Below are 576,716 nucleotides of genomic sequence, written 5' to 3'. Positions count from 1 at the left end.
CAGGCTCAGTAATTGTGGCTCATGGGCCTAGTTGCTCCGCGGCATGTGGGATCTTCCCAGACCAGGGCTCGAACCTGTGTGCCCTGCATTGACAGGCAGATTCTCAACACTGCGCCACCAGGGAAGCCCCTGGACAAATTCTTAGAAAGGTAAAACCTTCCAAGACTGAACTAGGAAGAAATAGAAAATATGAACAGACCAATCACAAGCAATGAAATTGAAACTGTGATTAAAAATCTTCCAACAAACAAAAGTCCAGGACCACATGGCTTCACAGGTGAATTCTAGCAAACATTTAGAGAAGAGTTAACACCCATCCTTCTCAAACTCTTCCAAAAAACTTCAGAGGAAGGAACACTCCCAAACTCATTCTACGAGGCCACCATCACCCTGACACCAAAACCAGACAAAGATACTATAAAAAAAAAAAAAAAATACAGACCAATATCACTGATGAATATAGATGCAAAAATCCTCAACAAAATACTAGCAAACAGAATCCAACAACACATTAAAAGGATCATACAGCGTGATCAAGTGGGATTTATCCCAGGGATGCAAGGATTCTTCAATATATACAAATCAATCAATGTGATACACCATATTAACAAATTGAAGAATAAAAACCATATGATCATCTCAATAGATGCAGAAAAAGTTTTTAACAATATTCAACACCTATTTATGATAAAAACTCTCCAGAAAGTGGGCATAGAGGGAACCTACCTCAACATAATAAAGGCCATATACAACAAACCCACAGCAAACATCATTCTCAATGGTGAAAAACTGAAAGCATTTCCTTTAGGATCAGGAACAAGACAAGGATGTCCACGCTTGCTACTCTTATTCAACATAGTTTTGGAAGTCCTAGCCACGGCAATCATAGAAGAAAAAGAAATAAAAGGAATACAAATTGGAAAAGAAGTGAAACTGTCACTGTTTGCAGATGATATGATACTATACATAGATAATCCTAAAGCTGCCACCAGAAAACTACTAGAGCTAATCAATGAATTTGGTAAAGTTGCAGGATACAAAATTAATGCACAGAAATCTCTTGCATTCCTATACACTAATAACAAAAGATCAGAAAAAGAAATTAAGGAAACAATCCCATTCACCATTGCAACAAATGGAATAAAATACCTAGGAATATAGCTACCTAAGGAGGTAAAAGACCCTAACTCAGAAAACTATAAGACACACTGATGAAAGAAATCAAAGATGACACAGACAGATGGAGAGATATACCAGGTTCTTGGATTAGAAGTATCAATATTGCGAAAATGACTATACTACCCAAAGCAGTCTACAGATTCAATGCAATCCCTATCAAATTACCAATAGCATTTTTTGCAGAACTAGAACAAAAAATCTTAAAATTTGTATGGAGACACAAAAGACCCCGAATAGCCAAAGCAATCTTGAGGGGGACAAAAACGGAGCTGGAGTAATCAGACTCCCTGACTTCAGACTATACTACAAAGCTACAGTAATCAAGATTATATGGTACTGGCACAAAAACAGAAATATAGATCAATGGAACAGGATAGAAAGCCCAGAGACAAACTCACTCACCTATGGTCAACTAATCTATGACAAAGGAGGCAAGGATATACAATGGAGAAATGACAGTGTCTTCAATAAGTGGTGCTGGGAAAACTGGACAGCTACATGTAAAAGAATGAAATTAGAACACTCCCTAACACCATACACAAAAATAAACTCAAAATGGATCGAAGACCTAAATGTAAGACCGGACACTATAAAACTCTTAGAGGAAAATATAGGAAGAACACTCTTTAACATAAATCACAGCAAGATCTTTTTTGACCCACCTCCTAGAGTAATGGAAATAAAAACAAAAATAAACAAATGAGACCTAATGAAACTTAAAAGCTTTTGCACAGCAAAGGAAACCATAAACAAGATGCAAAGACTACCCTCAAAATGGGAGAAAATATTTGCAAATGAATCAATGGACAAAGGATTAATCTCCAATATATATAAACAACTCATGCAGCTCAATATTAAAAAATAATAATAATCCAATCAAAAAATGGGCAGAAGACCTAAATAGACATTTCTCCAAAGAAGACATACAGATGGCCAAGAGGCACATGAAAAGCTGCTCAACATCACTAATTTTTAGAGAAATGCAAATCAAAGCTACAATGAGGTATCACCTCACACCAGTTAGAATGGGCATCATCAGAAAATCTACAAACAACAAATGCTGGAGAGGGTGTGGAGAAAAGGGAACCCTCTTGCACTGTTGGTAGGAATGTAAATTGTTATAGCCACTATGGAGAACAGTATGGAGGTTCCTTAAAAAACTAAAAATATAATTACCATATGACCCAGCAATCCCACTACTGGGCATGTACCCAGAGAAAACCATAATTCAAAAAGACACATGCACCCCAATGTTCTTTGCAGCACTATTTACAACAGCCAGGTCATGGAAGCAACCTAAATGCCCATCGGCAGACGAGTAGATAAAGAAGATGTGGTACATATATACAATGGAATATTACTCGGCCATAAAAAGGAATGGAATTGGGTTATTTGTAGAGACATGGATGGACCTAGAGACCGTCATACAGAGTGAAGTAAGTCAGAAAGAGAAAAACAAATATCGTGTATTAACGCATATATGTGGAATCTAGAAAAATGGTACAGATGAGCCGGTTTGCAAGGCAGAAATAGAGACACAGACGTAGAGAACAAATGTATGGACACCAAGGGCGGAAATTGTGGGGGGGGGGGGCGGTGGTGGTGGTGTGATGAATTGGGAGATTGGGATTGACATATATACACTAATATGTATAAAATAGATAACTAATAAGAACCTGCTGTATAAAATAAATAAATTAATTAAATTAAATTTTAAAAAAAGATTAAAAAAAGATAGAGTCACATAGCATAATTTAAAAATGTATAGGCTTCAACAAAATATCACTCATCAGACCAAGAACCAGGATTATTTCAAACTGAATGAAAAAGTACAATTAATAAATGCCAACACCAAGATGCCAGAGATGTTAAAATGATCTGACAAGAAATTAAAGTAGCCATTGTAAAATTGCTTTAACGAACAATTACAAACACACTAGGGAAAATGAAAAGATAGAAAACCTTCATAAATAAATAGAAAGTGTCAGCAAACAGAAGATATGAAAAAGAAGCAAATGATATTTTTAAAATGAAAAAGCCAATAACCAAAATTTGAAAACTCAGTGAATGGGATCAATAGCTTAATGGATGGGAGAGGGGAAATAATCAGTGAACTGGAAGATTGAACAATAGCAGTTATCCAATCTAAACAACAGAGAGTAAATAGGCCAAAAAAAGAAAAGTGAAAAAAGACTTAGGGACCTGTGGGACTGTAAAAGGTCTAAGATTCATGTCATTAGAGTTCCAAAAGGAGAAAGAGGGTGAGTCCAAAAAAGTACTCAAAGAGATAATGGCTGAAAACTTATCAAATTTGGCAAGAGCCAGAAACCTTCAGATTCAAGAAGTTAAGAAACTCCCAAACCCAAAGAGAGTCACACTTCATAAACAACCTTCTGGAAACTAAAGACAAATAAAAAATCTTAAAAACAGCCAGAAAAAGGACACTTTACTAACAGGGAAAAAAACAATTCAGATAACATCAGATTTATTACCAGAAAACATGGAGGCTGAAAGGAAATGGCACAACATATTCAGGTGCTGAAAGAAAAAATTGTCAATCCAGAATCCTATACCCAGTGAAAACATCCTTTAGGAATAAAGAGGAAATCAACATATTCTCAGGTGAAGGAAAACTAAGAGAATTTGTCACCAGAAGCCTAAAGAATGGCTAAAGAAAGCTCTCTGGACAGAAAGGTAATTTTTAAAAAGGAAACTTGGACAATCAAGAAGGAAGAAAGAACACAGTAAAGAAAATATGGGTAAATACAATAGGTTTTCCTTTTCCTCTTGAGTTTTCTAATCTCTGTTTGATGGTCGGAGAAAAATAGATAAATCATCATCATAAGAAGAGAAAAATATTTGGAACTTAATTTATAAAAATTTGGAAATTTCTTTATAAAAATGTCTTCTTGATATGTGCATTATTTAGAATTTCCAAAAACTTCATTACTTCACTTTTCACTTGCCCTCTAAGAAGTACAAGTCTCAAGAAGATCTATCTGTGATTCATCACTTCTCCCTAGTCAGATCCCACCCAGGTAAGGCACAATGTGCCCAGCACCCAGAAAATTCTCCTTTGTCTCTCTAAAGATTTTCCTTAAACATGGCTAAATTAGAACTCTTTGATTGCAAATGACAGATACTCAGTTTGAACTTTATTAAGCCAAACAATAGGAAGGTCAGGGCTGGTGCTAAGAAATGGCTAGAATCAGTGTCTCCAATGCCATCAGCTTACCCTCCATCTCTGTCTCTCGTCATGAAATTGGTATGCCTCTTTCTGCATATCAATTTCATGATCTCCTATCTGGGCTTTCTCTGAGTTTACTTCCTAACAGCCCTGGGCCCAGAGTAGAAAAAGATTTTTCTCCTCTGCCTCCCATTTGAAAAAAAAAAAAAAAAAATCTCAGGAATTCTCTGGCAGACCAGTGGTTAGGACTCAGCATTTTCACTGCCAGGACCCGGGTTCGATCCCTGATAGGGGATCTATGATCTTGTAAGCCACCGGGTGTGGGGAAAAAAAAAAAAATCTCAAGGAAGGACTCTGGTTACCCCTGGGTCTTTTCTTCCCTTTTGACCAATCTCCTAAATCTCTGTTAGCAAAAGAGAGCCTTAGACGCCAGTCAAACAAAATTTGTGGCCTGTGAAATACTTTAAAAGCATGAAATCAAAACAAGCCTTGACTATTCTCCTCCCACTGACTTCATCTTCCTTAGTTAAGAATCCTTAAGGAATCTGATCATAGCAAAGCAGGGTTTCTCAGCCTCAGCCTCAGCCCTACTGATGTTAGTTGCCAAGTAAGTCTGTTGTACAGAGCTGTCCTGTGCACTGTAGGATGTTGAGCAGGATCCCTGGTCTCTCTGCCCACTAGATGCCAGTAGCAGTGTTCCATCTCCCATTTTTAAAAACCAAAAATATCTCCAGACATTGCCAAGTGTCCCCTGGGGAACAAAACTGCTCCCAGTGTAGTCACTGCAGTAGAGGGATGGGAGATGGGAGAACAGAGGGCATTTTCCCAGAAGCTATTACCAAAGTGGACATCTTGTGGGGTGAGGGGAAGATAAGGGGAAAAACATGGAGGAAGGGAGGGAGGGGAGGATGGAGATGGCAGTGCTTCCAGCACCTATCATTTTTCCATTAGCACCTTGGAACCAATTAATTTATCATATTATCTAGCTGTCAACTTGGAAGAAGAGCTAGGGCACCAGGGCATATGAAATAGAATGAGGTATATAAATACTACAGCCTGCGGGTGTGGGGAGGGAAGGATGGACTAAGGATTCAGACTCCTTAATGGAGCAGGTAGATGGTGGTAATTCAGCATCAGTGACCATAAACTGAGGTTGCTGGACCATGTTTCTTGTGTCTACTCCCAATTGTTATCCATATTAACAAAAGTGATCACTTGTAGTTCAGAGTTTTCATTGGGGTTTCTCAGACCCAATCTTATTTGATTCTCCCCTAAAGCATATGAAGTGGGCAAGGGAATATCTTGTAATGCCCATTTTCATATGAGGAAACTGAAACCCATTGTATAGGAAATAGAGACACTATCACGTGGGCACTAAAAGGGTGGGGCTTTTAATACAACAAACCAGGCTTCACTTCTTGGTTCCACCACTTACTAGTTATTTGATCTTGTCATGTTACTTAATACCTCATCTGTAAAATGGATTCAATGCCTAGGTAATACAGATTGTTATGAGAATTAAGTTGGTTAATGCAGGTAAAGCATCTATTACAGTACCTGACACTTACCAAGCACATAATAAAAGGTAGCAAGTATTATTATCATAGTTATCACTCTCCTCACTGAAATTCCAAGAAAAATTAATATTAAGCAGTTTAGCCAGAGTCTCACAGCCTGTAAATGATGGGTCATGTCCTTAAAATCAACGTGTGAATATTCAGTATCATTTTACTATTCTCTGATGACTGAGACTGAGTAAGGGGATAAAGACTGATTATTCACTAATGTGTCTGGTACTTTACATTATCTTACTCAACCTCACTATGATAGAGAATCGGTCAATGGTATCTGATGCCAGATACCAAAATGCCAAAATGGCATTTCACAGGTGAAAAAAACTGAGATTTTGAGAAGTAATTTGCCCCCTGTCACTCAGGTTGGGAATGGGGTTGGATTATCAGTTTGTGGTATTGTTGCAAGAAGGGGGACTCCTTCCAGAACCCAAGAGTGGACTCTTGTCTAACACTCAGAAATGAATTGTCTGAGGAGACACGTGTGCTGACAAAGCGAAAGACTTTATTGGGAAGGGGCACCCAATTTATTGGGAAGGCAGAGAGCAGCAGGGTAAGGGAACCCCGGAGAACTGCTCTGCCATGTGGCTTGCAGTCTCAGGTTTTATGGTAATGGTGTTAGTTTCCTCGTTGTGTCTGGCCAATCATCTTTCTTGGCTCATAGTCTGACTCAGGTTCCTTCCTGGGGGCGTGCACATCTCTCAACCAAGATGGATGCCAGTGAGAAGGATTCTAGGAGATTGGTCATCTCCTCCCTCTTTTGTCCCCTCCCGAATTCTCCAAGTTAGTTTTCAGTGGCAGCATCAGGTTCCTTATAGGAACTTCCTGTTGTGAGACAACTCAGGCAAGCGGGCCTGGCCAAGGCAGGTGGTTTCAGTCGACAGCTCCCTAACAACCTCCCCCCTGAGAGACTTCATACTGGAGATACTTCTTGGGAATTAGGGTGGAGGTCTGTTTCTTCTGTAACTACTTCCTGCTGAGAATGGGTGCCGTACTGCCTAGTAGAGTAGAAGTCTCTCTCCACCTGATCTAAATCAAGGTATTCCGTGTCTGAAACTGGCTTCCACCCCCATAGTAACAACAATTTAGCCTGAAACTGTTGGACCCTATTAGAGATAAACCTCGTAAGCAGACAGGGGCCAAACAGGAGGCCTAACAGAATGTTCATTGCCGAGCCCAGAAAAGGAAGGCAAAAATTGGGGTGAGGGCTGCAGGGGGTGTGACTTTCTTCTGATTGGTTGATGGTGAGGTAACAGGGCGGTGCTCCAGGAGTCTTGCACTCAGCCTGAAGTTACCATCCTCCACCTGGGTGGGACCCCCAGTTCTACAGAAGAGCTCAAAGATATTGTTATGCATACTCCTGAGGAGGAACCAGGGCCCTGCCCCAGGGCAGCACCACCGCTTACTGCTCCTCCCCTGCTTCTGCATTCCCTACCTTCCCTGATTAGCAACTGTTTGAATCTGCTCTTTTGAACTCAAGGAAGGTCAAGGAGGCTGAAACATGGGACACAGAAAGGATTTGTACCTGGGAGCTCTACAGGGTCCTGCTCAGTTTCAATTCCCCCTTTTCTTTGAAACTCCTCAGTCTCTCAGGGAATGGAGCGACAACCACTCTGGCCACTTTCTGCTGAAATGGGGCATAGTCCTGCCTCAGTCTGGGGAATAGACACCAAATTGGAAATACTCCTGAGTTCCAAGTCCTGGATCTGAGTCTTTTATGATTAAGATCTCAATTCCTTTGTCTGTCATTTTGGTGTAACCGACCCAATTAGAAGTAGTTGGAAGAGTGACAACTGGAATTTTAATAGACAAAATAAATCTCATTCCCCAAGGAATTCAGAAGAATAAGCTTGAAACCCAGTCTGGACCTCGCATCTTGGGGAGACTTATAGCCAGGTAGCCAGTTGTCTAATTTTACCTAAGTAGGTTTTAACTTCTGATGTAGCATTAACATATACATAACAGGAGCTATTGGCCACTACACATATGTCTCCTCTTTTTGTTAATATCTGATCTAAAGCAATTTCATTGACTAAGAAATTTAATAGTTACAAGAGGATATCTTGAAACCATAAGGTTGCAGCTACCAGAGGCCAGCAGATATTGTTCTGAGAATGGCTGGTGGCATCCCAAGTCTGACGAAGCTCAGAAACTCAAGTTCTCAGCAATACAAGGACTTGTCTGAAATCATGTCCATAATGCCTCCTAGTATTACCTTGGATGTCTGAACCACAGCTACCCCATTTTGACTTTCAATTGCATTTCTCTCCTTAATGGCCAAAGCAGATGTCACTGTTAATGATTTCTGTGCTTTTCTAGATATGAGAAGATGCAAGAATTTGGGCTCATAAAATCTTCTCCTGAAAGTATCTAAGTATCTGAAGGCCTGTTCTGCCAGTTTTTCCCAGAGCACAGAGTACCTCATTCCTGATTTCCACCCTGAACTCCTTTCAGGGTATGTTGAAGGTCAGTGGCCACAGTAACCATAGACTTAATCCTTGCAGAGGCAGATGACAAGTGCCAACTTTCAGTTGGCAGGGCCCCATCATGGTCATAAATTTGACCATGGTTTGGCAGGTATTTCATGACCATATCATCCCATGGTGCTAGGAATGCTCATTCCCAGGCCTGGCAAAGATCTTGCTAATAGGCCACTCAACGTGCTGTTACTGGACTAGGCCTTATTAACAGTAGCCCAAAATCTCTGGACCACCTGTCTTACTAGTCCCTTATGATCCAGGAAAATAGTCCCTCTTGTTGTTTTTTCCCATAGCTGGAGTTACACTATTACAATCCTTGATCTCATAGGAACATATCATCATTTTATCAGAGGCTCAGTCACACATTTGGTAATGCAAGAGACAACAATTTTATAAAACAGGCAGTATAAAAAATAGTACAGCTAGCAGTATTAGTAAGGTCGTAAGCAAGAATTTAAGTCAAGAACTTCCATTAGGTGCAGTCCAGTATATCCCAGGTCGTCTGACTTAGTCTGTTCTGTACCAATCCTTATCTATAAGGGAAACTGTATATTAGCATTGTCCATAAAGCACCCAGCCCAATTTCCTAGTGTTACTAGGCCGGTTATCACAAGTATGGTTTGATTGTTCCCAACATAAGGGAGCCTTTAAATTTAAATGACCATAGCCTGGTGTTAATCTCCTGATTGCAAATCATGAAGCATTTAATCTTCATTTAAAGACAGATTACTGAGTTAAGCTTCAGAAACAAACTTAGAGTGCCCTTTTAATAATTCAATTAAACTTTACAACAATATAACCTAACAGCAAGGAACTATCTGGGAAGTGAATCTTAGTGAATACAGACCTCAATAAACAGAATTAGAATTTGATATCCATTGATACATCTCTTTCTCTCTAATATTACCCTCACTTTTGTCAAATATGATCAAATCAAGACTGATTTGTCTGCAAATTAAGTCTGATTAATGGATAGAAGGCCCCCTAGGGCCAGGAAAACCATGCCAAGGGCTTCTCACAGATTCCACCTTACAGATTTAGGAGAATTCCTCCCTTTTGAGGTCCACAAAATACCTTCAGATTCCTGCACCTGTTAGGAGGTGGCCTTCCTAATTTAATTTATTTTATAAAGCTGCTGGGAACCTAAGAGTTTCCAATCTCTGGAGGGATCGGGTAGAGAGAAAAGAGAAATGCCTCAATTTTACTCACAGTGGTGTGATTTACCAAATTGCTGTAAGTCATAAGTAACTTGAGGGGAAAGCTTCCCTATATCTGGAAGACACAAATCAAAACCAATAATACTCCAAGATGAAACCCATAAAAATTATAACCATATTCACCAGTTCACTCAGTAAACAATCCTCCTGTTAACTTTTTATGAGCCATCAAGCTTTCCTTTAGGATTCTTTAATTTCTTACTCAGTTCAGCATTATGGTCTGAAAGTCAGAAATTTGTATTTATCCAAAAGTTCTTTCTATAAATCTTCTTGAAGAGGAAGCTTTTTTTGCAAAAGCATCAGAGTAAAACCATAGCTATCTATAATGACAAAAGACTTAAGAAGGCACGTTTAAAATCTGATTACAATGCAACTGACAAAGAAACTTGATTACTGCTGTGACATACACTTTCAGATAATAACTATAATTATGACTGATAACATTTTACCAGGACATATCAGATTCTTAGGAACCCCATATAATTTCTAGGATATCTATATGAATAACATTTACCATACAATATAGCCTAAGAAGATTTATTACTCATTTGACAATACTTCCCATGTAATTTAACATACCAAAGGAACCTAATAGAGTTTAATATCTCTCTTTGGGATGTTTCAGGGGCCCTTTGAAGCATCCCAAAATTAGCTAGCAGTCAAAAGGACTTCATTAGAATTTGATTTAGGAAGTTTTGTCCAAAATTAAAAATACCAAAAAGGATTTATAACACTTGGTCAGATAGGATCATAGGTCACTGTGAAACAACAGTTATTCACTTAGCCAAAGTGACAATGAAAGATTTCAAAGGTAAATACAGAACAGTTCACTTAAAAGGTAAAGAAACTTAAAATATGTTATCAAAGTCACTTCAACATTTTAAGAAAACTTGTTCTTTTAACAGAGAGAAAAACCAAGTTCAAGTTTTGCACCAGCTTACTTTTAAAATTCATTTACTCATTTAAATTCATTCTTTCTAAACTCAGCCACTCCCAACCACGCACAAAACTCAGTGTCTGTTTCCCACAAACCTTCCATCACTTTCTGTATCCAAACTAGCACATCCTTCATTTTTCCATCCAAAAACAACAGCTCTGAGATAGACTCACTTTCTTTTTCCTTAATAAAATGTAATTCCATTCCTCATACCTTCTTTACTGAAAACATACATCCTACTTTCCTTAAGCAACCATGAACTGTCTTTTACATTAGCATTAAACATAAATACCAGTGATAAATTCAAAAAACATCTCAGGGAGGCACCAAACATATTCATTAATAGTCCAAAATACTTTTAGTTTCTCTGTTTAATAATTTTATTTGGGAATGACCCAGCTATTCAACAAACTTCCATCATTTAACTTAAATGAACACAACTCTAAAATTTAATGTTACCAAATATCTGGAGATATCATCCTCAAGTTGACATTCCTACAACATAATTATTCCTATAGAGTTTACCTAAAAGCTCTTATCTCATTTACATTTACTTTCTTTAAAAGTTTTTTTTTTTTTTGGTTACTTTCCTTGTTGACAGATTTGTAACAGATATAATAAGGTTTTATTTGACTTCTATTAAACTTAGGTACAATAAAGGTATTATACTTAATGTTGATGACTCTAAAGACATGTTTATATTAATTAAATTTACAAACTTAAACTAAGTTTAATACCATATATTAATTTAATACTGAATATTTCTCAGTTCACGTGAACCTGAAATCAATTCTGGCCAGTTACCTTCAGTATTTTTGAGAATTTATATAAGCACTTAATTTCCTTTAAGCCAATTAAGTAGAACTCATTGACAAATTAATCTGATAATACCATCCAAAGGTAAGGACATATATATAATGCACACAGCATATAGACAAACACAACCAGAGATCTCATAGCTTCATTTTCTAAACTTAGTCATGAATCGGGTGTTACAATATAAAACTCACTAGTTAATAAATAACAGCTGGAATAAGTAAAAATTTTAAAGGCTTTTTTCCCTTTTTTTCTCAGTCTCAGGAATTAGGGATGATCTAGATAAGATAAGGGATCCTGAGTGCCCTGGTCTCAAGGCACAGGGTGAGAAAAGCAAATTCTTCTTTATTCCCTCAAGGTCAGAATTCTGAAAGGATGTTTTATCAAGCTTGCTTTTACTAACTGTACATGCAAAAAGAACCAGTTTGGGAATTTTCAAGAGTTTTACCTAAACCAACTTTCTCTGGAGTCTAAAGAATATTGTGGCCACACAATGTTATAATAAAATATCTTTTCTTAGTCATAGGCTCATAGCTAAAATCTTTCCAGTCAGGCAGAATTCGCCCAAGAGGGCTTCACAGTAGAACAGAACCAGAACTTCCCATTTTGCAAGGCAGAATGGCCATCACAAATCACAACACAAACACAAAGTATTAAACACACATACTCACAGCTGTCCTAACCAGATATTCCCTTAAATACAAGGCTGCAGTTTCTCAGAAAACCTCCTACAGAGACACAGAACTTCAGATCAGAGTATTGACAGAGTAAACGGAAATATCTCGGGTCTTCAATGATTTCAAACGGAGGAAAGAAGGCCAGGTTGAAAGAAGAAGGGAAGGAGGAGAGACAAAAGGGGTGGCCTTACAGATGTCTCCTGCCACCCGCAGACGCTCAGGCATTACAGGACTTTTCCCTGGGCTTACAGGAAGGGAGGACGGGAACTCAGCCCTACCAAAAACCAGAAACCAGATACCAGATACCAGATAATTTGAGTTCTCTGCCCACCGGAGGTGATCAGTCTCTGGCCCTCAGATCAGGCTGAGGCCCTTCAACCAGACTCCTGTGTCCAGGACAGAAGAAAGGAGGGGGCAGATAGGAGGGGTTGAAAAGAGGAAAGGGAGAGGGAAGGGGAAAGAGGGCAACAAACTCTCTTGTTCCTTACCCGGTTGGGGCACTCTGGTCAGTCGTCCATGTCAGGAGGAGACCAGGGACAAAAGGGTCCTGGTAGCAGTTGCTGGGTCTGGTCCATCAGTGGGTGAGCTGGTCCCCAAGAACCCTGAGTGGTCAGGATGTCAGTTGTAGCAAAGAATGGGTCGCATCAGAGTCATCAGTTGTTGCAGGGAGGGGGAACCCTTTCAGAACCTGAGAGTGGGCTCTTGTCTAACACTCGGAAATGATTGTCTGAGGAGACACATATGCTGACAAAGCAAAAAACTTTATTGGGAAGGGGCGCCCAGGTGGAGAGCAGCAGGGTAAGGGAAACCAGGAGAACCGCTTTGCCGCATGGCTTGCAGTCTTAGGTTTTATGGTAATGGGGTTAGCTTCCAGGTTGTCTCTGGCCAATCATCTTGCTTGGCCCATTGTCTGACTCAGGGTTCTTCCTGGTGGTGCGCACATCTCTCAACCAAGGTGGATTCCAGCCAGAAGGACTCTGGGAGGTTGGTCGTCTCCTCCCTCTTTGGGCCCCTCCCGAATTCTCCAGGTTAGTTTTCAGCAGCTGCACCATGTTCCTTATAGGAAACTCCTGTTGTGAGACAACTCAGGCAAGTAGACCTGGCCAAAACAGGTGGTTTTGGTCAACAGTTCCCTAAGAGTATGAAGCCCTACCACTCATGCTTTTGCAATTCTAGTGACTGGTTGAAGTGTGGAATGGCAATACAACTCTGGCCACGAAGACCTGAAAAGTCTCAAAGACTAAGGGAGTTTTTAAAAAAGCTTTCCTTCACTGAAAAAAATAAAGATGCACAGGGGAAGAAATGGACCCTCTTTTGTGTGATATGCACAGAATAGCTGCCACCATCTTGCAAGCATGAGAAGAACAAACTGGAGAGGAAAGCTGAAACATCAAAGACAGCAGAGCAGATGATAAAGACATCTGGGCCCTGACGATATCCCTCAACCAAGCACTGATTTAACAGCCCTGGATAGCTCTGTCTTAGGACTTGTTTTCATGGGAGAAAATTAATCTCCTTTTTGTTTCATCCATTTGAATTAGATTTTCTGTTATTTGCAGCCAAATTCATCCTGATAAAATCAGCCATAATGACACCTGCACTACTAAGAATAGATTCATTGTACACTTACTACATTTCAAATACTGTACTAAGCTTTTTAGATTTGATATTTCCTTTGAAATATTACATGTTTCACTCTTACAACAAAGTCATAAAGTAAGTACTATTATTAACTCCATTTTACAGATATGTAATAAAGTGGGAGAAAGAAAACTAACATTTGTAGATTACAAACATACATACTTAACCTCTTGGAACATAGAGAAGATGGCTAAGAGTGTAGACTCCTGAGTCAGACCATCTACATTCAAATCCAGTTTTATCTCTTACCAGCCCTGTGATCTTGGGCAAGTACTTATAAAATATTATCTTTGAGCCTCTGTTTCCTCATCCTTAAAATGGAGATGATACTTGCATCCATCTCAAAGTGTTGTTAGGATGAAATGAAATTCATTGAATCAACAAATATTGTGTGCATGAATCAGGGTGCTGGGATTCAAATCTAATTAGGTTTCTTTTAGTTTCAAAGAAATTGGTGTGGCTACATGACAAAGGCTGTTTGGGTCTGAGATTGGGACAGAGAAGTGGGAGGATGAACTAAGCACAGGTTGTGAAGAGCTCTTCGTGGTTTGTCAAGGAATGTGGGGAACACATTGCTGAACTGAGGCTGTGGGACTTTGAGAAGAAGGAGGCAGCATGGTCTAGAGCTGGCAGTGGAGAAAAGGAGAAGGTGAGCACTGCCAGATGGGTGACCCTCAGTCTCCAGAGGTGCAGCCAGTCTCTGGGGATACACTCTCCAAGGATGGCTATGGGATTGCCTCATTAATTATTAGATTTGCCTTGTGCACTGTGATTTTTAATAAGAAATATGTATTTGTCTCTGTCCTATTTCTGGTACAGAGCTCCTGAAACCCTTAGAATTTCCTAAGTGTTGGGAGTGATTAAGGTGTCTTCTGTTACGTAAATGAGGTGAGTTTTGGACCACATCTAGATGAGGGCTGGTTACCAGAGGAACCAACCCTGTGATTGAAGGATTGGAACTTTCCCCCCGCTGACATCCAGGGAGAGAAGAACTGGAGACTGAATCACTAGCCAACAGCCAATGATTTAACCAATCATGCCTATGTAATGAAGCCTCCGTAAAAACCCAGAAGGAGGGGGTTCAGAGTGCTTCCAGGTTGGTGAACATGTGGAGGTGCTGAGCTCCATTCCCCCTTTCCCCATACCTTGCCCTGTGCATCTCTTCCACCTGGCTGTTCCTGAATTCTATCCTTTTTTTTTTTTTAATTTTTTATTTATTTATGGCTGCATTGGGTCTTCGTTTCTGTGTGAGGGCTTTCTCTAGTTGCGGCGAGCGGGGGCCACTCTTCATCGCAGTGCGCAGGCCTCTCATCATCGCGGCCTCTCCTGTTGCGGAGCACAGGCTCCAGACGCGCAGGCTCAGTAATTGTGGCTCACGGGCCTAGTTGCTCCGCGGCATGTGGGATCTTCCCAGACCAGGGCTCGAACCCGTGTCCCCTGCACTGGCAGGCAGACTCTCAACCACTGCGCCACCAGGGAAGCCCTCTATCCTTTTATAATAAACTAGTAATCTAGTAAATAAAATGCTTCTCTGATTTTTTGTGAGTCACCCTAGCAAATTAATTGAACCCGAGGACGGGGTTGTTGGAACCTCCCATCTATAGCCAGTTGGTCAGAAGCACAGGTGACAACCTTGACTAGCGAGAGACATCTGGAGTAGGACAGAGTGTGGATGAGGAACATCCTTGTGGGACTGAGCCTGTAACCTGTGGGACCTGACATTATCTCCAAGTAGATAGTGTCAGAATTGAGTTGAATTGTAGGACACCCAGCTGGTGTTGGAGAATTGCTTGGTGTGGGGGGAAAAAAACCTACATATTGGAATGGGTATCAGAATATTATGCACTTTTGTTGCCAAAAATCCATGAGATTTGCTGATGATTACAGTTCAGTCACCTCTCCATCAGCCAACATGGGCACAAACTGACCTTGAGCATTTGGGCAATCAGGGCTCTGAAGTCTCAAACTATCTTATTCTTAAAAAACAAAAACAAACAAACAAAAACATGATCAGGTAGCTACAGTAGGAAATTTGGGGTCAGGCAGAGCTGGCCTGGAATCCTTCGTATCTAGGTGATCTTAAGCACAATGCTCAACTCTTAGGCCCTCAGTATAATTGTTCTGGAGTCAGACTGTCTGGATTCAAATCTTGGATCTGCCACCTACTGGCTGTGTAACCTCAGATAATTTACTTATAAGCTCTCTGAGGCTGTTTCCTCGACTGTAAAATGGGGAAGATAGATAGTTTTACCTACCTGTTAGAGTGGTGGAGATGAAATTATATGTCATACATTCAATGAGTAGTTAATGAGAACCTTCTGTATGACAGTCAGGTTCTGGTGGTGACAAGACAGACTAGATCCTTGTTCTTATGGAGCTCACACTGGAGTGTGAGGTAAGAGATGATACACATATAATTAAAATAAAAAATAATATCAAGCAGTGATCAAACTAGAGCTGCTTTTGACACAGAGGGGAAGTTTGAACAGAAAGTTGAATAATGGTTAAGCAGGGGCAACAGCAGGTACAAAGGTCCAGAAGCCAAACAGTGCTTGGCACAATCATGGAGGAAAGTATTAAAAGGCCAGTGCATCTGGACTGAGCAAAGGGAAGTGAAGTGCAAGAGGCAGACAAGGGCTGGACCCTGGGAAGCCTCATCACTCTTATTTTGGAGTTTACTTGAGAAAGGAAAGCATTGGAGGAGGTTTTTAAACAAAGCAATTTCTTACCAGAGTGCCATCTATTCTAAAATTCATACCCAGGATTTGTTTTAATGAGGTATGGTTAGACATGCAGACATGGAAATGACTGTCATGAGGGAAGAAGTTTATACTCACAGATCCCTAGAAACAGGAGGCAGGGCCACACAGTGAAGCACCAGGGTCAGTCAGGAATCAGAGGTGGGATATGGCAGAGTATGGCCCAGAGCCTTTACTGGGGTACTAGCAGGAAAGAAAGGGTGAGGCAGGGTAGGTATACTGAGTAACTTTAGAAATGGATGATTTGAATAATTTTGATGGACTCTGGCGTATAGGGGCAGTCCATAGTTGTCTAGTACCTGGCCCTGGAGTGATTGAGGGCAGGGGGAACATTGGTTTGGTGTGTGAGAGTTTGATAAAGGAAATGATTGAGGGGTATGGGATCTGTACTGGTTGGTTTGTATATCAAAAGCACACTCAAAAAGAGTTGTTTGCTATTTCTAGGAATTAGCTAGCCCTGGAAGGGGCCATATCTCTAGCATCAAGGCCCTAGATGTCAGAACATCAAGAATACAGAAAATAAGAAAATATAGCCAATACATTACCACATAACAAGATTTCCATAATTGATATCTGTAGTATTATCTAATAGAGAGATGGGGGCAATGCATCCTATTTTGAAGAATTGTGAGAAATGATTGTGCAATGTATGCAAAGAACCAAAAACATAGGAAGTCCTCAAAATTGTTATTTCTTTCCCTTTCCTGCTACAACACATTTTGACCTCTAATGCTGTATTTAGACCAGAAAATACCCTATAGCAGATGGGTTCTGACCTGCATTTTAAACTGAGAACAAAGTTTCACCTTCTACAAACCAAATCAGCCCTGGCAACTGATTTAAAAAAAAGTGTATTCATCATTGGATGTGTTGCCACATCCTCTGACAGTCACTTTAAAAGTAGCAATGACAAAAGGACAAGGGAAAGAGAATAAACATGTGTTGAGTATATCCTATGGGCCAAGCACTATGTAAGACAAACATTATCACAATGTTACCCCAGATACAGTCACAAAAGATGCTATGGTCTGACCATTGTGCCCACACTTCAAATCCATGTGTTGAAATCCTAACCCCCAAAAATGATGGTGTTAGAAGGTGGGAGCTTTGGGGTTGATTAGGTCATGAGGGTGGAAGCCTCATGAATGGAATTAGTGCCCTTATAAAAGAGGCCCCACAGAGCTTCCTAGCCCTATCCCATCACATAAAGACACAATGAGAAGGCTCTGGCTGTGAACCAGGAAGTAAGCCCTCAACAGTCACTACACCAAATCTGCTGGCACCATGATCTTAGACTTCCCAGCCTCCAGAACTGTAAGAAATAAATTTCTGTGGTTTATAAGCTACCCACTCTTGTGGTATTCTATTATAGCAGCCTGACAAACTAAGACGAGAGACTATGGGGAAGATAATTTTAGAGGTTCCTATACCCAATATTAAATGACATTGAATCACAAGGAGAGAGAGTTCATTCCTTTCCCATCATTCCAATTGCAGCAAGGGAAAGTCTCAAGTGGGTGCTAGCATACCTTTAACGCCTCTCTAACACTTAACAATCTCCCCTTTCAACAAAGAATGAGTTAAGCCTTAGACTCAGAGCCTTGGCAGGCTACAACACTAACTAGAATTCTAATGACATTAGTTTTTTTCCCCTTTGATTTCTTAAACGATTTCCTTCTTTATGAGCAAGAGAGGCTAATTTGACTATATGTGATAAAAATTAATTTAAAAATGAATTTTAAATATCTAATTTTTAAATAGAAGTATTTCTAAGTGAATCAACTTAAAGAAAAATACTATGTAAATAATAGTACAAGCAGCAAAAATCATGCACATGGTACACAAATTGCTAAATTTCAGGAAATACTAGGTATTTCTTTTATCTTAAACCTATGAGGCAGAAGCCTTATTTATCTCTGGTTTACCTGGAAACTGGAACACAGAGAGGAGAAATGACTCAGCCAAGGTCACATAAGCCTCTTCAACACAGTTCCTTCAGGCTCCAAAGTTTGAAATCTTACAACACTGATAGATCATGGTGCTTATTTCCAGAATCAGAAGTTATCAATTTGGGAAAGCCTCATATGTATCTCTTAAGGAAGCTCAGGGACCTGCCGGCTTTAGAAATTAGCAGCCAGGTGTCCGGGTAACCCTCACCTGGGAAAGCCTGGGCAAAGCGCTCAATTCTCTCTTCAAGTCTGCTGCAGCTTCTCCTCCCACAGCACAGCTATAGAGAAAGGCAGAGCAATACTAGAACCAGACATTACATTGTAAATTTGTCTCTTACATCAGTAATGCAGAGTCCCTGGGATGACAACCCTCTTGCGGAGAAGACAGCCTTCAATGCCCAGGTATTCAGGACACTGAAACTTTCCCGAGCAGGACAGCTCTTTCCTCTGCCCCCACCTAGCCTGGTCCAGCCATTAGATGACCTACCTACTGGCCTTTCTAGCTGCTCTGCTTCTGTGCCTATTGCTGCGTGGTGGAACTGGCCTTATCTGTACATTGATGAGTCATGCTTTCTGTACATTTCAATGTTTTATCCCTGCGGGAAAGATTCTGGTAAGTACCTTCACTCTCACTGCTCTCAATACCCTGTGCCTCCCTCTTAGGACTATTTCTAAGGCTCTTAAAGAAAATTGAATTTTTGGCAGTTATAGTGCAGTGATTGGAGGGAAAAAAGCTCAAGGCATAGGGGAATGTTCTCATGATAGATGGCTGGAAAGGATATTCAAACCTTCTCTTCTAGTTTGACAACCTGAGTGCCTGGAATGTTCTAGGTGTTATATGGTGTGTGAGAATTCTTGGCCTCTGTAACTCTACAAATCAAAGGAAAATGACATTTGGTAACTTTTTATTCATACAATACATAGACATGATGGTAACTCTACTGATATTATCTCTTCTGAAGCCAGCTCTCCATCGTGCCAAGAATGGATTCAGCTTTGAGTTTTAAAAGCTGCATTTGTGTTCCAGCTCTGGCACTAATACTGTGTGTGGTCATGGACACCTCACTTGACTTCTCTGGACCTCCATTCTCTCATCTGTAAAGTGGGGGAATTGGACAGAATTCTCTCTGTGGGTCCCACAGCTCTCAAGCACCAGGTCATCATGGGCACATTGCTTCCTCTCTCTGAGCCACGGATTTCTCATGTGCAAAACGAGCTAATTAAGCCCTGGCCACTTCACGCAGTAATGATGAGGATTCAAATAGGATGGTTTATGTGACCACACGGGCAAACCTTGGAGACATTGCGGGTTCAGCTCCAGACCATAGCAATAAAGCAGATATTGCAATAAAGTGAATCGCACGAACGTTTTTGTTTCCCAGTGCACATAAAAGTTATGTTTACATGATACTGCAGTCTATTAAGTGTGCAATAGCATTATGTCTAAAACAATGCACATACCTTAATTAAAAAATACTTCAGGTAATAAATGCCAACCAACACCTGAGCCTTCAGCTAGTCGAAATCTTTTTGCTCGTGGAGGGTTTGAAGTATTTCGAGAATTACCACAATGTGACACAGAGACACGAAGCGAGCAAATGTTATCGGAAAAATGGCATCCTGATAGACTTGCTCAATGCAGGGTTGACACGAACCTTCAACCTGTTAAAAATGCAGTATCCGCGAAGCACAATAAAACAAGGTATGCCTGTACTTTGTTAAAAGTAAAGTCCTATCAATTATGAAGTGTTACTGTAATGGAACAAAGAATCTAAAAAACAAAAAAGTGGGTATATGTTTATGTATAACTGATTCACTTTGTTGTACACCTGAAACTAACACAGCATTGTAAATCAACTATACTCCAATAAAAATTATAAAATAAAATCTTCGAATTCTAAAAAAAAAAAAAAAAAAAAATCCTTGGCTGATCAGTACGTGTCCTTTAAATGAAAGGAGGGTTTTAGGGGCTTTTTTGAGAAGTACTCCTCACATCTCTACAGAGATAATCTAGACCATCTTTATGTTTGGAGGATTTTTTTTTTTAAACTGTGGTGAGAACATTTAACATAAGATCTACCCTTTTAACAAAGTTTTAAGTGTATAATGCAATATTGTTAACTATAGGCACGAGGTTAAAGATAATATCTCTAGAATTTATTCATCTGGCATAACTGAAACTTCATGCCCCTTGAGTAGCAACTCTCCATTCCCATCCACCCCCCAGCCCCTGGCAACCACCATTCTACTTCTGCTTCTGTAAGTTTGTTCTTTTAGATACTCCATGTAAGGGGAATCATGCAGTACTTGTCTCTCTGCGACTGGCTTATTTCACTCAGCCTAATGTCCTCCAGATTCATCCATGTTGCCACAAATGGCAGGATTTACTTCCTTTTTAAAGCTGAATAATATTCCATTGTATGTATACACCACATTTTCTTTGTCCATTCATCCATTGATGGACATTAGGTTGTAGCCACATCTTGGCGATTGTAAATAATACTGCCACGAACATGGGCGTGAGGAGATATTAGAGGGCTCACAAGGAAGCTGGAAGCCATAGATCTGGGAATGAGCAGGAAACATGAATCACAGAAATGGACCCAGAGCAGATGAGTCCCGTTGGGCCGTCCCCACGGAGATGAATGAAATCCATCTCTCCTGCCCATGTTCTACTCATTCAAGATTCTAAGCCCCAGAGGACAGAGTCTAATTGACCAAATTTAGGATACCTGTCTGCCCCTGACTGTCCTGACTCGAAGGATCTGGCCTCTTCTGCTTCCGTAAAGGGTTGGCAGGCGCCTGAATTCACTCTCCTTCTGAGAACATCCGGCGGGGAGGACCACTGTCTAAAAGGAAATCAGGTTGTGTTAAGAAGGGGAGTAAGATTCTGCACAGCCCCTAAATGTGAAATAACCACTGCCCAGAGACTACTTAAATGCTTAAGTAATCACAGCGTGTCACTCTCAGATATGACTTCTTTGTTTTACTTTTTGCCGTTAAACACGTTTCCCCACCTGATGGGAAACAGGTTATTTGGTGAGACAGGCTGGTTTTGTTTCTTTCCTCCATCTCCTCTCTCTTTTCTCTTCTCCTCACTCCTCTCACTTCCTGTTCCTCCCTTCCTCTTTTCTCCCTCTCCCCCAACTCACTTCTGTCAGGTAAGATGACAGGAGCAAAGTGAGTCTTGAAGGCTATTGAGAAGTCTCACGTGTCTCTCTGATGGAGAGAAAAGACTGTTCTCCTCCTGCTTCAACATCCTGGTCAATTACACCCTCCCTCAATCTACCACACACACACACCTGTACAGACACACACACATGCCCTCCCTCAATCTAACACCTATACACACATACACCCATGTGTGCACACATACACACACATATACAAAGACATATATATGTGCAGGTACATCACACAGGCCTGCGCACACATGCACACATATATAAATACCTGTGCATGTATACACGTGCATGCACGTGTGCACAAATACACACACACACACACACACTCTCCTAACCCTCACCTCCCTTCCTCTGAGACAAAGGCCCATTTCCTTCACCTCATCCACAGCTATTCTTTGCCTGCTGATGAAGTTTACCCAGCTGTGACTTGGACTCCTTTTTCCCCCACCGGGCTGTAGGGGAGAGAGAGGCACGCAATTGTGGAAATATTCTCTTCCTGCTCTGTGGCAGCCCCTGACCACTTGACAGGTCAATGACAAGCAACAAAAGACTTTATCCAAATTCTATGAGAATCGATGCGCCCCTCAAAGAACTTAGCGCATGGCCGTTACAAGCAGCGCTGGAATGAATCCCCAGCAGCTCACCAAGACGGCCTCAACCACAAGCCATGCCTACGGAGTAAAACCAACACAGCCAAACAATGCAAGGAAAGCAAACAAGAGGCTGCAGACAAACTGGTAAGAGCTCTAGCAGAGCTGGCCAACGGCAGTGGAGAACCCAGAGCATCAGGGGAACAGGCCAGGTACCATTCTGACAGCTTAAGAGCAGGCAAGGAATGGTCTTCTGCAACATCTCTGAAGGCTGGATGTCTAAAGAGCTGCAACACCACCAGGAGGGGTTGGTTTCAACATAGCTTGTAATAACCTGCTTGGCCAAGAGACCTTACACAAGATATTTTTTCCTATATCTTACTATTAGAATTTTCAAGGATACATAAAAAATGAAAGAGAGTGAAAACTCATATACCCATGACCTAGACTCTACTATTAATATCTCCTTGCTTTAACACATATCTATCCTCCCTTCTCTCTAGTCACCAATCCATTTCATTTTTTGATGCATGCCACTCACAGTGACACACTTCACTCCAGAATTTCAGTATGCATGTCACTAACTAGAGTTCAGTGTTTGTCTATGGTTCATACACAAGATACTTTTGACATAAAAATAAAAGGGGGGGTTAGGGAAAGGGAGAGAGGAATAGGTGGAGCACAGAGAATTTTTAGGGCAGTGAAAGTATTCTTTATGATGCTACAATGATGGTTAATGTCCTTATATATTTGTCCAGACCCATAGAATGTGCACCACCAAGAGTGAAGGCTAATGTAAAATATGAATTTTGGGTGATAATAATGTGCCATGTTCATCAATTGTAACAAATGTGCCACTCTGGTGCGGGATGTTGATGATGGGGGAGGATCTACATGTGTGAGGGCAGAGGAGATATGGGAAATCTCTCTGCCTTACGCTCAATATTGCTGTGACCTAAAACTGCTCTAAAATATAAGGTCTGGTTTTTAAATTAAATGAATAATTTTAAAATGAAACAAAACCTATGACTTAGCTGTGACAGAGGACTAGCAAACTGGCATCCCATGGGCTGAATTCAGCTTGCACATGTGCTGGTTTTACCTGCCCAGCATCTATTCCCATTTCTCCTGGTACAGAATCCCAAGTTTCCTTTGGATAAATGGTCTACCTTATCTCACAGTCTATGTGGTTTGGGAAGAGCTGACCCCTTCTTTTGGCTCCATCGCTGGACCCGTGAGCCCCACCCAGCCAACCAGTGCATTTGGGTCTGGCTTCAGAAATCCAACTCAACTCGTGAGTTGGATTGAGATGGGCACATGAGAAGGGCTGGTCCAGCAAGAGCCAAACTTCTATTTTAGCTCAGCTTAGTAAGCTGTTAGGATACATCCAGGGATGCTGGAGTCCATCTTTTTATGATGTTGTAAGAGCCTGTATAAGAATGTAGCTAATCCAAAGCAAAGCAGAGCCCATTGGTGGAAAGGGACGAGTACGTTTTGCTCCTGGATCCAGCAAGCCCTAAAGTTCAGCAAACTTCTATATTTTCCACTTATGAGCTGATACATTCCTGTTTAAAATTTAAGCTGGTTTGAGCTTTGTTATATTGATTTCAGTAAAAAGATTCCTGATGAATACACAGTAGTGAGCTGATCTGGGATTCACACCCAGGTCTAGGTTCAAGGACCCACTACACACCCCGCAGTGAGGTCCTACATTAAGGATTCAAAAAGGAAGGAAACTGACCTTGCCCAGGAGGCGATCTGAATCCAGGAACTGCAGGTAACAGGTAATGCCTGAGCAGCAACACGGTGTGGTGTTGTAGAGGAGGGGGGTCTGTGCAGGGAGCTACAGGGTGTGTGCAGACTAGGAAAGGCTTCGAAGGTGAGAAGTCTGGAAAAGTGAGGAGGGACCAGCGGACAAGTTACACTCTTATGGGAGGTGGGGGACAGGGCAGGTCAGCACCGTGGGCCTAGGGTGCTCCAAGCCCCCTTTCACCAGCCCTTCCATCCTGAACAATTTCAGTCATAATCACTGTGTGTGTCTCTCTCCCTATCAGTCTGTCTGTCTTTCTGTCTATTCATCTATCCCTTGTCTCTCTGTGTCTCTCTCCACTTCTTTGTCTCTCCCTCACTGTCTCTCTTTTTCTTTTCCTCTCAGTCTCTCCCTCTCTCCCTCTCTGTCCGGGTGTGTCCCCCTCTCCCTCCCCTTCCTCCTCCCCCTCCCTCACACACTCGCTCTCCTAACTGCTGGGAGGCAGTCCACTCCATCACCACCACCACCAGAGTTCAACACAACATCAGTTCTCACATGTCCAACGTGACAGCCTCATAACTTGTCTTCCCACCCCCATTCTTGTCTCCCTTCCATCAATCTTCCACCTCCCTGACGAAGTAAATGTTTTAAAATGCAAATCTAAACCTGGCACTCCCCTGCTGAAAACCAGGGGTAAAGACCAAACTCCTTACCACAGGCTACAAGGCCCTTCCCACTCTCCAACCACAACCGGATCCATGTACTCTCCAGCTCACTGCACCCCAGTCTCCCTGGTCTTCTGCTTCCTCAAAGAGTCCTTGTCACTCCCACCCCAGGACCTTTGCACTTGCTCTCTTTTCTCCGTGAGGTGCTCTCCTCACTCCCAGCCCCACATCCCTTCCTTAATTAACTATTATTCATCCTTCCCTTTTTGTTTCAGATCTAAATATTGCTTCCTCAAAGAAGCCTTCCCTGATTGCCAAATCACATCAGATATCACTAGTATATGGTCTCTCATTCCTTTGACTTTTTCTGTAAAGCATTTATCTAAGTTTATAATTATGTGTGTGTGTGTCTGTGTGTCTGTCTGTGTGTTTATGGTATCAGATGGATTAATTCATGCCTATCTTTTGCACCTAAGATCCAGGAAAGCAGAGATCAACTTTTTAGAACAACTGTATACCCTGAACTCAGTACAGTGGCTGGCAGACAATTCTAGTTTGTTACAGTCCCCACTTCTCCCTTTTGCCTTCCCAACACTGAATAAAGTGTTAGTTACAATTTGTATTATATTTGTGCTACTGTTTTTCTTAAAGAATTATTACTTTATACCACTGTCTCTGTCAAAGGGCGGAGAAATGAAAGCTAGACCAAGAAGGCTAGGTGTCACCAGGAAAATGGGAAATAGCATATTTCCTTATGGAACTGAAGGATGAACAATGGTTCTGCCTCACTCATGCTTATTACCTGCCCAGGCTTATAAGTATTTGAGTTTGCAACCCCCATCCCTAACATTCTCCATGTATTTCTATTATATTTATTTATTCATTCATTTAAGATTTATTGCTGGACACCTACCTGGCACTGTTCTTAGCACTGGGATACAGCAGAGGACAAGACAGATGAAGTCCCAGCACTAGTGTCACATGGAGCCCACATTACATTGTGTAACAGTTTTCTGTTGGATACCTGTCTTTCCACTAAACTAATCTCCTCCCAGTGGTTACAGCACAGGCTCTGAAGCCAGACCACCTTGAACCTAAGCCCAGCCAGGTGGCCTTGGCAAATTACTAAACTTCTCTGTGCCTTGGTTTTCTCACCTGTGAAATGGGGCTAATAATTGTACCTTCCTTCCAGTGTCATCATGAGGATAAAATGAGTTAAGACATAGTTGTTTCATAAGCCCCCAATCAGTGTTAACTCTTATTACCCACCTCTGTACCCTAAGCAGGGCCAGGTTCATGGGCGTGCTATCACACAGGCCCCTCGCTTAGAAGGGCTCCATGTTTGGTTTAATGCTCTGCTGTTACCACTCTGAAATGCTTAATTTTTGAACAAGGGCCCCACAGTTTCATTTTTGCAACAGGCCCTGTAATTATGTAGCCAGTCCTGGTCAACACATGTCAAATGTCCAGTGAAAGTCCGTTGAAAAATGAATAAGTATACGAATTTCACCAACCACAGTTGTCAGCTCACATACTCCATTGTCTTACAGAGCCAGTCAAGTGGGTCAGCGCTTGAGCAAAATTAAACAGACTTTGTTGTTGACTCATCATGTCCCTCCCCCAGGACCAAGAACACCCAAGGCCTGACCTCGGACCTTAAAGTTCTTCTCTTCCCACCCATCCATTTCCCAGGAAATCTGGACATTGACAAGCTGCCAAGGCTCTCGATAGAGCAGCAGAGAACCCAGTCCAATTCCCTGTTCTCCAGAACTGCAGTCTGCACTGTCTCTGCTGCTCCACACCATCTCTCCCTGCTCAGCATCCCTAGAATGAGGTATACCTGGTTTCCTTCATCCCCATTTTACAGATGGGGAAATGGAGGCTCAGAAACAAGGCGTGTTAAGATTCCCCACGCAGCCCAGTCCCTCTGCCCAGTCAAGTCTCTAGTTTTATAAAGAGTCTCTAACTAGAGCCCCAGAATCAAACCACACAAATTATTTTTAAAGTAGCAGCCATATATGATAATGACATGCTAAACCTAGGATTGTGCCCTACCCCAACCCTATCAGCATCCAATGTTCTGACACTCCACAAAGACAAACTCATTTTCCCCTGCCCGGCACACCCTAGGTCAGTGGTGCTGGAGCCCTCTATTCTTTCAATGTTTGTTGAGAATCCGCAAAACACAAGCTCTGTGTAGAAGCAGAGACAAGAAACAAACTAAATAATTAAATTGTATATGGTAAGTCCATGGTGCTAAGCTTATGGAAAAAAATTAAGCAGGGGAGGGGCAGAGGAAGTGAGCATTTTGGACAGGGGTTGGGTGAAAATTTCAATTTTAAATAGTATTGACAGGGAAAGCTTCAATGAGAAGGAGACGTATAAGCAAAGACCTGCAGAAGCAGGTTAATGCAGCTTTATGGAGAAAGAGCACTCCAAGCTGAGGAAAGAGCCAGTGCAAAAGCCCTGAGGCATATCCATGGTTCGCAAGGTAAGAGATATCTGAATTGACTGGGAGCTTTGTCAAATCACGTACACCTGCCCCTCCCCAGCCCCAGTTTCGCATCTCAGCCTAGTTGCCTGTAGACGTATCTAATCTATAGGTTCTTGAACAATTATTTGTCAAGCCTCTATGATGGCACTGCTTTATTTATCAATGCACTAGGGTTTTTTGTTTTGTTTTTGTTTGGGGCAGTCACATTTAAATGGTAGAGTTCACAACAAAATTTCAATATCTAACTTGGCTTGAGATATCAGACCTGGCCTCACTGGGCCCACATGACTCTGTAATAATCTAACAATGATATGTAATGATCTAACAATCCTAGCAGTGATGGGAACTGGACACAGGCCCCTTGCTGGGCAGAAGGGGAAAGGTTCCCTCCGTCTTGGGAGACCTGGAGAGGCTGGGGAAAGCACACCCAGTCCCGTTCCCCCTGCAATAAATGTTATTGGGGGGGTTGGCTGTCGGGGTGCAGAGTGGGGTCATAGTCTTTTCTGAGCCCATCACATGCTCCTGGGATGACAGCTGCTCAGCCCCACCTCTCCTTGGGATTTCTGCAGAATCTTTAACTCTCTCACATGCACTGCCTTGAGCCCCAGGTGTATCTCCCTTCCCAATTCTCTTGTGGCCCACAGAAGAGCTGCATGGGGAACTCTCCCTCTGCCTACCCTGAGGAGAAGGGGGTGCCCATTCACCCCAACTCTCCAAGATTGCCTAGATCCCACCTGCTTTACCTCTCTTATCCTTCACTCAACCCTCAAACACTAGACCTCCCCCAGATAGCTCCCACGTGCGTCTGCGTGTGTGTTTGGTGTGTCGCATGAGTGTGGTCATTGTGCACGTTGACAAAGATGCCCCTGTGTTTTCACGTGTCTGGATGTGGGATGAGAGGGCTCCCACATGCCCCCTGAGAGTGTGATTGTGTCCCCATGACTGGGTATCGCGTCTGTGTGAGTGTGGTTGAGTGTGTCTGAGTGGCTGCAACATCCTAACCCTGGCAGGAGGGCTCCATGTGGAGGGCTTCTGCAACCCTGCCCACATTCCATTCAACGGCACTCAGCTCAGGGACAGCCCACCTCTGGCCTCCCCCAGAGCCGACACACGCACTCAGATGCACGCACACTTCCTTTTTCTTTTTTCTGTTTTTTTTTTTTTTTAACATCTTTATTGAGTATAATTGCTTTACAATGTTGTGTTTGTTTCTGCTGTATAACAAAGTGAATCTGCTATACGTATACATATATCCCCATATCCCCTCCCTCTTGCGTCTCCCTCTGACCCTCCCTATCCCACCCCTCTAGGTGGTCACAAAGCACCGAGCTGATCTCCCTGTGCTATGCGGCTGCTTCCCACTAGCTGTCTATTTTATATTTGGTAGTGTACCTATGTCAGTGCTACTCTCTCACTTCATCCCAGCTTACCCTTCCCCCTCCCTGTGTCCTCAAGTCCATTCTCTACATCTGCATCTTTACTCCTCCTGCCCCTAGGTTCATGAGAACCTCTTTTTTTTTTTTTTTTTTAGATTCCATATATATGCGTTAGCATACGGTATTTGTTTTTCTCTTTCTGACCTACTTCACTCTGTATGACAGACTCTAGGTCCATCCACCTCACCACAAATAACTCAATTTCGTTTCTTTTTACAGCTGAGTAATATTCCATTGTATATATGTGCCACATCTTCTTTATCCATTTATCTGTGGGTGGACACTTAGGTTGCTTCCATGTCCTGGCTATTGTAAATAGTGCTGCAATGAACATTGTGGTACATGACTTTTTGAATTACAGCTTTCTCAGGGTATCTGCCCAGTGGTGGGATTGCTGGGTCGTATGGTAGTTCTAAGCTCAGCTCCTCTGGTCCAGGAGAACGGACAACCCTGGAACATCCTCGCTCTTACAGCCTCCTCTTCCCACCCCTGCCCTGGGTGGAGAATCCTCAATATGGAGATGAACTCGAAGCCCTGGCGGGGGGGTGGGGCGCAGGGGCTTGGGGGGAAAAGAAGTGGCTGGGGGGAAGGTCGAGAAAGGCCAACTGAGGACACGCTGGAGGAGTACGGAACCTTTGCGGGAGAAGCAGGTCCCACCCACGCCACGCCCCTCCCACGCGGGGGGTGGGGGGAGATGAGGGTAGTCTGTTCCCACCCAGACTTCCTCTGGGGTTCCCAGGTCTAACTCCATCTCTAATCCAGAAACTGAAGCCGAGAGAGGCAGCTGGGACCCCCTCCTCCCGAGCACCTCCCCCCCCCCCACCTCCACCGCGTCCAGGCATTGCTGATTGGCTGCGGGGAGCGGCGTCCCAGCCCCCCGGCTCCGAGGCGGGAGCCTAGAGGGTCGGAGGTGGGAGGTGCACAATCGGGCTCCCGGAGCCCCTCCCGAGTCCCTGCGCCCTGCGCCCTGCGCCCTGCGCCCTGCGGGAGGGCCGAGCCGGGACTCCAGGCGAGCAGGTGCGGAGGGAGCAGAGGGGACCACGGCCAAGGGTAGAAGCAAGTCCGGCAGGGAGAGGCGCTGCTGCCCCCGCTGCTGCCTCGGCGGCAGCCACCACCGAGCGGGCGTCCAGAGCAGGGCTGGCAGGCCGGGCGCAGAGCTGAGGCGAGCGGGGGGCGCGCTCATGGAGCACACGCACGCCCACCTCGTAGCCAACAGCTCGCTGTCCTGGTCCCCCGGCTCGGCCTGCGGCTTGGGCTTCCTGCCCGTGGTCTACTACAGCCTCTTGTTGTGCCTCGGTTTACCAGGTGAGGGGCGTGGGGGACAGGGAGGGAAGACGGGAGCCCCGATCGCGGGGTGACCCTGCCCGGGACCCCCAGGCCTAGCCACCGTCTCGGTGCGATCCCTGACGCCCCCTCTGAAAAAGTTTACGCCTTAAGGGCAACTGCGGACATTTCCAGACTGGGGGAAAGGAAGTTGCGGTGGCCTGGCGGGGACCGTGCGTGTGTGCGTCTCACGAGTGTACGCGGCGGGCGATGGGCAGGGTGTGAGTGCGATCGGTGTGAGTGCGCGGGATTCGAGCGTGTCTGTGTGTATTTGTGTGCGCGACTGAAGCGGTCGGCGTCCGGCAGGGGATCCGGGGGGCCTGTGCGTGTGACTCGACTGCAAGTCCGGACAGATGGTTTCGCGGAGGCCTCCCCTCTCCCGTCGCCCCCAGACTAGGGGCACCTCTGCCCCTCTGCCCCGCAGCGTGTCGCCGCCTGACCCGAGATGAAGCTGGAACCCCTGATCCTGGGCACTCTCTGGACCCGGGGGGCGCTGGGATGGAGCAAGGGATGAGCCCCCCTTGCCACCCTGAGGGACAGGGCAAGGGTGCAGAGGTACACGCGGGCTGCTGAGGCCACCACCGCAGGGGGTCACAGTCTCCTTGAGGACATGCCTCACCCCTGGGCTTTGCCTCCTGGTCCACCCACCCTAGGCAGCTCACAGCTGCTGCAGATGTCTGGCTGGTCCCACATCCTAGCCTCCTGTCCAAAGTATAGCTGAGACTTGTACTGAATTCCTGAAGAGAGCTGAGCTGTTGGGGAGGGGGTTACTGAGGGGGAAGGGGGGAGTTGGTGCTTGCCATGGTCGCCTGAGGGGGGGCGGGCTTCCTGAGGCTCCAGCTTGAGAGGGACCTTTCTTCCAGATAGTCCCTGAGACAGTCTCTGTGGCAGAAAGATTCCTAAAGGTCACTTCCAGGCAGATGGGAGAGAGGGACAGAAAGAAACAGGAAAAAAAAAAAAAAAAAAAAATCCAATCCTATGTAAAGCCTAGAATCGTATCATCATCAACCCCACTGTCTTTAGCATCCTGGGATCCTGGGAACTTGGGAGCTGGATTTCTGAGAGCCTTGTGAGATTTCCTTTCCAAAACATTCATCTTGGTAGTCAGGGCCCCTGCTAAGGTTGTTTAAATAAATCCTCCCTCCCAAATTTGGCAGGTTCAAGAAACCATAAGTTTGCTAAGGCTGAGCCTCTCCCCCAGTGAGTGATGGGAATTTTATTACTAACTAATCGCTCTGGCTGCCCTCGCAGAGAGGCTAGCCTGATTCACCCTGCTGGGGTGGTGGCATGTGTCCTGTAATTACCTAGAGCTAGAATTGATTTCGGCCCAGTTCCCACCTCCCCATGTTGGCCCTCCTGAGCCTCTCCAGATCTCTCCTTTGGGGAGTGTTTTTGAGAAGGTTGGTTATTTGCTGAACAGGAGAAGTGACAGGGCCCCTTTCTGACTCCTACCCCTCACCCCCCCCATCTCCTCTTTGGACTCAAGAGTAACTACTCTCTCAGGCTTTTCTTCTGAAAACCCCTTAAGGGACAGAACCGTAAAGACGAGGAGAGGCTCTAAGGGTCCAGAGCAGGGAAATGAGGATGGGGAGAATGAGGGAAAGCTCAGACCTTCAGACACCTCAAGGTGGGAGTCAAGGTACCACACACCTTTACAGCTTAACTCCTATGCCAGCTAGGACCTTCCTGACCCATTGACATTGGCACCTATTATATGCCAGGCACGTGCTCTTCAAGGCTGAGGCCAGGGCTTAGAGACTTAAAAGAGTGGGGGATTGTGATTAGAACTTGAAGGGCATTGATGTGTTCATACATTCAGAGTTATGACCACCTACTGTGTGCCAAGGGCTAAGGAGGTGTAAAAAAGGGACTCAGAGACCCCTAAGATGCAGTCTCTGAGGTCAGGGAGCTCATAAGTGGAGCTTGTGATGGATGCAGAAGGACCAAACATTCTGGAGAAAATCGATTGGAGAAGCCAGGCTTGCAGGAAGATCATGGGCTTTGTTAATGGCTTGCAAGGTGGTTCAAAAGTGAAATCCTTAAGTCATTCTCTCAAAACTGTAAGGGCAGACAAGTATGTCCTAGTGACTAAGAATGCAGACTGTAGAATGAAGCAGAGCTGGGTATTAATCTGTGAACCTTTCATGTCTCTGTGCCTCAGTTTCCACATCTGTAAAATGGGCATTATGAGAGTACCTACCCCTGAAATTGTGGTGAGAAGTAAAGATGTGGATGGAGGCGAGGGTGCAAGTGAAGCGCACAGCTCAGTGCCTGACACACCACACATCGATTGCTGCTGTGCTGCTGCAGTTGTGGTTACCATGAAGCTGCCTTGGTTATAAGGAGGAGGGGGGTTGCTCAGCCCTGCCTGAGCCAGAGAAGGGACTGGGAAGCATGCTGAGAAGAGCACTCAGCTCAGTGCGGTGCTTCTGGCTGAGCTCACTACAGTATTCCCCGCCCTGCCCCTAGCCCCAGCAATTCGCAAACCCTTGCTGCCTGGCCTCCGACTGGGAGGCTCAGCTATGCTGGGTGCGAAGTAACAGACCGCAGGGCTTGGTAATATTGTTGAAAACTGAGATTTTTAATTGAGTCACTTTTCCTGGCAGTGGACTCTCCCCAATTCCAAATTCTCGCCGTGGTGGTTGGAGACTGAAGGAGCGATGGGGAATGGCTGTTTGGCAACAGGGGAGCTAGTAACTAGGGGAAAGCGGGGCTGTTTCTTAGCACTTTCAGCCTCTAGATTGAAAGGAAGAGCTTGGGAAAGGCCATGTGGTCCAATCCCCTGCCTCTAGGAATTACCCCAGACGGTCCAATTTAACTGGTCTGGTGTGGGATCCAGAGGGTTCTAATGTGAAGTATAGGCAAAGCTCTGCCACTTAAGAATTCTTATTCTCTGTACCACAGTCTTCCCTACCTATAAAATGGTGGTAACCGTAGCGCACAGGCAGTGTATATTAAATAAGATAACCTATGTTAAAATGGCTTAGCATAGGGCCTGGACCGTGGACAGCACTATTACTCCGTGCTTTCTCCACACTGGATCTTTTCCCGTATTAAATGCTTATATTATTGCAGTGAATCCCCACCACATCCCTGTGACCTGTACATGCCCTGAACACATTTTACAGAAGAGCAAACTGAGATTCAGAGAAGTGGAGCATCTCATCTACAGTCACACGGTCCAGCCAGCGTGCAAACACCTGCTCTTTCCATTGCATCCAGTGCCTTCATTACTGCCTTCATGACTACCAGTTCTTTTAACTAACTTCAGTTCTTCGTGCTGTGGGCTCACTGGAGAAAATTGGTGTCCCAGCTGTTCCTATAACTCCACCTCTTTCCTCCTCCATTTTAAATAAGCAAAATGTTTCCAACTTTTCAAAACACATACAATAAGCCAACAAGGTAGAGTTGGGGACACTGATTGGGCCAGCTGGGACAAGACAGTGCAAAGCAAAAGGCAGTGCAAGAGGAAAAGATGAGCCTGAATGCCTGGGGGAAGAGAGTGGGAGGGAGGACGGGTGAGCCCACCTGATAAGGAAGGAGTAGTGGAAAATTAAACTGAGATTGGAAAGATATTTTTAAAATTTTACCTTCTAAAAGGCACAATGGATGTTAAGGGAGACAAAGTGAAGAAGATGGAGCCTGAAACTGCATGCCACCCAGCAGAAGGGAGCATTTCCACAACTGCCTGCCTGCCTCTGAGGGCTGGTGCGGGATGAAAGGAGATGATGATTCTGTAGCCTGGCAGGCAGTAAGTGCTTTGACATGTGCTAATTACTGTTGCTGTTAACCGCAGGTGGAAGAACCGTGGCTGCTAAGCTGGGCTGAGCCCTCCAGATGTGTTCTCTTTCGCCTGTAAAATCTTTAGAGAAAATGTAGTAAACAGATTAAGAGTACAAAGTCTGGAGCTGGACTTCTGGAGTTTGAGTCTTGGCTTTACTACTTATAAGCTGTGTGACTTTAGGCAAGTGGCTTTAACTCCTCTGTGCCTCAGTTTCCCCACCTATAAAGTGGGGATGATGATAATAATGGTACATGCTCCATAGGGTTCCTGTAAGTATTAAATAAGTTAAGCACGTAACACAATGCCTGGCACGCAGTAAGCACTCTATAAGTCATTCTTTCATCATTTAAAAATTAGGGAAAATTCCCTACTTGCTTTATGACATCAGCTTTACCCTAATATCAAAACCAGGCAAAGACATTACAAGAAAACTACCAACCAATAGTCCTCATGAACATAGTCATAAAAATCCTCAACAAAATATTAGCAAATCTAATCCAGCAATATATAAGAAGGATAATATGTAAGACCAAATTGGGTTTATCCCAGGAATGCAAGGCTAGTTCAACAATTAAAAATCATTCACCATAGTAACAATGTGATTCACCATATTAACTAAAAAAGAAAATCCATATAATCATTTTAACAGATGCAGAAAAGTATTTGACAAAATTCAACGTCCATCCATTTGATAAAACCTTATCAAGCTAGGAACAGGGAGAGGACTTCTTTAACCTGATAGAGGATATCTATAAATAACCTACAGCTAGCATCACATTTAATGATGAAAGTTGGAATGCTTTCCCCTTAAGATCTGAAACAAGGCAAGGATGTTCTCATCACTCCTATTCAGCATCGTACTGGAAGTTTTAGCCAGTACAATACGGCAAGAAAAAGGAAAAAAAAAACAGGTATACAGGAAGGAAGAAATTAAATTGTTTCTATTCACAGATGATATAATTACCTTCATAGAAAATCACAAAGACTCCACAATAAAAGTTCCTATGAACAAAATGAGTTCAGCATGTTTGCACACTGTTAATATGCAAAAACTCTATTGTATTTCTACATATTAACAATGAACAATTTGAAATTAAAAATTGGGATTTAAAAAAAAATAGATTTCCAGGTTCCCTTAAAAAATCAGAACTGAAAACATTAGGCTCATGTTCCCAGAAAGTAGCAATTGGCTAGAGCTGAGTAATAGGCTGTTTTTCCTATGCAGCTGTGTGTGTGTGTATGTGTGTGTGTGTGTACATACACACACATTAAATAGGTAATAACATTCATATTATTTGAAAACCCAAAAGTATAAAAAAGGCACACATTGCAAAGTCTGCCTCCCATTCCTTTCCCCTGCTCCCCAGTTCCCAAATCCACCCCGTCACCACCACCACCACCACACAAGTAACCACTGCATTAGTATCTTAGTTTCCTATTTATTCTTTCAGAGTTTTAAAGTATATATACAAGCAAATATGAATAGAGGATTTCAACTCTCCCTTTTTTTTTCCTGTCTCCAAAATGAGCACATTATTCACACCATCTTATATCTTGCTGTTTTTTCACTTAATATATCACCCAGAACAGTATATATAATGCTTTTTCATTCTTTAATGAAGCTGCATAGTATTCCATTGTATATTTGTACCATAACTTAGTGGTTGTCCCCTCAAAAGCACACATGCACCCCAGTTCGAAACACTCCCTACATGGTGCACCTAATTCTCCTCTAAAACCTGTCTGGCCCCTCTTAATGCGCATTTGGCCTTAGGATCCTTGTTATAACAGTGGGAGAAAGAGCACTACATGAGGAGCCCCGAATTCCAGGACTGGTTCTGGTAATAACTCACTGTGAGATCTTGGCCAAGTCATTCTTGATGGGTCTGTCAAAGGCCCAGGAAAGCTGGGCTCTGCTTGTGTTACTCAGTTGGAGACATGGCCCATAGATGGAACATAAGTACAGACCAATGAAGTATCTATGCTGGAGGCTGCCTGGGCTGGCCTTGGGTTGGGGTCCAGAATAGTAGCTTTGTAATCCTTGTCTCCGACTAAGAGTTCAATAAATGTTATTAAACTTCTGTGCCCTGCATTGTTTTGTGGCAATTTGAAATAAAACATGCAAAGGCTTCTTTTGTTTTTTTTCATTTTTTTTTATTATTTATTTATTTATTTTTGGCTGCGTTGGGTCTTTGTTGCTGTGCGCAGGCTTCTCATTGCAGTGGCTTCTTTTCTTGCAGGGCACAGGCTCTAGGCGTGCGGGCTTCAGTAGTTGTGGCACACGGGCTCAGTAGTTGTGGCTCGCAGGCTCTAGAGCACAGGCTCAGTAGTCGTGACGCACAGGCTTAGTTGCTCTGCAGCATGTGGGATCTTCCTGGACCAGGGCTCAAACCCGTGTCCGCTGCATTGGCAGGCAGATTCTTAACCACTGAGCCACCAGGGAAGTCCACAAAGGTTTCTCATAGTCCGTCGCACATTGTAGAAGCTCAACAAATAGTAGTTCACATTGTTTTTATTGCCTAACATGTCAATGTGTTCAAGCCCTGAAGCCACACACTGCTATATACATAGGTCTTTTCCATAAATGCACAATTCCACTCCAAGTGTACCCACCAGATATGAAACTCCATGTCCTGGCAAACTAGGAGAGAATGATCCAATGGATTAAGCAATCAATGCCATCATAAGCCTAGGGAATTTGTACCCCTAAGAGAACTGCCTGTGGTTCAGTGAAACCTCCAGAAATAATATCAGTCCAGAACACGAAATGGTCTTCAGCTAAAGCCAGTGAAGAGAATGACAAGCACCACCAGCAAGATCACCCTATCTGCTGCAGCCGGGATCGTGAACAGAAGTCGAGCAGGGAGGTGAACGCAGATCCTGCCACTGAACCTCCATGCAGATCTGAAATATGTGGGCGATGTTTATAGGGGAAGCAGCCCTGCAATGCTAGGGGTGGGGGAGGGCAGGTGTCTTGAATTCAGATACCTGCATGGGGCAGTCAGAGAGTATAAATGAACAAAATGGGCCAGTTTTAAGAACTGCTTCACTTATCCATAGAATTGTGCTTCCTTGCTGTTTTTCTGAAAATACGTGGCTCTTTCGGTCTCTCATTTTCTCTCAATGATAGAGACGTATGTACCAAAAACACTGCCCTTTCCTCTTAATAATTGCTAGCACTTATGTAGCACTCATTATGTGCTAGAGATTCTTCAAAGCACTTCACATACATTAGCTTATTTAATTCTCACGACGACCCTTTGAGGCGTGGATAAATATTATGCCCATTTTCCAGATGAGAACACTGAGACACTTACCCAAGGTCACATAGCTGGAAAACGACAGAGCAATATTCAGTACTGCTGTCCAGCTTTATTATAAGAAAATGGCAGCACACGTGTAATGACAGCTGACAACTGACAGGCTGGGTTGAGAGGTGGGGGTGATAGACAATAGGGAGGAGGGGGACCTGGGGGAGTTAGAAAGTGCTGCCACCACTCAGCTTTCCAGCCAATGGTCCAGTGTTGCCAAATTGTTCCAAAAACTCTAGAAATCCAGATTTTTATTTGAAATGTCCCAGTGTTTAAATGTTGGCAACTAACTCACAAATTTTAAAAACACCATGTGAGCCAGCATCGCCAGAGCCAAATCAAACATGTCTGCAGGCTTGATACGGCCCACCAGGCTGCCAATTCACAAACTCCAGAGTGGGCACATCTTCAAGAAGCGCCAAGAAACACCAAGGGGGTAACAGTGAGTGGAGAATAAAAGCAAGAAGCTAGAAGGAGGAGCAAGAAATAATAGAGATGGAGACCCAAAGAAAATGTGGGTAAATCAGAAAAGCATGCCAACTCAGAAAACCAGGGACGTGGCATAAACTGGAAGGAAAAGCTCCAAGAAGTACCGCACATTTCATGTTGAGAATGTTTTGAAACACAAACCTACCATTTGGGGGGATGGGAATTGCCCTGAGAACCTGACAGCGTGGGCTCAGTGGTCCTCACACCTGGATTCAAGTTCTAACTTTGTGGCTTCTGTTGGTGGGGCTCTGGCAGGTTGCTCAAATCTCTCTGAGCCTCCACGTTTCCGCCTGCAGAATGAGTGGAACAGTGCCTTTCTCATAGGGTTTATGCTATGGACAAAATGAGACAGTTCACGGCTAGCCAGGGCCCAGGGCCCGCCACTCCATGGCTGCTGGTATTTGGTGAGTCCAAACACTTCCGTTTCACAAAATGAGGAAACTGAGGCCTCACCCAGGGTCACAGAGCTGGGAATGACAGAGTCTGAACCAGAACTTAGTTTTTCCAAGTCTCGCTTAGTTCACTTTTTACAAGATCACATGCTAGTGGTCTCTGAAGAGGAAGCAAAGTGATAAGAGTAAAGGAGCAAAAGGCCACAGAATTTCAGAGTTCAGAGTGATCATCTAGATTTGGGAGGTCCGTTGATGTTTTATGTGGGATTATTTTAGGTGGTACAAGGCTGCAACATTAAATCCCTTTTCAATTTTCTTAATCCTTCTGATTCCATCAAAAGGAGAGTCTCAGCTAGGTGCCAGTGTGTCTTTAACACCTTTACATATGTGCTAAATCTCCCTTTTTAACAGACACAGAGCAGACCTAGGGCTTGGCACCTCAGCAGGCAGCAGTATCTAGCTAGACTTTAATGTCACTCCTGTATTGTCATTGTATTTATTTTTAAGGCTACCTTCTGTTTACAACAGGGAGGTGGGTTTGTCATCCACGATTGTCATATGTCCATGCTGTCCACTGTAGCCACCACCAGCCACATGTGGCTGTTGAGCACTTGACATTTATTTATTTATTTATAAAATTTTTTATTTATCTATTTATTTATTTTCGGCTGCATTGGGTCTTCGTTGCTGCAAGCGGGCCTTCTCTAGTTGCGGCGAGCGGGGGCTACTCTTCGTTGCGGTGCATGGGCTTCTCGTTGCGGTGGCTTCTCTTGTTGCAGAGCACAGGCTCTAGGCATGTGGCCTTCAGCAGTTGTGGCACGTGGGCTTCAGTAGTTGTGGCTCGCGGGCTCTAGAGCACAGGCTCAGTAGTTGTGGCGCACGGGCTTAGCTGCTCCGCGACATGTGGGATCTTCCAGGACCAGGGCTCGAACCCGTGTGCCCTGCATTGGCAGGTGGATTCTTAACCACTGCGCCACCAGGGAAGTCCTGCAGTACAACCTGCAGAACTGAGATTTTTATTTCATTTCATTTTAATTAATTTACAATTAAAATCTGATACTTTACTCAATTATTAGAAAATAACTGTGTGCTTGGAACAACTTGAGTATGTGAGTCTACTCTTTCAACTGTACATTTTATGACCTCTAAACAGAGATCAAGGATTTCCAGTGAAAATTTAGCATCCATAGGGAGACGTGCTGGCAGTGTAAAATACACAGCAGACTTTGGACATTTAGTATGAGAAAAAGTTAAATATCTGGGTAATTTATAGTGATTACATTTTGGATGAACATGGTTAAATAAAATATATTGTTAAAATTAATGTCAGAACTTCCCTGGTGGTCCAATGGTAAAGAATCTGCCTTCCAATGCAGGGGACGCGGGTTCAATCCCTGGTTGGGGAACTAAGATCCCATGTGCCGCGGGGCAACTAAGCCCGTGCACCACAACTACTGAGCCCTTGCACCTCAACTAGGGAGCCTGCATGCTGCAAATTACAGAGCCCACTCCCTGTGGAGCCAGTGTGCCACAACTAGAGAGAGAAAAACCCACATGCCACAATTAGAGAGATGCCCACACGCCGCAACAAAAAATAAATAAATAAAAATAAAATTAATTTCACCTGTTTCTTATTTTTTTAAATGAGGCTGCTAGAAAATTGAAAGTGCATATGTAGTTCATATTACATGTATATTGGAGAGTAGTATTACATAAAATATAAATTCAAGGAAAAAAAGGCAAATCACTTTAAAACAAGATGTTAAGTAAGTGACAGTACAGGGGACATAAGAACATGGCAAAAGTCACAACACTGGTGGGCCAATTACTAAAATCTGGGGAACACTGATCTAGTACAATGCTCTTGATGAAAAAACTGAGGCCCAGAGAGGGCAAGGAAGTTCCCCCAAGGCTTCAGAGCTAATTAGGGGTGACCTTGACCCCAAACCTTCCAGATTCCAAATCAAGTGAGCTTTGGCCATTGCAGGGGGGATAATCCTGCCATCTCTACCCCCACCAAGGGAAACGTAAGGAAGGTAGGGTCAGGGTGTGGGGAGGAGGTGGCTACCCTGGGCCCCGGTGGGTTTCAAAGGGAAGGAACTTCTCTGTACGGACGACCCAGGAGCTTGGTCTTCCTATCAAGTGGAAGCAGAATGACTGGGGCTTCTCTTGAGGAAAGGCATGACCAGCTGAACTACACTGAGGGGAAGCTAGGGCTTTTAACCCAAAGGTATGTTTTCATTTTGCCCCATGACGAAGAAGGATGAGATGAGAAACCAGAGAGCACAAAATTCAATCCAGAGAGCATCTGCATTCAGTGATTCACTTATCCACCCATCTGTCCATCCATCCATCCATCTGACCATGTGCCCGGCAGCGCCAAGTACCAGGCACTGTACTAGGCACATGGCAAACCAAAAAAGACCCCTGCCTTGCCTTTGTGCACATGTGCACACAACTACACACACACACCACACACACACACACACAACCACACACACAGATGGGGAAGACCAGCATGATCAGAGACCCGAATAAATGTAAACAGTCACCTGTGAAAAGATCACGAAGGAGAGAGAGGCACATGGAGAGCTCTTTATGGGGGCCTGCCCAAATGGGGAGCCCAAGGATGGGGACCCTCGAGGGGAAGAGCTGAAAAGTGAGGCTGAGGAAGGGAAGGATGGAAGGATGAGGGCGACGGGAGCGGGCTGTGCAGCCACCTGTGGCAGGAGGGGAGCTGGTGCCCGCACAGCGGGACAGAGTCTGGGGGCCAAAAGGTGGCTGAGGTGGGGGAAGAACGTGGTGTGAGATGAGAGCCAAGGGGAACAGGAAGCCAGAGCTTCATAAAAACCATGCACGTTGACCCTGAGCTGGGACAGCACGCTCTGCAGTGTGAGGACTGACGAGTCCACCAGCGACTCCTTTCCTTGCCCACCGCTTGCCATCGATAGAGCTCAGGGAATTGCTTTTCTGCCACAGACATTTCTTATCATTTTCAGCTAAGTGCAGAGCAAACTATCAGCCACATCACTTCAACTGGGGCCTCTAGACACACACAGATACACAGAGATGCGCATACACAGACACGCACACACAAACACACGGACATACAGACAGACACACACACACACAGAGACAGGCACACAAATACCACACAGACACACACTCCACAGTCCAAGTCATAGAATGGCCAGCGATTCTGTTCTGGCTGCAACCCTTGCTTTTAGCATTCCTGGCCTCACCCCACGGTTCAGCTCCACAGAACCACTGACAAGAACCACCATCTGCCTCTTGAAAGAAAAGCACCGGCTTCCCTGGAAGGTGGTAGAACAGAGCAGTGACTGCAGAGGGAACTCGAGCCAGTGGGGCCAGTTTTTGAGAAGGGTGGGGATGGATGTTCCCTAAAGGAATCACACGACCCACGCTCCTGACCTTCACAGAGCGTGGCTCCTGCACATGTCCGCCCTCCACACCCAGGACCCTTCCAGAACTCCACTGCTCCTGGCCAGAGGCATCAGGGAAGTAACACTGGTTTAGGAATTAAGTTCCGCTTTGCTAGCTGTAAGGTCTTGAGCAGGTAATTTGCCCTTCTTCAAGCCTCAGTCTCCCACTGAGCATATGTATGTGGAGGCCCTTTCACGTGCCAGGATCCCTTGTCACTGGAGGAAAAGCAGAGGGGCGAGCAGTCAGCAAGTAAACCATGCATCCACAAAGTCCTGTTAGCTAGTGATGCACGCTACGGGGATGAGAAGACGTGGTAGAGAGATGGGGGGCAGGCAAGTGCTCTCCAGAGAGCTGATGTCTGAGTGGAGATCGGAATGATGGGAAGGTGGGAGTGGCAGCGGGGAAGGAAGGGCGTGCGGGCCGAGGGACCAGGAGGGTGAAAGCCGGGAGGGGGACGGCACGCAGCCTGGGGGCTGGGATGTGACGAGCGAGAGGTGGGGACGAGGGAGTCACCGGCTGGATGCTGTGGGTCCTTCGGTCCAGCGAGGAGCTTGGCTTTTACTCTAAGTGTTGCAAGACACACTAAGCAGGTGACATGACCTAATGTGAGGTTTTCCAAGGCCTGTCTAGCTGCTGTGAGAAGAATCGAGGGAAGGTGGTGCGAGGGGAACAGGGAGAAGCTGGGGAGGCGGCTGCCGTGGGAAGGGATGTGAAGGGTTTGGGCGCCGGCACAGGGCAGGGCACGCGGTGGGAGTGCGGGTCAAGGGTCACGTTCACAGCCCTCACATCCCACTCCTGCCCTCTCCACCATCTCCTCCGTCTCCAAGTAAAACAGAGGCAGCCAAAAGAAGTGAGCCAACTAATGATGTTCTGGGACATGTGCCGGCCCCGGGGCCGCGGGGGGTGCCCGCGTTGGGAGGGCCATGGTCTCGGTCATGGCCATGGGCAAGTCCCGCTGATGACCCAGCTGTCAGCTGCAAGAGTCCTGATCAGAGAGGAAGCAAGTGCCTGGGTGAGAAGAATAGGGTCACCTTCAGCTCTGTCACTTGCAAATGAACGGGAGCGAGTTGTGGCCAGTTGTGGCAGAGGGACATTGCCACTGTGACTGCATTCAGTTCTGAGGACCAGGGTCCAGCAGGAGGAAGGGAGTAATGTCCCCAAGACTGAGGTGGAGACACTGAGGACATCTTGACAATGGGCAGAGAGAGCTCGTGGAAGAGGGAAGAAAAGGCTGATCGCCTCTTGGATCTTCTCGGAATAGACCTTCTGGCCAGAAGAGGTGGGCTCTGAGAAATGAGAGGACTTTTTTTTCTTTATCACTGTCAACACTAAATGCTGGTCAGATGCTTGCTGGTGAACACCCTTCTCAAGCCCCTCATTCACTTTCCAAAGAGGCCTGGACGGGGGGGTCACAGTCTCTGACAGCTGCCTGGAAACTCAGACCTTTCAGAATGTGAGAGAAGCCTGTTCAAGGTTTTCTTAAAATGCAGCACCTGCCCTATTAACATTCAGAGACAAGCTCATAACACTTCAGATTTCTCATGACTCTTGAGAAATTTTAAAGTCTGGCAAAACTGAGCTCTCCCTGACTGTCATCAGGTGCCCAGAAACAGGCAGCTCTGGTCACTTTACATGAAGCTGGTGCCATCATTCACCTCAGCCCCACTCATTCCCTCTCATGCCCAACACAAAGAGTTTTTTCTTCTATCTGGCCTGCTTCTTTCACTTATGTCTCCTGCCTTGCCCCTCTAGGATTTGGAATTTTCTGTGTTAATGCCTTTCCTCAAATTTAACTATGTATACAATACACACACATGCCATATCCATTTACACCATCACACTTTCGGCCTCACAGCCACTTTCCAACCACTCTAAATGCTTTACTGCAAGAAGGGAAGTTGGTAAGACCTGGATTTGAGATCCACTGGACTTTCTAGGTGTGTGTAGTTAATTTCTCTGAGCCTCTATTTCCATATCTATAACATAAGGCTAAGAGTACCCACCTTGCTGAGAATACATGAGACGATGTACATCATGGGCCTGGCACGTAGCGGGTGCTTGGGGCCAAAAAACCAAAACACAAACCAGAAGCAATGCGATATTGTAACAAATTCAATAAAGACTTTTACAATGTGGTCCACATCAAAAAAAAACAAAAAACAAAACAGGAGAGACTGACAAGGATTTCCCATCTGATCCCCACTTGTTCTCTTAGGCTGCATAAAGGATTGGGCTCCGTTTCATGAGGCCCTGCTTTGTGCCGAAGGTTATAGGGGATAACGATGTGGGAAAAGACAAAGATGATGGCGAAATGGTCCCTTAAAGCACTCACACTCTAGTTAGGTAGGAAGGCAAATCAATAATCATAATACAATGTGACACATTCTATAACAGAAGTGAGGGTGAGGCATTTAAATTCCTGTGGGGACTCAAACTTATCTCTGCCTGGGAGCCTCAAAAAGATATTGAGTCAGGCGATGTGCCCTTGACAGTAGGCACAGAGTCTGAGTCCTCTCTTTGACTCCAATGCCCTCTGGCATTGGCACATGGCACGTGGTAAGAGGCTTGTTAAGTATTGGATGGGTGGATGGATGGATGGATGGATGGATGGACGGATGGATGGATGAACAGATGACTGCCTTCTTAATTCGATAAGTGTAATTTCCTTACTAATCTTGAAGAGACTGAAGAAAACATCTTGACTATACCCACCATCATCATCATCATCATCATCATCACCACCACTACCATTTATTGAGCACTTACTCTGAGACAAACACTAGATCAAACGTTTTCTCCACGATGCCTCATTTAATCCTCACAGCAGTGGCTGTGAGCTTGGAAATTCTACGCTCACTTGGCAGATGGGGAAACTGAGGCTCTGAGAAGTAAAGTGAGCTGCCCAAGAGAATTCAGCCACTGAGCAGCAGAGCTGAGCTGTGACAAGCCTGTGCACCCCTGCTGGTGCCTGTGCTGCCGCTGGGCCTGCAGTGGACATTGGTATTCAGAGCATCGGAGAAGACAAATGCTGTGTCTACAGACCTCTGCCTCGGTTCACCTTTCCAGCCTGGTCTTTGCAGGCATTTTGAGGGACTATGTCTTCCTTCGTGATCAAGGACTCTCCCGGCGTCCGCATTGCCCTTTCCCCAAGCAGATGGTTTAATTACTTGAAATTATTTTTAAGCAAGGACAGGAAGGTGAATTCCCTGTCCACCCCACACCTAACCTACAAAAAGGAAATTGAGTTGCTTCTTTTTTTTTCAAGTGGCACATTGTGATGAAACAACTCCCTGGAAAACTCTGCCATCTTCCAGAGCCTTCCAAGGTCTCCTTTATCAGCCAGAAGTGGACTCAATTCAATCAAGTGCTCAGAATTCCAAATCTAGTCCATGGGGTAAATGTTTATTGACCATCTATTATGTGCCAGGCTCTGTTTCTAATGCTTAAAAAGAGTCATCAGTAATAGCCATTAATGTCAATATAGTGTTGGCCAATATGCAAAGTGAATTAAAGTTTACAAAGGGCTTTCTCGTCCATTATGAAACTGAAGTTAGGAGGAGTCAAATAGCTTTCCCAAGTTACTCCTAGTAAGCAGGCCTGAAAAACCAAAGCTACATCCTTGGACCTCAAACCAAGGGTTCCTTGTTTCACTAAATATACAAAGCTGTTAAAGATAGGAATGAGTCCCCACAACCGGAGCCACCCCACTGAATCCTGCTAGGACTTTCCAGTATTCATTCGTTTGAGAACTGAGTGCTTCCTACAGGTGCCACAAATAGATCTGGGATCCTGCCCTCAGGGAGAGCACAGTCTAGTTGGAGAGATGAAAAAGCAGATACCTCCATGTGAAGCTTGGAGTGTGATATACTAGAAGGGAGCCTGTGTACCATGGGACAGAGAGGAAGGCATCAACCCCCATCCTGGGGTGGGGGCAGTGCTGGGGATGGGGTGTGGCTATCGGGGCAGATATTTGCCCCTGCTCTCTGGAACTCGCCTTCCTCCCTTCTGGGATGGACATGCTATGTGTGCTCTGACCACAAGTCTTATCTTCATCACACACACACGCTGAGCACCTCCTTCAGTATCAGAACCATTGCCAAGGACTGGGGACCAGAAAGAAGAATGAACTTTGCCCAAGCTTTCAAGACATACACAGTCCAGTAGGCAAAACAAGTAAATTGAAAATGATTAGGCCACTTTTTGGCCACTTTTTGCCTTTTAAAATGTCCATTTTATATGGTTCTACCTATTAGCCTATAATGTAATAACTTGCTGTACTGTAGAAAAACTCAGGATGATGTGAAAGCCCCACATCCTCAGCCAAATAAGGCACACTTCCTCCTCCTCCACCCACCTGCGGCAGTATCCGTGGCTGAAGCTTAGAGAGCACGACTGCTGAAGCCTTGATGGTAGAATCATAATGGACATTAATTGAGTGCCTGCTACCTATTGGGCACTGTTTCAAGCACTTTCCATGAATTAACTAATTTAATCCTGATAACCCCACGAAGTAAATTCTATTATTACCCCATTTTACAGGTAAGGAAACTGAGGCACATGGTAAGTTGTTAAGTGGCTCAAGGTCATGCAGTTAATGCTATGGCAAAGACAGGTTTCTGACCCAGACACTGGGAGCCAGAGCCTGTGCACTCCTTGTTAGCTGCAGCAAGGGATGGAGATTTCCATAGCGCTTTCCATCAGTTTTGTGAGAGACTTAGGGAGATTTCAGGCACAAGCAGGGCTGCTTCGGAACCCAGGAGACAAAGTACAACCCAGAGTCATTGCAAAGGAGGCCATCCTCCCCACCTGTGGGCACTTAGAATGCTGTGAATGGAATCTTCTTCCCATTCCATTTTCTGATCAGCCATTGCTGTTATGTTTGGGCTTTGATCCTCTTGAGGTCTCACTTGCTGGTTCCAATAAAGTTTTGACTACTTGTCTTGAGTTCTCTAAGCATACTATTATATAATTGGCAAATAAGAATAATAATAATTATGCTTTCTTGAATAGTTTCACCTCTTTGTTTAGTTTCCTCCCTTAGTGTTTCGGTTAAACTGTAGATTTGGACTCTTCATTAGTAGCATTAGTATGTAACATTAGTTAAGTTAGTTTTGCCGATAGCATTTTATTAGACTGAGGAAAATGGATTGAGGTTTTGAGCAAATGTAGACAAATGGCTTTGGGAACAGAGGGGCAGGGGCCAGGGTGGAGCTAAAAAGTCCCTGCAGTAACTCAGGTATAATATGATGCCATTTAGACTTGGATACTGCACTAAACAAATATTTATCAAGTGCCTACTATCTGTCAGACACTGTGCTAGTGACTAAGAATATGTCCCAAAACGAAGGAGACATAGACCTGTCCCCCACCCCAGTGTCAGAGGAAAGAGAAGAGACAGGGTGCATCTAAGAAGTATTTGGATAAAGAATTAGCTGGATGTGGCCTTATGGGTGGGCAACAAAAATTACTGCAAGTCTCAAAACCTGCTAGTGTAATTGATAATGACCAGGAAATTGACTGAATTTTTATTAGAGTCCAAAATCTATTACAATTTACTAACCTGAAAAAAAGATGAGAGCAATGGAATGAGAATTTTTCATTTATGAATTCTTTTGAGGATGTGGATTCAAGAGAAATTAGCAGGTATTTTAATTTTCTGCTCTCTCTTTCCCGATACCAATTAGGCTCCTCCGAAATATCTTGTGATAATTAACATTTGCCTAACGCTTTTCCAGTTTGCAAAGCCGCTTCCGTGCAGTGTCTCCTTCGTTCCCCACGACAACCCTGGGAGTTTGCAAAGCAATTTCACTGAGGTTATCACACTGGAGACTTGAATTCTCAAACCTCATTTCCCTGCGGTCCACATGCCAGCCAAGCCTGTCATTTTACAGTTCTGCAAACACAGCATGGTTTCACACTGGCTTGATTTTGTACTTGTAGTTTCCTCTGCCAAGAAAGTAGCCCATCCCTTCCCTGTACAACCAAGGAGTGCCCTCTTCATTCTGGAAAACCCTGGGCAGGCAGGGAAAGGCCCTTTTCCCTGGGACACCCTGGAGTCAGGAGCACCCAAGGATGGGGCCCATGTCAGAGGCAGACCAGCAGGCCAATGAGCACAGGGCCTGTCCTGCAGCTGATTTGGGTGTCATTAGAAGCAATGGTCCCAAGGCCTTCTGACTTCTTAAAGAGTGTAGCAGTTAACAATTTGCAGTTGGACAGACGTGAGTTCAAATCCTGGCTTTGTGACTTACTAGCTGTGTAAACTTGGGCAAGTCTCTAAACCCAGTCCTGAATTCCCTCCTTTATAGAAAGGATCTGATAATACCCACCTTTAAAGTGAGGGCAGCAGCAGTGACTATTAAGTGTAAAACGCTTATCACAGTTTTTAGCATATAATAGATTGCTAAGTGGAAGCTATTCTTTTTATTATTAAGACCACTTCTGTCTGCATCTTTATTCCTGTCCTGCCCCTAGGTTCTTCAGAAACATTTTTTTTTTTTTAGATTCCATATATATGTGTTAGCATATGGTATTTGTTTTTCTCTTTCTGACTTACTTCACTCTGTATGACAGACTCTAGGTCCATCCACCTCACTACAAATAACTCAATTTCATTTCTTTTTATGGCTGAGTAGTATTCCATTGTATATATGTGCCACATCTTCTTTATCCATTCATCTGTCGATGGACACTTAGGTTGCTTCCATGTCCTGGCTATTGTAAATAAAACAATTATACTCCAATAAAGATGTTAAAAAAAAAAAAACCACTTCCGGGAATTCCCTGGCGGTCCAGTGGTTAAGACTCCATGCTTTCACTGCTGAGGGCCCAGCTTCAATCCCTGGTTGGGGAACTAAGATCCCACAAGCCGTGCAATGCAGACGAAAAAAAAAAAAAAAAAAAAAAGTACAGCCTGGAGAGCTGGGTTGAATTTTTAAAAATAGTAATAGTATTTAAAAAAAAAAACCACTTCCCTCATGGCAGAAAAATGTATAGAATCACTCATCATCATCACCATTACTACTACTACTGTATTATTATTTACATTGTCTCTTATTTCTAAAGGGAGAAAAAAAAACCACTTGCTTTTCTACTGACACTTTCCCTGTCCTCTCTTGGAAATGATATTTCTGCTCAGAAAAAAAAGGGAGGCAGATTGTTTTGTCATAAGCAGGGCTACAGCAAAGCATGGGGGGCATCAATCCAGGGGGCTGGACAAGCTGACTCCTGAAGGGTCAAAGGACAAGGGTCCACCAGACAAAGTGGACGAGGAGTGTTCTAGGAAGAGACGACTGCATAGGCAGAGACCCAGAGCTGGAGACAGTGAGGCTTGTTTGGGGAGCTGCACGTGCTTTGGTTCCTCTCCGCTGGGACAGAGGGAAGGCAGGAGTGGTGAGTGAAATGGGATGGAGAAGGGAGCCGAGGCCACAATTCCAGGGGTGTCGACTATGCAGCCCTAACTTTTGCAAGCACTTTCTATGCACTGACTTATTTAGTCCTCACAATAGGCTTCGTTTCACAGAGGAGCGCATGGAGGCACAGAGAAGTTAGGTAACTTGCCCCGGGTCACACAGCCGGTAGGACTCACATCTGGATCCAGTGCCCACGCTCATCACCACAGCACTAGGAAGGGCACTGCTTCTTTTCTTCTGTGACATTCAGGTGTGTGTCCCCAAGCTAGAAAAGAAAGAGACCCCCTCAAAATCACGAGGAAGCAAGCTGACTTTCACCTGCTGAACCCAGCTTGGGCAGAATGGAAGCTACGCTCTCTCTCTGCCACCTCCCAGTGTGCAGAGGTGGGTCTTTAGAAGTTCCCAAACTAAATCCATTTCCATATAATTACACCTCCTTGACCTACATGTCATTCGGCTGTGTGGCACAAAAAACAATTTCTCCAACCAGAGAAAATTGCTTCCTGAGGCCCCCGGGTAATTAGACATTGTCTTCTGGGCATGGCCTGTTCCCTGTCCGTCCATGTCCTCTGGCACAGGTGCTGCCGCTTCAATCCCGCATCTGCTGGGAGAATGCAGGTCCCGTCGTGGAACAGAACATCCACCAGGACGGTGGCCTTGGAGAAAGTGCAGCCAGGTGGTGCACATCAGAGAATTTTCCAATGTTCTTGAACATCCAGATCCCATGGAACTTTCCCCTGCCAGCCTAAGAGGGGAAGGGGACACGTTATGCGGGAAGATGGTACCTCTCAGCATTTCTGCTGCTCCTGTCAAATTTTATATAGGAGGAAGCTACAATACCAACCCATGTTTGAAAGTTTCAATGAGTTTTATAAAGGACCCTCCGTTCTCCACCACCCCCCTCATCTAGCTTCAAGGACGTCTAAATAACAGGCATCTTACTTAGTAAAACCCTTTAATGCTTAAAGCCCTTCAATGAATCTCCATCACCTCAGGACAAATTCAACTCAAACCCAGTTTGAATCATTAGAATCAAGTGCTGTTACATCTCTACCTCTTCTCCCGCCAGGCCTCCCTCCAACTCCCTCCCTGGCTCCGGGCAGGGGCAGGCAGATGGCAGAAATGAGTGAGGCCCGTGGGGACTTGTTGAGCTGGAGGGTAGCCCCAAGTGGAAATGCGGACCCAGTGTGGCCTCTCCTTCTGATTTTCAAAAGAAGTTCAAATCCTCAATTGGACATGAAATACTCCAATTTGTAAACATGGCAACTGATTCAGAAATCTTAAAGACACATCTGCAGCCTGGAATCAGCCCCTCAAGCCCCCAGTCTGTGGCCTCCATTCCATGCTGAGCTTATGAGCTGAGCTGCTGCAACGGCCATCCTCTTTCTCTTGCCTCTTGGCCTTTGCACATTCCGTTCCCTCTTGTTGACACACTTTGCTCCCCAGTCATCCGACTGGCTCCCATTCCTCCATGTCACTGCACATGTGCCACTTCCTCCAAGAAGTCTTCCGTGATCCTCTAGGCTAGACTCATTACCCCTTCCTAAGTGCTCCCATAGCATGATGCCTCCTGCTGTGATGGAGCTTCTCTCTGGTGATCTATCTGGCTTCTGCCAGGATAGGAGCCACAAAAAGGAAGAAACCATTTCCTCGGGTTTACTATGATGTCCACAGCTGTAGCAAGGTGGCTGAATCCAGCAGCGAGTCAATATCTATAATAGAAAGAAGGGGCTGGAAGTCAGCCTGAGTAGTCTTGGTGAATATGCAAAATCCTCCTCACCCCTGAGTCTCTTGGGTTGGGTTGGTGAGCAACAAAATTAACACTTACTGAGCACTCACTATGTGCCAAATACTCTTCTAAGCCCTTGATTTAATTCCCACAAGATCCCTAAGAGACAGGTATCATTATCCCCATTTCACAGATGAGGAACTTTAAGGCACAGAGTATTTAAGTAACTTAGCCAGGATCACAAAGCTAGGAAATGGCAAACTTGGGATTCAAGCCCACGACGTCTGGTTTCAGAATCGGTGCTCCCCACTTTCCAACAAGGGAAAGAGTCAGTGCTCTAAGAAAGAAACTATCACACCCAATAGAGAAATGAATAATACTTTTGAGTACATACTAGATGCTAGGCATAGTAATAATGCTTTTATATATGAAGTTACTCAGTCTTCTCAATAAGCCCTTTGGGGAAATGGCATTTTCCCCATTGCACAGGTGAGGAAACTGAGTTAAGATCATGCCTGGACAAGTAAATGGGGAATTTGAGCCCAGATCCATCAGCCGTCATAAAAGGAAACAGGAAAACGTTCCCGAGAGGCTACCTAGAGAGACTGGGTTTAGAGAGCAGACAGAGGGAAGGGATAAGATCAAGTCATCATGGATATAATGGAGTACCACAGAAGTGACAGCCAGCAGGTGAATGCTCCACAGAGAGTGCCTTGGGTAACCCATTCATCCACCCATCCATCCATCCATCCGTCACACTTTTATTCCTCTAACGCTGACGGAGTGCATACTCTTTGACTGCCCTGTGATAGGCCCTCAAGGTTCAGAGAAAAAAGATACAGTCTCTGCCTTCCAGAGAATGGGTGATAAAGATTTTGAAGGAGATCAGTACTAAAATGTTCTAAATACTCTACGCAGTGAGGTGCTTACCTCAGTGCATTGAGATCAGGAAAGGCTTTAAAAATAAAAAGTCTGCCAGGTAAAGTGGTGTAGGCAGGGAAGGCATTCCAGGCAGAAGAAATCGCCCATACAATGCTACAAACCTAAGAAAGAGCACTGCACATTTAGGCAACAGCTCGTAAAGTGAAGAGCATTTGCATGGGATGCAGAAGGGCGCTGATGGTGTGGGAGGTATCTGGTCGGCTGTGCAAAGACACTGGATTTTGCTACAGAGCAGAGGTCTCAAACCCATGGGCCACCCTCTGTGCGTGTGTGCGTGTGTGTGTGTGTGTGTGTGTGTGTGTGTGTGTGTGTGTGTGTGTGTTGCTTGCAAGCCTCTCTTGAAACATTGGATGACCTGGCCACAGTTGGCTGTCATTCCCTCCTGGGAAACCACCAGGTGGAACTAAACAGTGGCTGCCCTCTTGAAAGGGGCTATAAGCTGGGCAGCTCACTAAAGGCCCCTGCAGGCTCACCTCACACATTGATGTCACCTAACTGGTCCCTTGTGCCATTTGAGTTTATAAGCCCTGGCATAGAGCAATTGAAGGTAGCAGGGAGTTTGAATGACTCCTCATGCTGCCTTGGGATAACTTATTCAGTAAGATCTCAGCACCCTGAGCGCAGGGTCTTGTACTCCTTGAGAGTCTGATCCAGGCTTGGCTACATAGTTGAGCATCACTAAATTTATGTTGAGCTGAAATTGGATTCACATGGAAGATTCTGGCACAAAACCTCTTCTGGAGAAGCTGATAGTCTCTAAAAGATCTCACACAGTGAACACTAAATTAATTTCCAATTAATTTCCAGTTACCCTTGATCACATCATCTGACTCATTTTCTGCAGTAAACACTTAGCAGTCTTCCAGTCTATTCAAAACTATGACAAAGCCCTTCTGCATGTCTAAAATGCCATGTTAATCTATGTTCATAGTCATTCATTCATTCATTCATTCATTCAACAGATATTTAGAGCACCTACCATATGCCCAGAACTGTGTAAGAGGTTGGCAATATATTAATAGTAATAAGAAAAGCAAACACACTTCCTGCTCTTCTGGATTTCTAACGTAATAGTTATGATGGTAAAATTATATAGCCTGTATGGTAACAGGCACTGTGCTCGGTACTTTCCATATATTAATTCATTTAATGCTCACAAAAGCCTATGATAAGTGCCGTATCATCCTTTCCATAGATGAGCAAACTGAGGCACAGAGAGGTTAAGTAGATTGTCCAAGGTCACACAGCTAGAGTGGCACAGGCAGGCTTGAACCCTAGCAGCATGGCTCCGGAATCTGTACTCTTTGCCTCTTACCATTCTGGGATGACACTGGGAGCCCCTGAAGTGCCTCCCAAATCATCAAAGTGATGGTTGTGATAGTTGTGGTCAGCACTGGTGGTGTCTATAGCAATGGAACCCTGGGTAAGTAGATACGCCATAACAACATGTTCTGGGACCTTTGTATATAATAGTGAATGGTTGTTTTTTTTTTCCTGACATCACATGGTATTGCTTTTCCTTCTTTTAAGTTGGAGACACTTGATGCAGACCTAATACTAGAAAGCAGCTGGAGGTGTGAAGTGACAGCTGATTGCTGCAGTTTATACATGGCCTTGGCTGCAGGGCAACCAGCTGTCCCTAGGAAGTGGCCCCTGGGAAGAGAAGCCTTCAGGCTAGAAAGACAGCTTGGGTCATTAGCTGAAGAATTATTTGTTTAATTTATCTGTTATGTTCCTAGTTCTTGACTGTGTTGCCCACGGTCCTGCTTCCTTTGCCCATGTGGGTCCTGGATCCCACCAGCTCCTCCTTCACGCTTCCGTGCAACTTTCCCAGGCCCCGAGGTCAGAACTCATTGCCACTTTCTCCTGTGGGCCCAAGAAAATGCCTGGGCCACCTGGGTCATGCTCGCTGCTTGGTCGTGCAACCTCTTTCCCTTTCTACCTCGCTTGCTAGTGGGGAGAGACTTGTCTCTCCACACCAGCAACCTCAGTGCTGTGAATGGCACATAGTATATGCCCAGCACATGCTTTTTGAATGAAAAAAGGTCCAGAGAAATGTGTGACTCACCAAAAGCCTCAGAGTTAGTAGGTAGCAGAGCAGACCTCAACTCTGTCAAAATAGATCGTAAGCCCCATGTGGACTCACGCCACCTGTGCGTTTGCACATTGCTGCATCCACAGTGCCTGGCCCAGTGCCTGGTGCACGGTGGGCAGCTCAGTAAATGTTTGTGGAATGATCAAATGAGTGCCAACCTCCTTTAATTCTTCTGTTGTCCTTGCCTGCGTGGAGGAAGACAGGCAACAGGAATGAAGGCTTTGTGTTGGCTGCGTTTTGCATGCACAATTGATAAGCTATTTGCCCACAGCTAAAAATACCTACCCCCGGCAGCCACTGGGAAACGGATGGTGCTGAGCACAAGACATTTAATCAAACAGCAACAACCCGAGCAGAGCCACAAAAGCCTCTGACACCCCGGTGAACTCCAGATGAAGAGCCCAGAAGCCTCTGACTTCCTGTTGGTCCCCTGACACCCAGTGACCATCACTCTGGGTCCACAAAACAGCAAAACAAATGAGCATCCTGTGCACATGGCAGCCACCAGCTGCAAGTCTGGGGACGGCCATGTGGGCGGAAACCGTGCACCTGGGGTGAATCCCAGGGAGAATTAGCCGGCGCGAACACCATTCCATGTCGGGAGGCGCCATGGAGAGGGTCTCGGTGGTAAGCCCTGGACTTGGAGGAAGCGATTAGACCCTCAGAGGCAGAGATGAACCCCCTGTCTCTTTACCCTCGCTTATTCCCAGGGACTGGGAGTGGCGGGTGTTCTTGAAGGACCTACAACCCCTCCGAAGGGAATTCTTCCCTCAGCTACCTCATGCCACCATACCTGCCAGCTGATACACACTGTTAAAAAAGAAAAAGAAACAAAGAAAATACTGACCCATTTCTACTTAATGGTCAGTACCCTCAAGCTAATGATGGAAGCATCTGGATGAGCAGATGCATTGAATGGGCTCTAGAGTCTAATAAATTGTTTTTGAATCCTGGATCCAGCATACATTTGATGTCTGATCTGGGCCAGTCTCTTAACCCACTGAGCCTCAGTGTTCTCATCTCTATAATGGGGATATTAATAGCGTCTATCTCCTTATGTCATGTGAGGATTAAATTTGATGCCAGTAAAACCTTTAGCAAGTGAGTCACACATAGCAAGTGCCTAATAAAGGGAATTGTTGTTAATAAATGTACCAGTTATTACTGCATGTGCTCAGCCCTTGTATTACAGGTCTGCGTGAATGGAAGAACTGGAAGAGGCATTTGACACTTTTGCATCCAACCTCAGTCAACTTCTTCACCCTCTGAGCCTCAGTCTTTCTCATCTATAATAGGGGATGAAAATAGTACCTACTTTATTAGCAAGGATTACATACTGGATATTTAATGTTAGATATTATAATATTAGATAATGTTTGATATTGTAGACATGAAATATGCTTCATGTATATGAAGAAGTGAGTTCAGGGCCTGACAAACAGCAAACGCTCAATAACAGTTAGCTGCCCTGAGGACCTTCCTCTTTCCTGCCTTTGCACATGCTATTCACTCTCCCTGGGAGCCTCTCCTTGTCTTGTGTGCCTGTTTAACCCCTGCCCACCTTTACCAAATGGGAGCTATGATACCATTTTTAAAATTATTTCTTTATTATTAACCGGCTCACTCTGCAGATCTGGAAACTGAGGCTCTGAGAAGGGAAGGGACTTGTCCAGGAGCACACAAGCGTCTATGTGAGAACTCACTCAGTCTAACCCGAGGGGGTCTCCTAACAAAAATGGAAAGGCTAAAGATGCTTTCTTTTTTCTTTCACAGTTTTATTGAGATATCATTGACATACATCACTGTGTAAGCTTAACGTATACAGCATGAAGATTTGACTTACATATATTGTGAAATGATTACCGCAGTAAGTTTAGTTGGCATCCGTCATCTCACAGAGATACAAGAAAAAGCAGAAAAGGAAACAAAAATGTTTTCCTTGTGATGAGAACCCTTAGGGTTTACTCTCTTAACAACTTTCATCTGTAACATACAGCAGCATGAAGGACACTTTCACTGACCGAGTGTGAGAAACAAGTCAGAGGTCTTTTCTACAGCCAGTTCTCCCATCCTCAAGAACTACACCAGGAGAAGCCCCACCTAGATTTGCGGGCGCTGCTTCCCCTGCACCAGGCCTTCGCCTGGTTCAGTTTGTCACCTTCACAGGACATCACAGGTCATCACACTCACAGACAATAACTGTGACCACATATACTGCACACTCTCCCTGGGCCAGGCGCCGTGCTAAGAGCTTTGTGTGTGTGTGAGATTCCCTCTCATCCTCACAACAGCCCTCTGAACTGGACACCATCGTTACTCCCATTTTATTGATTGTTCCTTGCGTTTACTTGCCCAAGAGTGCCAGCAAGAAATGTGCAGATCTGGGGTGCTAACGCAGCTCCTCCAGACTTCAGAATTCATGCCCCTCACTTTAAGGAGCCTGTCCTTTCTGGTAACTCTTCTGTCGTGTGTTTGCTGGAGAGCCACCTCAAGCCCTGCCCCCATCTGTCTCTGTGATAAACCCCCAGAGCTGAAAAAACACAGTCGCATCCATCACTTAGTACAAAGCTTGACCCAGAATGGCACCATCAAGTGCTTTCAGAATGCTTCTTTGACTTACCAGCTGTGCCGTCTTGGACAGGTGGCTAAACCTTTCTGAATATTAGTTTTTCCTCATTTGTAAAATGGAGATGAGAGCCTACATTCTGCTTGCACTGTCATCTCCTTAAATATTTCTTTAAGTCAGTTCACTTTTTTGATCAAGTTATTTTATAAACGGGCTTTTATCGCTACCCTAAATGGAAAAATAACATTCCTCTAATACCATTTAAACTAAATGTATAACTTTGAAAGTAAAACTGTTCATCAGCAAATCTCATAAAATCATCTCACCTATACAGAGCCACCCAGCACACAGTAGATGCTCAGTGTATGGTAGTCATAAGAAAATGAAGCTTGGCATTGAGAAGTATGGTTTGGAAACTTTTGAGTCTGTTGGCCAACTTGAATGTGGTTTCCCAGTTGAGAATCTAGTTGTTGTCATGCTTACCCAAAGAAGCTGCGCCTAGTCAAAAAGCCAGAAGCAATTTTACTGTCAAGAGAAGGCCAACTGATTGGCCCGTAGCCTGGCAGATGACTCACTTCTCCCCATTGCCCTGAGTCAGACTGCCCTGGGGTGGCAGCCATCTTAGCTCTTGCTGACTACTCAACCACAAGGGCAGGCTTGCTAGGTCTCAACTAGTCCTGGTCTATACTGGAAAACACTACTTTATTAAGTTCTGGGAAAAAGGAAAACTGCACCATGGATCCAGGTCCCAAGACTTCCTCGTGGCAAATCCACAGCATTTCTTCCACCAAGGCAGGCATCACCAATTCATTGCAGCACTGCTAAGCCCAGGTGTGGTTTTGGAACAAGTTTCAACATGGCGCCCAGCAGCCCCTACCAGTCAATTGAAGAGTAAATATTTTTGTCATCCCTGCCTCAGGCTACGCTATCACCCTGGGCAGGAGATCCTAGAAAGGGAGATTCAAAGAAAGAAGGAAACACCGATCCTAGCTTTGAAAAGGATCCACTGAAGTGCTAAATGTGGTGACAAGTAGGGTCTCCACAAAAAAATAACAGTGAAGGGCATGATAGTAAAGCTACAAAGGAAATTAAAGAGCTATCAAATAAGAACCAAACTTTTAAAAGAACAAAGGCTGTTTCAGAGAATGCAAAAAACAACTGAGTTATCATGTAGTAATGGCTCTTAAGGGTATAGTTCCATAGATAAAGACCAATGTTTTTCTCCACCAAGCAGAGAAAAATAGAGGGGGGTTGTTGGTGGGACACAGCTGCAGCTAGAGGAATTGGGAATGAAGAATTTCCAGATAAGGTGACAGGATTATAGTGCCTGGAATGATCCGTGGAGGTAAACGAGAATCTTCCATGGATTCCTTGAGAGCTCAGACTCTCTCCTATTCAGCTCTGCTTCCAGCAAAGTGTCCAGCCTCTAGCTCAGTAATTGTCTGCTGAACTGAACTGGCCAGGTGTGAAAGTAACAAAACCAACATTTACAGAGTGCTCACCATGTGCCAGGGGCGGTACTAAGCATTTTACACATGTTATTTCCTCTATTTTTCTAACAACCTATGAGGGTGCTATTTATATTGATGCCGATTTCACAGATGTAGGAATTGAGGTTCAGGGAGATTAATCACTACACTTCACAACCTCTTCCAGCTATGATAGGTTCTTTTTTTCTTTTTTTTAAGTGAGAATTTTTTAAATTATTTATTTATTTTTTGGCTGTGTTGGGTCTTCATTGCTGCGCATAGGCTTTCTCTAGTTGGTGTGAGCGGGAACTACTCTTCGTTGTGGTGCGTGGGCTTCTCATTGCGGTGGCTTCTCTTGTTGTGGAGCACGGGCTCTAGGCGTGTGGGCTTCAGCAGTTGTGGCACGTGGGCTCAGTAGTTGTGGCTCACGGGCTCTAGAGTGCAGGCTCAGTAGTTGTGGCACACGGGCTTAGTTGCTCCGCGGCATGTGGGATCTTCCCGGACCAGGGCTCGAACCCGTGTGCCCTGCATTGGCAGGCGGATTCTTAACCACTGCGCCACCAGGGAAGTCTTATGATAGGTTCTTATGTACTTGGCTATGTGGGCTGAAGTTCAGCCTGCAAAGAGCAAAGAGAACAAATGGCCCTTCAGAGCCCTTCCAGGAACCTGGAAGCCATCCCTCATTGCGGTGGCTTCTCTTGTTGCAGAGCACGGGCTCTAGACATGTGGGCACACGGGTTCGAGCCCTGGTCCTAGAAGATCCCACATGCCGCGGAGCACCTAAGCCCGTGTGCCACAACTACTGAGCCCACGTGCCACAACTGCTGAAGCCCACACGCCTAGAGCCCGTGCTCCACAACAAGAGAAGCCACCGCAATGAGAAGCCCACGCACCGCAACGAGGGGCAAGGGTTGGCTTCTTGGGGAGGGAGCCAACCTTGGCCTGGGTGAGCTCTCAGAATACCTTGTGTCCCCAAGCAGAGTGGGGCAGGACCCAAGGCCCCCTCCCTGTGGGCCTCCTTAAGGAGAAAAAGGCATTCAGGGAGCACCCCCCCCCCCGCCAGGGGTGTGAGAATTGTCCTTCAGGCTCAGCTGGGGGCAGACAAGGCGCCAAGGCACAACTTGTCCGGGGTGGGACAGGGGCAGCCTGCAAGCTGAGGGCCGTCCTGCCGCCAGGTCAAGCCCTCCGGGTAGCGCACAACGTGGATCTGCTCGGCCAGCTCCTGGCCCTGCCCTTGAGGCGCCGCAGGTGTCAGGCTGAGCTTTCAGGTCCTTCCTGGTGCCCACCAGGGGGATGTACACCTCGGGGCAGTGGTGACACACTTCTGGATGCCGCTTGTGCCGCACGTTCTCTGGCAGTGGAGACACAGATGACAAAGACGTTGGTCTGAGGGTGGGAGAGTGTGCGAGACGGTCGTGCTCCTCCTGGCCCCGCGTCCCACAGGTTCGGGCTCCCCGCGCGCCAGTCAGGTGCACTTCGGGCACTGTAATCGTCGAACGCCTCGAGGGTGGACTCCTTGGGGAGGGCATCAGCTGTGCAGCAGAGGAGTCCCGTCACCTACCGACACTCGCCTGATGCTCTGCACGGTGGGTGCAGCTGCTGCGTCGAGGCAACGCCTCCCTCCCCTTCTGGCCCCTCTGGACGCAGCGACCTGGTGCCCTGCCCGCCACGGGGGAGCTGGGACAGCAGCAGGGGCTTGGTTCAGGCTTCCAGAGCCAGCACCAGCATCTTACTTCCCCTTTCTCTGCTCCAAGATCCCTCCGAGACCTGTACTGGAGCAGGTAACAGTAAGGGAGATGACCGCCCTCCAGAGCAATGCCCCATCACCCAATTCAGTCCCCACTCCCCAGCTGATCTAAACAAGGGCAGTGCTGACTTCTTGCCTGCGAGGCTTAGAAATTGCTTTTCCTAAAAATCTGTCCTTGAGGCACCTTCCAGCAGCCATATAAATAACACCACTGGAATGGCTCACAATGTCAGGGGTCGCCATGTGTCTGTAGGACATGAGCGCTGACTCTTCTAGTACAAAAGATAGGCACCTTGAAGGAGGGAGGGATGCATTTAAGTCACAGGGGATGGTGGCTGAAAGGGGCGAAGGGCTCTCTTTTTGGAAATTCACGAAAATATAATTTAGGATGCAGAGAAAGAGGATTTGCAGAAGGTAACGCCAGGAATTTAATCAGCCCAGATACACAGCTCTGTGTTCTTTGCAGAAGACCTGCGTGGACCCAACAGCCGTGGTGTCAGTGGCTGGCTCTTGTTCACGTGACTGCCACTGCGGTCAGAAAGTGCTTCTTGGTGTCTAACCTAAATCTTTTTGTAGCTTCACCTTGAGCTCTTTCCCTTCTTACAAATTCTATTAGCTGCCTTTAAGAAGAAAGGAGGGAGAAAGGGAGGGAGGGAGAGAGGGGAGAGAGAGGGAGGAAGGGAAAAAAATGTGTGTTACCCTTTAAGCCAGCATTTCTACTTTTGAGAATTTATTCTACAGAAATATGCAAAGATGTTTAATGAAGCTCTGTCGTGGCCAAAATAGTAAAATAAAACAAAATAAAATAAGTAATGTCCAGCCATAAGTGAATATTTCATGAATATTATTGACATAGGAAAAAATCCATGATTTATTTCTAATTGATAAAAAAACCAACTTGGGGCTTCCCACATGCCACGGAGCAACTAAGCCCGTGTGCCAAAACTACTGAGCCTGCGCCCTAGAGCCCACGAGCCACAACTACTGAGCCCACATGCCACAGCTACGGAAGCCCACACACCTAGAGCCCGTGCTCTGCCACCGCAACGAGAAGCCCGCACACCGCAACGAAGACCCAACGAAGCCAAAAATAAATAAATAAATAAAAAATCTGTAAAAAGAGAGAGAAAAAAGAAAATAAAAAACCAACTTGCACAACAGTATTAGTGTATGATCTCATTTTGTGGGGATAATCATATTGTTAATTATATTTATAATTATAGGCATATAAATATCCTAGAGATACAAACACCAAATGGTTAATAAACCTCTGTTCTGGTTGCAGCATTGCAAACCACCCTAAAACTTAGAGGCTTAATACAGCCATTTAGGATTATTTGTCCTGGTTCTTAGGCTGACTGGACTCAGCCGGATGGCTCTTGCTCAGGGTCTCTCGCAGTGGCAGCCGCAGGGCACTGGGACTGCAGTTAGTTGGGGGTTCCATGGGGCTGGGCATCCAAGAGCGCTCACTCACATGACAGACAGTTGATGTTGGCTGTCGGCTACGAGCTCGCCTGGGGCTTTCAACCAGAGTCCCTACACACGACATCTCCATGTGGCTTGGCCTTCTCACAGCTGGGCTCCAAGATGCAGCATCCCAAAGCAGGTATTCAAAAGTCCCACTTACAACCTGTCATGCAGTGTCACTCCCACAATAGTCTATTGGTTGAAAATGAATCACAGGGACTTCCCTGGTGACGCAGTGGTTAAGAATCTGCCTGCTAATGTAGGGGACACGGGTTCGAGCCCTGGTCTGGGAAGATCCCACATTCCGCGGAGCAACTGAGCCCATGTACCACAACTACCAAGCCCGCGTACCACAGCTACTGAAGCCCTCATGCCTAGAGCCCGTTGTCTGCAACAAGAGAAGCCACCAGAGAAGTCACCGCAATGAGAAGCCCGCGCACCGCAACGAAGAGCAGCCCCTGCTCACTGTAACTAGAGAAAGCCCGTGCGCAGCAACAAAGACCCAATGCAGCCAAAAGTAAAATAAATTTTTTTTTTTTTTTAAAAAGTGAATCACCGGACAAGCTCCAATTCAAGGGGAGGAGACTACACAAAGGCATGAATACCAGGAGGTATGGTTCACTGGGGACCGTCTAAAAGACTAGATACCATAATATCTCTAGAAAATGGGATTCGGACAGACTTTCACTTTCCAGTGTCTAATGTAATAGTTACATGTACAAACTCAGGAGACAAAAAGCCTGGCTTAATGTCTTGGCTCACCACTCGCTTGCTCTGTGACCTCAAACAAGTTACTTATAACCTCTCTAAGCCTCGATGCTCTCAGATAATTGTTCCAACCTCATAGGGTGGTTGTAAAAATTAAATGAAATTAAATGTGTGTAAGATGCTTAGAAGTAAATGCTCAATAAAAGTGAGCTAACAATATTATTATACACTGATATAATGTTTAATTTTTACAGGTATATTTTACTTTTGTAATTGAAAAAATAATTTTTAAAGACCAAAAAAAAAAAACACAAAAACCAAGAAATGTAGCAGAATTAAGAGATATAAACTCAGAACTCCCAGTCAGGGCTCTTCCAAGGAATCTGCAGGAACTTCTTAGTCCTCACAGACACAGAAAATACCTCTGGAAGACCTTGACCCTTTCCCTCTGCGCCAGTCAACCGTCCAGTGGTGGGGTCGGACAGCCCAACCTGTGTTGATCTTTTAGCTACTCCCTAAATCCTCTCAAGTTTGAGCATGGTAAGCTGCAAAGTATAGGAATTGAATTCCCCCAAGAATATAATAACAAGAAGCTTTGCACTCACAAAACATGGGCTTTATTTTACCCAGGAGCTTAAACCTGTCCAAAGACACCATTGACAGAAAAGATTTGCTTTTTAGAAGCATTGACATTTTGATCGTGAAGTTCACGCGGACTTGCTTGGATGGGATTGGTTGGTTTTCCACACAACAGATTCTTGGGCCTGTTAATTTGAGAAAAAAGCTGAGAAATGGAATTTCAGGTGGTGATGATTTGGGTTTCTTAGCTTATTCATCCTTTATAAATACACACAGACCCTGTCAACACCACTCCTTTTCTTTGGGGAAAGAACTATCACGGTGGAAACGACAGGATTTTTCAATGTGGGGAATTATAGCAAATGCCAACCTTGAGAGTTGAAAATTCTACCTTCTCATTTCTTTTTCAGAAAATCAATACACAGGCATTGTTCCATTCCCCTCTGGGTCTCTGTGGCTCACACATCTCTCTCATGCCAAGGATGTTCTAAGTGTTCTTGATATTGCCTTGGGAGCAAACCGACCTGCACGAAAGAAATGGGAAACTCAATGTCTGCGCGTTAGTTTCTCGAGAGACACAATTACTAGAAACTTAAGGAAATGTCAAATATGAATAGCTGGAAATTTAATTTGGAGTTGATGACTTACCTGACTTAAAACATTAATTAGGTGGGGATGGAATATTTTTGAAGAGTTTGGATATGGAAAATTTTTAGCACCACATTACAAACAGGGTTCGATGAGGAAGTAAGAGATGGTGGTGAAAAGTGACTCTCTGCAGAATATATACAGTCAGCCCTCTGTATCCGTGGATGCGGAATCCACGGAGACAGAGAGCCATCTGTACTCTACAATTTTATTTAAGGGACTTGAGCATCCGCAGATTTTTGTATCACAGGAGGGTCCTGGAACCAATCCCTGCAGATACTAAAGGATGACTGTATAACATTTTTTTCTGGGGAGACCCCAGCATTTATTCATTCCTACCCCCCTTATAAGCTGGGGAGCAGATCAGGGACATGAGAGAGTGTGTGGGCATTGTTTAATGAATGGAAAAAAGAGGTTCTGAGAAATGATGGCACTTTTCTAAGTCAGGGGCAACTGAGAGAACAGGAATCACTTTCCTCCGGCTGGAAACAAAGTGGAACTTGATATGCCATAAAGTCAGAGAGAGCTGGAGTCAACTTCAGGCTCTCCCACTTACTCAGTTTGTGGCTATGGACAGATAACCTAAAAATCCAAGCCTCAGTTTCCTCCCCTGTAAAACAGGGATGATAATAGGACTGATGAGAGTCCTTCTTTCAGTTCCCTGAATACCAAGTTCTTTCCTACCTCAGAGCCTTTGCACTTGCCATTCCCCCTGCTTAGAGGCTTAGAGTTCTTTTCTCACGGATCTTTTTATGGCAGATCCCCTCTCCTCATCCTTAATTGTACTCAAATGTCCAATCTAAAAAACAACACCCCCCAACAATTTGTCTCATCCCTCATACAGGTTTTATTCTGTATAGCATCGCTATCTGAAATTCTGTGGTACATTTTTGTATTTATGCGTTGTCTCTCTCACCCACTATACTATAAGCCCCATGATAAAAGGGAACTTGTCCATTTTGTTAATTCCTGCATCTCCAGCACCTCATACTGTGCCTGACACATAGTAAATGCTCCGTTAATAATTGTTGAATGAGTGGATTCTCAGTCAAGAACTAACATTCACTGAGAATTTACCACATGCCAGATACTGTTCTAACCACTTTATAAAAATTATCTCACTTAATCCTCAGAATAACCCTATTAAACCTATTTTATAAAAAAGGAAACTAAGGCACAGCAGGACTGAATAAATTTGCCGAAAGCCAAAGAGTCAATAAATAATAGAGCCGGGACTGAACCCCAGGCAGCCTGGCCCCAAACTCCACATTCTAAATCACTGTGCCCTGATGCTCTTGGCTTGATGGGAAAGCATCAGACCTGGTTTTACAGCTTGAGTTCCATGAAACTCTTGACTGTCAGGTCGGAGTAGCCTAAATTTTGACCCATAACCTCCTCCAAAGCCTTTGCCCTTCATTCTGTACCTATGAACCTGTGGCTCTTGTATCACTGTGTGTATTCTTGCTTGTCTCTTTAATACTCAGCCCCTTGCATGCTGTTTCTACACTCTCCGAATGGAGACTCTGAATGTCTACAATACCAATTTGTATCCATCTTGGGCCCATGTACACAGAAGGAAGATGCTAGATGTTTTTTGAAAGGATTTCTAAATGAATAAGACATTTTCGAACACTTTTCAACAGGCTGTTTAATAAGAGAGAGCTATGAAGTGCAAAAATGTATACAAAGCAAGTAGAAATCAGTATGAGTATTCCTTGCCTTAATAAACTCAACTCTTCATGCTTTCGCCACCTCAGGGCCTTTGCACATGCTGTTGCCTTTGCTTGAAACACTTTCTCCAACCACCTTTTTTGCCTATTTACCTCCTACTGGGTCTCCAAACTTCAACTTGGACATCACTTCCTCAGTAAAGATTCTTCTGATCACTAATAGCACTTACTAGAGCTTCCAGTTACACATTTTCTTCTGTGATTCTTCAGTTGATGCTTTTCTTGCATAGTAAACTCTAGGCTCCATGAAGTTAAGATGGACCATGTCTATTTTGTTCAATATCTCCTTCCAGGACATAGCTCATAGTAGGTATGGGAAAACACTGTTGAATGCATAAGTAAACTTTTGAAATTTCAGAATTAATAATATAAAGAATTTTGCTTTAATGGACCTCTTTTCTTAGGTATTGACTTAAAGTAAAATTTACTCATAATTTTTCTTTATTGTGCAGGGTGTAACATACCCACATGGTAACCCCACCCCCACTTAGAAGTATTGATATTGCCGAGTGGTTTAAAGCATGGGTATTGAATGCTCTAAACCACTGGGAATGAATACTGGATAATTAATATAATTGGTACCTTAACTCTCCACCACTTCAAAATGTTATTTCAAAGTGCTTTGAGCAAGAACAAGGACAGCACAGACTTAAACAAATAAACAAACAAAAAAACCTGACAGTGCCAAGTATTGAGAGGTTATGGAACAACTGGAACTCTCATACTCTACTGTTAGGAGTGCAGATTAGTAAAACCACTTTACAGAGCAATTCAGCCATATCTGGTAAAGATGAAGATGCACATATTCTAAAACATAATAAACACCCTTCTACATATGTATATACTACCTGAGAGAAACTCTGACACATAGCTGCTTCTCATGGAGAGTCATATCAAGGTATTAACTATAGCAGTTTATAACAGCAAAATCCTGAAACCAATTTAAATGTATATATACAAACACACATCGATGTCTATATAGTATATGTGTATATATATATATATATATATATATATATATATATATATATATAGACAGCTAGATGTATATGTCTACATAATATGCGTATATATACATATAGACATATATAGACATATGTGTGTATATGTATAAATATGTCTATGTGTATATGAATAAATAAATTACAGTAAGTTTATTAATGGAATTGCTCTATAGTTGTTAAGATGAGTGAAATAGATCTACGTGTATCAAAAAAAACAGGTCTCAAAAGCAACTTGTTGTGTGAAAAAAAGCGGCATGTAGAGTGGCAGGTTCTGCATAAAAGAAAGTGAGCCACAACTACTGAGCCTGTGCATCTGGAGCCTGTGCTCCGCAACAAGAGAGGCCGCGATAGTGAGAGGCCCGCGCACCACGATGAAGAGTGGCCCTCGCTCACCGCAACTGGAGAAAGTCCTTGCACAGAAACGAAGACCCAACACAGCCATAAATAACTAAATAAATAAATTAAATTAAAAAAAAAAAAAAAAGAAAGGTCTTAAAATCCAAGTTCTAAAGGTTCTTAAGAGGTTGAATAGTCCAATGTCCTACTTGAGCACGGGAAACAGGAAATGCCATCGCAGCCCCATATTCTCCATGCAGTCAGACAAAAGAAAGAGCACAGGATTGGGGATTAGAGGATCTGGCTTTGGTCCCTGTCACCATGAACGGCTAACTCTTTGGCTCTGAGTTCCTTAAGTTCTCTGAGACCCAGTTTCATTTCTGAAGTGAGGACAATGGCAGCACCACAGTCATGACTGTGTGAGGGACAAATTAAGTACAATGTGAACTTGAAACTTTGTCAAAATAGTATCCAGATGTTTGTATGAGGTGCAATTGCAGTGCAGAGATTGTCCCTCAAGAACATGGGTTCAGCCCCTTTGATTTCTGCGGGAGTGCCTAATACACTATGCCTAGGGGCCCCTAGTAGCCAATAAAGCCATCTTGCTTCAGACATAAACCAGATTCTCTTCTCTCCACAGCAAATATCCTAACCGTGATCATCCTCTCTCAGCTGGTGGCTAGGAGACAGAAGTCCTCCTATAACTATCTCTTGGCACTTGCCGCTGCTGACATCTTGGTCCTCTTTTTCATTGTGTTCGTGGACTTCCTGTTGGAAGATTTCATCTTGAACATGCAGATGCCTCAGGTTCCCGACAAGATCATAGAAGTGCTGGAATTCTCATCCATCCACACCTCAATTTGGATTACTGTTCCATTAACCATTGACCGGTATATTGCGGTCTGCCACCCACTCAAGTACCACACGGTCTCCTACCCAGCCCGCACCCGGAAAGTCATTGTAAGTGTTTATGTCACCTGCTTCCTGACCAGCATCCCCTACTACTGGTGGCCCAACATCTGGACTGAAGACTACATCAGCACCTCCGTGCATCATGTCCTTATCTGGATTCACTGCTTCACTGTGTACTTGGTGCCCTGTTCCATCTTCTTCATCTTGAACTCAATCATTGTATACAAGCTCAGGCGGAAGAGCAATTTTCGCCTCCGTGGCTACTCCACAGGGAAAACCACTGCCATCTTGTTTACCATTACCTCCATCTTTGCCACACTCTGGGCCCCACGTATCATCATGATCCTCTACCACCTCTATGGGGCGCCCATCCAGAACCGCTGGCTGATGCACGTTATGTCCGACATTGCCAACATGCTGGCCCTTCTGAACACGGCCATCAACTTCTTCCTCTATTGCTTCATCAGCAAGCGGTTCCGTAAAATGGCGGCTGCTACCCTCAAGGCCTTCTTCAAGTGCCAGAAGCAACCGATACAGTTCTACACCAACCATAACTTTTCCATAACAAGTAGCCCTTGGATCTCGCCGGCCAACTCACACTGTATCAAGATGCTGGTGTACCAGTACGACAAAAATGGAAAACCTATAAAGGTATCCCCATGACCTCAGAGGTTTGGCACCTAGTGTCTCTGAGTAATCCATTTCCAGATGGGAATGTGGCCCATCCTCTGGCTGAACAGCTCTCCTTAAGAGTGCTAACCTGATTTCCTGTCTCCACAGATTGAGCAACTCTCAGACTGGTAGATGAGGAAAGATGGAGGAGAAGAAAGAAAAGCATGAATCTTGTTTTCATTTATGCGTTCATTTCTACCAAGTCATGCTGACAGCAAAAGTTCCTACCAGTTTGAAGATGTCATTGGAGGTTGTGTCATTATCCTGTGGCCTGTAAGGACACACAATAGAGAAATAGTCTATGGCTTAGCCTTGGCACCATCCACAGTCACTGGAAACTGCTCATTTATGTGACACATCAAGCCACAGTAGCACATAGCTGAGCCCACGCTCTTCTTCCAAGAGGTGAGGTCATCCATCATTTCCCTGTGCTGTTACCAGCAGCTAACGATGCTGACCAATTTGGGAATTGTCCAAGGTGCCCTTTGTCCTAGTGAGGGTTTTGGTCTTGAAGTGGCCCTGGCACCCCTATCTGTAGAATGAGATTGTGGGCGCAGGGGAGGATTGGATCTTGCTCAAACTCTGGTCAGAGCTTCTGTGAAAAGGCTCCTAACCAACATAACCACGACACTCTGACCTGGGGTCTAAGATGCAGCCTTTCTATTTGCCATTGTGTATAGGTTTTAACCAGCTCCTCCAAAACAAAGACCCTGCCTGGTGTGTGGGGATATAGGAGGAGTTCTTGAGCCCAGAAAAACAAAAAAAATAAGCCCACTCTTGCCATTGTTTCCATCCATCCTTGTGTCAGCTGTGTACGGTCTCCTTACTCAAATAGCTTCTTGTTGCAGTGCCACGCAAGCTTCCTGGAGAAGCCTTTATGTGTAGAGTTGCCAACCCTGCCTCCTTGCTTGCTGAAGCCATCACCAAACTGTTTTATTTGAAGTGACTTTGGAACTGGGTTTAATTTTTGAGGGTCAGGAACTGTAGCTCTCCAGGTGTGAAGGGAGACATTCTCAGCTCTGTCCCACTGCCCAGCTGGCGTTGCCATTCGGCCGCAAATGGCAGTGGAAAGGTACGCATGTTGTCTGCATGTCTGCCCTTTGATGCACATGGCTCAAAAGGGTGGTGCCAGTTTTTGGTGATGCTATTTAACCCAGATCCTTTGCAAAATAATAAAACATGACTTTATTTATTCTGCTCTTGTCTGTCCAAGGCAAGAACAGTTCTAGGGTGTAATTAATAGAGGCTTCCCTGGGAACTACCACTCATGTGTGCACATGCACAGACTTGATTACATTAGGTTCCTATGTACCCCGTGATGTGTTTTGAAAGAAAAATCCATGCTGGAGTTTTTCTCAGTTACATTTTTTTTAAAGACTTCTCTCCCAGATTCCCAGTATTTGAACTTATCCCTGTTCTAGGAGAAGTCTTCCAAAATGATTTTGGAATTATATGATATTTTTGTTGACCCAACAAAAAGCAGACAGTTCACCTGGAACACTTGGTTCCTCAGGCTGAATTTTTACTGCACTTTTGTCCCTAAATTGGAAGACATGTCTACCTTTTTAAAGGGAACTTGCAATAAATGAGCAGGGTAGAAAAGGCTCCGACGCCACACAATCCCTAAACTTCAACCAATGTCCTCAACACTAATTCAATACAACTTTAGGTCACGTTCATCCTGATGATCCTAATTCCTACTCCTTTTCAATGATTGCAGTAGAGTCTCATCAAAAATCTGGCAGAGCCAAAGTTATTTCTGCAAAGTTCTCAGGAAGGAGCCATGTTGGAGACCATATTCTACCCCTTAAAAACTTAGCTAAGTTTTTTTTCCAGCATTGGAACAGTTTGCTGTTTCTTCTGTTGAAGACAAGACGGAGTTGGCTTGCATTTAGGGACCATATGGTATGACTCTAATGTATCCAAGAACATTAGGATCACACTGGTGCAGCAAGATGCTCCCACTAGAAGAGGTTCATGGAAGTTGTTTGACTGAGGGACAAGCAGATTCGTATCTCCCAGGTCACACTCTCCCCAGGGCATGTGCACATCTAGTGGAAGAGTGGCCAGATTTCCCCGCAGATTTCCCCTTAAGTTGCATTTCTCTCTGTTTCTTTTTGGCCAAGCATGTGTAGTCAGGCATCTGTTCATTAAATGTGTGTATGATGTGACTCCACCACACCCCCTTGTGAATGAACATTGACCAAAGGCTACCTACACCTAATATATATAAATATTTATTTAATTATTTATTTTTAAACACATAGCTCTGAAAAATGCTAGTTTGAACTATACATGAATGAGTCACAGTGCAATATCTATAAAGGTTAAGCAATTCCTTTTTGAGAATGTATGTAAGATGAAAAATATGTATGTGGATCTCAATGCTCTCTGCTCCACGTTTTTAGTTGTATGTAACAATTAATTATTGATGCTTAAAAAGTAAAAACTGGGTGTGCATTTGGAATGTTTTCCTCATACACTCGTTTATTACTTCTCTTAACAACAGAGGCTGTACCAAGTAGTATTGTGATCACTCTTCCTTCTGACTGTATTTTATATTTTGATACAGTAATGTTTAAAAGAGGTCTGATTTTTGAAGGCAGCCCAGTGAGGTGTTGTCTTCTGGTTAAAATGCATACAAATGCCTGTTGGCTTAGGTTGATACATATCTCCTAAAGTTTATTTCAGATAATCTAAGGACTTTTAATTTATTCTTATTTATAGTAATAATTGTGGACAAAAATTAAAAGTTTTTTTAAAGAAAAAAACAAACTTTTAAGCCTTTTCTTTCAGGCCAGTTTTAGAAATAAAGCCTTGAATTTTGAAGCCTGTCACGTAAACAGCTGCTGTTGATGGCACTTAAGCAATTGCCTTATATCAGGTTTTTGTGATGCCTCTTTCAAAGACTGTTAACTAGCATTCCTCTTGTATGATTTGTGTCCTTGGTTGGACATGCAGTGATACTACACATGTACACACTGTATCTTTTTATTGAACAACTCAAGGACTGAACTGTCTAATGGGAAGGAAATAAGGAGGATGACAGACAAACCATAAAAAACAGACCATGAGAAGGAATGAAGTTTCATTTTGCAAACACTCTGCAATTAGAAAAGGTTACTTTGCACAATTGGTGCCTACTGGTCCAAACTGGGGGCCTATCTGAAGTTAATAAGAGACTCTAGTGTTGGCTATTCCAGTTCAAAGAATGGAATAAAATGTTACCATAGAAAAATAGTAGATGTTCATATTTTCTTAATTAGATATATTGTGTTTGGACTTGTTTGTATTATAATAAATTCTAATATGGTGCACACTTGGTGTTTGGTAGATGCATATATCCTCAAGCAATGTCAGAACTCTGATTAAAATTTTTAAATAAGCATCTTCCTTATGCTTTGTGCTGGTGCTAGAACGAGACCTGAGTCCCACCTGCCCCGCCACTGAACTCTGCTTCCTATAATCCTAAATTAGGTAGCTTACTGGTTATAAATCTGAATTCTTTTCTGACTACATCAGCTATGCATCTTCGAGACTGTGGTGGCTGTTATCATAAGTGGAAATCTAGCATAATGGCTGAGAGCTTGGGCTTTGAAGTCAGACAATCACAAGTTCATGTCCTAGCTCCACAGTGTACTAGATGTTTGACCTTGAACAAGTCCTTGAAGATCTCTGAAAGATTGTCCTCATGTAGAAAGTGGTGTAAAAGTCAACTTTTCCCAGGTGCCTGAAAGGTAAATAGACACTCTCAAGGTCAGGACACCAAAGTTTGGAGTGAGTTATTGTCAGCTATAACTTTGCAGGCTCTGCCACTTTCTAGCTGTGTGGCCTTGGGCAATGTTTTCAATCTTTCTGAGTCTCAATTTCCTCTCCATAAAATAGGGCTAATAGTAATTCCAGTACGTACTTCATGGGGTGGTGATTATTAATAGTAGAGCTAAAAAGAGCCTCCAATTGTACATCCTCTTACAGGTGAGGATGCTAGGCCCAAAGACTTTAATGATTTTGTCCAGAGTAGAACCCAAGTCACCTAACACTTCATCCTTTCCACTCTACCTCATTGTGTCTCTGAAAGATTCTGATGCATCCCTCCAGGAGTTCACATTATTTTTGTGCCCTTTTTAGAGTTGGTTATATTACATAGTTTTCCAACTCTTCAAACCCAGGTCATCCAAGCATGAGATATAGTATAACAGCATCATAATTAAAACACTTGATTTGACCTTTACCTGTGAGTTATAATTTTTGTTTTTAATTGACTCTAACAGGAATCCTAACCACAGCTCCCAAACTAGCTATGCATTTCCCACACAAACCACTGTCAATTCTGACAGCCACCTACAAACTATTGCCGTAATCTATCTTTGCATCAACTTGAAGCATGAAAGTAACTTACAAGTTGAGAGGGAAGTACAGAAAAGCAAAGATTTTGATAAGAAGGTTGCAAACAGAAGCTGGTAAGCATGGCCACACTGTTCTCATTAATTTTGTTCACCAACTCAGGGAGGCAGGATAAAAGTGAGTTGATGGAGGTTGAACTTTTAAATAATAATCCTTTTATTACATTTATTGGCTAAATGTGATGGCTCAGCCTCTGTGAGGGTGTGCAATTAGTCTGAGTACTTGCCAGGCACAACAAGGGGGATAAGAGGTTTGTGTCTATGGGATAAATAGACACAGTGAATTTCCTGGGTTTATTGAAAGAATGTGTCACTGTCATGCCAGAAAAAGAAAAAGAAAACTTTTCTGATTAAAAAGGAGCAAAACAGGGCTACGGGGAAGAGAGATGCCGTCTCACCAACTCTGCATGAGGAGTTACCATGTCTGTGGAGCTTTGTTACCTAGTGAATGGCGGTAACATGATATTTCTCTCCACCAGAGATAGAACAAGAAGGAATGAGACATAAACTGCAGTATAAGGGATCCAGATCAAACCAAAGAAGAAATCTTCACAGTGACGTCTATTAAATCCACAAATGGTTTTCCATGGGAGCCCTTAGAATCTGCTTCTCTGGATATATTTCCAAATGGATTGTATATCAATCAGAGTCTTGGAGGGAAGCAAATTTCACTCAGATGATTTCAATAAAAAGACTTTAACCAAGAGACTATTAAATAATGATCTGAGCAAGAATAAGGGAAACAACAAGAGCTATTGAGGCACCCAGGAACTAGAAACAATAGGAAGCCTTACCTCCCTATGCCTGATGGGGCAACGGGAGGAAATAGCTGTTACTGCAGCTCAAAGTAAGATGTGCTTTGGAGAAGGGGCCTTCCAGCAAGCAGGTGCCACACCGCTGCCGGAGATATGATGCCAGAGAGGAAGGAAGGGGTACCCCAACCTCTTTCTTCCTTCCCTCTGCTATCAAGCTGATGCCTCCACTGGCCAGGCTCAAAGAGAAGTCAGCGAGGAAGAGAGTGCAGGTGATGCAGTCCATAGTGGCCAGATCCCAAGGCACAAAGCAGTGAAAAATCAAGGGTGAAGTGAGATAGGAAGTGATTACAGAACAACCAGCAAAAGGTAGATTCTTATTTTACTATCATAGGATGCTGGAGAGAATCTTAGAGATTATTTCACTCAAATATCAAAAAGAAAGAAAGCTAAGGCCCAAGAGATCCCTTTGCCCAAGATTATACAACCTAGATGTTGGTAGGTCCAATTTCCAATGATTTCCTAGCACATTACAGGAAATATATGTTATAGACCTTTACAAGCTTGCTTTCTAATCTTCATCATTAGAAATGTCTTTTATTAATCTTCAGCATCTCCAATGACTAGACTATCAACTTGAATATGTCTAGGAATGGAAATAAAGAGCACCAAGAGAGTGGGCACTCATTTAACAACCATGTGTCCCAGCACTCCCATGGTCATTGATTTATTTGACTAATATGTGTTTAAATACACTATGTGCCAAGATCCATTCTAGGCATAGTGATTCAAGACAGATTCAGTGAACAAGACAGATAGGGCCCCTGCCCTAGTAGGAGAGACAATACACAAAGAAGCCAATAAAATAATTTCAGGTAGTGATAAGTTCTAGGAAATAAATAATAGTAAGTGACTAGGGTCAGGTGGAAAGAAGAACAGACAAGTTAGTCAGGGAAGGCCTTTTTGAGAAGGTAACAGAACTGGAATCCAAATTAAAAGGAAACAGTCATATAAAGAACATTCCAGGCTAAGGGGAAAAAAGGACAGAGGCCTTGAAATGGGAATAATTTTGAGTACTCAAGGAAAAAACAGAAGACTAGTACTGCTGAAGCACAGTGACCCAGCAGAGAATGGTATTGAACAAGACAAGGAGGGGTGGGCAGGAGCAAAATCATGTACAGCTTTGTGGACCCTGGTAAGGAATTTGGTGGTAAGGCAATGGAGAATTTTAAGTGAGAAACTGATGTGATCTTCTTACCTCATTTAATCATCATAACTCTTAAAATGCTGTCACCTCCATTTTTCAGATGAGAAAACTGTCTCATGGGAATTAAATTAAGCTTGTTCAAGGTCACAGTGAGTAACTTATGAATTGTTTTTTAAGCCCAGTCCCGTCTGGTTCCATGAGCCACTTCATCAGGCCACTTTGACACATTGTCCTGGACATCCTAACACTCTCCTGAATTAGCAGCTTGTTCCCATTCGCCTTTTCAGTATCCAAGGTTGATATTTAGGCTAAAGTCATCCTCTAATTCCAGTAATGAGGATTCAGAAATCATCAGGTCATAATATTAAATGGTCCTATTTCATGACCCAATTCATGTGTCTAATGAAATCAGCCAGAGTAGAGTATCAGCCCCACAAGATTGTAGATGAAATAATGTAGACTCTACTAGCAGGTAGGGCATTAAAAAGGTATATACTTTTTAAAACTTTCCCGCACAACCCGCAGTAATATTTTCGATGTCATTGTTTTGCAGATGCTTTTGTATGCAGATTTCAAATCTTGGTCCTTCTCTAGTTTAGGCACTGGTCCTTAAAAAAAAAAAAAAAAAATTGCCTGTGCTTCTGTCCAAGGTGCTGAAGCCATTTGGCCATGAATTTGACTTGAGCAAGAAAGGTAATATCTGTTAAGATTTTATGTATGAAGATTCAGATTTTGCTCCCCCTTTTCATTAAAAAAAGGAATTGGGACAGCATTATTTGCTTTATGAAACCATTTAAAATACGATTTCTTACAGAAACAAAATTCACTGTCCTTGCTCCTCCACCTAACAGGAGCATTGCATGGTCATCCCCTGGGAGTTTGTAAGAAATGTGGAATCACAGACCCCACCCAGCCTGCTGAATCGGAATTTTAATAAGATCCCCAGGTGATTCACACACATATTAAAGTTTGGGAAGCACTGCACTGCTGCACTTTAAAACAGTGGTTTTACACACTTGGCAAGCTTTTGAAAATCCCAATCCCAAGATGAGATCCAGATAGCAGTATTTTCTAAAGCTCCTCAGATGATTCTAGTGTTCACCCAAGATGGAGATGCTTTTTTTTTTAGTGAAGTATAGTTGATGTGCAATATTATTTAAGTTACAGGTGTACAACATAGTGATTCACAATTTTTAAAGGTTATACTCCATTTATCGTTATTATAAAGTATTGTCTATATTCCCTGTGTTGTAGTCATATTGTGTTGTATTCTTGTAGCTTATTTTATACATAATAGTTTGTACCTCTTATTTCCCTACCCCTATATCACCCCTCCCCTCTTCCCTCTCCCCACTGGTAGCCACTAGTTTGTTCTCTATATCTGTGAGTCTGCTTCCTTCTTGTTATATTCATTAGTTTGTTTTATATTTTAGATTCCACATATGAGTGATACCATAAGTATTTGTCTTTCTCTGTCTGGCATATTTCACTTAGCATAATACCCTCCAAGTCCATCCATGTTGTTGCAAATGGCAGATTTTCATTCTTTTTTATGGCTGAGTAATGTTCCAATGTGTGTGTGTGTGCATATATATATATACATATATATATATATATATACATGTGTGTGTGTATATATATATAGTTATATATTCATACATAGCTTCTTTATCCATTCATCTGTTGATGGACACTTCCATATCTTGGCTATGGTAAATAATGCTGCTATGAACATTGGGGTGCATGTATCTTTTTGAATAGGCATTTTGGGGTTTTTTGGATGTATACCCAAGAGTGGAATTGCTGGTTTGTTTGGTAGTTATATTTTTAGTTTTTTTTGAGAAACCTCTGTAGTGTTTTCAACAGTGGCTGCACAAATTTACTTTCCCACCAACAGTGTTTGAGGGTTTCCTTTTCTTAGATAGAGATTCTTTTCAAAGAAAACTTTATATCACTACCATAAGCGAAAACCAGTATCACCTGCCGTAAATAGATAGACACCATTAAAGAAAAAGATCAAAGACTGTCAATAATTCTTACCTTACATAATTGTCGGAAACTGCCATCTACTCTCTTTTTGTTAAAAAAACAAAAGATAGGTGTTAAGGGCCTACTACCACCATATTGAGACTTTTCTTTAACCTAATCGGAAGAATTAATAGCAAAATAGAAAGGGAGAAATTTTTTTCACAATCTGCTTCATTGTTACTGCTATCTCAGCCTACTCACACACCCCTTGTGTTATAAACACTGTACTTTGTGAAACACTGATCTATTAATAATAAGGAGGTTTCAGCAGCTTCTTTATTTTAGTGATTCCCAAGCTTAGCTGCACTTTAGACTCACCTAGAGTGTTTTTAAGCCTATGTCCAGACTCTACCCCCAGATGCATTAAATCAGAACATCTGGGAATGGGCCCAAGGCATCAGAATATTCTAAAACATTTCCGGGTGATTCTGATATACAGCCAGGATTGAGAACCTGCTTGTCTACTTGGTAACACTTGGTTGACTATAAGAACTGAGAAATTACAACATAACTTTCCCAAATAATCTGTCATCAGGCCAGTTCCCTAATTCAAACTCTCCACAATTTGTTGAGGTTTCCGTTGCATGTGCAGTTCTCACTGTTGAAGATTAAGGGGGCTGACAAATCATACCCATCTACCCCCTCACTCTCAGTGCGGAACAAATTGAGAAATAGATTCAAGAAATAGACTAGTGGCGGTCAATTATCAGCTCTATTACTGGAAGGGTAGGTTGGAAAACCTCAGTTGAATCCAGGGCCAATGGACTTCCTCCCCAACCAGTTTAGATCTCGGCTCAGACGGCCCTGAGGGAGTCTGGAACTGCATAAAAGACAGTTACCCAGATGACTACAAGCAGAATTTCTGTCCCCCCAAGTAGAGTCTTATTAGTGAGAACAATTAGAGATGGACATCTAGACCCTACTCTGGAAGCCAAGCCTGGATCACAAACCAGTTAGGGTTCCTGTATGTAAGATGGGTGCATGGAAAGAATTCCTCCCTTCTAGAGACCTGAGAAATAAAGAGTGAAGGAGGCTTTCTCACATATGCTGTGTTCCTTCTTCCAATCCTACAAATCAGTCAAGGCTTTCCTTCCCCATCAATGATGGAATGAAAGAGAAGGGTTGAGAGAAATTATATTCCAAATACTTCTGACAGTAAGATCAAGAATTCCTAAATTATGGACTAAAATAGAACTATTGGAGAAAACAGTTCCCCCTATACTCACCTCCTCATGACCTAGGAAATTTTAGAAATGTGACTCAGGGAGTTTCACAACCCCCAAGGAGATAGACAGTCAGGTGTGCTGTACTGTTAAAATACTTAGAGAAAAGGCAAGAAAAGGTCATCCTGATCCTCCTGGGGCTTCACTGTCCTCAAATTAAGGCTATTGGGTACTTCCAAAGGCATAATTCTACCTTCAGGGTCTGAGATTCTAGGCCCTGGTATATCCATCTCTCATAGCTGGCACTCAGGTACCTAAAAGTTCTGAAATCAAAAATAATCTTAATTGACTTTGATTAAAATAAGGATGCCAAATAGCACTTTTAGGAGTGAACAAAAGTGGTGCCAAAATCAGACACATTCATAGCATTGCAACCCCCAAAGGCAGGTTTCTGGTTTGCAAGGATGCGGGTTGTGCAGATCTGAGTTCAAATCCTGATTCCACCACTTTCTAGCTGAGTGACATGGGACAAGTTACTCCCGGTCTCTGAGCTACTGTGGCATGATATGTAAAATGAGAATAGCCATAGTACTGACTTCAAAAGGAGGTAGTGAGAATTATTTGTAATATTATTAAGTATATAGAACATGCTTGTATTATTCATAAACAGTATTATTATTATTTAGTTCCCTGTGAAAGGGACGAGAAGAACATGGCATATTCCAAGAATTCTCTGGGCATCTTGGTCACCTTTACAATGAAGAGGACACTCCCAGGAAGAAAGGGTTTAGCTACGTCATTTTCCAGCTCTTTCTCTTTTCTAGTGTAGAGAAAGCATATCATTCATTTCAGTTATCCAATGACAGTCCCTGAGAAAGATATAACATCAAAGATTTGGAAGACTAGAGGCAGGCCATCAGTCACTCCATACTCAATTTCAATTTTCAATGAAATGTGGCCTCTAGTTTTACCCTAATTCTTTCTTTCAGTCAGTTTGCATCCACTGTCAATCTCTGGAGTAAAACTTCAGCCTTTGGGATGATATGATGACAGCTGCATAAAGGCCAACTTGCCCGTCTTGTTAGAATTGCTATCACTTGGTTCCAAAGATGAGAAAAATGGAAATAGTCCTTCCTGCTGGTGGGTGGAGGTTGATACGGGTGACCTGTATGTCCCCACTATGTCAAGAATGTCTCTAGGGCTCTGAAAGAGGATACAGATATTCCTCAGCTGGAGACAAGGGCTTCTTGTTATTGTAAATTAATCTTGTAAATATCTGATTTCTAAGAAGCTGTAAGGAAATGACTCCCTACTGCTATATGTGTGTGCCTCTTAGTGTACCTGATTTCTGGGGCATGGTGATGTGTTCTGACATTGCTGTCCCAGTGAGGTCTGCAAGGGAAAGGCCACAACCATGAGGGGAAAGGACAGGGCCTTTTCCACAGATGAGGTCATCATAGCATCAGTCATCCAGGAAAGAAGCAGGTCATCAGACAGGGGAAAAAGGAAATGTGCCTGGGAAGGTAGGAGAAAGGGCTCAGATTCTCTTTATCTTACCTTGGACAGTCTGGATATCAGCAGTAGTTTTCCCGGGGCAAAGATGTTAAAGATACGGCTTGAAGCCAGAAGAAAAAGGACTGAGATGGGCCATTTTTCCTGAGGCCCCATTAATGAGAAAGGTATACCTGGAGAAGCAGCTCTCCTTCAAGCTTGACCAGCTCTTTAAGGTTCTGTGTGTTAGTTTCCTGCTACAACCCCAGGACTTTAGCAAAGCCCTGTTTAAATATTCCATCTTGTCTCACTTGAACTGACATGTTAAACAAGAGTGTACCCCCAGTCAAGGCCAGCACAGCTGTAGGAGCCCCCTCCCAAAGAGAAAGTGAGACAGGATCAGATCTTATGATAAGAGACCTCCTGCCTGGGGAAGCAGCAGTATCTTTGAGAGATTAACTTCTCCCTTTGGTTTACACATATGCTGCTAGGGTTATAAAAGGATTGAACTGATGACATATTATCCACAGCCCAGAAAAGGCTAAAATGTTTAATAATCCAAATATGCCCCTGCCTCGTCATCTTACATACACACAAAGAACTACATCGAGATGTTCCATTAATCAAATTGTTTATGTCTTGCCTCCCTGCGTTCACTCAGGTCCCTCCTTCAATATTTCTGGGAGTCTCTGCAGTCTCTTCCCACGTTCTCAGTCCATCAGCTATTGTGTCCATGTGGGGTCCCACCACCCCCCATTCCCCTTCTCTTGTCCCAGGTCCTCCTTGTTGATGTCTCCCAATCACGAAGTACTTCAGGGACCTCATTGTTGCCACTGCTGACAGAGGCCACATCAAAAGGACACCAAGGAGCTAGAGTAGGGCTCCTTCCTAGCAGAGGTGGGAAACTGTCCCTCTTCCTGGTCAAGTTACCTTGGCCCACATTTGGGGAAAAAATGGATGGAAGTTCTGACTATGAATAAGCAGTTCATAAAAGAGAAACCTGGATGGCTAATAAAAATAAAAAGCATGCCTTAGTTCACTAAACATCAGAAATGTGAACATTAAGATATCAACAATGTTCACAACTAGCAGATGGATAACAATTAAAAGAAATAGACAACCTCAGGTGTTGGGTGGAAATGGAAAAGACAAGGACCTTTGGTGAGAGTGAAAATGGATACAGCACTTTGAAAAGAAACTGGGCAACCTACAGAAAAGTCGATGATGCGTTACCTTACAACCAAATGATTCTATTTCCAGGTGTATGCGGGAGGGAAAAAAACCTCACATGTGCTCAAAGAGGTGGATACAGCAATGTTTATCGCATGTTGTTGTATTAGCAACCACTTGGAAGCAACCTATATGCCCATCAAGCAGAGAATGGCTAAATAAATAGAATACTATACCACAAAGCAAATGGATGAACTGAGGCTACATGTGTCAGCAAGGATAGGCCTCAAAAAGGGAACGTTGAAAGTTGACACCTATGTACAGTATGATTCCATTTATATGAAGTTTCTCTGCATACATACATACCTTTGTAGAAACAGTATAAAAAACATGAACAGAGATGCGAAATTCCAAATTTCCGAGAGTGAGTACTTCTTGGACAAGAGAAAGAAGTTAAGAAGGGGACACACATACCAGGAGCTGAAACTCTATCTGATATGTTTCATTACTTTAAAAAACTCTGAAACAAACAAGGCAAAATATTAAGATATTATATAGAAGAGTGTCCTTTCTGTTATTTCCTATGACTTTCTGTGCATTTACCATATTTTATAATACTGTGACAGATATATCCTAAAGTAACCTTCAGTGAGTCAAGTCCTTACATAATTCCCTCCCTATGAGTGCAGCAGAACTTGTGACTTGATTCTCACCAATAGAATACAGTAAAGGGGAGAGATTGTCATTCTCATGATTAGGTTATGTCTTATGGCAAAGGTGATAGGCTGTCACTGCCATGATTTCATTACATTATATAAGACTCTGCCTTAGAAAACTAGAGTGAGATACTCTTGCTGGCTTTGACAAAGAAGCTGCCATGTTGTGGGAGAGCAACATGGCAGGGAACTGTGGGTGGCCCTCTAGGACCTCAGAGCTGCCCCCAGCCGGCACCCTGCAAGAAGCATCGACCCTCAGTGATATAGCCACAAGGAAATGAATTCTGGCAGCAACTTGACTGACCTCGGGTCTGAATTTTTCCCCAGTCAAGACTCCAGATGAGAATACAACCCAGCTAATCTCTTGATTCCAGCATTCTTGGATCCAAGCAGAGGACCCAGGTAAGCCGTATCTGCACTCTCGACCCACAGAAACTGAGACCATGAAGGTGTGTTGTTTTAAACCTAAATTACTAAACTACTAAATTTGCAGTAACTTGTTACACAGTGGAAAAAAGCTAATACAAATAAAATATTCATGAAAAGAAACAGAAGTTTAGAGGAAAACCATAAAATTGTGATGTCGTAATGCTCAAGTTTCAAGAAGGAAGCAATTAGCTAAACAAAAGCTCTCAGGCTAAGGTAGGGGATGACCAAGACATCTCCTTGGCATTAGCAGTTTCAAAGCGGTGGATGGGTCAGAGGCTGGGTGCCAGGGGCTTGAGAAGTGAGTAGGAGATGAGGAACTGGAGACAGCTGGCCAACAAGTGTCAGGAAGGAAGGTTGAGAGGGATGGAGCCGCTCTCTGCAGGGAAGTGTGAGGCTGAGGGAGATTTGTTGGGTTTAGTTATTTTTATAAACCAGGAGAAACTTAAACATGTTTACTTGGTGTTTCAAAAGTTCTTATTTATAATGGGATGGTGTAGTACAGGTATACCTCATTTTATTGCACTTTGCTTTATTACACTATGCAGGTTTGTTTTTGCAAATTGAAGGCATGTAGCAACCCTGTATCGAGCAAGTCTATCGGTGCTATTTTTCCAGCAGCATTTTCTCACTTTGTGTCCCTGGGTCACATTTTGGTAATTCTCAAAATACTTCAAACTTTTTCATTATTATTATATTTGTTATGGTGATCTGTGACCAGCGATCTTTGATGTTACTACTATAACTCACTGAAGGTTCAGATGATGATCAACATTTTTTAGCAATAAAGTACTTTTTAACTAAGGTATGTACATTTTTTAGACATAACGCTACTGCACACTTCAGTATAGCGTAAACGTAACTTTTATACACACTGGGAAACAAAAAAATTTCATGTGACTCATTTTATTGAGATATTGACTTTACTGCAGTGGTCTCGAACCAAACCCACAGTGTCTCCGAGGTCTGCCCATATCTGGTGTATATCCATGCTATAAAGTACTATTCGACAATAAAAAGGAATAAAATGTGAATACATGCTACAACATGGATGAACCTCATGAGCATTATGCTAAGTGAAGGAAACCAGACACAAAAGACCACCTACTGTGTTATTTCATTTACATAAAATGTCATACACAAAAAGGCAATTCTATAGAGACAGAAATAGATTAATGGTTACCTGAGGTTGGAGGTGAAAGTGGTGATCAACTGTAAACATTTTTTTTCTTACCACTGTTCCGTTAAAGAGACTTTCTCATCTCACTTGTCCCCAGGTCCTGGCTCCTGGGAGTCCACCCTTCTATTGGGGTAACATCCTCTCTCCAGATGATTCTCATGTGTGACATGCCTTTGAGGATGGCCCATAGCCCGCTCCCTTCCATGGGTAAGGTGGGGGCAACCTTGTGTGAGACTCAGGGGAATACAAAGGCAACGTCATCTCATGCTCTGCTTCGAGCCAGCATCTTGGCTCTGGATGGCTAGGAATGCAACAGGTAACAGTTACTCTATTCCTCAGGTTTCAGGGGATTTAATTCAACCTATCCACGCAGATAACTTTAATTCCACTACCACCCTCTTCTGCCCCATGGTTGGAAGAGGAGGGAGAAATTTTTAGATCAACAGTCTAAAAATTCTCTCCAAATACACCTTCACTCTTTGGTTTATTCACGCTCTACTGTCTTCAACTGCTGAATGAAATTTTACCCTTTTCCCCTGGAGGCGGGGGATGAGCTAGTGCTAGAAAACTCTATCTGGGGGGCCTGCCAAAGTTCTCTCAAAGGAGTCTAGCACCTCACTTTAAAATATAAGGACCCTTGGTCCCCATTTATCTCAGCTTTGGGGACTCATCCAAAACTCTGAGACGAGATGACTGACCCATATGAACCATCTATTTCGCCTTTGTTGGCTGTCTGAAACATCCAGGATGTGTAAGGACCCAATTGTAATTTGAGTGTGTGTTTCTTCCAGGTAAAGGCACAAGTAAATGGATGTGTTACCCTGAAGGGAAAGGTGTGCTCAAGGTGTTAAAGCATTGGGTTTTTCTTTTTTTTTTTAATTTTTTAATTTATTATTTATTTATTATTTTTATTTTTGGCTGTGTTGGGTCTTCGTTTCTGTGCGAGGGCTTTCTCCAGTTGCGGCGAGTGGGGGCCACTCTTCATCGCGGTGCGTGGGCCTCTCACTATCGCGGCCTCTCTTGTTGCGGAGCAGAGGCTCCAGACGCTCAGGCTCAGTAGTTGTGGCTCACGGGCCCAGTTGCTCCGCGGCATGTGGGATCTTCCCAGACCAGGGCTCGAACCCGTGTCCCCTGCACTGGCAGGCAGATTCTCAACCACTGCGCCACCAGGGAAGCCCCAAAGCATTGGGTTTTAACTTAGACATCGTTCAGATGGCTATGCCATGATTATCGCGCTGAGTGGGTGTGGGCTGTTGTGAGATATCATCAACCTCACCCAGCTTTGCTCATTCAAAACTACACACTGCCCCAGTCCACTAACACCGGCAAAAGTACAAGAGTTGGGCTGGCCACACTCCACATCCAGTGCGTGATCCAGACCTTGAACCATCAAACTGTGGTTGCTCTGGCCTGTGGCCACATTTCTATTCAGGTGATGGTTCCAACATGGGACAAATTTGTAGCAGCCCATATCAATTATTCATCTTGAAATACACATTGGTTCTTCTCTAGCACAGGAGTCAGCAAACTTTGTCTGCAAAGGGCCAGATGATAAATAAATTTTGACTTTGAGGACCATACCAATTCCATTAAATTACTCAGTTCTGCCATTGTAACATGGAAGCAGCCATAGATAGTACATAAATGAATAAGCATGGCTGTGTGCCAATAAAACTTCACTTACAAAATCCAGGCAGAGGCCATCCTTGAGCCATGGGCTGTGGTTTACCAAAGTCCTGTTCTAGCAGATTGTCCAAAGATAGGTAATCAGTGACTCCAAATAATACAGGAGATATTTTGCCAAATAATCTTGTTTCCTTATTTATTGCCCAATAAATTGTACATTTATGGGAAACAACTTTTGAGATACTCTAATAAATGTTGGTGGAAAGGAATCAGTACAGGAGAAAAGTTGAAACTACTGGAAAGATTGGGGATAATTGATGGAGCATAGACCCTGAGAACCCAAGAGGGGGGATTCCAGAGCACAGGCGAGACACATCTTTGACCGTATGAAAGAGAAGGAGAATATGCTCAGTTGGAAAGGAGGACCTCCCCTTGACTGATGGCTTCCATGAGCATCTGCTGAGGGATGGTAGATGGTGGGAGGAGTAAGAACAGAGAAGGTTAAATTGCCATCACGGACAATGGACATGAAAGCTGAACAGGGACGTGGAAGGCATGGGACCAACCACAGTGAGGCTCAAATCAGCTCATTTTTTAAGTGAAACAATGCCACCTCCCTCACCAGATGATGGCGGAAGTGTTAAAACAGCCATCTAGGTATTCAAGAATCCTGGAATGTCTGAGCAAGAAGGGACTTTGAAATCATGGAGGCTTCCCAAAATGAGTCATGATTATCACTGATGAGGTAGAGATTGTTTTTATGTGGTGCCCAGCCATGACATTAAATAATATCAACTCATATAGTGGGGCAGTACTTTCCTTCTCTGTTCTTTTTCTACCTTCCTAATCACCTCACATAGAAAGTCTCCATCTGGTTCCGGCATGTCTATAACACCTCTCCTAAACGTGCTATTTTCCTATTTAACAAATCATGGCAGGCACCAGATTCAGAGCTTGCAATGGGTAATAGCATCTGAATAGAATTTAATAGTGGGGTTTTTCTCCTCCTATTTATTTTCATAGTTGTCTCCTACTTATGGCCATTGATTGGCTTTTCATTCATGATATAAATATTATATAATTTTTCCTTTTAAAGTAAATTTAAGGTGAGTCATTTTAACAGAAAAAAAATTCAAATAACTAAGTCTCAAGGTAGTACACAAACAGGGAAAAATAATGAAGATGTTAAAAGAATCAGACATCACAGATAGGGCTCCCCAGAGGAGAGGAATTTCTCCCAGATCACGCAGCATGCTAGAGCTAAGCTGGAATCAAACACCAGGTCTCTCCATTCTGAGTTTCTTAGTCTTTCTGGTAAACCAGGCTTCACTCTCACTGAAAAGTTCTCGTTTTTTGCATTGTACAGCCCAAAGCTGAAAACCCATCAGTAACCCCTTCACTCTCTCTTCGCAGAGGCGCACCTTGATAGGATGCAGTCACCAGTCAACATGGTGGACAAAAGTATTCTTGTCCATCAGCTCTGGCCTTTCATGCAGGAAAGCGGAGCAGCACCGTGATATGTGTGAGGAAGCAGCTAGTCAAGGGGCCAGAGCTCAGGGAGCTGCAAGCTGCTTTATCCCAGAGTCTCGTGAAGAATCAAGATGCTCCGGCAGCCACTGGCGCTGATGAGAAAATCTAAGGGAGAATTGGGAAGGATGCTGAGGGTCTGCAGGAGACAGTGAAACTTGATCAAGGTAGTAGGCATTTCTGGAGGCCAAGGGGCCAGACCCACTCAGAACTCAAGGGCAGAGCCCCACTGCCCACATCTTAAATGAAAATCGCTGCTGTGCTGTTGGGCACGAGTGGTCCTTGTTTTGTTCTCTGCTATATCCCTGTGTCCTGGCATGTATTAGGCACTCAGTGAAAATCTGCTAAATGTCTAGTGAAAGTGAACCTTGAGTAAGAGAGAAAGGAAAGGGGGAGGGAGACAGGAGAGAAAGAAACACAAAGGGGAGGAGAAGCAAGAAAGGGGAGACTGCAATTTCCGTGCAGGCAGGGACTGTGTCTAACGTCTTTCCCAACATTTCGGCAACTGGTAAGACAGTACACAGCGCAGGGGTGACTCTCAATGGATACCTTTTAAAGAAATGAATGAATGAATGGAAGCAATATAAGAAGCATTCATAAATAACCATGATATAATTACAAAATGGGAATAGTCAAAACGATTCCAATAGATAGCATTTATTGAGCACCTACTATAAACACTCAATGGATATTAATGATGTTAACTGTTGCTACTATAACTCGTCTTACTGAATACCAGGCACAATGCTAGGAGCATTTACGTGGATTATCCCAGGTAATCCTCAGTACTCCTCGAGGCAGGACCTCTTATCAACCCCATTTTACAGGTGAGAAAACTGAAACCTAGAGAGGCCAAGTATCTTGCTCAAAATCACTCAGCTAATAAAGAGACTGGTGGAGCCAAGACCCATGTCCAGATCTATGTGGCCCCAAAATCTGGGCTCTGTCCCTTATATGACTGTGATTAGTAATATGACACCCAGAAGGCTGGATAGATTTGACAGGTGCTTGAGAAGAATCGATCAGACACAAAGTAGAAAGAGGAAAAGAGAGGGAAGAGACACTGTGGGAGACATTACTAGGACTCACCAAGATTTGGGGCTCCCCTTTCTTTCTGGGCAGACCCCTGTTAAGGTGAGGCATAGACGTATGACTTTCTTTGGCCAATGGAACGTGAGCATGAGTTACATATATCACTTTTGGGCATTTAAGAGCTACTTGGTGATTTGTCTGCACTCTCTCCCTGCCGAGCCATTGTTGAAAGAATCTGAGCCAAGCCAATATATGGAGGTCAGGCACCCAAACCCACAGTGAGTTTTAAATGAGTAAGAAATGAATTTGTGTTAAGCAACTATACTTTTGGGGACGTTTGTCACTGCAGCATCACTTTGCCTACCCTGAGTAATACAATGATAACTATGAAAGGGTTACAAAGCAGTGGTCCCTGTAAAAACTGAAATGTAGGAAACAATGTTTGCATAGAAGAATCTATTCATGGATGTCAAATCAAAGAGAGAGGTTTTCAGTCTGCTTAAAAAATAGAGCAGCAATATCAACCCTTTTGAAAAGGTTGTACAATGTGGTGGATAAGTGGCCTCTGACCAACCTGGGATTAATTCCGGTCTTGGACACTCACCAGCTGGGTAGACTCAGTCTCTCTGAGTCTGTTTTCTCATCAGCAAGATGGGATTGACAGTAACACTAACCTCATAGAGTGGTTACAAATTTTAAACAATACTTTACCCATAAATTACTCAACGTACCTGGCACAGGGTAAGCCCTCAAGAAATGTAACTATTATGACTGAAGGAGGAGGCAAGAGTTACTGGCAGGAATGAAAAGTATGTTTCCCCCTCCCAACAATGCCCTGTGAGTTCTGCAGGGGTTAGCCCGAGACACACACACACACAGGCACGCACACGGTCACATGCGCAGGTACATGCAGCCCCACGCACTGCCCTATGATTCCTCTCCCAAGGCAGGAATGGAGATGAAGTCTGCCACCCGTGCAGACTTAATTGCATTTTCTTCCTGAAAGAGGGTCTGGTGCAGAACACCTGCGGTCCAGCGCTACGTGACCGCCAGGCTGTCGTGCAGGCAGCAGTGGCACAGGCAGCGTGCAAAGTCGGGGCCTCTGGGACCTGAGATGTAGCCAGACCCCTGGATGCCCTCCCAACCGCTGCACGCACCCCGGAAACAGAGCTTCCTGCGCAAGGCTGGGGGCAGTCTGGAATTTTGCAACTAGTCCCCTTCTCAAGGGCCCTCAGGGACCGAAGGTGGAGAAAGGGGAGTGCAAACCTTTCCCCGACACCCTGGAAGGCAGAATACAAACGTGGTGTAGAGAGCAGAGGGTTTTGAAAGGGAAGAGTCAGACCCCAAATCACGCTCTGACATCACCAGCCTTGCAACTTAAGCAGGTGTGACACACTCTCCCAGAACTAGTTTCCTCAGCTGTAAGACCTGAGATGGTAACATTTGCAGGTCTGTGTGGGGTGATGTATCTAAGGTGTTTTGTTTTGTTTTGTTTTGTTTCAGATATGATTTGTCAGCCTTTATTAACCAAGAGCAAAGCTGAGCCCTAGAGTTTCCTTTTAAAAAACCCAAACAATACCTGACATGTAGTAGGTGCCCGATAAACTATAGCCATTATAATTAGGATGATTCATTCATTCATTGGACGAACATTTATTGAGTTTTACCATGCGTCAGGTACAGTTCCAGCTCAGTGGTTTGCTAAGGCAAACCACTTAGACCAGGTCTCTGCCCGTGCAGAGCTTATAGGGCAGAGGAAAATAGTCATGCAAACCAATTAGATAAATTTAGCCCAGGATAAGTTCTCTGAAGGAAATAACACAGGATGACAGGATAGAAGATAGCTGAGAGTAGAGAGCCCTACTATAACCACACTCTTCAGGGAAGTCTTCTCTGGGGCACCTGAAGGAGAACATGTTGGCAACTATGAGAAGAGATGGAGGGTAGTGTGTTCCAGGCAGAGGGAACAGCAAGTACAAAGGCCCTGAGGCAGCCTCTCAGTCATCATGTGGAGAGGTGGCAGAGAATGTCTCATAAACCACAGCTACCACCACTCATCCAGGTTCACAAGAACTGGGATCAATCTAGAAGGTTTTCAAATCTTCCAAGGTTCTGAAGCCCAGGGCAGAGGGGGCAGATTAATATTCCATAAAAGGTAGTCTAAGACTGCTTAGACTCTACAAATATTTACTGAGCATTCTCCATGAAGCAGACAGTAGGCTGAGTACTGGGGAATACAAAGGTAAATCGGGATGGCTGTTGCCTACTATACCTGTGACCTCCTTGTATCCCAAGCTCCAAACCCAGGGTCTGGAAGATAGAAAGTAATCAGCACATATTTGTTGACAGAAGCAACAAGAATAATGACATTTGTTAAGTTCTTATTCAGCTCTTCTATACCATTAACGTATTGACTCATTTAATCCTCACAACTCTAATATTAAATACTATTATTATTCCCATTTTACAGAAAGGGAACGTGAAGATCAGAGTGATCAAGTAGCTTGCCCAGAATCACACAGCTAGTAAGTGGTAGAGCCAAGATTCAAACCTTGACAGTCTGGTTCTACAGTCCATGCTCTTAACTGACAGCAGCATGCCCAACCACCCTGATTTGCCTGGAGCAGTCCTGGGTTTAGTGCTGGAAGCCCCATGTCCTTGGAAACCCCTCAGACCTGGGCAAACCAGGACACTTGATCATTCTACCCAGTACTGCCTTTCTAACAATATATATCGCCATGAAATAAAATAAATTTCAACATGGTAAGCCAAGTAGAACAATAAATGCACGTACACCTCCAGACTAGCAAAGAGAGGGAACGTAGACTCTTTCTGGATAGAAGGGAGCTTTCGTATAAGACTCCTTATATGAAAGGAGGTGGGGTTCCACAATCCCACCTGATATCCAGTTTGCTCCTGTCAAATGCCTCTTCTCTGTATTTGAAGGACAGCATCACTCACTAAAACTAACTGTTCCCAACTTTACTCACTCGGTCACTCATGGAGTCATCTAATGAACAGTACCTACTCTTTGCTAGGCACTGTACTAGTCATGGGCATTGAGGATTTGCAGCTAACCAGACAGGTGTGGTTACACCCTCCTGTCATTCTTAGTCTAGTGGGGACACAGGTACTAAACTACCAAACGTAATTAACTAAAGAATTCTAAATTGTCAGAAACCATGAAGTAAACCAATACCCATAAAGTATCAAAGGAGCTAATAGTCCCAGTTTAAACTAGGAAATCAGGGAAATCCTCCCTGACCCCGACAATGATCAGCAGTTAGCCAGGTAACAGTAAGGCAGGTGAGAATTCCAGGTAGAGGAAGCTGTGTGTGCAAAGGCCCTGAGGTAGAAAAATGCTTGGCTGGGAACTTCAAGAAGACACATGCAGCTGGAGCAAAGTGAATGAACTGGTGAGAGGCACGAGATGAGCTGGAGAGGGAAGCAGGAGCCAAATCATCAAGGGCAGTGAGTTTGGATTTCATTCTAAGTGCAAAGGGAAAAGCCACTGGAGGGTTTAGTTAGAAGAATAAATGGTCAAGTTCACACTTTACAAAGATCTTTCTGACTGTTAGATGCAGAACGGATTGGAGATGAGCAAAAGTGGCTGTAGGGATGTGGGTAAGGAGGCAACTGCAGGGGTCCAGGCAAGAGACGATGCAGGTTGAACCAGGCTGGTGAGTGTAGACATAGACATGTGGGTACAGTGGAGAGTTATTTAGAGGAAGGTAGAATCTACCTATTTTTAAAGATGACTTTGAGAGGAAGACCTTAACAAATGGCACTACCATCCACCCGGTTTCTTACGCTGGGAACTTAGGTTGTCTTTTTCTTGAGAGGTGGCTCTCCACTCATGCGGAGTTAATCACGCCTCACGCTCCCCTGTGGCCCTGATTTCACATGGAAAATAAAACCGTTTCCCAACACATTGATCTTCCTCTCCTCCTGTGATGGGTTGAATTTTGTCTCCCAAAAAGATATGTCCAAGTCCTAAACGCTTGTACCCATGAATGTGACCTTGTTTGGAAATTGGATCTTTACAGATGTCATCAAGATGTAAATTAAAACAAAATTATACTGGACTAGGGTGGGCCCTAAATCCAGTCACTGGTGTCTTCGAAGAAGAGACACAGACACAGGGAGACTGTCATGTGATTACAAGGGCAGAGATGCATTTACAAGCCAAGGAACACCAAGGATTTCTGGCTACTGCCAGAAGCCAGAAGAGACTTCCCCGTCACCCTCTGCTGGTTTGCAAACTGGCCTCTGTACACAGAGGACAAGGAGAGACCAAAGAAAGAGACAGTCACTCCAGATTGGTAGGGGGCAGGTTTAACAAGCAAGGGAAATTACAGTAATACGAGGCTTGTCTTTGGCACCACAAGACAAGTATACATCTCCGCACGTGCCCACCAGAATCTTAACAGTTTATAGAGAGGCCTTAGCAGGGTTCAGTCACATTTACAAGTCCAGATGGTCTCGTCAACACATTACTCTCTCAAGGCTGCATCCTTGAAAATGGCTCCCACTGTGGGAACAGTGGGCGGAGTATACATTCCAAGGACAGGGAAGAGGTGAGGAGAGTCCCATTGCCCGGGTCCAGCTCAAGGGTCAGCCAGCAATCATGTCCTCTCCATGACCTCCTCCAACACCCTCCAGAGCTCAGGAAGGCATCCCTTTTGACTACCTTAAATACAAAGAAACTGAAGCAGAGAAGCGCTCTCATTAGACATCTCACTGTCTCAGAAGACAATGGCAGGATATACCATAATAGTTGCTACCAGTAAGAGTCAGGGGCTGGCAAACAACAGCCAAATTCAGCATGCTGCCTGTTTTTGTAAACAAAGCTTTATTGGCACACAGCTAGGAGAGATGTTGTTTAAAGGCGCAAACTTGCAACTAGTAGATAAATAAGTTCTGGAGATCCAATTTAAATGCACAGCAGAATGATTATCGAAGTTGCTAAGAGACTAGGTCTTAATTGTTCTCACCACAAAAAAGAAAGGATAATTATGTGGCATGATCAAGGTGTTAGGTAAACTATGTGATAATCATATTACAATACATAAATGTATCAAATCAGCATGTTGCACAACTTAAACTTACACAATATTACACACCAATTATATCTAAATTAAAAAATAAAAATAAATAAAGTAAATAGGAAGGTTCTTCTTTTTCCTCTCTCCCCTCTGGGATATATACAGTTTCTCACATGGCCTTCAGATCATTTTCTACACGTAAATATCCTTTAAATACACACACACACACACACACACACACATGATCTCATACTATACCTGCTGACAAAAACTTGCTTTTTTCACAGAGTATGTCCTGTATATTTTTCTATGTCAGCACATATGGGGTGACCAAAGTATTCCGTAGTAAGGAGGTACCATAATTTATTGCTAAACTTGCAGTGGCTTTCAGTATTTTACTCTCCAAATGATACATCAGTTGAATTGGTTTTCTGCATGGTCTTCAATGAACAGCATTCAGACAACAGCTAATCTAACACCTGATATGAGCCAAGCACTGTGTTAGGTGCTGGGCTCCAGAAGTGAATAAACCATGGTCCCTGTCCTCAAAGAGCTCACAGTGTCTTCCAATGATAATGTTGATAAATTTAATGAGCATCTACTATGGGCCATTCAGTGTAATGATACTGACATGCATTATCTCACCCAATCTTCACAACAAAAGCAGCTTATGAGGCAGGTACAACTATGAGCCCCACTTTACAAATGAGACTGCGGCTCAGAGACATTAAGTAACTTACTTGAGGTCACACAGCTAGCAATAGATTGAGCTGGAATTCAAACCCAGGCTCTTAAGCACCCAGCCTACACTCAGGAGACAGGATTAAAACTAGTGCAAGTGAGAGCTTCGAGGAAGGAACAAAGGACTCAATTAAGGAGATCAGGGAAGGCTCCACGAAGAAGTGGCATCAAAAAGAACAAGCACTTTCCAGTGGACAAGGAGGGAGAGGGAATTCCAAGCAAAGAGATTAGCATGCACAAAGCCATGGAATTTCTGGGAACCGGTATATGTAATTCAGCATGATTTGGGTGCAACGTGAGGCGGATGAGGCTAGAGAGAGGCATGGCAGGATCACAGCGGCTCCCCATCCTAGCTGAGACTCTAAACTTTATCCTAAAAGTTATGAGGAGCCATTGAAGGGTTTTTAAGCAGGAAATTCAAGATTGAAGTTGCTGCTGGTTGCAGCGTGGAAGACAGATCAGAGAGGAGGGAAGGGGTGGAGGGCAGGGAGACTGATGAAGAGGCGGCTGCCGTCATCCAAGCCGCACATGGAGAGTTTGTCTTCTTGGGGCCAGCTTTTACCCGTATAAGACAGCAGGGTGGTACTGAGGGCAGGACACGCCCATCCAGGGAGACCCAGGAGCTCCTGGTAATGTTAAAGGCAGACTGAGTCCCTGTTTTTCCCCGGGATGTGAGAGCTGATGGCTGACTGCCCAGTGGGGGAATCTGACTTAAGCCTGGACTATTTCACTCCATGTTCAGACAGCTTCCAGCAGCCGAGAGACTTCCTCGGGTCGCCCAGTCCTGGTGAGAGGAGGACATCTTGAGCAGTGGCCCGTCCACTTCCACCACCCCCTCAGCTGGCGCCATGAGGCTGTGGGCCTGCAGAGAGCCAAGCCATGAGGCCACCGCATCGTGAGTCATCCCAGCTGGTTCCGGCTATTTTCCCTGAGAGGCAAGAGAGCCAGCGGAAGCGTGTCCTGGCGAGGCCAGGCGGGAGACCAGTGGCCAGCCTGCCAGGGGCTGCCAGGCACGGCCATGGCCTAAGGGGAGGACGGATGCCTACAGCCACCCGCTGACCTTGTGGGGAGGAAGAGAGCCACGGGGAGGGCCTTGCTCACTTCCACAAAGCAGGCAGAGCCGTCAGCAGGTCTGGCTCTGAGACACAGCACACACCAAAGGACGCTGATCAGGGCAGGAACATAAAGCGCGAGGGAGTGGCGTCAGGGGTTGCGGTCGGCAAATAAAACAGCTAACTATTGACTGAGCCCGGACTCTGGTCCAGGAGCTGTGCTAAGCACTTTACAGCATCCTCATGTCTGCTAAAATACTTTAGAGCTATTATTTCATTGAATCCACTACAACAGGGGTCAGCCAAATCCAGCTTGTGACCTGTCTTTTTATGGCTCACGAACTAAGAATGGTTTTTACATTTTTAAAGGGTTTTAGGGGAAAAAAATGTGTTAGAAACCATCTGTGGCCCACAAAGCCTAAAATATTTACTACCTGGTCCTTTAATGAAAACGTGTGCCAATTCCTGCACTAGAATATAAGCTCCAGGTGGGCAAATAGGGTGTGCATTGTATGTGTGTTCCACTCCTATATTCCCCGACACCTAGAAGAGTTCTTAGCACATAGTAAATGCTCAATAAACGTCAAGTGAACAAATGAAGGCATGAGTGAATAAATTTTTATTATCACCTAATCAGATAGATACTATCATTAGCCCCATTTTACTAATGAGTAAACTGAGGCTCACACTGGTGAATCAACTTGCCCAAGTGAAAGAGATTTGTCAATACTTTGGAAAAAAGTGGATTGAGAACTAGGGAGTCAGAGAAGGGAGAACTGATTCCTGGTAAGAGCACGATCACGTTGCACGTGGAAATCCAGACTACAGGAGGCCAAGACTCAGACACACCTAAAACAGAGCTGGAGCATTTGGGTACAGAAGATCTCCACTGGGGCACAGAACTTGCCTGACTGAGGACATTAGGGGGCAAAAGTCACAATCATGAGCCACACCCCACTTAAAAGCAATTTAACTTAGTTTATTGTTTTTTTCTTCTTAAGTCACTTTATTTTTAAATCACCAACAGATTTAAGTCATTCAGTCAACATAATCATTACAATTAAGCATCTCTTCTTTTTACAGCAAAAACAGTGAAAGTAGAGAAAGGAAAAGGGATCTAGAAAAGAAAGCAGACTGGGGCAGAGAGCAGAGAAGCCAACAGGAAAAAGGCAGACAGCCCACCCACCTAGACCTGACACACAAGGAGAGCAGAGAGGGAGAAACCAGGGAAGCACAGGGCCTTTGAGGCCACACAGACCTCGTTCCACCACTGGCCAGCTCTGCATCCTTGAGCTGGGCACTAATTTCAGTCAGGGTTCAAGGACAGGAGCCAATCTATAGATATGATGCAGATGTGGATGTAGATGCAGATACTGATAAGGATACAGATAGAGTTAGACTTGGGGGAATCGATGTTCAACAAACATTCAATTTCCACTTTAGTGGGGATGCAAAGATAAAAGTGCTCCTTCACGCAAAGAAACAAAAATAGATACTTATGAAATAATATAACTACTTATAAACTATTTTAAATGCAGTGGTAGAACTGTGCACAGGGTACAATGAGAGCAGTGAAGAGAGTCCCTAACTCATATGTTGGACCATAAGATTAGAGAAGGTTTCTTGGGGGGAATAGAGGGGATGAGTTTATCCTTAAAGAATGAATAATTGTGAAGGAGACACTGAACCTGCCAGGACAGAGTAACTCAAAACATAGATGCTGTTGGTGAAGAGTCAGGGCTTCAGATTTATCAGCAAAGAAAATATTCTTTTCATCACATTGACAAACAGGGGAGTCAAAAGTAAAACCTTTTATGGTGAAAATACGTGAATTTGAGATATTAGCACAATATCCAATTAGAAAAGCCTAGCAAGTACAGAGTTTGAAATGAGTATAGTTTGAAATGAGAACACAATTGCAGGTAGATTTGGGAGGCAGAAACAGCCACCTAATTTACTATTTTTCTGGCTGTTCTTTCTCAATCCATTTCCTATTCCCTGCCTATGTACTGAATGCTTATGCCTTTGAGTTCTTTCCTTTACTTCTTTTCTTCTTACATTAAGAAAGGATGGGAGGGAGGGAGGAAGCAAGGAGGGAAGGAAGGAAAGAGAGAAGGAAAAGATATGGGGGGCTGATCAAGAGAAGGCTGGAAGCCACAGGCACCAGCTGAAGCCCATGTCAGTTCCTGATGGCTCTCACCTTGGTAACTTCACTGTGGAGGTGAACAAACTCCTGCCAGGAGAGGAGAAACTAAGGAGGAACCGAGGGAGGGGGGCAGCTGTAGGCCTGGCACTGCCTGACACCAAGGAGGTGAGCCAGGAAATCAGCAGCAATGCGGGGAAGCTACGAATAGCTGCTGTTCCCCACCGGCCTCCACGTCTCCCACCAGAATCCAGAAACATGCAGGAAAGAGGATTCTGGGAAATGTAGTTCAGTCTAGACAGTCTTCACATTACAAAGCCACCACAGCCCTTAAAGAAGCTTCTTCTGTTTTGGGAGCTAAGATGTGAGGAGGGGAGCTGAGCTGTGGTTTCTTTCTTTATGAAATGGAACAAAAATAGCACAAACTATTAAAGGATAATGTTTTTAAAACAAGCGAAATGTTGACTCATACAAATATAAACACATGTCGAAGATTTTATTTAACTCATTCATTAATGAGAAAACCAGGAATATGTTAGCAATGGTTCAAAGGAGAAGCCAAAGAACAGATACACATATAGGTAATCAAGATTCCAGGAATAAAGTTTGCTTAATAAATGCAAAACTGGTCAATATCCACAGAACAGTAGTTAATTGCATTCTACTAGACACAGTTCATTTGCTTTTCTATGGACAAGAATAATTTGCATTATTGGTTTCCTGCAACTTACAAAGTTGTAAAATAGATCAAAGACAATGAAAGGCGGAGATAATCCAGAAAAGTGCACTAGCTAGGACACCCAGTCTTATCTTTTTGCTCATCCCAAATCTTGCACAATTTTCCTGACACTAATAATAGGCAAAGTTTGTTAAGTGCTTACTAACAGCTCCAAGCAAATGGCAAGTATAACTTGTATAAAGCTACCAACAATGCCTGAAGTTGTATGGTACTCAGCTCACAAGTGGGAAAACGAAGGTTCAGTGAAGTGGAATAACTCACCCAAGGTCACACAGCTAGTAAACATTGGAGCTGGGATTCAAGCCTGGCTGTCCCACTCTGGATGTAAACATTTCCCCTTCTCCGGCTCCCTAGTCCTCAATCCACTTTGTAGTGGCACTGGCATGTGGGGAGGGGAAAGTATTTTATCACAGACATTGTTTAAAATTTCTGGCCAATGCTTGTTGATAATAAGAAGGAGAAAAGGATGCCCACTTGTCACTTCAATATTGATTTGAATTCTCTGCTGACAATGACACCCCTTCCCCTTTCTTCCTGGGGCAGACTGCTCCCATCACCCCTCCGCTTGATAAGTCATCTTCACCTCTGCCCCTATCCTCACCCCCACCCCTGCCAAGGGTGGCCTTTACAGCTAATCTCCAGCTTTTGTCCTGCTTAAAAGGGGATGCTGAGTGTGGGAGTGGAATTCCTCAGGACACCAGAGGGGCTTTCGGAGGCTACAAAATGGGAGAAGAAGAGGAGGGAGAGAAGGGGGAAAAGGGGAAAGAAGAGAACACAGGTGGGGAGAGATGAGCCCCCTGTCGGGAAGAAAATTTGGTGGACAAAACACAGATGTTTAATGAGGAATCTGGTTGGGTTTCTGCAGAATGGAGTGCAGTGGGAACCACCTTCCTTACATCCATGACATCTCCAGGAAGAAAGGATGAAGAACTCAACCCTTGGCCCCTGGGATCCAGAAAGAACAAAGACAGAGAGGAAGGAGAGAGAGAGGAGGGAAGAAAGAGGGAGGGAGGGAGCCTGGGTGGCTGTTGAACGAATGACAAATTCTACCAAGAATAATGGTTGGCTGCAGGGAGAAGGTGGGCTGAGAAAGTTTCTCGAAGTCTTGAAGTAAGATTAAGAGGTGGCCATGGACAGGACGGGAATAAAGACGCAGACCTACTAGAGAATGGACTTGAGGACACGGGGAGGGGGAAGGGTAAGCTGGGATGAAGTGAGCGAGTGGCATGGACATATATACACTCCCAAATGTAAAATAGATAGCTAGTGGGAAGCAGCCGCATAGCACAGGGAGATCAGCTCGGTGCTTTGTGACCACCTAGAGGGGTGGGATAGGGAGGGTGGGAGGGAGGGAGATGCAAGAGGGAGGGGATATGGGGATATATGTATATGTATAGCTGATTCACTTTGTTATAAAGCAGAAACTAACACACCACTGTAAAGCAATTATATTCCAATAAAGATGTTAAAAAAAAAAAAGAGTTGGCTACGGAGAAAGGCAAGCTGGGATGGTCAGCTGCCTCAGAGGAAAGTAACTGAGTGTCTATGACACTGAGGCCCCTAAAACTGAGTTTCCCTGCCTTTATAATTAACCTCTCTACCCAAAACTTTAACCCCTTTCTTGTCCTGCCCCTGGTCCCCTCAGGATTGAGGACTATCCAAAAAAAGGGGGGTGGGGATTGAAACCAAGCAGGACCCTGTGGGGCCCTCCTTGGTCCAAAAACCCCTCCATGTCCCCCATTTCTTGTTCATAGAAAAAAAGGCTTTAGTCTCAAGGCCTTCCCTGAGTTCCAAAGAAGAGCCTCAAGCAGTTAATGATGAGGACAAGAGTCACAGGACTCCTAGTTCCCACTGAAGGGAAACAGATAACCATCTGATGCACATCTTTGAGTTGCTCTCATAGGAACTAAGACCCCCACCCAGGTGGAGCACAATGACCACATGCTGACCACAGGCACATAGACCACAGACTGGTTGGAACCAGAAGGTTGAGATTCCTGAAACATCACCCTGTTACCTCACCACCAGCCAATCAGAAGAAGGTCCACAGCCAATCACCATCCAACGACCCTCTCCCCTAACAGTCTTTAAAAACTCTCGCCTGAAAGGCACCGGGGAGCCTGAGCTGCCCATTCTCCTTGCCTGGTGCCCTGCAAATAAACCTTTACTTTCTTGCAAACACCCGCCGTCAGAGTTCGGCTTTCTGTGCTGCTGGCACCCTGAGCCCTCGCTCAGTAACGTCTAGGGGACACAATAGAAGGGAGGTTTGTCACTGAAAACCTTTTCAAGCCTTTTGAATTTTGAACCACATGGAAATGTTGCCTATCCAAATATAAAAATATACATTCTTTAAGTTGGCCAGGTTAATAATTGTTAGGGAAGAGGATCTCCAAGCATAAATATATTCCCTCCTTTGCAAACACTTGGGAGATTCTATTTTCTTTCCTTTCAAGAATCAGAAGGCCAGCGTTTGCTTCCTTCCCAGCCCTGGAAGTAATTCGTTGAGGGTTCAGTCCTCTCCCTGCCACCTATGTAAGGGCTGCTGCATGAAACCATTCCAGTTGAACACTGCACAGCCCCAGGGGCTGCCAACTCCATCAACTGTAACGAGAATGGGTTGTTCAGTGCCCAACCTGCACAGCCTCAGATGGTGACCCTCTCCTCCTCCCGCAGCCTAACCTGCTCCAAGGTATAAAAGTTTCATCAAATTCAAAGTCCAAAACAGCCTCCACCAAGAGCCTCTTTTCTTTCATCCAAGAGGGAGTTTATGGATGTTGTTTGCTCATTGGTTTTAAAAAGTGCAGAGGAAGCGAGCGAGGTCTCCCCCCCATGAGCTCATTTCCCCCTGGCCCAGCACTTGAGCCCCTCGCCCTTGCTAATGATCCCTCACCACAAGTGAATCGACTCTGCCCACAACAGCTAACAATGAGCCGATGGTGTGTTTGCCTGCTCCGGGTATCCAATTTGAGGAGTGTATTCAGGCTGAGGGAGCTTGCAGCATCCTGACCGCTCAGGATGTGAGGCTTTTATGAGGGGGTCAGACAACAGCCGCTTCTCCAGAGGCAACTGGGCAAACAGCACATCGTCCTCCTGCCCTGCCTTCTGTCTCCAGCATAAAAGCCTCAAGAACCAGGTCCAGCCTGAATCTAATGTGTCCCTAAGAAGACTCCTCTTCCTTATAAATATCTGTCCTAGACCCAGGTGTCCACTGTCTGCAGCTCTATCATAGAGAGCCATTGTCCGCTGGTGGCCACCAACCACAGAGTAAAGCCCAAACCTCAGCCAAAGGCTCACAGGGCCTGATCCTGCCCTCCCTCGTTAGTTTCCCCCCCACTGAATCAGTTTCAGGTCCACACGCTCTCTTGCCTCCTGGCCTGAGCACATGCTGACCCTTAGGCCAAGAATGTCCTTCCATGATAGGAGATCGGTGCAATAAACTATGGTACGCTCTTACGACAGAATACCATGAAGCCATTAACAACAATGATAGAGAAAAATATTATTAGGTGCCATGGAAAATGTTACAATATACTGAGAAAATCCAGTTATGAAAATCATAATAGCAGCTAACATTTATTGAGGATTCACTCTGTTCTACAATTCTAAGCACTTTACACGTATTAACTCAATGAATCCTCAAAACAACCTCAGGAAGAGGATACGTTATTATCCACCATTTTACAGATGAGGAGACTGGGGAGAGAGAGTCCCCAGAGAGTTTCCATAACACGCCCAAGATTACAGGCCCTGCCCCTGGCAGAGCTGGGATTTGAACCCAGGCCATTTGTCTTTAGTGTCTACATTCTTAACCACCACACAGCAGTGTATCAAACAAAAAGCGTTTGTGACCCTGGTTTTATAAAAACAAAGCAAAAAAAGTATACACCTAGTAAGATGGAGAGTTTTAAAGCAACACCTTGATATGTACCAGGACGTTCACAGTGGTTACCTCCCGAGAATGAGATTGATGAGGGGCAATGTTGCTGGTGGGCTCCCCGGGAAGCAGCCTCTGAGGTGGAGTTTAGCAAGAAGCATGTTTATTGAGAAGGACCCTTAAGACCAACACCTTTGGGAGAAAGAGACAGGAAGCAGGAAGAGGGCAGAGAGAGAGCGTGGGCTTTGCTGCAGGGAGCTCTAGCTCTAGAACCGCCCTTCAGAGTGTCCCAAGTTGGGCTGAGGTAGCCAGACCTTTATGCGTCCCACATTCATCCATCATTTGATGGTGCTGGAAGGCTGGCCACTAGCAGCACACCCAGCATCTGGACAACATGTGCTCCCTTAGGAGAGTCTGAGGGGTGCAGTGATTTTAGTTTTCTTCCATTTGTTTGTCTATATGGGCTACGATTAATCCATATCACTTGTGCAGCAAGGGAAAGAAGCTACAAGAAGAAAAGAAGTCATCAATCCTCAAACGCATCAAGGCCAGAGGCAAGCTTGGCTCTGGCTTTAGAAGTAAACAAGGCCCAAGTGGAGGATCACGCCCACGTCCGACAGTAAATAACGCCTGCCTTCTGGGATTGCTTGGGTGTGAATATTAGTTCAAATACTACGCGTGAATTAACTGGTAGGGTCCTAAATACAGAGAGTTGCAGAAGCTGACTGGTGAGCAAGAAGGACTTTGACCAAGAGCCTGGCTGATTATCTGGCCTTAGGGAAGCATGTAGCAGCTGTCTCCTCACCCCAAAATGCCGGGATGGTAAACAATTCCATCGCGGCCACCAATGAACCACACTTTTTGGTTTGTATCCTTGGTTTTGGAATTGGTCATGGGGCTTGCATTGACCAATGGGACCATAGCAAGTATAATGCAAAGAGGTTTAGTAAGCATTGGCACACTGGGCTTACCTTCTTGGAACACTCCTCTTGGAACCCAGCTGCCATGCCGTAAGGAATTCCAGGCTGTCTTCCATGTGGAGGGGTCCTAAAAGGTGAGACATGTGTTGAGAGAAGCCAGGTAAAGAAGAGCCCAGTAGAGCTCCCAGCTGAACACACCACCATGAGTGACCCAATCAACACTATGTAGAGCAGAACTGCCCAGTCAATTCACAGAATCATGAGAAATAAGAAATTGTTACAGTTTTAAGCCACTAAATTTGGGCTTAAAAGCAACAGAAAAGTGAAACAGCAGGGCTGGGCTGGAAAAGAGGTCACTGGATAAGTCTGATCGCCCCAGCCTGCCACAGCCTGGCCCGTCCTATAATCCATGTACTCAATGTCTACTTTCAAACCAATCCAACCTGCCCACCTGCCACATAGCCATTGACACATAAAGACTCAGACAAGGATACCTCAAGGATATTCAGAACAATATCCTTGAGGTCTCTTTCTGTGTCCCAGAAAGGCAGCTGAGAACATGAGCTCTGGAGTGAGTCTGCCCGAGTTCAAATCCCAGTACCCTTACCTACAAGCTGAGTGATCTCTCCGAGCCTCAGTTTCCCCCTATGCAAAGTGGGTTCATAATAGTCTGTATTGGGTTGAATAGCATCCCCCTTAAAATTCACATCTGCCCAGAACCTGTAAATGTGACATTGATTGGAAACAGTCTTTGCAGATGTAATCAAGCTAAGATGAAATCATACTGAATTGGGGTGGGCCCTAAGTCTAATATGACTTGTGTCCTTATGAGGAGAGGGAAATTTGGACACAAAGACAGAGACAGAAGGAAGATAGCCATGTGAAGACAGAGGCAGAGATTGGAGTTATGCTACCACAAGTCAAGGAGTACCAAGGATTGCTGGCAACTACTAGAAGCTAGGAGAGGCAAGAAAGGATTTTTCCCTGGAGTCTTTGGAGGGAACAGGGCCCTGACAATACCTTGATTTCAGACTTCTGGTCTCCAGGACTTTGAGATAATAAATTTCTGTTGTTTTAAGCCACCAGTTTGTGGTCATTTGTTCTGGCAGCCCCAGGAAACTAATACACAGTCCTTGCTGGGTGGTGATTGAATGAGTTAGTATAGATAACCTTCTCTAGCAGAACTCTCACTATGGAAACTAAGGAAATAAATAGATTTGGATAGTGGGGGACACCTGTTAAGGTACACTTACTATCACCCAGCACCCAGTAAGTGCTCAAGCAATGGTAACCATTACTATTGTTGGCCAACTCTCCTTCTAGTCTTGTCCTGGACAGTCTCTGAGCTTAGGGCTCCATGTCCTAGATCAGTGATTCTGACTTCAGGGTATTCAAAATCACCTGGAGGAGCTCACTAGAAATACAGCTAATGGGATCCACAACTCTAGAGTCTGATTTAATCAATTGGGACTGGACCCATGAATAGTCATTTTTTAAAAGTACCCCAGGAACTACAGAAAAGGATGGCCCATAGACTATGCTTCGAGAAATGCTGCCTGAGGACTCGGGGTATACACCCATTCTCTGGATGTGCTGTTGACTTGTCCTAAGGGATTCCAATGTGGACTCACCCCTCTGGCTCCAGTCCATCAAAAGTAGAATGTTCTACCCTGGCACTAGCTAGATGCCAGCAGCTTGGCCAAACCTCCACTCCCTGACACCACCCAGACCCTAGGACATCAGAATTGCTAACACTTGGGCAAAAGGCTTGAGGCTGCTGAATAATAACTACAAGAACACTTACCATTTATTGAGCATCTACTGTATGCTAGGTTTTTACACATATTATCCCTAATTCTCACAATAACTCTGAAAGTTAAGTTTTAGACATTATTATTGTGCATTTGAGAAGACAATCTTTTGTAAATGCAAAGCTGTTTTTTGTATATACTGTTGGGCTTTGCAGTCATGCAGCCAGTAAGCATGTCTGACCCAAAGTCCACATCTTCTTCTAGGCACCATAATTCCTGCTTACTTGGTCCCTCTCTCTCCTGCCCTCATCCTCCTTCTAAAACAGAGAATAGCTGGTAGTATCAGTCAGGGTAGTTGACAATAGCTGCTATAACAAACATCTCCGAAATCCCAGTAGCTTAACAAACAAAGGTTCATGTCTTACACACACCACAGTCTGATGAAGGTTGAGAAGCTCTCCTGGGAAGCTCTTTTTCACAGGTCCTGGCTCATTGCACAGTATAGTGTCATAATCTTCAATATGTGGCTTGAACAGTCACTACCAAAGTCAAAGAGAGATCATGAACAATTAATAGGGGGGTTTGTGGCCAAGCCTAGAAGAGAGTCAAATCCCTTTAACCCACTTTCATTGGACAGAATCCAGTCATATGGCCCCAATCTCATTGTATAGGAGGCTGGAAAACACTCTTCCTGTGTTCCCAGGAAGAGGAAATGAGATGGGTATCTAGTCAGATTCAATCATACCTTGCAGGGGCTCCCATTTTCTAAGTCATGTGCCAGATAGTATAAACCATGTGCTAGGCAAATGCTTTACATGCATTTAATCCCCACAACAACACTATTATGTAGGTACTAATATTATTCCCATATATAGTTGAGGAAACAAAGCTTTGGGGCAGTTAAATGACTTACTCAATGTTAAATAGCTAGCAAGTGTATAAACCAGGATTTGGATCCAGATCTAACTGCAGAGTCCATGCTGTTAACCACTACTCTTTACTGCCTCCCATTGGCCAATAAAAGAAACTGCACCTGTCTCAGTTAGACTGTCCCAGCAATCAAGTTAGATTCCCAAATCTAACTGTACCCCATGGGGAAAAAATTTTTTTTAATTAAAAAAAAAAGTAAAACCATTGAAATCAGAGTTAAATTAGGTCCAGTGGGAGGATAGGAAGTTGCAATACACAGAACACACTCAAGCATAGATCCAAATGAATAAGAAGAATCCAAGCACATCCCCAGTGAATGCAAATCTATACAAATGAATGTATTTGGCTATGCCAGTCTATGTAAATAACAATGTCCTGAAAAGCAAAAGCGGGTGGGGGTCAGCTTTTCAGAAAGCAGTGCCCCTGCTCTTGTCCTCTCTTGGTATAAGGGTCACCACTGGGCAAAAGGGATAAACCTCCATATTGAATACTGTAAAGAAAAGATATACCAGGGGTGACATCCAGACCTTTGCAGGAGTTCTGGTACCTGAGAGGAGGGAGGCCCAGCTTATCCAGCTCCCAGTGAACTGCCACATTCAATAAATTAGTAAAAATCAGTAAGGAAAAATCCTCTTTGCAAACAAGTGTCCATTTTCTTGTCCCAAAGGTAAATCAGCAAAAGCTGAATTGGAAATCTATCCTTCCAATGCAATCATAGTCAAACTTTGGTGTGCATTAGAATCACCAAGGGCCCTTACTTAATGTGCACATCTCTGTGCCAGTCCTCAAGACCTCCTGAGTCAGGCAGGCTGGAAATCTGCACTTTTAAAACACATCCCTGATGATTCTGAATCAGGAAGCACCTGGATCACCCTTTTGGAAAGCTGCCACTTAAAAAACACAGGTTTCAGAGCAGATAGACCTGGATTTGTGTCTCAGCCTGACATTTACTAGCTGTGGGACCTTGGCTAGTCGAAAAGGTGTCATAGCCCCAGTACCCTCATTTGTAAAATGGGCCTAATTTTATTCTCCCTTTCAAAGGATTGCTGTGAGGACTAAATGAGATAATTCATTTAAAAGGTTTGGCGCAATGCCTGACACACAGTAAAAACTCAGTAAATATTTGGTATAATTACGATGATCATTCCCTGATAAAAGGCGAGAACTAGAGTCTCCTTCACCCAGTGTCCAGGTTGATTCATGAGATAAAGAGTTGTACCATTACTGGGTGAATAAGCCTTTACCTTCCCTTCCGCCTCTCACTGACTCCTCCCCCTGAGAGGCGGAGCAATGATCTGATTGGTTAGTTGACAAGAGCCTGCGCTCCATTGGTCCATTGTTACCTTTTGACATCAAGTATCCCTCTCCCTCCTCCTCCACTTCCTCCTCTCTCTCCTCTTCTCCCTTCCCCTCCCTTTCTCCTTCTCTTCCCCCTTCATCCCCCTCCCCCGTTTCACTCCCAGCTCTCCCTATAAGAGGGTTTCAAATTCTAGACCAGAGGAGGAGTATTAAGAAGGATGATTAGAGCCACAGGTCCAAGCTATATTCTTCAACCCAGATTAGCCAGCAACAAGCTTGATATTTTTAGCCCTGTCTCACTCCTGTGTCTATTAGTTTCTCAATTGGTCTGAAACCCATAGAACCAAGGGGTGACCATCTGCCTAAAACCCCAACACCTAGTGTGCACTTTCTGGGCGCTGTCTTCAGCACACAGTGGGTAAGTTCCCTTGATATCCATTGTCTAATGTGGCAGTTTCCCACTGAGTCCAGTTATTCAGTCACGATTAACCATGGCAACAATACTCATGCACTAATTTCATGGTTGTCAAGATTTCCTCTCAGGGAACAACCTTTGTTTGCTTGAATTACTATTTTTTCATCAATTCTTAATCAAGTGGGTTTATGTGTGCAAAATCAACAAACAAAACAGTCATCATAAATGACACCTCAGAAGGAGCTCCCCAGACTCAGACCATTAACAATTAATAACTGGGTTTTGAAGAACCTTTCAAAAGCATGTAATATGCGTTTATAAACAATGTCACTGCCCAGCCAGTTCCCATGAAAACAGCAGCTGCATCCATGGGGTGCAGACTGCTTGCTGAGCATTCTGAGCAGCACTTTACATCCATTCGTTATCATGTTTATTCCTCACGACAACCCCATTTGCAGATGAGAAGACTGAGACTCAGGAAGGATCACTGGAGGCAGTGCCCAGAGTCATACAGCAAGAAGTTGCACGGCCACTATTCAAACTTAGGTCTCTTGCCGCTAACATCCTCTTCTCTTTCCACCACACCAGGATGCCTCTTTGAAACACTCCCTTCATGGCCCCTTGTATTTGAGAATATGTCAAGCAAACCTCAGACTGAATGGCCTATTTTAATGCTCAAACTCAGAATAATTCCTAGATTCTAATCCTGGCTCTTCCTCTTGCTGGCTGTGTGATTTTAGGCAAATAACCTCTCTGAGTGATTCCCACTTCCTGGTATTCACCCCCATATGTAAACTCCTCCCTTTGAGTGTACATAGGACCCATGACTTGCTTCTAATCAATAGAACACAACAAAAGTGACGGAAAGTCACTTCCATGATTAGGTTACAAAAGATTGTAACTCCTGTTTTGCTAGAAGACTGTTATCATCTCAGCTTGCACATTTTGATAAGGCAAGCGGCCATTTGGAGAGACCCATTTGTCAATAGACAAGAGGAACTGAAGCTCTCATTCCACCAGCCATGAGGAATTTAATCCTACCAACAACCACATGAGTTTGAAAGCAGACCCTTCACCAGTTGAGACTTGAGACCCTTGAGCCCCCATTGACACTATGATTGCAACCCAGGAGAGACCTGAGCCCCAGGATCTGAGCTCTGCCTGAATTCCTGACCCACCAAAACTGTACAATAATAAACGTGTGTTCTTCTAAGTCACTAAGTTTTATGGTAGTTTATTAAGCAGCAATAGAACCAATACATCACTCAATCATTGATTCATTTAAACATTCGCTGAGCCCCTACTACACACCAAGCACAGTCCTGGTGCTGGGGGTACAGAGGGAACTAGGTCATAGTCTGTATCCTCAGGCTGCTCAGCCTAGTGCAGGACCAGACATGCTTCTACACGAGGCAAGACACACGGCCCACACCAAAGGATGCGCGGTCAACATGCGTCCTTTGTCTAAACGTAAATCCTGTCTTTAAAAATGTAAATGTTTAATTAAAATGTAAAGGTAGGGCTTCCCTGGTGGCGCAGTGGTTAAGAATCTGCCTGCCAATGCAGGGGACACGGGTTGGATCCCTGGTCTGGGAAGATCCCACATGCTGTGGAGCAACAAATCCTGTGAACCACAACTACTGAGCCCACGCGCCACAACTACTGAAACCTGCGCGCCTAGAGCCTGTGCTATGCCACAAGAGAAGCCACCGCAATGAGAAGCCCGCGCACCGCAATGAAGAGTAGCCCTCACTCGCTGCAACTAGAGAAAGCCAGCGCGCAGCCACAAAGACCCAACGCAGCCAAAAATAAACAAAATAAAATAAAATAAAATAAATTTTAATAATTAATTAATTAAAATGTAAAAAATTAGTTTAAAATAAAGAAGAAAGGAAAAACCTAAATGTCTTCATCAGCAGGGTAATGACAAAAAAAATCCATGATTATATTTGTAATCCATGAAGTCCATGAAGTGCTTAACAGCCATTAAAGATAATGAAGTAAGTCTACTTCTATTGATATGGCAAAAATTCCAAGACACATTGCTGGTTGAACTTGAAGAGAAAAAAAAAAAAAAAGATGCAATAGCAGAAAGAACAATTTGATAGGTAAGTGATACCACTTATGTTTAAAAAATAATCCACTCTGCACACACATTCTCATGGACACACACTGCATTTATCTTCAGTGAATATGTAAACAAGTATGTAGAAAACAATACAACATAACGGTTAAGGGCAAGACTTGACTCATACTTCCAGGACTCACTTTCCAATTATCTCATTTACTGGTTGTGCGACCTTGGGAACATTTCTGAAATCCTTTGAGCCTCAGTTTCCTCATCTGTAAAATGGGGTTGTGATGATTAAATGAGCTAATATAAGAGTGGTATATAATCAGTGCTCAATGGATGTTTGTTATTATCAATACTAATGCAATGGGTATTATTATTACTATTATTCATCTGGAAAGATGTACACAAGGGTAAAAACAATGACTGCCTTAGAAGGGTACTGGGATGAGAATGGAGGACAAAGGGGTCTTGAGACCTATCTGTAATTTTCAATTTTTTCAAGGACAGTATTTCAGGTATCATGTAACAAACCATCCCCATGGATAGTCAAATAGGTACAGTGAAGCAGGACAGGCACACAGCAGGAAGTAGTCTGTTCCCTCCGAAGGTGGAGATGGTGTCAAGGCAGGCTGCATGGAAAACATGACATACTCCGGATCACCCCTTCCACTGACATTTTCTCCATATACAAGTTTTCCTCTGGCAGTTTTTTTCTGAAGACCAGGAAACCTTCCCATACATCCCCCGCCCAGATTGATGAAGGTCCTCCTGAGAGGCTGGGGGAGGGGCCCAGAGGCTGTTTCCAAAGTTCCCCAGGGACCCAGTGGGATGGCTGGGCCATTTGCCAGCCTGATCTGACTGGCCTTCCAGGACACCCAGTGAGCTCTTCCAGCCCCACTGAACCATCCATTAATAAACTCATGATAACGAGCTGCCTTCCCATTCAAGGATGCTACTGCTGATTGCTGCTGAGGGAAACCTGTGTCCTGTGAAGGGGGTTGGACAGTAGTGGTGATGGGTGACCACCTCCCTCTGCCTGCCCTCCCTCATCTACCCTGATCTTCCAGCTCCCCAGGTTGGCAGTGGCCACTGACTGGAGTGAGGAAACCCACTGTGGGGGCTTCTGAATATAAACAACTAAATCCTCCAGCACCTTGGGGATCAAACCACAACTGGGATCTCATTTAACTACACATCTTAACCAACTGAACTAAATGCCTACTGTGAATGAACATCTCCTTTCAAAGCAACAAATTCACCCAGGGGAAGCAATTAACTGGATCAATAAAGGTAGGAGGGAGTAGAGAAGAAACATTTAGCCACAGTCTCCTAATCACTTGTCTATTTCCCCTCCCCTCCCATTTAATTTCCCCAATAGTCTTTTTGTAAATTATTTTTTAATTTTATTATATAATAAAAATATATTACTATGTATTCTTATTATAAAAATATTATTATATGATAAAATAATTTTATTATATAGCCTCATAATGTCTTCACTACTGTTATTGTCCATTTTATTGATGAGAAAACTGAGGTTCAGAGAGGTTCTGTGATGTCCTCAATACTACATAGCTAGGAAGCTAATGAATTTGGTTCTTGGCACATTATTATGTCCACTTTACAGATGAGAAAACTGAGGAGTCCAAGCTTGAGAGATTAACTGGCTTTCCCAGAGAGGGGCATATGGCTGGGAAGCGGTGTGGTCATTATTTCTGATCTCAGATGCAGAGTTCTTTCCTTGATTTGAGGCTCAGAGACAGAAGCAGCATCTCACCCTCTTAATCACCCACTTGGAGGCTGGATCAGAACTTTCCTGATCCCCTATATAGCACTGCTTCTTGAAAGGTGGTCCTGGATTCACTCACAGCAGAATCAGACCAGGATGCATGTTAAAACGCATATTCCTGGGCCCTGCCCAGGTCTTTGAATCAAATGCTCTCACCACAAGATCAGGAATCTGCATTTTATTTTTTTTTTTTAAACATCTTTATTAGAGTATAATTGCTTTACAATAGTGTGTCAGTTTCTGCTTTATAACAAAGTGAATCAGTTATGCATATACATATGTCCCCATATCTCTTCCCTCTTGTGTCTCCCTCCCTCCCACCCTCCTTATCCCACCGCTCCAGGTGGTCACAAAGCACCAAGCTGATCTCCCTGTGCTATGCAGCTGCTTCCCACTAGCGATCTATTTTACGTTTGGTAGTGTATATATGTCCATGCCACTCTCTCACTTTGTCTCAGCTTACCCTTCCCCCTCCCCGTATCCTCTCCCCCTCCTCGTATCCTCTGCATTTTAAATAAACATCCCAGAAAAAAAGGTCTTATGCACACTGAAGCTTGAGAACCACATCACAGGCATCCTTCCCTAATGCCTGGTACATCTTGATCCAAGAAAGGACAAGGCAGCTTTTGAAAGAGCAGTGTTTTATACTGTTGAGCCAAATTTTTAAATCTGTCATCACTTTACATTTATGAAGTTCATTTCTGTCCCCTTAATCAGAGGTCTAAAGTTGGCAACGCAGAGTCTTTCTTTGGCCAGCTGTTTAGTCTGCCCACCCCCACTCCTCACCTAGGGTTTTGTAAAGAATCTGGTCAAGGCCCCTAGGTTCAAATCCTGGCTCCAGCTGTGCCTCTTACACACGCTGGATCTCAGTTTCCTCAAATGCCAAATGGGGTAATAATAGTTCATGCCTCACAGGCACCTGAGAGTGTTAAACGCGCTCATTAATAGAAAGCTTATAGAAGAGTGTCTGGCAGAGAGTAAAGACTCAATGAAGGGGGGAGGAGAGAAGATGGCGGAAGAGTAAGACGCGGAGATCACCTTCCTTCCCACAGATACAGTAGAAATACATCTACACGTGGAACTGCTCCTACAGAACACCCACTGAACGCTGGCAGAAAACGTCCAACCTCCAAAAAGCCGTGTGGACGAAAGGCTCTTGGTGCTCCAGCCAGGCATCAGGGCCGTGCCTCTGAGGTGGGAGAGCCAACTTCAGGACACTGGTCCACAAGAGACCTCCCAGCTCCACGTAATACCAAACGGTAAAAATCTCTCAGAGATCTCCATCTCAACATCAAGACCCAGCATCACTCAATGACCAGCAAGCTACAGTGCTGAACACCCTATGCCAAACAACTAGCAAGACAGGAACACAGCCCCGTCCATTAGCAGAGAGGCTGCCTAAAATCATAATAAGGCCACAGACACCCCAAAATACACCACCAGACGTGGATGTGCCCACCAGAAAGACAAGATCCAGCCTCATCCACCAGAGCTCAGGCACTAGTTCCCTACACCAGGAAGCCTACACAACCCACTGAACCAACCTTAGCCACTGGGGACAGATACCAAAAACAACGGGAACTACGAACCTGCAGTCTGTGAAAAGGAGACCCCAAACACAGTAAGATAAGCAAAATGAGAAAAAAATGTGACAGAAAAACACACAGCAGATGAAGGAGCAGGGTCAAAACACACCAGACTTAACAAATGAAGAGGAAATAGGTAGTCTACCTGAAAAAGAATTCAGAATAATGATAGTAAGGATGATCCAAAATCTTGGAAATAGAATAGACAAAATGCAAGAAACATTTAACAAGGACGTAGAAGAACTAAAGAGGAACCAAGCAATGATGAAAAACACAATAAATGAAATTAAAAATACTCTAGATGGGATCAATAGCAGAATAACTGAGGCAGAAGAAAGGATAAGTGACGTGGAAGATAAAATGGTGGAAATAACTACTACAGAGCAGGATAAAGAAAAAAGAATGAAAAGAACTGAGGACAGTCTCAGAGACCTCTGGGACAACATTAAACGCACCAACATTCGAATTATAGGGGTCCCAGAAGAAGAAGAGAAAAAGAAAGGGACTGAGAAAATATTTGAAGAGATTATAGTTGAAAACTTCCCTAATATGGGAAAGGAAATAGTTAATCAAGTCCTGGAAGCACAGAGAGTCCCATACAGGATAAACCCAAGGAGAAACACGCCAAGACACATATTAATCAAACTGTCAAAAATTAAATATAAGGAAAACATATTAAAGGCAGCAAGGGAAAAAAAACAAATAACACACAAGGGAATCCCCATAAGGTTAACATCTGATCTTTCAGCAGAAACTCTGCAAGCCAGAAGGGACTGGCAGGATATACTTAAAGTGATGAAGGAGAAAAACCTACAACCAAGATTACTCTACCCAGCAAGGATCTCATTCAGATTCGATGGAGAAATTAAAACGTTTACAGACAAGCAAAAGCTGAGAGAGTTCAGCACCACCAAACCAGCTTTACAACAAATGCTAAAGGAACTTCTCTAGGCAAGAAACACAAGAGAAGGAAAACACCTACAATAACAAACCCAAAACATTTAAGAAAATGGGAATAGGAACATACATATCGATAATTACCTTGAATGTAAATGGATTAAATGCTCCCACCAAAAGACACAGGCTGGCTGAATGGATACAAAAACAAGACCCATATATATGCTGTCTACAAGAGACCCACTTCAGACCTAGAGACACATACAGACTGAAAGTGAGGGGATGGAAAAAGATATTCCATGCAAATGGAAATCAAATGAAAGCTGGAGTAGCAATTCTCATATCAGACAAAATAGACTTTAAAATAAAGACTATTACAAGAGACAAAGAAGGACACTATATAATGATCAAGGGATCGATCCAAGAGGAAGCTATAACAATTGTAAATATTTATGCACCCAACATAGGAGCACCTCAATACATAAGGCAAATACTAACAGCCATAAAAGGGGAAATCGACAGCAACACAATCATAGTAGGGGACTTTAACACCCCACTTTCACCAATGGACAGATCATCCAAAATGAAAATAAATAAGGAAACACAAGCTTTAAATGATACATTAAACAAGATGGACTTAATTGATATTTATAGGACATTCTACCCAAAAACAACAGAATACACATTTTTCTCAAGTGCTCATGGAACATTCTCCAGGATAGATCATATCTTGGGTCATAAATCAAGCCTTGGTAAATTTAAGAAAATTGAAATCATATCAAGTATCTTTTCCGACCACAACGCTATGAGACTAGATATCAATTACAGGAAAAGATCTGTAAAAAATACAAACACATGGAGGCTACACAATACACTACTTAATAACGAAGTGATTACTGAAGAAATCAAAGGGGAAATCAAAAAATACCTAGAAACAAATGACAATGGAGATACGACGACCCAAAACCTATGGGACGCAGCAAAAGCAGTGCTAAGAGGGAAGTTTATAGCAATACAAGCCTACCTAAAGAAACAGGAAACATCTCGAATAAACAACCTAACCTTGCACCTGAAGCAATTAGAGAAAGAAGAACAAAAAAACCCCAAAGCCAGCAGAAGGAAAGAAATCATAAAGATCAGGTCAGAAATAAATGAAAAAGAAATGAAGGAAACAATAGCAAAAATCAATGAAACTAAAAGCTGGTTCTTTGAGAAGATAAACAAAATTGATAAACCATTAGCCAGACTCATCAAGAGAAAAAGGGAGAAGACTCAGATCAATAGAATTAGAAATGAAAAAGGAGAAGTAACCACTGACACTGCAGAAATACAAAAGATCATGAGAGATTACTACAAGCAACTCTATGCCAATAAAATGGACAACCTGGAAGAAATGGACAGATTCTTAGAAATGCACAAACTGCCAAGACTGAACCAGGAAGAAATAGAAAATATGAACAGACCAATCACAAGCACTGAAATTGAAACTGTGATTAAAAACCTTCCAACAAACAAAAGCCCAGGACCAGATGGCTTCACAGGTGAATTCTATCAAACATTTAGAGAAGAGCTAACACCTATCCTTCTCAAACTCTTCCAAAATATTGCAGAGGGAGGAACACTCCCAAACTCATTCTACGAGGCCACCATCACCCTGATACCAAAACCAGACAAAGATGTCACAAAGAAAGAAAACTACAGGCCAATATCACTGATGAATATAGATGCAAAAATCCTCAACAAAATACTAGCAAACAGAATCCAACAGCACATTAAAAGGATCATACACAATGATCAAGTGGGGTTTATCCCAGGAATGCAAGGATTCTTCAATATACGCAAATCAATCAGTGTGATACACCATATTAACAAATTGAAGGAGAAAAACCATATGATCATCTCAATAGATGCAGAGAAAGCTTTCGACAAAATTCAACACCCATTTATGATAAAAGCCCTGCAGAAAGTAGGCATAGAGGGAACTTTCCTGAACATAATAAAGGCCATATATGACAAACCCACAGCCAACATTGTCCTCAATGGTGAAAAACTGAAACCATTTCCACTAAGATCAGGAACAAGACAAGGTTGCCCACTCTCACCACTATTATTCAACATAGTTTTGGAAGTGTTAGCCACAGCAATCAGAGAAGACAAAGAAATAAAAGGAATCCAAATCGGAAAAGAAGAAGTAAAGCTGTCACTATTTGCAGATGACATGATACTATACATAGAGAATCCTAAAGATGCTACCAGAAAACTCCTAGAGCTAATCAATGAATTTGGTAAAGTAGCAGGATACAAAATTAATGCACAGAAATCTCTTGCATTTCTATACACTAATGACGAAAAATCTGAAAGTGAAATTAAGAAAACACTCCCATTTACCATTGCAACAAAAAGAATAAAATATCTAGGAATAAACCTACCTAAGGAGACAAAAGACCTGTATGCAGAAAATTATAAGACACTGATGAAAGAAATTAAAGATGATACAAATAGATGGAGAGATATACCATGTTCCTGGATTGGAAGAATCAACATTGTGAAAATGACTCTACTACCCAAAGCAATCTACAGATTCAATGCAATCCCTATCAAACTACCACTGGCATTTTTCACAGAACTAGAACAAAAAATTTCACAATTTGTATGGAAACACAAAAGACCCCGAATAGCCAAAGCAATCTTGAGAACGAAAAATGGAGCTGGGGGAATCAGGCTTCCTGACTTCAGACTATATTACAAAGCTTCAGTAATCAAGACAGTTTGGTACTGGCACAAAAACAGAAATATAGATCAATGGAACAGGATAGAAAGCCCAGAGATAAACCCACACACATATGGTCACCTTATCTTTGATAAAGGAGGCAAGAATATACAGTGGAGAAAAGACAGCCTCTTCAATAAGTGGTGCTGGGAAAATTGGACAGGTACATGTAAAAGTATGAAATTAGAACACTGCCTGACACCATGCACAAAAATAAACTCAAAATGGATTAAAGACCTAAGTGTAAGGGCAGACACTATCAAACTCTTAGAGGAAAACATAGGCAGAACACTCTATGACATACATCACAGCAAGATTCTTTTTGACCCAGCTCCCAGAGAAATGGAAATAAGAACACAAATAAACAAATGGGACCTAATGAAACTTAAAAGCTTTTGCACAGCAAAGGAAACCATAAACAAGACCAAAAGACAACCCTCAGAATGGGAGAAAATATTTGCAAATGAAGCAACTGACAAAGGATTAATCTCCAAGATTTACAAGCAGCTCATGCAGCTCAATAACAAAAAAACCAACAACCCAACCCAAAAATGGGCAGAAGACCTAAATAGACATTTCTCCAAAGAAGATATACAGATGGCCTACAGACACATGAAAGAATGCTCAACATCATTAATCATTAGAGAAATGCAAATCAAAACTACAATGAGATATCATCTCACACCGGTCAGAATGGCCATCATCAAAAAATCTAGAAACAATAAATGCTGGAGAGGGTGTGGAGGAAAGGGAACACTCTTGCACTGTTGGTGGGAATGTAAATTGATACAGCCACTATGGAGAACAGTATGGAGGTTCCTGAAAAAACTACAAATAGAACTACCATACGACCCAGCAATCCCAATACTGGGCATATACCCTGAGAAAACCATAGGTCAAAAAGAGTCATGTACCAAAATGTTCATTGCAGCTCTATTTACAATAGCCAGGACATGGAAGCAACCTAAATGTCCATCGACAGATGAATGGATAAAGAAGATGTGGCACATATATACAATGGAATATTACTCAGCCATAAAAAGAAATGAAATGGAGGTATTTGTAATGAGGTGGATGGAGTTAGAGTCTGTCATACAGAGTGAAGTAAGTCAGAAAGAGAAAAACAAATACAGTATGCTAACACATATATACGGAATCTAAGGGAAAAAAAAAGGCCATGAAGAACCTAGTGGCAAGACGGGAATAAAGACACAGACCTACTAGAGAATGGACTTGAGGATATGGGGAGGGGGTAGGGTGAGAAGTGACAGGGTAAGAGAGTGTCATGGACATATATACACTACCAAATGTAAAATAGATAACTAGTGGGAAGCAGCCGCATAGCACAGGGAGATCAGCTCGGTGCTTTGTGACCACCTAGAGGGGTGGGATGGGGAGGGTGGGAGGGAGGGAGATGCAAGAGGGAAGAGAAATGGGAACATATTGTATATGTATAACTGATTCACTTTGTTATAAAGCAGAAGCTAACACACCATTGTAAGGCAATTATACTTCAATAAAGATGTTTAAAAAAAAAAAAAAAAAGACTCAATGAAGGTTAGCTGTCAATATTAAAATGCAGAATTCTAGATTTTCTTGATTTACCCATGGCAACGCACAGCTGGATCCAGGTGGTGGTCTGGAGGGTGCAGTCACCCCACACAGCACTTAGTCACCTGGCCATCCCTCATGAGGATTCTTCAGCTGGCCCCGCAGGCCCTTGTGTTGGTGACACTGAGGGCTTAATTGAAAACACATGTCCATTATTGCTCCCCGCCAGGAGCCAGGGGCTCCAACACCCTCATCCCAGAGCACCAGGCCAAGCCACACCCAGCCGGGGGCCACCCCAGGACTCAGCACCCACATTCCTGGGGATGGACCTGGAGCAAGAGACTCCTTCAAGCCCTTCAAGACAAACCCCTACCTTCCTGCCTGGCCTCACAGCTCACCGCTCTCCATCCACAACATCATCTCCAGTGGGATTGGTGCAGGTACCCAGCCATCACACCATCCTGTGCTGCAGGGAAGTATTGTAATACAAGCATAGTGATAATTCTGGGACTGGTCCTTCTAAGGTCTTCTCCCCTGGCTAACTCACCCTCTCTCCTTCCGGTTCCAGCTTAACTGTCGCTTCCTCCGGGATGCCAACTCCGCCTGCAGAGGTTGCTCCCACTTCCCGGGGTTCCTGCTCTCCAGCAGTTATTGCACTGGGGTTGGGTTACCTGTTTATTGTTTCCCCTCATAGACCAGGAGATCCTTGAGGCCAGAGTCTGTGTCTTGTTCACCCTTGAATCCTCAGTACCTAACAAAATATTTAGCACATTGTTGGCGCTTAATAACTGTTTGTTGAATAAGTGACTAAAAACAGGGATTCTGTTGAGATTCAGAAAAGGGACCAGAATTCTCTTTACAAAAGAAAAAGAGAGAAACAAACAAGCATTTATTGACCTACCATCTGTGAACCTTCACAACCACCTTATGAAGAGGTTATTATAAATCCTTTTACAAGTAAGAAATCTGAGTTTCAGAAAGGTTTAAACTATTTGTTCAAGGCTATGAGCCAAAGCAGGGGTCACCAAAGTCTTTCTGTAAAGTCCCAGTTCATGGACATTTTAGGTTCATGGGTCATACAGTCTCTGTGGCAACTACTCGACTCTACCATGACAGCACAAAAACTACAGCATGTAAACAAACAGGACTGTGTCCCAATCAAATTTTATTTACATAGCAGGCAACAGGCAAGATTGATAAACCCCTGAGGTAGGCACTGATCGAAGGAAGATCTGAACCCATGTTTGTCCATTACATACTCAAACGTTTCAGACAAAAAGTTGGAGAAAGAGGAGTAGTACAAATGGTGAAGGTCCAGGAAGAGGTGTTTGCTTTGGAAAAGGCCAGAGCAAACTGAGCAGATTCAGCAAATCTGATCATGGAAGCTCACGTGATTTAGTCCTCAAGTAGGTCCTTATCGAGAACCTACTGCGTGCTAAGTTTTGCTAAGTACTCAGGGGACCCAAGCATGAATAAGACTGATCCCTGGCCTCTCCTAGCCTGCAGAGCAGTAAATGAAGCGATATGTATGCCCTTTCCTTTAGTCATTCAATATTGAGCACCTACTGTGTGCCGGGAGTGAGACAATAGCAGTGGACAAATCAAGGCTTGGTCCCCTGCTTTTAGGCAGGTTAAAGCCCAGCTGCAGAAAGAACATGAAATAATAACCACACAGATAAATATTTAATTACAAATTGGGATAAATGCCAGAAAGGGAAAGAACATGATGCTATAGGAGAGAATAACAAGAGAAAATACATTTAGGTTGAAGGGCAGGGGGATGGTCAGGGAAGAACTCTCTGGAGAAATGGTAAATGCCCCAAAACTGAGACAGCAAAAAGTAGAGGCAGTTCAGAGGAGGGGTTAGGAGAGGCTTCTGGAAGGCCGTGACATTTGAACTCTACTTGGGAGGATGAGTGGGACTTGGTGGTGCAGGAACCAGACCGCCATGGACAGCTGTGTAGACTGTACATAGCACAAGTCCCAGGGACACCTTCACATAGACAGGGTGGGAATGGCACCCTCTATTGTTGTGCAGTTGTACAACTGTATGCAGCAACCTGTGCTGGGGTAAGGAGGAAAAGGATTCCTGTAGGAGGGAACAGGGAGCAAGGTGACGGCTGGGAGCCCTTAATTTCACCAGGACCACTGGTAAATTGCCCTGGCTTGAACACTTCATGTTCTATATTCTGTCTCCCCTTCTCTTCATTGGGCTGCAATGTGTGCGTGGTGGGGTGTTCTCAGGTCTCCTCAGCAGCTATGATGGATGTCTTCTCCTTGCCTGTATCGATTCCCCCAGTGAGGCCCTTGTCTGCTTCCTCATCAACCCTCCTTCTGGCTGCAGTGTGTTAAGTGGGTACTCAGCCCCATACTTATTACTCCTGTTTAATGAGCTGGCAGCAAAAACTTGCTGATATAAAATTCATATTTATTTAATTTGATTGTCCCTGAGCCTGCTCCTACATGTCTAACCTGCTTGTCCTAGTGGCTGGGACCACTCTGGATTATTGTGTTACAGTTTTATTGATGGGCAGTCTATCTGCTCATTTCTTTGGACAAGAAGTCACACCCCCCTCACCACCACTAATCTCTGTTGGTTGGATACCGGAGAGTTTTCTACCTGGCAACACTCTAAGCTGAGTATGGGAGAGTTAGGGCAGGGGTCTAAATTCATATGCCTGCCAGGACCCGGCGGGTATGGCAGATGAGGGTATTGGGCTGGGGGGCAGGAGGGGATGAGGAAGCACCATCTAAAAGGGATGGCCCAACTCAGCCCCCATCCCTTGTTGCCATGTGCAAAATGGGATCCCAGTGTGAGCAGATCTTCAGTGCTCCAGGAACTTGGGAAAGGGGGATTTGTGTGTGTGTGAAATCTCTCAATTTTAAATACCTGCAATTAATCTTTAAGAAGGTTTTTAACACTGAGAAAGCCAAACAAATTACATCTAGAGGTCAGATCCAGCTCTTAGGCCACCAGTTTGCAATTTCTAAGCAAGGAGAAGCTGAGAGTCTGAAAATGAGACAACTTCTCCTGGTGGAAACCACAGGTCCTTTTGCAAGGCAGTAGGACTTAGTAGTTAAGAATACAGGCTTTGAAGTCAGACAGACCTGAGTTCAATGCAAGATCCACCATGTGACCTGCTTTGACCAATGAAATGTGAGCACAGTGGGATGTATCACCTCGAGGCAGAAACTTTAAGAGCCAATGCCCTATTTGCTATATGCCCTTTCCTATACTGTGACTGCATGCCAAGCTTGGAGCCTCCATCATCCTGGGTCCCTCAGTAAATGTGAGGAACAGATTCCCCTGTTGAACTTTAGCAGACACATGGCATGAGTCAAAACTAAGTTCTTAACTGGAAAAAAAATAGTAAGTTCTTAGGGAGCCATTGAGTATTTGGGGGTTTTTGTTACTGTAGCAAAACCTACCTTAGCCTGACTGGCATGTACTTCATAAAGTCATTATAAGAGTTAAATTAATTAACAAATAAATACATGTAGAACAGTACCTAGAACATGGTAAGCCCTTGTATTAATCAGCTTTGTGAGATATCAGATAACCCCCAAATTTCAGTGGCTTACAACCACAAAAGTTTACTTCCCAGTCTCACGATGAAGGGCAGCCCTATCTGGAATAAGCCCTTAGATGGGCCATCCCTGTGGCAGAAGAAAAAAAACAAGAGAGCTGGCAGAAAGAGGGAACAGCTTTAAAGCATCAGACGTCCATTACATCCACTCATGCCATCAGTCAAAGCAAGTCACGTGGCCAAGCCCAATGTCAGTGGGGCAGGAATATTGTTCCAATGGAAGGAACAAATAATCGGGAAAAAAATATAAAATCTAACACAGCCGGGGGCTTCCCTGGTGGTGCAGTGGTTGAGAATCTGCCTGCCAATGCAGGGGACACGGGTTCGAGCCCTGGTCTGGGAAGATCCCACATGCCACGGAGCAACTGGGCCCGTGAGCCACAATTACTGAGCCTGCGCGTCTGGAGCCTGTGCTCCGCAACAAGAGAGGCCGCGATGGTGAGAGGCCCGCGCACCGCGATGAAGAGTGGTCCCCACTTGCCGCAACTAGAGAAAGCCCTCGCACAGAAACGAAGACTCAACACAGTCATAAATAAATAAATAAATAAATAAAAGAACGTGAATTTCTTTAAAAAAAAAAAAAAAAAAATCTAACACAGCCCTCAGTAAAAGTTAGCTGTTAATCTTTCCAAACATGGCAGAAGGGGCCAGCAAGGAGAGGTTGGGCTCTTAGGGGCAAAGATATATGGAAGGATGGTGAGGATGGCTTGGGGTCTGTCCCCACCTGGCCCCTTGGACATCAGCATTCAAAAACTCCAGTTTCGAATGAGGTCTCGGATGCAGAGACCCAAGCACAATTTTAGGTCCACAAAATTAAATATGATCCAGAGCACTGAGAAAGACCTTCTCCCTGCATTGTGACCGGGATACAGGAACCCTGTCAGACAGCCAAGATGAGTCAGAGGACACAGGGAGGCAAGCGAGAGGACAGGTCAGGGTCATGTGAGATGCCCCTGGGACCGCAGGAATGATGGGAAGACCCGGGAAAAGGCCCACAGCAATTCTGTGCTAAACAGGTAAAGCCATGAGCCAGCAAAAGCCACTGTCTCAGTAAATAAGGCTCCATTGGTCCCCAAAGTCTGCTGAGCCCTGTAAAATCAGGTCACTAGGAAAACTATACATTGGTATGGATAAAATATACACAAATGAAAAAAATCATCTCTACGCAGAAAAATGCAGAAAACACCACTTGACCCTCGCAGGCTTTTTCTCACCTTGGTGGGCTTGAGTAAGGGGGCACACTGCAAAGGTAAGGCCAGGGTGGCAGCTGTGACTGCTGGCTGGGGTCAGATGGGATGGGTGAGAAGGGGATGGTGACTTTTCCCCATGGGAGCCCCCTGAAGACAGTCCATAGCAAGGAGATGAGTAACTATGATTTGGAGATGAGGGTTAACATCAACATTATTCAATAACAATTATTAAAACCATTCTAAAAGCTTGTTATTAGGTTGAACCATATGAAATATCTGATATCTGACCAGTTCTAACCTATCAGAATGGCAATCTCATATGGTTCAACCTAATATATGCCAGGCATTGTACTAAGAAGTTAACATGTACCATCTCATTTAATACTCATTCCAGCTCTCTGAGGGGGTCCCATTATTATCTCCATTTTAGAGGAGGAAACTAAGACCAGTGAAGTTAAATTATTTACCCAAGGTAAAACATTGCAGACCTAAGACATAAACCCAGGGGGTCTTAATCTAGGAACAAGGCCCTTAACCACTGGCTACTCAAAGTGAGGTCCAAGAGCCAGAAACAGCAGTACCTCCTGGGGATTTGTTTAAAATGCACAGTCTCGTTTGCATTATCCATAAGAGCCGAAAGATGGGAAGAACCCAAAAGTCTATCAACAGATGAATGGGTGAACAAATGTGGTATACAAGGGAATATTATTCGGCCTTTAACAGGAAGGAAATTTTGATACATGCTACAATCTCAGTGAACCTTGAAAACATTATGCCAAGTAAGTCAGTCGGACACGAAAGTACAAATACTGCATGATTCCATTTATATGAGCACCTAGAGGAGTCACATTCATAGAGACAGGAGTAGAACGGTGGCTTCCAGGGACTGGGGGAGGCGGATGGGGAGTTGTGTGATGAATGCAGAGTTTCAGTCTGGGATGAGGAAAAAGTTCTGGAGACGACTGGTGGTGACAGTTGCACAACAGTATGAAGGTACTTAATGCCCCTGAACTGCACACTTAAAAATGGTAAATTTTATGTTGTGTGTCTTTTACCGCAATAAAAATAATAATAATTATTATCCCTCCAAAAATGCAGTTTGGGGCCACACCCAAGACTAGCCCAGGCCCTGCCTTTTTTGTTTGTTTGTTTATAAATTTATTTATTTTATTTATTTATTTTTGGCTACTTTGGGTCTTCGCCGCTGTGTGCGGGCTTTCTCTAGTGGCGGCGAACGGGAGCTACTCTTCGTTGCAGCAGGCAGGCTTTTCATTGTGGTGGCTTCTCTTGTTGTGGAGCACGGGCTCTAGGCATGCGGGCTTCAGCAGTTGTGGCTCGCGGGCTCAGTAGTTGTGGCTCGCGGGCTCTAGAGCGTAGGCTCAGTAGTTGTGGCGCACGGGTTTAGTTGCTCCACAGCATGTGGGATCTTCCCGGACCAGGGTTCGAACCTGTGTCTCTCCTGCATTGGCAGGAGGATTCTTAGCCACTGTGCCATCAGGGAAGTCCCAGGCCCTGCCTTTTTAACAAGATCCCCAGGTACACGTCTGCACATTAAAGTCTGAGAAGCACTGCCACCAGACGCAAAGAAGTACTTGCAGGGATGGCTGTAAACAGGGAAAAGTACAGTGTCGACCTAAATGCAGAAAATAAGTGGGAGGAGCTCTGAGCACTGCTCCCCCCTCCATAGGCCCCCACCCACCCTCAGGATGTGATTTCTGTCCAGCACCCTCCCAGTACTGCCCAGCCCCAGGGAAGGTGCTTGTGACTAGTGGGGTCCTGGCATGCTGGCTGTCAGCCGGGGCAACAGAGCTCACCTCCCCACCATGTTTAGCTTGGCTGTTTTGAGCCCCTTGGCCGCCAGTAGAAATCACTGTGGTGTCTCAGAGCTCCGCTACAGATGAAATTAATTCCTCCAGAGCTGAGGGAGCTGGGCGGGCAGGGAGCACTCACAGGGATGGTGGAGGAAACTATTTTGGCAGCAGCTGTTCCATTTGGGGAACTAATGAGACTCAAGGAAATACCTGCCGAGGGATGCCAAATACTTGTTTGCTTGTGGAGCTGATACAGCCTTGGCCAAATCGGACAGTGATGCAAAAGTGTGCATCATTTTTTGTTCAATTTTGTGGCTCCGTTTTGCGTTTCAGAAAGAGCAGGATTAAGACTATATCTGTCCCCAGGCTACCCCTCAGTTCTACAGAGATTCAGGAAAGACACGCACTTTACAATGCTGGGTGCTCCTAGAGTCACTTGTCAGGACCCCCTGCCGACTCACTCACCACCAAGCCCTGACACCACCACCCCCTTCAAACTGTGTGTGTCTGTGCTGCCTTTTGTAGCCGATGTATCTCTCTTGGCTCCAAGAGATAGCCAAGAGCTGGTATAACATTTAAAAGTCACAAGCTCAGGTGAGCAAAAGTATAATCTTTCTTATTTCCTTATAACTGGATTTTATCATTTTCCAGAGTCCCCACTCTATCTGGCTGCAGTAAACCTAATCCTGTTCACTTGAGGATAAACTTGGACAATTCAGGAGGAACTCAGCAAATTCAAGGTTTCATTGGTTATTTCATGGTCTGTTCCCTTCTGCCTTCTCCTTCCAGTTGCATCTAATTTCTGAGAGGCTTACATGGCATCATGGCATTGGTGGGGTAACTATCTGGCCCTCGGTTATCCCTCTGGTATCCACTAAGGAGTACCTTGTCTTGTCTGGTCTTTAGTCAGCATCCTTGCTCCTTGTTGACATCACAGGGGCTTCTTAATGTTTCCTGGTATCCAGTCAGTGAGGGCCATTCCCCCTCACTCCCACTGCAAGGCTCTCAGTGCCTTAACCATGCCGACCTTGGATGACCTTGGGTACAGAGTGTGTTCTGTGCTCCCTGGGAGATTCTGGGGATGTTAAGGACTCAGTGAGCCTGCCCCTAACCCGTCTGCTCAGACAACACTCACAACCAACTCTTATGCACCACAAGCCAGGCTGCATAGGAGCTTGTCTATGAGACTGAAGAGGTGAGGCTCAGCTCCCCTAAACCTACCTAGAATGTGTTCAGCAACCTCGCCGCTGAGGCTCAGTGTGGGAGGAGGCAAGGGACAAGGTCCCTTCTCTAAAATGCTTGTGGCTGATTGGCTTTCCCAAAGAGAGAGCCAACAGTGGTCTCTCATCCCACATCTCTACTTACAGTGTGATCTTGACAATCCAGCCACTGAGCAGTGGATCTACATCCCTTTCCCTTGAAGCTGAGCAGAACTTTATGACTGCCTCAGCCAATAGTGTAAGGGTAAAAGAGACCTCATGTGACTTCCAAGATCAGATCATCTAAATGCTATGCATTTCCACCTTCTTCTCTTGGGACACTTTGCTCTTGGAACCCAGACCCCATTCTATGAAAAGTCTAAGCATCCCAAGAAGGGGCTCATGGAGAGGAACCAGATCCATGGACGTGGCCCCGGCCCCAGCTGAGCTCCCGACCAACAGCCGGCACCAACCTGCCGGCCATATGAATGAACCATCTTGAAAATAGATCCTCCTAACCACCCTCAACCTGCACCCACCCACGCCATTTCAGCTGAGGAGCCTTCTACGTCACACTTGCAGAATACTGGCAACACAGATGAGTACTATTGCTTTAAGCCACTGAGTTCTGGGTTGATTTGCTATGCAACAATAAATAACTGATTCGATACTTATCAGCACCTAGTTTTGTTTCTCTTTGTTTCTCTCTCTTCCCAGGGAGATTTGTTTATCACTTCTGTAGTGATAAAACTGATTCTTCATTTACCCTTTCCAATTGTTTTATTATGGCATAAACCTTACACCTCAAGCTCTTCAGGATTCAGGCTTTTGAAACTGTAAAAAACCTAGCTCTTTTAAACCAAGCCTTGGCTTTCAAAATTATTGTCAGGTGCCAGGAGTTTCAAAAGCCTGTTTGGAAACTCAAAACCTAAGCATTGTCTTTTTTTTTCTTCCTCTGTGCATTCCTGCTGTTATGGCCTGTCCCTAAGGGTGATAAGGATGGATGAGGTGGGAAGGACAGTGATATGAGGAATTTCCAGGAGGGGTGGAAAGCACTGAATAGCACTTTATCATATTATCGTGCCATTTTTACCAAAGCAGAGGCAAATCTTCAGCATGGAACTTTATCTCATTCCTTTGTTCTCCTTAAATTAACTTAAATCCAACTCTGGGTCCCCATCCTATTGTACTGGTAGGAAAGTTGACCTCAGTCATTATCAGAACACCTTTCCTGAGCACTACAGCCCACTAACCCTGAGGGTCATACAAAAATCCCGAGGTCTTACTCAGCCCAAACTCTTCAGGTAGCACGCGCTCGTTTTTTGGCCTATGTTGTCACTGCCGACACATACATTGTCCAAGCCAGTCAGCACGGATTTTTGTGAAGGGCTAGATAATAAAGACTTCTGACCTTTCAGACCATACAGCCTCTGTTGCAACTACTCAGCTCTGACTCTGTGCTGCAAAAGGAGCCATAGGCTGTATAAATGTATGGTCACGGCTGTGCCCCAATAAAACTTTATTTACAGAAAACGGGCAGCAAGCCATAGTTTGCTGACTCTGGGTCTAAGCCAGTGTAAGTCCCTTGAATTCCTGCGTTTCTCTGATTCTGGCCGAGAGAGGGGCATAGAAATCTTTGCCAGAGCTGGAATCCCAGACCCTTAGGGTTCAGAATCCCAGGTGAATTGTACATCTGTGAGGTGTTGCTTCTGAGCGAGGTGGAAGTAGCAATTGTACGGTTTTCTCCAGAGAAACAGAACCAATAGGACATACAGAGACACACAGAAAGAGATTTATTATGAGAGATTGGCTTACATGATTATGGAGGCTGAGAAGGCCCATGATTTGCCGTCTGCAGGCTGGAGGCCCAGGAAAGCTGGTGATGTAGTTCCAGTCGAAAGCCAAAGGCCTGAGACCCAGGACTGCTGATGTCCAAGGGCAGGAGAAGATGGACGTATCAGCCCAAGCAGAGAGCAAATTCACCCCTCCTCCACCTCTTTGTCCCACGCAGGCCCTCAGTTGATTGGGAGATGCACATCCACAGAGGTGAGGGCCACCTTCTGAACTCAAGCCACAAAGTCAGAGGCTAATCTCTTCTCAGAAACACCCTTACAGACACACCCAGCAATATTGTTTGACCAGCTCTCCGGGCCTACTAGACCAGTCAAGCTGACACACAACCGTCACACCAACTCATCAAGTGACTGGCCAACCTTCAGCCTTCCCAGACACCAGGATCACGTCCTTTCTCTGACCTTTGCCCTCCAGTGCCCTCCCTCCTCCTCCTCCTCCTCCCTCATCTCTTCAGGGAGTTTAGGCATTTTACAAACAACAGGAAGAACCACTGACTTTAAGCAGATTCTTCTTTTAATCCTGTCAACACCCCCAAGGGTTAGAGATGCATGTCTAGCAATCCACTTGAAACAGCAAAAGGGAACAACATAACGGTACAATGAACACAAATTAACACACCATGCATTACCTTGTCAAATACTGTATTACACTTAACAGTTTACTTGACTTTCTCTCACACACGCTGTGAGATCCCAGAGGGCAGAGACCAAATCTCACTCAACGCTGTCCTTCAGCTCAGCCCCAGCGCATCATAAGTGCTCCATAAATATTTTTTGAATTAAATAAAGTATTCATACATCCTGCAGAAATATGTGGTGGTTGAGTCCCAGAATCATTCTCAGGAGCTTATTTAACAGTGAAGTAGCTGAAGTCCTCCATATTTGCAATCTCTAAAATCGTATAAAGCAATTCTGGTGAGCACTGATAATTAAAATATTAAATAAGAGAGTGTTGGGTTAGAGGCAGATGCCCTGCACACAGTGTTAGGTAGCTAGTCAGACGTGAGCGGGTCCCCACCCCGTCCTGAACATGGTCATCCTTCCCTCCCCCACCTGGACACTGGTGATCAGAACACTCCCAGAGATCTTCCCTCTTGTGGTCAAGGACCACCGCTAGGTTTCCAGCCGTATCATGACCAAGTGAGATAAAATTGCCAGCACAGGTTGACGCAGGTTCACCAAGACCTAAAAGCTGACTCAAAGTAACCCGGGGTTTATTGTGCAGTATTTAATTTAATAAATTAGCATTGCAGTTTTTGCTCCACCTCCCACCCGCCCCCCGTGGGTTTCACTTGGGTACTTATGGGTAAGTGCCTAGACACTAGGAGAAAAGTTATATAACCTAAAGCTGTCAATCAACTTGTCAGTCAAATGACGCAGGACACAGGGAGGGACCACTACTACTCTAAAAAAACCAACCCTTACCAAATGTAAAATAGATAGCTAGTGGGAAGCAGCCGCATAGTACAGGGAGATCAGCTCGGTGCTTTGTGACCACCTAGAGGGGTGGGATAGGGAGGGTGGGAGGGAGACGCAAGAGGGAGGGGATATGGGGATATATGTATACTTATAGCTGATTCACTGTGTTGTACAACAGAAACTAACACAACGTTATAAAGCAATTATACTCTAATAAAGATAGAAAAAAAAATTTTTTTTTATAAATAAATAACCCAACCCTACCCCCATTGCAGGGCTGCTTCTGGTTTCCAGACAGCCCACTCTCATCCTTTCTCGTGAGCATACTTTCACTCTGCTTAGTAAAACTCTTGCTACTTAAAACTGCTCTATGTCTCTCGACTGAAGTCTTTCTCTTTGAGAGGACCAGAAGTGTGGGATCGCCATTCTGCTGGTGACAACAGTAGGATGTGCATCATTGAGGAGAATGAAAAGCAGGTTTAATTCACAAGATGACAGAGAGATCAAGGGAGGCATTCGTGTAGATGCTGAACTCAACGCTGGGCCCTTTCAATGGCTTTTGAGGTTGACAAAGTGGCTCTCCGTGGCGTTGCTACTGTCAGTGAAACACTAGATTTTTCAGCGAACTCAGAGAAGCAGAGTGTGGAACGGAGGGTGGGAGAGATGCGAGATGCTGGTCAAAGGTGAAAGGCTTCAGTGACAAGATGAATAAGCTCTGGGGATCTCAGGCGCAGCATGGTGACTGTCATGAGTAATACCGTGTTGTGTGCTTGAAGTTTGCTAAGAGAGTAAATCTTAAGCATTCTCACAATCAAAAAAAAAAAACTAACTAAAGTTTTTCCTTCACCCTAATACAGACATATCACCCAAAAAGCTCTACCATTTTAGCAAGCCTGTTTATGACCCTTTGAGGCTTTCATGTGAAAGGAAGAGAGTAAAAGGAAAGAAAGGAAGAGATTTTCCTAAAGCAGAAGAGTGTGGTGGTTAAAGGAGCACTTGTGTGGTGTGTGCACCAAGGAAATTCCTGTAATAGAACTGAGATCTGTGTTCAAAGGCAGAGGGCAAGATTGTACAAAATCCCCTTGCAGAAGAAAAGAAAAGCTTGTAAGAAAAAAATGTCAGACAATCCCAGGGTGGCCACTAGGAGGTGCTGTGGCTAATACAGCTTGGGTGCTGTCCAGAGTTTTGTTGGGAGCCAAGGGAACATTACGGTCAGCGTTGGAAATCGTCCAGCCACCCGTGTATCACATCTCCAGTGTCGCCTGGTGTACCATCTTGTCTCACTGAATGGCTCAGGCTAGATGCATTCTGTGTCCAGTGGTGGCCCTAGGCAGGAAGCCCATGACAGTCTCCAACACTGAAGAACAGTCTTAAGTTCAACCCTTTATTATTATTACCTGCTTTTCATCTCTGTGTCCACACTGCCCTCTCTCTGTTCTTTGATTAGGCCAAGTTAGTTCCCTCTGCCTGGAAGGCTCTTGCCCAGATCAATCTATGGCCGGCTTCTCTTCATTCAGCCTGAGCTCAAATGTGATCTGACCATCTTGTCTATGGTCACTTCTTTAGTCACTCTCTATCCCATTATCATGCTTTGGTTTCTTCATAATACTTACCAGCATCAGGAAATATCTCCTTTATTTACTTGATTATTTGTTTATCATCTGACTCCAAGAAAGTGAGCTCCAAGAGGACAAGGCCCTTTTCTGTCTTGTTCAATGCCATATCCCTGGATACAGCCCTTAGAGCAATATTTGGCCCTGAAAAATGATTTGTTGATGGCGAATGGATGAATGGGGGCTGAAGGGTCCAAGGGACTAATCGACTTAGCTACCAGGAGCATCTGGAAGCAGCAGAATCAAAATCTCCTATTTATCCAGTGAACATATAATCGGCAGGCAGATACTAGAAACAAGTCACCTTATGCAGGGCACCACTGGGCCATGAATCAGGCTTGGTCTTGGATGTTACTTGACTCCCATAAGACACATTTTTGGCCTAATAAAATTTCCTATGGCTCTGCCGGCCAATGGTCTCGTATTAACTTAGTACCTTGACCCGAGGACCCTGGAGGACCCACTGTAAGACAGTGTCCTTGGGAATGGGGACTGATCTGGTAACCAATGATCATGCACCAAGCTGAGTCCTTGGTGCCTTCCGTTTGAGTTACTAGGCAATTCTAATCACTGCACCCCTACCCTTGGCTTTCATGAGACATAAGTCAGTGGCCTGAATCCACCACTTTCTCTGACTCTTCTGAGTATATTCATCACATTGATGTGTGTCAAACCTTTCAGCACCACTCAGTTAGGAAGGAGAGAAGACAAGAAATTGGATGGTGGGGATGAGGGGCAGCAGTAAATCAAGGACAGATGAAATTACAGGTGCTGTCCAGAGTTCTTTCCCCTGCTCCAGGAAAGGTCTGCCACGCTCTGTCTTTGTGTCACCTGGGCACAAACATTTTTCCAGGGACAGGACTGAAGTGGAGGGACAAGAGGGGACAAGAAAGAGAGAGACCCTCCTGTAATGAAGGTCCAGGGAATGCACTACTCTTTGACCTTCTGCCCTTTGGATGACCTCTACTGCTGTGATCTGTGAGCTGGGTGGAAGGAGTGTTGGTTGCTCAGCCCCTTCTCTTCTTTCAGACACAATGACCTCATCATTTAAGAAACCACGCCTCCCCCTGAAACTCATTCCCTTCATGAGAACCTAAAGCCGGGGACTCTAAATTTTCTTACGGCACACCCCATTAATAAAATATTTTCAAGCATGCACCCCCAGTATACATACATGTGTATGTAGATTATATGTATGTCCTATTATATGGAAATGTGGGATGATTATAAAACATCCATGGTTGAGGAGGGGGGGGATTTTCAAAGGATGGAATGAAAAATAACTAGAAAAAGTCTAATTTTTCTCCCCACACCCCAAGAGATGTGTCAGTTTAGAAGCCCATTGCCCTAAACAATGAAGGTCCCCTAAAGGAAATCTGAATATGTCATTGTCATTTATGCGAAACAATATTCCTCAAGGGGATTCTGAACTACCTAACCCCCAGTAAATAACCTAGGCAAATCGGCAGCCTCTTAAATGTCTGATGCAAATTAATGTATTCTTAAAGACCCAGCAGCTTAGCAACCGCAGTCGCCTAGGTGTGGTCTGTGAACCAGCAGCACGGACAACACCTGGGAGCACAGGAGAAATGCAGAATCTCAGGCCCCATTCCAGACCTGCTGACTCAGCATCTGCACGTGAGTAAGATACCAAGACGAGTCTTGACAAGGACTGACCTAAAACATTGTTTCTCAAATTTCCCTGATTATAAGAATCACCAGTAATGTGTGAACAAATTTACATCTTTCAGTCCCACTCCAGACCTCCTGAACCAGAACCCTTGGTGCAGGGCCTGGGAATCTGTATTTTTATAAGAGCCAGCTAATTCTCAGATCAGGCAAGTTGGGAACTGCTGCTTTAAGGGGGTTCTAGCTATGGGAGAGCCCCCTTCCTCTTTCAGAATGAAGAGTCTAAAGGGGCAGGTGCACAAGGGAAGACAAGTATCAAGCCAGGCAGGTAACAACCATCCTCTGACCTGTGCACACACCTAGCAAAGCTCAAGGTTACAGGGTGGGAAAGGATGACAGCATGAACACCATCTAACCTGGACATTTGCCATCGGTAGGTGGACGCTCACTTCAATGGTTACCTTCACTTGCCGAGGGGGAAAAAATGTTTTTTTCCATGATTTTTGATTAATAGAATGGATATGGTATGGGTTTTATGTAAAGAATCTGTCCTATCTTAAATGTAATGAAATCACAAACAGGGGCTTGAAAGGAAGATGGAATAAATTATTCACAAGGGAAACTTCAACTTGAGAAGTCTGAGCTGGGGTCTGCCATTCACAGGTCCTGATTGGTGAGCGTGTGCTGCTTATTCATTCCAATTGGATGCATCCAGCCTCCCCTGGAAACACTGCTGTGTAGACCAACATCATTTAAGTGGGTAAAGTGAAATCCAAGTAAGCCACTGTCTGACGTAGTGATCAGCTGCTGCTGCCCCAAAGAACTTCAAGATTCCCAACGAGTGAGCTGTGGGGTTATGGGGAAGGTTTCCTCTGAAGAATTTTGTTGCCTGGTTTATTGCCTCAATTCTACGGTGCAGTAGCATCTCCATTTCACAGAAAAGAAAAAATGAGGACAGGTTCACCACCCAGTCATAATAGCTACCATTTTTTGAGTGCCTACTATGTGCTACTATGTGTTGCCTGAAGATACTATTATTACCATCATCACCCCCGTTTTAACCTCTGATGCTCAGAGAGGTTAAGTAACTTGCCCAAATTCATGCAGCCAGTAAGCAGCCAGAACTGGAATTCATACTTGCTGATTCCAAAGTTTGGGTTTTTAACTCCTGTGTTATGCTGCCTCCTTTTCCTAAAACTCACACAAATGGAAATGCCAGGTGGTGTCTTCATGTGATGATAGCTATCTGGAAGCCCTCCTTCCATGAACTAAGATATACTGAGTGTTTACTAAATGCTGTGTACATGCCAGTTGCAGGGTACCCATAACCTCCACCCTCAGATATTCACAGCATTCACAGATACATAAGCACATAAGTATATTAAATGTGTAGACACATACGTATAAATTAAATGAGGTACAAAGAAGAAAGCTGACAACTCTGGAGTGGAGAGATTGGGACAGCTTCATGGAGGAGACATGCCTGAAAGATGAGAAAGTGAGTGCGAGTTAGAGCACAGACTACATCTGGGATCAACATGTCAAAGTCTGAGCCTCACAAGGGTCCAAGAAACTATTTTTGCTGCGATGTCTGGGTAGGAGGACCAGCACTGAGCATGGCAGATAAGCCCATTGTAGAGGGGATCTATTATTCTGTTTCCCCCAGAACTCTCTCTTCTGGTCATTGTTCCTTTCCCAGCTCTATCCATAACATTTCAACAAGAGCTGCCAAGTTCTTCTTTGGCCTCAAGCCACAATCAATTGGTGGGAGAGGAACTTGACCCAAGTTGGGTCAGTCAGAAGCCAAGAGGTGGCCTCTCTCTAGTTGGTACAACCATGATTTGAAAAAGTCAACACCTGCGATCGCCATGTTTTCCTACCACATGGAGTAAACTTGTCCATCATGAGAGAGGGAAGCTAACACTTGCAGAGGAGCCGAAATGGCAGAACAGTGGTCCTGCTTCCAATGGTTCATCAGGCCCATTGGATGGGCCTGTGAGGCAGCCCTTCCTATGGCTGTTCAACCCTTGCTTGGATTCCATGTGCCAAAATCCCCTATTGGCCTAGGCAACTTCCAGTTGGGTTTCTGTCACTTTCAACCAAACCAAGGCATTCATGCTTCTAAGTTTCCAAAAGATAATCAGTTAGTGCCAATTATGGCTTCTCCTATTCCCTCTAGATTTGACTCCTTTCTGAAATTTCTGTTGAGCACCTAGCATGCGTCAGTCCAAGTTATATCTAGGATGAGATGATTGAGACTTGCTCCAGAGCACTGAAATTTAGATTTGAACTTCAGTGGATTAAGAGGGCCTTGACACATTGGGTGAAGCTCTCAAACTTTGCAAAATAAAATAATAATAATCTTTACAGTCATGTTGTCAGTCAAACCTGAAGAGAAGGGTGTCATATCATGCCGTCACTTAATTTTGGTTGAGAAATATGGGCAAAAAAAGGTGACTCACTTTTTGTTTATCCTAAGATTTAATGCAGAGTTGTTAGCAAAACTGAAATTATATTAAATACCTCCAACCTAATACAAAATGTAGCTTTTCCAATTTTATAACTCTATCTTTCCATATTTTTCCTTCATTTTTTCCCTTCTGTCTACAATGAAATTTTGGTCCCCTTTTAAAGGAGATGGACTTTCAGTAGGCTGACCCTAGTGTAAATTATCTTTGGATAACTAGGGCCTCGTGCAGTTGAAATAAGCAGTTACTAGACGGTACATGATGGGAACGTTTTGTGCTGCTTCCCAAGGATGAGAAATGACCAATTTCAGCCAGTACTAATGGATCCTGGGGTTCCAGGGTCCTTACCCTCATGGAACTCTCAGTCAAGCTGGAAGACTCAAACCCCTTCCAATCAAATCACAGCTTCTGTGGCCAAAGCTAGTGACAGAGGGAGAGATTCTGCAGGCCCACATTCATCCTCTCTCTGCCTTCCCCTACAAGTCCCCAGGCCCAAGCAGCTGCCCTCCTTGAGGAGGCATTTTTACCATAGATACCTTCCCCTAGAGCAGAGCCCTGCAAACTTTTTCTGTAAAGGGCCAGAGAGTAAATATTTTAGGCTTTGCAGACCATATGGTCTCTGTTGCCACTGTTCAACTCTGCTCTTGTAGCACAAACACAGTCATAGACAATATATGAACAAATGGGCTTGGCTGTGTGACAATAAAACTTTATTTACAAAGACATGTTGCAAACTGGATTTGGCCCACAGGCCACAGTTTGCTGGCCCTTGCTCTAGGACATTTGAGGGAAAGGGGTGGGCTGGTCTTAGGCCTGTTTATGACAGACACCCATCCCCCTCCCCCTGCAGGCTGCGTTTCCCAGGCTCCTGAATCAGTTAGCAGCTGGCCAGGTTAGCAGGACATTGGACGGTGGGAGGAAGAACAAAGCCAGAAAATTTCCCTCTCCCTGTCCCCCAGATTCAGTCAGCCTCTCAGACAGAATCCCTGCCTTTTCCGAGGCTCCAGCCCCTATAAGACATATGTGCCATGGTTCCAACTTCTTCTAGAAGACCCAGCCCTGGGCTCTGCCAACCCCATTCCCTCCTTTTGTCCTTCCAGACTTCCTGCTTTGGGTTTCATCACAGGCCTCCACTTGGCTCCCAAAGCTCTTCCTTCTTGTGTGTTACCAATCCCCTGTGTATATAAATTCCCTCAGTTTAAAAAACTTGGAGTAGTTTCTTTTCTTTTTTTTTTTTTTTTTTTTTTTTTTTCTCCCTCTGATTGGACCTTGGCTGATCCAGGAGGCAATGATTATGCCTTTGCTCTCCAAAAGCAAAGAGTGCGGAGAAACATTGCTGGCTGGGCCTGAGCAGGTTTCAAAGATGCTATCCTTTCCTGGCTCTGTTGGAAGAAATAATGAGTTTAGCAGAGAAAGCACTTCGCTTTGAGAGTGAACCTTTCAGCAGTGCTTGACCTGAGCTGATGGGTGGTGTGCGGTGGAAAGCTGCACCGTTTGGCTACTGTGGAAGGGACACAGGAAGGGGGTGAGGAGGGAAGGGAGGGACGGAGGAGGGAGTGCCGTCCATAGGAGGCTGCATGGACTGCCCCCACGGCCAGGTTCTGTTCAACGCAAAAAATAGTAACTACCATAACGCTATGTGTCATGCGCTAAAATTAACAAAATGATCATAAATACACTGAAAGCTAAGCACTTCACATACTTTCTTGGTGTTTCCCAAAACTTATTTATTAAAATTACCAATTCTCAGACCCCACTGCAGTTTTATTGACTCAGAGATAAAGCCAAGAAGTTGCATTTTGAAAAACAGCAAAGTGACCAGCTGACCAAGTAAGTTGGGGACAAACTGTCATTTCATTTCACATGACGTCATATTTGCGAAGCGCATACTCTGTTCCCCATTTTATAGATGGGGAAACTAAAATGCAGGGAGGAAAAGGGGATTCAGAAGGGCCCCCGCGGCTAGGGAATAACAGAGCTTGATTCAAACCCAGGTCTGTTTCACTCCAAAGCCCAGAGGACTCATCCGGGTTCATCGGCAACTTCTGACCAGCCGCACGCTTTCTGCATATCTCTGTCCTCCCAAAAACCCTGTGGGGTGCGGGTTATCATCTTGGGAATAATAGGAGATGGAACGGGGGTTTGACCCAGCTCCGTCCAGCCTCCTGCCCCTGCCCTCACCCACCCTTCTTTTGGTCCCTACTTCTCACCTGTGTTCCTGCTTCTCTGCATTTTCAGGTCCACGCCCATCACCTAGTGGATTGTGGCCCAGGGGGCATTGTCTGAGCCCCGCCCTCTCCAGGTCTGTGTCCTGGGACAGGAGACTAAGGAAACACGAATGAGAGGATTGTATGTGGGTGTTAAATCTCCCAGTCTTCCCAAGCCCATGAAGGAAGTCCTATCAGGAGTCTCATTTCACAGATGAGGAATCAGAAGCACCAAGTTTTAAGTCACTTGCCCAAGGTCACACAGCTGGAATTGAAACCCAGACAGACCAGCTGCCAAGCCCACTCTTAACACTATGGTGTGATGCCTTGGGGGAGTGAAGCAGTGTCTGGCCAAGTGTTAGAGAACATCATTCTAAAATGAGGGAAACCCAGGTCAGTTTTCAAGCTCCCTCCATGTCTCTCTGTCTTTATGGTGGTTCCTGAGCCTTTCATAAAATCTCTCCTAAATATTCCAGCCTCATCTCAGCCATACTACTGGGGGTATAAGCAATAGGGTCTCCAAGGTAGAAACTCAAAAGAAAGGAAGTTATACATCAACACAGACTTCCCGTGAGTGTTCACAGAAGTACTATTCATAATGACCAAGAAGAGGAGGTGATGTAAATGCCTATCATGTAGTGAATAGAGGAAAAAAATAGATGAGCTACATACACACACTGGGAAACTACTCACAATGAAAAGGAATAAAACACTTATGCTAAATGAAAGATGCCAGATGCAAAAAAAAACAAACACATAACTGTGTGATTTCATTTATCTAAAATGACCAGAAAAGGCAGATCTATGGACACACACTAGTGATGGCTGGGGCTGGAGATGGGGATGAGGATTAACTGGAAATGAGCATAAAGGATCTTTTGGGATGGTAAAAATTATCTAAAACTGAACTTTGATGATGGTTATCAGTGCTGTATATTTGTTAAAAATCATTGAATTATACAATTAAAATGGGTAAACTTTATGGTATGTAGATGATGCCTCAATAAAGCTGCTTAAAAAAATAGGGTCAGAGGCTAAAAGGGGACCATTGTCACCCTTGAATCCAGCCATGCAGCCCACAGCCTCTAGAAGGCACCCAGAGAGAAATCTCCAAGGACAAAAGTTGGGAAAACAAAAGCTGGTCCTCCCCCAACCCAGAGCCTCTCTCTCCAGTGGGGGCCTGGGATTTGTTTTCTTAAGGGAGGTAACATGTTCTCCTGTCCTCTCCAGACCATCTCCCTTGGACACTCCCCAATGTTCAAAACAAGCATTGTCTTGGAAGTCTTTCTCCAGATGGATCAGGCAGGCCCTCAGAAAGCAAGGTCCCAGCAAGTGTTTGCAGTGTGTGTCTAGATGCTTTTCTGCTTATGATGGGGGCAGCTAGCCAGACAGGCAGGGGGGAATCCAAGGACCTAGGCCTGGTGGGGTTGGGGTAGGGGGGCAGTTCTCTCACGCAAGGTCAAGCAGAAGATAGACTGAGAAGCATCCGTTGGATTTCAGGCACTAAGGTCACAAGCAAACTTAACAAGAATGTGGAGCTTACATTCTAGGAAGGAAGTTTATTCATTATCTACTGCCACGTAACAAATTACCATAAAACTTAGCTTCTTAAAACATCACGCACTTCTTATCTCACAGTTTCTGTGGGTTGGGGAGTCTGGGTACAGCTTAGCTGGCTCCTCTGCTCAGGGTCTCTCACAAGTTGTAATCGAGGTGTCGGCCAGCCTGGGGTCTCATCTGAAGACTCAGCTGGGGAAGGATCCACTTCCAACCCCACATGTTGTTGGCAGAATTCAGTTCCATGAAAGGTTGTTGTACTGAGGGCCTCAGCTCCTTGCTGGGTGTTGCCTCAGGTCTCTCTCAATTCCTTGCCACGTGGGCCTCTCCATACAGCTGCTGGCTTCATCAAAGCACGCCAGCTGAGAAAGCGATAGGGAGAGAGCTGGCTACCAAGATGGAAGTCACAATCTAATCACAGAACTGCTCTCCCCTCAACGTGGTCGTGATCTATTGGCTAGAAGCAAGTTAGTCCCTGGGAGGGGATTACACAAGGATATGAATACAAGGAGGAGGGCACCACTGGGGGACTTCTCAGAGACTGCCTGCCCCAGAGAGCAAGACAGTGCAAGAAAAAAAGTAAACTAGATTGGGTATGAGGTATGGTATATATAGAGGAATACATAGTAAGGGATAGGGATAGGAAACATGAGGATATAATGGTAAATAATCAGTCAAGTCTTTGCTGAGAAGGCAGCATTTCAGTAAAGAGTAGAAGGGGGTGATGGCATGAGCCTGGTTAAAATCTGGGCACAAAGCCTTCTGAGCAGAGAGAACAGCAAGTGCAAAAGCCCTGAGGTGGGAGTAGGATTGGAGTGTTGAGGACCAGGAGGGAGGCTGGACTGAAGTGCGGAGAAGGTGACAAGTGATGACTCCAGGGAGGCAAGGGGAGACTGGATCAAGCAGGTTTTGTAGGTGAGATGGGAGCTGCTGCAGGCTTTTAAGGAGGGAGCAGGCATTGGATGAAGCCCCGTCACAGGGAACCCCTGAATTCTCCCTCTCCACTCCGCCTCCTACTCCTGCCAGGAAGGGCGGCAGGGAAGGCTGGCTGAGGTCCAGACAGCCGGCTGGGCCCAGGCAGACAGGAGCGCATGCAGGACCAGGCACTTCCGGAGGTGGCCTGGGTTGCCTTGGCAACAGGGGCTTCCAAAAACCTCCCCAGGGACTTACCAGGGCAGCAGCAGGCTGGGCTCATTTCTTGTAATCCAGCAGCATGAGAACATAAAGAAATAAATTTATTAGCACAAACAGTCCTTCGTGCTCGCGCACTTACTCTCCTTAGAATTCAGTCTGGTACAGAGCTCCCCAGACCTCCGCATGGAGTGGATTCATGAGCGTTAACTTGGTGGGAGTGGGCCACTCTGAAGAGGACTGGGCCGTCTCCCCAACACTCCCTGGAATAGAGCCGAGGCTCTGTGGTGATGGCTCTGGGGTCAAATTCAGCTGTCACCTGCTAGCTGTGACCTCAGGCAAGTCACGTATCCTCTTTGATCTCCATGCTCCTCTCGGTCCAGTGTTTGGGAGGATTGAAGAAGTTGCTGTGCATCTTGTGCCCGGCCCCTCCTCCCATGTAGGACCAAAGCCCCTGTGTGCCCAGACCCTGACCCCCCCACCTCTTCCTCCCTCCCCCCTGAACCCTCTCCTTCGTGTCCTTCACATGTGTGCCCAGCTGTCACCTCCTGGTGAGGCTCTCCCCACACTCCACATTTAAACTGCGACGTCTGGAATATCCAAATGTCTTATCAATTGTAAAGAAGGGGCTAAGCTTCATCAGTGACTAGGGAATTGCAAATTAAAACCACAAGGCACACAGCCCCTTTGCAATCTACACATTTTTCATTTTCTCCCCTCTCTCCCCTCTCGTCCCCTCAGCCCCTTGCAATCTTGCTGCAGGCTCTAAAGCAGCCCTTCATGAAGACCACCAGTGACCTCCAGGTCACCCAAGGTTACTAAGCCACATTTGAATCCAGTTTAGATCCTGCCTTTTCCATATCCTCACACACAGAATGAGATACAGACTCTACAAATGCTTCACAAGGGATCTCTTCCCAAGGCCAAAGTGAAAGTCATGTGAAGGTCATAAGCAAACTCATTTGGGACCGTCCAAGATCTTTCTCTGCTCATGTCCCCACCATACACACCCCTGCATGCACGTGCACACAGACACACACACACACACACACCCTGCTCCCCAGCCCTCCTAGAAACTAAACGTCTCTGGATGGGGAGACACCCCAGAAGTCCTCAAGCTGGGTTCACTCTTGATCAGACACCTCCGGTTGAGCTTCACAGATCACCACTGTGCGGTCTGGTTGGATTTCCTCAGATAGCTGCCTGCCAGATCTCACGCACAGCGAGATAGAGCACCACAGCATTCCCAGCCAGCCTCTCCGGGGGCTCTCCTCACTGCGTTCCCCTGGAAACCCCCCTCAGCTCTTCCCCCCAGGGTCTCATGTTAGATGAAACAGACCACATATTAGTCCCAGAAGCTGAAGTCATCTTTCATTCAGCAGTTATACCCGACTGACCCAGGAGGGATACTGGGGCTCCAGAAATGGATGAGACACAGGCCTGTGTGCCTCAGTTTCTCTATATGGAAGTGGAGCTAATGACAGTGCCTGCTTCACCAAGTCCCAGTGAAAAAGATTAAATGAGATTTAGCACAATGCCTTGCACATAGTAGGTGTTCAATAAACTGAAGTTCTGGTGTATATCCTTAGAAGGGACAGGCTTACAACATTAATACGTTCTCATAGGGTGTCAGCTGAAGCTAAAGGCACACATGGGCAGCAGAGCTGGCTCTGTGGCTGCGGACCATGACCACTGCATCACCTACCAGGTTCAAATGCAATAACAGGTACCAAATGCATCACACAGGGCTTGGCACTAGTCATCATTTCATTACTGCTGCTATGACTTTTAACTAATATTTATTAAGCACAGTTGCCCAGCACTGTTCTAAGTACTTTATTAACACATCTAATCCTCAAACAACCCTATGAAATGAGTATTATTATGATTTATTTTATTGTTATTGTTATTATCATAATCTTCCCCATTTACAAATATGGAAATGAAAACACAAAGAGGTTAATTTCTCTATGGTATCTCAGAGAGTTACACGACAGAGTTGGGGTTTGAACCCAGGCAGTCTGACTCCCAAACTCTCAGTCATAACCACGTGTTCTGCTATTATTTTTTACACACCCTGCCTACCTCATTAGGTTGGGCAAGGATCAAATGGTAAAGTCCAAAATCACACGGACATTCAGTTGAAAAATGGAAAAATCAGTATTTAAGCAAAACTCATATTTTATCCAAATTCACCTTGAAAATCCCTTATATCATCCATAAAACATGGTTCTAAGTCTTACTATACTACCTCACCCAGCCAGTTTTTCCTCCAGCATTGAAATAGAATGCTGATCCTTCAGTTAAACACCTAAAAAACACCTGGTTGGGGGTTGTTTGGCTGGGAGATATTTGGGCTAAGCTTGCACAGTTTAATTCCCAGTAAATTGAATGGGTGTGTGATGTGGTCCCACCATTCTGTGTGTGGATTTGCTGCATCATGACAATACTGCCTAACCCTTACCTGCCTCTTACCATGTGTCATGTCTCTCATTCTGTGTGTTTCGCATGTGTGGATGCACTTAATTCCCCCATCAGCCCCAGAAGGTAGGTACTGTTATTGTCATTCTCATCTTACAGATGGGGAAACTGAGGCACGGGGTTTCAAGCACTTGTCCGACATCATCCAACTGGATTTGACCCCAGACACTCTGGCTCCAGGGGACATGTGACAAGCCTTCTCTCCAAGGATCCCAAGGTGAAAACTGATTATAACTCCCTTCCCCCACTTCTCGCCCCCAGCCAGCTTCCTCCCTGACCCAGTTGCCTCCAAAGAGCCTGTTGGTCTCTGGAAAGAAGCAGTCTTGTTGAATCTTCTCTGAAAGCTAATTCGGCCATTTACTCTCAATTTGTAGCGGATGCTGTCATCTCTCAGATTTCAAAGAAGATGAATGCATGGGTCAAATTGAATTTAAAAATTTAATTGAATAAGACAGAACCAGACAGCTTGATGGAAGACTTTGATCCAATAAAGGGAGAGTAGAAATACGTGCTCCTAAGGCCGGGGTGTGATGGGGAGCTGTCTGGACCTCGTCTAGCCTCTCCTCATCTGCAGGAAAACCAGTTATGCCAATTAAGGGTGAGATTGCCCTGGGGTGGTGTAGGGAAGACTGTTCCAAGGCATTTACCAGATTACATGTCCCAAAACAGGCTGGCAGCCCTCCCACCGTCCCGTCCACCCCTGTCTCCAGACCAACCCAATTCTGAGCCCCTGTAAGTCAGGGACCTCGTCTCAGACATCACAAGACCCCTGTGTCCTGGCCACTGTAGGACCCTACAGAAGAGATATTAAGAAACAGAGAGAGAAAGATTAAACCAGCAGCCCATGGGGAGATCCCAGCCTACAGACTTTTTCACTATGCATAAAGGTTTGTTTACTTTTTTAATTAGGAGATTTCCCATTTTAAAATCCATATTTGCAGCTTCTCTTTAAACACTGCTACTCAAAGTGAGGCCCACGGACCGGGAACATTGGCACCAAGTCGGAGCTTGTCAGAAATGCAGAATCTCAGGTCCCACCCCAGACATTCTCTACTGGAATTAGTACGTTAATGTTAAAGTTTGAGAAAAACTTGCTTTAAAACAGTGGTTCTGGGGCTTCCCTGGTGGCGCAGTGGTTGAGAATCTGCCTGCTAATGCAAGGGACACGGGTTCGAGCCCTGGTCTGGGAAGATCCCACATGCCGCGGAGCGACTGGGCCCGTGAGCCACAACTGCTGAGCCTGCGTGTCTGGAGCCTGTGCTCCGCAGCAAGAGAGGCCACGATAGTGAGAGGCCCGCGCACCGCGATGAAGAGTGGCCCCCGCTTGCCACAACTGGAGAAAGCCCTAGCACAGAAACGAAGACCCAACACAGCCAAAAATAAATTAATTAATTAATTAATTTTAAAAAAAAAAAAAAAAACAGTGGTTCTCACCCCTGGCTGCACATCAGACTCACCTGAAGAGCTTTTTAAAAATCCGGATACTCAGGTCCCACTCCATCCCTTTCCTTCAGAATCTCTGGGGGTGAGACCCAGGCATCGGCAGTCTTTAAAGCTCCCAGGTGATTCCAATGGGTGACCAAGCTCGAGAACCAGTAGATTAAAATCAGAATATCCAGCAACATTGGGTTTTTATCCCCACATAGCAAAAAGGGGCTGGGGCTGAGGAGCCATTCAGCAACCCCACCTGGCCTCGACATGCATTTTCATAACCTGTCAGGTACCATGTGCCTGTGATGCCCGACCTAATTACATGCTTGAGGTTCCTGAAGCTCTTCTCCTCCTGGGACCCTCTCCCTACCTTCCCCATCCCTCCTTTCTTTAGGAGGGCCATTAGCAAGATGCAGCCAAGCAGTTTCTAATAAAGTAAATGTGCATGAAATACATGCCCCAGCAATTCCACTCCTAGATTTACATCCAACAGAAGCAAATGCACATGCCCACAAAAAGACTTGTACAAGAACACTCATGACAGCGTTTTTCGTAATAGTTCAAGCTGGAAACAACCCAAATGACCATCAACAGAAGAAAGGATAAGCAAATCATGGTACATCCATTCAATGGAATACGTCTCAGCAATAAAAGGGAACAAACTATTGATCCATGCAAAACATGGATGAATCTCAAAAACTTTATTTATGTAGAGGGAAAAAAAGCCAAACACAAAAGCATACATGCTGGAGGATTTCATTTCTATGAAACTCTTTTAAACTGCAAAACAAAGATATGGTGAAATAAACCAGAATAGTGGTTGCTTCTGCAGTGGAAGGAGGGTGTTGACTGGGCAGGGTCATGACAGAACTTTCTGGAGTGGTGTTAATATTCTGTACCTTAACCTGGTGATGGTTACATGGGTGTACACATTTGTCAGAACTCATCAAGCTATACTGTTAAGATCTGTGTGTTTTACCCTATGGGAATTTTACTTCAATATAGAAAAAAATTTAACCACTAATTTAAAAAAAACTGTCAAGAGGCAGTGTGAGGTGGTGGAATGCGTGTGAGCTTAGGAATTTGAGTCTTGACTCCTCTACCGTCAGCCTTAGAGATCTCAGGCAAGGGAGGCAAGAACTGGGAACAATATCACCATGTGAACACAATTGCTTAGCTACCCAGTTCCTTTCTCCCTTGCTGACTCTGACTGAACAGGGATGAAAACCAAATATTCACTTTCCCAGCCTCCCTCACAGCTGGGAGTGGTCATATGATCAGATACCAAAATATGTAGATAGATGTCAAAGAGATATTTTACATTTCTGGTTAAAAATAAATAAAAGAAACAGCTGTAGCTGGTTCTATCATTCTCTCTCCCTCCTTCTTGCATTGAAAACAGATATAATGCCTGGAGCAGGGGCAGCCCTCTTTTGACCATGAGGCAACAAGCAATTAGAAAAAGCTGAAGGAACTCAGAAATACTGTCCCTGACACTGCTGAAGGGTTAAACCAAAGTCAGGAGCTGCTTACTTCCAGGCTTCTTCTTCTGTGAGAGAAATAACCCCCTGTTTGCTTAGGCCACTGTGAGTCAGGCTCTAAGTTCCTTGTAGCTGAAAGCATCCCTAACTACCCACCAGCAAGGACTTCCTGCAGGAGTAAGTAAGATAATCTTTGTTAAATCATAAAACCATGTGCCAGACATACATGAGGTGCTCAGTGCATGTATGCACTCTCCTCCCAAACCCCCTTTCAGGAATGTGGACACTTTGACAGTGAAAACATATGATTGGTTGAAGAGGATTTTTCCCCCTAATTAATGAATAGGTAATATAGGTAGGTGTGGTAGCCAGAATAATGTCCCGCTCCCAAAGATGGCCACATTCAAGTCCTCAGAATTCATAAATATGTTATGTTCATGACAAGAGAGGATTAAGATGCAGATGGAATTAAGTTTGCTCACTAGCTGACCCTGAGATGGGGAGATTATTCTGGATTACCTGGGTGGGCCCACTGGAATCACAGTGGTCTTTAAGTGTGGAAGAGAAAGGCAGAAAAGTGAGTGTCAGAGGGATGCTACGTGAGATAGAGTCACCTGGGCATCACTGGTTTGAAGAGGGAAGGGGCCACAAGCCAAGAAACGTGGGCAGCCTGGCTGGAAAAAGCAGGAAAACAGATTCTCCCATAGAGCTTCCAGAAGGAATGCAGCCCTGCCAACACCTTGACTTTAGCTCAGTGAGACCCATTTCAGACGTCTGACCTCCAGACTCTAAGTTAATAACTTTGTGTTGTTTTACGCCACTAAGTTTGTGGTGATTTGTTACAGCAGCCGTAGGAAACTAAGGCAGCGTGATTTGGAGGCTGAAATGAACACAACAAGCAACTCCTGCACCCAGCAGGATGGAAGAACTTCAAATGTTCCAGCCAGAAAAACCTTCTAAATCTTGATCTGGCTGGTGGTGTAGACATATGTTAACATATGTAAATTCTCTTTACTACATTTGTATTATGCATCAATTAAAAAGTCAAAAAGACATGGTGAATGTCATAACCATACCTTTTTCAGACAGTTCCACCTATTTCCCGCAGACATGTCAGCAGGCTGGAAGGGGGCAGGATGCTGCCTATATAAGAGGAGTGGCCAAGCTGCACCACCAGACGATAGGGACCCAGCAGAAGCCAGGTTCACTTAAGAGGCCTCCACCCTTTGACTCTCCTCTCTCCATGCCTGTCAGTCTGACGTTCATCCCACTTCTTCTAACATCTTTTCACAAACATGTTGCCACTAGTACCTAGGATGATTACACAACTCTGCCCAGCAAAATCTTCAATCTGCTCCTGTTGTATCAGTGTAATTATGAACAGCGTGTCCCAGTTTGGCAAATAAATCATATAGCCGACTACCGTGAACAAACTGTTGAAAAAAGTGGCATCTAAGGAGATCGTACCCAGGGGAAGAAATCTCAGCCCCTGCTACACCCCATCACAGTGCTTCTGGGTTCCGGTGAAAGAGAGAGGAACAAGAAATCCCACTCACTGTTTGGGTCTGACCACGTGCACACCCTCTGCCCCACTGACCACACTGGCCTCATCAGCACAAGGATGAGCTCAGAACAGCCGGGGATGTGGATCTATAAAACCTCACTCATGTCCTGCCCCTGGCCCAAACCGAACTGCCCGCTCCATCCTCCCTGGGCAAAATCCGCGTGCTTAAAAGCATCACGTGGGACCCATTCAAAGTAATTAACAACTTGTTCAATATCATAAACCAGCTCCACTCCCTGGATCTTTCCCCAACCTTGGGACTTAGATGAAAGGCAGACAGATTTGGTTTCCATTTGTCTTTGGGCTGAACCTTTTTTCTTGAGCTGGTTAAATGACATCCTACCTTCTCAGGATCAGAAAACACAGTCTATTTTGTGTTCAGCGACTCTTGAGTCCTTGTGAGAGTCACCTTGCAGGAGGGGTCTGGCGAATTTGGCCCTGGTTTCCCAGGGGCATGAGGGTGATTAGACTCTGGTCTGTGGCTCAGCCATCTCCTAAGGCTAGAGACACACAATAGTGGCCCGTTAGGCTCAGCTGACAGCCAGCATCAACAACCAAATATATGGGGGTATGATTCAGATGATTCTATTCCCCAGCCTTCAAGTTTCCCAGCCAAAGGCACAGACATCATAGAACAGGGACAGTCTATCCCACTGTGCCCTGTCTAAAGTCCTGACATACGGAAACTGTGAGAGACAATAAAAATTATTGTTATTTAAGCACTGTGTTCTGGGGTAATTTGCAGCAGTTGATAGCTAGTAGAGAAAGAACCTAAATGATGCCATCTCATGCAGCATCCAGATATAAAATCTTCTGGAAGGACTGGGATTGGTACTCTCCGAGGTGTGCAACCACCTCTGGACCAATCATTGAATCCAGGAGAAAGCTATTCCATGATTGGTCCAGCCAGTGGCCCAGGTGGGGCACCATGATGACAACTTCACTTGCAAGGAAGGAGAGGGAGAGAGGTCCTCCCGAGTAAATAACACTGGCAGACAAAAGCAGTGGCAAATGCAGTGACCTCACTGCTTATCTAACTCCCACTCCTGTTAGCTGCAGTGATGTCTTCTCCTGATGTCAAAATAGTTAGCCCATTACTATTAAAGATATCTCCCCTGATAGTTCCCATGGATGACTGAGCTAGGACAGTGGGTACCAATGCCGTTACCAAGGCCAGTCTCCCACTGAAGCTGGATCTCTCAATCCACTGATGCCTAGAGCTGCATTTTTGCCTTTTTATGGCCATTTTATTTTACTCCTGGCCTTAGGAATCAAGTATTATTCTAAATGGGGTGCATGACAGACTGTCCCATGGACAGTACCATGAAACCAATCAGCTTGTGCTCCAGTTACTGTGTTGGAAACCAGCACATGTGCCTTGGTGTCCCTTTTATTTAGAAAGGTGGTTCTCAGCCTTGGATGCACATTAGAATTACCTGGGGAGCTTTTCAAAATAATACAGATATCCAGGCCTCACTCCAAGCCAATTATATTAGAGTCCCAAGAGGGGGAGACTGATTTGTATTTTTAAAGCTCCTACAGAAGATTCCAGAGTTACATCCAGGGTTGTGACCACTGGTTTGGAGTGAGGTCAGTCCCCAAATCAGTGACACTCCCTGAAGTTCAGCAAGACCACTCTCACGCCACCACAGCTCCCTCCCTACCATGGCCAATAGCAAGTTCTGTCAGTTCCGCCTTCTAAACATCTCTGCTATCTGTCCATTTCAGTCCAGCTTCATTGCTAGAACTCAGCACAAGCCACCACCATCATGGGCCCTGACCACTCTGGAAACCTCCTAATTAGCCCTCCCCCTTCTCTCCTTGCCCTACTCCCCACTGCCTTTTGTGCCCCTTTTATGCTCCTCCACACAGCAGCCAGTGATCCTTTTAAAATACAAATCAGGCACTGCATACCTTGGCTTAAAAACTATCAATGACTTCCAACTGGACTGAAATCCAAACTCCTCATCAAGAAGCAAGGGTCTACATGGTCTCATTTCTGTTCCTGTCTCCAGCCTCCCCTCCTGACATTGGTCACTAATCTCCAGTCCTCTTAGACCAGCCCTATGCAGTAGAAGTTTCTGTGGTGCTGGAAATGTTCTACATCAGCACGAGCCAACAGAGGTCCTCTCAGCCACATGTGGCTACTGAACACTTCAAATGTGGGTAGTGCAAGTGCAAGTGAGAGGCCAATTTTTTTTTTATTTTACATAATTTTCATTCATTAAAAAGAAAATTTCACTATTTTGAATTATGAATTTAAATTTAAACTATTATGAATTTAAATTTCACTATTTAAACTTAAATAGCCACATGTGGCTAGTAGCTATCCTATTGGACAGCACAGTACTTGGATTTAAAGCATGCCAAGTTCTTTACCTCTCTGGGGTTTAGAACAACAATTCTCTCTGCTTGGGATTGGACATAAGTGAGAAATGTTTCCCCAAAGGAAATCAGGGGAGATATTCCCAGATTAGGAGGTGGTGGAGAGGTAAGAACAACAGGTGTCACCTCACTGAGGGGGAAATCAAGGATAACTCAGAGAGCAAAGGATAGGGAATGGTGAGGGGGCAGCCGCAAATGCGGAGATCAAATCAGAGCAGTGCTCAAATGTGAATTTGCTACAGTGTAAAATGGAAAAGCAAGTTGTGGAGAAATACACACAGTTTGAGTCCATTGATACAAATTCAGAAATCAGCACAACTAAACAGTATATTATTTACAGCTGCAAACATAGTAGGCAAAACCAAAAAATAAGCAACAGAACGATAAACACAAAATTCACAATAAAGGTGACTTCTGAGGGAAGAGAAGGAGATAAGGGAGGGACAGTGCAGCCCACCCTGGGCGCAGGTGGCATGGGGTTCACTGCTGTAGAGAACGTTAAAACAATAAAACAAGTTAAAACTCAGTCAGTCTGTTTTTTACTTTCACCAAGCTCCAGTGATTGTAAACAATGTCAGTGATAAAATAGTCTTCCCCTAAAAAAGCTTTTGTTGATTTAGGTTCTAAAAATTGCTGCAATTACTAGATAGATAGACATAGATACAAATACAAATAGGTATTGTATATATATACACACATATGTATATATGTAAACTTCAAATTTTCATATTTTATTGCTTATAGTTTGTGCCAGGTATCAACTTTTTTGTCTCTCAACTCCAAATTCATTCTTCTCTCACCTGCTTTGAGATTTTGGGGCTGGGCCTGTAAACATTTCTCCTTTGCCAGCTGACATAATGTTGGCTGTTAGTAGAGGGTGCTGGAGGGACACTGCAAAAGGAAGGGGCTTCTCTTCCCTGGTTCAAGCAGGAGGCTTCCAAGGGAGTTTCACAAGCACCCCAACAAGAGGCTTCCTAGTGAGTTTTGCTGACATCCCAACTGATTGTTTGCTGTCCACCAGCCCTGTCATGCAAGTACTTCAATGAACTACGCAGTGAACCTCAGCCCCTCCTCTCCCACAAGGTCTAATCGCAGCATCTTCCAATTTGTTCTTTCCCTGGTGCAGTAGGTAGAATTCTAAGGACTTCCCCTTGTGTACCTGCCCTGTATAATCCTCAGGATTTAGAATATCATAAATTCTAATCCTGTTGTTAGATAATGTTTTATGGCATAGTTTACTTGAAGAAAGGGCTATTATCTGGGTGAGACTGACCTAATCACATGAGCCCTTTAAGTCTGGGTCTACAGGTCAGAGACAGGAAAAAATAAAGATTCAAAGCACAGAGAGATTTGACCTTCCATTGCTGGCTTGAGGATAGATGGGGCCACTTGGCAAGGAATGTGAGTGGCAGCTAGGAGCTGAGGGTGGCCCCCAGCTGACAACCAATAAGAAATAAAGACTTCAGTCCTACAACCACAAGGAACTGAACTCTGCCAACAACAAGAATGAGCTTCCATATGAGAACTCAGTCCTGCTGACACCTTGATTCAGTCTTGTCATACCCTGAGCAAGGAACTGATAACCTACAGAACTGTGAGCTAACAAATAGGTGTGTTTATTTTTTAATATTCTTTATTGTGTAAAATATACATAAGATAAAATTTACCACTGTAACCATTTTTAATTGCACAGTTCAGTGGTAGTAAGTACATTCACATTGTGTACAATCATCTCCCCCATCCGCCTCCAGAACTCTTTTCATCATCCCAAACTGAAACTCGGTACCCATTAAATAGTAAATCCTCATGTGCCTCTGGCAACCAATATTTTTTCTGCCTCTATGAATCTGACTACTAGGTACCTCATATCAGTGGGACCATAGAGTATTTTTTCTTCTGTGACTCACTTATTTCACTTAACATATTTTCAAGGTTGATTTATATTGTATCATGTGTCAGATACAACGGCCTTCCTTTTTAAGGCTGAAGAATATTCCATTGCATAGATATACCACATCTTGTTTAGCCATTCATCTGTTGATGGATACTGGGGTTGCTTTCACCTTTTGGCTACTGTGAATAATGCTGCTATGAACATAGGTGTACAAACATCTCTTCAAGTCTCTATTTTCAATTATTTGGGGTATATACCCAAAAGGAGAATTGCTGGATCATATGGTAATTCTGTGTTTAATTTTTTGAAGAACCACCATACTGTTTTCCATAGCTGCTAAATAGGTATTGTTTTAAACTGCTAAATTTGTGCTAATTTGTTACTCAGCAATAGAAAATTAATACACTTGAGTATTCTCTCTCAGCCTTAGAAATAGTAAATGCTTCCTACATCTGCTACTCCCATATTGTTTAGAGTTTCTTTACCTCTCTTTGTAGCTAATCTTGTCTTCTAGTTAATAATTTTTCATAAAATTTTCCCTATTCAAATTACTGGTGTGGTATGTGTCACCTGAGTGGTCCCTGATGGACAGACTCTTTAATAAACATTGTGTTCTACATGGAAATTAATTTGTTTATTTTTTATTGAAGTATAATTGATTTACAATGTTGTGTTAGTTTCTGGTGTACAGCAAAGTGATTCAGTTATACATATACATATTCTTTTTCATGTTCTTTTCCATTATGGTTTATTATGAGATATTACAAGATATCCCCTGTGCTCTACAGTAGGACTTTGTTGTTTATATATATAGTAGTTTGTGTCTGCTAATCCCAAACTCCTAATTTATTCCGCCCCTACCCACTTTCCCCTTTGGTAACCATAAGTTTGTTTTCTATGTCTGTGAGTCTGATTCTGTTTTGTAAATAAGCTCATTTGTATCATTTTTTAGATTCCAGATATCAGTGATATCATACGATATTTGTCTTTCTCTGTCTGACTTACTTCACTTAGTATGATAATCTCTAGGTCCATCCATGTTGCTGCAAATGGCATTATTTCATTCTTTTTTATGGCTGAGTAGTATCGCTTGCTCTCTCTCTATATCTATCTATCTATCTATCTATCTATCTATCTATCTACATATATATATACCATATCTTCTTTATTCATTCACCTTTCGATGAACACTTAGGTTGCTTCCATGCTATTATAAATAGTGCTTCTATGTACACTGGGGTGCATGTATTTTTACATGGAAGTTAATTTGGAGAACAAGTTACTCAGCCAGCCACTAACACATACAGCAGATTCGGCAACATCTACTCATTTTCAGTTGTAAATTAGTAATAGTCTGAATTAGTTTGGGTTTGTCTTGGGTGCATTTCATAACTCTAATCTTTGTGATATTACATATTCCTGTGTTTAAATAGTATATTGGAAATAAACAATGATAACACAGTGATCTAAAGGAAAAGAGAGAGAACTTGAGTTTTGTCACTTCTGTCATTCTATCTGACCACCTGGAGTTTTCAATTTCTGTTTAAAATTTAAAACAATGAAAAAAATTTTTTGAAAAAAATTTACGAAGTGTAAATTTTTTGGTAGTTCCAATTTTTAATACATATATTAAATATTTTTTTTGAATTTGAATAATATGTTTAAAATAGAAATGTATACTTATTTTTAAATTGTTTATTTTAAATCTAAGTATGAATCAAGAAAATAATAATTTTACTGATTAGTAAATAATCCTTGGGCTTCCCTGGTGGCGCGGTGTTGAGAGTCTGCCTGCCAATGCAGGGGGCATGGGTTCGAGCCCTGGTCTGGGAAGATCCTACATGCCGCGGAGCAACTAGGCCCGTGAGCCACAACTCCTGAGCCTGCGCGTCTGGAGCTTGTGCTCCGCAACAAGAGACGCCGCGACAGTGAGAGGCCCGCGCACCGCGATGAAGAGTGGCCCCCGCTCGCTGCAACTAGAGAAAGCCCTCGCCCAGAAACGAAGACCCAACACAGCCAAAATAAATAAATAAATAAATAGCGTTCCCTTTAAAAAAAAAAAAATCCTTACTGAAAATAGTTTGTTGTATAAAGGAGGGAGGTATTAAAAAATAATCTACCCTGGGTGTAAAATACTAGGAGTGCCACTGGGGAGTACACTCAGTAATGGTAACATTAGATTTGTACTCATTGTATTGTTATAAATATTACTTTGTCTTTATTCAATATATTAAAGCAATTTTAAATCAAACAGTGCAAAGAAATACAGAATAGGTCTAATTCTACTTTCTAAATTCCCTCCTCTAATCTTGTCCTCCCTAACTTAATTTCCTTCAACCTTTCTGTGCTGACTCTTTGTTTCAAGCTTTCCTCTTACGACAAAACAGCAATACTGGGAATTTAAGTTTCCTAAACCTTCCCTTTTTTGGATGTTTCTTCTAAAATAAAATGATGGAAGCAATAAATTCCCCCGAAGAGAAAGAGATGAAGAGTGTAGAGGGACCTTTTCCTTCACACAGCTTCCAGCCATGGTCCCTTTGACCGTCGGGCTTACCCCTCCTGGGTCTGTCCTGCAAGATCTTTCTGAAGACCCACTGTCTGTCCATCACACATCCTATCAGGCCATGAACCCCAGGGCAGGCACACAGGGGCGCTGATTCCCAAACCAAGTGCCCACGTATTGACCAGCTACCATGGCAACGAGAGCTGAGCCACATTAGGCCCTGAGCTGAGCCATCTGAAAGCCCCACTGGACCCCACAGGGAGGAGGGTTATCGACTCTCTCCCTGCCTAGCTCTCCTTCCTGCCACTGCTGCATATTTACTCCACATCAATACTGAGCAGAAAAGGGCCCCTGAATCATCGATGCCTGGATTCATAAATAAGGGAGCACATTAGTGTCAGCTCGGGTGCTCTTTAGAATTGCCCTGACCCGGCACGAAAATCCCCAAGGCTGGGGCTGCATTCAAGTATTTAAAAGACGTCCCACCAGGTGAGTTTCAGGCAGAACCCCAGTTAAGAACCACTGCTGTATAGAGCGTGGGCAGAGTTTACAGAAGGACATACCAAAGGATTGCAGACACAAGATGCTAACCTCACCCAGAGACAGGAACCCCGCGATACAATCGTAGTTTTCTCCTATCAGATCGGCAAAGAGCAAAAGTTTGATACTCATAGACAAAGGGCTAATCCCCCTAGTTTATAAAGTGCTTCTACAACTAGATAATGAAAAGACCGATAATCCAATCCAACAGAAAAAGGGCAGGGGAGATGAACAGATAGTTGACAGAAAGGGAAATATAAATGATTCTTAAATATATGAAAAGATGATTGTTTCATTTATAACAAGAAAATCTAATAAAACAACCCATCCGAAAGTTTGGTAATACACTGATAAGGTCATCTGGGAGCAGGCTGGTGAGAAGGCAAGTTGGTAGGGCCCCAAGCAGGCAGCATCTAGAAAATTACAAGCACTTTTAATCTTTGAGTCATCAATTCCGCTCTTAGGAATCTAACCATCTGATGTAATTGTACACGTGTGAAAAGATTTAAGTACAAGGATATTCATTTTCAGTGTTGTCTGAAGATCAGAAATAACCAATTTCCCAATAGGAGACCAGTTAAATCAATTAGAGTTGATTACTCTACTAGACAACCATTTAAACGAAAGAAGAGGTCAAATCAATGAAACAATCCCTAGACATTTTATTAAATGTAAAAAAATTACAAGGTGTAAAATAGTGTGTGATTAATGACAAAATTATTTTTAGTAATGATCATTTAATAATCACTAATAATCACTGTTTTCTCAACTCATACTTTAGATTTAAAATAAATATTTATTATAGAAGAATAAATTTCTATTTTAAAGATACTCAAATTCAATACATACATATATAGCATATGTGTATTTGTATTATACAGATAACTCTGGAAAGATACACACACACACAAAAAGAAAAGTGGTTACAGGGCAGAGGATCTGAATAGACATTTTTCCATAGAAGACGTACAGATGGCCAACAGTTACATGAAAATGTGTCAACATTACTAATCATCAGGGAAATGCTAATCAAAACCACAATGAGATATCACCTCACACCTGTCACAATGAGTATCAGCAAAAAGATAAGTAATAACAAGTGTTGGCATGGGTGTGGATAAAAGGGAACACTTATGCATTGTTGATAGGAATGTAAATTGGTGCAGCCACTATGGAAAACTGTATGAAAATTCCTCAAAAAATTAAAAATAGATCTACCATATGATCCAGCAATTCCACTTCTGGGTGTTTATCTAAAGAAAACAAAAACAGGGAATTCCCTGGTAGTCCAGTGGTTAGGACTCTGCACTTCCACTGCCAGGGGCCCAGGTTTGACCCCTGGTCGGGGACCTAAGATCCCACAAGCTGCAAGGCGCAGCAAAATAAATAAATAAATAAGAAGAAAACAAAAGCAGTAACTCAAAAAGATATATGCACCCCGTGTTCATTGCAGCACTATTCATAATAGCCAAGATAGGGAAAAACCCGAAGTGTCCATCAGTGAATGAGTAGATAAAGGAAGTGTGAGATAGATATATAGATATATAGATGTATAGATGTATAGATGTATAGATATATAGATATATAGGTATATAGGTGTATATATATATATATATAGGTATATAGGTGTATAGACGTATAGATGTATAGATATATAGATATATAGGTGTATAGATGTATAGATATATAAGTATATAGATATATAGATACATAGGTATATAGATATATAGATATATAGGTATATAGGTGTATAGGTATATACATGTATAGATATATAGATGTTTAGGTATATACATGTATAGATATATAGATATATAGGTATATAGATATATAGGTACATAGGTATATAGATATATAGATGTATAGATATATAGATATATAGGCATATGTATATAGATATATAGGTATATAGATATATAGATATAGGTATATAGATGTATAGGTGCATAGATGTATAGATATATAGGTATAGTTCAACCATTTGTGACAACATGGATGGAACTTGAGGGCATTACGCTAAGTGAAATAAGTCAGAGAAAGACAAACAAACACCATATGATCTCACTTATATGTGGAATCTAAAAAAAAAAGCTCATAGATACGGAGCAGATTTGGGGAGTGGGCAAAATGGGTGATGGAGGCTAAAAGGTCCAAACTTCCCACTATAAACTAAATAAGTCTGGGAGGGAGACACAAGAGGGAAGAGATATGGGGATATATGTATATGTATAGCTGATTCACTTTGTTATAAAGCAGCAACTAACACACCACTGTAAAGCAATTATACTCCAATAAAGATGTTGAAAAAATAAATAAATAAAATAAAGTAAATAAGTCATGGAGATGTAACGTACAACATGGTAACTATAATTAGTAATACTGTGTTGCATATTTGAAAGTTGCTAAGAAAGTAGATCTTAAAAGTTCTCATCACAAGAAAAAATAATTTGTAACTAAGTGTGCTGATGGATATTTACTAGGCTTATTGTGATCATTTGACAATATATACAAATATTGAATCACGTTGTACACCTAAAATTAATATAATACACGTGTCAATTATAAGTCAATTTAAAATTTGAAAATAAAACAGAAGTGTAACAAGCATAATCAGAGCAACATATAAGTACTTGGAGGCAAGATGATTAATTTTCCAGATTCTACAGGAAGGGCTGTGATGGCAAAGGAGAAGAAAAATATTTCTCAAAGAAGGACATGACAGAATGGAGGTACTGGCGATTGAACCCAGGACGTCATGCAAGCTAAGCGTGCACTCTACCACTGAGCTATATCCCCACCTTGCACACTGTCCTTCTTTTAAAGTACCTTCATGAAATAAAACGAATTTGTCCCCTTTTTAAAAACTGATCACAGTGGCGACCAGTTGGGGTTTTTTTGGGTGGGGGGGGAGGTCGGTGGGTAGAGGGCACAGAGTGTGTGTAGGGGGCAGGTTCTGGGAATTAGGAATGAAAGGAAATTTACTTTTCTTCCTATGCCTTTTGTGCTATTTGCACCTTCTACCATGCAAGCATTGCCTATTTAAAACAAATAAAGATGTAAAATAAAAGAGAAAATTAAAGGTTAAACAAAACCACTTTTCTGCAACAATGCCCTCATTTTACAGATGGAAATCTGGACCAAATAAGGGAAGGGCCTCCTCTGTCCACAAAACTTCCATCTCCCCAACCTCCCTCTGAGCCCCAGAATCCTTTGTTCTTCCCTGGGTTAAAGCACTGACCACGCCTTGCTGCCGTCATTTCCATGCCTTGCCCACCTCTGTGCCCTCAGTACTCAGCTCAGGACATCCATTATTTTTATTCATCCTGCAACCAATATTTGTTGAGGACTGACAATTGTCCAGACATTCTGGTTAAGTGCCAGGAGTTCACTGAATAAACCCATGGTCAAAGTCCCTCCTGGCCTTGTAGACAGGGCTGCCACATACAGTCACACAGGCTGTGCACTACACAATTTCAAGAAGTGCCATTCACATAGACTATTATTTAACTTGTGTCCCCTGGATTTGTGCAGTGCACAACCTATCTAACTATATGTTGGTTAGTTAGTTAGTTAGTTAGGCTAGTTAGTGCCACATAACTATGTGTCCAATAGTCCAGTGGAGAAGATAAACAAAGCAGCATGTATTTCTTTTTATTGGAATCAGGGCAATGAAGGAAGAGAACTGGGTGTATGACAGAGAACAAAAGGAGGGAGCTATTTGAGTTTCACATAAGCCATTCTGAGAAAGATATTTAAACCAGAAATTGTATTAGTTAGGAATTTTATTTAGTTGCTAGAAACAACTTAGTAGCTTCGACAAAACAGAGTTTCCTTTTTCCCTCATTCCATGAGAAGCCAGAATCAGCACAGGACTGATCTGACAGCTCCAGCAGTTATCAGGAGCCCAGTCTCCTTCTGTCTTTCTGCTCCACATTCCTTAACATGTGGCTTTCATTCTCAAGGGTGCCTCATGGTCCAAAATGGTCACTAGAGCTCCAGCAACCACATCTGCATCATAGACAACAGGAAAGAGCAGGGACATTAGAAAAATAAGGGACTACGCCCCCACCTATTTAAGGAGCTGAACAGGGGTCCCCAGCCCCCAGGTCGCAGACCAGTCCACAGCAAGCGAAGCTTCATCTGCTGCTCCCCATCACTGGCATTACCACCTGAACCATCCCCCCCTCCACCCCCCACCCCCATCCGTGGAAAAATTGTCTTCCACAAAACTGGTCCCTGGTGCCAAAAATGTTGGGGACCACTGTTATAGAACATTCCATTTCTATCTCATTGGCCAGAAGTTGGTCACATGAACATACCATACTGCAAGAGAGGCTGGGAAATGTAGTCTCTAAGGTGTTGCCCAGAGTAGTTACTAAAAAGGGGGAATTGTTTTTTGGGTTTTTTTGAATTTTATTTTATTTATTATTTTATACAACAGGTTCTTATTAGTCATCAATTTTATACACATCAGTGTATACATGTCAATCCCAATCGCCCAATTCATCACACCACCACCCACACGAGGAGGAATTGTTCTTGAGAGGCAATAAGCAGCCTCTGCTATGAACTCGGGAGTAACAGGAGTTAAGTGAAAGAGTTGGCAGGGAGCAGGTTCCAGGCAGAGGGAAGAGCAAGTACACAGACTCCAAGAAGAGAAGGAGGTCAGTGTGTTCTCAGAACTGAAAGGAGGCCGGGATGGAGCACATCAAATGGGAGGAGATGAGGATCCAGGAGAAGGAGAACCCAGCCCCCTTACACACATCTGCAAACCTAGGTGACAACCTTCCTCTCTGGGCAAAGCCTTGGAGTCAAACAGGCCCATGTCCCTATTCTAACTTCACTTCTTACTGACTGAGAACACTTGGGTAAGTCTTTTAGCTTTTCTGAGCCTCTGTTTCCTTACCTGTAAAACAAAAATTACATAGGAACAACCTATAGATTTATCATGTGAATTAAATGAGAAAATGTATGTAAGGAAGTTAGCATAGCGCCTAATACATATTTAGCACACGTTATTATTTATTGATTACATCCTTGACCAAAAAGACTCACGTAATTGTGACAGTCAACTGTCAAGTTTGTATTCCCAGCCTCCAACTAATCACCTGGCACATAGTTAGTGCTCAAAAAATGATAGCTGTTTCTATTGTGACTATTGCCAAGGACAGTAGACAGCTCATTAGAATTTCTTCCGGCCTCTTTCTTGACTGCTTGCCTCCATGCCAGCCAACCACAGATCTAGCCAATCTTCAGGTTACCCACCTCAATAGCAAACCAGAAATGAGGGTGCCAGGGTTGGAAGTGCCACCCCAAGGAGCGAACAGACCCCCGGGTGCTTGGTTAGAGCCCCAACAGTCTCTCTCTTGCTCAGGTTCTAAGAGTGAATCAGCTCAGCCCTGCTGCAGAAATGTTTACTGCACTGAACTTTAATAAAACCCAGGCTTAGACTCGAGGAACCATCGCCACTTATATCCTCATCGACTTTCTAAGTCTATTTTTATTATTCCCCTCTTCGCGGTGAGGGTTGTATATATTTGGGGGCTGCATTCCTTTCATAAATAAGTAGACATGTTGGTAAATACTAATTAGAGTCAACATTCATTAAGTGATTGGTATGGGGCCAGGGATGGTGCTGGGGCCTTGGCCTCCAGTATTTTACGACACCATCACAAGAACCCAATAAGGCTAGCACGCTAATGATCCCCATTTAACAGAGGAGGAGACCGAGGTGCAGAAAGATGAGGTCACTTGCCCCAAAAATGAGCAGAGTAGATGCTATGGAAACATCTGGTAGTTCCTAAAAAAGTTAAACATGTGGTTTGCCATATGACCCAGCAATTTCACTCCTAGGTATACACACAATGTGTGTGAAAAAAAAAAAAAAAAAGAAATTTAAGTAATTACTCAGATATTTTAGGGAAAATAAAATGCTTCAGGTACAATGCTAAACATTTTGTTTAAATATCTGTTTTTCCTTTTTCATGGAGATAAGGACATAGAAAGCCATCAGAGCACATTCTGAATGCCTATAATATCTAGTTAGACCCAGTAAAATAAATATTTTTTAAAAAAAAGAAATGAAGACATATATCTACACAAAAATGTGCCCAGAAATGTTCACAGCAGCACTAGTCACAATAGTCAAAAGGTAGGAAAAATCCAAATGTCCATCAACAGGCATATGGATAAACAAAATGTTATATATCCACACAATGGAATATCATTCAGCCATAAAAATGAATGAGATACTGATTCAGGCTGCAACATGGATGAACCTTGAAAACATGATGCTCAGTGAAAGAAGCCAGACACAGAGGCTACACATTGATATGAAATGTCCAGAACCAGTAAACCCATCGAGACAGAGAGCAGATTGGTGGTTGCCAAGGGCTGGGGATAGAAGGGAATGCGGAGGGGCTGCAATGGGGTGATGGGGTTTCTCTGGGGGTGATAAAAATGTTCTGGAATAGATAGTGATCTTGGATGTACAATTCTATGAATTTACTAAAACCCACTGAATTGTGTACTTTAATATGGTGAATTTTATACTAAGTGAATTATATCTCAACGTTTTTGAGAGCGAGGCAGAGCAGGAATTTAACCTCAAGGCTATCTGATCCGAAGTCTCAATTACCACGTTCTGAGAAGCTCATGTGGCTACAAACCCAAACTCCACTTCACTTCCTAAATACCTTCCTTCACTCAGTCCCCACTAATCAAGCTTCTAAAGTTGATGTCAGGCCAGGCAGGGAAACGCTAAGTGCCTGAACAGAGCCAATGATTTGGACACGCCAATAGGCCTTCATTTCTGCTGACCACCAGAGCCTGGGGCCGGCTCCTGCCAGGCCTGGGACCCACAGCGGCATCACAGACAGGCTGCATTAAACAATGCTTTATGGCATTCTCAGCAGTCAGCAAGTTAATCACAACTGCCCCGAGTGAGGCCCGCTCCCCCTGTAATACCACCGAGCCAGTTCCAGAAGGAGGAGGCAAGATGGCTGGCGCTCGTGCATTTTGCTTCACTGATACAAAATAATTTTTCTTCTCCTGCAAGTCTCCTCAATTTCCGCCCTACCCCTGCCCAAAGAAGACCCAAAGCAAAAGGCAAGATGGCTTAGCACAAAGGACACAGACTTTAAAGCTTGAGAAGTCTGGGGTCAGATCCTGGCTCTGCCACTTGTGACACAGTGGCCTCAAGGTGGAGCTTCATTTCTCCGAGCCTCAGTCTACCCACATGTCAAGTGGAGCTAATAACTTCCACCCTTTTCATGGTTATCCTGGGAACCAGGAGATGCTGAATTTGAATGTTCCAGCTTGCACTGGAGGCTCAGCACACGGCAGCTGTTATTGTTAACTGTCTTCTTAGATCAGCTGGGTTATTTCCACATCATTTCCCCCAGCACACTGAACTGTGGGGATGGCAGCAAACATGGGGCCCAGGAAGTGTCTCAAAATTTCAGTGCACCTGGACGCTTGTTTACACAAAGACCCAGCCCCAGAGTTTCTGATTCAGGAAGGAGACTGAAGATGTTGCATTTATGATAACCAACTCAGGGTTTAAGACTTTTAGATAACGATTTTCAGTCCTGGCTGCACTTTGAAATCACCTGGAAAAGGTTACATTTCTTTTTCTTTTTTTTTTTTAATGCCTAGACCCTACCCCCAGAGATTCTGATTACTGGGGTTTTTGCATGGCCAGGACATGGGGATTTTTTTAAGCTCCCAGTAATTGCAAAGTGCAGCCAGGGCTGAGAACCCCTGCCATGAGCCAGGGCTTCTCACAGTGTGGTCCAGCATCACTGGGAAGTTGTTAAAAATGCAGGGCTTCCCTGGTGGTGCAGTGGTTAAGAATCCACCTGCCAATGCAGGGGACACGGGTTCGAGCCCTGGTCCAGGAAGATCCCACATGCCGCAGAGCAACTAAGCCCGTGCACCACAACTACTGAGCCTGCACTCTAGAGCCCGCGAGCCACAACTACTGAGCCCGCGAGCCACAACTACTCAAGCCCACGCGCCTAGAGCCTGTGCTCTGCAACAAGAGAAGCCACCGCGATGAAAAGCCCGTGCACCGCAACGAAGAGCAGCCCCCGCTCTCCGCAACTAGAGAAAAGCCCCCGCGCAGCAACGAAGACCCAACGCAGCCAAAAATAAATAAATAAAATAAATAAATTTTTTTTAAAAAAATGCAAATTCTTTGTCTGTCCTTCTCCAACCTACTGAGTCAGAAATTCTGGGGGTGGGACCACCGCACGGTGGTTTAATAAGCCATCTGGGAGATTCTGAAGCACACTCAAGCCTAGGACACCCCACTACAAGGCACGGTCTCCCCTAACTTGCATGAGAATAAGAATCACTGGGCGGGGGTATCATTCCTAGACACCTCCCCACCCGGACTCTGACTCTCAGAGGCTGCAATAGGGCCTGGAAATGTGCATTTTTACCAAGTACCCCTTTCCTCTCCTGCTCAGTCTCCCAATGATTCCTACAGCCCCTGGAATTAAATCCAAAATCCTCTCCTCAGCCCATCCCTTCTGAGCCTCAGGCAAGTCAGGGCAACACTGGCTTAAAGAAATGCCAGGCAGGGAACTAGACACCCCACCCACCCCTACCTCCACCACCAGGCTTTCGCCTCATGGTCTTTATCGTTCTGTTACAGAGGCTGTTGAGAGCCCTGCACACAGCTCCCCTGAAGAGCTTCTCTAACTAAATAATTATTTTTACATCCAAACCAACATTACTTCTGTCACCTGTTTACTTAGACAATAAGCTAAATCAGAGAATATTAAAAAATATACATACACACCACACATATATATACATTTACATACCAGGCATGCATATACACACCACACGTGCATATGCATACAACATAGACATATATACCATACATGAATATGCATGCCGCATATACACGTGTCTCCACCTCATAGAGTAATGAAAATAAAAACAAAAATAAAGGGGACCTAATTAAACTTAATAGCTTTTCAACAGCAAAGGAAACCATAAACAAAACGAAAAGACAACCTACAGAATGGGAGAAAATATTTGCAAGTGATGCGACTGACAAGGGCTTAATTTCCAAAGTATACAAACAGCTTGTACAACTCAATATCAAAAAAACAAACAACCCAATCAAAAAAATGAGCAGAAGATCTAAGTAGACATTTCTCCAAAGAAGACATACAGATGGCCAAAAAACGCATGAAAAGATGCTCAACATCACTAATTATTAGAGAAATGCAAATAAAACTACACTGAGGTATCACCTCCCACCAGTCAGAATGGCCATTATCAAAAAGTCTATAAACAATAAATGCTGGAGAGGGTGTGGACAAAAGGGAACCCTCTTATACTGTTGGCAGGAATGTAAGTTGATACAGCCACTATGGAGAACAGTATGGAGGTTCCTTAAAAAACTAAAAATAGAGTTGCCATATGATCCAGCAATCCCACTCCTGGGCATATATCCAGAGAAAACCATAATTCCAAAAGATACACGCACCCCAATGTTCACTGCAGCACTATTTACAATAGCCAAGACATGGAAACAACCTAAATGTCCATCAACAGATGAACGGATAAAGAAGATGTGGTACATATATACAATGGAATATTACTCAGCCATAAAAAGAATGAAATAATGCCATTTGCAGCAACATGGATGGACCTAGAGATTATCTACTAGATGAAGTAAGCCAGAGAAAGACAAATATCATATGATATCACTTATATGTGGAGTCTAAAAAAATGATACAAATGAATTTATTTACAAAACAGAAATAGACTCACAGACATAGAAAACAAACTTATGATTACCAAAGGGGAAAGGTGAGGGGGAACGATAAATTAAGAGTTTGGGATTAACATATACACACTAATATATACATAAAATAGATATTCAGCAAGGACCTACTGTAGAGCACAGGGAACTCGACTCAATATTCTGTAATAACCCACATGGGAAAAGAATCTGAAAAAGAACAGATATGTGTATATGTATAACTGAATCATTTTGCTGTACACCTGAAATTAATACAACATTGTAAATCAACTATACTTCAACATACAAAATTTTTTTAATAAATAAATAATAAAATAAAATAGATATATATACACACCACACATATATATACATTTACATACCACACGTGCATATGCATACAACATATACATATATACCATATATGCATAATCATACCACATATACATATCTATGCCACACATGTCTATACATGCCACATATACATATACACACAACACATGCATATGCATACCACGTTTACAGGCACATACCACATACACATATACATACTCCATACGCACTTACATATACCTATATATACCACATACACATATACATACCACACATGCATACACATGCCACATATACAGATACATGGCACACATACACATATATACCACGTACACCTACACATATGCCCACCCATAACACCTCCTGAATACCAGCTCCCGCCCCTGCCCTGCACACACGCACACCTCTCTCCCCAGCTGCCACTCATACTCAGTTGTCAGAAGCTTTGCTCTTTCTGAGTCACTCTGGGGCCCAGAATATTTGCTGAGACCCTGGAACCCACAATCAGTGGGGGACAGACAACAGTCTCCTACCCAAAAGCTGCCCCCTTCTCCCTTGCCAACAGCTCCCCAGCCTTGTGCAGGATGGGATGGCCAAGCGCTCAGGGAAGGTGGCCCATCTCCAGGAGAAACTTCCAAGCTAAGGGGTCACAACCTTTCAGACCCAATAGCTCCTTTTTGATAATAGAAATATTTGTAATCCCCACATTATTCCTCCAAAGGGAAATTCAAGGATACCTACACACATAATTTTTTTGTTAAATCAGAATAATGACCTGGTTGTAATATAAAGAAAAAATTAAAGGATATCTATAATAAAAATAATAGGCGTTTCAATATATAAATGCCCAGACACCAACACCTGGACGATATCAGGATGAAGCAGCCACATGCTTATAGCATGACTGAAAATCACCATAAAAGCAACGGCCACAAACACCAACAGGCACGGGCGTGTGGGGAGTCCCTCAAACACCACCGAGCTGGTTGCCACCAGTGATGTGAGCTCCTGAAATAGAGAGGGAGCAGCTCTTGTTAACATTCTCAGCAAAACAAAGTACAGTCTTTCTTTGTTACAGTCTGTAGCTGCATCCCTGGAAAAGTTGGTCAACATTAAAACCCTCAAAGCATGTTGTGTTTATATGCAAAGTGGAGTTAGGTTCTAAGTTCAGATGATTATAATGAATGCCTAGAAGGAACACTTTTCACTAGGGGGACTGCCCCATGCATTGCAGGATATGTAACATCTCTGGCCCCCGCACTCTAAATGCCTTTGGCACCCTCTGGTCGTTGTGACAACATCAATGTCCCCATGCATTTTCAAAAACACCCCCTGGGATCAGTACCATACCTGTGGAAAGCTACAGGTTCCAACAAGGAGACAGCCCTCTTGGTCCCTTCCTCCCACGCTTTGGGTTTTGAATGCTATTGTGTGAGGACATGATGCTTGGAACTTTGGCAGCCATCTTGGGGCCATGAGGTAAAGACTGAAACTTCACAGAGATATCACCTTAGCACCTAACAATCATTGAGTCAATTCCCAACCCTCTAACTGCCTGCTTCCAGACTTCCCATCACACAAATCAAATGCCTTTATTGTTTAAGCTCTATTATTTGAACATTCTCTGACTTGCAATGGAACACATCTTTACTAATAGAGGCAGACCCAACAGGCCAGCATGGGTGAATAAAACAAATATAAAAGATCCAGGCCATAAAATGATATGATGCCTCAGATTTTACTTTAAATACTCCCAGCAAAAACAAACAAACAAAAATGACTTCCCGTTATAAGATGAATAAGTTCTGGGGCTGTAACATATAGCATTGTGACTATACAATCCTGTATTGTACATTTGAAAGTTGCTAAGAAAGTAGATTTTTAAAGTTCTCACCACACACACACAAAAAAACCTGTAAATATGTGAAGTGATGGATGTGTTAACTAACCGTATTATGGTAATAATTTTTCAATATATACATATATCAAATCATTACATTATACACCTTATACTTACACAATGTTGTATGTCCATTATATCACAGTAAAGTTGGGGGGGAGGAATGGGATGGGATTGACAAGATTTTCTTTTAAGATAAATCTTGAGAAATCCCTCTTGAGAAAAAAATTTGAATTTTGGCTGTGGGGACAGATGAAACAAGATGGCAAATGTTGATAGCCGCTGAAGCTAGGCAATGGATACACTACACATAACGTACTGTATACGATTGTGAAAAGCATCATAAGAAAAAGGTGAAAATATATAATATTTTTAAAGGGTAATTTTTTTTTTAAAGTTGGCTCACTTCTCTCCTGGAGCTAGGTTATAATTCTTATTTTGTTTTTTTTAGAAGAATTGGAGACTATCCTGAGGGTTGAAATCTGCATCACAAAATGAGTCCCTGTAGATTTTATCATCTCAAGAGTACAGATTCGGGTAACGGAATATTAGAGAAGCTGAGAGATGTTATCGCCCCGTGGCTGAGCCCAGTGGCTTGACAGCCAAAAGTTCAGGCTCTGCTATTTATCGGGTGTGTGACCTTAGGCAAGTTACTAACCTCTCTGAGCCTCAGTCACCACTGCTGTAAAACGGGTTTAACAATAGTGCCCACCTCTTGCATGATTGTAAGAAACAAATGAAATTACATGTGTACTTAAGAAACAGTAGCTGCTGTGGCTATTATTTTACCTTTACTTCGAGTCTAAAGCCTGGACTCTCAGCCTTCCCTTGCCACCCAGGGAAATGACTAGGTGTTCTCAAGCTTTTAACCTGACTATATTTCTGAGCGCCCCCTACCTCCATTCTGATCTTATCTCCCCTCCCCTCCCCACCCCATCCCAGTATTAATATGGAGTGAACATTTATAATGTCAAGGACTGGGTTGGGCTCTTTACCTGGATTATCTCATTTAATCCATGATATTATTAGACCCATTTTACAGAGGAGGGAACTGAGGCTCAGAGAGGTTAAGGTCATACACCTCCCAGGTGGGCTCTGAAACCAAGTGTACCTGATTCCCTAAAGTTGGAGTCATTTTAAATGTTCTCCCACCACAGGTATTGATGGGGCAGAATAAAGGTCTCACCCCAAAGACTGGCCCACATTTGGTCTCTACACACAGGTACCACCCAATTTTTTATACCCATTCTGCAGATAAGAAAGCTGAGTCCTACGGTCTATCCCAGCAGCAGAGATGGACCACCTTTCTGATTTCCACATCTCATGAGCTGGGTGTGAAGCTCACATCTCTGGGCTCTCCATCCAGTGCTCATTCCACTCCTCTCCCCACTCTACCTCCTACCCCTCAGCACTGACCCAATTCTGCACCCCAGGCCTGGGGAAGCAGGCAGAGTGACACAGTGGACAGTTGGTCCAGGGATCAGAAGATGCAGTTCTGGCACCAATAAGCTGTGTGAACTTGGATCACTAACTTCTCTAAGCCCCAAATTCCTCATCTCACCCCAAACCCTACATCTGTGGTCATCACAACAGCCCCCAGGGAGAGTCCCACTCTCCTCTCACACCCTGACCGCCCATTCCTCACCCTCACCTTCAGAAGATGGAGACACAAGGAGTCATAAAACACAAAGAAGCCTGCTCTTTGGGGCCCAAAGTTGCTGTCTTTTCAAGGACAAAGAGAAACAGACCTGCATTAACCACTTACACCTCGACCTCCCCAGAGCTGGGTGAGGAGCCATATCTGCAGGAAGCACTGCCACCCTGTGGTCACTAGGCTCCACTGCAGGCCACCTCCAGGGGCTTGCAAGAAGTCCGCCATCTGCTAAAGGGCTGCGATTCAAAAGTGAAGAAGAAGGCACGTTGGCCCCTAGGGGTGGCAAAATGCAACAAGGCCAGGAGGAGAGAGAGGGCAATATGGCACACTGGGAAGTGCAAAGGGTGCTTCCCTGCCGGGAATGCTCTTCCCCAAATACGACACACTCCGTCTCTCACCCCTCCAAGCCTCAGCTCACAGGTGTCGACACACTCCCTCTCTCACCCCTCCAAGCCTCAGCTCACAGGTGTCGTCTCTCACCACCCTATTTAAAATGGCAATGTCAGCATGCCCCACAGCCCTGTGCTCTATATTTCCCTGTAGCGCTCATCCCATCTAAGGGGCTATGTGCTTTAGTGCCTTAGATCACAGGTCTTGCCAATTGTGTCTCCCCAGCTAGAAAGTTCATTCTAACAGGACAGGAAGTTTTGTCTGTCGTGCTGGCTGCTGTGTCCCCAGCACCTAGGATAGTACCTGGCCCATATCACATTTATTTTCAGTTGAATCAATGAATCAATGAATGAATGGGTTCAGTGGCTAAGGCAAGCCGCTAAGGCTCTCTGAGCCTCAGTGTCCTCAATTGTAAAACAAGGACAAAAACAATCCCTTCTTTATCTGCATCACAGGATTACAGTGAAGATCAAATGAGTTCCTATTCAGTGGGTTCTGTAGTAAGTTGAATGCGTCCCTCAAAAATTCATGTCCACTCAGAAGCTCAGAATATGATCTCATTTGGAAATATGGTCTTTGTCGATGTAACAGGGTCATCCTGGATTAGGGTGAGCCCTAAATCCAATGGCACATGGGGAAGAAGCCTGTTCAGAGACGGAGGCAGAGATGGGAGTGATGCTGCCTCCAGACAAGGAACACCTGGGGCCACCAGAAGCTGGAAGAGGCATGGACAGACTGTTCCCTTCAGCGGGAGCGTGGCCCCACTGACACCTCGATTTTGGATTGCTCACCTCCGGAACTGTGAGAGAATAAAGGTCTGCCGTGTTAAGCCACCTAGTTTGTCACACTTTGTTGTTGCAGCAGCCACAAGAAACTAAGACAGGTTCCTGTTTAACACGCTGGAAGGGGCGAAGCAGGTGTCTGTGGTTGAATTACATGCATATCCTGTTCACCACAGCCCCGGTCAGCACGGATTCTTTATACGTATTTTTCTCTGGAATGTTTTCTTCTAAAACTAAAGGCTAGGGACTTCCCTGGTGGTGCAGTGGCTAAGAATCCACCGGCCAATGCAGGGGACATGGGTTCGAGCCCTGGTCCGGGAAGATCCCACGTGCTGCGGAGCAACTAAGCCCGCGAGCCACAACTGCTGAGCCCGCGCACCACAACTACTGAAGCCCACGTGCCTAGAGCCGGTGCTCCGCAACAAGAGAAGCCACCGCAGGGAGAAGCCCGTGCACCGCATCGAAGAGTAGACCCCGCTCGCCGCAACTAGAGAAAAGCCTGCGTGCAACAACGAAGACCCAACGCAACCAAAAATAAATATAAAAGAAATAAATTTATAATAAAAATAAAGGCCTTTGCCTCATGCTGAATACAAATGTGCACATAGCCAATGAGTGCGGGCGTCAGCCTGGGCTCCGCAGTCTCAGCCAAGGAGCGTGAGCAGCTCTTGCTGCAGGTGGTCTCCAAAAGAGGAGGCTCCTAGGGCGGGGGTTCCCCGATGGGTATGGCTCACTCTGCACCCACCTCTCTTTCTCCTGCTTCTCTTGGGTTTGGTGGACGATTCTGGCCCATCATGGAGTACCAGAGGTACACCGGTGAGAAAGCCAGACCTGATGGTGAAGTAAAGGTTTTCCACCAGCTCTAGGCTCCTCCAAGGAAATGGGTGTGTTAGTTTCTTACTGCTGCTGTAACAAGTTATCACAAATTTATGACTTAAGACCACATTTATTTATCATTTCACATTTCTGGAAGTCAAGAGTCTGAAATAGGTTTTATTAGGCTAAAAGTAAACGTGTTGATAGAGCTGGTTCCTTGTGGAAGCCGTAGGGGACAATCTATTGCCTTGACTTTTCCAGCTTCTGGAAGCCGCCCGCATTCCTTGGCTCGTGGCCCCTTCCAGTCAGCAGCCTACACACTCCATCCTCTGCTTCCATCGTTACATCTCTTTCTCTGACTCTGACCCTCCTGTCTCCCTCTTTCCCTTATAAGGACCCTCGTGAGTCCATGCTGCCCACCTGGATAACACAGGATCATCTCCCATCTCAAGATCCTCAACTTAATCACGTCTGCAAAGTCCCTTTGCCATGTAAGGTAACATTCACAGGTTCTAGAGATTAGGACGCTGGCATCCGTGGAGGCGGGGGACATTGTTTTGCTGACCACAGTAGTGAAGGGAGAAAGATGGTCAAGACCAGCCAGCAGTTTGGGTCAGATGGAAGCCTTCTGACATTTCCCATGGCCCCCCGACCATTCTCTGCCCAGCAGAGGAAAGATTTCCTCAATACATAGAACAGATCATGCCTCTGCCTGCTGTCAACCTCCCGTATCTTCCTGTCACTCAGAATAAAACCCAAACTTCTCACTACAAGGATCTACGGATCTGACCTTGGCCACTTCACCCGACCTCATGGCCCAACACTCTGCAGCTTACTAACTGTGCTCTAGCCACTCTTTCCTTCTTTCTGTTCCTCAAAGACAGAAGGTCATTCCGACCTCAGGCCCCTTGCACCTGCTGTTTCCACTGTGTGAACTGCTCTTCCCTCTCACCTTCCACCCAGGCACCTTCTCGTGCTGCAGGTCTCTGCTCACAGAGGCCCACTCTGACCACCTTATCCAAAGGAGCCCCCCACCCATGCCCATTATTCCAATGTGATTATTCCATCACATTATTTTATTTTATTTTCTTCATAGCACTTATCACTATCTGAAGTCATCTCAACTATTTTATTTACTCGCTTACCTTCTGTCTGTAATGAAGGTAAGCTCCAGGAGATTAGGAACCTCACCTGCCTTCTTCGCTGCTGCATCTCCAATGCCGAGCACTGTGCTTGGCAAGTAGGAAGTGCTTGTTAATTGTTTGTTGTATCAACAAGTCTCATAGGTAATCATACTTACAGGTATTATTACTACCCCTATTTTACTGAGGGGAAAACTGAGGTACAGAGAAGTTCTGTAACTTGTCCAAGGTCACCGAGCTATGTACTAGCTTCCTAGGGCTGCCGTAACAAAGTACCATAAACTGGGTGGTTTAAACAACAGAAGTTCATCGTCTCACAGTTCTAGAGGCTGCAAGTCCGAGATCAAGGTGTCAGCAGGCTTGGTTCCTCCTGAGGGCTGTGAGGAAAGGATGTGTCCCAGGCCTCTCTCCTTGGCCTGTGGATGCCATCTTCTCCCTCTGTCTCTTCACATTGTCTTCCCTCTTGCATGTCCGTGTCCAATTTCCCCCTTTTATTAGGACACCTGTCAGATTGGATTAGGGCCCACCCTCAATGACCTCACTTCAACTTGATTACCTCTGTAAAGACCCTATCTTCTAAGAGGCCACATTCGGGCTTCCCTGGTGGCGCAGTGGTTGAGAATCTGCCTGCCAATGCAGGGGACATGGGTTCGCGCCCTGGTCTGGGAAGATCCCACATGCCACGGAGCAGCTAGGCCCGTGAGCCACAACTACTGAGCCTGCGCGTCTGGAGCCTGTGCCCCGCAACAAGAGAGGCCCCGACAGTGAAAGGCCCACGCACCGCGATGAAGAGTGGCCCCCGCTTGCCGCAACTAGAGAAAGCCCACGCACAGAAATGAAGACCCAACACAGCCAAAAATAATTAATTAATTAATTAATTAAATTTAAAAAGAAAAACACTCTAAGAGGCCACATTCTGCAGTCCTGGGGCTTAGGACTTCAACATACGAATTTAGGAGTGTGGGAGGACAATTCAGCCCACGAGAACTAGTATGTGGCACAGGCAGGATTCAAACCCAGGGCTGCGTGATACGACATCACTGCAAGAGAGAGGAAGGTGACTACAGTGGATGGTGGTATTGGTGGCCCCCACTGTCATGCAGTCTGACTTCTCTTGCTCAACCCCACCTGCTCATTTATAGCAAAGCCCAAAGCATGGGGCACACCAGAGACACTGTCAGAATCAAACCATGAGGTATCTGCCCAGAGACAATGCTAACAGGACAAAGAGATGTCTCCCCCTAGTGGGAGTCGCAGGAAATGCCATTGGGAGGAAGAAGAAAAGGGAGCCTTGTTCAGATCCCTCTTGAGTGAGAGCTTGAAAGTGAAGCTGGACAACAGTCATGACGACCCTGGGGGGCAGGGCAGCCACTGCCGCTCAGCTCCAACTCTGGGCTCTGCAGGATGGTCGGGTCTCGGCTCCCAGAGAGGACATCTCCACCAGGGGGCAGCAAAGATCCCATTAATTTTCAAGCTACAGCCGCCATCTGGTCCCTTTGAGCTCCTTGTGGTGAGAGATGAGCAGGCAAAGAAAGGAGCCGCTGTCCAGGAAGCAGGAATCACCTCTCGGATTAGTGGGAGAGGCAGGGCTGCCTTCCCACCCAGGGGTCGGGGCAAGGATGTTTAGCATCCACATGACTTCACCTGGGCACCTTGTGCCAGCTTCTGATAGCGTCTTAGTCAGTTCAGCTGCCATAACAAAGTACCACAGACTGGCTTTTCACCAACAGAAATTTATTTCTCACAGTTCTGGAGCCTGGAAGTCCAAGATCAGGGTGCTAGCAGGGTCGGGTTCTAGTGAGGGCATCTTCTGGGTTACAGACGGCCGATTTCTCACTGTATCCTCACATGGCAGAAAGAGGAGGCTCTCTGGGACCCATTTTATAAGGGCACTAATCCCATCCCTGAGGACTCCACCCTCATGACTTAATCTCCTTCCAAAGGCCCCACCTCCTAATGCCATCACATTGGGGGTTAGGATGTCAACACATGAATCTAGGGGGACACAAACACTCAGCCCATGGCACATGGGGAAGGGTCAAGTGCAGCAGCCACAGCCTGAGTAGGGGATGGTGACCTTGAAGATGAATATCTCAGTCGGTCCCAAGTAAACCCCTGAGGCCAGCAGGGGACACAGCCAAGGGCAAGGAGATGGAGAGTGAATAAGAGAGAACAGAGACCGAGAACACCTGCTGGAAGCTGAGTCTCCCTCCCAGCCTCTTCCCTTCAGGAAGGGGGTGGGCAGACACTGACACGGAGCCCAGGACACAACTCAGACTCCAGTTTCATTGAAGACCATCCCAATACATGAGAGAAGTTCTAATCTCTTGCAATCATGCAGAAGGGATATATTAGGTGAAAAGAGTGAGAGTCCGTATTCATATCTGCTTGTAATGTTTCTGCACCCAATTACAATGTGTTTTTCCTGCACCACCAAGCAATTCTTTGACACCAGCTGTGTGTCCTACAATTCAACTCAATTCTGACACTCTCTACCTGGAGGTAGCACCAGGTCCCACAGGTTGTGGACTCAGTCCTACAAGACCCCCACCCCACCCCAAGATACCTACCAATGGTATATCCAGTTTGTCTCCTGTGCTTCTGACTGATCAGCTATACATTGGAGCTTCTTCATGTTCGATTAATTTGCTAGAGCATCTCACAGAACTCAGAGAAACATTTTGCTTACTAGGTCACGGGTTTATTACAAAAGAATATAACTCAGGAACAGCCAGATGGAAGAGATACATCAGGCAACGTATGGAGAAAGGACGTGGAGATTCCTTGCCCTCTCCAAGCACACCACTCTCTCCAAATCTCCATGTGTTCACCAACCCAGAAGCTCTCTGAAACCCATCCTTTTTGGGTTTTTATGGAGGCTTTATTATAGAGGCATGATTGATCCAATCATTGGCCACTGGTGACTGATTCAACCTCCAGCCCCTCTCCCCTCCCTGAAGAAGTGGGACTGAAAGTTCCCACCCTCTAATCACATGGTTGGTTCCCCTGACAACCAGCCCCCATCTTTAGGTGCTTCCAAAGTCACCTCATTAACATAACAGAAGACTCCTCTCTGCTCTCATCACAGGAAATTCCAACGGTTTTAGGAGCTCTGTTCCTGGAACAGAGATGAAGACCAGATATATATTTCTTATTATAAATCACAATATCACAGCTTGAACTTGAATTTTTTTTAAAAAAACTTCTGGAATCCTGCAGAAGAAAGGAAGATCAGTGGTTACCTGTGGGGGAGGTTACCTGGGTGCATGGCTGCAGAAAGGAGGACAGAGCTGCAGCGGACAGGCTGAGAGGAGAGAGGGGCTGAGATGGAGGCTGTAGGGCACCTGCCAACGACGGTCGCCAGCACAGAGCCAAGTGTCCCAGGAGGAAGAGATGCCGTTTTCCTCTCACTGAGCCCCTGGAAAGCTCTCTGCAGCCCCCCTAAAGGATGGGGTTTTACACTGGGTATCTCTTTACATTGCTGTTTTTTTGTGGGTTTTTTAAATTAATTTATTTATTTTTTGGCTGCGTTGGGTCTTCGTTGCTGCACGGGCTTTCTCTAGTTGTGGCGAGCGGGGTCTACTCTTCATTGTGGTGCGTGGGCTTCTCATTGCTGTGGCTTCTCTTGTTGTGGAGCACAGCCTCTAGGCGCACTGGCTTCAGCAGTTGTGGCATGTGGGCTCAGTAGTTGTGGCTTGCAGGCTCTAGAGCACAGGCTCAGTAGTTGTGGCGCACAGGCTTAGTTGCTCCGCGGCATGAGGGATCTTCCCAGACCAGGGATCGAACCCGTGTCCCCTGCATTGGCAGGTGGATTCTTAACCACTGCACCACCAGGGAAGCCCTACATTGCTGTTTTTTAACTGCTTGAACATATCATCCACCAAGAAATAAATTTTTAAAATAACCTTAACTATTTTAGAGTGTATGTATGTTGTTACCAATTTTCTGGGTCTTACAAGTCTTTATACACTTCAGTATAGAGAATCTGCTTTTAAAAATCAAGCTTCAAGAAATAACTTTTTGAAAAATGCAAATAAGTACCTTTCCTGCAGGACTGTTGATAAACAGGGGAAATCTAGAAATAATCCAACTGCACAATGATAAGAAATAGTTACATAATCATGGATCCAGGTTTAAAAGCCATGCTTATAAACTAGTTTTTATAAAATTCCATGTGTAAAACTTGTTTTAAGAAAATGTTGTCAAGAGTTGGTGAAAATGTGGAGAAAGGACAATCCTTGTGCCCTGCTGGTGGGAATATAAATTGGTACAGTCATTATAGAAAAATGTATGGAGGTTCCTCAAATATTAAATATGATCCAGCCATCCCACTTCTGGGTATATATCCAAAGACATGGAAACAATCTGTGTCTACTGACAGATGAATGGATAAAGAAAACGTGATAAATGGATAGATTATAGATAGATAGATAGATAGATAGATAGATAGATAGATAGATAGATAGATAGAATTCAAACATAAAAAGGAAGGAAGTCATGCCATTTGTGACAACATAAATGAAACTGGAGGGTATTATGTTAAGTGAAACAAGCCAGACACAGAAAGACAAACTATATGATTTCACTTATATGTAAAATCTTTTTAAAGCCAAATTAACAGAAACAGCAAGTAGAATAGTGGTTGCCAGGGGCTGAGGTGGGAGTGGGGGGGGGGTGGGAGGGAATTGGGAGATATTGGTCAAAGGGTACAACTTTCCAGTTATAAGGTGAATAAGTTCTGGGGATGTAATGGACAGCATGGTGACTATAGTTAGTAATACTCTATTGTTTACTTGAAAGTTGCTGTGAGAGCAGATCTTAAATGATCTCTCCACCACCAACACCACCACACAAAAATGGTAATTATATGAGATAATGGAGGTGTTAACTAACTTTATTGAGGTAATCATTTCACAATATATACATGTATCAAATTATCATGTTGTATACTTTAAACTTACACAATGTCAATTATATCTCAATAAGACTGGAAAAAAAGAGAAAATGTTGTCAGGTTAATTATCTATCTGGGCTGACAATGAAATATGATACGGTCATTTAAGTTTTTTCAAATAACATTCAACCATGTGCCATGATATTTAGGATTTATAGTATTTGCTGGTTTTTCTGCAATAAGCATATGTTAGCTTTGTAGTGAGAGAAGCTGTTTTACCATAAGCTGTATTAAAGTAAAATAAGGAAGTGAAGGGGTTGGGGGGTCTTGGACCTCCCAGGACCTCCTCATCCCTGTGTGGCCACACTGGTCTTCCCTGTCAGCCAAGATCGACTACTTCACCAAGTGAGATTTACTGAAATCCAGACATCAGCTCCGCATTCTCTCTGTAACTGCAGATGGGTCTCTCCCCAGTCTGTCTCCATCATGGACTGAATGTTTGTGATCCTCCTAAATTCGTACATTGAAGCCCTAACCCACCATATGATGGTATTAGGAGATGGGGCCTTTGGGAGGCAATTAGGTTTAGATGAGGTCATGAGGGTGGGGCCCCCATGATGGGATTAGTGCCCTTGTAAGAAGAGGAAGAGACACCAGAGCTTCTCTCCACCATGTGAGGGTACAGTGAGAAGGCAGCCCACTACAATCTAGGAGGAGAGTTTTTACAAGAACCCAATGATGCTGGCACCCTGATCTTGGACTTCCAGCCTCTAGAACTGTGAGAAATAAATGTCTGCTGTTTATAAGCTGCCCAGTCTATTGTATTTTGTTACTGCAGTCAGAATGGACCAAGACAATCTCCCTCCTAGCAGCCAGAGGAAAAATTGCAGAATTTGCCTCTGATCGTGTATCCCCGCTTCAACTTTTTGGTTGGCCCCACTGCCCTCAGGACAGACCTACATCCCTTACCTTTCCACCCTTCCACCCTCCTCTAGGGCCCCTACCACCCTGTTCCCTGTGCTCCAGCCACCTTGGACTTCTTTCAGCTCTTCAAACGCTACCTAGGCCTTTGCTCATGAGGTTTCCTACACTGAGAGACCCATTTTCCTGATCTTTCACCCCGTTAGCTGAGAGTCAGCCTCCAGGGGTCAACTTAGGTGTCATTGCCTCTGACCCCCCAAGTCAGAGGTAGGAACCTTCCTCTGAACTCCTGGGCCCCGTGCCAGCTCTCTCAGAGCAAGTACTGCATCTATAACTGTCTATTCGTGATTGTATGAGTCCGTCCCAACAGAAGAGATGATCCTCTCAAAACAGGACAATGTAGAAAATATTGCTTGGGTTAATATTGCCAGGTAACAAAGAATCCCAAAACTTAGTGACTCAACATAACAACACAGTTTTATAATCTCTTTTGATTCTAGGGGTTGACCAGGCTCAGCTGGCAATTCTTCCGCTCTACATGTTGTCACCTGGAACTGCAGTCATCTGAAGGCTCGGCTGGGCTGGATGTCCAGGTGGCTCACTCACATGGCTGGAGGCTGCAAGCTCAGCTGGGCCTGTTGACCAGAGCACCGAAGCTCTCCAACCTGTGGCCTCTCCGTGCAACTTGGGGTTCTCACAGCCTGGCAGCTAGGTTCTAACTGAGAGAGTCCCAAGCATGTGGAAGCAGAAGCTGCAGGTCTCTACAGGTCCAGCCTTAGATGATACACAGCATCACTTCTACCACATTCCACTGAGCAAAGAGATTCACAAGGCCAGCCCTGATGCAGGGGGAAGGGAAACAGACTCTACCTCTTGATAGGAGGAATAGCTGGAATTGACAGCTTACCTTTTTTTTTTAATTGAAATACATTTGACATATAACATTATGTACATTTAAAGTGCACAAGCTATTAGTTTGATACATTTATGTTTAGTAATATGATTACCATTGTAGGGATAATTAACACCTCTATCACATCACGTAATTGTCATTTCCTTTTAGTGGTTAGAATAAGTTCTAGTCTCTTAGCAAGTTTGATGATGATAACACAATATTGTTGTCTACAGAGTCATTATCCTGTGCATTAGATCCCTAGGACTCACTACAAGTTTGTACCCTTAAACAGCATCTGTTGTATCCCCCCAACCACCATCCCCTGGTAACCACCATTTGACTCTGCTTTTATGAATTTGGCTTTTTTAGATTCCACATATAAGTGACATCATGCAGTATTTGTCTTTCTCCCTCTGACTTACCTCACTGAGTATAATGCCTTCGAGGTCTTTAATCCACTACAAGTGTTTGTTTACAAAAGGGCTAGTGACAAAGGTGTAGGTGCAAGGGAGCCATGTAGGATAGTGTGTCACCTGGGGTTAGTGGTCGCAAGGAAAGAGATTTGCGTGGAAATGGCTGCCTCACAAAGAAAAGTGACTTTCAGTTGACGGCCATCGCCAGCCCAAGGCACAGGAATAAATACCCTGGCCTCCGTCGCCTTCCTTTCTCCAATCTCCTACCAGGGCTCCCCCTTGGCCAAACCCAACCAGAAGCCGGATGGCTGCGAGCCCATTGAGGTAATCTACAAAGCCCAGCTTCCTGGGGAAAAAGAAGGGTGGAGAGTGGATCTGGGGGGACAGACAGAGATTCAGCATATGTGTCCACCTTCCCTACCAGACTGTAAACCCCTAGAAGACCAGCACATTTAATCAGTCAGGTGAGGCCAGGCTGTGTTTGCAGAAACACACAAGCCTCGACACTTAGTTGCATAAAAGAGTGAAGTTTCTTTCTTGTTCATGCATATGTACCTCGTGGGTCTCTGCTCACCGTGGTCACCCAGGCACTCAGAGACCCAGAAGGTCCCAAGGCTGGCAGGGAAGCCACCATTTTGCACAGTGCCACAGGGAAGAAAGCACGGGAGGGCCTCTTGACAACCATGGAATCTTTCTCCTGGAAGTGACACCGATCACTCCCACTGCAACTCACTGGCCAGGAGTGGTCACCCACCTTCCCACAAAGAGACTGATGTGCAGTCCTACCACACGTCCAGAAGGCAGCAAGCTGGAAATATTGGGTCAACAGCACTAACATCCTGTTCTTGTTTGCATCCCTGGCCCCTAGTGCAGCACCCTGGTAATGTTTGTCAACTGACTAAATGACTATCATAGCAGGACTATTCTCCTGTTGGTGGCAGAGAATAGAAGGGTGAGAATAATCCACTGGGCTACTTGTCCCCCAAAGTGACCTTCAGGTAGAAAAAATATGACAGTAAAACGATTACAAGAAAATGCATAAATAGCCATTGTTCACTTACTCATTCGACATGCATAGTGAGTGCCTAGAAGTTTCCAGATTCCCATGGATTCTGGTATTTGGACAGGAAAGGGCTCTGTATCACTCAAGTTTTTGTTTGCAAGCAATAGAAACTGGCTCTGGTTAATTAAGCAGTAAAGGTGTTTGGTCAAAAGTTATTGGAGGAGTTTTGTAATCGTGTGTACCCAATGGGGCCCAGAGAGGGGAAGCTGGGTCTCCCAGGGCAGGGGCACTGGGAAGGGGACACGCCAGAGGAAGGCCCGCCCTGAGCCTGTTCTGGTTTCCCCTTTGCATGGCATCTGCCCAGCTGGCAATGGATACATTTCCTCTGCTCTGTCCTCTTTCTTCTCCCCCAGCTCCTGGTTTCTTCCTCTGCCCTGACTCACTTTCATCCCTGCCTGCCCCCATTACATAACTGTCCCCTGTTATGTAACCCAAGTCACCCCAGGCTCCCGTCCCCTCCTCGCAGCTCCCACTTCAGCCTTGCCTGTCAGGTACAATCCTTCACAGCTGGCTGGGCCAAACCCTCAAGAGGAATGCGAAGAGAGGGAGGAGGAGGAGGGAGGGGGAAGGGGAGAGGGAGAGGCCATTCCTCATCCCAGCAGGGGCTGGACGAGGCTCCCTGGGAGGAAGGAGCTCTGGAGGGTCCTGTTCTGTACATGAAGCCCTGGCCTATGGCCTGCTGTCAGGGTACACAAGCTGGTTTTCTGTGCCTCAGCTTCCACTTCTGTAAAATGGGGATAGAGATATAGTTAATAATACTGTATTGCATACTTGAAATTTGCTGAAAGAATAGATCTTAAGTGATTTGACCACAGCCCCCCAAAAAAAGAAATAACTTTGTAAGGTGATAGAGTATTAATTTGCTTAATTGTGGTAACGTTTCATAATGTATACATATATCAAATCATGTCATATGCCTCAAATACAATTTTTATTTGCCAATTATACCTCAAAAAAGCTAGAAAAACATTTTGATAAAGTTAAATGCGGATATATTTTACCTCATGGGATTATCACAGGATCGGAAAAGTTTATATATATATATATATATATAATTTAGAACAGTGCCCGGCACTCCATAAATACTAAAGAACTATTTGCAGGACTTCCCTGGCAGCCCAGTGGTTAAGATTCCACGCTTCCAAGGGAAGGGGTGCAAGTTTGATCCCTGGTGGGGACACTAAGATCCCACATGCCACACAATGCAGCCAAAACATAAATAAATAAATAAATTTTTTTTAAAAAACAGCTTTAAAAAATAAATAAATAACTATTTGCTTTGTTTTGGTGAGATGGATTCTAAATGTGTATCTTCATCAGTGGTTCTCAAACTTTATGTTCTTGGAACCCCTTTACACTCTTAAAATTGATAGAAGACTTCAAAGAGCTTTTGTTTAGGTGGGTTATACCTACCAATATTTACCATATTTTAAATTAAAGCCAAGCAATTTTTTAAAATATTTATTCATTCATCTAAAATTAATAATAATAAACTCATCACCTGTTAACGCAAAATCTTTTTACTAAAAAACCCATCGATTTCCCAAAACAAAAAGCACTAGTGAAAAGCATAGTGATATTTTACATTTTTGAAAATCTCTGTTATATCTGACTTAATAGAAGGCAGCTAGCTGAATGCCATATCTGCCAATGCATTCAACCTGTTGCAATATCACGTGTCTTAAAGATGCTAGAAAATTTCACTGTATACTCATGAAAGAATGATAGTGAAAAGGACAAATAAGACCTTTGTACTATTATGAAAACAGTTTTGATCTGGCAGACCCCCTGAGAGGTTCCCTGGAACACACTTTGGGAAAAACCTGGTACATTGAGGAGAGGAAGAGGGCAGAGAAAACAGGCATATTTTCATGTCTTCACCCAATTTGTGAAGCCCTACTTGGCACCAACTCCATCCAGGCAATGATGCAAAGCCCTTGACAGGTATCAGCTCAGTTACTGCTCACTTAACTCTGATGGGTGGGGCCTGTTATGATCACCCTCCACTGCACAGATGCAGAAACCAGCCTAGACACAGAGACACTAAGTGACTTTTCCAAGGTTGCACAGTGATCTGGATATTCAGTGCCCAGTATTTCTGACTCAAGAGCTCCTGCCCTTAAACTCGGAGTTCTAATGTTTCCTCCCACCCAGCTTAGGCCACTTCTGGCCAATGAAATGTAAGGGGAAATCCACAGCTGACAGGAGATAGGGAAAGGGGTAGTTCTAGGAATGATTTCCTTCCTGGTTAACAGGAAGCTCATAGGAGAGTTCTCTTCCCTGAACCCCTCTTTCCTACATTTTGAGAGTATCAGGTGAAGACTTGATGGTGCTGTGGCAACCATCTTGTGACCATGAGGTGCCAACCTGAGGATGGCAGAACAGAAGGCTGGAAAGAGTCTGGACCCTTGTTGACATTGTTGAGCCATGAACCAACTGTGAGATCACTCACATCCCAACTTACTGTTGTGTGATAACAAGAATCCCTATTGTTTAGGCCATTTTTTGTTCTGTTACTTGAATACTGCCTAACCTACAGCTTTGGGGACATTTGGAGCATGCCCGCACAGGGAACCATAGGGGCCATGATGAGACTATTCCAAGTAATTTGTGGACCACAGACAAGGACCTGTGGGAGCCAATGCAGGAAAGAAATAGCAAGTGGCTGCCACATGGTGATGGCAGTTGACACCCTGGTTTGTGGACACCTGTGAGGCACCCCGATGGGGACTCTGGAAATAACTGAGGAACACTTAGCAAGAGTGACTGAATCTTCTAACACATAATGGGCGGCATAAGTTACACTGAGGCAAGAAAGAGTGTGATGATCGATTAGTGATGTCTGTCACAGGCACAGACCCGTAGAGTGGTAGCAATGATGCGTCCCACACTTGCTTACTCCGGGCTGCTCACTCCAAAAATGCATCCAGAGATGACAATGGCCTGAAGTGTCCCTCACTCCCACTCTGGAGGGAAAGTCAAGTTCTGGAGTCTCTGGGGAAGCTGAACCCCCAAGCAAGGGCTCCCAGAGCTCCATTAATTGGAGGCACTCCCACATGCCTTGGACTAACCACCTCTCACACTCTAGTGAAACAGTCTGCCTCCTCAGCTGGCCTGGAGCTCCCTGAAGCAGGATCCACCTCGTGTCCATCTGTGAACCACAACGGGATCGGGCACAGAGCCTGGCACTTAGCAGATACCCAAGGAACATGTTAGTGATGCCATCAAGGTCTTATATTCAGGCAGTCACCTGTCTGAGGCAATTAGAGGGGTACTGAAATTACCCTATCAGATGCCTGAATCCCCATCATTCAAATTCACTTCTCCATGGAGTTAAGTTGATGTTTCCAGAAATTTCACCTGTGAGGTAGTGCAGTGAATGGGAAGAGCCTGAGTAGCCAGGTTCACATCTTGCCTCTGCTCACTTACCAGCCATGAGACTTCAGACAAGTCATTCAACCTTTCCAAGACTCAATTTTGTCACAGCAAGATACTGATATCTACCTCTGAAGGTTCCATGGTTAGAACAAGATGATCCACAGAAATGGACTTGGCAATTCCAGAGTCCTGAGCAGCACCTTCATTTGGAAGATGATCTATTTGGCAGAGAAAAGAGGTTTGGATACAGAATAGACATACTTCAAAGGGGAAAGCAAGGCTGGAATTTAATTATTCGCTTAGTCAACAAATATCTGTTGAACTGGGCACGGGATACAAGGATGAACAACAGACATGGTTCCTGTTTTCATTGAGCTTGGAGCCTCTAGTCACATGAGTAAATAAAACTGAAAGTTCAGTTCCACAGTCATACTAATCACATATAAAGTGTTCAATAGCCACATATCACTGGTGACTACCATACTGGACGGTGCAGATAGAGAACACTTCCATCATTGTGGAAAGTTCTTATTGGGACAGCACTGAGATACAGTCTACCGAGGAGACAGACACTAAAAAACGAGCCACACAAACACCTAATTACACATTGTGACATTTGTCAGTAGAAAAGCCGCAGGCAGTGCTCTCATCATTTTTCAGTTGAGAAGTAGAGCCAGGGAAGCCATTAGCTTGAAGTGGATGGAGTATTTGAGAGGTGGCATAGCTCCTGGCACCTCCTAGAGCTGTTCCCTCCAGGGCTGGAAACCGGGAGAGCACTCCGGGGACGTGAGGCTTGTCTATGATGATATCTGACCTTGCAGCAAATGACACTAGTTTAGCCACTGGTTGAGAGGAAGGGCCTGGGTTGAATCCTAGCTCTGCCAACTGTATGACTGTGGCGGGTAATTAACCCCCCTGGGCCTCAGTGTCTCCATCTGTAACATGGATGAACAACAGTATCTGGCATAGAGGGTTGCTGGGAGGATTAAATACTTTGAAGAATATAAAGCCCTTAGAAGAGCTCCTGGCCCACAGTGAGTATTACATAAGTTATCATGATGATGGCGACGGGTCCTTGGGACCTTGAACTTTGCGGGGGAGGCGGGGGGAGATGCATCTGCTACTCAATAGCCTCCTTCATTTTCACCCTTTGCTTCCCAAAGTATCATCACTCAAAGCTAAACCGATCATCACGGTCAGGGTCCCTCTGTAAAATAAGCCAGGAAAGAGAATATAACCATGATTGTAATATTAACCAAACTCACACTAACAGTTTTCCATGCCAGGCTCTGTGTGAAGCCCTTTACAGGTATTATGTGTTGTTTTTTGTTTTTTGTTTATTTGTTTGGCCACACAGTGAGGCTTGTGGGATTTTAGTTCCCTGACCAGGGATCGAACCCCTTGTCCTTGGCAGTGAGAGCGCAGGGTCCTAACCACTGGACCACCAGGGAATTCTCTGTATTATGTGTTTAATCTTTACAATAACCCCAATAGGCATGTACTACTACAATTATCTCCATTTTGCATATGAGGAAATTGAAGCTTAGAAAGTTGAACTTGCCCACGTTTACAGAGGGAAAGAAAAGGATCTTGGCGTCAGTTCCACTAAATACCACCAGGTGACAGTGCCCATCCACTTTCCAGTTCCCCAGTCCGGCGGGAACCCTGAGGAGGGGTCCTCTCGCAAACATTTAAAGATTGCCTACTGAGTGCCAGGCACTGTTCTAGGCGCTGAGGATACGTCTGCCGATGAAACCGGGATAGTTTTCTGTTTTCGTGCTTCTTCTCCTCCATTTTTCCTTAAAACTAACATAAAATATTTGGAGAGATGCGTGCCCAAAGGATACGTGGCCTGCCTGGGAGAAAACCGGCTTGGCTCGGGGGGAGAGGATACTGGGAGGCTGGAGGTTGGCGGGAAGGGGTGAGAATATCTGAAAGGTCCGCAGACCCCAAAGATCAGGGCCTAGAAATATGCCCAGAAGGGAGTGTTATTCTGCAACCCATCTTCCCGCCACCCCACCCCCCTTCCCCCACGCAGAGAAGTGGGGAACAGGGGTCATCTCCCTGTCCTGTCTTGTAGAGTCGGGATGGGGTGGGAGGGTCTTACCCACACCACAAGTGGGGGGGTCCTCAAAGTTCTGGGGGTTTTTTTCGGGGGAGGGGGCGACCTGGAGAAGCCGGTCAGAAGCTGGAGCGCAGCCCCCAGGCCCGGTCGAGGCAAAGCCGACATCGGACAGCCGGGGGGACTAGGAGCCAGACTCAGTGTCGAGGTACAAGGCGGCCCGGACCCCTTCCTTCAAGCGGGTTCCGCGGCTGCCCCGTGGGCGCGCATGCAGCCTGTGCCCTGAGCGTCTGCGGAGCGCCAAGCCGGTGGCCCCGGGCCTCCGAATGTGTGAGCGAGAAGGTCGTGGACGTGTGTGGATGTGGATGATGTGTGGGGCGACGGTGATGGGATACTGCGTGCGGAGCCACGTGAAGGGTGCACCGTGTGGACCTGTGAGTATGTTTGGAGTGGCCAAGGATGCGGGTGTTGGGCTCAGGGTGCGTAAAGGGACAAGGACACTTGGGGGGGGGAGGGTAATTGGAGTGTACCCAGGCGGGAAGGGGCTGCCTAGTTGATAATTGGGGCGTTGGTGATTTTGGAACGCTCGCGGCGGAATCCTCTCTGTGCCCTGGATCGGGTGCTGGTCTATTGTGGGGAAGTTAATGTTTAGGAACCCACGGTTTAGAAAGACCCTCCATGTGTGTGTTTCTGAAAGTGGATCAACCTGGGGATGTGTCCGGCGCGTCCGGACTGCTTATGGACGCACTGTGGATGTGCGGGTGGTGTTCGCTAACTGGGGACACTGGAGAGGGCTCGTCTCAGCGCCGCAGGCCAGGAGCAAGGAGATTGCGCGGGGCTGCTTTCGGAACACTCAGCCTAGCCTGGGCCGGGGCGGGGCGGGGCTTGGAAGCTCCGGGGGCGGGGCGGGGCGGGGCCTCCCGGGGGCGGGCCGGCCGGCGGGGCGGGGCCGCGGCGGCTGCAGCAGCGCGGGCCGGGCCAGGGGGCGCCTCGCTCGGCAGCGGCTCGCGAGTGCGATGCAGTGAGGCAGGACGGGCGGGCGCGCTGGGCTGGGGACACGGCTGCGCTGCAGAGATGTGACTCGGGCCGAGGGCCAGCAGGAGCATCGGCGCTGCGGGGCCGCGGGGGTCGGTGAGTGCGAGCCGCACCGGTGGGGTGGAGGGCGCTGCGGCGACCCCAGAAACTTTTCCCGCCGTGGACTTGGGAGGGTTGGGGTGGAGTCTGCTTCTTGTGCTTTTCTGAGGCCCCCCTAAGGGGTTATTCTGCTGGGGGAGCTGGGGGATCAGGGTGGGGGGAACCACAGTGTGGCGGGAGACGAGCCGCAGAGGGCGGGCCGGGGGGCGGGGAGGGTTGGGACCTTTATGGGGGGAGGGGATGTACCCGGACCAGGTGGAAATCCAAGTCTCTGGGGAGGATCTGGGGGCGACCACAGGCAAAGGGCAGCTGGGACTGTAAGGGAGCCCAGGCGTGCCCGAGTGACTCCTGTGAGGGCAGCCGCGGGCAGGGCTGCGTGGCAAGCCCGTGGGGCCTGAGCACAGACAAGGCAGACGGAGCCGGGGGCACAGGGGCCGAGCTGGGGGGTGAGCTGCCGCACCTGCCATAGGGGCTGGGGGCCGAGCTCGCAGCCGGCCGTGGGTGCGCACTGCGGGAAACGAGGGGACACCGCGGGCGAGAAGAGCTGAGCTCTGGGGCTGGGGGAAGAAATGAGGGGCGAATGCATACAATGGCGGGATGTTAGCGTTGCTGTTGCGGCCAAGCTAGAGGTGAGGATCAGCCCTGTGCTGCGTCCCCCCCCCCCTTGGGGGACACGGGCTTCCAGCGCCAAGCACCCCGGGATCCCTACCGCCTGCACCCGCCTCGGCCTGGGGGAGCTGGCTAACCAGCCAGGGAGGGGGCGTACCGAGCTTACCACCGAGGACGGCTCCAGCGCAGCCCGCAGGTTTCTTACCCGGCTCTGTCACTCCCAGGCCTAGCCAACACCCCCCCACACGCACACACCCACCCAACTTGTCCCCAGTTCGCTAAGGGGCGGCTCCTTGGAGCGCGGACAAAGGCCCCTGGAGTGTGGCGGGCAGCCGCGTCCCCGCCTGGGGCCCCGGGCCACGCGCCACATTGGCTGCCCAACTGCGCCAGCATGGCGTGGGGGGCACCTGAGCAGAGCCCCGGAGGAACTGGGAAATCCTCGCAAAGACAAGAGAAGTGGGGGAGGGACTTGGCACAAAAGCTTTAGAACTTCAGCCGAGGAACCTTGATTCAGAAGTTTCCCCACGGGCGGGGGCTTTCTGGAGGATTTCAGACCTTGAGTTAAAACTGCATGCAAATAGGATGTATATAGAATGCAAATGGTCGGTTGAGAGCCCTTCACTGGGCCAGTTTTGTACCTAGACTGCGGAGTGAACAGTTTCCTATCTGTTCCCTGCTCTGTCTGAAAAGGGGTCAGCTGAGTTGGGGAGGGAAAAGATGGAAGTGGGAAGGAGTCGCCATTTGGGGCCCAGGCAGCAAGAAAAGCAGTTTTGTTAGAAAGAGAAGCTCAAAATCTTTATTGGTTAATGTGTTATTTCAGTAAATATGCCAGCTACAGAAGTGGCAGATAAGCCCCTGCTCTCAGGGCACTGGGGAGGTGGGTGAACACTAAATAAGTAAATAAATAGTAAGTAGAGAGAACTTCTGATTGGGATAAGGGCTGCCAGGAAAAGAAAGCAGAGTGCTGTAAAATAAAGTGACAAGAATATGTACACATAAGGGAAGACTGTTCTGGGAAGTGACATGTTAGTGGAGCCCCGCAATGGGGGAGGGGGCACTGACAGAGCAGGGGGAAGACTGAACCAGGCAGAGGGCACCGCAAGTGCAAAGCCTTGGAGGTGGGAATGAGCGTAGAGAAACTGAACAAAGGCCATTGTGGCTGGAGCTCATAGGCAGATGTGGAGAGCGGGGTTGGAAAGGGGATGGCAGGGACCAGCCAGACCACGATCTTTTGGGCCGTGGAAAGGAGTTTAGGTCTTATTCTCCTTGGACTGGTGAACCCTTGCAGGATTTGGAGTGGAAAGCCACGAGATCTGATTTTTAAATGCTCCCCTGACCTCTACAAGGAGACGAAAAGCAGCTTCCCTTTCATTCTGCCTCTGGGGGTGGCAAGGCGCCGGGAGCCTCCAAAGGGGACCTGTGAAGACTGCTTTGAGCCTGGCTGGCCCTGTAAGCCTACGCCAGGGGTGGGTCAGGTTTTAAAACCCACTTCCCACTTTTAAGCAGTTTTTGTCCACCCTAAATGGCCCCCACCCAGAGCCCAACGCCCCATAAACACTTCCATGCAGAGCTTCCTGGGGGTTCTGAGTTAGTCACATTTTCTTCTCGGAATTACAGCCTTAGAGGAACCATCCACCCTGGAACCGGCAGCCAAGGATGCAATTTGCATTTAAATGATTGCTTTTATTTACAGGGTTGGAGCTGCTTTGCATATTCATGGATCACGGAGTCTGTGTTCTGGCAACCCTGTTTACTAACCTGTGAGGGTTATTAAATCCAAGGGCCCCCAGATAGGCTGGTGGTCTGGGCGGCCTTGGGAACTGAAGATTATGAGATGGTGTAACTTGCAAAAGATATCAAAGGGTTAGATTGCAGGTCTGGGAAATAGTTTAATGTCAGGAAACCTTGTAACAGTTTAATCCCTCTGGAGCAGGAAATGCACCAGCGGCTATAATGGGAGTGGGCAGGGACAGAGTGTGATGCTGGGTTGTGTGGGGGGGACTGGCTCTGCAGCCTTATCCTGGTCCTCTGTCCAACAGAGGGAGTCCACCCAGGGGTGCAGTGGCCTTGAGGTCAGCAGCTGGGAGAAGTGGGTTCTAGTCCCAGCTCGGCCCATCAATTCCAGGAAGCCTCTGGCCAAGTTGCATTACCTCTTTGTATTCCCAACAGGACAATGGGAATCATAATTGTAATAAGCCGAGACCCAGTGCTCCCTGTCTGCCGTGCTGAGTACTTTCTAAGTACGTTTCACATCAGCCTTGTGAAAGTAGCACTATTATTATCCTTGTTTTACAGAAGAAGAGACTGAAGGTCAGAGAGGTTAAGTGAGTAATGCCCAATGTCACACAGTTCTGTCTGACTTTCCTCCAACTGAGGTCTTCCACTCTTGAGAAGACTGACGGGAGTGTAAATCCTGTGCCAGGTATTCATTGGGTACTGAACTGTTGGACATGCCCAGGGCTAGGAAAGCCCCTCCAGATCTGTTTAGTTTTTCTTTCCCTTCCATGCTCCAGCGCCTCCCCCCTTCTTTAGAGAAGGTGGGTTTAAGATGCCTCTGCTGGTAGCTGCCGAGGCGAAGCAGGTCATAATGGTGTGTTCCAGAGCAGTTTTGTACATCTTGTGTCTGCTTTCATATGGGTGGATGGCAACGTGGGGATGCTAGTTCCCAGGAGAATGGCTGGTGACTGGTTTCTGGGTGTCTGGCTCTGACTCCTCAACAGGGACACCCAGTTTCAGGGCACGCAGGCTGGCCTCAGGTCCTCCAGCACCAGTTCCCCTCTGGAAAACTACCTTCACAGCAAGGCTCCCATTTAGAGCACCTGCTGTGGGGATCAGGAGAGTTTGGGAGTTTCCAAGGTAGACCACCCCCAAAGGCTTCTCCCCGTCACAACACCTCAGGGACCTCTTTGCTTGGTGTGTGACTGGGGAGGCTGGAAACCAGTGGTGGACAAACACCTGGGTGAGCCCCTGTTTCAGCCCCATCTCCATGGCAACCACCCCTCCTGGAAAAGCAAAGTCAGAAAAGCTCATAACCTCAGAGCATTCGCCAATCTTTTATTTAACAGACACTTTATATAAGTGCTTACCCCATGTTACCTATTGTCCTAAACTCTAATTATTAATTATTTTAATCCTCACAAGAACCCTGCAAGATGGGTATTATCACCCCCATTTTGCAGATGAAGAAACTGAGACAAGTAAGGTTAAGTCAGCTGCCCATGGTCACAAGGTTCTAGCAAGTGCCAGGGGCAGAACTTGAAACCGGAAGTTTATGCTGCTTGGCGAGGACTGAGCCTGGGAGAACCAGCCCTGCTTGTGGCCTTCAGGCAGGCAGCGCTGTCCTCGCACAAGGAATCTTGCCTGCATTCTTTCCAGCCTCTGCAGGCCCCAGCTTGCGAGAAACATGCTGCTCCAACACCTGCCGGTAGCTTCTGGCCCCTCTGCGGGGAGAGAGAGAGTGTGTGTGCGCGGGCCTGCATGTGCGATGCAGTGTTTTTAAGAGCATCTGAATGAGTCACACTTCTGGAAGCCTGGCTGGCAGCGAAGTAATTAGTATGTGAGCCGAGTCTTGCACATTCATCACTTTATTCATTACTCCTTTTGAGGAGCTGCATGCCTACATCCCACAGGTTTGTTGCCATGTATTCATCCCTTCCCATCAGCCCTGCCTTGCGGCTGACTCCAAACCTCTAATCTGGTTTTGTGCAGTTTGGGGTTCCTGGAGAGCTGCTCCGTTCTCAGCAGCAGGGAGGCCCCAGGTGGCTGAGGGGGCAGGATGGGGCTTACCTGACAGTGGGTGAGATGGAGCGTGAGTGGGCACTGCCCCCTGGGCCTGGGGCAGGGATAGTGAGGCGGAAGGTGCCGGGCCATCGTCCAGGCTCCCCCACTGCATATGTTCGTGCTTCTCAAACCTTGGTGCACCCAAGCATCTGAGCACACCTGGAGCTTATCGTAGGGCTGTGGAAACACAGGTGGCCAGGCCCACTCCTGAGAGTCTGCATTTCTAACAAGTTCCCGGGCGATGCCGCCGCTGTTGCCAGTCTGAAGATCAGACTTTGACTTAAGCCTCTCAGGCCCTCAGTCCCCTCCTCTATAAAAAGACAATGAGAGCATCTTCCTGCCAGGTGACATGAGGGTTGGAGACCACGTTTAATCAGTTGATTGATTTAGTAACTGGGCCGTGAGCCCTGCCCATGTGCCAGGCACTGGGGAATCGGTGCAGAACAAGACAGACAAGAGCCTGGGTGTGTGGGATCAGACCAAAAGAGTAATAAAATAAAATATTTGAAAATTGTGGCACATGCTATGAAGATAAAGATCAGGAGTATTGGTGTAGAGCCTAAAGAGGCAGAGGGAACCTAATTTAGATAGACTGGCCAGCAAAGGTCTCACCGGGTGACATTTCCAGAGCCCTGGTCTGTAGTAAGAGCCCAGTAACAATAGTACAATTGTCTGTCTCCTGGCTCCACCGCTTTCTAGCTATGTGACCTTGGACAAGCCAACTGGCTTCTCTGTTTTATTTCCTGTGAAATGGAGATAGTAATAGCACTTGCCTCATGGTGTCATTGTCCAGATGATAAGGTATTAATATATGTGAAGTGCATAGAAGAGGGCCTGGAGCATGGTAAGCATTATGAGAGTTAACAGTCATTGTCGCGGTCACTATGGCAGTAATAGAAAACTCTGCAGGGCAGAATCCCCCAGAAATCCTAGATGAGCTGGACTCAGCTTCATTCTGTGAGGTGGTGTGTGGCCTTCCTCCTGTTCATCCTGGACATTGTTCTGTAGAACAATGGCTGTCACCTCATGGGCAGCTTTAGCAATGATAATGACCTACTTGGGACAGCTGGACCCTATCGAAGCCTCTGGCTGCCTAGATGTTGGGTAGGGAGGGCTTCCTGGAAGAAGAGGGCCACATCATGTGGGATGTATAATAGCACTTCTTTGTTAGCAAGTCACATAACCCGCCTCAAACCGGCTTAATCCAAAAAAGGGAAGTTAATTGGCTGCTGGAACTGCAAAGACCAGGGTATCTGGCTTCAGGCATAACTGAATCCAGTCTCTCTGTGTTTTAGGACTCTGGTCCATCACGTGGCTGTTACCTGTGGGTCAGCTTTACTCTCAGACAGGTTCTGTCCCTGTGATGGTAAATAGGTCCTCTCCAGCCCCAGGTGTACATCCTTTTAGCTTATTAACCCCGATAACAAGAGAAAAACTCTTTCCAGTTAATTCTAGCAAAAATCCTAAAACTGATTCTCATGGGTCTGGTTGGGGCCAGGTGCCTGTTCATGAACCAGTCAGTGTGGCCAAAGGGTGGGCTAAATGCTCTGATTGGCCAGGCTGGGTCAGGTGCTTGCAGCTGGGGCTCGAGGCGGCTCTCCAAAGGAAAATCAGGAGCTGTCTTCAGAAATGAGAGAAACGGGCGCAGGACAACAAAAACAACAGCTGTCCCAGAAGGAGAGGGTTCCAACCTTAGGAATGAAAGCAGAAAGCAAGAGTGTATGTATTTCCCATGTCAGAAAGGAGTGGGAGCTAGAGACCTGGACCACAGCCATAAGAACCTGCACAACTTCAGAAGCTTGGTCACCATCTTGATATTTTCTTCATCCACATTGGTTTCCTGTTGTGGTTGGAAGGACAGTCAGGAAGGGGGACGAACTGGTGGAACCAAGTCCCAATTTGTAGGCAGGCCTGGAGAGAGGAGATTCCCCCAAGAGAATGAGTGGAGGCAGCTAAAGAAGGCCAAGTTCTTGCGAGGAAAGGACCCGGAGTGCAGGCCTGAGGCTGAGAGGTCTGGCTGGTTTCCTGGCTTCACCCTCATCAACTGTGTTCTCCAGTGTATAAACCAGGCTTTCTCAACCTCAGCACTGTTGACACGTGGGGCCGGATCATTCTTTGTGTTGAGAGCCATCTCAGGCATTGTAGGATGCTTAGCAACTTCCCTGGACTCTACCCACTAGATGCCAATTGCACCCCGCCCTCCCCAGTTGTGACAACCAAAAATGTCCCTAGACATGCCTCAGTGTCCCTTGGGATCAAAATTGCCCCTGATTGAGAACCATTGGCCTGCAGGTGGGTGGGAGAGTTGGGGAGAGGGTTGGTGGTCAAGACTCCAGAAGCACATTCCTACCCGTCCTCTCCCAGCCACCCTGGAGGTGAGACTGGCTGATGTGTGACCTAGAGAGGCTGCATGGGGTGCGTCTCGTTGTCACTTGCTGAGAAGCCTCCTAATCACATTTGCCATTGATGAGAAGTCTAGGGGAAATCCACTGCACTGTGTCGGGGGCCTGATGGCATATTGTTCCAGCATATCCGGTTCTTAAATTTTGATTCCCAGTGTGCTCTTGTGAGATGCAGCTCTGGCTAGGACAGTATTTTTCCAAAGGTGGTACATTGGGATATGCCAATGGGTATGCAACATGAGTTCCATCAACAAGTATTTCAATGCGTTGAGTTTTCTTTTGAGTCAATTTCAAGGACTTGGTGAGTCAGTTAAGTAAATAACTTACAGGGGGTTTGTAGACAAGGTGTAAATAGCTGAGGTGGCACTCCAGTGACTGAAGTAGCAGAGCCCCGAATAGTGGCAGGACCATGGGCCTGATTGCCAGTGTCTGGGGTGCTTGTTTCAGGAGCATCTCTTGCCAGACACCCTCCGTTCCCAGTCTGCCTTCTTTCATCTATAGGCAAAGGAGCTGGTCCATATAGCACCAGGCTCCTTCTCATTCTGCAGCATCAATAATTTATCCCAGTTGATGGCCTTGCGGCCAAGGCAGGATCAGAGCTGCTCACCGTATCCCATCAAGGAGCAGAGAGAGAGGTGGTCGATACCGCATTTACTTAAGAAAGCCCCAGGGATGTGCTGAGCTGCCCGGGAGGTGGCTGGTTACAGCCTCACTGTGGGTGGAGCTAAGGCCGTAAGTCTGGCTTAAGACGCCTGGGAACACATCACTGCAGAGCTGTGCAGGCATGGCTTTCCCAAGGCCAGGCTCCCTCCAAAAGCAAGGAGCTGGGGGCTTCCCTGGTGGCGCAGTGGTTGAGAGTCTGCCTGCTAATGCAGGGGACACGGGTTCGAGCCCTGGTCTGGGAGGATCCCATATGCCGCGGAGCAGCTGGGCCCGTGAGCCACAATTGCTGAGCCTGCGCATCTGGAGCCCGTGCTCCGCAACAAGAGAGGCCGCGATGATGAGAGGCCCGCGCACCGCGATGAAGAGTGGCCCCTGCTCGCCGCAACTAGAGAGGGCCCTGGCACAGAAGCGAAGACCCAACATAGCAATCAATCAATCAATCAATCAATCAATCTTTAAAAAAAAAAAAAAAAAGCAAGGAGCTGGTGGCAGTGGGTAGAGGAGGGTCCTGGTGAGAAGTCTCGTTCACTCAGTATTTAGGAAGCACCTAGTACGCTTTTATGCTAGTACTTGACCAGCGGTGCTCATCCTGGTGATTTTCCCCCCAGGGGACACCGGCAGTGTCTAAAAACTTGGGAGGTTGTCACAATTGGGGGAGGGGGTGTGCTTCAGTCACCTAGTGGGTAGAGGCCAGTGATGGCGCTACACATACATCCTGCAATGCACAGGACAAACCCCAAAACAGGGAAGAATCAGGTCCGAGGCTGAGAAACCCTGGTTTATGCTGATGAACGAGACAGACAGTGTCCCTGTCATCCTGTAGCTAGTGGTGAAGAAAGGCAGGAAGGGAGGAGAGGAGGAAGGGACAGGAGAAACAAAGTAAACAGGCAAAAAGATGACAGATACGATTAGAGCTAAGAAATAGATGAGAGGCACTGGGGGAGGGGATGGGGGTGTGACCTTGGCCAAGGTCTGAGTGGGTGACATTAGAGCTGAGACCAGTGTGGGGAGGAGCAGCTTTCCATAAAAGCAGGGTGCGGAGGCTAGTCTAAGCAGAGGGAGCAGGAGGGGAAGACGAGACTGGGGGTAATAAGCCCACCTCCCGGCTGCTGTGTGGACTCCGTGAGGCACGGAGGCATCCCCTGCAGAGGTGGGCTGGCTGGAGTGAGAGGATGGAGTCTCAGCAGATATTTGTGGGAGGGGTGGGATGTGCGAGGGGAGAGGAGGGAAAGGGTGGAACCCAGGAAGACCGTTCACACTACATTTGAAACGCTGGGAAGCTTCTAAGAGGGGATGCGTCTAGGAGCTGAGTGGTGTGAGACCTTGGGCAGGTGTCCCAACCTCCTCAAGACTGTTGCGTCACCGGTGTGAGGACTGGATGTGTCGAGTGCCTGGCCGAGCGTGAGTCATCGGTAAATGTCCGCTGTTAGCGCTGAGAGACTGAAACGGGTAGTGCGTGCCCCTCTCCCAGCAAGCGCTCGGCCCATGACCATCTCTTCAAGTCTCATTTTATTCCCTGATTTTTGAAGAGGTCAGACATGGCCTCAAATTCAAAGAATATGAAAGAGTATTCAGAGAAAGTGAGTCCCCCTCCCATCCTCTCCTCCAGCCACTAGCACTGACGGTTCACGGCTGTTCACTGAGCCCGGACTAGGGGGCAGATGGGGGCCGAAATCCACCCCCCCTTCTCCAGGCTGTGCTGCCTGGAGAAGGGGGCTGGCGGGTTCGAAGTGAGGTGGGTCTTCTTAAAGAAGTCAGGAGAGTGGGAGTCTTACAATGAATTGGTCTTTTCCCCCCAACTCTTCTGGAACGTTCACGGTGTCAGAGAGAAAGATGAGAACCCACCAGGTGCTGGCTTTCCTCCTGCTCTTCGTGATTGCCTCCGGGGCCTCTGAGAACACCAGCACGTCCCGGGGCTGTGGGCTGGACCTTCTCCCTCAGTACGTGTCCCTGTGCGACCTGGACACCATCTGGGGCATCGTGGTGGAGGCGGTGGCGGGGGCGGGCGCCCTGATCACACTGCTCCTGACGCTCGTCCTCCTGGTGCGCCTGCCGTTCATCAAGGACAAGGAGAAGAAGGACCCCGTGGGCCTCCACTTCCTCTTCCTCCTGGGCACCCTGGGCCTCTTTGGCCTGACGTTCGCCTTCATCATCCGGGAGGATGAGACCATCTGCTCCGTCCGCCGGTTCCTCTGGGGCGTCCTCTTCGCGCTCTGCTTCTCCTGCCTGCTGAGCCAGGCGTGGCGCGTGCGGAGGCTGGTGCGCCACGGCAAGAGCCCGTCGGGCTGGCAGCTGGTGGGCGTGGCCCTGTGCCTGATGCTCGTGCAGGTCATCATCGCCATCGAGTGGCTGGTGCTGACCGTGCTGCGCGACGAGAAGCCGGCCTGTGCCTACGAGCCGATGGACTTCGCGATGGCCCTCATCTACGACATGGTACTGCTCGTGGCCACCCTGGGGCTGGCCCTCTTCACGCTGTGCGGCAAGTTCAAGAAGTGGAAGCAGAACGGGGTCTGCATCCTGGTCACGGCCTTCCTCTCCGTGCTCATCTGGGTGGCCTGGATGACCATGTACCTCTTCGGCAATGCGGAGCTGCGGCAGGGAGACGCCTGGGGAGACCCCACCTTGGCCATCACGCTGGTGGCCAGTGGCTGGGTCTTCGTCATCTTCCACGCCATCCCAGAGATCCACTGCACCATCCTGCCCGCCCCGCAGGAGAACACACCCAACTACTTCGACACGTCGCAGCCGAGGATGCGGGAGACGGCGTTTGAGGAGGACGTGCAGCTGCCGCGGACCTACATGGAGAACAAGGCCTTCTCGATGGATGAGCACAATGCAGGTAAAGTGGGCACTGCCCCGCTGGGTTAGGCTGTTCTTTGCAAAAGTGCGCTCTCCTTTTTCTCCACTGGGGGTCGGTGGTCCTGGGGACGGTCCTGGCAGATCAGAGCCTACAGACATTGACCGCTGTGCTGAAACTGGCCCAGAGATGCATTCTTATTTAGCACTGTCAACTAATTTAGTATAAAAAGCCAGGTTTCTGGCCTTTTTTGCAAAGTTGGATCTGGCAGTGCTGGGCTGCCATTCCCACCTGGCAGCAATCGTGTGACGCTGGCTGGAAAGGCTCTGTCTCTTACCCCTCGCCGAGTTGTGGTGGCCCTTTAGGTGGGGATCCACTTTCTCTTCACCACACTCCCTGTCCCGGCCGCTATAACATATCAACATTAAGTCCCTGGCTCCCTGGAAGTGTTTAAGTTTGCAGCCCATGTGCTAGATGGATGCAGGGGATGGTGAGGGGCAATGCTTCAGTGTCCTCCCCTACCTCTGTCTCCAGGAGTGTATGAATTTGGGCCCTGGAGTCGGACGTCTGGGTTGGGATCCTGCCTCTGCCACTTCCTAGATGTAAGGCTTTGTGTACCCCATAGACCTGTTGAGAGAGGTGACATACTGAGGGGCTCCCATGGCACCTGGCTTGTTGCATGTGCATCTTGGTTGGGTTCCCCTGAAAGCAGAGCCTGCGATGTTGTAGGTGGTTTACTTAGGAGGTGGCCCCCGCCAGGGAGAATGAGGTTGGGAAGGCAGAAACGCCAGAACAAGAGCATCAAAGAGCTGGTTACCGCCATGGGTAGCTGGGGCTCATCCCTGCCAGGGACACGTGTAGAACCTCAGAATCGATCTCTCTCCTATCTCCCACTGTCATGAATGTCTCCCAGGGCTCCTGTAAATGGGCTGAACAAGTTCCATTAGCCCGCACAGCAGAAAAGAGATTTGGTGGGCACTTCGAGTGGAGGTGGTCTGAGCACCCAGGCTGTCTGCCACCGCTGCGGCGGGATTCCCAAGAGGGAAGAGCCGAGAGGAGGCGGCCCAGGCCCCAGGCGCCCCTGCTGTAGATGCTGGAGAAGTGTCTCTTACAATTGTTGCTTAAAGCAAGTCGGCTGAGCTCCCAGCACTTGAGATTAATTAAAATTGCTTTTTCCCAGTTACCTAAAAATTTATCAGGAGCTACAGTAATAATAGCAGCAGTACCAGCAGCAGTAGTAATAATTAATTACCTAGTATAATCATTTATTGAACACTACCTACATGCCAGGCACTATTCTGACTTCTTAACCTGCGTTATCTCATTAGTTCACACCTCCACCTGATGAGGTAGGGTCTGTAATTATCCCCATCTTACAGATGAATAAGTGGAGGCTGTAAGAGGTTCAGTCTTGCCTGATGACATACAGCTAGGAGGTGGCCCATTCCAGATGGTCGTGGTCCCCTTTAATGTGATGCTCACCCAGGTGCCTGGGCAGTGCCCACTGTCTGGTCATACTGCAAAGTCAGCCTTGTTGGGTTGAGTGCCAAGGCCCAGAGCACAGCCACCCACCCCTGCAGGCAGGGGGAAGCACATCAAGCCACCAGGTCCTCCAAGGCCACCCTCAGCCCTCCTCCCCACCAGGATGTGCCCAGCTGCTTCTGATCCCCTGCTCCTGGCCGGACCCACTGGAGAGAAGGACAGACTTTCCCCCCCTCCTGCAACCCCACCATGGGTAGAGTCAAACGTCCTGGTGTGGCCTTTATCAGAGCTGCTCTCTTCTTACTGGAAAGCCCCAAGCCTGCAAGCCTCTGTTTGTCAATAGATTTGGCAGGGATGAGCCACAGCTCTGGTGGGGCTGGCTCCGTGGATTGCCAGGAGAAGATGAGGGTCAGAATGGGGGTCATCACTCACTGGGAGGCCAGAGGGCCCCTCAGGGCATGTGATGAGCAGAGGCCAGGCTCCTGGCCAGCTCCTGGGGTCCTGGTGGAACCACCTCTTCCTTGGCTTCTCCTGGAATAGGATCCTCTGTATCTGAGACCCATGGACTCCCCTTGGACCTCAAAGGTAACAGGAACTCCTGAAATGGATGTAAATTTTTATACATTCAACTGGGAATTAGTCTATTGCTTTGTCAGATTCTCAAAGCCATTCATAATCCCCAGAAAGTTAAGAACCAGTGTTGTCGAACCTGATAATCTAGTTTACTTGCAGTGAAAGGGGGGTGCTAGAACTACACAAGTAGTAGGGGCTTCAAAAGTAAGGATGGCTAACCCCTACTGGGTGCTTACCATGGACCAGGTACCATTCTGAGCATTTTAGCGGCTAATCTCATTTAATTCCTACAATAACCCAGTGAGGTCCATTTTACAGATAGCAAACTGAGGCACGGAGAGGCTGAACAACTTGCCAAGAGGCAGAGCCAGGGTTTGAACCCAGGAGGCCTGACTCCAGAGCCCACACACTGACCACTCTGCCACAGAATTTCTCTTCTCTTCTTAAAGCACTTTAGTGTCCCTCATCTCACAGATGTGTCAGGACACTCTGAGAAGACAGGGATTATAAGTCCCATTTTACAGAGCAGGAAACTGAGTCCAGGAGTGTCAGGCAACTTGTTCAGGCTCACAGCAGAGCTCACAGCAGAGCAGGGAGAGAGAAGGTTGGTTTTCTGAATCCCGTGCATCCTTTCTTGTGAAAATGCATCCAGTACGTCATATCCATGTAAGATCCAGAGATCTAAGGGATTTGTGACCCACGTCAGTACCAGCAGTACCAGTGCTGGCACAGGGCGTGATGGGGTCTCCAGAGGTGCCCCACAGGCCCGTCTGTTTCAAACACTATGTTCCAAAGCCAAGGAGGTTGTCCCTCCTTCCCCTCTTTCTTTTCCAAAACAAAAATAGCTTTATTATTCCTTTCTGATGACAAAAGATCAACAATAATCAGGTAGGAGTTCAGCAAGTGAAAATAATAAAAATTGCTCAGAATCCCATTGCCCAAAGGCAACTACTGCTGACTGTTTGCTCTCATCTTGCCAGACATCTCTTGATGAGCGCGCACACACACACACACACACACACACACACACACACACACACATAACACCAATCCCGTAGAGCAGTTCTTAACCTGTCTGCACGTTAGAATCTCTTGGGCGGCTTTAAACAAATTACCAGTGCCTGCCCCTCATTCTGATTGAGTAAGTCGGTTTGGGCTTAGGTATTTTAAGCCCTGCAAGTGCTTCTAAGATGTAACCAGGTTGAAACCACTGGTCTAAGTGGTTTTCTGCTGTGTGCTTGCTTAAAACAACAGTATATCATGGAGGGAGGCCTTTCCAGGTCAGCGACAGCAGAGCTACAGTATCCTTTTCACGAGGCAGAGATTTCTAGGAGGTACCGTAATTTATTTTTCTGATCTTAGCTGGTGAATATTCTGCTTGTTTCTGGCTTTCCGTATAAATAATGCTACAATGAACGTTCTTACCCATTCATGTTTGTGCCCTTGATCAATTAACTCCTACACATGCGTCAAAAGAGTCTGCACCTTTCAGTCTTGATATATACTGCCAGATGCCACCCCACAGAAAGGTGGACTAATTTAGTCTCCCCTGAATAATTAGATGAGAGCCCCATTTCCCCACCTCTTCACCAACCTTGGATGTTGTCAGACGTTTTTTAACAGCCCAATTTTGCATCCTCCCAAATGTGTGTCCGCCAAAATTCACATGGGCACGAGGCAAAGCCAATTCCCGTGGAAGGCTCACAGGGAGAGACTAAATTGTCATCCTGGCTAGGATTGTCTTTGTTCTAGAAACACTACTTTGCTGGCTGGGGAATGCCTGGGCACCCTCCCTTGGCATGGTGAGAACAGCTGTTCTCATCTTTGGTCTGACCTCAGCCAGCTTGTATTTTAAGGAACCAGGCCCCACAAGGGGCCTTACCCAGGAGCTGCAATTGGCCCTGTTTCTCCTGTATTTTATCTAGCCAGCCTTTCAGGCTCTGTACCCTTGAGAGTCCATCCCTGAAGTCGAGATGGGAAGGGCATTCCCCAGGCTGGCCTGTGGCTCAGCCACTGCTCCCTTATTTCCTTCCCCCAGTGAGACCCCAGATATGTAGGACTTCACCAGCCTGCTGTTTCTTAATGAGTATCAACAAGGCATGAGGGGGGCTTCCCTGGTGGCGCAGTGGTTAAGAATCCGCCTGCCAATGGGTTCGAGCCCTGGTCCGGGAAGATCCCACATGCGGCGGAGCAACTAAGCCCGTGCGCCACAACTACTGAAGCCCACGCAGCTAGAGCCTGTGCTCCACAACAAGAGAAGCCACCGCAATGAGAAACCCGCGCACCGCAACTAGAGAAAGCCCCCACGTGCAGCAACAAAGACCCAACTCAGCCAAAAATAAATAAATAAGTTAGTTAATTAATTAATTAGAAAACAAGGCATGAGGTATGTGATAGAAGATGAAAATACACTGAAGGATATACTTCAGATCACATTTTGGAAAGCGTTAACAAGGTACATTAAACGTTCACCTTTCAAAGGAGCAAGAAAGAAAAGGGTTCTATCTTCTGTTAGGGGATTTGGGCTCTCTGATCTCATTCGGCCAAGGGCTATTTAAACTCTGCCCCTTCGCTTCCCAGTGGAAGGCCCTGTGTCAGCTTTGGGGGCAGGGCGAATCTCGCCTCACTTGCAGAGTCTAAACAGGAAAAGACTGGCATTGAGCCTATGATCTTAGATTCCTGTTGGGACCTCCTTATGGATGAGCCCTACTTGCCTTTCAGAGCTGACCCAGGTCAGAGTGGAGTGTTAGTTGGGATTCTTGAAGTTGCAAATAATAAAAAATCTGATCTGAAGCAATTTAAGCAAAACAACACAAAACAACAATGAACTAAGGCACTGGGGGTCAGGCTTCAGAAATGGATAGATCCAGGAAGCTCAAGTGATGACAAGATTTGGTCTCTCTCCATCTCTTGGCTCTGTTAGAATCCTGGCAGCGCACGGCTCTAGGCTTACACAGAGTCCCAGCAGAAAAGAGGAACATTTCCCAGGATGCTTGAGTAAAAATCCCAGAATTAGCTCTGACTGGACCTGATTGGCCAGGCCCCAATCATATGCCCACCTCAAGGCCAGGGGAGGAGACAGTTGTGGCCAATACTCAGGACCTAGAATGTGGGAAGGATGTTTACCAGAGGAGAACAGCAGATAACCACTACACAGAGGGATCCTTGGGCCTAGGCATCCCACAGATGGCCTGTAGAGTCTAGCCTTTGTTTTTTGAAGAGAATGGTTTAGAGCCAGATTCCGCCACCGTAGCCGGCAGGGTCTCTGCATTATGAGGAAAGCTGTGCTGCTTGGTGCTCCCTCTCTTCAGGGAGGCCTCGGCTAGGAATTGGGACTAGGGAGAGTCCATGCACTCTGTGCCCTCGTCCGCTTCTCTGCTTCCCAGGAAGGTCATCTTCTTGTCAGCCTGTGCATGGGAGCTCTTGAAGGCTTGGAGATGCTAAAGCAAAGAGTCTGTTTTGGAACATGCATTCCCCACCCTGTCTTGGTTCAGTCTGGGCTGAGCTGCCCCTAATGCAGGGGTCCCTAACCCCCAGGCCTCAGACTGGTAGTGGTCCTTAGCGGTCCGTGGCCTGTTAGGAACAGCGGGAGGTGAGCGGCAGGCCAGCGAGCGAAGCTTCATCTGCCGCTCCCCAACGCTCCCCACCTCTCCCCATCGCTCCCCATCTCTCCCCAATGCTCCCCATCTCTCCCCATCGCTCCCCACCTCTCCCCATCGCTCCCCACCTCTCCCCATCGCTCCCCATCTCTCCCCATCGCTCCCCAATGCTCCCCATCGCTCCCCATCTCTCCCCATCGCTCCCCATTGCTCCCCAACACTTGAATTACCATCTGAACCATCCCCCCACCTCCAGCCCCGCTCCAGCCCCCACCCTGCCCCCGTCCGTGGAAAAATTGTCTTCCATGAAACCGGTCCCTAGTGCCAAAAGGTTGGGGACCACTGCCCTAATGTCACTTAAATTCAGATTGCTTCTAAGTAACTAAATGTGGTAGTTAAAAACAAAGTATTTGGAGCCAGAATAGTGTGATGGTCAAGAACACAGATTCTCTCTGCTTGGGTTCAAATGCTGGTTCTTACCAGCTGTGTGACCTTAGGCAAGTTACCTAATTCCTCTGTGCCCCATGTAAAATGGCATCTCACAATTGAGAAAGACTTTTGTTTTGTTTTGATTTTTTTATAGTGCTTCTTGTTTCTCTGTTATTTCTTAATGGACTATTTTTTAGAGCAGTTTTAGGTACAGAAAATTTGAACAGGAAGTACAGGGAATTCCCACCTGCCCCCTCCCCTGGTTTTCCCTATTATTAACAACTTGCATTAGTGTTGTTACATTTGTCGCAGCGGATGAATCAATACTGATACATTATTATTAACTAAAGTCCATAATTAATATTTTAGAGGTCACTCTTTGTACAGTTCTATGGGTTTGGACAAATGCATGATGTCATGTCTCCACCATTATAGTATCACCCAGAATAGTTCCAATGCCCTAAAAATTCCCTGTGCTCCCCCCAAACCTTTGGCAATCACTAATCTTTTCACTGTCTCTATAGTTTAGCCTTTTCCAGAATATTATAGTTGGAATCATACAGTGTGAGTTTTTACAGCCTGGCTGCTTTCACTTAGTAATATACATTTCACGGTTCCTCCAGGTCTTTTTGTGTCATCTGATTTTTCTTCACCAAAAAAAGGAAATTTAGATGTCTAAAAGTACACTGCAAATAAGAAACACCATTTACTCTCCTTTCAGAGGTAGAAAGTGATGACATATTTTGCTATCTTTGCTTCAGATCTCCCTTTTATTCCTGTCTAGAAATGACCCCACTCATGTGTCTGGGGCCCCTCTGTCCTCTTCCCCATCACTTTCCCCTGAAGACGTCCGACCTCTACCATGTACTTGTGGTCCAGGTTCTCAGGGTTGCCCACCTCTGTGTGTATCCAGAAACCGTGTTGGACAGTGTGGTGTTGAACTTGTCAGGGATGGCACTCGGTAGTGAGGAGGTCTTTTGTCAGAAGAGACCTTCTGAGGGATGCAGGCGCTCCCGCATCACCCATGGCCTGTGGGGGCAGGGGAGGGCAGGGGAGAGCCGGGCAAGGCTCTACCCGGGGTCCCCTCCCTGAGAGCCGCCTGCGCCCTGGATTCTGCAAACTCCCCAACCCCACTGAGACGGGTCAGGCTCCAAGAGAGCCAGAGAACAAAGCGCCTTTGTGACTTTTGTTTTGAATCTGGCTTGTGACAAAGGCGAGGGGTGGGGGTGGGGGTGTGCCTGGAGCGTGGTGTTGATGCAGGGGAAGAAAACAAAATTCAAAATTGTGTCTTTTTTTTTTTTTTTTTTTTTTGGTGTTGCCTCTCCCTCCCTCCCTCAGCTCTCCGAACAGGATTTCGCAATGGCAGCTTGGGAAACAGACCCAGCGCTCCGTTCAGAAGTAATGTGTATCAGCCAACGGAGATGGCGGTTGTGCTCAACGGGGGGACTGTAAGTATCATGAGGTGATGTTTTGGCAGGAAGCCTAGGAGCGGTCGGTGCTGGGGGGCAGCTTTGATGGGGACACACCGCTCCGTGGAGGCGGCTTACAGGGCTGCAAAGCCAGCGGCTCACGTCGACACCCCTCGCGGCTAGGATGCATGCAGTGCTTCCATGTTTCTTCCTTCCTCTCGACCCCCTTTCTCCATGCACGGAACATCCACCTGTACTTAGCTGACCGTCTGTAGATTCGTTTGAAAGAGTCCCTGTTTCTTGGGGCTCTTGCACCCAGTGAATTCTCTGGTTTTCATTATACAGAAGGTGCCCCCCTCCATGCTCTCCTTCAGAAGTGAGTTTTAGGAAAAGCCCAGAGTTACGAAACCTTGGCAGATTTTGCTGGCATCCAACCTAGTTGAGCCCTCCGTCCCCTGCTCCTCGCCTCCACACCGTGCCCCAGCTGGGTACTGGGTTCCCCCAACCCCACTTCTTAAAAAATTTCTGAAGAAACTGAAGTGATTATCATTTCTCTCCCGCGAACACAAAAACAGGTTTACTATCTGATGCCAAACAGACCTTCAGCAGAATTGTCACCATTTACATTTTGCCTCCGTGGACTTACATCATTTTCTTTCTCTAGCAATCTAAAAGCTCACTCTCATTCCCACATTTAATTTCCAAACATAGCTACATGCTTCTTTCAGAAACAACACATGAGCCAGTTTACACGTGTAAATTGGATTTCCATTCTTTATATCATGTGCCAATTCCATAACTCACCCTGAACTTTTTTTGTTTTCAATGTGAGTCAGGGATGGTCTTTGATCTCTAGAGGGAACTTTGGTTTTCCTGGCCTTCAGACGGTATGCGATGCATCAGCTTGCCTTGGTGTGGAATGGGCTCAAGCAAGCAGGCTCACGGATTGCGTTTGTGAAGACCCCCAGCCATCCACTGGCCTGTTCATTGTTGGGCACCAAGAGAAGCCTAAGTTTCAAGCATTCGGCCTGTGTTTTAATAAATTTAGTTAGAAAACAGCCCCATCAGTCATTCTTATCATTCTGATAAACCCTCTGATCAGTCATTCTTAAGCCCCCCTGGTCCGGTCAAGGCCAGTGTGCATAAAAACACCCTGGATTTAGAAAGTGAGGTGGGGTTCTGGGTAAAGAAACATATTTGTTCAGGTTCACGATTACAGAAAAGGGCAGCTGGCTTTCCCAAAAATGGAGCATAGTACATCACACATAGTGGTTGCTGCTTTTCCTGGGAATTATTCAGCCCAGAAAAGACAAGGTAACTTATCAATGGTACATTGTTAACAAACTGGTTTCTGACATTGACGTTGCAAAGCACGGAGTTCTTAGTGTGTTATTCCTGTTTCCAGATCCCAACTGCTCCGCCAAGTTACACTGGAAGACACCTCTGGTGAAAGACTTTACGTTCCAGAGAATAAGAATCTCTCTTACCGATTTTATTCCCTGGCCGTGTCTTTCTTGAGGGAGAAATCAGTAACAGTAGCTGAACAAGGCCGCCTCGCAGCCAGGAGATTTGGAAATCCTAGACAAGGGGATTTTGTGTAAATGTGAACACTGCTGAACTGAAAAGCTAACACCGACTGCCCTCCCCTCCCCTGCCCCCCCCCCCCCCCCCCACACACACACACACACACACCCCCCCCTAATACCAAACCAACCTCAAACCCTGCAAACTAAAGCAAAGCTAATTGCAAATAGGATTAGGCTCATTCGAACATGTGGCTGGGAAGACTGCTTCATCCTCTGGGTGTAGAACAGAACCAAGTTCACAGCCAGTGGGCCAGGCTGATGTTGGTTGAACATGGAGATCCCACACCATCGCCCCTCCCCAGCAAGTGCTGGACCTCAGGCAGCCTCTTGGAGATGACCATTTCACTGAGGAGGAGGAGGAATTGTGGCTTTCCCACAGGCCTGCCTCTTGGTTTTCACATTTCAGGGGGGTCAGGAGCAGTTAAGGAGATTGTGAGTGTGATTCCGAGGCGAGGCCCAACCGAATCATGGGGAGAGCTTTAAAAGCAGTGGTGGAGGGAGCCTGCCACGTGCCAAAGAAGAAAAGGCTGTCTGGGAGTTGAAGGGACCATCACACTTAGAAAGTGGCAGCCAGCCCCTGTTCCTTCTCTGGGCCTCTTGCTCTGCCGTTGATGGCAGGAAGCAAGCATGCCTCCTTCTGCGGGGCAGTTTCTGGCTGGGGCAGCCGTCTCTCCCCTGATCACCTCTCCCTCTTCCCTCCTCCTGAGTCTTCCTCCAGCCCTTCCCCAGTTCTATCCCCATGTCCATTTCAAAAGCTCAAACGGGGCCACCAGCTCAAAGTGCACTAGCTTGGCCAGGAGGCCAATGCCACAGCAGATTTTCCATGATGCTGTCACCTGGCAGGGGTGCCCCAGGGTGGAGAGGTAACGTCTGCTGCCTAGCAAGCAGTGAGTTCTTGGGTCTTCTATGCGGATGTAGTGAAAGGTCCAGGGTGGGGTGGAGCACGTGAGGGTTTCTTGCTGCTTTGGGGAGGGTATGGGGGACATTTTTGTCTTGGTTTTCTGCAAGTTCCATGAAAATGGTTCTCTTCAAAGCCCATTGTTTCTGTCATGGTTTCCGTCTGTCCTCAGCAAGTCATTCCTTTATTTGGCATTTCGAACATCTCGGCCATTAAAAGCCCCATGTTCTCTGCACTGTTTGGCCAGTATAATCGCTAGCAATGATTCAAAGCAAAGAGTTTTAACCTGACGGCATGGAATGTATAAATGAGGGTGGGTCCTTTTGCATATACTCTAATCACTGTATTGCTTTTTTCTATAAAACCAACCCATAAGCCTTTAACCTTTAAAGAAAATGAAAAAGGTTAGTGTTTGCGGGGGGGGTGGGGGGTGGGAAACTGACCTCTTCATAAGCCAATATGTCTGAGCTGAGTATGTTTTAATAAACCTTCTGATTTTTCTCGAGGCCCTAGTCTGCTGTGTCCCATCCTCGCCCTCCCCCGCCCGCATCCTTGCAGAGCACCGGGGTAGCGAGGCCAATCTGGCCACCCCTGTGCAGCCCTCTTTCAGATTAGCGCATTTCCGTGTGTTGCCAGCATGGGGAAGAGGGAGCGTGGCACCAGAATGCCGCCCCTACCTGACCTTCGGGCAGCGCCCGCCCGCCCCACCCTCGGAGCACGTGCCTGCTTCTAGGGAGAGAATCCCACCCCAGCCCTCTGTGCCAGGAGGGCCACTGGGTGGGCTGGAACTTGGAGTATGGGGGCGGGGGGTGGAGGGAGAGAAGCTAGGACCCGGGGTGGAGGTGGATGCATGCAGACCCAGAATTCTGAAAATCACAGAAATCTCCGAACACCTCGGTCCCATCTGGTGAAAAATGGCCGTGTTCCACGTTCTCGTGCCGGGAAACGGTCGCTCACCCACACTCCCTGGACTCCTTCAGAGCTCTCTGATCCCATCAGCGACTCAGGCTGCAAGAGCCCCCCTTGCAGAGGGGAGAGCAAACATGGTCACGTCCTCTCTAAGTTCTTGGCGGTCCAGGCATGTCAGGTGGCGCAGCATAGATGGCTACAAGCGGAAAGGAACGTTTCACCACCGTAGAAATGGAACCGGCTTTGAGCCACAGGAAACCTCACTTAATGAGACCTTTTTCTTTACTTTTCTTTTTAAATCTCTGGTAGTTTTTGCACTTCTGGGTTTTATTTTATTTTGGCTTTGAGGTCAAGAGTGGGCTGAATGCTCTCCCAGTGAGGGTGGAGACGGGGAGTGAGGGGAGAGGGCAGAGAACTGTTCTTCTTCCAATGACTTCACCTGAAGGGTGCGAAGACACATCTTTGCCAAGAGACTGTGGCAGCCAGCTGCCCCCATGGAGTGAAGTTTAAATACAAAATTAAATGGCACCTCTGTTTAAGGTCTGTTTATGTAAACAAGACACTGGGGGAGGATGACCTGGAAGGAGCGCCTGTGTGATCAAAACACCTAATTGTAAGCACAAATCTTTCCAGGTCCAGTTATCAAACTCACCTTGGGACTATAAGAGCCACTCTTTCCCCTCTAATAGAAAACGGTCATTCTGTGCTGGATCCTCCCCTGGAGATGGAGTGGAGGGGAGGAGGCAATCGGGCCCAAGAATTGACAAACTGGGAAGTTTTGTGTGTCTCAAGGGCTGCAGATTTGGTTGCTGAAAGCTGGGGAGTCACTGTTTTAGCACAGATTCTGTCAGGGCCCACAGAACGTGGGCAAAGTGGGAGTGGTCTTCCCGGTTAGGCAAGGCTGAGTTGAACCCCGAACCGAAAGGGAGCATTGTGGCTTTTATAATCCAGTGATGCAATGATTATACCAGCTTACAGGAGTTCTCAGCAGGTGCTTTTTATTCATTGATAAAGAGCTAAGGCTCGTTTTTGATAGATAATATATATTTATTAAATGTATTAATGTGTGTTTTATAATGTACCTTTATCCTCCCCTGGCTGACTGTTGCATACTTTAAAAAAATTGTTAAAGAAATTTCAAGACAATCAATGTGTACCATAAACGACTGTATATAAACATTACAAATTTAAAAGATTGTAAAGCATGGGCAAATAGGTTTTATTTTCAAAATGCTGTTCTTAACACAAAAAATAAAGGCTTTACTATTTACTTAAGACGTGTGGTAGCTTGTCAAAACAACCCAATACAACTACTTGGCTTTCAGATCTGCCTGGAGGCTAAGTCCATGGCATTTTGAATGGGAGAATCCTGGTTAACAGCAAACTGCAGAACAATTGAGGGTAATAAGTCAGTTTACCCATAAAATGAGGAATTTTTATAATGCTTTGGGGCCTAGACAACAAAAATTCTTTATCTTTATTGTTGTCAGGGGTTTAAGTGTCTTATCTTGATGCAGTCAAAGTTAAGGGTCAGTCTCCTTGGGAAATGATCACAGGCAATAATGACTTTTTTATGAAAAGAGTACTCACCAGATAAACTTAAAACCCACTGCAGAGGTTTGGGACTTTAGTTTAAATACGGATCTTTGCACAGGTGGCCAAAACTGGGAAACTGGTAACTAGAGAAAACTTCAACATCTCTTGGAATCAGAGTTCATTGTACATTTTAGCAGTGGTTGGTGTAGAAGAATACTCCTGAAGCACTGACGAAATATACGGATGAAAGAATAAAACTGGGGGATAATGCAGAAAGTTAAAACTAGTACTTTCTTATGATAAACTATTTGCACTAAAACATGTTTGCAACGAAAAGATTCTTATCCGAATGCACCAAATCTAGTTGTTCAAGAAGGCACAATAGAGGAAGCATAACTTGAACATTTTCCTCAAGTGGGGTAATTGGAGCAAAGAGGGGAAAAGATATCGACAGCTGTTAAGGTTGTGGAGTCTTAGCTGTAGCCTCTTCTCCATCCTCCATTTTGCATTTTACTGCAAAGAAATGAAAGAGAAAGTCAGGGTCAATCTACAAGCCTAGACAGACTTGGCATCTGGAAACTGCAGACTTGGATACACAGAAGTCAGTTGCTTCGAAACCCACTGAGCGGCTGCGATGGTTCTGGTCCCGTGGATCTACAGGGGAAGAACACAGGGCCTTTGTCCTCCACCGGCAGCACCTGGAGTTTCAAGGCCACTTCACGTAACGTTCACGGCCATTCTGAGTTCAGTTCAGAAGAAGGTCAAAAGTATGCTTTGCAGGTCGGGGGCACTGAAGGAAGGAAGTTTTACTAAAGATGATGACAGATTCGAGGCTCTTGACTCAACCAAATCTGTCACCACTCACCCTGTTCCCCCCACACCCAAAATTAAAAACTCAGGACAGCACTGGGGTCAGTTCGAGGCCAGAAGAGAATCTTTTCTAGTCTTTTATGGTCCAGACAAGAATGTGATCCGGGTGATTTCCTGAGTCGGCCAAACAGGAAAGTTAGCTGAACGCAGAGCACTGCACTATTTGAAAGGGAAATTGTCCCAATAGATAAAAGCCCCTTCCCCCAATATATGGAAACCCAGTCCCCTGGTGGGTGGGAGATCCATTTGGAAAGACCCTCTCTTTTTAATAAATCTTCGCTTCTAGTGTCCAAGTTAATGCCTGAAGGGTTATTCAGAGCAAGGCTGCAGGCTCTGGTCATGCTTGAAGAGCAGTGTTCGAGTAGAAAGGGTGTTGGGGGTTGGTACTGTGTAGAGCAGAGGTTTCAGTCGAGCCTGACCTCCCAGTGGCTGAGGGCACACGCTGGCCATGGACCCCATCACACGCAGCGCAGTGGACTAAACAGGCTAGCCCAGCAGTCTTCAGGCTGGCGCTACACAAAGACTTCCCAAGGGTTCTTGGTCATGGTTTATTCAAAGACAGTTTCCAAATCTTGGCTTCCTTGCGTGGACTTGCAGTTGCTCGTTTCCCTTTCCTACCTCTCCCCATCCTGGCACTACCCAGGGTGTAAAAAATCCCCAGGTGCCAAACAAGGACGCAATTTGAAATGTTGGCATCCCCAGAGTCTCCTTTACTTTCTATACTTAATAACTATCAAATTTTAGAATGTATTTAGTTGGCTTTGTGAACTAGTATTAATAACTCAAACCAGAAAAATATTTTCAATACCAGGAACCTACGGTCACAGGAAAATTAATTTTTTTCAATGTGTACTATTTTTGTTCCATATGTATGGAAGCTGTACAGGTAACCACAGTGAAGACCCTGTATGCCCCTAGGCCTACTGACGATGACAACGCATGAGCAAGGAAGATCCACACCTGGGAGGTGCTCTCCCAGTATCCCGCTGGCCCATGATGGCATCTAGGATACGAATGTTTAGCAACAGGCTGGGGTGGCGGAGTTCTGACTTGTAGCACTTGCCAGTTTCCATGTCTGATTTCAAGCTACCAGCCTGATGACATAATACAGGGGTAGAAAGGGGCGCACACAACCAGAAGGAGCAGCTCAGCACACGGCTGTTCCAGATCCCCGCGGGCAGGTGTGCAGGGAAACCCAGGCGTGGGATGGTTTTCCACGTGTGGTTGGGGGACCAGCAATGTTTGCATCACTGGGAACCTATTAGAAATGCACATCCAGGCCCCCGCCCCAGACCTATAGAATCAAAAATTGGGGGTGGAGCCCAGCCATCAGTATTCCTAACAAGCCCCCCCGGTGATTCTGATGGACACTAGATAAAGTTGAGACCCACTGACCACTGTTTTTTTATGCTGGCTGCGTTTAAGAATTACCTGGGTAGCTTCTGAAACCTGCTGGTACCTGGATCTCGCCCCAGACATTCTGATGTAATTGGTCTGGGGCCCGGGCATCAGTTCTTATTCAAAGCTGTGTGTTGCTAAGATTCAGGGTCAAGAATCCTTCTTGCTAAGGGTCAAGAAACCCAAACCGTGGTTGGAGTCCCTTAAGGAAACATGAATGCAAAGACCCTCAGAGCAGTTCATAGGAGTCTCAAAGTCTCAAAACTTAAGCCATTTGAACGACATTCTCTCTGGCCTACAACTGGCAGACAGACACTTAAGGCTACTGGTAGCATGGAAGGAAAGAGGAATTGGCTGATGGGAGGAGCTCCCAAGCCTTGGGTTTTCTTTAGTTCCTCAACCCTGCTGGAAGGAAGAATTCACCTGCATGCCTTTCCTTTGTCCCAGTATTTTAACCAATCCTGTCATGCCTTGAGACCCTCCTCCCCACCCCTACATTTTGACCTTGCCTAGGAAAAAGCCCCTCTCTCTTTCAGATCATTATACAAAAATCTTGAAGGAGGAGAGTAGAAAGGGATGCTGGGAACACTCCTTCAAGTTGGAGAGTCTAGACACTAACTAGAGTTGACGGACTGGAAGTAAAGGTGTGAAGCCTCATGATGGAATCACCTGGAACTCTGAACACTCCTGGTGGCCAGCCCCACCCTAGCCAATCAAGTCAGAATCTCTTGGGGACTTGGGGAGATGGGGACTGCCCACTGGTGCAAACACACTGGAAAACTGGCAATATTAAGTGAAACTAAGCATGTACATTCCCCACAATGCAGCGATTCCAGTACTGTATCCAGCCCCTGGAGAAGCCCTTGCACACGTTACTGGCAGACATCAATGAGGATGTTCATGATGGCAGAAAACTGGAAACAGCCCAAAACTCCATCAGCAGCTGACCGCATAAATAAACTGTGGTTTACTGGAACAGCGAGTATACAGCACTGGACCTGAACGAACCACAGCTACCCGTGTCGGCTTACCTTAGCTTACAGTACTGAAGGAAAAGATGCAAGGCACAGAATAATACATACAGTGTGATTCTATGTATAGCAAATCTAAACGTTGAGGGTTGCATATAAAGGTGAAGAGAATCTAAATAAAAGCAAGAGAACGATTATCACAAAAGTTAGGGTAAGTGGCTTCATGGTGGAGGGGGGAGCCTTAAAAGTGTTCACAGTGTACAACTTCCTTAACTGGTATGGTGGTTACCTGAGTGTTTGCTTTATAGCTCTATGTGTTTTATGGTCACTATTATATGTATATTTCATCTCCTCCCAAGAAAAGGTAAGAAGAAATAAAGATGGTTGTCTGTAACTTGAAACTACAAAGTCAACTAATTAAGGAACGGGAAAGAGCAATTTAACTCTTTTGGGGGGGGGGATGGGATTTAAGTGAGCTAATTCTCATCTGTCACATCAGGAAATCAGGAGATAGTGTCTAAACTTTTCCCTAACCCTAACCTTAACCACCCAGAGAAACAGCTCAGAGCTCAAAGTGACTGCCATAGAAGAGGGTGACAGATGATGCTCATTCATCCTCCTGTTTTATCCTCTATACCCGTAACCATGGCAACCATGTACAGGGATTACTTTGCTAAAAATTAAGAAGCAGCTAACGTCTCTCCTTAGTGGTTTTCCTCCTCCGGGTCTTGGCGGAACCTTGCACAGGCAGGTTATTCAGTAGAAGGAGGGAGCAAGGGAAGAGGCAGTGGAGGGGAGCAGGCAGTGAGATGAAAGACCCCAGTTTCCACCTTAGTTTAGAGACATCACTGTGGTTGGCTTCCAGCACCAACAGACGGCTGCCTCCATGGCCCTGTGCTGCCCTTGTACCCCTTGGCAGACTGGTGCGGAGCCAGTTACGGAAGGCCTTGAGAGAGCAGAAGATCCCAGAGTGATGCGCCAGGCCTCCAGCTTCAGTTAAAGGCAGCGTGACAAGAGAGGTCTTGCATACTAGTGAGACCCGCTTACGCTCTCCTCCTCTCCACTGCCCCCCGCGCGCTCCTGTGTCACTCAGTGACAGAGCTGAGAACCCCAGACATGGCTAGAGAAGCTGCCTAAGACATAGGGAGGAAATTCAGGGACCACAGGGTCATCCAGCTACTCACTCAGTGTTGCCCAGATGTGGCCTCGGCACAAAGGACCAGCTGGGGCAAAAATACAGATTCCTGGGCCCCGCCTCAAACCTTGATAATCAGAATCTCGATGAGTGAGTGGGAATCAGCACCCACCACCTCTGCGCTTTGAGTGATCCTTCTGTGTGACAAGTTTGGGAAAGAGCGCTGTATCACTCAGCTATCACTCAGTGCCTGTTTCCTGAGGGCCCACGTCTGAGAGGGGCCCTGCCTCCTGAGGGCCTGGGAGGGGCAAGACCCGCGAAGTGCTCAGCACTGAGTCTGATCCAGAGAAGCACACACTATATATTAGCTACTGCTGTTTTCAGGGCACAGTCTTTGACCTCAAGAAGCTCACAGAGGGGGAGGCAGGAAAACTAACAGGGAATTAGAGATGCTTACACACCAAAGAGAGAAGGTGCTTCAGTAAATGTGCATCCATCACACAGATGGGTCCTGGGATTACAAAGAGAAGACTGGTTCACACTCTCAAGTCACCTATATATATATATATATATATATATATATATATATATATATATAGCTTAAAATATTTTTTTTATCCAATTAGCACCCAGCTTTTAGGATTCCGGGTAAATAATAAGACAACACTTCTATGGTACTTATTGGGCCCTTTGCGCATATGAAGTGGCAGTGAGGTACGTGCTGTTATTTGCCCCGATGACCGTACAGATGAGGAGACTGAGGCACGCAGGTTACGTAAGGAGCCTGGGGTCACACTGTGGGCTGTCTGGCTCCTGCATTCATGCCCGTAACCTCCACAGGGTCGTGGTCTCTCTCCCCAGGGAGATGAAGATTTCTGTAATGAAGACGCAACAAAAGGTGCTGCTCCCACATCTCTTCCCACATAGACAGTTTAGGAAAAACCAAAATGCCCAGCACCTGTGGAATGAGTAGATACCTGATAGTTTATAAACTTGATAAAATAGGATGAAACCATTCAAAATGTGCTTTTGCAAAGCTTGAAGGAACAAGGAGACATGCCAAGGGCAAAATACAGTGGAATTTGAAAAATTCCTATAAATTTTGATGATGCAAATTTTAAATTGCTCCATTCCAAAAGTTAACAATGTCTCCAAGGGGGACACTGTGGCTTCCGTCTGGTGGTGCTGAAAGCCAACAAAGCTGATGGCTCCAAAGGTAAAGTGGAAGCTAGGTTCTTTCACTCAGTCATCTCTGCCCTTGTTTTCCCTCTTGCTTTTCTGAAAAAAAAAATTTATTTTTCTTGAAAACAAGCGATTCCTATTTTATGTTTAGTCCTGAGTGAGATGTTCATAGTACACCCTTTAAATGTGACTGCCCTGTAAAAAAAAAATTACATTCATAACTAAGTGGTGGCCCAGCATTTCAACTCTTAAAAAAACTAAATATAGAGAAAACGATTGAAAAGAAATGGGTGAATTTTTGTTTTCCCAAATGTCTACCGTCCACGTGCATCGCTATACTATTGCGGAAAACTTTCTAAAAGAACTAACAACATATACCAGACAGAAGATAAACAGACTGTCAGGGCATCAACATGTACACGGTGTTACTGCGGTCAGGCAGACCGCAGAGGTGGGGAGAGGCAGGGAGGAGGAGAGGTCGGGAGCTGGGGAGTCCCAGGGGGGCTGGCCCCCCAGTATCAGCAGACCCACTGTTGGGAGACCCCAGGGAGAGATCCACCCAAGGGTGACGCTGCCCTAGTAGAGGTGATCACTGAAAAAATATTAATGAAACGTATGCTAGGAATAGTTTCTGATTGGGGAATTGGTAGAAAAGTAATGTTTCCCCCTCAGTTTGCTTGCTCACAGAAGGGTAGACTCTGGTGTCAAGCAGACCCAGGGTTCAAATCCTGGCTCTGCCATCTGATGGCTGGGCGACCCCAGCCCCAACCCCATTTCATCGTTTGAACTAAGTAAAATAATCTTGACCTCACAGAGTCCTCATGAGATTAGGGAGATAATGTACCGAATGTGCCCAGTGCAGGGACTGATACGTTGTAGGTATTCAACAAATGTGACTTCTTTTCCTCTGAGTGGCCTGTAGAAATACAAGCTGAAATGCTGCTAAAGAGTTCACTTAGCATCTTTTAAAACTCATAACATGTCACTCATCATCTGAAAGTTAGTTAGTTATCTTGCAAGCTCAGCTATCAAAGATGGCCAAGGATTTGAAAGTAAGCAGAAGAAGCCAGTGTAGATGTTTTGGAATGTGTGCCCCAAACTCTGGTGTTTTAGTTGCAGGAGTGTCTCTGAGACCTCTCTCAGAGCTTGTGTGCCCATCCTTAAAGCATCATTTGGGCAAGCTGAGCTACCAGATTTCCTCAGAGCATAACTGAGTTTAGAAATGAATTTGTGTCCCGATGGCAGATAAGCACATAAAAAGGTGTGCATCAAAGAAACTAAAGCCACAGTGAGACAGACACTACACACCCACCAGGATGATTACAATGAAAAAGGCTCATCACACTAAGTGTTGGTGAGGATGCAGGACAACTTAATGCTCAGGCATCGCTAGTGGGGATGGGAAACAGTGCCAACACTTTAGCAAAAGATTTAGCAGGATCTTGCCAAATTAAGTATTATGTATGTACTCTCAGGCCCATCAGTTCCACTCCTGGCTAATCCTCAACTGAAATGAGTACTTACATCCACCAAAAAACATATACAAGAATGTTCATAAAAACTGGATACAACCCAAGTGTCCATCAATAAGAGATATACACATTGTGATACTATTCACAGGAAAGAATACTACACATCAGTGAAAAAGAGGAAACTACTGCTGCCCTCAACATTTTGGTTGACTCTCCCAGATGTAATAGCCAGCAAAAGAAGCCAGGCACAGAGTCCATACTCTTTCCATTTATGTGAAGTTTGAGAATAAGCAAAACTATTCTATGGTGATAGAATTCCAAATAGAGTTTGCCTTGGGGTTGGCTGCTGCCTGGGTGGGAGCACGAGGGAACCCCTGGAGGTGGAGCCCATTCATCATCCTGATCCGGGAGCTGGTTACGTGGTGTGTGCATACAGACAAGTTCACTGTGCTGTACACTTAGGACTAGGGCACCCTGCTGTCTGTGAGTTTGACCTCAACAAAAAATTAAATTAAATTAAATTAAATAAATAAAATAAAACAAAATAAAATAGGAAAATGGGGAGGAAGAGAACAGGCATCAAAATCTGAGGACGTTTTCATTCAGATCCAGGGCAGAGTCTAAGGTGCCTCGACAGTCCCTGAGGGCTCCACACCTGAAACAGATTAGTAACAGTATCACACTATTAAGTGGAAAATTTGCATTTACTGAATGCTAGACATTATGTTCAGGGCTTTACACAAATGTATCATCTCGGTTAATCACCCCAGCCACTCTGGGAGGTAGATGCTATCATTATTTCCATTTACCAACGAGAAAATTAAGGCTCAGAGACACTAAGCAACTTGCCCAAGGTCACAGAGCTAAATAAATGGCCCTGCCAGAACTCTAAGCCTGGTCTGTCTGAGTCCAAAATCCATGGTCTTAACCATCATGTCATACTAATGCGGAGTATGAATTGGGGTCCCTGATCACCACCTAGAATAATCCAACAAAGCTTAAAGTCAGGCTGTATTACTTTCTAATTAGGAGGTAGGGGAGTGTACAATATATATTACCAAGGTTTTTTTTTTTCTATTTTTACTGGACTGAATTTTTAAAATAAGATTATTTTTCAATTATAAAAGCTGTTCATAGTCATTATAGAAAATCTGAAGAATATAGAAAAAAATATGAAAAAAAACCTTCACGTCCCCAGTGGAAGAATATGTCATGGAAGATTTTCTTTCTAAAAAGAAAGAAATGTTGACGTGTAGAGGGTAATGTCAATAGTCTGGAATGTTTACCCCCCTTTCTTAACTGTGCCAGATGTTGGGTTGTGTTATTTTGAGGAAAGTTGAGCCAGCTTGGAAGCCACAAGGCACTGGGGCAGATCTGACAGTCTTGAATGTACAGTAATTACTGCTGTTGACTTCTAAACAATGTAAACTCAGGGCGAAGTCTCCTGGAAGGCAGCATTTTAAATGGAAACATTTGGTGCCGGAAGTGACAACAATAGTTATATTAAAACAGAATCTCAACATCAAGTTTTGACCCTGGAAAGGATCTTGATTCCTGGAAAGGGAGACATTTAATAAAAGCCATGTTTTTCACAGATGAGGGAAACTGAGGCTCCAACAGGGGAAGAAATGGGGCCATTGGAGCACAGCTTAGTTGCTCAGGGCACACCTTCTGGAGCCAGGCGACTTGGCTTTTACCATCATTTACCAACTGGGTGACCTGAGCAAGTCTCTTAACCTCTTTGAAGCCTCAGCTCCCTCACCCATAAAATGGGGACAGTAAGACCTTCCTCTCAGTAGAGTGCGAGGGTGAAATGAGATGGTACCCATTGCCTGGCTCATGGTAGATGCTCAATAAAATTATTTCTTAATTATATAGGCAATGCAGTGGCTGTAGAAAAGCTGGAAAATATGCTTTTTTCAAACAAATATTTAAACAAATTTTCTTTAAATCATGTAAGTGAGCTTTATGTCCTACTCATATGTGTTTATACATCTATTAGTATTTTCTTTTTACATCTGAATTTACAAGGGTAGCTCCATTTCGCAGTTAGCATCAAGACTGGAGATTTAGCACAGCAGTTTAAATAGCCACCACCTAGTAGGCTGTCCTTCGAAATTCTGCGTCTTCAAAAGCCTAGGGAGTCAGGGGTGTGAATGAACACAGAAGAACCCTGTCAGCCGTGTCTTATGACTTTTTTATTTATCTCTGCATTCTCAGCTGCCGCTGCCAAGACTGAACCTTTAGAAATATCCCAGGCATTTTGAATGAACTCGGGTTATAAACAGTTCTCATCCAGTTCAGACTGGCAGAAGCCCTGCATATTGAATGCTGCCTTTAAGTGAAATGGAAACAGATCCTCCAGTTTATTTTTATATAGCTCCTCTGTGAGTGTAACAAGCTAATAACTAATTGAGAAACTATTTCAATCTGTAACTAGGGACTGGCGCAGTATTCACTCATTATCTTGGTAGTTGGTCCAGAACCCGAGGCAGACAGGGCTCCAGTCAAGAAACCCTGATGACTAAGCCAACTTTATCAAACCTTAAAAGAAGGAAATGGGAAGTAACATTCCAAGAGTTTCAACTACAGAGTTCTTTCTAATAGGAAGCCGACTGGTGTACTGAAAAGAAAATTTGAATTTTTCAAGCCCTGATGTTGGTGAGAAACTTACTGACCCCCAAACAAAACTACTTTTTAGAAAGGATCACTCATATCATCTAGTCATTTTTACCCTCTAAATGTCTCCTAAACCCATCCACTTCTGTCCAGTTCCACTGCTACCAGGTCATCAGATCCATCTCCCACCTGCAGCCATGCTCATCTTTCTATAAAGCCCATCTGATGATGCCACTGCCCTGCTAAAGCCCTTTAAAGGCTCCCTGCTGCCCTCAGGATCAAGCCCAAAGTCCCCCGAGGCCACTGCTCCCTCCCAGCTCCCCGGTGCCTCGCACCCTGCTCTCATCGCTCAGGCCTTCTTTCAGTCCCCCTTCCAGGCTCAGGGTCTTTGCCTCCATCCTTCCCTCATCCAAAAGCCCTCCCTGCCATTCACATCTAGTTAATTTCTAGGGGAACCTATTCAAACCCACTGCTTAAGTCTTTCGAGGCATCCTGAACTTCTTCGGAGCACTCGTCACAGTCTGTAATCATGGATTCACGTGATTATTGGAATAGTGTCTGGCTTCCCCACTAGGCTTGAGTTTCGAGTAGAACAACGTGTTGGCTTATGTTCTCCATTGAACCTCCAGCATGTGGCAGGTCCAGTCCTGCGCCCAGAGCAGGCGCTCGATCAATCTTGGCTGAACCAATGAATGAAACCCTACTCTAGCTTCCTTTGGGAGCCCCCAGGCCTTTCTCTCTCAGACTCCAGACTGTCAAAAGGACATACATCGGGCTTCCCTGGTGGCGCGGTGGTTGAGAGTCTGCCTGCCAATGCAGGGGACACAGGTTCGAGCCCCGGTCTGGGAGGATCCCATATGCCGCGGAGTGGCTGGGCCCATAAGCCACAATTACTGAGCCTGCGCTCCGCAACAAGAGAGGCCGCGGTGGTGAGAGGCCTGCGCACCGCGATGAGGAGTGGCCCCCGCTTGCCGCAACTGGGGAAAGCCCTCGCACAGAAACGAAGACCCAACACACCCATAAATAATAAATAAATAAATTTAAAAAAAAAAAAAAGGACACACATCTTTTCCAGCAATATAAAGGATTCTCCAGGTCAGCGGGGATGCCCAGACTTTAGTATCGGAGAGGCAAGTATTTGCATCCAGTCTCTAGCACTTACTACCAGCATGCCCTTGGCCTAGTCACTAACCCTCTCAGAGCTTGTTCCCTCACCTGTAAAAATGGGTTCCTTGTGGATCTTATTGCACAGGGTAATCTTGATATTTAAATACATTAACTGAGATCACATACACAAATCCACCAGAAGAGTGCCTGGCACACAGCAGATGCAACAGGTGCTTAATAAATGGCAGTCCTCGTCAGGGTTCAAACCGCTGTTTGCCTGGTTTCCTAGGCAAAATATAACAAACTATAACTTGGGGTCTGCCGCCTTCCCTCTTGCCTTCCTTTGCCAGCACCTATTGTGTTTGTTGACTCAAGACCGAAAATGATGAACGTGCCAGACAGAGCCATGCTCTCTTGGAGCTAATCTATGTTTGAATTGAAAGATAAGTGTTTTCAATATGCAAACAATATCTTCAAGAGTTACATGAATTGGGTTAAACCCTCTCACAGCCATTGCTGGGAAACAATCCTAAGACACTGATCTTAGATACATACAAATATTTAGGAATATGGACATTTATTTGGTGCATGATATCAAAACACTTCTCTTTGGCTGATGCGAGAAAACGTTTAATGTCTACTCATTCTGATTGCAATTCCCAGGCTGATAGGAAAGACATGAATGTCACCTCACCATTTCCTCACAGGTAGGCCGCTCCATTTCCGCTGCCTGTTGCAACAATAACAACAACACTGATGAAAATACTAATAATCATTATAAGTACTATTTATTGAGTTCTTACAATATGTCAGGTGGTGTACAAGGTCATATATCCCTATGTTGTCTTTAATCTTCAAAACGACTCTCTGAAGGTATTATTATCTCCAATTTTCAGATGAGAACACAGGCTCTGAAAGGTAAGTGACTTTTCTAAGATGCACATGTGGGATTTGACACCTCATTTGCCTGTCCCTAGTCTACTGCTCTTCAGGAAATCATCTCAAAGTTTGAATTAAAAGATTAACGTTTTCAATATGTAAAAATATCTTCAATAGCTGCACAAATGAAATTAAATTCTCTTAGGAATGAAGGCAGCCACGGCAGCAATATTTATAACGGTGAAACTTAGAAAGAAGTGTCCAATGAGAAAAAAATTATGTAGCTAATCATGTAAAATAAGTTTATAATATAGGGAGATATGTTTACCATGTAAAGCTAGGTGAAAAAAGCAAGGGTACATGAAAATAACTGCTATGAAGTATGATCTCACTGATGTAAACTTAAAGATAGAGATCCATTTTCAAAAAGATTGACATGAAAGATGACAACTGGAAGTTCAAGGGACCCAGAATAGCCAAAACAGTCTTGAAAAAAGAGAACAAAGTTGGAGGACTCACACTTTCCCATTTAAAAACTTATTAAAAGCGACAGTAATTGAGACTGGGTGGTACTGGCATAAGGATAAATATATAAATCAGTGTAATAGACCTGAAAATCCAGAAGTGAACACTTACACTTATTTATTAAATTTATTTATTTATTTATTACATTTATGGTCAACTGATTTTCACCAAGGGTGCTAAGACCATTCAATGGGGGAAAGAATAGTCTCTTCAACCTATGCTGCGGGACAACTGGATATCCACATGCAAAAGAATAAAGGTGGACCCTTACCTTACACCACATACAAAGAGTAACTCAGAATGGGTCAAAGACCTAAATAAAATCCCTAACACCATAAAGCTCTTGGGAAAAAGTGAGTGGAAAAAAGTGGTTTAGACATGGTCCATGGTCCAACAGATTAGAAAATGGTTTCTTAAATATGACACCAAAAGCACAAGCAACAAATGAAAAAATAAAGTGGACATCATCAAAATTTAAAACTTTCATGCTTCAAAATACACCACTTTCAAGAAAGTGAACAGACAACCCATGCAACTGCAAATCATATCTCTGATTAGAGACTTGTGTCTAAAATACATTTTAAGAAATCCTTACTACTCAATAAAAGACAGACAATCCAATTTAAAAAGGCAGAGGATCTGAACAGACATTTCTCCAAAGAAGCTATACAAACGGCCAATAAGCACCTAATAAGATACTCAACATCATTAGGCATTAGAGAAACATAAATCAAACCACACTGAGATACCACTTAACATCCACAAGGATGGCTATAGTCCAACAGACAGATAATAAGTGCTGGTGAGGATATGTAAGAATTGGAACCCTCATCCACTGCTGGTGGGAATGTAAAATGGCGCAACCGCTCTGAAAACAATCTGGCAGTTCCTCAACCAACTGAACCTAGAGTTACCATATGACCCAGGAATTCTACTCCTTACTATATACCCAAGAGAAATGAAAACACGTGTCCACACAAAATATTGTACATGAATGTTCATAGCGGCATTATTCATAATAGCCAAAATGTGAAAACAACTCAAATGTCCATCAACTGATGAAGAGATGCACAGATGTGATACATCCATACAATGGAATATTATCTGGTCATGAGTTGTATCCCCCTCAAATCCATATGTTGAAGCCTTAAACCCGCACATGTGACTGTACTGGAGATAGGGCCTTTAAGGAGGTGATTAAAGTTAAATGAGGTCATAAGAGTAGAGCCCTGATCTGATAGAACGGGTACCCTTATAAGAAGAGGAGGAGATACAAGAACTCTCCCTCCACTATGTGGGGACACAGCTAGAAGGCAGCTTCTGCAAACCAGGAGGAGAGCTCTCACCAGACCCAACCATGCTGGCACCTTGATCTTGGAAATCCAGACTCCAGAACTGTGGGGAAAAAAATGTCTGTTGTTTAAGTCACCCAGTCTATGGTATTTTGTTATGGCAGCCGAGTAATACAAGTCATAAAAAGAAATGATGTACTAATATGTGCTACAACATGGATGAAGCTTGAAAACACTATGCAAAGTGAAGATGCCAGTCACAAAGGCAAATCTATAGAGATTGAAAGTCCATTAGTGGTTGTCTGGGGCTGGGAAGAATGGGAGTCTTGCGGGCTTATAGCTAACGGGAGTAGGGTTTCCTCTGGGGGTGATGAAGATGTGCTAAAATTGACTGTAGTAATGGTGGCAAATTCTGGGACCATACTAAATGTCACTGAATTGTATGATACATGAATTATATCTAAATAAAGTTATTTTTAAAAAAGAAAGAGGACCTTTTGATAGCAGTTATCTCTGGATGGCGAGACTTAGAATTATCTACTTTTTCGTTCAATTTTCCACAAAGGGTAAGTATTACTTTTCTAATCAGTTAAGAAGAAAGTTATTTTTAAAAATTCTGTTAAAACAAGTGCCAGCAGTATTCTCCTTTTCTACAAAGCTGATAAAGCTCACACCTCTGCAAGAGTCGAATACACACTAATGACAACTCCTCCAGGCCGGGCTTCTCAGTGTTTAATGCTCTCTCATGTACATTATCTCATGTGAGATTCACATTCTCTTTGTGCTGTAAACAAGGCAAATACCTATTTTCTTCCTGAATGTATTTATATCCTGCTTCCTCTCTAAAAGGATTTCAGATAATTTACAAAAAAATATATAGCTAATAAAAATAGAAAAAAGAAAACCAAGTCTGAGAGAAATGGAGAATTTAGATATGCTAACCAAGAAGAGTCAGTAAGTTGCTATAAATGAGGTTTAAATTGAACTGAGCTTCCTGGCAGACTAGGCAAAAAGGTAAAGTTAGGGAAGAAGCAAACCATTTCCCCAAGGGGAGCTACATTTTTCCTGGCACCGTTTGCTGGAAACATTTCTCATATGGGGATTTATTTTTGTAAAAAGATCTAATGGACCATGATCCAGGAATTCTACTCCTAGGTGTACACTCAAGAGATACTCTTAGATATCTACTAGGAATGCTCATAGCAGTTTTATTCATAATAACTAAAAACTGTAAACAACTCAAATATCCATCAAGAGTAGAGTGATAAACAACTGTAGTATATTCGCACAATGGAATACTACACCACCAGTGAAAAAGAACAAATTACTGATACAACCAAGATGGCTGAATCACACAAAATGTGGAGTGAGGAAGCCAGATATAAAAGATTTTTATTTAAATGATGATCAAAAAACAGGTAAAACTAGTCGAGGATGATAGAAACCAAAACAGTGATTACCTGGGGGGCAGGGGGGGTGAGAGGTTAGGAAGATGAGGTGGGTGGGGTGGATTGACTGGGATGGGGCATGGCGGAGCCTTCAGGAATAATGGAAATGTTCCATATCTTGACCTAAAGCTGGCTGGTACATGGGGAAGATGTCTATTCAGATCCTCTGTCCATTTTTAAATGTTTGGGGGTTTTTTTGATGTTGAGTTGTATGAGTTCTTTGTATACTTTGGATATTAACCCCTTATCAGATACATCATTTGCAAATATCTTCTCCAATTCAGTAGGTGGCCTTTTCGTTTTGCTGATAGTTTCCTTCTCTGTGCAAAAACTTTTTAGTTTGATGTGGTCCCATCTGTTTATTTTTGCTTTTATTTCCCTTGCCTGAAGAGACATATCCAAAAAAATCACTAAGACTGATGTCAAAGAACGTACTGCCTGTGTTTTCTTCTAGGAGTTTTATGGTTCCAGGTCTCACATTTAAAAGAATAAAACTGGACTACTTTCTCACACCATATACAAAAGTAAATTCAAAATGGATTAAAGACTTAAATGTAAGAAGTGAGATTATTTCATTTTTAAAAATGCATGTGGCGATCCACTAATTGTTTTCACCATCCACAGTGGGAAAAACACGATTCAAAAACTGTATTATTTACAATAGTCATTGATCATTATTGAACCCCTACTGTCTGTGAGTATTGGACTAAATGTGTTACATGCACTGTCTCATATGGGTTTCTTTAGGATCCAGTGATGGGAATACTTTTATAATTTCTATCGTACAGATGAAGAAACGGAAGGTCAGAGAGGTTAAGTAACTTTCTCAAGGTCACACAGCCAGTGAGAATTTATAGGTGAGCATTAGCTCAAGTCTTTTTAACTCAAATAACCTTGCCTCTCAGTTGAGCTTTTAGGAGGGTGTTAATTTCATTTTACAGTTAGAAGATGGAAGATCAGGAAGGTTAAGTGCTTTGCTCAAAGATACACAGCTAGGAAGCTTCCAATCAGGGTTTGAATATAAATCTTGGGACTCCAGGCCCAGTACTCTTGCTGCCGCTATTAGCTGCTCACTTGGACAGCTTCAAAGGTCACTCTGAAACCTCTTAAATGACAAGTCTTCAGATGCCACGAAAAGCAAGTGAGGGCAACTCCAAGTCACATGGTGAAAGCGGAACACATACAACAGACTCAGTCTCCTCTACCTCCCTCCTGCTCATGGGAGAAAATAAAGCACTTTTTAAAAAGTCTTTCTATACACCAAAGTATTATCAGTGACAGCATGGTGGGTACCCTTTTTTGATCTCTTGATACTTTTCTGTATTTTGCAGAATGAGAATGTATTACTTTGATAAAGGGACAGTTTTTAAGTTATTCTAAAAGGAATCAGTCTGTCCTTCTTAACATCTAGCCTCCATAGCTCTATACTTTTAAAATTTTCCATGTCCTGGACTAATGAGAGTCAAATCTGAAAATTGGCAAGAGACTTTAGCTGCTCAGATCCTAAATTTAGATCCTCAGGGTGAATACCATGCGTCAACAGGGTTGGACTGGCACTTATAGAGAGAAGGCGGGACAATTAGATGGGTGGGACCATTGCCCTTTAAACCAGGCTAACAGGCGTAAGGGAACATGTGCTTCATGCTCTCAGCAATTTAATCAGAGGTTGGGTCCTGATGGACTTCGCATGAAACAAAACACCAACAAATTTCTCCGGAGCTTAACTCCATAAATAACATCTGTGCATTGCGGCATCAGAGGTGGGGAAGAGGAAGGACTCCCAAGCTGCCCAGTCTGCTACTTCCTTGCTGGGTGGCCCTGGGTATATTGTTCAACCTCTCTGTGCCTCAGTTTCTTCATCTATAAAATGGAGACCATACAGTACCTACTTCAAAGGGCTGCTGAGAAGACTGAGTTCCTACTAAAGATGTGCTTGGAACATTGCTTGCTTCATAGTAAGCACACAGGAGTGTGAACAGTCCTTTTTATTATTTTAGAAAAGATGGATAATATATCTCCTTTTATTTATTTGCTTGCTTGGTTGCTTGGAAACAGTTCTGTTTACCTTAGATTGACTTTGTCCATAGGGTGTTTACCAAGCTGGATGATTTGGGAAGGGTATTGTGTAACACAGATTCAGTCATTTAATCAACAAAATCTTTCTTGAACATCTACCACATACATGCTGGGCACTGTGCTAGGAGTTGGGATAGAGCGGTGAACGACACAGAAAGGAAAAAACATCCAAGCTGCCACAGGAAGCTTCCATATTCTAGTGCAGTCACACAAACAATAAACGAAATAAATCATTAAAATCCTGGGCAATTCAAAAGAATTAAAAACTTAAACAATTATTAATCGGTGACTAAATACAATTAAATACATCACATAGTCAAAGACAATTTGTTAAGGAACTAACATAATAATTACAACATAACAGATCCTCTACATGTAGCCCCCGGAACAAACACAGGACACGGGGCACCCAGCCATCCTGGAGCTGGCATTGTCCCAGATCCTTTATTGCAGCCAGGGTTGAAGGGCAATCACACATTTCTTTATTTCTCCAAAGCTGCAAAGAAGAGTTGGCACTGACACCAAGTTCTTAATCTGTGCCCATGCAGGTTGTAATAAAATTTTGGAAGCAGTCAGTTCTTTTTGAATCACCCTGTAGATAACATGTTAGCTGGGGACAAGCAGGGCAGAGGGATGGGGGTCGGGGGGTCAGGGAGGGCACACTGAGAAGATGACATTAAGCAGAGCCTGATGGAGGTAAGGGAGCAATCCATGAGGTAATTTGGGGTCTGTGCCTTCACTGTTTTTCCTCCTAATTTTTTTTATTGTGGTAAAATACACATAACATAAAATTTACCATCTTAACCATTTTAAAGTGCACAATTCAGTGGTATTAAGTACATTCATATTGTGCAACCATCAGCACCATCCATCTCTGGAACTCTTTTCATCTTGCAAAACAGAAACTCTGCACCCATTAAACAAGAACTCCCCATTCTCCCCTCCTCCCAGCCCGTGGCAACCACCATCCTACTTTCTGTGTCTATGAATATTACTATTCTAAGTATCTCATTTAAGTGGAATCATACAGTATTTGCCTTTTTGTGACTGGCTTATTTCACTTAGCATAATGTCCTCAAGGTTCATCCACATTATGGCATGTGTCAGAACTTCCTTCTTAAGGCTGAATAATATTCTATTGTATGGACATACCACATATTTCTTATCTATTCATCCATTGATGGACACCTGGGTTACGTCTACCTTTTGGCTACCGTGAATAATGCTACCATTAACATATGTATACAAATATCTCATTGAGTCTCTGCTCTCTTTCTTGTATTTACCCCAAAATGGAACTGCTGGATCATATGGTAATTCCAATTAAAAATTTATTAAGGAACCGCTTTATCTGCATCATTTTACATTCCCACTAACAATGCATAATGGGTCCAATTTTTCCACATCCTCATCAATACTTGTTATTTTCTATTTTTTGATAGTATCCATCTTTATGGATGTGAGGGAGTCTGTGCCTTCATTTGTATTTTATGTAACAGATTTATGAAAATATAATTCACATACCATACAATTCACTCATTTAAAGTACGCAATTCAATGGTTTTTAGTATATTCACAGACAGGTGCAACCATCACCACGATCAATTTTACAACATCTTCATTATCGCCCAAAGAATCCCCATACCTTTTAGCTATCACCACCATTCCCTCAGCCTCCTGGCCCTAGGCAAGCACTAATCTACTTTCTATCTCTATAGACTTTCCTATTCGGGACATTTCACATAAATGGAATCATATAATATGTGGTCTTTTGTGTCTGTCTTCTTGCACTTAGCAAGCTTTCAAGTTTTTCAGTTTTCAAGGTTCGTCCACGTTCGAACATGTATCAGTCCTTCATTGCTTTTTATGGTGTGGCCTTCGTTTCTGCATTGAACTTCTGTTGCACTTTTGAGAGCATGGATTGCAGACCTCTCCCACAGCCTACCCATTCATGGACTGGTGGAAAGGAACGGTGTGAGAACAGCAAGGCAGTATGATGTTGTGGAAAGTTGTAAATGTCCTCAGCTCTGCTCTTTAGCAGCTGTTGACCAAAACCAAGTGACTTAACCTCTGAGACAGTTTCCTCCCCTGAAAGACAGGGGTGATAATAGTTCATGCTCATTCCATTTGTTGTGAAGATTAAAAATATAATAATATATTTAAGGTACGTGGTAGGCACTCATGAGACAGTTTCCTCCCCTGAGACAGTTTCCTCCCCTGAAAGATAGGGGTGATAATAGTTTATGCTCATTCCATTTTTGTGAAGATTAAAAATATAATAATATATTTAAGGTACGTGGTAGGCACTCAAGAGGCTTTCATAAGGACCGTGGATCTTTGCAGACACCCAGGTGTGGCAGCTAAGGATAGAGGTAATGCTGTTCTGCAGGCTGGACACCATGGCAGGGGAGATTTCCCATCACCCTTCCTCTGTAAGCTCCATTTTCATCCAGAAAGTCACCCCTGGGTGTGACAGACCCAGGTGTGGTGATGGGAAAGCCCTCAATCTAGAAAATATGCTTCCCACTCCTCAAATATATGACCAAAGAGAAACTGCCTTTAAACATCCCTACTCGTCCCCCACAAATTCTCCTAAAGTGCCAAATACCCAGGCTACCCTTCCCTCTTCTCCCCTCCCCAGTTACTCTCTGGCTCTCACTATCTAACCCCACTCTCTCCAGCAAAGCGCAGAATGTTCCCCATCTATTGTTTTTGCCTTCGATCTTGAGACCAAACTCCCAAATCCAACAACCACCACCAAGACAAGAGCAATAGTTTTCCAAGGTTTGGATTTGCCCAACAATAGGCCTCTTTGCCCAGGAGGCAGGAGATTCTACAGCAAACACCTATCAGATTTCCTGTTTTATAGATTTCCTGGCTCACTTCTTCCACTTTTCAAAGAAGAGAGCAAGGCCCATCTAGCTGGTAAATTGCAGAGTTGGGCCAGGAACTCAGATCCCCTGAATTTTAATCCAGATGATATTGCATTAGTGAGAAGAACCCTTGCAAAGGAAGATTTTGAATCCAAAGCTATTACTGGAGTCTTGCAGCTAATCCATAGTATCAGGATTTTGCTGATGTGGTTACAACAAATCCACTCCTAAGAATAAACAAATGTAGTCACTTTCTCTGGCCTCTGGCCTGACACATCCTTGTAAATTTCCCCCAGGGGATTCTAATCTGCAGCCAGGAGTGAGAACCACTGCTGCAGGTAAATCACCTGGCATACATTTTGTTTTTTTGTTTTTTTTTTTAATTTATTTATTTGTTTATTTATTTTTGGCTGTGTTGGGTCTTCGTTTCTGTGCGAGGGCTTTCTCCAGTTGCGGCAAGCGGGGGCCACTCTTCATCACGGTGCGCGGGCCTCTCACTATCGCGGCCTCTCTTGTTGCGGAGCACAGGCTCCAGACGCGCAGGCTCAGTAGTTGTGGCTCACGGGCCTAGTTGCTCCACGGCATGTGGGATCTTCCCAGACCAGGGCTCGAACCCATGTCCCCTGCATTGGCAGGCAGACTCTCAACCACTGCGCCACCAGGGAAACCTTACATTTTGTTTTTGTTTTTGTTTTTCTTGACAGTTTAAAAAATATTACTAAAATCAGCCACCGGTTATTGATCATTCACTTTGTGCCAGGGATCTATTTAATAGGATACTTGATATTTAATATTATTTAATCCTCACAGGAGCCCTCTGGGATGGGCCCTAACTGTCCCCACATAACAGAGGAGAAAATGCCTTCAGAAGGATGAGTGCCTTGCCCTGACCACTGATGGTAGGAGGCAGGACTCGGTTCATTCAGGCCCCAGAGCCCATATTCTTTTTTTTTTAATTTTATTTTTTATTTATTTTATTTATTTTTGGCTGCATTGGGTCTTCGTTGCTGCGCGTGGGCTTTCTCTAGTCGCTGCGAGCGGGGGCTACTCTTCCTTAGGGTGCGCGGGCTTGTCATTGCGGTGGCTTCTCTTGTTGGGGAGCACAGGCTCTAGGCGCGCAGGCTCAGTAGTTGTGGCGCACGGGCTTAGTTGCTCCGCGGCATGTGGGATCTTCCCGGACCAGGGATCGAACCCGTGTCCCCTGCATTGGCAGGCAGATTCTTAACCACTGAGCCACCAGCGAAGCCCCCCATATTCTTAATAACAATGTATATTAGCCATATGTTGAGCATTTACATTACTAATAATAGTTACCATTTAGTGATCACTTTGTTTTTTTCAGCCAGACACTATTCCGGTTCATTTAATCCTTACAAAAACCCTATGGGGTGGTTACTAACATTAGTGTTTCCATCTTATTGCCATGCAAACTGAGTCACAGAGAGATTAAGCAACCACCACAAGGTTATACAGCTGATAAATGGGAAACTTAATCCAATCTGGTGCCTTGAGCCTTCCAGGCATCTGTGGATTTATCTAAATCCTACAAAAGCGTTCTGCGTCTATATAATGGCAAAGAAGAATGCTGAACAGTCAGATGATGGAATGAAACTAATGGTTGGAAGCATCCATTTACATAATCTTAAATTGGGGATTTGAACTTTGGGGGCAGACCATTTCATACAGGAAATCGTTTTTTATTTTACTTTTCATTTCGGTAGAATAGTAGGGGATCTTCGAGCATTTCAACAGAAGGCACATCCTAGTTGTGCACTTTTGCAACTTTTAAATGGAAAGATATGTATGGGACTTCCCTGGTGGCGCAGTGGTTAAGAATCCACCTGCCAATGCAGGGAACACGGGTTCGAGCCCTGGTCTGGGAAGATCCCACGTGCCGCGGAGCAACTAAGCCCGTGCGCCACAACTACTGAGCCTGCGCTCTAGAGCCCGCGTGCCACAACTACTGAAGCCCGCGCGCCTAGAGCCTGTGCTCTGCAAGGAGAAGCCACCACAATGAGAAGCCCACGCACGGCAACGAAGAGTAGCCCCAGCTCACTACAACTAGAGAAAGTCCACACACAGCAACAAAGGCCCAGTGCAGCCAAAAATAAATAAATTAAAAAAAAAAAAAAAAAAAAAAAAAGATATGTATGAAAGTTGATGTCATCCTAACATCCCCACCCACTGGTGAGTCTTAAAAATAGAACTGATGAAAGTAATATCAAGGCATGAAGTCACTAGATTTCTTTTAATCAAATTTTTATTTCTTCTGCAGGTTAAAATGGAGAAGGAACTAAAGTTTGGGGAGATATGAGAGAAAAAGTTAAAATGAAAGTGACACCTTACATTTCCAGATAGTATATTTCTTCTTAAAGAGCCATGATAATATCAAAGCAATGACCTCATTTAGAATTATTCCTGAGGCATAATCATTCTCATTTTACAAGTAGGGAAAATGAAGCACAAAGATTACATCACCCATCAAAAGTTCCAAAGTGACTTGGTGGCATTAATTATAAATTGGTGCAATGTTTTTGGATGACAGTATGGTGATCACTTTCTAAACTTAATATATTTATATCCTTTGACCCAGCAATTCCACTTCTAGGAATTTATCCTATAGGAATACTTTTATAAGTAAGCAAGAATATACCTACAGAATGTCTATGGACGCATTATTCGTAATACAAGCCAAATATCCATTCACTGGGATTTGTTTTTAAAAAGTATGATACAGATCTATCATTTTTATGGAACCACAAAAAATAATGAGATAGATCTCTGTATACGTGGCATGAAGAGATGTCAGTGATATATTGCCAAGTGAAGAGAAAAGCAAGTTACAGTATACTATATATAATATGGTTCATGTTTATAAATATGTGTGTGTGTATATATACTTATGTATTAATAGGCAGATGAAGAAACTCTATGAGCTGACATACTAAACAGTGGTTGTCTCTGGAAAATGTTACTGAAAATTTGCCCTTTTTGGTTATAGGATAGATTACGTTTGTTAGTCACAAAGGGTCACACTTAATGCCAGAACCCACCTCCTGAGCCGTAGGCTAGAGTGTTCTCTGCACCTGGGCGCCCTCTTTTGGGGCCAAGCCCTTCGCTGCTCCTCATCTGTAGATGGGCAGGGAGTTTGGAAGGAGGGAGAGAAAAACATCCTCACCCTTATCCACTCGCCCCTGGCTTCCTGCTCTGATGGAAATGTCTCCCAGAAACATGGTTATAGATCCTGCAGCCTTCGGATTGAGGACTCAGCCTCTCCTACCCTCACACCTCCCTTATTCCAGTGGCCTGTGGTCATTTCGGCTAGTGTGCAGGGTAGGAGGCACGGCCAGACGCTGCCCACTGTCCAGCCTGGGGCTCCTGGTACCCGGATGGGAAGCTTTGCAGGGGGTCAACGAGCCTTATTGGACCCACAGCTTAAGGTAACTGGACACCATGGCAGGAGATGACCAGAGGTTCCCTGGCATCAGGCAGACCTGGGTTCAAAGCCCTGGTCTCTGGCCTTCCTGGCTGTGTGACCTGTGTGAGTCAAGTAACCTCCCAGCTCCAGTTTCCTCATCTGTACAATGGAGAGAATATCTCCTCTCTGGGAGAGCAGGTATGAGGGTTACATGGAAACACAGGGCCTGGCACGCGGTACATGCTCGCTAACTCACGGCTACTCCTGAGCTCCAGACAGGCTTCTCTGCTCTACGAGCTAAGTTCCAGGGGCATCCTAAGGTCACAAGCAGGTGGTATGGCCAAGATAAGGTGCTTATTTTAAGAATATCCTTAAAACCCAATCCTAATAGGTAAGATTTGTCATTACAATCTAAACTTAAAATACTAGATTTAAAATCAAGGAAAGAAATTTCTCTGGTTTCTCTCCCACCCCCACCCCAGGCTTTTATCTTTTCCCTCCAGAAGCAAATGCCCTTCTAAGAAACTCATTAAGGGAAAGGAAGATTGATGTTCACTACGTTATAGTGTCTTCTTTACGAGAGAAAAATCAGCTCCAGGAATGAGTGCTTCCAAGAAACTTTTTGAAATTTGAAGGCAATAAACAATGTAATGATCCTATTTCCTTCATTGCTATGGTTTCTAGGAAGCTCAGAGCCACATTTCTATTTATTGTAGGAACATTTTTGAGGTTATTATTCACATTGCACAATGTATTAGGGAAGTGCCCAGTATTTCCTGAACAACCGGACTGTCTTTTTTCTTATGGACACTATGAATTATGCAACAGGCCTTATCTCCCTCTTTACTTTGTCCCTAAGAAATCTCTAGCAAGTATAGGCCTTGGGGTAAGTATTTTGCTTACTGCATTCAATGGCTTTATTTTTTCTCTACTCTTAATTTTTCCTTAATCCAATTACCACATTTACCTAAAAATGTTATATTATATGTGTATCTGTAAGCAACTACAAACTACTCTTGGACTGAGGTAGGGAACAAACAGGTGAGCAAACAAAAGTAAACAATATATTTCCTTTAACAGGTCAGCCTCCCCCACCCTTTTCTTTAAAATATCAAGAAGTGATAAAGTCATTCAAAGAGTATTTACACAAATATACAATATACACACACACATTTGAAAACTGCAATCTGATGTTCTATATATATATATATGTATGTATATATATGTAATCTGATGTAGCATATATAATAAATGTAATCTGATGTTACGGGAACAGTTTCTATGTTTTCTTTCTCCTTACTCATACTAGATTTCCAAATAAAATATGAATATTCAGTTACAAAGCACATTTGAAAACAATTACCAATTATATGAAGCTAAAAATATGCTATTAATCAAGAAGGGATTTTTGACCACATCTCAAAAATGACTTTGGCATCTTCTTTTGGATTATATTAGCTGTAATTCTTGTCACACATGTTTTTAAAAATAATTCCTGCAACTGTCCCAATGGATAGAGACTTTAGGATAACTTCACACTGTTCCTGTCCTAGAGGAAAATCCTGTTCAGGACGGCCTCTGACTCAGTGTAACATGACACAGGCTATAAATGACCATGGTTCTACCCTGACAGCTGACGCTCCTCTCCCTCAGACCTCCTGTCTGCACCAAGGTTGCTCCAAGGAATGAACTTGGCAAAATTCATTCATACTATAAATACCAGAGCACAATATGGATAAAATGGCATCCACTAAACAATTATATTATGTTTGTTTGCTGGATTTGTACATGGATGAGTTTGCAGTTTTCTTACATGAAGGTGAAAACCCATTTTTATTTGCAATCACTCCACTTTTCTTCTTTACCGCAAATCTAAAGGAGAACTACATGTGTTTAACATTCATTTTCAAATTGCTTCATCAGAGCTCTTTGGGGTCTAATTACAGTGTCACCTTGGCTGGGGGGGATTGATTTTTGAAACCGCTACACTACCCAGATTCATAAGGTTTAAAACAGGAAGTAACTCCATGCATGAACTTAACAAAATGATTCAGCTTGGTGACCCCTGAAGGGGACAAAAAGTTCTACTTCACTTGATGGGCAGCACGTTGTACCCTGCTCCTGGCAATTCAGCCCCTACCCGAGGGCTTCAGCCAATGCAAACACCAACAGCAAGAAACCATAGGTCATAAGAAATTGGACAAGCTGTATGTCATGTTCAGGAGGATCCCTGAGAGGTTTGGGTCTGATGGAAGAATCCAAAAGAGTGTCTTGTCTCTCTGCAACTCTCCTCCCGTATGTGTCAGAACACAGGACAGAGAAAGGGCGTGCCTGCGCCCCAGCCCTAGGCCCTCCTCAGCTGTGTGGCCTTGGCAAGCCCTTGACCTTCCTGGGCCTAACTTATTCATCTACAAAATGAAACCCAGAGCTGCATCCACCAAATATGTACAGACCGCCCGCTCTGTACCAGGCTCTGTGCTAGGTGTGGGGATATCATGATGAATAAGACACACAGTCACCACATGGAACCCCATGGAATTTAGAGTCTAGTGGAGGAAATCAATACAAAATTGCTTGAAGCACAGAGATATTTTAATAATGACAATAACCAACACGTATGGGAACTATGTGCCAGGACTTATTCCAAAGATCATCTCCTGCAATCCTTTAACAACTGTATGAGACAGGACTATTATTATTCCCATTTTGCACATGGGAATACTGAGGCTAAATGAAGTTAACTAGATCAGGGTCACACAGATAAAAGTAAAAGTATTAAAAAAAAAAAAAAAAAAAAAAAAAAAAAAGTAAAAGTATTCCAATGGCAACTCTGGCCAACTCCAAAACCCAGTCCTATACCAACGGTGCTGTATTGACTTCTTTCCAAACTGACCACAGATCTGGGGATGGTGTTTAGAACTGACTTTTTTCCTGAGGACCATTTCAGTCTCATCATAAATGGGAAATTTACCCCTGAGTTCACATTGGGGCATTTACTGAAAACCTCATCTTTTTTGGAAAGCACTGTTCCTTCTGGAACCCTCAGAATGTGGAAAGGCAGCAAGGGACGTGGGCAGCAGGTGGCCGAGGTGGGACCTCTTTCACTCTGCCCTCCACTGCTAGCTGGATCACAGAGTTAAATCCAGCCTGCGCTCCCTGCTACATAGCAAGCCAAACCAATCAGCGAACCAACGGCAAATCAACTCAAAAAAAAAAAGTAACAACAGAAATAAATAGGCATGCTGCACTTTTCCTGACCTCTAAACTGATTACAGCCCTGATTGTCTTCCAATTTTAAGTGAAATGAACCGGCAGTTGTGCACAGACAAGCCTGCCAAACAGTTACAGCTCAAACTGCTTCTTAACAAGGGACACCAAGACCACCAATTTGATGATCCCCTGCTCTGTCCCAGGCTCTGTCTGTATGTGGACTCATACAAGCCTAAGAACTCCATCCATTCATTCATTCCCTCGTTTATTCATTCAACCAAAATTTATTTGGTGCTCACTTTGTGCCAGCCACTGCATGAGGACGAGGCCTTCGTCCTCATGGAGCTTACACTTTAGTGACGAAGGCATGTAACTGCAAAGTCAGCAAATAACGGAAGTATGATCATGCATCAGTAGGACCCTCGGGACTAGAGGACTCTACATTTTAAAGAGAACACAAACCACTGGGGATCTAGCACCTCCTTAGGGTCGCAACTCTGGCTGACCATTAGAACTGGGGAAACTTAACATTAACATGGATGCCCAGGGCCCATCCCCACCAAGTTGGAATTTCTGGAGATGAGGCACTGGTATTTTTTTATCTTGTAATTTTGAATTTACAGAAAAGTTGCAATAATCATCCAAAGAACTCTCAGAGGCGCCATTGTTTATACTTGATCATTTTCTCTCTGTGTGTATACATATGTGTGCATGTGTTTTACAAATTGTATTTTTCTGAATCGTTGGGGATTAAGCTGCATATCACATCCCTTGATCCCTAAAACCTTCATCATGCATCTTAAGAATGAGGAGGTTTCTGATATAGCCCAAGGACATTGATCAAAATCAGGAAACTTAATAGTGCGACATACCACTGTCTAATATAAAGCCCATACTCAAAGTTTGCTGTCTCAATAATGTCTTTTATAGCATTTTTCTCCATCCGAGATTCAATCTAAGGTCATGCACAGTATTCAGCTGTCACATCTCTTTGGTCTCCTTTAATCTTTTTGGCTTTCTTGGGCATTGGCATTTTTGAAGAGTCCAAATCAGTTATTTTGGAGTGCTTCCTCAATTTGGGTGGATCTGATGTTTCCTCATGATTAGATTCAAGTCGTGCATTTTTTACAGGAGTTGTGCATAAGCGTCTGTGATGTGTGTCTTCCTCAGTACATCATACCAGAAGGCATGTGATGTCAGTTTGTCCCGTTATTGGTGACATTAATCTCCAACACTTGGTTAAGGCGGCTCTGCCAGGCTTCTCTCATGCAAAGTTCCTATTTTCCCCTCTGTGTTAAAGACTCTGCCTTGTGAAGAGATATTTTCAGACTATGAATATCATGCTCCTCATCAAACGTTCACGCAGTGGTTTAGCATCTATTGATAATTGTTGCCTGAGCCAATTAATTCACTAATATGGTTACAAAATGGTGACTTTTAAATTTCATTATACCTGCTAAATGTGTTAGTTGGCACTCTAATGTGGGAGAAAAGCTTCCTCTTCTCTCACATTTATTTGTTTATTTGTTTCTTTATTTGGTATCCATATGGACATTTGGATTTTTTTTTTTTTTCGTCAATGAGTTCATTACAGTCACTGTTGATTTTCATGCTTAAATTTTGATGTTAATTTTGATGCTTAAATTGTCCCAGATTTGCCCAGTGAGAGAGACTCCCTTCAAGCTGGAACCTGTATTCTTTTCCCATGTTCCCATCAATTTTTTGAGCCTTCTTTATTTTCTGGCAAAAGACATTCTAAGCTCTTCTACTTTCCTTGCCCCAGCCCTGGAATCGACCATTTCTCAAAACAAAAAAAACAAAAAAACACAACCTAATTCCATTTAGAATGAGGGGTACTTAGAAACCAAGATCTGGGCACTAGGAATGCTCATTGCTTCTAGGGTTTTCAGTCAATAGCATTAGTATTTTTAGAAAGCTCCTGAGGTGATTCAAATATGCAGCCAATATTGAGAACAATTGTTTATGAAGAAGGGGCCTAACCATTACTTAAGCCGATGACTACGGGGAGGAAAGGGGGAGAAGAAACTGTAGGAGCTGTGGAGTAGTGAATCAATGCAGTATGTTTCAAACCATGGGTCAAGACACATTAGTGGGCCATGAAATAAATTTACTGAGTCATGTCCAGCATTAAGAAAATTAAAAACTCAATAGACTAGAAAATACCAAAGGGTATTACATATAATAAGGTAATTTTTTCATAAAACTTTTGTTTTAGCTATGTATATATGAAACCATCTGTATATTCATATGTACTAAATTGTGACATAAAACTATTTCTTACTGGTTCACAGTCCAAAAAGATTGAGAATCTGTCCTAAAGGAGAGTGCTTGCTTTTCTCTCTTCTCTTAGACGAGAGTGGGTGCTTCCACCACCCAAGCCCTAAGACAAGGGAGAGAAGAGCCAAGAGAACAACTCAAAAAGAATGGGGGTGCTTCATTATCTGGTTGGTCATCTCCTTTAAGGGCAGATTTACATTACACTTCATTCTACTGTGCCTGTTAGAGCAGATTCAGTGTGAACTGGGGAGACACGCTGGGGTGGGGCAGTGGAGAAGTCTGCGTGTCCACCACTGGTTTCCTCTGCGTCAAGTGGACGCTGGGAGGTAACTTGAACTATCTTTCCATTGCCCCACCCGAGAGGGCTGGCCACTGGGCAAGGAGACCCCAGGAGCAAAAGGCTGGGAGTGGGCTGGCAGATGTGGGGTCCGGGTGGTGGTGGAAAAGGGAGAGACAGAGCCGGATCCCCACGGGGGGTTCTGCCACGTGCTGTCTCCCCTGAGGAAGAGCTCATATGAAACACAGGAGTCAGTGAGCCAGCAAGGGGATGCCTGCCCACAGGACACGGGTGGCCACGCAGCCTCAGCCAGAGAAGCGGCAGCAGCCAAGAGAGGATCACAACAGGAAGTGCAGAGACGATGCCCCTTGCATCTCCCTCCCTCCCACCCAAACCCACTGAAGGAGCAAGCGGCTTTGAAGAGGAAAGGGTGGACGTGTGAAAGATCAGACAATTCATTCCCCCACTCCCAACCTCACTGAGGCAGAGCAGAGGCGGGTGGGTAAGCATTAAATTGCATCTGAGATTGAGATTTTTAAGTAGACTGGACTTCATGAAATCGGAACATACTTAAAAGACATGAAATCCAACCAATATGCCATGCAGGAACTGGAAAGAGATTCGAGAGAACAGGGTTGAAGACAGTTTCCGGGCAAAAAAGAAAACTTTTGTTTAGACTCCACCATGTTGAGATTGCTCAATATTGTACCTGCTCCCTTTAGGCAGGGCAACTTGGGAAGGCCCCTCTGAGGCGGTAATGTCCCCAGGCCTGGAGGGTGAGAACAAATGGCCATACAGGAGCTGGGAAAGGATGATTTGGCAGGAAAGGGATAGAAAGTACAGAGTCCCAGAGGTGAGGAAGGCATTGGCATATGGCAGAACACGAGAGACCGGAGGAGCTGCAGCCTAGTGAAGGGGGACAGGGTCGAAGAGGATGGGGAGGTCAGAGCATGGATGGTGAGAGTATGATGGCCTGTAGGCTGCCGAGGTAGGTATGATCATTTTTTTTCCATTGGTTTTCATAATTGTAAAGTACTGAACTTATTTAAAAGATTCCAACAGTGCAAGATTCCCCCTAGTCCTAATTCCCAAAGGTAACTACCATTAAAGTATTCTTCCAGGCTGTTTAGACATCTCTCTGTTTCCCTGTATATATTTTTAATATGAATGAAAATTGATGGTTCTGCAACTTTTTTCCACTTGTTAATACATCATGAATCTCATTCCATGTTGTTGGTTAAATAAGTGATGCTAAATCCATACCACGCAGCCATTAAACGATATGAGGGGGCTTCCCTGGTGGTACAGCGGTTAAGAATCCGCCTGCCAATGCAGGGGACATGGGTTCGAGCCCTGGTCTGGGAAGATCCCACATGCCGCGGAGCAACTAAGCCCGTGTGCCACAACCACTGAGCCTGTGCTCTAGAGTCTGCAAGCCACAACTACTACGCCCATGTGCCACAATTACTGAAGCCCGCGCGCCTAGAGCCCATGCACCGCAATGAAGAGCAGCCCCCGCTTGCCACAATTAGAGAAAGCCCGCGCACGGCAACGAAGACCCAATGCAGCCAAAAAAAAAAAAAGTCATGATGCCACTCTCTAGTGCCGACCGAATGACGTTCTGAGTATGTTCAGTGACAGGGTAGATGATATAACAGAGTATACAGATGTACTTGTAACAGAATGTAAAAACCCATTTTTAAAAATATATGAATATATATTTATTTGCATCTTTTTGTACTGAAAAAGTATAGCAGGATGTGCACCAAAATTTTAACAGTGGTGAGATTTCTGATTTTCACCCCCCTTTTGGCTTTTGTTTTTCTAATTTTCCTACCACGAATATGTAGTAACTTAAAGTTTAAAAATAAAGAAGGGAAGCAAATAGGACAAAATGGTGACACTTGCACATGACAGGTGATGGGTGCTTGTTCTGTTATTCTTAATACTTCAATGTGTGTATGTGTTTAATTCTCAGAAAAGGGGAGAGGATGGCATAAAACACCGCTTGAGTTCAGACACACAATCAACAGCTTAGAAGAAAAACTACCCATCACATTGATGGGCACTGTGTCTCCAAAATGATGGGTTATTCTTGTTGTCTTGCAGCTAAAAAAAGAGACCTGCAGACATGGGATGACACTGAATGTGTCCCTGAGTGAGGGGAATGGCCATGTCAATTATATTGTCATTCCAGAGCTGAATCTTAACATGCTGCCACCTCCCCTACACCCAATGGAGTCCCGCGCAAACATAGGGACCTTATAAAACCTCAGAGGGCGACCTTCTTGAGCCTGGGGTAAGACTCAGGCTTTTCCTGAATAAACCAAGGGCTGTGAATCAAACAACTGACCTTTCTGCTCTTGCTTGGCCCAGAAAATTTTGACTCGCTGGCGGATGTGCTTGTCCTCACGCAGTTTCTTCTGCCACTGACGCAGTTCTTGAATCTCAGGATCACAGCGAACCTGGAAAATTCCCCCAAAGCTTTAGTTCCCTTTCTACACACTTTTACACATTAGCTTGTTACCCCTGCAAGGAAAATCCTTTACAAACCACCTGGATGTACTTTTGATTCTAAATGAATCATTGTTCTAAACGAATTATCTATACTCCTAAAGCTTATATAATATTTGAGAGTAAATGAGGTTGAATGAAGGTTTGCTACACTAATGGTAGGCTGAGAACTTTCTAGATCTGTGCTGTCCAATAGAAATATAATGAAATCACATGTGAAATTTTAAATTTCCTTGCAGTCTCATCTTATTATTTTTTTAAATATTCACTTATTGAAGTATAATTGACATGCAATATTATGTTAGTTTCAGGTGTACAACATAGTGATTTGACATTTAAATACATTATGAAATGATCACCATGATACGCCTAGAAACCATCTGTCGCCATACAAAATTATTACAGTATTATTGACTATACTCCTGATGCCGTATAGTACATCCCCGTGACTAATTCATTTTATAACCGGAAGTTTGTACTTCTTAATCCCCTTCACCTATTTTGCCCATCCCCCCCCATCTCTCTGCAAATGCCAGTTTGTTCTCTGTATCTGTGAGTCTGTTTCTGTTTTGTTTGTTCATTTGTTTTTTTAGATTCCACATATAAGTGAAATCATACGTATTTGTCTTTCTTGTTTGACTTATTTCACTTAGCCTAATACCCTCTAGATCCTTCCATGTTGTCACAAATGGCAAGATTTCATTCTTTTTTTATGGCTGAGTAATATTGGCATACCTTGGAGATATTTCAGGTTCAGTTCTAAACCACTGCAATAAAGGAAATATTGCAATAAAGCAAGTGGCACAAATTTTTTGGTTTCCCAGTGCATATAAAAGCTATGTTTACACTATATTGTAGTCTATTAAATGTGCAACATTATGTCTAAAAAAAACAATGTACATCCCTTAATTAAAAAATACAAAACAAAAAAAATTACAATAATGTCAAAAGATCACTGATCACAGATCACCATAACAAATATAATAATAATGAAAAAGTTTGAAGTATTGCAAGAATTACCAAAATGTGACACAGAGACAGAAGAGATATATATTCCACATCTTTATTCATTAATCTATCAATGGACACTTCAGCTGCTTCCATATCTTGGCCATTGTAAATAATGCTGCCGTGAACATAGTTCCCCAACCAGGGATGGAACCCCCAGCCCTCGGTAGTGAAAGTGTGGAGCCCTAACCACTGGACCGCCAGGGAATTCCCATATCTTTTTTTTTTTTTTAATATTTATTTATTTTATTTTTGGCTGTGTCAGGGCTTAGTTGCGGCCCGCGGGATCTTTCGTTGCGGTGCGCAGGCTCTCAAGCTGTGGTGCGCAGGCTCCAGGGTGCATGGGCTCTGTAGTTGTGGTGTGCGGGCTTAGTTGCCCCACAGCACGTGGGTTCTTAGCTCCCCGACCAGGGATCAAAACCACATCCCCTGCATTGGAAGGCGGATTCTTAACCACTGGACCACCAGGGAAGTCCCTCCCATATCTTTTTGAATTAATGTTTTTGTTTTCTTAGGGTAAATACCCAGAAGTGGAATTGTTGGATTATATGGTAGTTCTATTGCAATCTCGTTTTAAAAAGTGAAAATAAACTGGCAAGATTATTTTTAAGAGTATATTTTACTTAACCTAAAAGATACAAAATAATATAATTTCAACATGTAATCAATATAAAATATTATTTATGAGATATTTTACTTTCTGTTTTCTATACCAAGTCTTCAACCTCTGGTATGTATTTTACACTTACAGAGCATCTTAATTTGGACTAGACACATTTTAAGTGCTCAATAGCCACGTATAGCTGGTGGCTATTGTACTGGACAGCAGAGTTCTGGATTAATCACAGTTAATGTATTAACCACAGTTCCATTTCATTGACTGAGTGCCTACTGCATACTGTGCTTTGTGCTAGACATTGAGAATAAAGGGATAATTAATGGTAATTGTAATAATGATTATTATTATTTTTTTAAAATTACTAACATAACTCATATTTATTGAACACTTATGTCCCAGGCATTGTTTAAGTGTTTTACAAATTTTAACTATCAAAACCAGGCATAAATGATTATCTCCATCTTACAGATAAGGAAACCGAGTTCAAGTGGCTTGCCAAGTCTTGGAGCTAGGAAATGGTGGATTCAAACGTAGGCAGACTGTTCCAATTTCCCTTGAGGGACTTAAGAGTCTGATAGGAGGGGACCTTCAAGATGGCAGAGGAGTAAGACGTGGAGATCACCTTCCTCCCCACAAATACATCAAAAATACATCTACAGGGCTTCCCTGGTGGTGCAGTGGTTGAGAATCCGCCTGCCAATGCAGGGGACACGGGTTCGAGCCCTGGTCTGGGAAGATCCCACATGCTGCGGAGCAACTGGGCCCGTGAGCCACAACTACTGAGCCTGCGCGTCTGGAGCCTGTGCTCCGCAACAAGAGAGGCCACGATAGTGAGGCCCGCGCACCACGATGAAGAGTGGCCCCCGCTTGCCGCAACTAGAGAAAGCCCTCGCACAGAAACGAAGACCCAACACCGCCATAAATATATAAATAAATAAATAAATTTATAAAAAAAAAGAATGGGGTTGCTTGATAGCTTCCTTTCTGACTGGAACAGATAATGTGTCTCAGCTGAAAACCCACAGATCTCTTAGGACACATTTGGGCAATTCCATTGAAAAAAAAAATTAAAAAAAAAAAATACATCTACATGTGGAACAACTCCTACAGAACACCAACTGAACGCTGGCAGAAGACCTCAGACTTCCCAAAAGGCAAGAAAATCCCCACATACCTGGGTAGGGCAAAAGAAAAAAGAAAAAACAGAGACAAAAGAATAGGGACGGGACCTGCACCTCTGGGGGGGAGCTGTGAAGGAGGAAAAGTTTCCACACACTAGGAAGCCCCTTCACTGGTGGAGACAGGGGGTTGGGGGGAAGCATCGGAGCCATGGAGGACAGCGCAGCAACAGGGGTGCAGAGGGCAAAGCGGAGAAATTCCCACACAGAGGATCGGTGCCGACCAGCACTCACCAGCCTGAGAGGCTTGTCTGCTCCCCCGATGGGATGGGTGGGGGCTGGGAGCTGAGGCTCGGGCTTCAGTCGGATCCCAGGGAGAGGACTGGGGTTGGCTGCGAGAACACAACCTGAAGGGGGCTAGTGCGCCACAGCTAGCCGGGAGGGAGTCCAGGAAAAAGTCTGGAACTGCCTAAGAGGCAAGAGACCATTGTTTCAGGGGGCGCGAGGAGAGGGGATTCCTTCCCCATATGCCCACAGAAGGCAGAGCACTGCCTAAGCGAGCTCCAGAGACGAGCGCGAGCCACGGCTATCAGCTCAGACCCCAGAGATGGGCATGAAATGCTAACGCTGCTGCTGCTGCCACCAAGAAGCCTGTGTACAAGCACAGGTCACTATCCACACCTCCCCACCATGGGAGGGGAGCCCGCCACTGCCAGGGTCCCGTGATCCAGGGACAACTTCCCCGGGAGAACACAGAGCGTGCCTCAGGCTGTTGCAACGTAATGCTAGCCTCTGCCACCACAGGCTCGCCCCGCATTCCAGCATTCCAATTATTACTACCGTACCCTTCCCTCCCCCTGGCCTGAGAGAGCAAGAGTGCCCTAATCAGCCGCTGCTTTAACCCCTTCTTGTCTGGGTGGGGAACAGATGCCTGAGGGCGACCTACACACAGAAATGGGGCCAAAACCAAAGCTGAACACCAGGAGCTGTGAAAACAAAGAAGAGAAAGGGAAATCTCTCCATGCAGCCTCAGGAGAAGCAGATTAAACCCCAACAATCAACTTGATGTACCCTGCATCTGTGGAATACCTGAATAGACAACGAATCGTCCCAAAATTGAGGTGGTGGACTTTGGGAGAAACGGTAGACTTGGGGTTTGCTGTCTGCGACTGATTTGTTTCTGATTTTTATGTTTATCTTAGTTTAGTTTTTAGCACTTGTTATCACTCGTGGATTTGTTCATTGGTTTGGTTGCTCTCCTCTTTTTTAAAATTATTTTTGTATTTTAATAATTTTTTAAAATTTATTTATCTTTTTTTTTTCTTTCTTTTTGTTCTCCCTTTTCTTCTGAGCTGTGTGGCTGACAGGGTCTTGGTGCTCCAGCCTGGTGTCAGGCCTGAGCCTCTGAGGTGGGAGAGCTGAGTTCAGGACATTGGACCACCAGAGACCTCCCGGCCCCACGTAATATCAATCGGCAAGAGCTTCCCAGAGATCTCTATCTCAACACTAAGACCCAGCTCCACCCAACGGCCAGCAAGCTCCAGTGCTGGATGCCCAAACAACTAGTAAGACAGAAACACAACACCACCCATTAGCAGAGAGGCTGCCTAAAATCATACTAAGTTCACAGACACCGCAAAACACACCACCAGATGCGGTCCTGCCCACGAGAAAGACAAGATCCAGCCTCATCCACCAGAACACAGGCACCAGTCCCCTCCACCAGGAAGCTTACACAACCCACTGAACCAACCTTACCCACTGAGGGCAGACACCAAAAACAACGGGAACTACAAACCTGCAGCCTATGAAAAAGAGACCCCAAACACAGTAAGTTAAGCAAAATGAGACGACAGAGAAACACACAGCAGATGAAGGAGCAAGGTAAAAACCCACCAGACCAAACAAATGAAGAGGAAATAGGCAGTCTACCTGAAAAAGAATACAGAGTAATGATAGTAAAGGCGACCCAAAATCTTGGAAATAGAATGGACAAATACAGGGCTTCCCTGGTGGCACAGTGGTTAAGGATCCGCCTGCCAATGCAGGGGACATGGGTTCGAGCCCTGGTCCGGGAAGATCCCACATGCCACGGAGCAACTAAGCCTGTGCGCCACAACTACTGAGCCTGCACTCTAGAGCCCGCGAACCACAACTACTGAGCCCACGTGTCACAGCTACTGAAGCCCGTGTGCCTAGAGCCCGTGGTCTGCACGCAACAAGAGAAGCCACTGCAATGAGAAGCCCCCGCACCGCAATGAAGAGTAGCCCCGGCTCGCCGCAACTTGAGAAAGCCTGCTCACAGCAACGAAGACCCAATGCAGCCAAAAATAAATAAAATAATAAAAATTAAAAAAAAAGAATGGACAAATACAAGAAAGCTTTAACAAGGACCTACAAGAACTAAAGAGCAAACAAACAATGATGAACAACACAATAAATGAAATTAAAAATTCTCTAGAAGGAATCAATAGCAGAATAACTGAGGCAGAAGAACGGATAAGTGACCTGGAAGACAAAATAGTGGAAATAACTGCCACACAGCAGAATAAAGAAAAAAGAATGAAAAGAATTGAGGACAGTCTCAGAGACCTCTGGGACAATATTAAACGCACCAACAGTCGAATTATAGGGGTCCCAGAAGAAGAAGAGAAAAAGAAAGGGACTGAGAAAATATTTGAAGGGATTATAGTTGAAAACTTCCCTAATATGGAAAAGGAAATAGTCAATCAAGTCCAGGAAGCGCAGAGAGTCCCATACAGGATAAATCCAAGGAGAAACATGCCAAGACACATATTAATCAAACTATCAAAAATTAAATACAAAGAAAACATATTAAAAGCTGCAAAGGAAAAGTAACAAATAACATACCCATAAATAACCCATAAGGTTAACAGCTGATCTTTCAGCAGAAACTCTGCAAGCCAGAAGGGAGTGGCAGGACATATTTAAAGTGATGAAAGGGAAAAACCTACAATCAAGATTACTCTACCCAGCAAGGATTTCATTCAGATTCAATGGAGAAATTAAAACCCTTACAGACAAGCAAAAGTTAAGAGAATTCAGCACCACCAAACCAGTTTTACAACAAATACTAGAGGAATGTCTCTAGGCAGGAAACAAGAGAAGAAAAAGACCTACAAAAACAAACCCAAAACAATTAAGAAAATGGTAATAGATATGTATCGATAATTACCTTAAATGTAAATGGATTAAATATTCCAACCAAAAGACACAGACTGGCTGAATGGATACAAAAACAAGACCCGTATATATGCTGTCTACAACAGACCCACTTCAGACCTAGGGACACATACAGACTGAAAGTGAGGGGATGGAAAAAGATATTCATGCAAATGGAAATCAAAAGAAAGCTGGAGTACCAATACTCATATCAGATAAAATAGACTTTAAAATAAAGAATGTTACAAGAGACAAGGAAGGACACTACATAACGATCAAGGGACAAATCCAAGAAGAAGATATAACAATTATAAATATATATGCACCCAACATAGGAGCACCTCAATACATAAGGCAAATGCTAACAGCCATAAAAGGGGAAATTGACAGTAACACAATAATAGTAGGGGACTTTAACACCTCACTTTCACCAATGGACAGATCATCCAAAATGAAAATAAATAAGGAAACACAAGCTTTAAATGACACATTAAACAAGATGGACTTAACTGATATTTATAGGACATTCCATCCAAAAACAACAGAATACACTTTCTTCTCAAGTGCTCATGGAACATTCTCCAAGATAGATCATATCTTGGGTCACAAATCAAGCCTTGGTAAATTTAAGAAAACTGAAATCATATCAAATATCTTTTCCAACCACAATGCTATGAGACTAGATATCAATTACAGGAAAAAAAAACTGTAAAAAATAAAAACACATGGAGGCAAAACAACACACTACTAAATAACTAAGAGATCACTGAAGAAATCAAAGAGGAAATCAAAAAATACCTAGAAACAAATGACAATGGAAACACGATGACCCAAAACCTATGGGATGCAGCAAAAGCAGTTCTAAGAGGGAAGTTGATAGCAATACAATCCTACCTCAAGAAACAAGAAAAATCTCAAGTAAACAACTTAACCTTACACCTAAAGCAATTAGAGAAAGAAGAACAAAAAACTCCCAAAGTTAGCAGAAGAAAAGAAATCATAAAGATCAGATCAGAAACAAATGAAAAAGAAATGAAGGAAAGAATAGCAAAGATCAATAAAACTAAAAAATAAACAAAATTGATAAACCACTAGCCATACTCATCAAGAAAAAAAGGGAGAAGACTCAAATCAACAGAATTAGAAATGAAAAAGGAGAAGTAACAACTGACACTGCAGAAATACAAAGAATCATGAGAGATTACTATAAGCAACTATATGCCAATAAAATGGACAACCTGGAAGAAATGGACAAATTCTTAGAAAAGCACAACGTTCCAAGACTGAACCAGGAGGAAATGCAAAATATAAACAGACTAATCACAAGCACTGAAATTGAAACTGTGATTAAAAATCCTCCAACAAACAAAAGCCCAGGACCAGATGGCTTCACAGGTGAATTCCATCAAAGATTTAGAGACGAGCTAACACCCATCCTTCTCAAACTCTTCCAAAATATAGCAGAGGGAGGAACACTCCCAAACTCATTCTATGAGGCCACCAGCACCCCGATACCAAAACCAGACAAAGATGTCACAAAAAAAGAAAACTACAGGCCAATATCACTGATGAACATAGATGCAAAAATCCTCAACAAAATACTAGCAAACAGACTCCAATAGCACATTAAAAGGATCATACACCATGATCAAGTGGGGTTTATCCCAGGAATGCAAGGATTCTCCAATATACACAAATCAATCAATGTGATACACCATATTAACAAATTGAAGGATAAAAACCATATGATAATCTCAATAGATGCAGAAAAAACTTTCAACAAAATTCAACACCCATTTATGATAAAAACTCTCCAGAAAGTAGGCATAGAGGGAACTTACCTCAACATAATAAAGCCCATATATGACAAACCCACAACCAACATCATTCGCAATGGTGAAAAACTGAAACCATTTCCTCTAAGATCAGGAGCAAGACAAGGTTGCCCACTTTCACCACTATTATTCAACATAGTTTTGGAAGTTTTAGGTATGGCGATCAGAGAAGAAAATGAAACAAAAGGAATCCAAATCGGAAAAGAAGAAGTAAAACTGTCACTGTTTGCAGATGACATGACACTATACATAGAGAATCCTAAAGATGCTACCAGAACACTACTAGAGCTAATCAATGAATTTGGTAAAGTAGCAGGATACACAATCAATGCACAGAAATCTCTTGCTTTCCTATACACTAATGACGAAAAATCTGAAAGAGAAATTAAGGAAACACTCCCATTTACCACTGCAACAAAAAGAATAAAATACCTAGGGATAAACCTACCTGAGGAGACAAAAAAAGTTTGCAGAAAACTATAAGACACTGATGAAAGAAATTAAAGATGATACAAACAGATGGAGATATATACCATGTTCTTGGATTGGAAGAATCAATATTGTGAAAATGACTATACTACCCAAAGCAATCTATAGATTCAGTGCAATCCCTATCAAACTACCAATGGCATTTTTTCACAGAACTAGAACCAAACATTTCACAATTTGTATGGAAACACAAAAGACCCTGAATAGCCAAAGCAATCTTGAGAAAGAAAAACGGAGGTGGAGGAATCAGGCTCCCTGACTTCAGACTATACTACAAAGCTACAGTAATCAAGACAGTATGGTACTGGCACAAAAACAGAAATATAGATCAATGGAACAGGATAGAAAGCCCAGTGATAAACCCACGCACATATGGTCACCTTATCTTTGATAAAGGAGGCAAGAATATACAATGGAGAAAAGACAGCCTCTTCAATAAGTGGTGCTGGGAAAACTGGACAGCTCATGTAAAAGAATGAAATTAGAACACTTCCTAACACCATACACAAAAATAAACTCAAAACGGATTAAAGACCTAAATGTAAGGCCAGACACTGTAAAACTCCTAGAGGAAAACATAGGCAGAACACTCTATGACATAAATCACAGCAAGATCCTTTTGACCCACCTCCTAGAGGAATGGAAATAAAAACAAAAATAAACAAATGGGACCTAATGAAACCTAAAATCTTTTGCACAGCAAAGGAAACCGTACACAGAACGAAAAGACAACCCTCAGAATGGGAGAAAATATTTGCAAACGAAGCAACTGACAAAGGATTAATCTCCAAAATATACAAGCAGCTCATGCAGCTCAATATCAAAAAAACAAACAACCCAATCCAAAAATGGGCAGAAGACCTAAATAAACATTTCTCCAAAGAAGTTATACAGATTGCCAACAAACATATGAAAGGATACTCAACATCACTAATCATTAGAGAAATGCAAATCAAAACTACAATGAGATACCACCTCACACCGGTCAGAATGGCCATCATCAAAAAAATCTACAAACAATAAATGCTGGAGAGGGTGTGGAGAAAAGGGAACCCTCTTGCACTGTTGGTGGGAATGTAAATTGATACAGCCACTGTGGAGAACAGTATGGAGGTTCCTTAAAACACTAAAAATAGAACTACCATATGACCCAGGAATCTCACTACTGAGAGATTTCTCATATACCCTGAGAAAACCATAATTTAAAAAGAGTCATGTACCACAATGTTCATTGAAGCACTATGTACAATAGCCAGGACATGGAAGCAACCTAAGTGTCCATTGACAGATGAATGGATAAAGAAGATGTGGCACATATATACAATGGAATATTACTCAGCCATAAAAAGAAACGAAACTGAGTTATTTGTAGAGAGGTGGATGGACATAGAGTCCGTCATACAGAGTGAAGTAAGTCAGAAAGAGAAAAACAAATACCATATGCTAACACATATATATGGAATCTAAAACAAGAAAAAAAAAAAAAGGTTCTGATGAACCTAGGGGCAGGACAGGAATAAAGACACAGACATAGAGAATGGTCTTGAGGACACGGGGAGGGGGAAGGGTAAGCTGGGATGAAGTGAGAGAGTGGCATGGACATAAATACACTACCAAATGTAAAATAGATAGCTAGTGGGAATCAGCCGCATAGCACAGGGAGATCAGCTCGGTGCTTTGTGAACACCTAGAGGGGTGAGATAGGGAGGGTGGGAGGGAGATGCAATAGGGAGGAGATATGGGGACATATGTATATGTACAGCTGATTCACTTCGTTATAAAGCAGAGACTAACACACCATTGTAAAGGAATTATGCTCCAATAAAGTGTTAAAAAAATTTTTTTTAATAAAATTAAATTTTAAAAAAAGAGTGTAGGGCTTCCCTGGTGGCACAGTGGTTGAGAGTCTGCCTGCCAGTGCAGGGGACACGGGTTCAAGCCCTGGTCTGGGAGGATCCCACATGCCACGGAGCAACTGGGCCCGTGAGCCACAACTACTGAGCCTGCGCATCTGGAGCCTGTGCTCCGCAACAAGAGAGGCCGCGACAGTGAGAGGCCCGTGCACCGTGATGAAGAGTGGCCCCCACTCGCCGCGACTAGAGAAGGCCCTCGCACAGAAACGAAGACCCAACACAGCCAAAAATAAATTAATTAATAAATTAATTTTAAAAACAAACAAATAAATAAATAAAATAAAATGAGTGTAGTAGGAGACACAGAATACACAAGAGCAAGATCAACAAGGTGTGATAAGAGTAAGGATATCGGCGAGTACAAGGGAACACAGAGGGGGCAGTGGACTCAGCCTGGAGACGTCAGGAAAGCCTTCACGAAGGAGATGGCGTCTGGGCTGAGTGTGGAAGGATGAAGTGGAGTTGGCCGTGGAGAGGAGGTGAATGGAGTGTCATGGTGTCCTGGGGAGAGACAACAGCCTGCAGAAAGGTGCAGAGGGGTGAGAAAGCAGAGGAGGCACAGAAGGCTCACAGCCACTCCCACTCTCCCCTTTCCGCTTCATCTTGCTACTCCCCACATGCCAGCAGAGGCACTCCTCACAGCATGGATTCCAAGACTGGAACTGAGTAACTTTATATATTTTATTGATATATGTATTTTGAAAGATAAGTTAAAGTCCCAAAGAATGCTGTGAGACTGTAATAGGGAAGAACAAATCTGACTCCATATTAGATCTGTTCCTTTTACTTTAATCTTTGTGCTCTGTTTCCTGTGCTTGGTCGTGCTGGCTCTGCATCTTTTGTAAAAGGATTTTGCCTATCGGACTTCCCTGGTGGCGCAGTGGTTAAGAATCCACTTGCCAATGCAGGGGACACGGGTTTGAGCCCTGGTTCAGGGAGATCCCACATGCTGCGGAGCAACTAAGCCCGTGAGCCACAACTACTGAGCCCACGTGCCTAGAGCCCGTGCTCCGCAACAAGAGAAGCCCCACTCACCGCAACTAGAGAAAGCCCGTGTGCAGCAACAAAGACCCAATGCAGCCAAACGTAAAATAAATAAAATAAATAAATTAAAAAAAAAGAAAGGATGTTGCCTATAGGCTGAAATATACAGGATAACTCATTCTCAAGGCTTCGCCCTTTAAGAGACCAATCATATATAGAGATAAAAAGTTAGAGAACAGAGAATAACATTTGTCTTATTGGAGGTTTACAGGAACATTGTGACCTGACCTACATGGACGTATGTAAGAACAAAGGATTTCTACACCAAGAAGTTTGCAACAACTAACCACACCCCTCCCTCACCTTGCCTTTAAAAGTGCTTTGCTGAAACTCTTTGAGGAATTCGGGGTTTGGAGTCCACAAGCCACCCATCTCCTTGCATGGCCCTGCAATAAACCTTTCTCTGCTCCAAACTCTGACATTTCGGTTTGTTTGGCTCTGTGCATCGGGTGACAAGACATTATGAGAAACATGTCCTCATGAAAATGGTTTCCTTGTTTAATGGGCTCTATTTGTTTAAAATGAGGTAGTAGCAGGGACTTCCCTGGTGGTCCAGTGGCTACGACTCCGTGCTCCCAATGCAGGGGTCCCGGGTTCGATCCCTGGTCAGGGAAGTAGATCCCACATGCATGCCGCAACTAAGAGTTCGTATGCCGCAACTAAAGATTCCGTATGCTGCAGCTAAAAAGATCCCACATGCCACAAAAAAGATCCCACGTGCCACAACTAAGACCTGACGCAGCCAAATCAATAAATAAATATTTTAAAAAACAAAACCAAAAAAATGAGGTAGTAGGTTTATATTCTGGGGGAAGAGTTACCTATACAGGAATTAGTACATGGCACCGGGGCAGGGGAGGGGGTCACCCATTGCATGCCCAGATCAGTGTATCCGTTTCTAGGCAGTGGCCCTCACTGTCTATCCTAGGTGCCCAAAATGGTGATCTGCTTGCCCCTCTTTTTTTTTTTTTTTTTTAATTATTTATTTATTTATTTACATTTATTTTTGGCTGTGTTGGGTCTTCGTTTCTGTGCAAGGGCTTTCTCTAGTTGCGGCAAGTGGGGGCCACTCCTCATCGCGGTGCACGGGCCTCTCACTATCGTGGCCTCTCTTGTTGTGGAGCACAGGCTCCAGACGCGCAGGCTCAGTAGTTGTGGCTCACGGGCCTAGTTGCTCCGCGGCATGTGGGATCTTCCCAGACCAGGGCTCGAACCCGTGTCCCCTGCATTAGCAGGCAGATTCTCAACCACTGCGCCACCAGGGAAGCCCTGCCCCTCTCTTCTTGAGGCCACAACTCAGATGGGCTGGGCTGACAGTCAGGAGCTGGCGTCTCAGGTGCTGGGGAGAGATGCAGGACAAACTGCAGCAGAAATGGAACTCTCGCATACCTGCAGGACTTAGCATTTAAGGAAAATGAGTAAAGGGAGCCTGGGGAGAGGGCAAGTAGGAGCGCACAGGCTTGTCTAAAGGGGCCAACTGCCCCCAGCTCTGCTGATCCAGGTGACGCCTCCAAGCCAGGGCCCAACCTCCTGATTTTCTGGGACACCGTTGGGTCTTGTGACTTCCTACTCTGATCACTGGGACCCAGGCTTCCTACTGTGATCGGTACAGTTCTTTGATTTCACCTTTTTAGAGTCACCCACACATCCACCTCCCCAGGACACAAACACGGTCCCTGAAAGAACTAGACTGAATTGGGTTTCAACATCAACCGCCTCACAGTCCCAGAACCACTGCTATTCCGTTTTGGGTTTCCCCCGTCAATAGAGTCTACCTCTTCCTTCTCTCATAGTAATCTGACTTTGGGGAGCCTGTTTCCCTTCCCTCCCACTGGATTTTCAATAGAGTCACAAGTAACCCCAATTTTTTAAAATTATGGTAAAATGCACATAACATAAACTCTACCATTTTAACCAATTTAAAGTGTACAATTCAGTGGCATTAGTATATTTACAATGTTGTGCAACCATCACCACTATCTAGTTCCAGAAGATTTTCATCACCCGAAAAGGAAATCACGTATGCATTAAGCAGTCCCTCGCCCTTCTCCCCTCTCCCCAGCCTCTGGCATCCACTAATCTGCTTTAGTCTCCATAGTGTCTTCTTAGTCTGTAGATCCACCGTCTCTATGGATTTGCCTATTTTGGATATTTCATATAAGTTAACTCATATAATATGTAGCGTTTTGTGTCTGGATTCTTTCACTTACCATTTAATATTTTCGAGGTTTATCTACTTTGTAGCATGTTTCAGTACTTCTTTCCTGAATGATATTCCATGGCATAGTCATGCCACATTTTGTTTATCTATTCATCAGCTGATGAACATTTGAGTTGTTTCTACTTTTTGGCTACACTTAATAGAGCTGCTATGAACATCTGTGTGTGAGTTTTTGTTTGAGCACATATTTTCAACTTTTTTTTTTTTGAGTGTATACCTAGGAGTGAAATTGCTAGGTCGTACGGTAATTTTATGATTAACTTATTGAGAAACCACCAATTGTTTTTCACAGTAGCTGCATCATTTTATATTCTCACCAGCAATGTATGAGGGTTCTTCACATCCTTGCCAACACTTATTTTCCATTTTTAAAATTATTATTATCATAGCCATCCTAGTGGGTATAAAATGGTATCTCATTGTGGTTTTGATTTGCATTTCCCTAATGACATTGAGCATCTTTTCATGTGCTTGTTGGCCACTGGTATATCTTCTTCGGAGAAGTGTCTATTGAAGTCCTTTGCTCTCGATAAAATTGAGTTGTTTGTCTTTTTATTGTCGAATTGTAAGAATTCAATATATATTCTGGGTACTAGACCCTTATCAGATATACGACTTGCGAAACTTTTCTCCCATTCTGCAAACTGTCTTTTCATTCTCTTGTTAGTGTCCTTTGATGCACAAAGTTTTTAATTTTGATGAAGTCCAATTTATCTATTTTTTCTTTGTTGCTTGTGCTTTGGGTGTCATGTCTAAGAAACCACTGCTGAATTCAAGGTCATAAAGATTTAATTCTATGTTTCCTTACAAGAGTTGTAGAGTTTTAGCTCTTATATTTAGCTCTCTGATCCATTTTGAGCTAATTTTTTACATGGTATAAGGTTAGAGTCCACCATTTCTTCTGCATGTAGACATCCAGGCTTCCCAGCACCATGTGTTAAAGACACAATTATTTCCCCCATTGAATAGTCATGGTACCCTTGTCAGGAATCAGTTGACCACAGCTGTATGGGTTCATTTCTGAACTCTCAATTCCATTCCCACAATGTTGGTTTTTTTTTAAGTTAAAATGTATTGACCTTCTAAATAAGGTATAGGGATTGTGAATAAAGCTTAGTATATACTTATTAAATCCTAACATATTTAATACTGCTTCCAATTTAGCATAGGAATTACTTCCCAAAATGTTCATCACAGCTGGATTGAAAAAGTATTTTTAAAATGTGGCAGTGTGGTTTAGATGAGTATACCACATCATAAGTCTACTGGAAATCCAAAGGGATTTGCCTTTGAGGAAGTTGAAACAAAAGAACAAGCAGCAAAATATCTTCAGATCCAGATCCATCACTAAAATATGGAAATATAGTTGACCCATGAGTAACATGGGTTTGAATTGCGTGTGTCCACTTGTATGGTTCAGTACTACACAATCCATGGTGGATTGAATCCATGGATGTGGAACTTCAGATACCAAGGACCAACTGTGGGACTTGAGCTTCCTCCCATTTTGGTATCTGCACAGGTCCTGGAACCAATTCCCTGTAGATACTGAGGGATGACTACTTTTTTTTTTTCAGTTTCAAAGCAAGAACAACCACTTAAAAGAGATAGGGAGCCCAGTCATGACAAACTTGCAATCATCAACATCCTTTAACCTTTTACCTTCCTGGATTAGTTTCCCAAGAGTCCTGTTTCTTCCAGAAGGGTTCTCCCATGGGTTTTTATAACTAGGAATCTTGAGAAATTTTGGGGTTGGGATGACTCAATCCCTTTCCGTCCAGAAAGTTCCTAGTTTCTTTATGCAGATTGATCCAATGCACCCCAGAGCTCTACTCACCAAGAGGAATTTGGAGAACTGGTCTTATCACACTCAAGAAAAATAAAGTTCTTCTTATAGCTTCCTCTTCCAGTGCATGGGGTATGGGGTGTCTTCCTTGTTTTAAGAAAACTACTCAAGTGATTTTCTTTTTCCAAAGTAAAGAAGACTGACTGTTTCCAGCTGAAATTATAAATGAAAGCTACTCTTGCTTAAAAAAATAAAATTTGTCTATAAATGTATAATTTAAAAAATTATATACACATATAAAGTACTGTATATGTATCTACCTATAAATTATAAAGTTATGCAAACTTCAGAGAATAAAAATGACCCTGTATTTATGTCATAGAACATAAGGTAATCCCCCAAATCTTTTAAATTACAAACCAATGTTTTTATAATGTTTCCTAAAGTCTCATGTTCATAAGGTTAGGTACCTTCAACATTTCTGTTCTGGGTAAGAAGGTTATCAGCTGTGGTCTGAGCAAGCCCAAATCCTACTGGGAGGCCAAAAGGGGGGTTGTCCACAACTTTCCCACAAGCTTCTGTTTATTGGGATATAAGCACACAGAAATCCCCACACTTCTGTACTGTGACAGCTGATACCCTTAATGAGAATAAACTCAAAGGATCTTCTGAATCACTAAAGAAAGGCTAGCACTAATTATAATCAGCAAGTTGACTATGTTTTACTATAGTCAAATTCTTTCTTTACAATTGGTTTATTCTTGAAGTTTGGAAGGCTACACAAGGAGTGTGGGTTCCTCTAGGGAGGAAGTGAAATTGGTCGCGAGGGGGGCTTTCAGTTTTTATTACATACTTTTCTGGATTGAATTGTTTGGGATGTTCACAATGAGCATATATTGTTTCAGGAATACCAGTGTTTAAATTTTAAGTAACAGGCTGCTGAGAGGCAAACAAGAGTTCTTTAACTTAAAAATAATGGATGGATTTTTGCCACAATCCCTTGAATCCCATTACCTAAGTATTCAACAAACAGAGACACCTGCTTCCCCATCATTCTGGAGGCCTGCAGTTGTTCTCAGGGTTCCGCTCGTCAGGTTAGGGTGACTTTCCTCCATGTGGCCAGAGACCCTTCCTCTTCCTTGATTTCTTTCATTTCAAATCGAGGACTGCTGTTTACCAATGCGAAATACAGCAACCTGGTTAGTTAACGTCTCATTACCAGGAAAGCCTGGATCCCTAGAGAAGGCTTTTGTGAGCCCTGGGGAAAGCATGTCCCCATTGAACTGGGCTAATCCCGGTCATTATTTTTATGATTAGGGAATCAAGTTAAATGGCAGTGGTTGTGTCCATCAGCAAATACCGCAGAGTGCAGCGTGAGGTTTAACACATAAACAATTTCTTTGCAAAACAAAGGCTCCCTTTTGAGTGGCTTTCTACTTTTACTTCTTTAAATTACCACCTGTAGTCCTTCTGCCCTTCCAGGATAGGAACGCTGAGCTTTATACACGTTACTGTGTACTTGACTTTGGGGTAAGACCAGGAAGAAGACACCATTATGTGGATGTGAATTTTTTAAAATGCCCATTAAGAGGGCAAACCCTAAGAGTTCTCATCACATGGAAAAAAATGTTTTTTCTATTTCTTTAATTTTTTATCTATATGAGATGATGGATGCTCACTAAACTTACTGTGGTAATTATTTCACAACGTACGCAAGTCAAATCATTATACTGTACACCTTAAACTTATTCAATGCTGTATGTCAATGATATCTCAATAAAACTGGAAGAAAAAAAAGAAAAGAAACAGAAATAAAATACCCCCCCCCCCAATGCCCATGAACCAGTCAAATTCTCCTAATGATATATTACTCCAGTGAAAGCCAGTACAGGGTATTATGCTGGTGAATAAAGCCAATTCTGGATCAGAAAGCCTGAAGCTGAATCTCAGCTCTGCAAATTACAAGCTGAGAAACCTTGAGCAAGTTGCTTAAACTCTCTGAGCCTCCATTTCCTCATCTGCAAAATAGGGATAATGCAAATATTTCCTTCATTGGGTCAGTGTAAAAAAGAGATGAGATATTGTCTGGCACAAAGTAAACTCTCAATGTGTTAGCAATTTCTTAAATCAATTAACAAAGTAATGAGAATAATCTGAATTCAGCTCTGAAGTTGCATCCTACAATTGCTGTTAGGATATGGAGCCAAGAGGCCGAAGAATCAATGATTCATCAGATTGAAAGTGAGGTCTTCTCCAAGGGTTTGCAAAGTATTGAGTACATAAAGGATTTCATAATTGTATAACTTTAGGCATTGGTTAGCTGGTAGACAAGTAACGTGGCTGTGAGGTGGTGACTGCAGGCAGGGAAGGAGTGCGAGGCTGCCTGGGAGTGACATTACCCTTCACAGAGCTATACTTCTGAATTCCTCTTAGCTCAGTTTTCCTTGCTTCTTGGCAAATCAGACAAAAACAGGGCTTCCCTGGTGGTGCAGTGGTTGGGAGTCCACCTCCCAATGCAGGGGACACGGGTTTGAGCCCTGGTCCGGGAAGATCCCACATGCCGTGGAGCGGCTGAGCCCGTGCACCACAACTACTGAGCCTGCATGCCACAACTACTGAAGCCCATGCGCCTAGAGCCCATGCAGCCAAAAATTTTTAAAAATAAAATAAATAAATAAAATAAATAAATTTATTAAAAAAAAATCAGACAAAAACATGGCAGTAGCTATCCTCTCTGGATGATTCCCTGGAGCTTTTCTAATTGCTTTGGAGGAAGATACTTAATGTATTACAGTTGCTGCTAAGATGCTGGAAAGTAACACAGTGGACAACCCTTCAGCAGTGCTCACAAGAGGAAACCTCCAACTTGGTGTGAGATGCCTCAGAAGGTTATTACTACATCTTTGCCATGACTTGACATACTAGTGATTATACTGAAGCATTTTACACTCTAGAAAGGCAGATTTCAACATAAAGGAAACACAGGTCTGTGAAATCTCTTTCAATTACCTACTGAAATATTCACAGTTCCCAACTCCCTCACAAATTCAGTTTTCTCTCTGTGAACATGCTTTGTGATTTCTTCTCAGATATTTGGCAAAACAAAACAAAGTTGGTTTCATTCTGGTGGTTATGAGTGTTCCTTATTGTCCTTAGGAACTAATTATAAAAACCTGCAGAAATCACATATTTCCTGGTATTGTAGAAATACAGATATTCATCTGCGGTATGACAGTATGCTTCCTAGGAGTTACTTGGGCTTTCGGGGAGAATTAGAAGTGTGTTCTAGAGTAGCGTTTTTATTTTTAAATTTTTTTCTTCCTGTTTTGTTGAGATATAATTGACATACAGCACTGTATAAGTTTAAGGTGTATGATGTGACTTACATACAGCATGAACTGATAACCACAGTAAGTTTAGTGAACATCCATCTCATAGAGACAAAAAATTAAAGAAATAGAAAAAAATGTTTTCCTTGGGATGAGAACTCAGGATTTACTCTCTTAACTTTCATACATAACACACAGCAGTGTTAATTATATTTATCGTGTTGTGCCTTACACCCCTAGTGCTTATTTACCTTATAACTGCAAGTTTGAGCCTTTTGACTGCCTTCATCCAATTCCCCCTCCCCCACTCCCACCTCTGGTAACCACAAATCTGATCTCTTTTTCTATGAGTTTGTTTTTGAAGTATAATTGACCTACAACACTATGTTAGTTCCTGTTACACAACATAGTAATTCGATATTTCTATACATTTCAGAATGATCACAATAAGTCTATAGTTACGATCTGTCATCATACAAGGATATTACATAATTATTGACTATATTCCCCACACTGTACATTTCATACCCCTAACTTATTGACTTTGCAACTGGAAGTTTGTACCTCTTAATCTCCCTCACCTATTTCTCTCCTCCAGCCACCCTCCTCCCCTCTGGCAACCACCTGTCTTTCCTCTGTATCTATGACTCTGTTTCCGTTTTATGTTTATTCATGTGTTTTGTTTTTTAGACTCCACATGTAAGTGAAATCATACAGTATTTGTCTTTCTCTGATTTATTTCACTTGACATAATACCCTCTAGGTCCATCCATGTTGTTGCAAATGGCAAGATTTCATTCTTTTTTATGGCTGAGTAATATTCCAGTGTATACATGTATATACACATCTTCCTCAACCATTCATCTTTTGATGGGCACTTAGATTGGTTCCATTAAAGAAGCATTTTTTAAATGGTGGGTTGTAGCACATTAGTGGGTAGTAAATTCAATTTAGTGGGTTGTGAATAGCATTTTTACATATCAGTCTAATCTGATAGAAAATAAGAGTTTTCCTTTATCATTAAGGACCCTCTTTAGAACTTTAGAACACTTTAACTCCAATCTTCCTACTCTCAACTTTCATATGATTGTTGTCTAGAATTTCCATTTCCCCTCAGTTATCCCCCATTGGGGTCTGTGTGTGTGTGTGTGTGTGTGTGTGTGTGTGTGTGTGTGTGTGTGTATTTTATATATTACATTGTGTATATATGTTGCATTGTATTATATATATTTGTATATAATAGTCATTGCATATATATATAATGGTCAATGCCTATTTAGATTGATCAGCTTCCTCATTCACCATTTTTCTTGCATCCCACTCCCACTCCTTCCTTATGGGTTCAATTTCCTTCTAACTGAAGAACCTCATTTAGTAGTTCTTTCAGTAAACGATGTGTTTGAAAATGTACTTACTCTTGCTCTTGAATGATAATTTCGTGGGGCATATAATTCTAGGTTGAACATTACTTTCCCTTAGGATTAGATGATAATACACTGTTTTCTGGCACATACTACTGCTGATTGGAAGTCTTAGTGTCATTGTTTTTCCTTTGTAGGTAATTCTTCCTTCAAGATAGCTTTAAGGCTTCTTTGCTTTTGGCATTCCAAAGTTTCACCATGCGTCTTGATGTGGTTTTGTCCTTATCTATCTAGTTCAAGATTCACGTTTCTTCAACTTTGTAATATTCTCACTCAATATCTCTGTGAATGTTGCCTCTGCCCATTCATTCTATTGTCACCCTCTGAAACTCCTATTAGATTTTTGTTGGACCTTCTCATTCTGTCTCTGTCTCAATGCTTTGCCACATTTCCCATCTCTCTCTCTCTGCTGCATTCTATCGCCCAGCTTACTAATTACTCCTCCAGCTGTGTCTGTCTGCTGCTTAACTCACACCCAAAACATGGTCCATGGATCCGCAACATCAGCATCACCTGGGATTTGTTAGCAATGCAAGTTCATGGGCTCCACCTGAGGCCTATGAAGTCAGAATTGAATTAGAGTGGCGCCCAGGAATCAGTGTTTTAACCAACTCTCCAGGTGATTCTGATGCTCACTGAAGTTTGAGAGGGACTGTGTTAGCCCATTCACTAAATTGTTTTCATTTCTACAGGTGGTACTTAGTTCTTTTTCAAACCTGATCTTTTTTTTTTTTTCCTTATAGCCCTGTTCTTTCAGCAAGGTTTATATTCTTTCAAAAATTTTTTAGTAAATCTCTATAATCATCTTAAACATACTTATTTCATAGTTTCAAATTGCCACTCTTGGGGGTCTGGATTCTCCAGTTGGTTGTATTTACTGACTCCCCGCTTCCTTGTTGGTTTATTTTTATTATGAGCTCATAATCACCGAGGGCCCTAATTCCAGGTCCAAGTTTGCCCAGGTCTGAGGTCATGTCTTTTATCCAGGGGTCAGTAAGCTTTTTTTGGTAAAAAGTCAGATAGTAAATATTTTTTGGCTTTATGGGCCATATAATCTCTGTCCCAGTGACTCAACTCTGCCATTATACACAGAAGCAGCCATAGCCAACTTGTTTTAAAAACATGGGCATGACCGTTCCAATAAAACTTTATAGACAGTGGGCTAGATTTGGTCCACAGGTTATAGTTTGCCCACCCCTGCTCTTATCCTTGAGTGGACATTTTCTAATGTAGCCCCCAGCTTCCCTAATTGCCTCTTCCATCTCTCTCTGGGTATTTCATAAATATTATTGTTTTAAGACCATTTCTTCAACTACCTGATGATACTGAGATCACTTAGGGCACTTGTTAAAAACAGCATCCCAGGCTGTTGCCCTGTAGGTTCTGATTCAGTCCATGTGAGGTGGAAAAAGACGTGAGTATCTTTAGTAAGAACCCCAGGTGATCTAGTGATTCAAAAAGTTTGCGAAACCCACTCTCATGGAAGAGGATGCAAAGAATGAACTTAATGTTATGAGGCTGTACCACTTAGTCTCAGTCCTTACTCACGTGTTGCCACATTGATTATTGCAAATACCTAAAATCAGAGTCAAGAAGGACCACTCAGCCTCCTAGTGTGTGGTCAGGAGGCAGGGTCTGTGTGACTCATGAACAGCAGCTGCTTTTTTTTTTTTTTTTTAAAGATTTATTTATTTATTGATTGATTACTATGTTGGGTCTTCGTTCCTGCGCTAGGGCTCTCCCCAGTTGCGGCAAGCGGGGGCCACCCCTCATCGCGGTGCGCAGGCCTCCCACCACTGCGGCCTCTCCTGCTGCGGAGCACAGGCTCCAGACGCGCAGGCTCAGTAGCTGTGGCTCACGGGCCCAGCCGCTCCACGGCACGTGGGATCCCCCCAGACCAGGGCCCGAACCCACGTCCCCTGCACTACCAGACAGACTCCCAACCACTGCGCCACCAGGGAAGCCCGCAGCTGCTTTTTGTGGGCTAATCTTTTCAGTGCAATTCTAGAAAGTCCTTCTCCCAGGAAACCACGCCTATTTTTTTTTTTCTTTTACTAAAGTCCCGTTAATAATAAAGCCATATTGCAGTACATACGTGGAAAAAATGGAATTTCCCCCAACAGCTCAGTGATGACAGTTGAGATAAAGTTCATCCAACTTTTCTCGGTACTTGTTTACCCAAATAATCAGGGAATGAGTAAGTTGCAAAAGCATTTTAGGTATTTGATGAACCTTCCAATGATTTACAGGGTTAAATCACAGCAAAGTTTGCTATGCCACAGACTGTGTTATTGCATAAAGCTTTGATCTCTTTCTTACCATCAATACCCAGAGCTGACATTCATGCTGCCCAGATGCTTCTAACGTGCAGTCAAGGTTGAAGGCTACTGCTCCCCACCACGAGTGGCCCTCAAAGACTGCTCCCCACCACGAGTGGCCCTCAAAGACTGCTCCCCACCACGAGTGGCCCTCAAAGACTGCTCCCCACCACGAGTGGCCCTCAAAGACTGCTCCCCACCACGAGTGGCCCTCAAAGTGCCACCCCCCAACCAGCAGCATCAGCATCATTGGAGGACGAGTTTGAAATGCCCCACTCCTGTCCTGCTGACTCAGGTACTCTGGGGTTGGGGCCCAGCAATCCGTGTGTTAACAGGCCTTCCAGATAATTCTGATGCAGGCTACCATTTGAGAGTTGTTGCACTGTGCCCCCAGTGGATCCCTGCCCCTTTCAAAACTTTGCCACTCTCCTCATTAAGAGGGGAGTGTATTCCCCCTTCTCCTGGATCTAGGTGAGCCTGGTGAATTACTCTGACCAATAGAAGGGAACTGAAATGCTGCTGTGCCAGTTCCAGAGTCTAGGTCTCAAGAAGGCTTGAAGCTTCCATTTTTGCCCTCCTGGAATGTTTCTTCCATGATGCAAGGAAGCTGGTCTGGCTGACTGGAGGATGACAGGCCACACGGAGGAGAACTAAAGTGCCCCAGCCAAGCACGGCACCGACATCCCATACACCTGCATGAGCCACCCTGGACCTTCTAGTGCAGCCGGGAGACCTTCTCGGGGAGAACGCCATCCTGGCCAAGGAACACCTGCTGAAGGGGGTGCAGAGGAGGCTGGACGCAGAGCCCAGCATGGAGCCCGGCATGGACATCCTGCAGCTGAGGCCCCTGAATGCAGTGTTCACCATCAAACTACCGAATGAACGCAGCCACATGAATGAGCTGAGGAGAAAGCAGCAGGGGAACCACCCGGATGACCCACAGAATCGTGAAAGATAATCAACTGCTATGATTTTAAGTCACTAAGATTCAGCAGCAGAAGGGACTAAGTTGCGGCTGTGCAATTTACCCCTAAACTTTGCCTTGAAGGGCAATCGGTTAGCCCTTTAAAGCAAAAGTCTCTAGGAAGGCTGGGAATGTGGCTGGTCCTAACTGCCAGGCAGGGTGCTGGGTGCCTGGCTTCGTGGGCACTGCCCTGTGCTGTTGTCACACAGGCCCCGTGCTTCAAAGGGCTTCACGCTTGTTCTAAGGCTCTGCTGTCGCCATCTGGAAATTCGTAATAACTTTGAACAAAGGGCCCTGCAGATTATGTAGCCAGTCCTGCTAAACGCAGCTTCTTCATTTATTCCTTACAACAATCCTAAGAATTGGGTTTATCAGCTCTCATCACATATTTGGGATACGTTGTGAGCAAATAAAAAGGGGGGCTTTGCAGACAGTCTGGCAAGTTGGCAAAGCATTTTAGGGGCCATATTAAGAAGAATCCCTTTGCTGACAAAACCCAGAGTATATTTAAACAACTACAGGACCAGGCAGCGGGAAGGAAAAGGGCCTGGCCTGGGAAGCTAAGCCCCGAGCAGTCCAAACTCACTATTTATAGTGCTGTGGCCTATTTTGGCCTGCTGGGAGGCCCTGAAAATTGCCCTGAGATCTGGGCCTGGAACTGATGATGGAAACCAGGCACTTTCATTCTGGGATGTGGCTGGAATCATGCTGGGCACAGACAGAGGTCTTTCTGATGAGCTCAAGGACATTTTGAAAAACAGGATTTTCTTTGACAGAGAATTTTTTAAAAATTAAGGAAAACCATCAGGCCATGACCAGGAATATATTCCTAGGGAAGAAAATGCATGGATCACATCAAGTCAATAAAGAGCTAACAATTAGCCAGGCACTGTGCTAAGCGCTTGACACATACCATCTCATTTATATCCTCACATACAACCCTGAGAGGGTAGCACTATTATTATCCCCATTTTACAGGAAAGGAAATTGAGGCTTGGAAAATTAAGTAATTTAAGGAAGGTCACAGGGTTGGTAAGGCAGGATTCAAACCCACATCACAGCGCTCCATCTGCCCAGGCTGTCACCTACAGCACTGCTTCTCCAACTTTGGCATGCAAGACTCACCTGGGAGTCTCGTGAAGATGCAGATTCTTATTCAGGAGGTCTGGGGTGGGGCCTAAATTCTGCATTTCCAACAAGTTGCCATGCGAAAATAATACCACTGGTCCACGGATCACAATTTGAGGAGCAAGGATGAGTCTTCCTTCTTCTACTTTCAACCTCCTGCAATCTGCTCCCTCAACAGCAGCCTGAGTTATTGGGGTAGTTTCCAATGCTGCATAATAAATGAACCCCGAAATTGGGTGGTTTAAAACAACAACAAGCTCTTATTCCCTCACACAGCTCCTGAGGGTCAGGAAGCCGGGTGTAGCTGAGCTGGGAGGTTGTGGCTCAGGTTCTCTCATGGGGTTACAATCAGCATGGCAGCTGGGCCTGTATTCCCCTGAAGGCTGGACTGGGTTGGAAGAGCTACAGCTAAGATGGCTCACTCATGCGGCTGTTGGCTGGAGGCCTCAGGTTCTTGTCATGTAGGCATCTCTGTAGGGCAGCTCGTGACATGGCCGCAGGCTTCTCCCAGAGTGAGTGATCCAAGAGAGAGACACTAAGACTGCAGTGTCTTTTATAACCTAATCTTGGAAGTGACATACCTTTATACTGTCATATTCTATTGGTCACACATAGCTACTCTGGTACAGTTGTGGGAAGGGACCCCCAGGAACGTGAATACCAGGAGATGGGGGTCACTACTACCACAGTTTCCTGATGAAAAGTGAGTCAGATCATGTCACTCCTCCGCTTCAAACCCCATCATCACTTCTCATCAGAGTCAGCATAAAAATTCAAAGTTCCATCATCCTGATGAGAGCTCACATTTGACTGCATGGGATCTGGTCCCTGACTACTTTCTCACCTCCCTTCCCTCATCCCCAGCTCACTTTAATCAACCGCACTGACCCTCTTGTTGGTCCTCAAATACCTCTAGCATCCTCTTGCTCCTGCAGGCCTTTGCATGTGCTTTTCCTACTGCCTAGAATGAACTTCATTCACATCTCTTCTCAAATAACACCTTTTCAGAGAGGCCTTTCTTGACCAGACCCACCATCTGAAATGGTAGCCTCTGTTATTCTCTAGCCCTTTGGTTTGTTTTATTTTGCTGCACGGTACTTACTTGTAGTAGATAATGTTCAGCTCGGAGTATACTTCTCAGCTCCACTGACGCTGGGCTTGGCCATGTGACCTGCTTTGGCCGACAGAATGTGTGAGGAAGTGGCGTGTGCCAGTTCCCAGCCTCCACCTTAAGACTCATTGTGTGTGTGCTTTGTTCACCCCTTTGAGAGCTTTTGACCTCCGGTGTAAAAAGAACAAGGCCCTCTTAGCCTGCTGATCTCAGAAGAATGACAGACCCTAGAGCAAAACTAAATAGAACCCAAATGCCTGGAGCCAAGTGTAGCCAAACCCAGCCTAGAGCAGCCCTGGCTGATCTGCAGACATGGGAGTAAGATATAAATGTATGTTTAAGCCACTGGGTTTGGGGGTAGTTTGTTAAACAGCATTATTGTGACAATAGCTAACTGATACACTTCTTGACACTATATTACAGATTGATGTATATCTGTTTATAGTCAATGGCAAGAATGCAACCTCCAGGAGGGCAGGGACTTGGTCTTATTCCCTGCAGTATGTCCAGCACCTAGACCAATGCCCACCTTCTGCATAGTAGGTACTCAATAAACACTAGTAAACGAATATCAGTGAGTGAATTGATTCTAACTGTAGATCCTGCTTGCTTAACTTTTATGCCTGACTGTTTTCAAAGTAGTCCAAGAAGTTGCAAAGTATTTTTAAAAATTGTCTTGAAAAGGAGTTCTAGGCAGCATGCCCTCCATGAGGAGAATGTGACGCACACTGAGGTGTCTGCATTGTCTCTGTGCCAGATGCCATCCCTCTTCACCTGGGCCACATCTGAAGCCATCCAGAAACGACAGCCAGCCCCTGCCTGAGAACGGAAGTGCTGCTTTAAATGACACTGGTTCACCTGGTCGGGCGGCTGTCCCCAGAGGAAGGCCAGGGAGATGGCTAATGACCCACACAAAGGGAGGAAATGCCCCCCACCACCACGTGGAACAGCTGCACCAGGAGACACCCCTCTCTGGAGAGGAGGAAGAGGAAGTCAGCAAAGCTGCAAAGCTGACCAGCAATCTGGGGAAGCCGACACTCACGAGAAAGCAGAAGGAAAAAAGAAGCTGGTCCTTAGAACACTCATTGTCTGGACTTGCTGAGGAAATAAAAACTGACACTAATTCTAAAGTTTTTTTCAGTCCTGCCATCTCGGGGCACTTTGGATTGGGAGTATTCTGAAAGAGAAAATATTTGGCCAAATTCCTACCTGCCAACTACATTAGAAGGGTGTTTCCCTTAAAACACAAATGCTCAGCATAGATCTATGCGTGCTGATGTGGAAAGCTGTCCTGAAGGCTAAATGAAAGGTCAAGATGCAGGCTGTGGAGTGTGAGCCCATATTTATAAAAATATCCCGTATTCATAAAGAGTGCAATACATATACATAAATGTTCGTATATACAATGGAAAAACACTGAAAAGACACACACCAAACTGTCAACAGTGGTTGCATCTGGGAAACAGGTTTAGAGTAGGACAGGACTGGAGATTTCACATTTTACTTTAAACTATTTTAACAATACTTGTTATGTTCTGAATGTTTGTGTCCCTCCAAAATTCGTATATTGAAGTCCTAACCCCCAATGTGATGGTATTAGTGGGTGGAGCCTTTGGGAGGTGACCAGGGTTAGATGAGGTCACAAAGGTAGGGTCCTCATGGTAGGATTAGTGCCCTTATAAGAAGAAATCACAGTGCTTGTTTTTCTCTCTGCCACGGGTGGACACAGTGAGAAGGCAGCCAACTGCAAGCCTAGAAGAGGGCTCTCAGCAGACTCCACATCTGCCAGCACCTTGATCTTGGATCTCTCAGCCTCCAGAACTGTGAGAAATAAATGTTTGCTGTTTAAGCCACCCAGTCTGTGATATTCTGTTAGAGCCGCCCGAACTAAGACATTATTTCCATATGGTTTCATTTTTGCTTACAATGAGTATTGGCCTTTTTACAATAAAAATATCAATAAAAGACTTTTTCATACAAAGATGGCCATTTTTTTTCTGTACCGGAGCTGACATGCTGCTCCTTGCAATATTTTCAGAGGTGGTCCGATGTGGTTGTAAAAGGACATCTTGTTTCACACGATGAGTGCCAGTGACAAGGGGCCCTTCTCTGCGAAGCAGACCTCCTCTCACTGGCTCTGAGGTAAGGGTTGGATCATGAGATACTCTGTACTTGTATCCTTGGCACTACGCCTCTGCTTGCCTGTCCTTCTAGTTATATCAGTGTTTGCTTTCTGCAAACATGCTGACTTGACCCATCCAGGAAGGATCCGAGGTCTACAGTGGTACCCAGTTCTGCCAACATCACCACAGTCTTGAGGAGTGTATTTATCCCACTTCTTGTCTCCGTCTGTGTGTTGGCGTTACAGTTACTCTCATACACCAAGCAATCTTTTAAGACACACACAAAATTGATAGAGAAACGTTGATCTTTCCAGTTGGTCTTTAAAACCTCGCATTTGTTTAGGAACTTTTCCAAGAGGAAAAGACACTGATATATCTTTCACTTACATCCACATTAATACCATCCATTTCTGCATCTACAGTTCACAGGACATTTTCTCATGCGTTGCCACTGAAAATCATTTTGATCCTTCTGATAACCTAGTGAGATAGACTGGGCAGCTATTATTGTGCTCAACTTAAAGAGAAATAATTTGAGATTCTGAGTTTAGTGATTTGTCTTAGACCATTCAACTAGTAGGTAGCAAAGTTGATTCCAGCTCATCAGTGGGCCTAAACCCTGGTGCATGTTAGAGTCACCTGGGTGCTTTACACAAATGCCCATCTCCTGTTCTCACCATAGTCAGTTGAACAAGAATCTCAGAGAATGAGGCCCTGGGTATTAGAATTTTAAAATAAAATCCTTCCACAGATGACTTTCATACATAGCGAGCTTGAGACCATTGCAATCTGTAGGTATAAATAAGCCATCCTTACGTTACTCACATGTGTTTATTCACCACCAGGTGAAGGCCTCCCTTGTGCTGGAGTTCTACAGTAGAATACTGCATAACAGTAAAAAGGAAGGGGCTGCTGATACACGCAACCACGTGGAAGACCTTCATATGTATCAGGCCAAGTGAGAGAAGTCAGACTCAAAGGTTACACACTTTATGATTCCATTTGTATGCCATTCTGGAAAGGCAGAACCACAGGGGCAGAAAACAGATCATGGGTGCCAGGCCCTGGTGGTGGGAGCAGGGGTTAACTACAAAGGGGCAGCATGAGGGAATTTGGGGGGATGATAAATGTTCTATATCCTGATTAGGGGAGTGGTTAGACTATATGGATTTGTCAAAATTGAGAGACTGTACACTAAAAGGGTAAATTGTAAATTTTACTGTATGTAACATGTATCTTAGTAAGCCTGATTAAAACACACATACACACACACAATGCAATACTACTACACACCTACTAAAATGGCTAAAATTAAAAAGACTGACCATACCAAGATCAATAGATCAGGACTTGGAACAACGGGAACTCTCATACGTTGCTGGTAGGAATGGCTTTTTCAAAAAAAGGAGAGAGATGGGGTTCTGAGGACATTCAGACCTGGGCTTGAATTCTGGCCCTACCACTTATCATTGTGTGACGTTGGCCAAGTCACTATGGGTTTTTAGGCCTTGGTTGGTTCATCTGCACATGGGATAATAGAAGTATATACCTGCCTACTTTATAGGATCAGCATAAGTCCTAAAGGAGATGTTGCTTGTGAAATGCTTGATGCAGTGCCTGGCACATAGCAATGACCAATAATATTAGATTTGGCTATTCTTAATATTATTATCATTCTTCTTGGTATAGCTGTCTCTGGGCTCCTCCAGGAATGGATGAGCTCTGTGACTACAGTTCTTGGCAAGTAGAAGGCCCTCAACACACGTTTATCAAATGAAAGAATGAACAAATGAAGTCACATGAAATGGAAGGCGTAAGGCCTCTATTTGAGTGTAATGGCAGAAGGGTTGGCACTGGTCATTCTTGGGAGCATTCCACTTCAAGAATTACAGGTCTAATTTCTGAATTCCCAGCCAAAACCAGGACCTCTACATCACTGAGAAGTTTAGGAGTTTTATTCTACTTGTTCAGTGGGACTTGTATAGGTGGCCTTCGCTTCCCTAATGGCTTATAAATATTTCCCACATGTTAGAAAGTGCTCAAAATCAATTTCAAATACGTGGGTTTCACAAATACCTCTGGAATGGCCTAACAAAGAGACCTCTTTAGGATTGACTCTTCTGCTTGGGAAGGTAATGTGGTAGTGGAGATGGACTGAAACCGGATTCATGAGCCAACAAACAACAAGAAGATCCCATAGAGAAGACACATCTTTCCACACGGAGTTCCTGGTAGGGGAGCCCTAGGCCGAGACTGCTCATCAAATCACAAAGGGCATGGCCAGCCCCTCTGAGGCTAGCAAGAAATGGCTGTGCACCATCAAGAGGGGAACTGGTGGTAATTTGATGCAATGCCCCATTTCTAGCATTCCTTTTGCACAATACAATGTCTGACTTTTCCTGGCAAAGGCTGCTCACCTGCCAGCAGATATCAGCAATTGGAAGAGAAATTCCAAATGATGAAAATCTTTTCTGTCCAGTTCTCAGATGAACTAAACGTGCCCAGTATGCCTTCAGCTGATGCTCTCCTTTAAAAACCCTGCTGGGGGACTTCCCTGCTGGTCCAGTGGTTAAGAATCCATCTGCCAATGCAGGGGACATGGGTTCTATCCCTGGTCCAGAAAGATTCCACATGCCGTGGGTCAACTAAGCCCGTGCGCCACAACTACTGAGCCTGAGCTCTAGAGTCTGCATGCCTCAACTACTGAGCCCACGCACTGCAACTACTGAAGTCCACGCGCCTAGAGCCCATGCTCCGCAACAAGAGATGCCAACGCAATGAGGAGCCCACATACGGCAACGAAGAGTAGCCCCTGCTCGCCACAATTATAGAAAGCCCGCACGCAGCAACAAAGACCCAGCGCAGCCAAAAAATATATATATATATACACAAAATAAAATTTAAAAAATAAAAAAATTAAAAATAATTTTAAAAAATTAAAAATTAAAAAAATTAAAAAGCATGCTTGGGGATCATAATTTTTCATAGCAAACTTCATTTCCTCACATTACAAGGCTTGGTGAAGAGGTGGTTCATGAAGGCCAATGATAAAATGAATATACTTCTCTCAAGTGTAACCTCTGGGAAATTAATAAGCACAGCTGTTGAGTTCAAGGATCTTGGTGCATAAGCAACTCCCCAAAGGAGCCGGGGTTAACTACAAATGGGCAGCATGAGGGAATTTAAAAAAATTTTTAAAAGTCCACGTTTAAGTGCCTGCTTATACCCCTGAGAAGAGCTTATAAAATAGAACAATACAGTTTGCTCTTCTTCGTTTTCAAATGCCCTCATTAGAGAGATCATTTAAGGGATTTGATTATTCACTAAAATATTTATGAAGTGCCTAATATGTGCCAGACAGTGTTCTAGGGGCTGGGGATACAGGATGAACAAGTCAAGCAACTTCTATCCTCCTGGAGCTCACATTCTAGTCAGGGTGACAGGCAGTAGAAAAGTGAATATCCAACACAATGTCAGGTAGTTGGTAAGTGATAAGCAGGACATAAAGCATAGTAAGAGGCTGTGGAGTGATGGGGTGGTGCTATTTTGGAAATGGTGACCAGGAGAGACATCCAAGAAGAACCCTGAATGAGGCAGGAAGGGTATCATGATTGATAGCTGCCAGTGCAAAGAACAAACAGCAACTGCAAAGGCCCTGAGCCAGGAGCGTGCCTGATGTGCCTGAGGAACTACAAGGAGGCCACTAGCTGGCTTTTCTAAAAGATTCCCTATTAAGGAAAACAGAACCATCACTACCACCACCACCACCAACAGCTAATATTTATTTTGGATTTATTATGCGCCTGGCACTGTGCTAAGCCCCCTCAATGTGGACTAATCATCTGATTCGATCTTCATAAGTAGGAACTATTATTATTGACTCAGCCCCTTTCCTTGGTCTCTCAGCTCCGATAGCCTCTGCAGTCACTTCTCCCGCAGGCTCTTCACACAATGGCAAGGTGGTTGTTGATGGTCTAGCCTTTCAGCAGGCTATCAAGCTGCTCCGTCCCAGCAACTCTTAGGAGAATCCCAGAATGGAGTTTCACTAGGTGTGACTGGCCTTCCACTGCCCATCATGAACTAACCCCTGCAGCCAGAAGAATGTGATATTTGAGTGTCCATGTTATCAAATGAATCACATCCAAGCTGGCTCAGGCCGGAGGGAAGGGGGACACTGCACAACTCTAAACCTTGTATGCTTTGTTTATACCAAGCTGTTTCTCCTTGAGGGTGCCTCATTTACCCCAGGTCAGTTCACTATTGACAAAGGGATAACTGCACAGATTCTCATCGTTCTCTGCAGGATCTCCACTTTTTTTTTTTTTTTCTCTTAAACTTTGCAAAGCCACAAAGGGGGCTGCTGGAGCAACCTTGCACTGTATTGTTCATCAAATAACATTAATGATTGATGGCCATTGTGATTCTCAGTTGTCACAATGCCTGGAGGGGGAGTTGATGTTGGGAGGAGGGGAAAATTGCATGCCACGCTGGTGTCTAGGCTGAGTTAGACAGAATAAAATAAAACAAATGGGCAGAAGGCTTAAAACACCAGGAGCCTATTTAGGCAGAATAAATATTCGGTGGATTTATCTGGTCTCTGCCTCCTAAATCATTAAAGAAATTTCAATCATTATGGCCCATGAGAACCTCATATGAACGTCATGAAAGAACAGTCTTCTCCATCAGTTGATACCTACTACATCTAGTATTTCATAAGCAGAAGAGCACCACTAATGTGGTAGTCTGGCTTATCACCAAACACACTTCAGAAAGGAGACTGTGAGAGGACCAGATTTCATTCACAATATCCAAATGGATTTTTAAAAACCCCACTCAGTTTTGCATGTTGAAACAATCTGGCTTTCTAACCGTTAACGTAGTATTTTGAAAGAAGAAAGAAGAACATGTCTCCTTCTATAGACGTGCGTAATGTCGAGAAATAACTAACTCTCAGGAACCTATTTACAATGCTAATTATAACATCACAACTCTCAAGAATGGTTTACTACAAATAGCTTTTCATATCAGGTGACATTTCTGTTCATGTGGTCAGTTTTTAAATATTTTATGAAATGTCTGGATGGTTTTATGACATCTGAGGTTGTCAGATTTCTGGATTTTAAAACTTCCTGGCAAGAATATTATTCAGACTTAAAAAAGGAAGAAAGTTCTGACACATGCTACAATATAGGTGAAACTTGAGGATATTTTGCTAAGTGAAATAAGCCAAAAGGTTAAATTCTGTATGATGCCATTTACATGAGGTACTTAGAAGTAGTCAAATTCATAGAGACAGAAAGTAGGAGGGTGATTGCCAGAGGCTGGGACAGGGGGAGTAGGAAGTTAATGGATACAGAGTTTCAGTTTAGAAAGATGGATGGTAGTGATGGTTGCAAAACAATGCAAATGTACTTAATGTCACTGAACTGTGCACTAAAAATTGGTTAAAATAGTAAATTTTATGTTATATATATTTTACTACACACACAAATTTTTATGGGAGACTGTATTTTTCCTTCATAGTGTTTAAGAAAGTACAAGTAAAGGTTTTTGTTAACTTCAAAAAACTTCATGTTAAGTGTAATAAAAACTAGACCCCTACCAGGTAGAAACTGCTGGCCCTACACCCATAGACCCTAGACTGGTTGGAGCTGGAAAACTGATGATCAAGATTCCTGAAATACCACCCTATCACCTCACCATCTACCAATCAAAAATCGCCCATGAGCTGATTAGGCACCCTGCAACTCTCACCCCTAACACTGTCTTTAAAAACCTTTCCCTAAAAGCCATCAGAGAGTTTGGGTCTTTTGAGGATTAGCTGCCCATTCCCCTTGCTGGCACCCTGCAATAAACACTGTACTTTCCTTCACTACAACCCAGTGCCAGTAGATTGGCTCTGCTGTGCATCTGGTGAGCAGACCTGAGTTTGGTTCAGTAACACTGTCCTTCTAAAAATCCGGAACAAGACAAGGATGCCCACTCTCACCACTTTTATTCAACTTAGTATTAGAAGTCCTAGCCTAAGCAACTAGGCAAGAAAAAGAAATAAAAGACATCCAAATTGGAAAGGAAGAAGTAAAACTGTCACTATATGTGGATGACATAATTTTAAATATAGAAAACCCTAAAGACTCCACCAAAAAACTATTAAAAATAATAAATGAATACAGTAAAGTTACAGGGTACAAAATCAAAATACAAAAATCTACTTCATTTCTGTATGCTAAAAATGAACAAGCAGGAGGAGAAATTAAGAAAGCAATCCCATTTACAATTGCTACAAAAAGAATAAAATACCTAGGAATAAATTTAACCAAGGGATAAAAAACCTGTACAATAAAAACTCTAAGATATTGTTGAAAGAAACTGAAGAATACACAAATAAATGGACAGATATTTCATGCTCATGGATTGGAAGGATTAACACTGTTAAAATGTCCATATTACCTAATGCAATCTACAGATTCAATGCAATCCCTATCAAAATCCCAAGGACATTTTTCACAGAAATAGAATTAAAAGTTCTAAAATTTATATGGAACCACAAAATACCCCAAATAGCCAAAGCAATTCTGAGAAAAAAAAGAACAAAGCTGGAAGTATCACCCTCCCTGATTTCAAGCTATTATATATTACAAAGCTATAGTAATCAAAACAGCATGGTGTTGGCAGAAAAACAGATACACAGATCAATGGTACATAACTGAGAGCCCAGAAATAAAGCCACACATATATGGACAATTAATTTATGACAAAGGAGCAAAGAACATACAATGGAGAAAGGATAGTCTCTTCAATAAATGTTGTTGGGAAAACTGAACAGCCACATGCAAAAAAATGAAAGTAGTTCTGTATCCACCATATACAAAAATCAATTCAAAATGGACTGAAGACTTCAATGAATCTAAGACCTGAAACCATAAAACTCCTAGGAAAAAACACAGGAAGTATGCCCTTTGACATTGGTCTTAGCAATATATTTCTGGATATGTCTCCTCAGGCAAGGGAGACAAAAGAAAAAATAAACAAATGAGACTACATCAAACTAAAAAGCTTTTGCACAGCAAAGGAAACCACCAACAAAACTAAAAGACAACCTACTGGATGAGAGATGGTATTTGCAAATCATATATCTGATAAGGGGTTAGTATGGAAAATATATAAAGAACTTATACAACTCAACAACAACAACAACAGAAACCCTATCAAAAATGGACAGCAGAGCTGAATAGACATTTTTCCAAAGAAGACATATATATGGCCAACAGGCACATGAAAAGATGTTCAACATCCTCATTATAATGGCTATTATCAAAAAGTAAAGAAATAATGAGTGTTAGTGAGGGTGTGGAGAAAAGGGAACCCTCATGCACTGTTGGTGGGAATGTAAACTGGTGCAGCCACTGTGGAAAATATCGTGGAGATCCCTCAAAAAAATAAGAATAGAACTATCATATGATCCAGCTATTCCACTTCTGGGTATTTACCCAAAGAATATGAAAACACTAATTTGAAAAGATATATACACCCCTATGTTCACTGCAGCATTATTCACAATAGCCAAGATAGGGAAACAACATAAGTGCCCATCAACGGATGAATGGATAAAGAAGATGTAATACACACACACACACACACACACACACACACACACACAATGGAATATTACTCAGGCACACAAAAAAAGAAATCTTGCCATTTGCAACAGCATAGTTGGACCTTTAGGGTATTACGCTAAGTAAAATAAGATGGAGAAAGACAAATACTGTATGATTTCATTCACATGTGGAATATAAAAAACAAACAAACCAAAAGACAAAATAAATGAACAAACCAAACCAAACAAAAACAAACATGTAGATACAGAGAACAGAAAAGTGGTTACCAGAGGGGAAGGGGCTGGGGCGAGGGTAAAATGGGTAAACGGGATTGACTATAGGGTGATGGGTGGAAACTAAATTTCTATTGGTGAGCATGCTGTAGTGTATACAGAGACTGAAATATAATGAAGCCCATAAAATGGTATAAACTAAAGTTACCTCAATGAAAAGTAAATTTTAAAAAAGGTTGGAGGGTACTTTTAATAATAACTGCATAAGTGTTGGTGGAAATTCTAAATCATTCTTTAAGACCTGTTTTACAGAGAATCTTATTTCTGAGGTCTGGATGTTAGCTATACTATCCTATGTTCCAAATTCATCTAAAGGTTGTCCCCTGGTCTTCCACAGCACAAAAATTCCCCCTCAGACCAAATGCCGTAATTGCACATGACTCTTACCAGATAGGCTCTCCAGAAGGACTGAATGCAGAGCGCTGCTGCCGATTCTGTCAGCAGGAGGGAGAGTGGGATCAGCGGCCGGGGGCTGAAAAGCAATAAAATGGTCATAAGCCCATGAGAATCCATCCTTCAGCCTCAGCAGAGCCTTTGACAACATAATGGCCTCTCTGATTAAGTGCCTCATCTATTCCCATTCTTAGAAAGCAACAATGTCATTTTTTATAGAAAAGTGTAGGCTTGAGTTAGCATTTCTTTGTTTTAAAATCTGGGATGGATTTTTTGTTTTTAACCAGCATAATCTTAAATCACTGTTAGCCTGCCCTGCTTTGAAGGGCTCAGGTTAGAAAGCTGCGTGTTAGTTCTGAAGGTGCAACATACATGTTATTGATATAAGCCTATGTGGACATAAAGCAAGAGACAAAGCAGAAGTCACATTTATATACTGCATTATGACTGAGATATAATAAAGGGCTCTTTTTCCAACTTTCTATTGAAGGGGAATTAAGTAGTCCATTTCTTTCCTGAAATACTACAATTTATCTCTGATCAGTGTACATTCCAGTTTAATGTGGTTTAAATTCAAGAACATTTTAAAGTTAAGTTCTTCTACATCTTACTAAGCAATAAAATATCTCAAGAGCAGTGTCTGCTCTTGAGGGATTCTTAGATTATGGTGGGATGTCTGATCATCGATACCACATTCAAAAATCATGGCTAAATGCTCTTTTTTTGTTGTTTATTTCCTAAAAGCTGTTTAGAGATACTAACTGCTGACCAAGTTACAAGTCTGACTTAATTCTGGTTCCTTATGTTTCCCCAAAGCACAGCTACCTCTGAAAAACCAAAAGTCAAGACTTTTCAGATATAGTGCAAAGAAATAAACCTCTGAACGAATGTGGGTCACAGGGAGACTGCTCTCAGGGCAGGATCCCCAGAAACGACTTTGCAAGTGAGGGATCCCCAAGAGTCTTGGCCTCCAGACTCTCCCTAATGACAGCCATCATTTGAGTTTACAGTAACTCTTATTTTACAGAGAGAGGTTGACTAACCTGTCCAGGGTCGCACAGCTTATAAATGGCCTAGTCAGGATCTGGGTCCAGATCCACCCAATCCCCAAGCCCAGGCTTCCCTCACAATGCCGTGCTGACACCAGACCTCGGCTGGGTCACTACTTGCAGATGCCCAGCCTGACAGACTCCGGAGCTAACTGGTAACAATGCACAATTCTCCAGCATCTGGGGTTTTATTTCCTTCTAAACTCAGACTTAAAAACAACAACAAGAACAACAAAAAACCCCACCCTTGATACAGTATATTTGTGTGAATGAATGAATGCTCTTTTGGATTATTCCAAAATCAAAGAAATCAAAGCTGGGAAGAACCTAAGGGGTTATCAAGACCATTTCTAGCGAGTGCAGTGTTGCCGGGTTCCGGGTCTCCAGCTGGGCGGGTCCTTTCTAAGAGAACAAGAAACGGAGATTCTACTTCTTTGGAGAGATAATTACAACCTCCAAATGACAGCATTGTTAGAAACCTTTCCCTAATGTTCTGCTTTTATTTTTATTTGCTTTTTTTGTTTGTTCTGTTTTTGTTTTCACTTCTTTTTGCCTAACATCTAGTTTTCTGGGCTGTAATAGAGCATTTGTATTTTTCTGGAGGTACACTGGCTTCCCTGCTTTCCATATTAAATGTCTCTCCTCATACATTGTCCTTATTCTGTAAATCTTGGTTGCGTGACACCAACAAATCACATCCCTGAAGTAATTTTCCTTCACTAGTTAAAAAGCAATGGCTTCTAGAGAGACCTTGGTGTTTCTAAGGAGACCTTAGTGTGCTGGCAGTGAATTCATGAGAATAATGCTATCGTGCATCAGTACCAGCTGATATGTACTAAGAGCTTCCCCAGCTCCCCTCCTACCAGCCTTGCTCCTTGTGCTCTAGCCGGAGGCGCCCTTTTCATCTCCACCAATGTGCCCTCCCACCTCAGGGTCTTTGCAGAGGGGCTTTCCTCCACCTCCAGTATCCTCTTACTCCCGGCCAGGTCACTGCATACAGTGTGCAAGCTGTTCTCCGCTCAAGGGCTCCCAGCAGATGGGCCAGAGGGCACTGAAACCCCAGCACATGCTCTGCCACCTCTGCCCTAGGGCAGGGGCACCTTTTACTAATTTGCTCAAGGGCACCTTGGGGCTGAGACCTCCTTCTCCCAGTTCACTTTTTTTTTTTTTTTGAATTTTAGAATTTTATTTTTTTATACAGCTGGTTCTTATTAGTTATCCATTTTATACATATTAGTGTATACGTGTCAATCCCAATCTCCCAGTTCATCCCACCCCCCACCCCCCCTTGGTGTCCATACGTTTGTTCTCTGCATCTGTGTCTCTATTTCTGCCCTGCAAACCAGTTCATCTGTACCATTTTTCTAGGTTCCACATATATGCGTTAATATACGATATTTGTTTTTCTCTTTCTGACTTACTTCACTCTGTATGACGGTCTCTAGGTCCATCCACGTCTCTACAAATGACCCAATTTCGTTCCTTTTTATGGCTGAGTAATATTCCATTGTATATATGTACCACATCTTCTTTATCCATTCGTCTGTCGATGGGCATCTAGGCTGCTTCCATGACCTGGCTATTGTAAACAGTGCTGCAATGAACATTGGGGTGCATGTGTCTTTTTGAATTATGGTTTTCTCTGGGTATATGCCCAGTAGTGGGATTGCTGGGTCATACGGTAATTCTATTTTTAGTTTTTTAAGGAACCTGCATACTGTTCTCCATAGTGGCTGTATCAATTTACATTCCCACCAACAGTTCACTTTTATTATTTCTTCTGATCTCCACTCATATGTTATGGAATGATGTCCTTTGATTAGATCAGGGCCATTGGCGCTCTGTGTAATTTTCCTTCCTAATCCTAGGTCCGATTTGGAGATATAAATCTGTGTGATTATCTAAAGAACACCCCAATCCTCAACTAGACTGAAAGCTCCATGAGGGCAGAGACTGGGCCTGTGTTTGCTCCTCTTGGCATTTCCAGCACTTGGGACGTCTGGCGCATAGCAGACACTCAGTAAATCTTTGTGCGATGAGCCTCTGCCTAGCTCAGTGTGCTAAGCTCTTTCCACACAGCGTTTCATTAAATCCTCATGACATTAATCATGAGCTGCTGTTGTCCTTCTTTTAGAGTGAAGAAACTCGGGCAGAGACGGGTGAAGCGGGTCGTTCAAGGTCACTGACTACTTCCTGCTAAGAACGCAAACTGCCCAGGAAACACAGGGAGTGGCCCACGGAGAAGAGGAGGGCAACTCACAAGGTCACTCATATGGAATTCAGGGTCTAGCAGCTGCGAGTGTTCAATAAAGGAAAACACAGCCATTTGCCTAGAAGATAAACATGAGGGGGGAAAAGCCATAATCATAGAAAATGCCGTCTTGATTAATCCTTACAGTAATAACTTGGCAGGTATTCATTTGCCTGAAGTTCCACAGGGAAATCCGATGTCAGGACAGCAGAACGAAGTGGAGTTTGTCACTTGTATCTGAGGGGAGGTTTGATGGCGCCTTTCTGTTCAGCTACAATTCTCCTGTTTTAAGTACGTTTCTCTGTACCGATGTCATGAAATCCTCAAAGTATCCGTACTCCCATTTAGGAATAGCAGTAGGAAAGGAGAATGGCAAATCTGGGGGCACAACAGGCTAGGCGAGCCCAACAAAGGGCTTCCAGCAGTAATGAAACCCTGAACCGCTTTGCATCACAATGACATCTCCAAAAAGCGAAATGAGATTTCTAATAGGCCTTTAAGCAGTAATATGAGGCCACCTTTAGTGACATCCTTGCTTTCATGGCTAAATAATGGGGCGCTGTCTAGTTCCCAAAGCAAGAATAAGTATGAGAAAGCCAGTGTAAATCAGGTCAAATGAAAAGGACTTGATCTTCGGAGAGTCGTTCCTGGGAATTATCAATCATTTCAGCAGGTCAACTTGAAAGGATAGAAGCTACGCCAGGCCCTTTTCTCTCTTTTGGAATCAGTGCAACTGGCTTCAGGTCAGATAAAAATTGAGATTGAGTAGAGGCGACTGCTCATCATGGGGGAACTGGGGAGGGGAGGGGGAACGAAAGCGTCAATCACAGGAGAAGGCAGCTGAGGCTCCCTGGGGCTTAAATTGGACGTCCCCAGAGCAAATAGGTTTGAGCATTCCAACGGACAAAACAGCACTGCCGAGTGTTTCCAAGAAGAACTGTCCTGTTGGTAGGGCTCATTTGTCATGTCCTCCTTCTTTTTCTCAAACATGAATTAAATCTATTTGAATCATAACAATTGCTGCTATAATTCTGAGAAGGAACAGGAGTTTATTCTTCTGACTGTACACACGTATATGTATAAGTGTGCACACACACACAGGCAATTCTTCCCCCATTTTTGGATGCTCAGTAAAAGATTTCAAGACCCTAAGAAGCTACAGCATACTTACAAAATACATAAGAGAAGCTGAGAAGTTAGTCTTTATTAACTTCTCCATCCAGTCCTAAGACAAAAGTTACCATCTGAAATGACATTTACGAAGAATAACGCAGAAAAGGGAAAGGCTTGCTTAATATTGAAAACTGAATCTTGAAATCCAATTTTTCCAGTTTTCATTAGGTAAAAGATTAAGTTGTTTTCTTGTAACATGAAAGCACAACTCAGATGCAAAGCCATTTACAAAATGACACAGGCCCTCAATCAACCATCATTCATAAAGCCTTTCACCAATTCATGAGGCCGGTATTTGATAACCTCTACTCATGGTATTCAGCAAAAGAGATCACCCAGTCCCTGCCCTCAGCCTTAACTGGTTTCCCAAACATTCTGTGTTGGAGGCATCACAGTCTTGAGTAATGAACTTCAAATATTTGGAAGAAGTACAATAGAGGTTATCTGGAATGGGACTTCCAGACTAGCCATTAGGACAGAATCTCCTAGGATTCTTTCAATTCCAGCCTTCCATGACGCAAGGAATAGCTCCGAAAACCAGTAAGGAAGAGCCAGCTGCATTAATCTCTAACAGCCTAAAGCACATTTAAGAATCATGGTTACCAGAATGTGATCTCACTTCACCCCCTCACCAACTCCACTCTGGGAGACCAACAAGTAGTTATTACCCCGGCATTAGGCTGAATCACTCTCCTAGATAAACACAGAGTCAAGTCCTGTTTTACCAGCCCCATCACCGGAAGCTGCATATGGGTCCAGTTAACAGTGTTCCCTAAACAGCAAGCTGCAAGACCTCGTGTTCACCCTTGGACTGCAGGTATAACCATCTTAAAAACCAGGGCGGTGCTACTTGCTGCGGTTTGATAAATATGCCCAGATTGCTCTGTTATTTAGTCTCTTTGTGACTGAGTACATGTTTTCTCTAATGTGGCTTAAGGAGACCTGCCTCCTCTCCACTGTCCTTCTTCCCACTCCAGGGGTGTATGGGAAGAGCACCCCTCCTTCCTAACCCCTTCCAAACCTCTCACAGGGGATCTTAACTTCTTTTGTGCCATAATCCCTTTTCACTTTGGCAATTTGGATTCCTTCTCTGAATAATATTTTTTTTAATATAAAAGTAAGTACATAAGGGACATCCCTGGTGGTGCAGTGGTTAAGAATCCACCTGCCAATGCAGGGGACACAGGTTCGAGCCCTGGTCCGGGAAGATCCCACATGCCGCGGAGCAACTAAGCCCGTGCGCCACAGCTACTGAGCCTGCGCTCTAGAGCCCACGAGCCACAACTACTGAGCTTGTGCACCACAACTACGGAGCCCGTGTGCCTAGAGCCCGTGCTCTGCAACAAGAGAAGCCACGGCAATAAGAAGCCCACGCACCACAACAAAGAGTAGCCCCAGCTCGTCACAGCTAGAGAAAGCCTGCATGCAGCAACAAAGACCCAATGCAGCCAAAAATAAATAAATAAATAAATTTATTTTTTTTTAAAAGTAAGTACATAAGATTTCAAAGTAAACCAATTATATTGAAATACAGTTATCAAAATATTTTTTAAAACTGTTGGTGATAAAGTAATATATGTGCTTCTAAATCATACAGTAAATAAGAAGAGCTAATGGCAGTTCAATTAACTACTATAATTTGAAAGAAGAGACAAGTGTAAATGATATTTCAAGATCACTGCAACAACTATAACAGGATGTAAAAACATCTGATTGTTGCTATCAGTAACAAAGGTACAGTTACTGTGGATACTACTGAGGTTTGTTTCCCACATTCATAATTAAAAGAGAGGCCAAATTTCAGTTAGAGACTAGTGAAAATAAAGAAGTAATTTCCCTGCCTTCCAGGGTCAGGGACCCCTGAATCATAGACAGTTGTGGCTAGAGCTGGGGAATGGGGGAAGATGAGTTTTGCATCCAGGATGAGACTGAAGACTAAGGATTTAAAATAAACAAGATGAATCTAAACAGTGAAATCAGACTATCAAAAAACAGTGACCAGGAAGTTACGGAATTTGGTCAAAAAGTTATTAAAGGGCTACTTCTCAGATGGAAGAGAGATTCAGTGTAATATAGTGATGCAGTTACTGGAGAAGAAAAAGGAAAAAGATTTTCATATTTTTATTCCCAGTAAGTTGTGATTCTTCAGTATACCCATTAAATTTTAAAACCTAATTCTAATTTTCCCCAATCCATTTCAGTAAATGGCTGCCCATTCAGCCACTTGCTCGGGCCTGAAGTCTCCAAGTCAGCCTTGCCTTAGCTCTCTGTCACCCCACATCCAGCATCAAAACAGATCCCAAATCCAACCTCTTCTCACCTTCTCCACTGCAAGCCACCATCATCTCCTGCCTGCATCATCGCCTGCTCACTGGTCTCTCTGCTTACACTATTAGTGCTGACTTCAGCCAACTCCCCTCCAGCTGCCAGAGTGATCTTTTTAAAAGATAAATTGGATTACCTCGCTCTTCTGCTCAAAACCCTCCAATAGTTTCCTATCACGCTCAAAAGAAAAAAGAAAAATCCAAACTCTCTATCATGGCATCCAAGGCCCCACCCAAGGTGGGGGCAGCCTCGCCAGCCTCTCTGGCTTCCTTTGCTGCCACCCTCTCACCCTCCCTCATCTCTTCGTGCCTCACTGGCCAAGTTTGTTCCTGTCTCAGGGCCTTCGTAGTAGCGGTTCCCTCTGCCTGGAACACTCTTGTTTCCGATATTCATAGGGTTGGCTCCCTCTGCGTGTCATTCAACCCTCTGTGCAAATGTTAGCCTTCCCCGGCTTCTCTGCCTAAAACGCTAGCACCTCTCACCCTAGGCCTGTGACTCTCAATCCGCTTTACTCTGCTTTATTTTTCTTCAAAGCACTTGAGTCTTCTTTACATCATACAACATGTTTCTTTGTTAATTTGGTTATTGTCTGTCTCTACAATGTAAATTCCACAGGGACCAAGACTTTCTCTCTTTTGTTCTCTACTCCATGATACCTAGAAACGTGCCTGGAAAAAAGCAGGCACTCAATAAGTATTTTTGAATGAATAAATATTATAATAGATAAGGAAATAGAGGACTTTCCTTAATGTCAGAATTTATCAGTGGCAGAGCTGAGCTTAAATGAAGATACTCTGTCTTTCTCTTGCTTGGTCATTCTGCTACCCATGTTTCATCTTGCCAAAGCAGTGGTTACTATTCTCTTAAGATTAAGGATAAAATAATAGCTATCATTCTTTGAATACCTACTTTGAGCCCTCTGCAGTGAATTATCTTTCATTTTTATCTGCCTGTCATACCCTCCCCCTTTTCATGGTATCAGCACTCAGATTTTGCTTTGACAGCTCCCCCTCCGTGTATCAGGGGGAATGTGGGTCACAGTGCCTTGCCCTTTCCTGGCCCAGGTGTGCCTCAGAAACCCAAGCTTAGCCAAGCAGATGCCCTTTCCCTGGAAGAGGAATCTTGAGTGGACTGGCAAAGACTAGACGGGGTCTGTGCTCCCTGGGTCCCTATACCTGCTTCTAAGGCCAGATCCTTACCTTTTCCTTTATGTCTGTGAGTTATCTTTTTACTTCCAATATATACCATTTTTCTTAAGCAGCCTTTAAATTTCTGTTGCTTGCAACAAAAAACTCTGATACCATCTTTAACTGTCACAGCAACCCTACGATGTAGGTTTTATTACCATCCCCATGGTACAGAAGAGAGGAGCAAGGTTCAGGGATGTGAACGGATTAGTTCCAGGTTACCCAACGTTATACATTATGTTGGCTGCATAATGGACCAATCCCCAGACTCTGTGAATGTATGTGTGTGTATATATATATATATATATATATATATACACACACATATATATGTATATATATATATATTCCCTTATATGGCAAAAGAGGACCAATCCCCAGACTCTGTGAATATATATATATATTCCCTTATACGGCAAAAGAGGCTTTGTAGATGTGATTAAATGAATGGTCTTCAGATTATCCTGGATTATCACAGGTGGGCCCAATGATATAATCACAAGGGTCCTTATGAGAGGGAGGCAGAGGGAGATACTACTTCAGAAGCAGGTCATGTGACAACAGAAGCAAGAGGTCAGAGTGATGCAAGGAAGGGGTCACGAGCCCTCCAGAACGCAGGTAGCCTCCAGATACAAGAAAAGGCAAGAAACAAATATTCCCCTAGAGTCTCCAGAAGGAACCAGCCTTGTCAACACTCAGACTTGAGCCCTGTGAAACTGATTTTGGAATTCTAGCCTCCAGAACTATAAGAGAATAGATCTGTGTTGTTTTAAGCCACCATGGTTGTAATTTGTTAAACAGCATAGGAAACTAGTACTCCAACTAATAAATGGCAGAGCTAAGACTGGAGCCCAGATGTGTCTGCCATGCTGCCTGACACAGGCTCCCCGAGAGCTCGTTCCCAAAGAGCCACCTAAAAACAACAGGAAGAAGGGGAGGAAGCAGTACCGTGTGCCCCAGAGAAAGGGCCACCCACACAAAAACCTCCAGCAGAAGGAGGCACTCAGAGGATTTATGCACCCCAGCGTGTCCTGAATTCAGGAAACAGGTCTCCTTCCTTCCTGTCTAAAGACGAAAGTTAACATAAAGAGCAAAGACGATTTATTATCCTCACAAGACTCTGGCCTTTCGAATTACTGAGACAGAAATCTTCTATAAGACAAAATAAATTAAAAGGATTTTTTCCCTTGCAACAGGGCATGACAGCAAATTTTCTACGAGGCTACCATCCAACTCTGATCTTTAGTGCAGAATGCATGCCATTTCCTGTGCCGTTTTGAAGGCACAAGCGTTTTGGGTCCCACTGTCAAGCTCAGCGCAGAAAATCTGACCGCTGGTACTTGTCCTCAAACGGCACAGTGACACTTCTATTCTCACCTCAGGTTTTGGTCATAAGATACCTTTCACTGACCTGAAAGTATCGTGGATCTTTCTTTTCTCTTCTTTTCTTTTCTTTTATCTAATGGTAGAACTTAGCTGAAAAGACATTTTGCCCAAAACAACCTTTTCTTTTCTCTTCTAAAACACAATCTTTGTTTCATTGAAGGTCTCAGTTTTAATGATGTCTTTCATGAGCCTTCTCCCTTGGGACACAGGACCAGATAGGCAGCAGGGCACTCTTGTTCCTTGTGTTTATTCAGTGATTTATTTTTGCAAACAAATTGGCTGAATACTTTTTGGTCAAAATAAAAAGCTAAATGTTTCCTGTTCTTAATATGATAGCAAATAATTTCACTGTTTCTGATTGGCTGGTTAAGTCAGGACTGTACACAACAAAAGAGGACAGTGCTGGATTCATAAATAGGAGTAAGGCCAACAGGAGATATGAGTAATCCACCGCTGCTGAAAGGTGGGGAAGAAGACCCCCTCCTTAAGCTCTGATTAGAATATGCGCAGATTATATTATGGCTCCAAACTATCACTCCTTTACCTACAAGAGAATCATGCGTCCCTGCTCTTTGTCATTCGCATGCGGTTTCTGCCTGTGGGTGGTGTCAACGTCCCCGTAGTACCGATATTGAGCTTGGCCATGGGCCTGGTATTGAGCAATGCGGTGTGAGCAGAAGTACTGTTTGCATGGGTTGCCTGTTGCTCGTCTCCCTCTGCTGTGAGACTGAGGAACGGTAATGCTCCTCCCTCCTGGCTCCCAGAATGAGAAAAGACACGGAGCAGAGCCAGAGGTGACACACAGCCAACATAAAACAGGGTGAAGAATAAACCTTTGTTGTTATGAGGCACTGAGATTTAAGAGTTGTTTGTTACTGCAGCAAAACCTAGAGAAAGCTGACTAACACAGAATATTGGAGGGTAGTTGGGTAAGTATCATTTAGGAAAACATATCAGGACTCTTTCATTGGCAAGTATCATCAACCTAACTCAAACTGGTGTAAGCAAAAAAAGAAAAAAATGTATTTATTAAAAAAGAAAAAGAGGGGCTTCCCTGGTGGCGCAGTGGTTAAAAATCTGCCTGCCAATGCAGGGGACACGGGTTTGAGCCCTGGTCTGGGAAGATCCCACATGCCGCGGAGCAACTAAGCCCGTGAGCCACAACTACTGAGCCTGCGCGTCTGGAGCCTGTGCTCCGCAGCGGGAGAGGCCGCGATAGTGAGAGGCCCGCGCACCGCGATGAAGAGTGGCCCCCACTCGCCGCAACTGGAGAAAGCCCTCGCACAGAAACGAAGACCCAACACAGCCAAAAATAAAAAAAATAAAAATAAATTAAAAAATAAAAAAAAAATAAAAAAGAAAAAGAAGAAAAGGTATCTATTGGTTCACTTAACTAATAGGGGTAGAGTTGGCTAACATGCCTAACATGGTCAGATAGAGAGATTCAAAACAATACCATAGGGACTCAGGCTCTGGCCATCTCTCAGTTCTGCTGTTATCCCAGGCACAATCTCTTTAGAAGATTGGCCTCATCAGCTCAAGGCTTATAATCTCAAAGTTCTAAGTCTAGAGGAAAAGACAGAAAAGTTTTCCTGGTTGCTTCTTGAAAAATCTTGGGGTTATCTCTGATTTAACCAATTTGGGAGCAAGCACGGTGGTCAGGGGGATTCACTGCTCTGATTGGCCAGGCCTGGGTCACATACTCAGCCCAGAGCCAGAGGTGGAATCAGCTCACTTTCTGCTTGAATGGAAAATGGGAGAGGGCTGATCCTTCCAAAAACACAGGGTGTACCGTAACCAGAAGAAGGGGGAAATCAGTGCAGGGCTGGAAAAACATAAATGTCTAATACACAAAGCAAGAAAGTGGAATAAAAGGAAACAGAATAAATACCTTTTCATTTTGCAATTGTTTTTAATTCTTAAAGTAACTCTATAGACAATATGAAAGCTACAAAATAATATAGAGGAGAAAATAAAAGCCATGTTCCTGCCATTTGGAATGAAACAACCTTTTGAAAGACCTTAGAGCTAGAGTTATTTAATTCTAGGATGATCCTTGATTTAAAACCTTTCCTTTTCACTGTGTAGTTTATTTAACAAATATGTATATTTTATATATGATAAATCTTAAGTATTTTTATAAACCTAAGGGAATTTTTTAAGGGTTGTCCATGTTGATATAAAATAGCTACATAAAAATGCATTTCTTAAAAAAAGAGTCATGGAAAAGAAATGGGTAGCTGAGAAGGGATGGGCAGAGTGAAGAGTATGTGAAATTATGGGGACCTGTGGGAGAAGGACCCATCATTTATGTGATAAGCAATCGGCAGCCGCCCATGACAAATGATCGCAACCTACCAGCTGTGATCTGATAATATGATGACATCGAGCATCAAAGACAGCTGGACCTGGTAGAACTTGTCTTACCAAGAACATTAAAATAAACCTAAACTCTTATTTTGGATGACTCCCCAGGCTGGTAGATAAGATTATTTGAGGCAATAAATGCTAGTACGCATAATATACAAAGGAGTGGCATCTGACATAGGAGCTGACTCTAAAATGAGCACATAAGATGAAACTCACATTTAGCCAAAATTTCCCCTTGACACACCTTAAATTACCCATATGAAGACATAGCATCTTTCAACGGTCTCAGGTAGCCAGTTTTTCTCCCAGTCTTAGTACAGATCACTCCAAGTACCGGGTGATAAACGAGGCAGAAGAGTGAAGTAATTCATTATGCTCTTACCAGCTCGGATTCTGGAGCCAGGCTGCCTGGTTCAAATCCTGCCCCTGCTGTTTACTAGCTTGTGACCTGGGGCAAAAAACTTACACCTCTGTGCCTCCGCTCTTTCTCTGAGCTACAGCTACGGCCGGCACAGCTATAACCCATGGACTATCCAGTGTTCCCTTACATATCTCAGCCTCCCTTGCAGTTGTTTTGGGGCCAGGCTCTGTGAGAAGAGGTGAGAAGGTCAAGAACTAGGGTGCCTCCTCCATTCTTGTCTTCTTTTGCTTCAGTGACTTCAAAAATGACATGTTCCGGGCTTCCCTGGTGGTGCAGTGGTTAAGAATCTGCCTGCCAATGCAGGGGACACGGGTTCGAGCCCTGGTCTGGGAAGATCCCACATGCCGCGGAGCAACTAAGCCCATGAGCCCCAGCTACTGAGCCTGCGCGTCTGGAGGCTGCGACAGTGAGAGGCCTGCGCACCGCGATGAAGAGTGGCCCCCACTTGCCGCAACTGGAGAAAGCCCTCGCACAGAAACGAAGACCCAACACAGCCAAAAATAAATAAATAAATAAATAAAATTTAAAAAAAAAAAAAACTTATTAAAAAAAAAAAAAAAAAGACATGTTCCAAACAGCTATAATTTATAAGAAGGCTGTCCAACCTGTATCAATCTTTGTATAAGAAATCAGCTGTTATTGAGTATTTTGCTGTTGTTTATAACTGCAGCCTAGTCTAGGCTAGCCTGATTAACACAATGGGGAAATAATAGTTCCTACTTTGTAGGGTTGTTATGGGAGTTAAATTAGGTAATATTTATAAATTGTTCAGAACAGTACCTGAGTAAACACTATATAAATGCTTGGTTGGTAGGTAGGTAGGTAGGTAGGTTATGTAGGTAGACAGACAGACAGACAGAAGGAAGCAGTTCCCTTATGGGCTGCTCATGTTGTGAGTGTCACATAAAACTGAAGACAATTAAGGAAAGAGCTGAGTCATGTGTCCCATTTTATGCTTCACCACCAGTGTACAACAATTCAGGGGGAACTGCCTGCATTTAAACAAACTTTATTTCTCTCTCTCTCTTTCTCTTTCTCCTTCCCCCAAGAGCACAACATTGAACTAGCATAAATAAGTCCATATACACTGCAATCCAACTATACACAAAATCTGTCTGTTGGGCTTCCCTGGTGGCGCAGTGGTTAAGAATCCACCTGCCAGTGCAGGGGACATGGTTTCAAGCCCTGGTCCGGGAAGATCACACGTGCCGCGGAGCAACGAAGCCCGTGCGCCACAACTACTGAGCCTGCGCTCTAGAGCCACAAGCCACAACTACTGAGCCCATGTGCCACAACTACTGAAGACCGCGCACCTAGAGCCCGTGCTCCGCAACAAGAGAAGCCACCGCAATGAGAAGTCCACGCACCGCAACGAAGAGTAGCCCCCTCTTGCCGCAACTAGAGAAAGCCTGCGTGCAGCAATGAAGACCCAACGCAGCCAAAAATAAATAAATGAAATAAATTAAAAAAAAAAAAATTTCTGTTCGTGAAGACAAGGACCATGTTTGTGTCATGGTTCCATGGCACGTAGTAGGCATCCAGTAAATGGTAGCCAGCCAGTTTATGAATATGTCTGTTCCATGATTTTAGAGCACATTTAAGCAAGTAATAAATACTAGCTGAATAGATGAACAAATAAATTAAAAATAACTCCCTTTAATAGCTGAAACACACCCATTTGTATATGTATATGTATCAGTAGTGGGAAAAAAATGTATTCCCTTAAAACTGGCACCATAATTCCTCTTAGGTAAGGAACTAGCTTTGTTTAGATGAAAGACCATTTCACAGATGGAAAAACTGAGTCTCTGAGAGCTTAAGTCATCTGTGCTGAGCCACACAGCTGGAAGGAGTAGAGTGTGGTTTAGCATGCAGAGTTGTGATCCCAGAGCCCAGGTTCCTAACCCCTACACTGCACTACCTCCACTTTGACATCCAGGACATTCTTACACCTCCCTTGACAGCTCCGGGATTTGACTTGCGTCATCTTCTTCAACCCACCCCCACAAGCCTCTCAGATACTTCATTATTCATACTGATGACACCTCCAACACCATGGCCTCAAGTCCATGTGATCCCATGACCCCCTTCTTCCTTCATGACAGTCACATCTTAGAACGGGTTGTCCCTGAAAGACTGTCACATCTCATCTTCCCAAATTCCTGATCCCATCATAGCCTTCTCTGTCCTTTCATCTTTCCCACCCACTCACGTCTATTTATATTGTATTTTGCCCTTATGTGAGACTATGACTTGGGTTATTGGTGTCCATCTAGAACAGGGCTCAGCAAAGGAGAGCCCATCGGTCAAATCTGGCCCATCACCTACCGCTGCAAGTAGAGTGGTACTGGAACACAGCCACGGCCCTTTGTCACGTGTTGACTATGGACAACTATGGCGTTGAGTACTTGCAACAGAGACCGCACGTGTCCTGCCAAGCCTAAAAGATTTCCTATGCTGACCTGACCTAGAAAGCCATTTCCTTGTTCCCCAGGAGCTCTGAGGTGACCGGGGCCGTGTTCTCAGGGCAAGCCCACGGCTCTGATCATATTAATCCTCCTCATTGTCACTGGGGAGAATTGGGTTTGGCACTGGAGGGGGGCAGGGAGGGAGAATGAGGCTGATGTGAGGGGACTGGCTGTGAGCTGTGCCAGTGCAGAGCCGGGTCTCATCCGGGGTAACACAGACCTCCCCAGAGCCATGAGGCTTCTTACTTGGGCCCACACCTGTCACTCTCCCCGCCACACCCCAGGGCCCTTTTCCTTCCATGCCATTTGAGCCCCTCAGCATCATGTGAAAACTCAGTCTCCTCCACTGCCTGTCGCCCCAGCCAGCCATCACCCATGGCGAACAGCCCACAGCCCTCCCGGTTCACCTCCAGTCAATAGATTCCTCCTTGCTCACAGCCTGTCCGCTATTCAATCAGCTGATCAAGAGGAGCTTTGAAACATCTTACTGTTTCTTTTCCTTTTAATGTTTTATTATGGAAAATTTCAAAGATAGAAAAAAGTAGGCAGAAAAAAAACTAACCCAGCTCACCATCCAGCTTCATTTATACTGTTCTCCATGTCAGTCACTCAGTGTAACTTCCCCCAACCTTATCCATTGACATCATATGATTTCATATTTCATTCATAAATATTTCAGCGTGTTTCTCTAAAACGCGATAACTTTTTTATTATGAATATGAAATCATTATCAAACCTTAAATAAAATAACAATAATGCTTTATATCATCAATTATTTACTAGGTGTTCAAATTTCCAGTTGCCTCCTAATTTTTCTTTTTAGTTTGCTTCTTTGAATCAGGATCCAAATAAGATCCATTGAAATTTCAAAAACTGTATGGACCCTACCATCCCCATTTTAGTGCTTCCAAGTTTGGTTATGTTTCTTACTTCCAGTGTGAACATGTAACGTAGTGTTTCTGTCTCTTTCTGAAAATTGGTTGTTAAATCATTAACACAATTCAGAAAATATAGTAATTTATGAGAAAAATGTAAGACATCATTCTTAGAAAAGTTAACAATGCTTTTCCATGTACTTAAGATCCTGTAGGGGAACAAAATTTGCCACCCAGAATGTCTCTTTGCCATGTGGATTATTTCAAGCTGAAAACAATCAAGGCCCAAAAGACTCAGGAAGAAACTTTGACCTTCCTCCTAAATGCCTAAAAAGAATTTAGATAGAGGGCCTGTGCCTGGAATAGAGTTATCACTAGAGATATCGGCAAAGAACGTGGGTTGGGTGTGGTGGGGAAACTTAGAGATCAGAATCCTCTCTCTGTCCCACTCTCTCCGAAGGGCCCCTCCAATATTTATTTACCAAACATTTGCTTTTCCATCTTCATGGCAATTGCCTTCCTCCCCTTTGAAGTCTCAGGTCCCTACCCCTAACATCCTCTTTTGTCTTTAACTGCAGATGGTATTTAAGGTGAGGGTTTCAGCCATTTTGGTGAGTTACTCAGTTCTCCTGGGCCTCTCCCATGTATACATGTTATTAAACTTTTGTTTGATGTTCTCCTGTTAATCTGTCTCAGGTCAATTTGATCCTTATACCGGCCAGAAGAACCTAGAAGGGTAGAGGGAAATTTCTCGCTCTCCGACAATCCTCTGGGCCTAGTCTAGACCTTTTACTATATTAGCTTTGCCAGTTTTCAACACTGATTTTACCCAACCATCTGTTTTCTCCACCTCTTTTCCAGGGTTGCTGGCAATAATCTCATAAGCAGGCTGTTCATATGCATCACAAATTCAGGCCATCAGCTGGGCCATCCCTACTCATCCCTAGTTGATTCCCTATAGGTTTCACCATAGCAGCTGTTGCAGCCTCCTCCCCTCCCCCACAAGCCTCCAGAACCTGGGCCTCCATCTCAGCAGATGCCTTCACATCCACAGGAACGACCAGAATGACAGTACCCACCGTGAACTTTCTCAGCTTTTCTCCCTTCCCCCTCAGATTTCCTCTCACTTTTCCTTCTGGATTCAATCAGAAGTTCTCAACCAGGGGCAATTTTTCTGTCTCCCCACATTTGCCAGTATCTGGAGACATTCTTGATGGTGAGGACCACAGTGGGTGCTACTAGCATGTGGAGTGGGGGAAGGCTGGAGATGCTGTAAAACATCCTACAGGCCAGCCCCTCACAACAAAGAATTACCGGGTGATAAATGTCGGTAGGCTTGGGGAAACGTGGGTTAGAGATGGTCTCTTGGCTCCTGCCCTACTTGCCTCTCTGCTCTCCCTGTTCAAGAGCATTCTCAAGAAGGATATAGCACCTGAGTTCTTGCCTCTTCAAGACCAAATCTGGGCACCAACCAGCTTGGCCACTGGCCCAACCTGACCGGCTCCAGGCCAATGGTGGAGTGGGGCATAGATGGTCTTGTGCATCCCCATTTCCCTTTAATGCTTTATTAACATCTGTTTTACAACACTCACTACAGAAACTACAGCTACTTGTAAACACATCTCTCTCACTCCAAGGGTCAGAGCCATATTTTATTCATCTCTGTTTTCTCCACAGCACCAAGCTCTTTGCATTGCATTTGGAAGGTGTTCAATAAATATTTATTGCATCAAATTAGATTAGTATCATTTACATTTTTATCATGCTCGGAGCATCTCTTTGAAAGGTAATGGAAGCAGAGAACACAAATGCCAGTTAAAGCAAGAGCTTTTGTGTTTTTGTTCCTGTGGAGTCCAACTGAAATGCTTGCTATTGCTACTTTGCAGTATATTTACATGAGCTGCCAGCGGAAGTTAGCAACTATTTTAAATTAAGGTATTTTTACTATAAATGACTAGGGATTTGAGAGAACTCTTATTTAGAGAAACTCTCTTATTTTTAAGACTCTTCTTCATTGGTTTTTTCTTTAATATTTATTTATTTATTTACTTATTTGGTTGCATCAGGTCTTAGTTGCAGCAGGTGGGCTCCTTAGTTGTGGCTCCAGAGCTTTATTGTGGCTTGCAAACTCTTAGTTGCAGCATGCATGTGGGATCTAGTTCCCGGAACAGGGATCGAACCCAGGCCCCCTGCACTGGGAGTGCAGAGTCTTAACCACTGCACCACCAGGGAAGTCCCTTCATTGGTTATTGTAAGTGGGAAAATGTTTCATTTTCAACCTGGAGAAATATGCTAATCTTTCACTTATTAATCATAGTCTATAATCATAATCTATAAATTATAGGCTTTCCATTTTCATAGTGGACAAAATTAGGCAGAGGCTTAGAAGCTTAATAAGAAACAAGATTTTCTAATATCGTTCTCTTTCCAATGTATAGGTAGTCTCAGACTTTTAAAAACTGGTAATACCTGAATTCTTTTAAACTCTCAAAATTGAGAAAGTCAGCCAAGGGTCTATTCAACTTGGCATTCCCCAGAAGGGCAGATTTAAGCAAAAGATGTGACATTTGAGGGCTAAGGGTCTAATTTCATTTCTTTCTACTCTGTTTAATATGGGATTTTACAAAACTTACTTAATTTCCTAGTGCCTCAATTTCTTGACATTGTTCTTGCAAAGGACTGGTGTGAAAATATTTTCAAAGAAATAAGTTAAATATTATTTTCTCTAAATTGAGTTGTCTTTCTTCCACTTATGGCTTAAAATTGTGGATCATTACTTAAACGTCACCCTCCAGGGACTTCCCTGGTGGTCCAGTGGCTAAGACTCCACGCTTCCAATGCAGTGGGCCTGGGTTCGACCCCTGGTCAGGGAACTCGATCCCACATGCCATAACTAAAGATCCTACACGTGACAACAAAAATCCTGCATGCTGCAACTAAAGATCCCAAACATGGCAACAAAGATCCCACATGCCACAACTAAAGATCCAGCACACAGCAACAAAGATCCTACGTGCCACAACTAAGAACCGGCGCAGCCAAATAAATAAATATTAAAAAAAAAAAAGTCATCCTCCAAGTGAGGTCTTTCCTGACCACTCCATATAAAATTAAGTCCCGTCAATACTCTATATTCTCCCCTCTCTGCTTTATTTTTCTCTATAGCACATACTTGCTTATTGTCTGCCATCCCCCACCAGAATATAAGCTCCATTAAGTCAGGAGTTTTGGCTACTTTGTTCACTGCTTTACCTCCAGCACCTAGAATGATGTTTGGCACACAGTAGTATACTCAATAAACATTTATTGTATGAATGAACAAATTATGCAAATCTAGAAATTACATATGCTATAAAGCTATCAAAGGCATGAATCAGATGTAATTGAATCAACATGGCTACATCTCAAAAGCATGTATTTGAGTCAAATAAAAGCAAGTTGCAGGATAATGCATAAATTTCCTCATCTGCAAAACAGGGCTGGTAATAGCATTGTTATGAGGATCAAGTTAGTTCATTAGTGTTAAATGCTGAGACCAGTGACACAAGCACTCAATAAATGTTAGTGGTCATCATTATTATTGCTATATCACTGATGATAAACAGTTCACATGAAGTAATACTACTAATTTTGTATGATATAATCTAATTTTATATAATTAAATAACTAATTTTAAGACTACGGAAGGATGCAGTATAGACCAAGCTGATTAATTCTGTGAGGAGAGATAACTCAGATTAGAATGACGGTCAAAGAGAGTATTAACTTCATCTGTCATGCTCTAATATTTTAAATGTAAATGATACATATAACTAAAAAGTAATATTTAGAAAAGTTTAGTCATATTTCCTGAGACATAATGACCTTTAGGGCTAGAAGGAGAGGAAGAGAGAATGGAGAGATGAATTACTTAGGATAAGAAAATTTTTTAAGTTTTCTATTTTATTTCTGAAGTGCTTCTTGAATAATCACTGCATGGATAGGATGCCCTTAGCCTAGAATGAAAATAACCAGAGAAAAGAGCCACATACATAACTGATCCAGGGTCCTGGATGGATTACATGAGTTAGTTCTGATAGATTGGAGGAAACTATCATTAACACAATCTAAAAGTTAGAAATAAATTATTCAAAGCCTTGTGTCATTACTTACTGCAGTTTCAGCCACTCTTCCACAAATGGAATGGAGAAGAATTCTGTGAATGTCTCCCCTATCCTCTTTGGATTTTGACTGGTCACGATGCCATATGTTTGATTAACAAGAAAACAATAAGCAAGAATTCAAGTCAATTGTTGCTATTCTGCTGGCAAATTAACACTATTGAACCCTTAGGGTCATGGAATATTCAAAGACGTGAAAAACTTACTTGTATAACCATTCGGTCAGAAAATCACAGGCAATGAATTTGGTTCTTTTCCTCTAAAGAGAGAAGAGAGAATTAAATTATATTCTTTGCCCCCATGTTTAAGGTGGACAAAGGAAGAGGGGTTAATTGATTGCCTGTGTTAGATGAAATATGCATAAGTCCTTGGTGAGGTTTATAAGCACGTCAACAAACAATAACTCAGGCAATGTAAAGAATTCTGACAACATTTCTCTAGTCATCTTTGGGTAAGGATATATTCTGACTATATTAGCAGGGACTAATAAAAGACAATGCACATAGTAGGAGGCTTATTACATGCATTTTGGACTTATCTCAGAAGGATTTATTTAAATCTAGACGTTGATTCAGAGTAAATATATTTATTGCTTTCCCCCAGTCCACTCAGATCTTCAGAACAGCAGCACTTCGGGTCTGGGTGCCGTTGGCCAGTGCACTGACTCTGCCAGCTGCCCACCCATCAGCCCCTCTCCACTTCATCCTTATTACCAGAAACCTGATGACAATCAGTCCAGGGGAAAAACTACATTTCCCAGCCTCCCATGCAGCAAGGGACAACCATATGACATAGTTCTGCTGTTTGAGATAGAAATGGACATGTCCCATGGATTTCTGAGAAAGTGCTACTTTCTTGATTTCTGCTGTCCTTTTCTTTGAAGTTTCCTTCTACTTCTTTCAGTCTGGAACACAGATGTGGGGCTGGAAGTGGAGCAGCACCTACCAGCCAAGAGGCCAAAAGCAGGGGGTTAGAAGGAACCTGGGCCTTTAATGACTTCTTTCAGCCACTGTACCAGTTTGCGGCTGACCTACTCTGGATATCTTGATACGTAAGGAAAAATAAACTCCATTTGGATTATTGGCACTGTTCTTGAGTTTTCATAACATGAAGTTGAATGCAGTTCCTAGGTGATAGATAGCTAGTAAGCCACAAGAGAAAGAATGTCCTAGAGTAATGGGGGACAAGGCTCGCAGAACAGCAATGGAGTGGAGCACCGGGTATCCTGCCTCCTAGTCCCATTTAAAGTGTCTTGTAACCCAAACAGAACCAGTTAACTCCTTTTAGAAGACTGTTATGGGACTTCCCTGGCGACGCAGTGGTTAAGAATCGCCTGCCAACGCAGGGGACACGGGTTCGAGCCCTGGTCCGGGAAGATCCCACATGCCATAGAGCAACAAAGCCCGTGCGCCACAACTACTGAGCCTGCGCTCTACAGCCTGCAAGCCACAACTACTGAAGCCCACGCGCCTAGAACCCATGCTCCACAACAAGAGAAGTCACCGCGATGAGAAGCCCATGCACCGCAGCAAAGAGTAGCCCCTGCTCTCCGCAACTAGAGAAAGCCCGCGCGCAGCAACGAAGACCAAAGGCAGCTAAATAAATAAATAAATATTGTTAAAATAGCAGGGGCTAAGAACCAGTCGTTGGTTACCATGTCAAGAGATCCATCCCAGGAATGAAGGCAAGACAGACTCTGCTGGAAATTTTCTTTGCCCCTCCAGGTGTACCCTTTACCACCACACTCTGTGCCTTAGGAGGCTGATTTTATGGTTCATATCAACCAGGCTTGTTTACTCGGTTGTTGGGTCCAGCCACTGGGAGGTACCAGCAGGAGATCCGAGAGAGGGAAGAGAGAAAGGCAGGGTATAATGGGTTGAGCTGTGTCTCCTCCCAGCCCCTTTGCCCCAAATTCATATCCTCCCACACTTCAGAAAGTGACCTTATTTGGAAATTGGATCATAATTAGTTAAGCCCAGCCACTCCTGAAGTACACAACAACTCCAATGAGAGTGAACAAATTTGGGGTTCTATTAGTAAGGAAGAAGGGTAGGCCACCAATGGCAGATTCCTAACGACACTGTGCTAGACCCTGGATCCAGCTATGCCTGAAGCCAAAATCCCCTGGACCTTTCAGGTCCATGAGCCAATATATTTCCTTTTTTCACTCAGCCAGTTTGTGTTGTTTATTGCTTGCAACAGAAAGAGTTTTAGTTACTATTCCTTTCTTCTCCCATTGGCTAACTCCATTTGTCTTTCAAGATGCCTCTTGGGGGCGTCCCTGGTGGCGCAGTGGTTAAGAATCTGCCTGCCAATGCAGGGTACACAGGTTCGAGCCCTGGCCCGGAAGATCCCACATGCCGCGGAGCAACTAAGCCCGTGTGCTACAACTACTGAGCCTGCGCTCTAGAGACTGCGTGCCACAACTACTGAGCCTGCGCTCTAGAGACTGCGTGCCACAACTACTGAAGCCCGCACGCCTAGGGCCTGTGCTCTGCAAGGAGAAGCCACCGCAGTGAGAAGCCCGCTCTCTGCAACTAGAGAAAGCCCACTCGCAGCAACCAAGACACGACACAGCCAAAAATAAAATAAATACAATAAATAAATTTATAAAAAAAAAAAAGATGCCTCTTGGAAGCCTTTCTGAGCATTCTTACCCTCTTCCGTTTAGAGTAAGCTCCTCCCGTCACCTCCAGTTCTGTGTGTCCCTCTGTCATAGCACCTCAGATGTAACTGTAACCTAACTGCCAGCCCACATGCCCATTTCCTCTATCAAACTATAAACTCTCTGAGGACAGGGGATGTGTCTTCTTTTTCTTTATGTTCCCAGTGCTTGAGTGCCTGGCAAAGAGTAGGTGATCAATGAGTGGTGAGTAAGTGAATGAATGACCTCACCATTCAACTCTCAAGCGAAAAAGCAAGAAGAAACTCATGCACAAGAATTCTGACATTTATAAGTAGGCATTGCTAATAAATTCTGGACAATTTCTCTTCACTTTCTTCCCCTAAAATGTTTTATTTATTAGGGGAAATATTTTCTTCTTCTTTTTTTCTTTTTCCCCCTTTACTTTGAAATAGCCAAATTAGCTTTATAAGCTTAAATAAGGTTCAAAAGATTGCTGTAAAATTGATTCTCACCAAAAAGGAAAGTGCTACTTAAGATTTTTCACTGAAAGCTTTATTATAGCTGTTAGTAAATAAAATACTGGTGCCTGAGTTGCTGGAGATGCAGTCTTTTACCTCACTGCTGATAGCCTTTTATTAAAAAATAGAAACACTGCTGACCATGGTAATAAAATTAAATGTACTAGACCATGTAATGGGGTCTTCTAAGTCTGCATTGCAAGAGTAAGATTCCCCTTGAAAAGCTATCTTTAACCAAAATAAGAAAATACTTGTACAACAATGCAAATATGTATCTAGCATGAATTGCCGTCTAATAATTTAAACAATCCAGCAATTGTAGGATGGCAGTGTCTCTCTCTCTCTCTCTCTCTCTCTCTCTCTCTCCTTACAAAAGATGCATTGTTCCCTTGGCATTTACTGCACCGTTTGGTGGTAAAGATTCCTTCTATGAAGGGAATGCAGCTTGACTTACTCTATTACACAGACTTTAAAAATAGCCAAATGGTCTGATGTATGAAGGTCATGTAGACAGATTTAATCATTTTGATGCAAAGAAATAAAATTGAAGAAATTGTGTTTTCCTTCTGTCCTGGGCAAGTGTGGACGCGCTGTGCATACTCAGACACACAGAACAGTGGGGATATTGTTCAGCTGCTGTTTAGTTTAAAAATTATCTGCTGGGAGCTGAAAGAGAGAAGGGAAAGCAAATGAAAAGTTGTGGTGAGTGACGAGATAAGAGAGGAAGTAATAGAGAGAAAATTAAAGAGCGAGATTAAGAAAGCGTGGGCCCTGGGGTTTATGTCATGTGGACAAATACACGGAGCTCAGGATTGTTAAAGGGTAAAAATGTCCAAGTTTGGGTGAGCAGGGTGATCGGTTAAGGCAACCTTATACGAGGTTAAAAAACAATTTTTAAAAAATCCAGAATTAAAAGGAAAAAGACTAAGCGTCAAGGGATAAGGCATCATCATGTCATCATGAATCTGCAACTTTGTTGTGCATCCAAGAAAACAAGATGGGTGGAGAGCAGGATGAGTTGATAGACTGGTGGACAGATAGCAATGAAGCAAATAAAGCAAAATGGTAACCGTGAAATCTAGGTGGTAAACATGTGGGTGTTTACTCTGAAGTTCTTCCAGCTCTTCTACATGTTGGAAAAAAGTTTATAATAAAACTGAGGGCAGGAGAACAAATCATAAAAGACTCAAACCCCAAAGACAGAAAGGGCAGAAATCAGACACTATTTTGTACCAATTTTTATGCTGAATACACATATAGGAGGCAGACTGGAGGACTGAAGATGGGGAAGAGGAACAACTCACATTAGAAAGCCACTGACGCTCTTCCAGTAACTAATGCAATTTCACCCCACCAAGGTCAAAAGCACAGGCTGTGAGCTTAGTGAAGCATGGCTGGCTATAGCATGGTGTTGGTTGAGGCTCTTTGGGTCTGCAAGGGAGAGAAAGCTGCTCGGGTTACCTTGGTTACTGGGCTTTTTTCAAAAGTGCGTTTAGGCTAGACTTTGCTGTAACAAGCACCCCCCAAATCTGAGAAGCTTATGCCATCGATGGTTTCTCCCTCGTGTTACATGAACATTTCCACCAGCGTGGCTCTCTGCTCCACGCGATCTTTGCTCTGGGCCTCAGGCTGACAGGGCAGCCTCTCATTGAAATGTTGCTGGCTGTCATGGCAAATGACACGAATATGGCGAACTATGCTTTGACTCTTAAAGCACATTTTAAATGACACGTCCATTCATTCCACTGACCAAAGCAGCGACGTGGTCAAGCTTCCCTTAGGGAGAGGCCACAAATATTTTTGAACAATAATATAACCTAGCACAGGGGTTACTGTAAAGGTAGAAGGAATGTGAGAATTCCTCTCACCAGGGGCAGAGCCAGGTCTCGGGAAGAAGCAGACCAGCGTCCACAGCTGTCCAGGCACGGGACAGGTTAGCCAGTGTCGTCCACCAGTAGCTTGGTGACCCAGCAACAGTTCTGCTCCTAACTGTACATGGAACTCAACTTTTTGGCCGTGGCTTCTTTCTCAACTTGCTGCTGCTTTTTCTGCTGCTGTCTCCTAACTGGTTCTTCCTCCTCCTCTCTCTGCTTTGAGGTCTGCTGACTCATGGCTTTTCAAGCTTTCTCCTATCTCTGCTGTTTCTCCCCTTCTACCCGCACTATGATCTGCCCTTTCTCTCTGTTGTCTGACATCCTCACGCCCCAGACAGGAGAATCTGATTGGGCTGGTTAGACACTACCCAGGATGGACCATCCCTGGTGGGCAGAGCAATGCCAGGCCATTTCCCAGCCACTTGCCATTCCTGAGAGGCTGCCCACAGGGCCTGAAACTTATTCCTGGCTCAGTCACTTGTGGCCAGAGTGATGGGGACATGGACAAAGCAGGGACAAGGGCCTGCAGTTATGGCTGTGGGCATGGCACCCACTTAGAATGTCATGGCCTCCTTTCCCACATAGATATTCCCCACAAGAAACTTCCAGATACCCGAGACCACACCCCTCCCACCCAAATATGACAGAACTGAACCATAACTATAATCCTAGGAACGAGCACACACACCGGCGATAACCAGATGCCAACATGCTTATCACAGCAAACTTCAAGCGGGTTCATTTTTTTCCCCACTGCATTAGAATTTCATTAGTGAAAAATAATGCTTCTCAAAAGAAGTTAAAAATATAGACTTGTAACACAAAATGTTGACCAAGACTTCCAGCATGAGCCACGTGGCCATTTCTAAAAGTGTTTTTGGTTTAAAAAAGTAACATTAAAGTAATTCTACCACACCTTTCCTGCCAGAATCTATTTTTTCCACTCCTTAGAAATTTTTTTCAAACGAAAGCTGATGGTACTTCTCATTTCCCTCATTAGTCAAGGCCAGGAAATGGAGTTTCTTCCTTCACTGACCAGAGCCCTTGCACTTTTTAAAAGATATTCGGGTATTTTTTTTTTTAATACTAGAGTAAATAACTATTACATGGGCAAGGAATATAAAAAGAAAAAAAAAGGTTTTGTTTTACTGAATTATTCATAGTAGAAAATTTTAATGCCATGAGATCATCAAAGGACTTATCAGGAGTTAGAAATAGTTTCCTGATACCAACTGTTGTTTACAAAACTCTTCACTGTAATGGAATTTGACGAGCAAACAAAGGCAAAAGGGAAAATTTTACATTGCATGGGGTAGGATGGGGAAAGAGGTGGAAAGCCTTATCACCTCTATCCAGATTCTGCATTTAATCTGTATGTAAAGCTGAGATAAGGTTTATTTTCAGCCATCATTTTATTCTTTTATAAAACTCTTGATTTCTTTCCAAATTAAGCAAGGTACACTGTTCCAGTTTGGCCCTGTTCAGTAAACATTTACTGAGGACCTACTATGTGCCAGGCCCCATGTTAAATGCTAGAGATGAAGAAATGAGTAGGGCATGGCCCCACTGTGGTTATTAATTCAATGCCCAACAACCACCCCCAAGCTGGGTAGTAGCTGTGATGAGTATAGAGGATAAACCCCATCTCTAGCTCCGGGTGTGAACCCTGATAAGGTAATCCAGATGATCCCACCTCACCTGCCACCTACACCGAAACCAATCCGGTCCACATTCATCCTGACCAAAGGGATTCACTGACCCAGGATGGACACATTATCAATTTCAGAGTGATAAGATGTGGGAGGAGATGTGCTGGGGATTCTGGGAAACCATTTCATTTGCTTTTCTGAAAGCGCTTGAGTATTCTCTCCTTCTGGCTGAGGCAAAGCCTAGGACAGTGGCCATTGCTGTGTTACTGTTTTGAGGGAAGACAGCTTAAGGATAGAGCTGACTCTATAAGAGAGCAAGCAGAGAGACAGAAGAAAATCAGGTTTTCAATTATATCACTGCGCACCTGAATCAAACCAATCCTGAAGCCTTCCTTCTTTATCTCAGAAACTTCTAGTTTCTAGCTTCCTGAGCCAGTAAATCCCCTTTATTATTTAAGCCACTTTCCTGCTAGTTGAAACATAATGAACTGTAGCCAAGATAGCTGCCCAGTATCCCTTCTGCATTCTTTTGGTAACAGTGCCCTGAGTTCCTATTGGGGTCCACCCTTCCCAACTCTAAAGCTGTGTGCCTTGGGTAAGACTCCTTCCATTTGCCTAACAGCCCACTAAATCCCCCTAGTTCCAAGGATTGATTCCAAAGTAGGTCATTGACCTGAGCCAGTTGGATTAGAGAGAAACTCTAGGAGAGACTTTCTCTTCCTCTGCTACCCCTGAGCCTTATGAAACGTGGGATGGTGCCACAGGGGAGGGACCGTTTGAGGGTGGAGCCAAGCCAGAGGAAACAGAATCAAGAGACAGAGGGGGAACCAAGTCATGAAGACATCACTGGGCCCCCAGATCAAGCTGTAAAGGAAGATCTCCCCATGGGCCTCTTGTCTTCATAAATAAACAAACAAAAAATCCTTTTCTACTTAAGTCAGTTAGAATGGGGTTTTCTGTCACTTGCAGGACCTGCCTCAAGGAGTTAACACCAGCAAATATGGGAATGTTAGCTCTGTATACTTAACACATCCAGTTGAAACAAACTCTTGAGTTCATACTACTTTTTACTGCTAACAATAAACCTCACATCAAAAACTGCTTACAGTAAAAATCATTAACTTTATACTCTGAGTGCCCAAAATATATTCAGAGATGCATTGGAAAGAATTTCTGAGTGAAGTTTATCACAGCCACTAAGCCAGCTATGTTTAATATAGCAGTCCAATTAAGTTATAATTAAGTTCTGATCTCCTGTGTTTCAATTAAGCTAATCCAAAGGCATGGCTGAATGTCAGGGGATCAGTTAAGAACATCAAGCCGACTGTAATGTCTAATCTTTATAATGATATTTACATGTCTCAAACTTAATTTACTCCAGTGGAAGACAACCCAGTACCTGAGAGAACAGGAATGGTATTATAACCTTTTAATCAACCATCCATCCAAAGAGACTGCTGAACATCTATCTTAACAATTGCACAGTTGATTTCCTGCCTTAAAACCTTTTCCCCCTTCCAACTCACATAGACTCTGGCAGCCCAGGGGCACCAGGGAAGGCAGCTATCACTATAAATGGAAGATCAGGAAGGTCAAGGTCAACAGAGACTCTGTAAGTAATGGCAAGTCTTCGTGAAAATTCGGCTCCCACGAAAACTCCTATGTCAGTATTGAAATTACTTGCAAAACTAGCTTCACAGTCATGTCTCCAAGAGACCAAAGGGTCTGGAACATTCCCTTCAAGGTATGCCCTCTGCTTAGAGAAGATGGAGAAGATGTGTCAGGGCCTGTGCAAAAGGAAGCTTCTGGCAGAGGCTCTGATGGTATGTCTGTCCTGATCCATCTCACGATTCCTGCCTGAAACTGGATTTATTCTTTCTTTCACTGTCAACCTGGACCCATCTCTCCTCTCTCTGGTTTTTCACTTGCTGACATCTGCCTCTCTGAGTCCCTTCTTCAAACACAATTCTTAATAACAACAGCTACCCCTTACTGAGCTAAATGCTGTACTCACATCATCTCATTCAATCCTCCAACAGCTGTGGGGATGTGGGTACTATGATTATCACCCTCCCATTTAACAGATAAGAAAACTGAGGCTCACAGAGTTTAAGGAATCTCCCCAGGGGCCCAGAGGGGGATTCAGGGCCCCTGTCCTGCAAGAGCATCCACCTTTCTCAGCCTAATCTTCACCACCCAAACCCCATGTGGCCAGGTTCAGCCCACATCTTCCTTACACACTGCCCTCATTTCCAGTCTTCTGTTCCAGGTCTAAGGAACTTTTTTCCAATTTAATTTTGTTCTTATTTTATTGCTACTTTTCACCATAGCTGTGCCAGTCACTGAGCTAAATGGTTTAAATACATTATCTTATTTAATTCTCATAAATTCCCTATGTGAAGCAATTATTGTTATCATTATTTCCATTTTACAGGGGAGGAAACTGAGGCTTAGGAAGGTTAAGGTTACAAGGTCACAATGCTAGCAAGGTCCAAGGCCACATATCTAGGAGGAGGTAGAGCTGGGCCTTAAATTCAGGTGAGCATGGCCCAAAACTCCATGCTGAGCTTCCCTTAGACAGCCTCCCATGTAATGACCACAGCAGCTACTACTGTAAAAATCTGGATAGTTCCAGGACTTCAGAACCAGGGTCAGCAAACTTTTTCTGAAAGGGTCAGATAGTAAATATTTTAGGCTTGTGTCCCAGCTCTTCAGCTTTGCCACTATAGTACAAAAGTGGCCATAGACAATATGGAAAGCAATGGGTGTGACTGTGTTCCAGTAAAACTTCACTTACAAAAACAGATGGCGGACCCCAAGGGCCATAGTTTGCAGCCCTGTGCTTCAAAACATTATCAGCAACAGATAGATACTCTTTCAAGTGGAAGCATGGAAAAATCCATAGTACTTGGTTTCTGACACAGAGGTTTGACTTCAAGAAAGCTCTGTTTCACCTCTTCTATTTTCTGGATAACCCTTTATTCTAAGGGATTAACAGTTTAAACATCCTTTAGGTCTAAGACTAGTTTATGACTTGGGTTTTCTCTTCCTAAAAAGTAGCAGGAGAAATGCAGGTCTCTATACAACCAAGAAGTTCAATGACTTATTTTAAGATATGTTCTTGTGAAAACCCAATCAATTGAATCTTATTTTCCTTCGTTTTAAAAAATGGCTTCCGTGCTCCACAATGAGAGGCCGCGACAGGGAGAGGCCCGCGCACCGCGATGAAGAGTGGCCCCCGCTCACCACAACTGGAGAGGGCCCTTGCACAGAGACGAAGACCCAACACAGCCAAAAATAAATAAATAAATTTTATAAATAAATAAATAAATAAATAAAAAATCACTAACTGTGATTCTAGCATCTCTTTAACACTTGGCGGTCTCTTCATATTGCATTGTCAGGTTCTGAGCTCACCATAATTTCTGAGAGTTATGTTTAGATTTTTACAAATAAATATCATTTCTTTAAGGCACTAGTATTTTAAGGATGAGGCAAGTCCATCCTTGGCCATGTGTAATATCCAGAAAGTAGTAAGAAGGATACCACCTTCCATTCACTCAAGCAACAGTTGGTCACCCAGAAGGGGCCATGGGAAAATGACATTCCTTTCACAGACTTGTTCTTTTCCAAGATAATGTTAATAGTGTCAACAACAGTTACATGTAATGAATGCCTTCCAAGTGTCAGGCACTCTTTTAAATTTTACTTAACTCATTTATCCTCACAACAACTACATATTATTAGGTTCTTATGATTATTCCCACTTTACAGATTAGGAAATAGGGGCACAGAAAGGCTAAATACCTTCCCCCAAAGTCATTTAAGAGTAAATGGAGGGCTTCCCTGGTGGCACAGCGGTTAAGAATCTGCCTGCCAATGCAGGGGACACGGGTTTGAGCCCTGGTCCGGGGAGATCCCACATGCCGCGTGGCAGCTAACCCCGTGTGCCACAGCTACTGAGACTGCGCGCCTAGAGCCCATGCTCCGCAACAAGAGAAGCCACCACAATGAGAAGCCCGCGCACCGCAACAAAGAGTAGCTCCCGCTCGCCACAACTAGAGAAAGCCTACGTGCAACAAAGAAGACCCAACACAGCCAAAAACAAAAAAATAAAATAAATTTTAAAAAAAGAGTAAATGGAAAAGAATTTGAACCCGGTTGGACTCCAGAGCTAGCTCCTTCACACATTACCTCATGTAATCCTCTCAGTCATCCTGCCTGTGGTTTACAAATGAGGAGAGGAGAAAGTTGTAGACAAGTAACTTCCCTGAAGACACTAGGCTAGAGCCAGAAGTCAAACCTGCCACCTGCTGCCAAATCCATTTTATTTCTAATGCAGTGTAAGAGGTAAATTGCAAAAAAGGGCCATTCTCCACCCCTCCCTGTATACATGTCTTCCCACCAAGAGATGGACTCTATTTCTCACTCCTTGAATCTGGGCTGGCCTCATGCCTTGCTTTGGCCAATGTGACACAGCAAAAGTGACACTGTACCAGTTCCAAGCCTCAGGTTCAAGAGCCTTGAGGACTTCTACTCAAATTCTTGCAACCCTGTCCAGCTGTCATGTGAGCAATCCAGGGTTAATCTGATGGAGGATGAGAGACCAAGTGGAACAGAGATGATCCTTCCCAACTGAGGCCATCTTAGACCAGCCAGCACCCAGCCTACCTGGTAGCTGACCACAAACACATGAACAAACCCAGCCAAGGCCAGAAGAACCTCCCAGCTGAGCCCAGTCCAAATTGCTAACTTGCAGAACGGTGAGCTAAATAAATGGTTGTTTTAAGACACTAGCTTTTGAGATAGTTTGTTATGTAGCAAAAAGTTAACTGATGCCAGAGTATAAAAAATGAAATGCAATTTATGGCCAAATGGTAACATTTTGCCTATCAAGTGGCCAGTCAAGACTGCTACCATAGCCACCTAGCACAGAATCATGCCCCTGAAAGCAAGAGGACAAAGCTTTAGAGCAGAGCGGGAAAATCCTACCACAGAGCCACTGCCTTTATTTTGTAGGACAACCATGGGGTTATCCTCAAGTCAGAGCCTGTTGGCTTTCTTTTTAAAGCCTTGTCTTTTGAGGATGACTTTGATGTTTAGGAACAAAAGCAACTCCCAGCCAAGTATGGAGAATGAAGTGATCAATGTTGCTTTTGTTAAAAAGAAGAAAGAAAAGAAGCATGACTATACAGCTATAATAAGATTTTCTTGCACGGTTTACAAACTGGATCTGACAGCAATTCCAAGAGTCGCAAAGGGAAGTCTTTTCAGCACTAGCAGCTTTATTGACATAGTAGAACTGGGTGCCAGGCTCCAAAGCCCGACTCCTGCTTCAAACCCAGGCTCTTCCTCTTAGGAGCCATGTGAACTTCTCAGCCTCAGGTTTCCTCAGCAACAAAATGGGACAGTAAAATCACCCATTCAAAGTGTTACTGTGATGATTAAATGAGATCACAATGTGAAATAATGCCTGGCATTTAGGAAGTACTCTATCAGTGACTGCCATTAATCACCATTGATTAATCACATAGATGGTAACTGTTTGGTAACAACAGGTCATTATGAAACAGCCCTTAACTTTGAGCCATATTTCCTATTTAGGTGCTAGATTCCAAAATGAAAAATTGAGATCTGCTGTCTGAACCCATTTAAATATCATGACATTGAATCAAATGTAATAAGGTCAGGTTAAAAACTTGGTTTCCTCCACTCTTAGGTATCTACCCAAGAGAAATGAAAACATATGCTCACAAAGACTTGTAATCAAATGTTCACAGCAGCTTTATTCATAATAGCCAAAAACTGGAAGCAAGCCCAAAACGAAGTCCATGCAATGAAAACATTATTCAGCAATAAAAATGAATGAAGTACTGTTACCTGCTACAACATAAACGAACGTCAAAAACACTGTACTAAGTGAAATAAACCAGATGCAAAAGACTATATTGTGTGTGATTCTATTCCCATGAAATGTCCAGAAAAGGTAAATCTATAGAGATAAAAAAAATAGATTAGTGGTTGCCTGGGGGCAGGAGTAGGAATGAGAAGTCACAGCAAACAGTCACTAGAGATATTTTGTGATGATGGAAATGTTCTAAAATTAGGTTGTGGTGCACAACTCTAAATTTGCTCCACTTAAAATGAGTGGATTTTTAAAAACCATTTTTTAAAAGTGTGGCAAAATATACACAACATAAAATTTACTGTCCTAACCATTTTTTAGTGTGCAATTCAGTAGTGTTAAGTACATTCACATTGTTGTGTAACCAATCTCCAGAATTCTTTTCATCTTGCAAAACAAATTCCACACCCATTAAACAACAACTTCCCATCTCCCCTCCCCCAGGCCCTGGAAACCAGCATTCTACTTTCTGTCCCTATGAATTTGACTACTCTAGGTGTCTCATATAAGCAGAATCATACAATATTTGTCTTTTTTGGTGACTGGCTTATTTCACTCAGCATAATGTCCTCAAGTTTCATGCATGTGGTAACATATGACAGAATTTCCTTCCCATTTAAGGCTGAATAATATTACATTGTATGGATATACCATATTTTGTTTATCCATTCATCTATGATGGACACTTTTGTAAATAGTGGATTTTACGGTATGTAAATTGTACTTCAATAAAGCTGTTCAAAAAAAAGTTTTATTTATACATCCTCCTGTCAAAGGACCTTATGGTCATTTCCATTTCTTTATATTTCAAACAATACTGCATTTAATGTCCTTCTTCAGAGCTCTTTGTGTACAACTATTGAGAGTTTTTGCAGCAGCATACAACCTTAGAAGAGACATGCCTAGTCAAATAGTATGTTTATTTTCTATTTTACTAGAAAGTTCTGCCAACTTGTTCTCCAGAAGGGTGGTACCAATTATGTACTGGTACATGAAAGTTCCCTTTTCCACAGCTTCATCCACTTCTTATATTGTGAAACATTTATATTTTTGCTAATCTGTGAGACATGATACCACTGTGGTTTTATTTTTATTTCCTTCAACATTAGTGAGACTGAGCATCTTTTGATTTGCTCTTGGCTCTCTGGGTCTCCCCTTTTGTGAACTTCCTGATCCTATCCTTTGTTTATTTTTCTATTTCATAGTTCTATTGTATAGTTCTCTTTTTTCTTATTGATTTATAGGAATTCCTTACAGCCTGGATACTAACCTGTTGTCTATGTTGCAAGTAGGCAGAACAGATTAATAGATAAGAGTCAAGTCAATAAAAGGCAGAGATCAATAGGAGATAGAAAATGGAGAGCCTAAGATCAGGGCCACTGTGATATTCATTGTTGTTATTCTCCGTGTGCTTCCCACAGGGCCTAAGAATAATCATAACAGTATCAAGTTATTTACTGAGCACTTGCTATGTGCCAGGTATTACCCCCATGATCTAGCTTGATGCTCAGAACAAGCTGGTGAGGTAGACATTATGGTCCCTCTTTCACGCATGAAAAACTGAGACTTGGTGATAGGAGGTTATTCAAGTAAGTAGCCCAACTGAGATTCCAACCCAGCTTTATCGATTCTAATACCTTCTCTCAAAATTTTTTTAAAAATTTTATCAAATAATACCTATGCATAAAGGATCAAATAATATTAAAATAGCCTTTGCTCTTTTTTTGTTTTTCTTTTTGGCTGCGTTGGGTCTTCGTTGCTGCACGCGGGCTTTCTCTTGTTGCGGCGAGCGGGGGCTACTCTTCGTTGCGGTGTGCGGGCTTCTCATTGCAGTGGCTTCTCCTGTGGCAGAGCATGGGCTCTAGGTACACGGGCTTCAGTAGCTGTGGCACGCAGGCTCACTAGTTGTGGCACACGGGCTTAGTTGCTCCACGGCATGTGGGATCTTCCCGGACCAGGGCTCGAACCCGTGTCCCCTGCATCGGCAGGTGGATTCTAAGCCACTGCGCCACCAGGGAAGCCCAGCCCTTGCTCTTAACTACCACATTATACTTCCTTACATAATCAGAGTCCAAAAATATCTGCTGAATGGATGAATCAAAAATCATTACCGGGGCTTCCCTGGTGGCACAGTGGCTGAGAATCTGCCTGCCAGTGCAGGGGACACGGGTTCGAGCCCTGGTCTGGGAAGATCCCACATGCCACGGAGCAACTAGGCCCGTGAGCCACAATTTACTGAGCCTGCGCGTCTGGAGCCTGTGCTCCGCAACAAGAGAGGCCGCGATAGTGAGAGGCCCGTGCACCGCGATGAAGAGTGGCCCCCGCCTGCCTCAACTAGAGAAAGCCCTCGCACAGAAATGGAGACCCAACACAGCCATACATAAATAAATAAATAAATAAACCCAAAAGTTAAAAAAAAAAAAAAAATCATTACCGAAGACACATATCAACAAGATTTAGCAGCTGAATCCAGGGAGCATGGTGGGGAAAGGTTTCTTATCTGAGGCAGACTGACGACAGAGGAGGATTCACAACTAGAGTCCCCAAGTGCATAAAGAAATATAAGCAATAATTTTCAGTGAAGTATCACTTAGCATACCATGAAACCGGAAACTTATATGCCCAACAACAGGCAATCGGTTCAATGCATCAAGGTGCAGCCCCACTGTGAAAGTCCAGGGAGTTGTTATAAGTGACATTAAGGAAAGATGTTCCTGATATATTGCTAAGTGGAAATTGCAAGCTACAAACAGTGAGTATAATGTTAAAAAAAATACATTAGTATGTACTAAATATATAAGTATGAGTATACGTGAATTTTTAAAAGCCTACCAAGATATTTAACATTAACAGGTCTAGAATTATGACGGATGTGGGGTTTTTGGTTGTTTGACTTTTTCTTATTGGTAGTTTCTAATTTTTCTACATGAAGCAAGTATTATTTGTATAATAATCATTCCATTCTTACCTCTTTTTTTAAAATGGGCAAAGGCCAAGAGCCCTTTAAAGGAGTGGGGTTTAAAAGCAAGAGATCTCAAGAACAGATTCCAGATCCAAAGGGCAGGTGAGGCAGGCACAGAGTCTGGATCCAGACTGAGCTAATGCCGCCCAGTCTGGGTGGGAGGGCAGGAGCCAGCAGGGGCCAGCAAGGGCACTGCAAACAGCCTGCAGGGGCAGGGGTGGACTGCAGCCTCCACCATTTGGGTCAGGAGTTGATTTCCTGGAGTGGTTAAGGGCTGAGCCTTAGAGTCAGAAGGACAGGTTGGCAACCTGGCTCTGCCTCTAACTAGCTCAGCAACCTGTGTGTGCAGGTAAAGGTGTTCATTCTTTCTAGTCTGCAGTTTCCACATTTAAAGAATGATAAGAACACCACCTATAGCACAAGGCTGATCTTGAAAATCAGTGAGACCTTGTAAACAAATGTTGAGCATCACAGAACCTGGCATAAAGGAGACACCTCATAAATGGTAGTAGTTATGTTCCTAAGGATGTGGTCTGGTGGGGGGGGGATCAGTATGTCCTGATGGGCAGGGTGGACAGTCAGCAAATAGTGAAGAAACGCAGACCAGGAACTCATAGGAGAAGCTAAGAGTACAAGCCAGAGATCACCAGTTGGTGAGATCTAGCTTACAAATGTGCTCTGTTTGGCATGCTGTGTTTAATCTTTTTGAAAATTAACTGTTGGGCTTCCCTGGTGGCACAGTGGTTAAGAGTCCACCTGCCAGTGCAGGGGACACGGGTTCGAGCCCTGGTCTGGGAAGATCCCACATGCTGCAGAGCAACTAAGCCCGTGCGCCACAACTACTGAGCCTGCGCTCTAGAGCCCGCAAGCCACAACTACTGAGCCTGCATGCCAAGCATGGGCTCTAGGCACACGGGCTTCAGTAGTTGTGGCTCGTGGGCTCCAGAGTGCAGGCTCAGTGGTTGTGGTGCACGGGCTTAGTTGCTCTGCAGCATGTGGGATCTTCCCAGACCAGGGCTCGAACGCATGTCCCCTGCACTGGCAGGCGGATTCTTAACCACTGCGCCATCAGGGAAGCCCAAAATAAAGAAATTTTTAAAAAAAGAAAGAAAGAAAATTAACTGTCAACAGTCTTAAAAATTAATCAGGACAGTTCATGGTAAAATCTGAATTGGGGGCTTCTATTGAAAACTCAGGAGATATGGCCACACTGAGCCCATGTTCTGCATGGTGACGATCAGTAGGAAATGAGAAACGTAGCAGCTGCCCCTGTAGTGCGTGAGCTTCTGTGGTGGCCACAAGTCCCAACCACTCCCTGGTGTCTCTTTATTGTTATTCCATGCCTGTTTCATTATCTACCTGGCCCTGCAGCCCTCTGAATGTTTTTCCCTTAAAATAAACAGTGTTGATGTGCTGGGTGCAGTAGGTTGAATAATTACCCCACAAAGACGTCCAGGTCCTAATCCCCAAAAAGCTGTGAATGTTACCTTACACGGCAAAAGAACTTTGCAGATGTGATTAAATTAAGGATCATGAGATGGGAAGCTTATCCAGGTGGGACCAATGTAATCACAATAGTTCTTATAAGGGAGGAAGGAGGGTAAGAGTCAGACAAGAAGATGTGATGATGGGAGCAGAGGTCAGAGTGATACTACCGCTGGCTTTGAAGATAGACGAGGGCTATGAGCCTAGGAATGTGCGGCCTCTAGAAACGGAAAAAGGCAAATAGATAGATCCTCCCGTAGGTCCTCCAGAAGGAACACAGTCCTGCAGACCCAATTTAGACTTCTGAACCAGAGATATTCTATGCCCTGCGATTATGAGTCCTGTGTAAAGCAAAACAAAACAAAACAAAACAAAAACCTGTCTGAAGCCTAAATATTTTCAAAAATCTCACTGGATGTTTATTAGGTAAAAAACTGTTTACAATGATCTGAATCTAAAACTTAGCTCCATTTAATATATAAACACAAAGTCTTTCTGCATGGTTTTAATATACATTGATCTTTCCAGAAAAGCAACTATCATGTATATTAAGAGAAAATTGTACCGTGTTTTATTCAGAACCTGAGTTTCTCACCATTTCAGAAAATCATATCACCAAGGACAATATCACTTACATGATTTGAGTGACTGATATAACACATGTGACTCTGCCTTTTGTAGCTGTTCTGTTCATTGTGAGTCTATGCATAGGTGCAAGCAAGTGACTACCTCATAATACCTTCTAGTGTAGTTTTATTTGAGCTTTGAAAAAGGAAATACATGTTACCTATATTACAAGTGATTTTTATTTTCTTTCTCATTTATATTATAGCCCACTATAATATAAATGGCCACTATATACATATATTTGAAATTATTGTACGGATAGATTACGATGATAGTGGCCCCGAATTGATCATGCCTCCTGGGTCCATGCCCCTTAGCAATGTGACCCTGCTACTTCTTCTACATGGAGTCCATTTCTTGCTCACTGCTGAGTTGCTTTGTTGAGTTGCTGGCCTCGTGAGCTGTTTTGAGCAGTGCAATGCAGTGGAAGCGATGCTGGAGTTCCAGAGCTCCGGCCCTACACGTCTGCCTTCGGCCTTTTGGAAAGCTGCCCTGAAAACAGCAGGCTGTGAAGGAGCTGGTCTGGGCTGCTGGAGGACGAGAGCCAGGCAGAGAGGAGCTGAAGGGCCAAGAGCCAGCACTGAGGCCCCAGACAGGTGAGTGAGGGCAGCCTGGACCTCCCAGCGCAGCCTCGACACCAGCTGAAAGCAGCCACACGGGTGAGTCGAGGTGAGACTGACAGAAGAACTGCCAAGTCTCACTGGCAGAAAGAAATAATAAATCATTGTTTCTTTCAGCCATGAAGTTTTCAGGTAGTTTACTGTCAACAATACATCAATCAGGTAACTGATAAATAGGTAGTATGACTAAGCATTTCACTTCAGGATAGTTAAGAAGGGCACTATAGGCCTTCCCTGGTGGCGCAGTGGTTAAGAATCCACCTGCCAATGCAGGGGGCACGGGTTCGAGCCCTGGTCCGGGAGGATCCCACATGCCGCAGAGCAACTAAGCCTGTGCGCCACAACTACTGAGCCCGAGTGCCATAACTACTGAAACCCACGCGCCTAGAGCCCGTGCTCTGCAACAAAAGAAGCCACCGCAATGAGAAGCCCACGCACCGCAATGGAGAGTAACCCCCACTCGACGCAACTAGAGAAAGCCCGCGCACAGCAACGAAGACCCAACGCGGCCAAAAATAAATAAATAAATAAATATTTTAAAAAAAAGAAAAAAAAAGAAGGGCACTATAATATATGATGACAAGGGGAGAGTGGGACCAACAGGGTTGAGAGCCATCGCTCTGATGATTTCCCATTGCTCTTAAAATAAAACCCACACTCTTCACTGGCCTACGCGATACGGCTGCCGCAGAGCGACCTCGCTGACCTCACCTCCCGCCTCGTTTGCTCACTCTGCTCCTGCTCTATTGGCCACCTTTCTGCTCTGTCCCTGGAACAGGCCACTGAATTTGGCAGTACTGGGTCATCAAGGAAACTTGAAAAGAGTTGAACCAGAGCATTTTTGGTGCCAGAGGGTCACACATTAAAGAGAATGAATGGTAAAAAGTCGGAGATGAGGTGGTTTACACAGTGTGTCAGTGACCATGAAGGAGACAAAGAAAATAACCTAGACAGGGAGGCAAGGTCAAATAGATGGGTTGGAAATTGCTATTTATTTATAACTTCTATTTTTTCTGATTACAAAAATAATTCATTATTATTTAAAAATTTTCAAATACTACTGAAATATAATATAGGAGAGCAAAGGCTCCAAAAGTGTCATCTCTCCCCCAACTTACATGTGATTTTTCATTTATTGGCTAACAATTTGGATACTATCATCTACATTCGGGAAATGCCTGTATGATATCTATTATCGGCCCACAGGTATGCTTCTACCAGCTATTTGTACAAACTAACCATTTCCAGTCATTACCTTTCACAGAGTATAGTTGTTTAACAACATATAAACCACTGCTAGCACCCAGCTAATTTCATAGCAAAACTAAGAGGCTCATCGATTTTATTTATAGGTGGTCAATGTAATGCCCTACAGATGCCACTTAAATTTTCTCTATGACCTTTTTACACATAGTTGAAAACAACCATCTGGGAAAGGATTAAAGAAATCTATTTCACTTGCTGAATTCATATCATGAAATGAGCAGGGTCTTCATTTACTTCTAAGGCTGACATAACTCATGGAAATCATATATTTATGGTTTAGTCCTCCAACTGTATTCTCTAAAAATTAAGGAATAGAGAAATATCTGGTTATTAAATAATCTGAATTTTATTCTGAGCATTTGAAAGATTTAAATATCTAATGACAAGCAAACTATTTGGTTATGAAATTCATCAGTCTAATTCATAATATCTAAAATGGCATATATAAAAAATTGGGTTATTATGAATCGAAATCAAAATCATCAAGCTTGCACACTCTGTCCTGGGCAGAGTCTGTCTGATTCCATAGGCCAGGTTCTGAACCACTGGACCATGTACCATAGACCTCCTCATTCACGTAGACGCACACACACCCACACACACACCAGGCGTGTGAGTAACTGACCAAATGCTCTATGGCTTAGTCATTAGGTGTCGCCTCTCTCTCTGGTTTTCCTTGAGGTGTCCTGGTGCTCACAGCACAATCTAATGAAAGGCTCTGCCCCACGAGGTGTCTGCCCCAGGCCTGCCTAGCATCTTAGTCCTCTTCTCTAGAGCCTCCAGATCATCTTTCTTTTTTTTTTTTTTTTAAATATTTATTTATTCATTTGGCTGCGCCAGGTCTTAGTTGTGGCATGTGGAATCTTTAGTTGCATCATGCAGGATCTTGTTCCCTGACCAGGGATCAGACCTGGGCCCCCTGCATTGGGAGTACGGAGTTTTTGCCACTGGACCACCACGGAAGTCCCCAGATCATCTTTCCTATCCAAATCTAGCCTCTGCTTTTGAAAGCCATTAGACCTGCCGTCAGCATGGTCCAGTGGTCAAATCCCTAGACTCAGGAAACAGGCTGCTCGTTTGACTCTTGGCTCTGCCACTTACTAGTTGTGTACTTGGCTTGTTGATTAACCCTGGTGCCGCACGGCCCTCATCTGTAAGACAGCAAGAATAGCACCCACATCAGAGGACTGCTGGGAGCGTTAAATGAGTTTCCGCAGCTAAAGTGCTTAGAACAATGTCTGGCACAAAGTACGGGCTCTAAATGTGCTAGAAACTACTATTCTTGAATTCCAGCCTCTTTTCCAACTCTCTGGCTCTCCACTGGCTGTGAGGCTCCTTCAGTTTTAGACGATTTGTTCCTTCCTCAGCTCTAGCTCCAGGGGACCCAACAGACCCGGACAGCCTCCCCATGGTCTACCTACCTCCGGAAGTAATCAATCCAAACAGCGCAGGTACAGTTAGTAAATGACCTCCTGCATGTAACAGCCATGTGCTCCTGTAACTTAATGATGATCTTAAAGTAGGCTCTGACTTTTGCAGAATCATATTCATTTATTCATCCCACAACTATTAGTGGGTCCCTACTACGCTCCAGGTATTGCTGGAACAATATCACAGGACAAAACAGAAAAGGAGGAAAGCACGAAAAAATAACTAGAAGTCAGCATTTTAAGGGCAAAATACAAATCAGCAATTATTCTTAAGTGACCTAATATAAATGCTGTTTCAAGATATAATTTGAATGGCCCTAATTAACAATGAATTATGCTGCTGTTCAAGAGCCATTTGGATGCAAGTTCAATTGTGGGTGACAGATAAGAATGCTCCCGTTATGTAATTTTGGCTGGAGGCTGGTAATCATTCAGTTTAAGCATCTATTCCCAATGACAGGATGTGAGGAAGAGCTGAATCAAGAAAATGCAAATCTGTTGTGCAGATCTGGATAAGAGGAGCTCCATTTGGGTCTGACAAATGATGAGATGGCAATTATGTAATTTTAAAGCCAGCAAAAATAACCCACAAAAGACTACGTGGGGCTTCCCTGGTGGCGCAGTGGTTGAGAATCTGCCTGCCAATGCAGGGGACATGGGTTCGAGCCCTGGTCTGGGAAGATCCCACATGCCGTGGAGCAGCTGGGCCCGTGAGCCACAACTACTGAGCCTGCGAGTCTGGAGCCTGTGCTCCGCAACAGGAGAGGCCGTGATGGTGAGAGGCCCACGCACCGCGATGAAGAGTGGCCCCCGCTCGCCGCAACTGGAGAAAGCCCTCGCACAGAAACGAAGACCCAACACAGCCATAAATAAATAAAAAAAAAAAGAGACGATGTCGGGGGCGGGGGGGAGGTGGGGAGGGAATCAAATTTAATTAAGAAATCCTAAAATCCTGAATCAGGAAATGAAAGAAGTAATGATAATTCACCCATCTTGCCTATTTGAAGCATTCAAATACTGAACTTCCAGGTGAAGACAGAAGGGAAGGCGGGGCAGGAAGGTAACATTCGACGGTGCTTGTGAGCACCCTTTAGTGAGTCATCCTCCTGGTAGCGAGAGCACCTCTGTCATCCCTTTAATAGTTGAGGATTCCTCACAGATTACATAGGGTCACGCTGCAAGGAAGTGGTCACACAGGACTCCAGGGTGTCTAGCTGCCTGTAAAGTTTATCAATTCTTGCAAGTTATCAGTTTTAAGAACCCACTTTTTTTACATCCTGTGATCATTCATTATAGCATAGAAAGTCTAATGCTCCATTCAAGCACCTGCAGCATTTGAAGTTTCATCTGTTTTCATTTAGTCCCAGTGGCAGCTCATCCGTGGGATGTCAAAGATGAAGTATGAGTTGGCACAAGGAAGCCTCATTACTCTCTAATACAAATAGAAATTTCTCTGATCCTTTTTTTTTTTAAATATTTTATTTATTTATTTATTTATTTATTTATTTATTTATTTATTTATGGCTGTGTTGGGTCTTCGTTTCTGTGCGAGGGCTTTCTCCAGTTGCAGCAAGTGGAGGCCACTCTTCATCGCGGTGCGCGGGCCTCTTACTTGCGCGGCCTCTCTTGTTGCGGAGCACAGGCTCCAGACGCGCAGGCTCAGTAATTGTGGCTCACGGGCCCAGTCGCTCCGCGGCATGTGGGATCTTCCCAGACCAGGGCTTGAACCCGTGTCCCCTGCATTGGCAGGCAGATTCTCAACCACTGCGCCACCAGGGAAGCCCTCTCTGATCCTTTAAAAGCGTTTTATCATTGCCTGGAGGCTGGAAACTGTTTCTAGCCCCCTCATTACAAAATTATTTATGGGCAAAAATTAGACACGCAACCCTCAATGTAAAATCTTAATTACTGTCCTTTTAGCTGATTTTTGTATAAATTAGAAGAATAATAGGTGAATAAATTAGAATAAAGGCTGCACAAGTGAATACAGCTGCCTTAAGGTCTAGAAGTGAATGTCTAGCACCAGATCCACGCTCGCTGTTTCTCCATATTCATTCTTCTTTTGGAGGAGCAAAAGAGAACAGATACAAAGGGGAAGAAAATAAAAGCTACCTTTATCTTTCAGCTACCGAGGGCTTTGCTACTCATCTGTGGTTTCCTTGAGGACAGGGCCAGACTTGTCCTCTCTGGGTCCCCAGGGCCTGGCCCCATGATCAGCACATAGTAGGGCTTAATAAATGTTTGTTGAAAGGAACTGAACTTGGGTGGCTTAATCTGTTTGCAGATATTCTCACACATATCCAAACAAAGGTTATTTCACTGTGCTCATTTCACTGTTTAATCACTGCGTTCCATCCTTTGATCAAGCTAATAAAAGGCAGGGTACACTGAATATACTTTGGCCAACAGCAGGATTAAAAAGAAAGATCCTTGAGATATGACTTGCAGGATTGTCTGGTCTCTCTCATTGAGCAGCAGGACCTGAAGCCAGAGAGGCAAGGCCATCTGACACATACAGGGTCAGGCCAAGGGCTCTGCTCTCTGGCCCCCAGCCTCACTACCATTCCATCCGGCCACACCTTGCCCTGTTTAACACCACACAGAGGAGGGGAAGCTCAGTTACGAATAGGGGACAAGAATTAAGTCATCAGAGGAAGCCAAATGAGCAAATGAAAAATACACAAGAATTAGAAGCAGTTTAGATTTTATAACTTAAGGCAAGTAGCAATCTGTTCTCCAGAAAAGAACTACAAATGAAAAAAATTTGTATTTCCTGGAGCTATTTAGAGGACAGCCTCCAAGCCCCATTTTTTGAGAGGGATGAAAGCACAGGCTCTCGGAGCATCTGGACCTTGGTTGAAGACCTGCTCCATTGCTCACTAGCTGGGTGATCTTAGGTAACGCTCAACTTCTCTGAGTTCCAGGGACCTCCTCTGTAAAAAGCGGTTGATGCAAAAGGGGATCTGGCTTAGAGGTTGATTGTAAGGGTGAAATGTGATGATGCGTATAAAGCAATTTGACCAGTGATGACACACAGTAGACAACTAACCAGTGAAATAGCTTCTCTGACCATTAATACGATCACCAACTATTATGATAGCAGCAGTCAAACCACAAGTGAGGAGACCACCGTGACCTGGATGGACAGTCAGTACCTGAATTGCTGGCATTCATTTCACCAGCTTTTTCTGTTTAGAGTCCCCTTCAGCAGAGCAGCTTCTCATGTTAATGAAAATGGGGATCTGATCATTGTGGTTTTTTCTGGTTCAATCAGGACAACTGGTCTGTACCAGAATATCAGGAGAATATAGCAGGATTAAGGTTTCCCAGATTTGAATTCACCAGGCCTGTGTCTCAAAACTAAGAATTTCTGCCAGAGCAATATGAAGAAAACCTTGCCATTCTGTCTTTGTTGGGGTGAGAGGTGTGAAGCCCCCTACCACCACTCCCACCCACCGAAAGCTATGAATAGCGGTTGAATTGCATTTTGAGGAAGGAAGGGTAAGCCGAATGCTGCACTTTTCTTTGCTGAGTGGGCTATGCAGGCTGAGAGCCAGAGCTGAATTGTTCAGGACCCAAAAGGGGTCTGGAGAGGCTGTGTGGGGGGAGGTGCCTGGAGAGGACAGACGTGGTTCTAGAGAGGATTAATGAAGTATTGCTTGATAGATGCCAACAAAGCCCTCTTCCCACCTCCCTATGAAAGTATCAGCAAAATAAACCTTCTTCATGAAGTCCTTGTGTAATCAGATGTTTGGGGGGGAGCTGGGACCAAGCGCTGAATAAGGTCTCTGGGTAGCCAAGGAACAAGAGCAAGCCCACTCAGGTAATGGGTGTAACCCACCCTACCTGGGGAGAACCTGTAGCCCAGTAATACTAATGATCAATAATAAGTTAACATTTACTGAGTTCTTCCTACATTCCAGGGACTGCCCTAAGTACTTTGTATGGGCTACCTCATTTCATCAGCATGATAATCCCATTGAAACTGTGCCCCATAGGGTTAACCGAAACTGGTGGCTAACAGAAATTCTTGAGCTTGTCTTGAGCAGATAAGGGAACTGCTTGTTAAAAGCCCCTCTGCTTATAACCTGCTTTCACTGATCAAGCATGCCTTAATTATTTTTGCAAATTGCATACCCTCCAAGCTTCATGTAGCCTAGATAATACATCACAAGACTCCGTAACCGCCTCCTATAGATAACACCTCTGACGTATGGGTTGCTATAGTAACGGTAGCTTAAGCTGTTTTTCAGAAACTTGGAGTCAGCTCTTGTCAAGTTCAAGCAGGCTAAAACTGGTTGGGACCACCGACCCTAAAATTGGGCCTACACAGTTGTCCGATGAATGACCTTGTGACGTCAGAGAGCCAAAAACTCCACCCTCATATCCTGCTAGCACCTCTATTTTCTGAACACGCATCCCATGAAGAAAGAAGCACGGGCTTCCCTGGTGACGCAGTGGTTAGGAATCCGCCTGCTGATGCAGGGGACACCGGTTCAAGCCCTGGTCTGGGAAGATCCCACATGCCGCGGAGCAACTAAGCCCGTGCGCCACAACTACTGAAGCCTGCACACCTAGAGCCCGTGCTCTGCAACAGGAGAAGCCACCGCAATGAGAAACCCGCGCACCACCACAGACAGTAGCCCCCGCTCGCTGCAACTAGAGAAAGCCCACACGCAGCAACGAAGACCCAACGTAGCCGGAAAAAAAAAAAAAAAAAAGAAAGAAGCATGTAACTCAGATATACCTGTGCAGAGCAGTGATTACCTCACCCTTTTCCTGCCTCCAATCACCTTCCCCTGGACCTCTAACGGTATACCCTTCACCCATAAATATCCCAAGCCCCTTGCCTTTGGGGATGTGGACCTGAGACTTGTTATCCCATCTCCTCACTTGGCTGCCTGGTGAATAAACCCTGTCTCTGCTGAAAACTTCAGCGCCTTAGTATTTGGCTTGCTGTGCATCAGGCAAATGACCCTGGTTCAGTAACACCATGAGCAGGTGCTATGATCATCTTCATTTTACACATAAGGAAAAGATGGTGGCTCAGAAAGATGAAATAACTTGCCCAAGGCTGTACAGCCAGCTGGGGTGGAGGGAGATGTCAAAACCAGGTAACCCTGACTCCAGAGATGTGTTCTTAATCAATATGCCATAAACCAAAGCCCAATTTACTAGTTAATTGCATAATTAATATATAAGGAGGGTTAGGCAGTGGAATTTGCTACCCACTGCTCTCTTACATTGACTAACTCACGAAATAGATGGATGTCTTCTTCTCTCACCCCCCTTCATGGCGTCCCTCCAGGGATGAGCCCAAGAGAACAGCCTTCCCAGGTAGAAGAAAGCTGGGTTTTGGTCAAGGACATAGTAGTAGAGGTGCTCCCCTGATGTCCAACTGTGCACTCATTTATTGAGGGCCAACTATGTATTCACCAGGGGCTAGGTACTGGGTAGAATATACTAGGCACTGAATAGAGATACAAAAATAAATCAGAGAATCTGTCCTCAAGGAACTTAAAATACTGGGGGAGACAGACATGTATAAAATGAAGTGTATTTGTGGGTCAAGAATGTCTTAATTAAGGATGTCTTAATTTTCCACTAGAAGAGGAATAGATGAAATACTCTGAAATCTGAGGGCTGGGTTCAATTGCTTCCAGTTTGGGAATAATAGGCCTGAAAGAGAAGCCACAGAGCTGAGTTTGGAAAAACAAATAGAACTTAAATATGCAGAGAAGAAGAACTCAAGGATTTTTTTTCTTAAAAAAAAAAAAAATGAAGGAACATATGCACAGAAGCCGTGAAGTACAGGGCTGGTACAGGGACCTCCAAGTGGTTCTATCTGCTGGAGGGTATCACCCAGGAAGGAGAACAGAGAGAGATGTCCTTCTAAGGAAGGAGGGAAAAGACTGCAGAGGGACTTGAAAGCCAGGCTGAGGGGTCTTGGAGTCCTTATGTGGATCCACGGTTCTCAAACGGTGTCCCGTGGCCCAGCAGTGTACCCTAAACACCTCCTTCACAGGCATGCTGCCTGGTTTCAGATCAACGTCTCATAATTCGTTTCTGCTTCTACTAAAGACACAACTGTCACGGTGAGGCCTGTCAGAAGGAATGTTATGCTGAATGGATCAGTGGCAGTGAATTAGGGGGAGGTATAAAGTGGGGTGACTAAGACACAGGAGGGTCAGTATAAGGTCAAGGCAGCGCTAAAGGAAAGTTGAGTGTTTGCTAGAGCACGTGAAAACGTTGTCTCTTCGGTATATAAAAGCATCAGGACAGTATCCTCTTCTCACAGAGAGATCCTGTGCTGAAGCGCAACCAAGCAGGTGACACCATTACCTGTGAATGCTTTAAAGACATGTGTCAAACAAACTGGGGTTTGCACTGTAGTTACGGCCAACTTTTTAAAATATCATTATGAATCATTCAATTTGGATTTGAATCCTAGCTCTGCCATTCACCCTTGATCACCTTTCTGAATCTATCCGTTCGTCTGTTTTCTCATCTGCAAAATGCAGACGATATGAATCGAGAGGAACCTCACAGGACTGTTGGGAGTGATGATAAAGCCCTAAGCAAAGCACCCAGTAGAGCAAGCACTTGGTCAACGTGAAATGTTGTTGCTGTTTTACTCTCTGCGTATAGGTCATCCAAAATTCTAGTACTGCGCAGGGAACACACACACCCGACGTATCCTGCCAACTGCAGAAAAGAGGGAGCCTCTGGGGTATTTACATGGCGGTGCGCCAGGACTGGAACTCGATTCATACAGATAACTGGCTGCAGTATGATAATGACCAATCACCGAGCACTCACCATGGGCCAGGCCTCTCCTCAAGCAAGTACATTCGTGGCATTTGGCATGAAGTGGAGTAGGGAGAGGCCCGAGGTGGGAAGGTCAATCCGGAGCTGGATAAGAGGGAAGGAGACCTATAATCTGTGCATGTCATAACGGGAGCAGGAAGACCCAAGAAACCTGGCAGATGCCAATTGCCCAGGAGAAGGACAGGCAGGGAGGCCAAGCGAGGCAGAAAACCTCCCCAGAGCCAGGCGGTCAGACAGATGGCAGTGCGTGTGTGTGCACAACTAGATGTCCCGGCCGGAGTTGGATAAGTGACTGAAACAAGGCTTTCCCTCCCAAAGGGATCGTTCTGAAAACAGCCACTTGATGGTACTAAGATAATGACCTACCACCTGATAAAAATGAATTAAGCATTTAGAAATAAAGAAACAAAACAACTGACCTCAAAACATTTTTCTTTCTTTGCTTGGTGAAGCAGGCTAGCCATTCCGGGAAGCAGAACTGGAAAGATGAATGTTTCCAAATATTCTTTGGGGGAACCTAAAACAAACAAAAAATTCCCACCAGAAGTCCAAAATGGCTCAAGTTAATTTGGGAGAAACATCTGTTTCTGAACAAAAAAAGGTATTCTCCATTAAACAACATGACCATAAATGTTATATTTTACTCTGGACTGCTGAGTTGGGCTGATTACCGAAGAAACTTAAAATATCCCTCTGAGCCTCTGTAGTCTGTTGGGGCTGTAGACCGGGTCCCACACGGGGCCGGGGCCACAGGCACAGCCAGGAGGCCGGTGTAGCTGGAGGGAAATACGCAAGGGGAGTGTGGTAGGAACTGAGGTCAGAGGGGAACAGGGCGGGGGTACAAGGACCTAAGGGTGCAGTAATAGTGGTTACCAAAGCCCAAAGCCCAAAGCCCACTAGCTGAGGGAAAAGAACAAGCCAGCGGGAGAGGGCCTGGCACCAGGGAGGGCGAGGAACAGGGACTCAGGGAGGAAGACAAGGACGCCTGCATCTCTGGCTTCCACACACAAAGCAAGACAGCATGATATTTTCTTTTACTCTTTACATTTTCCCCCTTTGTATGTAATGTAGAACTTAAGTATGCTTGTTATTGATCATCTTTCTTCCTTTTCAACCTTAAAGATACATCAGTGGACCCCAAGGGGGGAAAGCAGGAGGGCGGGTGGGATGAAGTGGGAGATTGGGATTGACATATATACACTAATATGTATAAAATAGATAACTAATAGGAAGCTGCTGTATAAAAAAATAAATAAAATAAAATTCAAAACAGAAAAGATACATCAGTGGAATAAAGGCTACTTCTCTTAAAAATAAAAATTAGGGGCTTCCCTGGTGGCGCAGTGGTTAAGAATCTGCCTGCCAATGCAGGGGACACGGGTTCGAGCCCTGGTCTGGGAAGATCCCACATGCCGCAGAGCAGCTAAGCCTGTGTGCCACAACTACTTAGCCTGTGCTCTAGAGCCCACGAGCCACAACTACTGAGCCCACGCGCCACAACTATTGAAGCCCGTGCGCCTAGAGCCCGTGCTCCGCAACGAGGGCACTGCAATGAGAAGCCCACGCACCGCAACGAAGAGCAGCCCCTGCTCGCTGCAACTAGAGAAAGCCCGCGGGCAGCAACAAAGACCCAACGCAGCCAAAAATAAATAAATAAATAAATCTATTAAAAAATAAATAAATAAAAAATAAAAAAATATAAAAATAAAAATTAAAACAAGAACGCATTCTTTCTTATTACGTGGTCCCCCTGAGGTCTATCTGTCCACCCTGTCGCCACCCCATGGTTTTGCAATGTTACAAGTCCTGAACTACAGAGCTGAGATCGCACTTCCTTACGTACATGTTTCTGGGTCGATTGTTTCCCGTTTAGCTTGAGGACAGGATACTTGTGGGACCACAGCTAAAGGAGGAGCTGGGTAAAGGTGTTCCGTGTTGAAGCCGTAGAAAACCCTTTCCTCCGATGGCGACGCCTGGGGTGGCGGTGGGGAGGGAAATCAATTCATGTAGTTTAAATCATTGTATTTTCTTTTATAATATAACAAAGAATAAAAGTCTGTGTCAGAATTTAGGTTCAAGGGGGTATACTGAGCACAAATCTTTCTCTCTCTTCTCTCTCAAGACACCTATAAAGGATAACCGAGAAATAAACCCATAACAAAGACTGGGAGGGCTGTCAGTGGATGAGAGATCTCCAGACATTTCCAAAAGAAACAGAATAGGGCTTCCCTGGTGGCGCAGTGGTTAAGAATCCGCCTGCCAATGCAGGAGACATGGGTTCCAGCCCTGGTCCAGGAAGATCCCACATGCCGCGGATCAACTAAGCCTGTGCGCCACAACTACTGAGCCTGCGCTCTAGAGCCCGCGAGCCACAACTACTGAGCCCGTGTGCCACAACTACTGAAGCCCGCATGCCTAGAGCCCGTCCTCCGCAACAAGAGAAGCCACCGCAATGAGAAGCCCACGCACCACAGCAAAGAGTAGCCCCCACTCGCCACAACTAGAGAAAGCCTGGGCGCAGCAACGAAGACCCAACGCAGCCAAAAATAAATAAATAAATAAATAAATTTACAAAAGAAACAGAATAAAGTCTGTTGTCAGATGAGAGGAGGAGTGGCAGGTCAGAATCCACAGGAGGAAACTGCCCCCAGAAGACGACAGTCCACATTCCCACCAGAATTCCAAAGGGCTTCATAGGTTCAGTTCCTCAGAGTGTGGGAATGAGAAAGCAAACAATATACAGGAGGGGTTAAGTGAAAATCTGGCTGGGGACCCCTTGGCTTGCTGCCCCATACCCCCTCCTCATGCTTCTGCCCCCTTTGGCATTCACAGCAGCTTTTTATATCTTGCTCTCCCTCCTTTTCAATGAATCTTCTGTAAACAAATTAAACAAACAGCCTGGGAAGGAGTAGAACTACTCAGGGTGCCATTTTGGTGGTCAAGAGAAAAAAAAAAACCTCAACATTGATTTGGAGGCTCCCAGCCCAGTCCCCAAATAGGGAGTCCCTGTCTGCTGACCCTGAAGAAAAGTCCGCCAGTGGACAATCACTCCCCATGAGCTCCCAGTCAGTGTATCTATTCATGGAAGAGACCCATCCAGAAAACAAACCAACAGGTATGACAGTAGAAGAAAACTATACCAACTATGTAGAAATATCCACTCAGGCCTGCATTTTAAATTTTGAATAAATAATCAAAACTTTCTACATAGATGAAGAACATCAACAGCATAAAAGACAAGGATCAAGATCTATAAAGAACAACTGACCCTGAAGAAGCAAAAATAATTCAGGGGAGAGAACTGTAATTAGTATCTGCAGAGAAATTTGAGAAAGCATTGCATTCATAAAGCAAGAACAGGATGCTATGAAAAAGGAACAATCACAGGCCAAGGAAGTTCTTAGACACAGAATCTCTAATGGGGGCAGCTGCAGTGACATACTGAAGTCCAGTGACTTAGGTTTTTGTCCCATCCCTGTGACCCTGCTCAAGTCCCTTCATTTCTCAGAGCCTTACCTTTTTATTTTAAACTCCATTAAGTCCCTATTTTACTCCAAGCATACTGCCTTAGGGCCTCCCTTCCTGGCTGCCTTGTCCTTGGCCCTCTCTCCTTCCTTAGTACAGTCTTAGCCCACCCAGTTATGCAAAAAGAAATCTGCTCCATCTGCAAAACTGTCCCCAACGTGGACATGATGTTGAATCCACTGCAAAGGCCTTCCTCATCTAGGATCTCATTTGAGCCCTACAAAGGCCCTGTGAGTTAGTCAAGGATTATCTGCTCCATTTAACAGATGCAGAAACTGAGGCTCAAAGTGGTTGTGTGATGCCCTTTAAGTCACATCATTGGCAGCAGAGGTATGACTGGCCCTGTCTCTGGTGCTGGTTCCAATGCCTTTCCTGTCCCCCTCCCTGACTCATGACACTGTCTGATGCTCACCAGCCACCAGTGCTGTTTTCATGTAAGAACCTTGCAGTTAGGTTGGGGCCCGGGTGATACTCACAGTAACCACAGCTTCTTGTTTGACTTTATATCCTTCTGGAAATGGAGGCAGCTCAGCTTCATACTCTGAAGGGAGTGGGGGAAAAAAAAAACCCTCAATTCCATACTTCATTAAAGCTTGTGGATAATTCCCTTTCCTCTGAATAAAATATCCTTAAATTTTATTTTGGTTGGTGGTTTACAAAAATGAAAAAACAATTGGCCATTACAGGGTGTTTATTTAAAATGGGTAAGAGATGATTCTTCTCTTGCGTGAAAGACTCCAGGCTTTATGCAAGAGTTTGAGACTCTTCCCAAGAAGGTAGATTTAGATTTTGCCCACCAAATTATAACTACAAGGGATAAAAAGAGGAAGAAAATGAGGAGGGTGGCTAAGGGAAGACACCAATAGCATACAGGAAGGAGAGGGGAGAAAAAGAAGAGGAGAGTGTTACGTATAGGGGGGCAGAATAAAAGAGACAGAGGCAAGATGAGCCATCTCAGGCAGACATGGGGATGGGCGTGAAGTTAAGGCTGCCAGATTGGGGTATACGGCTGGAAAAGCAATCCCGTAAACCCTTGCCAGTCGAAGCATTGCCCACAGACCAGCAGCATCGGCATCCCTGGGGAGTTAGAAATGCAACATCTCAAGCCCCACCCCAGATCTGCTGAATCTGAATCTGCATTTTAACGAGACCCCCAGGTAACCTGCATGCACTTAAAATTGGAGAGGTTCTACTGTAAGCTCCAGTAAGTTTCCATCTTGGCTGTACATTATAATCACCCAGGAGATTTTTGAAAATGCTAATGTCTTGGCCCGACCCCAGAAATTTTGATTCAATAAGTCTGGGGCAAGAGGCTGGGAATCAGTATTTTTAAAGTCCTCCAGCTGATTCTAACATGCAGTGAGTTGAAGAACAATTGCCAGGTTTCAAGACTGATCACGGTCAACCTGCTGGGGAGCTTAATGCAAAGAATATTCCACATAAGTTCTACAGCATAACAACAACTATTGCTGAGAGAGAGACAGAAAGAAAATGCCCATGACTATATTGGTTACACCCTTAAGGGAAAGACTGGTGGAAATATTTCCAGAAAGGTCAATGCTTCAAAGGCAATTGCATAGTTGCTTTGCAGTGATGAGGGAAAACAAAGTTTCTGGGTGAGATGGGGTTGATGCATTTGTATTGGAGACAAGTTTTATTCCATTACCTAGTTCCTTATCAGGTGGTAGAGCAATTCTCAACTTTTTTTCAATTCCTAGGTATCAGGTTGGGGACTAGTATGTCAGGATGCAGGTTTTAAGCAATTTTGATTCCCAATACTAGCTAGAATAGGTTTCTAGTGCTGTGTAACAAATTACCACAAACTTAGCAACTTAACACAAATTTATTATCTCACAGTTCCCAAGGGTCAGGAGTCTGGGTATGGGTCGGGGTCTCATCAGGCTGAAATCAACGTGTTGGCCGTGGCTGTGATCTCATCTGACAGCTGGGGTCCTCTTCCAAGTTCACTGATTGTTGGTGGGATTCAGTTTCTTGTGGATGTAGCTCTGAAGTTCCCATTTTCTTTTGGCTTGTTATGGGGACTGCTCTCAGCACCTAGAGGCTGGCCGCCCTCAGGTCCAGGCAGCTCACTCTTGGATATTTGCTACTTCAAAGCAACAGTCGTCTCCTCTGCTTGAATCTCTCTGACTTCTTTTAAGGGCTCACCTGATTAGGTCAGGCCCACCTACAATAGTCTTCTTAATTTAAAGTCAATTGAGGGAATTCCCTGGTAGTCCAGTGGTTAGGACTCTGAGCTTCCAATGCTGGGGTCCTGGGTTCGATCCCTGGTCAGGGAATTAAAATCCCACAAGCTGTGCAGTGTGGCCAAAAAACAAAACAAATAAACAAAAAACCTACAGATTCAATTAGAAAAAAAAATATAAAGTCAACTGATTACACACTTTAATTACATCTGAAAAATCCTTTGACAGCAGTGCCTAAATTAGTTTCCGATTGGATAACTGGGAGGTATGTGCACTAGGGGCAGGAATCTTGGGGGCCATCTGAGAATTCTGCCCACCACAGCAACTCTAGCTCTACCACTTTATTTCTTCCTCTCAAGCAAAAATGTAAATTCACCTTCTTCCCCCAAACACTGAGAATCACCAACGTGGTATGAAAACTATTTGTTTGGATTTAAGATACATATACATTTATAGCTTTGATTACAAAAGCAATACATGCTTATTATGAGAAAAATTCCAAATAATACGGAGATGGCTTATGTAGAATCTAAGTCATACCTAATCCCATTACAACCCATAACCATTGTTGGAATTGGCATAGATTCAACCAAAACTTTTCCAATGCATTTACTAACATTTGTATATAATTCACAAATACATTCATTCACTTTAGATATCCTAGACTAGGTCAAATCATCCGAGCATAGAACTTGATAACACTGTGTCCTTACTCTGCATAACTCATATTAAATCTTACCCTTATTTGAAATTTGTAAAAATTAATGAGTATCTCTTCTAAAAGACTGTGTTCTTTTTGGGGGGTGGGATGTGGATGTACCTGGGTCTGTTTGTGCTCACCATCACATTCCCAAAGAATATGAAGCTGAATGAATGTACTTTTTTTTTTTTTAATTTAAATTTTTTGGCTGCACGGCATGTGGGATCTTAGTTGCCCGACCAGGGATCGAACCCACGTCCCCTGCATTGGAAGTGTGGAGTCTTAACCATGCTTGGACCGCCAGGGAAGTCAGCAGCTGAATGAATGAAGCAATGAATGAATGAATGAACAAAACAAACACTACAGCAAGTTACTTTTGACTCTTTATCAATTCATTCATCCGTATTTATTGAGAGCCCACTATGTGCCAGAATCCATTCTAGGCGCTGAATCATGGAACTCGTTCAATGCTGCTACTATATGAGGTGCTTCATTTATTTAACCAGTGTACTCTTAGTGGGCTTTTAGGTTGCTTCCAATTTTTCATTATTACAAACAATGCTATTGTAAGCATCTTTATACATACATCATTGATCAGAAAGGAGGTACTTTTGTAGGATTAACTCTTAGATGTGGAATTGTTCTTTCAAAGAAAAAAATAATTTAAAATTTGGGCCAAATTGCCAAATTTTCCTCCAAAAGGTTTATAATAATTCACACTCCTAATAGTAAGTCTGCCTGTTTCTCTAGGGTATAACCGATCTCATACATATTTAAAATGATACTTTACTTTTATTTATATTCCTTTAATTATGATTTATTTGCCATTTATATTTTTCCCAAGGAGAAATTTGATGGAAAATATACAAACTTTTTCATCCTACAAGCACAAAAGATATACAGTTATATGATTATCTAGAAGTATGGAAAAATACATTTGCTTCAGGACAATCTGATGTGTTTTTTATTTCAAGCCTCTGTAAGATTTAAGAGAATCTGGCATATTTGAGAATTTGTCACTGTCACCTTGCAATTTCAATTTAAAACATATAATTGATTACCGACTGATGCTTTTTACATTGAAAGCCATATAATTTTGCATGAATTTATTAAGTTTGTAGAGGACTGAAGAAAAATTTGCTGGTTTGGCATTAGAACTTCTTAAGAAAATCAGGTATATTAAATTTACAAATGTTTACAATCTTTTAGTTACCTAAGCTTGTAAATTGGATTCCAGGTGTCCCCCACTTTTCGAAAGTTTGCTTTATGCACTTCACTTTTACAAAAGACCTACAATAGTACCTGTTTTCGCTAACCAAGGGAAATCCAAAGGGCATTTTTGCTTTAACAGGAAAGGTGAAAAGTGAAAAGCGCGATCAGCGTTTGTTTTCTTTGCAGCGAACTGTTACAGAGGAAGTGTGCATTCCGAGCAGTGGAGTGGCCCCACCAAGCTCCTTCCCCTGGAGCTACACTCAGCATTTCAGCACCACGCCACCATAGTTTTGAACTGTCTGTGAACATCTGTACTTTTTCTCGATTTAGTCTGTGCATCCTTTAGCAAGATGTGTCCTAAGGTAATCGTTTCTTTGCTTTATGCCATTTTGGCTTACGAAAGTTTTCACAGGAACTCTACTTCTGGGTAGCAGGGAGAACCTGTAATTGGTTAGGAGAATTTAATGGTATATGCATTTTAAACGAACATTAACCTAAGAACATGTAAACGTAGTTGTTCATTTTATACAACAAAGGCAACACTATGTAAGAGGCAGAGCAGAAAGAACCTATAACCCTGTTGGGGGAACAGAGCCCTTGTGCTCAAATTGGAACCTCCCTGCCGCCATGCTCCAGGCATGTGAGGTGATGAAATGTCTTTATCGCTCAGGCCACTATTAGTCGGGCTTTCTGTGACTTGCAGCTGAACATGTTCCTAAATGAAACAGCAATTAAAATGCAGTGTTCACCAACAGTGGCCTATTGGAAAGGGATGAGCCAGGAAGGTGGAGGCTGGAAGTGAATCTAACGAACACTTAGCCAGCATATACTATGGCAAGGGGATGTACAAGGTGCTGGGGGGACAGATGAAGAAGGCAGAAGAGCTTGTGTCCTGGTGAGGGGATGGACAGTAAGAGCCAACGGTTATAAGATGTGAAAGTGATGCCGTAGAGGGCCGCACTCAGGAAGCACCAAGGAGGGGATTCAAAATCACCATGAATAATAATAGAAGGCTTTCCAGAAGAGGGGCCACTTGGGCTGAGTCTTGAAAGATGAATATGAGAAGGCAGAGATGTTCCAGTAAGAGGCAAAGCTTGTGCAAAGGTGCGGAGGAATGGAACAGTGTGGTGTGCTGGAGGAATAGTTTCTTATGGCTAAAGGTACACAGCACAGGACAGTGATACTATGCCTTGTCCCTTGCCTAGAGAGTGTGTTTAAAATGCAGAGCTTAGGGACTCACCCCCAAGGAGTGGGGTGAATCATCACACCACAGGAATCTGCACTTTAGCAAGTATCTGGGATATTGCGATGTGGGTCCTCCAGATCTACACTTTGGAGCACGCTGCTATGTTGCTTACGGGCTTGAACTTGAGTGTCACACACATCTGAGTTGGAGTCTGGTTCTACCACTTACTTTGGACAAGTTTCCTAAGCTCCCTATGCCTCAATTTCCTTATCTGTTTAAACCACCAAGTTACTGAGAGGTTTAAACAAGACGAAAAGCAAGCACCTAGCACAGTGCCTGGCACATAAAGGGTAGCTCAATAAATGTTAGCCATTAGGATGATTTGGACAAATGGTAGGTGATGAATCTAGAAAAAAAGAGACAGAGACCAAATCGTTAAAGGGCTGAGGTGTTAAGCTAAGAATTTTATGTTTACCATGAAAGCTGTAAAAATCATTGTAGGTCATGGCATGATGTGATCAGAATTGAATTTGAGAGAGGTTCCTGTAGAAGATAGTCTGGAAGGAAGCCTTCCCCAACTAAAAAGCTACAGCAGCAATCCAAACAGGGAGTGGTAAGGGCCATGAGAACTAGGGGCTGAGGAGTTGGGGGTTACAGGAGATGTTGAGCCAGTAGGATCTACAGGGATTGGAGAATGAACGTAGGGATCATGGAAAGTGAAAGGGAAGCATGCAAGATGAATCTCTGATTTCTGGACTGGGCAGTGGAGTTTATGATAGAGAGTAATTGTTGGTGTTTAGGACAGTGCCTGGGGTCGTGCCTGGTCCAGCACTTAAAATAACTCCCAGCACTGGTAGATATGATGATTCATGCATGAGAATGATTTCATTGGAGCCATGAAGTAGGAGCTCATGGGTTGATAAGGGAATGGGAATGACAGTGGTGCGAACACGAGTTCTTTCCAGAAGCTTGGCTTCAGAAGGTACGAGGGATAGACAAGAGCTAGATGACAGGGGTCAAGGGAGAGGTTTTCCCCAAGATGACTGACTAGAGGATGCTTGGAGGGAAAAGCCAGTAGAGAAGTTAAAGATGTTGGAGAGGTGAGTGATACAGCAGGATGCTGGGATAGCGAGAGGATGGCCCCAAAGCACAGATGCAGGGCTGAGCTGTGCGGGTAGCGGGATAAATACTTCTTCCATATGTGCAGATGCAAATATGTTTGCTGGTATCAGGAAGCTGGAGGATCCCCTCCCCACTCTTGATCGCCTGACTATTCTCAGTGAATGCCTCCTCCATCTGCCAAGTGGTCTCACGCCAAGTAAGAGGAGTGGAGTAAAAACTGGGGACTAGTAGATGCAGGCAAAGGGAGAAGGCACTTATGGATGTTGACCGATAAGCACTGCTGAGAGCCACCTGGTGTCACTTCTCTGCAGCTGTGCTCAGCTGCTGTGCTAGGGGAACAAGCATTGATTCAGAACTGGACCATGCTGTTATCTGGCAGGTGGGAAGAAGGGACCTGATTTCACAACAGCACTGAGCGCTGAGGCCAGAGACTAGTGTTTGGAGTGATGAACCAATGGCAATAATAAGGATGCCGGGGCTTCCCTGGTGGCGCAGTGGTTGAGAATCTGCCTGCCAATGCAGGGGACACGGGTTCGAGCCCTGGTCTGGGAAGATCCCACGTGCTGCGGAGCAACTAGGCCTGTGAGCCACAACTACTGAGCCTGCGCGTCTGGAGCCTGTGCTCCGCAACAAAAGAGGCCACGATAGTGACAGGCCCGCGCACCACGATGAAGAGTGGCCCCCGCTTGCCGCAACTAGAGAAAGCCCTCGCACAGAAACGAAGACCCAACACAGCCAAAAATAAATAAATAAATAAAATAATCAATTAAAAAAAAAAAATAAGGATGACGATGGCAGTAATAGCAGCAATATCAGAATATAAGACTGTAAGATCCAAATACTTTGAATCAGTCCTGGTTAAAACCATAGTTAAAAACCATTGTCATAAGCAACTACAAGACTTAATTAGAAGCCTTGGCAGGAAAGATGTTTATTGATACTAATACAGGTGCTTTTGAGAATAAAAAGCCCTAGATTCGTTGTCACTGGAAAGATAAGAAAACTGAAGAACATTCACAAGTCATCATACACACGCGCACACACACACACACACACACACACACACACACACACACACAGAGCACTAGCCAGGTAGAATAAAGCTCTTAATAATACCTATTCTGTATCTCATTTTCCTGAAATTGAGTTTCTGACAGGTCTGTTTGCTGTGATAAATTGCTTTTTAAATGGAAATCTCCTAAAAGAATATAATACTTAACCTCAAACACAGGATTATTACAAAGCCTGTTTTTCATGTTTGCTGTGAGAAACTGAATTTACTATGTTTGTTATAGAAAACTGCATTTGTTAGAATGTTTGTTTTAAGAAACTGGGTCTATCATCCAGGTTATAATAATCATTACAGTGCCTGTGTATATAAATTCACCAACTTTGACCTCATTAACTTCATTTTGTAACTCTATCACTTTGTAAGTGGCATCAATTCACTTGCTTTTCAGAGCCAAAAAACCCTTTGTCTTTGCTTTCTCCCTACAGGCCTGTTTGAGAAAAATAAACTCCATGATTCTAAAACAAATGCAAAGCATGTTTCTTTGTCAACAATAACGAACATTTATTGAGCACTTTCTAAATGCCAGGCACTGTGCAAGCACCTTTGCATACATTATCTTATTCCATCCTCACAACAGCCCTGTGAGGTAGGTACAAGGATTATCCCCTCTTAGAGATGAGGCTGAGCAGCTTCCTCAACAAAACACCACTAGTCAATTGTATTATGAAGAGCTGTTTGGCCTGGAGAAGTGAAAGCTCTGGGGAAAAGACAGCCACAATAACAACCTTCTATTTGGGTGTTTTCATAATGGTAGAGTGATTAGCAACTTGGATCATAGCACCAGGAGGGTAAGGAGCAAAGGGTAGAAGTTACAAGGAGAACATTCAAGATGAAAAAGGCTTTTCTAGGTATAACGCAATACAGGAGGAATTCAAGCACTGGGTAGGAGTTGAAATAGATGGCCTTCGAGGGCATCTATCAACTCTGAGTCCATTATTCTCTTCTTCCTTTGTATTTTCCACTTCTCTCAACTCATGGCTCTCTCTCTCTCTCTACCTAGTCCCATATACTGGTACATTCAGTCTTTCCTCCATTCAACAAACATTTACTGACCTGCACTGTCCAATACAGTGGTCACTAGCCACATGTAGCTGTGTAAGTTTATTAGAACTTACTAGAAGTAAAACAAAAAATTCAGTTACAAAATTGCATTAATCACATTTCAAGTGCTCAATACCCATATGTGGCTAGTGGCTACCATATTTGAAAGTTCTATTGGACAGAGCTGTTTCAGACAGTTGAAGTAATGATGGTAGCCACAAGAATGAAAAATCCGAGTTCCTGACCTCGAGGAGTTTACAATCTTAGGGAGGAAAAAAAACACCCAGCGTTATTTATTAAGAGCAATATACATTGAGCTCTTGGTGTAAATCGGGCACTTTGCTAAGCCCTTTCTGAAGTGTCCCTGTAGCTGCGTCCTCCTAACACCTTGAAATAGGTGCCATTATTACGCTCACTTTACCGAGGATAAGTAAAATACAGGTATACCTTGTTTTATTGTGCATCACTTTATTGCACTTAGAAGGTATTTTTTTACAGATTGAAGGGTTTGTGGCAACTTCGCATCAAGCAAGTCTATTAGTGCCATTTTCCCAACAGCATTTGCTCATTTTGTGTCTGTGTCACATTTTGGACATTCTCAAAATATTTCAAACTTTTCCATTATTATTACATTTGTCATGGTGATCTGTGCTGCTTGACATTAGTATTTCAAAAAGACTACAACCCACTGAATGCTCAGATGATGGTTAGCATTTTTTAGCAATAAAGTATTTTTATTTTTATTTATTTATTTTTTTTTTTATTTTTTTTTGACCACACTGCAGGGCCTGTGGGATCTTAGTTTCATGACCAGGGATTAAACCCAGGCCCTCGGGGCCCTGGGCAGTGAAAGCACGGAGTCCTCACCATTGGACAGCCAGGGAATTCCCCAGCAATAAAGTATTTTTAAGCTAAGGCATATACAGTGTTTTTTTAGACATAATGCTATTGTGCACTTAATAGACTGAAGTATTGTGTAAACATAACTTTTATATGCATTAGGAAACCAAAAAATTCCTGTGAGTCGCTTCATTGCTGTGGTCTGAAACACAACCTGCAACATCTCGGAGGTATGCCTAACTCTAACATATGTGAAGAGTACTGCGGGGCCTCATGATCAAGGGTACATGTAGGCCCACAAAAGAAGGTGAACTAAACAAACTCCACTTACGAATTTTAAGGAAGGCTAGAAGAAGAGAAGGATTAAAGCCAAATCTGTCTAGACCAGGCTTGCTCAACGCGTGGGCCACAGATTATCCACATCAAAATTACCTGGGGTGCTCCTTCAAAGTGCTCCCCTACACCCCATTAGGAGCCCTGTGGGCGGGGCCTGGGAACCTATGTTTTAAACAAGCTCCCCATCTCCGTCCCAGCGATTCTTTCCTGGTCACTAAATGAGATTTGAGTACCACTGGCCTACACCAGCTGGTCCCCTTTATTCCGCCTTCCCGTGCCTTCGACCTGACTATGGATGCAGGCTGGAGGCTGCGCTGCCTAACCTCGGGCAAGCCTCTCAGAGCCCTACGTTTCCCCTACGTAACATGGGGAGCCCGGCGGGCCCGCGGCGAGGCCGCCAGGAGGCCTCGCGCGTCAGCCGCCAGACGCACAGTAGGCGCCCAGGAAGCGTCGGCCCCACCTGGCCGCCCGAGTCCCGCCCCTCTCGGCCGGCCCGGGCTGCCTACCCTCGCAGATCTGCTCCCACAGGTTCTTGCCGGGCAGCTCCGCAACCTGTCCCGGCGAGACGCGCAGATCGAGGGACACGGGAGACACGACGTGCCCTGGCGTCCTGGTGGTGATGGACGACTCAGTTGAAAGCGCCCGTTCCAAGCGCTGAGAGACGCTGCCCACCGGGGCCGGCGCCGCCATGTCTGCAGTTTCCATGGCAACCGCGCTCCCCGCGAGGCCGCGACCCGGAAGGAACCGCATCTTGCGAGGGCGGGCCAGCGAGTCGAGATCGACTTCCGGGTCACGGCGTAGTGGGCTCTCACGTGGAGGCGGGGAAGTTTGGCCTTCGGGTGAGTGAGGAGGGCGCCTAACAGGCAGGACGGAGCTGGGGCTGGAGATTGGGCCTGGGGACTTGCGCGGAGAACCGAGGGACTGGAGGGCGACCCGCACCCTCAGATTCAAGTCCCCCCCGTCGCCGGTGTGCGCTCGCCGCGGCCAGTCTCCAGGAAGTTCTCCCGCCTTGGAGCTGGGCCCGGGACCCTGCGTAATCCCTCCTTCTGTGTTGGTGCGGAAGCTTTGGCGCGGTAGAGCCTTTGAGGAGGCAGTTTCGCCTCCCAGCTCTCTTGCTTCCTGCTAGTGAGCCTGCAGTGGGAGTGGGGTGTTGGTGCTATTATGCGGAGAGCACAGGCTCTGAAGTTCTGCGGGCTGGTTTCGAATCTTACCCCTTGCTGGCTTTGGGACTCAGGGCAAGTAAATTAAAAGTCTCCAAGTCTCAGTTTGCACGTCTCTGAGATGGGTTACTCACACCGAGCCTCACGAGGCTACCGCGAGACTTTAGAAAGCGCTTTTGGAGAAAGCATTTGCGTTCGCAGGAGACGCTGTAAGGTTCATTTCCTCTTCCCTTTTCCTTGAAGGAATGAATACATTTAGGATCTCAGGTTTGAAGAGAAGGATCTTCAGTGTAAAGAGGAGGATGCTACAGTGATTTGAACGGCGGAAATGGGGAGAGAAGGGGGTTAAGGTGGGGACAGCCTCCCCTTGGTTTCTTTGTTCTTATTCGATCTCTAGACCACTCCTCCATTTGAGGCACCCTTGGCGCCCTTGACTCCGCCCTCTCCACGTTTGCACCTTCTCCCTCTCCTTTGCAGGCCCCTCTTCCTCAACCCACCCATTTAAACGTTAGTATTCCTTAAGGTTCTGTCTCAGGCTCGTTCTGTTCAAGGCTTACTTACCATCCATGTATTCCTAAATTTACGTCACCCGTGTCAGCCCAGTCACCTCTGAGCCTCATCCACCTGCCCACCAACATCTCCACACGGACATCTAAAGGCATCTGTTCCACCCAGCCTGTCTCCTTCAGCCCTCGCCTCCCCCGCTACCGCCCCACCTCAGTTTCTTTGTCTTAGGGAATAGCACCGCCATCCTGCACTTGCCCAAGCTGGAAACCTCTGTCCTTCAGAAAGTTTCCTGACAACTGGTAGGCCAGATTAGATGACCTCTCTTACCCTGACCTTACCACTGTGCTTGCTTTTATCACCTGTATCATTGTTAACACACGTCTTTCCCACCCACACCTACCTGCTTCTTGATGGCAGAGTCATCTCTTGTTCACGTCTGTGTCTCTAGCATTCCTTCCTTCGTTCAGTGAGTATTTCTTGAGCACCCGCTCTGTGCCAGGTATAGAGCTGGGCCCTGGGAATACAGCAGAAAACCAGACAGACAGGAGTAAGCGAGCGAGTGTTCCTTTGGCTCTCCAGGTGCTCCTGGAGCCAGTTATGAGTGAACTTGAGCTATAGCTCTGGCCTGGCCTGGCTCGTTGAAGCAGCTAAGAGGCAGGTCCAGTATGGACCCTCTGGGTTCTGAAGAAAGCTGCAGGATGGAGAAGCTCCCTGGCCTTTCCCGCCCACCGTCCAAAGCTCCTGTGAGAGGCCGTTTGTTTCTGGATTCCCTGAGTGTCACCATGTCATCTAATCCAGAGAGCAGGAAGTGGGCTGGTGACTGGTGTGAGAGACGTAGTACAACTGGAAGCTGAAATGTACTTGAGGACCCAGGCCCTTCTCATAGGTGCCTCCTTGACCACCCCCCAGCCCTGCCAAAGGAAAAAAAAAAAGCTGAGTGTTCAAGGTTGCTCTGTGTTTTCTCCAATCATTAAATGTTGGCAATTTATTTGAAAAATTAAAAACAGTGAAACAGGCTTGTATGCTGGATATGGCCCCCCCTCCCTCCTCCCCTCCCCCACCTCCCTCCTCCCCTCCCCCCCTCCCTCCTCCCCTTTCCCCCCCTCCCCACTAGCCTCTGATCTGATCTGGTTCAGTGCCTCTTTTATGGATAGGAAAACTCAGGCCTGGAGAAGCCAGTGCTGTGTGGCAAGAGTATTTGAGTCACCATTTGAATGCAGGCGTCCTCAGCCCCAGCTGGGGCTCCTCACCATACCTTGCTGCTGCTCTCATTACTAGCCACATGGGAAGGTAATTAGAAGAGTAAGTCACCCTCGGTGCAGGCGGGGGGCAATTAATTTCCAGACGCAAAGCAGAAGCGCTCTTTAGATGAAGCAAGGGCATGGATTAATTGTGTCACAGTTACTGCCTCTGGTGACAATCAGCAAGAGGAGCTGACCTCAGGATTTCTGTCCCCTTCATCCAGTAAAAGGTAAGCCCCGGGGGCCATGCCTGGCCTGTGGCTTGAGTGCAGTTGTGCCCTCAGTGGCTGGCACAGGGTACATTTCTGGAGAGAATGATTAGGCTTAAGAGGTTTGAGGAAGGGGGTTAGGAAAGGGAATCAGTGATGTACAAAGCACTTTCCATGGATTATCGTTTATTCTTTCCAACAGCTCTTTGAGGAAGGAAGTGTTATCTCCCCGCATTTTCAGCTGGGGAAGTTAAGGCCCAGCGAGGATAGCTGATTGACTTAAGGTGAGGGAGCAGCTTGGATTTCAACCTGGGGCTGTCAGGATTCAAACTCCATTCTGTTTCTTCCATCATATTTCCCTTTGCTCCACAGGAATCCTTCCCATTTTCCCAGCCCCTAACCTTTCAGACCATCCACTCCAGGAAACGTGACTTTTGGTAATATCTAGTGGAATTGTACTCAGGGTGGCTTGGCATGCCGATAACTTGTACCATTTCTTTTTTCAGGAATGATCACTAAGACTCACAAAGGAGACCTGGGCCTTGGGCTCCCAGAAAAAAAGAAGAAGAAAAAAAAGAAGGTAGTTAAAGAACCAGAGACTCAATACTCGGTTTTAAGCAGTGACAATTATTTTGCGGAGGTTTGTCCCACAAGAGCCACATCACCCTCAAAGAATATGGTCCAAGAGCAGGCACCCGAAATGCCTCTAATGAAGAAAAAGAAGAAAAAGAAGGGTCACAGCACCGTCTGCGAGGAGCCCCTAGAACCTGAGACCGTGTTACGTGCCAGACGGATTGAGCCATCGCCCAGCCCCAGGAAGCAGGCACTTGGTCCATCTGAGTCCCTCGGTAGGGAAAAGAAGAAGAAGAGAAAGTCCGTGTCCCCTGGCTCAAGGGCGAAGACCTCCCCAGACCCCAGGCAGGGCGAGGAGGTGACCAGAGTTGACAAGAAGCTCAAAAAACACAAGAAGGAGAAGAAGTTGCAGGAAGCTACAGCCTTCTCAGCCAGGGACCCTTGGTTCTGTGAGGCCAGGGATGCTTTGTACACTTGCTCAGTTGGGAAAGGTGGCGTCCCTGAGCAGGCAGCCTCGAGACAGAAACGGAAGCAGGGGAGCCCCAGGGAACACAACATGAAGATGAAGAAGAAAAAGAAAATCCACCAGGAGGGAGATAACCCCCTGGGGCACCCTGAGCTCTCCAGGTCTGTGGAGAGCAGCCGTAGGAAAGGAAGTAAAAAGAAGTTAGTCAAAGTTGAAGCTCCAGAATACATCCCAATAGGAGATGACCCCAAGGCCCCTGTGAAGAAGAAAATGAAGTCCAAGAAAAAGGCAGAGCAGGCGGACACTGAGGAGCCAGCTCTGAAGAAGAAGAAGAAGAAGAGGCAGGAGAGCAGAGTAGCAGGAGAACCTTGGGAGGAGGTAGGCTTCCTTCAGAAGCACACTGGGGAGAATAGGGGTGGAAGTTGGGTGTGTGTGTGTGTGCGCGCACACACACGGCACTCAGCTTTTTAGCTGCCAGAGCCCTGATTAAACTGACTTCAGTCAGAAAAGGGGATTTATCAACACATGTAACTAGAAGGTTTGAGAGCTACTACCTTCAGGTATAGCTGGATCCAGGTGCTAGTGTAATAGTCTCAATAATACAGGTATCCCTTGCTATCGAAACTTTACCCGAGTTCTCACTATCTGCACTCAGGATCTGGATTAATTAGAATAAGTTTTTCAGATAAATGCCTCTCTTTCTGAACTCTTGCCACTTGCTATCTAAAGCTCAGGAACCAAATAGTTTGAGGTAATATGATGTCCATAGCTATCTGAGCTCAGGATACACAATTTAGGGATCAAATAGATTTAGATCGCAGGAGATGCCTGTGTGGCTATCCCTAGCTCTGGGCTTTGTATTTTTCAATGCTGGTTTTAATGTCAGGTTCCTTCCCACCCCAACCCCGTGGTGAGATGGTCCCAGCATCTCCAGGCTTTCTTCATAGTAGGTAAGCCACCCGCAAAGGGAGAGCGGTGGCCCCTCCAAAACGATTACAGGGAAAGTCCCAGCACTGCTCTCCCAGATCTCAATTGGGTCACACAAACCAGAAGCCCAGATCTGAAGCCAGTGGGCAGGGGCTGAGGGTATCAGTCCCACTGGAACTCCACTGTCTGAAACTGGGGGGCGGTGGTTTCTGAGAGGAATACCGGGGTCCTGTTACCAGGAGGAAGGGAAGGGATGGTGGCCTGGTGAAGACAGCAGAGATGTGCTCTCTCCCCTGACAGGCTTCCTTGACTGGGGAGGGGAGGGAGGAGGTGGGCTGAGCACTGGGACTCGGCAGGTGATGTGAGCGAGCAGAGCCATCCAGGGCTCCTCACAGGTGACGCAGGGTACCAGGCAGAGCACACCCGAAGCGAGGACGTGGCATTTGTCACTGCTGAAGGATTAGGGGAAAGTGGCCAACCTGAATCTTGCTGTCAGATGGTCCCGCAGGGGCTGAGGCCACTGAGAGAGGGTGGCCCGTGAGAGCATGGCCCATGCAGAATCACAAGGATTCTGTGTGGGAGCTGAGACCCGTGAGGGGCTGGGGCTGTCTGTGCAGCAGGTGCAGAGGCCCTGGGAGGAGCAAAGAGGCTGGCGTGGCGGGAGCTGGGCCAGCTGGGGTCCTGGCAGCCTGTAGAGGCCACAGGGGTCTGGATTTTCATGTAAATGAGATGGGAGCCCCTGGAGGGTTTTCAGGAATGGGGTGGTGTGGTCCAGCTGAGGTGGTTTTATTATTTTTTAATTGAGATAGCGTTGACATATAACATGTAAATTTAGGGTGTACCCGAGCTGCTGTATGGAATGGACCAGTGTTGGGGGCGGGGAAGCAGAGTTAGAGCCTGTCCTGGTTGTCCAGGCAGGAGAGAAGGTACCGACCAGAACTCCGGAGCTGGGAGGCTGGGGTGGGGTATGGAGGAAAGAACTGGGGGGGATTCGGGTTTGCTGCAGGCCCCCAGCCCCACCTCTGCATTCCCTGGCCCTTGCCAGCCCCTCCTCCCCCATTGTCAGTGGGGGCCTTGGCCTTTCTCCTCTTGCTGGTTCGGTGTCACCCTGGGAAGTGAGGTGACGTCTGGCGGGAAAGGTTGTGCTGTAGGCCTGAGTCGGGAGACCTGGGTTAGTGTCAGCCCTGTCCCTGAGCGGTGGGGTGACCTCACTTCACCTCTCTGAGCCTTAGTGCCTCCGTCTGTCAAATAGGTCAGGACCACAGTCTTCAGGACAGAATTGGGGAGAATCGTGGAAGAGAAAGGATGGCAGGCGTTCTGTGGGCGATAGGGGTGGGCGTAGCGCTCCGGTCTTGAGTCTTTTCTGGACTCTGCTGTGATCTCATCCAGCTGGGCTGCCAGGGCAGAGGCCATCGTCCGCTGGAGCCTTACTCCTTCTGCCCTATTTGCAGGAGCCCGACACGGACTTGGAGGTAGTGTTGGAAAAGAAGGGCAACATGGACGAGGCGCACATAGACCAGGTACGACCGGTCCTCGTCCTCCGAGGCGTCTTCCCTTCCCAGACGCACATTCGCCTCCTGCCAGGCCACGAGATCCTGGTCCCAGAGGTGTCAGGGACTCCAAAGGCAATGAGGCCAGCCTCTGCCGCCCCTCCAGTGGCGGGGAGCCTGTGGCCTCCCCCACTTTATGCCGGGAGAGCTGTTCATTGCCTCGACTTTGGCTCAGGGGCTGTCCGGTCCTTCAGAATCCCAGGCTGAGGTTGTCCTCCTCATAACCACTGCAGGGGGAAAAGGGGACATGTCCCTGTGACCTGCAGCCAGGCAGTGGGCACGTGCTCTGCCTGGCCCATGCGTCACCACCTCCTGGCCTCCATTCAGGAGCATTTTTTTTTTTTTTTTGCCTTTTGCAACTTTATTTAACTATAATTGACATTCAAGAATCTGCACATATTTAAGGTGTACAGTTCGATGAGTTTTGACAGGTATGCGTCCAGGAAACCAGCTAAACAATTAAGATGATGAACGTACCCATCATTTCCAAAAGTTTCCTTGTGCCCCTTTGTATTCCATCCCTTCCTTTCCCATCCCCAGGTAACCACTACTACTCTCTGTCACTATGAATTAGCTTGCGTTTTCTACAATTTGTATATAATTGGGATTATACAGTATGTGCTCTTTTTTAAACTGGCTTCTTTCACTTAGCCTAATCATTCTGAGATTTATCTGTATTGTTGCATGTATCAATCATTTGTTCCTTGTTATTGGCTGTCCAATGTTTCTAGCATTACTTTGATGTTAAAAACGTTTTAAATTCTCAATTGAATTGCCTAGGCACCTTTGTAAAAAATCAGTTGACCGTGTGTGTGTGTGTGTGTGTGTGTGTGTGTGTGTGTGGTGTGGGACTATTTTTAGACTCTTGAGTTTCATTGATCTGTATGTCTATCTTTACACTAATACTTCATTGTCTAGATTATTGTAACTGTATAACGTCTTAAATTAGGCAGTATAAGTCTCTAGCATTTGTGCTTTTTTAGGTTGCTTTGGCTATTTCAGGTCCTTTGCACTTCTGTATAAATTTTAAAATTAACTTGTTGGTTGCTACCAAAAAATGCCGCTGGGATTTTGATTAGGATTGCCTTGAATCTGTAGACCAATGTGGGGAGAACTGACATCTTAACAGTGTGAAGCCTTCTGATCCATAAACATGGCATCTCTGTCCATTTATTTAGATCTTTAGTTTCTCTCAGTATTGTTTTATAGTTTTCAGTGTACAGGTCTTGCACGTCTTTTGTCAAATTTTCCGTAAGTATTTTATATATTTTGATGCTATTGTAAATACTATTTCAGTTCAATTTTTATTGTTGTATATAGAAATACAGTTGTTGTACAGGAGCGTTAGGAGAAGTTGTTCTGTTGTGGACCAGCTTGTGCTTCTGTCATGCCCAGATCCTATGTGGGACCTGGACATTCTAGAATTGAGATTTTTTTTTTTTTTAAATTTTGTTCTCATAGAATTTTTTTTTTAATTAATTAATTTATTTTTGGCTGTGTTGGGTCTTCGTTTCTGTGCGAGGGCTTTCTCCAGTTGCGGCGAGTGGGGGCCACTCTTCATCGCGGTGCACAGGCCTCTCACTATCACGGCCTCTCTTGTTGCGGAGCACGGGCTCCAGACACGCAGGCTCAGTAGCTGTGGCTCACGGGCTTGGTTGCTCCGCGGCATGTGGGATCCTCCCAGACTAGGGCTCGAACCCGTGTCCCCTGCATTGGCAGGCAGACTCTCAACCACTGCGCCACCAGGGAAGCCCAAGAATTGAGATATTTTTATGATCCTGGACCCCAAGGCCTATCAGGACAGCATAGTAACCACATAGGTACAGCCTTGGGCCATTACTAATGAGGTTACCTTGGCAGTCACTAACCTCGCGACCCCCAAGTAGGTAGCTGTGACGACCAAATGAGGCCGTTTGGGAGGCGCTCAGCAGGGGCCTGCCCGAGACCTGTGCTTTGTAAGTGGCAGCCGGGGCCTGCCCGAGACCTGTGCTTTGTAAGTGGCAGCCGTTCACCTGCCTGCATCCTCATGCTGTGTCAGCAAGTAATTGCTGGACAGAAGCAACAGGGTGTGATGTGGGGACGGCCCGTGTCGTGGCCCTGCTGCTCCAGGAGAGAGAAACGGAGGAGTGCTTGCAAGTCAGCCGACTACAAGGAGGGGGGCCTACAAGATGCTGCGAGGAAGTTCCTAATGCCTTTGGGGTGTTGGGGGCCTCTCTCCCGGGAGGGGAGAGGCTCAGTAGGAGGATGCTGACGGGGCCAGTCCAGGGCCTGGCACAGAGCGCAGGCCCCCCAGAACCAGGGGCTCCCCAGCCTCCTGCAGGTCATTGTCGTTTGGGGAGAGGGGGCCCGGGCTGCAGTGGCTGGTGGGGAGGATGGAGGTGGGGCCCTAACCCGGCCAGGCCCAGCCCCTGCCCCTGCCCTCGGCGCCTCTCCCACGTGTCCCGCCCCTCACACAGGCAAGGCCCACCAGCCACCTCTTTGCTTCTTATGCATTTGTGCCTATTAAATACTTCACACTTTCAAAGAAAACTTCTGTTTTGGGTGACAGATGATCTCAATGTAAGTGAAGCTTTCTGCCCCAACTCTCCCTTTCTTTTTCTGGTAAAAAGTTCATTGTGTTAAAAGAAAAAATGGGGGGGGAAAGCAACCTGAAGTCCTGCCACCCAGCGGTCTCCAACTTTTTTGGCACCAGGGACCAGTTTCGTTAAGGGGAGCAGCAGATGAAGCTTCACGGGCCCGCTGCTCCCCTCCTCTCCCGCCCCTCCGCTCCCCTCCCACCGCTCCCCTCCCCTCCCGCCGCTCCGCTCCCCTCCCCTCCAGCTGACCGGGTGTTGGGGACCCCTGCTACCACCTACTAATAATCACTGTTAAGCCTTCGTTGTTACATTCTTCTAGATTTTTCCTTTGTAACTGTGTATGTGTGATTTTAAAGCAGCGTACAGTTACGCTCTGTATACTGTTCTTTTCACTTCTATCATTTAGCTGGTGAGCTGCTTTCCGCTTCAGTGAGTGCACATCCACATTGTTCCCTGTCAGCAGCATGACTCTGACATAGGAATATACCACCATTTTCTCTCATCCCTACTGCTGCCCTTTGGATTTGTTTTATGCAGTTTCTTTTTTTTTTTTTATGGCTGCGTTGGGTCTTCGTTGCTGTGCGCGGACTTTCTCCAGTTGCGGCATTGTGGCGCGCGGGCTTCTCATTGCGGTGGCTTCTCTTGTTGCGGAGCACGGGCTCCAGGCTCGCAGGCTTCAGTAGTTGTGGCTCGCGGGCTCTAGAGCACAGGCTCAGTAGTTGTGGCGCACGGGCTTAGTTGCTCCGCAGCATGTGGGATCTTCCTGGACCAGGGCATGAACCTGCGTCCCCTGCATTGGCAGGCGGATTCTTAACCACTGCGCCACCAGGGAAGTCCTGTTTTATGTAGTTTTGAACTATATAAATGGTCACCTCATTTCAGCCTGTGGTAGATTAGAAGAGAAGAGGAGGGGCCACAAACTGGGGGCAGCTAAAGTCACACCTGAACCCTTGGGCCCTAGAAGCTTCTGTATCAAACCGCAGGGTCATTGGTACGCTGACTGTGGCCTTGAGCCTCTCTGGTAGCAGTGTGCGAGGTGTCCCTGCTGTGTGCCGGGGACTCTTCGTCTTACATTCTGTGCCGCAGTTCATCGTGGGGCTGGGGGCTTTCTTACACCAACCAGCAACTCCTCGACACCACGCGGTGTCCTGCAGTTCAACTCGGTCTGACGCTGTCTATCTGGAGATACCGTCAGACCGCTCAGGTGAAGGGCTCAGTCCCACCAGACTGCTCCCCACCCCTGTCCCCTGTTCAGGCGCCAGTCTTAAGCCAGGTTGTCACCTGTGCTTCTGACCAACCAGCTATAGATCAGAGCTGCCAAAGACCTCCTCCTCAGGTTCAATTAATTTGCTAGAGTGGCTCACAGAACTCGGAGAAACATTTTACTCGCCAGATTACTGGTTTATTATGAAAGGCTATAACTCAGGGACAGCCAGATGGAAGAGACGCACGGGGCAGGGTGTGTGGGAAGGGGCGTGGACCTTCCACGCCCTCTCCGAGAGCTCCACTCCCCAAATCTCCAGCGTTCACCAACCCAGAAGCTCTCCGAACCCTGACCTTTTGGGTTTTTGTGGAGCCCTCATCACAGAGGCACAGTTGATTAAATCATTGGCCATTTGGTGGCTGAGCTCGATCTCCTGCTCCACTCCCCTCCGCAGAGGTCAGGACTGAAAGTTCCAACCCTCTCATCAGTGGTTGGTTCTCTTGGCAACCAGCCCCTGTCCTCAGGTGCTTACAAAAGTCACCCAATTAACATAACAAAGGACACTTTTGATTGTTCCCATCACTTAGGAAATTCCTAGCGTTTTTGGAACTCTGCCAGGGATGGGGATGAGTTTATATATATATATTTCTTCTCATATATTTCTTACTATAAACCGCAGTATCACAGTTCTCTGTCTCCCATTTATCCTCCAAGGTAGCTGATATTTCCATCTGTCTGCAGATAAATAGACCACGGTACAGAAAGATTAATTGACTTACGCAAGACCACACAACTAGGTAATGGCAGTGGTAGGATTCAAACTAGCCTATGCCTGACTCCAGAGCCTGTGTTCTTTCTAGAAGACGATGCTGTCAGCAAGAAAGTTAACTACAGTAGCCTCTGTACAGGCAGGGCTCTGGGCGTGTGTTCTGAGAAAATTTCCACCCCAAATGGCTCTTACAAACAGAAAAGGTTCTAATGCTAAAGGTGGATAAGCTTCAGTGTCTAGGAAGGGTCATTCTTTTATTTATTTATTTATTTATTTGGCCGCACCACTCAGCTCATGGGATCTTAGTTCCTTGACCAGGGATTGAACCACTCGGGCCCTGGCAGTGAGAGTGCCGAGTCCTAACCAGTGGGCCGCCAGGGCATTCCCCTGGAAGATTCATTCTTAAGGAATGGAAAAGAAGGGTGAATGAGGCTTGCACGTTTTAGGCCAAGGGATTGCCCCTCACGTGATTAGAGGGTATTTTTGACAAATGCCTCCCCCCGGTCTGCAGCAGAACAAAGCTGCCCATCCCCCTCCAGTCCCCCCACCCCACCTCATCTCTGTCCTGGGTTTGAAGCTCGAAACTGGCTGTCTCATTGCCCTCTTTCCTTTCCCTTGCTCAGGTGAGGCGAAAGGCCTTGCAAGAAGAGATCGATCGTGAGTCGGGCAGGTCGGAAGCTTCTGACACCAGGAAGCAGACGGTAAGTTTCACGCTGGGCTCCGCGAGGGGTGCTCTGGCATCCCGCCTCCTCCTCACTTTGCAGGGACGGGAGACCAAGTCCACCTGGCCCAGAAGCAGCCCCCACCTGCCAGCCGGCTCCCTGCTCCACAGAGCTCGTCCTGAGCTACTTTCCTTTCTTGGGAAAGGGGTGCTTGCCTCCCTCCTGGAGAGCTGGCCGCTTGACCTAAGCAGCCTGGACCTTTGTCTCTGGCTCTGGACGGGCAGGGTGTCCCGGTCATCAGTCGCTGGGGGCACGTGATGGCGAGCTCTTTCCAGCAGTGGGTGGTGCCCTCAGAAAGCTGCTGGGACAGGGGTGGAGGCAGAGGTGGCAGGCCTCTGGTCCAGTTGGAATGGGAAATTTCCAAACCAGACCCAAGGAGATGGCACGGGAGAGTGTATGGCATGGGGACCGCAAGGTCAGGCTGAACAGAGGGACGGGAGGGTGCGGCAGGCAGGGCGGTGGGAACTGCTGGAGGGCGTTTATGTGGGGCAGCGGGGACTGGGGTAGAAGAGAGGGCAGGGGGGAGAGAAGAGGACTTGTTAAGACGTGGATTTGGGAGAGGGGGACAGAGGATCCAGATGACGGAAGGACTTGCTTCCTTGTAATACTGTCCTAAGCTTTCCTAGTGTAGCACCGAAAAGAACAGCTGCTTTGGATCAAAAGACCTGAGATCAGTTCTTGGCTCTGCCACCTTCTATAGTTATGAGACTTTAGCAAGTAACTTCCCTTCTTTGAGCTTCAGTTTCCACACCTGTAAAATGGGACTCATGCTCTGGCCCAGAGGGGTATGGAATGGGGCTTTGTTATGTCATTCCTCTAGTGTCTCCTTTCTCTCCATCCTCTTGAACTGGGCAGAGCTGATAAGATTCCATGATTGAGTGAGGAAGGCCAGAAACAAGGCAGCAGCATCCAGAGCAGTGGCCCAGAGGCTATACCTGGAGGGACCTGACAGCAGGAGGGTGGTCCGGGGGCATAGGGGCTGGGATCTTCTGGGGATGCTTTAGGTGGCCCTGCCTCCTGGGACCTGGGACCACTTGACTGCTGAGGCACATGGTGGGGATTTGAGACCCGGTCCCCTCTCAGTGGGTCGGTAGCCCTGTGAGAGCAGGCTCACAGGACTGGTCAGCCTCTGGCAGCTCTCTCCTCAGACCCAGTGCGGGGCTGGCAGAGGTGGCCTCTCCTTCTGGAAAGTGAAGGCTTGGGAAGCAGTTGTTACGCCTGTACTGGGGGCACTGTGAAGCTCGGAGAGCTTGTCACCGGTTCACTCAGGGCAGCTAGCTGTAGCAATGACTGGCTCTTACTGTTCTTCCAAAGCCGACCTAGAAATAAGTGCTAGGCTGGCATTTGGCTCACAGGCGGAGAGTTCCCAGGCGGCACAGAGGTCAGCAATCCTGGTGGGGTGGGGTGGGTAGATGACCAGTTTTCGAGGACTTAAAGCGAACCAGGCGTCGTGCTCTGAGTTGTTGGTGTAAAACCTGATTCGAGCCTCAGTGAAGCCCCGTCGGGGGCTGTTATGCCCCCGTTTTATAGATGAGGACATTGAGGCTCAGGGGTTAAGTTACTTGACCAGGGCGACGCAGGCGGGGCTCAATCCTAAGTCTTCGAAGTCACAGTCTTCATGGAGAGCTGGGTTTCTGGCCTCGGCCACAGACATGGGAGGGAAGGGAGTCTTCTCTTGGGCCACTGCTCTGAGGGGCTCTCTTGCATTTTCTCAAACATGGGTGACTCATACACGGGTTGTAGAGTGCTCTGCACAGGAATCGGGACCCCCGAGTTCCTGGGCCGGCTCAGCCTCCGACTCGTGTGACCCTTCACCTCCCGGGGCCTCCACTCCTTTCCTGCTATGAAGTGCAGTGCTTCTGCGAAGGGAAATGCATTTCAGACTCCCACTTGCCCTCTCCACCTTCCAAAGGACAGAAACCTTAGGCTGATGGATGAGTAGCCAGCTGGTGAGGTGTGTCGTACTGTCTGCCGTGAATTGGGGGAGAAGGAGTAAGGCAGACGGGCAACTCAGTGTGAAAGGTGGGCTCTGGTGTGGGCCAGACCCGAGATGGAGTTCAGCAGGGTTACCAAGTAGGCTGTGCCCCCAGTCCAGCTGCAAACCTCCATTTCCTCATCAGGAGAGTGGGAACCAACAGTGTTCCTCACAGAGCTCTGGTTGGAGTTAAGATAATCCGCTGCTGTGCTTGCGAGCACTGTGCCTGGTGCGCAGTAAGCCTTTGATCACCTGGATCCTCCCCGGCAAGGCTGGGGGCTGGGGGCTGGGGAAAGGAAGATGCTTTGGAAGCCAGGGAAGTAACCACCTGTTTTCTCTTACCACAGGGAACTCAGTTTGGCCAATGGGATACTGCTGGCTTTGAAAATGAGGAAAAGAAACTGAAATTTCTCAAACTCATGGGTGGCTTTAAAAATCTGTCCCCTTCATTCAGTCGCCCCCCTACCATGGTTGGCAGGCCCAACATGGCCCTCAGCAAGAAGGTGGCCGACACCCTGCAGCAGAATCTGCAGCAGGACTACGACCGGGCCATGAGCTGGAAGTACAACCGCAGGGCCGGCCTCGGCTTCTCCACGGCTCCGGACAGAATCTTTTATATTGACAGGAACGCATCCAAGTCAATCAAGTTTGAAGATTAAACTCTCCTGTCTTGTCCCCCAAAACGGCCAACATTGCTTTTATTGTTCCGTTACGCAGATGAAAGCCATAGGACAGTTGTCTCGAATGGAACTCCCGCAGAGATAAAGGACAACTGTGTTGATATGTTTGGACAAACTGGGGTGAGGGCAGCTCGTTTCAGGAACCAGGAGAACGTGTGAGTGGCTGAAACCTACTGTTTTCTGTGTGAAGCTTCCGTCCCTGTTGAAGACAGTGAGTATCAATAGCTCACACTTGTCTAGTGCTTACTATGTGCCAGGCACATACGTCTCTCCCTTGCATTAATGTATTTAATCTTCATGATTCTGAAACAGGTGCTATTATTATCCCCATCTTATAGATGAGGAAACTGAAGTTCAGGGATGAAGTAATAACATTGCCTGGGGCCACCCAACCAGTAAATGCCAAGTGTACTTCTGTGCCCCAAGACCGATGTCACTGTTCACCACACTGAGTGTCCCCTCTAGGGAATTTCACCCAGAATACTCACTGAGGACTAAAATGTCTCAATTGAGGAAACAGAAGCTTTTTACATGCCTAAATCTCAAACAGGAAGCAGGATTCATGTAAACAGGGAGAAGCAAGCTCACTTTCCCTCCCCCTTCTTGGAGTAGCCACAGGCAAAGAGGCGTCTGGATTGCCACCAAGCAGACGCGGCTGAGCTTCCTCCGCTGCTGGGAAATGTGTTTCTAAACCCATCTTGCCTTTTGCGTCTGCCGTCCTTCCATCCCCGGTGCCAAGCTTGCATTTAATCTTTCTGCTTTAACTGGATTCTGAACAGGCGTTTTAGAGAGCAGCTGGTTAGTCCTCCACGTGAACCAATGGCACATTAATTCCCAGGGACGTGTTTATTGGATTCTTTTCAGTCACGAGGAGGAGAATCCCAGGCGACTTCCCTGGAGGAGGTTGAATGCCAGGAGGCACAGACGTGGGGATGACAGGGCGTTGCCTCATCGGCCTGGGAACAGTGTTTCCAAGCCTTGACGCTACAGCCAGCCTCACAAAGCTCCAGGTGTAGCCCCCCGAGTGACATGTGACCACCTTCTCCGCATTCACCTAGCATTTTTCTTTCCAAAATATAGGTTCTGATTGGGCCTTTTTCACACCACTTGGCTTGAACTCCTGCTACAGACATCCTGTCTCAGGCAGGCCTGGACAGCCAGGAAATTCAGTCTCTCACGCGGCAGGGAGCCCTGTCCTGTCGTAGGGGGTTGATTCAGCTTCCCATGAAGGAAACGAATGTTTCCTCTCTGCTCCATCATCCTCAGTGTTGGCTTCACCAGGCTGGTGGAAAGATGGCTGTAGCAGTTCCAGGCAGCATATCAAGACACTAGACCGTTACAGAGGAAGAAGAAAAACCTTCTTGTGGATCAAGGAAACTCCCAGAAGCCCTTTTGTCATAGCTCATTGCCCAGCAGTGGGTCACGTACCCATTCTTGAGCCAGCCCCTGGCGTGTGGAGGGAGACTCTCAGGCCAGTCAGGAAGGAAGACTGAGGTTCGGATGCTGGTGAGATGAACACGGGTCCACTACTGCCCCATGGGGCAGAGGTGAGGCAGGCCTGCCTGGGCCCTGACCAGCAAGCATTGGCCGGGTCTGGAGTCCTACAAGTCTTTGTTAGCAGTGATTCAGGTGGGCCACTTCCCTCAGACGGTGAACTTGGCCTTTCATGGATTCAACCTTGAGATGCATAACGGAAGAGGCCTACAAGGTAAGATTCTGCATTTGAGTTAGCTCTTCAGGGCACATCCCCTTCCGACAGGGGAATAAAGCTTTCCCAGTCTTGATCCACACTACAGGAACTTGCCCAGTGTAAAAGGAACCAACCACTGCTTCTCTAATCGTTTTTATCTTGCTGAGAGATCACACTACAGTATGGGGCTGCTCGGCTATCAGGAAGGATTGTGCTCAGCCATCTACTGGGTGCTTCCGGAGAGTGGCTGAGCGATTGTCCCTGACCTGTCCCCACAAGTGGTAGCTCCCGTTAGGGTGTGGTGGTCAGGCCTTTCCCCTCTTGCTGTTCAGTATCTTCAGTCTCTGTGTGATAGGATTTGACTTTCTAGCTCAGTGTGGCTGAATGAGTTCCACTTGGCTTGGGAAGGTTTATTAAAGTCTGTTCCTGAAGCAGGGTCTAAGCAGAGAAGGCTGGGCAGCCAAGACGGCAAGATGCCAAGTGTCCTCAGATTGAACTTAGCCTTGTCTCGGCTGCTCTCATAGATGCAGACCACTGTTGCTCTAGTGACAGCTCCTGCCCTGCAGTTAGCTGGGCCTCCGTCCTTTTGTAAATTAAACAACATTGTCTTGAGTCACCTATCCCCCTTTTTCCCCATGTCCTGGGCCCTCCTAAAGCTGTCTGCAAGTTTTTGTGGTGTGATTTCCCATGTTGTTCTTCATTTGTTGACTCCGTGTAGCACACAGCCTGTCTCCACTGCAACAAGGCGGTTTTTGGATTTTTACTCAGAATCTGGGAGAGATGGGTGGGAGGTCTGGTATGTAAGCACAGCCAAGGTCTTAGCTGAGTATGTAACAACCCTGTTCTCGAACTTGTCAGCTGTTTCTCCCTTGGGGGTTTGCTCACTGACTGACCCCCCTCCTGTGGCAAGGTCCTTCCCTCCTTATAACTGCCTTTATCCAGCTGTTCCCCAGACCTTGTGATCCTTAACCACTTTATTCCTTGGGGTGATTCCTGCTGTTTTCGCCTTAGCCCACTAGGCCCCTCCCTGAGGCCACTTTCTGTAACTAGACTGGCCCATCAAAAGTACTTGCCAGATAGACACAGTTCTCCCCTTAAAAATTGTGTGTTCAGCTCTGCAAACTTAGAACTGTTCAGGTTTGTGGTTGGAATAATGCCCCCATGCCCCGCCCCCCCCCAACCCTGTCCAAGTTCTGATCGTTGGAACCTGTTAATATGTTGTGATACAGAACAAAAGGGAGTTTAAGGTAGCAGATGGAATTAAGTTTGCTAATCAGCTGACCTTAATATGGTTAGACTGGGCCTACCCAGGTAATCCAGGATTAGAAGTAGAAGAGGGAGACAGAAGAGTCAAGAGACTTGCAGGAAACACTCAACAAGCTGTCACTAGTTTGAAGATGAAGGGACCACAAGCCAAGGAATGCAGGTGGCCTCTAGAAGCTGGAAAAGGCAAGAAAAGTGATTCTCCCCTAGAGCCTCCAGAAGGAACACAGCCCAGCTGACACCTTCACTTTGAAGGTAAGCCCACTGGACTTCAGACCAGTAGAGCTGTAAGGTGGTAAAATTGTGACGTTTTAAGCCACTAAGTTTGTAGTAATTTAAAGCAGCAATAGAAAATTAATACAGGCCTCATTCAGAAGTTTTTCTCACTTTCACCTTATTTCCTAAAATATGATTTTTTTGTTGTTGTTGTTCCATCATCCTTCATGTAGTAGTAGTAGTAGACTTCATCTCATGTAGGCCATGGTTTTCAGAGACTGGCTAATTGATTTAGTAACAGGCTGAGGAAGCCACACAAGAACATAGAAAATCTAAGCTTCCACCTGGGCCAGGTAACACATGGTTCAGAAGCTGCTTTGGTGTAACGGATACCTGACCGAACGTGAAAGTCCGAGTCCAGGTTAATGGAAGAGCATTAGGAATTCACTGACTCAGGCTTGGGCACGGATGCTGTCTGATGTGTACAGCCTCAAAGTAGATGACTTAAAAGTGCATAATTTGTAAATCTGCCGACTGATTTTCATTTGAATAGTATCATATAGTAAAAGTGGTATAGGAAATAATTTTAATGAAAATAATTTTGTGAAATAAAGGCCACTTGGGAACATTTGAGCAATACCACCATGCTTTCTGAATGTCTGTTTTGTTCAGTTGAGGTGCATTCTTCAGTACACGCTGTTCCTTAACGGAGGCCATTTTCTCAACAGAATCCTTGCATTGGGGTGGGGTGGGGTTCACTATTAAGCCGGCCGGAAAATCCATAGCATATTCTTGGTCCCAAGCTATTCAATTAAAACATGAGTTTATGTATATTAAAAAAAATTTATTTTAGCTACTTTTACTGTGTGAACTGTATCAGGCTTTTCACAGAGTAGAGGTGAAATGTAGTCTATCCACATTCAGTGTATACCTTCCAAAAAAGTACAATAGTTTGGGGGCACTTTTAATCCACAACTTGGATGCATTTTCCTGCACAAGGGGTTCTAGGCTGTGAGTCACCACCACCACCAATATTAATGCTCTTACTGATTCAAAATAAAATGTCAGTGGAAGCTCATTAGTGGTAATACGAGAATCAGATTCCGCCAAACTGATAAAAAAGTAGACAGAATCACATGCTGTTTAGGGTTATGGCTGCAAGAAAACCAGGCGGTTATGTTTAGACACGTTCTCTTCCGGATGAGAGTCAACTGTAATTAAATGAACAGTCATGAACATAAGTGTTCCTTCAGGAGGTTTATTCAGTTACAGTATATTTTCCATCGAAGCTACAGGGAATCTCAGATTTGACCTCACTTTCTCCTTTAATCCACCAGCATACTCTAAATCCAATCAATCAAGAGCTGATTTTGATATAAAGCAAATTAGGGGAAGGGCACAGTGGGTCTGTCAAAGTGGACTGCTTTTCAAGGTTCTTTTTCCAATAAAAAAACACCTTTCAGAAAAGAAAGATGTTACTTGCCTTCTTCAGTTTTTCCCTAAAGGCCCATCTGAAGGCCACTTGCGCAAAGAAACACTAAGACGCTGTGCTCAGTGAGCAGGAGTGGATTCGAATGCTCTGACAGCTCCCACTTCTTCACTTCACTGGCAGAATAATCTAGTAGAGAAGCCAGTCTGTACGTGTGTAAAAATAAAAACAAAAACGCAAAATAGGTCTTTCTGGACTTGGCACCAGAGCCCCTAGGGTCAGGTCCTCGTCTGCAGAGGGAGCCTGAGGGCCAGCTCGGTCAGATGCCCCATGTCTGGGTGTTTGCTTCGCTTCTTGATGTATTCCAGAGTTTTCACCTAAGAGGAAAGAGAAAGACTCATCTCCTTTCTGGTTCATAACTCTCAAAGCTCCAACAAATCAGCCGTATCGGGAGCTTTGGCTTTTTTCTTAGCACAGAGAAGGGAGGGGAAGAAACCAGCAGTTTTAAAATAAGACTCCTTAGATTATAGCTTGCTCTTAAAATCACCAGGAATGACTGGTGTTTTCATACATACGGTTTTTATTCAGAGGGAGTTAATTCTTAATACTACTCAGTGGTCCCCTGGTTCCAGGACCAAACTGAGGATACTGAATCCCTTATAGAAAATGGTGTAGTATTTGCATATCACCTACATAACTCCCCCTGTATATTTAAATCATCTCTAGATGACTTATAACACCTAATACAAAGTAAATGCTATGTAAATAGTTGCCGATAGGTGGCAAATTCAGGTTTTGCTTCTTGGAAGTTTCTGGAATTTCTTTTCCCCCTGAATATTTTTGATCTGTGGTTGGTTGAATCTGAGGATGCCAAACTTGCAGATACGGAGAGCCGTCTGTACTTTGTAGGGCCTGGCACCTTTCTGGAAGGGGAGACTGGGGCTGTTTGAGGTCCAGGCCCTGATGTTGTGTTGAGGCCACTTGTGCCTGGCCAGGACAGCCGTGCTTGGCGGGCGTTGTGAGGGCCCCCACTCCCCCCACCCCTCGCCTCGCCTCGCCTCGCCTCGCCTCACCATGGTCCTGGTGTCCGCACAGCCGTGCCTCTGTGCCAGGTGCCACAGGTTGACGGACAGCTGGTTGAGCCTGTTGTTGCGCAGGTCCCCGTGGGCCAAGATGCTGTTAAAGAAGGAAAGGCCCAACGAGCTCTGGCGCTTTAGGGCCTGATACAGAAAAGAGAGGTTACTATCTGGCACTGGGGCTCAGGCCCGGCCCAGTGTTGACGCTGCCTGGGGTTCCAAGGCCAGCTCTACCACGGATCTTCTGGAGGGCGAGCCGCTTAACCTCCCCGGGTTACCCCAGCAGTGATAGGCCGTCTTGCGTAACGCAAGTACAGGAGTAAACTGAACGGTAAGATACGTCTCTTACAGACGTGTCCTCAAGCCACCCAAAGTTTCAGGCACTATTCCCACCCTCTGGGTGCTGGTAATAAAGACCAAAGACAGCTCCCCGTGAATAATGCTCCCCAATGCCTGCTGCCCATGCCCAGCTTTTATAAGAACCATTAGGTATTCTTCACACCAGATCGTTCCTCTTTTGCTCAGTGATCTGACGTGAAAGGTACTCTCAAACAAGGAAAGTCTAACCAAAATGTCAGAGTAGACCAAACCTGAACCCCCAGCTTTGAATGGTAAAGACAAAAGGGAAACTAAATGTCCAAAATGCAACAGGCCCAGGAGAAAAGATACCAGCTCCCAAAGGTAAACAAAGGCACCTGGGAAGTCCCAAGTCAGCAGGTGGGCCTGAGCAGGGGACCAGGTCAGATCACACATCTGTGTGGGTCCTGGAGAGCTGGCGCCCGGACCCTTGCTGGGTGCTCTTGGCTGGCGCTGCAGACATCAGTGCTGCCAGGAGCCTTGAGCGTCTGCTTTGCTCCTTGGCAGCTAGTGGGTATGGGGTCCTTACACTGTGACAGGTATGAGCTCTGTGCTTTACACAGCTCACCTTGTTTAATCTTCACAACAACTCTCTGTAGGTAGGCAGGATTCTAGAGCTGGATCCCAACTCCTGGTTATCCAAACACTAATCTAGGTGCTACTGTGAAGGGACTTTGCAGGTATGATTAAGGTTATGGACCTTAGGGAGATAATCCTGGATTATCTGGGTGGGCCCAATCTAATCACTTGAGCCCTAAAAAGCAGAGAAATTTTTCAGGCTAGAGTCAGAGACAAGTAGCAGAAGAGGAAAGCAAAGGAAAGATGACGCAGAAGGGGAGACCAGAAAGATCTGAAGCATGAGAAGGACACGACCCACCACTGCTGGCTTTCAAGATGGTAGAAGGGGGCCAAGAGCTAAGAAATGCAGGCGGCTTCTAGAAGCTGAGAACAACCCTCAGCCAACAGCCAGCAAGGAAACAGGACCTCAGTCCTACACCATATGGAACTGAAGTGGCCAACTCACATACGCTGGGAGGTGGATTTTTCCCAGTGCCTCCTGGTAAGAGCCCAGCCAGTCAGCACCTTGATTTTGGCTTTGTGCAACCAGGAGCAGAGAAACTGGCCCAGCCAACACCAACTTCTGACTTACCAAACTGATGAGATAGTAAATGGGGGTTGTTTTAAGTTTGTGGTGACTTAAAGCTGTAATAGGAAACCAGTACACTCCCGTTTTGCTGACGAGGGCAGAAAGCTTCAGGAACTTGCTCAAGGCCCACAGCCAGCAAGTGCGGAGTGAGGGTCTGAGCTCCAGTCGTCCAGTTCTGGAGCCTGTGCTGGTACCCACACCCTCCCATGTCCCGCCCCAGTTTGTAAGATGTTCCCACAGACCCAGGGTTAACATCACATTAGGGATCCAGATTCTGAAAAAGCCGACAGAGTTGCCCAGTGCAGCTACACAGTTTTATCCAGGGAAACAGGAACGATTTGATGTGATTTAGACCAATACATATTTTTTTCCTGCTTTTTCCTAACGACCTACTAACTGTCCATCTGCCCACGCATCCTCCCATGTGTGGAGCCCACAAGAGCAGCAGACTACGCTAACTGCTGAGCCAACTTTGTCACCCGCTCCTGCCGCCCTCTCCCAAGTGAGGATTTAAAGTCTTCCACTGGAGAAAAAAAACAACGCAATGAAACTGCCAAGGAGCAGCTAAGAATGCAGTTGGGTGAGGGTGGCCGAGTGACGACAGTGAAGAGACTCAAGCCCCCTAAATTGAGCCTGCCTGGACAACGGTCTGGACCAGGTGACCGTCACAGCAGCAGCTGAGCCGACCGAACAGCACTGCTGTCAAGGAGCGGGGTCACGCTGTCGGGTCCCAAGCCTGCAGGCACAAGGAGGGAAGGCTGGTAGACTCATTAATGGGCTGGCAACTGCCCGCTTTGGGTTCCTTTGTTTAATCAGACAGTGAGCTCTGCCCCAGTCGGGAACCGGGGCAGAGACCATCCAGTGGGTTCCAGCCCATCCTGCTCGCCTTTTAAACTGGCTCTCATCTGATGCCTGGGGAACAGGAGGGCCCTGGTTTCTGCTCAGACCTGGAGGACCAAGCTAATAGAAAACTCAAATCCAACTAGAAGAGTCTCCCAAGAGAGGCCCTTTAACTGCATTTCTTTGAAGCAAGGGAGAATTTTAAAAAGTCAAACAAGTAAGACAGTATCTTCCTGGTTATTTCTCTATTCTGTATCTTCTCAAGGATTTTACCCTAAAAGCCCAGTTCGCCTGTGTTTTCAATGCACAGCCCACTAAAAATGAGATCATTAGAGACGGGTCTGGGGATGAGCGGGCAGGCGGCCGACGTGCAGAGACCCAGGAACCTGTGAACACGTTATGAGAGACCAAACCAGGGCCTCGAGCCCCTCGTCTCCCTACAGAGGTTTTAAATAGAAAAGAGCTGCTTTTGTTTCTTTTCCTAGGGGAACTGCCATTTGCAGGAAGTTGTAACCGTCTGGCGTGGTTCCCAGCCTCACCACACCCAAACAAACAGCTTCATAAAGCTCGTGCCTAGGGCAGGGCTGGCTCCTTCACACTCATGTAGAGGACAGTTTTGGAAGCGGGGCCGATACCAGCGCTGAGAGAGGAGACGCTCAGCTCGGGCACCAGCGTCGGGCTTTCACGGCGCCCAGCCTGGCTCCACGGCAGCTGGAGAGAGGTCCGAGCGCTCCTGCCGCTCCTGCCGCCCCGGGCTCTAGAGGCCTCCCCTCCCGGGGCGGCCTGTGCCGAAGCTCACAGCGTGTTGTTAAAATGAAGGATGACATGTTCCATCTTAGCTCAGTCCGCCCATATTTTTTCTAATAAATGTGCATATATGGGCAGGCATTTTCAGTGAGAGTCCCTGGTATTTATGTGAGTTGAAATGTACTTCAGAAACTTTCCAGCCCTGCTATTCTTTCAGAATTATTTCAGAGTCGTTATCACAGTCAACGCCTCCTCCCCCAAGAGAAAGAGACAAGTGTTAAAATAGTTGCAAATTATATGGTTCTGGGCTCTATTTTTGTTGTGAGCCTGGAGGTCCGAGACTGTGGTCGTTTATGCTGTAAGCAGTCACCTCTGATTAGACCCAGCCTGTCGCGTCAGAGTGAAGAAATGCCTTTTCAAGCCCGGAGGCACATGTTTCTTGGGCACGACTTGTCAAACACACAGCCCTGCTCTGGCAAGAAGCTAGAGCCAGAGCCCTTGGCTGTAGGGATCAGGGAAGGTGCTAAGAATCCTTCACAGCAGGGGAGCGACCAGTGCAAGTGAAGGTGAAGGACTCCATTTCTCCTGCAGCGTAATGAGGGCTCTCTCCTGAAAGCTGCCTACCGCAGAGACGAAGTTTACAGGCTTTCGAAAAAGGCCTTTCAGTTGGAGGAGGGGAGTTACCTCTTCTAACACTAACTGGTTTGATAAACCAGTTCCTGAAGAAACTGGGGTTCTGATGCTGCCCCCTCCACTGACAGCCAGTGCCCTCCAAGCACTAACTCCCCAGCATTCTACAGCCCTGCACCCAGGGGGCCCCAGGGTCAGTGGGACCCACCCACAATCCTCCCTCCCTAGAGAGGGTGCTGGGGGGCACTTGGGGCCCCCAGGGCGCCAGTGGTTCTGTGTTTTCCATCTGCCCTTTGGCCTGCTAACCTTAAGGCTGGCCCTGTGTGCAGTGCCCCTGACCTCGGCAGTGGCCACGGGGGAATGGAGTCTGGAAAAAATCCCACTCTCTCCAGGACCTGCTTGAATACCCTGGGGAGAATGGGAACGCGGGACATACATGTCTGTTGTGTGTGTGTGTGTGTGTGTGTGTGTGTGTGTCTGTGTGTGTGTGCGCGCGCACACACCCACAGCTATAGAATAGTCTCATGGTTTCTGTGGTGGGGTGGGGAAGGGGGGAAGGGCAATGGTGGCATTCTGTACAGTCCTGGAAGTGAGTAAGAATTAAATTAAGTCCAGCTTGATCTTATTTTGTCTTCAAAGGATTTAGTGGTGTGAGGGTAGAGAAGCAAATACTAAAAACGTGAGACTTGAGGTTTGGGAAGGAGGGAGCTGGGGGAGTGTGTGGGCAGGAAGGGGAGGGCTGGAAAGCCGCTGGGAACCCTGCAGCCCGAAATCTGTCCTGGGTTTGGGAAAGGGAATTGGAGGGGGTGGGGGGTGAGTGGCAGTGAGAGAAAACAGGAATCTGCCAACATGAGATCAGGAATGAGCTGTCAGTTTGTTTGGAGTAGCGAAGAGCAAGACTGGCGCGGGGTGGTGGGGGCAGACATGGAGGCAGAAGCCTGACATGAGCTGCCCCAGGGGAAGGACGTGGAGAAAGGTCAGGCACTGGCTTTGACTCCAGAGTCACTGCCAACCTCCCCACCCTGATTACACAGCAGGAATCAGCCTTAACACAATGTCCACCAAGCCTGAGACAGAGCTTCTGGGATCCATCTGTCACCCACATGTTTGAGCTGAAGCTGCAAAAATGGAGTAACTGGGGAAGGGTACCAGGTAGTTATTTAGATTGTACTATAATTTGGAAATTATTTTGAAATCAGTCAACCATCTGTCTATATGGAGAATATGGGAAAAACTGCTCTGAAAAGGTAACGATGCAACATCTGATAAAGGAATATATTCTGTGGATCAGAGCATGGGTTCTAGAAGATTGCCTTGACCACATTCCATAGCTACCACTCTAGGATTCAGTTTCCTCATCTGGAAAGTGTAAAGGGATAACAGCTGTTCCCACTCATGGGACTGTTGTGAGAATTAGATGAAACCACACACGCAAAGTTCTCCACGCTACACTTACGTATAAGAAAGGCTGGGATGCGCGATAGTGAGAGGACCGCGCACCGCGATGAAGAGTGGCCCCCGCTTGCCACAACTAGAGAAAGCCCTCGCACAGCAACGAAGACCCAACACAGCCAAAAAATAATAATAAATTAATTAATTAATTTAAAAAAAAAAAAAAAAAAGAAAGGCTGGGATGGGAATTTCCTGGCTGTCCAATGGTTAGGACTCCAAGCTTTCACTGCCAAGGGCCCGGGTTCAATCCCTGGTCGGGGAACTAAGATCCTGCAAGCTGTGGGGTGCGGCAAAAACAAAAGGAAAAGGCTGGGCAAGCACAGCCTGCTATCACGGCTGCACAACAACCGTGCGCCACTTGCTGAAAGGTAAGTGGCGAGGCCTTGACCGAGGAGCGCGATGCAGTGGCTACGGATTCACGCCTGGGGATCTATCTGGGTGGGAACCTGTCTGTCACAACCAGAGGAAACCAGGGGCTCTGGAAACCTCTCTGAGCCTCGGTTTTCTTTTCTGTCCAAGGAGAATGAACGCGGCACCTACATCACAGGGTTGTTGTGGGCCTCACAGAGCCAAGGTGTGGAAAGTGCAGGCTCTTACTCACTCAACGTGTGCTGATTGAGCGCCCGCTGTACGCCAGGTTCGAGGTGAGGATGCCGGGGTGAGTGACAGATGGATCCCAGAGACCCTGTCTCAGGCACAGGCAGGTCTCCGAGACCCACGTCTCGAGGTCCCGGCCACACGGAGCTTACATTCTGGTGGGGGAGGCAGGCGACTGAGAAGTGAACACACAGAGCATTTCGGAGAATGCCCGAGCGTCACAGGGACAGTTCACAGGGACGCAGGAGTGTAGTGGCTACTTGACACAGGGTTCAGGGAAGGCCACTCTGAGGAGGTACTTGAGCTGAGACCCGAATGATGACAGGGGTGGCCAGGGGAACCCTGGGGAGGCGCAGTGCAGGCAGAGAAAATGGCAGGAGCAAAGGCCCCGGGGCCATCGATGAACGGTCTTCACACAGGCGCATTACTCTCTGGATGAACCAATGTCCAAGCACCCTGGGAACTCGTGCTTTCAGGGCAAGCGGCGGGGATGGGGGCGGCAGGGGCCCCTACCTCGTCCTTGGCCAGGGTTTTCAGATGCTCCAGGATCTGAGCCATCACCGTCTCGCACAGCTTGTTGTTCTCAGCCAGAAACTTGGAGTCTCCCCCGTACAGGCTGTCATTGGAGTCAACTGATGGAAGAAACCAGAGCAGTGAGACGTTCCCAAGCCCAAGGCCAGGGAGAGGCAGCCGTGGTGTCAGCACGTGGCAGGAAATCACAGCAGGGCAAATGGGAACGGCCAGACTTTCCCACGGGCTTGGGGCCTTGGGAATCATGGAGAAAACACCTGGCCTTCCAGACAGTCTAAGCCAGAGAGCTCACACTCCAAAGTCTGTCCCCTCCGGCCCAGGCATGGAGGGGGACAGAAGGCATCACAGTGACCATCAGAATGGCTGTCAGCACTGAGCACCGGTGTGCCGGGCACTGGGCGCAGCGCTTCACAGGTGTTACTGCGGAGTCCTCATAACCGGCACGTGCGAGAGAGGACAGATGGGGACACTGAGGCTCCGAGCCCGTCCCAGCCAGGATCCCAAACTGGGAGGCGCCCGTCAAAGCCTAAGCAGTTAAGCACTGCCCCCAGCCCCTGCCCTGTCACTCCGCCTCAAAACTTCTGCAGATGGAACAGAAGGTTCTCTGCATCTTCTCGCAAACCTGAATCCTTTCACTCAAGTCCCCTCTCTCCTTGGGCATCTCCTGTGACAGCCACTGTCTAGAGAAAGAGCAGCTGCAAGAACAGCCTGAGTTCGACCTCCCTCTATCCCTCCTTCCTATCGACCTTCGCACAAAGCATGACCTCTGGGTAAGGAAGGAGAGGGACTCTACAGGGTTCTGTTTGGCACTTTGCTGTTTCTCACTTAATGATTCCTGGAGCTATTTCCATATCAGCATATATGGATGTGCTGCTTTGCTTGTACTAGCTGAGCAGTAGTCCATTGTGTGATGGACCAGAATGTTTTTGGTTGGTCCCTCCTGCGGACACTTCAGTGGTTCTCCTTCTTTTTTTTTTAGGGGGGGGGGTGCGGTGAGGGGTCAGGGCCAGGCTGCTGCAAAGTCTTACCGTCTGTAAGGGAACCACAACCTCTGCCTTGCAGAGTCGATTCTTTCCCTCCATGCCTTTTTCTCGCCAGATCCTTTTTTAACTGCTTTCACCCCAACTCCCAAATGCCGACTTGCACGTGACTGAGCGTAGTTATTTCAGGTGTGAATGAGTGGCGCTCGGTGCAGTGCGAAACCATTGGAGCACCCTCAGCGCTAAGTGGTCAAGGAGAGGAAAAGTGCAGTGGCAGCTCTTAGACGTTTCTGATCTGGTGGAGGCCTAAAATTTGGGCCACTGTCCCAGGTGCAGTGACAGCTGATAAAGCAGAGCCCGTGCAGGTGCCTTGGCGGGGCGTGGCTGGGCTTATACGGCCAGGTACACACAGTGCTAATCCAGTTCATGGTTTAGAGACGTTGTCAATAAACCGGTTCAGCTTAGCTCGTCTGGGGGAATGTGGTTTGCTGTGCTCTTCTCGGCCCAGCCCATCACCATCCCTAGGATCCTGTCTCCTAGGCGTTTACAATCAAAAAGGGATGATACGTATGAGATCACAGTAAAGCCCATGACGTTGTGTGATGCAAACAAGAGGTGACACCACAAGCGAGGGACACGGGGCACTCGTTTAGCTTGCAGATGGGTGAGGCTGAGAGTCAGAGCCACAGTGCATAGCCCCATTATGGTCAAAGTCACCAGCCGTCTGTCAGGGCCTGCACAGAACTATTCCCTGGACTGCGGGCAACGAGCTGCAGAACCAGGGGATCATGTTAAACGGGCATTGGCCATGAAGACGAGAAAAGCCAAGGTACAATGTGCAGGGATGGCTTCTGAGCTTTTAAGAAAGTGACCCCTCTTACGGTCATTTACAGGAAAATTGGCAAATACATCAGCGTATCAGAAATACATCTAAGTGGCCTACAATTTTAGGGGAAAAAAAGTTCAATTTTACTAGTGATCAAAGAACAGAAAACTAAAACCACAGAAGAACTTTTAATAAAACATCACCTATCAGATTAACAAAGGTGAGAAAGAATACCTGGTTTTGATGTAGGCCTGGGCAAACTGTTGGTGGGAGTACCATAGCTTGGAAATCAGTAAGAAAAGCCTTAAGAAATGTCCAGTACCACCTCACACCCATTAGGATGCTGTTATTTAAAAACAACAACAACAAAGAGGAAAATAAGAAGTATTGATGAAGATGTGGAGAAACTGGAAGCCTCGTGCATCGCTGGTGGGGATGTAAAATGGCACAGCTGCTGTGGAAAAGCAACTCCAGGATCCAGCAACTCCACTGCTCAAAGGACTTGAAAGCAGAGGCTCAAACAGATACACGTACGTGAATGTTCACAGCAGCATTATTCACAAGAGCCAAAAGGTGGAAACAACCCAAGTATCCACTGACAGATCAACAGATAAGCAAAATGTGGTTTAGTGGTTTATCTAAACAGTGGCATATTATTCAATCACAAAAAGGAATGAAATTCTACTACATGTTAACAACATGGATGAACCTTGAAAGCATTATGATAAGAGAAATGTGCCGGACACAAAAGGACAACTAGGGCTTCCCTTGTGGCACAGTGGTTAAGAATCCGCCTGCCAATGCAGGGGACACGGGTTCGATCCCTGGTCCGGGAAGATCCCACATGCCGCGGAGCAACTAAGCCCGTGCGCCACAACTACTGAGCCTGCGCTCTAGAGCCCGCGAGCCACAACTACTGAGCCTGCGCGCCTAGAGCCTGTGCTCCACAACAAGAGAAGCCACCGCAATGGGAAGCCCGAGCACCGCAACGAAGAGTAGCCCCCGCTCACTGCTGCAACTAGAGAAAGCCCGCGTGCAGCAACGAAGACCCGACGCAGCCAAAAATAAATAAATAAAATAAATTAAAAAAAAAAAAAAAGGACAACTATTGTATGACTCCACTTATATGAGGTACCTAGAAGAGGCAAATTCATAAAGACAGAAAGTAAAATAGAGGTCACCAGAGGCTGGGGGGAGGGGGGAAGGGGGAAGTTATTGTTCATTGGGTACAGAGTTTGTTTGGGAGGATGAAAAAAATTTGGAAATGGATAATGGTGATGGTTGCACAACACTGCAACTATACTTGATAAAACTGAATTGTACATTTAAAAATAGTTTAAAAAAGTCTTAGTACAGAAAAAGGTCAGATCTTTGACTTGGGAAAACCCACTCCAAGGGATTTATCCTAAGAAAATCATCCCCCAGTTGCACAAAGATGCATATATGTGATATTGTTTCATCACAGAGGACAATGTTCAACGTATGTTCATTATAAATGTTGTGTATAATGGTGAGAGGAGAAGCAACGGAAATATCTACCAAGAGTTTTGATTAAATGCTCTGGGGCATGAGCATTAAATAAAATACTATGAAGACAATAAAAGTATATGATCTATAGTTGTTAACTACCATGTACTACACTATACTATTGCTACAATATACTATTATTGAAAGATATTTATAATATACTATTAGTAAAGTGACAAACCAGTATATCTATATACCACACACAGACATATATAGCCATATATTTCCTAATTTATAACTTCCTAAGAACCAATTTTTTCAATTAAAAAATTATATTTTATTATTTTATATATTTCCTGTAATCTGTCTTGAATCTTGGGGAATGGTACAGGTTTAAGCATATAGTAATTAACTGATTGATAAAATAATTTCAGGGATGCTTCATGTACATTTCTAGTTGCTATTTCAAGAATAACTCCTTCTTCTACTTCAATAAAATTGTACATAATATTCTTTTAAAATTCTTACATTTATATTTAACTCCCAATTAGGCATTTGGGAAAAGTATGAAGGAGGAAGAATGACACTATGAAATGTATTTTTTAATGAGCCATTCTTTGCTTATCTTTTTCCAAATAAATTACTACTATGTTTCTAAATGGAAAAAAAAAAAAAAAGAATAACTCCTCCTTCTTTTATCCCCAGCTTTTTACTTAAACAAATGTCAAGGCTGTAGAACAGCGGGAATAACAGTACACTGAAGCGCTGCCTCTCTCTCACCCAGCATCACCAGTTGATGCCGTTTTGCCACTTCTGTGAAGCTCTCTCGCTTGCTCTGTCCACACTCTCACGTACACACAGATATATACGTCATTTTTTTGGCTGAACCATTTGTAAGCAGGTTGCAGACATTCTGCCTGAGAACGAGCAGGACAGCTGGTCTCCTCGCTCCCCAGCTTCTCTGTCCGCATGAAACCTCTACTCCGGTTCTGAACTGCCCCTTCGTGGGGGATGTTCTGGGAGTGCTCTCCTGGGTCGGCTGCTGGCTTTGTAGTTGTTCCTATGACACAGGTTGGTAGTGAATTGCCCTGGGCTGCAGGCATCCGTCCCAGGATTTCTGAGACGGCTCTGGCTCTGGCTGCTGTGTTTCAACTGCTGTCCATGACGTGGAAGACGGCGGTTATTCTTGTAAGAAGAGAAAGAATTTGATTCAGCCATTCGCCACCATGTGATTTTGCAGGGTGGCAAAATGCAGCTGGTGAAGGAATTTCTCACACCTGCTGCTGAGGACTAGGCTAGCTCCTGGCATAAATTCCCAGTCTTACTCTGCGCTGGAGTAACCTACTCATTCGGATTAGCCCAGCAGCAGGGGAGAAGCGAGAAGGTCTAGGACCACCTGTGGCCAACCACCCAAGCTGCAAGCATCCCGCCCAGAGGGGTCAGAGGCGTGTTCAGAGCAGGCCGCTCACACACGCAGAGCACGGACTAGGTGAGGGCCTGCTCTGCGCCAGGTTCCAGGACCCAGAGACCCGGTGGGTGGGGAACGGGCTGACCTGGTCCTGCCCTCACAGAGCACACAGGAGGTGCAGACGAGCAAACGGGCAATCACAACCGCATGGGCTGCATGTCAGGAGAGGGCGGCCTGGGGGTCCCAGGATCCTAAAATCTAGGCTTGGGATGGAATCATAGAATCAGTGAGATCTAGGCTGAACCCTGAAGGTGGAAAATTCACAGAGAAAGTGAAAAACGGGGTCAGGAGTGGGGAAAAGTGTTTCCATGCTAACACTTGGTGGTGACAGAGGGAGGGAGGGAAGGGCGAAGTTGACAGTCAGAAGTAATTTGGCCTGGCCAGAGTATAAGGCAGGCCTGAGAGTCCAGACTGGCGCTCACAACGGGGAGAAATGAGATCCCTGGCAAATGGCTACTAAAAATAGCCCAGGACCTCTGCATCTGTCTGGCCCTGGGGTCACAACCCCAAATGCTTCAAGGGCCTGGCAGGTGACGTGGAGGAGTGAAGGGGCTGTGCTGACTTCCCACGGGCCCCGGAGTTGTACTCTTCCAACTAGACATCTGCGTGTTAAATAAATAGACATTCAGTGTCAGAAGTGACCTGCCTTTCCACAGCAAGCACACCGTCTCGCACACTCGCATGACAGCACTGGAGTTATGGCTCCAGGTCATGTCAGAACATTCTCTTCTTATTCATCTGGAAAGAAAACAGCCAGGGCATCCTTCGTAAATGCAAAAAAAAAAATCTGACCCCAGTTTTTCAAAAGTTCGAACCTTTGTCAGCGCTGTCTAAAGAGCTGCCTCGACTAAGAAAGAGATGGGAAAATGGAGCCTCCACCCCTGCAAAGCCTCCCAGGGCCCCGGGACTCTCTGCTACGAAGACAACTGTCAGGTCACAACTGTGCACTCAGAGTAAACAGCTGGGCCAAGAAGGCAGCAAAAACCCACCCTTCTGTTTTCATCTCTAAAAGCTAGAAAACTAGACTCCACCTGTCAAACACAGCCACGCTCCCCGTGCTGGCGCTCCGGCTCCTACAGTGCGCCCTGCTGTGCTGTGTAGACAGGGGATTCAGTGAATCTGTTTAAGGAAGGGAAGAGCGAGGAGAGGGCTTGCTCCTCTCATAGGGCCCGGGTTTACAGACCCACTTCCACGGCAGCATCTGGTCCTCAAAAGTTTCTCTCTTGTTCTGAGCCCTCCGTGTGCCCTTCACAAGAGAGGAAATAAAAATGCCAACAGGGGGCTTCCTTGGTGGCGCAGTGGTTGAGAATCTGCCTGCCAATGCAGGGGACACGGGTTCGAGCCCTGGTCTGGGAGGATCCCGCATGCCGTGGAGCGACTGGGCCCGTGGGCCACAGCTGCTGAGCCTGCGCGTCTGGAGCCTGTGCTCCGCAACAAGAGAGGCCGCAATAGTGAGAGGCCCGCGCACCGCGATGAAGAGTGGCCCCCGCTCGCCGCAACTAGAGAAAGCCCTTGCACAGAAACGAGGACCCAACACGGCCAAAAATAAATAAATAAATAGATAAATTTAAAAAAAAAAAAAATGCCAACAAATACAGGAAAAGCTCACCCTCATTAGCCATCAGAGAAATGCAAATTACACTCATCAGAAGAGCCAAAATGAACAAGACTCACCGTATCAAGGGAAAAAATGGAAATCTCATTCATGCCTGGTGGGAGTGTAAACTGGTATAACTATTTTGGAAAACTGTGAGACAGTACCTACCAGAGCTGAACATAAGCAAATCCCACCAGCCAGCATTTCCACCCCAGGCATATACCCAACAGACATGAACCCCAAGAGTTATATATTCAGGAATGTTCACAGCAGCACTCCTCACAACAGCTCAGAAGTGCATCCACAGGGGAATGAAGAAATTCTGGTATATTCATACGATGGAATACTATGCAGCAATGCAAAAGGATGACCAACACAACATAGAAGAATCTCAAAGACGTAACACTGAGTGAAAGAAGCCAGACGCCAAAGGATGCTTGCTAAATGAGTCCATTCACGGAAAGGTCAAAACTTGGCAAACTAATCTGTAATGTCAGAAGTCAGGAGAGCAGTGTACCTTTAGAGAGGAAAGTGGTGGTGCTGAGTGGACGGGGGCATACAGGGGACTTCTGGGGAGCTAGTAATGTTTGATTCCTCTATCTGGGTGGTGGTTACTGGGTGTGTTCACCTTGTGATAGTCTGCTGAGCTTTATGGTTTATTGTATGTGTGTACTATGATATACTTTAATCAAAATATTGTTACTATGTAATCAAGGAGGCAGCATAATGCATGTACCACAGTGAATTCCACTCCGAGCACTAACTGGCCCTGAGCCCTGGAAACCACGTGGTTGGTAAAAAACCATGTTGTCTTTCGGTGTCTCCCCTTGCTTGTGTGTGAAATGGGGACACAGATGCCCGTCCTCCTCATGATGCTGTCAGGATGAAAGGACAAAGAGGCCCGTGGAGTCCGGTGCCGCACCCGGCACGCAGTAGGAGCTCAGATCGCGGGACTTATCATCATTGACGTTAACCAACCTCCCCGAGTTACACCTTTACGTAACCTCAGCCCCCAAATCCCAGCCAGAGGAAGCCTCTGAGAGTTATAACGGGAGGCCATCCTTAGCACTGCAAATTTGTTCCCTAAAATATCCAAGTGTAGAGACAGTTGCTTAAACCCTGAAGTATTCATTTACTGGCCAAATCGCTTTTAACAATAGGGCCATTCTTTTGGAAACCAAAAATCGGAACCGAGGCTCTGACAAGCAGGAAGATGCCTGGGCTCAGTGGGCAGAGGTCTGGAACTGGGACTGTCCCATGTTGTGTCAAGGACATGAGGAGGCGGCTCCCAAACCTGCAGGAGCAAGTTCAAGACGGCTGGTTGCATGTCGGGGAGCAAGGCCGTCTCCTTCTTCCAAGCACCTGCTCTAAGGGTCCAGGTCAGGACCCACGTGAAACTGGTAAGGAACAAGCCTGGGATGAAGGTCATGCATGTGCATATGTAATCACCATTCTAGGTTATCCTGTGGCACACCCAAGACATCACTGATCCAAAAGAGTGCTTCTCTGAACTCGTCTGTTTGTCAAAATGATCTTGGATGCTTGTTAAAGATACAAATTCTCAGGCCTCTTCCTGGGGATTCTAATTTAGAAGAGACAGATGGGGCCCAGGAACCTGTATTCTTAAGAGCTCCCCAGGTAATTCTTACACTAGCAAATTTATCAAGACGCTGGAGTAGAAGTTCATGGTAGGTAAAACACAAGGGGATTAAATAAAAGAGAAAGTGAAAACCCTGCACTTGCTGTTCAGAAGTTCAAACACAGTGCAGTCTGGTGGAGGGACCCAGCTACCTTTGTCTACGTGGTAGAGGTAGGTCTCCTGGCTCATGGCGGACAGCAGGTGCAGGACACAGGTGTAGATGCGGATTTTCTCATCACTGTTGTCCTCCCAGGTGTAGTCCTGGATCACGTTGAGCAGCTCTCGAACAAGAAACAGGACCCCGTGTTCAGGATGATCCTAGTGGAGGACCAGAAAAAGGATAAATAATCCTAGACGTGAAGCAGGAGGAAAAAAAAATCAAGACAGAAACCCAGGTCCCTCCCTTTAGCAGCTGTAGAGAAATTAAAGTGCCAGCTATGGTTAAACAATAGAGAGAAAAGTGACAAAACGTTGTTAACTCCACTAAACAACACGCTCCAGTCTGGGGAGACAAGCTTTGAGAGCTCTGGGTCTGAGGAAAGAAAGCAAAATTACCTGTCAGTTTAATGGTCTGTCTCCAAAATTACAGCCTTGCTCTTATGTCCATAACAGTAAAAAGCCCTGTTCTTCCAACTACAGAAGCTAGATTGCAGGTCTCGTTGCAGACGGCACAGCAGAAGCCACCTACCTCAGGTAAACCCCCAAATGATCACTGTCACCACCAAAGGCACCAACTTTAAACACAGCCTCACTCTTTAGGGTGTTCAGCAACATTAACAGCTAAATTGAGGATCCTCTCTTGGGAGAGGAAAAACCCAACAGTCAGTCACAGAGCTTATAACAGTGTTTCTCAGATGCTAAACTGAATCAGTGCTGGGATGCAAAAAAGTCAGCAGCTTCAATTCAGTTCCCAAAAGGAATATGCAATGCAGTGGCTCCCCTGCTGAATGCTCTCCGAAGACTCCTCCTCCCCCAGCTCCTGCTGCCATCGCCCCGCTGACCCGGCTGGCCCATCTTGCCCCTCACTCAGTCCAGCGCCACCTTTATGGCTCCTGGGACCAGCTGGACCGCTCAGGGTCCTGGCAGGACACAGAGGACACGCTCACAAGGGTTAAACGAGGATGGTTTAATGAAAGGTTATCAGAATGAAGAGAACTAGCGAGGAAAGATGAGGCACCCAGGGCCTGGCAGAAGAGGGAAACTGTTACCATCCTCGGGCTGAAAGCACGCGGTGGGGAGCGAGTTTTTGCAGTTGGAGGCGACCACCCAGCAGCAGCTGCAGCCCTGGATGGAAGAACAAAGCCATCGCCAAACACGGCCCAGTGACAGTTGGGGGATAAATACCCCAGCCTCGCTCTCCTCCTGCCCTGCAGTCCACGTCAGTACTCGCGCTGGCTGAACCAGCTGGAAGTCAGAAGGAAGGAAGCCCCGGTGACGCGATCCCCAGAGGCCAGTCTCCCACACAGACCAGACTGAAGGGCACAGGATGCTCCGGAGGGCAGCTCATATGCCAAGGGGGTCTGGCCTCCCAGCCCTGCTGTTCCCCTGACTGGAATATGCACCTGCAAGACTTGGCCACACTGGCTCCTTGACAGCCTCCAGATCTCATCTTACATGTTAGCTCCTGCCCTGATCGGCAATCCAGAGCCCCGCCCCGTCTCTCTTAGTCTCTCTTCACGTCAAGTCATCCATCTCATTTTTTCAGAGCAGTGCTCAGCATCGGAAGCGATCTTATTTATTCCTAACTACCCAAACATACCTCTTGGTTCATCTTTTTTTTCATCCTAGCCTATAACCTCCAGGACGGCAGGTACTTTATCTGTTCTGTTTGCCAGTAATACACTGCCAGGACTGCCCAGGATTGCAAATGGTGCCCCATCCCTGTCTCTGCTTCCTGGGACAGTGCTGGGCACAGAGCAGACACTTGGTAGGTAAATAATGTTGAATGGATAACATTTTTCGAGCACCTTCTATGTGCCAGGCACTGAGGTGGCTACAAAAACAACAGCTAGCTTTTATGGTAGCTATTGTAGCTACCATAGCTTTTCTGCATTCCGGGAAGATACTCTTATGACCTCCTCTTCCCCCATTTCACAGATGGGAAATGAAGCTACACTGCTGGTGCATGGGGGGAAGCAGGATTTGAGCCCCGGGAGTCTGGCTCCAGAGTGGACATTCCTAACTGCTAATACTCTATTTATACTGCCTCTCTACAGATGAATTAGGGACGAACTAGACTTTATGGAGCTGGCTAGTTGGGGGAAGGCATACACTAGTCGGCTATCTTGAATTCAGGCATGGAGTAGAAGTGTGATAACCGAGGTGGGCGGGAGTTAACAGCTACGTAATCCAATGTGTGGATACACAGCAGTAATACTTCCAGTGGGTTAGAATGAGGGTGGAGGAGTGGGAGATGATGTGTACAGCTGTTAACATCTACAGGAATTGCTGTTATGGCGTCGGCACAAAAGAAGACACATGACACTCCAAAATCTGAGTACCTCAAACTATATGCAGCAAAATTGCCTGTGCCATGGTCCGCCTTCCATTGCGAGAGTCAGTCTCAGATGGCAGCTTACTACTGCCTTTCTTTGCTAACAGCTGTTTCTAACTAGGCTATTTCGTTCTGCTATGTGGATGTTCAAAATATATTCTATTTCAGGATCTGCCCTGGAAAGAGACGACAATCTGAATGTTCCAGTAACTTAATTTCAATACAAATTGCCATAACTATTGTGAGAGAGCATTCAACACACCTTCAGAAAGGTGGAAGAAGGGGTAACGGAGACGTGAAGGTTTGTAGCCAGCCGTTTCTGCTAGCTTTAAACCGAAGAGACGAAGAGATTATTTCCAACCTTCTCTACAAGGAGAACATTTTCCACATGATAGCCACGCTTCAGTGGTTGTAACATTTTCAAAAGAAATTGTACCAGTGCCAGCAACTAAAGAAAGGCAAACACATTTTTTTTTTTTTTTTTTTAAAGAAGAAAAAAAGATCCCAATTCAGTTGGCAATCCGAGGGGAAAAGGTTTCCCCTGGGGTCTCTGCCAAGGCTGCCCGGCAGCAAACAAATGCTCAGGAGGCGGCTCCCAAGGGGCGCCTGGGAGGGACTCAAACCTCTCTCTCTCTCTCTGCTGCACGGAAAGGGGGCCTGCCTTCCACCACTCAGAATATCCCTCTGGCTCCTTGGTCTGCGGGAATCCTTCTATTAAATGTCACTGCTTGCGAGAAGGAATACCCTGGAAACGACTAACTTCCCAGGAGACCTGAGAGGCAGCGAAGACAGCGCGGAGTACACACATCCTGGCTTTGAATCGTCTTGGCCACTTCCTAGCTGGTGACCCTGGGTGAGTCACTTCACCTCTCTGTGCCAGGGTCTGCTTCTGTGAGACGAGGATAATAACAGGTTTGTTCGCAGTGAGTATCTGTGAACTGCTGGCTGGCTCACCGTAAAAGGCATGTAAGTGTGTTAAATAAATATTCAAGACCTTTAGAAGAGGAGCCAGAACACAAGGGGACTGGGAGGAAGGGCAAGAAAGGAAAGAGGGGGGCACTGGGAGGACACGGCGGGGGTGGAGGGCAGGAGACAGATCACCATGGAGACACGAGGCCGGCGGAGAGTCTGCAGAGCTCCCCGGCCTTGCTGCAGCCAGCCCCTGCCCATCTTGCCGGCTCGAGACCCTGGTGCCCCTCTAGTCTCGCATCACCTCGCTGGTCACCGCGGCTCTCTTCCTCCGGTGCTGCTGGGTGGCCCTTCCCACCTCAAGGCCTTACCCACACTGCTCCCTCTGCTGGGAACACCCTCCCCTCCCCCCCCCCCCCCACCCCACCGCCCCACACTTAGGGACCTACTAGTCTTCCTCTGGATCTCGGCTCAGGTAACACATTCTCAGGGAATTTCCCTGACGCACTTCCCTTCAAATCTGAGGCTCTCAGAGGTCCCTGTAGTTCTTTATGACACCTTATACAATCGTAGTTAAGTATTTATTTGCTTATTAGCATCTGTCTCCTTGAGTGGGAGCACACATTTCTCATGTTCACTCCCCCATCCCCAGATCAACAAATATTTGCGGGGTAGACGGAATGAATGAATCTTAGCACCTGGATACCATGTTATGCTGATGGCTGGACGTTTTCTCAAAGATAAGACGGAGAAAAGACATTTCCCTGCTGTGTCCTGGTGATTAGTGCCAGGAAACTGATGGGAAACACTTCCATTGCCTACAAATTTCAATTGAATCAAAATCAGGCGTCTGAAGTGGTAACACTGAACTTGTTCAATTAATTCTACTTTTCTTATCCTACCAAATGTTGTTAAAAGAAATGCATTAGTTCAATAACATGGAGAAGACTGTGCTGCAGTCTACCAAGAGCAGCGCTGACTGCTACTAGCGCCAAAGAGGAACGCTTCAAAATGCTCCAAAGGTGGTGCTGCTTGCTGAGGAGAGAGGGCTGTCCTGGGGGAATTGTTTACTTCTGCATTTATAAGTACGAATAGAGGGGGCCAGGTATTTTATTTGGTCTAAAATGGCTTCAATTTTTTTCTAAACAAATAAAATGAATCGAAGCTTTCCAAACCCATTCTTTAAAAGTCTTGTGCTCTGCGGGTGGGAATGCAAAATGGTGCAGCCACTATAGAAAACTGTATGCAGGTACCCCAAAGAATTAAAAATGGAACTACTATATGATCCAGCAATCCCTCCTCTGGGTATTTATCCAAAATAATTGAAATCAGGATCTCAAAGAGATACTAGTGCTCTCGTGTTCACTGTACCACTATCACAACAGCCAAGACGTGGAAACAACCTAAATGTTCATTGACAGATAAATGGATAAAGAAAATGTGGTATACACATACAATGGAATACTATTCAGCCTTAAAAAAAAAAAAAAAAAAGAAATGCTATCATAACCTTGGATGAACCTTGAGGATATTATGCTGAGTGAAATAAGCCAGTCACAGAAAGACAAATACTGTATGATTCCACTTATATAGGGCATCTAGAATAGTCATGTTCATAGAATGAAAGCGTGGAATTCAAGGGCTGGGAGGAGGAGGAAATGGGGAGTCACTAATCGATGAGCTTCAAGTTTCAATTAAGCAAGATGAATAAGCTGTAGGGATCTGCTGTACAATATTGTGCCTTGAGTCAACAAAGCTGTACTGTCCACTTAAAAATGTGTTAAGAGGATAGATATGCTAAATGTCCTTACAACAGTAAAATTAAATTTAAAACACAGAAATAAAAAAAAGCTGAGACATGAAAGGTAAAAATGTGAACCAGGTAAAGGTGGGATGTGGATGTCATCTCCTGCTAAACCTACTCACAGCGGGCGGGGCTCGCGTGTGGCCCGTCCTCTGGCTTCTGAGCTCGGTTAGCGCCCAGCCTTGGCCCTTCAGGCTCAGCATCTCACTGCACCCGGAGAGCCGGCCAGTAGTTACTATGCTGCATCCCACAGGAGGGACGTAGGGTTGTTAAGTCTCGACAACCTTGAGCTAATAAAGCCCCCTGCAAACGTTTCAGGCAGATCGCGCAGGACAGGCTCTGCGGCAGCACAGACCTCCCAGCTCTGCTCCTCAACAGCGGCGCGACCCCAGGCAAGCCTCTCTCGGGCTCCAGGTTTCCTTAAGTGGAAAAGGTACAATGACTCCTACCCTGCAAGGCTTGGGGGCATTTTCCTAGAGACTGAATGTTGGCGAAGGGAGTTAGCACTGCACAGGGCACCTGGTAAGAAGTCAAGAACTGTGGCTATTCTCCATCTCATCATCTTTAGTAAATCCTGGCGAAAGCCTGAGCGCTGATACCAGGAACCAATAAAGTCTGGCAGGGGGGTTCCCCTGAATGCCTAAGGGAACGGTAGGCAACAGAAAAGGATTTAATGGACCCAGAGGCACCCGGGGACCTGGAGAGAGTGCACACGCCCCCCAGGAAGGGCAGCTGCTCTCCAGCTGGGCCAACTGGCCAGGCGGGGAATGCGGGCCTCACATGGCTGGACCTGATTTTTCACAAGGAACTAAATATCTGGGGTTTCCTGTGATCTACCAATTTTTAAATGTGGGTAATTAGTTCCAAATGTTTTCCATCATGATGTGGCCAACAAGTATGTCTCCGGGCTGGATTCCACCCACTGGTCATCAGTTTGTGACCCCAGGGGCCAAGCTTCTGGTTCACAAAGCACTTTCATAGCTGTCATTTCAGTCAATCCTCGCAGCAGCCCTGCTAGGTGTGCATTTGGATGACATTTTAGAAAGGTGACAACTGAGGCTCTGAAAGTTACAAAACTTTCTCAAGGCCGCGAGGCTATTGAGTCATCGGGTCAGGACCGAACACAAGTTTCTAACTCCAAGCACAAGGCTTTTCTTCAAGGCGCCAGTGGTTCTTAACAGAGAAAACCCCATACGCAGAAGGAAAATGCATCCCAGTTAATGAACAATGACATTGATCAATTCCTCATTAGAAACCCTGATTTTGTCACCTGACAAATAACTAGAATATCCAAAAAAGAGAGAAACTGATTATAAAGTACTAAGAAGGAGATCTGAAAACACTGAAATCAAGCACCAAGCCCGCCTCCTGAATATCCCAGCCCCTCTTCAAAGAACTTGGGATCTGAACTTGGAAACTTCGGAGCAACTCACTTTTTGTTCTCTCAGCTTCACTAAGATATAATTCATACACCCAACAATTCACCCACTTAAAATGCACAATTCATAGGTTGTTTGTATATTCACAGAATTGTGCAACATCACCACAGTCAATTTTAGAACATTTTCATCACCCCAAAAAGGAACCCCGTACCCATGGGAGCTGGGCTGCTTTCACGGCCTGAGTCCAGAGGGACATTTCTTAAAGTGTGGTCCTAGGACCACCTACACCTGACTTGATGAGGGAGCTTTCAAAAATGCTGGTTCAGGGGCCAATCCCACCTACTGGGTGAGACTCTCGGTGGGGAGGCGGGGATGGGACAAAGCAAGACTCTGTATTTTAAAAAGCATCCCCGATTCCTATGTGCATCCGGCTTCATCAGGAGCCGACCCGTTTTGTGCCTGGACCTTGTTACAACCTGGTGACGCCTATGCACAACTCAGAGTACTATTTTTAATGCAGAAAATAAAATATGTAAGACTACAAAGGCAATCAATTATGCTAAAATATAGTTGTCAAAATATTTTTTCAATGTATTTGTTATATTGTAATCTATTACTTCTTGGTGAAGTAATGATGGGCCTAATAACTACTGCACTTTTAAAGGAAGGAAACATGTAGACGATCTTCTGAAATAACTTTCACACCTGAAATGTGATATAAACATATTGTTAATTATTTTTGTGACAAAGTCCCAGCTACTGCAGCTGGTACTGTGGCTCATTGCCTGTGATTCATAATGAAGCAAAAGGCTAAATTTCACTGAGGTTTGTAAAAAAAAACAAAAACAAAAACAAAAAACCTTTTTTTCCTCATCTAAATTCATGGTTGCCCTGCCAGAAACCCTGGGGTAGGTGGACCCCAGGTTAAGAACTCCAACTAGGGTGAAGGTCCTAATGCTGGATCCTGGGAGTGGCCTTGATTCCTTCCAGCCCAAGCCTGACTTCTCATCTCCTACATCCCACGAGAAACCCCAGCATCTTCCAACAATATCCCCTTTGACTTTTGCTATCTTGTTGCGGTTTCTGGCACTTGCCATCAAAATAACAACACCATTACCTTTTTAAGTGTTTACTATGTGCTAAGGCACTGTTCTAAGCACATACGTACATTTGCTCACCTAATCCTCACAACAACCTCGAGATGTAGATACTCTTATTATTTCCATTTTGTAAATGAGTAAACTGCATCCTGGTAATGTTACACAATCACCTGAAACTACAGAGCTGGAAGGAAGGGGAGCTGGGATTCTACCCTAGGTGTCTTGGTCCGGAGGCCTGAGCCCTCACCACTAAGTGATACCCCCTCGGCCATATAGAGAGCCTAGACTATATACCCTGGACACAGAATGAATAGAAAACACATTGAAAAATTCAAACATCTGACTAGAAAACCAATACAGGTATAGACAGAACATCCCTGCACTTTGAGGACTAAGAATGTATGTAAAACAGGTCAAAGAAAGACATCACCTACAGGTCTTCTGGGGAAACGTACCGGAACTATTAATAAAGTAGAAAAGAAATTGCAGAGGAATTCCAGGAGGAATGATTCTGAGGGCCGCATCTTTCCATCAATATTAATCATCTTTGGAACTTCTGGAACGAGGCTTATAGCGGCTTTGAAAAAGGCATCAGCTGCAAGACAGAAGAAAAGTCCACGTATGAGAATGCTGAAAAATTCAGGGTCTGCTTTCTTCTTCACACGGCCCAGAAGTCAGGCCACACTGAGGGCTCAAGACAGCTGGCGGGTCCTGGAAGAGGGTTTCTGCACCGTGATCGACTCGTTGGAACGTTCTCTTGAGAGGCTGCTGCCGCCTCCCAGCTCTCCTCTTCCCCCGCTTCCTTTGAGCGATTTGGCTCAGAGAACCTCAAACTGACTTCAGATAATATGTGAAAAAAGCACGTGGCAAACTGTTACAGAGGGCATAGAAGTCACAGTTGCCTGTACTGAAGGCTTCACCTGAACTGGTTCAGTGAACCCTCCGGTTCACCACAGGAGGAAAGTGCTGTCCGCAGCCCACTTCACAGGTGGGAAACGAGGTGTGGAACGAGAAGTGCCCGGTCCTACCACAGGGCCTGTGTTTGCGGGAGGGTCCAGCCGTGGTGGTGGAGCCCAGGCTTAAGCGCTGGTTGGTCTGAATCTACTCTAACGCACACTGTATTTGTTAAAGAAACAACAATGGAAATGCCTGAAGGAATGTGCGTGTGCATACACACACACACACACACACACATACACACACGGCTTTAAAAACTTCTGATTAGGTGACAGTTCCAGAGAATCATTTGGAAAATGAAGACACTTTAAGAAATATGAAATAGACTATAAAACAAGAAGACCTCCAAGGGTGAGAGGGAGGAAGGAAGGGGAGGAGAGAGAGAGAAGGGATGGAGAGGAAGGAGGAGGTGAGAGAGAGGGAGCAACAGGAGGACACAGCCGGTGGGGGGAGGAACTAGTGTGTTGGTGGGAGCGTAGATGGAGAGGGAGGAGGAGAGTTCTTTCTAGAACTGCCAAAGTACTAACCATGAGAAAGAGCCTCAGGGTCAAAACAGACAGAACACTGACCTGACAAACGAAATTTTAAACTACCCGACAAGATCAAACGTTTACATGGTTCAAATACACCTCCACTCCGCAACGGCTTGCAGTGATGCACTCAGAACAGTGCTCTGGTCTGCAGCGCCCTGAGTTAAAACCAGAAGCCCCTCCAGCACAGCAGAGGAGCAGAGGCAACAACAAACGCCCACAGCCCAAAACAGAGGCTGGCCCTTAACGAGAAGAGTCTGTGACTGAAGCTGGAGAGTGGGGTAGTGTCTTCTCTTCCTTCTTCAAAAGAAAAAACCACCGTATGGAGAGACACTGATATCAGGGTTTACTACATAAAGTTACCTCTGCTCCAGGAGCTTTCCTCCCAGGACCCCGAACTCACACCCGTACCACATTCACCTAAGCAAAGTTATTAAGCACCAACTGTGAACCGGCACTCTCCCGGGCACTGTGGGCACGCATGGGAAAACAGAGGGGGCAAGAGTTGACAACATAAGTGTGGTGATGAGCCCAACGTGATCACACGAATTAGTACCTATCTGCTGGGAGCCTGTCGTATGTTCTGCTCTAAGGGGGACACGAAGCAGCTGACCTTGTCTTGATACAGGGGCTCTGGTAAATAAACCTCCCAGAAAGAGTCAGAAGCTGCAGGGTCTTCTGTCTTGGCCTACAGACAGTAGTAAATGGCACTATTCATGGAAACCAGAGGAACTCCTAGGCCCTGTCTTAAGGTAATTAACAGTCTCAGTCCTCAAGCACTCCTATGGGGAAGGTAAAATTATTTCCACGCCCAGATGATGAACAAAGCTCAAAAGCTGAGTGGCCAGGTGAGAGTAGCCCAGGGATGGTAAAAGACTGAGCTGAGCAGAGTTCAAAGGCCATCACCAGCACAGAGCAACACAATCAGATTTGTGTTGTTTAAAAGAAACACAAGTCTACAAATGACAGATATGATTAGGGGTTTATATCCAGAATACACAAAGAAATGCTACAACAATGAAAAAAACAAGTAGCCTGACTAAAGGTTACCCTGAATAGACATTTCTCCAAAGAAAATACACAAATGGACATCAAGCATATGAAAAGATGCTCAACATCATTCATCATGAGAGAAATGCAAATCAAAACCACCACGAGAGGGTCTTCCCTGGTGGTGCAGTGGTTAAGAATCTGCCTGCCAATGCAGGGGACACAGGTTCCAGCCCCGGTCTGGGAAGATCCCACAGGCCGCGGAGAAACTAAACCCATGCGCCACAACTACTGAGCTCTCGTGCCACAAGTACTGAAGCCCACACACCTAGAGCCCGTGCTCTGCAACAAGAGAAGCCACCGCAATCAGAAGCCCGCGCACTGCAACAAAGAGTAGCCCCCCTCGCTCACCGCAACTAGAGAAAGCCTGCGTGCAGCAACGAAGACTCAACGCAGCCAAAAATAAATAAATAAAATAAATAAATTTATTAAAAAAGAAAAACCACCATGAGATATCATCTCACACCCATGAGAATGGCCACTATGAAAAAAAAGTAAATAACAAGTACTGGCAAAGATGTAAAGAAACTGGAATCTCTGTGTACTGCTGGTGGGAATCTAAACTGGTGCAGTTGCTGTGGAAAATAGCTTGGTTGTTCCTCAAGTTAAACACAGAATTACCATCTGCCAGCAATTCCACTTCTAGGTGTATACCGCAAAGAAATGAAAGCAGGGACTCAAACAGATACTTGTACACGAATGCTCACAGAAGCATTATTCACAAGAGCCAAAAGGTGGAAACAACCCAAGTGTCCATCAAAGAACAGATAAGCAAAACATGGTACGTACATACAAAGGAGTATTACTCAGCCTTAAAAAGGAAGGAAATTCTGACATGTGCTATAAATATGAACGAACCTTGAAAACGTTATGCTAAATGAAATAGGTCAGACAAAAGGACAAACACTGTCTAACTCCACTGGTATGAGGTAGTCAGAGTGGTCAAATTCAGAGAGATAAAGTAGAATGGGAAGGCGGGAACAGAGGTATTATTTAATGGGTACAGAGTTTCATTCTCTTTGGGATGATGAAAAAGTTCTGGAAATGGATGGTGGTGACGGTTGCACAGCATTGTGAATGTACTTAAAGCCACTGAACTGTACACTCAGAAATGGTTACAATGGTAAATTTTATGTTTCGTAAACTTAATCACAATACAAAAATAAGAAACGGAGCTGAGCCTACCCTTGACCTCACCCCCTAGAGCACAGGCAGGCCTGGACTCCCCAGGTCTGGTGTCTTCCTCCTGGCTCTATAGGCACTGCCTTCCGGTGAAGACATTAAGTCCATTATCAAACAAGGTGAAGAGCCTCTCTCGGCGGAAATTAAAATTCTGCTCAGAACAACTTGGAAGACCATTTATTTATTCTATTTATGTGTTTGTTACCAAGTGGTCCTGAGAAAAGTGCCTATTACTATGGCTCATTAAAGAGGGACCCACTTTGTGCCGGGTGCCCTGCTCCTCCAGCCCCCCTGCTCCGTTCCCATTCCAAAGGAGGGAGCTAAAAGAAACAGTTATTTAAGGGTTGAGGCAGGAAGTGTTCCAAAGCAGATGTTTATTTCTATCCTCAGAAGACTTGCCCCATATATAAAATCTTGTCTGGGAGACTTTTCAATTTTGTCTTAGTAATTAGAACTCAAATCCTACTGTGTATGAAAACAGTTTTTCCTCATAGTTTAGAGTTCAGAATAATCATGCCAATATCATATAACATTTTTTAAAAATTGAAGTTGGTTTATAACATTATATGTTTCACGTGTACATTATATTTCGATTTCTATATACCCTACAGCACCTAACACTTTACTTGTGGCTATTAAAAGTCACAGAAGACAATTACAGATAAAATGGGTTACACTGTTTTTTTTAAAAAAGACTTCTAGAAAAAGGAGAAATCAGATTCCAATTCATAAAGACTATTATCCTTGTTCCACTGCGGGAAGGAAAAAGCATGTATCAATCTATGCACTGGCTTCCCCATGCTATGCATTCCTCCTCTTCTGAGGTTTCAAGGAACGGCTAGATTTCTTTGCAATATTCCATCTTAAAAAAAAATTAAAACAAACAAAAAACCCCACTCAAGCCTGGCTGACCTCACCCCAGAGTTCGTTCTGTTTAAGATCCTTTTTCTTGGGGTGCTGACTGCTCTGCAGAGAGGCGTTCTGCGGCGGTTCTCCACACAGTGATCAACACGTCCTTCAGTGCTTCTGGGCTCTGGGTGGAAGACAAACAGCCGCAGTAGGAGGGGCTGGGCTACTCTTGGAGACGGTGTTTTCCAAAATTGCTTGAGCATAAGAATCATCAAGATCCTTGTGAAAACACAGGTTCCCAGGCCCCCAAACATTGCTGATGGGAATGGAACATGGTAAAGCCACTCGCAAAATAATTTGGCAGTTCCTCCAATTCTACATGGATGCGGCATATATGCGTGCATACACGCGACAATATGGATGACCCTTGAAATCACTATGCTCAATGAGTGGAGCCAGTCATAAAAGATCTGCATTGTAAGATTCCATTTACATGAAATGACTGGAATGGGCAAATCCATCAAAACAAAAAGGAGATTGGTGGCTGTGGGAAGCCTGTGGGAGGGGGAACGGGGAGTGACTGCTTAATGGATTCGGGGTTTTCTTTTGGGGAGGTGGAAATATTCTGTAATTAGTGACGATGATCACACAACTCTGAATATACTAAAAACCACTGAGCTGTACACTTTAAAAGGATGGATTTTATGATACATGAATCATGTCTCAATAAAGCTGTTATTTAAAAAATATATATGGGTTCCCAGGCCCCACCTTAAATGTATTAAACCAGACTATCCACGATAGAGACTCGGAAATCTAACTTTAAAAAAATATTTATCTTTGAATAGGTAACAGAGTCACATGATTTAAAATTCCAAAGGTAACACTCCTCACTCCGATCCCTGGCATCCAGTTTCCCTTCCCAGAGGCAAAGAAGATTACCTGCTGCTTGGGTATGCTTCTAAGTGTACAGAAACAAATACATTTTCCCTTTCTTTCCTTCTCTTTCTGCAGAGTTAATATATGGTAGACACCATTTTGCAACTCCTCCCCCACCACTTAACAACATGTCTTGGAGATTAATCTATCATGCATATAAGGTACATCTTCATTCTCTTTTATAGCTACAAAGTGGAATCTGGTCCATTTCCTTTTTTCTTCCAATTTTTTTTTTAAGAGGTAAAAGGCACGTAACATAAAATTTACCATCTTAATCAACTGATCCATTTTTTTTTTTAAACAAGCTTCTCCGGTGAATTTTATGATTCAACAGGTTTGAGAAAAATTGTTCTAAATCCTTCAGCTAAATGCAGAATATGACTTTCCAACAGCAAATGGCACATTCTGAAAGGTTTAATCTGGAGACATTCAGCCAGAAAAAAACAGAGGTAGTCAGTAATAATGAAATTCAGCCAGGGCAGGCTACCTCATCATTTCACATATACAGTGAGTAAGGGCCAGGGAGGCTTGTTAGACCATTATCACAGAACTTTAGATAATTTTCTGTCTGAGATTTCAGGTTTTCCTGTTTCCCAATCTGGGCAGTTTCAAAGGGTCTGCAGAACATGAAAGGAGGATGATATTCTAGAAACCTCAGGACATGAAGAAATCAAACACACCCAAAACACAAAGCCACTAAAACTACAGAATGGTCACCAAGATATATGTCACTAGCAAACCCTGGGAGAAGCTGAAAATAAGGGCTCAGTTGAAGGTACTAAGTAAACTAGGTATGTTGGGATTATCTGGATTACCTATGCTGCCTAGCTACTGTAAACAACTGGGCCAATGGTTCTCCTTAGATGAAGGTATTTTGTATCAACTCAGCTCGACTGGAGAAAAACTGAAAACAACCCGACCATAAGAGACTAGTTAAAGAAATTATTGTACTGCCACACCATAGAAATGATATAGCTAATAAAGAAAATAAGGTACGTTGATATGTTTTGATGTATAATACAGATATCTAGGATATGTTAAGTACAAAATGTTATACAACTGCATACATTATGATCTTAGTTTTACAAGAAAAAAATATATATATATATTTAGGTAGAAGCATAAAGAAAGGGAGGCAAGATAATGCCAAACTATTAAGTGGAGAGGCCAAGATAAGCAAAAAAAGCAAATTGAAAAACACTAGGGAAGACACATTCCCGTTTCTGAGGTGGGGGGAGTGCGTATTTATGTAAGAATATAGACAGATGGGTAGGAGAGAAGAGCAGAGGAAAGAGGCAGACAGCATATGAGAATGAAAGCGTATTTTTTAACGCATATATAGAAGAAAAAAATCAAGAGAAATATACTAACTGTGAACAGTGGATATTTTTTAGAGGTGAGGAGACAGGGTGGATTACTGGTGACTTTATTTGGAGGTTTTTTATTTTCTTTAAGATCTACATTTCTGTATTGTTAGAATTTTTTTCAAATGCGCATGAAATATTAAAATAAAAATTAAGATTTAAATGCGCTCCATACATGATAAAACTCAGATTTAACTGTGATCTCTGAGAGTAAGTTCATCCTTCTGTGTCCTTGGTATTTGTTGATATAGAAGGCGATTCAGTACATGAATCATAAGAGACGGTCAAGAAGTGATAACCCAGACCACCTTCAGAGGTAGCGTTTTATTTTTTAAATAACGCATTAGGTCAGCGCTGATGGAAATCTTCACTACTTGTCAGAGTCATAAACCCCCAGGCTAAACAAGACCTCACGGTAATCCACTCCACCCCATTCCCAGACCTTCAGCCATCATATGCCCTCCTGGACAACTCAGAAGGACAACTGTCCTAATCCAGGGAACTCCAGGAAAGGAAACATCACATTTCTTAAAACAAAGTGTCATGAGTGGTTGAAAGACTCCCGTCCCTTGAATATACCTTATTAAAGCAGGGTTCAGGCTACAAGTACTATTCACTCTCTCAAGTTCTATCAACCCCATTGCTAAACATCTTCACCAGTTTTCAACATTTTCCATTAGGTTTGGATTCTATATCTATATAGTGGAAACTACTGTATAAAATGCAACATCAGGGAATAGCCTACTCTCTCAAACTTTGTGTTGTGGACTAAATGTTTACCCCCCACCAATTCATAGGTTAAAATCCTAAACCCCAATGTGATGGTATTAGGAGGTGGGGCCTTTGGGAGGTGATTAGGTCATGAGGGTATAGCCCTCTTGAATAGATTAGTGCCCTTATAAAAGGGACCCCAGAGAGCTCCTTATCCCTTCTGCCATGGGAGGACATAGCAAGAAGACAGTCTGTGAACTGGAAGTCCTCACCAGACACTGAATCCGCCAGTAGCTTGATCTTGGACTTCCAGCCTTTAGAACTGTGAGCAACAAATGTCTGTTGATTAAGCCACCCAGTCTATGGTATTTTTGTTACAGCAGCCCAAAGAGACTAAGGCAGTCTGCCATGAAGATGTGCTGTCACCAAGTGATAGGGGTGTCTTTGGGTAAAGCCTCATAGTCTAAATGGCCAAGTTATTATCCATAAGCAAGTTATTCATAGAGACTCAATACTCTTTATTACTAAAACTGTGTTTTTATAATAGAGCCTGTTATTATAGGAATTAAGTTTGAGGATTTAAGGACCACTATTTTGGTGATTTGTGTATAGAGCAAGATTTAAAGAAATATGAATGCCTAGGGACAATTAAATACCTCATTCATTAAGCTGTCATTGATAACAATTAAGCATTAATCTAACCTTGATTCTGCCACCTGATTTATGCAGAATGTCGACACTTAATGTGGAAAGTCCACTCAGACATACAGATGACTTCTCAGTTTCAGCAGCACCATAAGAGGTGCCTGTACGCTCTCCCTCTTTTATCTCTGATCAGCAAGGCCTCTCTCTGAGCCAAGCATGCTCAGCCCACGTGTCACCTGACTCACATCTCTGGGATACTGCAGGGATGACACACCTTCCTGCCGTCCCTGCAGTAGCTCACAGGAGGTTGTGAAGTTCTTCTGTGGATATTAAGCTTAGATTTCCCTAAGCAGAAAGGATTAGGCATTCCTTATCTTAATTCTGATTGTCTCCTAAATAAGTTTATCTAATGTTCAATCTATAATAACTGGTCTCTAGCAACCACACACACCGAGGGTTAGAAATAAAACACTGGATTATCATTTAGAGGAACTAACCTAACTATAGAGAAGCACAGTGGTGGAGAGAGCACTTGAAGTCACTTATTAGCTAGATGCTCCTGGGCAAGTCATGTCACACCTCTGAGCTTCAGTTTCCTCCTCAGTAACAAGAAGATCAGCCACCCAGCAAATAATATGTACTGAATAAACCAAAACTAAACTGCTTTGCCGGGAATTCAGTTCTCTCAACAATTAGTCTCCAAACTACCTTCCTAACTTGATCTCCCACTCATTCCTTCCAGATGCACCATTTTTCCAGCCTCTAGGCCTTTGCTCTTGCCGTTGCTTAGGCTAGAATGTCCTCTGCCTCACTTCAGCATATATAGATCCCCTTTACCGTCCACGCTTTTCAATTCCACCTCTTTTAAGAAGCATTTTTTTTTACTTCCTCTTCCAAGCCAAGGGTCATTTCTCTCTTCCCTAAAATTCCCTGGTACATTTTATGAACATCTTGCATGACATTTATCATGTGCTGCTTTGAATCACTGTAAACATATCCGCTCCCCCTTGCTAGCAGGAAGTCCCTGTAAGTGCATTCCTGTTTCAGCACAATGCTCGGCACAGTGGCTTGCATGTAAAAAGTGGCCAAGAATTGCTGGCAGGAGGAAGCAAATCGTAGGCGTTTACAACCATAAGGAGTTCAGTGAACTTAAGGGGGAGACTCACCCCTGCTCCTTTTCTGTGGGTTCTCCATCCCTGCCCTTACCTCCACTAAGGTGGATGGATCATGCGTGTTCAGACATGAATGTGGGCAACAAGCTTCATGCCATCTGCCCACCTGTGAACTGTTACAGCAAAATTAACCTATTGGGTTGGCCAAAAGGTTCATTTGGTTTTTTCCATAAGATGGCTCTAGTAGCGCTTACTTGTCTTTAACTTCGTTTGAAACAATTTTTTTAGATTGTATTGTGACAGCTGTCATATCAGCTTGCGTTTTAAAAAAATCTTATCAAAACTGGTGAATTTTTATGTAGCTATTTTAATATTGAAGATGGAAGAAAAAAAGCAACGTTTTTGGCATATTATGCTTTATTATTTCAAGAAAGGTAAAAACACAACTGCAACGCAAAGAAAGATTTGTGCAGTGCATGGAGAAGGTGCTGTGACTGATCGAACGTGTCAGAAGAGGTTTGCAAAGTTTCGTACCGGAGATTTCTCGCTGGACGATGCTCCAGGGTCGGGTAGACCAGTTGACGTTGACAGCGATCAAATCGAGACATTAATTGAGAACAATCAACGTTATACTACGCGGGAGATAGCCGACCTACTCAAAATATCCAAATCAAGCACTGAAAGTCATTTGCACCAGCTTGGTTATGTGAATCGCTTTGATATTTGGCTTCCACATAAGTTAAGCGAAGAAAACCTTCTTAACCATATTTCCGCATGCGATTCTCTACTTAAATGTTACAAAAACATTCCGTTTTTAAAACAAATTGTGGTGGGCGATGAAAAGTGTATACTGTACAATAATGTGGAACGGAAGACATCATGGGGCAAGTGAAATGAACCACCACCAAGCACACCAAAGGCCGGTCTTCATCCAAAGAAGGTGATGTTGTTTATATGGTGGGATTAGACGGGAGTCCTCTGTTACGAGCTCCTTCTGGAAAACCAAATGATTAATTCCAACAAGTACTGCTCCCAATTAGACCAACTGAAAGCAGCACACGACGAAAAGCATCCGGAATTAGTCAACAGAAAACACATAATCTTCCATCAAGATAACGTAAGACTGCGTGTTTCTTTGATGACCAGGCAAACCTGTTACAGCTTGGCTGGGAAGTTCTAATTCATCAGCTGTATTCACCAGACATTGCACCTTTGGATTTCCATTCATTTCGGTCTTTACAAAATTCTCTTAATGGAAAAAATTTCAATTCCCTGGAAGACTGTAAAAGGTACCTGGAAGAGTTCTTTGCTCAAAAAGATAAAAAGTTTTGGGAAGATGGAATTATGAAGTTGCCTGAATGACGGCAGAAGGTAGTGAAACAAACCAGTGAATACATTGCTCAATAAAGTTCTTGGTAAAAATGAAAAATGTGTCCTTTATTTTTACTTAAAAAACCGAAGGAACTTTTTGGCCAGTCCAATACTTTGTCCATAATCACCAGAGAGGCCTCGAGGTTTGAGAAAAGCCACATCAATCACATTCTTCAGAAGATGGTTTGTCAACAGAACAAGTAAATATGACCTTAAGCATAAACCCCAAAGACTTGGTAAGTGGATAGAGACCAGTTTTCTCCATCACAAGCTACTCCTTACTCTCCAAAAGGAGGAAATACAAAATTATTTTTCTCCTCCATTCTATTGCCCTGGCCTCCTCCATCAGCAGTAACAGTTCACAGCAGCCAGTGGGCTTCATAATAGCAGGCTTTAGCCCTTCTTCCGGGCGCCCCCGTGTTCCTCACAAATCAAACCAGCACAACAGCTCCATGTAACGTGTCTATGAGCCTCGGCATATGTTTGAACCTACCTTGTTTCCTTTTTTCTATAAATAGGAAAATCAGTTATTTAAAACCTACCAAGAGGACTTTGATGAGACTCTTCTGAACACTTAGGTTGCTTAGGAGTTAGGTCCCTACCATGAAAGGTTTGGTACCATTTTACATTCATCAATATTATAAAGAGTTATCAACCACTATTATCATGTGGTACCATTCATTCCTTAAACATTTACTGAGCACCCATGCGTCAGGCAATGTGCCAGGAGACAGGCACAGCACAGTGGCTAAGACAGATGAGACCTCATGGAGCTGACACTCTTCAGGGGAGAGAAGCAGACAATTCTGTACACATTTACTTGTTAAACAACAATGGTGATAAGTACAATGAAGGAAAAGTACATAGTGTGAGGATAATACGTCTTACAGGAGAACCTGACCTAACTTTTGTTTGGGGTTTTTCCTTAAGGCATGGCTTGGGAGCACAGCTCTCCAAGATGAAGATGCAAAAAATAAGTAAAAGAAAGTACATTTTTAAAGGGGGGGAACCAAGGGTGGAAAGCGGTGGGGGGTAGTGGTGGTGTGATGAATTGGGAGACTGGGATTGACATGTATACACTGATGTGTATAAAATGGATGACTAATAAGAACCTGCTGTATACAAAAATTTAATTTAATTTAAAAAAAGGGGGGGAAATAGGTAGAATCTAAAAAACAAAACAAATGAACAAACATAAAAGAGAAACAGGTGGTTGCCAGAGAGGAAGAGGGAGGGGGAAGGAGAGAAATAGGTGAGGGAGATTAAGAGGTACAACCTCCCAGATGCAAAGTAAATGAGTCACGGGTATGAAATACACAGTGTAGGGAATACAGTCAATAACGATGTAATATCTTTATATGGTGTCATATCATAACTAGACTTATGACGGTGATCATTTTGAAATGTAGAGAAATGTCAAATCACTACATTGTGTTACAGGTCAATTATACTTCAAAAAAACCAAACAAACTCCTAGAAAAATAGGTCAGATTTGTGGTTACCAGAGGTGAGGGACGGGGGGAGGAGGAATTGGATGAAGGCAGTAAAAAGGAATAAACTTCCACTTATAAGATAACTAAGTACCAGGGATGTAATGTACAACATGATAAATATAATGAACACTGCTGTATGTTATATATGAAAGTTAAGAGAGTAAATCCTAAGAGTTCTCATCACAAGGAAAAGGTACTTCTTAAAATTTCTTTAACTTTGTACCTATATGAGATGATGGACATTCACTAAACTTAACTGTGCTCATCAGTTCATGCTGTAGGTAAGTCAAATCATTATGCTGTACACTTTAAACTTATACAGCACTGTATGTCATATCTCAATAAAACTGGAAGAAGAAAAATTTTTCAAATAAAAGGAGGGGAAAAGAATTCTGTAGGAGGGAAAAGCACTATTATTAATGATAAGAACAAAAACCGTTCTTTTTACCACTATTTTGCTTTAATTGTTCTCACTATTGTTTCTTCTTCGGAGGAACTGCAGATCTGTTTTTTTCAGGATAATTCAGCAGGTTTATCTTGAACTGAAGATCAGCTTTCCTGCAGATTTTCCGAGGTTCTGAGTATGAGAACTGGCTTTCAGAACTCTGAGACTGCAGAGCTGCATTGTCTACAGTTAGCTCCTGAACTCCAAGGCATACTTTCATCTTTTGAGAGACGGTTATACTAAGTTAATATTTACTGAGTCGATACTGTGTGCCAGTGGGCCGAGTGCTCCAAGTATGTTATCTCATTTAATCCACCACAGACAGGAACCACTGCCATCATCTCCACTTTACAGATGGAAAAACTGAGGCACCACATGGCCAATTTGTCCAAGGGCATCCAACTCACAAGTAGCAGAATCAGGATTGGGACCACTGCATTCAGAAGACGTGAAACTCACCATTCATTAGGGCCTTATTCCTAACACATCATGTAATCTCACACGTCCATGCCTTTGCTCAGGCCACCTCCTCAACCTGGAAGGCCAACTATTCCTTCTCCCCTTCCGCATAGCCCTTCCCTGATAAACAAATGCTCTTCTTTCAAGACCCACCTTTAACATTACTTCCGTTGTAAAACATCTTCCTTTCTGAGGTTAGAAACTGTAAAGATAAAGGAACCAAGATAAAAATAAAGGGGAAGGAATCTGCTCTTGCTGTGGCCTGGTGGTAACCTTCCAGAAAGAACCACTGACAAACAAGGGCAAGGAGCTATCCAGTGACAGTGAAGAGGCATCTCTGGGCCACATCTAGGTCAGAAGCACTTGATCAAACAACTGATTTGCAAGTCCTTCATTTCTCCTAAATATCTGGGGCAATGGGTGACCCTAGACCAAATCCCCGCATGATCCAGTCTACACACTGAGCCAGCGTGTCCAAAGGACCAGAACTGGGCCTCCCCATAATAAGCCTTCGTCAGCATTCCACGGTGGCCTGGCTGCGAGTTCAATGGGAGTTTACTTGTTGGGCTGAGCCAGCCCTGGCAAAGCCACAGCCTGATAAAGAAGATACAGCCGAGGCTGGATCAAGGGAGGCTAGAAAATGAATAGCGGGGAGGGGATGTTTTATAACCAGCTGAGAGGGGGGACGTTTAAGGAGGCAAACAAACCAAAGTGGCCCACTTCCACAAGCTTCATTTAATTTATATTTAGCCTTCCCATTCTCAGTAATTGAATGTATTATTTATTTTGGCCAGCAACTGCTGCATGTGGCCTTCAGAAAAACAACAGCAGCCTTTTACGGTTTAGCACCACAGCACTTAGAGACTTGAGCAAAATCATCAGATAAATTATTAAGCATGAAGTGGGCTCCACATTCCTGCCCGCCCTGCTGCAGCTTAAAGTGCAGGGGAGGCAGAGGAGGAGTCCAGAGCCCTAACACAGGGGGCGCTGACTGCCCACACCCGGGTACCAGTCTGCTCTGATGCTACTTATCTCTGGGTGTGGACCGAGGGCATCCCAGCAGGGAAACTGTCATTCCCAGCTCTCCTCCAACAGTTCTTGGGAGCAGCAAATCTTTATTTAGCTTAAGAATTTGTTTTGCTTTTTTGAAAACAAAAAATAGCATGAAGCAAGTTGGGAGAAGAAAGATCTAGGCTTGCAGGGCCTCCACGTGCAGCTCACAGCTCTGGTATCTGCAGCTCACAACCCATTCTTAATGTTACAGGTGACAACAAACTCAGGGATCCCCACATGGGTCTACTACTCCTGAACTTTTTAAGAGGGAACCAGTTTATAAGATTTAAAATTTCCTAACATTAATTTAATCTAATTAATTAAGCTAATCTAATCTTCATTTTGCACATCACTGGGGTTTTGGCAGTGGCTGTTAATTTTTGTTTTGTTTCCTGCAAACCCATCATCCTTAGCAAAGCAGGCACTAGGAGAAAGTTCCATGTTTACTGACAAATAATGAGGACATACCTGCTCTTGTGGGACTTGCAGTCCTCGTGGGGAAAGGGGGTGTCCAGACAATAAGTAAACAAACACACACAGTAGGAAAGCATCAGAACAAGGTAAATGCAATGAGGACAAGAGGAGGATGGCACGAGCGTGACTGGGGAGATGCAGCTACTTTAGCTAGAGTGGACAGGAAAGGACCCTGGAAGAGGTGAGGCTTGATTCTCATCTCTGGCCTAGTAATTTTAAAAAATGCAAATATCTGGGGGTGAGATCATTCTAGAAAGAGGGAACAGCAAGTGCAAAGGCTCTGAACTGGAAGACAGCTTAGTATGTTCAAAGAACAGAAAAAAGCCGGTGTGGCTAAAGCGTGGTGTAAGATGAGGACAGAAGGCCAGAAGGCACCAGACCACATAGGGACTTCAGCCAAGGCGTCTGGTTTAATCCCAAATGCGCTGGGAGGCTACTAGAGCGCCCAGGAGTCTACAGCAAAACCAAGCAGAGATTGAAAAGGTTCCTGTATAGCAATCATGTTTGAAGACTTTGGTGACACCGAGGCCTCAGTGGGAAGGACCCCAGCTTCCCACAGCGCTAACCCACCAATGCACCCTTTGCTGATGTCCTTCCCTTCCCGGTCTCCCCTCCCCCTCACCCTACTGACACTCACTGGGATCGCCTCCTAAATAACCACTCGCATGATCCTGGTTCCAGGAGAGCTCTGTACCTCGTACAGAAACGGGTCTTGGGCAGAAATTTTTATACCTAATAGCAAGCTGTAGAGTCTTCATTCTCTACTGATTAGACTCTACACCTGTATCTCTGGGGTTTTAAACAAATGAACATTGAAAACAACAAATAAACTTGAATCTGCTGTGAATAAGCAGTCCTAACTTCTAAAACTCTCTGGGGATGTCTGAGCCACCTGACCTGGCCTGCCTGAGACAGATTTAGGAAGGTCCTTACAGGAAATTACCCATGCTCTGTAATCTGTCTGACTCTATAAATGTGTGTGTGTCCGAGGTGCTTCCTACTAAAGAAACAGATTTAAAACTCATCACTTGTTGACCACTTCTTTCTTTCTTTCTTTCCTCCTTAAAGGATTCTCTCTACACACTCACACACACATATCCACATACTGCTGAGTCCGCTTTCCTAACGAGCCAGGAAGTGTCTGAGAGCAGAGGAGAGGAGAGAGTGAGTGATGGGCTCACCTTGGGAGAGGCACTGGTTGGCCAAGGCCACCTGACCAGAATGCAGGTAGAGGTTGAGGCGGCTGAAGATTCCCACCAGGGAGGGAATGGTAATGAAGCAGTAGGCGACGCAGGCCTAGAAGCAAGGGGAGAAACGGCAGGTTACATGGCAATGCCATCACAATGGATTAATACTCTTGTTTTCATGCACCATATATTTTCAAGTAAAAACGCTAAAATAATTAATCTCCCCATTAGGAACCCCAATTTCTCCCCCTTGCTTCTGCTGTATCTGCCTCTTTGGGAGGAGGGAGAGGGGCAACCAAGGAGAGTAATGGTGTATGAAAAATAAATCCTCATCCATCGTCGCAGGAAGTAAATAGATAACACCTAATACTGATAAGTTAAAGAAGCGGCTGTTAAAACCAATTAGTTAAAAGATACATAGGTAATTTGAAGAAGAAATTGCTAAAAAGAGTTTGAGGTGGTTGACTCTGAGGAGAGAGGTATATGGTGAGAAAGGGCAGGGCCGGGATGCTTATTTTTCACTGTAATCTTTTTAGTATGATTTTTTTTTAAAGCATGGATAGGTATCGCTTTGATAATATTTTGAGCAGCATACTCAAGAAACAAATTTCTTTCGAAGTTGGGAATTTATCAAGAGGGAAAAAAGGTACTAGGCCTTCCAGTTACAGGCACAAGCCAGAGATAGTTCAGCTGGCACACAAAATTGCAAATCCATTTCTCAACCACCTCCCCATAACATGTATCAAAATTCAGACTCCTTTGATCATTTCTTTTGAAAGCATTAAGAAAATTGATCAGTCAGAGATATGCAAGGAAAAATCCAGAAAATCAATACTAAACCACCCTTAATCATTTTCTGGGAATAGCAATTCAGAAACTTGCAAAAGAAACAGCCCACTGGAGTTCAAAGTCTGTGAGTCTTATCTTTAGAACATACCCGGACAAATGCAGCCGTCTTTCTGGAATGATTTCCTTTCATTACTTTTCTTGTTTCCATTGCCAACCGGTTCACACTCTAGATTAATCAGTAAAATAGAAATGGGAATGAAATGATGGCTGATTCAGATTAACATCTTCCAGAGAGATTTGGACATTAACTGCATACAAGTCAATGAAAACAAGCTAACCGGAACCAAGACGAGTTAGCACCAAACCCTGAAATGGCAAAGGGGGCATCAGGCCAGATTCAATCTCGGCTTGAGCAAACATCTCCAAGGGACACTCGCTGAGTTAAGTCATGCCTATCAACCGGCGTAATAAATGACCATTTTCTGGTTTAATGAATAGCTAGGGTTCACTTATTCCATTTCCAGAAATCCCACACACTAAGCTTAAGATCTTAGAGATCTTAACAGAAACCTCCAAAACCGGACGCAGACCATACAAAGTAGCTCTGCAACACTAACAATAACCATAAGAACAGTATAATAGCAGCCACAACATCACTTATAGAAAATCAGGTGCTGTTCTAGGAGCTATACGTTCCTAGTTCATTTAATCCTTATAAGTCTCTATATTTAGGTCTGAAGTTTAGTAATGCTACAAAATCTGATAACCAGCAGACAAATACATAAAAAGGTTGTTTTCCTTGAATTTACACGAAGCAATTCAAGGACCTTAGGGAATCTTTACACAAATATAAAAAGTTTGGACCTATGGTTCCCAAACTGTATACCATGACACCCCAGGGTGTGGCAGCAAAATCACAGGGGCACCACATTTTTTGGACAACCACAGCAAGGCTCAATGGTCGAACACTATGCAAAGCACTAGTGTGAGGGAGCTCATAGACCATGGTACATTCCTTGCAGTCATTTCATATCTTTGCAAAATTGGGGTTTTAGCAGATGCTGTGATAAAAAGCACTGTGCAAAAATTAATGTGGGGGAAAAAATCTATCTGGAAAGGGAGATAAAGTAGTGGTGTCCCATCTGATTCCAAGGTTTAAGAAGCTGTGCAGTGTCCAATAGATGCATATACTTTATTAGTAATTATGATGATTTAAGAATGGAATGAAAATACATTATTTTTCTTTCAATTTATGTATATTGTTCGTTCAGAGGGCTGTCAAGTTGTTAGGGCACAAATTCTTAAGTTGTTTGAACCTAATTTCTTAATAAACAGAACTGTTATTTCTTCCTTTTGGCCTAAGGGCACCATGAAAAGTTACTGAAAGGCACCATGATCCAAGAAAGCTGGGACTCTGGTTAGGCAACAAGGCATTCTAATGAGGTTAGTATTTCTATAACTACATAATCAATGCAACTCACTTAACTCTTTGCTGTTGGCACGCAGGAATGAGAATATGCAAATTTCAGAGAAAAAGAGGCCAATAAAACCACTCAAAGGCTTAAGCAAAGTTGCAGATTTTATTAACCTTTGAGAAAACACCTTTCATGCCTTGGGAACAGAAGCAATATGGGGCCAGAAGAATCCCAGATTAAAATTGGTGCGTGGCTCAGTGATCAATAAATATGTATTGAGAGAACACATGAATGAATGAAAATCCTTACATGAATCAATTGCACAAGAACAGGTTCCAGATTGCAAAACATCGACCTGGCCTCAACGTAAAAACTCAGCTGTTGTTCAAAATCACGGCCAAAGGACACCTAGAGTCAAGGAGAAAGATGCTGACGATGTTATCTCCATTGTGAGCACACTGTGGGAAAGCTTTTGCCTGAGCTTGTGGGGGCAGGGGAGGTGCTGTGATGACAAGTCACCAAAGATCCCACAGCTATAAATGGTGGCTATCTCAGTCGTATGTAAGCAAGCACACACATCCGTGCACTGGGATATACTAGACTTCACATTACTTCACCCAGCAGAGAGCGGAAACGTTACTATTACCACCTCATCTTCATGACACTGGCATTGTTGTAGAACATAAAAAGACCAAAGGGTATAAAACAGAATCTCAAAATGTAAAGAGGATTTCCCAGGCTAGAAGGAAACCACTGGAAAGGAAATAATGGAATTTTGTTTGTCAGCTGTGGCCTTTTCACAGAACACAGATTTGGTGATTGGGAGCCATTTGACAGAGGGGTTCCCTCACAAGGGCCAAACGTTTCTGCTTCCTGAAGGGGATTCCAACCTTGGCAGCTCACTGGTGGCTGCTAGAGCCACAGATGGATGTTTTTCCACCATTAAAAATCCCCTCTTCTCCTATTTCTTCAAATTTATGAACAGCTGGTTGGTAGGACAAACTTTACTGCTACAGCAATCATTTTTGTCTGGAGGAGGTTTAATGTCACAATTTCCATTATAGCTATCAGGTTTCGCATCTTATTTCCTCATATTCTTTTCCATTATAACTTGATGGCTTTCAGATAAACCCATAAAAGGATAAATACCACGTGATCAGCATATAACTCAAGGGAGCAAGAGAGGCACCTGGTTAACAGTCATAGGTATTCAATACATAAAAAGGCTAATCCTGAATTTTCATCAAAATCGGTATTTTACCCATAGTTAAATTGACCCCTGCTGTTGAATGAGTCACATTTTCAAGGTGATTTTCAAAGTGATCTAGTTACTTTCATCTCAGTCAGCTTTTGTCTTGACTTTTCTATTCCAACAGCAGATACCGGCAGCAGTGGGTATTTTAGATTTGTGCCCTGAGAATTAAGGCGCAGGCTGTTCTGGCGGGGATGGACTGCTGGGTTACTCCCAAAGAAGCCTGCAACAATGCCTCCTGCTCTGCTTGTCCCTTTGCAGTGTCCCTGCAGACTCTTCCCACCCGAAGTTGGAGTCTGCTTCCCCCTCTTCCAGAGGGCCGGCCCTGGGACTTGCTTTGACCCACAGAATGAAGCAGGAAGCAGCACAGATCACTGGGTGATTTCCGAACCTCCAAAGGCCCTGCAGCTTCTGATTTCACCCTCACCACACAAGAGCTCATTGAGATGAGCGAATGATGAGAGAATGATGGAGAGAAAGAGATCACATGGCCGGGCAATGAGCCACCCCAGCCAACAGCCACCACCAAGACCCCGGACACGTGCTCAAGGCTGTCCTGGATCCTCCAGCCCCAGTTCTGCCACACCTCCGACATCATACAGAGCGGCCTGGTTATCCAGCCAACCCACAGAATTGTAAGAATTAATAAAACACTGTTATTTTAAGCCACTAAGTTTGGGGTGAGTTGTTATACAGCACCGGGTAACTAGGACGAATGGAGAGTGAACACGTGGCGTTTCTCCCCCCCAACCCCGACCTGACACCCACATTGTTTTCACCAGCATCTGATGAGCAGCACATCAGGTGCTTCAGGAAGCCCCTCCTCCAGGGAGTTCCCTGGTGGCCTGGGGCTTAGGATTCTGGGCTTTCACTGCCACGGCCCAGGTTCCATCCCCGGTCAGGGAACTGAGATCCCGCAAGCCGCACAGCACGGCCAAAAAAAATAATAAAAAAAAGAAAAAAAAACTTTAAACTGAATTTATTAAAAAGAAAAAAAAAAAGGAAGCCCCTTCTCCCACTCCTGGTCCACGGGATTCGGTTGCCCAGGTATGCCTGTCTCCCTAGCCTGGCCGATCAGTGTGTTCATCCTTTCTCACAGCAGCAATTTGCTGAGCGAGGAGCTGGTGATCCAGATTAATCCAAAGAGACTCAGCCCCAGGACTTCTGCCGGAGCCCTTCCGGCTGGGCTGCAGAGCTGGAAGGAATGGAAACCTGGAGCTCTTATGGGGGAGTGAGCCTGCCTGGGAAGGACGCCAAGAGAGAAGAGCCACGAGCCAAAGACACACACATGGCAGGTCCTGACCACACCACAGAGACCCCAAGTCCAGCCGCGCCTTCTGAGAGGTCTCTTCCTGGACTTTATGTCACATCAGCCGGCAAGTCCCCGCCCACCCTCCCCTTTTTATTTTTTCCTTAACCCAGTTTGTCTTGGCTCTCCTCGCCCCCAGGGGAGTGCTGGCTAATATAAGTTGTTTTCTAATTTCATCTTATCTCAATAAAAATGAAAAGCACCAGGGAACATAATGTTAACTGCTTTCACCAGAGGAAGGATAAACAATTACATCACATTTCCAAGTGCACTGAAACTTCTTCCCCAATACTTACCATTTTTATAAATCCATTAATCAAATATGCCAGCATTCTTTTCTCATCCTCAAGAGTGAGTGCACTAAAATCAATAATTGTACATAATTAACATTGAGGTGATAAATGAAAGTTTCCAAAGGAAAAAAAAGTACTAGAAGTAAGCAACTTTACAGGTAAGAATCGTTTGCATTTTCTAGATTTTAAAAAACTCCCATGTATGTGTTTCTTTTGATGAAAATATGTAACCTAAATTAACATAATTTAAATGTGTTCTAATTTCTCTCAAAGATGCTGTTTTCAAGATATATTTATTGACAGCAAAAGAGAAGGTAACTCTCTTCTTTGGAATTTGGATAGCAAGGTCCAACTTCAAATTTTGTATTTCAGAGAAATTTCATTCAACACTTTACTATAAGAAGCTTAAACATGTAGCAAAGTTGAAATTATACAGTGAACACCAATACACCCTACTATTATCATTTTACAGTATTTGCTTTATCATATAACTCTCCATTACTCTCTCCATCCATCAATCTACCTTATTTTGGAGATACAGCTTAAAGTAAATCACAGATCTCAGGTGCTTCTGTTTAATAGCAAATTTTGTATGAATATAAATGAAAAAATGTCAAGTCCTTATAGTTTTGATAATACATGTAAAGGTTTATAAATAGTTCTCCAAATTTATTTAAAAAAATTTTAAGAGCCAAAGACCAAGGCTCCTGTTTATTGGTTTGTTCTAAGGGAAAATAAGTCTGTATCGGCAAAGACTGCATACTGTCCTCCAATATGCAGTGTCCCCCTTCATTCTTTGAGACTTCATTCTTTGAGACATTCTTTCCCAAACTCCTTTGGAGCTAGGAGTAGTCACAAGACAGTTCTGGCCAATGGGATGTGAATGCAAGTGATGTACGAGCCTCCCAAGTTGTGTCCCTAAAAGGAGGGTGCTGTCCTCCAATGCCTGCAGGCTGCAACACTGGTTGAGGACATGGTTGAGGTAAGTCACCTCCACCAGGAAGCAAGGACAACACCCCGGAGGGATAGCAGAGCAGTAAGACAAGAAGCCTGGGTTCCTGGATGATGTTCTAAAGCAGAGCTACCTCACCCCCACATTTTGGCTTCACACTTCTCATAAGAGAAATACATCTTCTATTTCGCTTAGGCCAAAAACCAATGTCCTACTAATACAAGTACCTTTCTAAATGTTTTTTGTGCCTTTATTTCTATCTTTGTGCAACTAAAGTCTATCAGTTCCATTTATTATAAAAAGTCTGGATATTTTGATTTTGAAAACTACTTGTGAAGTTGAAAGCACAAAGTCATGAAATAAAGATTCTAAAATTCAGGGGGAAAAAAAAAAAAAGAATACAATTCATCTTTGTTGATGGTTAAGTTCCAAAACAATTTTCTCATTTCTTGTAACATTTTCCTGTGAATCAAGCTGCTGTGTTTAAAAATTCTTTGGGGACCAAAATTTCTGCCACAAATAAGCAGGAATTGCCTCAAGCACAGTCAAATGGAAACATGTAATAAAAAAGAAAAAAAGATAAGACAAATAAAACGAGAAAGCAAAGGAGATAATTTGGCTTTTGACCCAAAGGTAAGGCCCATGGGTAGGTCTGACCCTCAAGTATACTCAACAAACTAAAGTCCTTCATGTAAGGAATATAAGCAATTTTATTTGAATTTTAAGTAATTGGCTAATACTGAGAAAAAACTTAAAGGCTATGTTACTGGATGAGTGAACTCATTATTATACTATCTGCTGCTCTCAGAAATCTCCAGGAGACATGGAGTATGAGTTCACTTGGATGAAACCAACCTTTTCCTCCCAACAGAAATCCCTTTGTAAAAACATCTGCCATCTCATTTTCTCAGGAAGGTTACCCCCAGCTCAGCCTCCCTTCTCCCCTGGACTGGAACGTCCTTGTTAACATGTATCTTAATAGACCCCATAAAATAATATTATTCACAGTGGCAGCTTAAAGCAGTAATTCCCTAATGTACTATTATGTGGCATTAAGACCCAATCCAGGCTCATTGCAGCCTTAAACATGGCTTACTTCACAGAGTCATGCATGGTCTTGCAAACGTGCAAAAGGGCGTTCAGAATGACGGGGTCCTTGGTGGGCTCTTGCTGATGCCTAGAAGACATTTAGAGATAACCGTAAAAGCCATGTCCACTGAGACCACAGAAAGCACAGATTTAGTTCTCATCTACGATACATATGTGAGAGGCAGTAAATTATCAGGTTGGCATTTAACATGGCCCAGATCACCAGCAATGGGCAATGATCTAGCTTTCTCTTAATTCTCCTTTAAATAACAAGTTTACTCTTCTAACATATCATAACTTCTCCTAACTACAAAATCGTGGTAAAACTGTTACATTTCCTAAGCCAGGCAAGGGGCAAATATGTTTTCTTACCGTGTTTCTTGAACTTCTAAAGTTGTCCAACAACCTGTCTATAACTGTGTTAAGTGCCAGGCAAAATTATTAATTTGGTTTCTCAAATAACATAAAAGGACATGCTCTTATAACAAATCTTTTTTTTTTTGGCCGTGCCACGCGCCATACGGGATCTTAGTTCCCCAAGCAGGGATGGAATCTACACCCCCTACAGTGGAAGCATGGAGCCTCTCTCTCTTTTTTTTTTTTTAATATTTATTTATTTATTTATTTATTTATTTATTTATTTATTTATTTATCTATCTATCTATTAGGCTGCATCGGGTCTTAGTTGTGGCACGCAGGATCTTCACTGCAGCATTCGGGATCTTTAGTTGCAGCATGCGGGATCTAGTTCCCCGAACAGGTATTGAACCTGGGTCCCCTAAATTGGAAGCGTGGAGTCTTACCCACTGGACCCCCGGGGAAGTCCCAACAAATCTTTATGTAAGTAAAGTAGGTATACTTGTTTCAAGCATATGGAATTAACCTTCTAGAAAGATAATACAAGGAAAGCTTAAAACATACATTCCAGCAACTTCTAACTCAATTTTCCAAACTCTGGTTACTTGAGTTCCATCTTAACATATTTTTTTAATCATATCTACATACTTAATATTTAAAGGGACTTTAACTTTTAACTTAACCTTGTCCTAAAGAATAATACATTTGAAGTCACTGATTAAACTAGTTATATATTATCTAACATACTTTAAAATAAATACACATTTTAAAATAAAAATAAAAATCTCTCTTCCATGTACCACCTGAAAGTATTTCATGTACCATCAGCAGTAGGCAGTTTTGGAAAAACAGATTTAATCAATAAAATGAAAGGAACTAAGCTGAAAACTGATCACAAATCTACACATTAAAGATAGAAACCTTTCTAGCTCTGGTATCTTGAGAAGAATGACTTTATCTTTTAAAATGACACTTCCTAAATAGTACATCAATAGATTGCTCCTTCCCAAATCACAGGAGTGAGATATGGGTGATGGTCAGGCTCTGTTAACATTTATTACTTTGTCTTCTTAAGCTAATTATAAACTTTTATCATGACTGCTCCTTTTAATGTGGTTTTTCTCTCAATGTTATTTTAGGTATAAATATATCACTATATCACAGGCCCTCAAAATGCATAAATTGATTTCTTATCAACAGGTTTCACAAGGGCAGCAGGAATTGAAACTTCTGATTACATCATGTTACACTTACTTGATAAAAACTTCCATGATGCATTTGCAAACCTCCACCCGCACACTCTCTTTTTGGAACATGTCCAGAAATGGCAGAAATTTTTCCTAAAAAAAAAATTATAAAAGCACTCTACCTGCGATTTACACAAGTTACTGGAAGGAATTTGTGAGTTACTTTTTCTTTGAAGGGCAAAACAGAGGAAGAGTTGTTCATCTTTCTGAGGCAGATCTGATCAGGACTCACGTGAAAGCAAGGAGAGAACTCTGGGGATTTTAAAACTATTACTATTAAAACAAACTGCGCATGCCCAAGGACCAGGGCTGGGGCCAGTTAACATTTTGGCGAATCATCTGGACAACCTTTAGATGAGCATAAGCTCTTCTTGGCAGCAGAAGGCAAGGGAGGCTTCAATCTTTTAATGATTGTATAGAGGAACAGAGAAAGAAGAGTCAGAGTTGTTCAGAGCGGCTTCTGCAACCCGACTCCTCACTCAGTGGCTGTGTGACCTTAAGCAAGTTACTCCACCTCTTCCAGCATCAGTTTCCTCATCTGTAAAGTGGGACTCATTACTACTCCTGCCTTCCCAGTGGTGTTCTGAAAATGATCTGAGGCAATCCATGTAAAGTCAATAGAAAAGATCAACAAAACTAAAAGGTGGTTCTTTGAAAAGATAAACAGAATTGATAAACCTTTAGCCAGACTCATCAAGAAAAAATGGGAGAGGGCCCAAATCAGTAAAATTAGACATGAAAAAGAAGTTACAACTGATACCACAGAAATACAAAGAAGCGTAAGAGACTACTACAAGCAACTATACGCCAACAAAACAGACAATCTAGAAGAAATGGAAAAATTCTTAGAAAGGTACAATCTCCTAAGAGTGAACCAATAAGAAATAGAAAATATAAAACAGACCAATTACAAGTCCTAAAATTGATCTGTGATTAAGAAACTCCTGGGCTTCCCTGGTGGTGCAGTGGTTAGGAATCCGCCTGCCAATGCAGGGGACACGGGTGCGTGCCCCGGTCCGGGAAGATCCCGCATGCCGCGGAGCGGCTAGGCCCATAAGCCACAGCTGCTGAGCCTGCGTGTCTGGAGCCTGTGCTCCGCAACGGGAGAGGCCGCGACAGTGAGAGGCCCGCGCACCGCGATGAAGAGTGGCCCCCGCTCGCCGCAACTGGAGAAAGCCCTTGCACAGAAACTAAGACTCAACAAAGCCAAAAATAAATAAATAAATTAAAAAAAAAAAAAAGAAGCTCAACAAACAAAAGTCCAGGACTAGATGGCTTCACAGGCAAATTCTATCAAACATTTAGAGAGGAGTTAATAAACTATTCCAAAAAATTAACTCATTCTATGAGGCCACCATCACCCTGATACCAAAATCAGACAAAGATACCATCAAAAAGAAAATTACAGGCCAATATCACTGATGAACATAGATGCAAAAATCCTCAACAAAATACTGAATACTAGCAAACTGAATCCAACAGTACATTAAAAAGATCATACACCATGAACAAATGGGATCATTATCCCAAGGATGCAAGGATTTTTCAATATCCACAAGTCAATCAGTGTGATACACCACATTAATAAATTGAAGAATAAAAACCACTATGATCATCTCGATAGATGCAGAAAAAGCTTTTGATAAGATTCAACATCCATTTATGATAAAAACTCTCCAGAAAGTGGGTATAGAGGGGACCTACCTCAACATAATAAATGCCATATATGACAAACCCACAGCTAACATCATACTCAATGGCGAAACGCTGAAAGCATTTCCTCTAAGATCAGGAACAAGACAAGGATGTCCACTCTCACCACTTTTATTCAACATAGTTTTGGAAGTCCTAGCCACACCAATCAGAGAAGGAAAAGAAACAACAGGAACCCAAACTGGAAAAGAAGTAAAACTGTCACTGTTTGCAGATGACATGATACTATACATAGAAAACCCCAAAGACGCTACTGGAAAACTACTAGAGCTTGCTCATCAATGAATTCGGTAAAGTTGCAGGATACAAAATTAACACATAGGGATCTGTTGCATTTCTATACACTAACAATGAAAGGTCAGAAAGAGAAACTAAGGTAACAATCCCATTTACCATTGCATCAAAAAGAATAAAATGCCTAGGAATAAACTTACCTAAGCAGGCAAAAGACCTGTACTCCAAAAACTTTAAGATGCTGATGAAAGAAATAAAAAATGACACAAACAAATGGAAAGATATATACCATGCTCTTGGATTGGAAGAATCAATGTTGTCAAAACAACTATATTACTCAAGGAAACCTACAGATTCAATGCAATTCCTATCAAATTACCAACTGCATTTTTCACAGAACTAGAAAAAAAATTTAAATTTGTGTGGAAATACAAAAGACCCGAATATCCAAAGCAATCTTGAGAAAGAAAAATGGAGCTGGAGGAATCAGGCTCCCTGACTTCAGACTATACTACAAAGCTACAGTAATCAAGTCAGTATGGTACTGGCACTAAAACCGAAATACAGATCAATGGAACAGGATAGAAAGCCCAGAGATAAACCCATGCACATATGGTCAATTAATCTACAAAAAAGGAGGCAAGAATATACAATGGAAAAAAGACAGTCTCTTCAATAAGTGGTGCTGGGAAAACTGGACAGCTACATGTAAAAGAATGAAATTAGAACATTCTCTAAAACCATACACAAAAATAAACTCAAAACAGATTAAAGACCTAAACATAAGACCAGATACTAAAACACTTCTAGAGGAAAACATAGGCAAGACACTCTTTGACATAAATTGCAACAATATCTTTTTGGATCTGTCTCCTACAGTAATGGAAATAAAAACAAAAATAAACAAATGAACCTAATTAAACTTAAAAAGCTTTTGCATAGCAAAGGAAACAATAAACAAAACAAAAAGACAACCTACAGAATGGGAGAAAATATTTGCAAATGATGTGACTAACAAGGGATTAATCTTCAAAATATACAAAACAGCTCATACAGCTCAGTATCAAAAAATCAACCCAATCAAAAAATAAGCAGAAGATCTAAAATGACATTTCTCCAAAGAACATGTATAGATGGCCAAAAGGCACATGAAAAGATGCTCAACATTGTTAATTATTAGAGAAAGGCAAATCAAAACTACAATGATGTATCACCTCACACCCAACAGAATGGCCATAATCAAAAAGTCTACAAATAATAAACGCTGGAGAGGGTGTGAAGAAAAAGGAACTCTCCTACAGTGCTGGTGGGAATGTAAATTGGTACAGACACTATGGAGAACAGTATGGGGGTTCCTTAAAAAACTAAAAACAGAGCTACCATATGATCCAGCAATTCCACTCCTGGGCATATATCCAGAGAAAAACATAATTCGAAAAGACACATGTACCCCAATAGCAGCACTATCTACTACAGCCAAGATGTGGAAGCAACCTAAGTGTCCACTGACAGATGAATAGATAAATAAGATGTGGTGCGTATGTATATATGTACACACACACACACACACACACACACACACACACACACACACACACACACAATGGAATATTACTCAGCCATAAAAAAGAATGAAATAATGCCATTTGCAACAACATGGATGGACCTAGAGATTATCATACTAAGTAAAGTAAGCCAGACAGAGAAAGACAAACATCATAGGATATGGCTTGTATGTAGAATCTAAAAAAAGGATACAAATGAACTTATTTACAAAACAGAAATAGACTCACAGACATAGAAACTTATGGTTACCACAGGGGAGTAGGGGAGAAGGATAAATTAGGAGTTTGGGATTAAAATATACACACTACTATATATAAAATAGATAACCAACAAGGACCTACTATATAGCACAGGGAACTATACTCAGTATCTTGTAATAACCTATAATGGAAGAGAATGTAAAAAAAGAATATATATTTATATATACGTATAACTGAATCACCTTACTGTACACCCGAAACTAACACAACATTGTAAATCAACTGTATTTCAATAAAAATTAAAAAAAAAAAAAAGTTCTAGCACAGTGCTTGTGGCGTGGCAAAAGTCCAATAAATAACAGCCTTTATTATTAAATAAACAAAAGCTTACAGTCCTGTGAGAGTACTGGAAATGGAAGCAGGAAGAGGGAAAAGGAAAGTTGAGGGCAGGGCAGAGAGTGTTACTACACAGAGAATCACCTAGATTGGTATGTGACCAGGGCACTGCAGCAAATGAGAAGGGTGTCACAGGATATTTTAAATTTTTGAGGGAAATATAAGAAATCTCAACTCTGTCAGACACTGAGACAACTATTAGCTTGATGTATATCATAGTTTCAACATTAGATTGTGTGATAAAAAGCAGGTACCCTGCGAAAATCAATGAGGAAGAGAATGTCCAATTTGATTCCAAGGTTTGAGAAGTTGTGTGATACCCAGTAGGTGCACATATCCCATAGTAAGTAATGAAAGAAATAAAGACAATATTTTTCTATCAGTCTATGTGTATTATTTTCTCAAGTGCTGCGTAAGTTGTCATGACATAAATATTTAAATTGTTTAAACCTTACTAGTTTTTTTTAATAAAAAAAGGAACTGTTAAGTATTTCTCTTGGTCTAGGACACCATGAAAAAATTATTGAGACACTAAAGGAACCTCTGAGTCAGATACAAATTTCCAAAGATAGTTAAGGAAAGTTACTTACCACTGAAAAAAGAACGGAGAAATCATGGAAGTGTGCAATTACTTTCTTAATTATTGACTGAAGCTGCAAAACAAAATGAAAAACACATCTTTAATAAAATTTCGATATTTTTAAAAAGGCATACCCTGCCCATAGTTTGCAATCACAGTTACAATAAGGGAAACCTGGATTACACAAGGAACAGGGAATTACTGGGTTAGGTTAAACCTAGTCTCAATCTGAGTTTGCCCATCTTACTCTAGTCTTGGAGAAACAACTTGGCCTCAGTCTCCCCTTCTGTAAAACTGGAGAGCAAAGCAGTATCTCGCTCATTGTGAGGATTAAATGGGATGGTTTGCTTACAGTGTTTAGAGCAATGCCTGCCCTTCAAAGCTCTCTGTTCAAATCAGGTATGAATATTCAAGAGGTGGGCAAACGTTTTCTATACAGGGCCATACAGTCACCACAACTATTCAACTCTGCTGTTGTAGCTGGAAAGCAGTCACTGACAATGTGTAAACAGAGGGGTGTGGCTGGGTTCCGATAAAATTTTATTCACAACAGGTTGTGGGCTACATGGGCCGTGGTTTACAGATCCCTGATCTAGCCCATGGTGGTCCTGTGTTTTTTGACTACTTCAGTGGAGAGGCACTGGACTGAGTTTGTCAGTGGGGTCAAAGGCCATGGCATTACCCAAGGATGGTGGCACAGTCTGTGAGGTCTGTCCTAGATGGCCAGGTACTGATGTGCACCACCCCTCACCCTGACATGCGCAGAGTCCTGTTCATAGTGCCTTGGCACTGGAGAACCAAGGAGGCACTTTCTCTAAATAAAGTATAAATCACGGCCAGGAGCGACGACTACCCCCACGTCCTGCCTGCCGACAGCCACACACAATGGGATGTCACTCTAGGCCTTGCTTCAGACATTGCAAGGAAAACCAGCAAAACTACTGCCATTGAGAAGCTACCCAGGACTGAAGCCGTGTGGCTGACAGGGTCTTGGTGTTCCGGCTGGGTGTCCGGCCTGAGCCTCTGAGATGGGAGAGCCGAGTTCGGGACATTGGACCACCAGAGACCTCCCGGCTCCATGTAATATCAAATGGCAAAAGCTCTCCCAGAGATCTCCATCTCAATGCTAAGACCCAGCTCCACTCAACGACCAGCAAGCTCCAGTGCTGGACACCCTGCGCCAAACAACTAGCAAGACAGGAACACAACCCCACCCATTAGCAGAGAGGCTGTCTAAAATCATAATAAGGTCACAGACACCCCAAAACACACCACCGGACGTGGCCCTGCCCACCAGAAAGACAAGATCCAGCTTCATCTACCAGAACACAGGCACTAGTCCCCTCCACCAGGAAGCCTACACAATCCACTGAACCAACCTTACCCACTGGGGGCAGACACCAAAAACAACAGGAACTACGAACCTGCAGCCTGCGAAAAGGAGAACCCAAACACAGTAAGTTAAGCAAAATGAGAAGACAGAGAAATATGTAGCAGATGTAGGAGCAACATAAAAACCCACCAGACCAAACAAATGAAGAGGAAATAGTCTACCTGAAAAAGAATTCAAAGCAATGATAGTAAAGATGATCCAAAATCTTGGAAACAGAATGGAGAAAATACAAGAAAGGTTTAACAAGGACCTAGAAGAACTAAAGAGCAAACAAACAATGATGAACAACACAATAAATGAAATTAAAAATTCTCTAGAGGGCTTCCGTGGTGGCGCAGTGGTTGAGAATCTGCCTGCCAATGCAGGGGACACGGGTTCGAGCCCTGGTCCGGGAAGATCCCACATGCCGTGGAGCAACTAGGCCCGTGCGCCACAACTACTGAGCCTGTGCTCTAGAGCCTGCGAGCCACAACTACTGGAGCCCACGTGCCACAACTACTGAAGCCCGCGCACCTAGAGCCCGTGTTCCGCAACAAGAGAAGCCACCGCAATGAGAAGCCCGCGCACCGCAACAAAGAGTAGCCCCCGCTCGCCACAACTAGAGAAAGCCCACGCGCAGCAACGAAGACCCAACACAGCCAAAACTAACTAACTAAATAAATAAATAAATTTATTAGAAAAAAAAGAATATGTAACTAATTTTCTTATACTAAGTGAGCCCAGAAATCACTTGATCCTAGGCAATAAATGCCAGAACATCACGTTATTAAATAAAAAATAAAATCTTAATTAGGTCTGAAGTTACTTTATAGTAAGTGATCCTGAGCTGGATTCTGTACTAGAGGGGAAAAAAATCTGCTATGAAGGACATTGAGTCCACTGACAAAACTGGAATATGGACTGTGGAGTAGGTAAAAGTAATATATTAACATTAAATTCCCTGATGTTGCTAACTAAACTGTGGTTATAAAGGAGAATGTCCTTGTTCTTAGGAAATACTCACTGAACTCTTCAGAGGCAAAAGTGGCATGATGTATGCAATTTATCCTCAACTGTTTTTTAAAAAATTTACATACGTATGTATGAATATATATGTCTGTGTGTGTGTGTGTGTGTGTGTGTGTATGTACACTCATAATGATAATGATAAAGTAAACGTGGAATCTCTTAACAGCTGGTGAATCTGGGTAAAAAATAATGGGAGTTCTCTGAGCTATTCTTTTAATTTTCCAATAAAGTTTGAATTTATTTCCAAATAAAAAGTTAGCTTAACTGAAAAACATAGGCATCTTACTTACTGGTGCCAAGCAACTGTACAGGGCTTTCTACATCACACCTCACTGAATCCTCACAACCATTCTGAGGAGGACTATTATTATCCCCATTTTACAGGTGAGAAAACTGAGGCACAACAAGACTAAGTAACTGATTAAAGGGCACATGGCTAAGACATGGCAAAGCTAGGATTCAAACCCAGGATTATCTGACTTTACAGCCTGACCCATGCAACATACCTATTTAATTCAACAGAATAAAATTCCTAACGGTGTGGAAATGAGAAATGAAAATCTGTCACCTGAGGGTAGGAGTCTTCAAATGCACGATCTGGAGTCATGTGCTTGATGACATCGGCCAAAACAGTATTCACCTCTCGTTTCTAAGTGGGGAAAAAAAGTCAAACCTGTATTAGACACTGAATGGTAGTCATTGACCTTTATTCTGGTAGAAAGAACTAACATTTTCAGAATATAGCACACACCGTCCAGGAAGTAGTTTCAACTACTCTGCTGAAAATAATGTAAGGGGGGAAATCCCAACCATACCACAGCCCTAAAGATGGCTATGTCTGCACCAAGTCAGGACTAAAACACGGTTCTCAAAGGTTCCTGTCCCAGCTTTCTCTGAGTGCTGGTGAAATTCAATGTGCCACTTTCTGCCTGCCAGTCCCAGGCCCCTCCCCAGGAGCTGCAGAGAGCAGCGAAGCACCGTGGGAAGAGCACAGACTGAACCCTTACAAGCTGGGTGACCCAATGCCCACTTCACTTTTGTCAGCTGTATCAGGGGTCAGCCAACCAGCCCAGCACCTATTTTCATAACAGTCCAGGCGCCAAGAATGATTTTTACTTTCAAACCAAAAGAATAATAATACTCGGTGACAACGAAAATTATATGAGATTCAAATTTCAGCATGCATAAATAAGGTTTACTAGAACACAGCCATGCTCAGTCCTGTATGGTCTACGGCTGCTTTCATGATACAGTGGCAGAGTTGGGCACTTGTAACAGAGATCATATGGTCCACAAAGCCTCAAATACAGAAAAAACTGGACTTCTACAGAAAAAGTGTGCTGACCCCTGGTCTATATAACTGGACTAGTGAAACTTCCTGGCAAGGTCACTATGAAGCTGTGCAGCTTACAGGTAAAGTGCCTGGCACATAGCACGCTATCTAAATAGTTGCCATTATGTACTCTCTCATTTAATGCTCATTAAACTCCCCAGCACGCAGACTTCCCTGGTGGTCCAGTGGTTAAGACTCCACGCTACCAATGCAGAGGGCCTGGGTTCAATCCCTGGTCAGGGAACTAGATCCCGTATGCCACAACTAAGAGCCCGCGTGCCGCAACGAAGATCCCTCATGCCGCAACTAAGACCGGGCGCATCCAAATAAATAAATACATACATACATACATAAATAATTAAATATTTTTTAAAAATTCCCCATCATAAATAAATAAATATTAAAAAAAAAAAAAACTCCCCATCATGGGCATCATTATCCTCCCCATGAGAAGTTAAGTGGCTAAGCGGCTTAGCCAGGGTCACAAAGCTAAAAAAATCTGACAATGGCACTAAAAGGAACCAAAGCTTCTTGGAGAAAGAGCTGATTCCAAATCTAAGATAAGAAAAATACAAGGGAGGCTGGAGCATCTTATAATAGAAAGCAAGGAAGGCATCAAAGACTACAAAGAATGTGTCAGGACTCAGAAGCCAACCTGAAAAAGCAACCACTGGACAAAAATGGGACAATTGAGCATCAGTAAGAATAATACAATTGCAATGATTGATACATATCAAATATGTTTCAATTAGTGAGTTCCTACAGATACCAACAGCAACTACTACTCACTGGTCACCTTGGGGATGCTGGCGAATTGACTCTCTACTCTAAAAACCAGTAAGTAACAGGGACAAAAATGAGCATCTTGCCTTTTCTGTACAAACTGTACCTCAGGGTAACCAAATACGTGGAGCGAAGAGGTTCTCTTCAGGCAAGTATTCTAGCTAACAAATAAAGGAGAAATGATAACTCCGAATGTCACCATTTTGCAACCCGTGATAAACCATGAGATGAATGCGCTTCAGTGGCCACTCACGTCACGGAGAGACAACCAGATACCATGAGCCTCCCAGGAGAAGCACCATACCAGCACCCAGGGTGCCAAAAAGTCAGATCTGAAGCTGATGAAGTCTCCTGTCTCCAGAACTAACTGCCAATTTATAGGAAATACTGGAGGCAGAAGAGCATGTCTAATCACCACCACAGGCATACATCTGGCCAATCGAGACTGGGAAACTCTACAGGACAAAGGACCCAATTTCTTCAACAAATAAATAATAGAAAAAAAAAAAGGGGAAAGGAACAGGGAGGGAGGGAGAGAAAGAGAGGGGAAGAGAGAGGGAACTTACAGATTAAAAGAACTCTAAAGTTTTTACAACGTATAGACCCTATTTTAATCCTGATTGAACAAATAAACTGTAAAAAACTTATGAGACAATTGGGGAAATCTGAAAATTTATCAAATTTAATGGTATTAAAACATTATTAATTTTATTAGTTACAATAATGTATTGAGATTTTGTTTCAGAAAAGTGAATTCTATTTTAGAGATATGTGCAGAGATACTGACAGCTGAAACACGGTGATTGAGCTGTGCCTCAAAATAATCCAAGGGTGGGGAGAAAAGGTAAGGACACGAAACAAGACCTGTCATAAGTTGATCATTTCTGGGTGATAAGTACAAGGGAGATCATATGTTTGAAGTTTCCATAATAAAACAAAAATTGGACAAAAGAAAGAAAATTAACAGACCAACATTTACATAATGCTCAAAACGAGGCAAAACCCATTTCTGGAGTTAGAGACCAGATGGTGCCTACCTTCAACTTCCAAGGCTGTGACTGGGAGGAGAGTATGGGGGGCTTCAGGGTGGGGTGGGGAGTTATTTCCTATTTCTTGATCTGGACCATGATTACATGGGTGTATTTTGTGAAGATTCATTATACAGCAAACTTACGATACATATGCTTTTCTTCATGTAGGCTAAACTTCGATTTTTTTTAAGTTGATTAAAATAAACACCTGGCAACAGGATTTGAAACCACTTCTACCTGCTTCTAAAGTCTCTGCTCAAAAAAAAAAAAGTCTCTGCTCATTGACAAGACCAGTATTTCCCAAACTGGGGCTCTAGTTTGGGCCTAGGAAAAGAAGTATCTTTGGGGCTTCCCTGGTGGCGCAGTGGTTGAGAGTCTGCCTGCCACTGCAGGGGACACGGGTTCGAGCCCTGGTCTGGGAAGATCCCACATGCCACGGAGCAGCTGGGCCCGTGAGCCGCAATTGCTGAGCCTGCGCGTCTGGAGCCTGTGCTCCGCAACAAGAGAGGCCGCGATAGTGAGAGGCCCGCGCACCTCGATGAAGAGTGGCCCCCGCTTGCCACAACTAGAGAAAGCCCTCGCACAGAAATGAAGACCTAACACAGCCATAAATAAATTAATTAATTAACTTTAAAAACATTAAAAAAAAAAGAAGTCTCTTTGTTTGCTTAGAAAAAAATTAAATTACATGCAAATCAAATATGTTTGGAAAACGCTGCTGACTAGACTCCCATGGAAAGTCCCAATATACTTTAACAATAAGGATCTATGGTGTATTATGGTGAAAAAACCTGCTTAACTTTGTATAATGCAGCATTTCCCAAACCTACACGTGAGTGTGGAACACTTTTGTTATAGGTCACGTATTAATGCTCCATCACACTATACCATAAAGGATGCAATTTTCATAAATTAAGAATAATTACCATCATAAACTACCTAAATGTCTAAGCTAGACTTATTCACAATTACGAACATGAAAAAAGTATACAGTAATTCTTTCAAAAACAATACCACAGCACACATACCGTGAAATGTTTGCAGGTGTACTCTACCCACACTTCGGCACAATTAATGTAGTCCTACAAAGAAAAAGTAAAAATGTCTTTACAATAAGAATGCCACGATTGACCTTATGGCAAAAGCTCATCGTGTACGAACCCCTTCAAGGGCTTTGAAAACTAAGAGTTGGTAAGTGATGGGGATTTCAAGAGTGGTTCATGTACAGAAAACTCTGGCCCACTGATAGATTTTACCCTGAGAGGTGATGTGAGAAAACATAAGTTGCCTGAAACTAATTAGACTGTCATTCCAGAATTGCTACTTGGGCCAAGACAGAAATCTGGGAAGCTCTGCCATGCCTGGAGAATGGGAAAAACCAAAGGGCAGTGGAGATAACAGTGGGGAGACCTCATCACACCTCAGTGGAGACAATGACCACAGATCTGGCTGAAAATTCAAGTAGTGATTACGATGTGACTTTTGAATGTTCTGAGAAAAAACGGGCCTCCTGCCTTTAAAAACAAACCGTTTGTCCTAGAGAGGGGTGATGTATATAAGTTGTAAAAAGGTTAAGAAAGCACAAAGGTTTTAGGTAAGAAAGGATGTGTTAGATTCAAGTAGGAGAGACAATGAGATGGCTACGGAAATGGCAATGACCAACTTGGTAAGGCTGTCTGCCCCAGAAAATATGCACAGGGGAAAAAATTGTCAAGGAAAAACAGAGTCTGCAAGTATACCTTTTCTGTTCCAACACTTCAAGGAAAAGAAAGAAGAAATGAGGAGGGGAGAAAACGGTTATCTCATTCACACAAGAAAAGCCAGGGACATTCTAAAGTCCAACAGGAATGCTAAGGTGGACTTAACGAGGAGAGTGTGAAGTTAAAGACTGGAGAAAACTGTTATTACGAGCTTTTGATGCAAGGTTGCTTTGAAGCACTGAAGTACAGGCACCAGAGGCCCAGAGGTTTTTGACTTAAATATCCTAAAGAAGCTGTTTTCATTAGCCAATCAGAGTTAAGTTAAATAGAGAATTTCAACAGCTAGAGTTTAGTGAGAATTTTGCTGAACTTAAGATAGATATACGATTTTGTAAAAAAGTTTCTAATTTTTCTAAATTATACTGTTCTTAATACACTATCATAAATGTGGTGATTAGCAAGGGGTTTATAACTGGGCTCACTTTAATATTTCCTTCTCAACAAATGATCAAATCAAATGCCACATATTCACTTATTCTCTGTGTTATGGTCTGAATGTTTGTACCCCCCCAAAACGCATATGTTGAAATCCTAGCCCCTGATGTGATGGTATTAGGAGGTGAGGCCTTTGGCAGTGGTTTAGGTCATGAGGGTGGAGCCCCCCTGATTGGAATTAGTGCCCTTATAAAAGGGACCCTAGAGAGGTCTCTTTCCCTCTTTCTGTGATGTGAGGAGGAGAAGCTGGCAGTCTGCAACCTAGAAGAGGGTCCTCACCAGAACCCAAACATGCTGGCCACCTGATCTTGTACTTCCAGCCTCCAGAAATGTGAGAAATAAATTTCTATTGTACATAAGCCACATGATCTATCATATTCTGTTACAACAAACTAAATGAACAGGGACATGCTGCTAGTAGGAGAGCAACAGTGCAGGGTGTGGTGAAGTTTGGCCACAAAGACAGCCAATAGCATTTCCCTAGTGGCAGCCACATAAATTGCTGGCACGCTGCCTAAAAGGACAGTGAGGCATAAAACCCAAACCTACAACATGATGACCAGCACTACATGCATTACAGCAACTAACATCAGTTGGTCCATCTTCCCAAGACTTCCTGTGTCAGAAGTATTTGGGGAGAAAGAGGCTTCAGCTGTCCATTCAAGGGAAGGAAATTGGAATTCCCTTTTGCTAATCACTGGCTTGACTACTGATCTTCAATTTAGGAATATCTCAATAAACTGGTTTTTTCAAATCCAAATACAACATGACCCTTAAAAAACGCAGGGGTTAGGGGCACTGATCCTCCACGCAGTCAAAAATCCGCATATAACGTATAGTCAGCCCTCTGTATCCACGATTCCTCCGTATTTGCAATTCCACTTCTGTGGATTCAACCAACCACAGGTTGTATAGTATTTACTATTGAAAAAAAATTCCATGTATAAGTGGATCTGCGCAGCTCAAACCCATGCTGTTCAAAGGTCAACTGTGCTACAGACTGCTGTACTTCGAATGCTCTTTGCAAAGCTACAGGTCTTTTAAGGTTTCAAGTATTTATAATTTTACACTTTTGGTGCATCTTAACGCCTCAAGAATAAGACATGATAGGGATACAAAAATCAAAGAAATACATCTTTAAAGCTATAAGTTCTCCATTACAGATGAACAAATAATACAATTAAAAGTAGATTTCTTTAAAAAAAAATAAGGATGATTAGCTGAAAGAGAAATTTTTTAAAAGAAAGAGTATACTGCACAACTTGGACAAAAAGCAGTCAATACAAGGTCTAAATGGTCACCCACCTGTGGATTCTTCAATTTAGTGATAACTTTCCAAGCTTCATTGAGAATCTGAAGTCGATCACCCTCAGGAGGATCAGCCAAGGCCAAGTTTAACCCCAGTGAGCGAAAAAGAAGATGCTAAGAAATACAGCAAACCATTACGATCCTGGAGATGTATAATGAGAGTAACTTGAGGCAATAAAGGAAAAGGCTGTAATAGCTGGCCTGTCTTGAGGTTAATCTTCCAACGACCGTTTTCTGAAGTTCTACCACAGACCTGTGCAAGTTAGACTGAGAATCTCAAAACAGAGAGCTGGCTCTGTGTACTGGTCCAATCTGTGGGCCATAATATTCTCCTGGACAAAGCTTTTCATAAATAATGAGTGAAGATATAGTTTTAAGGATGTAAGACCAAAGTTCTTCCTAAATATTTCATAGTGAGCTAATTTGACAGATTTAGGACTCAAGGAGGCCTGACTCGCGGCAATTACACGTGTCTCACAACCCCAGTCGCTAACTCATTCTCCATCGTACTCTTCAGAAACAGAGCCTTCGCTTGTTTTCCTGTTGGCTGGAGCTGCCCCTGACTCTGAACTCTCTCTCCCTGGGGAGCTACTGGGCAAACACTGCCTATTTGTTCTCCGCTAAGCATTAAGTCAAGAGCCTACCTTGGGGAAACCAGACTCATCGCACTCTTTAATCATGCCAATGAAATCCATGGACCTTGTGGCGATGAACTCGGCCCGGAAAGCTGACATTACGGAATTCAACAGCAAGGCACTGAAAGACACACATGCCCCACGTCAGCAGAGCTTCCCCTTAATGAAAGTCGCTTTCATTTTAGGACGTATGTTGTTGGGAAAGATGACTGACAGCCCTTTAATGGTAAGGGTGGAAAAATAAGACGACTGGAGTAAAAAGGCAACCTCTAGAGACTAACTCGGTGTTTTATGCATATTCAGAACTTAATATTCAACTGACTGGAAGAATGGATGGATGGGTGGATGGATGAGTGAATGGGTAGATGGATCAATGGATGGACAGGTAAATAAGAAAGTAATCAAATCCATTTAAACAGAAGAAAACTGAGCCTTCAGTGCACAAATAAAACTGAATATTAAGTAAGAATATTGATTTAAGCTGCAAATATATATCCACATCTCTTATGAAAAGCACTGTTCTAGGACCTAGGGACACAGTGGTGAACAAAACCCACGCCAGGCTGCTCACACATCTGCCACCAAAAGGAGAGCAGAGGAAAAACCTCTTATGCCTGGTAGACAGGAATTCGATTTTATCCTGACCTTATCACTTATCACAGCCCCACAGGGAAAGAACTATTATTATTATACCCATTTTACAGATGAGGAGACGGAGGCACAGAGGGGTCAAAGTAAGTGACCCAAGGTCAGAAAGCTAAGAAAGAGTGGAGCCAAGATCTGAAGCCAGGCAACTGGACTCCAGCATTCCTGACCTCCATGCTATCCTGCTTCTCTGTTGGCCCTCTTGCCCATGCAAGCATGCCAACCTCAAAAAAAAGCAACCAACTCCATTTTCAAACACAGGCTTTATGAATTTCAAAATACTTACTTGTTTCCTAGTTTCTTACATCTCTCCATCATTTCGGTTAGCAGAGCCTAATTAAAAAAATAATAAAAACCATCAAGGTGGAGGATCTAAAGCAACACTTCTCATGAACAGATTTCCAAAGCAATACTCTAAAATAAATACAGCCACATGCCCATTTCTATCTCAGGGCCTGGCAGGGATGGGGAGGATGGAGGAGAAAACAAGCTCACTCTTGTGGCATTTAGTATAATGGATAAGAGCTGGGGCCCTGGTCTCAGGCACACTTGGGTTCAAATCCAGTCTCACCAACTACTTTTCCTCATCCTTAGGTAGATGATACTGGTGGTACCCATCCCACCTACAGATTACTGCAGGATGATGAGAGTGGTACCTCCTATGCTCTAGGGCACCAAGAATGAAAATTGCTTTACTCCTCACCTCCTCTAGACCCCCCTTGTTCCTCCCCATTTCACGAGGTGTCTATGAAATTCTCAGTAAAACAAATAACAAACACTGGGCCAGTACTTGGTGCTGGCCAGTCACGGTGAGAAGCACATGGCACTCATGATGTCACTTCTCACAACCACCATGAGGCAGGCTCTCTATTCTCCCATTTCACAGATGAGAAACCAAGCCACTGAACAGTGATGTGCTTGGGCCAAGGTGACACGGCTAGTTACGGCGGGCTGGATGTGACCTGGGCAGTCAGGCATCAAGGGCCATGCTCTTCACTATACTTCCTCTCCATGCATTTTGAAGGACATTTTTTCCCCCAAAAGGAAGTAAATGTTTTACTCATTGGGATACTATTAATGGCTTTAGAGCTATCTTAAGACAATTACGTATCTTTAAAAGAGCTCCTATTTTTTTAAAAAATCAATGGAAGAAGTATCCAATAGGGCAGTGGTTTGGGGAAGGTTTTGAATGGCACAGGCAAGGTCAATCCCAAGACAAAAGAGCTGATAACAGCAGCATCCACACTGAGCACTCACCAGGCACACAGCACTGGGCACTGGGCTAAGCGCTTTACATACCTTTTCCCATGTACTCTTCACAATGGCCTTTGAGGCCCATGTCAATTATCACCTCTTTACAGACGAGGAAGCCAAAACTCAGCTAGGTTAAGCCACTTCCTACTAAGTGGTAGAAATGAGATTTGTACCTAAGTTTGGTCTGGAAGGCAAAAGATAAAATGAGTCTTCTTCAGTGAAATTCTACCCTTTCCAGCTGTGTCCCTCTGTATCCTGGGTGTTGCCTGAATAATTAAGGTGATTGTTGCTTGTGGAGATACTGTCAGTACCCTTAACCCCAGAACCCTGAGTTTATTCAGATTTCTGTCTCTGCCAACAAAAATCAGGTTGGGTCCTGTTATGGAGTGAATTATGTCCTGTCCAAATTCATACGCTGAAGCTCTAACACCCAGTGTGACTGTGTTTGAAGATGGCGCTTTTAAGGAGTTAATTAATGTTAAGTGAGGTCATAAGAGTGCGGCCCTAATCCAACAGGACTGGTGTCCTTATAAGAAGAGGAAGAGAGACTAAGGACACACATGCACCGATGAGAAGACCAGGAGAGGACACAGTGAGAAGACAGTAGACTGCAAGCCAAGGAGAAAGGCCTCACCAGACACCAACCTTGCAGGCACCTTGATCTTGAACTTTCCAGCCTCCAAAACTTTGAGAAAATAAATTTCTGCTGTTTAAGCTACCCAGTCTATTATGGAAGCCTGCTAAGGTCTGAATAGCCACCTAATTCCCAAGTTGATGGTGTTAGAAGGTGGAGTCTTTTGGAGGTGATTAGGTCTTAAGGGTGGAGCCCTTATGAATGGAATTAGTACTCTTATAAAAGTGGCCCAAGAAAGCTCCCTTGTCCCTTCTGCCATGTGAGGACACAGCATGAAGACAGCTGTCAATGAACAAGGAAGTAGGCCCACACCAGACACTGTTATCTGCCAGCATCTTGATCCTGGACTTCCCAGCCTCCAGAACCATTAGAAATAAATTTCTTTTGTTTATAAGCCACCCAGTTTGTGGTGTTTTCTTAGAGCAGCCCAAACATACTAAGCAAAGTAATACAGGCCCAAGCCAATCACGGTGGTCCCATTCCCCTTGCCAGTGGTGAGTTTAGACAGGGCACATGACCCATTTCTTGCTACTTAGATGGGGGCTTAGAGGAAAAGTTTCCTTTTTTTTTTTTTTTGGGCCACACTGCACGGCCCGTGGGATCCTAGTTCCTCGAGCAGGGATCGAACCCAGGCCCTCAGCAGTGAAAGCGCCGAGTCCCAACCACTGGACCGCCAGGGAATTCCCGAAGTTGTTCTTAAAGAGGAACCGAAGACTCCCCATCTTTCCGCCTTCGGATGCTGCCATGTCTGGACATGATGTGTGGAATGGCTACAGCCACTTGGCTGCTATCTGGGGATGGCAGAGCAGAGAGAAGAACAGAACCTGCCTGGCCCAGAGCCTTCACCTGTTATTCAACAGAACACACTGAATTATTTTTGAAGGGCCAGTTAGGTGTTTGCAGCCAGCATCCCAATTGATGATAAAATTGACAGTGTCACAAATGGCTTCCCTAACCCATTCATGGGGATTTAATATTTGAAAAGTCATTCATGAAGACCAATATCAAAGTGGTTTCTGGGAAGACTGGGAAAGAGATATTCTTATAATGATCACATTGATACTCCTTAACATGCATGAATAATCACTCACTCAACACCTGCCTGTGAAGCAACTTTAATGTACTAGCCACTATTTTAGGCACTGGGAATAGCAGTGAGGAAATCAGACAGAAATCCATGACCTTGGATGCTTATTCTCTCTTTCATACACACACATGCAAGTGCACATGTGCACACACATGCACAAATGAATGAGCTATCTTGGCCCACCACTTCTGAAAAGACGAAATAGTGCAAATGCTAACATACGGACAAAGTGTTCTGGCCATTAAGACAAGACAAATGCTTTAAAAGTTCTCTTTTCACAAGAGATGAATGCATTAAAAATGCATCCGATAATATAACTTAAAAAAAAAAAGGGCTCATTGGCATTACCCTTAAGTGTCCAGGAGGCAAATGCTATATAGATCCCAAGAAGGTCTGTTAGAGGTTATTAATTTTTTTTTCTGAGAAGTGACAGGATTGATTATCTTTGGCAAGAACAAGATGAACAACAGTTCAAAGCAGACTGAGATTGAAAAAAGCCTACTGGCTGAGATAAACCATTAAAAAACTTGCAGCTACGAATATATGTTCACAGACACATCAGAACTTCGAAGATTCACTAGGCCCCTACATTTCGTTTGTTTATATATTTGTTTTTCATAAAAATTATAAAAATAAGAAATGCTTATGGACAGAAGTTCAAATAATATTGTCATGTATCAAGTAAATTATGAGTGCCCTCCCTCCCAACTCCCACTTCCTAGGGATCACCAGTGTCAACATTTGGTGTTTATCCTTCTAGGCCTTTGTCTATGCCCTATGAATACGTAGCTTTTGTTGTAGAAGATTTGTTCTGTTTTACAAAAATGGATAGTCTTATACATACTGAGCTACAATTTGCCTTTTTTACTCAAGAATCTAGCATGGGCCTCCCCTCCTCCCATGTTAGTACATACAAATCTACCTCATTCTTTTTAATGCCTGAGGAATCCACATCATGTATGTAACTATTTTTCAAACTGCTCCAAATTGATGAAGTTTTTTAAATGTTTTATTTTTAACCAATTATAGCCTCATGAGAAATTGCAGAAATTGTATAGGTGCTGGGTACCATCACCCAGCTTCCCCAAGTGGTAACACCTTACATAACTATAGTGCATTGTCAAAATCAGGAAACTGACATTGGTATAATATAATTAGCTAGACTATTTCACCAGGTTTTTCATGCACCTTTTCTTTTGTGGGGGAAAGGGTATATCTTTGTGACATTTCATTAACATATTTGGATTTGTATAGCCACCATCACATTTAACTACTGGATTTTTAAGCTTATCTCCAGATTAGGGTTATCTACCCACTTCAAAAGTATAGGAAAAGAAAAAAGAAGTTGGGTCAATAACACATTTGTTTCCTAAACTGAGATTAACTCATATGCAGCCCAGAGTGCTCAGAAGATATGTACTTATACTTTTACTAAATAGCCTTCCAATCAGCATTTACAATTATTGCTCCATAAAAAAAGTGAACTAAATGATACACATATCACATTTTCCTTATTTTTCTAGATGAAGCAAACATGTAAAATAGCAGGCAAAATCATAAACTAATCTTAAAAGCTAACACCTTTCCTCCAATCCAGAGTTAATGTGGCTCAAGTCTCAAAGAAATAAAATATTTCAGTGTGAATAAAAAGAAATTTTATACCCCAGGTAGTAAAATGAGAAATTTTTAATTTTTCCTATTATTTATCTTTCTCTGGGGATTTTTCCCTAATTCAAAAGAATGAAAATAACACACCTGTATGCTTGAGAGGGATTTATCATTGACCAAGACTAGTCTTAGATTTGCAATACTAGCCTAATCATATATTAGAATGTTTAAAGGGCAACTTATAGTATGACCATCGGAGTAGCAGTCCCATGGGTCAATCTGTTCAAGTCCCACCTTAAAATGTAGCAGTTAACCGGAGATACCTAGAAAGAAAGAGTCTAAAGCAGTCAAGGGAACAAATCTGTTGGTTTCAGTCACTGCCAAAATGGCTACATGACTTCTTTCTAATTGTGTGACTGTAAGAAGTTTGTAAGCCTCAGGTACCTCATCTGTAAAATGGGGATAACAGCAACACCTAGCTTGGGGAAGCTCTGAGAGTGAATTAAGATAGCCCAAGTAAAGTAACTAATACAGGCAGACCTCAGAGATATTGCAGGTTCTGCTCCAGACCACTGCAATAAAGTGAATATTTCAAAAAAGCAAGTCACATGAATTTTTTGGTTTCTCAGTGCAAATAAAATTTATGTTTACACTATACTGTAGTCTGTCATATGTGCGATGGCATTATGTCTAAAAAAATGTACGTACCTTAATTTAAAAATATTTTATTGCTAAAAAATGCTAACCATCATCTGAGCCTTCAGTGAGTCGTACTTTTTTTTGCAATAGTAACATCAAAGATCACTGATCACAGGTCACCATAACAAATAATAATGAAAAAGTTTGAAATATTGCAAGAATTACCAAAATGTGACACAGAGACACAAAGTGAGCAAAATGCTCTTAGAAAAATGGCACCAATAGACTTGCTCGACGCAGGGTTGCCACAAACCTTCAATTTATGAAAATGCACTATTTGCGAAGTGCTCATAAAGCACAGCACAACAAAACGAGGGGTGCCTGTGGGGCGCATGGCAGAGGGAGCCTCAGAAAGAGGTGGTTAAGGGCTCGAAGACTAGCAGTATCTCTGACCCATCTCCCTGCTCCATTCTTCACAGCCAACCAACACTGCCTTCTCAACTCTTCCTGAAAGGTCACACAATTTTCCTAACAGTAGGTATTTGTTATAATGTTAAGTGAGGGAAAAGCATCATGAAATCATGCAGGAAATATTTCTCATCTACAAAACACAATTACAGAGCAAGAATGAAAGTGGAGAGAGCAATATTAAAAAGAAAATGCACCAAAACATTAACAGTGACCAGTTATTCATGACAGAATTTTAGGTGGCTCCTTTTCTCCTCTTAACCTTTCTGTCTTTTCCAAATTCTTTCCAATGAATATGTACTCTCCCATCCCTTCTGCCTCTTGTTTTTTCCATGGCTACCAAATAGTTCTCCTCTAATCCATCTCATATGCTTCTGCCAGTTTGATCTTCAAGCACCACTTTTTTCAAATTATCCCCCTGATCAAAAATCTTCAAGCGCTGCCTGGTCTCCACGACATGATGTTCAACAGCCTCTGCCTGAGCCACTCCCAGTCAGCCTCGTTCCTCACTCTTCTCCAGTAACGCTTGTCTCCTTATTATGCCTCTTACTTGTCCGTCTATACAGGTCCCGTCCCTCAACCCCTCCTTACTGCCCCTCTGCTCATCTCCTGGCCTTCAAGTCAGTCCAGGCCCCCATCTGCTGTTAAGGTCAAAGACAACCATGGTAACCACCCCCATCTGCCTGCTGCCTACCACGCACCAGCTCTTGGCCATGCGCTTGACGCGCACTATCAGTCATCTCGTAAGAGCCCTTCGAGGAAGGTTCTATTATTGGCACCATTTTACAGCTGGTAATACTGAAACACAAAGAGGTAAAGCAGCCCAAGGCAACACAGCCACAGTTTGAACCCAGGTCTGCCCGACTACGTGCCCCAGCTTCTACCACTTTCCTCTTCCCTCCTTTAACGGTGACAACCTGCATCACACAGCTTAGCAAGTGATCATGGGATTCCATACCAGACAAGATAAAAAGCTGCTGAAAATGATGAGAAGCTTATCAAGGGATTCGTTTTCATTGCCCCAAAGCAGGTTTTATGAAACGGTTGCTTTTTTCTCTGCAGAATGTGCCTAAAATTGGGGGCATGAATGTTTTTTACTTACTCTATAATTTTAATTGTATAAGGGGAAAAAATCCTGTCTTTAAATGACAACAAAAAAGCCTTTTTGAATAATCACTCCTTGATTTTTTGGGGGGAAGGGATTTGATATTTCAATTTCGATCTGAAATTTCGTATGTCAGATATTTGCAGCTGAAGGCATTTCTCCCTTCTCTCATCTAGATAGTTCTCCCTTCCTCTCTCTCACCTACCTGTCATGTGTATTGCCAGCTGCTGCAGACAAACTCCTATATTATGGAGGCGTGGCCTCTTACAGACACACACAGCTCCAACTCCCCGGTGGACACATCCCAGCCACTGTCAAAGAGCTTTTAGGTACCATATTGCCACACACATCTTCACCACCCTCCGCACTGACATTAATTCTTCCACATTTTGAAAATGACTTTTTTTATGAGACACTGCAAGTTCCTTATTTAAATGCCCCAAGAATCAGAGTTTATTATTATTCAGGTGACCTAATTTTTTTAATCACTTCTCCTAGTGCAATAATGATTTCCTAGAGTTTGACTCCCCAGGAAAGCTCTACTCCCAGCTTCTGCCATCCTTTGAGATTACTGGCACTTAAAAGGAAGAATGCCTTATGACATGTCCTTTTTGTTTTTAATCCAGTTTTGCTTCTCATTAAAGTAAGGAGAAAAAAATAAGTGTTCTCATTTTCAAATGATTCGGTCTTGCTCATAGGTTTCAGTCATTCAGCTGAACTGGTCAAGTTCATGATACCTCTTCCCAGGAGCCTGGGCCAGCGTGTGGTTGCTGAGACTACACTAAAGATCACAGGGAATGGCCGGCAGGTTTTCAAAGAATCTTCTGTTAAACTGGCTTGATTTAAAATCAATTTACTCAGTGGTAAAAAATTCACCTGAAATATGAGATGTCCCTATTTTTCTCCTCATGCTTTAGGATTTGGAAAAATTTTAAATATATGCAAGACATTATACTTGCTGAAAAGTTAAAAAACAGGGCAAGAAAAATAAGTTAAGACGATCCAAAATCTTGCCCTCCAGCGATATTTTGTCATATCTCTCTCCCAATTCTCTTGTGCGGATATGAAAATCACGTTTGCAATCCCAATGACACAACAAACATTCAAGCGCTGTGTGTGGGGCTCTCCACTAAGCACTGTAAATGGACTGTCTTGTTTGATCCCTGCAGTAGACTTGAAAACAGGAATTATTACTGCTCCCATTTCACAGATAAAGAAGAAAGCTGAGTGATTAGGGACAAGTGACTTGACCTCTGCTTTAGTCCGAAAGCTGTAAGCAACAGAGCTGAGATTCAGATTTAGGCACCCCGACTTCAGGGCCCACACTTGAACACCAGGCCACACTACCACTTAGGACACACACAGTAACAGGTGTAACTTCCTTTTTTCACTTGAGCACCCCTTACATCAGTGTGTACTCCATCGTGGGTCTCCATCATCTTAAATGGCCCCGTAACATTCCACTGAGTACACAGACCATAATTTAACCAATCCCCTTCTGATGGTTGTCTCCACTGTTTCACTAGCGTGAACGCAGCTACACATGTGTATGTGTGTGTGTTTATGCACTCATCAAGTTATTTCTACTGTATATTTTAAAAAGTGGATTGCTTAGTCAAAGTCGTATCTTTTTTTTCTTAACAGCTGTCAATATGTGTTTGCAGATACAGGGAAAAGACAGGTGGATTTGAATTTTGCTTTACTCCAAATATCCTTGTTTTGTAGCAAAGTCTCTTTCCCTCACAAAGAATAAATTCTCAACCATCAACGAGAAGACAACAGAAGCTTCATCTATCACAGTTATTACGACAGTCTGAACTGGTGTTCCACTGAAATTGCTTCTCAGTCTTAGGGAAGAAAAAGAGTATTTCTGCTATGATTCTGACTTCACTTTAATCCCTGACAATGCTTCAATTAGACAAAACAGAAAAGAAAAAAGAATTTACAAGAGCAATTACGTATCTGAGTTTCACTTTCCTTCCATAAAATGGAGAAAATATTATCTGCTTTACGACTTTATTAACTTATTATCAACCCAAAAGGAGTGCATGAAGGTTAGTGAAGAGGCGATGAAGCCTGCTGGCCCTGGAGTCAGACTCAATGGGTTTGCATCCAGTCACCGCCACTTTCTAGCTGTGTGACCTTATGTAGGTATTTGGCCTCTTTGGGCCCCCACATCCCCCTCCCAGAGTTGGTAAACAAGGCAAGGCAGGAAAAGTGCTGAGTGCAGAACCAGTCACAACAGTGAGCCGTTACGAAAGGGCCCTGATTATGTAACTGGGCACACAGGTGTAGGGGCTGTTACGACACAGAAGAGAGGAGCCCTCCTTGGTGGTGAGCTTCACACTGAAGCCACCTGGCAGTTACCTCGGGGGCATGGTAGGAAATGCACTGGAAGATCCAGTCCATGGCAGGCGAGTACAAGGGGAGGTAGGATGGAAGCTCCACTCCCTGGAGCACCAGCTGGTTCTGGACCGTATCGCCGTGAATCTACAGGAGACCAAATAAACACTCAAAAGAAGGGGAAGTCACATAATAAACGAAGAGCATGGAACTCACAGACTGCGCATTGCTGCAAGCATTTGGACGGCCCCGAGAGAACTAGCCTGGTTTCTCAGGGTTTTTTTAAACTAGAAAAAACACACAAAGTTTCCCATGTCACCAGGCCGAGCTGCTCTGGGAATGTGTGCTGTGCAGAGAAGTAACCTGATAAAAATGGAGCCACCAGATGCTAAGGAGAAAGGCTGATCAACGGGAGACGTTTCCTATTAACACATGCATGTTAATCCTCTCTGCTTGTTCAGTACAATCAGCACATTTTAATTGTGTGTAACAGACTCGAGTGTAATTTTATAGGGTTTACACATTCAAAGAACTTTAAGGCAATCTCGACTTGGAAAACCAACTGGGTTTTATGAATTTGTGATCATGTAGCTATTACATCAATTAGCTGCTCTGATTGAGAGTGTACTCTTACCTGTTTGAATGTGAGGAGGAAGTCAAAGAAGTTCTTATTTAGGCTTTCTTTGAGATGTGGAGCCACTTCCATGCCCACCTATAGCCAATCAAAATGAAATTACCTTGACCATGGAAAAACAGGTTGTAAATAACATATACAGTGTGATGTCATTTTTGTAAATTAAAAATATACATATAGATAGATATAGGCAGAGAGGTCCAGAAAGTTAACTTTTATTCTTTTTGCTTATCTGTTTTCTTATTCAATAAGCACATCTTGCTTTTATAAGAAAAACCACAGAAGCTATTTTTAATGAAAAAAGGGCAACATTTGCAGTAATCATCTTAGCAATTTCCCAAAGGTAATGAAAGTATGACTGAACAGATGACCAAGGGAACAAATCAATACAGCACTAAGGAGAAATGTACTCTCAAGATCGTGTATATGATATTCTCTTCCTCTCTAAAAAATGATAAACACACATGTGGCTGTACTTATTAAATGAAGCAAAAAGATTCTGGTATGTAAGAGAGTCAGCTGGGACTTCACTGTTGCATTGTTAAAATACATGGATTCATTCTTTGCTGGGCAGTCATGGAAGCAGACATAAATTTTGATGTATTTTAAGCAGTTTTTTATTAGACAAGCATGAAGCCCAACAATGCTGTAATCCATTGGTTCCTTTGTTCATCGTTTTAAAAAGATGGTAACATTTTCAGCTGAAAAAATTTGCTAATCATAGAGAAGGTGGCCAGAGCCCTAGGGTTGGATGGAAAACTGAAGGTCTCAGCTACGGCAGGGAGTGCAAGTACTTAAAACAAAACAAAGCATCATAATGTTCCTTAAACTGAGCTCCTCGAATACACCTCAATTCCACACTGTTGCTTTAGCACAAAAACAACTTTGCAAGGGGAGTTGCTTTCTGGGACCTGGTTCCTTCCAAGGGGGACAGATTTCTGCCACTCACCTCCCCCCTACCCAGAGGTCATGAAGATTCATGATAACGAGGATTTTTAGATGTCTGTAAAGAATTCCTTTGAGAATAATTATGCAAGATCCACTGGGGCGGTAAATTCCAAGGGCAGCTCTATGGCTGTTGGGGATGCTTCCAAGGACAGGCACAGAGATTAAAAAAAAAATACTAACAACAAATGTCAGATCCACTTCTACTGTGTTCTGATTCTATTGTCTTTCCTTCCACTAATCATTCTGTAGAAAAGGCAATAATTATCTGTTAGGCGACAGCAAAAAAAAAAAAGCCCAGTGGACAAGCGGTGGAGAGGAATTGAAGGGGCCATGACTTAGGAGGTAATCATACTTTCCTTTAATGAACAGCTTTGAGGTCCCCCCATGCCCTGCCTACTCACTGCCTTTGTGTTTTGTTTATCTCTTCCCATAAAGCGAACTGAGCAGCTTGGAAATCTGCTTGGGTCTAGAAGATTTCTACCTAGAGTAGCTAGGGTAGTTACTCAGGATTTCCATCTGCTGTTTCTGCCTGCCTAGCGTTCATTCCCTCTGTTTCTGGAATCAGTAAAGTGGATTTGCCTCTGGGGAATCAAACTTCCCTCTCAGACCAGGAGGTCTGTGGCAGAGCCGGACCCAGCCGACCCTGAGCTGCAGGGGTGGGCACGTGACCCAGGCTCAGTCAGTAGGCATATCCCATCCCATGGCCACAGTGACTGGTCTATCTATGGACAAGGGACCCAAGGTGGTGCAGTTGAGTTTCTGCCCTGAAACTCTGGCTGGAACCACTGAGGAAAAGGCACTCTTGCCACTGGAGTTCCTAAGTCAAGAGGATGGAAGCCTATCCACCGTATGGAAAAAGAAAGCCTCAGAGTGAAGTCACACAGAGGAGAGCAGAGCTGAGCAATGAGGGAGGAGACAATTCTTGACATGGTTTGGGGGCCCTGGGTCTGCATGCACTACCCCAGGCTCTTCAGACGCAAAGGCCAACAATTTCCCCCCTTTTGCTTCTATGAATTGGGGTTTTGCCACTTGCAATTGAAAGAATCCTTACTAATGCACACTGTCTCCTTCTTTTTATATCAAAAGATTTTCAGTAACTACCCAAGCAGGGGAATCAGTGCTCTGCCTGAATTGACACAAATGATTTTGGATACAGCGCATCTCACCACCAGCTTTCCTAGGGTGGGTCTGTAATCTCTCCTCATTGCCACTGAGTTTTAAAGTTGCATCTGTCATGCAAAGGCACGTTATATGCAACAAATACCATCTTCCACTAGGTTGTGTACCTTACTTCAAACTTTAAAACTGGAACAGGTTTGTAAGGAATGAGTATTTCCACCCACTTTCTGATTTCTGTTTAATAACTGTGTGTCATAAGACACACCGAGATTCTAGATCTCTATTATTCTACTATTACTGACGTCAAGGTGAGTTCAAAGAATGTGATGTGTCCTACAAGGGGAAAGGCAGCAGAGCACAAATACACAAGTGATAGTATCCTTACATCCCACCACAGGATCCAGCAGCATTTTGCAAACAATAGGCCCTCAGCAAACGCTGACACGGCTGGAGCGTTCAAGCTCCCGATATTCCAAAGCTGAAGCTCTAGGAAACATATCTGATATTCCTGTATGAAAAATCCACGCCAAGTTTCAAGCAGATGGCAATGCATAAATACTTTGGCCTCGGTTACTACGAGGGAGCAAGTGCCCTTAAATGGAAAGCTTTTTCTTTCTTCCTTTTTTTCTTTTCTCCCTTATCAGGGAGTGGACCTAGAAAAAGTATCCTTCCTAAGGATGTCTGCTACTCACTCTGAGGGCAATGACTTTGATTTCTTTGTGACACTGGAGACCACAGGGCTTCTGTCATTTGTTAGACGTCACATAAAAGAAGCAGATCAAAGGCTACGGTCCTCGCCTTCTGATTTCTTGGTATTGATGATCCCTAGCAGGGGAGAGGGAGGTCTCTAACTGCAGCTTTGTCCTCAAGGAAGTCTGGGGTTCATCAGGACCCTACAGAACGGGGCAATGACCCCTCTCTAAAGGTGAACAATGCCAATGGAACTAGCAAGGGGGACTCCCACGGAAAGCTGACAGAGGCAAAGGCCCCATGCGAGTTGAAGAAAAACGACTGTAAACTCTCCACAGGGTGCATTTTTCATAAATGAAAAACTTACTAGTTTTAAGTAGGAGCTTCACGGTGCTTTAAAGGAGACAAAGGCTGAGTGATTTACAATCCTCACCAGCACAGCAGCCCTCCAAGGCCAGGCGACACAGACCCTGATGCCCGCCGTCACCAGGAGCGCCTCTCCCTCCCAGACAGCCCTCACCAACTCGCCCTCCGATCCAACTCTTTAATACGGAGACCAAAAAACTAATAAAACAATCGAATTCAAAGACAAAGGGAAAGCATGTTTCGAGTCAATGAAAAGCAACCTATCAGCCGAAAGGCTGTGGGAGCCTCCTTCCCAGCGAGAAGGGAGAAACAATTAGTTCTGAAACTTAGTTCATTTGTAAGAAGATGACCTTAAACACCCCCTAATTAGAGTTACTGGTAAGTGGGTCTACTTCGAAATTAATTTTTAAAAGGAATCCTACAGCTCTGCTTTCTGTGAACAAGCTGTGCTCTAAAATTAGCAGCTCATAAAGTCCTTCTTCCAGTGACTGGTGAGGTGGCGGGGAGGGAGAAGCGTGAACATTAGAGGGGACAGGACACGGTCACAGGCGCGAGTGCCGGGACGCAGCTTACCCTGCACAGGTAAGCCCTGGCGTACACCGACACCAGAGGGTCCCCGATCCCTCGGACCATGCAAGTCAGCCGGGGCAGACACTCTGAAATCCCCCTGTTAGAGACAAAAAGACGGCAGCATTACACCCCGCGGGAGAACTCTCTGTTCTTTCATTTTTTTTTTAATAAAAATAAAGCTAGACTTCCTAAATGCAGGGGGGAAAATCAAGCTTCAGAACGAAACCAAGGTCAAAGTTTGAGTCTTCTAAGGCCATGTAACAAGAGTCTTTCTCTCTTGCCACGATTCATTCTTTGAATGGTTTCTTTTATCTCTACCATTCGCTCAGTGCTGGAGTCTAACCTTCACATTTTCCTGCTTGAGGTCACATTTATTTTACTAATTTAACGATTTTTGTCCCCCAGTTATTTTCCATTCACAGGTCCCTCCTTGACCTTCTTGATATTTTCGTCGTATCTATATTCCTTCGGTACTGATTTGCTGCCCTGTGCCCCGCCCCTTCCTAGCACCTGACACCTAGCACCTCAGGCTAACATCAGCATCGCCCTCAGTGTGAGCTGTGACTTATTTATTCCTCCTGCCACGTGGGGCTTCCATCTGCCTTGGGCATTATTCTCCCCCAACTGGTGAGGCAAAATAACTCTTTCTTCAGCACCATGTTATCCCCCCACACTCCCCCAGGCATCCCCAGATCCCAGTCAAACACATTTGGTACACATTCTAAGTCCAACCCAACTATTCCTCAGAGCGCCGTGAGTCAGCCCATGGCTTTGAGGAGTTGATTATCTAGACGGTATCCAACACCACTCAGTATTTCAGCAGCTCTGCAGAAAGCAGAGCTGGTTTCTCCCGGCTCTGCAAAACTACTCTCAGTACAATGTCCGAGGTGACCAAGAGTAGCAAAGGGCTTAGGGGCAAAGGCTTTTCCCTCTGACATCATCTTGGACAGCAGCAGCAAAGGCAATGAGTGAGGGCCCACAGGTGTCGCTTCCAGTGTGGTGTGTCCAGCTCACCGGACCCTCACAGACCCCATCTTAGGGCCTTGTTCACAGAGGAGACTGGAGGTCAGAGATGCTAAGTAACTTTCTCAAGACCACACAGCTAGTAATAGCAGAGCTAGGATTCAAATACAGTTGAGCTGAACTTCCATGAGTTAGTCAACCAACCTCTCCCAGCTTGAGTTTTCTTCTCTGTAAAATGGAAATTAAAAAGCTGTCTCTATTAAGTTTTCATTTGGATTAAACGAGAAAATGGATGGAAGGTGCTTAACACCAGATCTGCTACACACTAAGTACTCAAAGAATGACAGCTACTATTATATCGTCATTAGCATGTGTGTGCATGTGTGTGCACAGGTACATATGAGAGAGAAATTTTTTGGAAATGTATGGTCCCGGACTTTAAGAAGAGCCTTACGTTTTGGAGAGGAACTTGTTACACTTCAGGATGGATGCTTCCACATAGCTACAAAAACATTCTGTTAAGGAAGACATTTTCCAGATGGTCTGTTCCCTATGGGGAAAACTATTCATGCAGAGAACTAGGTGTGTCTTCAGGAGAGGGGGCCACAGTGACTCTCAACAATCCAGAGAATTAAATTAGTGAGTGGTTTGTGGTTTCTATATTTGGTTTTCAAGGTTTTATATTTATTTAAAATAAAATCTGGAAAATGTTGTACGCTGATTTATGGTTGCATGCTGAAATTTAAACTGGGTTTTGAGCATTTCCAATCGAGGCTTTATGGGGAAAAGGATGCAACTTAGAGAACTAAGATTCCATTTGTGTATAAGTTGAATTCTCTGTCCTTCAACACTGGTGTTTGTGCAGAGAAGCTTAACCCTGTTCCTTTCAAGTTCTTGAAACCAGAGAAAACACAAAAAGATGAAGCATTTTAATTGAGAAAATTAATGTGGGAATGTTCCTCAGGGAAACAAAAGCCTGGTACATGGCACTATAGTCAAAGTAAAAAAACAGAAAACTGGGGAGAGCCAGAGTCCAAGGACTTCGTGGACAATGTGGCTGGCCCTGTACTTCCAGGCCAGCAACCGTAACAGAACTGCATTTTCAACAGGAATTTCAGGGCAGCCCATTACATGGCTTCTATTAGCAGCGCAACTCTTGCAGCCTATCTCTAAAACCATCAGACAGAAAAAAAGGATACAATCTCGGAATGAGTTCCCTGATGGAAGCAATCTTGAAAAACCAATTTAAGCATGTTTCTTTGGCTGTGTCATTTACATTCTCTGGAGAGAAGTGATCTGTAAAACAAAAATAATATCTATCAGCCCCCTAATTCTTGGGATCTGTTATAGCTGCTGTGAGTCCTAGGACAAAAAAAAGTTACAGTGGAGCAGAAGAAGGGGTGGGGCACCCAGTCCTTCTATGTTTTTCCTTCCAAATATCATTATTATTAGGAAACAATTGGTGACAATGTTAGCTGACACACAAAGGCTTTCTAAGTGCCAGGCGCTGTTCAGAGTGCTTTATAGACATCAGCTCACCTAATCCCCACAAGAACCCTCCAAGTTATATACTTTTATTGTCCTCTTTCATAGACACAGAGGGCAAGGCACAGAGAAGTTTAGGGACTTGCCCAGGGCACACAGGAAACCGATGTAAGAGTTCCTTTTGGACCCGCCATCTGCGGTGGCACTGCCGCCAATATGCAGATTTTCGTGAAGACCCTGACGGGGAAGACCATCACTCTCGAGGTCGAACCCTCGGATACAACAGAAAATGTAAAGGCCAGGATAAGGAAGGAATTCCTCCTGACCAGCAAAGACTGATCTTTGCTGGCAAGCAACTGGAAGATGGACGTACTTTGTCTGACCAAAACACTCAAAAGGAGTCCAGTCTTCATCTTGTGTTGAGACTTCATGGTGGTGCTAAGAAAAGGAAGAAGAAGTCTTACACCACTCCCAGGAAGGACAAGCATAAGAGAAAGAAGGTTAAGCTGGCTGTCCTGAAATACTATAAGGTGGAGGAGAATGGCAAAAATCAGTCGCTTTCGTCGGGAGTGCCCTTCAGATGAATGTGGTGCTGGAGTTTTTATGGCCAGCCACTTTGACAGACATTATTGTGGCAAATGTTGTCTGACCTATTGTTTCAACAAACCAGAAGACAAGTAATTGTGTACTGGTTAATAAAAGACATGAATGGAAAAAAAAAAGAAAAAAACAGACGTAAGAGTTAGAATTCAACTCAGGCAGTCTGGCTCCGCAGCCTATCTTCTTAGCCACTGCCTCTAATTTAATCCAGAGGTTCGTGGTGTACCACCAGTAACTGTGGTGATACTGTTGAGAATCCCAGATGCTTGAGGAACCTGCAACTGTAATATTAAATGTGATCGATCAGTGTTTGTGCTCTAAATATCACATGGACCAGACTTGAAAGGTAGATCAAGACCCTGAGGCGAGAAACCAGCCAGAGTTAGGCTGCCAGCTCAATATGGCACTAAGACTTGAGTCACCTTGTGGCAAAACTGCCACTTTCCCCTATTATCTACTCTCTTCCTCTTTAATAGAACTCTCATTTTCTGCTGGGCATACGGCCATCCTTGCAGCTCAGTGTGGCCATGTGACCAAGTTCTGGTCCCAGGATATAAACAAAAGTGCAACGTCTGGGAATTAGCTGTAAGGGAAAGGGCTTGATCTTCATTCCTTCTTCCTTCCTGCCGGCTAGAATGCAGATACGATGGCTGTGACCTCCATAACCATCTTGAACCACAAGAGCAAGACAGAAGTCAGGATTGCTGGCACCACGGGCTGGCTGCCCAACTAGCCCTGATCTTCCTTATTGTGATTTTGAGTTTTCTGGCACTGACAACCAAGCCCAGTCATGACATACATCTTAGTAAGTAATGAAAAAGAGTACGGAAAAATGAAAACAAAAACAAACAACAAAAAACTCATCAACACCAAGAAGACCATTGTTGAACTCTCACATGAAAATTATTTCTTCTAAATGATTTCCACACAAATTGGACCCCGATCCCACCACTGGGTGTGCTTTACACTTTCAGGATTCAGTCAAAACAGGAGAAATTAATTACTATAAAACATAACAGATGAACATTAGCTTGTTGGTCTCATCTTGTTGTTCAGTGGGTCATTTTTCATCCCTGATTCTACTTTCTGCTACTTGGTGGCACACCACTAAGGTGATCAAAATGTCTATGGAATCAGCAAAAAGATAAAACTCTAGATATTTCACGAGCAGAGAACAGTCACTAATCACAACTGCAGATATTTTGGAATTGCAATTTCAAGTATTTGTCTATTTTTGGACGTTCTGGCATGCTTCGTTCATTCGAGAATTTTTCACTTGCCATTTTCAAAGGGAAGGGAAATTACCATTTTCCCTTTCCTGGACTGAACCCGTGCACTTAAAAGTAACTTTTTTTCAAGTTCCAAGAGATCCAGACAGGAAAAGATAAGGGTTATTCTTAAATTCGTTTGTCAATCTTGCCTTTTGGAAAAGGGAGAGGTGGGGTTAATTTCCCTTCATATGACCAAATCATGTGACTTGAGACCCAAAAGCAAAAATAAGTCTCTGAGGTCATCTAAGAAAAACTCTTGCTTTCCAGTTGAGGGAACAGAGTGCAGCAAAGGGTGGGATGAGAGGGATTCGGGCTGCCAGAGAGAGCTGGACATCACACCAAAGGCAAGTTGCCCTGCATGTACACATTGACTGGAAGCTATACAATAATCTGCATATGCAATATAAAGGCTTTAGGCTTTCCTTCCAGCTCAAGGGATAATTCAGGAAAAGGATTATGTTATGCAGGACTTTAAAATATTACAGAAAAAAGTAAATAAATAAAACTGTAAGAAAAAAAATGTTACAGAAAACTCAGTATTACATTACTTCATTTGCTCAATACAAATGTCTTAGGAACCAACTAAAAGTGGTATTCTAGGCTCCAGGCAGATAACAGCACATAAGAGAGACTCTGCCCTCATGAAGCTTACATTCCAGTGGGGGAAGAGACATAATAAACACAGAAAAGAATAAGCATGCAAACAAGATAACATCCAATAGCAGTCAACACTATGAAAGATATAAAACTAGGTATGGAATAGAGAGTGACCTGAGTTAATCTGGCGGGGGGGATTCATCAGACAGGGTGCCAGTCAGAGAAGGCTCCTGCAGACGCAGCATTTGAGCTGAGCACTGAATTATAAAAAGGAGCTAGCCATGCTTAGATGTGGAGGAAATGTATTCCAGGAGGAAGAAACAGCAAGTGCAAAGGCCCTGTGGTAGGTATGACCTCTGGTGTGGTCAAAGAACAGGAAAGCGAGCCAAAGTGGTGAGAGGAAGAAGGGGGGAAGCAGGCATCACAAACCAGGTCATGCGGGGTTGCAGCCTTGGTGAGGAGTCTGAGAGTTTTTCTAAGTATGACGGAAACTCCCTGAAGAGTTGAGCAGAGGAATGGCATGACATGACATGACATGACTTATACTTCAGTGCTTGAGCTGCTACATGGAGAACGAATTCAGAACTTGGAAATTAATTAAGAAGAGGCTTTGAGGTGAAAAAGAGCAAAGATATCTTCCTCTAGTTCCCACTTATTTTTCTTTTATGGTGCTTCTTTTTTCAACCCTAACTTCTGTGGATATTTTAGGAGGGAGGACACCAGTGACCCTAGTTCTCTTTCATTTGCCAAGTCTCTACCCTGGCAGTGAGAGGTCTCTTTACATAACAAGGCTTATAGGGGTGCCACGTCATCTTAATATGTGCCTGAAAGGCCAGTTAAGGACATTGCTTATCTAGATGCAGCTTACATCAGCCATGGAGAAAAACTGAAGATAGGAATGCCCCCAGTTGATGAGGAGAACCACAACACAATAAACCCAAGTTATTTCTCCCAACATGGAAATAAAATTGTTTTATCACTTAGAGTACATTGCCTCTTCACTCATATGCTAGATTAAGAAATGCTGGGGAAAAACTACCACAACTAGTAGCATGTACTTTCTGTGAACCCAAAGGACACTGGTATCTTTCTGAGCTCGTAAGAGCTATGCCTTAGTTAAAACTCCTGAAGGTAAAGGGCTCAAATACTAAGTTCACAATCTGAACTTGATACAAATGGAAAGACTGAGTACACACGACACCGGACTTCTCTCTCCACATAATTTCTTTAGGCAGAATTCTGCAGAGTAGGTTTCAAAAGCTTTCTTCATAATTACTGTTAAGAGTCATCCCCAACGTTACTGATGTTTTTGAGAAAAGTTTGCCCCTCTCCCTTGCAGGTTCTGGGAAGCAGAAAACACATGCAGATGAAGATTTTAACTGAAAGGGGGGAAAATGAAATTATTTTCAAGAAAGCAAAAGCCTGATTCAAGGTTAAAAAAAAAAAAAAAGGTATTTTGGGAGGGAAGAATTTAGTGATAAACGTGCTAATTAGTATATTTAGATAAGAACTAAAAGTGAACATGAAAGTAGCCTTTTATTTTGAATTTTTATAGTTTAGGTAGGGAGAAAGTTATTAGTAATTCTTCCTTAACTAGCCCTAAAATGTTGTTTGTATAGTTCGTGAAAACTGAGAGGAAGGAAAACTACTGCCGTAGGTGTAAACACAAATGCCCTTAGGGGCCAGTCAGGTAATATAAATATTTTTAAGCAGTTAGGTATACAACAATAGGAAGAAGTAGAACCTATATGAAGAAGCATTTAAAAAAATACTGTTATAGCCAAAGAAAACACCAATCTGGGTTTATTTCTGCCTGCAGGCTAAGAATTTACTGCTGCTGGTATAGCATATGGAAGAAAAGTTGGCTAGTGTAAAATAAATGCACCCGGGTTTCCCAACTCCTTAAGTTGACAGAGAAGGCCTTTCCATCAGGCTGGTCCCTGCCTCCAAGTCTTGAGAAGCCTAGAATGTGGGAGGAGCTGTTAAAAAACATCGCAGGGGGGCTTCCCTGGTGGCGCAGTGGTTGAGAATCTGCCTGCCACTGCAGGGGACACGGGTTCGAGCCCTGGTCTGGGAAGATCCCACATGCCGCGGAGCAACTAGGCCCGTGAGCCACAACTACTGAGCCTGCGCGTCTGGAGCCTGTGCTCCGCAACAAGAGAGGCCACGATAGTGAGAGGCCCGCGCACCGCGATGAGGAGTGGCCCCCGCTTGCCACAACTAGAGGAAGCCCTCGCACAGAAACGAAGACCCAACACAGCCAAAAAAAAATATTAAAATAAATAAATTAATTAAAGATTACTATTAAAAAAAAAATCACAGGTGTGATGTGGTGGAGGGGAGGGTCTAGAGCAGCACTGTCCAGTGGAAATATCATGTGAGCTGCATTCAAAAAGCTAAAACAAAACAGGTGAAATTTTAACAATATACTTCATTTAATCCAATTCATCTAAAATATCAGTTCAACATGTAATCAACTTAAAAATTAGTGAGATACTTCATGGTCTCTTATTTGTATTAAGTCTCTGAGGGACTTCCCTGGCGGTCCAGTGGTTAAGACTCCGCGCTTCCACTGTAGGGGGCATGGGTTTGATCCCTGGTCGGGGAACTAAGATCCCGCATGCCACGCAGTGCGGCCAAAAGAAAAAAAAAACGTCTCTGAAATCCAGGGTATTTTTTTTTTTATACTCACAGCACATCTCAGTTTGGACTGGCCACATCTCTGGTGCTCAAGAGCCCCACGTGACCAGTGGCCACCAGACTGGATGGCGCAGGCCCAGCACTAAGAACCAGGCTCTCGCTAGCAGGCGGCAGGGCTGTGGGCAAGTCCCTGACTCTTCCCCACTGGGTTTGCCCGCCTTCAATGAGACAAGGTGATTCCTAAGAGCTTTTCTAACCCTAAAGGTCTGTAGAGTTCTGTCTGTCTTTCTCTCTGAGAAATGTACATATTAAATAGTTTTTAACAATATATAGATATATTAATATAGATAGATAATACAGATAGATGGAATATCTATAATATAGATAGACGGAAGGAAGGTAAGAAAGGAAAAAAAGGAAAGAAAGAGAGAAAAGGAGAGGAAAAAGAGACACAGTGAAAGAGAGCAAAAGAGAGAGAAAGAAAGGAAGGAAGGAAGGAAGGAAGGGGGAAAGGAAGAGACAGAAAGGCAAGACAGATAAACAGACAAAAAGAAAAGAGGTCAAATTACGGGTACTGTCACATGCCACCTCTTCATCCTCCAGGGAAGTGCCGCTGCTAGAAGCAGAAGGAGGTGGGATGAAGGTGGAGTGAGCTTGTTCTAACTTGTACAGATGAGCGCGCCTTCCTCTCAGCAGTGCTAGGAACTTGAAAGGAGGAATGAGAGGGAAAGGACGCTGCTGCTGGGAGTTCCGTGCTGCTGGCCCCATCATCATCATTTATGTGACAAAAGAAATTTGTAATCTAGTTGTCCCGTCATAACCTCCTGAGAGTTTAAAATTGAGTGGCAATAAATTTAATGCAAACATCACTTGGGCATAGAATGTAGATTCAAAGCATCTGTTATTATTGATTTATTTGACATCGCTCCTTAATATAAAGTTGGTTTCATAAAGTAATTTGCTTCTGTTTTATGTTTTGTTTTTTTGGCCACGAGGCATGTGGGATCTTAGCTCCCCGACCAGGGAATGAACCTGCACCCCCTGCCTTGGAAGGCGAAGTCTTAACCACTGGACCACCAGGGAAGTCCCAAGTAATTTGCTTCTTAGGAAAAACATACAGGAAAAATATTTAAATGTCCAGCAGCAGAGAACTTGAAGTTGGTATAAAAGTTCAGCTGAATCTAATTGTAATACGTCTTCATTCTTGCAGATTCAAATTACTTGCCCAAATTCCTAGCTGGGCTGTTGGAAAAGCTAATGTTTTTTGAAGACTGAGATGATCAGAAATCCGTAAAGGCGTTTCTTTAACTTTTAACACACCAAAACAAACAAACAAACAAAACCTTTATTTCAGGTCTCAAAAAATCCTGACTTGATATAAACCTTCTAATCCTGACTTGAGGGCAGCATGAAACCCGTGGAAAAGCTAAGACATTACCTGGTAAGACGCTGCGGTTATCCATACACATGGAAAAGATGCGCTCGTATACCAGCTTTCCTGGGGAGAAAAGGATATATGGTGTCAGCATTGTGCCCTTCAGGAGCAAACAATAAATTAATGTTTGCTAATTAGGGACAGAGACGGTGGCATCGCCCGTATGAGCTTCTACTTGTGATAGTATGCTGCCACCTAGTGGGACAAATTTTTAGCCGTGATACTTTTTTAATTTTAGATTTTTAATTAAAAGAGGGGACTTTCTGCTCTAGGCAGAAAAGTGATCCTTCACTCATGCTAAGCAAAATAAGTCAGACAGAGAAAGACAAATACTGTATGATTTCACTTGTATGTGGAATCTAAAAAACAAACAAACAAAAAAGAACAAACATAACAAAACAGAGAGTCATAGATACCGAGAAAAAACAGGTGGTTGCCAGTGGGGAGGGGAAGGAGAGAAATAGGTGAGAGAGATAAATGAGTCATGGGTATGAAATATATGGTGTGGGGAATATAGTCAATAACTATGTATGATCTTTGTATAATGACAAATAGTAACTAGACTTATTATGGTGATCATTTTGAAATGTACAGAAATATCAAATCACTGTGTTGTGTAACAGGAACTAACATAGGTCAATTATACTTCAAAAAGAAACAAACTCATAGAAAAAGAGATTAGATTTGTGGTTATCAAAGGTGGGGGGGAGGGGGAATTGGATGAAGGCAGTGAAAAGGTACTAACTTCCAGTTATAAGATAAATAAGTGCTAGGGATGTAATGTACAACATGATACATATAATTAACACTGCTGTATGCTATATATGAAAGTTAAGAGAGTCAATCCTAAGAGTTCTCATCATAAGGAAAAAAATTTTTTTTCTATTTCTTTAATTTTGCATCTATATGAAAGGATGGATTTTCACTGAACTTACTGTGGTAATCAGTTCATGCTGTACGTAAGTCAAATCATTATGCTGTACTTCTTAAACTTATACAGTGCTGTATATCAATTATATCTCAATTAAACTGGAAGAAAAACCCCCCAGATTTCCTGCTTCTTCACATACTATGTGCCAAAAATGACCCACATCCCTATAGGATAAAAATGAGCTTGAATAGATTAGTAGCTGCCCCCTGAAAACTACCCAGTTTGCCACAGTCTCCACTGCTCCCTACTGTCTCTCATCAACAGCCTGCTTCACGCACTTACGTAATCTGCCTGGTACCTAGAAGCACTGGAATTTGAGATTCATCTAGGTATACAAGTTCTACAAGGGCAGAGATTTGTACCTGTTTTGTTCACTGACATTCCCAGTACCTAGATCAGTGCCTGACATATAGTGGGTGCTTCATCTTTGTTGGATGGATAGATGAACATATTTTAGGTTGTGTGGGTCAGAGATCACCATTGCAACTACTCAACTCTGCTACTGTAGCTCAAAAGTAGCCATAGTCAGTAGGTAAACAAATGGATGTGGCTGTTTCCAATAAAACTTTACTTACAAATACAAGTGTGCAGTCTGGACCTGGTCTACAGGCCAGCCTAGCACAAAAAGTTTTATGTATTCTGTACAAATGTTATTTTGGAAAATGCTATCAATATTCAAAGGATAAAAGTTACAGTTCTATTCATTTTCTGGACCTTCCCAAATCACCTTTGATGTTGAAAGTATTTTCCCATGCCCATTTTCCCCCACACAACCCCACCATTCAGGGCTACAAAGAACCACACCCCTTGTCCATACGCGGAAAAAGACAGGAGAGTTATAGGATCATTTCTGGTCAAAGAACATGAGATCAAATGACATCATCAAGAAATGACAGAATGCTAGGTTAACATGCAGGAAGCCAGCCGAGCTGAGAAGAGCCCTAGATGCCTCTCCCAGTGCGGACTACTTACATTACCATCACCGAAAGACACTTGTTAAAAATATCCATTCCTGGGGCCCACCTCAGAGCCAGTGAAAACGAATATTCTGGGGGGTGAAGACTAGGAATATGAATTTTGAATAACCTTAATGGGAAATTCTTATACACACTCAAGTGTGAGAACCATTGATTCAGGCAGGCACTGTGGGTCTCTGAGCTAAAACTTGCCTTAGGTGTGGGAATCTCTAACAACTGCCAAAAGCCTCCCTCCTCCCTCTAACCCAGGGGTTCTCAACCTTGGCTGAACACTCAGAGCACCTGGGGCACTTGAAAATATGCTGATGCCTGCGTCTGTTCTCAGAGATGCTAATGTAAATGATCTGGGGCGCAGCTTGACCATCAGAAGTGTTTTTAAAGCTCCCCAGGTATGCAGCCGAGGATGAGAATCACTACCCCAAACCATGGATTCAACTTAGAAGTTCCCAGGAAGCCTCAGGGACCAAGCTCCAGTTCTCAAAGTCACCTGCCTTTGTCCTCCTGGCAGGAAGAGACCTGCAGGCACGGGCTCCCCAAGGCAGCCACACCTGATGCCAAGACAGGCCTCCTCTGAGATGAGCACAGAACCCCCGGCATTGGAACTACATGCAGTTTACCCTGGCCATCACACAGCACAGCAAGCCACGCTGGGCAACCATGTAACTTCTCATACCTCCTAGAGTGCGTGGACCGGGCTTAAGAGAACCCAATGCCTTTAACTTCCTCCACAAAAAGCTTGCCATCTCTCCAAAACTAGCTTTCTTTTAAAAACGAAAGCACAATTTTTATATTTCACCTTCATACCCTAAGGCCTTTAACCACAAAACCATTTTTGGCCAAAAGAGGTTGGTGAATATTTGTTTTCCTTTGTTAAGTTAGTGGACAACTATTTTGAGAAATTAATACCTGACCCTAGATTTTCTTTCTTGATTCACTTTCTTATAAATCAAGGACACTAAAATAGATCAATAACAACAGTGACAACAGTTAACAGTTTCTGAGCACCTTACTTTGTGCCAGGCACGGCTCTAAGTTGTTTACACTGACCCTGCCAGCTCCTAGAAGAGGAAAGACATCATGTGCTTCCTACACATTCTCTCATTTAATTCTCTCCAGAAATCCCCAGAGGCAAGGCCTATTATGCCCATTTCACAAGTGAAGAAACCAAGGCTCAACTTCACACAACCCTGTAGGAGGAGAGGCAAGGAATGCAGGCAGAGAGACGCCAGAGCCCAGCTCTGTGCTCACTGCGTCCAGGGAAATCCCAGCTAAAGCACTGCAGTTGCAGACGCCTGGGGCCGTGTCCCGCATCCTTGCCCAGCAAGACGCTCCCGCCCTCGGTCAGCCTCATTCACAACCACTGACCACCTGCCCCCGTACAGCAGCACATCTTCCTGTGGAGCAGAGAGTTAACAGCTACACATGCACAATGGACCTCAGCACTCCGAGTTGCCACCCAAGCAAGGCCAGTTCCGCCCCCTTTTTAAAAGGTGAAAGCTGCTCATTAGCCCCAAAGCATAACAAAGTGTCCTCGAGCACCTGCACATGCAGGCTGCCTCGCCCTCCTGAGGAAAGCTATTCACAACAGATCTGAACAAGGGCACCTCTGGGAACGCTTTGAATAGGTAAAACATGCCCACCATTCAAAATTCAAAAGGCTGCAGGAGGTACTCAACGAAGTTTCTCTCTCAGCCCATCTCGTCCCATCCAGCTCACTGCTCAAGCCACCCTCTGAGGGTCCCCACTTTTATTAGCTCCTTGGGGACCCTTCTAATGTTTCTTTAGGCATACGCAAGTGAAAACAACCAAGCGCTCTAATTTTTCCTCCTTTCTTAAACAAAAGGGACCATACTCTATAGCAGTTCTGCATCTTGAGTTTTTCACCTGATAATGTACCCTGGGGATCTTTCCACATTGGAACGCAGCACGCCCTCACTCTCAGAGGCCTCCTTGTACTGCAGCATACAGACGTGCCGTCGTTTGTTTAACTGGTCCCCTATGGACCCTCACTTGGGTTGCTGGATGAATTCCCAGAGGCAAAGTTGCTGGGTCAAAGGTACACGCATTTGTAGTTTTGTAGAGAGAATTTCCCCCGTGAGCCAAGTACAAGAGAAATAAAGCAGGTGCTCTGACTGCAGAGAGAACTCAATTTGAGTCCCAGCTCTGCCACTCACTACCCTGGGGACTTGGACAAGCTGCTTTACTTCCCTGTGCCTCAGGCTCCTCATCTGTGAAGTGGGGATAATTACAGACCCTACCTCATAGAGCTGTTATGAGGACGGCATGACTTAAGATCACTAAAGCACCTAGAACAGAGTCAGGCCCAAGGAAAACCCTTATTTGCTGAGGATTTATCACCGTTATTCTCAACTCCCAGCCTAGCTAATTTCTGGGATACAGCAAGGACGGCAGGCATCTACACCATATCCTGGCCGGCCGAGGCATGGGACTGGGCCGCCACCACAGAGGCTGACAGAATGGCCGCCCCAAATTCCCACAAGGTCAATGTCTGGATCTGGCCAGGCTTGCGGGCTCGTCAGCATCTCAGAGCTGGTCTCACCCAGGGATGCTGACTCATGCCAAAGAAACTTGCAGGAGGCTGGCGAGGGAAACCAGAAGGCCAATGTGTCAACTCACCATGAGAAACAGAACTTTCAGGAGAACCAGACACGGCCACTGGCCTCCCTCGCTGACTGACACCCTCGCTCCCTGAAGGCAAGCTGGGTGTGAGGACAAGTCAAGGCCCAAGGGGTGTGCGATGGATATCTGTTCTGAGAGCCTTAATGCACCCATGTGTCCTGGATCACTTTCCCCCATCCCCACCGCCTCCCCGGGGCCATGCCACCCTCATTTTTCACCTGAAGTGCTGCATCGGCCTCCCAACTGGGCCCCCCGCCCCGTTCCACCCTCGCCCTGCAGTCTAGTCTCAACACAGCAGCCAGAGGGAGCCCATTAAAACCCAAACTGGAACTTGCGTCTCCTCTGCTCAACACCCTGGGCGGCTCCTCATGCCCTCGGGCTCAAAGCCCCAAGTCCTTCCGATGGCCTACATGGCCCAGCAGGCTCTCTGGCCACATCCCCACCCCACTCGCCCCCCTCCAGCCCCCCTGGCCTCTCAGTTCTCCAGACCTGCCAGGCCTGCTCCCACCCCAGGGTGTTTGCACTGGCTGTTCCTTGGTCATAAGCCGGCCCCACGTTGCCAGCGTACGGCTCATCTCTCACCTCCTTCAAGCACTTGCCCACACACCAACTTCCCAGCGAGGCCTCCTCCGACCCCCCCCACTTAAATAAAAGCGCTGCCCGCTTCATCCTGCTCCGGTTTGGGTTTTCTTCACCCGTAGCACCAATCCTTGTCTAACACACAATCGGGTTTACTTATTTGTTCTGCGAATCCTCTCTTTCTGGCACAGCCCACGAAGGCAGGGATTTCTGTTTCTCGTTTGCTGACCCAAACTCAGCACCCAGCAGAGTGCCCAATGCCACCCTCCCGGATCATCTGAACCCAAAGGTCCCGTCTTTTGGCCGGGACATCTCTTCCTTCAGCCCAGTTAGCTCCCATCCCCCTTTCCTCTGGCAACAGCATCACCCCTTCTCCTCCGGGGCAACCAGCTCTGGATAACCCGCACATTTCAGCCCCCAGATCCCGTAACTGGCTCAGGGACTGACGTGTGATCCAAGCCAGGCCAATGAGATGGAATTCCAGGACTTGTGTTGGAAAGCGAGGATAAGAGTTCCTTCCTTGCCCTGGGACTACTAGCAGCAAAACTGATAAAAGCTGAGGACACCTTGTGGAGCTTAAGAATGAAGCCAACCCAAGAAAAAGTACTAGGAAAAGCCAAGGTCCTGAAGATACTGTTTGAGTTCCTGAATCCAGCTATACCTGAAGCCAGAAACTACCCCTGGCCTTTTCAACATAAGCCGATAAATACTCCCCCTTTTTCCAAGAGGAAATGAATGAGTTAGGTTTTCTATCACTTATTCTAGCTAATACACTCAGGTCCCCGGTCTCCTGCACAGAAATAAATGGGTCTCTCTGAATGACATTTCATTTTCTGACACATTTGACCTTTCAATGGGTCACAGGCAAGGCTTGCCAGGTTGGGAGCCCATTGGTCCTTCCTTGGCAAGACAGCAAAGGTCTGTTCCGACCTCCGATGTGTTCAGTTCTCAGAATGACTGTCTCCTAGTTCTTGTGGGGCACCTCACTGCTGAACGTCATATACAGCCTACAGGCTGCACGGTTTGAGCAAACTGCTAATGGCATGATGTTCTGGCCATTGACCATCACCAAGCAGCATGGAGACCTCCTGTTTCTCCAAGGGGCTCCTGGGTAATCTCTTCAGTCTAAACCTCTCTGCTGGGCTCCCGAAGATCATTCGGCCTGAGGGGTGGAGTGTGGGACAAGGGGCGGCCACAATGATGCAGGAAGACCTCATAGGAGCTGCAGCCATCATCCATGGGGCAGAGAACAGTGGCTTGGACTAAGGTTTTAACAGAGAAGACAGAAAAATGGACATACTGGGGAGAGATTGAGGAGGCTGAATTGAAGAACCTGGTGATGGGCTGGACATGGGGCACAGGGGAGAAGACTCTCAGATTTCCAGCGTGGGCACGGGGGTACATGGTGCCGCCATCCCCTGAGACAGAAACCCAGCGCAGGTGGGGAAGGGCTGGGAGGAGAGGCCAGGTTCAGTTCTGAACAAAGTGAGTTCCAGATGCCATGAGCTGGCCAGCGATGGACCGAGGCTGGTCTGTATAAGACGTGTGCTCCCCAGCCTGCCTTGCTTCGCTCACTCGCCTCGCTAGCCTATCAGAAGGTTAGAAACACACAATTTAAAATTCTTTCAAAAACAGCACCCACACCCTTGCTCCCCTCATTAGAGCAGGGGAGCAAGGGTAGGGGTGGGAGTTTTGGTCTCCCTCGTGACTTACCTAGTAATTTAAACCACAGCAGAACCCAATTTAAAGCAACTCTACCATCCAACTTCTGGCAAAACAAACGTACTTCTTAGATTTGAAATGAATAAAACTAGTACTTACCAAATGTATCAAGTATGTCGGTGATAAGGACAAATTTGCTTGGGTAGAACTGAATAACACTTGTGTCCGAAAGAAGCTTTGAACACTAGAAAAAGAGAAGAGAAAAGAAAAGTCACTATCACGTCTGACTGGGTTGGAACACTCCAGGCCTGGAAAATTGAGGATTTCCACAAACAAGTGCAAGTGTATACCATGTGCCAGGCCTGGTGCTAGTCACTGGAGGTATAATGACAAGCAAAACCACCGTGCTTTTGACAAAGGGAGTCAACTCTGCTCACAAGAGAGCCTCTTAATGAAAGGCACCATCACCTCCCTCAGGAAAGCCACAACTCAGGAATCTTATCCAGAGGGTCTGAACTAGGGTCAGCACTCGGTCACTAGAGAAGTCAACCAGCGTCCCTGCTGGTGACTCCATCTTTTCAGCATTGCCTCCTCTGGTTTATTTCAGAATGGTCTTGATTCTTAAAGGTTCTTTTCTATGAAATGACCCCATAGGCAAATCTCCAGGGTTTCTTTCTTTTTTTTTTTTTTAAATTTTTTATTATTTATTTATGGCTGTGTTGGGTCTTCATTTCTGTGCGAGGGTTTTCTCTAGTTGCCGCAAGTGGGGGCCACTCTTCATCGCGGTGCGCAGGCCTCTCACTATTGCGGCCTCTCTTGTTGCGGAGCACAGGCTCCAGACACGCAGGCTCAGTAGTTGTGGCTTACGGGCCCAGTTGCTCCGCGGCATGTGGGATCTTCCCAGACCAGGGCTCGAACCCGTGTCCCCTTCATTGGCAGGCAGATTCTCAACCACTGCGCCACCAGGGAAGCCCTCCAGGGTTTCTTAAACTAGCATCTATTATTTATACTCACTCTTAAATTTCCTTCTAAAAGGAAACGTGACAAGCTTCAGAGAGTTACATGTTTCTCTGGAACTGTGCTCTGCAAGCCAAGAACATTTTGGCTTGGCAGGGAATTCCTCAATCCCTCTGCCATCACTCACGCCAGAGGGCCATCGAAGTGTTCAGGCCTCATAATGGAAGATGGCAGCCACACAACGTGGCCCCGAACACCCCAGATGAAGTCATCTTGTATAATCAGAAACAAAAATCTATCTCTACTTTGAAGAACTAGAAGTAATGCCCTGAAATCTTTGCAAATTCAGAAGTCTGGATAAGGAACTAGATAACCTTGCCATATTTTATCAGACAGGAAAAATGTCACGTTAAAAAAAAAAAACCATTTGGACATTTAGAAACGGTCCTTTCATATGTATGCGCTTCCAAAGTGCACAGAATGGCTAGAAAGTTCATCATATCAAGATGTAGGCTGACATGTGTTTTCAGTTTGGCTTTGTTACACAATATCTAAATTATTACATCCATCAAGTTTCTCCTTAGCATTATGTAACTAAAAGTAAACAATGTGTCTAATTTGTAAAACATCCTCTCATAGCCCAAATGTTATTTGGGGATTGGAGCTGAGGGGAATGTAAGCTGTTAAAACAATGGCAATGACACCAAATGTGGCATTTGGATGTACACAGAACTCCATTTCCTGACACCTTGCTTTGTGTTTTTCACATGCCCTTTATGAGAGCTCCAACTTAAACAACTACCCCATGAGATTTCAGGGCTTGGAAAAAACAAACAGTTCTGAATCCTAGAGACTGTTTACAATACACAGCTCTTGGTTCCTAGGGAGGTGACATCTCCTGAGTTCCTACCCAGAGCCCCTCAGAGATGGGTTACTGCCCACTGGTGAGGTGAGAGGGAGAGAGAATTCAAACAGAAGATTTCAAATTAAACACAGCTGGCGCTTCCCAACACCTGTGCATTGATTCGTCTCCCAAGCTGGTGTCACAGAACGTGTGTTTTATAAAGACAAGAGGAAGCAGAAAAATTTTTTTAATCCAAAGTTAAAATCATAATAGTGTCATAAATTGAAGTTACCTTTTAAATCACTACCTTGAAGATTCCACAGTTTTTTGTAAAGCTTTGGTGCAGTTTCCTAAACCAATAAAAATCAGGCACCCCAGGGTATGTGTTAAAAAAACAGATTCCCTGCTCCAAAATCAGTATTTTCAACAAGGGCCCCAGGTGACTGCTGCACTGAAACAAGCCCAGGACCCACTGGGTTCCTGAGATCCACAATCTGTACCACATTCTGAATGAAATGAGCATTCTACAAACCAAGGGTTCTCAGTTTCGCAATCATCTGCGGAGCTTTGTAAAATAACAGTGCCTGGATCCCACTCTCAGAGATTCTGATTAAGCTGGTCTGGGGTGCAGCTTGGACATCAGGATTTCTTAAAGCTCCCAAGTGATTCTAATGTGCAGCCAAGGTTGAGAACCATTGTTATAAACATTTCCTGAGCAACTAAATGATAAATTACTCTGCCTGAAATACTTGCTATCGAATTTATTAACACTGTGGAAAAAATACTAAAAGAATGTTTTTCATTTGTTTCCAATTAGCAATATTCTAGAAGGAAACTAGCAGTTCCTAAAATTAAGTTGGAATTAAAAACCAAAAATTTGAACCGAAGCAAATGGATAAATTAAAAGATAATCTATCGTTCAGTATAAGAAAGTATGACTAGATGGATGGATAGAAGGAAGGCAGGAAAGGAGGAAAGCAGACTAATTAATCAGAGGACAATTACTGCCCACAATATATATTTTTTAAATCCTAAAAATCAGTAAGAAAGGTACAAATAACATAATGGAAAAATGAGCAAAAGGAATCAACAAAAGGCATTTTACAGAAAAGGAAACCCCAATGGCCAATAAACATGTGAAAAGATGCTCAATCTTATTATAATCGGGGAATTGCAAATTAAAACCACAATAAAATATGATGTTATTACCTCCTAAATTGGAAAAATTAAAATAGAAAGTCTGCTCATTCCAAATGTTGGTAGGCCACTGAATAGCACAGACTCTCACACTCCCACTGCTACTACAGTGCAGGCTGGCACAACCACTGCGGAAAATAACTTGGCATTGTCTGGAAAAGCAGACAAGGCACACATCCTACACCAAGCAATTCCACTTTTAGGTATGGGCCTTCATCTAGAGAAACACTTTATTTGGTCACCAGCAGACGAGACCAGCGTTCACAGCAACATCGTTCATAATAATGAAAAAAGGAAAAAGAAAAGAACCAAATGCCCACAACAGAATGAATGATACATAATTTATGCATCAGTAGATTAACTCTACTTCAGATGGCAAATCTCTCCAACTGATCTATAGGGTCAGTACAATCCCTATCAAAATCCCAAAGGTGTTTTTTTTTTTTTGGTAGAAATTGACAAGCTGATCCTAAAATTTCATATGGAAATGCAAAGGACCCAGAAAGAGCCAAAACAATTCTGAAAAAGAAGAACAAAGTTAAAGGACTTATACTACCTCGTTTCAAAACTTACCATAAAGCTATAGTAATCAAGTGTGGTACTGGCATAAGGACATACCTATAGATCTATGGAATAGAATTGAGAGTTCAGAAATAAACCCTTACTTTTATGGCCAATTGACTTTTGACAAAGGTGCCAAGATAAGTCTTTTCAGCAAATGCTGCTGAGACAACTGGATATCCATATGGAAAAAAATAAACTTAGACACACCATACATACAAAAAAATAATTCAAAATGGACCATATAACCTAGATGTAAGAGCTAAAACTATAAAGCTTCTAGAATAAAACACAGGAAGAAATTCTCACAACCCTGGGTTATGAAAAGAATTCCTAGATACAACTCCAAAAGCATGTGCCAAAAAGGAGAAAACTGATAAACTGGACTTCATTAAAATTAAAAACTCCTACACTTCAAAAGATACCATTATGAAAATGAAAAGACAAGCCATAGACTAGGAGAAAATACAAGTAGATCACATATTTGATAAAGAACTCATATCAAGGATAAAGAATTATTACAACTCAACAAGAAGACAAACAACCTGATTTTTTAAATGGGCAAGTCTTGAATAGACAGTTCACTAAAGAAGATATAAAAATGGCCAATAAACATATGAAAAGATGCTCAACATCATTAGTCAGTAGGGATATGCAAATTAAAACCACAATGAGATACCACTTCACACCCACTCAGATGGCTATAATCAAAAAGACGGACAATAACGAAACGAGTGATGGAAAAGATATAGAGGAACTGGAACCCTCATACACTGCTAGTGAGAATGCAAATGGTGCAGCCATTTTGGAAAGCAATTTGGCCATTTCTCAAAAAGTTAAACATAAACTTACCATATGACTTAGCAATTCCACTTCTAGGAATCTATCCAAGAAAAATGAAAATATACGTCCACACAAAGACTTGTATGCAACTGTGAACAGCGGCATTATTCATAATGGCTAGAGTGGAAACAACTTAAATGTCTATCAACTTGTTAATGGATAAGTAAAATGTGGTTATGCATGCAGTGGTATACTATTCAGCAGAAAAAAGGTACAGAGTACTGATATTACAACATGGATGAACCTCAAAAACATGGTAAGTGAAAGAAGCCAGATGCAAAAGATTACATAATGAGTGACCCCATGTACATGAAACGTCCAGCAAAGGCAAATTCATAGAGTCAGAAAGCAGATCGGTGGTTTTTCTGAGGCTGAAAGTGGCAGCAGGGTTTGAGTGCTAACAGGCTTGAGGAAATTTGGGCAGGGGGTGGGGCGGGGGGGCGGTGGCTATGAAAATGTTCTAAAACTGCATTGTGTAATCGCTGGGCAACTCTATAAATTTACCAAAAACATCACTGAATTGTACATTTACAATGGTGGATTTTAGGATATGTAAAATATCCTCAATAAAGCTGAAAAAACAAACAAAGTAAAACCTTTCTGCAAAGGAAATAAGGGAAACTGCTCATTTCTCCATATTCTGTACCTTGACTAGCTTTTTTGGATAAAGAAGGCAGTCTTTAAAGCATTGAAAGTCAAATAGTTACTATTAGCTAGATGTAGAGTTAATTAAACAGTTTCATGATTATTTTCTTTGGGAAGACATGAATCAAATCTCCTCCAGATGTAAAACTCTTAGAAGTCACAGTTCTATACCACAATACTCTATGGAGAGATGTTGCCAACAAAAATATTTTGAAGAAGCTCTTGTTAGTTTAGATATTCTCTCACTTGAGCCACTCAGCAAGCAGCCTCCATCACATGCCTGCAGGATGAGAGAACCCTTCTTCACAGTATTTGCTTTGTCAACTAACAACAGTGATGGAAGGGAAAAGGGCTTGGGTTTGCCTCTGTCATGAACACCAAAAAAATAGCACCTGCCATACAAAGTGTCATCTTAAAAGACTTCAAGTACCCAGTGTAAAGACTCTCAGAGTAAGAAAACAAATGTCACATTCCCATGACAATAAACAAGAATGAAATCCTGTCCTTCTGAACTAAAATGGCTGTTCAGAAATTCTCTATTAGCTCTGCTCTGAAAAGCATAATGCATACATTATTCCTTTTATAGTGTACTTCTGAGCACGTTTTGCCAAGACAGGATGATCTTAAGAGTCAAGAAACAGAATAAGCTGTTTTCCCTCTGGAACTTGCTCTTGTGATCCAAGAGTTGTCATGGATTAACAAATTCATCAACAAAGAGGATTCAACAAACATACCTCTCTTAACACTGTATATACATTTTCTTTGTCACATCATTATGCAGAACATGACCCCAAAATGCATATATCAGGGACACACAACCATTAGTTCCAAAGATACAAAGAAAATCTGGTCAAGGAAACCCAAAAGACAGTTGATCAATCTTTAGTCTACACAAATCATAAATGTGTCAGGGGATGTAACAGGGCCAATGAACTGCACAACCCAGGGGGGACATCAGGAATTCTGTAATCTAGGGTGAATTTCCTGGAATTGCACAGTGCACAACCTATGCAGCTGCACATGGTGGCCCTGGGATTAGCCATCTCATAAAAACACTGACTCATAATTATGGCCTTTCACAGGAAGTACGTGAAAATAGAACAGATGAAAAAATTAGGGTAAGACCCTGAAGGCAGGCCTCTGAAAACCTTAATTATCCACAAAGGAATTTTACAAGGGAAATTCTGGGAAAAAAAAAAAAAATCACTCGACCTGACCTGGATGACTATTTTTAGAGCCTTCACTTTCTGGTCCGAGGCCCAGGCGTCCTTCAGCGACTGGTTGAGCTCCTCTATGCGGTTCACATAATCCTGTTGAGTCAAATTCAACAGCTCCTTTTGGGATCCCTGTGGGCAGAAAGTAGAAAGATACAGGCACAGAAGAAAAAACACTGTTGGACTCCCCCCTTGCCCCCATGAACAATACTGAGTATTAGCTGAGTTTTGGTCTCTAAGTTGTCCTCATATCCTGACCAGGATTGATAGTTCTGTCTTGTAATCAAAGAGGTTCTTTGAGTTTTCTGCAAAGACAGCTAGAGGGTAGCGATTGAAAAACTGGCCTTGAACACAACTCAGACCTGAGCCCATTCCCAGCTGAGCCACATTCTAACCGTATGATTCTAGGTGAGCTGCTTTCCTCCCTGAGTCTCTTCTGTGAACAGTGATAACAGGACTTACCTTATTCAACCAATAGTTATTGGGGGTTATTGTGTGCCAGGCAAGTATGGTATACCAGATGCCCCAGATACAAAGGTGAGCAAAAAGACACTGTTTCAGCACTAATGGAGTTTAAGGTACAGAGGACAAGATGGACATTAATACAAACTGAGACAAATGCTCGGGGAAACAATTCTACAAAGACACATATCATAGTTCTCTGAATCTGAGGTGCCCGTTTTAAGAAGCACAACTGTTTTATGTACCACTAAGGAAGAAAAAATGCCGATCGTGGACATGCACCAATTGAGAGACACAGTCCAATTTCAGGGATATTCAAATGTTGGGGGAAAGGTTCATCTCAGAAATGGACTCTAGAATGGTGGTCAAGAATGGTTTCCTGGAGGAAGTGATGCTTGAAACAAACTCTCTCAGTGGTGTACAGGTGTTAACTAGGCAATGGAGGGTTGTTAACTAGACCAGGGAGAGAGCATTCAGGACAGAGAGCAGACCCAGCAAAAACCCATGGCAGAAGAGGGCAAGGTCATCACATGGATGAAATATTATAACATATGTAAAGACCTGGCACCAGCCGGCACACAGTACATGCTCACTAATCCTTGCCTACTGCTAAGATGCTGACTGCACAGCTCACAGGAGTGAGGGTCATGCTAACCCACATGAGGAGACCAGGAACCGAATCTTTTTTATATGAATGTTGCCTGGAATCCAAAGTAAAGAACTCCTTTTTTTTTTTTTTTAATTGAAGTATAGTTAATTTACAATGTTGTGTTAGTTTCCGATGTATAACAAAGTAATTCAGTGATACATATATATACTCTTTTTCATATTCTTTTCCATTACAGTTTATTACAAGATATTGAGTATAGTTTCCTGTGCTATACAGTAGGTCCTTGCTGTTTTTCTATTTTATATATAGCAGTGTGTATATGTTAACCCCAAACTCCTAATTTATCCTCCTGCCCTTTCCCCTTTCGTAACCATAAGTTTGTTTTCTATGTCTGGAGCCTGTTTCTATTTTGTAAATAAGTTCATTTGTATCATATTTTAGATTCCACATATAAGTGATATCATATGATATTTGTCTTTCTCTGTCTGACTTACTTCACTTAGTATGATAATCTCTAGGTCCATCCATGTTGCTGCAAATGGCATTATTTCATACTTTTTTATGGCTGAGTAATATGCCATAGTATAAATACACCACATTGTCATTATCCATTCATCTGTTGGACATTTAAGTTGCTTCCATGCCTTGGCTTTTGTAAATAGTGCTGCTATGAACACTGGGGTGTATGTATCTTTTCGAACTAGAGTTTTCTCTGGATATATGCCCAGGAGTGGGATTGCTGGAAGAACTCTTTATTAAAGGAATACAAGTAGGAGGTTCAGGAAATCTGAACTGATCCCAACTGGTCACTTGAACTGTGAGATAGGATCCTCCCTGCCCCTCTGCTGTAGGAGGAGCCACGTGACTAGTTTGGGCAAATGGGTGGTGAATAGAGGGGTATGTGTCCCCTCTGGGCTGAGGCAGTGAAAAGTAACTCTTTCTTCATCTCTGCTGTGACAACCCTGGAGCCATATGTTGAGATGGCAGCACCATGAGATGGTGGTATGTCTGTCACCTACACTGGACGAGTAATGTGAGGAAGAAATAAACCTTTGTTATATTAAGCCACTGAGATATGGGGGTTCATTTGTTACCACAGCACAACCTAGTCTTATCCTGACTAATATGCTATGTTAACCTGGAAGCCATGGGGCAGCCATGTGCTCCTGTGAGCAGGGAGAAGCAAGGAAACCAGTCTGCAGAAAAAAAAAAAAAAAAGGAGAACTAGAAAGAGTCTGGAGGCTACATGGAAGCAAGAGACACAGAGGACAGCTGCTGGGGTTCTGGGTGGTTTTTCAGTTCCCGGTTCCAGGCCACTGTGCCCTTGGGTTCAGGGTAGTGCCCCAGTATCCTTCAATACAGTCCTTATTTTCCGTGTAAGCCAGCTCAAGTGACTTTCAGATACTCCACAGACAAAAGAGCTTTGATAAAACCCTTAGCAATTCCCTTCCTACCAGCCAAGGTTGACTGACGACACGCAGACTGAGGCTCTCGGGCGCCCTAATTCAAAATATGTCATTTCTGAATTGGAAAATAAAATATTGGAGTATTAGGCTCTGCTGAGCACCTAACAACTCTGGTCTTAGAGCTGGAAGGACCCTGAAACTGGGGCAAGATGCAGGACAGAGCAATGGCGACTGCCATTATATGGACCTCTGTGGATTTCAAAGCATTCCCATTCAGCCTACACAACTATATTTTTTATCCCCATTTTACAGATGAGGAAATGGGTATAGGAAGATGAATGCCCAAGGGCACCCTGTTAATAAGCAGTCAAGCTAAGGCCTCTAGACTCAGAATGGTGACGGTGACAGCAGCTAACACTTGCAAAGCATGTACCATGTGCTGGGTGCTGGTCTAAGCACTTCACACACATTAACTCATGTAATCCCCTGTAATCACCCTAAGAGGCAGGTACTAGGTAGCACCCCCACTTCACAGATGAGTAAACTGAGGCACAGAGCTCAAGCTCTTAAGCACCTTGTCCCAAATTACAGAATTACCAAACAGTAGAGCCAGGATTCAAACCCAGGCAGTCTGGCTCCTGAGTTTGCCCTCTTAACCCCCATGTTATGCTGCCTCTCTAAATGATACTCCAGAGGATGCAAACTCACCGTCTCCAGGGGCCAGGCTAGTAATGTTTATGAGTGAACTGGGCCAGGGAGGACCATGCAACCTGGACAGTACACACCCAGGTTAAATGCAAGAATGTGAGCCCCCAGTTAGGTGGAATTTAAGAGAAGTCAGAAATCTGGATTTTTACGTTTAATTTACTAATTTTTATGAGTTGGCAAGAGTCATGTTCTTTAAAAGCACGTGCAGGCTAATTGAAAGAGTTCAGCAGCTGAGCGACCATGCGCAGCCTCTGCAGCAGGCATGACCGTTTTACACTACACGAGGCGGCTTCCTGGGAAATGGCTACCGTTGGCTTTCACAGTTAGACCCTGTCCCCAGACACCCGGGGTTTGCTCAAGCATCACAGTGAGAAAAAAGCCTTCAGAAAACCAGCCCAAGGAAGGCTCCTGTGAGCTTGACCAGCCGCGCCACTGGCATCTTTCCCTGGATCAGTTGGTGCCTCAGGAGGACTGAACACAATGCGCAGCTCGAGAATTAATCAGAGAGCAGCCACCGAGACTGACCTCACCTGGCAGAAGCACGGGAAACCCCGCCCCTTCCTGGATTCAACAACTGACTTGCTCACCTCCTCAAAATCATCCAGCTCCTCCAGCCTGGTCCGAACCTTCTCCGACATTGCGGATACGGCAGTCCCAGCTTTGCCTAAACAGAATGGATTCATGTCACACAGGTGGCTTTCCTCTGTCACCAATACCCCCAGAGGAAGGCATCTTTCACTCTACACTTCATCATGAATAAAGAGGCTGGGGAACAACTTCATTACAGAAAACTCCCTGAGATTTTGAAAGCAACTTCCTTACGTAACCAAAGTTTCATCAGAAACATTTCTGCTTAGGAGCTGCCCAGGGGAGTGCAGTGGGCCAGCCTCAAAAAGGTTCTGCGACATTTGATATTTACAAACTTTTCACTGAATCATTTGTTTATTCCTAAAGAAAGGCGGTCCAGATAAGGATGCCAAAAATCCGTCATTTAATTGTTTTCCACAAACAAAAGGCCCTCTCAGGCTCATATTCACAGTGCAGAACTGTGGTACTGACAACTAACAAAACAACAAGCCCACTGTCTGTCCAGAGGTGGAAACACTAGGGCTTCAAAGCCATCTCTTCAAGCAAACAGGACTAGTGAGCCTCCTTCCATCATCCGTAGCACAACTCTTCCCATCAGCAGGGAGCGGCGGGGAGAGAAGGAAAGGACTCCAGGCCACAGGCCGGTCACAGGACAGGGCTCTCTGGCCAGTTGGCTGCTGCCCTCCAGAGCCTCCTGTTTCAGAACCCTTTCTCCATCTTAAGGGTGTTTCTGTTCTAGACCAGAGGTCTCCTTGCTCCTGCCTACCGAACTCACTCTCAGAAACTAAAGTTTACTCTTTTAAGGCACTGGTTTCTTAGCTCTGGTGTTAACTCACAGATTTGTCTGGGATCAGCTGAGAGCATGGTACAATTATTTAATTACTAACAACTACTAAAATTAAGAAGTTTCCAAATAATTTGATTTTTTTTTACCTTACTTCTACTTTTCCCTTCGTTTTGAAATATAGTACAGAACATGCATATATGTACATTTTAACAGATAATTATAAAACCTTTGTAGCCACCACCCAGATTGTACACTGTCTTGCTTCTTTCATTCACCACTGACTTTAGTTCATGAAGTTTACCCCTATCATTGCATAAAGCTGTAGCTCACACATTTTCACCACTGTTTAGTATTTTCCATTGTGTGACTACATCACAGTTTATTTCTTATTCTACCGTCAGTGGATGTTTGGGTTGTATCCTGCTTGGGGCTATGAACAATATGCTATAAACATTTCTGTGCATGTCTCCTGGTTCATATATGCATGCATTTCTTCAGGGTAGTTTCTCAAACTTTTACAGGAATCACTTAAGGATGTGTTAACATGCAGATTCTGATTTTTACTAGGTCTGGCAGGGCCTGAGACTCTGCATTTCTAATGAGCCCCTGGTGACGTCAATGCTGCTGGTCCTTGGACCACACTTTAAGAAACATGGATTTGGGCAGAGCTGAAAAAATGCATTCTATAAAAGGCCATATACACATATATATATATATTCCTCAGGTGACTCTGCTGAACAGCTAGTTTGAGACACCCTGGTCCAGACTGTGTCTTGGCACAAGAAATTGAGAACTGCCGTATTCAGGGACCAGTGGCTGATAAGACTGAGTGTGTGACTCCCCTCACCGGTGCATCTGTGTTTTCACAAGGGATAAAGACTTAAGGCAAAGGAAAGGATCTGTAGAAGGGAGAATTTCAACCATTTCCCAGCCAGTGAGGAGGCACACAGACGGGAGACTACTGCTCTGTAATCCCAAAATCAAGCACTGAGTTTCTGTTTTCCTCCTAGTAAACTCTTTGGTCTTTTTTTTTTTTTCATTCGTCATCTAAATATGTATTTTGATTCTACTAAGTCTATACATAATCTAGGAAATAATAGCTTCAATTGAATTAAACTTCAGGATTGGATGTTTTTTTCCTTTGGAAAATTATATTAAAGGTAATGGGAGAATTCCCCATCAAAACAGTAACAACAGCAAAAACTCACCTTTTTCAGATCCCATAAAAAGATTCTGCAGAGGCAAAAAATATATGTTAATATTTTTTAAAACTTACTGGATCCTGTGACAAAAACTTTATTGTTCAAGCAGCACTAAGACAACATGATCCATCGTTTTCCAACAAAGCCACTTATTTATCTAAATGAAAAACAGAACTATTTATTCAAAGGAAGAAAATACAGCTCACTAGAAACTACTAGAGATTCAAATTTCTACTCATTTCAGGACTCTCAAAATGAGCCAACAGAAAGCAAAATTTTGAGACAATGGTGGCAATGTGAAAGCATTTAGCTTACTCTAAATCAGGGTTTCACAACCTCGGCAATATTGACGTTATGGGCTGGAAAATTCTGTTGTGGGAGGCTGTCCTGTGCACTGCAGGATGTTTAGCAGCACCCCTGGCCTCTACCCACTAGATGCCAGCAGCACTCCCACAGTTGTGACAACCAAAAACGTCTTCAGACATTGCCACATGTCCCCTGGGGAGTAAAACTACTCCTGGTTGAGAATCACGGCTTTATATTAAATCAGTGCAATCAGAAAACAGTAAGAAAAAAAATTAAATAGTCCAGCAATTCTTCCACCATTCTGCTTAACAAGTATAGACTCTGGGAGAAGGGAGCAGAACCTTCCTAGTCGCTACTGAGTTCACCCCTTCCTCCCTGCTCACAGCCCCGATTTTTGATGGGTGCACTGTGTATAGCCCATGACTACCTTCAAGACAAATGTAACTGGACATGTTGAGGGGACTCCAGGAAGTGTTCTTTTTTTTGGCCGCACCACTCGGCATGTGGGATCTTAGTTTCCCGACCAGGGATCAAACCCGAGCCCCCCCTGCAGTGGAAGCGTGGAATCTTAACCACTGGACCACCAGGGAAGTCCCCAGGAAGTGTTCTTGAATGAGAGAGGATGCATCCCACTTTCCCCTTTCCACCTTCTAACAACTTGGACATGAGGTAACACCGAACATGACAGAGCAGCAGGACAGAAAGAGCTGGGTCCCTGATGACTTTGGAGCTCCACAGAGTCCTGGACTATCTGCCTCTAGACTTCTTTCCGGTATGAAGACAGACGAACATCTCTCTTCTTTAGGGAGGGCTTCAGTTACAAGCTAGTCCTTGATGACATAAGCATTAACCTGCTTTCCCCGGTTGAGCGACTTGCAGAGTACAAGGTAAGCCTCGGGCACTAGCCAACAACTTCACCTAGTGAGCGCCACCCAAAGAAACAGTGAACTTCCAGCCCTGGCAGAAAACCCACCAATGCGACTCCCTGAGCAACAGTAAGAAGTTAACCTTCTTCAGGATGGCATTCTCCTCCCCTCGTAACTCTCACCTCCCCCAGAGACAGGACTCTGCGGCTCCAGTTCTTTCTCTGAACTGTGCCTGATCCCCGATTCTTAACACATTTTTTGAGAAACCGATTAGCACGTTTTCTCCCAACTAACATTGACATAATAACTGAAACTTACAGAACCTCGGCGTTGGGGCAACATAACTGTGATACTGTGATTTATAATAAGAAATATATGTTTAGTCTTTGTCCCAATTCCTGGCACAAAGCTCCTAACCCTTGGAATTTCCTAGGTGAGAGAACAATCCAGGAGTCTTCTGTTCTTTTTAGGAAGCACTCTCCTGTGATTTTTTGGAAGCACCTAAGGATGGAGGCTGGTTGTCAGGGGAACCAACCACATGATTAGAGGGTGGACACTTTCAGTCCCACCTCCCTGATTTCTGGGGAGGGGAGAGGGGCTGGAGGTTGAATCAAGCACCAGTGGCCAATGATTTAATCAATCATATCTATGTAAGGAAGCCTCCAAAAAAACCCAAAAGGACGGGGTTCAGGGACCTTCCGGGTTGGTGAATCAGAGCACATCCACATGCTGCCGTGCTGGACCCCAAACTCCATGGAAACAGACGCTCCTTTGTTCAGGACCTCACCCTAGGTATCTCTTCATCTAGTTACTGGTTCATATCCTTTAATATCCTTTGTAATAAACCAGTAGTCTAGTCAGTTCTGTGAGCCACTCTAGCAAATTAATTGAACCCAAAGAGGTGGTCATGGGAAACTCTTATAGCTAGTTGGTCAGAAGGCAGGTAACAACCTGGACTTCTGATTAGCATCTGATGTGGGGACTGAGCCCTTAAGCTGTGGGATCTGGTGCTCTCTCCAGGAAGACAATGTCAGAATTGAGTTGATTTATAGGACACCCCACTGGTGTCGAAGAACTGCTTGGTGTGTGGGGGGGAACCTACACACTGGAATCGGGTGCAGAATCGTAATAACAAAAAGAACTACTGAATCTGAAGTAGACACTGGGAGAAAAGTATACTGGTACTCACAATAGAGAGCTTTTCCGTGGTAGTGTACCGGGCAAGGATTTCTCCTCGTTTGCTGGCCCAAGGCTCAAAATCTGATCCTACAATGGAGTTATCATCTCTGTCACGTTTCTTTCTGGAGTTGTCCTAAGAAAAGGCAAGACAATCTCTTCAGCAGCAATTTTTGAATCTTTTAAAAAAGTATAAGCAACCATGGTGATGACAGATGATAACACAGTGTTGTATAAGTAAAATTGCTAAGACAGTAGAACTTAAATGTTCTCACCAAAAAAAGGGTAAGTATGTAAAGTAACATATGAGTTAACTCAATGGAGGGAATCCTTTCACAATGTATATGTGTATCAAAGTATCACGTTGCACACTTTAAATATCTTACAATTTTATTTGTCAATTATACCACAGTAAAGCTTAAAAAAAAAAGTATAAGCAGAAGGCAGACAATCCCTCACTGTAGAATGTAACAGATCTGTCTAAAGGTTCACTATGATAAAAAAAATCCAGGCCAATTCACCACAGATGGACAATAAACCTATCCAAAGATGCTCAAACTCATTAAGAATCAAGGAAAGGCAAACTGAAAGAGATCATTTTTCAACAATCAGAATGGCAAGATTTAAAATGACTGACAGTAGCCAGGTTGGCAAGGATGCAGGGGACAGGCACTCCAAAATACTGCTATGTTGATGGGAGTGTAAATTGGTGAACCCTTTCTGGAGAACAATCTGGCAGTAGCCATCAAAACCTTATGTATATGGGGACTTCCCTGGCGGTCCAGTGGTTGAGACTTCGCCTTCCAATGCAGGGGTTGCGGGTTTGATCCCTGGTCAGGGAGCTAGGATCCCACGCCTCGGGGCCAAAACACCAAAGCATAAAACAGAAGCAATATTGTAACAAATTCAATAAAGACTTTGAAAATGGCCCACATAAAAAAAAAAAAAAACCTTATGTATATGTTACCTTAAGCCAGTAATGAACTCCTAGGAAGTTACCCTGCAGAAATCCTTGCACGTAGGCACCAAGATCTATGCATGTTCAAGGACAAATGCGCCACTGCCTATACCAACAAACACCACACACGGTCTACGTGTCCATCATGGCAATTTAAAGCATGTTCCCAGGAATTCCCTGGCGGTCCAGTGGTTAGCACTCTGGGCTTTCACGGCCGAGGGCCCGAGTTCAATCCCTGGTCGGGGAACTAAGATCCCACAAGCCAAGCAGTGCAGCCAAAAAAAAAAAAAAAAAATCATGTCCTGTTCCTTACAATACAATGCAGCTGTTCAAAATAAGAAGGTTGTTCTGTAAGTACTAATATAGAAAGTTCTCCAAGACATATTGTCAAGTTTAAAAAAAAAAAAAGTATATACGTTAAAAAAAAAAAAAAAAAGTAAATAGCTGTGTGCAATGCCAGCAAAGAATGATGGTGGATTCTGAAGTCAGACTGGCCAGGCTTGAATTCCAGCTTGCACGTCACTTAACATCTCTGTTCCTCTGTGTGGACCTCTTTAAATGAAGCTTAGGCAGTATGAGAACTACACTTGGAATGCACTTGGAAAATACCTGCTACCCAGTTAGCTGATACTCTTATTATTGCTGTTGTTATTACTTATATATGAGTATCTATGTAAATGTTCAGAAATTGTTGTCATAAATATCTACGAAAATACAAAGAAAAAGTTGAAGAATATACATTACACTGATAACACTGATGACCTCCAGAGTGGAGAATAGAATGAGAACTGGTCAACTGGACTTCATCTGTAATGTTTGATTTTTTACATGAAAAATTAGTAAATTAGTTATGTAATTACATAAAAATAAATCCAAAATTAAGGGTATGAAAAGAGTGAAATGAAAATAAAGAATTTTAAAATGCTTTAAAAAAAAAAAAAAAAGAAGCAGCAGTTTCCAGGGTCTACACCAGCCTCTCACCAGCAGTGTCATTGAGTCTGCATTATTTGAATTGTTACAGCCAGAGTGCACTGCGTATTACTTGTTCAATGAAAATCCCCAACCCTGCACCCACAGGACTGACCATAGCTAGGAGGATTACCGTGGTAGCCGCCAGGGCTGCAGGGTCAGCAGAGGCCGCAAACATGGAGAGGGGGTCGGTCCCATCCAGGACGCTGCTCAGTGGGTCCACCACGGAGCTGGAGGATGAAGAGGACGTGGAAGAAGTGCTTCCTTTCCGGCTCACTTTCTTTGTCTTTGACTCTGTGACCTGTGGGGAAAATTTGTGGAGGTAAAATGGTAGTCTCCTATGACTTTTCCCAATGAAACACTCAAATGGGTTTTCCCTTGTTCCGTTATGAACTGACCATTCTTTTGCAGCAGGGACACTTATTTTTGTGACAAATTGATATGACTCGGAATCCCAGCTGTCGAGGAAGGGAAGATGAGAAATTGGGGTCAGGAAGGGAGAGACAGGGTCTTTGTGATTTAGAAGGTGATGCTATAACTGAATTCTTGATGCTATAACTGAAATCCTTCTTACTCAAAGTGTGGTCTCTGGACAAGCAGCATCCATATCACCTGCCAGCTCACAAAGCTGTAGACTCCCAAGCCCCACCCCGGACCCACTGCATCAGAATTTGCATCTTGCAGCAATGGTCTAGGTAGGGTAACGAACCAGCATACGAAAGATCCCAGAGTCGTCATACTTGAAGACGGTCTCAGTGGCTCTGCGTGGCCATCTCATCATCACAAAGCAGTGAGTGCCCGACTCCTCCCTTTCAGGAGAAGCGTGTATGTGTTAAGGAGCAAGCGGGGGTGTTGCGGTATGAAGCCATGTTCTTGTTCCACTGCCCCCAACCCTCCCCAACTTCAGATGACCAGACCGTGGTGAACCCCGGAGCCAAGAGGATCCGACCAGAGCCAGAGTCTGTCTGCTGAAAGTTTAGGATCAACATCCAGAAGGGCTAGTTAGGCTCCACTCCTTTTTAAATGAGGAAGCTATAAAAACCCAGAACAATTCCTGAGAGAGAGAGAGAGAGAGAGGACGTAACAGAAGGAAGGAGAGAGGGTGTTGGATGAAAGAGAATTTGGCCTCTGTCCCCGGTTCCTGGAAAGGAGACTCCAAGTCCTTGGAGCATCAGTCATTCATGAGCCCCTCAATCACACCTGAGTTTATGCTAATGAGAGGATGCTGAAAGACCAAACATGTGATTAGAGGGTTCGGACTTTCAGCCAGGTGATAACCCTCACTGTAGAATATAACAGATCTGCCTAAAGGTTTACTATGATAAAAAATTTTCAGGCCAATTCACCACAGATGGACAATAAACCTATCAAAAGATGAAAAAGATCTCACTTCAGCAGAGGGGAGGGAAGCCGGAGATCAAGTTCAGTCACGTGGCCAAGGAATCAATCAATCATGTCTGTGTAATAAAACCCCAATAAAAAGTTTGGACACCAAAGCTCAGTGGAGCTTCCCAGTTGAACACATGATGCACTGGAGGTAATGCTCACCCTGATTCCACAGGCAGAGGGCAAGGGAGCTCTGCATTTGGGACCCTCCTCCTTGCCCTATATGTCTCTTAATTTGGCAGGTCCTCATGTGCACCCTTCATAATAAAAATATAAGCACAAGTATTACACTTTTCTGAGTTCTGTGAGTTGTTCTAGTAAATTATCAAACCTGAGGGAGGTCTCCGGAAACCCTTGGATTTGTAGCCAATTGGTCAGAAGTGCAGGTGGCCTGGGGACCCCCAAATTTACAGCTGGAGTCTGAAGCTAGGGCAGTTTTATTGAAGACCATGCCCTAAACCTGTGGGGTCTGACACTAACCCTAGGTAACTTGGTGAAGTGCCTCCCACTGGCGCATGTTTGTTGTTCTTGTCTGCCTGGCATCCATTCCTCCATCTCCCAGGCTCAACAGTCCAAATTTTCTTTGGGAAGGCAGCCTTGCCTGACTCTCAGCTCTTAAAGGCCTGGTGGAGTGCACTCTGCTCCTGGTTCCCAGGGTAGGCAGGAGCCCCAACCCAACCAATCAGCATATTCTACACCCCAGTCACCAGGGTTGATTCAGGGAAGGACACGTAACCCAACTGGGCAAACAGAAAATGCAGAGGAGACACTCTCCCTGTTGTTGGGTTTGAGTTCCTGAGACTGGAACCAACTCACTGGTGGGTCAGCCGCAGCCACTCGAGCCCATGGGGATTTGAGGGGCCCTGGGAGGCTGAAGCTTGGTCTTGTGACCTCCTGCTTTATATAATCACCTCTGTGTGTTCTCAGGTTCTCCGCCATTCAGAAATGTCATGTCCTGAGTGTCCACTGGCATCTGTCAACCTCATCCCACCCATGATGACAACCACACAGCTTCTATTACTTGTTAATAAAAAAGTGCTAACTCAGATGAGACCATCTATGACTCTTGCTTGCCTTTTGTTTTGTTTTTTAAATAAACTCACAGATAGACTAAGCTGCTATTCAGGACAGCACCCTATATTAGTAATTAGAGTGATCTTAATATTTCAAATAGGCAAATTAAGAAGTATTTTGTTTACACCTCCAAATCGGGAACAAAGGCATCCCATATGCATGACCACCTCACTAATATGAGAAAGGGAAAAAAAATGATGGTGGGTGAGACCAACACCACAAAAAAAATGGGGCAGAGAACAAACTGGTTGATTTAAATATGCAATAGCACTGGCAAAATGAGAATGACCCAGGAATACTGTCTATAATTTTATGGAATAAGAATGTCACAGAGGGACCCTTGACAAAACTTACAGTTATAGGTTTCAGTGGGTGATAGTCCCCAAATTCCAGTGGTACAGCCTCCAACCGGCATGATGCAAACTCAGCCTTGTAGTTCCTGTTCCTGGAATGCCTGGTAAACAGCAAAACCCAGAAGCCAATTAGTTGGAGATGCATACACCCTAAAAACTTTTTGCTGAGACTTCCTCATTGATGAGACAGTTTACAGTGGAACAGTATTTTTACCAAGACCAATAAGAAGTGGTAAATTAAAAAAAACATTTTTCTTTAACCAGTTTGAAGGTAAAAGGAGCTGCCGAGGCAAACAAGACCTGCGAGGACAGACGCCAGAACAAAGGGAAGCTCACTGAAGGGAAGCCAACTTTCTTGCCCAGCTATCTCTCACAGAGCATTTTGATTCTTGGCATGGGACAAGAGGCTAAAGCCAGGCAGAGGGCAGCTGCTAGGGGGCAGAGCAGCCAAAGAAGCTTTAAGGAAAACTCACAGAGGGCTGGAGAGATAAACTAGGGTTCAGGGTTATGGAGACAGCCAGGGCTCGAAGGAAGAGCTTCTGAAGAGAAGGCAGGGCAGAGAAGTGAGAGATTAGGTCCTGGTTTCCCCTCAAAGTATTCTCCAATTAAGCTGTGGAAGAGCAAGAGGAATAAGCCAAGTAGATGAAGAGCAGACAGTTTTCATCAGTCTTGCGGAGGCTTATTAAAAAGTGAAGGGATTAGTGAGAAGGAACATAAAAGGGGAGGGATCACCCGCATTGAAGCACGGAGAGGAAAAAAGATGAAAAGCACAGAAGAGTGCATAAGGGACATGAAGAAAGGTCTCACGCACATACAATTTGAATTCCAAAGAAGAGAGAAGGAACAGGCAGAGCAGTATTTGAAGAGATAATAGCTAAAAATTTTCCCCAACGAAAGAAAGACATTGATTCACAGATTCAAGAAACGCTTGTGCCCCAAGCAAGACCAGTACAAAAACAAAACAAAAAACAACCATACTTAGGGCCTTCATAGGAAAATGGCTAAAAACTAAAAAGAGAGGATTTCTTAAAAGGAATAAAGATATTTTCAAAGGACAACAGTAAGATTATTATCTCAGCACAGAAATGAGAGCCACAAGACAAAGGAATGATACCTTTAAAGTACTGTAAGAAAATAATTGCCAACCAAGAATTCTAGACCTAGTGAAACTACTCTGTGAACATTAGGGCAAAAGAAAGAAGTTTCCAGTCAAAGAAAAAAGGAGAACAGCAGCAGCAGCAGAACCACACCTTAAATTTCTTTAAATGCTGAAAGTAGAAGGAAAATGATCCCAGCTGAAAGCAAAAAATATATGCTAACATGTATGTGTGTGTGTATATATATATATATATATGCGCATGTGTGTACATATGCATATATACTATATATATACTAAAGAGCATATAAAAGATAAAGGTGTAGGTAAAACTAAATATCGACTACAAAAAATAACTTCTTATGGTGTTTAAAATATATATAGAATTAAAATGCATGAGAACTAGAACATAAAAGGCAGGAGAGGTGCTACAATCTGAATGTGTGTCTCCCTAAAATTCACAGGTTGAAATCCTAACCCACAAAAGGTATTAGTAGGTGGAGCCTTTGAGAGGTGCTTACATCTTGAGGGTACAGTCCTCATGAATGGGATTAGTACCCTTATAAAAGAGGCTCCAGAGAGCTCCCTAGCCCCTTCCACCATGTGAAGACACAGTGAGAAGGTGCTGGCTGTGAACCAGGAAGAGTGCCTTCACCTGACCATGCTGGTGCCATGATCCTGGGTTTCCAGCCTCCAGAACTGTGAGAAATTAAATTTTGTTGTTTATAAGTAAACCAGTCTGAGGGACTTCCCTGGTGGTCCAGTGGATAAGACTCTGTGCTCCCCATGCAGGGGGCATGGGTTTGATCCCTGTTTGGGGAGCTAAGATCCCACATGCCACACAGCACAGCCAAAAAAAAAAAAAAGGAAAACCAGTCTGTGGTATTTCGTTACAGCAGCCCAAACAAACTCAGACAGAAAACTGGTACCCGGAGTGGGGTGCTAGTATAACAAATATGGAAGCAGCTTTGGAACTGGATAATGTGGGTAGAGGCTGGAAAAGTTCTGAAGTATGTGCTAGAAAAAGCCACTACCCTGAATGGACTGATTATCCAGTGATTATTGTGAGGGCTCAGAAAGAAGAGAGGAAAGCTGTAGAGAAAGCCTCAACCTTCTTAGAGAATACCTAAGTGGTGGTAAACAGAATGTTGGTAGAACCGCAGAAGGTAAAGGTCATTCTGATGAGGCCTCATACAGAAAGGAGGAACACGCTTTTGGACAACGGAGGAAAGCAATCCTTGTTATACAGTAGCAGAGAGACTGGCTGGGGGCTTCTTTGGTGGCGCAGTGGTTAAGAATCCGTCTGCCAATGCAGGGGACACGGGTTCGAGCCCCGGTCTGGGAAGATCCCACATGCCGCGGAGCAACTAAGCCCGTGCGCCACAACTACTGAGCCTGCGCTCTAGAGTCCGCGAGCCACAACTACTGAGCCCACGTGCCACAACTACTGAAGCCCGCGTGCCTACAGCCCGTGCTCCACAACAAGAGAAGCCACCGCAATGAGAAGCCCGCGCACTGCAACAAAGAGTAGCCCCCGCTCGCCACAACTAGAGAAAGCCCGCGGCACAGCAATGAAGACCCAATGCAGCCAAAAATAAATAAATAAAATAAATAAATTTATTTAAAAAAAAAAAGAGTTTGGCTGAATTAGTCTGTGTCCTGGTGTTTTGTGGAAGGCAGAACTTGTGAGCCATGAAATTTGGATATTTGGCTGAAGAAATTTCTAAACAAAGTGTTGAAGGAGCAGCTTGGCTTCTCTTGAATGCTTACAGTAAAATTCAAGAAGAGAGGAATGACTTAAAGACAAAATGGCTCACCAAACGGCAAACAGACTTAAAAACCTGGAAAACTTTCAGTTTCAAAGAGCACAGGAAGCTGGCCCCTTTGTTTCCTTGGCCTCCAGATGCCTTGAATTCATCCCTTCCATGCCCCCCCACTCCCACCCCCATTCTCAGCTTCTTGACTTCATTAATATGTGTATGAACCCCAAATCTAATTGTGCCGTGCAATTAATCATCTTTACTCAATAAGCCCCACCTACCCAGACACCTAACACAGTACAAAAGAACTGAGATCCCATGTAATTTCGCTTCCATCCCTTTCTAAATAAATTTCGCTTTGAGTGTAGGAAAGGAGAAAAGCTAGTTAACAATATAGACCAGCCTCTACTTGTTTTTTGTTTTTAAAGGAAAACCCCTACCACAATACACTGCCTAGTCCCTTTGGGTTACATTTACTAAATATACACTGTCTTCATCTTCCAAAAATATTTCAGTTGAGTTCATTTATGAAATAGTCTTCCAAACTCCTTTTAATATGCTACCAGCCAATCTTTGATTTATAAAACAAACAAAACCCCAAAGAATAAATTGGAAGTCTAGTCATCAACAGCCATAATGGAGTTTAAAAAATCAACTTATACTTTTCCTCCTTTCAGATCACTCTTAACTTTATCAATAGAATTTTGAAAAGTTAATTTAATAGAATGAGTAGAAATGTAATCTGACCTGAAATTCAACTGCAAATGTGTTTTTCATCACTATAATAATTATTAACAAATCAACAGCTAAAAAACGTACAATATCAAAACAGCAATATGACTTGATACACAACAACCAAATATCAGTTCTCATTTATTATGTGCTTATTATTGTTGGAGCCCACAGCGGGCCACCCCAAAATATGGCATATTGATTATCTTGAATTAAAGTTACTCAAGAAACTTAAGAAAGAGCTGATATAGAGGGACACTCTGACCCTCCTCTCTGTCTCCCTGAAGGCAGGAAATAAGTCTCCCCTGTGAAAGGTGCCCACCTGCATCTGGAGGTAGAAGGACACCCCTGTCGCCAGATGGGGAACTCAGGGCCAAGAAGCCTATATAAATGAACCTTGTTATTTCTTTAATACCACAATCCTGCTGTTTAGATTCTTCACTAATTAAGCACCCAAAGCCCAACTTTCTTTGTTCTGTCAATTCCCCACAAATTTATAGTTTCTTTGTCTAAAAAGTATAAAAGCTGCCTGTTTCAGCCACTTCTTAGGTCCCGTATCTATGAGACCTCCAGAACACACAAATTAAAATTTGTTTCTTTTTCTCCCATTAATTTACCTTGTGTCAATTTTATTATTGGTCCAGCCACAAGAACTCAAGAGAGTAGAAGGGGAAATTTCCTCTCCCAGACACTATATACCAGGATACAGGACAAGCCCTTTACCTCTATTTCCTCATTTAATCAATCCTATGAGGTAGGTACTATGATTATGCCCATTTCTCAGACGGAGAAGCTGAGGCTGTTGGTTAACTTGTGAGAGGTTAGCAAGTGATAGAGACAGATGCAAACTGAGGCACCCTGCCTCTAGGATTCAGTAGTTCCACAGATCATCTATAGGTCAACTTGAGAATTTGAAAAAGCAATTGTCTCTTTCTTTTTTTTTTTTTTTTTAAGGACTGAGCTTTGAAATGAATTTTTTTTTTTTTTAAGTGTGAGGGGAGGGAATTCTTTGGGGGAAAAATACTGCTTCTGGAAAAACCTTTTTAAAAAAAGAAAGAGGGCTTCCCTGGTGGCGCAGTGGTTGAGAATCTGCCTGCCAATGTAGGGGACACGGGTTCGAGCCCCGGTCTGGGAAGATCCCACATGCCACGGAGCAACTAGGCCTGTGAGCCACAACTACTGAGCCTGCGCGTCTGGAGCCTGTGCTCCACAACAAGAGAGGCCGTGCACCGCGATGAAGAGTGGCCCCCACTCGCCGCAACTGGAGAAAGCCCTCGCACAGAAACGAAGACCCAACACAACCAAAAATAAATAAATAAATATTTAAAAAAAAAAAAAAAGAAAGGAAAGGAAACATTTACCCTTGCTGAAAGTCCATGTCAAGGTGCTATTTTGATTTTTCAATCATTTCTTCCATTATTTCCTCAAATTTGCTCTCAGTTCCTTAATGTTTCCTACAGGTTGAGATGTTAAAAGCATTTTCTTCCATGCCTGGGTCTTTGGTAAGGCTACCAGTGACCTCTAGTGGGCATTTTCTCAAAAAGCCTTAATTTTCTTCCTGCGAACATAGCTGATAAACTGGTAAAAATACCCCCAACTCCCAGCAATGCGAAAGGGTGGTCTGGCTCCTTGGCAGCTGCCACAGAAAAAAAGGCCAACATTTCATACCTCCACTCCTAGCTTGGTCTGGCCTCTGGCTACTCCAAGTGTGAGTCACAGATCACCAACAAGGGCATCACCTGGGGAGTACTGAAATACCCCTACAGAATCAGGGTCTGCATTTCACCAGAATTCCCAGGTGACTATTTTTAAATTATTTACATTGGATAACATGAATGTGTAGAAATCCTATTACCAGTTACCAAATTAATCTCCTTATACTGGAAACACCAAAATCCACTAACTGCTTTTTAATTCTCAAGTGACTTTTTAATTACTAATGACATAATCTGGCCAGTTTTTTATCCCCCAATCACAATATACTCCCCCTCCCCAATAAAGTCTTAAAATGATGTAGAAATTCTGACTCCAAAGAATGGTATTTTTAACAGTGCTATGACCATAGGACTGAACAGGAAATGTAATCCACAGTGCACTGGACATCTCACAGGTGAGGTCAGTAATAACAAAAAGTGTGGGTGAGAAGAGGCATGCTGGGGAGACCCATGACAACACAGCAGGACTCAGGAACCCTGCAACCCAGGAATCTCAGCCCAGGACCTAGACTGTAGGGCCATATGACAATAATGATTAAGATCAGAGGTTTGGGACTTCCCTGGTTGTGCAGTGGTTAAGAATCCGCTTGCCAATGCAGGGGACACGGGTTCGATCCCTGGTCTGGGAAGATCCCATATGCCGCAGAGTAACTAAGCCTGTGCGCCATAACTATTGAGCCTGTGCTCTAGAGCCTGTGAGCCACAACTACTGAAGCCCGCGTGCAGCAACGAAGACCCAACGCAGCCAAAAAAAAAAAAAGATCACAGGTTTGAGCTCCAAACCTCAGTGCTCCTTGCAGGCTATAAAGCTAAATGAACTGCTTCATCTTTCTGTCTCCACTTTCTTATCTGAAAAATGGGGTTTTTAGGAGATGAGATGTTGCACGTTCAGCACTTAGCACAGTGCCTGGCACAAGATAAAGGCTCGATAAATGTCAAATTTAATGACAGAAACACGTTTCTCCTCTGAGGGCCTCCTCAGTTTCCTCATTCATTCCAAAAATATTACTCAGCACCTACTATCTGCCAAGCTCCATGCCAGGCTCTGGAGATACAATGATGGTTAAAACTCAGCCCATTTAACTTAAGAAGCATCAAGTCTAGTGGGCAAACTGAAAGATGAACACATGCTACAGACAGAAATGTTTAGAGCACAGTCAGACTAGGAACTGTGGAGACTCTAGATACTAAAGGGCTTATGGCACCTCTCTCTGTAAAGTATACCAAAGGTAAAAATGCACTGGGATTAAACAGCATCCTTCCTGGATCTTCTGATTACAAAATTCCAGCCAGATAAGTGCACTGAAGCTATATGTTTTGGCATATAAGCTTTAGTGATTCCCTAAAAGGGGTTTTGCATGACTAGGTCAAAGAAAATTCAGGGCAGATCATAGAAGAACTCACTGGCATCCAATCCTGATTTAGCATACGAAGACTTTTGAAGGAAGACTCTTAAAGAGTTAGACACGTGAAGGGAACACGAGAAAGACCGCTGTTTATCAAGCATAAAATCAGATGTATCTGATTATTTCTAAGGTCCAGAGCTGTATATTTTTTCATTTGATCACTCACTCACTCATTCAATGTAAAACACTTCACATCATTTGCACAGAAAGATCAAAAAATAACCTCCCTTTCTCACGTGCCCAAATAATTCCACTACTACCATCACAACTTGCTCCGGTTCTTCACACACTCGTAGCAGCAGCTGGAGCCTGAAGCGCCAATCACTCCTAGCTACTCCAGCCACAAGAGCCCGACAGGCCCATCAGCCTTGGAACGCGCCATTAGCTTCTTCTTGATGACCTCCTATTCATCCTCCAAAACCCAATTTAAGGCTCTTCCTCTTTCAAGCCTTCCCCAAGCCGCCAGGTGTGCCTAATCCCCAATGCCTTCTTTGGATATCCTTCTATTCAGAAGCGTATCTGCTCCACTAAACTGTCAGCTCCTTGAGGCCAAGGAGTACGTCTGAGGGTTGTGCATCCTGAATGCCCAGTGCAGGGCCCTGCACAGAGTAGGATGAATGGCAGCCATTTCACAGATGAGAAAAGCAAGTCTCCTCTAGATGAGCCCAGTCATTCAGAAAACAGCCAGGTCTTCCGAGTCGTCCAGACCAGAGCTGAGGCCACCATTTTCTGCATCCAGCTCCCCCCAGAACCCGCGCCAACTTCTGGGAAAGCGGAGGCCGGGGAACTTGAGCTTTTTTTAGGAAATGAATGGAGAGGGGGGCGTGGAAGGTGCGGGGAGGGGTAGCGGAGGAGAGGACCAAGATCCCACCCGTCCGGCTTCAGGGAGGTCCTCTGAACCCGGGTAGCGGCCGGGTATCTGTGGTCAAGACCACCCGGGGATGGGGTGGGAAACTCCACCAAACCCAACAGAAAGCAGTTCACACACTCCCTCGCAGAGACACACACCGAGACAGAGACAGAATCCCAGAAACAACCAACGACACCACCTCCCTTAAGCCCAGCCGCCGTTTCCTCCTTACCAAGGAAAGACCGCCATCTTCCCAGTCACATGACCGCTAGTTCTTGGACCGCCAGCCCAATTCGCCCTTCCAGACCACGCCCCGCCCGGCCGCCATGTTTGTGAGGGGCGGTCGCCCCCCTCGCCGCAGGGCCAGGGCCGCCATGATTGTGAGGGGCGGGGCGCCCTCCCGCAAGGCACGGGCCTTGCCGCTCGGGCCGCCATGATTATGAGGGGCACTGCAGGCCTGGTGGCTGCCGCTGCTACGGCGCTGACATGAGCCGGGAGCTTGTGGCAGGTGGCCGCCTGGCCAGCCGGCGCCCCCTGGAGGCGGTGAAGAATCCAGACACCCGCGGAGAGAAGACGCTAACCGCGGCTGGGGTGGGAAGAGCGTCCAGCCTGCGCAGGCGTGCTTTTGCGGCTCATTAGCGGTTTGGCTGGGTAAGCCACGCCCCCTCTGCAGGACACGGCGCCCACCTCCGTGCACCGGGGAATTTAGGCACTTACCGTACCCACCTCCCAGGACTAAACCTGGGTCTCTAAGGGCTGCCCTAGATCCAAATGGGACAGCTTTCAACTGGAACTAAACTAACTGGAGAAATCGGGGTCAGCATTTCACCCCACTTGGCGAAGCCGTACGTTTCTATGAAGGTGGATGTCCGTTTCCACTACAGAACTTCCGTGCTCTAGTCTAGTTTTCTCTGATTAAAAAAAAAAAAAAAAAAATCACAGGATATTTTAATAAATGGTTGCCATAGTAAGCTTGTGTCACGCCCTGTGCTGAACACTTTGCGTTCACTCTTCATTTATTCCTCACTGCAAACCTCTGAAATTACGGCAACCGGGATTTGACCTGACTACTAGTTTAATAGGGGAGATCTGACGGGGGTGACTGTTGGTTAACAGTTGGTTAATCACAAGGCAGCATCTGATCCTCAGGTTTTCCCCTTTTTCTTTAAAGTGTCTTTTCTGGCAGGAGGAGGTCAGAAAACCACACTCTCAAAAATCTCCTCAGGAAAAGGCAATAGAACATACCCTAACCCTCTAATGGAATACGTAGTTTATTTAGCACGCTGAGTCCTAGTTTCTTCAGCTGTGAAGTTAGGATAATTCTGACTGAGGTGAAGGGAGATGATTATCAAATGCCCGGCAAATGGTCAGCACTCAGTTGAAGCAGTACATCACTCACTTGGCAGGCTAAAAAATCATATTGTAACTTCTGCGACCTTCCTGTTTTCAGAGCTTTTCTTTCCAGGGCCACAGACGATGCAGTGTATCATAAAGCAGGGCTTCTCCCGTTTGAATTGCACAGACTCACCCGGGGATCTTAAAGGCAGGTTCTGATTCAGCTCTGGGGCAGGGCCAGGGCTTCTGCATTTCTAACAAGTCCCCGGGTGGCACTGCTGCTGGTCTCTGGATGCAGAAGGGGCTGTGATCGTTGTGGGTGGTAAAGGGGGGAGGGGCACATAACGCAAGCAGCGGCAGAGCAACAGCGAGCGCTCCTCAGCACATTCAGCCACACCCACTGACCCTGAACTCTGTAATAATATCAGGCGTGTTACACAGATAATGGAGGTAATCCTGAAACAGTCTGTTAAAGTGTGAAAAGGGATTCTTCCCACCATAGGCTGGGAAGCAAAACCACGCTTCTGGTGGCAACTATGTCAACCACCTCAAGACACTGCGTTGAGAGCCATAGAGAAACTGACCAAAAGGGAACAGATTAAATAAATAAGTGAAAAGGTAATATTTTACTGTCAGGTATAATTTTGGTTAGACATGATATCTGTTCTCAGAGCTGTCTTTAGAACCTAACCGATGTGACTCCACTGCACCATACCCCAATCTGATTTGCTGCATTCCATGACTCAAAGTCTCCTTTGTTTCTTAAAATTATTTTTATAACCTACATGTATGCCCACTATGGTCTGTTAGAGATAGCATTCCAACTTCACTTGCTTATTTTTTTTATAACTATTACTCTTCATTTGGGGGTAGGAGGGGGATTGTGTGTGGTTGTTCATGGGACAGTGACACCTGACAGAAAAAAAAGATCTTCATCTCCAGAATGGGTCCTTGTTTTCAGCTCAGTATGAGTAATAAAGAGTTCCCAGTCATATTCATTATTATTCCCAATGTACATAATAAACAAGAGCAAAGGGTGGCCACTGGAAAAGGGAGAGGCTGTTCTCACACTGCCTCGTAGATGATCAAATGTAGTATCTCCTCGATAAGAGGTAAAAAAGAGGACCATTGGACTATGCTCACATTAGATGATCAGGCAACAGCAGTGGTTGGATTCTTAACGCTGTGCAAGTTAGCAGCTTGGTGTGAGCTTCAACCTTAGCATTCTCTCCCATTCGATCCTTAGCAGGCCTCCGGCTAAGACATTTCCAGCTCCAGTGAACTTTTGCCCTCTGAAAAGTCCAACTCATGCAAAATCAAATGCTGGGGGGCTAATGTTACAGCTTACATATTAAATAGTGGGATATACCTTTCATGGGTCTTGTAATTGTAAAAAATTATCATATTACAGTATTAATGTCTTGGCCACATACTTTTCAAAAGTCCTTTCTTTGGTAAATAAAAAAGATCAAATGAGATTTCCTTTAAGATGAAAAGTTTATTTTGCCTTTTGCCTAGAAGCAAAACTAGTGAAAATTAAAATTAAAGTATAAAAATAAATATAATTTACATTCATGGACATTCCACTCAAAGAAAAAATAACAAAACTAATATATATAAATAAAAATCCATTAAAAGCACAAAACAATGTCTGGCACTTTTATGAGAAAAAGCTGTGAACATTAAAAAATTTGTAAAACACACAAGCTTTTATCCTTTAAAAAAACACTCAAGTTTTGCATCCTTAATCTAAAACTAGTTTTATCTCTGAAACATACTATTCGTTGTAGCCAATTTGCATTACTGTACACAAAACTTTTAGCATCTATCTTTCATACTGGAAAGACCCACAAGATCTGAGTAAGCTGTATCCTGAGTTTTCAGAATGATAAAGCACAATTTATCATATTAAGAAGATAATTTTGATACACTTTGCCCACAAATATAAATTGGTAACTCAGATATTTTTGACTGTGTTCTATTTCTAATTTCTGATTCACTCATTAAATAAATGATACATCTCAATAAAGAAAATCAGGTTTACACCCAGAGTAGATTACTATTTTCTGTCTACAGCTGGATGTAAAAGTTAAATTATAAATGGAACGGAAAATCAAAGAAAACAATCTTTATCTCGACATTCTTAAGAGAATATTAAGAATATATACAGTCTGCATTTTCAAAATACCAGTACCTTTTTAAAATTTAAGTTAGAAAGATTAAATGTACACATAAATGTTCCCAATTTTATGTGAGAAGCACAAAGCCCTTTTGGAGATGGCATGATAAATTAACAGTGACATTCTTTTTCATAAAATCATGTTCCCTTGGTAACATTTTTTGGTTTATATTTTAAATGATTATGTAAGTGATGAAAAACCTTAAGCATTAGTGCCTCTTATGTAATGCAGACTTTCAACTAGACAGTATTATTATCCCATTTGAAAATCTGAATTTATCATATAGTACAGCCCTTTATTCTCCCCTAAATCCAGCATGCTAAAAAAAGCAGACTATGAAGAAATAAACAGACTAAACAGAAAATGTAACTGCATGCAACATGTTATTCTATTTTAAAGAAATAGATGTAAAATGCATTCATTCCTAAGCGCTACTACATTTAAGAAGATTGTGCTATCTTCCCCAAACTTGTTATACCCTCCACAGAAAGATTTTATAATTTAATAGAAATGTTTCTAATAGTACTAGGGTAATAACATACATTATTAACATACATTAAGCCTAACATTTCTGTGAGACAACTAGTTGTTGAGAGGAACGTATACCTGTGACCAAAATGGTGATGCCCAGCTACTCCTGTGGTGAATTTTAGGCGGACCACAATCAACAGGCAAGTGTTCTATCCCATGTGGTTATACCGTAAGTCCAAGAATATGAGAGATTAATCAGAGTTTTCAAAGTTACAAAACCGGGGAAAAACGTTCTTCTGCAATAATTTCCCCTCAAACAGAACAGTATCTAGTTTATCAAATTCAGCAGTGTGCAGAGATTAATGAAATTTATATTTCAGAACTTATTTATAAGTTATCACACCTTTTCAATATTTTATAGAAATAAATGCAAATGTCCTTTAAGTTTACAAAAAGGTTCTCGGCAGACACCTGAGTAATAAAACAAACTTATGTTTGTGCAGGTTAAGGACAGAAATGAGCCAATTACTAAACACTAATTTGTCTTCACCCGAAACTGATATTAAGAGGAAAATTCGGTGGGGGGGATGGGATTATCCAGATGATTTTTCAGCCCTTTGACATCACTTTGCCTGGGTAAACAGAGTCCAGAGTTAAATAAAAAGTCGTGAGCAGGGAAAATAATATGGATCCTAACCCTTCCCCCCTTTTTTATCCTAATGAATGTTGTCTTCTTAAGTTGTCGCAACATTTGGCCGCTTTCTTTGGATTTTTCCTGCATATACTCCTAAAAATAGAGCAAAACTAATATTATTTCTCAATGTTAGTTTTTCTGTAATGATACCATTTAATGAGTGCCCACTGTGTACCAAGCACTGAGCTAAGCAAAACACATTATTATATTTAATCCTTATGTAAAATAATCACGAGGTCAAAATTGTTACTACTATTTTAACAATAATAAAACTGAGACATAGGAGAGTTAAGTCACCTGTATAAGTAACAGAGCTAGAAGTAGAAACTCTGAGAACCCAGTTCTACCTGATTCATTGTTTTACTTAACCATTTTGCATTACTACCTCCTACTCTGCTTTAATTAGCAGTTTCTGAATTTCACTATAAACTCTTAAGTCAAGCACAAGACATCAAATGAATGTTTTAAAACATATATGAGATCAGAGACTGCAATTTAGTTTCTAAAAACTATAAACAACTTTAATTGCTTTGCAGCAAACTTTAACGCCTTAGAATTGTACTTCAGTCTAAGAATATGATAGTCTATCAACATAAAAATGAGTTTTCTATAAAATGCTTAATAAAAGGTTTGTCCTCCATGTAGATCAAATCAAAGCATAATTTCAAATTTGTTTGAAACATAATCCAGGCCATTAAAAATTCAAGGAGGAAAGAACAATCTTTTCAAAAGCAACTATGGATCCCTGTGTTGAGATTCATAGTAGAATTTTAGTCAGCCATAAGCCAAATTTTCAGTTTATGTAAAAGGATAAAATTCTTTAGTCTTTTTCAATTGTCTAAATATGCACTCATGTATAAATAAATCTTTAGGAAAAAATAGGAAAGAATTTTTGTACTTGTTTAGATACATATTAATTATACATGTTAATTCAAGGGTTAAGTACATTTTTATTAATAATTATGTTGCAATGCAATTAGACCACAATAGTTCTAAATACTAAACTTCATTGTACACATTAACTGCAATGACTTCCTATTCATCCTTTATACTGTTGCGTATTACTGAATAGAAACAGTAGTTGCTATTTTACTTATAGATTCACAAGTGACAAATAGTGGAGATGAAATGCATGAGAAAATATGGAGAGTAGTCACTGTGGCAATAGACAACATTAGGAAAAACAATACTAATTCCTCAATGATTTGCCAACGAGCTAGGATTTATTACAATATATAACACTAACATGAGAAAAAATTGAAAATGTCTTAAAATTCCATGTAACTTCACAAGCAACAAATCTGGTGTTTGGTCTGAGTTCTTCCAAATGGTTATCTTTCAAACCAGCTGATTCTACCTCTGGAATAAGCAGGATTTTCAGCTCTGTAATCCCCTTTAAAACAACTCCATTGACTGTCACTCACAGTGAATTCCAAAAGATGACCTTTTAAATTATCCTCTATATATTCAACATTATGAATTAAACTCACTATATATACATGCAAAAGGCGAGCAATCAATTCAAAGTTGTGATCAATATCTTGTTCCCTCTTTGAAATTATGTGAATAACATGAAAAAATTTATGTTGCTTATTCCCTCCTAATTTGGAGAAAATTACTTAGTAATAAAAGCTCTAAAATATGAATAATGGTGTATTAATGAGAACACTAGAATTGATTAAAGATTTAATTTTAATTGCCTGGTGATTAGGTTTCTTGTAAATGTTTAGAAAGCAGTCTAGTTAAAGCAAAGCATTTTGAAAGTATTTTTAATGGATCACATAATTTTTGGTGAGTTACCATAGTGCCTTAACAAAGACACCTAAAAAATATTAAAACATTAGCTTAAGGGTTTTGCATTAGCTCAACACTGAATTTGTCTTTTTGCCACCATAAATAGGATTTTAAAATACACTTTTTGGCTTAGCCCTTAAATAATTCTCAAATAACGAACATAAAGAGAAATTTAGCTCAAGCTTCTTACTGAGCAAAAGATTAAGACTTCACCCCCTCCCACTTGGCATATTCACATGTGACCTTGTGGTCAGAGAGAAATTCTTCCCCTTATGTGCAGATACAAATATTCCTGGGTGATACACTTCCCCAAAGCTGAATAGACATGCACAGATTTGGACATCACATCATTATATTTTACTCATTTATAAAAACTTTTCTGAGTTAAGCATGTATAATTCTACAAAGTTTTCAGATTAAAAAATACATAGTGTCTCCATGGAATTTACAGAAATCAAGATTGGAACCACAGTTTCACTAAGATCTCCTGACTGCTGCAAAATACTAATACAAATGATCACTAGTAGGAATGACGGTGAATATGCCAAAATTACGGTGGCAAGGAAAGACACTCTATCCCACTGGTATGGCCTGGGTCATGGGGCAGCTTGTGCACGTCTTTCTATTGAATGGGTTTCAGGAATTTGTTTGCTACACACCTGAAACAGGCGCTCTGTTAGGCACTCTGCTCTGTGAAGACTTCTGTCTATTTTGCACAACCCCCTTCACTGATGTCTTAGGGGTTCTAATTGAATATAAAAAAATTAATAAGTCACTTGCGTTAAGTTCTAAATGTTCAACATTCAAAAAAAGCAACCATACTGCATCAACCGTTCAAAGCACAAATAAGCTTGAAAAGAATTAAGTCTCATGCATGCGCACAGTAAAGAAACTATACCTTTCCCTTCGTCAGGAGACTATAACCATGACTTACGCTTTGTTGGACAAACACTTTGGTGATGTTGAACTTACTATGTGGATGTTTACATTATTTAATGAGCTAAATGGTATGAAATGGAAAGTAGAAACACGCCAACATAAGATGATAATTAAAATATAATACACAACAGTACATCAAAGGGTTATCTTTGAACAAAACGTTAAAAGCTCTTCCTAATACTATAGAAAGATCGCATTTGAAAATAGTTATCCTTTATATAAAAAGCTAATCCCTCTCAAAGCTAATCTTGATTTGAATATTTTTAAATACCCATGTGTGTTGAATTCTTACCCTTGTCTACTCAGTAGCCTATGAACAGGTGCATTCTGTCCTTGATTTGGCTGAAGGACTCTGTTGACAAGGTAAATAAAAAATTAATTCAATAGGATAAATTCAGTTTTTCCCCCATGTTCTTTCAACAGATGAAAGAAACAGTGAGGCAGAAGTCAACGATGCAATGATTTGGCCTATACATTATCACAATGCAAAACAAATTGATTAAAGTGTATCAATATGGTGCTTATTTGCTCACCAAGAGAACAAACCTCGGTTTTTTTATCAGGAAAGAGATGTCTAACACAAATATTAATCCTTGTGCTTTTAGATAATTTATTTACGTACTTTACAGAAGGAATTTTTCCTTTCAAACATCTGAGAAACAAAACATCACTCTTGTAAGAGCAGAAAACAGGTCAGAAACATTAAGCTAGCTTTCTAAGGTTTTTAAGTAAGTATCAAAGACCCCTTGGACTGCAGACTGAACTCAGGACATACGGGGCTCATATTTCCATCAGAGATAGCATGTCCTAGAGAAAGCTCCACAAACATCTGGTCTGGCACATGACCACGTATATGACCAGGTGTTACTATGGATTCTGACTCTGTGACCCTCCACCCCAACAGGGAGAGATTTACTGATGTAAAGTAGAACAAAGCCAACAAAAAACAAGCTTGGGATTTATAAGATTTTCTTTTCCTTAAAAGTTAAAAAAGAGCCTCTTACTGAGACTAAGTGATTTTTCTCACCTTGTTTCAGAAGGATTTTGCTTAACCAGAAATTTCTTATTTGGCATTCCCATTTCTGCAGCTCTAACACAATATAAAAATAAGGACACACAAATAATGTATTTAGAAAGGGGGAAAACACATGATTACAGATGTGATACAGGATGACAGAAACAAATCATCATTTCAAAGTTGGTGCACTACTGAAAGACCTGTAATAAGCATACTAAAGACAAATTTCAAGAAAGAAGAGTTTTAATAGGATAGTTTCAGAATATTATTTGCATTAAGTTTTTCCCACTAAGAAGTCTTCAGGATATTTGAAAAAGAATATATTTAAAAGATATAAAATTAACACTGAATATAAGGATTTAAGTATTTTTAAGATTACTTGATTAGCTATCAATTACACAAGTTGAACGTTGACAAATTTATTAGTTAATACATTTATCTAAAGATAAAATCAGATTTTACCACCAAAACTATCTATATAAAGGGATTTCTATCACCTCAGCTGCAGAAGAGTTAACAATTCTTTATTTCTAATTTGAATATACAAACCAACAGTTGCTTAAAATTAATTGGCTTGATAATAATTAAATTAGAATATGACAAGACATGAAAAAAACTTACCTCATGTACTTCTTCCTATCAAGAGACTTCTGTGTTGCAGCTGAAAGAGCCACTCGTGGACTTTTCATTTTATCCTTTAAAATACAAAAGTAACATGAAGCTGTAGGGGTACCAGTAATACCACTAAAGTATAGTATTGGATGATCTCAAATTGCATGGAAAAGCTTCTCTTACTGGCATTTTGAACTTTAACTTAGTCTTTACAATTGAAGCAGTCTAATTTTTTTAATTAAATAATTAAAATTATTTTTCCCAATGAAATAGTATAAATTTGGCTTCTTTTTCTTTTGCCAACCACACTAAGATCATTGATTCAAACCACAGATCTCCAACACTCTGATATACAGTTAACCCTTGAACAACACAGATTTGAACAGCACAGGTGACTTACATGCAGATTTTTTTTCAACAAATATATTGGAAAATTTTTTGGAGATTTATGACAACTTTAAAAAACTCACAGATGAACCACATAACCTAGAAATATGAAAAAAAATTTTATGTCATGAATGCATAAAATATATGTATATACTAGTCTATCCTTACATAAGCATAAGGTGAGTGATATTTAATATAAAATTAATGTGTTAGTTTCCTTACTGTTTTATAACTGCTTTCAAAGAGTTACATTACCATACAGTATGCAGGCCTCTTGCTCTTTCTCTCTCTCTCTGCCTCCCTCTCCCTCTCTTCTCTCTCAACTACAGCCTATCATCACAGGTACGTGTTTTTTTTTTTTTTTATGTAACACTGTTTCCAATACTGTATTATGAATATGACAACACTGTATGCCATGATTATAACAATTTATTCCTTAGTGTACAGGCTAGGCTACTGTGAAGCAATCATATTGATTACACTAGGTTCCCATAAATCAAACGTATTGCTGCTTCCTCATTATCAATGCATGAATTGTTATACCTGTAAATAAATGTGAACTTGTTTTTCACATTATCTTTTCATTTTTTTTTATCTTTTCATTTTTGATGTCTACCGTTAGTAATACATATAACATCTACAGTGTTTTGTATCATATAAGACAATATTGATGTAGGTACTTAACAGACACGATTCATGTTATAAACAGACAACATAAATTATGGTATTGATAAATACAGTACTGTACTGTAAATATATTTTCTCTTCTTTATGATTTTCTTAATATTTTCTTTTCTCTAACTTATTTTATTTTAAGGATACAGTATATGATACATATAACATACAAAATATGTGTTAATTGACTGTTTATGTTATTGGTAAGGCTTCTGGTCAACAGTAGACTATTAGTAGTTAAGTTGCTGGGGAGTCAGAAGTTACACTGAGATTTCTGACTGTGGGCCACCCCTAAGCCTCCACGTTGTTCAAGGATCAACTGTATTTCAAATTAATTTGGAGCCTCTTTTCTAACTCTGATTTCCAAAAGAGGTAAAATATACAGGACAGTTTCAAGGAAATTCAATCAGGAGCAGCCAACAGTTTTTTATGAGTCATCCAAGCAATATTTAACACTTAACTCAAAAATCTAATCACAAAAACAGTATGTAATTCTTGCCAATTTCTTTTAAATTTGTCTACAGATTTAAATATTATTGGTAATCCTGGGAACTACCTGTTTTAAGAATTGTAGGATGGGGGCCTCCCTGGTGGCGCAGTGGTTGGGAGTCCGCCTGCCAACGCGGGGGACGCGGGTTCGGGCCCTGGTCTGGGAGGATCCCGTGTGCCGTGGAGCAACTAGGCCCGTGAGCCACAACTACTGAGCCTGCACTCTGGAGCCCGCGAGCCACAACTACTGAAGCCCGCACGCCTAGAGCCCATGCTCCGCAACAAGAGAAGCCCCGCAATGAGAAGCCTGTGCACCACAACAAAGAGTAGCCCCCACTCGCCGCAACTAGAGAAAGCCCGTGCACAGCAGTGAAGACCCAACTCAGCCAAAACTAAATAAATAAATATTAAAAAAAAAAAAAAAAAGAATTGTAGGATGGGTGCTAAAGTCAATAAAGAATGATATTTAGTATCAATTACACCAAACCCAGAAGAACCTCAATGTGAAGTAATTATAGATAGATCAATCAATCGATTGATCTGCCCCTGGTTCCTATTAATATCTGGTCTTTGACCCCAGTTCCTGACACAAAACTCCTAAAACCCTTTTAATCAAATCTCCTGAGTGATAGGAGCATCTTTTGTTCTAATGCTTGATCTTTGACTTCGGTTCCTGACACAGAGCTCCTAAATCCCTTGAAATTTCCCGGGTGATAGAAGCAATTTTTTTGAACCCGGGCTCCGACAGTGAAAGCACCGAGCCTTAACCACTGGACAGCCAGGGAAATTCCCCAAAGTATCTTTTGTTCTAATAAGACAACTTTTGGTGGGCTCTGAATGAGGGCTAGTCACCAGAAAGACCAAGCACGATTACAACCTTGAAACTTTCAGCCTCACCCCTATCCTCCGGGGACAGGACAGAGGCTAGAGATTTAGTCAATAATCAATCATGCCTACGTGATGAAGCCTCCATAAAAACCCTAAAATACACATCCACATGCTGGGAAGGTGGCACACACCCTCCACAGGACAGAAGCGCCTGCTCTCAGGACCCTTCCACACCTCGCCCTATGCATCTCTCTATATGGCTGTTCATCTGTATCTGTTACTGTATCCTTTACTATATAATAAACCATTAAATGTAAGCAAATGTTTCCCTGAGTTCTGTGAACCATTCTAGAAAAATTTTCAAACCCGAGGAGGGAGGCATGGGAACCCCATTTTATAGCCAGTTGGTCAGAAGCAACATAATTATTAATAAAATGTACTTAACCCTTGAATTAACATGTATAATTAATATGTATCTAAACAAGTACAAAAGTTCTTTCCTATTTTTTCCTAAAGATTTATTTAATGAGATTGGCATCTGAAGTGGGGGCAGTCTCATAAGACTGCCTCCTTAACATGTAGGATCTGATACTAACTCCAGGTAGATGGTATCAGAACTGAATTGAATTGTAGGACACTCAGCTGGTGTCAGAGATCTGGTGTGGGGGGGAAAACCCACACATTTGGCATCAGAAATAATTTGTGAGTATAAAAGAAATAGAGGTTTTTTTTCACTCACTAGTTTAAATGTCATGTAACATACCATTTGCCTGAGCATTTTCTCTTTGCGAACTTCTCGATCATGATGTAGAATAGACATTCTTTCAGCTGCATCCATTACAAAGAATATGTCATGAATACCATACAGGGCAGCTCGCAACTAAGTTCAAAAGAAGAAAATATTATACCCATTTAAAAAGATGAGGTTAGAGGTCAGTAGTATTATGTATGCTCTTATTTAGAGAAAAAGGTTAAAGTTTTCATTGAAACCTACTTTCAGTGGTTCAGTGAAGGCAGAGAAATAAAACATTTCCATTTCCTAAGAGCCTAGAGGATACATGCATTACCTGAGCTAACACTCTTTCCTGAAGAGAAGCATCTTGTGCTGAAACAACACCTCTCTTTAATGGTGCTTCCAACTGAAAACTTCTTATGAATTCCATAGTATCCTGAAAGAAGAAATGCTCCTTCATTTTTCTAGAAAGATTTCATGATCACTGGAGTTTCCTTTTGTTCTTTTTCTCAGTCAAAACGAAATGAAGAACACAAAACTATTACATCAGAAGTCAAACAGCACTCACTTTAAAGTTAGACAAAAAAATGCACAAACTACTTCATTTACATATTTTTAAAAATTATCTGAATGAGATTTATCAATTTCTAAAAGCCTATATTATGTGACTAAAAAATGTTTGATCTGCCTAAGTTCTGAACTAATTTGTCAACTCAGCTGTCACAACACTGATAGAAACAGACAGAAATGTAACACAATTTACACAATCCTCTTACTTTTACAGTTTGTCGAAGTTGTTTCAGCTTATCTGTCTGCATGAGCCTACGAGTAAGAAATCCTTTTGCTACTGCAGTTACTTTGTTAAATTTTGCTTGTACTTCTGGACTGAAAACCTAGAAGAAATAAGATAGACACAACATTTTAATAATCTGAGCATTATACTCAAGATTGTTTTTCTTAATCTATTACAATGAACTAAATTCTTCTATATGTGTTTACTCTGTGTAGTTTAATCTTTAATAAAAGCTAAACTTTTGATGTATTGCAGAATATTTATGCCTCATTTGTACAACCTAAGATAACATAGCTCTTTAGAAAAGATATAGACAGACAGACATGCATGCATATATCTTTAAGTTTGCCCACCTGAGACCATTTAGTTTTGGCCCTTCCAAAAGGCCTTGTTACTGAGAGTTTGGTCAAGCCACTAGCTGATGATCCCCAGAGGTAGAATGGTACTTCATTTGCAGAACAAAAGCTGTGTTGTAGGGCAGAACTTGTGAAACCTTGAGAAATATACATAAAGTATTATACTTGATGTCAAATAATTAGAATACACAGACCATCCAAATAAACATAACACTCATTAAGAATAACAACTCTGAAACTGATCCACAGCAGACTTAAAATATTTATGGACTTTAAGCTTATGCACCAGATGGATCTTTTCAACACAAACAGCATCTCAGGATAATTGAAGATGTGAAGATAAGCTCTTATTGGGACTGGGTAATGAGATGTAATTCAAGATCATTCAGGAGATAGCAAACTGTGTTATCACTTGAAGAATATCACCTGCTACTTGAATGAATAAAGACCAGGCTCTGAGTCAAATTTCCTGATATTTTCCTTGCTAAGGTGGCTTTTCTCATGAACCTGCTCACTGGTCTTTGATCTGCTGCTATCATTTCATTTTTCACCAGTTCCTAAGCAGCTGGCAAATAGCAGTGGGTTGGATGTGGAATGACTTATAGAAAGGAGGTACAATTTTAAAGTGTGCCAAATAAGATATCTTACTATAGGATAATTTTTTCAAATGGAAAAGGATTTTTTTAAATATTTACCAGAACTATTTGAATTTGAAGTATGGAGTGAGTCCACTTGAGACAGCATTGTTTCTAGTAAACCAGAGTCACTTATCTTTCTCCATTCTAAGTCCACAGCATTGCTAATGCCCAATTCAGAGGCTTCTGCTGTAATCACCTTCTTCTCTTTTAACATTTTCTCCCGTTCTTCTATTTCCTGTAGATTAACAGTTTATTATAATATGGTAGCTCTTTTCATTACATCTCCAAATAGTATTTTAGGCTCAGCTAAAAGTATGTATGATTATCAGCAAATTATTATTTATTTCAGGTTCTCCTCCCTCAAATAAAATTGACTATTTAATTGATTTTAAAATGTGATAATCTTAAAACAAGTGTCCTTCCTCTTATGATATACTCTTACAGAATGCATATTTCAGCATCTACTTACAAAATACCTTTTAAAAATATTAAAAATTTTGAATCAAGGATTCTATTAAGTATCCTTTTGATAAATTATGCATTTATTTTTAGATAAGGATCAAAATATTTTAACTCACACTTTGGCAATAAAAATACTCTCCATGACACGGGGAGGGGGAAGGGTAAGCTGGGACAAAGTGAGAGAGTGGCATGGACATATATACACTACCAAATGTAAAACCAATAGCTAGTGGGAAGCAGCCGCATAGCACAGGGAGATCAGCTTGGTGCTTTGTGACCACCTAGAGGGGTGGGATAAGGAGGGTGGGAGGGAGGGAGACACAAGAGGGAAGAGATATGGGGATATGTGTATATGTATAGCTGATTCACTTTGTTATAAAGCAGAAACTAACACACCATTGTAAAGCAATTATACTCCAATAAAGATGTTAAAAAAAAATTGATAATTCCAAAGTCACTTTTTTTTTTAAATACTCTCCATGTATGAAAATCAATGACCCCCTTAGATTAAGCTATACAAGGGTAACAATTATAAGTATCCTATACATGACCAAAACTCCACTCACCAGCCCTATATCCCTACATTTTAATTCCTCACCTTTTGCAGTCTCTCCTGTTCCCTTTCCTGCTCAGCTATGAGTAGCGATAACTGCTGGGCGTGCTGCTCTTCTAGTCTCTTCCGCATTTCTTCGAAAGCTAACATCTTGCTTTTTAATATCTCCTCGCCTTCTGAAAAGAAACATGTCCCCTCAAATTTAGAAAATTTAGTAATATCTGATTTTTATAACATCAATTTAAATTACGCTTCTGACCAGAGAGTATTCCTGGATCTGACCTAGTACAATCAAGATATAGCCAGGTCCCTACTTTGAATCACGTTCTCTTTTGCCCTCCTCTCATTTCATGCCACTAAAGGTCTGTATCTCATCACCCTAACCCACTCGTTCGACAGATCCCATCATGATCTGAACTGATAAAGCCAAGACTATATGTTCCGTCCAATTCTCCTTACTGCAACTAACTTCACAATGTGGTTCTCATGTGCATCTCACCTCCATTTATTTTCTTCACTCTTGTCCTTCTCCAGGGTCTCTGGTATTGTAGCTTCTACTTTTGCTTTGTTTTACTTTTTTAAAATAAATGTTGCTTTTACAGTGTAAAGCTACTCAGCTTGAGGCTCCAAAAAAGATTGGATATTAAAATTCTAGATATTTTAATTACTAACTAAAAAATTTATTAAATCAGTATGACTATGCAACTTACTGAATAGAAAGTGGTGTGACACTTTGAAATGTTGAAATATCAAGTATTACACAGATGTAGCACATAGATATTTAGGAATCCACTATAATTCAACTAAATTCAAAGAATCCTTCTTTCCAAATACACAGTCAATGATTTTCATTGAAGATAAGCGCATTATATTTGTCCTACCTGCCATGGTATTCTGATAATTTGTTCCTAAATACATTTTATTCAGCTACAACAATTTGCAGTTGTTCACATGCAATTTTTTTATAGGCAAGGGGGGGCTGGAAAAGCAGTTGAATTGTAACATTCAGCAAGAAAGGAAAAAGGCCCTCCACTCAACCACTCAGCCAACAACTGGAGTCCATTCAGCTCTACCTTAAAAACTTTATAAATGAGTGCCTGTCCAGGGGATCCCTCTCTGGGAGGTGTGCCCGAGGCAGGCAGCCAAGCAATGGGCAGCTCTCGGCACAATGCACTGCAGCCCTTGCCCACTCTGATAGCAAGCCGGCTGCCTCCATGCCTGGCCTCATCTCACACGCACTGGCCTTCCTCCTGTGAAAGCACAGCCAGAACTGCCACTTGGTCAGTCTGTGTACTTTTGGTATTCACCGAGACAGCTACTAGCCTGCTATGTCATCTACTTGGAGAAGCCAAGCTGGCTCCTCAGATATCAACTGTTTTTATTAGAGTGCTTATAAAGTCGCACAGGTGTTGTGCAGTCTGCCCCAACCCAACCCTATTTTTCCTATAAACCTTGTTACTTTTAGTGTGCAATTTTACAGGATATGAAGTTTTTTTCAGGAGGATACATATCCCATTAGAGTTGAAATGTCTGTGTCTAAAAACTTAATTTACTTGATTTATATGTCTTCCACATCAGTAATGAAGAATTATGAGCCATGACAACAAAGTAAGGAGTAAAGACATGTTTTAACAAGTTACTGTTGATATAACACTAGATGCAACAGAAAGAAATTTGAAATAATTTTCATTAATAAAGACACCACTCTTGAAACACTACTCACAGAGCCTTATTTGTGATATCTTCTCTAATAATTTAGTGTTAAAGTGTTTACTAAAGGGCCAACTACATGAAGATCTCATTACAAATGAAAGGGCAAGCTGATGAAAATATTAGAAACCATAGTCCAAAAGGAAGACATCATAGCAATATACTGGATTAAAACTATGAGTGATGTTTCATGCAAGAACTTTTTCCTCCAGTCATTAACAATATTCTCTGTAATACCAAGTGGATTGTGAAAGATTCATAATTTAAATAGGAAAATCCTTTAAGAAAGCCTATCAAATGGCAGTAAACTGTAGCTAGTGATGCTCTGATAAATGAACAGATGAAGACAATTATAATTATTCTGCAATTATTATTATTCTGACAATTATTAATTGTCAATTAAAGGTATTAAATAGAGATGCTACCTGCTTGGCAGATATTAAACACTTCGAAGCTATCTTACCTTTGGAACTACTTTCTAATATTTTATTCTTGTTGATGTAGACAGACCCCTTAGAGTATCCTTTTTCTGGCAAATGTTGCCTTTCCTGTTCAGCTATTCCAGTTGTTATGACATAAGGCCAGTTTTCTTTTTGCAAATTATCAATATCTAAATCAAGTCTCCGTTTAACTTTCTCAAAACTGTTATCCAAAAATTGTTCATTTCCACAGGACGCTGTAGGGGTGTCCATATGCTGTCTGGTATTCTGGTTTTGCATCAGTAAAGGAGATGGGTTTTTTACGTCATAAGACTTATTCAGTCCCATTTGGAAATTGCAGGAGTTTTTCTCTAACACATTGGCTGACTTGAGTCCACTCACAGTCCCAAAGTTTTGACTCACTATACATTGGCTGGTGGCATATGGCTCATGCAATCTTTCCACTGCAGTACATGTACTGTCCATTTTGTGTGGTCCTCTCCCATCAGATGTTAACTGACCTTCCATGATAGCAAGTCCATGAATAACTTTATTTTCTAATTGACTTCCTGAAGATTGACATACCTGATTTGATTTACCTAAAACCATTTCCTGTATGGCTTCAGAAGTATTTTTACTGACATAAACCTTGCTTGAACAAACTCCTGCTAAATCAATTGGTAACTCTGGCACAGTTTCAGGTACATTTGTTTTTTCATCAGTTTCTTGAACAACTAAGTCTACCGCCTGTTCTTTTCCTTTAGGACTTAATTCACAAGCATTTATTGGGTTATTTATAAGTATATGACATGCTGATGATGGCCTAGAACACCTTCGATGCATTTTAGGACTTAGGCTTGGCTCTGGGCTAGGTAATTTGGCATATGAACCAGTAAGACTTTTGATAACATTATTTTCAGTAACAAAAGTGGGAATGCCTTTAAAATCAGAATCAGGTTCTAAAACAGTGGAATGGCCAGTTGGTACAGGTACGTCCACTTTAGAAAAGCTACCTAAAATGGATGTATTCACGCTGCTTGCTTGAGTGGAAGCACCTTGGAGAAGAACATTTGATTTATTAAGGCTTGGTTTGTCAGGAATAACTGAACCACAGTGCTTGCCCATCAACTGGGCCTTCTCCTTTTCACAGTCAGTCACTTTAAGAGCATCATTTTCTTTGTCTGAATAACTCTCATTAACACTCCTCTTTGCACTACTTCTCAGACTGTGTCTAGACTGCTCTCTTTCTATATATTCCTTTGACTTTTTCATCAGCTTCTGAAGACTCATTATGTAGGGATCGGGAGTAACTTCCTCCAAAAGTGATGGATCTTGTTCTTCATTTGTTGGAAAGAGACCACCAGAAATAAGTGGTTCTTGTGCAGCTGTTGAGGAGGTCTTTAGAGAAGCTTCGTTTTCTGCGTGGCTAATATTTGAACTATCACATTGCTTCAGATAATTGAATTCTTCTGAGTCCCTAGCTAAGTCTATCCCATTAGATTTAAATTGGTCCTCAGTATTCAATGGCAAAATTCCAGTTATCTTTTCAAACTTTGCTAAAGTAGAGTGTTCAGTAGGGCTTGGCAAGATATTTGGAAGTGTAGCAGGAACATTCAAGTTTCTGACTTCTGAATTAGAGTAAACTGTTTCAGTCTCCCACTGATCAAAATCACAGGCATTAGGTGCTTTTCTAACCTGAAAAAGGAAATTTAAAAATTATTATTTCCAGGAATTCCCTGGTGGTCCATTGGTTAGGATTCCGTACTTCCACTGCAGGGGGCACAGGTTCGATCCCTGCTTGGGGAACTAACCTCACATGCCGTGTGGATCAGCCAAAAAATTAATTAATTAAAAAAAATAAATTTAAGAAATAAAAAGTAATATTTCCTCACTACACAAAAAGCCTTTGATTTCATTGTTTTCTAAAGTGAAACTGAAACTGAAGATTCAGAGTTCTAATATTTGAAAACACAAATAAAAACTCAGATGACCTTTTCTATGGTATTCTATATCACATGGAGCTCAAATTACTATAAAAAGCATCTACTGGTCATCCTGGCCTATTTATTAACAGATTAAAAGAGAATTCCCTCACGGTCCAGTGGTTAAGACTCCGCACTTCCACTGCAGGGGGCGCGGGTTCAGTCCCTGGTTGGGGAACTAAGATCCTACATGCCGCCAGGTGCATCCAAAAATAAAGAAAGAAAGAAAGAAAAGGAAAAAAGTCATTTATCTAATCTGATACAAATATGAACATATGTGCATATATATACACACACATTCATATACTCATGTGCAATTTAATCTTGGAATAGAAGCATTTTCCTCAACCTTCTTCTGGTTATATGTTATTAACATCACCAACTGCTCCTCCTATGAGAACTATCATCTAGGGATAACAATGTGTAAGATAAATAGCAAGTAATTAAATTTCTTACATAGATGATTCCTCTTTAACAAGGACTAACTTGCCCAGGACACTGATTAAGCAAAAAAATAATTCAGTACCAAGACTCCTGCCTCCCATACGCTTACTCCAAATTTTAACTAAAATCCTTCTATATGATGAGACAAATTTGTGGTAAATGATAGGTCAGCCATCAAGCTTAATACTTAAAAAATAAGAAAAACTTCAACTTAAAACCTGATTCATTAAGGCAAATTTCAGTTTGATTAACTGGGTGATCATTTAAAACAGCAACCTGTTAATGAGTTTTTGAACAAGCAAAATAAGTTAAAAATTTAATAAAGATGAAAACAATTGTATACACAAAAGATCCAATAGAAAAAAAAAAAATTACATTTTGTATCTAAATAATTCGACTTTGCAAAAGAACAAAAAGTGAACTAGGATGTTTTCTAAAGATTATACAAGCATATATGAAACTGGCAGAAATCATTATCATATTATCATATGAATACACTCCAGAATCCTGAATTTTAAAAGATTTTTAGGTTGTTTTGTATGTGTGTTTTTTCTTAGGCAATATGGCACTCTTATTTTACCTTACATATCCCAAGACATGTAATGATTTCCAGGTACTATGCAATAAACAGTACAACAAGATCTACTTGGTCACAGCCTCACAATCGAAATAAAACAAAAGGGATACATACTCATGACACACGTTCGCAGGTTTAAGTAAAATGAATTATTTCCTCAAAATAGCTAAACATTTCATATTTGTGATATTCAGCAGCCATGCTTTTTGTACATCACTAAAAAAGCCTTTGGTTAGACAATTTAAATAACAACAATAACAAAATCTATCATAGAATCATAGGTTTTACAGGTAAAACAGACCTTAGAAATCTATTTGTATTATATAAAATTTCTCTATCTGCATAATTAATTCATTACTCTATAGTTCAACATTGTACACGTTCTATTAAGCAGAGAAAGTCTTCAAACTCAACAATAAACTCATTAGTAGTATATTTGATATATTCCCTCAGTGGACCAAGAATGATATGCCATTTTTGTTCCAATAATAGGAAATATCTAATAAATAAAAAACCCACCTTTACTGTGCTACTCACTACATTTTTTAAACTCAATATGAGCAGTAATTATACTTTACAAATTAAAATCTACTACCCACAGAGAAATGAAGGTAGTAGTTAGTCGGAAATATCCTAAGGGTCATTGTACATAAATCATCTAGTATGAATTACACACACCACAAACCCCTAAGATTATAAAAAAAATTAAAAGATGTAACCAGCAGGGCTTTCCTGGTGGCGCAGTGGGTGAGAGTCTGCCTGCCAATGCAGGGGACACGGGTTCGAGCCCTGGTCTGGGAAGATCCCACATGCCGCGGAGCAACTAAGCCCGTGAGCCACAACTACTGAGCCTGTGCGTCTGGAGCCTGTGCTCCACAAGAGAGGCCGCGACAGTGAGAGGCCTGCACACCGCGATGAAGAGTGGCCCCCGCTCGCCGCAACTGGAGAAAGCCCTTGCACAGAAACGAAGACCCAACACAGCCTTAAATAAATAAATAAATAAATAAATAAATTAAAAAAAAAAAAAAAAAGATGTAACCAGCAAAACAGGGTTATATAAGGCAGAAATTATTTGTTTTGTCTAATTCACTGTTTTTAGTATGAAATGATCCAGACCTTAAAACACATTGTTTATACAAATTTAAATTAAATAAAAATCATTGCAAAGGTATAGATGTGTTGTTTAAATAGTTTCAATTTGTATCTAAGATGCATCTAGGCAATTCTATTATCTAATCTAAATTGCATTTGTGTATCTAAGAGCAGAATTTTCACCAGAAAAAAAATTGGGGACAGTTATTTACTTTAGCAGAGAATGAGAATAAGGTCATTGAGTCAATAGTCTGATTAGTTCAGAGGTAAACTACAATGGCCAATTCTATCATTGTCACTGAGAATTCAATGTTTTTAGAGTCATAAGACACAGACAACAAGCAATTATACTCAGTGTATGGGTCCATTGTCTAAGTACCCTCTGATTCAAGTACTGAGCACCACTAACAAGCAAGTGAATTTTCTTTGGAGTAACTGAAATGGAATATCACAAATTATGAAGTTTCTCAAGCTTAACAGTATATTGGTAATTAACTACTAAGGCAAATTTATTTCTGAAAAATTATCATCAATGCTTAACTCATGATTTCTTAATTATAATTTAAAAGAGCTTAAATTACACACCTGAACATTTTCAAGAATCTCCTGGACACGTGTCAGTAAAGCTCTCTTCCTGTTAACCTGCTTTCTTGCTTCTACATCAAGTGCTTTCTGCTTTTCTTGTTGCATTTCCTTTCTTTTCTCGATATTAAGCTGAAAAACATCATAAATATGTAATTATTTCTCATAAATGTAAAAATATCATAAAATCAGGCAGTTTTGAACCAGAATGATTAAAAATGTGTGTAACAGGTAAAACTATCTACAGTGAAAGAAATCTGAACAGTGGTTGGGGGTGATGACTGGGATGGAGCATATGAAATTTTTCTGTGGTGATGAAAATGTTGTGTGGGTGTGAGTTATAAATGGATGAGAACTCATGGGACTGCTTTTTTTGTTTTTTTTTTTTTGGTCGCACTGTGTGGCATATGGGATCTTAGTTCCCTGACCAGGGATTGAACCCATGCCTCCTGAATTGGGAGCACGGAGTCTTAACCACTAGGCCACCAGGGAAGTCCCCAGCACTAATGGAACTTTAGCACTTAAGATCTGTGCATTTTACTGTAAGTAATTATTCTCAATTGAAAAAAAAAAGTTGAAAGAAAAAAAAACTGTTCACTTATCAAATGCTCTGAAATGAAAGATAAAATTAACCCTTTTGGCTATTGTTGAGATTTTCATTTGGTAATGTCTTACTTCACTGGTTCAGTTAGATTCTTTAGCTTCTAATCCTCTAATCAGTATACATTTCACCTCTTTGCTACCTCAAGAAAATGTCCAAAGCTTTAATGATAGAAGAAACAGATAATGTTTTATTTGCCTACAAAATCAGAACACATATTTGGTTCCACTTCATTGTAACCTCCAATAAAAATGTAATGTACTGAAAAAATTGAAGGCTTCCAAGCATTATATTTTTTTTAGTGGATTTAAGTCTTTATTATTAAGTCCTGGGAAGTTTAGTCACTATGTTAAGGAGTCAAGACTTATTTTAGATTTATGCAAATAGAAAACATGTCATAAAAAATTATTTCAAAGTTGCAGTATTTGACTATCAAATACAACCTAAAAACATGGATTAAGGTCCATAAGCATTAGATTTTGCTTACAAATAAGTAACTGATGAAGTCGTAGACCCTAAACAACAAGGCCCAGACATTTTGGCCTATATTAAACTAATCAAGCAATATGTCATCAAGTAGCTGATAAAACTGTTTTAAAATCTTTTCTTATGTGCATGGTACCAAAGAATCATTCCACAGTTTACTTGCTAATCAAAAAGAGAAAAGAAAATGTATACCTTTAGAGTCATATGGCAGTCACCACTGTAGAAGCAAGTGTTCAAACTACACATTACTAAAAGACAAACAACTACACATTATGTAACTTCTGATTTAATTTAATATGAAGTACATGGCATCATCTCCAAAGAATTCTTGCTAAAAATGTTTAACCTGACTCTAACCAAACTATAAGACTAATTTCCAGTTTATAGGAACTACAGGGACTAGAGGGCAAGTTAAATGTCACCATGAGGAAACAATCAGACAAATCCAAAATGTAAGGCATTCTGTAAGATCTCTAAAAATTCACTATCATAAAAAACAATTTTTTAAAGAAATTAAGGAATTGTTCTATATCAGAGATTAAAAAAACGTAACAAGTGAATGCTATTTGTGAACTGACTGGATCCAGACAAGAAAAAAAAAGTTATAAAAGACATTTTGAGCACAAATAGAGAAATCTGAATATAAACAGAATATTAGATGCTATTAAAATTATTATTAACTTTCGTAAAGTGTGATATGATATTGGAGTTCTATGTAGGAGAGTATCCTTATTTTTAGAAACTGTATACCAAAATATTTAGGGGAGAAGTGTCATGTATCTGTAATTTTCAAATGGCTCAGCAATAAAGCAAAAAGAGTTTTAAATAAAGCAAATAACGCAATAAAGCGAAGACGGCAAAAATGTTAAAAATTGTTGAATCTAAATGGTAGATATGTGGGTAGTCACTGAACTATCCTCTCAACTTTTCTGTATGGTTGAAAATTTCATTACAAAAAGTTGGCAGAAAATATTGACCTTTTAAATCCTGCTATACAAAAAAGAAATAAATTTAAAACTCGCTTTCTTTCAGTAATATAAGTTTTCTGATTTGAAATAATGTCACATACATTTATAAAATATTCAATCAGTATCAAAGGGAAACACGATGAAAAGTGTGTCTTCCCTCTCATCCGATATTCCCTCACTCCTCCCCAGAGAAAGAAGATAACAGTCTTATTTTAAAACCCAAATAGTTAGCATATATTGAGTACCTACTATGATCTAGGTAGTGTTGTAAGCATTTTAAATGTATTAGTTTGTTTTCCTCAAAACAGCCCCATGAGGTAGGCACTATTTTTTATCCTCATTTAACAGATAAAGAAAATGAACCTGCAAGTTCACACAGCAGGTAAGTGGCAGAGCAATAATCTGAATCGAGGCCAGAAGGATCCAGAGCCAGGCTTTTAACTACTACTCTATACTGCCTCTGAGAGCATGCTGTGTCCAGTGATTTACAGTAGCTTGTGAAGATCCTTCCATGCCCACACATTAAGATCTACTGTACTCATTTTAATGAGAGTCTATAAAGTGGACCAGTTAGTTAAACTAGTCCAGTACTGATGGACATTTAGGTTGTTCATCAATCTTTTGCTCTTTTAAACAATGCTCCTATAACCTTACACATACTTCTTCAGGCACATGGATGAGTATAATTGTAAGATATTTCCCAAAATGGAATTGCTGAGTCAAAGGTTATACACACTTTTAAATTCTGATAAACACTACCAAACTGCTCATCAAAAAATAAAATCAACCGATTCTCTGAGCAAAAGTGCATTTTAAGTGCCTCCTCCCCACAAGCTAAGAAATACTAGATCCTATCAGATCTTTGCCAATCAAATATGTTAAAAAAAAAAAAGCAAAAACCAAACAAACAAAAAAAACCAAACGCTAACTCATTTGCATTTCTTTACTTATGAAAAGGGTCAGGCATCTTTTTGATATTTATAAGCCAGCCTTTCTTTTGTTTTTCTGTGAACTATCTTAGTGGTTCACTATAGAAAAAAAGATTATTTAAAATCAAAAACATTTACCAGTGGAGAAAGCACAGCCACTCCATGGAAGCGAATAAGTGCGATGCTTTCAGACTGGACAGGTAGAAAGCTCTCTGTGGATAGTGATGCTTCTTGGATTCTGGCAAGAATTTTCTCACAGAACTTCTCATACTCTTCCATCTTCCCACAATCACACTACAAGAGAGAAAAAAAGCCATTTTTAATGTGCTGACAAAAATAGATCTTAATTTATTTGGCAAATCTGTAGGGCACTGAAATATTCCTGGAATTCACAATTTCTAGAACTGGCTTTCCCAGAATTGTTTCACTGATCAGGAGCTAATTCTTGGGTAAAGGAAAGCACCTCAAGACCCTGCCCAGTCAAGCCTTGCTTCATATACTAAATATTTCTGAAGATTTGTACATAATCAATCTTTAAATGTGATTAGTTTAGAAAAGTACTAAGAACTCAGCAATGAAACCTGAAAGAAAATCAGTTGTAAAACATATTATCTTTTCTTCAAGAGGACTTATCTACACATCACAAGGAAAACTAAATAGGACTTCCCTGGTGGCGTAGTGATTAAGAATCCGTCTGCCAATGCAGGGGACACGGGTTCGAGCCCTGGTCCAGGAAGATTCCACATGCCGCGGTTCAACTAAGCCCGTACGCCACAACTACTGAGCCTGTGCTCTAGAACCCGCAACCCACAACTACGGAGCCCGCGTGCCTAGAGCCTGTGCTCTGCAACAAGAGAAGCCACCACAATGAAAAGCCTGCGCACCTCAACGAAGGGTAGCCCCCGCTCGCCGCAGCTAGAGAAAGCCCGCACGCGGCAACGCAGCCAAAATAAATAAATAAATAAATAAAATAAAAATAAGAAATCTAAGCAGAAAAATGTGTGCAACGGTTTATTTATTTAAAAAAAAAACCTAAATAATACAAAGGTAGGAATGCTTTTGTAGCCAAAATAAAAGACAAAAGGGCTAGTTAAATAAAAACTGGTATTTACTTTCAAAAGTTCTTTTTTCTATCATGGAGTCCAAAGTCTATTACTTGCATATCTTAAGAATATAATTTGACTCCATGATAACTGACCAAATCAGTCGGAAGTGGAAAACAGAATCTACTGGCTCTCATATTAATTCTACTTTACTGTTAAAAAGTGGAACCATCACCAAACCACTTAAAATAATCAGTCCAGTAATTTCACAATTTCTGGGAAACTGTGATGGTGGCTATGAAAATACAAGGTAAAAGGAAGGGTTAGCTACCAAATTCATTCATCTAGCAAGTGTTAAATATTTGATTGCCTGTTTCCATAGCATTATGTCTGGCATTGTTTCCTTTAAATAAACAAGGGAAAGGGAAAGTGAAAGAGAGATATCACTGGACACATAACCAACAACGATATGATCTGTGAAAACAGAAAAACTTATACAATAATGCTTCTTTAAGTGTTCATTCTAAAACAATTAATTAACAAAGAAAAAAAGAGAGAGGGAAGGGAAAATCACTTCATGACGTGGGATATGCAAACATGAAATAAGATACAATACGATACTGTCCTAAGCCTCAAGGTACTTAAAAATTTAGTACGCTAACGTATCAGGGACAAATAATGTCACAGTTAGAAATGAAGAAAAATCATATTCAAAATTATGATTAGATTATGAAAAAAGATATATTGCTACTTTTGACCAACTGGCAGTCTTATTAATAGCAAGACTTCTTCCTACCATCCCATCAATTCTAATTATTTCTACATTCATTTATGCAAACTGAGAGTTTAATTTCAAAGAAATGGTTCTCTAGAGTGTAAATGAGATTATTTTGCAAACTTATATTCATAAGACAAGCAAAAGTAAAAAACAAAACATAACACCTTACTGCATGATAACCATAGCAAGGCCTCCTTTTTTAATCTAGACTTCAACCCACATTATGATATCTTAACAATCAAAATAGGCAGAAGCTAAGATATAAGAGAACTTCAAATGACCCCATTTATACTAAAATACTTCAAAATATTTTTTAACACAACCCATGCATCCAGCATTACAAGAAACCAAAACAGATTACTCATACAATTAATGTAATATACTTCCAATGGACACACAAGCAAAGCACGGAAGGTCTGGGAAATTTAAGGAAATAAAATATCTTTATGGCAAAAGTTTTACATTTCTTTCAACAACATCATATAAAAAATATGCCTCATTGTTTCAGAAAGTTAAATTCACATCCCTTAAACAGTATATGTTTGTCATACATATTGCAGACATACAGCAATATATTATTACAGCATAACTTATAGCCTATAATAGGGTATTAAACATCCAAATACAAGTCTAATATGATGATTATGGAAATTACCAAGTGACCCTAGAGCATGACTGGATCATTCTCATCCTTTAGTCTCAGCTTGGAGGTCTCTTCTGAGGCCATCCCTGATTATCCCAACTAAATTAACCCTGCACCCTAAATTAACCCTTCACTATCACACTACCCTGCTGTTTCCCAATTTTCATAGCACTTACCACTATCTGAAATTATCTTGTTTATTTCCTTGGTTTTTGTCTTTCTTCCTCCACCAAAATGTAAGGTCCATAAGCACAGGTACCTTCTCAGTCTTGCTCACCACTGAATCCCCATTACACAGGACAGTGTCTGTACACAATAGGCACTTCATAAAAATACTGAATAAATAAATTAGGATAATTAGCTCAAACAATAACGTAAACCAGAAAAAAGAAGACAGCAAAGAAGCTAGCAAGGAAGAGTGGAATTTTGAGAATGACTTTCATAGATGACCCTATTCTCAGAGAAACTGGTACCTCTAAACTGCAAAGGCAACCATTTAAAAAGCGAGCGTCTGTATCTTTTTTTTTTTTTTTAAATCTGTTTGAACAAGGATACACCCCTTGTATGTGGATGCAATTTTTTTTTCCCCATATTTTAAATTTATTTATTTTTATATTTTATTTATGGCTGTGTTGGGTCTTCGTTTCTGTGCGAGGGCTTTCTCCAGTTGCGGCAAGCGGGGGCCACTCTTCATCGCGGTGCACGGGCCTCTCACTATCGCAAGCCTCTCTTGTTGCGGAGCACAGGCTCCAGACGCGCAGGCTCAGTAGTTGTGGCTCACGGGCCTAATTGCTCCGCGGCATGTGGGATCTTCCCAGACCAGGGCTCGAACCCGTGTCCCCTGCATTGGCAGGCAGATTCTCAACCGCTGCGCCACCAGGGAAGCCCCGAGCGTCTGTATCTTATATGATCAAGCAAGAGGGCACTTCGCTTCTCACGCCACAGTTACCTCTGTCAGCAGGGTTTTATTTTAAGGGAGCCTTGACTACAAGGCCACTCCAACCACAAATCTGCTGCCCCATACTTTACCAGCAGGCATTACTGGTCCACATGAATTAATAATTTGTTGGCTGCATCAAGTGCAGACATGCCCTGTCTTCTCCATTTAGACGATGATCCTTCTCCAAATGAGGCTCTTTGCAAACCCCATAGACTCACGATTCTCCTACCTACTCCTCACCAGTGCTCTATCAGAAATGTCACTGAAGGGAATGGTAAAAGTAACACAGAACACATCTTGCCTTGTTTTCAGTTGTTAGCTGGTTGTTTACCCATCAGTCCTCCTAAAAACAAACTTCCTGTGGAGGCAATAAAGGGGAAGGTTCTTATTCAGGCACACACACTAGCTGTATGTTCTTGGCAATTCACTTACTATCTCTGTCTCAGTTTCCTCCTTTGTAAAATAGGGATAATCAAGAGTATCTCTCTCAAAGAGATTCTGTGAGGATTCATTAGTATACCGTAGGATATGCAGAAAGCATCAATAAATGGGAGCACCTTTTATTTCGAAGAGGATGATGATGATTATGATTTTTTTCACTTGTTTATGAACTCCTGGAGGGCAGCGACAGTACTTGGTTCCTGGTAAGATTCAATTTAACTTAAAAACGTGGAAAGGGGGACAACAGCTTCCTCATTTTGCTGTGTCCAGACCCCTCCCCATTAAATCACTCTCTAGGCGCCTGCCATTTGCCTAAACTGGGGGGTAGGGAACTGGTATTACAACCAGATAGAAGCAAAGGATGGGAACCACCCAGTAGCATCATGGGTAATAAAGAGAATTTCCTTTTTTTACTTCATGCTTCTGCCCCCAGAGAATCGCAAAGGCAGAGTAAACAGCGCTCCTAGGGTCTCTGCTTGGTGGTAACTGCCGTTCAGAAATGGCCAGTGCACACCCTGGGGTCGCTCCCCTCGCCAGAAAAAAAAACGGCCCAACCACTTTTACCAACAGGAGGTGGTTCCTCGGGTCTGGCCCGAGTTTATTTACTGGGGACCCTCTGCCCTCACCCTAGCGCCCCAAGCCCACCTCCCCCAACTCCTCTGATAAGGCTCCATCCCGAACACCCCCCAGACGGTGCCAGCATCTGAGCATCACCTCCGCGCCCGGTGCCGCCGGCCCCCGGGATATCCGCCTCCGCCCACCCGGAGCCTTTCCAGAGCCTCAAGGCCCAAGAGCCCGGCACCTTCGCTCGGGTTCCGTGCAGAGCCCGCCCTCAGATACTCAGCGCGCCCATTCCGCCCGCCCTGCGGCCTCGCAGCCGGACCCGCTGAGTCAAGGCCCCTCTCACGCACACACCTGTTCTCCCACGGCCGCGGCAGCTTTCCTCCCCTCGCTACGGGCCTTGGCAGGAAACAAACTGCTCAATTGGTACTGACTGAGAGCAGCTCCATCCACCGCCGCCTCCTCCTCCTCCTCCCCGCCATATTACGGTGCTCAGGCGGCAACGCGGGCTCCTGGCAACCGCCGCCGCCGCCGCCGCTGCTGCCGCCGTCCGGACTCCACCTCTTAGGGCCGGCACTTCCGGTGGTTGCTTCCGGGCCGTTGGACCGGTTGGGCCTCCAGAAAACTACAATCCCCGAGGTGCTTTGCGCGCCTGGGTCCGCGTCTAGGCCCAGCGATGGAGGGCGTTGTACTTGCGGGAGGCGCGGTGCAAGCTGGGAGGCGTAGTCTTCACTGCCAACTCATAAATCTTATTTCATTAAGAACGCTCCTCAGGTCTGAAGCCCTCTGAAATATTCCTTGAAACTGCTATTTTTCACTTACCTGTATAGAGGTAACTTCTTTCTGTATAATCGTTGTAATACATACAACGGTCACCAAAATTTTTTTCTCTGTAAATAAAAAATTACTGAACCCTAGATGCCAACTCTAAGCTTCAACACATCCATACCCGCTTGCAAATCAGTGGGAAAATAGCTCCAAGGAGGGTAGTTAACAGGTTCAAGATGGCAGGAAAAGCTCAGAATGTTTTGCCAAAGTTCTCTATCGAAATATGTTACCAGCTTTTCGTCAACTGAAAAAAAAAAAAAAGCACAACGTAAGAGTTGTGAGTTAAGTTTTATTTGGGGCAAAATGAGGGCTATAGCCCAGGAGACAGCATTTCAGATAGTTCTGAGAAACTGCTCTGAAGAGGTAGGGGGGAAGGCCAGTATTATATATGGTTTTAGTGAAGGAGGATCCGTGCAATCAAGCACACATTTTGGCAGAGGCTTGCTGCTAGTCACAAGAGCAGATGTCCCTGCTAACGATTTTAGTGCCTTCCTAGATATGAGGAGATGCAAGAATTGGGCTCATAAAATCTTCCGAGAATATCTAACTATCTCCCTGAACTCCTTTCAGGGTCTGTTGAAGGTCAGTGGCTGCAGTGGCTAGTAACTTAATCCTTGTAGAGGCAGATGGCAACTGCCAATTTTTTGTTGGCATTTCCAAAATATGATTTAGCAGCTAGCCACTTTCCATTTCCTAAATCGGCCTTACCTTCTGCCTCTCTTACCGACCCTCTTTCCCGTGCCTATTTTTTCATATGTAAAATAAGATTTTCAAAAGTGCCTATCACAAGGTCGGTTGCGAGGAACAACTGAGATAATTCTTGCAGTGCCTTGTACAGAAGCCCCATCATTAGCCCTGAGTAGGAGGAGAAGGTTAGAAGGAGTAGCAGTGGAAAATTCATGGCATAAAACTGGGGTGTCATGATGTCAGCCCTGAATCTGCCATTTCATTGACTCCGCTCAAGTCCTTTCACTTCTCCTGGCCTCAGTTTCTTCATCTATAAAATGAGGGCATTATTAAAATCCCTTCCAGCTTTATAATCCGATTATGCCTCCTTTGCTATGTTCTTTCATTCCCTCAGAATCTGAAAAAATCCTTCTAAAGTCGACTGAATTCAGTTTCCTGAGGTAATACCCAACCGAGCCTGTTGTGAGAATAACAGACACAGCAGTTGCAGTCACGGAACCTGGAGCATGGTTATGTGCTCTATAAATGTTAACTGTACTCTCTAACACTATTATTTTGCCCCACGAGAATGTAAGCCCCATGAGAGCAGGGATCCTGTCGGTCGTTGTCCTGAGCATCCGGAGTGCTGTTCGCATACCTTGAATTGAATGAATAAATAGTGTAAGCGTCCTGCCCCCTTCAAAGTTCCCTGGGCAGTTTCCTTGACGGCAAAATGGAGTCATTAAGATCCTGTCCAGTCCTACGACCTTAAGACTGCTGTCATATCCCTCGCCTTGCTTCTAGAGTTTGAAAGCCCCGGTGGAAGTCCGGACTACAGAATAACGCAAAACTTTGGAACGTACTTTGGAACGCCAGCCGGGAGCTCGGACCAGCCTCCGTTGCCTTGGCAGCTGCTACGCCCCGAGCTCTGGAGATCCTCGGCCTTGATTGGCTGGACCTCGGGCTCCTTCTACGGAAGTAGCCGCGGCCGCCATTGTGCGGCGCTGGTCCACTTAAAGGGTGACAGCTGCGGTCCGCGCTTTGGGCTGTCGTCGTAGCTTCTTGGTCTCCTGTCCGCGGAGCCCGGCGGGACCGGGACTCCCGTCCGTGCCGGTGCGGGCGCCGGCATGTGGCTCTGGGAGGAACAGGGGGGCCTCATGGGCCCCTTCTCCTTCCTGATGCTGGTGCTGCTGCTGGTGACGCGCAGTCCCTTCAATGCCTGCCTTTTCACCGGCAGCCTCTACCTCCTGCTGCGCCTCTTCAGCTTTGAGCCGGTGCCCTCCCTCAGGACCATGCAGGTGCTCAGGCCCCGGGACCGCGTCTCCGCCATCGCCCACCGCGGCGGCAGCCACGACGCGCCCGAGAACACGCTGGCGGCCATTCGGCAGGTGAGTCCTCCACTCCTCCCGCCCCTGCGCGCCTCCTGGGAGCTTGGACTTATACCTGTCCTTCCGAAGGTTCCCCAGCCTTTTCATGATAGCCTTACCACTTCCCCATTTGTCCACAAGGAATACATTCAAGTGACCCTCGATCCCTCTGAATTCCGGAAAATCTCCAAGTATTTATAGAACACTGCAAATACTTAACATATTTGCTATGTGCCAGGTACTGAGGATGGTCATGAACAAGACAGAAAGGGTACCTGCTTTCACAGAGCTTGCATTGGAGTAGGGGAGACAGGTCTTAAACAAACATAAGGTACTTTAAGAAAGCGATGAGTGCAATGAAGAAATAGGGTTACCGAATAAGGAATGACGGGAGGGTCATTTTAGACAGAAATCCTATCTGAAGAAGTGACCTTTGAACTGAGACCGGGATTATGAGGAGCCCACCATGGATCTGGGGGAAAAGTGCTCCAGGAAAAGGGAACAGCAAGTGCAAAGGTCCTGAGGTGGGAATGATATTGGAATCCTCATGTAACAGAATAGACAGTATATGGCCTGACTTCAAGGGACAAAGCAAAGGCTGGTGTGTGAATGAAGTAGGAAATGTGGCCAGGTTAAGTAGAGTCTTGGTCAGTGGTTAGCTAACATATTCTAAATGGATCACCTTCACAGTGGCTGTCTTTACTTGTCCTCCAAATTATCCAAGTCATCTCCTTATCACCTTTCCCCATGGTCAGACAACACTAGCAGCGGGACTCCTGATAATTTCTGCCTCCCCTTTTCACAAGGCTCTCTTGGCAGTCTCTGGACTTCATCATAATAACAGCTTGCATAGTGAGAGAGCTTTGCAGTTGTCTAGGCACTTTTGCGTATGTGGAAATATATCTGATCCTCTCATTTCCCTGAAACATTATTTTAACATTAAGTGGGTAGGAAAACTGGCTCAAACACACACAGCTCCTTTTCGAATTCAGCCTTCTGATTACAAGTCCCAGTGCTCTTTGACATAGATTAGAATGTTTTCCAGGATGTAAAATTTGGACTGACTGTCCTTTCTTTGTCCAGCTAGGGACAGACAGTATTGTGTAATGAACAAGTTACTTAAGCGCTCTGTGTCCCAGTCAGAGTCATGGGTAGGATGTAGCAAGCAAGGCACCCTAGGGTGCCGCTCCTTACTCTAGTCCCAGCTCTGACCTTAAGTTTCCTCACCTGTAAAATGGGAATAATGTTAATATCCACCTAATCGGTTGTGATTCGATGAAATAGGCTACCTCACATTAAATGAGGAAGTATGTATGCGAAATACACATATACATATAGTGTGTCATATCCTGTTGTGTTGCAAGGGAATTATAGCTAAACTCCATTCATGTCTTGTATGTTTAGGTTGAACATGTCTTTAATATATGTAATTATGATAAATAACATTGCGCCAAGCTGATTCCTGGTTTTAAGAGGAAATGAGATGTAATTTAGCTTGTTCAAATACAAGGTCATTATCAGTGAACATTTTAGCCATGACAGAATTTAGCTGCAGAAAACAAGGTCACGTCCTCCCTCTTGACTTCAAAAGAAATATGTAGTTTACTTCCTTCAAAGTTTGGTTTTTGTCCTTTTCTTCTTCGCTTTGCTTGTTTGCAGCTCATAATTGATATTCTTAAACATTCTATTATGTAAAAAGTCAGGGAAGACATTCTGACAGTGGTAGAATTTCTGGTAGATTATAGAATAGATAGAGAAGGAAAAACTTGAGAGAGGTGAAATGAATGCATTCCAAAAACAGAGTCACGATTATAAACAGTGACAGAAGCATGAAGTCAAACCCACAGTCCACTCCACAGAGGGGCCAGAGTGCAGCTTTAAAAGTATAATTCAGATTATATCCTGCCCATATTTAAAACCCTGCAGTGGTTTTTCTGTTGCAATTAGGTAAAATCAAAACACCTTTCCATTTTGGACCTTTCTCAAAGCCCCAACTATCTCTGTTTAAACCACCTTGGGTGTTTGTTAATGATGCTTTTGGCTTCATGTAATAGAGAATATAACTTAAAAGTATTTCAAACAGTAAGGGGACTATCTCACATAGCAAGAGGTGTGTGTGGGAGAGGTGACTTCCAGGATGGTTTATTCAGCTGTTCAATTTGTGATTGTGGAGGACACCGTTTCTACTGATCTATCTGCTCTGCCACCTGCAGCATATTTACTAGCCCTCATTGTAGTTGCCAGGTGGCCATTGCAGCCCCAGGAGTCACATTCTTACATATCAGCATCCAGCCTCAAGAAAAGGCTCTACTCCCTCTTCCGTAAGTCTTTCCCAGAAGTCAGTCAGTCTCTCTCACTCTCTCTGACAGACACACATGGAGGGGTTGAGAATAGTCCACTTACAGCAGAGGAGAAAGCTGAACACTGGGGAAAGAACAGCTCTCTACCAGCAGGGAAGAAGAAAGGGAATAGATCTGGGTAGGCAATCAATACTTTGTGGCTCCTTCCTACCTTGTGGCCTTTGTATTATATTTGCCATTTCTTCTACTTAGAAAACTCTTCCCCTGGATCTTTGTATTGTTGACTCCCTTTTATCACTAAGGTCTCGGCTCAAATGTCATATTCTTAAAGAGGCCTTCCCTGATTGCCTTGTCTAGTGACCCCCACCTGCCTTAACTTTCACATTACCCTATACTTTCTTTTTCAAACATTTATCACTATCATAATACATGTAACATGTGTATAGTCTGTTTCTCCCCACTAAAGTGTAAGATCCATGTTCCTTTCTTGCTCACCACTCTCTCCTCACTGCTTAGAACAGTGCCTGATACATAGTAGACACTCAATAAATATTTGTTGGAAGAATTGTGATGTACAAATAGGCAATAAGCCCATCAGAAAAGATACTCAACATTATCAGCCATCAGGAAAATGCAGTTCAAAACCGCAGTGAAATACCACTTCATACCCACTAGGACAGCTATAATCAAAAAGACAGACAGAAGTATTGGCAAGATTATGCAGCAGTTGGAACCTTCATACACTGATGGTGGGAAACTAGTCTGGCGGTTCCTCAGAAGGTTAAATATAGGACTTCCCTGGTGGCGCAGTGGTTAAGAATCCACCTGCCAATGCAGGGGACACGGGTTCGAGCCCTGGTCCGGGAAGATCGCGGAGCAACTAAGCCCATGCGCCACAACTGCTGAGCCTGTGCTCTAGAGCCCGCGAGCCACAACTACTGAAGCCCACCCGTCTAGAGCCCGTGCTCCACAACAAGAGAAGCCACCGCAATGAGAAGCCTGTACGCCGCAACTAGAGAAAGCCCACGCGCAGCAATGAGGACCCAACACAGCCAAAAATTAATTAATTAATTAATTAATTTTTTAGAAAAAGGTTAAATATAGAATTACCATCTGAAGCAGCAATTTCACTCCTAGGTATATACTCAAAAGAATTGAAAACATGCATCACGCAAAAACTTGAACAGGAATGTTCATAGCATTATTCATAATAGCCAAAAAGTGGAAACAACAGAAATGTCCATCAGCTGATGAAAGGATAAATAAAATGTGATATAGCCACACAATGGAATATTATTTAGCAAGAAAAATGAATGAAGTCCCCATACATGTTATAACATGAATGAACCTTGAAAACAGTATGCTAAGTAAAAGAAGCTAGTCACAGAAGACTGCATATTATATAATTCTATTAAATAAAATGTCTCAAATAGGCAAAGCCATAGAGAAAGAAGTAGATTAGTAGTTGCCAGGGACTAGGAGGGTTGGAGAGAGAAGTGGGGACTGACTGCTAATGGGTATGGGGTTTCTTTTTGGGGCGATGAAGATGTTCAGAAAACGACTGTAGTGATGGTTGCACAACTGCAAATATGCTAAAAACCATTGAACTGTATACTTTAAATGGATGAACTTTATGGTATGTGAATAGTATGTCAAAAGCCATATAAGTATAATGACTTTATTAAAGCAGACACTTTTTAAGTCAACTTTGTCAAAGTATAATTTACATACAATAAAAGATACATTTTCAGTATACAGTTTGATGAGTTTTGATAAATATTTACACCTGGGTAGCCAGCACCTCAATCCATTTCCATCACCCTAGAATGTTCCTTTGTGTTCTCTTTGGAGTCAACCCCTACTCTTGCCTCTGCCCCAAGGCAATCATTGATCTGATTTCTATAACTATACTACACTATACTATTCTATTACTAAACTATTAGTATAGTTTCAAACTAACATCTTAAGTAAAGTTTTAATAAATTACAGTATTTATGTAGACTAGTTTATGTGAAGTGTGTATGTTTAGAAGAAAAATACTATTATAAGAAACTTCTTGAAATAAGAGTATGAAGTACATACTAATATATGAATCAGATTCAGGGGTTTATCTTTTTGCCTCTACATAAAAGTATTGGGAAAGAAAGTTGAATGCAGTCATTAGAAGATCTGGTCTAAGAAGCTCTAGTATGGTGATTCTTTTATAGAACTTTTGTTTTTGGCCTTAATAAACTACACAGAAAAGACAAATAAATGAACTCATTACCTTTAGTATTCTTGCTAAAATACAGTGTCTCACCATTGTTATTTTTTGTTTTGTAGCCAAGTAAAAATGGCCCTAATGGATGAAAGTATAATTGAACCGAATTACTAGCATCAAGTAATAAGGTTAACATTTGTATTACAATGAGAGAGATGCACTGTGAATACTGGAAATGTGATCTTGTTTTATGTTATAAAATATATAACCCATGTTGATTTACCGGTGCATTATTAAACTTAGAAAAGATATACCTTTTAATCTTATAAAAAGATGTACCTTTTAATCAGTGTAAATGTAAGCATTACATCTTATGTGATGACTTTTTCACTGAGGCATAAGTGTTTTTCTAGTCATAATAGGTTACTTATATTGAGTGCCACCTCTGAGCCAGGCACCAAGCTTGGTGATTTACATACATTATTTCTAAATCCTCACAACTCTTAAGATCATTAAAGAAGTATCATCATAAAAATGATGAAACGGAGGCTAGAGTAATATTTGTAATTAGATGACATAGCCAGTTAGTGATGGAATTGGAGTTTTTAGAGGGGGAAATCTTGGTCATATATGTGAAAATCAAACTTTGAAGCCTAGAAGAAAATAGTTGTTTATAAGTGGAGGTAAGAAAGGATTTAAATAAGATAGACAAATCTCCACCTATAAAGGACATAATTAATAAATTTGACTATTTTACAGTTAAAAACATGTTAAAAAACACAATAACAATGGCTAATGTTAGCCAGACTCATCAAGAAAAATAGGGAGAGGACTCAAATCAATATAATCAGAAATGAAAAAGGGGAAGTTACAACAGACACCGCAGAAATACGAAGCATCCTAAGAGACTACTACAAGCAACTTTATGCCAATAAAATGGACAACTTGGAAGAAATGGACAAATTCTTAGAAAGGTATAACCTTCCAAGACTGACCCAGGAAGAAACAGAAAATATGAACAGACCAATCACAAGCAATGAAATTGAAACTGTGATTAAAAATCTTCCAACAAACAAAAGTCCAGGACCAGATGGCTTCACAGGTGAATTCTATCAAACATTTAGAGAAGAGCTAACACCTATCCTTCTCAAACTCTTCCAAAAAATTGCAGAGGAAGGAACACTCCCAAACTCATTCTATGAGGCCACCATCACCCTGATACCAAAACCGGACAAAGACACTACAAAGAAAGAAAATTACAGACCGATATCACTGATGAATATAGATGCAAAAATCCTCAACAAAATACTGGCAAACAGAATCCAACAACACATTAAAACGATCATACACCACGATCAAGTGGGATTTATCCCAGGGATGCAAGGATTCTTCAATATACGCAAATCAATCAATGTGATACACCATGTTAACAAACTGAAGAAGAAAAACCATATGATCATCTCAATAGATGCAGAAAAAGCTTTTGACAAAATTCACATTTTTTTTTTTAACTTATGTACTGCAAATTGTTTATTTTTTTGTTAGCTGAACCTTTGTTGTTCCTTCGTTTCATATCGAGGAAAACACTGCCAAATCCAATATCATGAAAAAAAAAAAAAAAAAACAATGGCTAATGTTTATTGAATGCTTATTATGCACTAGTACAGTGCTGTATGTTGTTTACGGGTACTTAAGTGTGTAGTAAATATATAAAGACCTGTAAGGGAATGATATAGAAATAATGCACATCCACTTGGCAGTTGCCTCTGGAGAAGAAGGGAGGAGGATTTTAGCTGTATCTGTAGTGTGATAGTAAAGTCATGTGTAAAGTCATGTGGTTGAGAGTGTAGCCTCTACCACGTCCTAGTTTGTGTAACCCAGAGCAAGTTTCTTAATCACTGTCAGTTTCCTCTTCTGAAAATGAGCATGTTAATAGTACCTCCTGAAGGGTTGTGAGGATCAAATGAGTTAATACATTTAAAGCAGTTAGAATAGTGCCTGACAAATATAAAAGGCTCAATAAATAATATAGCTATTATTGTTTTAGGGCAGCAAGAGATTGAAGCAAATATGGCAAAATGTTAACATCCGTTAAGTCTTTTTTTTGCTGTATACTACTATGTATGTTTGCAATGTATGTTTGCATAATTTAAAAAAAAAATTAACTTTAAAGTCTTGATCATAATGAGTGTTTCATGTCTTCATTGTGACAAAGAAGCCAAGGAAGCAAATGTTGGATAGTGTGTCTCAGAGGAGCATGGCCCCTCAAACTTTATGTTCATGTTCTCTTTTTAGATAAATTCTTGCATGCCTTATCGGGCTTACCAGCTTGTTGGCCAACAGCCAGTGCTGCTCACATAAACAAAATCTAGTGTCCTCTAGAAGCAGTCTTGGTGTTTCTGCTCTAGAGGATGGAATTAAACCAGCAGAAACCTGACTCGTCCTGTTTATGCCAAGGTAGTGCAATATCCAACTAATCAACAAACACAGGGGAATCATCAGAGATACTGCACCAAAGAGAGTGTAGGTAAACAGTGAAATGTGACTAAATATTTGTAATTGTAAGCCATTAATGGTCTGTATAGTTAAAGCAACCAGAGAAAACAAATTCCAGAAGTCTCCCCATCTGCCACTCTGAGAGTGAGAAAAGTGGGGAAATTGAAGTTTTTAAGGAATCCGTAAGGGTGGACCCTGAAGTAAGGTTAACATCCATGGAAAAGAGGTTGGGTTGCTCTTTGGTATAGGAAGGGAATAGAATCAGTAAGAGAAACTATCTACTTAGCCAGCCCTGTTGGTCGTCTTTTTTTTTTTTTTTTTTTTTAAACAGATTATTTTTTTTTTTTAATTAATTTATTTATGGCTGTGTTGGGTCTTCATTTCTGTGCGAGGGCTTTCTCTAGTTGCGGCAAGCGGGGTCCGCTCTTCATCGCGGTGCGCGGGCCTCTCACTATCGCGGCCTCTCTTGTTGCGGAGCACAGGCTCCAGACGCGCAGGCTCAGTAGTTGTGGCTCACGGGCCCAGTTGCTCCGCGGCATGTGGGATCTTCCCAGACCAGGGCCCGAACCCATGTCTCCTGCATTGGCAGGCAGATTCTCAACCACTGCGCCACCAGGGAAGCCCCCCTGTTGGTCACCTTTAGTGTTTAGATTACAAAATGACATCTGTGGCCACGTGACATTAATATCGTTGGTGTTTTTGTTAAGGCAGCTAAGAATGGAGCAACAGGCGTGGAGTTGGACCTTGAGTTTACTTCTGATGGGATTCCTGTCTTAATGCACGATAGCACGGTAGATAGGACAACTGATGGCACCGGTCGATTGTGTGATTTGACATTTGAACAAATTAGGAAGCTTAATCCTGCAGCAAATCACAGATTAAGGTAAGTGGTGTATTGTCACCTAAACATATCTTTCAACTTGTGTTGGACATCACAGAAAGACACTGGCACCTTCTAATTACATCTTCTGCTCCAGAAGAGTTGTTTTGTTGTGTTTTGTTTTCAGCTATATACAGGTTTCCCAAGTAATTGGCAGGTGCCAGGAACAACAGAAATGTGGCATGAATGTTTTTCATCTTTTCCCACTGAGGCCAAATTTGGCTTCAGAATTATTCTCAAGACAGTACTCTAACGTGACAATTACTTTGTACTGTCATATAAATTTATATATGTATGTGTGGGGTGTGTGTGTGTGTATGTATATCAGAGCTAATCGTATAAGATGTTCCAGAAGAAAAGGGTTCTATGATCAAATAAGATCAAACACTATACTTTAGACGTTCCCCTTGGGGATAAACAGTTCACGTCAATCAATTCTTGCCTTTAACTTAATGTTTCTCAAATGTATATGACCACAGAACCCATGCCCTTCCCACCATTAACAACTATAAACACCTTGGAATTGGTATCTGGGTAATATACTTTGGAATGTGGTTATTTAAATCCCTCTCCTCTTGTCTTTGTAATACCGAAAAATGTGTTCTTACTGTAATTCATGTCGTATCAATTCTCTGGTCAATTTATTTGACCCAGTGATTAAACTGTAGTCCTCCCTAAAAGATGATTCAGACTTTATTTTCCTAGGAACTGAAAGAAATTAAAAGTCAGCCAGAGGAAGTCATACTTTAGAAAGAATATTGATAACACTTGAAAGTTCTGAGTCCAAGCTGCTGGAATTGCTCTCTGCTGTTACAGATATTTCATTGCTCAGCTGTAGGCAAGGGGAAGGCTGGTTTTAATATTACAGTGACATTGTAGCTAATAAGATGTCAAATTCAAAGTCAACACTTAATGCAAAAAATGCTTAGGGTCAGCATCACCCTTAAAATACTTGAAGAAGGCATGATATTGGAGCCAATATGCATCTTAATGTCTTTAACCCAAGCAGTCTTTGTTCCATAGTTGAAAGGTTGCATTTTCTTTGCTTAAATACCAAATAATTGGCTTGTGTTTAGAGACCATGTTGTTGGAAAAGAAGGAAAAATTTCTCTCAGTGGGGTAAAATGCTCATCCTGAGAGGGGAGCATGGCAACTAAGACTAGCCAGAGGAATAGCAAATTCATGTCTCTGATTCCCAGGGAATAGTCACTGAATAGAGTGGCTGGCAGAATTTGCTGTACTATTTATCTTTATCTTTTTTAAAACCAAGATCTTAGAGTTGAATTAATACCATTGAATTAGCGTAAGTTAAGTCATGTAGAGTGAAATTTTGTTATTTGAGAAAAGCTGATTTCTTATGGGTCAGGCACTTAACTTTCCTTTTCTTTTTCAGAAACTTATGTATTAGAAAATTATTTATTTTAACCAGTTGCACTTAAATGCACAACCATACAGTTAACAGATGTATATATAGCTAGGAATTTCTCCTGCATAAGGTTCTATTAGGGAAAGTACAATCTTAAGTCTGAGTTCTCCAAAGATGGCATATACTCTGCCCTTTAGTGAGTAGAGTTACTAATTATATTATAAATCCAGTGACTGCCTAAAAAATAAATGATTTTTGTTGTTGCTGTTTTGTGGCCAAGAATATCTTTAATTTGGTTTAAGAACATATTATCCTTGGACGTTGGTATGGTTGGAGAAAGGAAGTTGGGGAAAACACTCTTTTCCTTTGGTTGGGAGACATTTTTCAAATGTCTGTTTCACTAAACTTTTATCTTTTCCTTGTTCCTACAATGTACTATTCCTTTTCCCTCTCTTATAGGAATGATTTCCCTGATGAAAAGATTCCTACCCTGAGAGAAGCTGTTGCAGAGTGCCTAGACCATAACCTCACGATCTTCTTTGATGTCAAAGGCCATGCAAATATGGTACAGTTTATACCATAAACTTTACCACTTTGGAAAAGACAGCTTTATTTAAGTGCTAGTTTGTTCCAAAATTAACTATATATTTTATTTTTTATATTCTTAAATTATTTTTACAAATTATATTTGCTTAATGGAAGTTTACAGTGCAAAAATCCACATCTTCAAGGAAACAGTAAATTATGGAACCTTTTTAACCTTTTAACCTTTGATGGAACCATTTAACAATTCCCAGTATTCGACAATTAGCACAGAATAGAAGAGTCAGGTTTCTTTTATTTGCATAAAACATTTACAAAAGATATTAAATAAACAGTAAAGAGGCACTTCTTGAACAGACCATTTAAGTAACCTCATAAAAAGGGCTCCAGGAGTTGGATACAAGACCAGTTACATCTGGCTGATAAGAGTCTTAGACAACTCTGGACTGAATTTAAAGAAAACTCCTATATTTAAAGCTTCTGATAGCTAAGAGGATATTTGTCTTCTATAAGGATTTATCCCTTTTGTATGATTTCTATCCCTTATGTATAGTTTTGTTATTCTATGACTTGAGTAGTTATACTTTTATTTATTATAATTTCTTAAAATATGTATTACATTCTTTTTTTTTTTTGTATTACATTCTTAAATAAGATTTTGCTTAAATTTTAGAGCATTTACTCATAAAAACACATTATTGCAGTGGAAATCAATGGTAAAATATGGTTCAGATTACATTTGTTCTCATAACCAGCTTTTCAAGTACGAATACATTTTTCAAGTACAAATGTAGTTGTACAGCTTGGGTATTTTCCCCCAGCAATAATTATAATCAGTAATGGCCATCTACTGATGGAGAGTTCTGATGATACCAACTTTTTTTTTAATTAGCCCAGGATATTGTTGAAACCAGTTGTTAAAACCTGAAATATGAGCCTCTAACTTAAGTACAATAAACTCCCATTTTTGAAGAAAGAGGAGAATGGTGCTCTGGCTAATTTATTATTCTGGTAAACTGATAGTTCTATATGTCTAGGTTTTCCAGTCAGTCTGCATCAGAATCACCAGGAATACATATTAAAAATACAGATTCCTAGGCCATTCCACCCAGAGATTAAATCTTAAAAAATGGCCAGGGTCATGGGGTCAAGTAACAAGATTTTTAATGAGCACCTCGGGTTTTATTGAGGATAACAGCCCATGTTTGGGAACCTTGATAGGCCCTACATTTTACGCATGGTGTACTGATCTTCATGATTATTTTCTTAGAATAAAGAGGGGTGAGGGAGGGGAAGAAATTTTTTTTTTTTCCAGCTATTTGAGCTTTCTGGTTGGGTGTTCACAGATGGTTTGGGAAGCATTGGGCAGAACACAGTGATCTAATTCACCAAAATGGGAGCATAGGGACTTCCCTGGTGGCACAGTGGTTAGGAATCCGCCTGTCAATGCAGGGGACACGGGTTTGAGATCTAGTCTAAGAAGATCCCACATGCCACGGAACAACTAAGCCCATGCACCACAACTACTGAGCCTGCGCGCTAGAGCCCACGAGCCACAACTACTGAGCCCGCATGCCACAACTACTGAAGCCCGCACGCCTGGAGCCCATGCTCTGCAACAAAGAGAAGCCACAGCAATGAGAAGCCCGTGCACTGCAATGAAGAGTAGCTCCCACTTGCCGCAACTAGAGAAAGCCCGCGTGCAGCAACGAAAACCCAGAGCAGCCAAAAAATAAATTAATTAATTAATTTTAAAAATGGGAGTATAAAGGAACAAGTGTTGGCATTAAATTGGAGACGGTAGAATACAGGAGCCAAGATCACGGGCTTTGGAGATTGTGATTAAACTCTCACCTACTACAGTGTAACCTTAACCTTGATAAGCTTCTGTTTCCTTATGGGCAAAATGGGAACAATGTAAGAAATGACCACATAGGGTTGTTGTGAGAATCAGATAAAGAATGTAGATGAAGCATCACACATGGTGCGTGTTAGTTCACAGCAAGAAAACAACTTCGGCTCTATAGCTCACACTCTGTCATATTAGTGAAGGGAAGCATGACATGAATAATTTCTGTGTTCTTTTTTATTTTGGGGAATGCATTTAGTTGCTTATATGTGGTTATAGGTTATGTGTGACTTTCCAAAAATTAGGGGTACTTCAAGAATTATGATGTAGCAACATTACATTCCACCTAACGTCTGGTCATCTCTGTTGTTAGCTGCTACTGTGGCTCAGTGGCCAAATCTGTTGATTCACTAGAGGTTACAAAATATCAGTATTTTAATTCTACCATTTCTTCTTCATTTGGTAGCTGGTCTACTGCAAAAAGAAACCTCTGCTCTTCTTGGGAAGAGTTGGGAGACTCTTCCCAGTTTCTCCCTTGTCCCATGGCTTCTCCCTCCATGTTGATGATGGATGATGTTTCCTCTCAGTCGCCTAGACAGAGAAAATCTACCCTTTCTAGTTTGCAGACTGGTTGACTCCCACTTCAGCTAGGAAAGGCAGAGGGAGATAGAGTTGTGGGTATAAAAGGACCTTTCCTAGTGGCTAAACTAGAGTATAAGGAAAAGATTTTAAAATTTTGCTTCCAACCTCCACTGGCCTGTAGTCTGCCATACTTTTCCAAAGTATGACAAAAGGAGGTGAGCCTCTCAACAAAGTAGTAAAGCAGCAGTACCCCAGCTTCTTCCTTATCTGCTGATGTGAGTTTAAAATGCATCCTAGTGGATAATGCAACCTACCAATACTCCTTTGAACACCCCCATATATTAGTAAACTTCTGATTTACTTAATAGAGTTGTACTTATATATAGTAGTTACTGGTTGGGACTACATTTTTTTTTTTAAGTGTTTTTTATAAATTTATTTATTTATTTATTTATTTTTTTTTTGGCTGTGTTGGGTCTTTGTTCCTCTGCGAGGGCTTTCTCTAGTTGCGGCGAGCGGGGGCCACTCTTCATCGCGGTGCGCGGGCCTCTCACTATCGCGGCCTCTCTTGTTGCGGAGCACAGGCTCCAGACGCTCAGGCTCAGTAGTTGTGGCTCATGGGCCTAGTTGCTCCGCGGCATGTGGGATCCTCCCAGACCAGGGCTCGATCCCGTGTCCCCTGCATTGGCAGGCAGATTCTCAACCACTGTGCCACCAGGGAAGCCCGGGACTACATTTTAATAGATTTTAAATACATGAATCTCTTTTACAGGCTACTGATGCTCTAAAGAAAGTATATATGGAGTTTCCTCACCTATACAATAATAGTATTGTCTGCTCTTTCTTGCCAGAAGTTATCTATAAGGTAAAATTCTGGATTTTTGTTGTATATAATATTATGTTAGTTGGTGGTAATAATAGCAGTGAGCTAAATAAGCATAAGATAGATGCCCGTTAAATTGAACTGAATCAATTAAGAAACTTCTCTTTTTTTTTTGAATTTTATTATTATTTTTTATACAGCAGGTTCTTATTAGTTATCTATTTTATACATATTAGTGTATAGATGTCAATCCCAATCTCCCAATTCATCCCACCACCACCACCACGCCGCACCCCGCCCCCTTTCCCCCCTTGGTGTCCATACGTTTGTTCTCTGCATCTGTGAAGAGACTCCTCTTTTAAATTAACAAAAATTCAGGAAGAGGAAAGTACTCGTACCCCATTTTAAAATACCATGATTCCTTTTTAGCTCCTTCTTTCATGTTGTTTATAGGCTCATTCACATTACTTTGGTAACATTCTCAGAACAGAATGAATTATATATTTCTATGTCTCACTAAGTAACAGCAGAATATACCTTTTTAAAAAATAAGTCTTATAGTGAATTTAAAATATGCATAATTTGAAATATGCAAATACATAGATACTACAGCAAGCCCTCCTTTAACCATAATCCAGCTTGTTTCATCCATAACCCCATTTATCCCCAGGGTTATTTTTTTTTAATAGATCTTTATTGGAGTATAATTGCTTCACAATACTATGTTAGTTTCTGTTGCACAACAAAGCGAATCAGCCATATGCATACACATGTCCCCATATCCCCTCCCTCTTGAGCCTCCCTCCCATCCTCCCTATCCCACCCCTCTAGGTCATCTCAAAACACCAAGGCAATCTCCCTGTGCTATGCTGCTGCTTCCCACCAGCCAACTATTTTACATTCGGTAGTGTATATACGTCAATGCTACTCTCACTTCACCCCAGCTTCACCCTCCCACCCCATGTCCTCAAGTCCATTCTCTATGTCTACCTCTTTATTCCTGTCCTGCAACTAGGTTCATCAGTATCTTTTTTTTTTTTTTGAATTCCATGTATGTGCGTTGGCATACGGTATTTGTTCTTCTCTTTCTGATTTATTCACTCTGTATGACAGACTCTAGGTCCATCCACCTCACTACAAATAACTCAATTTCGTTTCTTTTTTATGGCTGAGTAATATTGCATTGTATATATGTGCCACATCTTCTTTATCCATTCATCTGTCGATGGACATTTAGGTTAGTTCCATGTCCTGGCTATTGTAAACAGTGCTGCAATGAACATTGTGGTACATGTCTCTTTTTTTTTTTATTTTTTTTATTTATTTATTTTTGGCTGTGTCGGGTCTTTGTTTCTGTGCGAGGGCTTTCTCTAGTTGTGGCGAGCGGGGGCCACTCTTCATCGCGGTGAGCGGGCCTCTCACTATCGCGGCCTCTCTTGTTGCGGAGCACAGGCTCCAGACATGCAGGCTCAGTCGTTGTGGCTCACGGGCCCAGTTGCTCCGCAGCATGTGGGATCTTCCCAGACCAGGGCTCGAACCGGTGTCCCCTGCATTGGCAGGCAGATTCTCAACCATTGCGCCACCAGGGAAGCCCCACATGTCTCTTTTTGAATTATGGTTTTCTCAGGGTATATGCCCAGTAGTGGGATTGCTGGGTCATATGGTAGTTCTATTTTTAGTTTTTTAAGAAACCTCCATACTGTTTTCCACGGTGGTTGTATCAATTTACATTCCCACCAACAGTGCAGGAGGGTTCCCTTTTCACCACACCCTTTCCAGCATTTATTGTTTCTAGATTTTTTGATAATGGCCATTCTGACCGGCATGAGGTGAAACCTCATGGTAGTTCTGATTTGCATTTCTCTAATAATTAGTGATGTTGAGCATCTTTTCATTTGCCTCTTGGCCATCTGTATGTCTTCCTTGGTGAAATGTCTATTTAGGTCTTCCACCCATTTTTTAACTGGATTGTTTGTTTTTTTGATATTGAGCTCCGTGAACTGTTTGTATATTTTGGAGATTAATCCTTTGTTGTTTCATTTGCAAATATTTCCTCCCATTCTGAGGGTTGTCTTTTGTCTTGTTTATGGTTTCCTTTGCTGTGCAAAAGCTTTTAAGTTTAATTAAGTCCCATTTGTTTATTTTTGTTTTTATTTCTGTTACTCTAGGAGATGGGTCAAAAAAGATCTTGCTGGTTTATGTCAAAGAGTGTTTTTCCTATGTTTTCCTCTAAGTTTTATAGTGTCTGGTCTTACATTTAAGTCTTTAATCCATTTGGAGTTTATTTTTGTGTATGGTGTTAGGTAGTGTTCTAATTTCATTCTTTTACATGTAGCTGTCCAGTTTCCCCAGCACCACATATTGAAGAGGCTATCTTTTCTCCATTGTATATTCTTGCTTCCTTTGTCATAAATTAGGTGCCCATATGTGCATGGGTTTATCTCTGGGCATTCTATCTTACACCATTGATCTATATTTCTGTTTTTGAGCCAGTACCATGCTGTCTTGATTACTGTAGCTTTGTGGTATAGTTTGAAGTCGGGGAACCTGATTCCTCCAACTCCGTTTTTCTTTCTCAAGATTGCTTTGGCTATTCGGCTATTCCTTTGGCTATTTGTCTTTTGTGTTTCCATACGAATTGTAAAATTTTTTGTTCTAATTCGTGAAGAATGCCATTGGTAGTTTGATTGGGATTGCATTGAATCTGTAGATTGCTTTGGATAGTATAGTCATTTTCACAATATTGATTCTTCCAATCCAAGAACATGGTATATTTTTCCATCTAATTATGTCATCTTTGATTTCTTTCATTAGTGTTTTATAGTTTTCTGAGTACAAGTCTTTTGCCTCCTTAGGCAGGTTTATTCCTAGGTATTTTATTATTTTTGTTGCAATGGTAAATGGAAGTGTTTACTTCATTTCTCTTTCTGATTTTTCATTGTTGATGTATAGAAATGCCAGAGATTTCTGTGCATTAATTTTGTATCCTGCAACCTTACCAAATTCATTGATTAGTTCTAGTAGTTTTCTGGTGGCATCTTTAGGATTTTCTATGTACAGTATCATGTCATCGGCACACAGTGACAGTTTTACTTCTTCTTTTCCAATTTGTATTCCTTTTATTTCTTTTTCTTCTCTGATTGCTGTGGCTAGGACTTCCAAAACTATGTTGAATAAGCATGGCAAGAGTGGACATCCTTGTCTTGTTTCTGATCCTAAAGGAAATGCTTTCAGTTTTTCACCATTGAGTATGATGCTTGCTGTGGGTTTGTCATATACGGCCTTTATTATGATGAGGTAGGTTCCCTCTGTGCCCATTTTCTGGAGAGTTTTTATCATAAATGGGTGTTGAATTTTGTCAAAAGCTTTTTCTGCATCTATTGAGATGATCATATGGTTTTTGTTCCTTAATTTGTTAATGTGGTGTGTCTCATTGATTGATTTGCATATATTGAAGAATCCTTGCCTCCCTGGGATAAATCCCACTCCACCATGGTGTATGATCCTTTTAATGTGTTGTTGGATTCTGTTTGCTAGTACTTTGTTCATGATATTTGCATCTATGTTCATCAGTGATATTGGGCTATAATATTCTTTTTGTGTGATATCTTTTTCTGGTTTTGGTATCAGGGTGATGGTGGCTTCGTTGAATGAATTTGGGAGTGTTTCTCCCTCTGCAATTTTTTGGAAGTGTTTGAAAAGGATCGGTGTTAGCTCTTCTCTAAATGTTTGATAGAATTCGCTTGTGAAGCCATCTGGTCCTGGACTTTTGTTTGTTGGAAGATTTTTAATTATGGTTTCAATTTCATTACTTTTGATAGGTCTGTTTATATTTTCTAATTCTTCCTGGTTCAGTCTTGGAAGCTTATACCTTTCCAAGAATTTGTCCATTTCTTCGTGGTTGTCCATTTTGTTGGTGTATAGTTGTTTGTAGTAGTCTCTTATAATCCTTTGTATTTCTGCAGTGTCAGTTGTGATTTCTCCTTTTTCATTTCTAATTTTATTGATTTGCGTCCTCTCCCTTTTTTTCTTGATGAGTCTGGCTAAGGGTTTATCAATTTTGTTTATCTTCTCAAAGAGCCAGCTCTTAGTTTTATTGATCTTTGCTATTGTTTTCTTCATTTCTATTTCATTTATTTCTGCTTTGATCTTTATGATTTCTTTCCTTCTACTGACTTTGGGTTTTCTTTGTTCTTCTTTCTCTAGTTGTTTTAAGTGTAGGGTTAGATTGTTTATTTGAGATTTTTCTTTTTTCTTGAGGTGAGATTGAATTGCTGTAAACTTCCCTCTTAGAACTGCTTTTGCTGTGTCCCATAGGTTTTGGGTCATCATGTTTTCGCTGTCATTTGTTTCTATGTATCTTTTTATTTCTTCTTTGATTTCTTCAGTGATCTCTTGGTTATTTAGTAGTGCACTGTTTAGCCTCCATGTATTTGTGTTTTTTACAGTTTTTTTCCTGTAATTGATTTCCAATCTCATAACGTTGTGGTCAGAAAAGATGCTTGATACGATTTCAATTTTCTTAAATTTTCCAAGGCTTGATTTGTGACCCAAGATGTGATCTATCCTGGAGAATGTTCCATGTGCACTTGAGAAGAAAGTGTATTCTGCCACTTTTGGGTGGAATGTTCTATAAATATCAATTAGATCTATCTGGTCTATTGTTTCATTTAAAGCTTGTGTTTCCTTATTTATTTTCTGTTTGGATGATCTGTCCATTGGTGTAAGTGGGGTGTTAAAGACCTCCACTATGATTGTGTTACTGTCGATTTCTCCTTTCATGGTTGTTAGCATTTGCCTTATATATTGAGGTGCTCCTATGTTGGGTGCATAAACATGTATAATGGTTATATCTTCTTCTTGGATTGATCCCTTGATCATTATGTGGTGTCGCTCCTTATCTCTTGTAACAGTCTTTATCTTAAAGTCTATTTTATCTGATACGAGTATTGCTACTCCAGCTTTCTTTTGATTTCCATCTGCATGGAATATCTTTTTCCATCCCTTCACTTTCAGTCTGTATGTATCCCTAGGTCTGAAGTGGTCTCTTGTAGACAGGATATATATGGATCTTGTTTTTGTATCCATTCAGCCAGTCTGTGTCTTTTGGTTGGGGCATTTAATCCATTTTCATTCAAGGTTGTTATCAATATGTATGTTCCTATTACCATTTTCTTAATTGTTTTGGGTTTGTTTTTGTGGGTGTTCTTCTTCTGTTGTGTTTCCTGCCTAGAGAAGTTTCTTTAGCATTTGTTGTAAAGCTGGTTTGGTGGTGCTGAATTCTCTTAGCTTTTGCTTGTCTGAAAAGCTTTTGACTTCTCCATCGAATCTGAATGAGATCCTTGCTGGGTAGAGTAACCTTGGTTGTAGGTTTTTCTCTTTCATCACTTTAAGTATATCCTGCTACTCCCTTCTGGCCTGCAGAGTTTCTGTTGAAAAATCAGCTGATAACCTTTTGGGGATTCCTTTGTATGTTATTTTTTGTTTTTCCCTTGCTGCTTTTAATATTTTTCCTTTGAATTTAATTTTTGTTAGTTTGATTAATATGTGTCCTGGTGTGTTTTTCCTAGCGTTTATCCTGTATGGGACTCTCTGTGCTTCCTGGACTTGGATGACTATTTCCTTTCCCATATTAGGGAATTTTTTGACTATAATCTCTTCAAATATTTTCTCCGACCCTTTCTTTTTCTCTTCTTCTTCTGGGACCCCTATAACTCAAATTTGGTACATTTAGTGTTGTCCCAGAGGTCTCTGAGATTGTCTTCAATTCTTTTCATTCTTTTTTCTTTATTCTGCTCCTTGGCAGCTATTTCCACCTTTTTGTCTTCCAGCTCACTTATTCGTTCTTCTGCCTCAGTTATTCTGTTATTGATTCCTTCTAGTGTATTTTTCATTTCAGTTATTGTGTTGTTCATCTCTGTTTGTTTGTTCTTTAGTTCTTCTAGATCTTTGTTAAACATTTCTGGTATTTTCTCAATCCGTGCCTCCATTCTGAGTTTCTGGATCATCTTTACTATCATTACTCTGAATTCTTTTCCTAGTAGGTTACCTATTTTCTCTTCATTTATTTGGTCTCGTAGGTTTTTACCTTGCTCCTTCATCTGTGACGTATTTTTTTGCCGTCTCATTTTTTTTTCTTTTTTTAATGAGTGGGATTGTGTTCCTGTCTTACTGGTTGTTTGGCCTGAGCCTTCCAACACTGGAGTTTGTAGGCTATTGGGTAGAGTTGGGTGTTGGTGCTGAGATGAGGAACTCTGTTAGACCTCACTCTGATGAATATTCCCTGGAGTCTGAGGTTCTCTGTTAGTCCAGTGGTTCGGACTCGGAGCTCCCACTGCAGGAGCTTCAGCCCAACCCCGGGCTTGTGAACCAAGATCCTGTGAGCCACGTGGGGGGTGCAAAAAAAAAAAAAAAAAAAAAGAGAGAGAACAATAACAAAGTAAAAAATAAAATTAGACTAGGAAACTAACAGATACATTAGAAAGAATATAAAAATAAAAATATAGATGAATCAACAACCGGAAGGTACATCAGTACCACAATGCTAAAAAAGAGGAGGGAAAATAAAAAAGGGAAAATAAAAAAAAAAAAAAGGCTGGGAGGAAGGCCTTGGCTGTGGAGAGTAGGACCTAAGCAAGGGTGAGGTTTGGGTGGTGGGCGGGGCCTATGCTCAGGACCCACAGGGCTGGAAAAGGCCCTGGGGGCTGTGGGGGGTGGGGCTTAGGGTCAAGGAACAGAAGGGACCCAGGCGTGCCCCCCACCCCTGGTCTCAGAGGGAAGGGGACCTCACCTGGGAGCCCAGCAGGCTTCCTGGGCTTGAGTGGGTGGGGCAGACGCCCTCCTCTCCTCTCCTGGTCCTCTGGTCTGGGAGGGTCCCTCCCGCCTGCCTCTCCTGATCTCCCTGACCTCCCTCCTATGCCCCCAAGGACCCATGCGGCCTGGAGGGGGCTTTGGAGGTCAGGGGATCAGCTTGGGAGCTCAGCAGGCTCCCCAGCCTGAGTGGGCTGGTCGATCACCCTCCGCTCCTCTCCCCTCCTCCTGGAAGGCCCCTCCTGCCTACATCTCCTGATCTCCCCGGCCTCAGGGGCGCTGATCCTGTCTGGCCTCCACTTCTCCTCCCCTCTCAGTCCCCCTATATCCTACCGGTTCACTTTGGGGTTCCTTCCGTCTCCTTGGGCGTCAGAGTCCCCCACCAGCAGCCGGCAGGCGCCCTAGTTGTGGGGAGAAGCTAACTCCGCATCTTCCCACACTGCCATCTTGACTCCGCCTCCTCCCCAGGGTTATTTTGAAGCAGATTCCAGACATCATATCATTTTATCCATGAAAATTGCCTTAAGTATCTTTAAAAAGTGATTCCTTTTTTTTTTTTTTAACATAACCACAATACCATTATCCCATCTAAAACCATTAACAAGAAGTCCTTAAGATCATCAAATATCCAATGTATAAATCCCCCTTGTCATGTATTTATTGAAGAAACCAGGTTGTTTTGTAGAGTTTATTTACCGAAGTCTGGATTTTGCTAATTATGCCCTGGTACAATTTAACACATTCATCTCCTCTGTATATTTCCTATAAATTGGTAGTGAGAGCTGAAGGCTTGATCGATTAGGTTCAATTATTCTTGGTAAGATAATTTCTTAGGTAAGGGTCTTCTACCATCAGGGGGTGCATAATGTCAGGTTGTCTCGTCGAGTTGTCAGCAGCTGTTATTGATGCCAGTGGCCAGCTCTGGCAATTTACTAGGAGTTTTATTTTTATTTTTAATATTTATTTATTTATCTATTTATTTGGCTGCGCCAGATCTTTAGTTGCAGCATGTGGGATTGAGTTCCCTGACCAGGGATCGAACCCGGGCCCCCTGCATTGGGAATGCGGAGTCTTAGCCGCTGGACCACCAGGGAAGTCCCTACTAGAGGTTTTAAAGTGTCAATATTCTAAGTCTATCGTTTCTTCTTCGTGTATTAGCTAGATGGAATACTTCTATAAAGAGGATCTCTCATCTACTATTTAGCTACCCAGTAGGCAAATAAATGCTTAATCCTGTCCTTTATTTACCAGTTTCTAAAATAATGAGTTGGTTCTTCAACAGTGACCAACACAGCATGTATTTAAAAATTTGCAGTAAGGGTGGAGCCTGCTGGGATATAAACTGTCATTGAGATGAATAGTGTCCTGGGGCTTCTAGACATTTGGATCAGTGTTTCCCAAACTTCCTTGACCAGAGGCCTTTAAAATGTGTGATACCTTTTCCAGAGGACCATAGAGCACAGACTAAGAGAATTCCGTCCATATCCCCCATTTGTCCGTTGCTCTGTCCTCGTCCCTGCCCCCACTTCTCTCCCCATTTCCCCGCCCCCCACAACTTTTTTTCAGCCGTTTTCTCTAACAAGGATCAAAAGCTAACCAGCCCATCTTGAAATGATCATGGTTCCATCCTCATTGTGTTCTAATTGTCTCTGGCCATAATTTAAATCAATATCCAATTGAAAGTTACTCTTTGTGACATTATTAAAATTTGACCCTGAGGTTATAATGTTCTCATTTTAAAGATAGTATTGCAGTTCTTTTAGGATTGTGGAGGAAGTGTTCTCATTTATACTATATATTAAATGCTTTACATTCAACACATTATTTTCTCAAAGGGTTTATGATGGAGTATTTATTTAGTAGACATGGGGGGCAGCATACCTCCTTGTACAGACTGAGTACATTGGCTAAATCTAACGAACAAATGAGAGGTATTGGCCTTAAGATATGATAATTGCTTTATTTTCCAAAATTCCTTTCAGATGAGACAAGCAGATCAGAATGTAGTAACAGCTTTAATTCACAGACCTTGGAGCCTTAGCCATACAGGAGATGGGAAACCACGCTTTGATACTTTCTGGAAACAGTCCATGTTTGTGGCATTGGACATTTTGCTCGATTGGAGTATGCATAATATCTTGTGGTACTTGTGTGGAATTTCAGCTTTCCTCATACAAAAGGATTTTGTATCTCCGTAAGTTGGAAGATTTTTTTTATCTTCTGATACATTTCCTGAATGTTCTTCTTGAAAAGGGAGGATTAACAGTGGACACCTGTATTGGTTCCCACCCACGAAGCCCACCATGCCTTTATTAAGTTGAAATGCCACTAGCTTCTTAGGTGGGAAGAGTTTAGGCATATTTCACTGTTTCCAAAACAAGTTGATCAAATATTCTTGGGTTTTAGTGCATTTTAAAGAAAAAGTAAACGTGCCAAACTATGACGACAGAGACAGAGACAGAGAGATTGTATTTCCTTGTGATTGGCTCCCTTTAAAAACCAACATAGGATCCAGGGCAGAACCACAATGAAGATGTCTTGTGGGCACCTACCTCATCTATCCCAACTTTTCTCCTGCTCCCCTATATATTACAGGCTCTACTCCATTGCATCCAAGAAACTTTCCATTCCCTAACCTGCTAGCAATCTCTGAATCTTTATTTTGGCAATTTTATAGCTGTGTATTTCAGGTGGTTACAGTTCTAAGTTTCATATTATTTCAGGCATGTGTGCATTCAGTTCAATAAATATTTGTTGTATGCCTGCAGTATTGCAAGGTACTGTATTAAGAAGCTGAGATGCTGTGGTAAAGAAAGAAAGCCACAGTCTGCCCTCATGGAGTTTATAGTCAAGTGGAAGAGATAGATGCTAATCAAATAAAGATCCAATAAACATAAAATTAGAGCTAAGATAAATGCTGTATAAGAGAGAACAGTGCACATATACTGTTTAATTTGTCCTAGTCAAGGGAGTCAGGGAAAACATCCCCAAGGAAGTAACAGCTGAGCTAAGATCTGAAGGGTGCATAGGAAATGAGGTGTTTGGGGGTGGAGGTCCAAGTCAGAGGGGAAGACACGTGCAAAAGTGCTGTGGCAGAAAGGGGCCTGGTTCTTTCAAGGAACTGCAAGAAAGATCAGTACGCACACAGAGTACAGCACAGAAAAGAAAGGGGGAATGTGGCGTAAGATGAGGCCAAAGAGACAGGTGGGCCTAGGCTAGGTACAGCCTCCGGTAGGGGTTCGGGGTGGGGGGGTCTTCAGCAAGTGGCTGAAGCGTTTAAAGCCACAGCGGCGTGGAGGAGGTGCTCATGCTGGGTTTGGAACACCCTCTGGCTGCAGTGCGGAGGCCAGTTAAGAGGCTCTTTCTGGGGGCTGTTAGTACTTAGTGAACACCATATTTAGTGGCCATTGTAGATTCCTGAGACAATTGGCATTATTCTAACAAGGTTGGTTTTTCCTCTTTCTCCAGGGACTACTTGAAGAAGTGGTCAGCTAAAGGCATTCAGGTTGTTGCTTGGACTGTTAATACTTTCGATGAAAAAAGTTACTATGAATCCCATCTTGGTTCCAGCTATATCACTGACAGCATGTTGGAAGACTGCACACCTCAGTTCTAGGCTTTTCCCCCAGGGAGGAAACACAGGTACAGAAACTGCCTGCTGGCCTCATGGAGGAATATCAATATACCCAAGCCCCTGGGGGATCAAGTGGCTCACACAAGCAGTAGTCGGTTACTGGGTATTTACCTGAACCAGAGCAAAACCCAGTGTTGCCACCTTGCTCCATGGAATGCCTGAGTTCAAAACCGATGCTCTTGAAAGTCTGGGTCTGCAAAAAGGCACAACACTCCTGCCCCGACCTAGCTGAGGCACACACTGAAACCCAGTGAAGATAAGCACAGATTGAATTGTGCAATTTGGGGGTGCAGTTGCAAATGCATGGGAAATGCATGATCCCTCAGAGTTGACGTTTTAAAACTTGACACACTTACATAATTTTACTTATTTAAAATATTTGTATCCAGCTATGTTATCAATGTACTGTAGACATCAAACTTGTGACCATACTAATAAAATCATTAAAAGGAGCACTAAGGGAAAACCATGTACCAAGCATCATATCCTAAGACATAAAGAATTTAAGGGAGCTGCTGCTTCCAATCCAGTGCCCAGGGCCCCTGGTGAGACATTGGTGTGAAGCAAAGAAAATGGTAAGGAGGTCTTGATATCAGTCTGAGGGATTGTTTATGGTATCTAGAAATAAGAGCTACAAACCACTAGGGGGCAGAGTTGTACCCTTTCAAGCTGCTCTACAGCAGATGATCACAGAAAATTAGAGCTGGAAGAAACTTCCGGGAACATCTAGGCTTAGCCTCATTTTACAAATGAGAAAACTAAAATCTGTGGAAGGGAAGGGTCTTCCCAGAAATGACAGCTGTGACATAGAGCCTGATCTCATGATAAAATTTCTTGTTTACTATTTAGCAGGAACTTCAGTGGTTTAACATGCATTAGTTTAATTAACCCTCACAAAAATCTTAGAGAGATATTGATCTCTTTTTACGGATAAGGAAACAGAGGTACTGCAAGGTTAAAGTCACTTACCCAAGGTCTCAAATTCCTTGGTGTAACTGGTATTCAAGTCCAGGTCAGTCGGTTCAGAGAACCACTCACCTTGTCTGCCTTTATAACGTAGAGCCCTTGATTCCCAGCTCTGCTTTTTCCCATGTGAGCTTCCAGGGGTCTTATTGTGAACTTAAGTGGCATCATTTAAAATGAAGTTGAGTCTTCAAAAAATTGCAAAGCTCGCTCTCCCCTCTAGCTGCCCCACACCCCCACCATTCAGCCCTATCTGGCCTTGATCACAGGCCCACAGCTTAGTCATGACTTCCCTCCTGGATCCTCATGGGTCACCGGCCTCACAGGTGTAGCAGCTCGGCCACCAGCCCACACAGCTGGATGGTGGTGAGAAGCAGACTGATTTTTGCTATAGTTAGTGTTGGCAGGAGGACAATAAATGAGGCTTGGGATGTTTACAAATGAATTTTCTTGAATTTTAAAATTAACAGCAGAACAGAGATTCAGTGAATGGAACAGATATCTAAACTGCATGACTTCCATGCCACGTTATGACTAGAGTGACAAGAGGAGGAGAAAGGAACCAAAGAAAACATGTGTGGACTGAATTCCCCCTTTGGGTTACCTGCAGAGGCTATACAGTGAATGACAGGGAAGAAATTCTCTTGGGGGCAGCACAGAGTTCACAACATCCCTTCTGTGGTGTGAAGACATTTTGAGAGCCAGAAGTTCTGTCTCTTGACCTTTGTCCCAAATCCGTATTGCACTTGACTCAGCCAGGCCCAATTAAGGATTGAGATCCTATGCTAAGGTGGTCGTGGGCCTTGAAGAATGGAGAATTCAGATGAAGAAAGAAGGTGTTAATTACTTACTTGGAAGGTATAGTAACGGGGTTAACAACAGGATTTTTTTTTTTTGCTGCATTGGGTCTTCTTTGCTGCGCGTGGGCTTTCTCTAGCTGCGGCGAGCTGGGGCTACTCTTCGTTGCGGTGCGCAGGCTTCTCATTGTGGTGGCTTCTCTTGTTGCGGAGCATAGGCTCTCGGTGCTCGGGTTTCAGTAGTTGCAGCACACAGGCTCAGTAGTTATGGCTCGCGGGCTCTAGAGTGCGGGCTCAGTAGTTGTGGCGCACGGGCCTAGTTGCTCCGCGGCATGTGGGATCTTCCCGGACCATGGCTCGAACCCGTGTCCCCTGCATTGGCAGGAGGATTCTTAACCACTGCGCCACCAGGGAAGTCCCAACAACAGGATTTGACATCAGAAAAAGTTAAATCTGAATTCCTAATCTCTAGCTGTATGACCTTGGGCAAGTCATATAGCTAGTGTCTTGAATTCATCTCTAAAATAGGGGCAGTATTAGTACCACGGCAGGGGTAGTTGTGATTAAAGGAAAGAGTGCATGTAAAATGCTTGTTAATAACTAAGATTTATGGACTGCCTACCATGTACTGGACACTGTTTCAAATGCTTTCTGTGTGTTTACTCTGCTACAACACCATGAGATCAAGGTACCATTATAATCCCATTTTACAGTGAAGAAAACCAAAGCCCAAGGAAGTTAAGTAACTTACCTAAAGTCACACGACAGTAATAGGATAAGGATTCAGGCCCAGATTATATAGTTCCAGAGCCCGCACTCTAAACGCAGGCTTATCACCCTTTGTGGCCCTTAGCAAGGGCTCAGCCATGAGAAGCCTTCCCAGCACTCCTTACAGTGCCTGTCACAGTAGACAGTAAAAGTTGGAAGAATGAGTTGTGGGATATCCAAGGGGAAGGTTCCTTGAGGAACCTGGATATAGACCTAGAGTGAGGGAAGGATTTGGGGGTGTAATGATTCAGTAGCATCGACAAATGAGCCATCCAAAGACAGCATTCTTTCCAAGACAGTCAGTAGGGATAAAAATCACATCCTCTGCTGTTCATTGGACCGCCCCTGTGTTCTCAGAGTGGTGGAGACAGATAACCTGGAAGGGCTGCCTGAAGAGGCTTGAGAAACCCACTGCTTACTTCATTAAACGATACTCATTTTCTTATTTGGAGATGAGTGTGCAATCTTGTCTTGACAAGAATTTCACTAAGACATAAATACTCTTTATGAGACAAGAATTTCTAAATGACACCATTTCCTGAAGTGGGAATAATGCTTCAACAGGACAGTCAACCACAGCTTTGAGGACAAGGCAGGGTGGAAGTTAATGAAGTGTTCCAGACATCCACTCAAACCTTAGCATGGAGTGACGGTTACTGCAGGGCAAAGTTACTTGATTTCTTTGATCAGAAGTACTGAAGATTAATGACCTGTGTGTTCTTTTATCAGACTTTAAATTATGCTCAAAATCTGACAGCAGGACACCAAGTGTTAAGAAGAGGATGGACATCAGCTGGGCAGAGGGTTCTCAAAGAATGCTGTCCTTTGAGACTGAAAGGGGTTCCTGGGCCCATTTCTAGTGTGTTCTGTGTGTGGGGGCTTCCTCACATCAACAACAAGCAATTCTCAGTCGCAGGCAGGGTCCTTCAGAATCCAGCTCAGTTCTGACACTATCTACCCAGAGATAGAATCAGATTCCATGGGTAAAGGGCTCAGTCCCAGACGACCACCCTCCAGATGCCAGCTGCAAGCACAGGTTGTTACCCGCACTTGTGACTGACTGGCTATAAATCAGATATTCTTCCCACAATCCCCTCCTCAGGTGTGATTAATTTGCTAGAACAGCTCACAGAACTCAGGAAAACCCATTTACTCACTAGATCACCGATTTATTATGGAAGGCTATTAAAGGATACAAATCCACAGCCAGATGAAGACATACATTGGGCGAGGTCCTACGCAAAGGAGCTTCTGTCCTCCCGGAGCTTGGGGCCAGGCATGGGGGCACACAGAAGTGTTCTGTTTCCCCCACATGGAAGCTCTCCAAAAAGAAGGGCAAAAAGCTGTCCTTTTGGGTTTTTAAGATGACTTCATTACATAGTTATGTTTGACTAAATCACTGGCCAATGACGATTTATTCAACCTCAAGCCCCTATCCCCTCCCCAGAAATCAAGGGGGTAGGAGTGAAAGTTCCAACCCTCTAATCACATGGTTGGCTCCATTGACATCCAGGCCCCCACCCTTAGGTGCTTTCCAGAAGTCATCTCATTCTCAGAGCAAAAAGACACTTTTATCACTCAACGCTTAGGAAATTCCAAGGGTTTGGGGAGCTTTGAGCCAGGAACTGTAGACAAAGGCCAAATATATATGAGACCTATATTTCGGTCACCTGAAAGACCAAATATGTATTTCTTATAAATCACAATATCGTGAAGACAGTTATTCAACATCAGCATAAGGGGGAACTTGCTAGAAATGCAAATTCTTAGAACCCATTCCAGAGATAATGAATCTGAAACTGTGGGTCAGGCTCAGGACCTGTGTTTTAACAAGCCCTCTAGTTGGTTCTGATCTTTGCTCAAGTCTCAATTCTGCCACTCACTAGCTATGAGACCTCAGACAAATCACTTAATCTGTGTGTGCCTAAGTTTCCATCTGTCAAATGGAGATCATAATACTTGCACCAATTGTCTTATAGCAATAATGTTATGAGATTCAAATGAGGGAAAAAAAAGTGAATGTGTTTTGAAAAATGTATTGACAGTATAATACTGTTGTTATGAAGATAAAATAAAACAAATTTTGGAGGAGCCCTAAAACCATTCTACTCAGGGTGTGGTCCTCAGACCCACAGCACTAGATAGAAATGCAGACTCTCGGGCCTCATCCCTGAACTCACAAATTAGAATATTAGAATCTGCTTTTTTTTTTTTTTTTTTTTTTTTGCCGCAAAGCACAGCAGGTGGGATCTCAGTTCCTCCACCAGGGATAGAACCCAGGACCCCAGTAGTGAGAGCGCTGAGTCCTAACCACTGTACTGCCAGGGAATTCCCTAGAATCTGCTTTATGACAAGATCCCCAGGTGATGGAAGTGGGGAAAGCATTGTGTGGATCGGAACACCACACAAGTGTAAGGCATTTACTCTTTATCGGGCAGGTGCAGTCATGAGCAAAGTAGAGGGCCCCTCTGCTCCACACCTGAGCTCCTCCCAATGGTCTGTCTCACCGTCGATCAGACACATAAATGCTATGAAAAAGTTCCCACTGTGAGAACTTAGGGAGGTACCATTAAGTGCTACTTTACTGCGCTTCCCTGGTGGCGCAGTGGGTGGGAATCTGACTGCCAATGCAGGGGACACGGGTTCGAGCCCTGGCCCGGGAAGATTCCCCCATGCTGCGGAGCAACTAAGCCCCTGTGCCACAACTACTGAGCCTGCGCTCTAGAGCCCGTGCTCTGCAACAAGAGAAGCCACGACAGTGAGAAGCCTGTGCACCACTCGCTGCAACTAGAGAAAGCCTGCGCACAGAACAAAGACCCAACACAGCCAAAAATAAAAACAAATAAATAAATTTATTTTTTTTAAAAAGTGCTACCTTACTGAGAGACAGTTCCTATTAATGAGCTTAATTCTTACCACCTGTCCCCAATTCAAAGGTTATAAAAACATGTCAGTCATATGATGTTTTTATAATCCTTTTATAATTGAACTTCACACGAAATCATCTCATTGCCCTATAAAAAATGAATTGGGCCCTTCACTGCGGCCACTTAAAGAATCAGATCCTGCAGAAATTCAAGAGAGGCTATCCTTTTTTAATACTTAAAACTACAGGCTATCCTTTTTAAATACTTAAAACACCTGTCCAGCTTTCAGGTGACTCTTGGAAAGCATGTTACTTTTATCATTTTGAGCGAATTAAGACAAGCTTTGGAAGAGGAGGATGGACAATGTCCCCAGAAATTTTTGATGCAATATTCTTAGCTCACTATTTGCATGTTCAGTAAGTGCCTCAGGTGACTTTTACGGTCAAGCAAGTTCAGAAAGCACTACTCTAGATTCTAGCTCGGTTGTTCTCAGCCCTGGCTTCCCAGTGAAACCATCTGAGAGCTTTAAGGGAAAACTATGGATGCCTGATTTAGTCAGTCTAGAGTGGGCAGGGCCTGGGTCTGGCTGTTCGAACAGCTCCCTGTGTGATCCTGGGTGCAGCGAGCAATGAGAGCCCTGCTGCCTGATGAGAGGTCCTGATGGGACTGGGGGTGACTTTCCCCTATTATGGGCTGAACTGTGTTGACCCAAAATTCATATGGTGAAGTCCTGACCTCCAGTACCTCAGAATGTAACCATATTTGGAGATAAGTCCTTTAAAGATGTGAGTTAGTTAAAATGAAGCCATTAGGTTGGGTCCTAATCCAATCTGTCTTGCGTCCCTATAAGATGAGGAAATCTGGACACAAAGGTACACCAGGATGTGCACACAGAGGAAAGACCATGTGAGGACACAGCAAGAAGGTGGCCATCTACAGGCCAAGGAGAGAGGCCTCAGAATGAAACCAAAACTCTGGACACCTTGATCTTAGACTTCCCACCTCTGGAACTGTGAAAAAATGAATTTGTGTTGTTTAAGCCTCCAGTCTGTGCTATGGGTTATGGCAGCTCTAGCAAACTAATATATCCCCTATATCTCAAGACCAAGGATGTAAGGATGTTACACACATCCAAATGTGTGTGTGAGACCTACACACTAGATCTTTCTACTGTGTTTGCTCCTCCAGGAGAAGCAGGGGCTACACTGAAGTAAAGATAAGAGGTGGGGCTTCCCTGGTGGCGCAGTGGTTGAGAATCTGCCTGCCAGTGCGGGGTACACGGGTTCGCGCCCTGGTCTAGGAAGATCCCACATGCCGCGGAGCAACTAGGCCCGTGAGCCACAATTACTGAGCCTGTGCATCTGGAGCCTGTGCTCCGCAACAAGAGAGGCCACGATAGTGAGAGTCCCGCGCACCACGATGAAGAGTGGCCCCCGCTCGCCGCAACTAGAGAAAGCCCTCGCACAGAAACGAAGACCCAACACAGCCATAAATAAATAAATAATTCCCATTTTTAAAAAAAAAAAGATAAGAGGTGAATGGAGAAGCAGTCCGGATATAAGCCCTGAGCATATGGGAAGTGAGCAAAAATGATGCTTCCAGAGGGAGTTCACATTTCAGTGCAGAAGCCAAAGAAGCACAAATAGCATTAGGATAACACACAGGGGGGAAAAAGATCCCTTCAAATATCAATTCCACAGACTGCCTTCACTGACCCCACAGACAAGTTAAGTCTCCCATTGTCCCTTGGGCTTCTCCTTCATGGCACCTGCTATAAGTAATTACTGTTTAATTATTAAGTTCCTGCCTAAAGTGATCTGCTAGACAGTACATGAGAGCGGAGGCTGTGTCTTGACTTGTGCACCATCTTGTTCCCCTCCACTTGGTACATATTTGTTGAACAAAGGAATGAACGAACAAGCACTTCTAGCAACCACTAGCAAAGATGGTACCAAAAGAACTTAATTCAGCTGATGAATGAATTAGTGAGCAAATAAGTCAATGAAGAAGTGAACCAATGACTGAGAACTGACTGGATGTTTGTGTTTTAAATTCGTCTTAAATGTTTTCTAAATTCAGTTCCAATTAGATTTCATGACAGTGATTACTCAAGAGGAGATTTCTCCTCCCGAGTAATTTGGTAATTGCACTTTTCTGCTGGACCCTTCCGTTTTAAGCAGAGTCAGGTGCCTTGTGAATCATTTAGGAAATCTGCAAAAAAATGCTTTATACACGTATGTGTGCATATGTACACACACACACATACACATACATATACATACACATACATACTCAATATATATATTCCACACATCACCACCGATTTCATGTTTGGTTCAACGTAAGACTCTGATGATCGTGCATAAAACCTCACCGGGGTAGTGTCCCCGTCCACACGTGCCCACCCCAGTCCAATCCAAAAGACTCGTGTACTCGATGTGCAATAAAGGTCCTATAGACGAGCCCTCTGGTTGTTTTTCACCTTTGGGAAAACTGGGGATGTTTGTTTTTAGTTCAAAGTCATGAACAAATGCAGGTTCCACAATTCAGAGGCTTCACATCCCTGATCGAGGGTCACATTTTTATTCAGGCTGGACCACTTGCCTTAGCACCCGTCTCCAAACCTTTGCCAGGTCCGGGAATTCTGGGAGTGGAGATTTCTGAGGATCAATAATTCATACGCATATCTCTTACACTACAACTCTTCCCAGGTTTGTGTGAACTAGTTCAAATATTACAAGTCTTTACTGGAAAATCTCAAATATTTTGTCTGGAAAAATCAGCAATTCAGGTGTAAACAAAACCAGCAGAGAATGCCCAATTTTACTTCTGTATTTACACTGTAGTCAGTTTCCACTCCTGGCGAAAGGCTTGAATTTCCCATCTGGGAATCTCCTAAAGGCCCAGGTGTCATGGAGGAAGATGCTCCCTCTTTATCTATCTTCTTTCCTTATTTGGTTGGTGTCTGGGTACCACAGTAATTATCAGGCCTTGGGATTATCTTCTTGAACTGATCGCCTAAATCGCAGGTCTGGGTTTGATACAGGAGAAGAGAAGTTAGCACAGAGGCACACTGCCCCATATCTCCAAGGGAAAGACCAAATTAGCTCTCAAGATCCCACAGCTTCTCCGGCCTTCCTTGCCTCCTCCTTTTAAGTTTCTTCAATTCTCTCCCTTGAACTCCCATCATTGGATGCTGTCAGTGAATGCTATTCCAAAAAGATGAATGGGTTTATTTGTTTCCTCCCCAACATTCCTTCCCCTCCTGGCATCAGCCACAGGTTTTCTTTGGAAAGCCACCCTTCTCCACTCTCTCAGTCCCTGTGGTCTGTATGTTTGTACCACCTGTATCTAGAGATGAGGTCTGTCTGAGACTCAGATCTGGCCAATGAAATCATCACAGTCTCTTGGCCACAGCAATTGGTTCAGATCCAATGAAACACGATGAGAATCTGGATCTCTTTCACACTAGACTTGAATCTGAGAAGATACAAGAAGCTAAGAAAGCTGTCTTGTAATTATCAGGAGATAACATGGAAAAGAACTGAACAGAAAGAAACCAGGTTCTGGTGACATACTGTGAGCCCCTGCTTCTGGCCACACCTAAAAGCAAGAATTATTGTTGAGTTTTGGCTAAAGCCAATTTGGGCCAGTTCTTGCAATTGAACGAGTGACTGATACAGGAGCAGTTCTGACCCTCTGTCTTGGGACCTGTCATCTGGATGGATTAGGCCTTCTTCAGTGCCAGTCGGGTACTCACCTCGAGCAGCAGCATGTTCTCTGACACGCAGAGGACCAGATTGCTAAAAAAGAAGAAGACAAGACATCTCATCACTGGAAGAGAGTGTACACCTCAGGTCCTGCTGCATCAGTGGTGAGACTTGTGAGCCCTCACCATTTTAATATGAACAGGTGACAGATTAAGACCAAGATTCAGCCATAGAAATATCAAACATGTTTTGTCTCACTTTTCATGGGCAGTGATTCCATTCATTTAATCATTCATTCACAGATATTTACTGAGCATTTACAATATATACCAGGTAATATATTAGGACCTGCCAAGGTACACTCATGATCCTTGCCTTCAAAGGATTTAGAGCTGGGCCTCTAGATCCCTTACCTATATTGTGCTGGTGGTATTGATTTGCACAGGCAGTAAACGACATGGTAGTCTCTTCTGATAAGATCATAACTTCTAAAACTAGTAGCATTTGAATTAACGTGGGTTTACTGTTTATCTGCATTTTCTAGGACACCAAGGAAGCCAGCACAGGCTTTGGTATTAGAGCAGGATTCCAGGCATCTCTTGTTACGAATGAAATTGGTAAAAATCTTTCTAAGAGCGTGATATGGCAATATCTGTTAACATTATCATGTGCATGCCTGTGGCAGATAAAACACTCACATAAAACAATTATAATAAAAAAATGTTTCATTACACAACTTTTTTAGTATTAACAAAAAAAAACAAAACTGGAAACAACCCAAATGTCCAACTAGGTACAGACTGAAACAATGTCTGAGATAGAGTATTAAGTGGGGAGAGGGGGAGTTATGTGTAAAATATAACCCCTTTTTTGTAATAAATAAATAAGAATGTTAGTAGATGCATGCTTGTTTGCAGATGCCTGGGGGAAAGATCTGGAAGAATATACACTGAATCATTAACCTAGTGGGGTGAGATTTCAAGCCATTTTTCATCTCAGTGGGATATACTTCTGTTTGGTTGGGTTATGGAAAAGATACAGGCAAGCCCCACGAGGGCAGAGCCCTACTGTGGTACCATGATAACCCCAGCACCTAGAACAGGGCCAGGCATAGAACATGGTGAATGCGTATTTTTTTTTTTAATAAAAAATACAGAAATGTTAAAACACAGAAAGTGAAGTGCCCTGATGTGATTCTAGTTCCCTGATGCACTTTTCCCAGGAGGGCACATCTGTGTCACAGGGATCCCAAGGCGGCTTCCAGCCTCACCTCCACGTCTCTCCTTTCTGGCATAAACAAGGTGGGGCTTGCTCTCTTCTCCATATCCTGCAGCTTGATCAACTTTTCTATCAGGAACATTTTGTCTTTGCCCTCCTGCCAAGAAGGAAAACAAAAACATGGAGGATGAATGATGGTGTGGGGTTGGGAAGCAAATGATGGAAAGGTTGATTTTTAGGCAGGTAGGGTCCTGGACGTTGGCTTCGCCACCAGGGAAGTCCAGTTTCCTTAATTTTAAAATAGAGGTTAAAGAAGTAAATGTGCTAGGGACTTCTCTGGTGGCGCAGTGGTTAAGAATCCGCCTGCCAATGCAGGGGACACGGGTTCGAGCCCTGGTCCAGGAAGATTCCACATGCCGCGGAGCAACTAAGCCCGTGAGCCACAACTACTGAAGCCCGGGCGCCTAGAGCCCTTGCTCCCCAGCAAGAGAAGCCACCGCAGTGAGAAGCCCATGCGCAATGAAGAGTAGCCCCCGCTCGCCACAACTAGAGAAAAACCCGCTCGCAGCAACGAAGACCCAACGCAGCCAAAAATAAATAAATAAAATAAATTAAAACTTGCTAAGAAAAAAGAAAACAAAAAGAAATAAATGTGCTAAACACCACTGCAGGGTTACAAATCAGATATATCCAGAATGTGGGAACTACTACAAGACAAAAGACCTGGTTTCTCCAACAATAAATGGCAAGAGAAGCAGGAAGTGTGAACAGCTATAGATTGAAAGAAACATAAAAGACACATCAACCAAATGCAACATGTGACACTTTTTCAGATTTTGACTTGAGTAATCCTGCTGTAAAAAGACACTTCAAGGGGCTTCCCTGGTGGCGCAGTGGTTGAGAGTCTGCCTGCCAATGCGAGGGACGCGGGTTCGAGCCCTGGTCTGGGAGGATCCCACATGCCACGGAGTGACTGGGCCCGTGAGCCACAATTACTGAGCCTGCGCGTCTGGAGCCTGTGCTCCACAACAAGAGAGGCCGAGATAGTGAGAGGCCCACGCACCGCGATGAAGAGTGGCCCCCGCTTGCCACAACGGGAGAAAGCCCTAGCACAGAAACGAAGACCCAACACAGCCATAAATAAATTAATTAATTAATTAATTTTAAAATAATTATAAAAAAAAAAGACACTTCATGGGACAATTGGGGAAATTTGACCATTGACTGACTATAAGATTATAGTAAGGAATTATTAAATTTTCTTTTACGTGTGATGATTGGTACCGTGGTTATGTGTTTTAAAAGTGTGTATCTCTCAAGCGTATAGAAGAGTCTACAGATAAAATGATATAAAGGCTAGGATTTTGCTTGAAAATAATCCAGAGATTTACAGCAAAGGGATAGTGTAGAGGACATAAGAGTATGCAAAGGTTAATGGTTGTCAGGGCTAGGTGGTGGGAAGGTTCATTGTACTATTCTCTATTTTGGACTATGTTTGAAAATTTCCATTACAAAATGTTAAAAAGGAGGGGAGAATAACAAAGGGATCCAATGGGACTTACGTTAATGATCTGTTCATGGAGCAGTCTGATCATAATCTTCCTTCCCTCTGTGATCTGCCAGTAAAGGTAAGTGATGATTCTGGAAGAGAAGAAAAGAAAGAATGGCAGACACTCTCTCCAATGCTTTACAGGCTCCGAATCTCAGCTGGTACAGAGGAACTGTTATATTTGCTTGCAAATGGATTTTGGCCCAGCCAGTGTTCCTGCAAAGTTGTATCTGGGTGAGTTAGAGGTTAAATACATTATAGCAATGGTTCTCACCATTCTACACGTAAATCACCTGAGAGGTGGAGAAAAGATTCATGCCATGGCCCCTCCTCAGATCAATTATTTGAGGGTTTTTTGAGCACAAGGCCAGACATCAGTATTTCTTCTTCTTTTTATAGCTTTACTGAGGCACAGTTTACACGTTATAAAAGGTACTCAGTTTAAGTGTAGTCCACTGAGTTTTAGTCAATTTACACAGTTGTGCAAACTTTACCCCAATCTAGCTTTATTTTTATTTTTTATTGAGATATAATTGACGTATAACTTTGCGTAAGTTTAAGGTGTACAACTGTGTTGATTTGACATATTTATATATTGCAATATGATTACCACCATAGTGTCAGCTAACACCCCTATCATGTCACATAATTATTATTTTTTTGTGGTGAAAACATTTAACAGTTTTTTATTTTATTTTATTTCATTTCATTTTACTTTATTTTGCCATGCCACACAGCTGGCGGGATCTCAGTTCCCTGACCAGGGATTGAACCCAGGCCACAGCAGTTAAAGCCCAGAATCCAAACCACAAGGCCACCAGGGAACTCCCTAACAGCATTTTTTAAATGCACATGATTCTAATGTGCAGCCAGAGTTTGTGAACCTGGACAGTGCTGTTCAAACTTCATTGCGATACAGACTTCCTGGGATTCTGTTAAAATGCAGATGCTGATGCTGGAGGTCTGGGGTAGGGCCAGAGAGTCTGCATTTCTAACAAGTGCCCCAGTGAATTAGAAGTTTGGAGGAGCAAGGCACTAGAAAACTCCCATTTTAATTAAGGGGGCCAATGGCAACCCAGAGTTGGGAGGGAGGGCATGACCAAGAGCCGGGAGACCTAGGTTCTAGCCCCCTCTGCAAGTAACAGGCTCTGCAACCTGGAAACTATCTCTGCAAGTCAGCCCTTCTCTGTAAGTCTTATCACTTCCATCTGTAAAATTGAGGGGTCACTCGACAATCAACTGGTTCCACTAGTCTGTGCTGTTGAGTTGTGTCTCTCTACCAGAGGAGCTGCAATCTCAAATGCCATCAGGACTGGGCTTCTAAAGAGGGGCAGCCATCAGCCGACCAACTGTTCATGCAGGAAAATGGGCCCAGTCTTGGCAGATCTTCCAGTTTTTCACAAGAAGTCAGAAATCTTTTTTTAATTTAAAAATGAATGTACACTAACCCACATATCAATAGCACCCAACCGACTTTAACATAATCACAGCCTCAGAAAGACTCACACAGTAATTTTCCTAAGCACTCTCATATCCAGTTTTTTCTTTTTGTTTTCGTGTTATTTCTTAAGAGGGAGCAGAGCAGGTATTGCTTACTTCGTAAAACAGACCCCCCAAAAAGGATAAGAGGATATTAAATAACTTTTAGAAAAATTCAAGGGCAGAGTCAGGATGACCCAGAACACTGAGCCCCACTGTAGCCTTTGCCTTCCCACCAAACACCCCTCAGCTGACCACATGACGTGTTGATGAGGTATTTCCCCTCCCCTAGTTTTCCAAGGGGCCCCATTTACAACACAATGAGGGTGAGGATGAAGAAGAAGTGCACGCTTCCGACGAGGTTCTGGTAGATCCAAACAACCCACAGGTAGCTGGGCTTTTCTCTCAGGGTGTCAATCCATTTGTAGATGGACTCAATGAAGAAGTGCAGACCTCGAAACGGGCCACAGTCAGCTGAAGGTTTCAATCTGATAAAACAAGGGACAGAGAAGCATCTCTAGTGCCAGACTCAGGTATAGTTTATTCCAGAATAGCCCAGTCGTTTCTGGGCTCTGAACATGGAACCAGCAATTCTTACCTGCTCCACCCACATCCCCCTGCAAAGGAAACCCTCTCGCTCATAGCCCCAGCTGGTGTGTTTTGTTTTCATGACCTGCATTCCAAGGACCAGCTCTTGGACAGGGGTATCACCTGATCTAACCGTAACCAATCCAAAGACCAGGCAGAGACCTCAGTGGTATCCTGGCACAAAGAAATGAACTGGGACGATCAGACTCTCTTCCTTAGGAACTTGAACTAAGAAATACAAAGGTGGGAGGCTGTAATCTAGGGAAGCTGGAGTTGCGGTAATAACGGCCACATGAAGTCAGTTGTTGTGAACAAGCAGAAACTAGAAGGCAAAAAGGAACTGGTGAGGAAGAGAGAAAAGACAGTAAGCACGGCGAGAGAGTCAAGGACATCACAGAACAGAGAAGCCTGCCCTGAAGCCGCTGAGATCCTCATGGCTCCAGTTCCACGAGCATCCTAAAAATCAACTCCCTTGCTGTGTGTTCGGTTGCTCATTCATTCTACAAAGGTTTACTGCCCTTGTACTGAGGCAGGAGATAGATGGGCTCCAGGTTAGACATTTACAGCCAGTTTCCTTTCTATACTTCCAGATAGAGAGAACAACAGGAGCAGGGTAAATAGCTGGACTTTGTCTCCAGTGGACACTTTAACAGTAATGGCAGGGACAGAGAGGGGCTGAGTCCTGCCCAGATAAAAGATAAAGAGAACACGTATTTCTCATTCTTGAGGTCAAGGAGACCTCCCTGACTACATATGTGCAGAAAGGCTCCTTGGGGTTAAAAAGGAGGGGGCACCACCCCATAATAGGTGATGCCAAGCCTCCCACAGTCCTCTGCACTGGAATCCATCTTGGCTAAAAGTTGTGCACGCATGTTGGGGAGGGCCCTAGGGCAGGTCAGGTGTGGAAAAAGAAACCAGGTAATTGGCCAAAGGTAAACAAAGGCCTGGAAGAACTGCCCTATGTCAATGATTTAACCACTCTTGACCACGCTCCTCCTCATTAGGGAGGACACCCACACCCTTTTCTCTCCACATGTGTATCTCTGCCTTGCTTTTGTCTTAAATTTAAAAAACCGTTTCCCTGTGTGCTCGCCCACTTGCTGTGCTGTGTCTCTAATAATAAACTTTGTACCTGTTTTTACAGTTTTTGCCTCCTTGAAATATTCTTGCTTTCAAACGGGGCAAGAGCCAGGGGAACTTTACTTCTAGCCTCTAGCCCTCGCTGGTCTAGCAGCTAGGATTCCTGGTTTTCAGCCAGGCTACCCAGGTTCAAGTCCTGGGCAGGGAACTAAGATCCTGCTTCAAGCCAACGCTCACTGCTGTCTCCTCGAGATCAGTACCAGGCTCTGTGCTAGACACTAAGCCCTGAAGAGTCCACAGTAAACAAGACAGACATGATACCTGCCCTCCCAGGTTCTGGTGGGAAAGATGGTCAAGCAATGAGTATGCAATTAAACAAAGATTCAAAGGCATTTCTGACATGAACTAGGGAACGAACAAAGGAAACCACCCTGAGAGAGAGAGAGGAGAGGGGTGCTGACAGAAAACGAGGTTGGTGGTGAAAGTCAGGTCTTCAAGAGGACTTTTGAGATGAGGGTGGAAGGAAGGCTGCCAAGCAAAGGGACTGGGGAGAGCACTTCAAAAAGGTAACCCCATCCCATGTGAGGAGAGGCTCTCAGGGTCCCAGCAGCAGACTGAGAGCCTTGAGGCTGGAGTAGGATGGCGCCATGGTGGGTGAGGTTGGAGAGGTAAGAGGGAGCCTGACCAGACAGGGCCTTTCAGTTCATTAGAGGAAGTTCTGTTCTGCATGTGGAGAGCTGCCTTCTCCCCAGCTGGGAAGCTGCAGAACTTGGAGGAAGTAAGGAAGCTGTGCCGTCAAGACTGGGCACCTGGCGGGTGGTGACCCAACTTGGATATATTGCCTCCCTTGGTTGTAGCATCTGTTGGTTACCAAGGCAACTTGGGTTAAACACTGAATTAAGCATGTCTTTTTATTCTGACCTGTGACATCTAGGGCCTTACTGATCCTGGAGAGACTGCCTTTCCCAGGGCTAGCCTACAAAGCATGCCTTTCATATGCAAAACTGAGCCCCCATCCCACCTCCATCTCCCCTCTCAAGCGCTCACACTCTGGGCCCTGGTCCTCTGCCCCCATCACCCCAGGGCCACATACCAGCCAACTCCAGAGGGTCCCTATACCCCAGAGCCTGCTGAGATTATTCAAACTCACCCCTTCGAAGCCTGCTAACCCTGCCTTTCCCTTTCCTCCCCACCGAAACCACAATAAAGACTTTTGACCACGTTGACTGCTCTCTCCCTCTGCCTCTGACGGACCCTGGTGCCTCCCCATGTGGCCCCCCATGGTGTGATGTGCCCCCTCCCTGTGGGGTCTGTGAGTATAGCAAATTATTTTTTCAGTGGCAGTCGTCTCCTGATCTGTTGGCCTCACCATACCTGAAGAATGATAAAACCTACATTTTAAAACACGCACCCACCCGCAAGGCTGCCATCTCCTACCTCCAGATGGTGATGGCCAGGGTGCACAGGGCCCCAGTGAAGGACGGGAAAAAGAGCAAAAAGATGAAGAAAGTCATCATCTGTGAGGCCCGCCAGGCTTTGCTCAGAGGCTGGAAATTCATCATCAGGCTGATCTGAAGAAAGAGAAGCAGTCACCTCCCTTCTGTAGCCGGAGAAGCAGGCCAGAGGGACCCCAGCCAGACACCAGCTCCCTGACACCTTTCCCAGCCCCCCCACCCACCCACTTCCAGCCACCACTGGGTCACATGGGACTGAGCAAAGCCGATTGGTTCCACCTTCAGACTGACTCACATTTTTGACGTAAAACATGATGAAGAGAGTAATCATTTGGATTAAGGGCAGCAGAGGGCAGAAGAAGATTCCAATCCTATGAGAGAAAGGGGATGAGTGTCAGAGATCAGGGGAGACACAGGGAATCCGTGTGGAGGGCAGGGAAAGAGGGTGTTATGGGCTGAATTCTGTCCCTCCAAAACTCATATGTTGAAGTCCTAACCCCCAGTACCTCAGAATGCTACTGTATTTGGAGGTGAGGCCTTTAAAGAGATAATTAAGGTAAAATGAGGCCACTAACCTCATGTGGGCTCTAACAGACTCAGACAGAGGGAAGAAGACCACGTGAGGGCACAGGGAGAAGGCACCATCTACAGGCCAAGGACAGAGGTCTCAGGAGAAACCAACCCTGCCAACACCTTGATGTTGGATTTCGAGCCTCCAGAATTGTGAGAAAATAAATTTGTGTGGTTTAAGCCACCCGGTCTGTGACACTTTGTTATAGCCACCCTAGAAAACTCATACAGAGGGAGACTGATTCCAACACAGCAAACCAGGCAAATCCCACCATACCCAGTATCCACAGCTCTGGAAAAGAGATTTTGCAGAGAACGCTACCCACACAGCCATTAATTAAACCACCAGATGGCCTTCAGCCAGCCCTAACCCAGGTGTCCCAAATGTGGGATGTGAACTCCTCCTCCGCCTTTGGCATTCAAGAAGGCCTGAGGTCCTGCAGGGACAGGCATTAAACTGCATCGAGTTACAAATGACAGGCATTAAACTGCATCAACTGCATCGAGTTACTCAGCTCTCCCCAGTGCTTCTGAGGCCAAAGAAAAAAAAAAATCTCAGTTTGGTGCTAGAATGTCTTTAAGTCCTAACGCAAAGAAGCAGTCTTTAGACTGAGAGCCTTGACAGACAGCAGCATCTAGCTAGAATTTAATGACTTTTTGTGATGGGATTGATTTTATTTTTCAAATTACTTGCAATTTCTGTCAAATGATATGATTTTCCATTGATGATGATAAAGACTCATTAAAAATATATTTAAATTTTAAAAAGGCAAACAAGTTAAAAGATAATATTAAGTCAAAAGCAGTACAGGTGATAGATAGATATACCCAAAAAATAGGCAGGCTGGTGTACAAAAGACTAAAGTTTGGGAAACATTTTCCTCACCTCATTTTCTACCATCATCTCTAACGTACACTCAATCTCTGTCATTCTATTATCTTCTTTTAAAGCTCATCATCAAAGGCAATATTCTCCTAAAACCCACAGAGATTAAATCTATAATTGCCACGGAGAAAGGAAAAGATATGTGTGTTTCCGATTGTGCTTATTTATGATTTATTAACAAAAACCTTAAAGGCCCAGAAGTAATAATGAGCATCTCATTGTAAGCTTCCCCGCCTCGAAGCTAACACTTCCCTTGGGAATCTCTGTCAAATGGTCAATAGTATGAGGGCTCAGGCTCTAGGATTCAAAAACCTGGATACTGAATCAGATGACTTACCCACATTATTTATTAAACAACAAAAAAGTTGAGTGCTCATAAGTACCATACGATCCAGCGATTCCACTGCTGTGTATATATCAAAAAGAACTGAAAACACGGTCTCAAAGATATATTTGTACACCCATATTCATAGTAGAATTATTCACAATAGCTAAAAAGCATAAGTAACCCTGGTGTCCACTGGCAGATGAATGGATTAACAAAATGTGGTACATACACGTAATGGAATATTATTCAACCTTAAAAAGGAAGGAAATTCTAACTAACACATGCTGTATGGATGAATCTGGAGGACATTATGCTAAGTGACATAAATGAGTCACAAAAAGATAAATTCTATGTGAGTCCACTTATATGAAGTATTAGACTAGTCAAACTCAAAGAAACAGAAAGTAGAATGCTGGTTGCCAGGGGCTGGAGGGGAGAGGGAATGGGGAGTTGTTGTTTAATGGGTACAGAGTTTCAATTTTGCAAGGTGAAAAAGTTCTGGAGATTGGTTACACAACAATGTGAATGTACTCAACACTACTGAACTGTACACTTACCAATGGTTAAGATGGTAAATTTTATGTTATGTGTTTTTTACTACAATTTTTAAAACAGAGCCCTTAAGGATAACAACAGCCATATAATATCCCTACTTATAAACGTTTCTGAATCAGTTACTCGCTAAGCACTTAATGCGTACATTTTCTCATTTAATCCTTACCACAACCCCATGAAGTAGGTACGAGCATCGCCCCCATTTACAGATTAGAAAACTAAGGTTTAGAGAGAGTTTAAGTTATTTGCCCAACGGCATCCTGTTCATTGAGATGATGTGAGTAAAAGGCCTTTGTAAACTGCCCAGTTGCCAGTGGGTGACCTGGCAGTGTGCAAATGCATCACCTAAACTACACAAAGAAAAAGTCCTCACCACCTCCAAAAATAAATTCACTGACGTTAGTGAGTTATTTGCAGATAGCCAAATCACCCGCGGCAACTTTAAAGAGTTGGAAAATAAAGCACTTTACAGTTGTATGGCACATTGGAGATTGCAAAGCAGTTTTCTTGTATCATCTGATTTAATCCTCAACACAATTCAAAGGCAGCTATTATTATGTGCATTTGACAGTTGAGGAGACTGAAGCTCAGAGAAGCTCAGTGACCTCAGAGAGTAGAAGAGCCAGCCCCAGAATCCAAGTTTATCCAACTCCAAATCCCCTACTTTCAGATTAACAACCCCCCAAAAGATGGAACCTGGCAATGTAATATGCCATGCAGAATTCTGGCATTAGCTACATCATGTTAAAATAAATAAATAAAAATAGTCACTGGCTATTGGTTTGAGTTTCTAGGTGAGCTTGTCAAAAATTTGATGCAACTAGCTGGCTATCCTCAAAACACACATGCATGCTCACACACACATGCACACACACACATGCACGTGTACGCATGCACTATTGCCAAAATTGAGGTGGCAAACCCCAAAGGCTACAGAAGTCCCACCAGAGCCCCACCACCAGGGAGTGAAGCAGATCAAAATGTAAGGCAACCTTCTCTGCCTTTATTTTCCCAGTTCTGTTGAGATATCAATACAAAGTAAAGTTTTCTACCATAAGAAAACTGACAGCATAAGGGCAACAAGAAATGGCAAATCAATACTGGGGAGACAATAGTTCAAGGTGGGGTCTGCAGCAAACTGGAACCACTCACCCCAGTTCAAGGCCCAGACAATTGTTACCATAATGGGAGATGATCTAGATCTTTCCTTTTTTGACGAGAAGCCAGAAATGTTAAATTTTATGTGAAATCTCCTGATTCTTAAATACTGCTGGTTAATTCAAATTTTTTAGAGAAAGCACTGCATCGGACAAGCAAAACACACTTGCAGGCTGGATACGGCACGGGGCCCTCCAGGTTAGGAATCCCTGCTCTATGTTGATTCTTGGCTGAAGTCCTCATAAAGGAAAAGAACAGTCTGGGACATGAATTCATGGTTCTCAGACTGGCTGGATTTGGTATCACCTGTGCAGCTTTGAAAAACAACAGATTCTGGGCGTTGCCACCAAAACTCCAAGTCCACAGTCAGGCGGGAGCCACTGGGCAAGCCAAAGATTGTCAAAACTTACCACACCAGAGTTTGTGAGTAGATCAGTTCTAGGACATTCCTGGCAATGTCAAACTCCTGTAAGCCAAGACTTGGGATAAGCCACATCCCAATGATTCTGTGAAAATGTAATGAGTTTAGTACCCAAACCATCAACTCCCTCCTTCAAAAGATTCCTCACAATCGACACAGGAGGACAAATCCTCACCAGTTTGGAATAAAGTCATAAGTTCCCTTGCAAATTTCTGAAAATCCCAAGTATGAGCATGGTTTTGAAGAAATAATTGAGGGAAAATGGAATTAACACAATGCATTCGAATGGAGGTACTGCTCAAGTGGTTCCGAAAAATTCTAGAGAACATTATGTAAATTATCCCAACTACTATTTAAACAGATAATTAATTATGAATTTAAAATAGGTATTATTTAAATGAGATAATTATTTAAATTATCCCAACTATTATCTTGTTTATACCACCTTTTGCTTGTTAAACCTTTTTTTTCAGGGACCAAACTCGGCATTCTCAACCCAAATAAACTGAAAATTTTTCAGCTTTCAGTTACTGCTATTGAGTTAATGGTGTTTCCCTGTTTTCTAAATCCACAAGGAGGAACCCTACGTCCCCATTTATTCTGAAGAAACTTGAGACCACTTTGATTTTTTTCTTACGGAGGAACTGCCAGTAAAAAACTGTTGTAAAAAATAAACAAAACAACAACAACAACAACAAAAAACTTCTCACCTTTATGTCCAGACCCTGGACAGAGGCTGAACTAAAAGTGAGTTTGGGCAAACTGAGTGAGGAAATTTGGCTTTCAACCTACCCACTGAGGAAGGAATCAGTATTGTGCCATGCCATCTTATCACTAGGGCAACTTGCAAAAATAAGTAAATGTCTATTAGGAATGAGATGCTCATAATATTATTATAAAATAAATGAATAAATAAAAGAGGACCACACATGGGCCAATGATGACATTGCCCTAATCCTGCACACCTGGAGTGTAAAATAAAAATTAGTGCATTAATTAAATTCAATGAAAGCAATGAGATAAATATATAAGTACAGGCATGGAAGGATGACAAGGCGTACTGACAGAATTAGTAAGAGCAAACTCCATAGCGATTTTGCAGTGTGACCCCATTTTTGTCTTTGAAAATTATATAGTATACACACACACAAAGCAGTGCATAGACAAATCTGGAGGAATATACATAGACTAGAATATTAAAATGGTCTATTGTGGATAAGATTTCAAATGACTCTCTGTTTCTGTGTTTAATTTCTAGAACTTTCTCAGGAGATTGCATAGGGCCAATTGAACTAAATGAACCTTGACAACAGGACTGTCAGGTCAAGATGAAATTTCAGTTAATTCAGAAGGAAACAATATTTCAAAGGACAATAGGCAGACTTAGAACAACGTACGCAGACTTAGAACAACGTACACTTAGAGTACAGAAGGGACCCACACTTACTGCTCAGCCAGGACTATGGCTCTGGTTACAACGTCAGGTATAATTACTCGAGACAGACAAATATTTACCTCCTCAGGAACTCCCCCAGGAAGGAATCAGCTAAAGAGAACACAAAATCCATCAGAAGGAGCCGGTAGATTTCTTGGCCAATGAGGGTTTCCCAACACTGGAAGGCAAACAAGATTTGGGATGTGGGAGGAGGCTGCGGTCTCCACTTAGTTCCCATCTGTTCCTGGCCCCCTGTGCTCATAAGAATGTGGCTGGTGGCTTAGTTTGACTGAGTCTTTGCGTGCCCAGAAAAGCAGACCCACTCTCAACAGAAATGCACCTTTAGGGTGAATTTGTTTTCAAGAATGTTTATTCTCTTCCTGTGCTCCTTCTTCCCCCATTAAGGCTTGCCCTCCTCAGGTACCCAAACTTTCCCTTCTCACTAGCTCTCCCCTTTAACACTTTTCTTCTTTGTCCTATGCCCTCTGGATCTCGTTTCTCAGCCAAGGAGAGCAGGAGGTGTCAATGGCTAATAATGCCTCCACTCCTTTTGCTTATTAACCTTATGAAAAACCAATTAATATCTTCTTGTTTAAGAAAGTGGCCTAGAGGTTTAGCAGACTAGCACAAACGGGAAGGTTGAATTAATCAGCTTATGAAAATGGTGGTTAGTTACCTCTGTAGGAAGTCAGTGCTATGAGCTGATGGATTGGGAGCTTTTAGATTTGGCTGAATGAGGAAAGTTTCAGGTATACAGCCCAAGGATGGATGGAAGAATGGATGGATGATTAGATGAATAGATGGATAAGTAGATGGACAGATGGATGGAAAAATAACATGATATCTGCTCTAATATCATAAGCAGAAGCTCTTGAGAAACTCACTTCCTCCCTGGTGGTCAAAGGCAAACTTAAGGCAAAACAGCATGGAAATCTCACCTCATCACCAGACAGGGCCACAGTGTTGAGCCAATAGTGACAAAGAATTCCAATGATTGGTAATTTCACAAAGATGTTTCTAAAAAACAGCAACAAAAACAACTACCATTACCCTCCACGGCAGTCATTAGTGCTGTTTGCCAATATTTCCTTTGGGGCATATGGTAGGATGGAAATTCCTGCCCCCCTGTGGTTGAGTGGGTCTATATCGCTAGATCTGGCAAATGAGTTGTGAGCAGAAACGATGTATGTCATTTTGTGTCACTTCTAGACTAGAGCATTTAAATGCCAGTGAGACTCTTCAAGACTTACTGTCTTCCCTCTGGAATGACAATCAGAAGTATTTGAGATGGTTGCTGCAATCTCAGCCTGGATCCCTGAGTGACTAACATGAGCAGAAATCCCCTGCCAATCCACAATGGGCATGTAGCATGGACAAGAAATAAACATTTGTATTCTAGACCACTGAGAGTTTGAGGTGGGGGATGTTTGTTACCACAGTTTAACCTCATTTATTCCGACTGATACACCTTCTTTTGGGTATCTCCAAACTACCTGATTTCATTTCTCACTGTAATAGTAGTACATATACATACTATTCATCAGGTGGACAGTAAACATGCTAAGCACTTTATCAAATCATCCCTCTTAATCTTTACAACTCTATCATAGGGTAGATAGTATATTATGCCTATCTTACCGATGAGGAAACAGAAACGTAGAGAGATGAAATAACTTGTATGAGATCACACTATTTGTTTAGGCTCATGGCAAAGGTTCAAACCGAGGACCATCTGATTTAACAGCCTGAGGTCTTAAACCCAGTCACTTTGCCTAAATCAATACCTTCTGGTTTTTAGAAGTCTTCAGCATTGGTGTGCCAAGAATCATGCACAACTAGACCAGTGATTCTCAAAGTGTGGTCCCCAGACCAGCAGTAGCATCTGTAAACTTGTTAGAAAGGCACATTTTCTGGCCCCAACCCGGATCTGCTGAATCAGAAACTCTGGGGTTGGGGCCCAGCAATCCCTCCAGGTAATTCTGGTGCACGCTAAAAGTTGAGAACCATTGCACTAGACAACATTGTGAAGAAAGGGACAGGATCCGTCTTTTTCAACTCCAGATCCCAAACCTCTTACCCAGTGCTTAGCCTATAGTAGACCCTCAATAGCTACTAGATTAACACCTTAGTATACAGTGATACTGTGATTTATAGTAAGAAATATGTATTTGGTCTTCTTTCCCTTTTCTGGCACTGAGCTCCTAAAGCCGTTGGAATTTCCTAAATGAGGAGAGCTATCAAGGTGCCTTTTGTTATATTAATGAAGTGACTGTTGGGAAGCCCCGAGGTCTATTAAGGTTAGGGGCTGGTTGCCATGACAACCAATCCTGTGATTAGAGGGTCTGAACTCAGCTTGCCTATCTCAGACTCCAGGGAGGGGAGAGGGGCTGGAGTTGAGTTCAACCACCAGTGGCCAATCATTTAATCAATCATGTCTATGTAATGAAGCCTCCGTAAAAACCCAAAAGGAGGGGGTTCAGAGAGCTTCCTGATGGGTGACAGGACAATATTTGGAGAGAGTGGAAATCTCTGAGAGGGCAAGGAATCTCTGCACCCCTTCCCCATACCCTGCCCTACATATCTCTTCTACCTGGCTGTCCCTGAGTTATATCCTTTCATAATAAAGCAGTAATCTAGTAAGTAAAGTGTTTCTCTGAATTATGTGGGCCGCTCTAGCAAACTAATCAAACCCGAGGAGAAGTTCATTGGAACCTCCGATCTCTAGCTAGTCGGTCAGAAGCCCAGGTGACAACATGGATCTGCGACTGGCATCTGAAGTAGGGGTGGGGGCAGTCTTGTGGGACTGAGCCCTTACCTTGTGGGATCTGACGCTATCTCCAGGTAGATAGTGCCAGAGTTGAATTAAACTATAGGACACCAAGTGATAGTGGAGAATGGTTTAGTGATGTGGGAAAACCCCACACATCAGAATTGGTGTCAGAACATATACATTTACTGCAGTATAACTCCAGGTTAAACTAGAAAACACACTCTTTTAAGCCAAGAGAAGCTTATCATAGGTCAGAATGATTGTCTATTTCTGAGCTTTCTCATTTTCTCTGCGTGTAGAGAAGATTTTAAATATTTTATGAAGCAATACATAGGGCTAATATATATTAAAAGGTAATGAATCTCTCTTGGGATCAGAAAAATGCAAATTAGATAAAGGGATTAGATCAAAATGACACACTGAGCATACACGCCTACCACCTCTCTATGCAAATTCTATTGAAATGATAGAAAAGTTAAAAGCTAAAAGACCCATAAAGCAGAGGAAAACAAAAAAAGTCACCAAGGACAGACCAGAAATACAGAGGGATTTATGGAAAATAAAAAGCAGAAATAAAAATATGAAAAGATTAAAGAAAGATTAAAATATAAAAAGGGGTTGGAGAAAACCCCAGTTTAAAACAAATTTGGCAGAGGACTTCCTCAGAGCTTGTGGTAGTTCTGAGGATGCCCGGAGCTTAGAGACAGCAGATACGAAGTGTCTGGAAAGGGCAGCTGGGTGATTATTTGACTTTGCTAGATGTCAGAAAACCTCAAAGCAACACCTGCAGACCTCAGAAGAGGTAGTTAGAATACAGAGTCTTTGGCCCACTCAAACCCGCATTCAAGTAGAAAGGCAAAATAAAAGACATGTGGGATTACTTAGAAGGCTGACCATCCTGAGATCTACTCTAAAATGATGTCTTATCGTCTGCTATAAAACGAGGAAGTTGTACGTAGGATACATTTAACAAACACTGGTGAGCAAAGAAGCCAGTCAAACTTAATGTGTATGTCCAAAAAAATTGCTTTATGCCCCTGAATTGTACATTTAAAATGGTTAAAATGGTTTTTTTAACCACAACAAAAAAAAAATCCCTATTGTTTCTAACCATTGAAAGGAGGCACCCAGACGTGTAGGGTGGGTAGAAGTGAAGGCTTTCTCAGATTTTTTTCCTCAGGCGAATAATACATATATAGATTAACTCTAAACATTAATCTTAGAAGTCAGCCAATTTTTTCTGTGAAAGGCCAGACAGTAAATAATTTTGGCCTTGCAGGCCATACAGTCTGTGTCCCATCGCTGCAGTTGTAGCAGGAAAGCAGCCATAGATAATATGTCACCAGTGGACATGGTTGCACTCCAATAAGATTTTATTTATGAAAATGGGAGGCAGGCTGGGCCTGCAGGTCGTAGTTTGCTAACTGCTGATCTAAAACATATATGTGTATATATGTATTATGTGTGTGTTAAAATATGCTTGTTACAAATTTAAGGGTAACAAATGTTTAAGATCTGTATGAAGAAACTATAAACATAGACATAAGCATAGATATGCTATTCCAGGAGCAAGGAATGGCCAGTGCAAAGGTCCTGAGGTGGGTATGCAGTTTGGCATGTTTGTGAACAATCAGAAGGCGAGTGAGGCTGGGGGCACTGAGGAAGGCGGGGGAGAGGTAGAAAATGAAGTTGGAAAGCTGGCCAGGAGCCAGATCTCAGAGGCCATGGTAAGGTAACGGCTCTGGAATTGATCAGCAAAGAAAGTCAATCTACGTGTACAGCCTTATCATTATAAACACCACCGTAACCAGGAATTGGTCAGGGCACTAGCCAGGAAGAAGCAATAAGGACACAATTTGGGTAGTTTTATACTCTGTTTATCAAAACTGTGGGGTCACCTCTAGCACATACAGTGCCTTTGTGGGAATCACAAAAAGACACCCCTTCCCAGCCAATGAACTGCCAAAAAGCAACCCCTCCACTTCCATTTGGGTGGCTGAATTACAAAAATGCACCTGCTCCTCCCGGATGATTCAGTGGGTACTCGGCCTCACAGTTTGACTCATGGGAACACTGGATGATATCAGTCCCCACACAACGCCTTAGTCAAGAACATTTGTGCAGTGCACAACCTGCCCATCTGTACATCTCATAACTGAGAACTATGTTAATCCTCAGGCTGGGAGCAATTGGAAAAGATAAGCCATTACTCTGAGCAAAAGGCAGATGTACTCAATAATTGTATTTCCTCAGGGCTCTTTGGACTTCATGGCTATTAACCCATACCATAAAAACACACTTTACTCTTGAAATTCTTTCTGGAAAACAGAACTTTGATACTTGAGTGTAACCTTTTCTAGCTTCCATCCATTTCCCTCCATAAAAATGGAAGCTGGTGTGGGGAGTGATAGCCACACTTACCGGATCAGGAGGACGGAGACTTCATGCCTTGGCATCTCATAGTGCTCCACCAGCCTGAACATGGAGTAGAAGCGAGGCACGACCAGGTTGATGCAGGACACAACGAAAGGCAGTAACAGTACCGCCCCGGGGTTCCCGTGGTTCGCCACGAACTACAGGGGATGGAGGGAGAGAATCAAGATGCCAACTGTACACTGGACCCCTCTCTGCCTGACTCAGAAGACCCCCCCACCCCTGCCGTCACAATGGGAAAACCGCAGAAGTAGATCCTCTGAGGTTAGCTATTAAGGTACCATTTATCCAGCACTTACCCTGGGCCGAGAATTACCCACATGATGCTTTAATTCCCACTACAGCCCAGCAGGTGGGTGTTAATAGACTTAACTGATGGACAACCTGAGGCTCAGAGAGGTGAAGATACTTGCCCAGGGTCACCCAGCTAGGAAGTGGCAGATTCGAACCCAGGTCTATCAGACTCAGGGACCTGAGCTCCAACCGCCATTCTGTGACTTTACTTTCCTTACCAAGAGGTTTGGAAGAATGAGAATGTGCTCCTGGCCTTTGGAACAAAAGCTTGAGTCACTGAAGCTACCACACAAGGGAATTTCTCCTCCCCTCTCCTGCATGCCCTTGTTCATTTCACCAGGCTTCGCCTGTCCTCAGGTGCTGATTTAGGGGCAAGGGGAGCCTCTACTAGCACATGCTGCACATTTGTATGAGGGTCAGAGGGGCGTCCCTGCCTTCAGGTGTTTGGCTGGAAGGAAGCCTGGGCTGCCCCTCTGCCAGACGCCCTTGGGGTAAGGGATTCCAGTGGATTTATCTATGTCTGACAATTTCCCATTCCCCACCCCCAGGCCTGACTCTGCCTCTATCTACCTCTAGATGGTTTTGAAAGCACCACATGTACTTCTGGCAGTATCTTTGGAGCCAGAGTAACCTAGGGTCAAATGCTGCCCCCCTCCCCATGCTTATAAGCTGCAAGGTTTCGAACCAGATGCATAGCTTCTCTGAGCCTCTGTCCCAGTCTGCATGATAGGGAGATTATCACGTAACCCACAGAGACATTGTAAGAATTAAGTGAGACCAAATAAGGGGACATCTAGCCAGCAGGGCTGCTAAATGACACGGCTGGGGGCACCATTCACGAGAAACTGTAGCTGCCAGTGAATGCGACCCCTGGAGTTGTGCAGAGGGTTGATCCTGCCTGGCACAGGCAGATGTTCAAACAATGGGAATGATTCCACTTCTACCTCCTCTCCTCCTTAGCTGCCCTCCTTCACTTCAGGTGAGTGTGAAGAAAACCTTCCAGGTCAAGGAGAAACTCAGAAGTCTCCTTTATACCTACAACTGCCCTGTCACAGCTTCCACCCTAGGTAGGCAGTGCCAGACCCCAGAGGACTGCGATTCAATTTTGTCTCTTTCAATGCAATCCTTAATATGGTTAATGACAAAGCCTTAGGTTTATATAATCTCACACCCATTTTCTTGCTGGCTCCTTCGGTTTTTCATCCATTGGGTTGAGCACCTACTATGTACCAGGTATTGGGCCAGGTGCCTCGCTATTCTTTTGAAGAGACAAATGCATAAACAAACATTTTCAATGCTGCCTGTGACCAGTGCACAGGGAAAGACTGCAGAGTCAGGCACACCTAACTCAATCTAGTAAGGGTGGTGATGCTGAGAAAAGACTTCCTGGAGGAAGTGTCACTCGTGCTGAGGTCTAGAGGAAGAAAAGGAGGAGCTTGCCAGATGAAGGGAAGTGGGGGAGGGCAGTGCAGGATGAATGTTTCCCATCCAGAGATGAGGAAAAACATGGTGTGTTCAGGGAACTATGGACACACCATTTAGTGTTGCTGGTGTGAGATATGGGTGGCTGTGGGGTGTTGAGGCTAGAGATGCGGGCAGGGGTCACATCACAAAAGATCTATCAATCATGCCATGGAGGATAGATTTTATATTTAGAGTAATGGGAAGCCATTAAAGAAAGTGACACAATCAGACCAACCTGCACCACAATTCTAGGGGTTGGCAAAATGGGCTAAAATTAGCCCCATTTTCCAGAAGACTGAAATCTACAGAAAAACAGTACTTTGTCCACCCAGCTAATTAGTCTCAGAGTTCATATCATTAAAAAAAAAGAAAAAGAAAAAGCTAACATTCCTTCAATCACCCACGGTACCAGGCACTAAGTAGACTCTCCACATAACTTTTCTCTAGTCCTGACCACACACCTACAAAGCAGGTAGTCCCAGTTTACGGGTAAGGAATCCAGGGCTTGGGAAGAGTAAATCACTTGCCAAATTCCATCGGTTCACAATACTTATTGAGTGTCTACTCGGTGCCAGGGGCTATGAGAGACATTAGGGATATAATAATAAAGGAGGAAACCAGAACCTGATCCCAGGTCTGTGGCCAAAGTTCCCATCTCTCCACTAGCCCAGCTTCCCACTCTGAGGTGTGCACACACGTCACCTGGGGATGTTCTTGTGATGCAGATTCTGGGTCCGTGGGTCAAGGGAGGGACCCAGGATTCTGCATTTTTTAGCAAACTTCCCGCTGGTGCCGATGCTGCTGGCCACGACCCCAGTTTGAGTGGTGGGCTCTCCCCTCCCCTCCCCCTCCTGCATCCCGTCCCTTCACCTGCTTCTCTGTGCTCTGGACCCTGGAGTTCCTGCCTCTCTGGTTACCTCTGAGTTGTTCTCAGCCAGGTAATAAACGGCTGTACAGCAGGCAATGCCCACTCCAGTAGAGACAACCCAGGCTGCCAGGTGGGCAGCGAAGCGAATCAACCGCTGATTGAGTGTTAACTTGACTTTCTCCTGACGGATTTCTGACAGGTTCTCCTGTAAACACAAGGAAATCAAGTTCACCCGCAGACCCCCTCCACTGTCAGCAAAGATTCCCCCCCCCAGGTCTTGCTGCCCCTAGTGACACAAACCCACCCCAGATCCACAGGAAAGAGGGGGAAAGTGCACAATGAACTTGGATTAGGAGACCTGTGGGAAAATCTCTAACGGGCAAGACCCCTATCATTTCATTAACTACATCTTCCCTCTCAGAGAAACAGATTGGGACCATGATCTTGGGAAAATACATTGAGGCCATAGAACCTCCTTGAAGAATAAGGCTGTGTGTCTACACCAGGGAACCCTCTTGTCAAAGCCCCTTCGTTTATAAATTCTGTTTGCTCTTTTTTTTTTTTTTGATATTTTTTTCTATAGACCGGGGTTTGTCAACCTTAGCTCTATCGTCATGCAGAGTTTGATAATCCTGTGACAGGGGGGCTGTCCTGTGCACTGCAGAATCTTGAGCAGCAACCCTGGCCTCTACCCACGAGGTGCCAGGACCACACACTCCCTGGTTGCAACAACCAAAAAAGCCTCCAGACATTGCCATGCGTCCCCAGGGCAAAACCGCACCAAGTTGAAAACCACTGGATAAAAATTTAAACCTGGAACTGTGAGGTCGAGAAGTATTTACATTTAGACCTTTGTTAGACATTGTTAAACTGCCCTCTGGCAAGCTTGTATCAATAACAAAGCCACCACGTTGTGTGAAAATGTCCATTTCCCTACACCATCACCGGTCCTGGGCATTTAAAATAGATTTAGGGTTTTTTTTGCCAATATCATGGAGAATTAAAAAAAAATTCATTATTACTTTAAGAAAAGTTACAGATATATTGAAGGAGGAGAGAGGACTGGCCATGGGAAGGGGTGTAAAGCTAGCTTGCCTTACCCTTATCTCAGTGCGCAGATTCTTCTGTTTCAGCTTTACAGCGCTTTCATGAGTGACGGTGAAATCCCAGCAAAAGATGAGTTTAGCAATCCGTCTGGAGTAAATGTGTGGGTTAATGAAGTTGTTCCGGAAATACCTGGCCATGCTAGGGAAGGCAGAAACCAAAATACCCGAAGGTTATTAGGACAGGCATTGGGGGTGCAGGGAGTATAACAAAGAAAAGTCCCATCATTAACGGTGAAAGGCAACATGGAAGAGTTAGCCCCAAGTTCTTCTGGAACAGGGCAACAGCAAACAGAATAGTCAGGAATGCCGGCTTTGGGATCTGACTTTGTAATCCTAGATTGCCAGCTGGGGGATTTTGTCATTTTAACTGTTCTGACCCTCAGCTTCCACCTCTATATAATGGGGAGAATAATGGTTCACACCTCACAGAGTTATTATGGGAGTTGTATTAGTTTCTGCTATAACAAATTGCCCCAAACTTACTGGCTTAAAACAGCACTTATTTATTCTTACTGGAGGTCAGAAATCAGAAAATGGGTCTAAAATCAAGGTATTGGCAGAGTTGTATTCCTTCTGGAGACTTTAAGGGAGAATATGTTTCCCTGCCTTTTTCCAGCATCTAGAGGCTGCCTACATTCCCTGGCTTGTGGCGCCTTCATCTTCAAAGCCAGAAGAGTAGCATATTCCACTTTCTCTCTGACTTTGACCCTCCTGCCTCCCACTTTCAAGGACTTTGGGATTACATTAGCCCATTTTAAGATCCTTAATTTCATCAATCAAAATCCCCTTTGCCAAAATAATAAAAAAATTAAAAATTAAAATTAAAAAAAATTTTAAAAATCCCTTTTGCCAGATAAGGTTACATATTCACAGGTTCTGGGGATTAGGACATGGACATCTTTGAAAGGGGGAGCATTATTCAGCCCACCACAAGAGTCAATGTAGCCCTTAGGGCAGTAAGCACACGATAAAGGCAGCTGTTATTATCATGGAGATGTCAGTAGGATTCAGTGAAACTGGGCCCAGGAAGCACTTAGCACTAAGCCCGGCATGTAAAAAATGCTGAGTAAAATGGACACTAACTACCTTTCCAAAATTTGCCACCACTGAGTAATAACAACTTAAGAAACAGAAACATTTCCTAGTTTGATAGGACAAAACAGAATCTTGTTTTATTTTGGATGATCGTGCTGGCAGTGAGGTTGTTATGGGATGAATTGTATCCTCTAAAAATTAATATGTTGACGTCCTAACCCCTAGTACCTGAGAAATTGACTGTATTTGGAGATAGGGTCTTTACAGAGGTAATTAACTCAAAGTGAGATCATTTAGGTGAGCCCTAATCCAGTATGGCTAGTGCCCTTATAAGAAGGGGATATTAGGACTCAGATATGCACCAAGGGCAGATCATATGAGGACACGGTGAGAAGGCAGCTGTCTGCAAGCCAAGGAGAGAGGCCCAGGAGAAACCAACCCTGCTGACACCTTGAACTTGGACTTCTAGCCTCCAGAATTTGAGAAGAAAAATTTTTGTTGTTTAAGCCCCCCAGTCTGTGGTACTTTGTTTCAAAGACCTAGTAAACAATAGGTTTAACAGACTGAGCATCTGTACCTCCTCTTTGACCGTTGTCAATTGACAACGGTCAAAACTACTTGAGTTGGGGCTTCCCTGGTGGCACAGTGGTTGAGAGTCTGCCTGCCAATGCAGGGGACACGGGATCGAGCCCTGGTCTGGGAAGATCTCACAGGCCAGGGAGCAACTGGGCCAGTGAGCCACAATTACTGAGCCTGCGCGTCTGGAGCCTGTGCTCCGCAACAAGAGAGGCCGCAATAGTGAGAGGCCCACACACCGCGATGAAAAGTGGCCCCCGCTAGCCGCAGCTAGAGAAAGCCCTCGCACAGAAACGAAGACCCAACACAGCCATAAATAAATAAATAAATAAAAGAAAGTCTTTCTTCTTAAAAAAAAAACAAGACTACTTGAGTCATTGCATACTTATTTTCAGACTGACAAATTTCTTTAAAAGCACATGAAAACTTCTCTTCCTCTATCCAAACTTATACTTTATGTTCTAGGACAAGGAATGATCAGACAGGAATAGAAAGTTGAAATTGCAGAGACTGTTTCTCCAGTAACTTTTGAGTCTCTTGAATTTTGCCTAAATCTAAAAAGAGCTTAGAATCAGAAAATGCAGACATTCTATACCTGAAGAGCAAACTGAAAAAGCAGACAACCAAGCACGCTCCGACTGTGAAGATGTAGGCCAGCTGCATGTTGTAGGAGGTCCCACTGTTCCCATGCTGGTTTGCAGTATTGGTGTAAAAGCCGTAGTACATCACTGTGTCCCTAAAATAACCCTGAAAGGGACAATAAACCCCAGGTCAGGTGGATCTCTTGAGAAAACAATGAATGACTATGGTCTGCACAGTTGACCTGTTCCGTATGCAAGAAGTCTGCACTGGTCAGTGTAGATATTTTGTTTGCCAGGAAAGAGGCACCCAAGGCCACTGAGAACCTAGACATCGTATCACTAGGCTCTCAGAGGTGGAAAGGAATCTCAAACCAACATAACTTTACAATGGAGGGACCCAGCGATCACCACCTGGACCCAGTGACCAAGCCAAGCATGATTAAAAGCAGGACAGCCAGCCATTATGTGCCTCTGTCCTCTATCAAGTATTATGGTCAAACAGGTTTAAAACGAAACAAATCAAGCCTTTAGGTCTAAATTTCAATTTACAGGAAATAAGGAGTCTGTATAAACTAGAGGAACAAATTAGAGAGACCCAGAGGAAACAATTTGACAATTGCAGAAAGTAGAACATTGGAATCTGCATGACAACTGGCCTGGTTTCTGCAATAAGCCCATGTCAAGAAAAAAGGAGGAAGGGACTGAGGAGATCATTCTAGATTAATAGAGACTTCAGAGAAAAACAACTGAATGCAAAGAGAGTGTGGTCTTTGCTTGGATCCTGGTCTGAACAAAAAGCTATGAAAGACATTTGGCGGACAACTGGGAAAATTTGAATATGGTCTGGATTTTAGATGATATTAACTTTTAATATTGCCAGGTGTGATAATGTATATGCCTGCAGGAAAATGTCCTCATTGTCCAGAGATGCATGTTAAAGAAATTCAGCTGATGTCTGTGATTTACTGTAAAATACTTCAAAAAACAATAAGATAAAACAAATTTGGGAAAATGGTAGCAATTTAAAATCTGCGTAGTGGGTCTTTGGGTGTTTATTTTACTACTCTTTATTTTCCTGTATGTTTGAAATTTTTCATAATAAAATGTTTCATATATACAAATATACACAATAATGAGAAAAAAGTGAAGGATAAATTGACACAATAATTCCATTTGAATGTGTCTATCCCAAGGAAAAAAAAGTTTAACAGAAAAAGAAAAAAGAAAGACGAATGGAGGAACCTTACTGTGAATGCTCTACTACAAGAGTAGGCAAACTCTTTCTGTAAAGAGCTAGATAGTAAATATCTTGGGCTTGGCCAGCCCATAACCGCTCACCTCTGCTATTGTAGCAGGAAAGCAGCACAGACACGGAAACAAATAGTTGTGGCTGTGTTCCAAAAGAACTTAACCGAAAAGACACCGAAATTTGAATTTCATATAAATTTTATGTTTCACAAAATGTTATCCTTCTTTTCATTTTTTTCCAACCATTTAAAAACATGGAAGGCAATCTTATTTTGCAGGCTATACAGATTTGGTTCTTGGGCTGTAGTTTGCCTATCCACAGAATCTCAGTGGCAGAAATCTCTTCTAGAAGGTAAACTCACAAGGCAGGGGCTATGTGCTTCAGTAGGGAGCTAGGTAGATATACCGTGGTTGTTAATAAAAAGAATAATATGGATGTATATCCATGCTCAAGATTCATAGTAATGCAAAAAAAAAAAAAAAAAGTTGCAAAGCAAGATTTGTAGTATCTCATCTTCTTTTATTAAAAAAAAAAAAGTTTAACTATCTATCTACCTATGTATCTATGACTGTATAGAAAGAAAAATGGTGGACAGAGGTACACTCCAAACTGGAGAGTTAGACAAAAGAAGGAGGGTAAAATAGACTTTCTCTTAGTTTGCTCTCTTCTATACTAGGAATTTTTTTCTTAAGGAGGACTGTATTTTGTAGAAAGAAAAAAAAGAAAGAAAAGGTAGATCTGTGAACACCAGTATGAGATGTCCGCTACATATTAGGTGGAAGAAAGCAAGTCATAGGCAGTCTATAGGAATAATTCATCTTTTGTTAAAAAAAGATGCATATGTCCATGCACAATGTGTCCATTTGTGTGCAGAGAAGAGGATTCTGGACAACAAAAAATGTTAACAACATGTTCACCTCAGGAGACAGAAATTCTACTAGGCTGTGTATATGTTACTTTGGGGGAAAAAAAGAAATCATTTTAAACACCCTCTTTCCCCATCAGTTGACTCCCAGGCAAAACGAGAGGCCTGGAAGGGTGACGGGCAGACCTGTCCCTGGGTCTCCAAGGTGTGAACTCCGGGCAGGGGATGGAGCACTTACAGCCCCGGTTAAAAATTCCAGTCCAGTGAATCGGAGGTGGTTCTTCTCGGCCATGGTTAACTGAGGGATTATGATGAAGCTGAAGGTCACAATGAACAAGAAAATGTTGAACTTCAAAAGCCACCTCAGAAAGTTGAAATAGGAGAGGACGCTGGTGCCGAACTTGCCTCCGATGACCTTGAGTGTCTTCTGCCACAGGCTGATGGAACTGAACAGTTCCGACAGACTGTTCTTGGATCTCCGGCATGCCTGCGGGTAGATACAACGTGCGTGGCTGGACCGTCCCTCAACAAATATCTACTGAGCAGGCTCCAAAATAGCAACAATGGCCACTGTTTCTAGAGTGGTATGATGCGCCAGGCGCCACGCTAAACGCATTTGCAAACGTTATCTCATTTAATCCGCAGGACCACCCTCTAAGGTGAGTGTTATTATTTATTACCTTCCCAGGTTTGCTATTGAAGGTGACACTCACAGTGGCTAAGTTGCCCAGATAACTCAGTGACCTCTTAGACCTTCCCATGCCTGTCTGTTTTCCCCACACCTAGACTGACCCAATTTCTACGTCTTTCAAGGAAATAGCCCTGAACTTTGGTTCCTCCTCCCCGTGGGTCCTTTCTCATCCCTACTCTCCCACCTCCCTGGTTTCACCCTACTCTGTGCCCATTTACTGACCACAGTAAAGACCGATTTACCAATGAAATGGAATTCAGACACTGAGCACAGCCGGTGAGCTCCAGGATACGACGGGGCTGCTTACTTTTCTCTTTGTCAACAATTTTCCTGTGGGAAAGGGCAGAAGAAAGTGAGAGACACCAATGTTGTATTGCATTCATTCCCCAAATATTTCCTGAGTGCCTGCGATGTGCCAGGCATGGTCCCAGGTGGTGAGGTAGAGATGGATTTCCTCAGCTCATGGAGCAGACATCCTAGTTGGAAGAGAAAGAAAATAAACAATAAATATAAAAATAAAGTGGGTAAATGATATAGGATAATAGAAGGTGAGTTGTACTATGGGACAGAAAAAGGAAAAACAGAGTAAGGAGGTGGGAAATGCTGGGGTGAAGACCGTGGTACAATTTCAATAGTGCAAAGTGTTTGTGCCAAGTCTTGAAGGAGAAGAGGGGTTAGTCTATGGATAAGGGAGTGTCTGAATATAGGGAACAGCCAGTGCAAAGCCCCAAGGAGGCCAAGACAGCTGGAATGGAATGAGCGGGGGAAGGGTGAAGGGTGTGAGTGATAACCGTGGGTAGGTGGGCGGGGTCCTATAAGTCAGTGGTTCTCAACCTAGGAGATTTTGCCCCCGAGGGACATTTGGGTAAGTCTGGAGACTTTTGGGGTTGTCAAACCGGGGGTAGGGAGGGCACTGACATCTAGTGGGTAGAGACCAGGGATGCTGCTATACACCCTACAGTGAACAGGACAGCCTCCCACAACAGAGAATGATCCAGACTCAAATGTCAGGTTGAAAATCGTGCTGTAAAGTCTTTCGGGCCATACAAGGTCCGCACTCTGTGACAGAGGAGGCCATGCAGAGTTTGAAACGGAAGAGTGTTTTCAAAAAGATCCAGCCGCAGTTTTCTCTTTACTTCTCCATGAACTCATGGCATCTCCTTTGCTCTGGCCCCTTCCTGGCTCTCTTTTGTCCACCCCAAAGGTCCACCACCACATCACCATCTTCCAATGCTCAGCTCACAGATGTCCCCTGCTTTGCCCAAGGGAACTATATCTCTCCTTCTAATCCTCCCCCTGCAATCTCCTTCCACCTTGATTTGGCCTGATTTTCTTTCTGTCATTTATAAGTTACTCGTTGACCAATCTATCTCCCCTGCCAGACTTGGAACCTCAGAACAATTGCGTCATTGAATTATTTATTAGCAATTGCATCCACTCTACTAGTTTCTGCCAACTGCTACAAATTGCAAAAAGAAAAAGAAAAAGGCTGAGGAATGGTAAATGTAAGAAGGGCTGAAGGCTTAAACAGCCCTCGCTCTTGTTTTTGAATTCCTGGGCTTAGAAAGCTTCTGAGGTTTTGTTTGTTTGGGTTTTGTGCTCCCCTGCCCCAGCGCCTTGTGGCTTGCAGGATCTTAGCTCCCTGGCCAGGGACTGAACCTGGGTCGAAGCAGTGAAAGCGCCCGAGTCCTAACCACTGGACCACCAGGGAACTCCCTGCCCTCACCACCCCCCCACCTTTTTTTTTTTAAACAGTAGTTTGAGATTTACAGAGAAGTTACAAAAAGACAACAGAAAATTCCCATCTACTACTCACCATTTCTGCCCTTTAACATCTTACATATCCGTGGTAGGTCTGTCACAACTAAGAAACCAACACTGGTGTCTAACTTTTACCTAAACTCCAGACTATTCCGATTTTACTAGTTTTTCCACAGGTGCCCATTTTCTACTCCAGGACCCATGCAGGAAACCACATTGCATTAATTGTCATGTCTCTTTAGAACACTTTAGCCTGTGACAGTTTCTCAGACTTTCCTTCTTTTTGATGACCTTGACAGTTTTGAGGAATACTCCTCAGGTATTTTGAAGACTGTCCCTCGATTGGGGTTTGTCTGATTATTTTGTCTGGTTAGACTAGGGTTGCTGGTTTTAGGAGAGAGTACCATAGAGGGGAACTCCTGATCACATGACTTTCCCTGGGAATGTTAACCTTGACCACCTGGTAGTATTAGCCTGACTTCACCCCTGGGAAGCTACTTCCCTCTTTCCATGCTCTGCTCTCAGGAAGCAGGTCACTAAGCACAGCCCACACTCCAGGCAACCAACACAGATTGTGTGGAATTCTTCGGTAGGAAGATTGTCTCTTCTCTTGCATTTATTTATTTCTTATCTTTCCAACATGGGACAAAAGTAGAAGACTGAGGTTTCCATGAAATCTGAGCAAGAAGAAAAGATTTTGGTCCATACCTAAGGTTCCTTTTCTCTTCCATGGTCCTTGGCTGATTCCTGATGGCTTTAATTCTGTCTCTAGATGTCATGGGGATCAGAGATGCGATTAACTTTTGTCCTGCAGAAAAAAAATGGAGTTTATTTTTTTCTCCTTTAACAGAATAATAGCATTTGAAAATATGGTGCTGAAGATAGAGCATGTTTTTATAAGAGCACAAAGAAAGAAGAATATATGTACTCAGTGATCCCAAAGGTCACAAATAAAAACAAGAAGACAGCACGTACACGTGTGAAATCTCGAAGCCAAAGCAAATGATAGTTTGCACGCAATTCTAATTCAGTGCTTTCCTTTTTCCCACGACACGGAACAGTAACCAAAGCTGATGAGACCCAGAATGTTCGGTCAGCCTGGCTCCCCTCCCTCTGTAATTTCCCGCATGGCTTTCTCTTGCCCCCTGCACTCCAGGCCCAAGCATCTTCTTGACTTTTCTTGACTGTTGTCTTGTGCTCCTCCATCCCCTGGAAGATAAGGACTCCCCCCTCCTCTCCCAAGAACTCAAATTCCCACTTTGGGTCAGCGTGGCAGATACTGTTGGTCATCTATCCCGCAGTCAGCTCTCCTTTTTGACAGAATCCCAATCTGGTTCAGAAATCTACGGCCGTCTCTCCCATGGCCCTGGGCTTCTGCAGGGTGGGACCCATCTCCAGGCACAGGGGACAGATCCCAGTGAATCCAAGCCTATCTTGATGGTCCCAGCCCCCTTGCAGGTGACCTGTTCAGACCCAGGCATGTGACACGTTGGCCGATGTTCTGTGAGGGGTGGTCTGCTGAGGAGTTTCTTGGAAAAGGTTTCTTCCCTCTCAAAAAAGCAAGACTCAAAAAACAAGGAAAAGGCAGACCCGTCTCGCTCTGGGTGGTGTTGTGTCCGCATGTGACGCCTGGCACTGCTGCCCCCGCTCCAGTAACAGTGGAGGGGCAGCTGGGGGCCCGCCGGGGCGGTGACCAGGAGCGGGCTGGCTCCTGGCCCTGTTAGGGAGCTGCACAGAACTCCTCGTTTCAGTGACATAGCTGAGGTGGAGAGAGAGTTCCCAGAAGAGGGCCACCAAATCACTCGGCTGAAGATGAGGAATTTGAGTGTCTCCTGAGAGGGAAGTGGGAGTAGACAGAAAGGAAGAAAGGCGAAGGAGGGAAGAGGAAAAAAACCTGGTTTCACGGCGGACTTGACAAAAGAGGCATCCCTTGTTGCCAAATCCAGAGTGGAGAGGGATAGGACCAAAGCAGGACAGGACGGTGGTTAAGGTGTCAGGCTTGGGAATCAGGCAGACCTGCATTTGATCCCAGATCTGCCACATCATTTAATTTCCCTGAGCCTCAGTATCTTCATCAAGCAAATGGAAATGGCAGGCATGCCTGTCTCATGGGTGTGGAGTGTGGCAAGTAAATAAAACTAAACTCGATGGATGACAAAAAGGCAGAACACTGGGCACATGAAATGCGCTTGATCAAGGTAAACTCCTTCTTTGGTATCAGACGTTCTCAGAGTGACCCCTTCCGCGGCCCTGAGCATCCTCAGGTCATCTACCAAACCTCCACCCTGATCGAAGTCTTACAACCAAAACCCTGTGGGCAACTTGGAAGGTGCTGTTCCCGTTCTAACTCCTCTGCCCCAGGGTCTCACTACCTTGGATGTTCTCATGTGAAGTACGAAGGGTGTCTAAGCCCATGCTTTCTGAGCTATGAAGGGTCTGAGAAAACGATTCATTCACAGGTGTTGAAAACCGTGATAACTGCTTGCCTTTTTTGTCATTCCAATTGCTGAAAATCTGAGAGTCTGTCACATCAATGGCAGAAATGGAGGAGACCAAACTAAAGCTTGAGTTCGCCAGTGTCTTTTCTGGAACAATCTGACTTGAAGATGGATGGCTTTGGACCCCAGATGGGACATTCTCAACCTCAACGATGACTTCATTCACTTGGTCACCAGACAGCATCTCTGGCTTCCTCCAAACCTTACTCTCCACCAGGGTGGGCTTCCCAAGACCTCATACAGCAATCACACTGGCATTGTTGGGAACCTCCAGGAAAAGGGATGACAGCCACAGAGAGCCGCCCCATTCACAGTTTTTAATGCCAGGATGAGATGGACAAAGCTAGCCCCACACAGATCACAGCACAGTCCCCCACATCTACACCGGAGGGGTCTCCTCGTGAAGAGGTGTGGTTTTTCTGCAGAGACTTCTGTCGCAGTAGCTAGGTAAGAGACCGGAAACAGAATTCTTTATTGAAGACAATGGGATTCTAGAAACAGAAGGCAGAGATTCTTCTAAATGACTCATAATGAAAGGGCAAGATTTTCTTTTTAATTTGGTGTCTCTGGTCTAAAACTCATGTTTTATATTTATAGTTTTATGTGCCTATGTAAATCCAGATGGGTTTATAGTGAAACAATTATTATCTCCTGACTGTCTTGGGTGGCCCACCCTGCTGTCTGTCTGCTTCCCAATACCCATTCTCTCTTTTTCTCATACCAGCAGAAGCCTCCTTTCCTGTGCAGGCACTGTGCTCAGTTAAAACTCTCCCAGCTTCCTTTGTGGCAAAGGGTGTCTCCTTTGTGGCAAAGGGTGTCTCCTTTGCAGCCAAGGGTGGACCTGTGACCCCATTTTAGCCAATAAGATTGTGGCTTCCAGGAATGCTCTTTAAAATGTGACACTTTGCCTGATTTCACCTTTATCGCTTCACCATTTCGCCTTCTTCCTGACCAGAGGCTGCCATTTTGAAAACAAGAGGTTAAATGTTCACCCTCTAAGGATGGTGGAAAAAGAAGTTTTAGAAGGAGCCTTAGGCCTTGAGATCATCATGGGCAGAGGTGCCATATAAACTTTGAACTGTCTCCTTTCGTACTTCTCGTTACAAGAGGAAAATAAATCCCTTTATTGCTAAACCACTGTCCTGTCTCAGTGCTGGGCACCTGGACGCAATTCCTACCCAATAGACCTGATCTGGAAATCACCTTGGCCAAGCTGTTTATTTAATAGTTGGAGAAACTGAGGTGCAGAGGAATGAACTGACCCCCCTCCTCATCACACTCTCATTAAATGGCAGGATTGGACTAGATCTCTACCTCTTCTCCCCACACCAACGATAATTACCGGTAACAATACCTGCCGTTACTGCAGGCCAACTACTTTAAATAGAGTATATTATTTAATTTCCACAATCACCCTACGAAATAAGTACTATAATAAACCCCATTTTATAAGAAAACTGAGGCTCCAAAAGGTAATTTGCCTAAGGTCACAAAACCAGCAAGTAGCAGAGCTAGGGATCAAACCCAGGTCTGTCTGGTCCCAAAGCAGGGCCTTTTAATCACTTCACCCTGGTCCTCTCCTGTAACAAGATGCTGATGTATCACTCATTCATTCATTCATTCATAAATGGATGACTATTTATGAGTACCTACTATGTGCCAGGCACTTCCTAGATGCGGGCATAATCCATCAGAGTGACACTCTATCAGGAGACTGTCCACCAATTAATTATAAATGACTTGAGAATCAGAACTGGTGCAAAGCAAAATGGTGAAGAAAGCCAGGTTCATCTCTGGGTCCTCTATTTCTTTACTTCTCTCTGCCTCCTGGGGACTCCTCTTCCACCCAGAGGCCCTAATCTTCATGCTGACCAGAGAGAGCACCTTAGGAGGTTTAAAGGCATTTCTTTTCCCCAGTAGTTAAAGCCATTCCCTGCTCTCGTGGGAACCAAATGGAGAGCATGACCGTTTATATCCCCATGGTTTTCTCTCCCAAGTAGCGACACCTACCCCTTGAAAGATACAGGCCTCCTTGATGAGGCTCTTAAAGAATGAGGCTACAGGCTATCACCCACGCTAGGGGGTCAGAAGGTGAGGGATGGTTTTAAGTCATGGGGCCCCGCAACTTGTGTTGTTACTTAGAGGGCGTCTTCGGTTTATTCCTCGTTTTTCACAGGTTTGCCTTTAACTTCCAGTATTCCCTGGCCTCTCTCCTCTAATGGTTTTTTATTTCTCAGCCTCTGCCTCTGATCAGACCATCATCACAGCACACAGTGATCCTTGTAGAGCTTCCTAACTGATTTCAAAGCCTTCTCCAATCTGATTACTCCTACCCTCCACTGTCATAATAATTCTATGATTATTCAGAAAAATTTGGCTCAAGGCACTGCCATCTCACCAACACATGTATTAGCCACGGGATGGACATGTGACCCAGTCTTCTCTCCTATGTGAAAATGATTGGTTCATGTGTAGGCATGTGTCCCAAATGGGGCTGGAGAGAGTCTCAGCACTGACTGACAGGCCTAGAAAGAAAGGAAGACTTTCCATGACATTGCTGAGCTTTGTGTGTGTGTCTAGGCCTGCTGCTGTCATGCTCCCTGGCCTGCAGGGAAAGCCTGAGTGGTTGAGATGAATGAGGTGAAGCTTAAAGAGAAGCTGCATCAAGCAAAGATGAGAAATAGATGGAGAAAAAGAATCCAGGTGGCCCTGAGCCCCTGGCTTCAGACTCAGAGGCCCTGGTTCCTGTGACTCATACAACAAATATCTCTGAGCACCTACTATGTGCCAGGCACTGTCCTAGGTGCTGGAAGGTAATTCTACCTTCAATTCTTTGTTTCCCCATATCCTTCCCACCACACAAGCCTTGGGCCTGGGTGAGTTGGGTTTCTGTCACTTGCAACCAGAAGAGTCCTAGTGAAGACACCCTGATATCCAAAAGAGAAAAAATTGCATGTTTAAAAGAAAACCCCATTATGATAAATTAAGGAAGTACTCTATCAGTTACCACACCAGAGGCCAAGGGGAAATGGCACTGCCTGCATTGTCTTGAACACATTCCTTCTTTAGGGTTTGATATTTTGGGTCACTGTCCATTTAAGCCTTACCTTGGGGTGACGTGTGCCAATCATGTCCAGACAAGGGTGGGTCTCCATAAGCTTGGCTGAGGCCATTGTCACCCACATAAGCAGGGTTCACTGGAATGAAGAGACAAGAGACAATTAATCCCACCACACTAGATGTTACTGAGCACACAGTGGCCAGTAAGACTTGTTAATGGGTCACAAATCAGAGTTCGAAAAATACTTGTCTGGAGGGGGAGGGATGAATAGATGGATCTCAGAGGGTTTTAGGACCGTGAAAATACTCTGTGTGATACCATAATGGTAGCTCCATGTCATTATATATTTGTCCAAACACATAGAAGGTACAACCCAAGGTGAACCCTAATGTAAACTATGGACTTTGGGTGATAAGGATGTGTTAATGTAGGTTGAATTGTAACAAATGTCCCACTCTGGTGGGGGACTCATAACGGGGGAGGCCATGCACATGTGGGGCAAGGGATATGTGGGAAATCTCTGTTACCTTTCCCTCAATTTTACAGCGAACCTAAAACTTCTGTAAAAAAATAAGTCTTCTAAAAATTGAGTAAAAAAAAAAAAGCTTGTCTAGGTGATTACAAAGCTTCCTTCTAGTTCTAGCATTTTATGATGACACCTGAATAAATTTGAAATTGGCATGATTTTCTTAGGGACAGAGTCCACTTTCAGCATCTACATGACAGTGTCACATTTCAATATATTTTTATTCAACTCATGGTAAACAATGAAGGCTAAACTCCTCAACAGAGAAAATGGAGCACATTTTGATGGAGATGTACAAAATTATACTGCAGGAGGTTCTGGAACTTCTTGCCAAGGATCAGTTCCCGGCTTTGCTGCTTACTAGCTTCATGCTCTCAGGCATGTTACTTAATGTCTCTGAGCTTCAGAGTCTGTAAATCAGGGATAATAATAAGACCTTTGCATAGGATTGTTGGGGACATTGAATCAGTTAATACATGTAAAGTGCTTAAAATAATCCTGGAACATAGCAAATTCTTAATATATATTAACTATTGTGGTAAATTAATTGTTTTTCAGCAAATATTACACTTCCTCCACCTTGGAAACCTCCACTGAAGTTGGGCTTGCTCATGTGACTTGCTTTAACCAGTGGAACATGGTAGAAGTGACAGTTTGCTAGTTCCAAGTCAAGGACTCAGAGACATTGTATGTTTCTGCTTCCAGCTTATGCCATGGGAAGAAAATGGCCCAGGTTAGCTCACTGGGTCAAGAAGGACACTAGACCTAAATAGAATCTGTGACCTCAAATCAGGCACAGCCAAACCCAGCCTGGTTCAGTCAAACTCCAAGCAAACCCACAGATGTGTGGGTGAGAAATAAATGATGTTTATTGTACAACATTGGGTTTTAGAGTTGTTTGTTATGAAGCATTCCTGTGGCAATAGCCAACTGATACATCCCTTACAGTTGTTGCTATTAATTCAGTTAACATTGCTCAAGCACCAGCTGTATGCTAGGCACTAGGAAAATCACATAGAGCCTTGGAGGATACACGGATGAAATGGGTTCTCCTTAAGCAGTGCATAGCCTAACAGGATGGCATAGCACTGGACAAATGAATGCCGGCACAACGACCTTGGTCCTAAAAGGAGCCCAGAGAAGGAAGCCACACTTTATGTGACCACTTTTTAAAATAGCTTTCTAATTCCAGTGTTCTATGGAGCTTGGTGGTCAGGAATCCGCATTTGCCCTGATCCTACCCAGAAGTAATGCGGGGTCAGAGAGACTAGATTCTGATACTGGCTCTTTTGATTTCGTAGCTGGGTGACCTTGGGCACGTTTCTCTCTGAGCCTCAGTTTTCCCCTCTGTAACGTGGAGAGCTGTAGTGTCTGTCTGAAAGGTGGCCGCAGATGAAAGAAGACTGTAAAAGTAAAGTGCTTGGCAGGGTCTCCAGGGCATGGGAAACACTAAAAACCTGCTGGGCGTTATTAGCTCTGCTTGCATTGGGGTGGGGCAGTGTTTCTGAATCTTTTTCTTCATTACTGGCCACCTAAGTAGTCTTTTTAGACATTTCTTCCTTATTGCCCTCCCCCATGATATTTTAATACCACAGACATACGTATAACTATATACATATACTGTATGCATCTCTGCTTTATACATAAAAAGAGGAAGGTTTTTTTCTGGCCTTTCAATAAATTTTCGCCCCTTGGGATTGATATGCCCCACTGAGAATGCCTGGCATAAAGGTTCGGAATAGCCCAAGTGAATGTTCTCTATGCAAATGTGTAAGAGTCCGCGTTTTTCCTTAGTGCGTGGCAATGCATCCCACCCCCTCCTCCCTGCCTTCTTCAATCCCTTCCCCACCCACCCCCTCAGGGCTGAGCAGTCCTCCCTCTGCACCAACCAACACTTGGGTCCCTCACTCTGTTCATGACTGAACACTCCTTTTTCCAGCTCTCACGGGCTCTGAATTCCTATAACATTGACTTGTGCCATGAGTTGGCTTCTTCTATCAGACAACAAGTCCCTTTTTCCTTCCGGAAGATGAGAACTGGTAGAATCTCCTTTACCTCCTAGAGTTAAACCTTCACACACGGCAGATTCTGAGAATGACGTGATTTTTCACGTATTGTCAGTCTGTTTGCTAATTTTCTTTAGTCTTGATGTGCTGGTGTCACCTACTCACTTAGGCTTTACGAACCGTGAGGACAGAGCTACTTCTAACTCCCTGTCCCCCCAGTAGGTTCCAAAGATGCAAATGCTGACCATCTGAACACCTTCAGGATGTGCTGGATTAAAGCTGGACACTGGCAGCCACACAAACTGAATCTAGTCCACCAGCGGTTTTGTTTGCCCAGCTCAGGGATTTTAATTATTTATTCAAAAAATTATTTTGGAGCATGTAAAAACCCAGATTTCTGGCTTCTTTAGAAAAATCGGAGGATCTGGCCACACTAAGCCCATCTTCCCACATCACGGCGATGGGCTGAACCTGACCTTCAGTCACCTCACACAGGCACAACCCCTGCCCAACCTGCTTTGATAATTGATGACACTGCTTGTCTTCTCTAGACCCTGAATGTTCAACCCTTGTAAGGTGGGTGTTTGAAGAAGGAGGGATAAACCAATTCTTCTCTTGCTGATCTTTAATGATTGGTCCCAAGCCCACTGAATTTTACTTTCTTCCCAGGATATGATTCTCTTCTTAACAAATGCTTACCATAGCCACTTCCAGGAGCACCTGGCACAGAGGGGCTGTACGGATTTGCCATCTCCCTGGATTTCATTTCAATGCTTTCAGGATAATCTCCATCCTTTCTCCCAAGATTGCCCAAGGGGTCTTCACCCTCACGGTGAAATGAGGGCTGGATAGAAGATGCTCTGCTGAGCATTCTGAAATCCCAAAATGATGGATCAATAGTCATCCAATAGCGTAGTAAGGATAGTCATCCATCCATCCATCCATCCATCCATCAATTCATTCATCCCACAAACGCTGACTGAATGCCAACCATGTGTTAGGCATGGGCAATGGGGTGAGAACACAAAGTTAAAGACATGGGTTGTCTACCCTCAAGGAACTCTCAATACAGTCTGGCCGAGCTTATTAACCACAGCCATAAGCAATTATAATACAAGTAGCAACTGATGAATATAAGAAGACAGGCCCAAGGAGTTCAGAGGAAAGAGAAGAGAATTTGGGCTGGGAGTCTGAAGGGAAATCTACATGGAAAAGAGACATCTGAGCTGGGATTGGAAGGATAAATTAATACATAGTTAGGAGGAGGGCATTCCAAGGATGAAGAACAGCACAAATAAACATGTGAGACCAGAAAGTGTTGAATATATAAAAGGAATGCTATGAAAATCAATTAACCTGGGGCAATGATTCTCAATTTTGTGTATATACCTATTCCCAGGCCTCACCCCAGACAACTAAATAGAATCTCTGAAAGTTGGGCCCAGGCATTTGTATGATTTTTAAGTCTCCCCAGGTAATCAGATAATTCTAAGCATCAGCCAAGGTCAAGAACCACTGACCTAGAGTACAGGGTTCAGGTAGGGAGAGGATAGCAGAGGTGGGAGGAGGTCAGTCAGGCTGGGCTTTGGCTGGCATCTTACATTAGCTCAGCGCATCCTCACGCTTAAATGTTCTCACAAGTGAAGTGTAGTCTTTCTCCCAAAGGTTATGAAGAACAATGGAAGATGAGAAACAAGGGAGTGACAAGGTCAAAGGTATATTTTTAATGAAGAGCCAGGCAGTGGGGGATGAGACCAAGGAGGACATTTTGACCTGGTCCTATTAAGCCACCTATTTAGGTTGTATTTAGCATTATTCCTGTAGGCATTTGACCTCACTGTGCACCCAAATCCCATATCCTTGTTCCCAGAGGTAAATAAAAGCCATTAGTCTTTGTTGAATTCATAAATATTACGAGTAGAAATAGTACATACAAAATAAAACTTGTATTGGTTGAAATTTCATATGGTAAATTTGTTATAGGTTAAGAATAACCTGAAAAATAAATAAAGAATCACATCTTGTTGGCAACATGAACATTAAGAAACTTAACCCAGGAAAAACGAAGTTTGGCAAAACTGTCACCCAAGACTAACACTCAACGACCCAAACTGTACCTAGTAAAATTTGTCAATGACCAAAATTGATGGAAGATTAAAATCTTTTTGACAAAATTTAGATCTATCAAATCTGAACCAGGAAAAATTGGACTTTAAAAAAAAAAAAACCTCCTTAGAGGAATACCAACCACGGCGAAAACTAATCAATAAAACTTGATGAAAACAACAATGCAGAAGATCAATGAGCCAAATCTACTCTAAACATGAAAAGTGATCAATTCTGACAATAATTTCAGTAAAATAAAGATGGAAGTGGAAAAAAATCAGGAGTGGCTCAATCATCTTGTATAAAAAAATTGAGGAGTTGAATGGATTTCATGGAGTTAGATCTTCAAAAGACTCTTTTGATTAAAATGCCTTCCTGTTGATATAATTCTGGTTAAAATGTTTGGGTTCATAACTATCATCTTAACCCTAACCTCACTGGTGAAGTAGCAGTGTCAAAACAGTGGGGATCTAAATGTCTTGCAGGCATTAGACAGGAAGAAATAGGAGACTGGGAAGGATGTTATTTGAGCAAGAAGTGGTGAAAGATTATGTTCAGGTAAGGGCTTGAAGCCTCAGGCTGAGAGTCCAAGGACCAGGTGCGGTATACAGGTAGGCATGAAAGTTTCACCATAAATTCATGTCATGGAAATAATCATACATGTCCTTATCCCAAACATCGCCAACCAAGTTCAATTGACTTAATGATCTAGCCTTCATCCTCCATCCCCAGTGGAGGGAGATTCCAGCACTTACTCCCTGGTCATTTCCGGGTTCTCTGAAGAGCCATAATCATGACCATTCTCAGCACCTGGGTAATCAGGCTCCCCCCAGAACTTTGTAGAGTTCCCATAGTCCTCAGCGCCAGGATAGTCTGGTTCCCCAAAAAAGTTTGGAGAGTTAGATTGATTCTCAGCATCTGGATAATCAGGTTCTCCCAGAGTGTCTATGTATGGATTGATTCTGGAACCAGCATATTCTGGATTCCTTCTGGAGTCTGGATGGTTGGAATTGGCTCTGGGGCCAGAATAGTTAGAGTTTCCCTGAGCTCCAACGTAGTCTGGTTCTCCCAAGGAGTCAAGATAATCTGGATTTGTTCTGGAGCCTGCATAGCTTCCACTGCCTTTGGAACCTGCAAAATCAGGATTTCGTTGAGATTCAGAGTAGTCTGGCTCTCTGGATGAGCCTGGGTGATATGGATTGCTCCAAGATCCAATATAATCTGGCTCTGCCAAAGATTTGGGATTGTCTGGACGTCTGGACCCTGCAGAGTATGGCTTGCTCCTGGTGCCAGGGTAGTCTGGATTACTCCAAGATCCAGGATAATCTGGTTCTGCTAGAGCCCCAGGATAGTCTGGACTTGTTCTGGAGTCTGCAGAGTATGGGTTGCTCCTGGTGCTGGGGTCATCTGAGTTGTTCAGAGGACCTGGCGAATCTGGATAATCCTGAGTTTTCAAGTACCCCCGAGTATGGTTCTGAGACCCATAATAGTCAGGGTAATCTGGATCCTCCTCATAAGCATTATTCCTGTAGCCAGACATGTTTACCCTGGAGTATTAAAATGTTCCTGCCTCTGCAGTTATTCAGGGATCTCTTTCTTTATCTGAAAAACAAAAAGGAAGGAAAGGTCAGATTTTTTTTCCCTTTCTTCCCTGCAAAGATTGATGGTTATTTTCCAGGACCTGTTCTTTTTTCTCTCACAGCTGGGGACACAGCTGCCCAAAATAAAGACTATGTTTCCCAGCCTCCTGTGCATCTAGGTACAGCCATGAGAGTGGTCAACGAGATGTGAGCAGAAGTGATATACACAACTTCCAGGTTGTGCTGTTAAAGGGAAGGGGTATTCCTCCCTTTCTCAGTCTTCTCACTTCCCGTGAACTGGACTGTGGAAAGGATGGGGCGCTTCTTGGCCATGCACACACAGGCAGCACCCCCCCCTAGGGAGAGCA

The 576,716-nt window shown here is 43.7% G+C and overlaps 8 protein-coding genes, 1 non-coding gene and 1 pseudogene across 26 annotated transcripts; 6 read left to right on the top strand and 4 right to left on the bottom strand.

The window, feature by feature from the left end:
- The first annotated feature begins 29,714 nt into the window (after nucleotides 1–29,714).
- On the top strand, nucleotides 29,715–67,280 carry GPR139 (G protein-coupled receptor 139). Its single transcript, XM_068525098.1, has 2 exons — nucleotides 29,715–29,838; nucleotides 66,346–67,280. The coding sequence occupies exons 1-2, from the start codon at nucleotides 29,715–29,717 to the stop codon at nucleotides 67,278–67,280; spliced, it is 1,059 nt and encodes a 352-aa protein (XP_068381199.1).
- A 115,638-nt stretch (nucleotides 67,281–182,918) lies between these two features.
- Nucleotides 182,919–203,064, top strand: GPRC5B (G protein-coupled receptor class C group 5 member B). Its single transcript, XM_068525183.1, has 4 exons — nucleotides 182,919–183,066; nucleotides 192,349–193,362; nucleotides 200,742–200,851; nucleotides 202,218–203,064. The coding sequence occupies exons 2-4, from the start codon at nucleotides 192,357–192,359 to the stop codon at nucleotides 202,260–202,262; spliced, it is 1,161 nt and encodes a 386-aa protein (XP_068381284.1). The 5' UTR covers nucleotides 182,919–183,066; nucleotides 192,349–192,356; the 3' UTR covers nucleotides 202,263–203,064.
- A 2,336-nt stretch (nucleotides 203,065–205,400) lies between these two features.
- Nucleotides 205,401–334,638, bottom strand: IQCK (IQ motif containing K). 8 transcript variants are annotated; one of them, XM_068525187.1, is made up of 9 exons: nucleotides 334,402–334,628; nucleotides 324,659–324,723; nucleotides 322,501–322,630; nucleotides 321,077–321,174; nucleotides 293,074–293,126; nucleotides 292,860–292,937; nucleotides 273,197–273,281; nucleotides 237,145–237,256; nucleotides 205,401–206,254 (listed from the first exon to the last, which is right to left on the bottom strand). In XM_068525187.1, the coding sequence occupies exons 1-9, from the start codon at nucleotides 334,598–334,600 to the stop codon at nucleotides 206,199–206,201; spliced, it is 876 nt and encodes a 291-aa protein (XP_068381288.1). In that variant the 5' UTR covers nucleotides 334,601–334,628; the 3' UTR covers nucleotides 205,401–206,198. The 8 variants fall into 8 exon arrangements, with proteins under 8 accessions (XP_068381288.1, XP_068381289.1, XP_068381286.1 ...); XM_068525188.1 differs by lacking the exon at nucleotides 205,401–206,254 and adding an exon at nucleotides 212,195–213,424 and having other exon boundaries at nucleotides 334,402–334,632; XM_068525185.1 differs by lacking the exon at nucleotides 205,401–206,254 and adding an exon at nucleotides 222,796–222,911 and having other exon boundaries at nucleotides 334,402–334,633.
- On the top strand, nucleotides 326,407–326,479 carry TRNAW-CCA (transfer RNA tryptophan (anticodon CCA)). Its single transcript has one exon. It is a non-coding gene; the product is annotated as a tRNA-Trp (tRNA).
- On the top strand, nucleotides 334,638–352,262 carry KNOP1 (lysine rich nucleolar protein 1). Of its 4 annotated transcripts, none has more exons than XM_068525179.1 (5): nucleotides 334,638–334,734; nucleotides 337,519–338,429; nucleotides 340,430–340,498; nucleotides 345,701–345,778; nucleotides 348,122–352,262. In XM_068525179.1, the coding sequence occupies exons 2-5, from the start codon at nucleotides 337,521–337,523 to the stop codon at nucleotides 348,431–348,433; spliced, it is 1,368 nt and encodes a 455-aa protein (XP_068381280.1). In that variant the 5' UTR covers nucleotides 334,638–334,734; nucleotides 337,519–337,520; the 3' UTR covers nucleotides 348,434–352,262. The 4 variants fall into 4 exon arrangements, with proteins under 4 accessions (XP_068381280.1, XP_068381283.1, XP_068381281.1 ...); XM_068525180.1 differs by lacking the exon at nucleotides 334,638–334,734 and adding an exon at nucleotides 336,662–337,033; XM_068525181.1 differs by lacking the exon at nucleotides 334,638–334,734 and adding an exon at nucleotides 337,215–337,296.
- Nucleotides 352,263–352,861: 599 nt separating this feature from the next.
- On the bottom strand, nucleotides 352,862–471,888 carry VPS35L (VPS35 endosomal protein sorting factor like). Of its 3 annotated transcripts, XM_068525177.1 has the most exons (31): nucleotides 471,788–471,888; nucleotides 463,998–464,097; nucleotides 461,317–461,484; nucleotides 459,270–459,392; nucleotides 456,915–456,939; nucleotides 454,919–454,995; nucleotides 451,149–451,277; nucleotides 445,044–445,128; nucleotides 438,099–438,158; nucleotides 431,267–431,363; nucleotides 430,522–430,569; nucleotides 429,108–429,201; nucleotides 425,412–425,489; nucleotides 424,802–424,924; nucleotides 415,926–415,972; nucleotides 415,004–415,115; nucleotides 414,357–414,473; nucleotides 411,885–411,938; nucleotides 408,278–408,358; nucleotides 405,319–405,381; nucleotides 400,627–400,712; nucleotides 399,023–399,103; nucleotides 396,978–397,041; nucleotides 394,430–394,528; nucleotides 392,854–392,931; nucleotides 391,911–392,025; nucleotides 376,551–376,690; nucleotides 368,559–368,724; nucleotides 360,412–360,530; nucleotides 354,126–354,272; nucleotides 352,862–353,429 (listed from the first exon to the last, which is right to left on the bottom strand). In XM_068525177.1, exons 1-31 carry the CDS (start codon nucleotides 471,802–471,804, stop codon nucleotides 353,331–353,333), a joined length of 2,892 nt encoding a protein of 963 aa, XP_068381278.1. In that variant the 5' UTR covers nucleotides 471,805–471,888; the 3' UTR covers nucleotides 352,862–353,330. The 3 variants fall into 3 exon arrangements, with proteins under 3 accessions (XP_068381278.1, XP_068381277.1, XP_068381279.1); XM_068525176.1 differs by lacking the exon at nucleotides 394,430–394,528 and having other exon boundaries at nucleotides 471,788–471,868; XM_068525178.1 differs by lacking the exons at nucleotides 352,862–353,429; nucleotides 354,126–354,272; nucleotides 360,412–360,530; nucleotides 368,559–368,724; nucleotides 376,551–376,690 and adding an exon at nucleotides 388,660–388,875 and having other exon boundaries at nucleotides 471,788–471,868.
- LOC137749785 (ubiquitin-ribosomal protein eS31 fusion protein-like) lies at nucleotides 431,748–432,255 on the top strand (annotated as a pseudogene).
- A 3,104-nt stretch (nucleotides 471,889–474,992) lies between the features above and the next one.
- On the bottom strand, nucleotides 474,993–501,257 carry CCP110 (centriolar coiled-coil protein 110). Of its 5 annotated transcripts, none has more exons than XM_068524397.1 (16): nucleotides 501,063–501,257; nucleotides 498,943–499,101; nucleotides 496,441–496,596; nucleotides 493,322–493,450; nucleotides 488,686–490,336; nucleotides 486,558–486,688; nucleotides 485,555–485,732; nucleotides 484,857–484,996; nucleotides 484,487–484,603; nucleotides 484,045–484,146; nucleotides 483,741–483,857; nucleotides 480,608–480,681; nucleotides 479,996–480,058; nucleotides 479,261–479,320; nucleotides 478,689–478,774; nucleotides 474,993–476,328 (listed from the first exon to the last, which is right to left on the bottom strand). In XM_068524397.1, the coding sequence occupies exons 3-16, from the start codon at nucleotides 496,579–496,581 to the stop codon at nucleotides 476,276–476,278; spliced, it is 3,042 nt and encodes a 1,013-aa protein (XP_068380498.1). In that variant the 5' UTR covers nucleotides 496,582–496,596; nucleotides 498,943–499,101; nucleotides 501,063–501,257; the 3' UTR covers nucleotides 474,993–476,275. The 5 variants fall into 5 exon arrangements, with proteins under 5 accessions (XP_068380498.1, XP_068380501.1, XP_068380499.1 ...); XM_068524400.1 differs by having other exon boundaries at nucleotides 486,558–486,685; XM_068524398.1 differs by having other exon boundaries at nucleotides 498,943–499,072.
- Nucleotides 501,258–503,181: 1,924 nt separating this feature from the next.
- GDE1 (glycerophosphodiester phosphodiesterase 1) lies at nucleotides 503,182–527,518 on the top strand. 2 transcript variants are annotated; one of them, XM_068565563.1, is made up of 6 exons: nucleotides 503,182–503,590; nucleotides 511,273–511,448; nucleotides 513,271–513,376; nucleotides 516,558–516,650; nucleotides 525,401–525,612; nucleotides 526,887–527,518. In XM_068565563.1, exons 1-6 carry the CDS (start codon nucleotides 503,330–503,332, stop codon nucleotides 527,032–527,034), a joined length of 996 nt encoding a protein of 331 aa, XP_068421664.1. In that variant the 5' UTR covers nucleotides 503,182–503,329; the 3' UTR covers nucleotides 527,035–527,518. The 2 variants fall into 2 exon arrangements, with proteins under 2 accessions (XP_068421664.1, XP_068421665.1); XM_068565564.1 differs by lacking the exon at nucleotides 516,558–516,650.
- A 6,965-nt stretch (nucleotides 527,519–534,483) lies between these two features.
- Nucleotides 534,484–576,308, bottom strand: TMC5 (transmembrane channel like 5). The gene is made up of 20 exons (XM_068565562.1): nucleotides 575,524–576,308; nucleotides 573,362–573,534; nucleotides 570,177–570,266; nucleotides 565,280–565,379; nucleotides 563,053–563,140; nucleotides 562,358–562,606; nucleotides 560,020–560,171; nucleotides 557,808–557,952; nucleotides 556,757–556,912; nucleotides 554,070–554,221; nucleotides 549,817–549,895; nucleotides 548,959–549,056; nucleotides 547,433–547,528; nucleotides 543,821–543,896; nucleotides 543,509–543,642; nucleotides 540,718–540,891; nucleotides 538,938–539,016; nucleotides 537,428–537,532; nucleotides 536,208–536,250; nucleotides 534,484–535,478 (listed from the first exon to the last, which is right to left on the bottom strand). Exons 1-20 carry the CDS (start codon nucleotides 576,306–576,308, stop codon nucleotides 535,432–535,434), a joined length of 3,021 nt encoding a protein of 1,006 aa, XP_068421663.1. The 3' UTR covers nucleotides 534,484–535,431.
- Nucleotides 576,309–576,716: the final 408 nt, after the last annotated feature.

Source organism: Eschrichtius robustus, chromosome 16 (genome assembly GCF_028021215.1).
Source record: "Eschrichtius robustus isolate mEscRob2 chromosome 16, mEscRob2.pri, whole genome shotgun sequence".
Lineage (NCBI taxonomy): Eukaryota > Metazoa > Chordata > Mammalia > Artiodactyla > Eschrichtiidae > Eschrichtius > Eschrichtius robustus.
The sequence above is the reverse complement of the archived record's forward strand: the minus strand, read 5'-3'. Positions and strand labels throughout refer to the sequence as shown.

Excerpts from the sequence above, each read along its gene's own strand:
- GPRC5B (XM_068525183.1), top strand. The coding sequence starts at position 192,357 with ATGAGAACCCACCAGGTGCTGGCTTTCCTCCTGCTCTTCGTGATTGCC. Across the intron at positions 193,363-200,741 it reads GATGGATGAGCACAATGCAG|CTCTCCGAACAGGATTTCGC; the intron begins GTAAAGTGGGCA and ends TCCCTCCCTCAG. Across the intron at positions 200,852-202,217 it reads TTGTGCTCAACGGGGGGACT|ATCCCAACTGCTCCGCCAAG; the intron begins GTAAGTATCATG and ends TCCTGTTTCCAG.
- KNOP1 (XM_068525179.1), top strand. The coding sequence starts at position 337,521 with ATGATCACTAAGACTCACAAAGGAGACCTGGGCCTTGGGCTCCCAGAA. Across the intron at positions 340,499-345,700 it reads ACGAGGCGCACATAGACCAG|GTGAGGCGAAAGGCCTTGCA; the intron begins GTACGACCGGTC and ends TCCCTTGCTCAG. Across the intron at positions 345,779-348,121 it reads CTGACACCAGGAAGCAGACG|GGAACTCAGTTTGGCCAATG; the intron begins GTAAGTTTCACG and ends CTCTTACCACAG.
- GPR139 (XM_068525098.1), top strand. The coding sequence starts at position 29,715 with ATGGAGCACACGCACGCCCACCTCGTAGCCAACAGCTCGCTGTCCTGG. Across the intron at positions 29,839-66,345 it reads GTTGTGCCTCGGTTTACCAG|CAAATATCCTAACCGTGATC; the intron begins GTGAGGGGCGTG and ends TTCTCTCCACAG.
- VPS35L (XM_068525177.1), bottom strand. Across the intron at positions 459,393-461,316 it reads CAGCCCTGGCGGCTACCACG|GACAACTCCAGAAAGAAACG; the intron begins GTAATCCTCCTA and ends GCCTTTTCTTAG. Across the intron at positions 415,973-424,801 it reads TTTCCTACCATGCCCCCGAG|GCTCTGCTAACCGAAATGAT; the intron begins GTAACTGCCAGG and ends TTTTTTAATTAG.
- IQCK (XM_068525184.1), bottom strand. The coding sequence starts at position 334,600 with ATGGAAACTGCAGACATGGCGGCGCCGGCCCCGGTGGGCAGCGTCTCT. Across the intron at positions 321,175-322,500 it reads AACAATCGACCCAGAAACAT|GTTCCCCCAAAGAATATTTG; the intron begins GTACGTAAGGAA and ends TGTTTGTTTTAG. Across the intron at positions 292,938-293,073 it reads CTGACCGAATGGTTATACAA|TCAAAATCCAAAGAGGATAG; the intron begins GTAAGTTTTTCA and ends CATCGTGACCAG.
- CCP110 (XM_068524397.1), bottom strand. The coding sequence starts at position 496,581 with ATGGAAGAGTATGAGAAGTTCTGTGAGAAAATTCTTGCCAGAATCCAA. Across the intron at positions 490,337-493,321 it reads AGATTCTTGAAAATGTTCAG|GTTAGAAAAGCACCTAATGC; the intron begins GTGTGTAATTTA and ends TTCCTTTTTCAG. Across the intron at positions 484,604-484,856 it reads CCAAAACTAAATGGTCTCAG|GTTTTCAGTCCAGAAGTACA; the intron begins GTGGGCAAACTT and ends TATTTCTTCTAG.
- TMC5 (XM_068565562.1), bottom strand. The coding sequence starts at position 576,308 with ATGTCTGGCTACAGGAATAATGCTTATGAGGAGGATCCAGATTACCCT. Across the intron at positions 565,380-570,176 it reads TTGGCACACGTCACCCCAAG|GACAAAAGTTAATCGCATCT; the intron begins GTAAGGCTTAAA and ends TTTTTTCTGCAG. Across the intron at positions 549,896-554,069 it reads GTCTCCGTCCTCCTGATCCG|AAACATCTTTGTGAAATTAC; the intron begins GTAAGTGTGGCT and ends GCTGTTTTTTAG.
- GDE1 (XM_068565563.1), top strand. The coding sequence starts at position 503,330 with ATGTGGCTCTGGGAGGAACAGGGGGGCCTCATGGGCCCCTTCTCCTTC. Across the intron at positions 511,449-513,270 it reads GCAGCAAATCACAGATTAAG|GAATGATTTCCCTGATGAAA; the intron begins GTAAGTGGTGTA and ends CCTCTCTTATAG. Across the intron at positions 516,651-525,400 it reads TGCCAGAAGTTATCTATAAG|ATGAGACAAGCAGATCAGAA; the intron begins GTAAAATTCTGG and ends AATTCCTTTCAG.